The 493,744-nt window shown below is 39.1% G+C and overlaps 2 protein-coding genes and 1 long non-coding RNA gene across 4 annotated transcripts; 1 reads left to right on the forward strand and 2 right to left on the reverse strand.

Moving 5' to 3' along the window:
* The first annotated feature begins 11,819 nt into the window (after positions 1 to 11,819).
* Positions 11,820 to 75,137, forward strand: LOC133625004 (uncharacterized). The gene is made up of 3 exons (XR_009818299.1): positions 11,820 to 11,925; positions 52,639 to 52,745; positions 73,749 to 75,137. It is a non-coding gene; the product is annotated as an uncharacterized LOC133625004 (long non-coding RNA).
* Positions 54,257 to 133,459, reverse strand: EPAS1 (endothelial PAS domain protein 1). Of its 2 annotated transcripts, XM_061991309.1 has the most exons (17): positions 133,148 to 133,459; positions 113,920 to 113,995; positions 89,406 to 89,596; positions 78,394 to 78,545; positions 77,743 to 77,827; positions 77,131 to 77,249; positions 76,822 to 77,024; positions 67,988 to 68,094; positions 62,873 to 63,020; positions 61,864 to 62,072; positions 61,350 to 61,537; positions 60,386 to 60,496; positions 58,174 to 58,661; positions 56,933 to 57,056; positions 56,726 to 56,843; positions 56,014 to 56,208; positions 54,257 to 55,266 (listed from the first exon to the last, which is right to left on the reverse strand). In XM_061991309.1, the coding sequence occupies exons 3-17, from the start codon at positions 89,452 to 89,454 to the stop codon at positions 55,115 to 55,117; spliced, it is 2,448 nt and encodes an 815-aa protein (XP_061847293.1). In that variant the 5' UTR covers positions 89,455 to 89,596; positions 113,920 to 113,995; positions 133,148 to 133,459; the 3' UTR covers positions 54,257 to 55,114. The 2 variants fall into 2 exon arrangements, with proteins under 2 accessions (XP_061847293.1, XP_061847292.1); XM_061991308.1 differs by lacking the exon at positions 113,920 to 113,995.
* A 49,130-nt stretch (positions 133,460 to 182,589) lies between these two features.
* On the reverse strand, positions 182,590 to 472,125 carry PRKCE (protein kinase C epsilon). Its single transcript, XM_061991311.1, has 15 exons — positions 471,087 to 472,125; positions 371,360 to 371,423; positions 291,545 to 291,704; positions 290,630 to 290,664; positions 289,143 to 289,228; positions 286,834 to 286,966; positions 283,986 to 284,128; positions 282,739 to 282,835; positions 280,857 to 281,071; positions 279,426 to 279,599; positions 235,270 to 235,424; positions 211,709 to 211,847; positions 209,205 to 209,393; positions 204,120 to 204,266; positions 182,590 to 185,817 (listed from the first exon to the last, which is right to left on the reverse strand). The coding sequence occupies exons 1-15, from the start codon at positions 471,432 to 471,434 to the stop codon at positions 185,671 to 185,673; spliced, it is 2,232 nt and encodes a 743-aa protein (XP_061847295.1). The 5' UTR covers positions 471,435 to 472,125; the 3' UTR covers positions 182,590 to 185,670.
* Positions 472,126 to 493,744: the final 21,619 nt, after the last annotated feature.

Consider the following 493,744-nt stretch of genomic DNA (forward strand, 5'->3'; position numbering starts at 1 on the left):
AGTGTGGCTTGGATGAGTGGACAATGAGGTGGATCGAGAGCTGGCTGAATGACAGAGCCGAGGGTGGTGATCAATGACACAGAGTCAAGTTGGAGGCCTGTGACCAGTGGAGTTCGATTCTGGGGCCAGTCTTGTTCAACATCTCCATCAACAGCCTGGATGAGGGGACAGAGTGTACCCTCAGCAAGTTTGCTGATGACACCAAATTGGGAGGACTGGCTGATTCCCCAGAAGGCTGTGCTGCCGTTCAGCAAGATCTCGACTGGCTTGAGAGTTGGGCAGAGAGGAACCTCATGAGGTTCAACAAGGACAAGTGCAGAGTCCTGCACCTGGGAAGGAACAACCCCATGCACCAGGACAGGCTGGGGGTTGAACTGCCGTAGAGCAGCTCTGCAGAGAGAGACCTGGGAGTCCTGATTGATAATAAACTAACCATAAGCCAGCAATGTGCCCTCATGGCCAAGAAGGGCAGTGGCATCCTGGGATGCATCAAGAAGAGTGTGGCCAGCAGGTCAAGGGAGGTTCTTCTCCCCCTCTGCTCTGCCCTGCTGAGGCCTCATCTGGAGTCCTGTGTCCAGTTCTGGGCTCCCCAGCTCAAGAGGGACAGCGAAGTGCTGGAGAGAGTCCAGCGCAGGGCCACCAAGATGATTAAGGGTATAGAACATCTTTCATTTGAGGAAAGGCTGCAGGAGCTGGGACTGTTTAGTCTGGAGAAGAGGAGATTGAGGAGAGGTCTTATTAACATATATAAATATCTAAAGGGTGAGTGTCAGGAGGTTGGGACATCCCTCTTTTCCGTAGTAGATAGTAACAGGACAAGGGGTAATGGGATGAAGCTGGAACACAAAAAGTTCCACTTAAACATAAGAAAAAACTATTTCACCATGAGAGTGAGGGAGCCCTGGCACAGGCTGCCCAGGGGGGTTGTGGAGTCTCCTTCCTTGGAGGTTTTCAAGACCCACTTGGACATGTTCCTATGCGACCTGATCTAGGTGAACCTGCTTCTGCAGGGGGGTTGGACTAGATGATCTCTAAAGGTCCCTTTCTGCCCCTACCATTCTATGATTCTATGAGAAGCAATGCATGTAGGAGAAATATGACCCTTGTATCCTTTCTAAGAAGAGTTTTATCTTGTCTACCCTTGCACTAGTCTTAAGGAAAAAATATGAGCAAAGAAGGATGGTTGCACAGGTAAAACATAAGACTAAAGGTCAAGCATAGGTGTGTCATTTGTTTTAGACAGTGACTCAGTTCCCCTTACTGTAACAAGAAAATAACTCCCCTTACTCTACCATTAATCTACAAATTAACCCAAGTACATAAAAATCTATTGCAATAGTGCGTGTGCCACAAAACAGGTACTCATTTATTTCCAAAGAGGCATCTAAGGAAGACTACCCAACTACTTTGACAGCCTAAAAGCTGCAGTCTAAGGAACTATTTTGCCAGCCCTCTCCCATTTTTCCAAACAATAGCACTGCGATCCAATGTGTTGGATCATGAGGGGACTGAAACAGCTGTGAAGTTTCCACTTCCATTTGTTGACCTTCCCACTTATGAAATATTATGCAGGCATTTACAGTGTCTGAATACAAAAAAACCCCACCTTTGGAACTCCTTTGGAATTCTTTGCATCTGCTCACAGTCCTTTATTAGTAACATCCTGCTCTACACCTGGCCTCCAACATAGATGCTTATATGAGGTGCACTAGGCTTTTGTCGTGGTTTGGCCCAGCCAGCACAGCAGCACCACGACAGTCTCTCGCTTGGTGCCCCCATTCACCCCCACCCTTGTTAGGATGCCAGAGGCCCCAGTAAAATAGTACTAAAAAGATAAGCAAAGTTGTTGTGGATTGAGACAAGGGCAGGGAGGGCTCGCTGCCAGTTACAGTTCTGGGCAAAACAGACTCCAGTACTCAACTTAGAGAGGAAAGTAGGAAAGTTTATTCTACAAGAAACAGAACAGAATAAAAGCAAAAAGGGAGTAGGATGATGAGAAAATTACACCCAGCACTTTAAGATCTCCCTCCCCCATGCCTCCTTTCTTCCCGGGCCCAGCTCACTGCTCCCGATATCTCTACCTCCTCCCCCCTAAACGGCTCAGGGGGGCAGGGAATGGGAGATGTGGTCAGTCTCTCACAGATGGGCACTGCCACTTCTCTCTTCTCAGATGAGGACGACTCCTGGCATTCTTCCCCTGCTCCAACACGGGGTTCCTCCCCAGGGACACAGTCTTTAACGAACTTCTCTGGTGTGGGTTGTTCCCAGCATCTGCGACTTCTGCCGATACAGGGTCCCTCACACGGGACGCAGTCCTTGGTGAATATCTCTGGTGTGGATTCTTTGCCACAGTTGCAGTTTCTGCAGTTACAGGGTCCCTCTCTCGGTACAAGGCCTCTTCTGGGCATAAGTTTAATGAGCTGCTTTGTCGTGGGTTCCTCCCTACAGTTACAGCTGTGGATATTGGGTCCCTTCCTCAGGACACGGCCTGCTCCGGCCATAGTGATAATGGTTCCCTCCTTCGGGACACGGCCTCTTCTGGCCATAGTTTTAAGAAGAAAATCACTGCCCCTGGCTCGGGGTCTGCAGTGAAGTGATTGGGTCCCTCCCATGGGACACGGCCTCCTCTAGCCATAGTCACTGTCCCTGGCACAGGGCCTTTAATGAAGTGAATCGCTGCCCCTGGTCTGGGGCCAGCTTTAGCAAAATGAGTCTCTGTCCCTGATATGGGGTCATTATCAAAATGAGTCTCTACCGCTGATGTGGGGTCTATAAAGCAATGAAAATAAATCTCAGCTTCACCAGTTCTCTCCATAGAATGCAGGGGAGTCTCTGCTCCAGCACACCTCCTCCTGTCTTTCGTCACTGACCTTGGAGTCCGCATAGTTGTTTCTCTCACTGTTCCTACTCCTTGCACCAGCACCAGCCAGAAGGAAAAGAAGGCAGAAGAAGAAGATGGAGGAAGATGGAGGAAGAAACCTCTTCTTCCGGCTTCTTGAAAAGTGATTGTGGAGGTGTCTAATTGGCTCAGCCCCAGAAGTGGATCTGGCTCAGAGCTGGGGAGAGTTTTGAGCAACTTTTTACAGGAGCCATCTTTACAGCATCTTCCCCCTTACCAGAAAAGGCTGTCATGTCAAACCATGACAGCTTTATAGAGAAATTACCTCCAGATATTAAAATATATTGTGAAGAGAGATTTCCTACTCAGGCATGGACATTCCTCACTCTGTAAATAGATACAGTTAGCCTAACTGGGACCTTGCAATTATGGAAAAATCATGGAAAAATCATAGCAAGAAGGAAATCAAAGTAAAAAAGCCTGCAGCACAAATAATGGCAACAGTATACCTTCCTGATATGTGTTAACTTCATCTCTGCTGGCAAAGTGACAGCAGGTTTGGAGAGTTAAGAGGAAAGCAAAACAGAGCAAAAGAGATCATCATTTGAAAATGGAAGTAGCAGCCTCTACTTCTTTGGAGGTGAGAAGAAATGACATTAGCTTCTTTGGTTTCAATGTGAAGGCAAGGATTTTACAACAATAAATCAAGGACAAGAGTATGTAAGCTGTTGAGAACTTCATAGCTCTCTGAAGCACCTTGTAGTGAGTCTGGCTGCAAAAGACTGAAATGTGTTGAGTACACGGAGAAAAAATTATTTTGCAAGTACCTATTTACTGTAGGGGTTTACTGTGCATTTCATGTCTACCAAACAGTGTCCTGTGCCTCCTGCTTGTCAGTTGAGTCATTCAGCAAAACCAGATTGATTTCCTAACTGCACGACAATGTTTGATCTCTGGATAGAGATAAAAATCCTTTCTATAGTTTTTTAAGATTTATTAATAGATTCATGAGGATGTCTTGAGGCTCTCTGTACAAATACATCATTAGTAGAGATTTAAGGCATTGTTCATCAGGAATTCAGGAAACTTTGTGCAATAAAAGCACAAAGACTGCCACAGCTCCATTTCAATGTCTTAGAGAATAGAGACTACCTTTGGAAACCATAAGGTAAATATGCAAATACACATGTACACACAAATATCCTACATCCCTCGCTCTTTTTCTATGAAATAACTAGGGCCTACATGTAACTAGCTAATTGAGTCACTGGCACTAAAAGCAATAAAAACCTAATACTTCCAGTCAAAATTAATGATGCAATTCTGGAACCCTGTGTATTATTCTGTCTTCAGTGTGCCTTGGGATTTGAAAATCCAGCAGCAAACTGACAAAACACTTGATGCAACAGGAAGTGGTCTCATTGCCTTCATTACTCTTTCTTCACTGCATCTGTCATCCAGCTACCCGCACTCACCTGCAGAGCACCTGACTTTGCAGTAGTGTATATGAAACACAGAACAGGGCAAAAAGCATTTGAGGTTCCTATGCTTATTTACATGATATCATCTGTAATTAATAGATCATTTTCTGAAAAATGCTATGATACAGAATAGTAACAGTGGAAGCTTTGTCTCCTTGCTCATGAATAACAGAAGAAAAAAGTTTAAGATCCTAGTTTTGGCTGGGATAGAGTTAATTTTCTTCCTAGTAGCTGGTACAAAGCTGGTTTGGATTTGTGTTGAAAACTATGTTGATAACACAGGGATATTCTGGTTAATGCTGAGCAGTGCTTGCACAGCATCAAGGCCCCTTCGGCTTCTCACCCTGCCCTGCAAGCGAGTAGCTGGAGGTGGACAAGAAGCTGGGAGGAAGCATGGCCAGGACAACTGACCCCAACTAGCCATAGGGCTATTCCATACCATAGGATGTGATGGCCAGTATATAAACTGGAGGGAGCTGGTGGGGAGAGGCAATCTGCTGCTCAGGCATTGGTCAGTGGATGGTGAGCAACTGCATTGGGTTTGTTTGTTTGTTTCCCCTGGATTTTATTTATCTCTCTATGTTATATTCCATTATTATTAGTGTTGTTGTCTATATAATTATCATAGTTGTTGTTATTATATTTCAGTTAGTAAAGTGCTCTTATCTCAACCCAAGAGTTTTACTTTGTTTTTCCTGATTCTCCTACCCATCCCACTGGGAGGGAGGAAGTGAGCAAGTGGCTACTTGGTGCTTAGTTTCTGGCTGGGGTTAAACCAGAAGAAGGGCTGACATTACCTTATTACAGAGACATCTTTTACTGTATCATAAAGTCACTGTGAGGTTGTGACCAGTCACTGCAAGGGAATCCAGTTTACAGACAGGAAACTGAAATTGCTGGCATACTACAGTAGGGAATAGAGGACAGTGCAGAGATTTCTGGGCTAATTACATGTATGAGATTCAGTGTAACATCTTGAAGAGGAATCACCCAGGATCACTGAAATGGGGTAGCTCTTATCAAGGTGCTTTACCTGATCCAATAAACCTGCCTCCCAGAGTGAGCTAGTTGGCTTGGACACAGGGACATTCTGGGAGGCTACAGATTCTGGCAAAAGGCTTCACTACAGCGTATAGATGTATTTACAAGGGAGAAAACAGTGACTAAGTAGGATGGTTTGTGACAGAGCAGGAGGCAAGCTCAGTCCTCCATGAGACCCTGGATACTGCCCCGGTGGTCAAAAAGGGATGGGACAGAATGTGGCCCTGGGAATAACAAGCATCAGTTTGTTGTGGCAACAGTTATGACATCAGCCAAGGGCAGAACCTGCATCCTAGTCTTTGAACCAAGACAGCTGGTTTCACATTTCCTGTAGGGAAATCCTGTGAAGGTGAGACTGTTGCCTGCTACCTGTCCTGACTTTGGACATCAGTTACCCATGGTAATCGGCCTGCTTTACTTCCTCTTCTGCTCGTCTTCCTTATATTCAATAACAAACAAACTGTCTTACCTAAATCTTTTCTCAAATATGAAATCTACACCTAATATCACTTCTATAAAATGCATCAAGTACTACAAGCCTGGAAATAAGAGGCTGAACTCTTAGTTCACATGCTGAAATGTCTACCTAGCTCCAGTCAGTTAAAAGGATAGTATTGGCTTGAGCTAATGACTAGTCATACCTTACAAGTTGTGATCAGACTATCCTGGAGGCAATAAGAAACTCCTCAGTCTAAGGCAGATTTTCAGACAAGTTTTATTTCCATGAAAGAAAAGCCTTCCTTCTTTGAGCTGCAGAAGGATATTGGTTATTTTACATTTTAAAGAAGTGTGATATACTATTCTTACTTCCTGAGGGCTCCTAGCCAGCTCCACAGGTTGGTGTAAAGGAAAATGCTGACAAACACTCACCTTAAAAAGCCTAGAAGTGAGATTTTTCAGATCTACATACAGGCCTAGATCCAGTGATATTTTTTGTTATTTATATCTAGGCAAAGAACACAGTGGAATGTAAATGAGTTAAGCCCCTAGCCACTTTTGTATAGGCTCTGGTACACCCTATGTGTATGTGCCTACGTTATTCTCTTAGTCACTCCTTTTCTTATGTATGAGTTACCTGCTTTCATTGTCAGCACATAGATATCCCCATTAGATTTGGAAGAACCCACCAATCTAGGGCAATCAGAATATTTATTCCAATAACTATGGAAGAACTTGAGAAAAATCAGAGATGAAGTTATTCAATTTCTTTTACAGGAAGCCCAGGATAACAGTAACAAGAAGGAGCTGCGTGAAAAGATGGTAAGAGGAAAACACAATTCTTCCAGAATATGATCTATTGTAACATTCATTGCTATAAAATATGTTAAAGGACAGTTAACTCAAGGTTATGATGTAAAGATCCAAGAATTTTTTTTTTCCCTGGACATCAGAGAAATTGCTCTGAATGCCACTTTGATCAGTTCCCTGCTTCTACAGTGGGATCGATTTCCTAGGTTACAGTTCGATGATGCAGGTAATAAACACGAGAATAAGTGTGTGGGTGACAGAATCTACCAAAGTAACACAACATTTCTAGACCATTAGTCAGGTTTTGCAAGCCTATTTTTTACAGAAATGGGTGATTTTATCATTTGTTCAGGCATATGAGTCTGTTGTTAACAGTAGTCCAGTCCAGAAGCAACCATTCAGTTTAGCGGAGTTTAGCAAATGGGACCACTGCAAGTCTTGGTTGTCTGGGCTGTTCCCGATCACATGGGCTGGCTGTGGGCCTGGCTGTCCTCCAGTTTAACACAATTTGCCATTGGACTGAGACAGAGAGTAAGTAGAGTATCTAAATCATCAGTGTTTTAGAGGTACTTGCACATTTGTCTTGTCTTGCATGTTCCATGCTCTAAAATGCTTTGCTCTAAATCAGGACAAAATAGAAGGGTGTGTTTTACACAGTATTTGTGGCATTTGTGATGTGGCTGTACACAGGGGCTCAGATCACATGCAGGAATAGCACTCAGCTAAGCACCATATAATCCCTAAAGTTTTCCATACACATCTATTTTTTTTTAATTTCCACATAGCTAATCCGTAGGCCTGGACAGGATCTCACAATTAGGTAATATAAATGCAGTTCCAATGAAATCAGTGAAGTTATATTAGAGAAAAACAGGTGAGGATCAGTTCCAATATACATTTAGCTAAATTACTGATATGCATCTGGACTGAAAAAATTAACTACTGAATTTTTCTGTTAAATTAAGACCTGAAAGTTTGACCATGAGCACATGTAAAGGTATGAAAATGACCATACAGTGAAAAAAACATACACAACAGTTTGTGCCACAGATGTAGAGATGGATACACAAAAGCCTTCCCATAGGTGTGCACTTACTTCACATGAACTGCTTTGTGTACCTGCACGCTGCTTCTTGCAGTAAATAAGAGGTCACTTTCATTTCAGAGGAAGGAAACCTAGCTCATGTTATGGATATGGGTGGGATTGTGCCACCTGTCACTTCACACAGCATACCTGATTTGCTCTCAGTTCATATGTTGGCTTATCTAACAGCGACTTTTAATAAACTCTGGTGAGTTGACCCTGGCTGCGTGCCCGGTGCCCACCAAAGCCACTCTAGCACTTTCCTCTTCATCTGAACAGGGAAGAGGAACAATAGTAGGTTCAGGAACAGGCTGCTCCAGCTTGAATCCCCCATGTAGTCACAAGTCCTGACAGCAAACCTCCTCCCTTGTGAGCTCCTTCCTCCACAGGACCACCGGTCTTGCCAGGAGCCCGCTTTAGCATGAGCTTCCCACAGGGTCACAACCTACTTCGGACACATCCACCCGCTCTGGCGTGGGGTCCTCCCTGGGCTGCAGGTGGAGCAGGGCCTCACCATGGGCTGTACCAACAGGCTGCAGCTGCCCCTTCTTAACTATGGTATCCCAGAAGCACTACCACTGTCACTAATTGCCCCAGCCTTGGCCAGCAGTGGGTGTTTATGTAGCTGGCTGGCATTGGCTCTGCCACATACAGGGGAAGCTTCCCACAGCTTCTCACAGAAGCCAACCCTGTAGCCCCTATGCCGCCAAAATGTTGCCATGCAAACCAAATACATGAACTAAGTGTGCCAAAGCGCCCATGTGTGCTTAGAGCAGCACATGGACTAGGCAGGAGTGGAACATAGTTGTGCAATATAATGTGTATCTTTTTTTCCCACAGTTAAATGACCTGCTCCAGCTTTGGGACCTGTATGTCTTGTTCCTATACTGCGTCATTATTACTTACATTACCATTATGCTGAAGCAGCTGGTTTTCTCCTTCTTCCAAATCTATTACTTGCTCTGTTTCATTACTGTGTTCTATTGCATTATCAAAAAATGCTTACAAGGCTTACAGGCTTAAGGAGAAACATTCATTAAAAAGGCAGCATATTATACTCTTTTTGCCTGTGTTTTTGATGTGGTTTTCTTCTTGTCCTCACTACACCAATCACACATGCAGGATTTCAGCTATTATTTTATGCACAGTAGCCCAGTTATGGAAAACTAAATGATTTCCTCAAGAACATTGTGACTGAATGACCATCATTTGACTTCATGCTGTGTCACTAACATGTTTGGCATCATTCAGGGGCATTCGTCTCTACAAATAAACTTATATGCAGTAAGAAATCCTTCTGGAATGTGTTCCTTCTATTTCATATTGCCTCCTTGGATTAACATGGTGACTTGGGCTTACCTATAATTAAATTGTCACAGAGGGGTTTCAACATTGGGTTTCTTAGCATGGAAGGAGATGCCCAGGAGAATTTGCTGTTCTGTGTTAACTACTATGCACTGGGCAGACACCTTGCTCTGCCTTAGTGTCGCCTCTGTCTCAGAGACAGAAGCATTCCCCTCTGTGCATGCAGCACATCCTCCATAGTTGCACAGAGCTTCTGTCAGCAATAGACCAGCAAGCTTTGATGAGTGCATACACTCTCTATAATGGAGGTATCATGTTTTCTGAAGTTTTCTCACTGATAAGGAAAGATACCAAGCACAGCCCCAGTAAAAGGTATTCTGTCCAGTGAGAATTTTACTAGATCCTTTTAATACTACTTTAGTCAGGCAATAGAGGATATTTCCAGATGAGAAAAGCTGAAGAATCATCTACCATATGGTATGTCAGCTCTGAGTAAATACAATCTTACCGACCCTCCAGTGTTGTTAGAGCATAATCCACCCATATTTCCTCATGCACACGCTTTATGCCGTTTAAGTAAGTCTTGTCTCAGTCTGCATTCTCTTTGCATTGTGTTCTTAACAGGAAAGCAAAACCTAAAAATTATTTGACAATCAGACTGGATAAGCAAAAACTGTCCAGGCCTGGGTGAAATGGGTGTATCCATGGTAAGTCTGACATCAGGCAAGGTGGTGTTCCTTGGGCATGCCCTGGCAATATAGCCCAAAGCTATGTACAAGGCTGCTTGAAGCAAGGCGGGAGAGAAAATAATATCTTGAATCCTGGTGTCATGGCTGGGTAGTTTCCCAACGACGTGGAATGAGAACAGAGCACAGGGTCTTCTTGTGCTGCCACAGCCTCTGCGCTTCCAGTGTGGTGCAAGGTTACAGGGATGGGCCACTTCACAGGTACAGACAAATCTGCAAAAGACTGAAACAAACGATGACACAATCTTCCTGACCAAAAATTTAACCAGGCAAAGTGAGGTTGCTTATATGCAGATATATGGCCTACATATACAGATTTAGAGAACCAGACTGATCAAAAATAGGTGGCTAAAAGGTTTATCCCAGCTGATAACCTGTACGTAAAGATGATTTGCAATAGCACAAGCAACTTTGAATTCGTCTCTTCCCTCTTAGTAACTCTTGGGTTTTAATCAATGGGAGAGATTATATCAATCTGCAGTTAATTCAAACGACAGCAGGGAGTAGCCCCCAGATGTGAGATCACTGGAAGTCCCAGACTGCAGAGCCTGCACAGAAGCATTATTTTTACTACTTGTTCAATGCTAACCTTTGGGGAGGGGCAGAAGGAGGTAGTAGTCTTTTGCATTTTATTACTGCACACAGAATGTCCTAAACCAGAGGCCGCACACACACATCTTCCAGGCTCACACATATCTCCAAACCATAAAAGCAAGGGGAGGTAGAGGTAGCCTTTTCCTGAGCGGCACTCTCTCAGCCATGATGGGCACCCACAGTGTACTTTAAAACTTATTCCTGTATTGATGAGAACCTGATTTTTTTTAAGGTGAGTGCCTAGCTGCTGCTCAAAAAATTGTTGAGAATAATTTTGTATAAAGTCATGAGAAGTAGCAATATAGCAAGGAGCAGAAAAATCCATGCTCCTCCCTAACTGCACCAGGTCCTTCTGAGTTTCAGACAGCTCTTGCCCTTCCCCAGGGTGACATACACCGTTTGAGTTACCTAGCTGTGCCCTGCACCTTTGTTGTACAACAGTGGGCACTCTCATCACATGTCAGTTTCAGCTATTTTAAGCCTGAAAGTAGCCAGTATTTTACAGCTGGTTTGATTTCAAGAGAACCACAGCAAATAAAAGAGTTTTTTCGTCCTCAGGGTTGTGGCAAAAAGCTACTCTAAAGTTTGAGATGGTGCTATGAAGAGACCCAAATTAATGATTAAAAATAATAAAGTTATAACTTCCATGATTTTTGGCACCTGATTTGTGATTTATTAGTACCCAGGTTGGGAAATACTGTTCCTGGCAAAACAAAACATTTGTTAATTGGCCTGCCAGTCAAGGCTGCATTTTAGGGCTTGTATTTACCATTCTCCCCTAAGGAGGCTGGCTGCACCAAACCGAAGGGCCAGCCTGGAAGCCCAAGGCAGGCACCAACCCACTCAGAAACTGAAACTGGCTTTGTGTTTAGCAGCTTCATTCTGGGGCCTTCCAGACAGAAACGTTTCTGAAGGTGCAGCTGCGGGTTTTTAGAAGGATGCAAGGTCAGCTTCGTTGCAGAAATCTTGCATAGGCTCTTTTCAAGTCCTTCAGACCTCAGATTTACATTTTGAGCCCAATATGAGCTCTGACACAGAGGCTTAACAAACCTCATCAAAACCTTTCTCTTCCTTCATTTTCTGCAGGCTGAGAGCAGTCGAGGAGAAGGGCAGCAGCGCAGAGAGCAAGACCGTGCACTATTCTCAGTCCCACAGCTCAGCAGGTCCAAGGAGCCCCCGCTACAAGGGGCCCGGCGGCGGACCCAGGGCCATCACCACGCTAACCGAGCGAAACTCATCCGGATGGGAGGGAGCCGTCTGCCCGCCGGCGTGCCGGAAGGCGGGACTGCACGCCGTCCCCCTCAACTGCCTGGTCCAGCAGCTGCCGTGCCGTGCCGTGCCGTGCCGTGCCGGGGAGACCCTGGCCTGCCCCGTGCCTGCCCGCCGCGGCCTGCAGGCAGCGACGGCAGCCCCGCCCCGGCCCGGCCCCCGCGAGGCAGCGCAGGGCAGGGCAGGGCAGGGCCGGGCCGGGCCGATCTAAGGAGCAGGTTGAGGGCACGGGGAGTGACAGCTGAGGGACATCATTGCCCGACCCAGGAAGCAGGGGAGAGAGCAACTTTGGAGAGCTTCGGTACGCCGCAGGCAGGGGTGAGTGATACGGGGGATGTAACCGGTGGCATTTCGTCTTCTGAACAGTGTGATGTTAATTGTGTTTATTGTCACCTGGACGGCTCCAGAAAGGTCGCTGAGATAAAACAAAATAAACTGTAGTAGTTTGTGGAGAGTGATTTGGAAGTTTGAGCTGTGAGAGGGGAGGTGCGATAGGAGGAGAAAAAGACACGTTTTTAGGTGAAGTGCAGCAGTGTGGCCGGTGCTCGGCAGCCCCCGCGGTCCAGGTGCGCTGCCCGCCGCTCCGAGCCTGCCGGGCACGGGAGGAGGAAGAAAGGCAGATCGATCGTGGGGGTCCTGCCTTCCCTGGTCTTACGGAGCAGTTTGTCCGTGGCAAAGAGTTGGGAGCAATTCTGCTGGTTGTGCAAAGGGTTGCAGTTGCTCTAGATGGGATGCTTTTGCTTCGAGTCTTTTGGGGACTGGTTTAAAGGCTACTGCTACGCTTGTTAGCAGTCATGAGCAGCCAGCTTCTAGGTATATTGGTGTACGCTCTGGGTTTAGGGGCAGTGGGAGAAGAGACTTTTGGGTCTCTTGTTATATTTAACATAAGCTCTGCTGGGGGAAAAAAAAAAAGGTGTTTTAGGTCTTGTCTTCAGCTTGACAAGCTGCACTGTAGATCCTATGGAATGAGGTAGGTTCACAGCTGCATTACAGTTGTGGGGATAACTCTCCAATGTACAAAACTAGGATGTAAGTGTTTGCATATGCAAGTGGCTGGTCCTTGCTCTCAGTGGTGGGAGGTGAGGCCTGACTGTGTAAGTGCTTGCACCTAGGATGCCGTTGATCAAAGCCAGGTGTGAGTTCAGCCTCCTTAGAGGAGCCTTACACCTGAAATCTCAGGGCTCCTGAGAAAGCCTTCCACTGTCTTATCAAAAACACAAAGCATTTGACCTAAGTTACAGGAATGCTCTTGAATGATCCTTTTGCCCATGCTTGATTGTGTAAGGGATAGCTTTGACATGTGTTGCATGCTTAAAAGCAAGACACTTTACCTCTCTGCAGAGAAGCATTGTGTCTGCATAAACACTTGTGTTCTTGGATTTTCTTTAAAGAATAAAGTGTTTGCAGTGCTGTGGTAAGGATATTTAACTCTGCACTTTCAGGATTTCTATCTTCCTGTGTGAAACTTGGGAAGTGTAGTTGCTTAGCACTTTGTGGACTCCTTTCAAGCACTTGAAATACCCAGCCTCAAATGAGTGTCACTGAAGTGGTCATCTGGCTTCTTAAAAGCCATGGTCTCTTGAGATACGTTGTTGCTTTATTGTTGTGAAAAGAATTTTAAAAGCCTGCCTTGGTGCTTTCATCTGAAGATATTATCATATAGATAGCCTTTATGCTATAACCTGGTCCAACTTTCACTGAAACCAGTGAAAATAATTCCATTAACTCCAGTGGCATCTAGGTTAGCTGTTCTGGCTTGCAAAAGTACTCAAGAGTTTTACCGCTGTAGAGGCTGAGGGGATTGCATGGCTGCAAAATCTCATTATAGCGACAAAACTTACCAGATGTTCACACTGGGCAGCAACTTTGAGTAGTATGGTGTTTCCCATGGTATTCTTCTGTTGGTAGCAGAAGATGGGGGACTGTGTGTTTGTTTGTTTGTGGGATTTTTTGATACTTCAATGAGGGAAGGAAGAAAATAAGCCCTCATTTGCTTTCTTCTGCAGCTTTGAAATCACAGTAAAGAACTTTAATTTTCTTTAAGAAATCTTTCCATGTTCTTTTTGTGTGTTCTGTCCCCAAAAGTCTCACTAATGTTGTGAAACTCCTGATATTTATGTGAGTTAACCTTACTAGAGAGAAAACTGAGTGTGTGACTTCTTTCACCAGCTAAGTGAAATTAACTAAGCTGGACTGTAATGAAATTGGTTTCCAGTGTGAACAAAGATGGCTTATGCGGTTACTTGGGAGGGATGGAGAAAAAGGATGAGATGCATCCCATAAGATGTTGTGGGTGATGCTGCTGGAAGGAATAGAATTCAGTGGACTCAGTTTCTCTGACTGTGGTGAATATGTCTGGGGGCTTTACCACCTGTAAGGCAAGAGCAGATGAATCTTGCAGGTGTTGAGTGTGATGGTGTGCAGCTGGGCCAAGTGCCTTAACAGGACATTCATGTACATGAATCAGGATCTTGTTACTTCAATGATTTGAAGGACTACCATGCTCACAGCTGTTCCTCTGTCCCTGGTTTGGTGTTTCTGCAGTGGTCCCAAAGAACAGCCTGTGTCTGTTCCCAGTGCGCTGCTGCTCTGTCATTCCAATGAAAGCACCGCTGCCACTGGTTCCCAGAGCTCTGGGTGCCACTCCTTGCCTTTAATCTGGTGGCTCTGCCTTCAACATTGCTGTGAGCAGAGATAAATGGCTTATAGAAAATGGATTATTTCCAACCAGGTTGTCTTCTGAGCACTGAAGGCAACTACACAAAATGTGTTATCTCTCCAGCGCCTGGATACCATCATCTGGTACCTAGGCTGAAAGTACCAATATCAAAGTGATGGGTCTGAAGTGGTGAGGATTGCTGAAATGGTTTTTTTAAATCTCTTTCTAGAAGCCAGTCTGCTCACTGGCAAGAAAGAAGGTACTGGACTGTATTTTAGTGCTGAATTTTCCAGGTGGCCTTCATTAAGGATTTGAAGAAAGGTAGAGAAGACTCTGGTTTGATACCGTTTTCTCTCCCTAATTGTTTAGGTAGTAAAGCCTCTGCTCAGAAGGAAAAGCGGGCAGCAGGGATGATATGTCTACTTGTGTGACAATGTCCTTTTTCTTTTTAAACACAAAGTTTCTTCTAGGCTGCTTTTTTTTTTTAAAGGGAAAAGTACATAAATCACAAGCTTTAATTATTATTTTTGCCTTGCTAGTATTTGGTCTTGCAGAATCTGTGTGATTGCCTCTCACCATGGTCTTGCTGCTGATGAACTCGAAAACAAGGAGAAGTGTTGTTGATTGCTGTAAAACTGATAGTGTGTTTAAAGATGAGCATGTGCTTAACTATACAATTTCTTGTCACACTATATCCACATGCAGAATGCTGTTCCTTATGTTGTAGCATTTGTAAAGGGGAAATACTCTTTCCTTCCTCTTTGAAGCTTGCAGGGGACTAAATTGAAAGTTTTGACATATGTCCAAGAGTTTTTGGTGTGTGGTGCCACGGTGTACTGGGGCAGAAAACAGGTTTAACAGGAACTCGCTCTGGGACTTATCCCCAGTCCAAGGCTGCCCTCTTTTGGAGCGCTTCACTTGCTGCACCGGCCTCAGAGTAGTCTCACTGAAGTTCTCCTTGCATCCCTGGTTTGTAACTTGACCCTTGCTTTTACATCTTTTAACGTTGGTTGGCCTTTTCGAGGAACGCTAAAAAGTTTCAAAGTAATTCATGACACTTGCTGCTATGTTCACCCCAGGGCTGACAACCATCTTCTAGGTGATTTTTTTTTCTTTCTTTCTTCTTTTTTTTTTCCCCCTTCATTTAGAAACATGAGAGGTTAATGGAAGATTACAGATTTCACAGCCTTTCACAGCATTTGCTTAAATGTAGCAAGGGTAGAGTTTGGAAGAGTCAGAGGGCTGCAGGTGACCAAACCTCACTGAGATTTTTGAGAGTTTCAACATTTAAATACCTCAGTGCCATAAGAATTCTTGCCCTGGGTTAGTATGTAGTATACTATATCTGCTAGCTGATAATAGAATCATTTTGATTGGAAAAGACCTTTAAGATCCAGCCCAATTGTTAACCTAGTACTGCCACATCCATCACTAAGCCATGCCTCAAAGCCGCCTCATCTACACATCTTTTGAATACATCCAGGAATGGTGACTTGCTCTTTCTCCAAAGCCCCACATAATGGGGTTATATGCAAAGACTGATGTAGGACTTTGAATTGTATTTTACTAAATGTCTCAAGTGACATCTTTTTAGTAATATGTAAACGGATAACAAGAAACTATGTGGACTAAAATTTGTCTTTGGCTAAAATAACACTGAAATGTATGTTTAGATTACCAGCCTAACTTGCCAGTTTGGCTAAGACTTGTTTATCCAGCCTTGCTCTGGTGCCTAGAATACAAATTGTTTATTTGATTAATCTGTCAACATTTAAAAAATTCTCTCAGGTGATTTAAGGTGGCATAAACTTGGTATGGTTAGTTCACAGAACTCTCTCCTGTGTCACTTTTAAAGCTTGTCTTGTCAGATTTTGGTGAGTAGCTTGTTCTTTGTTTTAAGGAGAAAATATATTTGAATGTTTCTACTGGCTGGAGCTTGTCCACTTTCTTGTATTGCAACACTCCCCAGGAGCCTGATTTTTTTTCATTTGCCCCATTTCATGGGATAGATATCCTGAGGCCAGAAGAGAGATCCTTGCCCTGATCTATGGTCTTGGTCAAGCCAAATCTGCCTGTGACATTGAGTAAGCCAACAGACAGAAGACAGTGAGGCTTGCAGAAGGGGTACAGTCCAACTCCTGCCAGCTGTAGGCAGCTTAGTAATACCACGACAGCTTAAATTGTTTTTGCCAAACTTGTTTTCAGGGATGTCCTCTCTGAAAAGCCCACCTGCCTTTGGCTTGAGAATCGCAAAGGGCTAAACTGCTTTTTGGCTTGTCTGAGGGTCATGTTATTTGGCATTTCTTAATGGAATACTGGAATCTTGGGATCACCCCAGCATAATCTTTTGTGTCGGTGCCTGTGCTGGATGAGGATTCAGACAAGCCTTTAGCTCTCACATATTCCTGACAGTGTTCTTAGCTCACTGAATCTGTATCTGTTGTCGGTTCTGCCACAGCAATTCCAATGGAGAAAATGCTTTTTCTTTTCCCAGAAGAACAAGGAAGTGAATTGATTAATGTTTCTTGGCTCACCAAAGTTGTAGCATCCTTCAAAGATGTCCAACTTAAAGGGTATTCTGAATTTCTGTCTCTGACAAGACTAGCTTGTCAAGGGTGAAATAAGTTATCTTCTGTGTTCTTCCTATGCAGTGAACAATCCCTCTGTCTATTAAGACTAGAAAATGCCCAGCTTTTGTATTCTTTGCACAAGCTGATGTCTAAGAACATTCTCTCGTGGTGGTGAGAGCATATTCTTTCCAGAGCTTGTAAGGGTTAGAAAATTTTAGCTTTGAACCTTAATTCAGATGTGCTGAATATGTAGACACTCTAATGGAAAGAGTTTTAAGAGCATCCTTCTCGAAGATGCTTTAGACTTTATGCTGTGACAGAGTAAATCTTTTAAGATCAGTTGTTCTCCTGACTGCTGGCTACCATCAGAATCGTAACAAGCATTATTCTGATTGGACCTAATTTAGAATAGCTGCTGCAAGATTTGGCTTAGGTTTTGAATTTATATGGGCTTCAGTTGCTTGCAGCTACCATGGTATTTCAGCATAGAAAAATGAAATAACTATCTGTCAGTTATCTATAGTGTTTTAACACATCTCACCACACCTTAAAGACTGGGACAGCCTCTACTAATTTATGTAGAGATATCTGGTGTTCTTCTGATGTTTCCAGATTCTATGATTGTAACTTCTAATCAGTAAGGTCTCAGCATGTTTTGGGTGAGGCATGAGGCTAAACTTACTCATCTTTCCTTTCTTGCTGGAGCAAAAAATCGGCAGCACAGGAAGACCAGTGTCTTTTAGCACCTGTCCCATTGAGGTGCTGGGCCTGATATGGCTGTGTCAAAGTCCTCCTTTCTCCAGTGTCCCCTGCAGCTTGACATGCTGCTGCCCCTGCTTTTCAAAGAAACTGAGAAGGAAGGAAAGAGGAGGACCTCCTGCAAGCAAAATTTCTAATAGTGTCCAAATAACCTTTTTACTCTCACCATTCTACCACTGAAGCTCTTGTGTGACATTCATTGCTCTTCCCTCTTGGTGTTATTTTTCATTCACAGCCCCAATAGTTCTCTTTGGGGTTATTAACATCTCAGTCTCCAGTGTTCTGACACATCAAGATCCAATTTCATGTAAATGCAGATGAGGACGAGGAGGTAGTAGCCCAGGAGGGATGGCAGCTGGGTGGAGTACAAGACTTGCTAGGAAAGATTGCTCTGGGAAACACATTGGATGACAGCCTTTTTTAACCTTATTCCCTTTTGCAGTATGAGGACAACGTGTGGTTGCTTTGGACCTTCTGAAGGGCAATGTCACAGAATCCCAGAATCTTAAGGGTTGGAAGGGATCTCAAAAGATCAAATGTCCTCGCAGCCTCCTTTATGGTGACAGGAGAGAGCATCTCACAGGGCTGGAAAGCAGTTTAGTTGGCCTGTGATGGGCAGGCTCCTGTGAACATATCCCTTGGCTTCACTGCTGCCAGAGGCTCCACAGAAGTCTTCTGTGGTTCACTGGGAGAATAAGTGAGAGAGATCCAGTGTCAGTGCAAAGGCCATTTTTTTTTTTTTTTTATAAAAATAGAAAGAGGCAGATGAGGAGAGGAATTTCATTGGGGTACAGCTACACAGCGTGCTGTGAAATCAAATATGGCATTTGGTTTCCTGCACAGACTCTTGTGCCTAATGGTGTGGCTGAACTCTGCGTGCAGCCTGTCATTCCCTGAGGTATTGAATCCATCTTTCCCTTCCTTACCTGTTGTCAGGACTCTTGTAAGAACTTAATATCTCTGAGGCCTTGATCTGTGTCAAAGTGGGATGGAAATCAGTCATTTTTTTTTAAAAGGAAAATAAAACCTACACCACCTCTGGCAAGAGGGGTAAAAAGGGCAGCAGAAATTACTGAATTTGCTGCTTCCACTTGAACAGATGTGATACGACTAGTTTTCTTATAATGGCTCATTGAGTACTTTTGGTTTTTATACCTGATGACCTATCTTGATGGCAGACTGCAGGTAAAACAATCAAAATCCTAAGCCAGTATCTTTAACAATCATGTTTCAGGCATGATATAAGAGCATCCATACAAAACACATCCAAAGAGTGAAAGGTACTTATTTTTCTCCCTGTGAGCTCTGTCCCTGTGCATTGACAATCCATTTGACCTATAATCCATTTTGCTACTGGTTTACCTACGCTAATTCCCCCTGTTAGTCCCATTCATGTGTGTTGGGAGTCAGCACCGGGAGCTGGGGCAAGAAAGAGTAATTGCAGTGTTGAGCCACATCCATACGATTGCCTGCTACCAGGCAAGAAGTGTCCTAGCTAAGTTCCAACTTTACTCTCCCCTAACGAGGCATGAATTTGAATGTAGCTCATCTTCTCAGCTGCTAATTCTCAGGAAGCAAGTTGGGATTTGGAATTCTCTTTCTCCCATGCCAAGTTTAATTGAAATTGATAAACAGATCCAAAAACAGTAGCAGCAGATGAGACAAACTGACTGTAAAAGATATAACTTGCTTTTTTAGAAGTGGATAAAAAGACCCAGTAGAGCTCAGGGATCCTATTGTAAATTTTCTTCTACTGGAATTTAGCTGAGAAATTAAAACCATTTGACACTGACGTACATGCAAATACAGAAGCGAGCCTGGAAGTGGATGGGAAAGGTGGAGCATCCTGTCTGCTGGGCCTCTGCAGCCATTGCCCAAGAGGTGGCAGTCTCTGCTAGCAGAAACATGCTTTTGACGGATGCTTTCCCTTACGGTTCATTCACTTCTATGTTCCACATTTGTTGGGGGTCTTTCTCTCTCCTTCCTCTCCTCCCTCGTAACTTTCATCTTTTAAACGACACCAGCAGCCTGTATGTTTGGCAAATATTTGTCTAGCACTGTAAAACACACAGACTTAAAAATTACCTTTGATTTAAACCAGAACAGATTCCCACACAAAAATTGAATTAGTTTTAGTTAGGGTTTTGGGGTTTTTTTTCATCCTAAACTGTATAAGCAGAAGTTATTAGAAGAAGCATTAATAACATGCATTCTTTGCATTTGTGACTGGGCTTCCACAGCTTTTCAAATGTCATCAGAGCTACAACCATTCCCCAAAAAGTGTGCCAAAGGCCTGGACCTGCACTCTCTGGCTATAAACGGAGCTTCTTTACTTCTTTAGTATTTGCATGCTTTGGGGTCAGATCCGAAGGACCTGAAGCTGTCCCTGTGTTGTAATTCCGACCCTGTGGAGCTGGCACTCTATGTTTAACAATATTTTTCTGGTAGAGCCAATATTTTACTTCCCTGCCTGGACTCTACAGCTCCAAAGGCACAGTTTTTCCTGAGCCACTGCTGTATCCAACAGGAACAACAAGCTCATTAATCCTCCTGCAAGATCTGGCCAGTGGTCATTACAGGACGAGAGGTATGCAGTTCATACTCTGTCTCCACCCTCTGCCCCCATCGCATCCTTATACACGTGATTTCCTCATCGACTTCTGTAGTCTTCTCCCTGGAGAGTACAATGAATCTAAGGAAAGGAGTGGAAAATGTCTGAAGCAGCAGCTAATTCTGTCCTTCCATTTGGGGACAGAAACCCAAGTTTACCTCTTGGGACACTCAAAGGCATGTGCTGGTTGTTTCGTAAAAACAAATGGAAAAACAAACTTTGCAGAATGGATCTTTGCACTTAGGAGCCTGACAATTATATATTAGGCCTTTTTTGAGGTAGGGCTAAATTAACAAGGGTTTTCTAGAGACAAACTCACTGGGACTGAATTGTTTCTACTGTGCAGGCACTCTAGAGTAGCTTTGTCTTTACACCATGACGATCTGCTTATAACAAAAGGACCTTCATACGAAGAATAATTCAAGCTAGCATGGTACCATTAGAAATTTTGTTTAACTAAGCTTAACAAAATTCATTGTCAACAAATCTGCCTTACCTTCACTCAAAATTTATATGGCTTGCAATGGAAGCCTGGATTTGTTTGAGGTGGGGGGGGGGGGGTTGTTTGTTTGTTTGTTTTTTAAGAACACATTTGCCTGCCAGACCCTGAGGGACTGACGAATGCAAAATCCAGATGCTTGGCTCGGGACTGAATCTTTCGGAAGAGCCTTTGGTTCCCCGTTGCCTCTGTTGAGGCTTCAAGCAATGGAATAAATACCCAAAAGCTAGCAACACAGAAAAAGGCTAAGGGTAGCTCAGAGAAGGTAGATTAGAGCTAGAGAAGATTGGAGTCAGACCAGCAGTTAATGTAAAAGGCACTGAACAGATTTTGTACAGCAGCAGATGGGCCTGGGACTTCCTTCCTTGGAAAATAAGCTACTGAGAGAGGCTGGCAAAGGTCTCATGGTGCCACAGGGAAAGAGAAGATGAAAAAGAATTAGTTGTTTGCTGCTGCTTATAGTATGAGATCCAGAGGATGATAAGATTTTAGTGGGTTTGGGTCAGTGGTTTGTAGTGTCATCTAGTACCTCTAGCCTCTGGTCAACAGCTTAGAACTTCAGGTGGATTCAGGAGCTCTTGGTTTAAGGAGTCTCTCAGGAGACGTGTGAATTCTGTTGACCCCGGCAGAGTCATTCGGTGAGGGTGCTACCTCAAGCTTGTACTACTTGTACTTTTTCCCCCAAGCATCTGGTATTTGCCAGTGTCAGAAACAGGCTAACCCAGGCAGAGACTGATGTGGCCAAAAGATGGTCCCTTCCACTATGGGTGTTGTAATTATTTTTAAAGTTATCTTTATTTATTTTTTAAATGCTGTAGTAACTAATTTTCATGTGGATAAGAACCTGTTTGAAAGTCAAATTGATATGATGTCTAAAGGCCTTCTTTCTCTTTCTTCTTAAGAAATTTTGACTTCTAAGTCCCTCCTTTTGAAGAAATATTTCACATGCATAATAGGAAATTAGATGATCTGAATTATTTCATAATTGGTGTAGAACTTGCTTTCTTTTTTTTTACCCTCCTACTTCTTTTTGGCTTGGAACACTGCAGGTTCTGGGAGCTGAACATCCCAACTCCCACAGAAAGTTTCCTGGAGGCATTTGGCAGGAGAAAAAATAAATTTTTTTCTATTAAGAGTGGGGTTTTTTCCTTTGGGTTTGTTTTCTCTTTCCTTTTTTTTTTTCTTTGCTGATCACACTCTGAAGCATTTGTTTTGCTCATGTGTTGATTAAACAGAGTAAGAGGAAAACAAACAAACCAACCAACCAACCAGCTAGCTGGTTCCTCTGTTGTGAATAGAAGTACATTGTCCATGTTGGACCTGAGCACATTGCAGAGAGCTACTTAAATGCAGACAAGCTGCCACTGTTATTAAAATCATTCATGAAAGTGTTTCCATTGAAGTTTTTCAAAACTCTCCTTTTCTTTCTTTCTTTCTTTCTTTCTTTCTTTTGGAGTTAAGTTCCTGTTATTTTTCTCAGCTGGCATTTGAGACCCATTGAAACACTGGAAACCTACTTGGTTAGGTTCTATCAAAGCTTTCCAAGGTGGTGGAATGGTCAATAACCTTTGACCTGAAGATTTTTGGTTTAAATTAGATATGTCCCTTTATTAAAAATAAAACAAAACAAACCCAACCACATACTAGCCAAGCCATAAGTTATGAGTCATTAATGAAGTTACATAAGCATATTTTTTGTTTTTCTCTGTTATATTTCTGTAATCTAGTAAAGAATAAATAATCAGATAAAGGAAAGGAATAAACGTTAAATGCACATTGCTTTAAAATAGACCTGGAGTTTTAGTTTCTTTGGATCTCTGTTGTGAAGATGTTTGGATCAAAGCTTATTTCTTTAATGACAAATAAATTGCATTAAACACAATTATATGCCTTTCATGAAGATTCAAAGACAGAGCTCGTTAGCCATGCAAATATTTTGGTACATGCATTACAGGTTTCTCCTGGGCTGGGCAACTTCTAATTTAATTTAAGAAATTAGTGGGGGAGAATCATATTTATAATAATAAAATCACTGTTTCAGAAGAAAAGGGTAGGAGCCTGTTTACTGCCTTCACTGGGCTTTAGATCAGAAGCAAAATTATCACAGCTATCTCTAATGCTCTTTAAAATATTGTAATAAACTTCCTTTGCTTCTCTTCAGTATCCACGTGGAAAATCTTGTAATCTCTGCTAATTTTGAGGCAACAGTTTCCCTGACTTTATTAGAGGCTTTCCAGAACTGTGTTAATGAAACAATGAGACATGACAGGTTGGGTGTTATGGTCTAATAACAATCTGCCTTGGAGGTTAATGGCACTTGGCTCACAGCCTCCTCGTAATAGGCAGCGTGTGCACTAAGTGCCCAGGTGTAGCCTTATTAATTCACTTTGGTTTACTCCAGGCTGTGTGCGCATCATTGAAGCGTTCAACCCTTCAGCTCCAGCATAGCCTGGTTTTGAGAGGAAGGGCAAGATTTTGCCAAATAAAAGTAATGCATCTCAAAATAGGGACTCTTTCTAATGGCTTACCTTGTGGTGTGCAGGGGGGTGCCTTCCCCCTCCTCTTCAGGCATCAACCCACCAAGCACACTTGCTGCCATGCTCCCTCGCCTGATGCAGGGCTATGGCTGGGCACAGAGTTGTGCCTTTCTGTCCTCTCCCTCAGCCCCACGCTCCTCAGAATATGGCACTTGGGGCTGTGGCACTTTTGTTGCACATCACAGAATCAGAATCTTTTCAGTTGGAAAAGACCTTTAAGGTCATTGAGTTCAACCATTAACCTCACACTGCCAAGCCCACTGCTAAACCACATCTCTCAGCACCTTATCTACATGTCTTTTTAATATCTTCAGAGATGATGACTCCACCACCTCCCTGGGCAGCCTGTGCCAGTGTTTAATAACCCTATCGGTGAAAAAGTTCTTCCTCATCTCCAGTCTAAACTTCCCTTGGTGCAACTTGTGTCTGTTTCCTTTTGTCCTGTCACTTGTTACTTGGGAGAAGAGAATGACCCCCACGTCCCTACAACCTCCTTTCAGGTAGCTGTAGAGAGCAGTAAGGTCTCCTTCCAGCCTCGTCTTCTCCAGACTAAACAACTCTGTCTCTCTCAGCTGCTCCTCATAAGACCTGTTCTCCAGATCCTTCACCAGTTTCGTTGCCCATCTCTGAACACACTCCAGTGCCTCAATGCCCTTCTTGTAGTGAGGGGCACAGAACTGAACACAGTATTCAAGGTGCAGCTTTTGAGGGGCCAAAATGCCATAGCAAGCAGGCAGGACCATAGTCTGCTCCCGGGTCCCCCTTCTCCAAGGTTTGGAGGCTTTACAGGTGCATTCACTTCAGTCAAGGGATGGGAATGGGCAGGGGCAGAGTGGCACAGGATTGCATAAGGCAGGATACGCTCCTTGTGATACTGATGCAGTGGTGTATCTGTAGGTACTCAGCCAGCGTGGGCTTATGAATGTTGTGCTTTTTGGTAGTCAAATGACCGTTGCTTTTTCAAAGAGAGGTAACAATATGTGACCAGTGGATAACATCTGTGTAATTACCTCAGACCTGGGAGAGAGGGAAGGGGCATTTTAGCTGCAGTATGCTCCTGGAATAGGAGGAAGCCCTGAGGCTTAAGAACAAACTGTATATGTAATTTCCTTAGGTTACAATTCAAACCCTTCTGTAAATCCTTCTGCTGTAGTAAAAGTAAGAAAACTGAAACCAAACTGCCTACTTATTGTTACATTAATATGGCCAAACAGGCCTAAGGGTAGGAAGTAGAGTACCAAGTGCATTCGCTGCTGGGCAGGAATGACGCAGATGCTCCTCTCGAATGAGACACCACCTCCTGCAACTCCCCATCTTGTGAGTTAGTGAACAAACCCAAATACTACCCTGCATCTGCTATAAAAGGGCCAAGAAGAGCAAAGTCAGACCTGATTCTCAGCTGATGAATTTTGCTTGTGGACAAACAGATTTGGGACCCCAACATTTGTTTTGGATGCTGTAGCTGTCATCACACTGAATATGTAGAGAATTAATATTTCTGTACTTTACATCAGTTGCTTATCTAAGAATCACAACCAGGCTGCTATTCAGAGGCTAGGGGATAAGATAGTGCTGTATATTTGGTTTGATGTTTGTCTGCTAGAGTGATTTCTTTCTGTGCCATGTTTTTATTTTTGTTAGCATTTAAATTGGAAGTTTTTCTTAGCAGCTGTTTCACTGGACCCTGTGGTGGTGTTGCCTGGTGATAAAATGAGCCTCTTACATGGGGGGAGAAACTATACATTTATAGTGCAAAACAAATCCCTTAAATGCTCTCTAGAACAGAACAGAGAACTGGTTTGAAGTGAAGAATACGGAGAAACATTGTAATTGGTACGTAATAGCTCTTGGGCCAGTTCTTTCAGGTGAAATTGCAGTTCCTGAAAAGAGCAAAGATGTTGCCCCTACGAGGTTGCTGCTGCTTTGTTCTCCAGACGCACTGGTGTCTGAAGCGGTGTCTCTGCACGAGAGCAATGTCTGCAGTCTAACCACGTGGGAGACCAGGTGTGCTGTGGGATGGAGGGTGCTCAGGAAGCCACAGCTCTATTTCTGGCTTCGTCAAGGACCTGGTGTATGACCTGGGGAAAGGCACTTTTCCTGTTTATGTAGCCTGAACACTCCTCAGACAGAGTTTTCTCTGACTGCGTTCGGTGTTGAATGTGTATTTCTTCTCATCTCTGAAGGGCTCTGGCCCTTAACATCTGATGGTGGGTAAATTAAGAGACGAGGAGGTCCATCATGATCCCGGTCAGGGATTTGCTTGTGAACAGCACACATCTGCTCTTTCCTGTGAAAAATAGATGGCTCTTTCTGTCATGGCTGTTAAGTTACTTTTTCCTGAGTTAAATTGCCTTGCTACAAGTTCCAGAGAACCATTAATGTAGTAGACGCTGCATTTATGGATTTTTTTTTTAAGTCAGATTGGACTTAAGATGATAGGGTGGTGAAACAATAATTTGTTGTGCATAGGTCTCTCTTGACGATCAGAGTACATTATGAAACATTCCTGTGGTATGGAGTAGTGACAACAATTCATGTGCAAGTAATAATTCAGAAAAGAGTACTTTGTTAGGCCACTGGTGATGTATTTTCCCCTGAGATAGGCAAGGCAGCTGTATCCCCAGGTCCAAATGGCAGTGAGGCTGACAATAGATTCCCAGGCTAACTAATAAAGGCCACATCCCCCTTCCCTGTCTGGCTGACCAGTGCAGAGGTCTTCTAGTGAGAGATGGGGACACGTATTTTTGACCCTGGTCTCCAATAGCAAACTCCCTTGTGCTCTTGTCCCTAGAGACACCCTTGACTCCCAGCCTGGTTCAGGTCTCTCTTTGCTTGCACTTGCACACTCCCTCACACACCTGCACACACTCGATGGACACAGGGACACCCTCCCAGTCAAGGTCTGACTCCAGTAGCTGCACTCAGACCCTTGTAAACACACACATGCATAAGGAATAGAGTCACTTATGCAGTAAAAGAGTTAGAAACTGACATAATAAGAAGATAGGGCAGGGTGTAGACAGACAAGTGTACGAAACAGCAACTGGTTACATGTGACCAACCTTTTATATCCTTATACTTCTCACTTGTTTGCCCCCAAATCATCTGAGTCTACCCCTTTTCCCTACACATCCCATAGTAAGTCTTGTGCAAACCCAAAATGCTCTTCCCTCACATCCCATAATGTGTCTCATATCCCAGGGCAACACCCCTTGTCCATCCAAAAGGTGCTCTAGCGTTGACCCATCTTGATGGGTTTCATGCCTTGTTGTAGGCGCCCGGAAGATCTCGGACTGTAATGCGAGAGGTGGAGGGTACAGAAGAGGCAGGCACGGGGGGGAGTGAAAGGAGGTGCTTGTGTTAGCAATTAAAAGTGCATGGCGCAAGCAATAAAGCTGGAATAAAGCGTCATCCATACTGAGTATGTAGTGATCTTATCTCCTCAGTGGTCAGTGAGCTGAGTGATCTGTGCGGGCGGCCTGGTGATGTTGCCGGTAGCGGCAACAATGCCTGGATGCCAGGGCTGAGGCCCCACCTGGGACAGCCCCAGCAGGGCATCTCTTCTTCTGAATCTTTAATTTGGGTTCCCACCTGCCTTTATGCCTCTCTGCTCCTCTGGGATAGTGGAGATCGGGCCTTGGTGGGACTGATGGCTCCTGTGATGGGTTTGGGAATAGCTAAGGCAGGGTATTATTTTGGCTTCCCTTCCTGCCGCTAATCTCTGCGCTCATTTGGGCATGTGCAGATGAATTTTTATCCCATAACTTAAAGCTCTTGAGGCTTTCTTTTTAACTTCACAAATGACTAGGGAAAATATCAGTAAGCAGGAAAATACAAACCAGTAGCTGGCTAATTCTTGGCTACCCAATATGCTTGGCACCTGAGAAGTGCATCCAACACCCTTGCCAAAACTGTAGAGTGAAATCTAAGGCGAAATGACAGTATTAGCCATTCATCTCTTGCTTGCTTGCCTCTTTATTTTCCCTTTTAAACATTGTTCTTCAAACCATAAGTACAACTCCATAATTAGTACACAGAGCAGATACAGCAACTTCATAAACTGAAATCAAGCAATAAACCCTGAGGCAACATAACCACATCTTAGTTGTCACTAGCATGTTATAGAGGCAATAATGAGATACGGAAGTGTATGGCTTCATGGGAAGATGAGATAGGAGGCATTTGTGAAGGTTAACACAATTTCTGCACAAAAATTGAAGGGCTTTATCTGATGATGATGACGACGACGATGTTGGTAACAAACTCCTGGTTCTGTCCTTGTGATGGGTTATGTTGTTTAGCCTCCTAGTTATTTGTCTGGCTGTTGTGTGCAGCAGGGTGAAAGGCAGCTCCTCTATCGTCTTGTTACCAAATTCTTCTACAAGCTACCAATCTTGTCAGTCTGTGCAGACATCAGACTTGAAAACAAATCTGCTCTCCACCCTCGGCTTTTGCAGAAATGGTTTATTTTGCAAATTAAAAAAAAAAATCAATGTGGAAGAAAGACACAAATCCTGAGTCTCTTTCTTCCATGTGATGCAGAGTAGTGGTTGTGTGTTTAGCACACAGCAGAGCAGCCTTTTATGAAGAGGCGTTTCCTTCAATTTGAAGAGGCTGAGCACAGGGATGTGGCTGGTCAGAGCTTGTGTGAGAGTTTGGTTTGGTTTAGTTAGGGATTAATTTAAGGATTAGTTGACTGCAAGCCAGAATCAGATAATCAGATAGTATCTTGGGGTCTCATCCGTGCTTTAAAAAAAACCCCAAACAGCAAAACAAAACTACACAGCCTTAACTATTCCAGAGAACTGTTTTACCCAACCCACAGCTGCAGTGGTACTGCCAATGTTGTGATATTTAGATTAGAGGATCTTTCCCTTTCATTCCTGTATATGAAACCATGAACGATGCTGGCAGAAGATACTTGAATAAAGCTGTTTCCATGTCACTGTACCAATGGCCTCAAAAAACCCCACACTTTTGCTGTTGCAGTGACTGCCTGGTAACCAGGGAGGACATTGTGTGATGGCAGTTGGCGTGTGCATCAGTGATTACAAAGCCTCTAAGTGAAACCCACCCCAGACATGGTCATCCCCTGACACCTTTGGTGGGAAAGGAGCCGGGTGCGCTGTGTGGGCCAGGAGTAGAAATCCAGCTCTGCCTCTTCAAGGAACTCTGAAAAAGGAATGAGTAGAGATGAGGTAAAAATGAGTTGCTTGGGAAGGAGTATAAATTATGGTAAAAAAAATTGGCCATGAACCATGACCTGGAAGGAGAAAAATGTATTAATAATAACAACACTTTGAGGTGCAAGGGGAAGGAGGAATAAAACCACTCTGCTGTTTCTTTATTAAAAAAAACAACCAAAGCCTTGTATTTTTTAACTGAGATTATTTTCCAGGTGCAAACACATAAAAAAGCAGTTAGAGCTACTCTGTGAGTAGAAGTCCCGAGCCGGAAGACTTCTATTCTCTCCCAGGACGGGAATTAGTGATATTGTTCTGAGCAGTTCTATATGAATACTAGTGTGTTTACCCTTGGAGAACTTGTTATCTATGATACTCTGGGTAAAGCAGCAGCACTTCAAAATGGAGGTGAAACATAAAGACATTTTTCCACCCATAGCCCCATTATTCCACTCAATATTTGTTATTCTGTATTTTGACCAGGTAGTTTCTGATTTCTTTCCTCCTGATGAAATAATTTGTAGGTTTAATTGAGGTTCTCTGAACTGGAAACGGATGCCTAGTACTTTTTTTTCCTTTTCTTTTTTTCCCACGAGAACCTCTCACTTTGTGGTTGCTTGAGGAAGTTGACTTCAGCAATTTAAAATGTAGTCGTGGCTTATTTAGAAAGAGACACTGGTCGTCTACACAAAAATATATGCCTAAATATGCTAACAGGTGCAAGAGCTGTCTAATCACATGACAGCTACAGGAAGCCTATTGTGACCATAGTATATGGGTTAAAGACAGGTCAAGCTGATAATTAAATACAGAAAGTAAAATCAGAAAGTAATTTTTCTTTTTTTGCTATATCTTTTTCTTTCTTTTTTTTTTCCCCCTTCAGATTTTCCTGCTATTGCCCATACTTAACAGCTGGAAGCTGAAGTTCTTTGTGTTCTAGTGTTAGTATGAAAGGTTATGACACCGATTAAAATCGGTGTCAGTCATAGCTGTAGTAGGAACAGAAATAGAGGTGTGAGGTTAAGCAGATGTCAGCATTCATTATGAACTTCTGTGCTCTTTCAGGTCACAGCTTGCAAATACTTTCTACATATCGCTAAAATAAAGCTCCTGAAAGCCTATTGTGAAAAATCTGAAGTTACTGTCTAAGTTATTGCTTAAGGCCTCTAGAGCCAAGGGCAATCTATAACCCACTACTTGGGTTAGGGTTCTTTTAAGGCTAGGATTTTTCTTTCTCACTGTAAGAAGAGAGCACACATATCCACTCCAAAGACTTTTTGTGTGTCAACTTTAATAAGGAGAAGCCCCCTTCTATGCTACCTATTCTATCAGGTCTATTGTCTGGGCATTTAAGTGTATCTATAGTTCATATCAAAGCTCTCTAGCAGCTGAGTAAATGTCTGTTGGCTTTCTGCATCACAGATTTCTGTAGGCAGGGGAACCCTGGTGATTCATCCTTAGCTGTGATCCAGAGCATTTCACACACTTGATGTGCTTGCTGGTACCATCTTGCCACCGTACCTAATTTTCAATCATCAGAACATGTTTATGGAGCACATTAACTACATCTGGGACTGAGTGTAGTCACATTTCTGTTTGCAATTTACTTCCCAAGGATGTTTAGGGAAAAATCCCAAGCAGCCTTCTCCAGTGTCTCTTTTTCAAGGCAGGAGGCGCATCTGCCTGTCTTCTAGCAAAGGGAGTGCAGTGCTTCTCAGAGGTTAGGTCTGCTGTGCCTGCATAGCAGGGCTGGCTTTTCAGCAACAAATAAGATCTAGGTGATTCTGTCCTGAAAATGGGAAAGAAATAAAAGAATCATCTGGTTAGAAGGCCTCTTACTATTCTCATATTCCCTTGTCCCCAGCAGAACAAGGTGACATGAAGGGCAAGTTTTTTATTTTCCAAGATGCCTTCTGCCATGATGAGGTGACTTCATCCCTGTCTGGCCTATACCTGCTGACAATGAAGCTGGTCTGCAGTGGACTCTTGGATCTCAGTACCTAAACCTACACCTGCAGTTGAAACATCTTGCTTAGTTAGTCAGCTTGTGCTGCTGTACACATCTTTGAAACTATATAGCAGATAGAAGTTACTGGGTGTTTCCTTTAGGACTGGAACTGTCGTACTCCCTTCAATATTACAGTAAAAAGCTGATGGTGAGGTAAAATTAGTTAGAAAATATGAAAGCTAAACATAAGTGACAAATCTGTAGATTTTAATGCATCTACCTGATGCTTCTTGCAAGGTGGGAGCATGGGAACAACAGTTTTGTAATGTTCCACAGACGTGCAACAAAACTCTTGCAATCTTTCATTAACAACCTAAGCACAGTAACACTGCAGGAGACACCCAACCTCCGTTCTTGCACTGGTTTTCATCTTTAAACTGTCATGTAAGGATTTTTAAATTGTAAGTGCCTTCATCACCAGATCATGGCTCCTAACGAACATTGCTAAGGGGCAGAGTTCAGTTTGTTCTGCTACAAATTTCTTCTTAGCCTTCAACATGTTGCTCATATTGCATGGTCTTAGCAGTTGAGGATGTGCTCTGTCTCACAGTACTCTGTGGTTCTTCCTACCTGATTTGTCACCCACCGACACCTCAGGAACCCATTTGTGTGTAGGAACCCTACATTATACAACTATATTATACAAGAACCCTATATTATACAACTGCTTTTGCAAGTATGGTTTTTTATTGCTCTTTTACTTAGCAATCATTTTTATTCTCTTACCTGTTCCTTCCTGATGTTGTTTAAACATTCTGATTTGTATAAACTTGTTTTGCTTACCTGTCATTTTTAAGATTTCAGTATACTTAAGCATTTTTTACAACATGATATTTGTTGTGGTTTAACCCTAGCCAGCAACTAAGCACCCAGCAGCTGCTTGCTTGCCTTCACATCCCTCCCCTCCAGTGGGATGAGGATCAGAATCAGAAAAAAGTAAAGCTTGTGGATTGACATAAGAACAGTTTAATAACTGACATTTTAAAAATAACAGCAATAATAAATTAAAAGGGAGATAACAAAAAAGATAGAAATAACACTGAAGAAAAACAAGTGATGCTCAATACAATTCCTCACCGCCCACTGACTGATGCCCAGCCAGTCCCTCAGCAGATTGACATCTCCTGGCCAGCTCCTCCCAGTTTATATACTGGGCATAACATTCTATGGTATGGAATAGCCCTTTAGGTAGTTCAACTCATCTGTCCCAGCCATGCTCCCTCCCAGTTTCTTGTGCACCTCCTGACTGGCAGAGCGTGGGAAACTGAAAAATCTTGGACTTAGGATAAGCACTACTTAGCAACAACTGAAACATCAGTGTGTTATCAATGTTATTCTCACACTAAATCCAAAACACAGCACTGACAGCTGCTAGAAAGAAAATTAACTCTGTCCCAGACAAAACCAGAACAATTATTTACCTAACCTGGGTAACATGTCTAATGTATGCATCTTCGGAATGTTCCCTGGAGACTAGTTTGCTTCTCTGGATTCTCTGTCCCCTGTGTGTGTGCATGAAGTTGGAATGCACTCATCCAGATCGGCACATCCCAATTACATAGATTTGAATTGTATAGCTGTAGGAGAAACTGAAGAGAAGCGGGCAGAAGGGTGTCTTAATGCTATGTCAGTTTGTCCTGCTATATTCTCTCATGTCATGGTTCCATTACCATATCTGATTGGAGAAAATATTCTGGAAGGTGTGGACTCTACCTTTTAGTAAAGGTGAAAAGAAATTATATTTTGTGCCGGGTTGACATCAGTGATGGCAGAGGTTGTTTTTGTTACTGGAAAGTAAAGGTGGAAACAATTATCAGAATATGATAGCATGAGCTGGAAATAGGGTAAATCCAGGCAAATGAGAGGTAGAAAAAGTGGTATTTGCATTGCAAAAGGTCACATAGTTCTCTGCTGTTCAGCACAGTGTTGAACGAAGCCACAACAGATGCAGTGACACCAAATCTATTCCCCAGAGAGGAGGAAGCCACCTTCTCTAGTTTGTGACAGGTCTTGGAGGGAGCAAAAAGACTTCATTTGTCTGTTTCAGCATTCTTATGTTCATATGTTGGATTTAGAACAATGTCCTTCAGGAGAGGATTTGTAGAGAAGGTAGATATTACTGTCATTCGTCTTGCATAGCCTTATGCTATTCCTTGCGTAAATGATGAAACAGATAGCCTTCTCAAAACTTGTATCAACAATATTTTGTTACCTGAGCCTGGTGCTCCAGTTAAAATGTCATGGTTGTCCCTACTACTCACACCTTGGCTTAAATGTGGCGCAAGGAGGGTGACTCTTCCAGGTCAGTACTAGCATGAGGAGGGAGAGGATTGGTGTGGCATTAAACTTTTCCCAGAGAGTCATATTGCTTTGTCCACTACACATGGGATGGAGTTTGAGTACTGGGCACCTGTTCTGGAACTCTTTGGGGCATATGGGTAGCAGGGGCCCTACTTGTGTACCAGATATACAACATTCTTGTCAACAGTTTGAGGAACGCTTTGAGGTTGCTCTTACCAGAAAATACTAATCTCTGGCAATCATACTGCACCTATCTCAAGGCAGCTTTACCAAAAGCCCCGGTGACGTAAAATACGGACATTGAACAGCATGTGCATGTCAGTCACAGACAACTGAACTAGTACCTTTAGTTTCCCAGTACATATCCAACTTAGGAGGCTTCACAGGAAGCCTGTGCAGAGCTGTTATTGCTGAGTTAAAATCTGTGCTGTGTTTTCCTGGAAGCACTCGTATAGCTTGTCAATGCGTTTGATAATCTGTTTCTATCTCTGCAGAACAGATCTCTGTCAAATATTGTACCTAGTACAAACTTTGGGAGTTTGAAGGCAGTGTGCCAGCAAGCATGATGGAAATCCGGGACTCAGCTGTCCAAGGAAAAGAGACTGTAATTTTCATAAGGGGTTGGAGCACACCTCAGTGATGTAGCAGACCTCAACACTCCTTTTCACTTGCCATACTCTTCTTTCCAGTCTCTCCTCCTCTAGCATCACTCAGTCTGTCACTCTTGCCTTCCACACCAAGTGTCTGAGCACTGAACAGTATTTTCTGAAAATACAGCCTCTGTACCTCTTCTTTTCCTCTCAGTTTGGATCATCCCACCAGTGTTATTAGTCTCTGTTCTTGAAAAAGGAAGCCCTTGGAGGGTGAAGAAGGGACAGATGCAGCTGTCCCATGCAATGCAAACAAAAGGCTTTTGGACATTTGTGTGCAGCTCTGTCTGAAAAGAGTGCAGCACTCTGGGCTAAACTGGAGGATAAAAAACAGCACATCCTTTATGCCCTGTTGCCTGCCTGAAGGCAATGCAGGAGGTCTAAATCACCCTGAGCTGGGATCTGTTACTCTTCCGCACTGTGCTAGTACAAAAAAAGACATACATTATCAGCACTTCACAGTGTATGTTGAATGTCCCTGGAAGAGGGAAGGTATTTTGTTACAAGGTGCACAATACAGCTTGGTTAAGCAATGTATGGGAGCCAAGAGGCCTAGGATGGGTGATCTTGTAGGTGTATGAGAGCCAGTGAGCTTGAATGTGGCCATCTGCATAGGCATGAATCAAGTTCACCTGGTTCACTGAATGTCACTCAGGGTTGAGACAGGACTACTAAAAGCAACAGATGTATCATAAGATACTAAAGCCCAAGTACAAAAAGTATTTGAACATTGCTGTGGTTCTGTTGACACAAGAAAATACCTTTGTGCTCTACTGAATCCATGCTATTACACAATTAGAGGCAGAATTGAAAGCCATAGAATTACAAGATCAGTATCTGATGTCCCTGGTCCTGTTGAGCTGCTATTTTGTTGGTATTGCCCAGTAAAATATTTATCTTCTGGAAAAAAAAATTATGTTTAAAATACCAGAGCACTCTGACATACCTGACTTGTAATAAGACTACAGGAGTTGCTTGTAAACCAAAACGTTGATATGGTTCTCGCATCCACAGTTCTATGATTAAAGCAATAGCAGATAACATAGATATTCAACCTATGTCCTGTAGATATGCACAGTGAAAACAGCTTGAAGTATGTTTCATATTCCACTGTGAATATTGAAAATGGAAGGAAATGTGGAAGAGCTTTACAATAAGGAATATAATATAGAGCATTTTAGTCTCAAAATATTTTGTCATATTTGGTAATATTCGCTTTACCCAGAGAAACTGGGGCAAAAAGAGCCTGTGTGATTTACTCTGTGAACTACCTTGGAGCTTCATGCTGGTGTAAGGGATGAATTTTAGTCTCAGAAGCAGAAATCTAATTACTACCTTTTATATTTAAGCTTGTATTTTAGCTGTGAATTAAATATCGCAAAAAGTTGCTTGAATGCTTCTCTGACCAGAACTCGGTAATTCTTTGCTCAGGTTTGTTTTTTTACCATGCTTATGGCAAAGCAGATATGATTATTAACAGAGTGTTCACAAAGGTTTGGCAACACTTATACTCACAAAGAAACCATGGCATATAAAGATATTCTAGGTTAAGTAAACACAAGAAGAATAGCTAGACTAATTCAAGTGGTTTATAGTGTTGAAATTCCTTTAAGATATGAGACTCTTCAGTGGGCATGGGAGCGAACAAGATCACTCTCAGGCATACTCTCTCCCTTTTCCTAGCAAACAAGCTACAGTCTGTGAGTTCAAGCCTGAAAAATCTTGAACAGAAGCAAAAACACAGGAGGTAAATACTTCAACCTTGCAAAAAACCCTAAATGCAGGAGGGGAAGTTAATGTTCATATTTGATAAAAAAGAATACAGCTTTAAAATTGGGCTACTAGGTCTCAACCCTGCATTACAGCTTATTTTTCACAGGATACATGGGAGAGCATTGATGAGGGGGGAGGACAGAAGTAAAGGAGTAGTTCTGGCAATGCTTTCACATCATTTTGTCCCCCAATAACAAGGTTATGCAGGTGGTCTAATGAATAAAAACAAAGATAGTTTATGGAGACAAGGTACCTTTGGCCATGAGCTGTGATTGACATTTGAGCCTGGGTGATAGAATCACTTTTGTCAAAGAGTTCATGTTTAGAAAAGATGTAAAGAACTTGGATGGAAGCCTGCTTACAGGGCAGGAAGCCATGTGAAAGAGGCAAATAATTTCCAGGTCACCTATTTGCCAATAAATGTTAGAACTGTGTAACACAAGGTTATTGCCTGTCCAACGGTATCTTAAGAACATTAGAAGTTCACTTACTGCTTTCCCTTCTCAGCTTCATTCTCTGTCATAAACTTAATTTCACCTGAGGAGACGATCTAAATGGAGATCAAAGGAGATGATCAGATGTTACTCTGGAAACAGTTCACATCATAGTCCAAACAGAAGGAACCCGGATTTCAGAAGGAGTATCAGTCCTAGTGTGCTCTCAAAACCCTATCCAAGTCAACACTGCATGAAACATGCAAAATCTGAGATATTAGTGAGGTCTAGGCTAGGTTTTATCTGGTATGCAAAAGATGAGAGCATGAAACCATATAGGCAAAATTAGCAAGAAGACTAGTCCAAAGATCTTTCATCTTCTTTTATTATGACTTGCATTGTGATTGCATATGTTTTATCAGCACTTTGTACATAGCACCAAGATCAAAGGCAGGCTCTTCCTCAAGGCAGTCTGGTGATGGCTTTGAGTAGCCCTGTGTAATAACCTACCTCTTGTCTCATTGCCTGCCGATGGAGTGAACCAGGAGAAAGACTGGTACTCAAAGACTGAAGTTTGGGATTTTTTTAATGAATACTGTGCCTAAAATGTAGATAAAGTTATATCCTGAGATGGTAGCTCTTGCTACTTAGGTCTGGAAAGGAAGGGTTTTTCCGTTCTGTAGTTTATCTCTGTTATGTGGTATCCCTTATATGGGTAAAAAAGGAGCATGCCAGAAATTGTTACTCTTGCCAACATTATAAGTGGCGTTATAAGTGATAATTATGCTCCTGGCAACAGGTTAAGCCAGATGTTTAGGAGCAGCTGCTACCAACCTGTTGGCAAAGCTAGTTGTTTCACGATATGATGGAGTGATTCTTGGCTTCTCTCTAGAGGAAGAGAACATAAAATTGAGTGGAAATTACACAGAATATAAAGTGCAACAATATGCCATGACAACAGAAGTGTACATCAGTAGTGGAGAATGGAATCTTGAAAATGATGGCTTTTCTGCAGAGGGTGGAAAAGTACCTCCTGGGCATCATTAGTTAGTGATTTCTGCTCATCAAAAAGGGCCATTAGGAGTGGCATCTGGATCTTTTTCAAATAGTCTAGCTCTGAATTGTGGGAATATGACCTAGAGGCTTTTCTTCTGTCACAGGTACTAAAAATTCAGACAGTTGGGATTTCTTTGCTAGCAAGTTCTGTGAGGAAAAGAAAGACAATGTTATAGTGGAAGATCACATGTACTTTACTACTGGCACAATGGTGGGGAAGTGTTATAATCTTGGGTTTAACATTTCTTGAACCTTCACGTATTTGTGTAATTCCTCTGACTCCTTTGTAAACAGCCCAGAAGGCAACTCAGTGAATGTGGGAGCAGTTGCAATGATGATCACTTGTTATCACAATGAGGATTTTATGACTTTCCTGTAGATAATAGTCCATGCAGGGAAATGTTGTGAAGGAGCCTTAGTCCTTTGTTCTCTCTAATGGATTCAGAATTGAGTTTTAAAAACTTGTGTTTATGGATGGGAAAACAGAATAAGTTTTTGTTTTCTTTGAGTTTTATACCATGCTTGAAAATGTGCTGAATAGGATGGTTTTGAATCTGCAAGTATGCTCAAAGGGCCATATTGTCTTAATCATACATGTGCACACATAATTCAGTCTTGTTTGTGCTTTGTCATCTCTGAGATGGATAAGCAATTCACTCTGTCCATGAAATTCATCTTTTCTGTCGAGTCCGTAGGAAAAGAGTAGCACAGGGAAAATGAAAATATGTATTTATGGGTGGGTTGTTTTAGAAATATAAAACTAAAAGAGGACAAACTTTGCATATTATGCAGCGTATCTGCAACTAAATTTACTATAATTTTGCTTTATGCATATCTGAGCATTACTTAAATGAACTGTCAGCATTTAGATATGCAAAACACTTGATACATTCAGAAGCCTAACGTTGACCAAGACTGTGTGTTGTCATGACCAAGAGTGATTTCTCACCATGGAAGTTTTAAATTCCAGAACCTCTGGTTTTAAGATCTTGTTTGAACTAAGGTGACGTTTTTTGAGCACCTTCGAATGAGATCCCAAGTCTCAGCCTTTGGTATTCATGCACATGTTTGCACACGAATGAGCTTACATAAACAGGCATTTGTGTGCTTCATTGCTTCACTTTTCTTAGGTAAATACTTAGAAGAAAATATGCGTGCTTCTGGGAAGAGCCCATTAAAAACTTCTTATCAGAGTTAAACTGTTTGGGCGATCTTTGGGGGATGATAGAGTGCCTTTGCCGGTGGTTTGCTGTCCTTCGAAAGAGTATTGCTAAAGGGCAAGCTGTGTAGGAAAAAATAAGATGTTTTTTACCCCATGCTTACTGGAGGAGCAGCATAAAAAAGTTCAAGTTTTAGACTGAATCGGTTGTTTTAGTGAAGAAACATATGTTTCTTGCAGTGGTCTAGATATTCTTTTCTTACTTACTCATCTCAGAGGGATTAGTCTGTAATGATTTTTTTTTGTTACAAGCATAAACATCGTGTAACCATTGGGGAGACTTTGTCTGTGGTCAGGTCTGCTGATGTTAATTTTTCCTTTAGGAACTAATAAGAGCACCTCAAGAAAAGAAAATGTTTTTATATGGAGAAAAGATTGTAGAGTAAAATATACACAAATTACTGCTGTGTGTTTCCCTGGTATACGTATGAAGTGGGTGAGAACATGTAACAAAAAGTTCCAAGAAGAAATGAGATAAATTTTATGATGTTCCTTTTTTATAAAAGTGGTGTTCTTAAACTACATTGTTCTGTTTCACAACATATTTGTGTTAAGCTCTACTCCCCCTGTAACAACTATCTTTGGGGCATGTAAACCCTTCTTCAAGTCTGAAATCTTGCCTGAAATATGGCGGAGGTGGGTGAGTAGTGTCTCTTTCACCCTAGTTATCACAATTAACGTTTATAATCCATCTATTTCCTGCTGCATAGGTATTCTGCCTTTCAACCCATGCTTTTAAAACTAAAGCAACTGAGGAGCCAAATGGTACTTTGGGAGTTTCAATGTTTATTTTTGTTATATTTCTAAGTGCAGTGCTCTTCATGATACTCCGTAGCACTTCCTGAGAATTTATCTGGGGAAAAAAAAAAGAGGAAATTGGAAATATTGTGGAATAAACTTAAAAGACCAAATTAAACAGATGTAGCCCAAAATCTGGGAGTAGAACAGTACCTCTTATTTTGTGCTTTCCTAAGGCTGGTAACTGGTCCCTTTACCATTCATGATGCTTTTAAGGTTCCTGTCTTACATTTGTATCAGTGAAACAGGCTTCTGTTATTTCATGTATATTTCTGTTGAATTTGAAGAGTCTCTACCATTATCTGAGGATGTGGAAAAGAAGAGCAAATGAGGTGGGAAGGGTTAAGCATGAAAAACAACCATAACAATAATGTGACCTTTCCTGCTGGTGGACTGTCGTTTTTTTCTGCAAATGCTTGGACAACCAAAATGTATGGTTATTATTTTTTGAATGGAATTGAGGCATTGTTACTTAGTTTTGTTTGTCTTTGCTCACTTTGTGCTGCTGAACTTCCTTCAGAAAATATGGTGGTTCCTCCAGAGTATTTAAAAACTGCAAGAATAGCAGCTGGGCTGGAAGATGGTAAAGGAAAATTTGCAAGACTTGAGCTCTAGATGAAATTCAGAATTTTAACTTCACAGGGGCAGGTCTGTTGACTTGTTATGAAGGCGGCCTGCTGACTGCCCTGGATTGCATTGTGTCGAAGGTGGTGAGTGCATCAGGCTGTAGTTTGTGTGGTTTAAATTAGTACCTGTTAGTACTGATGCTCATGGATTTACCCCTGCCACTATTTATTATTAGAATTTGGGAGCTTAGCTATTAGTGATTGCTTAGCCAAGTGACACAAATGATGAAGACAGAAAGTGTTGCTCCCTGTCAAATAGGGAGAGTGCTACGCCCTTGGGAATGCAGGGGGAAAAGGGTTGTCATGAAACTGTGATGCTGTGTCTCTAGTTAGGAAGTGCTCCAACCAGCACACCGATTGATTATTTTGTGTGAAAGGCTGGTTTTGTTGATGCAAGGGGGGCTGGGCATAAAGAGGTGACCAAAAGTTGCCTAGAGGATTTGCATGTAATGCATTGCTAAGCCCCAAACACAGCACAGAAGTATTGCAAAAGCATTATTGGTGAGTGACAAGTGCTTAGAGGTAGAGACTGATTTAACTACCTCCTCTACGTTTTCATCTCATGACTAAAATTCCTCTTTCTCAATTTGTATTACTTATACCTATGGAAATTTCTGTAGAGCCACAAATATCTTCAAGGTTGCATCCTCAGAGGTATCTGGAAAACCAGCAGGGACAGTTCCTCCCTCTGTGACTGCAGAGCCTGCTTCCTTCCCATGCTCAGCAGTTGCCAACCTGCTGTCCCCTAGGCAATACAACCTCTCAATTTCTAAATGTAGCCTCAAGAATAACCTTCAGGACCCTCCTGAGCACCTGCAGGAGGTCTGTGGACCTCTGGTGCTAAAATGAGGCCAAAGCTGCCTTTCAAAGTTGGCTGGTCTGGACTCCATTTCTTAGTCCTCCTGCTGAAACTGGTGCTCCTGCCTCTTGACCTGGTGCCCTTTGGTGCACCCAGCAGGCTCTGTGGCCGCAGAGGTGGAAGGCAAGTCCTTGTGGCTTCCTGGAACAGAGGCTTTCTATGAGGAGGCTCCATGTTGTTGCAGGGGTGCTGTTGTTAGTTTCTCTACTGATTCTGTGCTGCTTCTTTGGCCCTCTCTGCCATGCTCTCCCTCCTTCCCTCCCTCCCTCCCTGTGGTGCCAGTGGGTGCCAGTCACCTCTGGCCAGCCGGGTGGCCAGCTGGGCCATGCAGCTGGCATGGCGGGGGCAGGAGGCGAGGGTGGCCCCTGTACCAGCTGCACCCTCACACAGGGCCAAAGGCCTCTGCTGGAGAGGCGACGTGTGTGCCGACTCACCGGAAAGGGGATGTGTGTGTTGCGTGTGGCTCGCTGCCCTTACAGCTGCACGAAACCTCCCCCCGTGCCCCTTGCGGGAGGCTGAGTGAGCTGGGAGACTGCTCGTGAGGTGGGGGCTGCTCTCCGCTCTGCCGAGCGTGCGAGCTGCGGCCGGCAGCACAGAGGTGGCTTTCTTCAGGTCGGGGCACCTGTAGGGATGAAGCGCAGAGAGAGAGGTTGGGAGGTGTAGTAGAATGGTAAAGGTGGTGCTCCGTTGCTTCAAAGAGCACCATCATCCTTCTTCATTGCTCCTCACATGGCCCTGATAATTCTTAAGTAGTATTCTGCCTTCCACTTTTGAGCTTATGTTGAATTTATGTTGCCATGTCACCTGCTTTTCACCCACGGTCTCTAGTTCATGAGGTTCCCCTTGCAGTATTCCCAATGACACAACTTGCCTCTTTTCCACAGAAAGTAGTTTATCTTAGGAGAGTATTTGTTAAACATGATACAGTCTTGAATTAGCATCTGACATAAGTGTTGCTGAAAGAAACTGGATCCCACCTATTGTGCAGCAGGTATAATGGTGCTTCTTAAACAGCATGGCTTGGGAATAACCCAATTCCTTCATTAAACTCTCTTTTTCTATGCCAAACCCAAGCTGCTCTGGCAGTTTTATTCTTTTCCTATATCTGGGAGGCAGTACAGAGTTTAAAGACATCAGTAAAGCTACATGTTGATTTTTAACAACACCTATGCTTGAGGCTGATTGTGGGGGGATCGCTGTCTGTCATTAGTCAGTCATCTTGTTTAAGCTTACTAACCAGTTTGTTGTCAAAAATATCTCATTTGGAAGAAATATAACACCTTTTTGCTATTTCTTTACCAGATTAGTTTGCTTTCTCTCAACTTCTGGGCAAAAGGAGTCTGCCACCCTGAAACCAAGCTCCTGTTTGAAATAACTACCATATGCCTATGAAGTAGTCATTAAAGGATTCAGACTTTTTGTTTGTTCTTTAATTATTCCTAATTAGACGTCAAAGGACAGCCCAAGACACTTGAAAGCTAAAATGCTTTTTCTGCACAGAACTCGTCAGATCTATCAGCTCTCAGTTTTTCACCTGCCCGTGGTACTGCTGAGGAACGGCTCAGGTTTGTCTCCAATGATGCGGAGAAATTAAAGCACTTGCAAATGTCAGTTTTCTGTGGGTGGATGTAGGCTCTGGCTAGTAGTTGTGCACAGGTGCTGTGGTGGTAGTTCCTGTGACTCGCTGTGTGCTCTGCCCCGCTCTTCCCACATCTGCCTCCGCATCCAGGCCCCACCTGATACGGAGAGTGTGCTGCTACGCGATGGATGTCTTTGTTCCAGGGGTGGCAAAGGGTAGGAGGTGAACAGCCTCTTTCTGTCTTCTCACCAGTGATGCTCCTCCTTTCCCTTAGGAAGGTGCCAGAGATGAACCAGGCAGAGCCCACGTGGAGGTAGCGTTGGCATAATTAAACTTCAGCCTGTCTCCACAGGCCAGCTAGGGACAGGAGACTTAGTGATGGTACCTTTAATCCCCTAAAGCCCTACTGACTCTCCACTCAGGTTATTATAAGTGATGTATGAAAGACTTAAAGCTTCTGTCATAGCCTGAGGCATCCCGTAGCAGGATTGTATTTCTCGTGTTTGGCTTACGGCTGTGGGAGCAAATGGATTGTGTCTATAGATGGATTATGCCTTGAATGGGAGCTATATTTTTCCCCACATTGAAACCATGGCACTGTGCTTGTGCTGTCATCATATTACAGGCTAAAACTGATACCTTTTGTGTCTTCCCCATCTCCGTGCCCTTTTACAGGTATATCCAGCGTCTTTCATACAACAGTTGAACTTTATATATTCATACTGACACCCACAGTAACCTTGATAGTAATGCTGGAGTGCTGCTGTGTGACTTCCTGACTCTGCAATGTGCTTCTCACTGAGAATCATAGAACAAATGGTTCAACAAATGGTCTGGGCAGCTACTTAGGCATTCAGAGGATTAGAAACTAGCCTTTCTCTGATTGCTGTTATATACTGTGACTGCCACTGTGCTTTCCAAAGCAAGGATAAGGTGGAGATTATATGTGATATTAAACAACAAAAAAAAAACCTCAATCCCAAAACAACTAAAAAAATTATCAATTCCAAGCCAAGATTGTTTTGAGATAATGATTTCAAGTTTGCTGGAGTTGTGTGAAGGTTGTCAGCATTCCGTAATTGTGTGTATTCCCTCTTAGGTCTCTTTGTGTGTGTTTCTGTTCTCCTATTGACTCATCATAAAAAGCTCCAAGGAGCACAGGCAGGTTTGTGTTGCAGCCTGGGACAGCTCTGAAATGAATCCCCGAGTGGGAATTTCCATCTCCACTTCTAGCTCTGTCTCCTGCCATGGATTATCTATATACTCATGTGTGGTTTAGGGTTTAGATGGGCTAATGAACCAGGAAGATCCCGATCCCTGCACAGGTCCTGGACACATACATAGGCCCAGGGGGAAGCGTGGTCAGCACAGCACAAACTCCCTGCTGCTTGTAGACGTACATTTGCTCACTGGACTGACTTAAGCCACCAATTTGGAACATATGGAACATATCTGTGACCCTACCAAAGCAGTTAATAAGATTTTTTTCATTTAAGCAAGTTCACAATGTGGAAGGCACCATGAGTCCCTTACATCAATGTACAGCCCGAGCTCCTGAATTACAGGGACTGTAGTAATAAAATGGCTTTCTGCCTTTAAGGTTTAGCAGAATCCTGTAATGCCTTTTTTTTTTTTTTTTGCTATTACTTGCGAACAGGAATTGATTAAGCAAAGAAAGACTATTATAACTGTGGTTTCAGAGGCCGTTCAGCTTGAAACAAAGGCATTTCTTCATATGCAACCTCATTAGTCTGATTAGTGGGCTTGTAAAATGGAGCATGAAAATGAAACATGACATAGACACGAATTGATTGTACTAATATCTACACAAACTGCTTCTTGGAAATGAAAGGATGACAGCCATCTCCTCTGAGCTGTTTAAAAAGTTTAGTTTTCAAAGTAGCTCATTTCTTAGAACCTCTAAATTACATTTCTGTAGCTATTAAGGGGAGACGCTAAGAAGCTAAAAAATCTAAATGAGGCTGTCAGGTGATTTTGAAAAAAACAATTCTTTTTTAATACTAGGGCAGAAAAACCTGAAGGTGTAACAAATTGTCAGTAGGAAGCAATGTGGGGCAGGAACATGTTATGATTGGGTAGTAATGGATGACAGTCTGCTTGTTTCTGCTTTAAAAATGGAGAGAGAATAGTCATCATGATTTTCAAAAAGGCCTCTTTGTGTCCTGTTGACTTCTGCCTTCAAACAAACTTGGTCCTGTTTCTTTGGTTATTGCAAAAATACTTGTTTGGTTGGATCTTGACTGCAGATCTTGAAGCAGAGCAAGTTTACTCATCAGAATCAGTTTGGTTATTGGCACCATACGGTGCAGGTGCAACAGAGTCTCCCATATCTAGCATTCGCTATACAGCTACAACATACTGTGTTTTAAAAGCTGGGTTTGAATGCCTAGTGTTCTAAACAGTTTAGTCCCACAGGCTCGTATCTCTTTGGGTATGTACTGATTTAGTTCTACATCCATCTCATACTGTCAAAATTAGGCCTGTCCATCTGTGTGGTGCATGTGACTGTCTTCTACATATTTTTTTTCTTCTGTAACACTTTTTTAGAAACAAACAAACAAATAATTTGAATGTACATTTCAGTGCTGCTGTGAAACTGCTTTCAAAGATGAGTCATGGTGGAACAGATAAGATCCCAGAAATCCTTTTGCAGTTGTGTGGTCTGCATTTCCAATAAGAGCATTGAGGAAAAAGATTTCTAAATGCTGCTGGATGTCGTAAAAAAATTAAAGTTGGAGATGTTCACTCAGGAGAACTTGGGGTCTTAGCAGTGAGGAAAAATAGGGTATGGCTTGGGGAGTGCAGCAAATGGGGGAAGTATCCTATTGCTGTGAAATTAGCTATTGTGAGTGAGGGCTGCTGAGCACAAGTGTGCTTGGGGGACCTCGCAATGCTGTTTTTGGTCCTAGCAAGCTGCTGCCGTTATGGGTTGGCTCACTGGGGAAGAGCAGGACAGGACACCAGCGTAGTGGGTGTGCTGTGCTTTAGACAGTGAAACATGGGGGTCTAGTGAAAGTGGAAAGTAGAGTTTTTGGAAAGCTTCCTGGGGCAATTTCCCATTCAGCAGCTTTTGCCATGCATGAAGTTGCTCTGTAATGCACAGCCATAAATTATTTCTGTGACCTGTGGAAGTAATGCATTGCCAAGCTTGTCACTCTCTTGCTCCACATAGTACCTAATGTTAAACCTAAGCAGATGGGTTTTGCATAGGTGGGGACAGCACATGAAATGGTGTCCTGGTTTAGGCCCATCAGGGAACAAAAGACCACGATTAGCCTCAAGTACCAAAGACCTGAGGATTGCCAAAGTGCAGGGAGAGCTTAATTGCCTTAATTGCTTAAGGTTCAGGACAAAACAGACCAGGCTACTCAGCTTGGGGCAGAAAACAGAAAATAATTTAATGCAACACCAATTAAAGCATAACCATAAAACCCCAAAACATAACCAACACAAAACAACACAGAGTGGTACAACAATGAAGAGTCCGACCAGCCCTTTAAGACCACCTTCTCCTCACCCCTCCCCTCTTCCCGGGCTCAGAGTCCTGATCCTGGTGTTTTTACCTCCTCTCCCCCTGAACGGCCCAGGGGGGCAGGGAGTGGGGGTTTCAGTCGGTCTATTCCTGATAGCTTCTGCCATTTGTCTCTCCTCAGGGCAGGTGGGCTCTGCACCAGTCCTCCCTGCACCTCTGTGGGGTACCTCACACACGTGGCAGCCCTGCACAGACTGCTCCAACATGCATTTATCCCAAAAGCTGCAGCTCCTTTCTGCTTCTTGTGTGGGGCTGCTCTGCAGCACGGCCTGTGCCATGGCCGCCTTGCCCTCACACAGAGTGCACTCCCATGGAGCTGCTGGTGGCTCTCAGTCCTGCCATTGCCCTGCATGGGTTGCAGGGATACAGCCTTCATTCTCACCATGGCTTGCAGAGGAGTGCTCTGGTCTGGTGCTCCTCCTTCCTTCCTCCTTCTCAGACAGTGGGGACCACGTGGTTGCCTCCATCTTGTACCACTCTTACACCTTCTGCAACCACTTCAAATTCCCATCCCTAAATAGTGATGGCAGAGGCGCCAGATTGGCCCAGCCTGGCCAGAGGTGGGTCTGAACCCAGGAGCCCAGGGGGAGAATCCAAAAACTCTTTACTGGGTCTTCACTGCAACATGCTCCCCCTGTTACCAAGCCAAAAGCTGCTCCCTGCTAAACCATGACAAATGGGCAACTTATTTGTCCACTGCACTTCTGGCCCATGACTGTAGGGCAGTGTATGTCTGGCAGCACGCTGGGCACCTCTGTGGCAGGGTCAGGAGTGCCCCATGCACAGCATGAGTTCCTGCCACAAGCTGCAGAAGACCCGTTCTTCAGGGGTTTGGGAATGGTTACCTTTCAGCAACTGGTTTGTAATGTAGGCGTTGTAGACATGTGGGATTTATTTCCTTGGCAGAACTCAGGACATGATTTTGCCTTTAAGAATTGAAATACACTTTGAGAGATTTCCATGGACAGGAGGCAAGATGTGAAGAGACATGACTTATTCTCTACAACTATCTCAAAGGAGACTGTAGTGAGGTGGGGGTTGGTCCCTTCTCCCAAGTAACCAGTGATAGGACAAGAGCCTCAAGTTGTGCCAGGGGAGGTTTTGAGCGGAGATTGGGAAGAACTTTTTCACTGAGGGTTGTTGAAACAGTTTAGAATGGACTGCCGAGGGAGACAGCAAAGTCATCATCCCTGGAGATACTGAAAAGGTGCATAGATGAAGTGGTTTAGTGATGGGCTTGGCAATATTAGGTTAGTGGTTGGACTCAATGATCTTAAAGGTCTTTTTCCAACTAGAACAATTCTATGAAAAGGGAAGGAGAGGAAGGAGAGTCACTTCTGTTTTCTTGGAAATGTCCTGGGGAAAGGCTCAGCAGGAGATGGTGGGAGCATTTCCTGCATTCAGTCTCAACCCAGTCACCAGGGAAAGCATTGTCCTGGTGGGTTTTGAAGAGGATCAGCTTTGAACAGGTTTTGGGACAACCATTTTGAGCATGCCCAGCATGGCAATCTGCTGTTCAGGGGCACCTGCTGTGACTCTGGAGTGCTGGACACAGGCACTTTTCACCCTGTTTGTTATTTTCAGCACAGGTTTGTGGAATTTGTGCACTGAACAGGACAGAAGAAATAATGGATGAACAGAATCATCTTTAGCTAAGTGTGTGTGTGTTTCTAATACAAAACGGCAGTGCAAACAAACCCTGCCCAGCAGGGACTGTGTTGCAGAAAGAATGAGAGCACTGTTGACTTGAACGTTCCCTGCCTTTCCAATGAACTGAACTTAAATGAGTTCCGGGCATTTCGTTGGCTCCTGTTTCCTCTGCTGGTTACCCAGACAAGTATTTTAGTGACTTCATTTTTTTTCTGAAGATGCTTTCTTTTTGGTTTTGGATAGGGGGAGGGAGAACATGTAAGGGGAGAGGCTGGAGAAGCTGCTCTTAAAAATGAAAGCATGACTTAAAGTAGTTATTTGGTATATTAACATATAATTGATGGTTACAAAAGCCATTTCTTGGTCCACTTTTCAGAGTGCTGGAGTGGCTTTGCACAGACCATACTTGCCATGGGAAGGCAGAAAGGGGTGCTAGATAAGAGCAAGCCCAGCACATAGTTGTTCAAGGTGTTGCCTATCATTAAACAGAATCTCTTCTGCAGAAGAGAGGTTTTGAAAGGGGAGGGGGAAGTTGACTGAAAATTAAAGTGTCCAGTTTTAGTGTCTGTTTTATCTTTGAGTACTCTGCAGTGATCAGACTGGCCCTAAAACAGTTGTTACTGTGTACTCCAAAGACTGACTAAAGATTACATAAATTGAAGTTATAAACAACCACCTGTATTAAAAGGTGCTAAAATATGTTCTAATATGCTAAAAATACAAGCATCTCTGTAGCTGTGCAAGGCACAGGAAAGCTTATCTTGACATTTGCAGCTGAACTTAAAATACTAGAGACCAACTTGTTTTACCAGTGGACTTCCATTGGTTTTTCTCCTGTGAATTCCAGTGTGTTTTGGGGCTGCAGTGAAGGACAGCACTATCTGTGTTAGCAGTAAGGTGATAGGGGCAATTAGTATTGCCTGCTCTTCCTGGAAAGAAGCCAATAGATGTCATGCCAGGTAGCTAAAAATGGAGGGTGACGACATCCGTTTCACGCTTGGTTAGATCGAATGTAATTCTGTTGCAGTGCTCTTGTGTGGAGGAGGGGCTCAATTAGAATTATTTCTATTGATTGTGAGGCTCATCATGAAGCAACTTTTGTGGTTTGATGCTTACAAGTTCATGGAACTTCTGCAAAATAATGCCAGGGAGCTATAGGCTTTGGTCTGGGTTTTTGGCAATTGTGGATTCTTGGAGTTCTGCGTCCCCTTTCCATCTCAAATTTGGCCTTTAGCAACATCTTGAGAAAAAGAGAGCAGGACTTTCAAGCTGCCGTGGTTTTGGTTTTGTTTTTCTTCACTAGATAATCCAAAATAAAATTCAGTTGCTTGAACATTTGCAATCAGGAAGATATGTCCCTGTCAGTGTCTTTAGAAAGAGCTCTGTTCTGGGGAACTCTGCTGAAGTGGTGTTGTGATCACTCTACTGTCACCCTCTCCAGTGAATGTATGAGTGGGTTTTAGTTTGCTAGTGGGAGTGCTTACCTTTGGGTTTTCTGACTTACGAGTGATAATTAGACAGACACGTCCCTGAAGGTCACTTTCCTCTGGGGCACCCCAGGGTTCTCCAGGTTCTGAACCACCAAACTCTGGCAAGTGCGTAAGGAGTGCCAAGGGCTGAAAATGCTGAGGGATAAACTGGACTTGGAAATTGCACCCTAAGTCAGCTTGTTGGTACCCACCGAGCACGTAATAGTATCTGGAAGCACCCTGACAAATGTACGCGACTCTTATCTCAGGCTTAATTTTTGTCATACAATTATTTGTATGGAGAAGAGGTTTAGGGAACTAGATATGGGTTCCCTTCCCATGGTATGATGCTGATAGGACTAAAAGAGCAAACCCATGCTGCTTCTCTTATGTCTGGGAAGTTGTTCTGGCCTTACAGACAGAGTTCAGCCATCTGGAGAACTTGCTCAACTCTGCTCTCCTTTCCAAAACTGTAGGTGAAACTACGTGTACATCTGAGTTTTGTTAGGGTTTATCTTGCAGCCCAGTTTCACGAGGATGATGAAAGAGGTACTGTCTATGAGTCAGCAGAACCTTTTTCATCCATACCCCACAATCACTTGTTTGAGTAGTAAATGGAAGTAGCCATCTAATAGCTGAGGCAAATTTATTGAAACGAATTGGTGGTTGTTGCAGCTCTCAGAGGGAGCATTAGCATTAGCCTCCTGTGACTTGGACCATTAAATCTGCTCTAGTGTCAGGGCAAGGACTCTGGTCTGTTGTGCCCAGCAGCTAGAGTGGGAATGGCCATTTTCAACATGAATTCAGATTGAGAACCACAGAAGCTGAGGGTTTGGGCAACATGGCCTGGGGATCTGGCTAATAGTCATATCAGACAGCCAAGGCAAGGATGTGACCAGAGAGACACTATACTGTAAGTCTCTGAATCCATGCTGCCTGAAAGGAGTGGCATGTGGAGTGGGGCACGTTGGAACATGCTTGTCAGGAGAGGGCTGGGGAAGGGAAGGCAGCATGAGGCAGAAGCCAGAATAAGCCACAGATTGAGGTAAGGATTGTGAGCTCAGGAGGGATGTGGGATCAGGTTAGAGGAAAGGCCAGGAATTGAAGCTACACAGTGAAGGTTGCTTGCTGAAGCCAAGAAGCACATTCAGCTGTTGAGAAATGGAAGACTTTGCATGTTTGATGTTTAAACAAACCATAAAGCTGCTGGTCTTGTGTTGCTGTGGATTATCTAGGACCTCTGGTCCTTCTGGAACCACATGCTGGAGAGTAACAGACATACCTGGAAGAGGCAACACTTGAGGTTGGTTTCTCCTCCACCACAACAGACTTCCCTGTCAGTTTACTTTTGCCAATACTGTGTAATGCTTTTTCTTGCAAAACCCAGACAGTGCATATGCTTTAAAGGCCAGCAGTTGGACAGCAGTTGGACTCCAAAGCATTGGCTTAAAATGTAATTTAAATAAAATATACTGGGGAGAGGGGGCTTCTCTCGTTTGCTGTGCCTTGGGAAGGTCTAGTTTGCTAGCTTAGTCTGTAATTCCAAGACCTAAATACACAGACTTTTGAAGTGAAGCATTTATGGGGGTTGCTTATTTTTGTTTTGTTGTTTTTTGAATTAAGCTAAGGTGTGTTGATCTTTTAAAGACAAGACCCAAGTCTTGAGCAGTTCTTCCAGCCACTGGAGTTAAGGTGCAGCAGTTTCCATAGTAGGTAGCACAGGAGGGGATGAAGCAGTTGTTGTTCCCTCCAGCTGCCTGTTCTTGTCCAATGTCAAAGGCAGAAGTAGCTGGTGCTGGCTGGCTTGCAGGTAGTCTTTGCAAGCCAGGTTCATGTATGTGCTTCTCTTGCCTAACAAGATATTCTAATCATGTTACTAACTGAGAGGCATGACCAAAGAGAATTAAGTAACTCCTTGATTACAGGGATTTAGGACTTCTTCAAGGAAAGCATTCCATGTGAGACCTGTGGCACATTGCAAGCTGCCAAAACTGTGATGAAAGAAATGTCTGTGATGCTTCCAAAACCAAGCAGTGAAGGGCTTTCTCACTTTAATGTGAAAACCCCCAAATGGGGTACATACCAATTGCTAGAGCCTTCCTGTGGTGGTTTTGTAGCTTCAATTGATTGAGGAAAGCAAGAGAGCCAGGAGGTGAGGGACTCCTCCATGCCTGCCTTCGCTGCAGGTGAGGGCGCACTCACGTGCAGCCCCAGGGGGCGGGCAGGAGGCTGTTGTGCTGTGTATGGGCTTGTGCCAAGGGAGCAGAACATTCTGTGTGACATCCTGTTGCCCCAAGAAAATATTGTTACGGGTTTTAATTTTTTCTTAGGCATTGTTTCATCCTCTCTTGGGAAGCCTAAAAGAAGAGAGGGTGAGGGGTGGGGGGGAACTGCTCTTTATTTAGATGTATTTGAATATTTCTACTTCTCTACTAGCTCTTAAAAAAATTATCTATATATAAAAAAAAAAGGTCTATATATCTGACATGTCTACAAATAGCTTTGTAAAGCTCCTCAGGGAGAAGTAACAGATAAAGCCACCACCATCTAGAACCAGAGCAGTTGTGTGTTTGAGTGTTTTCCTGTGCTCTGCCTACTTGTTGCAGTAAGTGTGATGAATGACTTGCTGTCCACAGACCTTGGTATTGTTTAGGACCTGATGTCTCAACTGAAAAGATAGTTGGACTTTGCTACATTATCTGGGCTTTTTCTCTTTTTTTGTAGTTTTATTAGTAACCACAACATAACCAGGATGCAGAGAATGTCCTACAGTATTTTGTTGTAACCTCTTGCTGGTTAGACAGTGTGAATCTTGTCTGTGTGAAACTAATGGTCTGGGAAAAATGCTGGCTTGATAGCTTTAGAAAGATGATAAGAATGGGACCAGCCCAAGTCATGAGCTTGGCAAAACTGACCCATTTTGGTTGGATTGTTTGCTACATTCAGCTGAGGAAAAAAAAAACACAAGTGTTGAACAACGTAGTTGGGATGCTGTTAGAGACACCAAATCTGATGCCAAGAAACAGTGTTTTTAGGCAGTGAAAGATGATGATGTACACTTCAATTTAGGCACTTCTGTTGGCCTATGGGAAGAACAAATTGCAACCCAACATTTTTAAAAAGCCATAATAAATCTTTGTTTAGCAGGACAAAACTCAGCTACTGATGCAATCTATCTGTTATATTTCTGGCAAAAGTTTGGGTCTTTTGAGTACATAAATTGCAATGTCAGAGTGTAGCTGTCCAGGACATTCATATACGTAAGGGAAAAACACTATAAAACTCAGTAACATGAGAACCTGTTAAGCTCTAGTAGAAAGGAGGGGAGGGGGGAAATCCAAAACCTCAAAGCACACTACTATTTTGTTTCTTAAGCTACTTGAACATGTGAGTGTGAATGTTGGAAGCTCTTTAGAATAAGTGCTAGCAATGAGCTATGCTTGGACATCCTGGAAAAATAAGGCCTGGCAACAATATTTTATATTAGCACTTACAACCTCTAAAAGATTAACCTGTTCAGATCAATTTCTATTTAAGAGACTGGGGTTTTTTAACCCTCAGTTGGATTAGCATCTGACTCGCTGAGTTAAGTCTTTGTCCAAGAAGTGTATTGAAGATCAATGGAATGCTTTAAAAGGGGAGGTAACAGGCACACCACAGTTCCTCTTCACTGCCTGGTGTTGTGTGATTACTGTTAATTAAGGCAGATTTAGAAGCAAGGAGTTAGTTTCTGTGCCTGCTGAGTATCCCATCTAGGGAAGGAGGTGATGATAGCCCACTTAGGCAGGTTATTCTGAAGCTCAAGAAGCATCTGTGTGGACACTGCTTCAAAGTTTTCAAAGTTCACAGTCTTTCAAAGGCAGTTATCAGAAGGGTCAAGCACCAACAGCTTCCACATAGTCCAGTCTGAATTTAAGTGCATCTTTGGAAATGAATTTCTTAAGTGTCTGTCTTCTTCCAGCGAGATTAGTGCCATCACAGGCACAACTGGCCATTTCTATACAGAAACAGACTGGTTTGTTTTAACAACAGCATTGGGATAAGGGCTGGGTGGGTGAAGCAAGAGGCCTGGATAGGGAAAAGCTCACTTATCCATGGCCTCCTCAGGACTCAGAATATGAGAGCTTGTGTTACTGCCACAAAAACTCAAGTGGGGAGTAGGGGCAATGAAGCCTCTAAAATGGCATTTTGTCAACTTTAATTTTCTCTTTCTTTTCTTTCTATTTTTTATTTCCTAGGGGCAGCCTCAGTTCCTCAGACAGAAACACACCTTTGAAAGGGAAGCAGCAGGTCTGCGGGGCATTCATTCTGCTTTTGAGGAAGGCTGGGTAAACGCTACAAAAAGGTTGGTGGTACAGGCTTTGGCAGGCTTCTTCCCAGCTCATGGATGGGTAACTTGTGTCTGTTGTTTCGTTCTTCAAAGAGCAATGCAAACCTTGATTTTCTATAAATAATTTAATAAATACTTTTGTTTTACAATGATACAACAAATAACAAATTCATAGCAAACAAGTCACAAAGAATTTAGGATCAGTATATTTTAATAAGGTATCAGTGCCAAAATACATTTCCTTATCAAGTTAAAAGTTCCCATACAGTTATAATATTGTCAATAAGAATTCAGCCATATAGATTATGAAATAATTATGATTAAAAGTATGATTAATATTAAGACATGGAATATTTCTTCAGAGTGTTTTAGTAAACTGTTAGGGTATATAACATTTTTTATGCTGAAACTACACAAATAAGAAACAGAAGAGCAGTATTCAAGTGTCTTTAATCCTGAAGCCTTTAAGTCCTGGCCACTGCAAATTTGTCAAATTGGGCTTGCTAATTTTCATCACATTTTGATACTTACAATATACTTTTTCCACACAGCAATAACTTCTGTTTAGGAGCAGATTATTTTTGATAATAAATTCTTGAAAGATTGCCTACACTAGGGACTTACCATATTTATTTTTTTTTACATTATGTACCAATAACAAAAGATGTTCAGCTTTTTCAAGTACATGTGTTTTAAGACTCACTTAAGGCAGTGAACTCTGAACTGCTCTATGAACCTAAGGCTCCCTCTCTGCAAGTGCCGGTGCATGATCTAAAGCAATCTCATAAACCAGGTGTCAGCAGAATCAGAAGTCTCAAAAGAACATCCCTTTGTTCCAAGTTTCTGGGCCAGATTTTTACCTTTTTGTATATTGCCACAGTTCCTTTTTTCTCACTGAGGCTACAATGATTTATACCAGTGGAGGAAATAAAGATGATACATCCCAACATATATCTAGACCTGTACGTATTTTACAGTCAGAACTACTCACCTGCCTTTTATTACTTTAATTTTTTTTACTGTTCAAATATGTTGTAACTTAAACTTTCAGATCCCTTTGCCTTTGAAAGTAGTTAAAGCCTTATTTGTAAAAATATGTGCATGCCAACAGATGATAGTTGGGAAGGAGCTCTTAAACCCTTGTCTGCCTTTTAATGTAATGACATTTCAGCTACTGATTAATGTAAGACAAGCAAAAATGAGAGGGACCTGCCAGCCAGATATTATCTCACTACATGATCCTTAATTATTTTGGTCTACTTAAACTGAGTTAGCCCAATACGCTGGGAAATAATTGTTTTAATGACTCAATACTGAAATTATATTGGTAGCTAGTATACAAAATAAAGCATTAATTAGAGGTGTTAGTACTGGCTGCTGGTCAGAATCCTGAAATATCAGCAACACCGTAACAAATACTATTAGTGCTAGCAGAAACAGCTCTTAAAGTTGTTGTGTCCTAGAGAGCAAAAGTACCAAGAGCTGGTAACAACTCACCCAGAGAAATGTAAAAAAAAAAACCCAAGTAAAACAAAAAAGAAAATCTGTTTAATGTAAAAAACAAACAAACCCAAAAAACCCAACAAACCAAACCAAAACAACAAAGAACAAAACAAGAAACCCCAACACAAATGAAAACAAAGGTCTAAATCCTCCACTGGGGTAAATTTGTAGGACTCCCTTGGCTGTAGAGCTAAGCCAGGTTAAGGCAACTGAGAATGTGGCTTGCTTCTGAGGGGGAGAAAAAAGGCTTACAACGTGCAACTTTCACAGATATCCACAAACATTGCAGTTCACCATTCACATTTCTTCAACAGAGTATAAAAATGAAGGGAAAGCGGGGGAGGCGGAAGGCCAGGATCTTTCTTTAGTATACTTTTCCAAAGGTTATTAAAGTTACAATACAATAAATGCTGGAAAAACAGAAAGACTCGAAGGATTTCAATTTGGCAGATCAACAAAAAACTGTGGTTGGAGATCAAATTTGTTTGTTTAGTTCATCTTTGGCAATAAAAATAAATCTTTGCAGTACTGCAGCCAAAGTATGTCATGACGAGGCATTTATACCACAGCTTTTTATCAGCAAGAAAGTTGAAGAAATTTTCAGCGTATAAATTACAGGTAATGAGATAAGGGGAAGGGTAATCAAACTCTCTAAACAACACTTTAATTGCAACAGCGAAAATACAGTAGATGTATTTCTTTAATATGAATAATAAAGTGAGTAACTTCAAAAGGCCACTATTTGGTAACGTGGGCAGGTTCAATATTGAAGTAAAATCCTGTGAAAGTGTATTGGTATTAGAAATTGTCTACTTGCAAAAATATATCTAGAAACTGAAGCTGTGTTGAACAGTATAGGCCAGGGAATAGGGCAGGCTCACTCAGGTTGCCTGGTCCAACGCTCTGAGCAGTTCGTTGCCCTGCAGGAGGGCAGAGCTGCCCAAAACAGGGACGTTCACCTCACAGTCATATCTTGTCAACTTGGGCAACAAATACGGTTCAAAAGAGGGCCCCAGCAGATGACTGGCCATACCTAGAAGAGATTAGTGAAGTCAGTCACGGTGCTGAGACCAGAGAGAGGACTTCTTTCCCCTCCTCCCTCTTCTATTTATACCAGTTATAATTTCATTTTGTGTTTGTGTCAATATGCCTCAAACCACCAGCAGTTACAAGTTTCAGAGCAAGCCCGTGCATTGCTCTGCCTTATGCTGCTGCAGGCCGACACATGCAGTTTTTCACCTCCACCCCCAGTTTAGATGGTTCTGAGAAAAGTGATATTGGTGCAGATGAGGACTGCTGTGGTAAACAACACAGTTTCTAAACTGACAGCCACTCCCCTTAAATACTGAAAGGGACGTATATACGTCTCCTCTAAGTGCTTATTTTAACTTTTAAAAGGCACGTGTTAGACTCTGACCTAGAAATGAACCATATCAATACTGCAGTGAAGTTATTTATAGTACAATTTAATCAATCCCATCACAAGAGCATGGGTGGAGGATGAATGGATCTCCAAGGTAGAAAGGTTATAAATGCAATGGAAATGAAGGGCAAAAATTACGTTTTCCTCGTGTACTACAAATGTAAACATTAGAGTTTCAAATAAAGGGCAGAACTAATCCTTCATTCTGGGAAGCAATACAGATTTGGGTCTTGGTTTATCATCCTCCTCCATTTTTTTTCCTTTTCTGCCACTGGAACTGTTTTATAAAATAAATAGCTTTTCCTTATTGGAACTAAATACTAACATTTTACAATTTCTGTATTTGACAGCTCTTACCTGATGCTTTATGAGCTGGCTGGACAGTATAGTCCTGATAATGGCAACTGTAAAATGGAGAGGGAAATGCTCCTGTTTTCAAATTCTCACCAGGACTGCCACAGGTGGGTGGTGGTTGCTGCTGTTGTTGCTGCTGCTGTTGTTGCAGTTGATTCATTGGTTGGCTCAAGCCTCTTGAGTTACAGAGAAATTCGTCTGATTGACATAGTAGGAGAAAAAAAAGAGTTTAATTAAGCTGGTGTAATAATTGTGGTAGGTAATGCTAAGTGGAAGCCAAGTGATCCTCAGTGTGATGGGTCACACAGCGTAGGCATACACCTACATCTTGTCATAAAGGAAGTCCAGACACAGCACTAGCTCTACAAGTAGTATTGCAGCCAAATATGCTTGTGTAAGGAAACACCACGTTGTAGGGACTAAGTATCTGTTCTAGCTCTGAGATGTCCACACCTTGTGTCAGCATTATGTGGACCCATCTCTATTAAGCTGATCTCTGTTACCTCCAAGGCAAGGGTGGGAATGTAGACAAAACTCATCTACCTGCAAGTTATCAAATGTTCATTAAATTGTTGGGCTCTCGGTGATGCAACTTGACCTTTAACTTAATATTTACAGAACTTATTTACATTGCCTTTTGAAGGAGCCTTTGTTTCTATTGAACCTGTCTTAAAACTGTGTCTCAACACTGTGAAACTACTTTCTTTTGTCTTACCAGTAAGAACACTTGTGCTGAGAGACGTCTTTTCTGTAACCAAGGAACAGTTTTCCCCTTTGAGAAACTTCATTCTCTTCCACATTAGCTGAGATGGGTGAATGACAGATGGATCCCCCTAGAAGGTGGAGAAAAGCAAACCAAAGAATTACCCAGGGGACCGTGGCGCGTCCAGAGCTGTGAGGGGGAGGTGTTTCTTATGGTTACCCCAGTCAGCTGCTGCAACACTTGTTCTTCGTAATCCAGTTGACGCTTCAGTTTCAAACTGTTGGCCAGAGCAATTCTTGCCGGGTTCACATCTATGCCTCGTTGCCCAAAAGCATCCAGGGGCCTGTGGAGAAAAGATCTCTGCGCGAGTGAGTAGGGAGGCAAGTATAAACAGTCTTGTGTGTTTGTACTGATTCGTCTTTCATTTAAAGCCATTCAAGGTGTCTTTGATGTGTGACAGTGGACAGACATATCAATGTCAAGTGTCAAACGTTACCGTTTCCTTTTTTTAAGTCAACCCACGAGCTTCAAAAACTTTTGACTTTTATGATTAAAGACTAATGAAAGCCTGGCACAAGCAAGGATCTCCAGGCAGACACAAAAATGCTGTGGAAAAGGAAGTCATGCAATTTTTAGGGACAGGATTTTGAGGGCCACACCAGTCCCCCTTGCTTTGCATACTAAATATGAACATACAGGTTGCTGTTTGGGGATAAACCTTCTCTTTCCAGACACATATTGAGATGCTGGCATTTCTGCCAGCAAGAAATTCCAGAAAGCAAAATGCAGACAAACTGCACAGCTTCATGTCTGAAAATGAGCATTGCTGTTTTCTGGACTTCCTGAATGTTTCAAAGACCCAAGAGCTACAGAGGAATTTGTAGCTATGACAGGAAACCTAGGACTGTAGCCTCTGATTTACATCTCATCGCGTACTGTTTGCATGTGTAAGAAAGTGAACAAGGTGAGGAATGGTTGTAGGAAAAAAAAATCCTATATCTTTAAATCTTAGTTATGGTATTTACATGTGCCAGTAATAAATGTGCAGTCGTCCCTCCCTCTCCCCTGTTTTCTGTTGTGCAAAAAATATATGCAAGGTAAGAAAGTGTGCATAGGCCCCAGCTTGCTGCTGGACCAGGAAGCCTTTTCAGTACTTTTCTTAAACCACATCAAGTCAAGCAGGCTTTGCAAAATTACTGGAGTAGTTCCGACCTGACCAGCAGGAAATCCATTCATGCATCCTTACGGGCAATGAAAAACTAGCCCAGGTCTGCTTCCACCAGGACTGACTGCCACTGGGAGAGCACCACACTCGTTTTCCCAGAGGTCCAGTCTGATCTCTGTCAAAACAACTATTCTACCTGAATTGAGAACATTTTTTCCCAAGACTATGACCCATCCTCACCCCTCCCTGTATCTTTTCTGAGTAATAGATATAGTTCTACCACAAAAACTCTTACCTTTTTTTATATATGGGCATGCTTGCAGAATGTACTGGTGGCCCTGAGGAGGAACTCGGCAGGGATCCTGAGTATTTATCCATGAGTCTCCATTTGGCAGGAACATATTGTAACGGGGGATCAGGTGGCCACTGGGTGTTTGGTCTTCCTCCCATCGAAGACAGGGGGGTAGTGGCTTGGTCATGGTACAGTGGCAGTGATGACCTACTCACATTGTTGAAGAACACCGATGACAGGGACCCAGGACCAGGGTTAATGTTTTTATTTGATGACAGCTGTGGGCAATATTTTTCTGGAAGGAGCGGATTCTGTGAAGCAGAAGTGAGGGGTTGGAAGATGGTATTCATGCTACTTAGACTCTGCTGGGTATTTTGTGCACTTTCAGAGAGAGGATGTTCTTCTTGGCAGATGGGGCTGAGCTGGAAATCTTCTCCGTCCATGGGAATGTAAGGAGCCAAGGTTTCAAGGTCCAGTTCGTTGAAGTCAGTCTGTGCAAACATCATAAAGTTCATAAAGAAAACAGAAGTTACTAATAGTTGTGGCAGTTAGTGTGATGTGGAATACTAGTAGCTGTGAAGCTGAAAAATCTCCATATGCCAAATTTGCCTACAGGAATCTGGCCAGCTGCTAGTTAAAGATGTCTCATTTATATGACTAACAATACATCTTCATCGTGTCACTAGCAAAGACTGACAACAAGTTGAAGGAAAAATCCTTAGCTAAGCAGCAGTTGCTAAAGCAGCTTGCATGCACCCCTGCAACATCAGTGTGATCTAAAGTAGATCTTGTGTTTTGTTATGCTCTGAATAACTTGTCTGCCAAGACTCTGCAGCATGTGACAAGAGTTCTAGTTCAACCTCAGGCTTTTTGGTGCTAAAATGGAAAACACAGCTTTCCCTTAATCCAACAATGTGAAAAAAATGCATCTAAAAATGCAAAAGTTGTAAAAAATATAGTCAGAAGGACACTATTGTACCTAAATACGGTGGTTTGTAGGTTGTGGGGTTTTATTTCTCCTTGGGAGACTAGTCATTATAAATTGACTTCTCTGGGCGTTTGACCAGAACTGAACAGAGAGGGAAATCCATGTTGGCCCACTAGTCAGCTCATAACAGGGGCACTTTTCTAACGCTTATTTTTGCCAGCAAAGCTGCTGATGTGGTTCGACACACTTGATCAAGGAGATGCTGAATCTTGACGAAAATGAAGTTTGCGCGTGTCCAGGCTTGCTCTGAGTTTGATCCAGACCCACACATTCCTCCTATCTGTCCGCTCTTACTGCTGCTTTCATTGCTTTGTCTAAGTCTATGTCCAGACTTTGATGACATTTCAGGATGTGGACTGCAGCGTAAGTCTGCAAGTTGCACTGGCAGTTGAGACACCTTCTTTGAGCCCTGGTCACCCCAAACTTTCCACAGGATTAATAGAAGGAGATGAGTGTTACGTCTGAGCTGCCAGTCAGCGATGTCTGATCCTTTCTCTTAACTACAAAGGAGTGTAAGCTTTTAACAAAGGCACTTGAAGTATCCACAGTTAGATGGGCTGAATCGGGCCTACAGCTTTTATTCATTAGCTCGGTGGATGTAATGTTATAATAGGGGAAGATTAAGAGACTTATTTGTAGAGGGAATTTCTACACTTCTCCCTGATCAAGATGCAGGAGATGCAGACTGTATGTTATGTATTTATGTTACATGCAAGTAATTGTCACAGAGCTCTCTCTGAAACCCTCCAAAAGGTAAGACAAGAAGAATATACCCAAAATGACAAGTTTCCATTTTGTAGTTAATGGAGATATGTTCTGTGAAGGGCATTCCTTTCTCATTTGGACATTTTGCAATAATTAGTTTGTTTATATTTTGTTCTAGAAAGGATGTTTACTTTCTAGTCATTAGGCCAGATTAAGAAAAAAACCCGCTGCTGCTTGTATTCGTTGTCCAGTCCACAGAAACTTTCAAATCCTAAAATCTCTGCTGCTTCTTTCTTCGTAGCAGTGCCACCCTAAAGCAGACAGTTTGGGGTAGAAATTTAAACCCCATCTTTTGCATGTGTATGATTTTGTTGAGTGTTGTGCATCAAAAGCTGTGTTGTATGTGTGCAAATGTAGTTTACGTGTAACGTCACAATATCTGCACATACAGCATACAAATGTAGTACCTACTAGCAAGGGACTGATTTTTATGGCCTTTGGAAGAGATATTAGTTTCCTTACCTGGGAGGTGCACTGACTTTTTGATTCTGTGTCCATGGCAAAAAGTTTTTCAATCATCTCAATCTTAAGATCTTCATCCACAGAACTGTAATAGTCTCCTGGGCTGCTTGGCTGCACAGAAATAAGAATCTGCTATAAGCAGCAAGACAACCACAGTACTGGCACAGCATCATGGTGTTTTTACTGTACTATTTATTGAGTAATAGATCTTCCCTATGAAAAGCAAAGGGCCAGACTGTATGTAGAGTGTCCTCAGAACCCAAACCCGTCCATTTCTATTGTTTGCTTACTTGCCGCGCTACAAAACACGGGCACCCAAATACAGGGACCAAATTGTAGTCTTAGTTTAAATGGGGGTTTGTGAAACATGACATATACATTATTAAATATTCTTGTCAAGAAGGGAGATGCTTAGCATTACCTCACAGTGCCTTCTTTAAGACTGGCCACCCTCTAGTAAAGGCTGGCTGAGAGTGGCTCCAGCTCTTGGGGGCAATTCCCTGAAAACACGTTCCTGCTGTCAGTGGGAAACTGTGTGGACCTGCTCTCAAAAGCCTGAGCTGGGTAAGCTTTCTAAAGACAACAGCTTCTAGTTAACAAACAGAAAGAGGGTAGATCTGGGGCAATGTTGGTAGTGACCACACTGTTTTACAGTGGCTGCTTCTTTGAGGCTGACTCCATCCAATGTGGTAGTATGTCCTTCTACTAGTTGTTTTATAGGTTATAGTAATTACTGAGGGAAAGCTGGGAGAAAATGAGGATTGCAATGTAAAGGCAGGATATAGTTCCCATTTGATGTTTTTGCTTTTTACACTTTAGATGCAGTACAGGAGGGATATGAATACACTGGGCCTCACTAATGAGCAATGAGACAGGACTACTAACATGAAAACATCATTGTGAAACTTACATACAAAACCTAACATGTTTTGGTTTTTTGTTGTTGTTTTAAAAAAGCTCTTACCGTGGAACAGCTACTGTTGCTGCTTGCACTTGGAGTACTGCTGCCAGGTGCAGTCTGAGGCAACGTAAAGGATGGTACAGTCAGTGTTTCACCTTGAGCAGCGTGACTTTTCACTTCCACTGGCCACGGTTTGTTTGGTGTCAAAACAGCACTGGGGAAGGCAGGGGCTTCTTCAAACTTCTGTGTGTCTGGATAGAGTTTTAGCAATATTAATGAATGCTTTTAGCTTGTTCTGTGTTATGCCATGATTGCAGCTATTCATTAGAAGTAAACACTGCTCCTAGTTGCCATGACAATAAGTTGGCATAGACTTAATGCATGTTCTTTAGTCAGCAAGAAAGCCCGATTCTGCTCTCATTCACAGAAATTTTCCACTGGTGTGAGCACGTGGGCCCTTATAGCTGTTACTCCCCATTTGTACACACAGCAAACACACCATGTCTATAAAGTTTCTAAATGTAGGTTCCACACGTGGTTCTTTGTTACACACAAAACTATTTACACAAATACTAACCGAAATCCAGGGAAATAATGGCATCGCCAGGTGTTGGTGCCAGCTGAGCAAGTTCCTCTGGTTCCTCCTTTAACTTAGTAAACAAGAAGTCGCTCTGCTCTGGGCCAGGGATGCTGTTCTTGTAGGCGGTGCCCATGGCCAGCAGGTGAGGCTTGAAGAGCGATTCTGTTTGGTCCATGGAGAATACGACATCATTCTTCTCAATTTCACTAACAAGAAAACAGAGTTTAGCCATTTTTGCAATCTAAAAAGCACCAAGGTTGCAGGTAATGTAGGCAGTAGGAAGCTTCTGAAGCTGGGGCCCACACAAGTGTTTGGGCCCCTCAGTTGCAGGCCAGGCTCTCGCCAAGCAAGGCACAGTTCCAGCGTTGCTGAGCACCACCATCTCCAATGACGCAGACAGGGTGGTCAGGACTTTGGTGGGAATACTTGGGTCTTTGTTGCTCTGCTTTATAAAAGGATGTAGTTGAGGCTGTAATGACCCAGACTATCACTCAAATAAGTATTTCCTACTTTGGCTTCAGCTAGGACCAAAAAAACTCCTCAAGTTTTGCCAAACAGTGGCAAAACTCCTGATCAGTCTTGATTTTTGAGGCAGGGAACAGCCTCTCCTAGCAACATAAGGTACAATTACTACTTAATTTTATCTCCCAGTATTAGAAAAACACATTAGCAGTTGTGTTACACCATAAAATCTTCAGTGTGAGGATTCATGCTCTGCTGTATCAGCCCTGCTGCAGAGGAGAGAGAGAAAAGCTGTGGTGCTTTTCAGCAGGGCATATGGGAACAGACCCAACACATTGGGTTTTGAATGTCTCCAGAGAAGGAAACTCCACAACCCATCTGGGCAGCCTCACCCTCTCAATGCCTAACATCAGTAAACCAGCCCGAAGAAACTGATTTCAGAATAACAACACTGAATAAAAAGACCCTTCAGAAATTTCTCTGATCACTGCATTTCTTCCAGCCCAGGGATGCACAGGTGGTTTTCGTGTGCCCTGCAGCTTACCTCAACACGTAGTTGACACAGACGATGCACTGGGGCTGGAGGTTGCGCGTGTTGTAAATGACGGTGCCCTGAGTCTCCAGCCAGACGTAGCCACCGTGCTTGGCGAGCAGGCGGTACTGCCCTGTCACCACTTGGCCTTTTGTGCACACTGGGAAGAGGGGACAGAGACAGGGAAATAACACAACAGCAATGACAGGAACGCGCAACACATCTCACTCCCTTTAAATAAACCTGCTCCTGAGTTGCCATTATGCAAAACTGCACAAAGACTTTTTGTTAGCAAGGATGCTTGAATGTGGGAAAATCCAGCCATTTTAGATATAAAATGGGAGGGGGAGGGGAAGGGGGGTTAGTTGAGGTTTCCACTCAGGATTGGAAATTCAAGTTCTGGCCTTTAATTCTTGAGAAAGTCTTGAATGTTCACATCAGTGTGGGATTTTTCAAAAATTTCAGATGCCAACTGCCTCCCTGCTGACTGCACGTTTCCTTAAAGTCCCTGCTCTAGAAGCGCCTCAGTTTAGGCGCCCACGTTGATGTGTAGTCAAGTGAAATTATTTAGAAAGCTGTTTAATAGTTTCCTTATTTAGGTGATGGATAAGCCCAAAAGCTATACTTGCAAGAAATGTTTAAAAAATCTCCTGGTTTGAATGTAGAACTGTCTGATTTTTATACCTTAAGAGTTAGGAGCTGGAGATATCAATTCCACAAATAAAGTGAAGGTGTCACTAGTACAGCATTGGTCCTTTAAAGAGGCTGAGGAAGTAATATCACTCCTTAAAAAGCGTTAAAATTAACAATGCTAAAGGGGACTGTTGTACATAGGAGAAAAAAAACCCACAAGCTTGAACTGTGTTGTTCCTCTGCAATAGATTGACATTAGCAGCCTAGAAGGAACCCAGACCCAAATAGTGTTTAACTCCAAATGTGGTTGTTTTGTTTGGGTTTTTTTAAGAACTGGCCTTTTTTTTTAAAGTCATAAACTGACAATAGTACAAGTTGGGTTTAAAGCATCTAGGTGGCTGAAGGGTGAAATTCACACCACACCCCACCCCTTGAGTATTTTGAAATATTTGAAGAGAATGAGTTTTCAGTGTGGGGCTTTAGACTTGTGCGATGTAAAGTTTTATGATGTCCTGTCCGTTGTAAATACTTTCCTAAAAGCAATTAATATTGTTATGCAATTCACAGTTGTCAACTGAGGAAAAATATTGCTGATCAACGGCAATAAAATTAGGACTGAAGTACGCCAGCAGCACTCATACTGATAAAGAGTTTGTATTTGCAAGCAGGTGTAGTCACACCGAGTAGCAAAAAGGGGAACTGGCTCAACTAAACCTTTGAGCACATTGGCAGTCTTTCCTTTTAAATGGCTTTTAGGCCTGAAGACAGTATGCCATCAAACTAATGCCTGAAAAATAATGCGATTTGACTCAGTAAGGCTGGAAACTTGATTCTGTACAGAAAAATTCCTTGTGACTGTAGCCATTAACAGAAGCTATTTATTGTCAGTCTCTTCTACATAGCCACCGTATAAATGGTACAAATCCTGGCCCGTGAAATGCAACAACTGTTTTGCAGATAATTGTTGCTGTGTTTGTCCTTCTCTCTTCTGAAGTTTGTTTGTTTTCTTCCTAGGAGTATTTAATCATCCTTCATTTAATTTATTTGGACAAAGTAGAACATTACTTTTATTGATTAAATACTTCTGGTGGAACAAAATCAAAAGGCTTTCATTTCAAAGTGTTTTAGTGACTGGACTGTTCTGCTCTGCTTGTGAAACATAATTACACTGCTTCCTAATCATCAGCTCATCAATAAGAGTCACAGTGGAGGCGTCTGTACTTTACAAAGAAGCTTTTTACTGCTTTAATCTTTTTTATTATTATTATTCAAAGCATGCTGTGTTCTGATATAATAAAGTACAGCAGAATCCCTTCGTGGGGCAATCTCATCAATTACTAATACACTTGTAACTGTTGCCTTGGTTATCAATGCTGCATTTAAGGTTCTGTCTTCAGAGAGAACGTCTCGCTTCTTGGGGTTTGTCTTTAAGGACGCATTGCCAGTGTCTTTACAGAACTAGTAACATCTCAATGACATAGACTTCATTTATATTCCTTATCTTTGTGTGGAGAAAAGGGGAAGGCAGGGATGAATTTAATTGAACATAAAATCTGGGTTTTAATTGGTTAGAGACACTTTGAGAAAATATGGCTCACTTGGAAGGCTTGTTGAACTTCTGCTACATCCTACCAAGTGGTAGGTCCCAGATCACAGAATCTCAAGGGCTGGAATAGACCTCACAAAGAGTCCACCCCCTGCCAGAGCAGGACCACCTAGAGAAGAGTCAGGAGCAAAATTCCCATTGGCTTTAATGGCAACAAGAACTGACTCTAAATAGAAGCTGTTATAGATTATTGGTGTGTGAATTGGAAAACATATCTGTACAATCCTTTGTATGGATTTATGTAAGAATACACTTTGCTTGCATAATGTGAAAAACTGAGTATGCAAAATACTGCCAAATGCACTCTAATCTTCCATTTGAGGGCAGACTAATTAAGACTTTCATACTCTATATGCAACTATACTTCCAGCCAAGAACATAAAGACTACTGTGGCTTTCTTGAATGTGAAGTTGTAATTTCACCTCAAGAAAAAACCCCAAACTCTAGCCCTGCAGTACAGTAAAACTGCAATAAGCATGATTTATCACTGAATTGGAAGACAGGAAAGGGAAGTTTTGCTTCTATTCAAGAGACTAATTTGAGGTCTCTCTCCCTCTCTCTCTTCAGTCTCCTCCCTCTATCTCCCATGCGTCTTTCCAACAGTAAACGGCTGCACTGTCAGAATTGATGACTGTATTATTGCAGGAGTATATACTCTGTACATAGCACATTTCTAATTAAAAATATTGTTTAGTAAATACAACTATGCTGAACCTGAATTTTGAGGGGGATATTTCCATGTATAAATGACCATGGCCAGGAAGAACTAGAATGTTGTGTATAAGCTATATACCTGCTTGGTTACCTTGTGCGTTAGACAACATCTTGAAGGCAAGTATTCTGAAGCCCAGGGATTTCCTATTTGGAGGGCTTCTCCGAGTTGGTAAGAAGCCTGACTATCTCAGAAGACACAGGAAGTATTTACCTTAGAACAACTAAAGGGGTATAAGATTTGCTGGTGCTGTGAAATGATGGTTCTGTTGCAGGCAACAGCATTTATCGCAGCGCAGACTTTGGTCCTGTGCTTCCAACAGTAAAGGTCATCCATACTGATCCTGTGCTATCATAAACACCTCAGAGCTGCTTGATCCTAAATATTTATCAGCTGTGCAGCACACAGTGCTGTGAGCACTTTGCTGGGATAACTCACCCCTCTAGACTTTCCTCTGCTTTCATTCTGCTCCTCTGTCAGTCCTCCTGCCCACCAGCAAAAATGCGCAGGGCACAGCACTTTTCAGCAGGCACAAATGGCATCTTGACACACTCTCTGTACTACATGAGGTGAATGGAATTGCTGGAGCGAGCAGCAACCTCAGGCAATGCCTGGTCGAGATGGGTGTGAGAAACTCTCCAGAAATCTTTACATGGACAAGTCCAAATGCAGTGGCCCCATTTAATTAACTAGATAGGGATAACTAATGAGTACACTCTCTCTCTCTCTCTCCCCTGTTACCAAAGAGATTGCCAGCTCTCATTTCATTCCCTCCCTGGCCTTGTCTTATTGGAAATGCAACTCAACTATTCAAAAGCAACAGTGCAGAGCCCCTGTGATTTCTCAGGATTTTCCCAGCATAGGATACGGATGTCCTATCTGTGAATATTCACCGGTTACTTTTCATCGTTAAAAGCATGGATGCATTACCTAAGAAGCAGTTTCAACAATGCATTCCCAGACAACTCCTTTCAAGTATGGTTTGATTTCTTTTTTTCTTTTAAGCAGCTCTGAAAACAGGATGATTCATACCAACACTGTTTTACAGCATGCAACTTTAATCACTGCCAAACATTCAAGTAACGTTTCAACTCAAAACTGTCCTGAATCCTTGCCATTGGAGCCAAGGCTTATTCCCCTTCCCTCTTAAGGTCAGACAATTTTTCTTTGCTGCTACTTTTCTCTGGGAAGTACAGAAATATTTTCTGTAAGTCTGTTTGGTGGGCAATTCCCTACAGACATGACCTAAATCGTGGGTTTTTTTCCTTGAGGATAGAGACCTTGAACATAGTAACTACAAGGTGGGGTTCTTCTTAGCTTCTGGATGTCAGTCTAGGAGCTTTGCTTTGTTTTTATAAAACAAGTAGCAGCAGACATTTTAGTGATGTGTTGCTGGGAACTCTCCCATATACTAGTTCAGTGGCTGTAACAGCCAAGGGTGGAAAATGTCATTTGTACATTAGTGCAATTTGCTGTTTCCAGCCATAGTGCCAACTCTTAAGGACAGAGACTGAGATTTAAATTCAACCATTTTAAGACACCTTATGTGTGAGAGGGAAGAAATGTGAAATCTGATATATTCTCCCAGGTTTATGTGGGTACTTTACATTAAAACCAGCTAAGGACTGGCAGTTCACGTAGGCATAATAATAACAAGAAGCTGTTCCTGGCAGTATATGTTACTTGAATATCCCTTTTAGAAAGTCTAATTGCACATCTGTTTTGGGTGGGGAAGATAGTTGCTATTTGGTAGCAGAAGAAAGGCCTTAAAAATTACACTGTATTAAGCTCTTCCTATTACCCCTTACAGCTACTCTTCCTGCTGAGCCCAAATGCACGCTAGAAGGAAAACAGCACCAGCAAATGCACTTGTCACTAAGCTAGTACTGTCTAAGGCAGCTTTTCAGATTTTCAGCTGATCCTTGTTTTGTCCCATAGAGAGACGGCAATCCTCCTCTCTACTATCCAGGTTTAGTTTTAATTATGGCACAAACCAGACCCTCTGCAAAGATCAGCAGCTGGTTTCAGCTAGACAGTAGAGTAACCTGTAAACCATAAATACTGTTCTCAGCGAATATCTGCACACAAGGTGCATTTGTATGTTCAGCTACTTGTTGAGGTACCCCCAAACTGCTTAATGTGCAAAGTATGAAGAAGAATAACAATGTGACTTACAGTTCTGATGACTCTTGGTCATACTCTCCGAGTCCAAGGCATGGTAGAACTCATATGCTGAACGGCCCAGCAGCTCCTCTGGGTGGTATCCAATCAACTCTGTTATTCTTGGTTAAGAAAAAAGAAACCCAAATATTTAAAAATTGAGGTTGCCTTAGCCTTGTGCTTACATGCTCAGGGCAGCTATCAGCTCTCGCCCTCAGACTTAACAGAATTGCAACCACAACACAAAAAGTTCTGAACTTCTGAACACATTAGAGCTGTAGAGCTGTAGATCATGTTCTGAAAAATGTCCATGTTCAGAATAGACTGCCTTTTACTGCTACTGGGATAAAAATTCCCAGGCATGTCATTATGTGTGTGCTGCAAATTTTCCCTATTGCACGGTATCTTTTACAGAAGGTCTCAACTGGAAAACCATTGCTGACGAAGCTCTCAAGCTGTCCACTACGTGCAGAAACTCCCAACTGCCATCATTCAAAACCAAATGCTTATGAGGAGGATAGTGCTTGGCAGCATCAGGTTTAAAAGTAGGTGTACATTTTTTAAAAAGTACACAAAAGGGTTAAGTCACTACTTTGAGTAGTGCATTTAATAAAACAAAAATGCAAGGTGAGAAATTAAGGGCAGTTAAAAGGAAAAAAGAAGAAATCAACTCTTCTATTCAGCGTTTCTCAATTAAACAAGAACTTTAGCATATGGATTAGGTTACTTGGGTGACTAATCCACAAACTTAAGTAGGATTTTACACAAGGGAAGCTATGATCTCAAAACCTAGGCTTTTTTTACACTGAGTACTCGGGCAAGGCAGGACTTCTCACAAGTTCCTGAATAAATGAAAACAGGTCATCAAACTGCAGATGATTTTCTGTAATGAGGTGGTGGAGGAAAAGGGTTCTTCTTTTCCTCAACTTGAGATACTATCACACACAACTTTATAGAAAACACAAGTGTAAAAAAAACCCAAACAACTCAAAAGCAAAGACAGCCTATCTTCTGGGAAAACAAGGAAGCATTAAGGTTTACCAAGTCAACAACATTCTTGGATGCCTTTTCCTAGCTTTTAAACAGCAATGACAACCTGTAAGGCAGCAGAAAGCAGTAGGCAAAACTACTAAAAACCTACTGCTACACTGTCAGAAACCCTGGAAAGCCAGGAGGTTTGCAAGGAAAGGTCACACCTTGCAGCACATCCCTGCTGCCAGGGATACTGCCCAAGTTTTATGCCTCATTCTCAGCCTCCTCAGAAAGGCTTTATCTGCCACCACCACATTAGATGAGTGGCATTGCAACTTCTGACAGGCATATACTCAGGCTTATGTACTCCCTGGAAGGACAGCCTTGGCCTAGCCCTCCAGACAGAAGCATGTCTTTACAAGACAGACATGTAAATACTGTAAAACAAACAGAGCAAGAAAATGGCATTCATCCCTCGATCCCCCTCCAGCAAGCAGGACACATAAGATGGAGCTATTCTGTGTATGGTTTGCACGCCAAGGCATTGAGTCAGCTTTTCCCTCGCCTCCACAGAACCGTATAGCTCATACCCCGGGGATGTCTTAGGTTTGTCACTGAAAACTACTCTCTGTCCTGATTTGCATGGAATGAACCTATCTTTATAATGGTTTAGTTGAGCAAAGGCTGTAGCTGGTTTTATTTGGTTCATCCCAAAGACTTGCTCTCCTGTTTATGTTTACAGTTTTATTTATGCTTATAGTTAGGCCAACAAAGGGGAAATTCTTGAATTGGGTTTCAAAGAGTTGCTTGTTTTGACTCTCTTCACTGACAAGCTTCTGAGCTTTTAAATTGTACCCCAGTCAAATCTGTAACTTTTCTCCCAAACCACAATTGCCTTTTCTTTTTTAATAAAAGCAGTTCTCATGAGTCAGTTGTCAGGGCTGAACCAGCAGGAGAAAACAATTAATATAGAAGGAGCCCTAATAAAAGCGAGGCTCCCAAAATATGGCTGCTGCTTGCCTTTGTGCAGTCAGCTGCAACACATTGGTATAAATGGCCAGAGTCTTTTGCCAGGCCCAGTGTAAATATCCAGTCTTTAAAAACAGAAACTATGGCTTTTGGTTATATAATGGCATAGTATCATAAAACCATCCAGGTTTGTTTGGGGCTCATCATGAGGAGAAGGCTTTTAAAATTCAGCAAGCTGAGGATTTGCTCTTAATCTAGTCGTTGGGAGCTGAGAGCCAGGTGGGGATTGCGCAGGGAGAAGGAAAAGGAATTAGACATAATAGAAAAACCAGAGGCATTATGCACCCAGCAGCACCAACGCAAATCCAAACCCACCTTACAGCCTTCACGGGTGACAAACTAAAAATATGCATTACAGCAGGCTGAGGGACTCTCAACAATTAGCATACAGGAATTGTCATCTCTATGCAAAATTGTCTCTTCCAGTCCTGTAATTCCCCTCTCAAACTGCTCCTCCCTGTTCACTATAAAATTACTATTCTTGTCATTATTCCACGGCACAGAACGACTTGTGGTGTGATCCTGCTGTGACAATGTCAAACTTAATTAGACCCAATGTAGGCTTGGATGGAAGTTAGCAAGAGGTGGGCTGATATATTCCTACTACGACTGACTAGAAAGTATACAGAAAGATAAAAATAAGACATCAAAAAATTACTCACAGACCCCATGACATTGGCCAAATCCTAAAACCACACCTGGTAACACAGTGAAATACTAATCAAGAGTAATTGTTAGGTTTGGGGTTTTTTAAAGAAAAGGCTGAACAGCCTCTATGCTACAAAACAGAGAATCAGAGAGTCACAGAATCTTAAGGGTTGGAAGGGAGTAAAGTTATTTCTAAATAAATTACAGAATGCTTCTTTCTCCCACCCCCAAAAACCCTAAAACTGGCTGACAGTGTTTCCTAGATACACTTCTAAGTACCACCATTGCATAACAAACACCCTCTCTCCAAGAATTGTTGGCAGTATTGGCTTTGGGTGCACAAATTGGCAGATTACACCTTCCTTTATTCCTCCTCTGGTGCCGTTGACCCTAAAAAACCTTCAAATAAAGCTTCTTGCAGGCTAACAGGCCACGCAGGGCTGGAAATCAGATAATCCAATTCTGCACCGTGTCACTCAGCAAGGGCAAGGAGGCAGCTCTCCTCGTCTCCGCAGCCCCTATCCCGTGATCCTCCTGAGGTGTCTGTGGAAGAGCAGCCTCAACCAAGAGCCCAACAGCCCCTGGGCCACGTGGCGGCAGGGCCTTCGGCACAGGGCCCTGCCCTCACCGCACCAAGCAGCGTGTCAGGGTTTGCCAGTGAGGTGCATACTCCCAGCCCCACGTGCTCCCCACAGGAGGCTCTGACCAATACAAAATGCTAAGAGAATACTAAGTGCAAAGGAAAACGCATGCTACTGAGCTAGGAGGAGGAGTAGAACATAACTAAGGGAGTCACAGAAATGTATATGCCCCGTGGGACCAAAGGGTCGTTTACAAAACCGAACACAAGACTTCCACTTTTGCCTAAACACCAGGCAGAAAATTGCTCTTTGTGCAAGCTGTGGAATGACAAAATTGGAAAACAAACTGTATGGTGGTTTTGGATGGCATTCCTGCCATGGTAGGCTTTGTGTTTCCTTTGCATTTGTAAAAGCTAAATTGATGCTAATTCGAAGGATAATAATAATTTCTGTTGAAGAGGGTGGGCTGAGAGGCTGTTTATTCTGCTGTTAAGCACTCTTTTCTGAAAACACAAATACCTTTGAGGGAATCATGGTTTTGCCAGACTGGCACTTCAGTTTCCTGAGCTAAACTTGTCACCACCATGATGTACTGAGGTCAAAATCTCAGAGAAGACAGTAAAGAGGTCGGCAGATGCACAGTAGTGCATCTGTCCCAGCTACCACTATCTTAATGCTTTTTGAGCACTACTGCAGTTTCACTTGGTACACCCATTTCTCAGCATGTGGAATAAAGGCAAAGTTTTGTGCTCAGGGTACACAATGGAGAAACATGCCATTTGAGTCCTATTCCTAGATTTGTTCAACTTTGTCCTGCATTATCACTCTGAGACGTGCCAATGCAAACAAAGCTCACTGCTTGAAAGGCTGCATCTCATACAAGATGAGCTATTTCAAGTGTTTTTTCTTAAAATTGTGCTTTTCTGTCTCTTTATAGGAGGCACAAAGCTTTTTATTGTATACTATTTCTTGAGTTAAAACAGTATTGCGAGAGCCATCAGGACCAAGAAGTCAGGCTCTTTGTGAAGGACTGCTGTAATGTTTACTGCTCTTGAAAAAAATAGCTGGGTGTATATTCGTCAGGTCATGTGTGGACTGTGTGTGTGAGGGTGTGGATCTCTTAACAAAGTCTTTCTGTATTCAGACTGTTACCAAGACATTGAAGTTAAATTTGTCTTGAAGGAACAAACAAACGAAGTTATACTTAAAGTAGAATGAGTTAAAAAAAAAAAAAGAAAAGAAGAAAGAGAGAGAGAAAAAACCAATAAAGCCCAACACAGCCAAGCATGCCCGGGGTAAAGCACTCTGCCATCCTGCTAGGGCAGTCCTGCCAAGTACCCACATTTCCTCTAAAAAAAAGATATTCATGACTACTTTTACTCTAGCCCAGGCCAATGGAAAATACAAAATGCAAAATCCTGAGACTCTCCCTGCTCTCTACTTCTCAGAGACTTCTCAGCTGGCCTGCTCAGGCGTATTTGCTCTGCTATGCATAAAAAAAGAGATTACTATGTGAAAATTTCAGCGGGACTCCATCTCTCCTATTCCTTTGGTCTACGTCAATCAAAAGTTTAGTCATTAACAAAAGAAGCTGGTCATGGTTTTTCCTTAAATGCGACACATACCAAAAGCCAGTTTTGCCAAATGTGGATCTTTGGCTTCAGATATCATCGCTCTGCTGTTGCTTCCATACTATATTTTCCTCCTGAGCAGGGATGGAGGGACAGGAGGTCCATTCAAATACTTATTTGCATTCTCATCTAATTTTAAAATATTCCTCAAATATAGGTCAAGATGGCAAATTGACTTAAAACCTCATATGAGGTCCTGTGCCTGCCTATTTCTGTTTCACAAGCACAGCACAGGGAGCACAATATAACTCAATTTCCTCTCAGCCAGGCACTGCCTGTATTTTGCATGTACACTCATATTAGGAGAAACCTAACTGGGACCACCACTAGCAGCATGGCATCTTCCTGCACTGTCCTATTCTGAATCACTACACATCCCTCCATTGCTCCTTTTTCTTCTTCAACTCTTGCATTAAAATGTTCTAATCCTTGAAAAAAAAAAAAAAGAAAGAGTATAACTAATGAGGTTTCTTGTAACCAGGAGCAAGCCAGCCATGCCTTCAGAGTAACGGAGAACACATGCTTTGCAGCATGCCGGTGCCAGGGACCTGGTGTGTGATGTAGCCCTCGGAGCTGCTGCCCACACATCACGCCCCATACCTGACAGATTTGTTTCCTCATCCTTCTCATCACTTCATGTGTGCAGATGCACAGCAATTAAGGGGAAAGAGCTCCTCCCCTCCCAAGCATCCTAGTAGAGGTCGAAGAGATAAAGGTGAAAAGCCAAGGCCAAATTATCACTCCCACTTTCAAAACCCTGGTCCCCTCCAAAACACAGATCATTGTCTTCCTTTGTTATGCATAAACTATATAGGCTGAGATGCCACATGCTGGGGCACCTGAAGTAATTTGGGGATTTTCTATCAAATTCAGCTCTGGTTTTCACTTTGGTTTGTGGATTTTTTTCCACCACAGAAACATACTGCCAGTATTTCTATCTACCCGTCATCCCCATGGCCCTGCACAGGAAGACAGACTGAGCATCAACTATGCCACCAAGGTAATAAAACTGCTTTGGTACAAACTGCTTTGATTTTTTTCCCTGATGAGAACACCCTCTCTGGCAATCTTCCCTGACACAAAAGCATTGTGCAGCTGAACTACATTCTCACTTGGATTACAGAATTGTACCACTGATCAGCATTTCTGTATTACAGCTAAACCACTGCAAACCACTTAAGCAAGATCAGTGGGGCAAGGGAACATTTTAAAATCACTCTCCAGGAGTGGCTGAAGCAGGCGTTTAACAGAACAACCTGTTTTTATTATTTGTATCTCACAAGCCTTTCTTTACAGGCTCATCACCTTGAAAAAGTTGTTTTAAGAACACAAACATATCTCCCCAGACCACTGGCAAGTCTTAGGCTCAGATGTATAAATTATATTTGGAAGGCAAAATATATGGGCAAGTGTCTCAAGTATTTTAAATGAGGGATGGCCAGTCTTGCCTGCTTCATATCGCATCTGTCCTGTACCCTCCTGAGGAAAAGCCAAAAGAATCAAGGCAAAAGAATCATGTCAGCTAGTTTTGAAAGGTCGCCAGCCTATATTTTGTGTGTTGCTTTGTGACAGATAGAGACTACGAGCCTTCCTAAGGAGACAACAGATTCACGATGCTCGTTTTCCACACGGATGAATTTCAGCTTCACGTACAAGGGCAGCTCTTTTCTACCTGCTTAAGCTTCACACTAGAAGGTGAATGCTTCCATTACTAAGGTCTGTGCAGGGCTGCCATTCATTAAGGTATCTCCTCAGTAATTCTAGTCTAATTGAATGCTCCAAAAGTAAACTTCATGCTTCCTGAAAGCAGACCTGTCCACACCAGAAGAAGTGCAAAGAGGATACTCAGATGGCTGCAGCAGCCTGCTAGATGAGGCACGCTGCCCTCAAGGATATCAACCCTGAACTAGAAAGACACGGTCTCTTGGGGAGAAATGAGCTGTGTCGGCTCTGCTGCGTTGCTGCAGAAAGGCCAGGGTAGGTTGAAAAGGGTTCAGGCATCTGACTGGCACATGCTGCTTTTCCTCCTCCACTCCTCAGTCTGGATTTACATTCGTGGCATAAGCTGCTCCTTCATGCAATTTGTCTAGCAGCACTGAATTTGATAAGAACAGCTGAGTGTTTTACATTTTTATGAGTCTAGTGGTGTGTCGCCTGCTGGAAAGAAACGAACGTCCCTCTGGGAGGGAAGCGACAGCCAGGAGGACCTGTGGGGAAGAACCTGAAAGGTTTGGGAGATCTATTCCTTCTCTTGCCTGGCTGGCATTTTACAGCTTTATCATAACGCCAATAAAACAAATGAAACATCCAATCTATCTAGTAAAAGATGTGCTGTTGTCTGGTTTAAGGAAGAAATCTCTGAAATTCCTTACGAGTTAAATCCTCCAGAGGAAGCTGTTGTATTTCCCTGCCATGAGGAAAGTTTTCCCTGTAAATCGACTCCCACTGTTTCAGACAGGGTGTAATAGAATGATGTGCATCTTTAATGGGACAATATCAGTTCCTCTGATTCTCCTTCACAATTGCTTACGCATTAAGTCTGGCAGAGACATACGAATGCTGCAATACAGCAAAATCCTGTTACTCTCCTCTAGCCTGCCACTGAATGGTCCCAGTAATTCAGAGGTACATTGCTGTTAACAATGAGGCACTACTATACTGTTGCTTTGCCCCTCAGCAGTAAAACCCTATTAATATCTCAATATTTTCATCCTGAAAGTATTTACAAGAACAACAGCAACAAAAAAGAAGTTTGTTTTCTTGCAGTTACATCACAGGACATTTCTAGTTACAGTACACTTGCTGCTAAAGTCTCAGAGGGGTCACAAGGAGGTCAGTCACAAGTTTCACACTTATAATCTTGTTTTCATCCACAGTAACTAACGTAACTAGTTTATCTGGTGGCTTCATCACATTATTTAAAACAATAATCTTGCTTAGCACAGCTTTTAAAAACCCTTCAAAGGATGAAAAAAAATCACTAAGATCTCAAAATCCCATGAGTTTTTGTGTAAAATGGGAGCATAGGTATAATCCCACCAACAACCCTGCAGGCCTCAACGGTGGCCAGCACCTCTGAATTGCAGGAGACCAGTTTCATTAGACAGGAAAACTTTGTATTCAATTCAGGAATGACCTCATAAATTAAAGCAAAACAAACAAACAAACAAAAAGAGCCAAACCCACAGTAGCACAGATGGGACTTGCTGGGGAAACGGGGAAGAGGAGGAGGGCACTTTATGGGAAGCAATCTCTGGCTCATATGTAGACAGAGAGAAGAGGTAGATGGTATGAAATGCCATGGAGATGCCAGGGGAATCAGGCAGGTGAAGATGAGGAGAAGCTCCATTTGCTCCATGCAGGAGTGAAATGTGGGGAGCAAAGGACACAGCCCTTTGCCTGACTCAAGATCTTCCCCTCCCTTCCATTTCACCACTAAAAGGAGTGGATAGATAACCAGCAAAGTTGTTTGCTTTTCATTGAGCAAGAGTCTGCAACCCAATTTGAGAGCTGCAGGGGCTCTGGAAGCCTTAGCAATTCTTAGTTAATCTAGAGCATAAAGTACCGTCTAGCTAACCAACAACAGCATCCTGGGCCAAACCAACTGTAAACTAGTCCTTGACTAAGGTCCATAAGGCATGTCATTGGAGATGTTCTGTAGAAAATGGGAACAGAAATCCTGTGTACCCTTCAGTTTGTTAAAACCCAAGAAGTTAATGCTTACGGCTCTAAATTGCCTCATCTTCTGCCAGTGAACTTGAATTCCTCACTCAGCAAGAGGAGGAAATACAGCAGAAGTACCGTTTTGCCTAAACTGAGATTGGAGATGGATTAAGTAAGCCACTAGATAGCTGTCTTGGTAACAGACCATGCTTCTTGGCCTTGCTTACCAGTCCACACAGGAGGACATTTGGTAGAACTGCTTGTTTTGTTCAAGAAGATAAAAACATCCATGGAAAGGAAGAAAAAATGCAAAACTGGAGTTTACCTGTCATCACAATAGGTAAATTTCATGTCCATGCTATGGCGACTCAAGAAGGTCTTGCTGTCCAGGGGAATATCGATGTTTGAAGGATGCTGAATTGGCTCACACATTATTATAAGGCAGGTGAGAAGAGGCTCTTTATACCCACAGAGTGTGTGAGGAGGGCAAGTGTTATACACTTTAACTTGTCCAGTGCAGTGCAAAACCTGAAATAATTGTTTGTGAATGAGAAAGAAATTTAGAAAGCACTTTCTCTACATACCAAAATGTCTTTTTACATCAAAAACACTTATTAAGCCTAAAATGTGGTACCTTCCACGTGGCAGACTTGAGATTAACGGTTCTGCCTCTGTTGGTAACGGTGCATTTCATCCTCATGAAGAAGTCACGCTCAGTTGACATCTCTTTGCTTTTCTTTCCAAAGCCTGGACCTGTATAAGCAAAATGACAAATGAGTTTTCTCAGTTTTGCTTCTTCATTTCTTGTATTTCTAAGCATGAGGGACTCAACAGAAATAACAGACCAATTCTCAGATAATTTACCGGCAGATACCATGAAAGATGCACGGACCATTGAAGAGCAGTTCCCAGAGCTCAGACCTAAAACTTTTAAGTGGAACTTAAATGGGACTTTGTGCATTTTAACCTATGTTTTAGTTTTCAGCACATAAATCCTTGCAAAGGGTTACAAGTGAAAACATTACACTTGTCTTAACTTGATGAAAGAAAAACACTAAACAAATAGTTTTTAATGCTATCATGGAAATATTTGGCAAAACAAAACTGATCTGCAAAATACTGAATAACAGTTAATGATTAGTGTCGGAATGAAAATTCCCTTTGGCAGGACTAATAGATCTTTACTGCTGGCCAGTTACTTCATTTGGTTCCTTAAAAAGCAAACAGTGACTCTTTTCATTATTACCATTTTTCAGACTCAGATTCTCTCGAATTTCTTCGTGGTCACATGGATGAGTGAAGTCAAAAATGCTGTGTCCAGTTAATTCCACCTGTACAGAAGTAAGAGCTACATTTAGCCAAATATAAGTATCTAATAGTATTTATCTAGTTCTATTCAGATGAAACTGGTCACTAGAACTAAGTGCATCAACAGGATCTCAAAGACGCAAATCCTGTGATCTTCCCTTTATTTAGCCTATGTACAAACTTCTTATTTTCTCTCCCACTCAACATCCCTGGTTATTTTCAACACAGGAGGAGAAAACTCATAATCCACAAAGCAGAAAATGGGGACCTAAAAGAGCAGCTCTATAGCTCTATCCCTTCTGTCCCACAGTCTAAAGCACAAGTTGAATAAAGACCCAGTCTGCTCTCCATGGTAATATCTAGGAAGGCAAGCTTACAGTCATCAAAGACACTATGACTTTGATAGAAAAGGAGAGGGGAAAAATTCTCCCTATGTCTGGTATGCAGGGTACCTGCCTGAGAAATAAGACATTCTGTTTTGAGGAGGTTTTTTTTGTGGTGACCCAGAGCTGCTTTTCTGCATTTAGGCATAGGGCTCGTTTCTAGGAATTGTGTTACAAGGACAGGAAAGTGATAGGGAACAAGTTACCTGGGTAAGACCCATGTATTTGTTGACATTCTCTGACAAAAAGATCATGTCTCCATCCTGTGTCACCACGGCAATAAATCCCTCCAAAGCTTTCAGGTACAAGTTGTCCATCTGCTGGTCTGCCTCTAGTTCATTCTCATTGTCAGCACATACTGAGGAAAAAAAGCACATAAAGCTTTTAGCAGCCTGGCCAGCCCTCTTCAATGCAATCACATCCAGTCACAAGGCAACAAAACACTTCTCTGCTGTTCGAATTTCCTTTCCACATGCAACCTTTGTATCTCCTCAGAGGCACAAGATATAGGTCAAATCTTACAGAAGGTAAGTAAATTTGTGCATTCCTAACAAATGTCTAACAAAAGACTTTTCCATCACCTTAAGTTTTCTAAGAAGTTCTGCTATTATTCCTACAAAGCGTGCCCAAATAGACCTCACCACTCACTATGGAGACATCAATTAACACTGCCTTTAGTAGAAAAGACAGAAATTCACTCCCCTGAAGAGCTTTTAGGGAAATCTCTCTTTCCTAAAATCTCAGAATTCCTGGGAAATCCATCCCACCAATACCTGCTTTTTTATCTGCAGACATCAGAACTCCCTATATGTTGCTCCACCAAACTCTGACCGGCTTTGTCACCCAAGTTTTCTTCTCCTGCCCCGCCTCAGACCCCACTTACATCCCATACGTTTGCCTATGCAGTCATGAACCCAGTCCATCTCATCCATTTCTGGGAAAGATGTGCCACTGTTGTGCTAAAATGCAAAAGCATGATAGAATATTTATCAAAGCTTTTTTTTCCCCCTTGTGGCTATGCCTTTTCCTGTGCCCTCATTGTGTGTGTTCCGCAGTGCTCATCTTCTGTGATGGGAGGCAGTAAGTAAAGCCACGGGCAGGGAGGGAGGGTGAGACACTGCTCCTCCTAACGCCAGTTACCCAAGTGTCCACTCAGCTCTCTTTGCCTTCCCTTCTACACTTTTAGGCACGTTTCAGCTCCATGAATAAGAAACCTGCAGGAGATGACTAGTATCGAAAACATTTCTGTGTAGGAGCCGTCTCTTTAATTTTTGACAATTTTACATGAAACTTCTGGGATTTTTTTTTTTTTTTACAAAACTATTTACAGATACTGCATCTGATCTGTGTACCTCAGACATGCTGTGGTGAGCTTATCTTTACAGCTTTATCAGTCAGCCTGCACATTTGCGATCAGTCACTGCAAATATACGTAGTGGTAAGGCTCTGAATTCAGGCGGAAAAGCAAAACAAACAAAAACCTCCTACTGTCTAAGAATAAAGAATAACCAACTCCAGCCATGTACTGCTGAAGATATAAGGCCATCAGTAAGTCTCATCTAGTTCAAGGGTGCTTCACAGAGCTCACAGCAGCAAGGATGATGTTCTCTATGTCCTTCCCTGGTGGCACAAGTGTGCTCCAGGTTGGGCCCACCACTGATTTTTCCTGGCTCTAGCCATCATTGCTTCAGCCTTTTTGGCAAGAACAGTGGGACTCAAACGAGTTTCTTGGAGGCTGCACTTCTTTTGTAGCTGCTGAATGTTGCAATTTCAACATACATGTTTTTTGTTCTCTAGCACACATACTGTTAGCACTTGAGAAAAGTATTTCATTTTTGTTCTTTCCCTCCCTGACGCTGCACATTCATAATTTCCTTTCATGTTTCTTGTCAACATACCTATTTTGAAAGAAGTCTAGAAGCAGGAAAGGGGTATTGCTTTGTAAAACATTATTAGAAGTGGTTTGAGTTTGGTGGTTTTTTTTGATTGAGAAGAGGCTGAGCCAAACTATTTGAGTTTTAACTTTTAACTATTAATGAGTTACAATTAAAGGATGAGTTTGATCTATGTACCTCCTGCAGCTGCATCTGCTACTGCCTGAGGAAGGACAAGTGAGCAAATGCAAAGGGACAAGCCCACTGAGCTGCTGTTTGAAACAAAGGAGTGGTGACATAAATGACGCTGGCTGCTGCATCCTCCTGCTTCTAAACATCCCGCCCTTGCTACCCAGCTCAACATCCCTACCCTAGCTACCCAGTTACCCATCGTGCAAACAAGGGAACAGACTCAGCCTCAGAGCCATTGCAAGCACTTGGCTTATCACCCTTTGTATCTAACTACAATGGCTTGGTAGCAGGGGAGAGAAGACGCTCTGTGGGGATGACCAGCACAGGTTGGGGATGTATCATCTCGTGTCCCTGCACTCTAACTCTAACTACACATGCAGAGGCCAGTTCTTCCCCAAGTACAAAGCAAATGACTTAAGGAAATTACATCAGGGCTAGCATTTAAAATACAGAAAATACACAATAATATATTTGAATAGTATGCACTTTGACCATAATGACATTTAGGAAAGGGGAAAAAAAAAAAAGAAAAAAAACCCCAGAGGTAAGTGACCATCTGCTCCCATGCTTGTTTCTGCTGTGTAAAGAATGTCAAGGGTCTTTTTTTACTTTTCCGGAAGCAAACAAATGGTTTATTCAGCAGGGATCATGGCTATAGCCCAAGACAATCAGCCAAGTGTGGGTTCAGAGAAAAAAATGACTTTTCAGCTTTAACCCCAGACCCTCCTTTCCATTTTTTTTTTCCCAGATCATTAAGTTTGCATTAACAAAACATGACCATTCAAAGGCAGGAAGGCTATTCAAAGCATTTGTGTTCTTAAATGCCTCCAGCAGTGAAAGACAAACACTTTACTTGTATTATCAGATGATTAAGTTTGCTTTTCCATGTATATAAATTATATTACTTACACAAACACACACAGAGGACATAGGATCACTCACATTGGGTCTGCAGCTTCAAACCCTTAACATCCTATCTTAGCACAGCACTTTAAAGCTTGAGGTTACAGGCTTTTGTGGGATCAGAGTTCAACTCTTTGTATTAAAATTACCTTTGTTCAGCTGGAGGCATGTGTAATGTGCACTAGGAGAGGGAGGGAAGAGAGTTTGTGCTGCTGTGCACTCCCTCTTACATAACCCAAAAGCACGGAACCTTCTAGCCCTGCATCCCCTCCTTCCTACTTGGCAGCCCCAGCTGCAGCAGGCAAGGGGAACTGGCAGATAATGCTTTCTTGTAGTACTTCTTAATAGGGCATGCTCATGTCTCAGACTTTGGCAGCATCAAGGAAACTGTAGGCACTATCAGGCACATAAAGGTAGGTGACAAGCCACTGTGCTGCTGCTAGCCATCTATTCCTTGCCACTCCCCCTGAGCATCTCCCAGCAGCCTGCCCAGGGAAGCCCAGACACTGGGAGATGCACACCACAGGCACTCCTATCTTCTGCTGTGTCCAGGTTTTGTGGTGGTTGTAAACAGAATCACAGAACGGGCAGTTAGAAGGGATCTCCAGAGATCATCATCCAGTCCAACCCCTCTGCTAAGGCAAGTTCGTCTTGATTAGGTCACACAGGAACACATCCAGGCAGGTTTGAAAACTTCCAGAGAAGGAGACTCCACAGCCTCTCTGGGCAGCCTGTGCCAGGGCTCCCTCATTCTCTTTTCTCCTCATGTTCAAGTGGAACTTTGTGTTCCAGCTTGTGCCTGTTACTTCTTGTACTGTCACTGGGCACTACAGAAAAAAGATTTGCCCCATCCTCTCGACACCCACCCTGTAGGTATTTATAAGTGTTGTCAAGGTTCCCCCCTCAGTCTTGATAACGCTAAACAGCCCGGGGCCTTGCAGTCTTTCCTCTCCAGGGAGATGTTCCAGTTCCCTGATCATCTTGGTAGCCCTCTGCCAGACTCTATCTGTAAGTCCTCAATCACTCTGGATCTGGGACACCCAGAACTACTACTCCAGAACGTACATGGTCCCAGAAGGTGTCATCTGTGCTAAATCTCTGAAGCGTATCAGCTACCTGGAGATCCTTGGTCTGCAGCAAAGAAATATGCTAGGCATCACTGTGACAGCCCTGGTATGCCCTGTATCAGGTAACTTAGCATAAATATAGCAATATAAATCATAAATTACAGTCGCTTACACCATTATAGTTTGTTGCCTTTCTTGTGTGAAAATCACTAGCTACTAATACCAGAAGATGTAAACACATTAGGACTGATACATCAGAGTAATTCAGTTATTGCCACTAGCAAAAATCCTTTTTGCTTTAGAGAGAATCTGTTTCGCAAAGGAAAACCAAAGGCATGGCTACTGCAAGCTGTTCCCAGAAATCTCAATTATCTTTCACTTTGCTTGAAATTTTCTTCAATAATTTAGCCTCGAGGCTGGACCAGAGCATTACCACAAGAAAATTCAGGTTCAGATGGAAAAGATTTGAGAAAGCCGGGATCAAATGGAAGTAGGAAGTTTGTATGAGGAGGAGGAATGGGCAGAACTTCAGCATTTGGTTTCCAATAGGTCAGAGGTCATTTTATAGAAGCACCCCATATAGGCTTACCAGAAAGCTCCATGTCTTAAGGAAAGGTAACTGTGGACTTAATCTACCCTGATTTTTAGACTGCAGGGGTTTTCTTTTTGCCAGCATTGTTTTTCAAAATAGCTGCTATTTAAGTTTTGAAGTAAGGATGTGTTTCTTGGGCTTTTTTTCCCCGACAACTTTTTCCTTCCCCTTTCTACTAAAGGTACCATCTCAGTTCAGACAACATGACAGCAAAGCAAGGAGACTGGACTGCATATATATTAATAGCACATTCAGCAGAATGAAGTGCTGTAATATAATTGTTCATATTATAGTTACATTTATGGATCTCAGCCAAGATTGTGTGCATGTAGCCCTGGGAAGCCTATAAGGGAGGGAGAATCCCTGTTTAGGTGAGATCGAGAGACGTTGGAATGAATCAGAGAGCCTCAGAAATGTGCAGTGGCCACCCTGGAGTGATGGTGAGAGCTACAGCAGAACCAGGAACAGAGCAAGTCTGTGCCATGTCCCACTTAGATGGGTCATTCGCCGTTTATCTTGTTTCAAAGGCAGTATTTCTTACTCTGCATCAAATTCTGACACAGTATTTTTCAGTCTATATCTCAGTCTGTATTAAATTTTCATAAGTATATTTTAGTCATCTGTACTTTTAAATATTTTTGAACCACCGAAGTAGAATTTGTTCATCAACAAGAAACTTTGAACTGTAATGGCAAACGCTTATTGCAGTGTTTATGATAACCTTTCATGCTAAAAATACCTCTTGTAAACAAGCTTTGATTAATTCCCACTGTCAGGATGTGCACTGTTCCCAAGTTTAAGAACACTTTTTCCGTAGATGCTTGCTCATTTCCTTCAGTGCAACCTCTTGGAATGAGCCTGAAGGCTCAAAAAATCAGGCTGTCCTTACACGAAGTAACTGCTCAGGTATAAATAACCTCCCAGCAAACAGCCTATACTCCTCTCAACACCTTTGATCTGACTCAAAAGGGCCTTTTTGGTCAGTTCAGACATACAGAGTGATAAAAAGGATTTCTACTGGAGGTCACTTCATCATCTCCACAGAATTTTTTATGGCTTTCATGAATCCTAAAAGTATCAGCAAGCTATTTGGATATTGTGCATAACAGACATTAGGCTATAGCTGTCATGCCAGAGAAGGGCTGTAAAAACTGCCCGATACCAGGAGGCAAAAGTTAGGGAAGACCTAACAGCAGTTCTATTCTGCATCAGAGAGAGTAGCTTTGAGACAGCCTTTTCCTGGGTTGTTTTTTTTTCCTTTTCCGTCTTGACAGGGCAGTACATCCTGTTCAAGGAGATATTTTCAATGTGTTCAATACAAGTTTTCAATTTAGATACATCAAGAAAAAGCTACTCTTAAACTTGAAGCTTCCTGAAAGGCCCTTATCTCCAAGTGCACAAGCAACTTTGATAAAGAAAACACTTCTGTTAGCATTGTTTTGATTGCAGAGTTTGTACCTAGCCAAATAATTCAGATGTTGCTCCCAGGAAGCTGCTTCGAGTCCTGCAGCCATTGGTGTTGATTGGTGGGATGCAGCACTCCATCAGAACAGGCTTCCTGAGCCCCATGGAACCTTCTGGTGCACCTTCCCAGAAAAGGGACATCACTTCAAGAAGCTGAAGCACTCAGCACCCAGCTCCACTCTCATTTCTAGCAGTATGGTTGGCACAAAACTATTTTTCCCATTTAATGAAAAGCAAACAAGTAGACATGCTATTTTTAAAGCACTGTTTTATGCCACAATGGTCTGAGATTAGATGCAGCTTGTCCAGACGCTGAAAAACAATGCCCACATCACTTCTCCCAGTGGCCTGTCCTCTCCCTTAAAAGCCTCGAGAAAAGCTATTTTTTCCCTTCTGCTCCCTGCTGGCTTTCCGGCTCTGTTGTCTCCCTCCCTTGAAACAACTTCACACTGGCTTCCTTGTGGCCTCTCATCTCCCAAACAACTTCCCGTCTCCTTCCCTGTTCCCTCCCCGTTTCTGTTGCTGTCTGCCTGCACAGGAGCAACTCCCATCCAGTTTCCTTTACAGGATCTCCGCACAGAAAAGATGCCCGTGTGAGCACACACTTGGGATGGGATTAAAGAAAGCTGATAAAATTCTGTTTGCCTGATTAGCCTGACTAAAAAGTCTGTAGTCCTGGCACACAGAAACTCACTGGAATCAAGGAGTTCTGGTTCCTGTGACGCCTTTAGGAGCAGTGTTGTCCAAATAAACACTTATGCCCACAAAAGCTTCCTAAAGCGGATTCTCTTCCTCATACTCAGAGAAAAAGAGACTGAGCAAGACAGTCATTTGTTTAGCAAAGGACAGTTATTTCTCTTTAGCCTCCCCCCCCCCCCCAAGCATTAGGCTAATTTACTAGCCATACTAAAGAATAATAGGGGTCAAGTACTGCTATCGTTTTTTCTGACTGTACTAAAGCATGTAAGACCCCAAATCCAAAAGCTCCACCACCGATAAGCACCAAAGTATCTACTTTCACCAGCTACTTTACGGGGTCAGAACCTTTACTTGAAATGAACAAAGATCAGTTCTACATTTATCCCCAATGTTTTGAATGTGACAATGGCAAAAATGCATTATGCCAAGGAGACATCTTGAAAAATATTTAAGATGATCGTAATGAAATGATATTTCTGCTCAGTATTCCAATTATACCGTGTACTGTTCTGTGCACAACATGGAAACAGTATTATAAAGCCATTGTTTCAGTTTGCTTCCTGTGATACTAATCTCAATCAGGCCGTCAGATGAACAGCCTGCGTTTCTAAATGTTAAAGGCTTCCTCTCCAACATTCCCACACAGAACTGCCTACTGTGAAAATCAAAGGGAAACGTGTTACTAAGTAAAGCAGCAACTTTTATAAAGCAAAACCTGGTATTTTTTACCCTTTTGAACTCCGAGATATACAACCAGCTATTTCCTATTATGATAGGATACAAGGGCCAAGCTCGGGTCCCGCAAGGCCTGCAGGAGACGTGCGCCCAGCCACCCAGAAGCTGGGATTTTGAGAGGCACGTAGTGGCAGAGCTCTCAATGAGGGCTCAGATTTGCCAGCTCTGCCATTCACCTGTTGGAAGAATGTGGGCATAGATTTCCCTAGGTCTTGGCTTCCCAAAAGATAAATCATCGTTATGTAGACAGAGCTAGCAAAACAGCCCGGGTTACACAAGTGAAAAGGCCCATTCCGAGTCAGGGAATAATAGGAAGGAGCATGAGACATGCAATGCCAGTGGACTGAGGCTGGCAAGCTGCCTACAGCCATCTCTGAAATCCCATCTGGAGCATCAGCTTGCAGAAAGCTGAAGTCCTGGGAAGGGCCTTGCTCTCTCTGCTCCCAGCAAAACTCCCACGAAATTAAGAGATGTGTTTCTGTATGAGAACTGTGCCCACCAACAGTAACATAAAATAAAACCTGGTGTAACAGTAGTTTTTGCCAGAATAAATAATAAATAACAAAAACGGTAATCAAGTGGTACTTTTTTCTGTACTACCTTTTGAAGCATTTTTCAAGCTGCACCGCAACTTTATTTTAGTGCTATTGTATCTATAAAAACATGCTGCAAATGTTATTTTAATGCCCTCATTAATGACAGAAGAAATACTCCCACTTAACTCTAGTTTACTCTAGCGTCTTTCCCAAATAATCACAACTATTTCCATGAAGACAACATAAAGCAAAGTGTGTGTGTGTGTGGGGGGGGGGTGTCTGTGGACTAGGGTGGGCATTTGCTTCTAATGCTCACTGCCGTTCTCCACCTCCCCACTTCCCAGTCTACCTGTCAAGACGACAAAGTAACCCCCATGCTCCCTGTCAGTTGAATCAGGCTCCTCAAATGCAACACAGAATTAATGGCCAAATTCCAGTCTGCTAAACATGAGTGTGAAATGGGTGCAGCTTTACTTGGGGCTTTCAAAGGATCTGGAGCACAAGGGAGAACAGGGCATGAACAGGCATCGTGCAAACCCAGTGTCCATTTTGCCCCACTCCCTCATCAAAATGTGAGGAGTAGCAAACCTTTTCACCTGGGAGGCAAACCTGTATTGAGAACTTGTCACTTTAAATTAAAGCAGACAGGCTTCCAATGAAGGCCAGTACCTTTATAAAGACATTATTCAGAAGCCCACCATCAGAGACTTAAATTTTAATTTCACAGGAACAGATATGAAAAACAGCACCTGGCAAATGTTACCTATATTAGGCAGCTATTGCACAGCAATGCTGTCAATCAGTCCTGAAAGGCAGCATTTTTTTAAAAGCTCACCTGCCAGAAACAATTGTATTCAGTTTTACAGCCTTGTCTCTTGAGAGCAAGAAACAGTTCTCAAACTGATAGAGAGTTACTTTGGCCAGAGCAGTACTCCACATTTGAGAATCTCAGGAGTCTCAGGAAGTGTAAACTGTCAGACAGTCACATGAGAAAGAAATAGTACTCTGAAGTCATTATCCTGATAATGAAAGTTCTCTCTCTGATGCCACTTTATTCCATCGCCTGATAAATTTTATCTTTCAAAAACTTGGGGCTTAAATTTTCAGCCTTCTTGTTTAGCTTGGCTAATTTATATGTTAGCTATAATCAGAAGAATGTAAGTAGCAGACGAGGCCTTTACAAGCAAACCCTGTTTGAGTTCTTTTATTTCAGTGTATTCTCACTGTTGGAAAATAATACCCAGCTTTTCCAGAAAATCAGTCCCTTTAAGGTACCTTCAGTTCATTTCCTCAGAATAGAAGCACTGAAGATATAAAAATCTTTGTCTGCATCCCCAGTGTCTAAACATGTGGCGATGGACAAATCTCCATTTGATTAACAAATTTTAATGAGAGGACTTATTTAGACTTGGGAAGTGCATCAGATGTAAGGCTAAGCAAACAACTAAGAGAAAGCCTAGAACATTAAATCATAGCCTGTCCCTACTCTAATGTTCACTTCCAGATTCCTTTCTAACTCCTGGGTCCTAGTAGTACTTCATGAATCATATTGTTTTTCAAACACAGTCACAGAAAAAGCATAAATGTATGGGTATGTCTGAATTATTACATGCATATACTGAGTTGTCATCACTATCAAATAATATGGGCCTAAGCCTTAACACTAAAGAAGCGCTAAATGATTCTTTTGTTGATCCCTTCCTCACCAAGATTTTTTTTATTTGAAAAAGTTCACTTTAAACTTAGCAGTTTCCAGGTAAGCAAATGTCTTTTTTGATGACAGCATCAAAATATTTCATGTCAACTTTCAGACACACATTTATATCATTTGTTACAGTCCGTCAGAAGTTTGTTTTTCCTACACTGTGCTGGTCTCTAGCTCATGGCATGTAAATATTAAAAAAGAGATGAAGCTAACTCTTAATGAGAAAGTTACTAACAAACTGGCCTTGTGTATGGCATGTTTATTAATTATGTGACAAAATCGGAGATGATTTTCAACCACTGGTCTTTTCATTGATGTGTTAAAATCAGAATCTCTAAGCTGAGATGAAAATACCCACATTTTTATACAAAAGCCTTACCAGAACCAAAAAGAGCTATAAAAATTACAGAGCAGTCAGGAGCAGAATGGAATTTGTCCCATCTTTCAGGGTAACCAACAGCAAACCAACAGCATACTCTTCCACAAAATGAGATACCTCCTAATAACATTTATTAAAGTAATTGTTATGGTATGACTCAGCTTTTCTAAAGAGAGGAAGTGCAAAAGTGACCTTATTGGGAGTTTTGCCATTAAAGAAGGAAAAGATGACATTTTGGGTTTACCTTTTGCAAACAATGCAGGCATTGTTCAGTTAAAGTATTGTCAACACTTATAGGTCACCGTGTGAAAGTTCCCCCAAAAACATCAGTTGTTTTCATTGATCTTACAGGCTACTCAAATCATAGACTTCCATCAACGTGATGGGTACACAGTGAGAATATTGTTGATTTTATCAGTTTTCATGAGCTGTGGAAATGATGCTGGGTGACATTTCCCACTAGTCCAACATGATTAAGATTCTGATTACATAGAATCCATTCATGTTGAGTATTTACAAGTTGTGTGCTTCAGCTATCTTAGTCTACCTAAACAATCTACCTAATACTCATTACCAGTGTATACCACAGTTAGTGCCTTCCAATGAAGTGCTGGACCTTCAGAACTTCCCAGCTGTCTTGGATACAGCGACACAAACATGTTTGCCACACCAAATCGAAATGTAACTTCTGTCAGAATGGAAGCTCAAGACATACGTTTGGATTCTGATTAAACTCTCAAAATCCTAAAATCTCATCCATGAGCTTAATAAACCACATTCAAGACTGATTAAGGTTTTTTTACAGACAGAAAACTGCATCAGTTGTTATTCTGGTAATGAAGACCTTCTATGACTAATATCACTCAGATTTTTCTATCTCAGTTAAAATATACATAATTTTGACAGAAAAAAACCCAAACCAACCAACAATCTATCTTTAAACCGAGCTGTTTTCTCACAACACAAGCAGATGTGTCCTCTTCTGACTTTAGGACTCAGTGCTCAAAGAACATGCACAACCCTACCAAGATGCCATCAACTAGCATTGACAACATCTTTCGGCAGATCTCACCTGAAGACAGAAGCTTGTGAGTGCGTAGGAAACTGATTGCCAGGCGCATTATGGATGCTTTGTCCAGGTGGGAACTGATGTTGTGGGGCAGGGGCAACTCATGTGCCAGTTCATAGAAAACTTCGGTCTCTTTGCTTCTTCTGCATCTTGCTGCATCTCTTGATTTCTCCTTCCTCCGTTCGGAACTGCTCCTAGTAGGTAATGGAGAGAAAGGAAAACGCATTTCTTCAAATGCAATTCATGACCCAAGATCTACAAGAGTAAATCTCACCAGTGAATCCATTCTGTCAACAGTTTTAAATCAAATGACTTTAATAACAGTTCACTTCTCATAAAATCAGAATTAGGAGAGGTCTGCCACAGCTGAAAAGGGCTTACATCCTATACAAATCAGCCTTTGGACATCTTGAATCCTCTGGGATTCAGGAAATGTTAACAGTTTTGTTTGTTCCGTCTAAATTAATTTACTCAAAAACATACTCTGGGATGAGGCAACTATACATTTTAAACCTGGGACAATTACAGTGCACGTGGTCAGGTCATAGATATTTCAGTGTTGTGTAAAGTTTCAATGGCTGTACCTTGCATCAAAAGAAAAGTAATAATTTGGTATCAAACTCTGTTTACGTATACAACTGTCTCAGCTCTCATTTCAATACTAGTGTGATAAAGCACTTTTCCTTGACCACGAAGAAATGGGAAAGAAAATGCTGCTGCTTGCAAGAAACTCCTCCTTTGTAGAAGCCATTCTAATTAAATCATCTCCTCTCCATTGTCTATGAAAATAGATTCCTTCTTGAGTAAAATAACATGACGGATAGAGTCAGTCTCCTTCAAACTCCGCAGAGAACAGAGGAGCAGGAAATAACCAAGGGGATGGCATTTTATGAAGCAAATATGCAAAAACGAAGCCACTGAAGGACATAAAAGCTAAATTTAGCACACGAGAAACACAAGAGCTATATGTATAACGAATCTGGGATAGGACAGTTTAAGAAGGAACTTCACTGACTCCAAGGTTCTTTATTATAAAGTACAATTCTTATTTCAGAACAGAAAGAACGCGAATCCGTTCTAACTGTAGCTCTGCAAGTTTCTTTCTTTCTACAAGTTTCTTTCACCTGCACCAGTTGAGGTTCTGCACTTCAGTCATGTCAACACAGAATATATTTCTTTCAGGCAGACAGGATCCTGTAACAGTTACCAGTGCAAACAGCAGAGCCTAGATGAGCACAGAACAGGGTGTGGAGACCAGCCCCACCATTTTTGCTGTTGTGGCTGCACGTTCATTTCTAGGATCACCAGTCGCAGCTCTCAATTTTCAAGACTGCCTAAAAATAAAGCATCTTATAACCTGTTTTTTTCAACATCAGTATGAAATAATGAGCCTATAAACTAAAAGCAGATCAACAACAACAAATCCTATTAAAAAAGAATATTTCAATAAATATATTCTCTTGTGTGAAGATGATGAGGGAAAACAAACATTAATCCTATCAACTCTAGGAACTATTCCAATTATGGCTGGTCTCATATAAAACTGCATAAAACAGAAAAATACTACCAATACATATTAATGTAGTCTAAAGAAGATGTCCATTTCTAGAAGAGCTACATTACTTCCAAAAGCTTCCAGTATGGAAAGCACAGGTGATTTTATACATTAGAAAGAAGAGAAGATGTCCAGAGTGCATGTTAAATGCAAAGAGTAAAGACTGAGTAAGGTGTTTGCTGGGGCCCATGCAAGGCTGAGTGTTCAACATCACCATCCAATCCAAAGCACAAATGTGCTCACCACACATTAGTAGGGACTTTGTGCTGCAAAACATGTGAAGCTGGGCACATGCTTTGGGGATCAGGTGCTCACCAGTGCCTGTGCTAACAGGGCATGGGGCCTTTTAAATGCAGAAAGCATCTTCTCAAGATCCATGATCAGCCCTTGGAAAACCTCTTTCCCGGTTATTTTGCCTGAGGTGAGTATTTTCTAACATGGCGTCGGTTACAGGAGGTATGCCCGGGAAGAGACCTACACACGTTTCAGTACATTATGGCAGGATCCAACTTCAGTAATGACTTCACGGGCATTGCTGGAGTGAACGCCGACCCGCCTAAGTCTGAATCTAAAGGATCAGACAAAGTGACACAAACTCCTTACTTTTATCCTTGGCAAGTCAGGGTCATACTACAGCCACATAAAAAAAAATCCCAAATCAGTCCCGTCATACAGTTGTCTGAGGAGGTACAACAGAAAATGCCCTGTGTTCTCCCAAGACAGGTGCTGGGCATGGGAGGGAGAGCCACATGAACTACTTATAGCAATGCTTCTTTCAGAACATCTTGCTCTCTAAAGAAAAACATATCTATGCTGTCCCTATAAAGATGTCAGACCGGGAACAATTCTTCTCAGTTTCTAATTCTACCAACAAAATAAAAGAGCAGAAACAAACCAAAAACAACCAGAACAAAAAATATGCAGTAATGTTTGTGAGAACTTCCAGTTGTAACTTGGAAAATTTAACTCAAACCATTAATATTTGAGCTGTGCTCTAAATCCAGAGCCCACAATTTTCACATTAGAACCAACTTGGACAAAACAAGACCCAATCCCTCCTCATTTAAATATGAAACTATGGAAACCAAGTCCAAAGCCATGTTGCAATTCGTGCAGTAAAAACGGGTTGTATAAGACAGGGTCTCTCATGACGCCACTCTGGCCACAAAGAAAAATATTTAGTTTTGCTAACCTCTGTAAATATAATTTTGAAGTGTGGCTAGTGAGACAAGCTGGTTTCATTAACTGTGGGTTGCTGAAGGTTTCTAATAACTAATGCTATGAGCAGAGAATGATTTTTTTTTCCCCCCTCTATTCTGCAGATGCTTTCTCTCAATGTTGCTTTGACTGTCATGCTGGGTTTCTCTGCAGAGACATCACCATCCATTACACACTGCACCAGAGGTTTGTCACATGAGAAAACACGGGGAGTAATCAGCCTGCCTTCTTGCTTTCAAACAATGTCTTTGCCCACTCATTATAATTTTAAATAAACAATTTGCTTGTTAAGCACTTTCCCCCTACAGCTTCCTGCACCTCGGTTTTCCTCCCCTTATTCCCTTGCTCAGCACACCCTCATTATGTATGGGTTTTTAAATCAGCCCAGCACAAGCACACCAAAACCCGAAACATCTCCCTGCCACTTGTCCCACACAGCTCCTTCCCTACTGCCCACTGCAGACAGTCATCTATGCTTGCCTGCTTTCTGATCCTCCCAGGGACACTGCGTCGAAGACAGTCATTCTGTGTTTACTCATCCTGGTTGCAAAAGCCTCCAAAAATTGCAGCTGACTTAAAGAGAATTCTGCAAAAAGCAGTATATTCACCAGTTTAATTTGCAGATGGCAGCCATTAAGTCTCCCTGCAGTTACCCCCAGTTCATGCCTGGGATTAGCGTTTCACCCAGGGATGAGGCCGGACTACCCACAACCAGAGAGCAAATGGAACCACTGGACAACCTGCCTATTTGAAGGCCATGAAGAAAGGCTGACAGGAATCCTCTTCACACATCATTAGGGAAATAGAGAAAAGGCCCAGGCTCTAGCTAATTTATGAATCATTCCCTCCCTGCACATCAACCACCCACTTTTGTGGCAAAAAAAAAGAGCACATTTGTGCGTCACTGCTTGGAGAAAGTGACGCAAGCAGAAGCACAAGCCTCACTCACCCAAACTTGTGTCAGATTTTTAAAAATGCAAAGGGAGAAGTGAGGAGAAAGCCACCACAAATCAGGCCAGCCATACACTGGTGCAAGGCCCAGAGGTACTGCAGGGGAAGCCTCTTGGGATCTCCCTGATACTCCTTCCTTCAGGAGTCCCTGTATCTGGCAGGGTAAGCCCCTACTCAGCCACACACATCCCCTCACACTGCAGAGGCAGCTTGACCATTCCCAATAATATGATAAGAAAGAAACAGAAAAGCTCAAATCTCTGTTGGAAACGGGGAGACTGAGCTGAGGAACGGGCCTTGAGGACTCTATCCTGAACTTGGCTGCACAGAGGGTGCTTAAGAGCCACAAGGAGAAGGAAAAGGCACTACCTCCCAGCAAGGACTCTCCAAGGGCTGCCAGTTGATGTTCCTGGGATCCACATTGCTTACGCTCATGGAAGCAATAGGGAATGGAAGAGTTAAGGCAAGGCAGGCAGTTTCCCACCACAGAACGCAAGTATGGCAATGTACCCCCTGCACAGCTGTTTACACGATTTCCCACTCTCTTCTGGCATGTTTAGTTTATGCTCTGAAAATAGAATTTATGGGCCAACACTTGTCAGCAAAGAGGACAAACAACTGCTAAGTAATTGTCCTCTCAGGTGAAGCTCTTGAATTTTCGGGAGCAAAAGCTCTCCATGCTTCTCCCAAGAACACAAACAACAAACTGGTCCCAAGGGTACACCCATGCATGGGAATAGAGCACGAACACCTCACTCTCTGGAAGTATCCAAAGTGCACAACTGCCCTGCATGGATCCCAGGAGCCAGATTCCTATCCCCCTTGCTCATCTCAGACAGCCCCTTGCAACACAGCTTCACTGAAACTGGCAGGAATGCCTGCAGACAAAAGTCTTGCATACCCCAGGTGAAGATCATAATCTGGCTTTCTAAAGCCTCTCTCTGCAGGACTGGAAACTCCAGGAATGGCAATTTATTGGTAAAACCTGAAGCCCCTGCGGGTAATTGATGTGGCTTATATACCCTTGCAAAACAAGGATATCAGCTTAGGGTTTGTCTTCCGTGCACTCGCTGCTGTGGAGGCTGGGAGAAACGCTGAGGCAGCCAGCCTGGGCTGGGAGCTGCCGCTGCTGCTGCCTCTACCCTGTGCAGGCACTCGCAGAAGGTACCAGCGACCTACACAGTGAGGATCAGCAACACAAACGTTGGGGCAGACAGAGCACTCTGACACAAAGGAGTTCATGCAAAGGCGTGTGCACTATTCACTGTTTTGCTGTAGGGGTGGGTGCCCGCACAACCCTCCTTGGCTCAGCAGACAGGGGCTGACCTGAGGATTCTGTCTTGTTTCCACTGACTGTGACCATACTCACTCTCTGCAGTCTCAAGCTATCAATACCTCATCGCTACCAGTAAACCCTGCCCACCACCTCCACCCATACATTTCCCATGTCCTTCTCCACACACAGTTGCCCCCTCAACGCCCTTGGTACCCAACTCAGCTGATGATGGTGCTCGGTGGTCAGCTTCAGCAATCTTCCCTTCTGACAAGGACATCGGTGGCCTCCTTTAAGCTGACAAGGGAGACTTGCCAGGCAGCAATCTTCTGCTCAGAGTTTCACTGCTCTCATCAAGTCCATCTGGGTCGATAACTTTGGTGCTGTATACACACGCTTGCTTAAGACCAGACAGCACAGTTATTGCACTGAATTCCACTCCCACCTTGTAGGCTCCAGATCACAGAAACTTTTAGAGAAATCGTAATCCGCATCTTGCATAAAAATACCTTCTGTGTAAGCTAGTAGCCTTCAGTCATACATACATACTGACACTTTCGTACAACGCTTTCAAATATGGAGTTCAGACTGACTCGTTTTGAGTTCACTTCATGATTTTGGTGACCCTTGGACTTTGCTTTAAACTGCCATGTATGCAAGCTAGTAAAACAAGCAGCATATTACTTGATATCCAGTGGCTGGTTATTAAATGTTTCTAGCTGCAGCACTTTAAAGGTCAAGAATCCACAGTTAATTAAGCTGTCACACGAAATTTCTGTAATAAATGCTCATTTTGAATGGTTTAAGATTAAAAGCTTCAAATGCTAACTTGCAGAAGAAGAAAAATACATTTTAAGGATGCAACGATGATAAAATATTTTACATTACAGATAAATGAAAAAAAAACCCCTCAGATACTTAGTAAAAAAAAATATTTTCCAATTCAGACCTGTAAAAACTCCCCAAAAATATTTTAACAGGCAGTACTATCTCAGATAACAACAAAGATTTATTTCCAACTAGCAAATCTTTTTTTTTTTTTCCTGAGTGTTTATGTTTTGCTTTACCTCCTGCTCTGCAAATCCCTAGATGATCTGAAGCAGGATAATATCCGAAAAGGAGTTTTTGCTGACTGTGAGGCACTCCATAGCTATCTCAGAACCACCAAGCAGCCAGCAGTCATGCTTACTTAGCCTTAAAATTCCTTTAAAAAGTGTTTGTAACCATTCTACCTGACATACAGTTTATTCTGGATGGCATGCTGTGCTTTTGAAAGCCACCTCCCTTAAAGTAATAAAAGTGACCATCAGTAAATAAAAAGTGCTACAAACAGCAATTTACTCACTCACCGGGAACTTGGGCTAAAACTATGAAAGCTGTGAATGCAACCCATACACAGTGCAATACAGATCCTTATACCTCTTTTCCAAGTAAAAATAATTATTTCTAAGGTCTGAGAAGACACCAGATGCCCAGGTTCAGCACACCAGCAACAGCAATAGGAAGGAGAAAGATGCAGAGTTATTATCAGACAGAGGGGGAAAAAAAAAAAAGGCTTGAAAGATACTTGGAGTGCTCATGGTGGGCGAGTGTGAAGCCAGCATTAGGATGTGGCACCCAGTTCACGGACAAAACAAATAACATTGACGTGGGGAATCCGTTATTAGAGGAAATGAGAGTTTGAAGGTAACAAGAAAAGCTACTAACAGAAAGGGCTATTACAAAAATAAGGAAATGAAATACCGTTCACCCTTCCTTTAAAGCTGCCCTAACAGTAACTTGCCATGGATTCCTTGGTCTGATTGTGGAATTTGTTGTTTGTGTACATACCCACTAAACAACAAATCACTGCTAGTTCAGTAAAGCTTGACACTTACTGCTGTATCAATGTGATGCAACTCTTTCCTCTAAGTTTAAAACCAAAGGCTAGATGAGAGTCGGGAAAATGACAAATAGGAGTGTCTCAGGCAGACATGAGAGAAGAGTTCGTGTTAAGGGCAAGGAACTAATTTTTATTATCATTAGGCCTTGTCAAAGCATGCTTGGCAAAAACATAGGGGACGTGGCTAGTACAATCAAGAGATGAAGCTTACACGAATATCAAACTTCTAGTATCTTTGAGCATATTTATGATTCACTAAGTCCATGTCACCCTAGGACCACCACTACTGACAGTAACACAGCCAGGAATATGTTTGCTTGAATGTGGAATACATCAGTTGTTTAGACGGGATAAATCCCATATGAACTTTAAAACCACATCTAAGACTAACTTCTCCAATGTATGAAGCTTTGATGGTACCTTTAGTCTTCACAATTAAGCTGTACTAGATTTGTATTTTATTTTTATGAACATTCCTGGCATTTATTTGGGGGGTGGGGGGAAGTGTTGAGACAAAAAGCATTACACCTATACTGTTTTAAAATGCTTATACCACTAGCATATTTTTTTATACCACTAGCTGCATTCAATGCATCTACTAAAAGAAAAACACCTTGCACCTGCAATTTAAACTGTCACTGTGAATACTGAGGTTGTCACAGCAACTAAATAGCACCTTGAAAGTTGAAAACCTGACTGAGGCTGAAGGAGCACTTCTCTCTTTTCTAAGTGTTTAGGTTCAAAATATGTCACCAGAGTCTGATAAATTTAATCGCAGTAAGCAAAACAATGTCTACAGGATTTATGTTCTACCATTTTTTTCTCTAGTTTTACGAGTACCTTGAACCAGAAAGATAAGTATTAGGATTTCAGCAGCCATTAATCTGGTCTTGGATTATTTTACGATGCTGTGAGTGCAGCCCATCTTGCAGTCACCATGCCAGCGCGAGCCTGGTACCTCAGAGGACATGTTGCTGCTGGGACAAGGCACAACCCCATAGAACTGCACCAAGCCCACGCATGCAGAGTTGCCAGGCTGCTGTTTGATCAGCAGTTAGAGCAGATAGAGGTATTGCCTTTTTACCTTTTCAGCCCATTCCCTATGTTAGGGCTAGATGTCAGAGAGACTTTTCTGTGGTGTAGTTTTCAGGCAGAGCGGTTTCCTGCTCCAAGGAACTGTGTGCTCAGTAAGCTCCAGTACGGGTCACAGAAAGAATCAGGACAGCTGCACATGCTTAAAACAAATCAGTGAAATGCCTCCTCCGTTTTTGCAAATAATAAGGAAATTTGGAGATAAAGAAGCAGCTCAGCAAATCTCAAATTTTAAACAGAGAAGCACAAAGTCATCTAAACAGTCTTCCCTCTCCAGACTGGTTTTGCACTGCTCTGCTCCATCAAGATATGGGATCATGGATTCCTTCCCTGTGGCAAACAAGTCTTTGATACCAGCCAAGATATGGCAAGCTTCAGAGATAACCCAAAAACTAAAGAAGCCTACCACCGAATTCACTAAACAACACAACAGAAAGGAGTTGCTTTCAAATCAGCAAAATGTGGGTAGTGAGAAATGTATTGCCCTGCTTTTCTCCAGGATTTCCACTTACACGTTCAAGAGTCCCTGCAGCACAGCTATAGGTGAAATGGCACCGCAGCAATGAGGATAATAAGGTTATGACAATGCACAACCCAAGATCTCTATCAATGATTTGTGTTTGAGAGATTACAGATTCTTATCTTGCAGCATTACTTGTAGTGATCAGTCAATTTTGACAGCTAATCTAGAGGATCATACCTATCCTTGCTCAGAAGCTCAGCAGTATTGCTAAGATCTGTTTCCACGATAACCTAACTATTTACTTACTCTAAAAAACACATACCAAAGGATGTGCTTTATCTCTTCACCAGCAGCTTAAAGCTAAAGGTGAACAAAGTGCAGTTCACAGGCTGGGGGCTGCCCCTAGAAGTTAAACTCAAAACCAGCATCATTTCTTCAGATGGGTTACTGACCACATCCCAGTCCATACCAAACCACCTCCAGCATTATTTATCAAGGTGGCGCAACTGCAGATAAATGAGGACAATTTTTCATTTAAGTTTCATTTCAAGCCTAAGGGACAAACATTGACTTCCCTATCAGTGGTATGCATACCTATACTTCAGCCTCAAACCCACAAACAGTTGAGACAGTTGTGCCAAAGATGGTTGACAAATCCAGAGTTTCGTGGTCTAAGGCTGTGTTATGCCTTGGGCAATACCCCCAACATTTGTGGGTGAAAACCCTAGCACTTCAGCAGGCTTGACCCAATATCCCAGCACATTTTATCTCCTCACACTGGCACACTTGGTTCACACCAAGTGAACACAAGGGGCCTTTGTGGGTAGGAACAATGAGAGGCGCAGACAGCACAGGAAAATGGGTGGTGACCACCAAGGGCTGGAAAAAAGCCTCTTTGAAAGGAAGGTCTTTGAAAACATTATTACACTCCACCCAGCTGTTTTCACTACAATATTTCAGTACATAAAAACAACAGAGGGAAAATAAACAGACCACCCTTCAATATGTTGTAGGTTCTTCAACCCCTAAAAAGAGACTAGCAAGCTATGAAGATACAGAAGTCTTCACCAAACAGAGCCATGTAAGAGGTTTCTCTCAGGCTGTTCATGTAAGCTGACTCAATTAGACACCTGTATTTCCACAGTAATTAAAAATTAAAACTGTATTGGCTGGTTAATAAATGACAGTGAGCATTTATAGGCATCAGAAAGTAAATATATTGCCACAATTTAAAAAATTGCTATGTAAGTGATAGGCCCTTCACAATGAATTTCAGCTGTGGGTATGGGGGGTTTTTTTTAGTGGCTAAAACTAATACAATATTTAAGATAAAACAGCTGCAAGACAGAGAAGGAGCAACAAAGCCAATCCATAATTAAATGGGTCCCTGAAGAAAGTAGATGTTTGAAGACTGGAGGTTGGTCTTTGAAGGTATGGAGGCCGTGCTCTCACATAGGCTTGTCTCCACTGCAATCAGCAAGGTTACCAACAGAGCACAGATGGAGCAGGCAAATCCCCCCAGCCTTAGTAATACAAAAAAAGTTACTTCTTTGGGCTGCTCTGTGATGATGCTCTCTACAGCAACCTTACTCCCAAGTTCAGTATATAAAGACAGCAGAGCATCGACAAAGGAAATTCCATTGCCTGCTTATAAGCCATATCTTGTCCTTTCAAAGTGTCAAAGCTTCTAATAATAAAGGAAACAGCTCTTGCAATAAAATCTTTATGAAATAATGCTGATCCTTCTTTACTTTTTGGACCTTACTCATTTTAACATGTGCATATGAGCTCACTTATGATGGAAGTTAATGGTTTCTCCCTCTCTATCTCTTGGTGCCTTCTAGGCAATTCACAGCCAGATGAATGTCCAGAAAAACAGACTAAACAGTGATTTCTTTGGCAAGCAGGGAATAATAATTCTTGACAATAACAATACAGACACTCTAATTTTTGATCATTCCATGTAACACAGTTTCCTCAACTTCCTGCAACAATGATCAAGTGCAGATCCTGAGGGCCAGGCTACTTTTTTTGCCCTCTTGGGTGTGAGTTTTGTATATACAAACATCCCCGGACACAGCTCATTCTTAGTTCCCGCTTTCTTTTCAGGAGGGTACACAGTAGCTCTTAAATTGTCTGTTTCCTCTTCGTTAAGTCATCAGGTACAGTGGAATACTGATAACTTTGTATGCTGTGATTTTCATCGCTTGTTAGTATTCAAGTGTTTCACTAGTTTAAGATGATAAAAAATGAAGATTAATAGCTTAAGCTAGGTTTCTTCTAACTACGAGGGAAAAGGGTTGAGCCAAAGTTTCAGGTACCTGGCCAGAAACATGCCACTCCGCCAGCTCCTGGCAAAGCCCCAAGGAGTCTTCTCACTGCTGACCTGTCCTCTCAGCACCCACTGCTGCAGCAGAAACCAGAAGGACACAGAAACTCCAGTACCCAAGGAAGAAACAATTGTGGCCTTTCCACACTCAACTGCAGTATTTCAAGTATTTTAAAAATTAAGGCTTGGTTCTGTCAGGAAATGGTAGATGCATTGCCCTGAAAAATTGCTCACTAAACACTGATTTTCAAATGGAACTGATGTAAGGGCAGTCTGTGCTGTAATTCTAAGTAAACAACTGGATGCAGTCTTTTGCTTTTGGTGTTTCTTGCTTTATTGTTTCCTACTGCTGCCCACAGAACTCCTTGAACTTTTTGTATCTACAATCAAGGTAACCTGTTGTAAGGTTTGGAAGGTTATTCTAGACAAAAATAAAAGATGATAAATGGGAAGCAGCAAAGCTAGGAAGCATTCAGTGAGTATACAAAGGTAAATTCACATGGACACATTTCTTCATATTTTCTGTATTTTACTTCAGAACTATGAATTAATATATCTTTTTTTTCCCCCATTATTCCTGCTGGAGTTTTTATTCTTCTGAAAGTTATGTAAGCAAGGCATATAAGCATATATTGGGAACGATTCTAATCTTCATTACAGTCCCATCATCCCAAAGTGAGGTAGGAGTCTAATAACTGTTATAATTTATGTCTATGACAAAAGCAGGCAGGTAAAACTCAGTTCTTCCAGGAAAAAAGCTTGACTTTTTAAATTTTATACACTTTACATTTGTCAGCTTACTTAACAGGAAATACATTACACCCAGCCTGGTCTTGAGTACTCATCTATCAGAATTTTGCATCTGTCAGGGTGTGGTACCTCAATATTTCACTATTTGAATTCTAACTGTATAGCAGCCAAATTTCTGGCAAGAAAGCTCAAGATACGCACACTGAAACGCATGCAACTGTATGAGTACATGCATAAGGGGTCAAAAGAGTTACACAAAACAGGTGGTACCTCCCAAGGCAGAGGCAAGGGTGCTCTCATCCGTTTGCAGCTGAGAGTCCCAGTAAACTGCCTACGCTGTTCTGTAAATGTACCTTGTTCCTCCATACAACAGTCCTTGGCAAATGCAGTTTTTATTATTCTTGCCCTTTCCTAAATTAAATAATCAACTGAACTCCATGATTGTTCCAAAAATTACTTTCTCAGGAGAAGCAGGAAGAAAAGCAAGAAAAGAAAGAAAAGCAAGAAAAGAAGAAAAGAAGCTGCATTTCTTGCCCAGACTGATGACCTTGTTATTAGAAAACACAACTGGGTTGGTATAAGGGCCAAAGATGAGGTACACTAAGAAAAAAATGCACCACAACCCCATCCCAAATGCTAGGGCAGAAGAGGGATGAGGGAGGTACAGAGAGAACACCATGAACCAGCATTGGTTCAAGCTGAGTCCAAAAGGCAACATTGCTTCGTGCACCAAGGTATTCTTTTGAATTGTATTTGGATGCCAGTATAATTTGGATGCCAGTATAATTACATTTGTATAAAATGTGCTGCTACAGACACCCGTAGTTATAAAAAGACTTTTATCCCTTCATTGATAGGGAAAAAAGGAAGAAAATAGACAAAGTCCTTTAATATAGAAGAGAGAATATGAACAAATATTTAACTCTTTTACTAGAACAACCATATGCTGCTGTGAAATACATTTAAGACCAAGAAACCATTATGATGCAATGTATATGGAAAACAATAGTAATAATTAAAGAGCAAGGCACAGCACATGTGGAATCCACCTAAGCTGTAAAATATTATTTAACTTGATTTAACAGGTTTTAGTCAGTGGTACATTTATAAAATAATAAGCCTTAGAGGAATATACTTTATGTACATCCTACTAATTTTATTCCTATTTTTTCCTAATTATTCAGTTTTATATAACAATAATCCATATCAACTCCTCTTCGCCCTGTTATAATTTTCTCATACAGATAATTGACTTCCACCAATTTCTGTTGACTCCCACACGAGTTTTCGAAGAAAACTTGAAAACACTGGAAAAGAATTCTCCAAGGACTCTTAAAGAACAGTCATTAGCAGAACAAATCCACATGGGTAAACAGTTCAACTATAGTTTCTCTACTTAGAGGGGTCCAATATTCCAGATCATTGACTAAGAATCAAATGAGTGGTTTTCATGAATGATAGTGAATAAAGCTTTATTATCCACCAAAAAAATGTTTACCATGACTGAGAATAGGTTGTTTAGCTTTAACCAACAAAAGCTATATAAAATCTTTCTGAAAGCACATAAGTAAAGTTGACCTACAGTATGACAAGAAATAGGGAAGTCCACTGATCTGCTATATTTTCAATTAAGCTTGAATCAGAGTGGAGGTAGAGCGTAGGCCTACACCTCTGCAAACACAATGATTTTTACTTGCTGTGATTACAGAACATCTTATTCAAATCCTGAATGAAGACATGTTTTCCCAAAGCTCTGGCTTACTAACAGCTTTGAGAGAAGGATGAATGACAGTGTCAACCTCATCATCCCAGAAAAGAAGAATGCCAGTAACTTGTCTAACCTGTAGAACAAAGGTTGTAGGATTTGCTTGAATTAATACAATTTGAATCTGAGCTTGTCCTTAAAAGAATAATCCAGTCAATTTAAGCAACTTTCAGGGATAGAGAACCAACCTGCTGTAACGTTTAGTAGGCTGCTCTACTGGTCAGTCACCTTTACTGTCAAAATATTTGCACAGATTTTATTTTTCCTCTGTTAGAATTCATTTCTTATTGACTATTTTTATAGGTCTGAGTTATTTTAGGCACATAGGCGTGCCAACCCAATACCACTTGACTGTCAGCCTTTGTTTCATATTCTGAAAAATCTCCTAACCAGCAGGTCTTGCATCACTGATACGTTCTGTGCAGAAACAAGGTATAAAATTCAAAACAAACATTTAAACTTCAGGTCAAGCATGAAAGAATGCAGAATTATAAACTGGAGTCTGGCCAGAAAGGAGAGGAAAGACAGAGAAATAAGCAAGATAAGCTATGGGGTTTGGGAAGAAAAAAATCCCCACACAAATATCCCCTTCCACCCCAGGTCCCAGAAAATGCACTGCTTGTACTCTGCTGAATGCTATTTCTCCTTCTGCCTTACATATGTACCAGCCACAGCAAGTCACTACCTGGGTGCTTTCCGAATTACAGTTCACTAGTACTCCCCCATCACAGAACTTGGCCAGGCATGAACATTGCTACAAACAAGTTGTACTGGAGAGTAAAAATCTAAGGGTGGCTACAGACAGCAGCTGCAAAGCCTGTTGCTGTGTGACCTCTCTCCAGTGTTTACACTGGAAGGACTGAAAGCCATAGAGTGTACCCTCTGATTTAGGGTTGATTCAAAACAGCTTTGCAGAGTCAATCTCCAAACATCTTTCCCATGTTTTTGGGAGCTGCGGCTATTTAAGTTATCATCTTGAAATCTTAAAACTCCTCACTTCCTCATTTTAGCATTAAGACCAAAACAGCATCAAAATGACTGGGAAAAACATCCTTGACATAGGGAGCAAAATGTCCCATGCCTGACCCATCAGACTCCAACTCAGAGTGGGAATCCGATACTGACGCTAATCCTCACACGCAAACAAGGAACCCAAGCACCTAAAGGACAATAAAAACCATCTGAAACTCTGTCCAAGCAATGGTACTTGCAGTACAAGTTAAGAGGACACACAGGGGAAACAACAGTCTATGATGAAGGACTAGTCTGCAACCCTAGAGAGGCAAAGCCTCCCCTCCTCAAGTCCTCCTTTGGGAGATCACATCAGACTTGTACTTAGGATCCATTCTCACTTCTCATTAACTTAAATAGAGTTAACCTGACTTACATGGAGAGGAAATCAGAACATAGCTCTTCAAAATAAGTTTTATTTTACGTTTTCTTGGCTAATGTCAATGACAATAAACAGGAAATACTTCACTTTCACATTCTTCTGGGATGTATCACACTCCTTACACCACAGCAGCTACTAGTAGGCAACTGTTTGGCATGGGAAAGAACATCCATAGGTCCGTATTGTTCTGTTAACAGTTACTAATAGAAAAGGTGTAGTGGGTTTGTCTGGGCCAGGTTTTTTGGTAGCAAAGGGGCTGTACGGGTGGCTTCTTTACACAAATAGCTGCCAGAAGTTTCTCCTGTAGCTAATAGTGCTAATACCAGTCAATTCCAAGATGGACCTGCTGCTGACCAGTCTGGCCAATTAGTGACTGAGGTAACACTACTGTGAATGGTGTTATTGAAGAAGGGGAAGAAGTTGCTGGGCAGTTGCTAAATGGCAGCAGCAACAGAGTGAGAATGTGATAAGATGTCCGCAGGCACCAAGGTCAGTAGAGAAGGAGGGGAAGAAGGGTTCTGAGGCCCTGGAAGAAAGACTCCCCTGTGACCTGTGGTGAGAACCATGGTGAGGCAGCTGTGCCCCTGCAGTCCATGGAGGCCAGTGGGGAGCAGAGATCCACTCACAGCCCGTGAAGGACCCCAAACTGGAGTGGGTGGATGCCTGAAGCAGGCTGTGACTCTGTGGGAAGCTCACCCTGGAGCAAGTTCCTGGCAGGACCTGAGAGCCTGTAGGGAGAGAGGAGCCCACACCAGAGCAGGTTTGCTGTCAGGACTTGTGATCCTGTGAGGGACCCAGGCTGGAGCAGTTGGTACCTGAAGGACTGTTCTGCTGGTGGATGACCCACATTGGGGCAGGGTGCGAGCAGCTGCCGTCGTGGCAGGCCCCATGCTGGAGCAGTTTGTGAGGGACTGTAACCCATCGGAAGGACCCACACTGGAGAAGTTCATGAGGAATTGTCTCCTGTGGGGAGGGACCCCACAGTGTAGCAGTGGGAAGTGTGAGGAGGCCTCCCCCTGAGAAGAAGCAGCAGCAAAATCCATCTGTAATGAACTGACTGCAACCTCCATACCCTCCATACATCTCTTGAGGAGGAAGGAAGAAGAGTCCTGGGAAGGGGCGTTTTAATATTCAGTTTTATTTCTCATCTCCCTGTTCTGATGGTTCATTAATAAATCAAACCTTTTCTCCCCAAGTTGAGTCTGTTTTGCCCGTGATGCTAATTGCTGAGTCTCCCTGTCCTTATCTCGACCCATAAACCTTTTGTTATATTTCTCTCTACCCTTTCCAGTTTAGGAGGGGGAGTGCTATTACAACGTGGTGGGCATCTGGCACCCAGCCAGGGCTGCACCACCACAGAAAGATAAAGATTTTTAGAAGAAAGTAGGTAGAAACAACATTTTTGAGGGAAGTATTACAAACAACGATGAAAGCTTTACATAATTCCAAAGGTCAAGAAAGAATGAATGTTGAGGTAGTCTATGCTACAGAATTTCCAATGCCTGGGTACAACTCTATTTCATTATTGACAAAATAACAACATTAATGAGAAGTATTTGAAATGGACACTACTTCCGGGAAAGCAAGAAAAGCCACTAGCAGCTTAATGAAGTGATGTTCCCTACCACACAGAGGCCCAAAGCATGGAAAGAACTGGAAACCAGATTTTTATCAAATCGTCTCTGAAGGAAGTAGATAACATAATTCAGAAAATGGGAGAAAGACTTGGGAGTGCTTTCAGCAGATTTAGAGAGAGGAAAGGGAAAGCAGACAACCATAAAAATCCCATGGGTGTAGAAAGTCTTAAACACCATGGAAAATATTTCCAAATACAGACCTAGAATTAGATAAAGAGAGAAGTGGAGAGCTTTTCACCTGAAGTGTCTTGCTTCACACAGGATAAAAGGTGCAAATGTGGTTGAAATACAGGAACGTCTGGATCGATCATCTTAATTAACCCAAGCTTTGAGAATTGCCAGAAGGAGAAAGATTAATTCTTTTTAATTCCATGAATAACACTTTCAAGAACAAAAGGGCCCAGCTCACCAGTAGCTTCACCAATCTGATGTATTGAGACTTAGTAGATCATAACTGGTCTTAAAGAAGGAGCTGTTTCTCATCCCCACAAGGATCATAGAATTGTTTGATTGGAAAAGGCTTTTAAGGTCAAGTCCAACCAATAACCTCACACAGCCAAGCCCACCACTAAACCACGTCCTTCAGCACCTCATCTACACATTGTAGATGAAACGTCTTCAGGGATGGTGACTCTTCCACCTCCCTGGGCAGCCTGTGCAGGCACGTGACAGCCCTCTCAAGGAAAAAGTTCTTCCTAATAGCCACTCTAAACGTCCCCTTGAGCAATTTGGGGCCACAATACAGGATTATAGAAGAAGAAAAGTTACTGCATAAAAACTTAACAGCAAGGATACAAGTACACAAGCAGTTCTTTCATATAAACATACATGACTACAACTGTGCAGATACAACTCGGTCCGCAAAAAAAAAAACTAGAATAAATCTTACATCAGGATCCATCCTGATTCATTCAAATATTTTTCCCCATGCTGCTGCCCACCAACGTGCACCTCTGTCCTCACCTACACCTCTTTGCTCAGTGAAACCCATGCTAGCATTTGCATGTTCAAGACCACGCCCAGTCCTGCTCAGAGAGGTACATGATCTCCTAATGAGGACAACTCTCCCTTGAAGCAGAGACAATTTGATTTACTGAAAAACCTTTTGCACCATCTTTTCCAGTTTTGGCCCAATTAAAATTCTTTTCATGGCTGTCTGTCCAAACATCTTAGGTCTTACATACTTTTTATCTGGTCTGACTGCTCACCTAAACTACCTAAAATGGCTAGTATGCTTCTGACATTCACATCCCAGGCCAGGAGGTGTTGAGCATTTGCAACCTCACTCCTGAAGATGGACAGAAAGTTCAAACAAGAGCTTAGTCAAAGACCAGCCATTCTTGGGATTTAATTCTGTGTTAGTGTGCATCTCCATAGGTGTTTTAACCCTGAGGTTTCATTGGAGACACCATTTTCCTAGAGTTCATAATGTTCCATGCAGCTGTTTTCAGTAGTTTTGTGGTCTACGTCTCTATTTCACTGTGTCATCAGGGAATATGGGACTATTTTCTGCAGCAAAATTGTTTTGGCCAACGTCCATTCTTAACTATAAGATCACAAATATGTATATAAATGTGACAAATAGCAGAGCTGCCCCTATTTCTACTTGTACATTGGCATTCACACTCTGGCCTTTGTTTCCTAATAGCGTAAGTTTTGCTACACCATTTTGTTCTCTGATATTTTTGTTAACCACTACAGAATCACAGTGCCAGTACATTACACTGCTTTGCTGTCCAGCTACGGTGACACAGCTTTGATGTCACTCATCAAAGTTGTACTTCATGGAAGTTGTGTTTAACACACCACCGACAGAATCAGCTTGTACATCACATCCTGTCTGCCTGTTGAGAGCCAGAGTACAGCTGCTACTCTATGCCAGCTAGCAGACCTCTGTCACCACGTTTTGAGGTCATATTAGTGAAGTAAAATTCAGCTTTTCTTCCAGTGTGGCAGCATTATTATTCCACTATATTGATATCTAATTATTATACCCCTAAATGCATCTTTGAAGGCAACTGTCACCTATTTGAACAGTACTGCAAAACAAATTAATAATTATTTGTTTCACTATAAACACATTTTTTAACCGTGTACCTTTTTCCTAAACACTTTTAAGGTGCAGAGAGAATAAAGCATGACACACAGAATGGACATAATACAGAAGCAAAGCTCCAAAAATTATAACATAATAAATTTATGAAAACAGTGTTCAGCCACAATAAATAGTAAAACACTTCAGGACAGTACAGACCCCTATCACTTAAAGATTAACACAAAGGTTTTTGTCAGGTAAAAGTACTTTTAAAAGCTCATACATGACATTTTCTCTTACATTCTATATGAAAAAATCCCAAGATATTAATGCACAATAAAATATTAAAACAATACTAGGTTTGCACATCATATAAGCCTGTGCCTATAAGGAGTTGTCTGACCTGCAGCATCAAGACCTTGTGCTCTAGCTAACACTCTTGCACAGCTACACAAAAGAAGACAGTTTCTGCAGATTTCATGTTGCCCTTGTCTTGTTTTGGAGGCAAGGAGAGGGAGCTCACATGCCTTCTCAGATTGGGTGGACCAACAAGATCTGGCTTCCCAAGGATTACAGCCATTGCAGCCACACAGCAAAACAGCAATTGGCAGCAATGGCTGGAGATGGGAGCGCTGGAGAAAGGGCAGTTTTTTTGAAGGATGGTCAGATGCAACCCATTTTGGAATGTGAGAGGGTAACTGTCCTTGACATTTGCAAACTGGCAAGCACTGCACTGTACAGCAGTGCCCAGGCTGCAAACATAGAATACTTTTAGGTACTGTAGCCAGAGTTTAGCAGTTGTTCCCTGTTTAGCTATTCACAACTGAATGTCTGTCAATATATACTTTTACCAACTCTAAATGTACCAATGAGCATATCCAGCTCTTAAAAGAAACCAATCATCCTTCAAGTACCCTATGGCTAATGTTTTACTCTGAACACTGTTTTCCTGTCATAAAAGTAATCTGAATTCCAAGCATTTAAAAAACGATGACTCAATTTCAAGAGAGATAAGGTAAGTTTACAAGGAAATTATAAGACTTTAATGTTTGTGCATGTGTGTGTACATTTATGTATGGACACATTAGAACCATCGTGAACACACAGGGCTCAGAAGTCGGTACCTTTGCCTTCCCATTTCTGAGTTTCTGTGAGCAACTGGGACAGGATTTCAGTTTTCTCTATCTTAAGAGTTTAAAAATGTATTTAAAAAAAGAAAGAAAGAAAAAGATACAGGCATACAGAGAATATCACCTAAACACATGACTATAAAAACTAATACTTTCACAGTAAACATCCTATAACTCAAGACAAGTTTACGAGAGTCACCAGTGCTGCAATGAGATAAACCATTTTCTCAGTTTTCGTCATTGGCAGATAAATTCCTCAAGCAGGGATGGATAAAATTATACTGATAACTTCACTTCAAACTGTGTACATGCTTTGACTTGGCAATACTGTAGCACAGAAAAAAAAAAAAGTTTAAAAAAAAGTAGTTATCCCTCAGAAAGTTACCCCTGCTAGGATTTAGCATACCTGTAATTTCATTGCTCTAAGCCTCTACGGAAGGGCCCTTGCTAGGATGGGGCGGGGGGAGAAGACAATAAAAAACAGAGGACAGAAGTAAAGTTACATGCACTATCAAACATTATCCATTTAAACTGCTAATGGCAAGCTCTGTTGTTACATTTTTATCATTGCTTTTCTGCGAATTACTTTTATCAGTGATAATTTAGCTTTTATTTCATTATCTGGCACAGCAGACAAAAGGAAAACATATTTGCTTTATAGCAGCTCCAGCACTTGCTCTGTCCATTAACTTGACAGACGAAGGTAAATTAAAGCTGTTAGACCACATTTTCAGCGTATGTGGTACTGAAACCTCTGTATCTAACTAATATGTTTCTAAAGGAGAAGAGAGCACATGCTAATAACGCATTTATTCTCTCCACATAGTTAATGTAAGTTTTTGTATTTTCATAATTTTTCCCCATTAATTTCTATCTGCCTCCAAAAACATCTCAGGGCAATTGGGGAAAAAAAAAATCAGTATTTTAAACAGGGAAGTTAGCAGATTTCAGTCCTCTCAAGAGTGAAATTGTGCTTCCTTTCCTTCCTTTCAGTTTTCTTAAGACCACAAAACCACAGAGAAATGGTGTTTGATTAAAATATTAAATATGCATTAAGAACCCTTGGAGGATGTTATGTTGTTCCAAAGCTCCTCTTAATCCCCTTTTTAGGCATGTTTTCAGCTATTCTACTTAATTCAGTACAGGTAAACAGACTGCTTTATAACTTTCATCTAAAATAATAAACTTATTTATAGAAGCCAATGTAACTACACAGCTGTTGTGGGCAAACACAGGCCTTGTCATTTAAGCAACAGCATAATCTTTGATTACAAACCATTTTGCAAGAAAAATAACAAAATAATACTGGCTGTTCTAAAAATGCAACTGTTATTACAAATAGACATTCACTTAAGTTATAAAAGTCATCTCTGTTCTTGCATGAAATATCTTTTCACCTTTTCTTAACAAAAAAGCTGTGTTAATAAACTAGAATTTCAAAATCTGAACTGACAGTCAGATGTTTTGGCTGGCTTCAAAGACTGCCTGTACCATCATAAAAAAAGAAATAAATCTTTAATTCTAGATATTTGGAATAGTTTTATTTTGTGTTACAGAGACCACATAAAAGGGTTCTTTCTCAAAAACAACAAATAATGTCATTACTGGTTGTTCAGCCTGAAATTGCCACCACAACCCAAGCATAAACATTTATTAACATATAATGCTAAATTAAAAGCTAGTGACAAAGTATTTCAAAGAAAGAATATTCTACTTTGTAAAAGCAAAATTAAAGAGTACTACTATTATAATTTCTTTAATGACTATTCAGTTTTGTGGCAAGTTACCTACTGATACTGTAAAATACCATTTTGCTTTCTAATAAAAACTTTATTTTTCTTAGAATAAATTGTGGTGTTTTTGTCTTTTAAAAAGCCCAAGATAAATTTAGTTTAGTTGTTATGTCCCTTCAGCAGTCATTACATAATCAATTACCAACAACATTTACTGCTGGGTCAGGTCACATTGATGAAAATAGATAAATATTAAAGCACATGGAAATTTGGAAAAGCAAGAAAATACTTCTTGGACTACCACCAAAATAATTTCAAAGTACAAGCATAACTATAATTTAGTAATTTCCTTACAAGTGTGCTTGGCTACAGGGCTCCCAAAGTAATGACTAAAAAGAAGTCACAGAGAATGTATTTTAAGAGGACCTTTACTGAGATAGGGGAGCAGGAAGAATATGGCATCTGAATATTTTTAACCAGTCTTCGACAGATGAGTTTAAATCAAGCTCTTACGATTCTTCCCTGTCACAACCCACTACAGAGGTCAAAGGCTGAAGCTTTCCCAGAGGTTCACCGTACATAACAAACATTATAAGTTCCCCAAATTTAGTTTATATATAACAGCAAAAGTGCTGTGGCCACTTAGATCCTAACCAGACCCATTAGCATTGAATAGGGCATTAGCAGGGCGGGCAAAAGCATGCAGTCTCCATATTTTCATTTGGTTTACTTGTGTCTGCAAAACTCAGTGCTTCTTGAACTCTTTAGAATGTACCGTGAAAGGATGAGAAAACAAATTCTTTACTGCAAACAGACAATTTTGTCCAAGTGTATTTTTTTTCTAATGAATTAAAATTATTAGTGATCTATTATTAAGCATTTCAAAGGGACTTGGGGATGCTCCCTTTTTGGTTTTCGTTGTTTAAGCGGAGTTTCAATGAATAATTTGAGTAATTTGAGATCCTGAGCTCTGCAAGCTGGATTGAAGGAGCAAGTTCAATACCCTACAAGTAACTCAGAGCAACCCCAGGGACGTACAGTTGGTGGGAGCTTAGCCACTCTGCCAAAGCTGAAGCTTTTGGCTCTTACACTAGGCATCTGACCTGTATGCTATTCCATGCCTAAAATCTATCCTGAAACAACAGCAAAGACATTGGTAGGAGGGGGAGGACTGTTGAATGACTGCGCTGAACTGTCTACGAAGTCGTTATTCCAACTGCAGTTAGGACTTGATCTACAGCTGGCTCTGATTGACCAATAAAATAATTTAAAAAACACCAAATGCTTTTCCTTGAACGCAAACATACTTGAGATTGTTCCAGAAGGAGCTACCAGCATGATCAAAAAGGCAATAAGAAACTACTGAGTACCATGAGACATTGTCATCACTGGCAAACTGAATTTAAGGAGATTTTTCTGCTCCAAGCTGTTCATACAGCACTGGGGAAGAGCAAAAGGCCATTTATAATGCCCTTGTATGTACTGCAGAGCCTGACCAGGAGTGGGGAGCAGTCAAAGGGCCCGAGGGCGCAAGTCTGTTGCTTCACCAGCCACCCTGTCTCCAGCCGCCCACCACGGGTGACATTTGCCGTGGGCGTGCTGGTGCTGTAGAAGCCATTGACAAACACCCAAAGGTTAAAGTCCTCACAATACGATGCGAATGAAAATTTAGCTTCAGTTGGTTTTGTGAATATAGTTGGTATCAGTAAAAATATCCTTTTCACTCTCAAGTGATCTTTGACATTACCATGCCTTACAAACATCCACAACTTGTTTGGTACATGGTGATGTTTCAGAAACAGCATTGTAATTATGGCTTTGCTTTGTATATAAGTAGTAGTAATCTCAAAATATATTTAAGGCTATTTGCTGTATATGCAATTCTATCTGGCACATAAATATGCCTCGCCTAAAAAGAGCCTATTTCTCCACATTAGCTACACTGATGCCCCCCCAGGTTTTTGAAGCACACATCTGCTCTCCTCATCACTCCCTGTCCACATCAGAACTCTCCTTGTCTGTCAGAGCCTCACTCCTCCTGCAACATCTTACAAGTCTCCACCACAGACTTTACACTTTCCAAGTAACAACAGAAGAGTCTCAGCATCAGCATATGCTAAATGCCCTCCCTTCCTCAGTAAAGTCTCACTACAGGAAGTGAATGCAGATTACTGCCTCCCATAAGGCATCTTCATGGGGACATTGTTATTAAATCATTAACCTTCACCTTTCATTTTGCCTACATTTCCAGTATTAAAATGTTGCCTGAAATACACTACGTTACTATTTCTCCATGCTGTAATTTGTTACCAAGTATTTAATTCCATTGATTGGACTGATGAGACATTGATAGACAAATGAGCCCCAGTTTTTAAGCTATGAGAAAGCAGTTCAGTAATTACTGCCAAAGTTAACAACAGGGTCTCCGTAATCCTTGCAAAAATCTGTTTGGTCATGATTCCTAGTCATGATTCCTAAACTAAAACTTTCAAAAACCCTAAATGCTGTTTTCTCTCTGCCTTCCAAGGCTATAACTCTGTACCCTGGTGATGCTGTAGTTTATCAGGAGATGATGCCAGTCATGGCTAGTATCTTATCTCTGTAATCCCTCAGTCTTAAGCCAAGGCTAGAGTTGTGCTAAGGGTATGTAAAATGTGCTTTGCCATGAAAAAAAAAAAAGCAGAAAAGGCAGAAAAACTGGTATGGAATAATCATATTTGCTAGTAGCAAATGTTTATTTTCCTGCAAAAGCAGCAAAGTAAAAGCAACAAAAATACTTATTAGGAGTCCTAATTAACCATCAGACTAAAAACCGATTTATGTACATTTTAATGACAGATGCACAATGATGAGGATGTCTACTCAAAAAGCATGCATGGCCACTGAAATCATCAGGAGGGGTTTTTGCTGAAAGCACGAAAGTAAAGCTGGCTTCTTTCTTCTTCAGCCCTTTCTACCTTCTTGGAGCATCCTTGTCTCCAGAAGAATATACAGGAATAGCCCTGGTAGGTCAGGTGAGAGGTTTATGCAACCCAGCATCTCCTTATCAGCCCATTTGAAAGTCAGTTCAGTCAAACCTCTACCGATGACTGAAGTCTAACATATACCCAAGCCTCAGCAAAACCCTTTAAAATCACATGCTGTGGTAGGTCAGCACGACACTCAAAGCTGAAATTGCTCATCAACTTTCTTCACAGCTCATGGTCCTGTCCTGACAGCTCCTCATGTAGCATGTAACCCCCAGCAGTCTCCTCAGGAGAAAGCCACAGTGGTGAACAGGGTTCTGCAAGATGGGCAAAGCCCCCCCTCACCTCAGACAGCAATGAGGACTGAGACATTAACTCCACCCAAGAGACAACCTCACCAAGTCTGCAGGAGCATCAGCACCTGAAAAAGACAAGTGCAACTTTTATCTTCTGTTAAAGCTTCCATTTCATTAAGCTTTTCCTTGCCTTTGTGTAAAATATGTTCTCCTTGTTAATTATTAAAGGAAACGTTTCTTGGGGGGGGTGGGGGGAGAGGGGTCTGTTTAGAGAAACTGAAGTGTGAAAACTGTGCAAGACGTTATTATTCATTCTGGGGCTTTTTTGTTGATATTTCAAAAAGGTGCATTTCTATAATTTTTTATTCTGCTCCCCTGCATTATTTTGTTCTTGCTCTGATGGTGGTTTTGGGGGAGGTTGGACTAGATGATCTTTTGAGGCTCCTTCCAACCCTTAACATTCTGTGATTCTGTGAAAACCCAATGCACCATAAGGAATGGTAACATTTACTATTCACTTCTGTTTTCATCTGGCAGACCTGACAACGAGATAGCTTTTCAGATCTCTCTTTTTTTTGTAGTATGTGTAAGATCACACTTCCTCACCATATCCTGAGTTTTAATGTTAATTGTACACTTCATTTAATTTTTTTCAGACCACATTCATTTAAGCTTTTTAAGCATACTTAAACATCCAAATGTTTAAGTATCTAACAATTACATCCAAATGCATCTAATTGTTATTAGACTTATCCTCCAAGACGCTAAGTATACTGAATTACTACTTCAGACAGTAGGAGAAGCTGTTCCAAAACTCCCGAGGTCCCCAGTACTTAGCAAGACCGGATTTTATAGTATATAATAAAATTGTTATTATACACCCACAGCATTCCTTCATGTGCACAGCTCCCTCATTAGAGCATACAAGTCACAATATTGCATGAGATGTGGCGTGTTTTGTGGTGGCATCACAATTTTGGCTCTCTGTTGACAGTCGGTATAGCCTCTGAACAAGTTCCATAAAAAAAATTCAAATTATAAGAAAATAAAGTGACATAGAAATCAGCAACTCTTTTTCAACTGTGATAGACATAGAAGAGTATCTGAATAAAGTCAGGAGGCATGTCCTATTTCCCTCCGCACAACACCCATGAAGATGTTCACAAATGTTGCCCACTTTGCCAGCTGCAGAATGCAGTTCATGAAAAAAGCTCTAATGGTCTTTGGCACTGGAAGAGTAACCCCGTTTCTGGTGTTTCCAGTTAGTCTTTACACAGTCTCTTCCTTAGATGTTTATCCTTGCTCATTTAAAAAGTCCAGCCTGAGAAACACTGAGCAAGATCTTTAGTTTCAGGAAGGGGCAGGCATACAGAGCTGAAAACACCCAGCATTAGGCAAGCTGCTCCCTTCTGCCTTTATCTGTGAGCACAGGCATTTTGGAAGCGCGTATCTGCCCTAACACGTCCTTCAACAGAGAGCAGTATCTCACTGTGCCAAAAGCCGAGTGACGGAGGCCGCTATAGCCCTCACAGATATCTATCGCTCCCCTCCTACCCTCAGACACATGGGGACTGATCAGTATGTCCTTAAAATATGCTCGCAAGAAGCTCAAGACGTGGCCACAAGCTCAGCCACACAAGTGACAGAGGGTGTTCCCCAGCTTTGCAAGTAGAGTCCTGTGTACAGCTACACGCTTGTTTACTTGCCTGATATCCATATTTAGACATGTATACGAGTGCACAATCCCAAGCTGTTTACTCAGACAAAACTTCCGACTGAATGTAGTGGGTACGTATCTGCCCATGCAGCTGAGGATGAAACCCTCAAACCTTCTGCAGTGCCCATTTGCACATTGCTAAACAATCCAAGGAGAGAGAAAAGCAGGAAGAACATGCCCATGTGGTTGTGGACATCTCCAACACTCGCTCCATTTGGATGCAGAAAGTAAACACGCTCCTAACATTGCTGATACGTGCACTAAGGCTCAGCCCATCTATTTTGACCAGGAGCTTCTAAATCTCATTAATCTATATGCTGAGTAAATTTCCAGTTCTGTGACTTTGTAAGCCAAAACATATTTTCTTCTGAAATCTTTTAAAATTACTCAGATGGTTTACACGAGAAGGACAAATATTTTTAAAAATACTGTCGAGTCCTAAAATTTCTCTCTAACTGCTTCCATTAGAGGGGAAATCCTTATTGCCTTTTAACTGTGCTCTCTAGTGGGCTAAGCAATGCTCAGCCCAATACCTTTTGCAATTCTTATGCCTCTTGCTTAGTCTTAAGGGCCAACCTAGCATCAGTCTACTTCTACCATGCAAGTCATATTTATATGGCTTATCCTGGACTTCAAAACCATTAGTGAGAAACTAGCTTGGTGCTGACACACAAAATGGCTTCTCCATCACTGGCAAAAACATGTTGAGGTGAATTTGGCTTGCTTGGCATCCATGCTGCTAGAACTGTATGGTCAAGCTGTACTAGGAACTCTGGCTTTACATCCATCTGTCAAAAATGCAGTATATTTAATACACATCCCCCAGAAGTGCTGGTGTTCACAATACTACAAAATAGTCTGCTAGATGTTGGCACTATCATTGCTGTATTACTTTGACAATTTTACTAGCTGGACTGCAGTCATTAAAATGTTGATCCTAAGAATACAAGGCAATAAACCACTTTTAAATTACCAGAAAATCTTCCCAGATAATACACATTAACCAGTAAAAGTGTATTTTCCATTAAATTAATCAGATGAATAGAGTGTGTTGCAAGAAGTCATGTGTAGGCAGCATGAACTTTTTGATGTCAAAGTTACTATGACAACTGGATAACCTGCATTCATGGAAGAGATGATGAAATGAGACGATTTAAACAAAATCTCACACAAATATGATGACTAACTCAATTCTAATGTTTTCCCTTAAAATGATTCTCCTGTTTCTTCAGAGCAGATAGCATTTAACTGGAAGATCTGTGACCTGTAAGACACAAATCAGTAGAGTCTATTGTGTAAGTTTACAAATACACTGAAGCAAGTATTTTGTAATCTTTGCTCTTTGGCTTTGCAAAATCATGCCAGGAACAAGGTTGCCAAAGCATATGAGTAACAGTTTGAAAACTACATATAGAAAGTGAAGTCTTAGAAAGTGTCATGTTAGACACTGCCTTTCTGAAAATGACTCAGCTCTGTAATTACATGCAATATTTACATGTACAATACATGTGCAAACAAATCTTTTTAAAACCATCAGTATAAAAGCAGAGCTACATGGCACAAACTGCTATGAAATTCACTTCTGAAACATCCATGCAGATAACCCAGGCTATTAAACAGCAAATGTTAATAAATACACTTGGTTTAACAGCAATGCAAAATTAATGCATATTTTAACAGCAGGTAATTGCAGAAACAACTTGCATGGAAGCCTTAAACATCATCAGCATGAAAAGACTAGTTTCTTAAATACCTTGGCTTGCTATCTTTGTCTTAAAATTAATGCTCAGGATACCTGGAGCATATTTTCAAGGCAAATATAAGGACTTCAACAGACCGACTACTAGCAATAGTGAGAATTTCACCGTGCTCTGGAAATGTGCTCATTCACCGATATGCCGCCCGTGGTGCTGCCTCCCCCCACATCCCTTAATTAACATCTATATTTGTTGCAGAAGTTAGAGCACCAGCGGTGCATATTTCAAAGGCGCAGTCAATCCAAAGCCATGTCTCACGCTTATCTCGTCACGAGGCCACGGCAGTCAACTTTATTGCCTTCAGACATGTCAGCATGGCCACACGCCCCTGCCGCTGGCAGCTTCCCCGTGGAAGGGTGCTTCCATCGGCATCATCGCCGGGATGCCTCCCGCCACTGACATGGCTCAGCCGCACGTTTGCAGGACTGGCCTTTTAAAAAAAGTCAACTGTATAAACTGGGCAGTGACCAGATCAAGCTGCAGTTATACAAGAAGCAAGGAAATATTATGCAAGACCACAGGAAGTCAGAGGAGACAGCATTCTGGGCAGGCCTGGCAAGGAGTCTGTGTGAACTCCTTTGCTAACAAGCAAAGCTCGGTCATTGGCGCCAAATTCAGCAGAGAACATTCCCAGTGCTGCAAAGGATAACACTCCCCATGTTTTTGCCAGTGGGCTACATTCCAGGACGCCATGTACCTGATGAAACGCAGATAAACCCAGATCTTATTTTCCGCCAAGTTTTTGCTTATTTTTAAATTTTGGAGCATATTTTTGTCCTGCATTTGTTAGAAGTGGCAAACGGTTTGTTTTCATGGCTTTTCTAATAGACCACTTGCTTGTATTCTCCCTCTAATTTCAACTACAATAAGTGACCTAAAAAGAAAGTGTTTGGCAGAGGCCTCATTTTTTCCACACTTCTTGCCCATCTTTACCCCAAGGCACTCTGCTAATAGGATATGTGAGGATTATAGATTCCTTTTCTCTTGGCATTTGGGAACGACCACTACAAGAGGGCTTGGCGCAGAAAGATGACACCCACCTGACACACAACTACACTATTTTAATCTACTTCCATGCAGAAAGTAATTGGGGTAGGTTTTTTGCATTTTTGAGAACTACTCCATCCAGGTCCTACTTGGAGAAGACATCCAATAACACCTAGCAAACTTTGTTTCCAAAATGGCTGAAAACATTCACCTCAATCAGGCAAACATTCATCACCTGGCAATACATGAGTTCAGAGAAGTTTTATTATGTGTTCTAGGATTCACCTTTTTAACATCAACGATTGAAGGTTAGAGGTGGGAATCCATGGTGAGGTTCACACACACATGCTGCCAAATAAGCGCAGCAGACAAAGTCTTACACAACACAAAACAATTACCAATTGTGGTCAGTATAGACAAAGCATTCTCAAGAGAATCTATTTTATGTTTGTAATCGCCCTCAAAAAACACACAATAGTGTTCTCCTTCCAGCAAATACACAATACAAACAAAAACCAAACAGTAGGGCTGCCTCAACTGGGGAAGCGATTCCAAGAAGTATAATAGAACTCCAGTAGACACCGATTGCCAACGCCAAGGAACTAAACTTTAAAAAGTTTTCAGCATTACCATCCTTTGTGGGAAGGACAAACTTATACAACTCTTAAAAGAGATTCCTGTCTTCCCCACGGTTTGCACATGAAAAGGTTCCCATAACCTACTGCTTTTGCAAAAACAATTAAACAAGTACTACAGCAACACAGAAAAGTTAAAATGTTCATGGTGACAGTGCCTTCATTGTTACTGCCAGTACAACAATGGCCAGAATTAATCACAAACCTGACAACCAACACCAAACACACACACACAGTTGGACCACTCCTACCAAAATAGACCTTTCTACAGTTGAATCCCATGTTAGAGCTGTTAGAAGTGCAGTTTTTCCTTCACTTGAAGACAGCAATTCCCATTCCAGGAGAAAGAAGCCCATCTGCCTTTCTCGGGGCTCAAGTCAAGCATACACTGGTTGTTTTACCATAGCCAATCAAAAACATCCCGTAGTATCAACTGTTGGTATTAATCACAGTTGCACAACAGGTTCTTCATCTAACACCAGTAAGGTCTAAGGACACTGAAACACTCATAAACGAACAGAGTAAGGCAAAACGTTTTATCTATTTCTACCAAAAAGCAAGGTAAATATCTCACAGCGCATTTTTAAAATGCCACAAGGGTTAACTAAGTGAACCATGCTCCAAAAGCAATAAGCTGTTGGGTAAACAAGGGCAGTAGCAAACCAGCTTCTCTAGGCTCTGCAGATTCTTGTTGGGCCCTGGTACTTGTGGCACAGTAAGCTCTAAACACAGAGCTCGCTGGAGTTACTGCCCCTCAGGGAAGACTGGTGACTTTTTCAGCCACACAAAGTCTCTGGTCTCTACAGGGGAATGTGCTCGTGCTGCAGCCTTTCCCTGAAGCGGTTACAACACTGTTTTCTGAACATCTATTCCAAGGAATTTAATATCCTTCATATCTTTACAGCTCTGTCAGGAATGGAGACAGAAGAACATTGTAACAGGGTATGCCTTGATTCTTCAAGAAAACAAGCTCAAGAGGATAGTTCTTCTAATCACAATCTCATCTTTGATTAAAACTAAATTTTCAATTAAAATTCCTTTTGATGACTGTGTTTCCGAGACAAAATCCTTCTCCAAACTTCCCTTGTGCAATTCATATTTGGTTACAACAAACTATAATATAGCTACCACCACAGGCAATAAAGTATTTATGTTTTCCAGGGTGGAGGAGGAGGAGGAGATGTTTTGACTCTCAATAGCTAGTGTATCTCTAGGTTGAGGCAGCCTCTTTATTTTCCTTCAGTACAGTAATTTGCTATTCCACAGCTTCACTGTATGTCCTACAACAACTCCTGGTATGCAAGCAAACTAAATGCTTTCAAAACAGTGGATTGAAATAGATTTGTCTACCAAATATCTCCTTCTTACAACTTTGCAAATGAGAACTGACTTCCTACACAAATAACAGTACAAGAACAGATGCTTGCCTTGTTTTCCTCATACCTTAGTGTTTGACCATTTCTTTTGCCTAATCCACCAGCTAACAGCTGTAGATCCCAAAAAGGAATTTCACTTTAAGAGGAATAAAGGTTCACACTACACGTTTTCTATCATACTTGCTTGAAAGGTATTTTCACAAAGCAGTACCCAGAGGTCTCAGGCAAGAACTGAAACTCATTTTGATAAAAGTTCTAGACACACCATCAGACTTATTTGAAGTTACTTTGGTATTAAAGTCAGAGCACTCAGTCTGTTCAGCAAGGTACAAATCAACCAAAAGGAGCACACAGATCAATGTGCAAATGACTTCGGAGGTTCACTCCGTAGATGTAACCTACCAAATGGAATACAATGTGAAATAATTCAATGCTTGCACAGTATTCATCACATTGACTCCCTTCAAAGGAAGGCTCTGTAATGACTTCACATTGGCATGATTTCTTCTTAAAGGTGTTGGTAGCTCTGTCTTGAAGTGGAGACCAGTGATTAGCCATCACTGTACATGAAATCCTTACTGTGACCTGCAATGAAGACTTTGCTCCCTGCTCATTTTATTCCCCAGGCTGCAAGAGCACCGAAAAGTCACTATAGCACTATTTGCTGTCATCCATTGCTTTTAAAAACAGAGGGAAAAAAAGTCAGAAAATGATAGCGCTGGCCATTGTGATTTGTTGCTTCATGCTTGCCTTTACAGAAGATGGTATTTAGTTACACTATGTTTATGGTGGCATTCAGAGTGGGAGATATCCTAAGGTTTGGCAGGCAAAGGGAAAGGAGCAGTGTTATACTGACAACACAACTTCTTGCATTATCTTCTTCGGGGCCTGCCTATACAGTATGCAAAGCTGCCAATAAAAGCCTGTATAAAATGTTAGACTTTTCTACATGACTTAAGAACATGCTTCCTCCCTTTTCAGGCCTACACTGCCACTCATACACAGAAGAAACCTTAACATGAATGTGAAGATCCGCAGGCTTCAGTCTATGAAGCCTAGTGAAGAAGCTTACCTATACTAACCTCTAAACCATGTCAGATGAACCCTGTAATTCCTTTCTTAAAACTCTCAGTTAAGTTGAGAGCAAATTATTGCCAGTTGAAATCCTACTGAACTCCTCATGTGCAGAAAAGACTGGGTTTGTTGTGATGATCAAACCTTCTTTTTCTTTCTTAATGCCCTGCAAGTTGGTCACTTGCCTGCTTTGTGATGAAATATGAAAAAATAAGGGTGTTTACTGTCTCCCAGACACTTTCAGGGCATTGCAACCCCTTGCCATCACCAATCTGATCTCTTCAAATGCTCAGGGCATCTAACTTACACATGGATCTTATTTATATGACAAGAGATCCAAATTCAAAGGTGAAGCAAATGAAGCTGTATCATGTGGGTGTAACCTACTTATTGAGGGATAATATGGAGTGGTGCAGTAAAGCAAGCAAATCACTAGGCAATATAAGAAGAGCAAGAGATAACCAAACTCCCTCCATTTGAGAACACCCTGTTCAAGCATTTTCAAGTTAGGTTTACAATACAAGATTCTTGCCAACTCACTACAGCATTGTGTTAGGCATAGAAAGTCCCTAATTTAACGAGTTCACAGTCTAAATAAATAAGACACACAAAGGGTGGAAGGAAGGATATACTACCATCCCAGTTTTCCAGACTGGGGAGTGAGGATAATGACAGAGATCAGTCACCCCATTCAGGCTACGTTACCAACCCAATGCCTCTAGTCCCCAGCAGGACAAAGAACTGGGGCTGAACACGAAGGGCTTTTAGAGAGGATGTGGAGAGGAAAGGCCTCTGCAGAGGTAAGAACCACTTGCTAAGGCTGCTGTTCAGCAACCAGGTCAGCAGCCAGGCTTGCCTTTCACAGCCAGCTCTACCGAAAGTGGCAAACAAGCTCAAGAGACAAAATCCAAAACACAACTTTGTTCAGCTTCACTGTGATTTGGCCCAGGTCCCCATGCCAAAGAGGCTTTGTTCGGGCCAGCCACATGGCTAACAAACAAAAGTAGGGTTGGGGGGGTTGTTTTTCCTAAATGGGAAATAATGGGTTGTTTCAAAACATCAGCATTAAGCTTCCCTCAAGATATCTGCAGTTGCTTCTATTTCATTTTCAAGCCAGTACATGCCTAAGCAAATGGGATAGTCCCCTTTTGTGAATCATTTGGAATATAAATACAGCTTTGCTGTTACGTAAAAGCCAGTAGCAGAGTCAAGAGAACTTAAGCACAGAAAGGATGTTTTCACAAAAACATCTGATTAGTAATGACAATAAATACATGCTTCAAATCATTTTCGGGGGGGGGGGGAATAAAAATCAAGAACTGTAGTTATTAACAGTAACTGGTAATCTTACAGCCACAGCACATACATAAACAGCCCATCCACAGCCAAGAAAAGTTACATTCCATCGGGCAAATGAGAAATCTTCCCTCATATATATGAGTCAGCTTAAAGGATGACAGGAAACGGGTCACCTGGGTCAATATGGGGATATGCTGGAAGAAGTAAACCAGGAGCTACAATCATTATGGATTTCCTTTGGGGAAAATCCAGGGACAGCTAGAGCCAGCGGTAAGCAAAGCCCTGCTGCTCCTGAATAGGCAGCTCTTCCCTTCTGGTAAGGGTAACAGGCAGAGGCCATTCCCAAAGGCTCGCACCTTCCCAAAGCCTTTCCCGTTCAGAGAACTAGGCAAATGCAGCCTCCCCAGAAGAAACACCTGGCAAAAACTCTACAGGAAAAAATATCACAAGTGTTTCCACCAATTTCTAATCTTCTTTAACAGATTATGAAATACACAGGAGGCAACTGAGTCCTTAGAAAAAAGTCCAGGAGCGGAATACAGATATAATTTGTCACTGCGTTTTTATGCCAGAGAACTATTGCCTAAGGAGTCACAGCATGATAATGCCACTTAATGTTGAATATCTTCTCACACTGTAAGCACGATGTTGCCATTCCACAGATCATTCAAAAGACATTTTTTGTTCTAAGTAAGCTTCGTATCAGCTTTAGGTCGATTATCCAAGAGGCAGAAGAAACTGTAACTGCCACTAGCTGACAAATATGTTATTTCTTCATAATGGCATATAAAAATCTAACCAGGCACAACAACACATACACTTCCAAGATATTCCGGTACTTGAAATAGGTTTTGGATACAAATTGCATGATAGCTAAAAGTCTGGCACACTTCTAGCAATGTTTCACATTCACAATGTAGAAATACAGAGAGGAGTGGGGTATATTTTTTTTAGTGTTCGTTATTTTAGGGGTTTTTTTAGTGTTTGTTTTTGTCACAAAGATCTTTAAGGCATTGTGACAGCAAGTACCCAATAACACCAAGAATTTACTGACAGAGAGGGTGATACAATTGTGAATGAATAGAAAGAGCTTGAAGACCAACACTATCCACGAGAATGTCCCCAGCACAATGACTGAATAGGGTTGCTTTGTAGTTTATCATACAAATGCAAGTGCCAACGAGGACTGTGATACCAAGTACCTTTTTATGGCAGTAAAGGTCTTAGATATGCTAATGGCTAAAACAAAATGCAAGGAATGTTCTTTAAAAGCAAGTTCCACCGTCTTTATAAAAACTGCCTAATAACCAGCCCACTTTATACTTCCTTTAGCTTATTGCCTAAGCAAATATTTATCTTACAAGCACATGAATGTACGTTAAAGGAAAAATACTACACAATAACTTTTGAATACTTATTACACAACTTGCACCAAAATTTTCAGCTCTTAATGGATTTTTCCCGTGCTAAGATTTTAAAAGGTTCATAAGGCCTCTGACACTATAAATTAGCAATACTTTTTGCTTTTCTTAAAAAGAACAATAGAGAATATTTTTTAAAATAGATGTCACGCAACTTATTCAGGCCACTGTATTGGCTTCTTCATTTGAAATAATTCAGCAAACCACCATCTGTGTATAAAATAATAAATACTAAGAGACTTGGAAGCTGACTACCTAAAGGAAATGCTTGTATTAGGCCAAAAGCAGATATCACCTGGGATCACCACATTTTAAGATATAACGATATCTGTTACTTAAAGCAATAGGTTTCCTGGGAAAGACAAACATTTCTATCTCTTGTCATGTGTAGGCAGGTTTTCAAGAACATGACTCTGAAATTATCAGCCTTTCAAGAGCAACCTAGTTAGAAAATTCTTCAACACATCGTTTTCATCTCTCACATTTTTACTTTCTTTTCTGCAGTATCATGCAGGCCAGGGGACAAGGGAGGGCCTTTCTTGCTAGGTTCTCAATTATGGTACTGTCTTTAAAAAACTGTTCACATAACCAAAGTCAGAGAAGACCTTTGTCATCATCAAGTCACACTTCCTGTCTAACCCAATCCAAAGAAGTCTAAATATCTTGTAACTTAAGTAAGTTCAGTTTTTGAAGGGCTGGGACTGTTTTGGGATCAAGGCCTCAAGGCTTCATGGTATATATAGTATTTTGGTTCAGCAGATAAAGAGTCTTCCTGAAAGGAAGACAGGAACTTGAGGTCAAGCCACCAAACCAGATTCATGTTTATGTCTCATGGCTGTCAATAAAACAAAATTGACATGGAAAAAAACTCCAACTGAGCTAAATACCAGTAAAAAAAAAAAATCTTTAAATTAAAGAGGCTAAAGATTACTTAAGTGTCATTCAAAGGAAATTGATATCATCCAGTTTTACATCTATAATACAGTGAAACACAGTAATTCAGAAACTTTACTAAAATTAAGCCAAATCTGAAATGTTTCATCAGTCTCCAAATGTTTTGACAATTTCTCAATCCCATTCCTTCATTTTAGTCTAACAGTAGCTCTTGTTTCTCTTGTGCTCTGGAAAATTACTTTCTAAGAAAATATTTATTTTTTGCAGAAAATATTCACTCAACCAACTACATCTGCAGCTCTTCCAATGCTCTGCAACCCATTGTTCAAAACTTGCACCTTATATCTTACTTTTGTTTGCTTAACTCTAACCAAATGTGTTTTGATATATTAGATAATGAGTAACAAATATTTACAATAGATTAAGTTCACGTTTCAGTAGTTCCAAATAGTTTCTAAATGATCTTGGTAATCTTACTACACATACACCTACAGACAGACTGCTTGCTATCAAGTGCCATAAGTTACACCCACATTATTCATGCATTAGGAGAGTTGCTCGTTTTAAAAAACAAAAACCAACTACCAAGCACAACAAAGCACACAACCCTCCCCATATCCCTTCTAATTTTAGCCTCTCCTTAGATAATACAATTCCATGAAACAAAGAGAGGGTCAGACTGCTTACACTCTTCCAGCTCCAAAACGTTATTTGTAAAAGTAGGCGAACATAAGCAGAAATTAACATCCAGATATAAAGGGATGCTGCATTGTTTCAGCTTTCTGTTCTGCTGGGGATGAGGATGAGGAGGTGAAAGCAACAGAGCAGCAGTCTGAGGGGGGCAAAAAAAAAGGAGCAGATAATGGAGTGCCCTGTGGGAGTTGGTACTTATGCCTTTTCTGTAAAAAAAAAAAAAAAAGGGGGGGGACAAGCAAGCACCTTCACCCCACATTCCCCACAGGTATGGCTCTGGCTTCCAGGGACAGCCTCCAGGCCAAAAGCAACAATGTGGCTAAGGCAAGTTACACTGGTCATGCAGCTTTAAAGGTGAGAAACAGCATCTCACAGGATATATTGGTCATCGGTGCAGCCCTCTTGCAGCAGGAGAGAGCTAACACCCACAGCAGCCTGACAGTGTCCAGCAGAAGGTTCTGGTTTTTGTGATTTTTTTCCTCTCAGTTCAAAAAAACTTAAGGCAGGTTTGACACCAGCACAGATCAATAAGAAATAGCATCATCATCTGACCACTATTTATTTCATAAATACTTCATTTTACAGATCAGAAGGACTGAAGCAGATACTTGCAGGAGAATCATCATTTTGCCAACCTCACCTTCATCTTGGTACACTGTAAAATGAGCACTGCATTTTTAGACCCAATGGTGACCTAACTGCCACTACACTTACTTGGGGAAAAATAGCTGGGAAGAGGTATTAGGTACTGTGAGTTATCTTAAGATCATGGCAGGGCAGTAACTCTTAAGCTTACTGATGATATGGTAAAAACCCAAACAAATAAATTCCAGCCAAATCCCGTAAACGGCCATAGCCCACTTGTTCTCCCCATCACAATCCTTCTTTACAGCCTGTCCACATTCTGGCCTGGGGTTTTCATTCATGTTGGTTCACAGTCAGGATATACTGACGGGCCTCAAGAAGTAAGGGGCTGGAGGGGTAGTCAGTCACAGGCAAGACTCATTTTTAGAGATAGCATTTACTTCTCTCGTATCTCGCTGGAAAGAGCAATAAACTGTTGAGATATTTTTTGTAAAACTATCAGTTTGGTTCTACAGATACTCCACAAATACTTGATACTAAATAATGTTTGCTTTAAAGCAGATCACTATATGCATGCACTCACATCAGAATGGAGAAGAAGCATTTCTAACTTGAGAGACAGTTCAACAAACTCACATAGGGAATGAAAAATGTTAAGGATCCGTATTATCCCGGTTTTGTCTCACTCTGAGAGCAGAAACAAAATAAAAGTGTTTTTTCCTCCTGCCCAGATGCACAGAACGTGTTCATAAAGCTGCAATAAGCCAGTATTAATAGCACACCCACAGGCTAACATAAAGCATTCGTAAAGTTTCAGAATTTTTCAGACAATCTTTTTGAAGGCAAAACCTAAACATTCCCTTAATCAAAGAAAACTGCTGATTCTACATATTCATACACAGAGGAAGGGTCTAGACCAGTGCACCTGTTTGACTGAAGTTCAAACGTAAAAATTCAACTAAAGTAACTTTGCTTCTTGTCTGGCAAAATATATTTGATGAGTTTCTATAGAATGGAATATTTAATATTTTCTGTGTCATGTAATGCAATGGACAGAGAAAACAAAATGGATATGTTATCCAACTCTAAATTCCTTGTAATAACAGTCAAGTAAATTAAATTACAAGTCTAACTGTTTTAAGATCTAAATATGTCCATTTAATCAGAATTTATTATAGTAGATTTTGTTTCAGCTAAATTTTCCAGACCTAAATAAAGTCACAGAGAAAAGAACCAAAATCATAATTAGATTTGAGCTCAGGCAGTAAAGAGCATAATTAAATGAGAACATTAGTTATTTATCAGCCAATTTGCCTACTATACTTTCCAAATGCACAGTGAAATACAGCTTCTCCTTTTATATACTTCAGAAGTATCCTTTATGAATAATACTCTTATAAATTTATGAAATCGGTTATTTTTCTTATATAAGCAGAGAAGATCTTACCCTCAGCAGATAACTACTTTATTATATTGCTGTTTAAGGAAAAGGAGCACAAGAATGATAAATTACGGGAAAATAACCACCTTACTTGCACTTTCACTCAATTTTAGAGAAGGGTTCTGTCAACCTTGTGCCAGCTACTAGGAGTAAAAGTATTTATAACTACTAAGCTATACATGACACTATGAACAGCATTTCATAAATGGCTTGAGAAGGAATAAAACCATTCCATATGTCTATATTCCAAATTATTTTTAAATACAATCTGCCATTATATTGCTTACGTTTATTCTCTTTTTTAAAAAGGTTATCCATTTGAATACAATAACAAAAAGTTCAATACTTGAAGAGTTCTGCTCCCACCATTCCTAACAGCAGCTCCTACTTGGAACCTTAAAACAAATATACTTGATGTTTGTGGCTCCAACATAGTAAAAAACAATACAGAAAGGTAGAGAGATTCATTTTTTATACTTGTGACAGGTGTCCTAAATTACTCAATAATAATCCCAAAAATCTGAAGTATAATCCCAAAACTCCTACTTGCAGACTACTTCCAAGATGCAAGATATTCCCAGTGACTGACAAAGAATAAACATGATAGAAGATAGTCGACACCAGAAGATGAAGTAAAAAGGACATGGCAGAATGGTGCTGTATATTAAGAGGTGTTAGTTTTTTAACTTCCTCTTGGGCTTAGTGGGCAATAAAGCTGGTGAAGGGTCTTGAGAGCAGGTCTTATGAAGAGTGGCTGAGGGAGCTGGGGATGTTTAGCCTAGAGGAGAGGAGACTGAAATACAATCACTCTCTACAACTACCTGAAGGGGAGTTGTAGTAAGGTGGGGGTTGGTCTCTTCTCTCCAGTAACAAATGATAGAACAAGAGGAAATGAGCTCAAGTTGTGCCAAGAGAGGTTTAGATTGGACATTAGGAAGAACTTTTTCACTGAGAGGCTTATTAAGCACTGAAACAGGCTGCCCAGGGAGGTGGTGGAGTCACCATCCCTAGAGATGTTCAAAAGATGCATAGATGAGGTGCTGAGGGATATGGTTTAGCTTAGTGATGGGCCTGGCAGCGTAATGTTAGTGATTGGACTTGATGATCTTAAAGGTCTTTTCCAATGTAAAGAATCACAGAACCATAGATTCGAAGTGCTACACGTGAGCAGAGCCAGCCCTTGCAGAATCCCTGCAAAGAACACATTCTTGGAAGCCAAGGTAACTTTGGAAGGACAGTACACACCAGGAAGCACTTGCATTGCATACTGTTCCCGCAGTGAAAGCCATTCATCCAGCTCTCATGAAGCACAAATACTTCAGCTCTATAGAGGTGAAGCCACAGCAGTGGGGGACAGCAGAAGTCAAGCTTTCCAAAGCAGGTCAGATGCCAAGTCAGAGCTCAGCCCAAGCTCTGCTACATGCCAATGCAGTCAAAGGGAGACACTGAAGCACATGTACAGCCTCGTTCATGTGTCTAGTAGAAAAGCCCTTTCCACATCAGTGGAAATACAGAAAGGGCAACAAATGCAGAAGCCAGAAAGAGTAAAGCCAAAGGACAATAAGTGTCCAAAGTCATTCAAGAAGACCTGCAAGCTATGAAGTGTCTGAAACATAAGTCTAAGCTGCTTAACGTTAATATACCGTAAACATGTGCTAAACGGCCCAAACAATAGATTGTTTGTCATGAATTCATAAGATCACATTTCCTTTTGATAACTCCAAATAAGAAAAATTCTAATGGCAGAGTAAACATAGAAGCAAACAGGAGTAAGTTAAATACGTGCATTATGCATGGAGAGATATTAAGCAATAATGAAATTTGATCAATTTTGTTACAAAGTCGAGTAATCTGTGCAATAGTCTGTGAAGGAAAGTGTTCAAAGCTCCATTAGGTAAAGTACATAACACAAGGTTTACAAAAATATAAGGAATAAATGATGTTAGTAAGTGGATAAACAAGATAACCTAATTCACTAGCATCATAGAATAAGAAGTACTGTACCTGCCAATAGTGACGTACCTTAAACCAGAAAGCATACTGGGTAGAATAAAACTGAGGCTATGTTTCCTGAAATCTGCAGTTTAACACCTTGGCACATCCAACGCTCACATTTCCTAGCACTTCAATTACATCCCTCAAGAGTGAGCGACTACCTGAGCTCCCTGAGCGGTGTTGTCAGGACCGTTTCCTCATCCTGAGGAGGAACAGCTAAGAGTGATCTCAACTTGGCAGAATCACTCTCCTGAAGTAGAGGTCACTGACATTTGAGGTACAAAGTGTCTCATTAGAGGGGCTGAACATCTAATAAAGCCTGAAGTGAAAGGGTAATTAATTGAGAGCAGTCAGTTACCTAGTCAGTAACTGAGAGGAATCCTGTTTGTTTACCATCTCTACCAGAAGTTAAAACAGATTTACACAACATTACATCCTTAGAGTCACAAAACAGCAGTGTATAATCACATAGCCAAGTTTCAGACTTTTCTCAGACCTATGCTGTTGTCCATCCAGAACAGACCTTTTAACATACCTTCCATTCATAATAAAATAACTTCATCCCTCAACTCAAAACCACATGATGACTAAAATACACACTGAGATATTCTACAAGACTGCCTTAATTCATTTGAGACCTATGTACTATTCGTCATGGTACTGTACAGCAATCACTTTTTTTTTTTCCCCCGTAGCTTTCATTATTTTGCTAAAATGTGTTTTACTCTTCTACTCCTCCTTTTCTCAGTTTCCAATTGCTGGCATTCTAGGAAACATCAGATTTGTATTTAAGACTGTGTAGATAATGATTTTTTAAAAAAGAAGTTAAATAATAATAATATTAATTTCAACTCACTATCTTGGACTAACTTTCAATGTGAGAAATCCACCTATAAAAAGTTATACAACATTCGTTCCAAAGGAAGCAAGTACTCTTTTCTATTGGCACAGCTTTAAATGAGAATCCAAGGATGCCCTTCAACTTAAATGGACCATTAAAAAAAAAAAAAAATCAAAAGATTATCTTCTGCAGAGCATCTGTTTAACAGTAAGAGAACTGCTTCTCTAAACATATGTTCCAGAGCTGCCTGCAAACCTGGTAAACCACATTACCCCCACCACCTTTTCTCCCTGAAATTGATTTATAAATGCTATTAGCAAGTCAGGTTAGACTTCCTAGCTATATATCTGGATAGAGATCAAGCAAATAATACAACAACTGTTGAACTCAAGGCAATAAATCTATTCTATGATAGCACTGGAAATATTAAAAAAAAAAAAAAAAAAGTCTTGCTTCAACAAGCTACATAATGTATGTCCCCAGTAGAACCCATGAAGACAGGGAGGCAGAAGCAGGCTATCTTAAATCCCTCATCTGGTACTCCCCCAGGTATTCCACAAACTAAAATTTACACAACAGTCCCACGAATCACATAACAATTAGGCTACTTCAGAGACAGACAGAAAATTGTCACCGGAATGTCACAAAATTTACATAAAATCAGTAACAGAGTCGGGATTAGCCTTCAAACTTTAGACCTGTGAAGTGTCTATGTTGTATCTGAAGAGTATTTCCACAAAGCACTTTGGCATGCTGTCCTGCAAGATTAGGCGGTGCTCAGTTCCTCACTGAATTTGAAAATAAGAGGTTAAAACTGAAGAGATTAAGCATGCCTCATTAAAAAGAGGTGATACAATGAATGCAGTGTATTTTTAATATGCACTCATTTCATTCTTCTCATTCCTGTAAACTACTGTTACACAGTTTTAGAACCGTGTCATACTGTACTATAACTTTTTACTCTCTTGTTCAACACAAGAGGACAGAAAGTGTACCCAATATTTTATACCCTGCACAGAAGATTGATACCTAGAACGAAATACACTTGAGGCAATTGTTTAACCTTAATATGTTAGTGTTTTGCTAAACTGAGGCTAACTATATGGAAAATGCATGGTTTATACTACAATACTTCCCCTATTACATCGTCACAGTGTGACTCAATAAAAAAGGAGCTGTTAATAAACCAAAAAAGTGTTTAAAGTTTAGTGTCTCATCAACAGGGAAGTACACATGACAAATACCAAGATAAAATTCTTAGTCTGTAAATCACATCGTTTATGAACACAATCTACAGTCAGAACAGCAACCTGAGTCAATACACCCACCCGTGTGACTGCCTGTTGCATAAACCAGATCGAATAAATACCCTATTACAAGACTTAGTAGACCTTTAGTCGTTTGCTTAGCATTCACAATGTCAATGCCCTCACTCATCCATTGGAACTGTTTATAGGCTTGGAGCCACGGCTAGATATTTCTTTTCTCAGTCTCCACTTGTAACATCTGTGTTAGTGATCGCGAGTTTTACTTTGACGTTTAACCTCATGAACCAACAGAAAAAGAAACTCTTTTGATGCAACTACAAAGAACTAGTAAGTTACTTTTATTCCTTTTGGAAAGTTCATTATGGCAACACAGAGACGTCCAGCTTCACATCCTCTTCAAAGCACAGTAAGAGGCAGGTGAAGCGCCCTGCTATGCACATCAAAATAAACCTCGCGATCCGTAATACAGGCGCTCCTCCGGCTCGCAGCCCTCTAGGAAAGCGGGCTGGCGGCTGAGGAGCTTCACGAGCCTCAGAAGATGCGAGTCCTTCGCGTGACGCGGCCAGCTTCTTGTACTGGAGCCAGAATGTATAAAAATGTAATAAGTTTTATCAGTTACTAAGCGTTTACATAGCCTGTCCATTACATCCACTTCATTTTAATTATGAAACGTGTTTTGCTAAGGGTGCTACCTTTGAAACCCCCGTCCCCAAGTGAAAAATAATTTCCTAATAACTAGGTCCTAACAAACACTAGACGAATAAGCACTGCCGTAACGTGCACCGAAACTATCTCGCAGGCGCGGAGGATCCGCACCATCAGGCTGGCCGGGGGACCCGTGCCTCCCAGGTGCACTTGCCTGCCCGCAACCCAAGCCGGGCACGGCCGGGGCCGGGGCCAGACGGCCGCCTTCGCTCCGTGTGGCAGCGGCTACCCTGGACGCGTCGACCGGGGCAGGAGCCGCTTCCCGCGGCGGCGGTTCCCGAGCGCTGTTCGCCGCGGTGCCGGCCGGCGTGGGCAGCTGCCCCAGGCAGGCGCTCCTCGGCTCGGCGGCCGGTACGGGAGTCGCTTCCCCCGGCGCAGGAGCGGGGGCTGTTCCCCCACCTCTTCCCGCGGGCTAGGCGAACTAACTCTCTCCGCAGCCGGTCCCTCCCGAGGGTTTCGAGCCCTCGCAAAGGAGCCGCGGCCGCCCTCGGCCCCTGCCCGCGGGGCGTCCTTCGGCCCCAGGGGGTAGCCGGAGGAGGAGGACGAAGCTGTCCGAGCAGCCCGCAGCCCTCGCCCGCGGCCCCCTCACCTCTTCTTCTCCTTGTCAGCTGTCATCGCGGCGGCTGCCGGCTCCTGCGCCTCCTCTCGGGCCGGGCCGGGCTCAGCACCTGCCCGCGGGAGGCTCCGCGGGCGGCGGGGGCTAGGGTTCGGGGGTCTGGTTCGGCCGCGTCGCCCCCGAAGCGGTCGTACAGTCTCAGGACACTGCCGAGGATTGTACGGCTCGCCCGGGGGAGGAGGCGACGGCGGCTGCGGAGCAGGAGCGGCGCGGCGGCGGGCTGTGCGGCTCGGCACCGCCCGCAGAAAGTTCTCACTTTAAACCTTAGGGCGCCGGCGGCCGCGGGGGCAGGGCCGGCCCCTCCGCCCCGGACCCGGCCGGCACGGCCCGGCCCCGCCGCCGCACCGCGCGCGCCAATGGGGGCCGGCGGGGCGCCGCCGCCGCGCCCGGCCTCCCCGCCCCCGGGCCCGGGCCCGGCCTGGCTGCCCCGGCCCACGGCCACCGCGCCGGCCCTGGCGGGGCCCTGCGCCCGCGGGCACCGAGAAGCCTCTCGCTCCGCCACTGTTTTGTTTTTTCTTAGTTTTTAAACTTCTTTTCTTTTCTCTCCCCAGAAGGCGTTTTCACCCCAGTGGTTCCCAGTGCTCCTCGCCGGTGCCGTCTCAGGGGCGGGGGATCCGCGGCACCTGCCCTTCGTCGCGGGGCCGCTGCTGTCCGCTCGGGTCGTGGGAGTCCCGGCCTGCAGCCCTACTTAGAAAAGGGGTGAGCGGGCCTGCCGTAGTCCCGGGGTGGAGGATGTTTGTAAAACCTCCACAGTTATTGAAAAAATAAAAGTCAGTCTGGCGCTCCTGGTAAGAGCCGTGCAAACTCTAAGAGGAGGCGCTGGGGCTGTCCCCAGTGCGTGAGATCCCCCTGCCCCAGCCCCGCTGTGTTCGGCAGCAGCCTGTATAAAGCAGAGGGAGAGCAGTTACGGTTACAGGGATGTGCAAAGGACCGAGAAGACTGCACCTCCGATGCCTTGATAGTACTTCCTTACTATCCCTGCTTTTTTCGAGGGTTTCGGAGTTGGTTTGTTTTGGGTTTTTTTAGCTTTTTTTTTTTTTTTCCTGTCATAGTGCATATTGCAACTCACACACTTTTAAAACTTGGGCTTGTCGACGCCAAATGAAGTACATCTGTGGAAAGAGGTGCCAAAGCTCATCTCATGCCGGCACCTGCTATGGTTTGCTTCAGTTAAGATCAGTGTCAATAAAAAAAGAACTCTCCCTTTGATTTTTATTTGTTATACACCAACGCAGTCAACCTTGCTAGGCAAGGGATCGGGGCAATTTTTCATCACTGTTGAAACTGCAGTATGATCTTCAATGTTTTCTAAGGCTTACTTTACTTTTTCACATCTCAAACCAAAATGCACACCTTTGCATTAACATACACCAGATTTCCCATAGTTCTGGAAAATGGATATACTGCTCATTTTACAAAATGAGCTAGAACTAAATTTATTTCTTGGCTATTGGAATTTGAGCACCGTATCTACACCATTTCATAGGCTGGTTTGTGTACAATGGGTCAGAGGGGTTTTGTTTCTTTTGTAACATTCGAATGTTGAAAGAAACGCATTTGGGTTTAAATTTGCATATTCTGCTAACAAGTCTGAAAAGAGCTACACATGCTTACACAGCAACAGCCTAATTATGTGGTAAAGGGGTGGTTGGTGGTTTTTTTCTTGTTATACAAGAGAACCTAAACAAAAGAAACCCACAAATATTTAAAACCTAAGTAAACTTAGTCAAACAGAATTTGTGTATGCAGGACTAAATTTAACCTTCTGGGAATAAAGAGAATGCAATAGGATCAAAGAGCCAAGTCACTCATTTCCTAGATTAAATAGACCTCTTCATCCTTCATTGATCTCTGCTGATGTCAATGCTCCTTGTTGTGTCTTAAAGCACTTCACTTGGATAAACAGCTTGGCTTAAAAAAAATAATCAGGCAACAAAAGCATTCAAAACCAATGCAGTCTAAACCAATCAGTAAATTTCAAATATTTCACATCTAGCCCATGGACCTAAAACTCTTGTTGGCTCTGTCTTACATTGGTATAATATAGTTGATTAACAGTCTAAATCTCTTGCTCTCTTGACCAGTGAGGCCTGAAGGTGCCATGACAACAGAAAAATTCACATCTGAGCACCACTCAAGAACCACCACCTGTCCTCCTCTGTGGAAACAGACCCGTGGGCTTCAGCACAGGTCAATGTCTTGCAAAACCAGAGTCTTGCTGCATCAAGAAAGTGAAGCAGGCAAGACCAAGTGATTCTTACAGCTCCCTCACAACTTCAGTTCGCTTTTATCTTAGACGTATAACTCAGAGAAAACCTCTGAGAAGGGGAAAAAGTAGTCAAGAAACTTAATGAGCTGAACTTAACAGGGGTTAGCTTCTCTGTTTTTTTTTTTTTTTCCCTACACCAAGATTTCCAGTGGAATCAACATTGCAGATGGGGCTTTCTCACTCTTGGTGGCCAGAGAAAATACAAGAGATTATGTTATCTACTCTGTTCTGGAAGCTATAGGAGATGATCCACATTGCTCATACATAAATTATTCTACAGATACTATAGAAATAGAAAGTCTTTGCTTTCCTAAAAACAACTTCCAGGTGAGGTATTTGAAAAGAGTAATTAACATCTGCTGGGATAGCAGATTGCTTCTTCAAGAGTCCTTTAATTCTACAGAGGACCAGTTTGTTAACTGCATTTGAACTAGTCTCCAGGACAAAAACAAACAGAAGGCTTAGAAAAATAAAACAGTAGTGCATGAGCAATTTTCACAACCTACCCTCAAGTCTAAACTTCACTGGGAAATTAGGAAGTCTGCACATGGTAGTGACTGTGTCTTTGGTGCTCAGCTCACCCTTCTAATGTTCCCAGGTAGGAAAACACCACTATCCAAACAAGATGCAGGCAAGTTCCTAATTACTGCCATTTATTCTGAAACAGGCCACTGATTTAGGACCAGTTATGCTACATTGTTTTTTCTGAGCATATGCATATGTATGTAATCAACCATCCAAATCAGAGCTTGCACCAGTTTGAACGTACATAGCTATCATGAGTGGAGTGAAAGTAATTGTAGTACTCTGTATTACACGTGCATGCCACTGGTGCCTGTATTGGCTGAAGAGCATTGGAAAAACATACAAAAGTTTGACACTGTACAGCAACTAATACTCCAGAGTAGTCAGAAGAAAACATGGATACTCCATCCCTTGTAGGGGAGACATTAAAATTAAAAACAGGTATATAAAACAGATTGTTGAGAGGACAAAGTACTTCAGATTCATTGATAATCACCATTTGGTTTCTTTGTTTTTCTAGCTCCTCAATACTGCAAGTAAGTATGACAAGCAAGAAGTTGATGTTTGTAATAACAAACACATTAAGGGAAAGAAAAGGGGAGAAAGGAGAGCCCTGTTATTGGTACACAGCTGATCCTTTGAAGGAAAGAGACAGGATTCTTCACTTATTCATACCAGAATAATTTACAGCCACAGAACATTTGTTATACACCATAACAAATGAGAGGGAGAAAATAGCAAACTTTGGGGCTATCTTTTTTTATCACGAAAGAGATGATGAGGTAGACAAAACACAAAAGGTCCATGGGAGAAAGTGGGGACCACTCAGATGGAGATATAACTGAACTGTGGTGAAAGGGGTTGGGGGGAAGTGTTGTTCTTTGTGCAACTGGTCACACTCACTCATGCCTTCTTTCATATTTACACATGTGCACCTGTGCCTTGGTAAAAATGCAAACTCAGGAGACATGCTGTTTCTCCACAGTGGAACCAGTCACTTGGCAGAGTAGGAAACAGCACGTGAGCTAGAACACCTGTGGAGCCTTTAGGATCCCTTTGTCTCTTGCTACAGTTTCATGCTAGAGTGAGAACTTATACAAGAACTTATATTAAGACCCATATATTGCTTTTACACAGGAGCAGATATTAAGAATGACAGAAAACAGCACTACCCATTAGCTTACACACTCTATAGGCAGTACTGGACTAGCCAGTTAAAGTGTAATTTTGAAGGAATACATAAAGATGTCTTTGAAGGCTTCCAAATACGAAGTGCAGACCTTCAAGCAAGGCTCACAGATAAGCTCCAGAGTCATTGATTACTTACAGACACATTCCAGACATTTCATCCATCAGACTCCTATGAAAAAAAAGACATGATGGCCAAAATGTTGGGAATGTACCTGTAAATATTAAAAGGCTTAAAATTACTCAGTTTATCTTTTAGGGGATGTCTTAGGCCTATCCCAAGGAAAGATAGTAAAACAAAGAAAGTCTAATTAACTTGTATGTGTCGCAATAGAATTAGTTTAGGAAGAAAAGCAGTTATGAATAAGGATACAGAAAGACTCCTACCACATCACTGGAAACTATCATTTTGAAATTTTGGGAAAGCTGAACCAAGAAACCAAGGAGAAAACAGATGTAATCCAGTTAGTTAAAGGAAGAAGGCTTTTGTTTTGGTATTTCCCTTGACCTTCAATAGCTTATTATTTAGAAACACTATGTGTCACAGTAACTTTTTTTTTTAATTGGTCTGCAGAGACTAAAGACTGATCACATTTGCTAAGCAGGAGCCTGATTCATCATCTAGAATGCAAACAACTGCCAGGCAGCCAGGGCAACCACTCAGAAGCTTAAAGATTTAGGGCACATGAGAGACTCCAGCATATTTTTAAAACTCCTGAAGAGGAGTGAGATTAATCTAGGAAGACAGCCTTTTACTATATAATTTTTGTATATAATGCAATAATAGTCCAATGAAAATAAACTACGAAGCAGACATTGCCCTCACTTGCCTTTATTTAATTTTCAGGAATTCTGTTGCAACACTTCTGCAAAGTAGACACCATACAGATATAATACTAAGTATTACCTCCTTTTTTATTTTATTTACTTCACCCACCATATTACTCAGCTCAGTGCTGGCATGGGGCAGAAGAGGTCTGCAGCCTCTTCCTGTTCCCTGACAGAGAAGGAAACACAGATGCAAAATCACCAGAGGCATGTTTCACTGAAAGCCAGCAAAAACAACAGTAACATTTAGAAGATGGGAAGGGAAATTGTTTCTCCGTGTGGATTTTAAGAGCCAAATTTTGTAGCGATATTTTTAATACTTGTCACCTCCTGTCCCCAAGAAACAGTTACCATAAGAGGAGAAAGAGGAGCAAGATAAACAAGAGCAAAATCACTTTGCGCAGGATGAATATCCAAAGACGTGCAAAGCTGTGATTGAAAATTTTTGCAATACTGAAGCTGATACCAAGGCCTAGTAGTTAACATTCAGTCACTCAACAAATATTTATTTAGAGACAGTGTAACATGCCCACTGCAGAACTTTGAGTTCTGAAAAGAGACAACAGGTTTTTAAATTTTGTTCTTGCTTTAGGAACCGTAATACTAAAGACATTGCAACTCTTAATCTCTGGCATTTATTTCTAGAGGGCACACGGATGATGCTCAAGCCTATACTGACTTTCTGTATAGCAGTGAATTTCCCTCTAATATAATCCCAGTGAAAATCCAGGTTAAAAACTAAACTGAAGCAACAAGACCTCTTCTTAATCCCAGCACTAAATGCTGATTTAACCTTAATCCAGACAAATAGACTGGGGCTTTGCTTTTATTCACCAAAGACTAATTTGCTTTCATGAAGATCTTGAAAACAATCATTCTTAAATTACTGATGTTTAACAAAGCCACTGAACCTGTTAACCTTGTGGACACTTGTCACCTAAAAAAGGTGACAAAATATTGTAAAACTGCAAAACATCATAAATTCTTTAGGTGCTGCAATACCAAGTACAAAATCTCTGCTGAAAAAAAAAGGCCTTTTCTGGGTGCAGAAAACTGTCATAGAAATATAAATTCCGTATCACTACCTCATTTGAAAGAATCACATGTATTGATGGAGCTCTCATCTTTTTCTTTTGTCCTAAAGAAAGGTAATTTTTTTTACTGAGTGAGGTCCTTGGTGAGTGAGATCTGAGCCCAAAGGTACTGCTGTACAACTCCCAAATATTTCCTGGGTACTATAAAACTTTAAGCCATCTGAGGCAGTCGTAGATATCCACAGTGGATAAGCATAACCAAGTCTCCCTTAGCTCCCTCTAAGTTAATAATGAAAACACAACCTCCATGAGAGGGTGACCTGGAGCAAGAGCCTGACTCGGGTGCCATCTGGGACAGCCTCTATCTACCTTGCACACCCCCACTGCCCAGACAGTTTAGCTGCCTACAAATTTCCCTCTCAATAGACATGAGATTACAGTGAACTATTTAAAGTGCTGGTAAAATTCACCTTCTTCCCTTTCACCCTGAAAATTTTCTATTTCAGTGAATCACTCTGAGATTTATTTGATACAGGACCTAGTATTTGTTTCTTAGGTAGATCTGCTCCTGAAAATACTTATAGGTTGTCAAGTAACGATAACACAAGGTAACAGTACAAATGATTCACATACAAACAAGGAGTTGGATAGCTATCTCCCCTTTTCCCCAAAGCCATCTCCACACTTTCTGATTTTCTTTGACATCTATGTGCTGTGCATGAAGCACTTGTTATCTATAATGACCCTGGCTGTGCATACTAAGGGACATTTCATTGCACTGTAATGTGTAATTTATGATAACGTGCCATTTCACTGGGAAAGAAAAAACTAGGAGTGAACTGCAACTATTACACCTTAAGTCATTTATTTCTGTGGAGAGATAGATTTCATTTAATTGCAAGTTCTTTTGGAAAGGGACTGCTTTAACATTCTCCAAACCCTTAACCCTTGTGTTTCAGTAGCCATAAGAATCAAAACAAGAAGGCCCATTACAGCTTACTGCATATTATTGTTAATAATGAACTCAATTTAATCTAGCAGTGAGTTTGCTCACGCCATATACATTCAAATAAGAGTTTGTCATCCCATTTTTGCATATTCAAAATTAATATCAAGCATCAGCATCCCTAAAAAGGGTAGATACTTATATTTCCACAAAGCCAAAGCTGGGGACTACATAAATAACCTTACATCTCACTGATTCTAAGTTACCCTTCATTTACATTGCTTCAGACAGCTACAGTCAGAATTCACATATCTGAAAATCCCATTCAGTAGCGTGGAATCTGAGATATTATTAAACATGTTTTTTCTTCTTTCTTTACCAGTGACAAAGGAACCGGTCCAATGATTCACACTGCCTTTAAAAAGCATTTCAATTAATTGCAGAATCTTCTAAAATCTCTGAATCTCCATCTTGTACAAATTTGTTGGATCTCTAGCTACCCTCTGCTTCAGAGTGGTTGTAACAAAAGCATTTGCTCAAGCTATGGGAGTTGTTGACTTATTGATTTTTATAAACATCCTATAGACAAGGTAAGTACAGAAGCCAAAAGAAAGAACAATGTTTGGAACTATTTTTCTCTTCAGACAGCAAGGCTTCAGGAACACTGCTAAACCCTCCGATCACATTTTTCAAATAGCGGAGCATGTTAGGCCAGTACAGCCCAATATCTTGGCCAGCCTGACAGGCTCAGCAGGTTTTCTCCCTGAATTGTCTCACCAGTTCCAAGACAAGTGTAGCAGAGTCCCAGACATGCCTCGTATCAAGAAGCGAACAAGGAGCGACATGTGAACACTGCACTCAAGTTTACAAGGATGCAGGGGGAAGTTTTGCTGCAAGAATCCTACAGAACATCAATACAAATGATGAAACTGAAAACAGGACCTCCCGCCCCCTCCTAATTAATGTTAAATGCATCTACATCAGCCCATTTGAGACATTTCCCATCATCAGCGCACATTGTTTTCATTATGCTAAATGATCGCTGGGGGGACTTTTGTAAGTCTCCACTGACATCAGTTTTCCATAAAACCAGCAGGATCTGGAAACCACAGCACTCATTGCTATTATCACAAGATTTCAGCTCAAAACTAGCTTGGATATCAAAGTTTTTCCCAAAACCTACCCATTTCCAAACACTGATTGCACAGAGCTTCAGCTGGTTATCCTGAGGTGTGTTTTATTGAAAGTCTCTCGAGCTGTGTCATGTAATGCATCTGAGACTCAAAAGAGCATCAGACAATCTGCACATATCACATTGTCAGAAAAATAAAGGGACATTAATGGTTTGTAGCAGTGTCCAAAGACAAGGTAACAACTGTGAATCAGTGTTACTTAAAGAAAACATGAGTTGTCCTGGCCACACAAAAAAACCTGAGTTTAAGTCCTTCATTGACTGGATACTCATCATTTGTTTTAAGGCATGGTGCTGGCATATTTTAATAGTTACAGATGCATTAATGAATTCAGCAGAGTTCTCCAACAAGCTGAATTAACTCAGAGTTCACATTATTAAACATCACTTTTAATTTGTACCTAAATATTTTTGTTTACATATTTTATTTAGTATTCATTTCTCTGTTTATGATTTGTAGTTTTGTCTCCTGAAAACATTCTGGAAGAGAAAGATGCTTGTGAATGGATGCTTTTTGATGGAAAGAGTAATTTTTTTGCAGTCTGAGTGCAGGGAGCTTGAACAGATGTTTACAATCAAATTTAAAACTACTTCACATTTAAAATACTGAATTTTTTTAAGAATTTCTTTTAACCAGAAAATATTGCATCTCTCTACCACACAACCTGAAATACTGAAAATACTGAAATACTGCCTGTTCTGTAAGGCAACTTTCAGTTCTTTTCCAGTAAAACTTGGCAAAGAAATGAGAGAATTAATCTCCCAAGAGATAAATAAATAAGCAATTTATGTCAAAATACATTTTTTAAAATAAATAACAGAGACAGATTATGCATTATTGAGATCAAAGTACTGAGGTTGCAAGTTATGCTGCTCAGCTCCTGGCATGAAGCACGTATTGAAGGCAAAGTAGGACTAGTAATCTCAGAAGTTGACATGTGTCCTTCTCCCAAACGTATGTGGGCTAACTTGCACTTACTAGCTGAGATTTGCGGTCCATAGACAACACTCCTATTAGCTTCGAGCAGAAAGCAGGCTGTGAGATAACCCTTTTGTGAAAGTTCAGCCACAAAGAGGAAGAAGATGGCGAAAGAGAGAACCATGAAGTACTGTTCCGACCAATCAAAACATTCTATGCCTTGTAAATGGGTTTTGGGTTATTTTTCTCTTGGAATTTCTCTTTTTCGCCTCGTGAAACCTGAGTTAATGTTAATCTTCATGCTTTAGAAAAAGTCCATAAAAGTGTCCTTCAAAAGAGTTAGTTCTGCCATTTCAGCGGGGAAAGGAGGTCACATGCCTCTTCTGGAGTAACAGAGAAGCAAGTGGGATTTTCAGTAGTTTGAGGCTGTAGCCAAGCTGAGAGGAAGCAAAGGGCTCTTTAGGCTTTGCCACAGGACTCCCCCCTCTCAGTGAAACAGAAAGGTTCCCATGTTTTTGTCTGCCATCCGACACTGCCAGTGTTTTTGGCTTAACTAGTTTTTGCCCGGCAGGAGTCTGCTGATGAAGTGCCATCTCCTTACTAGCCTTTAAGTCCTCAGCCTCTCTCCTACCTCCTCCTATCTTCTCCCACAGACCCATGCCAGACTCCCTATTCACAGCTCTTTCACCACGTTACTCTTCATCTTTTTCTCAAACTGACAGTTCACTCGAAATGCTCCATTTAAAAAAACAACACAGATGTAATAAATTAATAGATAATAAGCCAGTAAAACAGCATATCACAGAGATTTTTTTAAATTTATTTTGGACAATTCTTGGCAAGAATCCACCAGAACTCTTCTTCAATGTTCTCATGTTTTATTCTCTCAGTTGAAAACCTACACTAAGTGTGAAATGGCCTGACTTCTACTACCTTTAACGTTACATGGTTTTTGAAATTAGTAAGAAGTTTTTTTCAACTTCATTCCATTTTTCCTGGAAGATAGTCGTGATCTACAGGCTCTTCAGGCAGCTTTGTCTCCCTTTGTCCCACTACAAGCAGTTTTCTCCACTTTTAATTATTCCCAGATGAATCTCCTGCGAGTTCTACATTGGACTAACTGGAAAGTGCCATAAAAGCATCTTTGTAAAATACAGAGCAAGTGTAGGTTTTGTTGATACTGCTCAAAATTCTTCAATTCTTAAATTTAAGGACCACATTAGTCTTTGGAGTTATAAACACACTAGATACTGAGGGTCAGTAAGTTGTCCAGACAAGAATCATTAAAGTGCTGTCACAGTCACTGCAGTTCAGATTTGCACAGTGAGCAGTGTTCAGCTTCCTGAGCACCTCCACCACTTTCCTTCAAGTACTGCAAGCCTCCACCGTCTTGCAACCTTTTCATAGGATGCCAACCCTTGTTGGCTAGCTTTGTTTACTCCATTAAAAGTAATCAGAATTAAGTGAAGAACTAAGCTTTACCAAACCATTCTAGAAACACTGTCCTTATCAGGTACATTATGAGAACTGTCAGTCATGTAGTTTTAATACACTATCTTCCAATAAATTCAGTCACTCTAGTTTCTAATTTAAACAATGTTTTATATTAATCAAAATGTTTTACAGGAAACAGAACATGTTACTTAAACAGTCCTGAAAGTTCTCTTGATTTTGGTTAGTGGGTGTAGTTTAGACCAGAACACTATTGTATGGCAGTAAGTTCATTTGTTCGTTCTTTGCCAGATTTCACTTGAGTTTTTGTTGTGAGTGATACTGAAACACTTTTGATTTTATCCTGTGATTTCTATGTCACTGTGCCTCTGAAATAAAGACCACAAATATAAATGGTCAGCCTTGTAGCACTACTGCTTATTGTTCTGTTCTTACATGTAAGTGAACTAACATTTTCTTCATTCATATTTTAGAATTCCTTTCAGCATAGGCTCTACCATTCAGAACTTTACTAATGGCCCTACCATTTTCATTCTCTTGTCTTGCAAGTTCTCTGTCGTTGACAGCCTGATCTGCATCTATCATTAGTTTTGCCTGCATTGGGCACTTTCCTTAGTGCCTGTAGTACCTTACTTCTTTGCTACCTGCAGTAGCTTTTTAAGCACCTAATAACACTTTTTAAAGAAAGTCTCACTGGGGTTAGGAAAACTATGGGTGATGACTTCAAATTATGAATCAGACAGCTGATCTCATTCCAAGGAGGCCAAAGTGTGTTACACCATTGTTGCATCAGCATTTGCCAGAAGCCAGCTGTGAGTAGACTGCTGGTACAGTGACAGCAATGGCAGGGATTACGTGTCCTTTAGATTACAGACAGGATCAGTAAGAGAAGTACTTCAGTTAAATGCTCTCACCTACATTTGTCATGGAACACTTAGATATTGGCCCAAATCAAACTCAGAACCCAAAATGGTTATCTTTGAGAGCTAACAGTGAATGATTAATGTGCCAGAGAATGGGAAGAGGCAAACTTGGTGGCTGTTTCTAAGAAAATGGGTGGCAGGGTCAGGGGGTGTGGGGGTGTGTGCAAGGAAAAAGAGATGTTCAAATTTCCAGACTTAAATCCCTAGAAAAATGACAGAGTAAATAATTAAACCAATCTTCTGTGAAAGGAAATGAAGGAGTTACTTTTGATCTATCAACAACAAATCTTGCCCAACCAAATTAATTTTCATCTGTAACACAATTGCAGGCCTTCTAGGTAGGAAGCAATGACTATTATATCTCTCAAATTCTGTCTGGCAAGTCACAGAATACATTGATGCATCCTTTAATTTTTGTCAGTAAGCCACTGGATATAGAGTTCATGGGTGTATGTTGGATGATAGTATTAGAAAGGAAAGACAGTTTTGACAAACCTGGAGAAGTGGGGAAAATCAGGGAATTCAGTAAGAAAAAAATGCAGGTTACTATGATAGCTGACTGCACAGATAGAGTGTGAAAAACAAGGAAGTGAGTAAAAAATTGTTCAAGAAAAAATTTGGAGACTATGAGGTGGATGACAAAGTGAGCATAATTCAGGATTTCCTACTCTGTAGTAGCATGGTAATCCTTGTACTCAGACATTCATGTAAGAGTGCAGCTCATAAGACATGAGGAAAATTTCTGCCACCCTGGTCAGCTATAAGGCTGAACTATAGGTTTCCTGAAATGTAGTGCTCAGAATTGGATGAAGTTAGAGAAAGACTAGAAGAGATCAACAAGAGTGGTCAGAGGGCTTCAGGGTGACCAGTAAATGCTGGTCAATAACAAATTTCAAATATCAGAAATCTTCTGAGAAAAATAAAAAAAGGTAAGAATTGAGTAACCATCTGTTGTGGTGACAAGGACAGACTGAGACTGACACTTCTTGAGCACAAGTTTTATGAGGAGCAGTTGAGGGAACTGGGGCTGTTTAGCCTGGAGAAAAGGAGGCTATGGGGAGACCTTATCACTCTTTACAATTACCTGAAAGGAGGTTGTGGCAAGGTGTAAAACAGTCACTTCTCTCAAGCGCAATAAAACAAGAGGAAACAGCCTCAAGTTGTGCCAGGAGAGGTTTAGAGTGGATATTATGAAAAATTTCTGCACTGAAAGGGTTATCAAGCACTGGAACAGGCTGCCCAGGGAAGCGGTTGAGTCACTATTCCTGGAGGCATTTAAAAGATGTGCAGATGTGGCATTTAGGGACCTGGCTTAGTGGTAGACTTGGTAGTGTTAGGTTTACAGTTTGACTCGGTGATCTGAAAGGTGTTTTCCAACTTATATGATTCTATGAGAAATCATACAGACTTGGATTTTGGTGAAAACTAACTTTACTAATAGGAAGAGTGAGCCATGACTGGATATTAGATGAAAACTTCTCAAAAACTAGCTGATGTGGACAGACATAAGACTGAGGGACCATCTCTTGAGGTGCTACCTTTAGTCCTTTTTTCCCCTGCTGCAGTTGGCATGAGAAGGCCAAGATGCACCAACATGAAAGTGGCAAAAGGTATACATTAATCTTATGATGAAAGAGTAATTAGAGACACTATTTCTAAAGTTTTCCAGACCCTTAAACACCAGTGATCTATGTATACAGCAGACATAAACTGGCAGCATATCCCATTCCTTTTCTTTTATAAAGGTGATCATTACACCTAAGTTTCAGTAAATCAATAGCAATTCTGCACAGTGAGCACCGTACTCAGTCACTGGAGGACTAAAAATCTATATAGTTGTGTAGTGACTATATGTTGTGAGACATCTAAATAGTTTTAGATATATCACTTTGTTCATTTTCAAAATGATTTTGATATTCACATGCAGTAAGAGATAAAAATTTAAGTGAGCCAGGAATCATAGAATGGTAGGAAGACTCTTTCAGTCTATGCCCCTATGAAGTAAAGAATATTGAAATGGTTTACTTACATCACTAATCTTGTTATTGTTGATAAATTGCTTCTAAAGCAAAAGTTACATGAAAATCTCAACTTTCTTTAAAAAAGGTTTCTAAAGCTGCAAGTTTTCCTCTGAAGCCGGGAAAGATGAAACAAGCAAAATCTCAGGAATCAGAAAATAAACAACGGAGGAAAAAAAAATCCCAGGCAACAGGAAAAAAAAGCAACAAGAAGAGAGCCATAATATACTCACTGCAAGACAACTGAATCAATTATCATGAATCTGTACAAACACATTTCCAACACAACTAGCAACAACAGCACAACTTGCTTTTTCATGAAAGTATGTAAATATATTGAAGGAAGGTTTTTTTTCCCTTATTACTCTCCAACTAGCAATTTTCAGGAATCATTTTCTTGTACTACACACTGATGGCATCTTCAAATAACAAAAATACTATTAAGCTTATTTTTACTACATGAAATGCACAGTTGTAGGGAAACAGTTTAAGATAATAGATCTGAGGCACTCGGCTGGTACTGGAACAGCAGGAGAATAGCTATACTGTTTCACACATTTCTAAGCATGTCGAAACAGGTACTTGACAATTTCTAGCTTCTGCTTGAGTGAGCTGCAAGGTGTTGGAGACGCTGAGGAAGATCTGTTTTGTGTTCTGTGTGACCATACCAAGTAATCTGATTGCATTGGAGAGGGCAAGCAGGCAAATTTCAAAGTGAGAGATATGCATGCTCAAACTTTCTGAAGCAATTCAGTATTTCACAAGAAGGCCAACAGAAGTGTACAGGCAAGAAGTGTACAGTGTACATTTTCCTCAGATGGTACAATACAGTAGTTACAAAACCAGTCATAAGCACTTATCACCATTACGGTGCAGAACTACCTTTTAGCAGAGGTGAGTAACGCTAAAAATAACTTCAAGATTAGGTTTTCTTGTGCAATTCTGGCAAGCCATGAATAACTGAATTAAAATTGCCTGGTTAGCTTTGTCAAGGTGTCAGTCAGATTTCCTGTGGTGCATCAAGAACAGTGTGGCCTGTAGATTGAGGAAGGTTCCGCACCCCTCCCCCCACCCCGCCCACCACTCTGCCCTGAGAAGGCCACATCTGGAGTACTCTATTCAGTTCCTGTGCTCCCCAGCTCAAGAGGGACAGGGAACTGCTGGAGAGTGTCCAACAAAGGATGACAAAGATGATCAGGGAACTAGAACATCTTTCTGGAGAGAGGAAAGGCTGTGAGACCTGAAGAGTACTGAGGGAGGGATCTTATCAACACTTCTAAATACTTAAAGGGTGGATGTCCAGACGATGGGGCCAGTCTTTTTTCAGTAGTGCCCAGTGACAGGACAAGGGGTAATGGGCACAAGCTGGAATACAGGAACGTGAGGAGCGACTTCTTTCCTGTGAGGGTGAGAGAGCCCTGACACAGGCTGCCCAGGGAGGGTGTAGAGTCTCTTTCTCTGGAGATTTTCAAAACCCACCTGGATGTGTTCCTGTGTGACCTGATCTAGGTGGACCTGCTTTGGCAGGGAGTTGGACTGGATGAGCTCTGCAGGTCCCTTCCAGCCCCCAACCATTCTGCAATTCTGTGGTGCCTGCCTATTTTACTGCTTAATGCAATAATGGAAAACTGGTTTCCAAGGAAAGGAGCACATATCAATGGGCTGCTATTCTTGGGCATAATGTCAATACCACTGCAGGGATTTTGCAGAGAGAATATCAGTCTTGGAGACTTCACAACTGGTCTCACAGTCTCTTTGCCATAAACAATTATGAAATTCTAGCTGGGACTAATCCAATTGCCAGCCACCACAGCAGGTAGAAGCCAAGATGAAACACATCTCTCTGTATTACTATGATGTGGCATGTTCTGGTTTCCAGTCAGGTTCTCTTTTTTCAAAGTCAATACATTTTTAGGCTTTGTATTATTACTATCTCCACAATAAACATTTATATTATCGAATAGAAAATATTTGAAACCTGTGAAGAAAAAAATCCAACTTTTGCTAGAACAGCATCCAATCTTTGATGCAAATAACTGCAGACTCAGGCTCCACCTGGTCCTGTATGCACAAGGAGCAGAGCCAGCGGAGGGAGGAAGTCACTACAGCTGGGCTGAGAGAGTCCAAGGGAAGAAAAGGCAGCAGTTGTGCTCCATTGAAATGCAGGCTGCCTGCCAAGTTCTCCAACTGCACCAGGAAGTATTTTTTAATCAATTAAAAAAAAACTGGGGGAGGGAGTGTGATTATTAGAGGGCAGTCTCTCTAGCTATTAATCGACATTTTCCTAGAAGGACTAATTTTCCCTTAAGATATTACTTTTAAATGGTTTTTTGGTAGTACAAAAAATTTTGAGTAGTTCAACACAGCTGTCTCACAAAAGTTCTCTCTTGTTTACAGTACATTTAAACACTGTCTTAAACACTGAAACAGAAACAGGCATTTAAATATGTTACCATGTTTTTCAGAAATGATGACTTATTAACTATTTCCTGACACCTTTTACATTATGTTAATTTGCTTTATCTTGCACATCTGTCACACCTCATCCAACAGACAAGAAAAAAAAAATTAAACAGAGTTACTCATGCTTACAGGTGGACAATGTAGCTGACTTTAAGATATAACAAGTCAAATATTCAGACAAATTGCAGAAGTTTCTCAGGAGCTATCTATGCAACATATCTTACAGTCTTTACGTTCTAAAACAAATTCTCTTCATCACCTTATTTCTGTTTGTTTGTTAAAAGTTCTCATTTAGAAATTAAAAAAAATCAGAAAAAATCATTTAAATTAATGATCTATCACAATAATCCTTCAGTATTTTGACTTGTCTAATTTAGGTTTATCTTCAAATTTGTTTCCTTACACTATTAGCCAGTTAGCACAGGAACAGCAACAGATCACAGGTTTTAACCCCTTCTCAAATGAAAATAACAGGCCAGAAGATTCTTGTAGACCATGGTGGGAATTAAATCAAACCTAAGTAGTACCCTGAAGAAACACAACTTCCACAGGCAGGCAGCACTGCCAGTCTGTGTGCTCCATCAGCACACAAGAAAAATCTTGTGTAAAAGCTTATCGTGAGACATTCTGACAGAGATTTGGATTAATTCTATCATAATACTTTATTCCCAACATTATAATCAAAACTGTAAATACAGACTCCATCTAAAAGCAATGGCTTCCAATAAAAATATAGACTAAATGTTTGTACATGTAAAGCATTAACAGAGGCAGAAATTGGGTAAGGCAACCAGTTCGTACAGTTACAGTCTAAGAAAGCATTTTCTTCTTTATATATTTGCGCAGGTCTCACTTGCTAGTTTCTAGCAGAGGAAGACTGAACACATGTAGATGCTCAGTTTCTGTAGATCGGGTGCCTATTTTAAAACCCACATCATGACATATGAACTCAATTGATTTATGCTAGCTTAGGGTTTCCTGGCCTGGAAAAAGTCTATATAAAATACTCACAAGACTGAAGTACAAACATAAATCCTCTTCTTCCACATCCTTTTGAACAAATACTATGATTTTCACCTGTTTATAATATCATGATATGTCACCCAAGAAATCAAGGGAAATCTCACAAGTATGCTCCAAACCAATCACTTCATTTTTAACTTGTGTTTTATTTCAAGTTTTGTTTGTATTCATTAGATATACCACCACCAGCTCACTCATAGTAATAAAAGTAACCCCAACAAATTACAAAATCAAACAAAAAAGATGCTACAATGTGCTAGAGAGGTGCTTTGAACCAGAGAAGCTGCTTGTCATGGAATTCCTGATCTTTCTTCTTTTCAAAATGCAGAAGTCTAAAGCATTGTTAGCACCGAGTTATACAAAGATACTTCACATAGAGAAGTATTATTATTAGTAAGATGTATAGCTTACCCCTAAGTTGGAAGTATTTCAGCTGAAGGCCATAGAAATGAGATACTTGAGTACTGCTCTGAATTAAGGCCTATACACATACAAGAGTCCCTCAGCTGCTCACATCTTTGCATTTTGCATACACCACTCATACACGCAGATTGTTAGAAACACAGGCCTCTGTTTTGAGAAATATTTAAAACCTTATTACTACCAACTCTGATTAATATAGGCTAACTCCAAGAGCATCAAGATGAGAGTTCGTACAAATTTCACTGATACTGTAAAAAGCTCTGGCTTGGGAGTTTTGTTTCTTTCTTTAAATTATGTGAACATGTGGCAACATATACTAGGAAATGCACATGCATGCCCCAACAAAATCCAGCCCCTAGTGTTCTTGTCTTCCATGCCATGAATCCTTTTTCCAGGGACAAACCAAGGTTTTATTCATTTTATCCTCAGACCTCAATACATGGAGAAGATTATCAACTATACTTTCAAAATAATCTTTAATACAACTATATTGATCAAAGGAATGTCTTTTAAGGATACTTGGCCACAGCAGATCAAAAGATGCAAGAAATCCAAGGGGGTTTTCATTATTATTTTTTACAAAAAATGTTAGCTAATGCATTTACAACATTTAGTTATTCATCAACAGTTAAAGCGACAAACTATCATACAGCAAACCGAGAGGTCTGGTGTGAGGCTGTTGGAAGAATAGGTTTGATAGTTCTGATGTAGAACAACTGATATGCTTATGGCTAGATAAGAGTATATGGCTGCTGTTAATCATTTGCAGTTCACCACCACACAGGGTTATTTCTTTCATGTAGAAGCGTCTCTCACCAGTAAGAACAGAAGTCTCTTTTCCTTTTTGGAAGTACATGTTGTTGCACGCAGCAGAAAAAAAGAGAACTAGGAATAAAGAAGGCCAGAGCTCTGCTCATGAAAACACCACTCACATTCTCAGCAAAATACAGCACAGGGGTTTTGCCGTTCTCTAAGGAGCACACACATGCTCCATCAGCAGAGCCCCATTGAGAGATACCAGCAACAACTAAGTCCTTTGCATTCCTGTGATGCTGTCTGTATTTACTTTTGGCCAGATCATTAGCCAAAGACATGAGGAGATAATACCTTCTTTATCCTTTTATGAGCAGAGCAAGTAATGAACAATATTAGGGGCATTTGGGGTAAAGATGATTAAATTTTGGCTAGACCTACTCCTCATTTTCATAGGAACATTCAGGGTCATCTGCAACCAGGAGTTAATATATATGTGTGCATCAGCATATATAGCTGTGGTACTTCAGCCAGTTTCATAGGCAGCTATTACATGTTAAAACAGTAGGAAGGGCTGGGAGGGGAAATATATATAATCCTGAATTTAGAAAAGCCAGCTTCCTCATCTCTGCAACATAAAGTACATGCTCCCTCTTAAGTACGTGAGTAAATCCCATAACAACTCCCACTTGAACACAAATGTATACTTCAGTATACACTTGGCTGTATCCTTAATTTCCAACTCATTTGTATAAAGATTTTGAGTGTTTCTCAAGCAAAGGGAAGTTGTAAGAAATTACCTGCTTACTCTTCCCAATAATGAAAAAGCAAGTGTCCCATTTGCTTATCCCTCTTGTTTTCAAACAGTCTCACACTGATAGAGGACAGGCAAAGAGAAAACAATATTTGTTTTAAAGAGAGGGCAAGGCAAAAAGGTCCTGTTTGAAAGAGAGCTGAATGTGCCATACTCAAGAGATGTGGATGTGGTAGGTACTTACAGTATTTAACCGTGTAAGTAATAGCACTGGGATTTTTAGATCTTGGATTCTTTCACAGGTAACACATGCAGGTGAAACTGTCAGTGCTCTGAATGTTTCATGGCCACATGACAAATCCTTTCACAGGCCAACGGTTCCCCTTTCTGCCAGAAAAACACACTGAAGCCTCATCTGGTGCAAGAGTCTTCAGTCCTTCTAGAGTCTTAATTCAAAGCTTTCCTTGTATACTACTGGGTGAGAAGGTGTATTTTGTTAGGAGGTGGGACATAAAGATATTTACATTTAAACAAGAGCATTGAAAATTTCTGGAAGCATATACCCTCAGCACTTGTAAGATGAACATGGAAGCTCGTTGGTTGGATGAACACCACTGGGATGGATTAGGAAATTATTATTTTTCAAAGAAACCAAATAAAAATTTGCAAAATCACTACAGCTAAGAAATGTGAGAAATGAAGTTTCAACACCATTATCATCGCTGCTGTTATTTTCAAAAAATCTTTTCCTGAAAAACATATCATGCTGACAGCCTACTGTGGAGTCCCCTGAACCCTCTTAGGTTTAGGATTTGCAGCACCCGGGTGGACAGAGAATTAACCATCAAATTGTGAACATGCCCAGACCCTGTAATCACACCATCGTTTAACAGTGACCCTTATCCTTTACCGAGTCTTTCCCTCTTCACTCTTTATTAGTGTGTCACTAGTGTCAGGCTGTGGCCCCTTCAAGGATAGATCATATCTTTCCATATTTTTTTTTTTCTCTGTGAGATGACCAAAGTACTTCCTAGAGACATGAAGAGAACTCCCGGGGAACTCAGATATGATGGATGCATTCATTACACAGCAGACTCACATGCTTCAGCATTTGATAAATATGTGCTGTAAAATCAAATGGATATGCTACTGTATTGTTTTCAAGCTGTATATTTTTCATGGGCTGACCCTGCAGTTCCCAGATGTATAGCCTTAGGCTTGCACTAACCTAGACTGGATCTTGTGTATAATTCATTTATGATAACACTAATGTTTTAAAGGATGGAATTGGGACAGCAAGTTGTGTTTTGAGTTCCTTGAGTACACAGCATGTAACAATAATGATCATAGTACAAATTTGGTGTTATTTATCCCCCAATACTCATAATTTTTTTTCTTTTGTAGAATGATACCAGCAATTCCTTACAAGATGGCTTTTTGGGTTTTTAAAATGCACTTTTGTAACAACAATCTTGTAAATTGATTCTCTCAGGACCTAACTTACAAGGATTGTCCAAAACATTAAGGCCTTACTGGAAGAAAAATACTCCAGCTCCAGGAGACCAGATGAGCTGATATAACTGTTCATCACAATGAAAAGTATTTGTTGCATCTGGCTTCTCACACCCATTCCTGTCTTACATTGTGCCAGGCCCAATGCTTTTTAGATTATTCTTACCAGCCACTTTAGCTCATTTATTCAGGAGGAAACTAACAGAAAAAAAAATGAAGTAGCACATAATTTTGTGTTGGTATTAAGACTAAATGATCTCAAAGTGTCCAAGCAGCATGCAGATGCTTCAGAGGCAGTGAGACAGACCTCTTCCCCTTGGTGACAAAAAAATGATGCATCTTCTTATTCCACTTGTCTTATTGTCTTCTTGCCTACCTGGGCAAGGACTCTAGCTTGACTACTCCTAGAGCAGAAAGTTATTTTAAGACCAAGACTAAAACCAAAGAACTGGCTAGTAATTCCAGCTGTGCAACAAGAGAAATACCAGACGTTCCCAGTGTTTGAAAGTATGCATCCACCTCCTCCACAGGAGTAGTACAAACAACCTTTTCTGAAGTGGAATGCTGGGAAAAAAAAAATCACCACTTTGTTAATTTTCTTAAGATCTTGGCTTTTGAGCTCCTTGGGATACCTCAGGAAATGTGGGTTTCCTCATCCAAACCAGCCAATCTTGTAAATTGGCACTGTAGAAACCAGCAGCGGGTGTGGTTAGGTCATAAAACCACTGGAGAAATAAACTGCAGAGACTCTCTAGCAATGTGATCAGTGTTAGGGCACGGGAGTAGCCACAGGCACCACATTGAATTCCCTTGTCTCCAAGGAGAAAACTATACCATCCCTAATCTTAATCTAAATTACATTAGCTACAAGCTGGTCTCATACTACCTATCTGCTTTTCCACCAGTTGTTTCGAATTGCTGGCACGTGGAGGGCCTCCGACTCCATTGCTCTGCTTGGTGCCTCTCCCAGTAAAGGAAAAGGAGCAAGAAACACCTTTTGCCTTGCTTTCAAGCACAATTTAAGCCACAGAAACAGTATGAGGGAAACAGGCATTTTGCAATGCACAGCACTATCAGACATATTGGGATGGAAAAGGTATTTTGTGATATATAAACCCTGGGACTGAAAGGGTAGAAGGTTGACAATTAGATTTTGACATTAAAATTAAAAAAAAAAAAAAAGATTTTGCCACAGGAAATCTGCATCTTTAGTACAATAATTTGGGGATTTTCCTATTGTAATCATCCACTAATGGCTGGTATGGATGAGCTGCCCCTTAGACCACAAAAAGTCTTGAGAAAGCTTGCTGAATAGTTACTGGTACCTCATTGTACCATGTCAGCTGACAAGCAGACATGCAGCACAAACTGTCTTCCATAACCACCTGCAAGTTCGAGGCCATCTTCACCTCATTATACCTCATTCTCTCCTGATCTAAAGCATTTCACACCTTGGACATCCTCTTCATAAAATAGATTCTCATAAAAAGCAAATATCTGTATGTCCTTCTACACAGAAGTGTAGAATGAGTGAACTGAAAGTAGAGTCAGTGAAAAACTTTAACTACCCTATCACAGTGAGTTAAGCATAAAAGTTTACCAAAACTGCGGTAAACAAGTCCACTTTTAGCTGTTTACTGTATGCTGTTCAAAAGCTAAACTCACTTTAGCCCACCTTTAACATCACAACCATCACATATTTTGCTTTAAACACTGGTGTCACATACCTGAGATTAGGGAGGTATTCAACTAGGTTGCTGAAACTGGAGATCACTGAGCAGTTTGTCAGTAGTTATAATTATTCTAGTTTAACAGGAACCATAAGATTTCCACCAGTTAAGTTTGAGCAGAAGAAACAAAATAACAGGACTCCTATAAGAACATGTATAGACATTTCTGACTATGAGCCAGTGTAAATCAATGAAGATAGAGATCTTTCGGCCGAGCAATACTGTCTAAGGACCTATCTTTAACAAAACCAATGGGTTTAGTTAAGTGACAGAGTAAGCAGTACTGTTTTAGGAACTGTCAGCTTCAACTTTTCTGGTATTTTTTGTAGAATGCTCTCTTTGGATCAATGGCAACACTGGGATGTGCTTCCAAGAAAAGGATGAAATACAGAAAGACTCAAACTTCCCTCAGTATTTTAAAAATTATAGTGAAAGCAGGCTTGAATGATATCTTCATTATCAGCCATGTGATGAACATGAGAGACGAAAATAAGGTTAGGAATAAGGACAAAGTTAAATGGAATAAAACCTGGAAAAACATCAGCTATACGCAAGGTTTATGTAGAAAGACAAACGCAGTAATACAGAAGCGTGAATTTTGGGGCTGCACCAGTTTCACTCCCTCTGCAAAACTGCAACATTTAAAATAAATTCCAGCAAGAGCTAATGTGGCCCTTGCAATGACAGCAGGCAACACAACGTGCAATCAACACTACAACCAACAAATTCAGTCTTTTTCTTGAATCCGAAAGAGTAAAATGCATTTCTTTGCAAGGCCCATGACAATCCAGCAGGACTTTTGTCTAAACTTCACAAAGATGTAAACAGCTGTGGGAGACTTTGTAGAAGAGCTTCAAAACAATTATGTGGTTGGAGGAACTGAGGCTTCTACATGAGAGCTAAACATATCTAGTCTAGCTGAGCATTCTTCAGCAGCAGCATGAGACAGACTTGGGAATTTTTGACGGTCTTCATTTAAAGTCCAAAACCTGAAGGTACTTACAGAAATACAAAGTAAATGAGTCTCAAGGGATAAGATTAGACACTAGAAAATAAAGTGGTAGGGAAAAGTCTGCCCGACAGAAAAGTGATTCTGCTGTGAAATAAGTCACCAAGGAAAGCAGTTGCATATCATTCCAGATTGGCAGGTAGTAACAACCAAATTTGAGTGGGGGGAGAGGTTACCACAGACCCTTGAAGAGCAGCACACTTAATGAACTGAGATAACAGATTCCTTGGATCTAAAGATAGATTTCTTGATTTTCTCCAAATTTAAAATCTTAAAACATCTTATTTCCTAAATTTTTTATTTAGCAACACTGTGACTATTTAAAATGTCTAAATTCTTCATTAAAACTTTGACCCACCATTTTATACAGAAGGCTCTTCTTCATGGGAAAAGTTTGTTACAACTGATGAGGAAAACCAAGTTTTGCATGCATGAGTTCACAGTTCCTACAGGCTGTTTTAAGTACAGAGGAGCCATTGGAAAACGGCTGTCAGAGTGTATCAATTGCATCGTCAGAATCTGAGGCTTTTTAAGTTCACAGAAAGAGGAGGCAAATGCAAGGGGAAGAGAGCCTGTAATTCTGCTTTCTGTTATCCCTATGATAACACTGGCTGATGCAAACATCCACTTGCAACTGGCTTTGCATTTAATTACATACCTGGGCATATTATTGGTTTGATGTCTCCCAGGGGAGTCGTGTGTTGGCAGAATCAACAAACTACAGCAATCTAGTAAGTATTTTCCAATTTTTAGACCTATGGCTTGCTGAAAACTGGCAGTCTTTCCTACAGCTCATTCCAGCTTAAAACAAGCTCTAATTGTAGTCCAGTCTAGAGCTTGGCATCTGTCACCTTTATGGCACACAGATACTAAAATATAGTAACATTTATTTTCTGCACGTTATATCCTCTCATTCATGTTGGTGAGAACCATTATACATCGAATCTTCCTCCAGTCTGTCCTGCCTGCTCTGCTCGCTCCCTACTCCTCCCTCCCACCCCATCTGCAGACAAACTTCATGTTCTTGTCTATTTTCCCTTCTAGCTCAATTTTTCTCTCCTTTGGGAACAATAACTGAGACACAGAAATTTTCCAGTTACATTTGTTTTTCCCCTCAGAAATTAAAATGATAGACACTAGTAGGGGAAACAGACCGCACAGTAGCAATTACACTTACGTTGAGTACATCATTTGGTCTGTGTATTTTGGTTGCCTTCTGAAGGTCCTTTTATTTTAGCCTCAGGCCTACTTGGCTTCAGTAGGACACTTGCTTCCGACAGCAATAAAAATAAAACCAGAAAAGAAACAGCCCTGAAAGAAGCATTTTTATTCCCCCCACCCTTGCCCCCGAGGATGTTGTTTTCTAGTCCGTTCCCATGAACCAGCTTGTTGCTGTTGTGTTTGGATTCACTGCACTATAGGAAAATGTTAAGAGGCTTGCTTTCTTTTAAAGGAAAAGTAAGATAGATTTTAACAGAAAGTTTCCTTTATTTCCATGCATTTAAAAGAACCCCAAACTAATTTGTCAATATTTTTCTCTATCGTCCTCTTTGTATTTATTTCAGAAAATCCCTTTCATCCTGACTGAGATTTTGAGAGGTAGTAAAAGGCTTGACTTTTTGTTCCAACTTGCTTTTCTCGTAGATTTGTCCTGGCACTGAGCTGCCAGGAGAGACTTTGAGGATTTTGCCCTTTGCAACCAGTATTTTGTTACACCTCAAAATGCCAGCCTGCCATGGCTTCACCAGCGAGCTAAGGGCAAGACCCAAGTCAGGAACTTGAGACCATTTGTGTCCCCCTTCAGATCCAACCCACCCCTCTGCTTCAAAGACAAGAGATCAAGAAAGAGGTGCACAACTGGTAACTAAACCCCAAAGAGCAGGCCTGTTGCTCTGTGGAAATCACAGCTTGTGTAAAACACACACACATGCATATATATAGCTACACTCTGGCCTTCACTCATCATTGCAGGACCTGGAGTCAACAGGGTTGGGGTTTTTTTCCCCCTTTCTTTTAATAGCCTAGTTTCATAAGTTAAAACAGCCGAGTCTGCCTCCATTAGTAGGTTGGGTGATACACCCTTTGAACCTGAGTTGTCATCCTATGACACTAAAATGCAATTAAACTCTCAGTCTGTCCCTCCTCTCTCCCCATTAGCTTTTGTACCCAACTGAGTCCTACCAGCTTGGCAAAGAGGTAATAAAGTCCTGGAAAGTGGGTTTTCTTTGTTTTAATTATGGCAGAATACAGGAGATGTAAAGCAGATTCTTCTCTCCCTTTTCCCATGAAAAGCAGAGAGATTACACATTTTGAACTCCGTTTAGCAACGTCAACCAGCCTACTTCCTTCAGCTGTTTATGCCTGTGACTCAGAGTCTAAATCAGACACAACTCTCATGCAAGAGCCCCATTTTCCCCTCTGCAAGATGCTAACCTTTCTCCAGAAGTGTTCACACTTTGACCTAGCAGATGTCAGGCAGAAGTAATGGTGGCCCACGGCTACAGCTCCAAGCTCTGAGGCTCTTGGGCACACCCCGAGGTTACACACCATACTCCTAAGGAGCTACAAAAGAAACCTCCCCAGAAGTGAGTTAGACAACACCTGTGGGAGCTACCACATACTTTTGTGTCACTGGCACAGATAAGTTGAACTTCTAGCTGTAGTTTCATGTCAGAAATTGCTGTTAACAGGCTCTGATACTTCTCTTGAAAACAGATATACACACTTCAGACTTTATAGTAACTTCCAGGTGCTCTCATGCCCCAGAAAGTTTTCAGCCCTGAGGAGAGGTATGGGGCAGATTTGAAAGCGAGATTGAGCTCTCAGTCAGCAAAACATCCAGGTTTCCAAGGGCACTATCTCATTCTGGGCTGGCTTATGTGGACATTTGGAGAAACACTGCAGGAGCTGCCCTCAGGGTGACTGGTGAGGAGCTGCAGTCTGATGGCAAAGGATGTCTCAGAAGGATACTTTGACAGAGCTGTACTTATGGCATCAGTAAGGCATGCCAGCCCAGCCGCCTGCAGGTAAGTGGATCAGAGATAGCAGGATCCCTCACCACAAACTGACGTGCATTTCTACACAGGAGCCACAGCTCCTGGTTTGCATCTCTGGTTCTCCCTCCCTCCCCTGATGTGGGATAAAAATGCAGCAGAAATTGAAAGGTTTGAGAAAGTCTCTCATATTTGTTTATTCATATATTTATGGTGCAGACAAACCCAAAATATTAAACAAGGTCTTCCTTTCATCTGACAGGCTGCACATGAGCATGGCGTATTTAAGACACATATTTGACTCAGCAGCTGGGAAACTTAATCTATTTTCTTAAATCTCCATATCTTGATTCCCTCAGCACACTGGAGATGGGGGGGGGGGGGGGGGTACTGTCACCTCCCCCCACATCCCCTAAGGCAACATTCCAACTTTATTCACAGCTCCTCAACCTGACTGAACTGATCAAGCTGCCCACTGCACTGGCACATTTGGGGAAGGAAGGAAAGCCAGGGAGTGCGTGCAGAAGAACAGGACCATAGTGCTATGTGCCCACCTGGAGCAGGTGAAGTTCAGTGCCACAACACAACTCAAGGATGGTCAAGGAAAAAAGGCAGGAGTGATTTTTTATGTCCCATCATTTATGGCAGGGCTGTGCCTATTCCCGAGAAAAATACCATTCATGTCCACCCTGGGATTTTGCCTCCTTTGGTTGTCTTCTATTTCTCCTTATGCCTCCCAGGAAAAACAAAACAATAACAAAAAAACCCCAATCAAAAAAAAAGAGGGCAAAGTAGTGGCAATACTGAGGAAATCCAAATGGCCAAACTCACATCTTGCTGCACAGAGCAGTAATTCATTGATCTCCCAAGACTACACATCGCACAAGGCCAAGGCTGCGCTCCTGCACAGTGGAGGGCAGCACTGTTGGGCTCTGGTGAGATGGTACCATTCTGGAGACTTCTCCATAACCCCTTGAAGGGTTTAGAGCTTAGGAACTTGGCCAGAAGGTTCTTGTTTTGCCACATAGCTGTCCTCCTACAAGAGGCCAGCAAGCTGCCTGGAAAGCCTGCACACTCTGCCCTGTTTCCTCTGCATGTGCAGTTTTTTGAAGCTCTCTGCTGCTGGTCTGTGAGGAGTCCTGTGTGGGATGAGGATCTTGCAGAGTCTCTGGTTCTCCTGAGCTAAGGTGCTACTCAAAGGGTCTCATTCCCACCTGGTACCCACCTCAAAGGGTCTGGTTCACAGCTGTAGCAGCAGTACCTGGGGGGCTTCTTTCAGCTCAGATCTGTTGCTTGGCATACATGGTTGCATCCTGCCCTAGATCTCACCTGACCTCTCCAACTCTGCCTCAAAATCTCTCAGGAAAGCAAAGCCATCACGCTTTGGTTTGCAGGAAGCATGGGCTTGGCCACACCACTCTCCTTGCCAGTCCCAATTTGTTGCCCAGCCAGCGCTAATCACAATTGCTTCATACAAGCACTCTTACACAGGCCTGAGAGACTAGCAGAGTCCAAGTAACTGCAAAAATAGAATCAGATGCAATAACAACTTACATAAGCTTTGGTTAATAATAAACCCAACTTTACTCAAATCCTAGTGACTCTAGTCCCGGTAGTGACAAGACAGGAGATAACTATGAGAACATATTGAACTATTTACTGTTTATTTGATGAGACCGTCCCACCTGCACTTTGTAAATTGTTCATAAGGAATGGACATACCTGGGGTCCCTCCCCTGTCTCTCCTTCCCATTGCTTGGGATTGTTCAGGTAGCTTGAATCAAACATCTAACAGATCAGTTCTAAGAATTTCAGCACAGACTTGAGTTATGTTTTACCAGGATCCAAAAGATGTAAATACAGACCAAGTAGGGTTCACAGCTGTATTTTGGTTTACCTCTCTCCAAAATAAAACCAAAACCAATTATTTTTTGTGAAAAGTAGAACTATTTCCACTGGTTGGACAAGCCGTGTCCTTTTAAAGTCTGTCCTGATATCCTCATGCTTCTTGATTAGACAATCTGGCCTTTATAAACTATGTTTGCTTCTGCCAAAAAACAACCTGCTTGGCCAGGGAATTAACTGAATTTCTGATAAACTGGATTACTCATTTTGGAGCCCTTTGAACTAAGAAAATATTAGTCTCCCCTCCCACCCCTTAGTGATTGTAACAAGGGTCTGAAATACTGCCATAGAGGTTTACAATGCTACCTGACAGCAGACTCTGGCCTACCTGTTCCTCCTATTCAGGAGATGCTATTTGAGGAAAGTGTTTAATAGATACTATTATCAGCCCTACTTATCCTCTTTTGCTATGGAGACAGTAATGTTCCAGGACAGGTTAGAGACAAAAAGGCATCCAAGCCTTCAATAGCTAAGTGACTTAAGAACACACATTCCAGGGGCAAACAAAGGAAAGGAATTTAAATGCATTGAAATGCAACAGTCTCAGCCTCAGAGAAATTAACAAAGAACATGCCCTATAAAGGAATTTTCAAGGTCAGAACCCGATAAGAATATTCTTATTCCTTCCAGACATGCCAACTGGATTTGCAAGCTTCTCTAAAGTCCATTCTAAGTTACACATTGTTTCAAGTCTGGTGTCTCAGCATCCGTGATGGTGCAACAATAGTACCTGTAACTAATGGGAGTTTAGATATGTTTGTTAAAAGCAACCCAAAACATACATTTGCTTTTATCAGATCCTCTGTTTTCCCTCAGTTTGATGACAGAAGTCTAACCCATACTTTAATTACAGAGAATACTTTAGAAGGAAAGGAAATTTCGGATAATTTCAGAAGAACATAACACTCACTTTCCAATTACAAGTTGAATTTGTAGTAAAATTTTTGACCATATCTTTTTTTTTGGCTACTTGTACCTTTGCTGTTGTAATGTATACTTACCAAGGCAAGGAGTATTCGTAGGAAGATAAAATTACAGCATATGCACTGACATAATAAGATACTTCCATAATATATGAAAAAGGTGATCAATTTAACAGTGATTTTTTTCATCTGAAGCGTTAGACTTCATAACTTTAACAATGTTCTAACACATTTTTGATGCTTTTGTGTGAAAAAGAAATGCAAAGAAATGAACACATCATGGTAACATCTAGTGCTTCAAAGTCATCATGGGGGGAGTGTTCCAGTTCAGACGTGAACAGTAAGCACTACAGCAGACATCTGGCAGACAGAGGGATGGGAACAGGTATCACTGAATCACAGCATGACCCTGAATAAGTTACTTGACTGCTCAACTCCAGTTTCTCAGTTTGTGAAATGGGAATATTAATGTTTAACTACCTCAATATACCAATAAATACACATGAAAATTGAAAAGGCTCTGGTACCTCCATGTTAGAAATACAAGGTAGTACAGGGAAGCTCCTTTTACCAAGAATTTGACCCTTTGCTATTCCCATTCCCCTACCCCAAAATATTGTCTAGAAGAATGACACAAAATTAACACAAGGCCTTAAAGTGAGGCTGACTTAGGAATTTAACTTTTGACCTTTTCTTTGATAAGTTAACTTTATGACAATCTACAGGTACTGGTACAGACAGAGTACCTATAACTAGAAGGCTTCACCTCTTAGACAAAGGCAAAACAACTACTAGAAATTCAAATTACTCAAGTCTGCAACAATCAGGCCAGCAGCAGCAGTCTTCAGATCAAGACTGAAGAGCATAAATTTCTGATATACACTAGGTCACTGAGTAACCTGCAGGCATCGCTAGCCAAGATCATATGTGTATTCTTTGCAGAGGAGTTAGATCAGACTATGTTAACAGTCTTCCAGCCTCCATCTTGAAAAATTCATTTTTTGAACAGTACATATTGAATTAAAAATCCAAGAGGGCATCCTTATCCAAGGGCTAGTAATAACTCAGGAAAAACAAAGACTGAGACTCTAACACTGGCTAGAATGTTATTAGTTTCTGTAGCAACCACTGGAATTGCTAAGCTTCAACATCAGCTCAGTATGGTTGAAAAATGGTTTTCTGGAGAGGACGTGGGGGCTAACAGATATTTGCTTGCCAGAAAAGGGTGGGGGGCAAGGCAGAGAGCCAAAGGCAGCCCCATAGCACTCCACTTGGTATGAGGAAGAGACAGACAGAAGAAAGTTATTGTGTGTCAAAAGCATCAGGAATGAAAGCAAAGGTTTCACATTTGCCATCTCACTACTGAGAATGCTCTGTTTCTGTTACCTGTGAGCAACCCATCTTCTTTCCCAATTTGAAACTCTTGTGTGGGAATGCACAAGAGCGTATTTCTTTTCCCCATGTCTTCTCATTTTGGGCAAAGACGGGCAATCAGCACCCAAAGTTGAATGGCACAGTCTTTTGAATAATGAATCCATCTGGAAATAACTGCATGAGATAAATGGTCATGGACAAAGCCTTTTTGGGTCCACAGTTCTTTCAAATAAAGTTTAACAAGACTAGGAAACCAAAGCCCTGCACTGTTAGGCTGCACTTACCCATCCCTGTCATGATAAAGAAGATCAGCATCTACAAACAACATCACTCAATAATGCAGGCAACTCTTAGAAGGCTAAGAAAAGTTAAAACTACAGCTGTGAGGTAGGGTGAATTTAGATAGTCTCATCTAGCCTGTTATTCTTGCAGCTAAGAGCTGTCTTCTTGATGCATGCCCCTTTCTTCATACAAATGATTAAAACCAAAAAAGTCTGGAAGCAGTGCGCAGTTCCCTGGAAACTCTCTCCTATGGAGTTACAGGTCTAAACAGATTGTCTTTCTATGAAAAACTAAGGCTTCAGTTTAAGCAGTATTAAAAGAGTGCTCTGTTTGAATATAGAGGACTTGGGTTTAACTCCTCCTATTCTGTGTGATTTTGAACTTAAATATGGACCTATGGGCCTCCAGGAGGTAGAAGGCAACAGGCTACTGCATCCTAAAAGTACTCTGGAGCAAATACTGTCAAAGATTATGCTGAAACGATGCACTACCTGCAGTATTGCATTCCAAAATGTCCCATTATTTACTGTAAACATCCAGGAACTACGTGTACTCTTATCTCCCGATTCAAAGGTAGTTGGCTGCAGCGACCAACAGAGGCAAAACCACAAACGCAACACTATATGATTTGTTATTTACTTTCCATCATTTACCGACACAGATCCATACCCAACTGGCAAGGGATCTGCTCTGGGGTTTGGTTTGGGTTTTTTTTTTGATTTGTACAAAGTCACAAGTTTGCAAAGTCGCTTCACTTTATGTTGCTAAGTCAACAGTAAATGGGAACAGCTTTGAGTAAGCCCTGTGGTTAAGATCCATTTAAATGCTCAATTTGCTCTTCAGCTATAGAAACAATTTTTAAAATTATGATTTTTTTTTTTACCTATTGCAGTTACAACACTGCTAAATGAAGAGGTTGAATAGAATCCTGATGAGGGACACGAATGTCCCTGTAGCATGTTGAGTCCCATTAAAAAGTTCTGTGAACTACATCAGATGACTCTTATGATCTCTCAGAAGAGGAGATTGAGGGGAGATCTTATTAACATTTATAAATATCTAAAGGGTGGGTGTCAGGAGGTTGGGACATCCCTTTTTTCTATTGTAGCTAGCAACAGGACAAGGGGTAATGGAGCTGGAACACAAAAAGTTCCACTTAAATACACGAAAAAACTATTTCACTGTTCAGGTGAGGGAGCCCTGGCACAGGCTGCCCAGAGGGGTTGTGGAGTCTCCTTCCTTGGAGGTCTTCAAGACCCACCTGGACATGTTCCTATGTGACCTGATCTAGGTGAACCTGCTTCTGCAGGGGGTTTGGACTAGATGATCTCTAAAAGTCCCTTCCAACCCCTACCATTCTATGATTCTATGATCTCAGACCCTCTGTCAAAAAACCCTCTCACTTTCCAAATATTCCATAAAATTCTAGGTGGCAATTTCAAATTGGCTTTGGTGGAAGCTGGGCACCTGCTGGTCATTAGGAGATAAATTATTTCCTACTTGCCAGTCTCTCAACTACAGAGTATTTGTACCATCAAAGGAATAGGGCTTTCCTCATTTTGGGGAACATATTCACATGTGCTATAAGCTTAGCAAAGTACAAACCAAGTTCTGCATTGAACATGTTCCCTGTGCAAAACATCACTGCATCTGGAGTATTGTGTCTAGTTCTGAGCCCCTCAGTTCAAGAAGGACAGAGAGCTGCTGGAGAGAGTTCAGTGAAGGGCCACCAAGATGATGGAGTGGAGCATCTTCCTTATGATGAAAGGCTGAGGGAGCCGGGGCTCTTCAGCTTGGAGGAGACTGAGAGGTGACCTCATTAATGTTTACAAATCCATACAGGGTGGGTGTTAGGAGGATGGAGCCAGGCTGTTCTCAATGATGTCCAATGACAGGACAAGGGGCAAAGGGTACAAACTGGAATATAAGATGTTGGAAAGAAACTTGAGGAAAATCTTCTTCACTGTGAGCACGATGGAGCCCTGGCACAGACTGCCCAGGCGGGTTGTTGAGTCTCCTTCTCTGGAGACATTCAAAATGATGAGTTCCTGTGTGACCTACTCTAGGTGTGCATGCTCTGGCAGGATGATCTTTCAAGGTCCCTTCCAACCCTTAACATTCTGTGATTCTGTGAGAAAATCAGGGCTCCATAGGAAAATAAATTTGTTTCCTTAAAAGTGAACTGTGCTTCATTAGAAACAAATGTTCTGTTAAACAAGTGTAAAAAGAGAGGAACATTTAGGATGCAGGTTTTGTCTCCACCTGCTTCCTTAAACACATCCAAAGATATTCTGCAGCAGCCTCAGGCCCGAAGAGGCCAGGCATCTTGTTCAGCCCAGTCTTCTCTGGTTCTGCTTCTACATCCATCTGATTGTTACTCTGATTTACTTCTGGCTAGGCCTAGCTGAAATCACAGTGTCACCCAGAAAACAGCAAGTGATAGCTAGGCCTCCTGTGTCCAAACAGGAATGTCCCAAATGCACTTAATGCATATCAACAGGGTAAAATAAAGTTTCATCTGCTCTTAGAGATGAAAGTTAAGGTACTAAATAGCAGTATCCAGCTTCTGTATAACAGTCTAGCAGTTAGACTTCTTCGCAAGATAGTACAACCCCAGGGCTGAGCTCTCCTTTAGAAATTGCAGCATTATCCAGTGAGGAAAGCAAGGGGCAAAGTGCAGTCTGACCTGTCACAGGGCACTACAGCAAGCATCCTGGTTTTGCATCTTGTTCACTCCACTAATGTAAACAAACATAGGAATATTGAGTAAGGGCAGAGTCCCTCCAACTTGCCATTGAAGTGATTTAACTCATCCCATTCCCTCTTCTCTCTGCAGTGTCAGGATTTCAACAGACAACACCTGCCAGGAGACACCCAGTGCTTCCTCCTCAGTGGCAGGAGATGCCAACATAGAGATGCAAAGGAACTGGCTCTTACCATTTTATCCAAGAGCATTCCTACCTCCAGACTGCTGCAAAACGGATCAGAATCACTTTCACTTATTTTTCCATTGTAGACAATATCACAAAAGGGATCCCCTCTTTTGGATCTCCAGTGGATGATCACATTTCTTTGCAGACCTAGTTTTAGTCATACCAATAACAAGGTATGGTCAACTATGTATACACCCCAACACCTGTCATTTCTTAAGGAGATCATGTTTAGCAAGTGTTTGGCCATGTGAAGCTGAACTCCATCTGTGTTCAGTTTTAGCCACCAAAATATCTGGCATATCTACTTGGACTGCATATGAAAATTACTGAAGGTGGACCATGGAGCATGCAGTGGCAAGATACTCAAGTGTTACTGAGTACACAGCATATAAATGATTTTTATTTTCCCTGTCATCCTCTTCCTATGACTTATCCTAAAAACTAGCAGTTACTGAAAGAAACTACTTTCTTATGCAGTAGTACTACATTTCTAAGAGGGTAATGCCATATCATGGCTGTAGAAAGCACTTTTGCCTTCATCTAGTCAGAAAGAAGCAATCAAACTGTTATGTTCCTGACTATGCATGCTAATGAGCCTTGATAAGGCAGGACAGATGCCTCTCCAGTCTACTCAAGAGACACATTTGGTAAATCTTTAGTACAACACATACTGTTCTGCAGCTGTAATACTCCTGTATTGTGATTTGACAGGCACATCTCTCAGCAGTGACACTATCAGCTCCTTATCCTCTCTCTTTTTAATTTCCTCCATCATTCATATTATGCTGGTACATTTGCCCAGGCAGTTGTGCCTTCAGCGAAATGAGAAGTGACTTGGGTTAAAACTAGCCTATCAACAGCCTACCAAAAAGGTTTATCTTTAACATAGGCGTAGTAATAGTTTGGTCCAACCAGCTCAACTCAGCTCTGTTTCAGTAAAAGGAGAATAGAAATAGAAAGTAACTGGGAGGATAAGCAAGCTATCTCTGGGAAAGGCACACCCAGTCTCCTCCCACCACTTGCACTTTGCCCCCGTCTATCTTGCTGCCACCCAGCCCTAAATGGTGTTGTCAAAAGTCAAACAGGAAGACAAAGAGGAGACGTAGATGGTAAGCTCTAGGTTATTAACCTGTCAGTTACAGATATCAAGAGCCCTCCTGCTTCCCATACAGAGGGGGCAAAGACAGGCTAAAATTATGAACAGAAAACCTCTCTGCCATCCCTCAGAGCCACACTGCCCCACTAAAACCCTCTTCCCTCTGATGTCACTCCAATCCATCTGTTCTGCAGAATCCCTCAAAGGGTAGTTTGATAAACATCTGCCTCCAAATTTGCTCTCCACTTTACCTCTCAGTTGTACTTTTTTCAGCAGTCAACCAATGGGCAAAGGTGTGGAGAGAGGAATGAAGAGGCCTTGGTTCAGAAACACATGTACATACCAAAATGAATGATGGAAGTGGCAAACCAAAGGTTAAAATATGTAACTGAAGAACATTCTCCTTATAGCTTCAATCATTAGGTATGAGCTTCATTGGTTTTAGGAGTGTTTCACACTACAAACAAAACCACCCTTGCTTTTAGTCACGGAGATAAAAGCCTGTGACTTGAATGTAACATTAAAAAAAAAGTCCACCACCAAGTGGTACACAAACCACTGAGACAGTAGCTTGCATTGTTAATGTAGTTTTAAAACTTGCTTTTTGGAAAGTGGGGAAAAAGGAAAAAACAAGAGAGAAATTAGGCTGCCTAAAGGAGAAAGAAAATGGAAAGAGAATGGAAAGCAAAGGATTGAATAAAAGATTCATCAAAAAAGTATTTATCAATTTGTGGACTCTAAGATTTCAATGAATTGTCCAAACAGCTGAGAGAGAAAAACTTTTTACTCATGCAAAGAAAAAACCCCACAAAGGTGAGTAAATATAGGCAATATTAAAAATATAGTCTAGCATTTATTTTATATTTGAAAGAAGATAATTTTTCTCCCCTAAGAATTTCGAGAAGCCTTAGCTGAGGGGACTGAAGTGGTATATTGATAAAGAGTTTGAGGGGATGTTAAAAATAAAAAAGCATCCTTCAAGGAGTAGGAGATTATTATATTGTTTGTCAACAAGTTCAATTTCAAAGACTGCCACAATCATAAATACATGCAGCAGAGATTTTTCTTGACATTTAGTCAACACGGGTACTCAGCTATATCTTTATTTCTTCAAGTTAGTTCTTGTTGACAAGCACAAGAAAAAAAACACACAGAAAACCAACACATAAAGCATTGTAAGAAGGTGAACATTTACAATGTAAGCACAGAGGAAGAAAAAGAAATCTAAGTCATTTTGCCTTTTATACTCTCACTTTCTTGTTGCATTTTTGTAGGGAGTTAAACTTGGAGGAGATGGTGCAACTGTAAGAGAGTATTTGGTCTGAAAGATCCTGCATCTTGTAAGCTCTGGTATCAGGCCACATGAGTGTAAATCCTCTCTCACAGACACTAGCTTCACTGATGTTTTTGCAGCTGTAACAAGCCAGCAGTGCTTGCTGCACAAGTTCTCCCACCACTGTCTTGCACAGCTTCCTAGCTTAACAGAAGGGCTGGCCTCAGCTTGATTTGGAAGTGGTTCAAGGTGGCCTTTCTGTCACTGCCCAGTGACAGAAGATACAGTAGGAGTTCCCTGGGTCACTAAGGCATATGGTTTCCCACACAGAGACATTACCAGCTTTTCAAGTGCCAATACAGGAGAATCACCTCTAGAAGAAACTTAAGCAGTATATCATTCCAGTAAAAACATAAAAGCAGAGAGGACAGACTGAAGTCAATGTACTATCTTTTTCTCTTCTGCAGCTGATGGCAGCTCAGGGCACTGTCCACCACATCATGTTAGTAGCAACTGCACTGACACAATAAGTGTTCATTATAAGAACTGCTTTATTTGTGTGTCTTAATCGCAGCCTGTTCCACCCCAAAAACTATCAAAGACAATCCCACTAATTTCCTTGTCAATTCCACAGGCTCTCAGATAAGCAGTGAAGCTGCCATTATTCAAGTTAATACCTCACCACAAGTGCTCTCCTTTATTGACATGAAGTCCAAATTTTAGTCATTTAGTCCCTTTCTCATAATCTCAGATGCTTCATGGCAGCTCTACCACAGGCTCTGCACAATCAAACATTTCACCTTCTGTTACAAAAGCGACACGATTGCAGTTAAATGAAAGAGAAACTGAATGTAAATGAAGCTAGTCTGAGTGTTCATTCATTAATTTAGCTTTAATCCTTCAGAGAAATAGGGAAGTATTAGTAATAGGTTATTTTTACACACAGTTAAGATAAAGCACAGCCCTGCAAATTCTATTTCACTCTACTTTTAACCCCACCAGTCTCCCTCTGCCACCGTGGAACTGTTAAAGAACACCAAAACTTCACCTGCAGCTTCTTTCTCTGCTCTCTCATTGCCCCTGTGATGAGAAATTGGCAAGAGTAGGCTGATCCTACTGCCAGAGGACCCTATCTCCCAGCTCTACCAAAACTGTACAAAAAGACTGACTACAGGGCTCAGATTCTGATGTAGAACACACAGAGGCATTTACCTAAGGCACATAATGAAGCAAAGATCAAGATTTTACTTCAATGTCTGTACCTTGAGATGCTATTGGCATCACTAGTTCCTCTTGGCATTTCCAATGAAAATAGTTAAAAGTAGCCCTATATATTGACATCTAGTGAAGCATAGCTTCAGGCTGGTTTCTTATACAACTCAGGTGAAAGACTGCAGGCTCTATCCTGTTTAAGTATGGTAAAGCCTTCACACATTAGACTTTTTTAGAATCGCATAAGATTTTTTTCATTACTCATTTGTAGCCTCATTTAATGACATAAAGTAACATATCTTATCTTTACTGTATTTTATCCTACCACAGAGTTCTCAAAACACAGAGCACCTTGTATTTAGCACAGGTAACTAGAAAACCTCCCTCTTTTTTCCTTTTTTTTCTGAAAAACAAGCATGGAGTTTGCACCTGAACAACAAACACAACAGAAGCCCAACTGAAACTTCTGCTACTGTGAAAAATAGCTCAGTTACAAACAACCCTGAGCCCTCATATTTATTATATTAGAAAAAAACATTAGAGATCCTGAATGCTAATGTAAACTATATGCAGTAGCAAGGAAATACACACCTCACATGCCAGAATTTTTACAAGGGAGTAGTGAACTCTCCTGACAGTTTCCAAAATTAAGCCTTCTCTTTCAACAAAAGACCACTTTTACCAGCCTCTTCATGGAATATTGACAGATGCAAATGATACTTACCCCCCCAGCCCTGACACCATTGACACCACCACCAAAGATCGAGTGCATTGCTTACTGCCCTACCTGTATTTTTTCTGCAGAATCCTATAAACTCATCTCAGGACAGGGATAAGACCACATCTTCAGATCACATCTCTCTCTACGTCAAGAGCCTGACTGCAGGACTTTCTCGGGGCCTGTAATGGCCACCACATCTCTCATTAGCCCCAGCTGATGATGCTGGCCTTGGGACAGCTGAGGCTTGTTAAGGCCCTGCCAACTCCATGCTGCTGCTTAATGGCCCATGCCTGGGACAGAAGCAAGGATTCATTTACTCTCAACCTATCTCCTCAGAGCTGTTTGGAGGCAAAAGCCTCCTAGGCCTAAGTGCAGCAGGAAGTGGGTCAGCTCTGCATGGAGAATGGCTATCAGTAAAAAATGCAATGAGTGCTGCAGCCATTCCTGGGAAGGAAAAATATCTTTACATATGTAAATGTTGAATGAGGAAGTCATTAAGTTGCTGTACATAAAACAAGGAACACAACTTTTCCTTAGCATATAGGGTGTTAGGTGGTGGTGGTGAGATAGGCTGGAGAGCACAATATGTTGAGGTGCTGTGGTATGCAGGATGTTTGGGGAGAAAATGAAATGCTCAATGAGGGAAAAGGAAATACAGTTTCTTTTCCATTTTTTCTCTGAAAGCTCTTCACGACTCAGTTTCCCTCTCCTATTGTGATCTTTATCCCATTAAAAGAGACCCTACTCTGCTGTGCTGACACCTCATTCCCTTGCCAGTGTTTACCCTTCTTCCCAGGCTACCTTTTACATGAAGAATTGACTTGTTTTGTAAGCACCATCTTCAGTGTCTCAGTTCTGTATAATGCATAAGCTACGCTTTGACTGCAGCTATTGGTTTTAAATCTGTATTTGCAACTACAGTCCCTTGATACTTTCCTCTGCTTTTTCTACCTGCTCACTCTTTTTAGATTAGGAATGAACTTTAGAGCAAGAACTACCATGTTCCCTAAAAATGTAGACCTCTCCACCCCCACGTGGTGGGATCCTGAGCTGCTTGGAAACAGCTATCAGCAGAGAACACAGACTACTATTTCAAGTGGGCTGGGTTACTTTATTACCCATCAATCATGCCTGCACTTGCAACGGATTTTTCAAATTCTTATTAAAATTCAGCAGAGATATAAAGATCATTCTTCAGTTACAGGTTAGTCATTGAATGGTTATTACAGTATTATACTTTTCACTGCCATTGTATGGTAGGTGTGTGAAACATGACAGAAACTTCATGCTCAGGGTAGAGGGAAAGCTAGGGGAGAGAAAACATGGGGCATAGAAAATTAACCTGAGATATTTCCAGAGTGGATGATGCTGTGGACATTTCAGGGACAGAACAGAGGAGGACTGCTAGATTTTGGTTCATGGAAACAGCAGTTCCTCTGCTAGCTTTACACATTTAGCATACTACTTCTTAAACATAAAGATGTGGTATCTGAACATATTGCACTGTCAGACACTGGTAGGCACTAACAGAGATTGCTGAGTAGAAACTGTGAATCACCACAGCAGCCAAACTGATGCTCACTTTACTACTCCTAATTATCATTGCATAACACACAAAAGAAAGAGATGACAACACATGTTTTTGAAAACATATCACCACAGCAGATGTTAGCCCTTCTTTTCCATTGTATTTATGCCTATTGTGCACCCAACAATGAAATCATCTGTCACTTCGGCTATCCTCAGGAAAGAGAGTTGTATATATTCACACTGATGGATATCAACAATATTAAAACTTACAATGAGAGGAAAAATCATGCCCTTTTAGATCCTTGTAAAAAAATTTCTTCTTTTTATACCCTTCAGATTTCACTTGGCCAGGGAAATGCACAGGAAGGGAAAAAAAGAAAAAGTAACATGACCAGCAGTATACTGGAGAAGACACATGATTAAATCCTGGCTAGATGCCTACAACTGCTGTGGTCCAAATAACCCTGTTAAGAGTCTTATTTGAACAATTTGGCTCGTAGGCCTCTAGCAAGCACATTACTCCTTTGCCCAGTGCAAGAATAACACCAATACTCCCAATGCTGGCCCTGCCCAACTCTGCTAGAGACCCACACCTGTGAAGCAAGTGCATACTTGTTCTCACCCTGCCCCAGGCTCCCTGTGCCTGGAGGCAAGAGAGAATGGTTCATATGCAGCAGCCAGGCAAGGCAGGGCAAGCTGAAAAACAAGACACTCAAACCACACAAGGGTCAGGGGAAGCAGCTACTGGGCTCTCAACAGTAGCACAAAGTGGCAGAAGGGCTGGCATGTACAACCCATCAGGAAAACAGCCACCAGACATCTAAAAACAATACAAGTCCAAATGACAGGGCTCTTCACATCTTCTCCCAAGATGGGGTAAGAGATCAGTGTTTTCCTCACCTCACAGTCCCAAGAGGAAAGGAGAATTATCAGAGTGCTGACTTTACTCCAGAAGCTGTGGGGATGAGACAGTCCCCTCAATATTGCGCTCAGTTTCTTCTGTGAGGGTTCTATAGTATTTACAGCAGAAGTGTATTAGCATCAGGAGCAATTTGTATTTGAGTATCAAAGTCAGAAGTTTGAGGAATCATCTTAGCAGGAGGCTTAATCTGGTCTGTTCTTTATTTACATGACATACAATACCATTTGAGCACAAAATCTCCACAATGTGTTTTTTCATTGGTAGTTGCAGTATCAATATGGAATTCTTAACATGGTTAAGTTTGCAAGGCCAATTCATCTCTTTCCACTGTGAATCTCAAAACATTTCTCATCTCCCAAGAACAGCAGAGGACTGATCAGTAGTCACAGCAGCTGCTGACAAAACCACAAGTATTTGGACTAATTTTTCCCCCCCTGTTTGCACAGATCTACTTTGAAAAAGATTTCAAAGAGTAGATTAGTGTTTGGCCATTGGGCTTCTGTGACAGAAGATGAGTAAGTGAATCAGTAGTTCCTTTCACTTATAATCACTCATTGTGGGTATTGGGTAGCAGTTGCACAAAAGTGCATGGCTACTTTTATTGTACATGGAAATGAGCTTTCAAAGCAAACTGAGGGACAAATGTTGCTGCTCAGAACACCCATTAGCCTTCTGATCAAATATCTCTTTGATATCCAAAGTGGTGTGTTCCAAGAGCACATGCTATTGACTGCAATACCGTGAAAACTGTCTGGCTCGCATGCAGGATTGTAATTTTGGTAAATCTGTTTCCTTTAACACACTTACTTTTTGCAGTGAGCAGGAAAAGGAGTTGTGGGGAACAAAAGGGATGTGAGGTAGCAAGAAAAAGGCAGAATGACAGCATTTTCTTTCAGTCAGTGTTTGTACCTGTTAAAACCTTTTGCCAAATCAAAGAGATGAATTACTGCACTGTTTCTGGAGCCTGATGCAATTCTTTTCACTCACTCTGAGCCTGCAGTCAGCTGGTATCATTTTGCAGGCTAGGAGAGCTGTGATTTACAGTCTAGGGGGATATGAACCCAACAGTTGTATCACAAGTTTTGGAACCTTCAAAGCACAATGTCGAGTGCCTGTTCCTTCAGGATGCGTTTTGGCAGATGGTGGGCAAGGAAATTCACCCAGCTTTCCACTTCCACTGAATGTTGGCTGATGGGTAACTAGTACTCTGTGTTTACATGTAGTTGGTAGTATCATCATTGTTCTGTGCTCCTGGGATGAAACAATTTCTTCTCTGCTCCTGCTGTGAATGACACTGAATGAATTGTACTGTCTTAGCCAAAGTCACAGCAGGCACTGGGTCAACGGGTAAAACTTTCCAATACAGGAAGAAATCTCACCCAACAGCTCAATTGTCATCTGTTGACATGAACTGAAAAATCCCCCTCCAAAACAGAAAGATGGGGGAAGAGACAAAATTAGATTGAAGGAAAAATAAATTAATAATATCAGTGGGAAAACAGCAGAAATAGACTAAAACCAAACCAATGCACCCACAAAACAATCAGAGAGAGTGCTTCTAATTGATACTTTTGATTTTCCACATCATTGAGGAGAATGGGCTGCAAATAGCTTAGTATTTTTGCAGGGCACTTTGAAGTACTGAATTTCATACCTTGCATGCCTCCAATCCAGTACTGGCTTTCCTCCTGAGACCTGAAGATGCTGTGCACCCCACAGACCAGGCTCTTGGTTATTTTTCTTTAAAAAATTGGACCCAACCTCCCATCATCACACTAGCCAGGGCTATAGCTGAGCTGTAGGCTGATGGCTTGGCAAGGTCTGGTAAATCCCCATCCCAGTCCATAGAAATCACAGAAACTAAGATAAGTTTCAGTACAGCAACTGTTAATCATCTCTTTTGGTGAAATACTAAGAATGCTCAGTTCTTTGAATAAGGCTGCAGAGGTAGAAACCGATGATCTACGATACCTACCTGGAAGCTCTGGGATCTACACATTGGAAAATAAATCCAGGAAGGCCTGTTTGTAAAAAAATCTAAGCACAAAAAACCTTAACTAAAATGCTATAGTCCTGTCAGCCCTACAATTTATTACTTTCCTCATCCAACAAATAAGAGGGTGGGTGCTGATCTGTACCACTTCTGCAAGCCCACAGGATCTCTTTGGGAAACTAAGCAAGGCAGGAATGTTTGCCTGTGATCACACAGACCCCAGCATGACTTGGGATTCTGGTCCAAGTGTGATGGCTACAGGGAGTGTGCCAGAGGGTCATACACAGCTGCGTGTATGTGTCTGAGTGGCAAAAGTGGCTGACATTCAGCTCTGGAGGTACTGTAAGCTGCTTGACTGAGAAAAAGACATTCTAGACAGAAATGACTGACGATTCTTCCCTCACTTTTGTTGGATGGGTTATTTTAACTTCAGTATTTTGTTTTAAATCCCTACTGAATTTTGCCTGAAAACTGTCGGCTTTCTTGTCAGGACTTTTTAAAAAACCCACCTTTCAAGAATTAATTTTATATCTCATTTGAACTGCCACATTTGAACCACTGTGTTTTCAGCAACTGCATCCTTTAATTAATCATGCCAGCACTGGACTGGCACTGATTCCGAGACAGGGCAACACCTCATTGATTCACCAGTATGGTTTCCTGCAGCACGGGGCAACCCTTACTTCTGAGCTTTGCAATGGTGTCCTCTAAGCCCACTTAGCTAAGAAGAGGTAAGATGAGCTGAGATAAACTGCCCACCCCTGCCATCCCAAAGAACAGCCCTCCTTGCTGTTCCCAGTTTCACAACCACAGCCTCCACCTGTCCAGCACGCACCAGACCCGTTAATGAACTGATTTGGCTTTCTAAAATGGCAGAGAACTGACTCATGGAAAAAACAAGAGTCATTTTCCGATCAGGTTAGCAAGCTGGCTTGTCTCAAAAGAGGTTAGACAATTGCCAGAGCCAGCACAAATCCAGCAAAGAGGCAGGAAGGGAGACCCTTTGTGCAGCCAAGTGTGCTAAATAGGCTCTACGCATTGTAAATAAGAGAGTGGGTGCTGATCTACACCATTTTCCATAAGAGCGTTCCAGGGAACTGATCAGCGGAGAGGAGGAATGGAGTACAGTACCTAGAGCATTAGGATCTCAGCACCTAGAAAACCAGGATAACGTGGCTGAGAGTAGGGAGAGGTGGAATCATCCGTTTCAGCCAGCGTGGGCTAAGAAGGCTTCTTACCTAATGCAGCACACTGCAACTATGAAAACCTTTTGGGTTAAAAAAAGATAAAATTTTGCAAAATACTCCTTTTATCAGCTTGGTCTACCACTAACATTATGGTTATCACTCAGTGTAAAAGTGGATAAATTAAAATGTCCTCCCAATACAGAAAATATTTGCTTTAGCATCATTTTCTATCTTCTACATGGAAGTTAATGAGCTATTAAATAGATCTCATATTTGGTTTGTGGCATTGTTTTGCTTTATTGCCTTTGATGTATGAAAAGTTTTGTCTTCTGTTGCTAAATGAACAAGAGGGACGACACTGAAAAACCCCTTTGTGTGCACTTAGTGCAGCATCATGATGGCAGTGGGCCAACAGTCATAGACTGGCACTGTACTCCTTTTCCTGATGATCTCCCCACCTTCTGATGGTGTTTCCATCATGACGAAACATGCACATTTTCCTTGTGTGAGGAAATATATATTGCTGATATACAACATCAATAACAGAGGTCCATTCTATTTTATATTAGGACAATCTACCTGTGTTTTTTTGGGGGGAAACCCTAGCACGCTACCTGCCCCACATTTTTAACATGTAGAGCTTGGATTTCTTGGGGTGTTTCAAAACCACTGTACTACTGTATTTGAAAATTATGCCCTTCCCTTGAAAGAGGTGAACGTAAGAGCCTTATGAACATACTTTTGTGAAGGAGATGGTGGCTGAGTGATGATCCTGATAGAAGAGACCACGTGGTATATTTTCCATGGACATAACAACCTTTGGGTTTTTATACAGATGTGCCTCCAGCACAGGTTAAATTGTGTATAAATGCTCTGGATTAGCATTAAACCACATCGCTCTTTACTCCTTGCAATGTAATCTGCAGCTACACCAAATTCTCAGCTGGTTTGTAAACTCCTCTCCCTCAGGTGCCAAATGAATACTTGAACATAAGGCTGCACTGCTGAGGTGACAGTACCCATGCTAGACATGCTAGACAAGTAGCTTGGGCATAAGGTCTCTGAAGTACAGTACTTTGAATTCTTATTGTTTCCTATGCTCAGCTTCTACCCAAGATTCATGTTTCCTCCCTTGATGGTTCTTTCAGCAATCTTCTCACCATTCTCTTTGATCAACTCTCCCGTTCCAAGGGGAATTTTTTCCCCTACGTTTTGGACTGCTGCTGCATTTTCTGTCTTTCCCACTCTCACCTACTTACTCCTCAGTCCTGCTGAAGAGGCCTTCCACTCAGCTCTTTGAGTTCCTCCAAGGACTTCCCATTTCATGCCAGAGCAAGCTGAAATCGCGTGTCAGCTCACTCCTGGCACCGCACAGCCGCCGCCTGCGAGTGCCTGATAGCGTGTTAACGAGGTGATCACGCACGACAGCCATGTCTGGTTTACATATTTCCACCGGGATCTCCTCAAGGGTGGGTGTTTTCCCAGCCATCAGGCAGGAGGTGGCCTCAGCGGTTTCCCCACAATCAGCAGTGCATCTCAAGGTCTTGCATTCTTCCACTTCCAGATTCTTTCACTGAGGAAAGCATGTTTATTGCTAAGTACAATTTTGCCTCAGTAATGTATGGTTTCCAACAGAATTCCTGGAATCTGCTGTTTACAAGCAGGGTCAGAGGTTATAGAAATACTTTCAGTTTGCATATGAGGGATATACCATTTTTTTTCGGCCCATGCATAGTGTCTAAACCATATGACAACTGCTTTTTTTATTGGTGTTGATAACCTCCCTGGCTCTGAAGTCAACATGTTCAGCTGTGTGGGTGGTTCAAATTATTGCTAGACAGCTCACTAAATGAAAATTAATACTCTCCATGCCTCTTCATCACCCAGACTCTTTCCCTAACAGAGGCAGGAATATTAACAAGAACAAAAATATCAGTAAAGCTCTCATATTTGAAGTCTTGCAGCTGGAGATCCTTTCCAAGTGTGACAACCAAATACATGGTGGCAGCATTATCATCCACTGCAAAATGCTCCTGTGGTGTGTTACTTTTACTCCTGATCAAGAAAATGAGAAAAATGATAATATGACTGTGATGATAATGTTGACAGTTCACTGGTTGGCGTGGGCCTCTCAGAAGGCTAATGGCTGATAGTACACAGGCTTTCTGCAGGGATGGAGTGAGAGGATGTTGTATGTAAGCTGACTCCTCTTGGAGGAAGGAAATTTCTCTGGTGGTATTAAACCCTGATGGTTTAATGCTCCTTTTGTAGCCCTTCAACTTGTCAGAACAATGGTGTTCTGCACAATTTTCCTTTTCTTCTCCCACAGAAGTCAGTATGTGTCCAGCTGCTGTCAGCAGTGGTGATATGCAATGGGAGGTAGAGTCACACTAATCTCGTATCTACAGCGCAAGAGGACCATGCAATTAACAATACGAGGCACTCGCTGTAATGTGGACTTTGGATCAGCACTTTACGGCCCATATTTGGTAGACTGAACACATCAGTGTTTACATCAGTGAACACACAGTGACCAGGCTATCTCTTTGACCAGAGCTGCTTTAACTGGGAATATGTGTCACAGACTGTATTTCAGAGTGCCCAAATAGTGGCAACAGCTGCGTAAAATGACTAGAAAAGTGTGGGGAAAAAAATCTGCTCTAGAACACCATTTTTTCCAGTGAGATTCCTGCACTCTATGAGGCCTGATCTTGGGGTTACCCAGGGCCTTGGTTCAGCAGCTGGGAAGAGGTGTTTGAAGGAATTCACACAGCTCGGTGCTTCAGTGGAGCACCATCATAAACTAGGATCAGGCTCGTAACAGCAAAAATTAGGACCTACAAAGTTCAGGTCCTGTCCTTTACAGACAGATAATATAAGTGCAGTTGCAATGTGCTAGCATGTAAGGGGTTATTATATCATTCAATCAAAGCAAAAATGTCTCCGCATTACTTCAACAAGTTTAAAAGTCTTAATTTTGCTTCTAAACAGGATTTCCTCCCTAACGTAAACATTTACCTGAGATTTGCATAATCTTTTTGACCCTCAAACTGCTCACCTTAACCAACCACATCATTATTTAGCAAAATGTGATTCCATGGGCATGATCTCTTTGCCTACTTCTTACTGCTCATTAACCAAAAATCAACAGAAAATGTTCTTTTTTGATGTACCAAAGACTTGAGTAAATAGCTTGCCTAGAACACGGAGGTTCTCAAACTTGCCTGGGTGTGACCTATTGTAAAATCGGAAAACTCACCTCCCTTTATGCATCAACCACTGCATCTGATGGCACACAACGTCTGACTATCTTTTTGGCTTATCTTTAGCAACTTAAAAAGAGTAATGAAGGGGATTCCAAGCAGCCATGAAGCGCTTTCACAGGAGACCACCAGCAGGCATTTAGTGACACATGGTTTGCAAACACCATGTGTTCAGGAATGCCAGTACAGCAAGAGCGCTGGCTAGCTTCACCCATGCTCTGCCTGGCACTTCTGCTGACTTTATGCTAAATAAGAAGCAATTTGTTATCATAGCACCTAGTACCATCTGCCTCTGCGCAAAACTGCCATAATAGTATCTGTTTGCACAATTTTGAAGTTCCAAGCTCCATGGCACTCGTGTCAATGAATATAGAAGGTTGCTTAGGCAACTGTACTCATGTTTTTTCTACGTGAAAGCACAAGTGCACTTCTGACATTTAGACACACCACTTGGTGTTGATATTCCAGTCTCTGTGTTAACTGTCACCATTTGATAGATATATTTGGCCATGTATGTATTTATTGTCACTCAAGGAATATCTGGCCTATTCCTAAAAGGTTGTCAAGGATATAGCTACATAAGGTGACCAAAGCAACCTAATAGCTCATGCATGACAAAATCAGGACTCCTATTCTTTACTATCTCCCTTTTGCAATCCTGGATGTGTGGCACCTTTGGGTAACATTTTGTCCTAACAGGTTTAGAGAAATGAGAATGCATGCTGTCACAAACAAGCATCAGCCTGGTGCTGAGTCTTGCTGTTACTAGTCTTCGTGTTACCTTCTGTAGTGCATAAGGCACTAGATCAAACTGGTAGTATTGGATGGTGATGACAAGTGTTTGCAATGCTCAATTCAGTTCTCAATCCAGTGCCCAAATCAACAATAGAGTCCAGGTCATTGACTTTCTTCCTAACTGTTTTTTTTTTTTTTTCCAGGGACTAAACATCTGTGTACAAACATTGAAGTTCTTTAATGCTTTTCCAAACTGTGGACAGCCTTGCATAATTATTTCCCAATATTTATAGGCAGCTTGTGTTCCACCTCAGGCTGTTGCTCTTATCTCCTATTTCCACAGCAATGATGAGGTCAGAGAAAACATGGAGTAGAAACTATTTTGGCACATATACACATTTTCCCAATGTGATAAGAACACCTTTACCTTTCTCCCTTCATTGTAGCTAACGTGTCAAAAAGAGGGATATTGAAGAACTCAGTAAGAGCCTGTATTGATAGGAGGGGAGTGAAGCATGTCCTGTATCTTGATTTTCTAAAAAATACTTGCTGTACATAGTGTTCTAACGTAAAGCTAGGGAAAGATAGTTGAAACATAGTTGTGTAGAGGGGGTAGGAAAGCAGTAGGAAAACCACACCGGGAAGGTGACCATCAAAGCTTTAATGCTAAAATGGAAGCCTGCATGGAAGCCCTGCATAGAGGCAGCACTCTGCACTGGTTAAATACCTATTCAACCTATTTTCATTATGTCCTGGACAGAACCTATCTTTGTTATGACTGGAGAATCTAATACAGAGCATGCTTATTATATTTACAGTTGACACTAGTCTGGGAAGGCCTGTGAAATTACTGAGAACAAACTTTGATTAAAATGTAAAAATGTAACAGAAACCGAAACTGGACACACTAGCCACTGTAATAATCTGTGTTGCATCCACATACTGAATATTACATGTGATTCTACTGCCTAGCTTCAAAAAGGATACAGCAGAACTAGAAAAGATTCAGAGAAAATTGACATAGATGACAAAACATGTGGGATGTGACTTCATGAAGCCTTTTTACAGACAATGGAAGACTTTCCAGTTTGAAAAAGAACTAGATGAGGGAGGCAGTATCAGTGAAAAACCTATACAATTCTATAAAATTCTGAGTGGCATGAAAAACAATGGATAGCAATAGAATTTATTCACTTTCACAGAAAAGTTCTAGGTAGCACAAGATGGAATTACGACCGAGTCGGAAAAAATCAGAGGTATTTTTTAGTAGAGCTGTGTAGCTTCTTCCCACAGAATGTTCTGCATGTTGGAAGTTGATGTTGTTCAAAATTGGATTTATTAAAAGAAAGTTATTTCAGAGGTATGAAATATAACAAAGACACCACCATTACTCCATGACATCATAGAATCAAACAGCTGTAGGCAGAACGCTATCTCACGCTTTCTTGTTCTCATATTTTTTCATAGATATTTTGTTTGTTACACTTTTATACTGCTATGGCTACAATCAAAGCTGACCTCTTGATTTCTAATCAATGCACATTACTGCTGACCATTGCCAAGCACAGGATATCTGACCTGAATGACATTTCGTTTGATGCGGTACGGCCGCTCACACCTTTTGATTATATGAATATCTTTTTTTTTGTTACAGATGAAAAGTTCATTGTTCTTCACAGAGGTTCACCATGACCTGACTCATTCTCATTTTTTCCTCATGCCTGGTATGAGGCATGTTTACCCCACACATGTTTAATTAAAAAAATCTGGTTGGCTCAAAGATGACCCAAACTGAACTTCTGTAGCTCATTTCAGTTAGGATATATCAACCTGTTCAACACTTCAGTTCACTGTTGGATAATTACTCTGATTTTGATCAGTTTGTTTGGGTGCTTATCGTATTGATTTACTCATGTACTCAATTTTCGTGGAGTATTTCATGTTTCACAGATGAGGCTCTAGTTAGCAAATCCTTCCTTTGCAAAATGTCCACTCCTAAAAGAAAAGCTCACGGTGTTTTGTACAACATATAACAGGAGAAATATTAATCCTTCATTTTTCTCTCTTCCTCACTATGAAATACTCAGGAAAACTTTGGGGAAAATAATAAGATTTAACATCATTGTATTTATTAGGTTCCGAAACAATACACATTCACATCCTTTTTGAATACAGTACATTTGGCACAGTAATAATGTTTACGATGAAATAACACTAATGAATGGCAAGAGATTCAAATTACATCCATAAGAAAAAAATTCTGTACAAATAAATCCTCACAATAAAATAAAACTACCCCCCCACCCCCCAACTGAATACAATTTATATTTAGCCAGAACTATTCTGCACATAATTTAAAAAGAGGTAACTTGTAAGCCTTTCTGGGAGAGAATTATTTTTCACCCTATGGAGAAAAATGTGTTTCTGTCTTTTAATAAAGCCTATTTGGGAGGAAAACCAAGAAACAATGGATTCTTTATAATAATAATAATTATTATTAATCTTTTTGGCATTTTGCACTCATTTTACAAAGAAGGAGCAGGAAAGATTTTAGAGAACAGGCAGAAATGTAACAGAATGTCCATTTTAAAGAATTATCTTTAGAAATGTTCAAGGTAACAGACAAACCTTCTGATGTAAACCCAATGCAGAGGATCTAACTATTTATATTGAAGAAATATCTGCCCATGCAAAGGTTTTTATTTCCTTCACTCGTCTCTTAGCATCCTACCAAACATGGCAAGTGCTGAGGCCTCTTGAATTACGAACGTTTGCTAATTATCTTTATCTTAGCAACGGGAACACAGACTACATAGCTTGCTTACAAAAGCTTTATGGGACGCTTCTATTCCTTCAACATAAATGCTCAGAGTTTTGTGTAAAGGCCTCTTGTTGTACAAACAGTAGTGCACTATCAGATAACTTGTCTTCCTAGACAGTCTACTCACCTACAGAAAAGAAAGCCTTAGCATTGTGATCAGTTCTTGCCTGGATGTCAAAAGCTAACTCTGATGAGGAATAAACAGAGTCAGTGGCGAGACACAAATTGATGGGCAGTTCTACAATATATTTCTAAGAGAGAAAGAAATTTAAACACTGAGATGATGCAATCATTAAGATGTTTCTGTGCTGGTACTCAGCTCCAGAAGTTAGTCTTTTCCCAGTACAAAAGATTACTGTAGATAAATTAAATTAAACTAAAGGCTTGATCCATTATTACACCTGTAGGCCAGACAACACATTAATTGATATATCATAATATTTAATATTTTGAAATAATAAGAATATATATAATAATTACACCTGAGTTTTAAAAACAAAACAAAATGGAACTGAATGTTGTCGTCAGTAACAGGCTATGAGCAGCCAGATGCAAAACTGACACAAACCAACTCATCTGCTTGAGACCAAGATTATCTCTTAAAGCCAACGATTCACACTTTGTCCACCACGATTTGTAACATTCCTTTCTCTTTCTGAGCTCTATCATGTCATAATAGAGTTGAAGAGAACTATACAAGAGATTTAGTATAGCTTAATATATGTCTACATCTTTTATAACAAAAACCTCATCTCTCTGACAGTAACTTGAACCAATACACATACAAGAGTATTGCACATGGACATTATTATAATTATTCTTTCATAGACTAACATTTTAATAGTATGCCTGAACATGCAGCAGTTGATACCTCTATATTCAATGAATTCCACAGGCCTTGCAGCAAACACTATATACAAAATCTCACCTGTACAAAAGGCAAAAAGCTTCTTTAGTGCCACTTTGCCAATCACAAGTATATATATTTTTGTGCAGCTGGAACTCCATGTGCAACAATTAAAATGGATTCCAATGACCGCTCACTCAGTCCAGTAAAATATATAATAAAATGACCTCAGCGATACATGTACACAAAAAAAACCCCAAAACCCCAAACAAAAAAACAAACCACAGGGTACTCCTGGAAATATAAGTACATAACACTGTTAGAGTATCTACAGGAGGTAACTTCACATTAGTAATATTGTCCACATGAGTTACCATTTCAATTCATACACAAAAAATTGCAATTTACAACTTTCAATAATGTCAGTTTGTGAATGTTTGATCTTCATTTTTAAACACACTTCCACATAATGCATGTGTAGCCTTATTTTGTGTCTCCTATAAGCAGATCTCTCTTTAGATTTTGAACTTAAAAAACAATAAACACAGTAGTATTATGGTTTTGTAAAAGTGTGCAAAAGTAACACACTGCTGAGAAAATAAATATAAATAAGAAATGATCAACTTAGCTACAATGGAAAAGGCCAACTTACAATGTTTATAATCATTTTTTTAAATGTGAAATTAACTGTAAAGATTTGCAAGCTTGCCATCACATTAATGGTTCATTTAAATGGATATTAAATTTGGTAACATGGATATTACACCCAATTGCCTGAAAAACTGTAAAATGCCTACATATAGCTGTTTTAAAGTACTATAGGCTCTTTATTCTTTAGCCCTTTAATAACTATCCATATAGTATCTATTTCTTGCTTTAAATAAAAGTTCAGTTGTCTTTCTGGCTCTTCTTATACCTAGAGTTCTCTGTAAATTGTACGAGGAACTTCCTTTAAGCCTTAATTGATGTGCTGATTTTTCTGGACAGCTTTATTTTGAGTTTGTACATCACCACAATGAACTCATAACTGAGAACTATATCTCCATGAAGGCAGACTTCTTTGCTTACCAAACGGCAGCATATCACTTATTTGTTCCACATCTGAGTTTAGATCTCACCGTAAGCAGCAGTGTGGAAGAAATAGTTCTCACCTTCGTAGCTTACATATGATGAGTACAGAACATCATCTGCTAAATCACTCTTAATAGCATGGCTTCCTTTTCCATGGCAAAGTTGCAATTTTGCTCTCTGGTGAGATCTTAGGAATAAAAGAAAAGTTGCAAATATATGGCAGTGTGTTACATCTACAATTTCTGATACAAAATTATTTTGCATCGCTTTGTGAGACACAAGAGTGCTTTCAGGCCAGAAGATTAAGGGGAAAAAACCCAATAAATATATACATTAACTGGGGATATGGGCTCAGGGTAAGGGAAGTAGTTCTTGATCTACTGAGTCTCAGTTATTTGACGATCTCTTCAGAATCACTTCTTGCAGCATCATTCATTCGTCAGCCTAATGTTGTTTATGGCAGTAGCTCTTCTCCAAAATAAGAGAACCCTTTAAATTCTTCTTGATTGATTTGTTTTATAATTGTCTCATCCACTAGCGTTAATACAGGTTCTTCTCGTGTAAAGTCTTGATCAAAGTTATTTACATCCCTTTTGGTTTTCTGAGAAGAAAAATACAAATAAAGTGAATGGTAAAACAGCACAGTAAAATAAAATGTGCTCCCCCTCCACCCCACCCCCCTTAAAAGGCTGAATTTTCTGGAATGATTGAAATAAAAGGGAGCTACTTAACACAAAGAATAACAGACATATGAGAGAAGCTACAGGAGCAAGTACTATAAATGAGTTCAGGAGAGGCCACAGAAGCAGTACTAAAAATGAGTTCCCAGAGACTTACGGGTCTCTGACAGGCGAAGGAATAGCAGTATGATGATAAAGCAGGAAGCTGAGATTAGGACTAGTTTAAAAAAGGCTTTGGCATAGTAGGTGGCATGGCTATTTCCTCTTAGATTTGAACATAGTGATATCTCACTTCAGAGGCACAGAATGAACTGATATAATTGATTTCTCCACTACTGTTTCCACTCTAAGTTCAGCGTTTCGTCATATCTGGCTACACTTAGCTTTAAAATAAAATTTAGACTCTTGAGTTCCACATTGGCAACCAAATGTCATCAGAGCACCACAGCAAAGTGTGAAATTCTGACTGCAGAGAAATCCACCTCAGAACTCTTCTTTATTTCAGTGGCATCACGATGTCCCTGCTGAAGTCTAAAGCACCTTGTTCTTTCAGTGAAACTGAGCCAACAAAGTGCAACTGTACATGTTCTGGTTGGGAAAAGACATATTAACTAGAGATAGCCTTGGGGAAGTCGACTCATTGACCTCAGGGGACTCGTGACAGTGACTACTTGTGACCACTGAGATGTAAAAAGCCTGAAGGCTGCAGGGAATTCCCTTCAGACCTGCACTGTTCACATTGTCCATGTTAGCAGCGCATTTCCGGCCTGGACATGTCCAGGGAATTGGAACAACCGTTTTCCTTTACATTCTTTATCTCTGCATCATAAAACCTAACAGTTACCTGAGCGATACCTAATGGACGCACACTGACACACCAAAAACTAGCTTTGTGTCCATCCTGCACATGTTTTGAGATGAAGATGATCTGAGAAATAGAATAGGTATTTGACTTGCAAAGTAAAATGATAAAATCATGAAGTGATGCATCATAAAGTATATTAATGTATTCCAAATGGGATATATGTCTTCTTTCAACGTAGATTAAAAAAATGTAGGTATATAGATATAATCTATTTTCTTCATCGGCTCTACTAAGACACTAAAGCAAATAGTTTTCTTTCTCAGAATTGTAAAATTGTCTTAGTAACCTTCACCTACATTGTTTGTAAGAATTTTACAGATTTAAAGGAAACAAAAAAGTCTTTACAAATGCAAAAGACTGTCACTTGTAAATCAAGTACTAAGTGCAGAAAAAATCCACATCCTCTATCTACAAAATTCCATTAAAGGGAAAATAATATGGACTTAAAAAACACATCCAGCATATATTTATAATACGTTTATATTGGTTATATGTGTAACATTTACTTCATGCATAGAGATTGGACATAAAGTGTATGTGACCCACAAACTCTGAACTGCACAAAGCATGAGGAACATGGCTTTGAGCAGTATGTTCACACACTCATACAATGAATTTGTTACAGGAGTAGTCACTAAAGCAGAAGAATTTAGGTAAATATTTGTAGAAAGCAGAATTCAAAGTCAGAATTGTAGTTATGTCCAAGAGAAATGTTCTACACTCATGATTTAACCACTAGCTATCCAGGGCAAATAAGCTCTGGACTAGTTGAGAATAAAGACAGTATCTACTGTTTTCAGATTTTCATACTGAATGTATTTGTGAAAGGTCTTCTTTCCTTGCTGAAAGATGACAGAATAAGATGGCAAATTTCTCAAAGTCTAACAGGACTAATTAATTACCAATAACTACCTTTCCAAGAAAACCATCACTAAGATTTGTGAAGGTGTTAGGGGAAAAAGTGCAGACCACTGCATCCAATAAACTGTCCCAACTCCAGTGTAATTAAGTCCTATTTATTAAAAATAATTGTACTTCCAGTAGAACTTTGAATCCCACTTCTGAAACAACAACCAAAAGTATTTGCTTAGATTTCGAAGTCTATCTTGTCTTAAAATATGCCTTCAAGATCAAAGAAAGAAAGAGAAGTTTTTACTTTCTCAGATTTATAAACAATTCCACATTTTCTTTGGCTGCACAGATGTACATCACACAATTTATTAACAGACAAGTATGGAGCAATCTAAGACTGCAAGGATACGCCAGCAAGCCTCTAACTAATCAATTGATGAAGTGAGATTAAATACATCACAGGGAACAAAAGTGTGTGGATCAAGCCATACAAGACAAAAGGTAGAGCTCATAACAAGTGCTTCTTTTCAAGAAAAACATTTATTTCAGAAATCCTTCTTAGGCACTTTCTTCCTGAAGTTATGACTATTTTGCAAGGCTCCATCTGCTAAGACAAAACAGGTCTGGCCACATTTCTGCTACTATTGCTATTTCAATGTGCTTGCACTGTGAATACTGTATAGGCCAACAGCATGAACCAATATATAGCTCCAGCACAAGAGGTCAGGATGAAGGTATGAAGGGCTGTGGTTGCCTCCTAGCAGCAAAGCTGAGAAAAGAATGAAGATCTTCAAGATAAAGGGAGTATATGAAGAAAACAGAGTGCAGTTATTATCCAACTTTGAATATTTTAAAAATCATGAATTAAAAAGGAAAAGCACTTAGATTGGCTGGCAAATACATCATTAAAAATGCAGTAGGTGGATTCTGATTATTTAGTCTGCAGCTTCTGAGACTTTGGGACACGATATTTTTAGCCTCTAAAACTTTTTTTCCAGGTAAGACTTTTCAGTTTCAGAGGAGTGAAGAAACTAGAGTCATTAAGAAAAAACCTCACCCAAACACAAAGAAATTTGACTGGATTTCAGATGATACTTTTTTTCTCTCTAGACTATCCAAACAGCTTGTGCTCAGCATGTGTCAATGATACACGAGAGCAGGGGCAAGGCAGCTACCCAAGAGTTTCCAACAATAGGTGCCAAATTCCCCACTGCACTGAAACTGCTCTACTGCAAGGCAGCATTTGGACAGTCCATTTCCATCTGTCAAAGAGAAGCTGCAGCGGTGCCACAGCACTTGTAATAACAGAAAATAACATGACTCCAAACCTAAATCACATGTAAAAGATGGCTTCTCCACCAGCATGGTATCTCTGAGAGTGAGAATGAATCACTCACTACCTCTTGTGATGGAAATGGGCTGGCTAGTTGCTCTTTTTTTTTTTTTTTTTCTTTTCCAGCAGTGTGAATGCTTCAAAGGTCTGTCTGAGCATTGACCTAGTGTGACCTGCTCATTCTGGGAGACATGGTGGACTTGCTTCCTGTGGCTGGTATGATCTGATTAGAAGTAACACTTATGCTACAGAAATAAACCTCTTTGAACTAATAAATTTTGACATGACCTACTGCTCATAAAGAATGACAATTTTAAAGTCAAAGTCATATTTACTCTATTTAAAGACTACTGCTTCTGCTTGAAGAGCTAAAGATACTGGAAATTTTAAAAGACTATCTCTTCGTAAAACACTACTTAATCAGTTGTCCTAGTTGGCCTATACAACTTTGGACAAAGGAATACTGTTTAATGAGTAAAAAAAGGGTCTTTTTTCTTAAATCTCTTCACATAGTAACTAAAAGATTAAAAGGAACTCATATGCTATTAATAATCACACATTAAATGGTAGCTTTCTGAACTGGTTTTATTTTCACTACCATTTAAATAAAAAATTCCTTTTCTACCTGTAGTTGCAGACTCAAGTCCAAAAAAAGATCCACAACATGCTTAATAAGCCTTCCAGTGTCAAGGATTACCAACCACGACTGTTAATGATTACTAAGTGACACTATAGTAATTGCCACAGTGAAAAAAAAATCTAAGTTGATGTTCTTATCACTGAAAATACAGTAAGAAAGTTAGAACTTGTCATTCCTTGCATTAATCACATGAACCAAATGTGAATGACGGAAGCCTTCGTTATTGAAAAGCCACAGAAATTCCTGCAAAAAGGCACATGTCAGAGGGTGTTCCAACCAGGTAACTCAACAAAACTTGGGCACCTCATCAGCTGTGTCACGAGGCCAAGAGGCTCGGTAGATTTCTCTTCTGCCCAATAAGGATTGAATTAATTCTCCAGTTTGGAGCCATTAAAGATGCTTTTTCTACTCCATTATTTACTTTCATTTTATTTGCAGAAAATCACAGAAACTCTCATTTGCAAGATAAATGTCTCCACTAAATTGGGATGGAATTGTCCAGCAGGTTCAAAGGCTGCTCAGAGAAGGTGAAAGAGGGATAGAGGTGGTGGCTAGAAAACACCACTGTCACAAAAGCCTAGGTTTTGTATTTTAGTCTGATTTTCCTACAAATTCACAATATGGTGTTTAAATTTAACTATAGGAATCCTCTTTAAAACAACTAATAGGTTTCTGTTTAGTTTAGTAGAATGAAGAGCCAATCCAGAACAGATAGCCAGTACAAGTAAGTGGGGCCAAAAATGATCATTCTAACAATGAACCAATATATTGGAAGAAAAAAAATATCATGCTGTGATATTTTTCAGTAAGTGAACTGACAAAAAACTCGTTCATTTTCACAGTCTGAGATACTCTCAGCACAGAAATGTAGATGCAGATTGGCCTTTCTGGATCACTGAAACATTTTAAACTTTACTCCACTGCATTTTTCTGTCAATAGCAGTGCTTGATGCCTCTTCATATATTTTCAAGCTCACACTGAAATCCTGGAGTTTGTCATTCATTTGAGGAGATTCACCAGAGAACCCTTCCAACGCAGCAGTACCAGCAGCACATCAAATGTGACAGGCAGATTAAATCTGCTCAGGAAGCTGCCGCAGCTTTCACTGTGCAGCAATAGGGGCACAGAACAGCAGAGCAGCAGGAATGGGATAGACACCAAGAGGCACATCTTCTCGTATGTACTACATGGTATCATTTAATTTTATCCAGAACTTTGTTTCAGTAAGAAATAGTTCCCACATTTGCCACAGTATCATCAAGAAGAAATTCTTAGATTAGGATGATCAAAGTTTAAATATTTTGTATTTGCTTTGTCATTGGTAAGATTTCCAGATTGTTTTGTTCAAGACAAACGGAAACTGGAGACACCAAACACACCCGTTTGAAACACAAGGTTATGTGGCTAACCTCATGTGTCACTGTCCTCTCTTCACCTCTCTTCATTATGATAACAAAAACCACAGCACCGGCAGAGATCACTTTGCACCAGTGATTTGATCTCTTTTCATAAAGGTGTAGTAGTTTCTAAAAAGTTGAGACCAGCTGTAATGAGCGCTCACTTTCACACATATCTCATTCCATATATACAGAAATTCAATATGAATACTATGAGAGAATCAGGCTGAGAAGCATGCACTTCAGGCTTCTTTCTATTTATCCTATTGATACCTTTTCGCAGTATTTGCTTGCCCTGAGAATCTGTGTCAGTATTAGGAGTATTTCCTACAATGTCTTTTTTTCAGAAGATAGGAAATATATGTTAACAGAATAACTTTACTCATTCCCAATTATTTTTCAGCATGTCAGTTGCTCTACTCACACATGGAAGAGCTGAAACAGATCAACCATGAGCTGTAGTATATTCACATGAAGGCTATGATGATAAAAAGGATTTTGAATCCAAGTAGTTTTTACAAACATATCAACATTTATTATTCCAAGCAGAGGGGGAGATATTGTGCACCTAGATTATGCTTTGATTAGATGTAAAGGACATCAAATTAAGAGAAAGAAGTGGAAAAAAGCCCCACTGAATAAGGATGTTAATAGATAGTGAAATAGCGTTTGAAAAGCATGCCAGTCTATGCAGTCTACAACTTAACCTGTTATGGAAGCACACAGATATTTAATAATCACCAGGCTAATTCACAGAACTATCAGTTTTGAAAGGGGTTGTTTATGATCCAGTAAACTGAAATCATATTTATACCGAAACAGTATGTATCTTTCCTAGGAATGTGAAATACATCAAATAGCAAGGAGGAATAACCTAAAAAAATAAAAAGTACAAACATTTAATGACTACATGGCCAGGATGCCAGCCCTAATATTTCACTTTTGCACAGCCTTTCTTGTATCCTACAGCCCAAACCCACTACAACAAAACAAACAGCAAGGCAAAAAAAATAAATCAAAGTCCTACAGATTCATTGATGACAACCCTGTGTTGCAGTCTGGGCAATGAACCTCACTCAGAAGTCCCTATAGCCATAGTTGGGTACGGTTTTAGCATGAATGATTACAGAGCACTAAAGCTAGATATAGCAAACCTGATTTGTTCATAGCCTGATTGCTAAAGTCTAACAGTATCTCTAGTAAAACATTGATGAAGAAGCTGCAGGGGAGGTCAGCACTACAGGTTCCCACCTGTGGTTAGTCTTTTACTCTCAAGATACACCTTTGTCCACCCTATAAGGGCTTGCTCCCATTAGGATTTGTTGTGACATAACCCCTGCACATAAGCTATGCCATGGCAGAATATTTTTTTTGGAGTGAAAAATATTGCAGAGGAAGGGTGCCAATTTCTGGATTTCTACTCTGTATTTTTTTCCCTTATAGTACATTTCTTTGAGGGTTTAACTACATGTGAAAAAATTTTATATTTCTTCTTGGGGTGGGGAGGAAATATGAGAAGAGAAAGTAATGGAACAATCATATGAAAACCCCCTTCATCTGTATAGTGCAATTCCTATTGCAGATTTTATGATCCACTGTGCAGCACAGATTTTACGTGTGCTTCTCTAATTCACGTTATATTGGCAAGTCACCGCTGATATTCTGAACTGCTCTAAGATCATCATCACCAATGTCACCTCCTCTCTTACATCCTGACACACATCCAAGATAAGTCCCTTCTTGGTTGTATTCTCTTGAAACTGAATTTTAACTACTGTTGTTACAGGAGGTACAGTAGTCAGGACTGGTGCACCTGCAACACACTAAAACCATCTGCTGCTGATTCCTCACATACATGCGCAGAAGTCTTTTTGTCTTCCTGATCACCAGCACTTTAGTACAAAAGACTGGCTATATCTAGAAAACAATCTGACTTGCAAGGAAGAGAAAAAAGGGATGAGGGAGATTTGGTCAGTCTAGGGAACATGTCCTTAGAATTCCAGTGACTTCCAGGAGACATCTCATAAATTATTGCAAAATTACCCAAATACAGTCTAGCAGTACACTGAGATATTTGATCAGTTTTATTCTGTAAAATATTAATGGATTTACTTTGTTCTCCATTCTCTAAGCAATCACAAAGGAATAATTAAGGAGACTATAATGCCAGTGAATAGGTGAATGACGTAGTGAAATATTTGAAGACTTGTATCTCTGCCATGTATCCTAAAAAAATACCGACCGACCGACTTTCCAAAGTTTTATTCTGCCTACAGTCACCTATCCCACTTAATTACACAAAAGTAACATATTATGGAAACCTTCCTGAATGTGTTACAAAATTATCCTGCAATATCTTATGATCTGAGTCCCCTCATCTATCAAGGAGGCATGGACATGTGCATTGTGGCACTGGACACAAAGAAACATCACAGCATGAAAGGTAATAGAGTGGCAGCGTCACTCCAACACTCAGTTGTACAGTAGAATGGTTTGCACTACAGGCTGTAGAGCTGGAATGTTTTTGGCAAGACTGCCTCCTTCAAAACATTTTGGGAAACTCATGTTCTTTGATGATCAAGCTTTTGATTTGACATGGACAATGCATATGACAGGCTTTCATACACAGAAATGGTGTAGCAGGTCTTACCATATACAAATGGAGAGGGCTACACAGTGATGGTTTAATTATAAAACTAACCAATTGTTAGAGATCATATTTTGAAAGTCAATTGCATGATTATGTTTTTCAACATCTTCATCAATGATCTGGATGAGGGGACAGAGTGTACCCTCAGCAAATTCGCTGATGACACCAAAGTGGGAGGACTGGCTGATTCCCCAGAAGGCTGTGCTGCCATTCAGCGGGATCTCAACTGGCTTGAGAGTTGGGCAGAGAGGTACCTCATGAGGCTCAGCAAGGACAAGTGCAGAGTCCTGCACCTGAGAAGGAACAACCCCATACACCAGTACAGGCTGGGGGTCGAACTGCTGAAGAGCAGCTCTGCAGAGAGACACCTGGTTGATAATAAACTAACCATGACCCAGCAATGTGCCCTCATGGCCAAGAAGGCCAATGGCATCCTGGGATGCATCAAGAAGAGTGTGGCCAGCAGGTCGAGGGAGGTTCTTCTCCCCCTCTACTCTGCCCTGGTGAGGCCTCATCTGGAGTCCTGTGTCCAGTTCTGGGCTCCCCAGCTCAAAAGGGACAGAGAACTTCTGGATAGAGTCCAGTGCAGGGCCACCAAGATGACCAGGAGACTGGAACATGTTTCATACGAGGAAAGGCTGTGGGAACTGGGGCTGTTTAGTCTGGAGAAGAGGAGACTGTGGAGGGATCTAATTAATATTTACAAATATCTAAAGGGTGGGTGTCAGGAGGTTGGGACATCCCTTTTTTCTATAGTAGCTAGCAACAGGACAAGGGGTAATGGGATGAAGCTGGAACACAGAAAGTCTCATTTAAATATAAGAAAAAAACAAGAGCCAAAGCTCTTATATTTTACGTCCACTGGACTCAAGGTGGGAATGGGACTAGTCATGGATCGCCAGACATCAACGAGTCTCTGGGTTTTTTTGATAAATTCCTCTGTCTCATAAAGAGCCAGATGCTACTGCTCCTTAAATCACCTGGTGTTTTGCCACTGGCTTTTAACGACATCAGAAATAGGCCCATCCCAGGAATATTATTTATCAGCTACATTAATATAAAAATAAATTATTTCTGTTTGGCTTAAGAATATACTGTAAGTAACCATGAGAAGATAATTCCACTTAATGGTTTACATTCCTTTCTGAAAATAACTCTGGAGATTAAAGCAGCCAAGAAGTGAAACAGAATTTGTCTTGTTCTGAGGAAGCCCAAAAGGAAAGCAGGAACACTCTGGCTGCTTATCGCTCCATCCCAATGGGCACCACTTAAAAATGTGTGTTTAACAGATGGTTAAGATGAACCTTATTATTCAGTATGAAAAGATTTTAATGCTGTAAGTCCAGGACTCAACAAAATCAAACAAACAGTGCTAGATCTCCAGCATAGAATCAAAAGAAGCATAATAAAAGTTGTTTAACTTATAAATATTTGGGAACCTGCAGTCCTGGGAAGTAGCTTTCAAACTTCAGTAATACTAGTGTTGTGGTAATCACAGCTAAAAACAGCTGCTGCAGGCATTGACACTGAAGAGAACAAAAAACCCAAAAAACAAGACTACCCAAATGAGCAAAATTTGGAATAACAGAGCCTTGTGCATGTAAACAAACAATACGTACATTCCTTAAACATACCATCTCACTCACTATTGATTTCTCTAAGTTGTGACACAGCTGCACATAAGCTCCTTGAAAGTCATATACTTACACTCTGAGCCAACTTAGTGGTTGTAGAAAGTGAAAATGCAACCTGACCTAGGTGAACCTGCTTCTGCAGGGGGGTTGGACTTGATGATCTCTAAAGGTCCCTTCCAACCCTACTATTCTATGATTCTATGAAACCCTGGCCCTTTGTTGAGGGAAGAGGTAGAAGTGTTACTGACTTCTCTGCCCTGCACAGCTACATGCTAGATTGACTGGAATAAGCTATACTGTCGGCAGTTTTGGTGCTGCTGTTCTCAACTGTCTACTGCAAACTCAGCTGAGATCTCACACTTCATCACTGGCCAAAAGCCAACGCTTCTCGATCAGCAGTGACCTGGATAACATTTGAACAAATAGAGAAAAAGTGTAACTTTTAGGAACCTGCTAACATTAAATATCCTAATTCATGATACCCCATGGCAGCAGCAGTGTGCAAGAAGAAGTGTGTTGGACTTCAACCGTTAATGGCTGTTTGTAGAAAAACCAAGACTGTCCGGAAAGTCCAAATCCCTTTTTCTTTAGTTTTTCTAAAGGATATATGTTAACTGTTTTGACAAATACAGATTCTTCCCTCTTTACAAACCCTTTCCTTGGACACCGGTATGAATCACCATGGTGTCACTCTCAGAAGAAAGCCTACTGTTTTCCTATGCCTGAAATGCCTGCAGCAAGTGGGGAATACAAAATGTGCAATGTTTAACAATGGTATATGAGGGTCTGAAGTCTCAAGATCACTCCCCAGTGTTTTGTCTAAGCAGGTAACACTTCATGCAAAAGCATGCAGTATATAGCCCCTTGCGTGCCCATCTGCTAAATGCTCATTGCCATGCACTGATGACTGAATGGAAATATATTATGAAACTGAAGGGACACCTCAAGGTTATTAGGCCTAAAAATGGACCTACCTTGACATTTTCCCCATATTGAAGGCCTTACCTTAAAGAGGGACATTCACACTGAAGCAAACTTGAAAAGAGAGAACATTCATACAAAAAGAAATTTACTTGGCCTGTAATTTCCTATGTTCCTTTTGGTGTTACTGAATGATACTGCATTTTACAGGGCTCCTTCCCCACAGCGTAAAGGCAAAGTCATAATTCTGCATGTATGATGATACATACCATCCACTGTCACAAAAAAATAGAGGCGTGCCAAAAAACCCCACCGAAACAGTATCATGACTTCCCAACACCAGGTTAAAAATCCCTCATTAAAGAGTAAAAAAATCTTTGCCTGTTAGCAGTCATGTAAGAAAACAAATCTGAGATCACAGAACTTACGTTTCAGGCTAAGATATTTGAACGTCTTCTCCAGAAACTCGGTCCCTCTTTAAGGATTCCAGCCATATTTCACAGTAAGCAGACAATGGCTGCAGCAATTTAAACACACACCTCTCTCATTGAACACATTTTCTGGATCTGTTCAGTGAGGCCTCTACTCAGGAGGCAGGTGTGGCCTCTGCCCATTTGCCTCTGTAAACAGGCGACCTGCACGCTTTGTATGTGCTGTATTTATTACCCAGTTTCCAAACACTGCAGGCATTCGGCTTGTCATAAGTCATCTACGCAGGGTAGCCAAATTTATTCAGGTTTTTCACTGATTTAGGGGAGGAAGAAAAGAAAATTCCTGGTGTGCACTGACTCCAGTTGTAATCCATCATTGGCTAGGACTACAATTTTGTGTTTGGGAATGGTTTTATTTGGAACCTTTGCTGCAGCGCAAAACTGGAAGAGGACACATTGCTGGCATCCTTAAGTCAAGACTTAACAAAGGAGTTTAGGTTCACAAGGAAACTGCATACAGACAATGTGGCTCAAATAGCGATAACTAAGGGGGGAGGGGCTTTGATAACGGTTTATGATTATCTTAAGAGTTACAGGAGCTGAGAGAGGTGCAAATTACTGTAGGCAATTTGGGAGTGAGGGTCAAGATGAAATCTGCTAACACTGAGGTCTGGTATGGCATAGAACACTCTTCCAAGGGAAGTGCTATGTGTTCAGTCAATTTAAAAGTTGGGCTGATCTCCAGCATTTGGTATTTAACACTTCTCAGGATTTCTTCATTGTCACAGAACCTGGCGTTAAGCATCCTCAAATTACCACAGAGTGCAAAATAAGGCATGAAAAGGTTAGGTGATGAACCCTGGACCACACTGTGAGTTTCTAGAAAATCTGTTAGGCAAACCACCACCACATCTGAGAAGTCAGAACTGAGAAGGAACATACAAATATTCAGAAAACATTCTTAGTGATGCAACAGTAGGAATGGAAGAGGCTGCAAAACAAAGGGAGTCACATTAGATGAACTAAATGGGCTGGTGCCAGCTGCTGTTGCTCCACACTGCAAGATACAACTCTGCAGTAGACTATCTTGTTCATTTTGCTTCTAATGCTCTTGGGGAAAGTGAGTTTTTGAAATGGAAAACCAAGAAATTATGAATGCATGGAGAAAATGAAAATAATGTATTGTTCTGTGAAAGCTACATGTTCACAATAAGTCATTGTAATGCAATTATTTTGTTAACTTCATCTCCATAAAATGACTATGAATGGATTGCCACAGGCACTGATAAAGCCATTAGCAATGAAACTTTGGCTTAATTGCTAAAAAGAAATACATATGGCAAACATCTGTTCTACCAGGCTTTGTATTACCCTCTGGCTCAGAGTTCTTCATCTTTTTCATGTTGAGGATGTCTTAGTCAAAGTCTCAAATTTTCCTAACCCTAAGATTTACAACAAGGCAGATGCAAATGACAAGTCTGTCTGTTTACATGCACATGTTTCAAAGGTTGACAGTGAAAACTCAGCCTGAAAGGACAGGAGAGTGCCTGTGGTGAGGCTGATCTTGCTGCACAGTGACTAACACACAGCTCCTTGCAGAACTCTGAGCCACTGTGACCAACAGCTTAAGAAATATGAGGGTGATTTTATTGTGCTGGTCTAATTCCACAAAAAACAAGAAGGAATTCCTCAAAGGGATGGAATCCCTTTGCTATGAAGAAAGGCTGAGAGAGTTGGGGCTGTTCAGTGTGAAGAGAAGGCTCTGAGGAGACCTTTTTGCAGCCTTTCAGTGTTTACAGAAAGATAGGGACAAACTTTTTAGCAGGGTTTGTTGTGACAGGATAAAAGACAATGATTTTAAACTAAAAGAGGGTAGATCCAGGCTAGATATAAGAAAGAATTTTTTTTACGATGAGGGTGTTGAAACACTGGAACAGATTGCCCAGAGAGGTGGTAGATGACTATCCTTGGAAACGTTCAAGCTCAGGTTGGACAGGGCTCTGAGCAACCTGATCTAACCCTGCTTACTGCATGGAGGGTGAACGAGATGTCCTTTAAAGGTCTCTTCCTACCCAAATTACTACATGATTCTACAATTTTATGAAATTGATGTTCATATAAGGCTACCACTGACTTCACCCCAATGAGCAACAAACTTCGGGCAGTGATGTTCCTCCACCCTGGCAACTGGAATTGGGATATTATGCCACTTCTGCACACCTCTCTTAGCTTCCCTGGCTGATGTTAGTGACATGTCAGCAGGTCACAAGTTCAGTCTGGAAAGCCTGCAGCTGGCCAGTTGTGCTCTCAAAAATGACACAAAGGATTTCTTGCAGGGAATCTAATAAGATACGGAGAAGATTGAGGAAAAAGCAAAATATGACAAAATTTACCTTTGCTTCACAGTTTCAAATATAAATTTTACCAGCAAAGAACAACTTAGCACAGTATTGATTTCATCGATATACACTAAAAGTGAAGCAGCAATCTGTCTCAATCACTGTTTTTAAGAAATATTTTATTATTTGGTATGGGATAGACAGAATCATCCTATTATGTCACTACGCAGCATCTGCCACACTTACCACCAAATTAATTTGCTGCAACATTGTTTTCATTTGTAATTTTCAAAGCAGAAATAACCAATTCAACCAAGCCAGGAGCATAACCATGGAACAATGAAAAATGGAGAGCAGAGAACCACTGAATACTATCGAGTGCTTTGTGGTTCTTGTGCAATAAATCACATTGCAAACCACAGTCTGGTCTTATGGCTACTAATTAGGGAAATTTCACTCTCAATATAGGAATAAAATGCCTCAAAGGGATTTCTGTCTCACAACAGTTGCTCTGGAGAAAAGATATACGTCTGCACTAAAACTGTACTTATTTCTTGCATATGCAATTACATACTCATGTCTGCATTAAAAGCAGCAGGGAAGAAGAATATTATTCAGAAAATTTCAAGACAGCCTGTGAAACTCCAAGAATTAGGTTTTAAGAACAGCAGAAATGATCTTCAAGAAACACTGTCAAGGTCACAGGAGCTTAAATGTAACAAATGTCTTCTTCGTGACTGTTCAAGACTTTGCTTGATTTCTAAAGGTTTTCTTGATTTTAGTCCCAGAGCTGTTCCTTCTTCTATAGTAGCTCTACTTGGGACAAACCGTCAGTACAATAAATCATAGTGTGTGTATATAAATATAGATTGATTTTGCCACTGAAAAGCCTCATAATTCTGGATTTAAGAAAGGAACGGCTGGTAGATAATATGCACCATAAGATTGCCCCCCAGTGCATTTTCACCCCTTCATATTCTCTATTAAGCTGGAGGAGCAGCCAAAGACCCTTCACAGAAGGTTTCAGGGCCATCAAATCTGCTTCCATTGTCTCTATTTAGCACAATCTAGTGTGGTGCTCCTGTCACCACTTAGCAATCTAAACCTTGGCCATTTGTATGAATTCTCTGCCCGGGGCTGTCTTGCAAGCCTTCAGAAAACATAGTTTTTCAAGGACCTATTGGACTTCAGTAATTTTCATTCCACGGTTGAAAACAGGAAAGAAATTTAAGCTTCCAAACCATCACCAGAACAATCAGATCACAGAGAAACTGGAAGGATAATAACGACATATTTTCTGGCATAAAAATTAACATATTTGCATCCATCCACAGTGTGAATGAGATAAAAAAAGAGGCTCACAACTCAGAAGTCTGGCTAATGCAGTGTTTTGTCCAAGTCCAGGTGAGAAATTAGACAAGTCTGGCAGAGATGAAGAGACATACCTGAACTATGGAGAAGCACAGGCCTTACAGTACCATGTAAGAGAGCTCCTCAGAAAAAAATCTATTATGGCAGCGAAAGGATAAAAAGATAACAGAAATGGAAGATGGCTGTGTTAATCAAGGAGCTCATATGTTTTTGGGATCAGGGGAGCATTGAGGCAGAACTGCAGCAAGGTTTGTTTCCAAGCTAGCAGCTCCATGACCTCCCTTGGCAGATTATTCCATTGTCTGATGGGACCTCAGTGTTTGACCATCTTCCCTAATGACTTTGCTTGTTTATTGTCAGTGCTTTATATTGTCCAGGGCCCATTTGAATAGACTCTATGTTTCAGATTTTTTTTGAAAGTGTGTATGACAGCATAATTACAAAATTTCCCCCCTTAGTCATCTTAACTGTTGGTCAGAAAATAGATGAATACCTGAGTAAACATATGCATTCTTGCATGAGCTAAATTTTCTATGTGCATGCAAAACTCAATTTGAATGCACAAATGACTATATATGCATAGTATGCTTCTTTCCCTACACATATGTACACTCACATGCAAGAATGTCTATTTTCTGACTAAAAATCTGGCCTCTCCTCTAACAGCTATTTTCACAAATCTAGGCTTTCCTGAACATAAGATTATAAATATATTTTTTAAATCCCATTTTACAATATTAAATTTAATATTACAGTATTTTAAATAATCAACAGTCCTTTATCAATACTAAAAGATGTTAAAAATCACAAAACATTCCAAACATAGGCATTAGTTATGCTTCTTCCATAGTTGTTCCATAGCTATGGAACAGTTACAGTTGTTAGTTGGAATCGATGAATTTCAATGCTATATCCACAACTGAATTTAGAGAGGAACTCTATAAGTTTTAAAGCAGGCTTTATTTCATTAATATCCACCCCTTGTTCGATCTTTCCTGTATTCTTCAAAGTAAGTGCAGCCTTTTCTAGCTTGGCAAGTATCCAAAATCACCTTTTCAGCATTTGAAATTTACTGCCCTAGTTTATTTTACCATCTCTGAAGTTGTATAATTAATAATAATATTTTATTTGTGTCATCTTTCTCTCTGGCCTAGATAAATATCACACTTTATGACTAATAAATAACTCAATTTTAAGAGGATAAGTCAAGATTTCACTATGAACTTGCTCAGAGATTTCTATGCAATAAAATCCAAACAACTGCAAAATTTATACAGCTGGTACAAAACAGCTGATGCATCACAAACATAATGTTAACATAGAGGTATACCCTTTTCTAAGTGTAGAAAATTATCAGTAAACATTGATAGGACCAGGTCACTGGGAAAGATATCTTAGAGAGAGCAGACTATGAACATGAAAACAATAGGGATGCCTGTGACAGAGTACATATCTGGATTCATCACCATAAAAAAAAAGTTCAGAAAAATCAAAGCATACAGAACTATTAGAGTGCAGGAATCAAATTTGATACAATAAAGGAAGTTGGCATATATGACATGGAAAGGAGTAGTATGAAAATCTGACATTAGAGAAACAGTCTGAAGAAAAATGAGGAAAGGTGTAAATAAAGATGTATAAAATCACTCTATTATTAAATAATGAGTAAGCAGCTATCTTGAAAATTATACAAATGACTACTCTGAAATAATCTGATATAATTACTAAAACGGAAATATCCAACTAAAATACCATTAAAGGAACCAGAAAAGGAAGAAAGGAACAAAACAACAGTAATTAATAAAATAGGAATGACTTTACAATATAACAGCAGTGAAATAATTACTAGAAAGAAGCTGCACTGAGAAGGTGAAAGGTATTTATACTTGCAATGAATCAAAATATCTGACACACTAAATGCCTCCTGACTTTTATGAAGGATCACCACAGCAGGAATGCTTACAAAAAAAATAAATGTCTCGTAAAAACATCTATTGTCAAAGGCACTGTACATCTCAACCATGAAAGGAATACAGCCAATAAACAGACTAGATGTGAGGAATCTGGGACTTACTAGATGCAAGCACAAAATGAAAATTATTTTGCATCCTGATTTGGTAACTGTATTACCAAAATGCTGATGAATACCGGGCAAAGAAACAACAATTACTGTGAGATGAAAGGCCAAATTCTTGTGAAAAGAGGAAAAGAGCTGCACACATGCAACTCGGCTAAACACTGGCTAAGGTTGTCTGAAACTATCCCACGGCTGTGAAACCTGACTGGAAGGCAGTTAAATTACAGTATTGAATAGTTTTCAGATAGACACAGGGTTAATTTGTGGTTTACCCTTCCTGCAGCAGTGCAGAGATTTGTAAGTCAGCTCAGGAACTAGGTGCAACCTGGTCGCACTCTGAGAGCGAGCTGGGCAACTGGGTAAGCAAGCCAGCTGGCACACTCACTGGCTGGACTCTTTCCTGGTGAGGGGCTGACTCAGGCATCCCTCTGCCTGTAGCTACTGCATTACTAAGTTTCCACTGCAAGAAATATATTAAGAAACACTGCCCCATATAATAATACTAGATCTTATTGTTACTCCTAGAAAGACATTCCCAAGGGCTTCCACTTACAGTTGTCAGTCCCTTTGGACTCTTTCTACATTGCTACAGAGAGAAAGAGAGAGATATTTCTCCAAGAGTGGACTCAGATGAGCTACCTCAGGCTCCTGTCCTGGACTGGCAGCCCTGCTTTCACTATCTACCCAAGGAACTTGGGGAAATGCATCTCTCTGGACTAAACCCAAATGCATTAGATGCTACAGGCAGTAATTCTGCAATGACAGAAGGGCCGTCTTCAACTCAAGTTCAATTTAAGTTACAATTCAGTCATGATCCTGCAGTTTTGTTGGGGTGGTTTTGGGTTTTTCTTTCTTTTTTTGTTTTGTTTTTTTTTTGAGGGGTGTGAGGTGGAGTGTGTGTTTTAAACACTTTTGTAAACTATCTAAAGAAACAAACAAGTACCTTGATCATATTTTACAGGCAAATCAAACATTATCATTAGGGACATGCAAAGGGAAAAGATGCAAAAAAGTCTGAAGAGATTTATCATAAAAAAATCATTCAGTTGTACTGTTCAAGCACAAAATTAACTGCACACATTCTCAGCAGAAAAGCTGACGTTTGGTGAACTGTAAACATTTTCATCCAGAGGAAGACACGAATCAGTAAAGTAATTTCCCTTGGCTTTTGTAGTTTCTGCATGTGAGGCCACTATTTACATATTCTTGTTGCAGTAAAATAGAAATGTTTTCTTATTACCAAGGAAAAGGTAAGTATGTCAATTTATCTAATAGTGATGTGTACTTCTTTCCCACAGGAAGCTGGTTTTTTTTAAGTACCTTCAGTTTAAATCTTACTAATCAGAAATCCTTTCCTCTGTCTTTCGCTACAAAATCCAGTGACTAATGGCAACTAGGGTTGTAGTAAAGTTCACACAGAAAGTGCAGACACTACATACTCAACTGCAATAAGCCCTTACAATCCAGGGATCTTTAGGAACACAGGCAAATAATCAAAAGAGAGCTTCAAACCCTCTTAAGGTTTATATGACTCAACATAAACATCTTCCTGACACTTACCGTCACAGAAACAATGACAAGGCAATCTTTTCAGTGTTGTTTTTATGTCACTATTTCAGTCCCCAATTCAAGTAATCTTGTGTCTCAGAAAGGCCGAGAACTAGAAATATCAAACCAGGTTTGCTCTCAATGTTACGCAAACTGCTACTTACAATCCGAGGTTTGAAGGGTGGCTTAATTTTCCTTTGTTCTAGAAGAACCCAGTCAATTTCCTTGAAAAACGGATGCTGCTTAATCGCATCTTCCCCGTTTTGTGACGCCACACAGCCAAGCCGCTTATTCGGGTTTTTTGTCATAAACTGCAAGAGTGGGGGAAGGAGAGAAGGAAAAAGTTAAAACGTGACATGGCAATGACTAGAAGCTATTTGCAGTTCAGCTTTAAAGCCTAGTTGTTAGACAAAATCCCCTTTCCGAAATGCGTATTTTTCTGTAAGAGCTACAATTTGCCCCTCCAAATTTCAGAGGTTCCAGTCAAAACAGAATATTGAGTGTTTAAGTTTCCTGCAGGAAGCTCTTTCAATCGATTGCTGATAACTCCTACTTTAGCTGTCTGGGAGTGCTACAGGAAGAGATTCTCTTTCAGCATTTTTAATTCCAGCTTTGGCTAAAATTACTAAAGGAACGAAAGAAAACATTAAACCCTCCACAGACACCTCCAAATAGATGGTCAGAAGAGCTCATATTTTATTTGCTCTCATAACTATTAATTTGAGGCCTGGGGGCTACACATTATGCTTATTGTTGTTTAATTTCTTTGAGCACACAGATTGCATAACCATCCACTCCATTTGAGCACACCTAAGAAAAGCTTTAACCTCCTTACTCATTTCTACAATTTTATTCTAATAGAAGCAGAGAAGAGTACCTGCAGCTATGTGGATTATAAGTGTTCTGTCCATACATTTCACGAAATACATGGAGTGATCAGCAGCAGCAGAAAGCTTCCTTCGAGAACTCCATTACATAACTTGCACCTTCCCTTTCATCTTTAGTAAACTGGAAATGTCAGCAACTGGAACTAACTGGTGTCCTCTGGTGTGGTAATTTCTAAACTTCTCACTTCTAAATTCTTGCTATTCCTTTCAGCAAAAAGCTGTAAAACTGGTGTAAGATACTGATTTCAAATGATGGCAGATGATAATATTTTTTCCTAATTTTGCTGTTATTTCTTCCTTCTTTTATTAGCAATCACTCTACTTATTTCCTAATGCATGTGGACAGAGAATCCTGACAATTCAAGTCACAACAAATGCTGTTCTTATACACATGCTCGTACTATATAATTATCCCAAGCTTTGCTAAAACTTCATATTCATCCATTATTATAACATTTTGAAAATAAAAAAAAACCCAACAAATGAAACAAAATGTGACAATTGCTCAGTGCCTTTTAATCCTAGGTACCACATTATACTATACATCTGTAGGGAAAAAACCCACCCTTATAAAAAAATAAATCACTATAATCCATACTCTTGCTTTAGTACTCCAGTTATTAGATAAGTAGCTACCAAAGCCCTTAAGATAGTTTTAGATAGCTGGATCAGCCATCCGCAGGAGAATACCATTGCTATCATTTTAAAGATACAACACAGATCAGCGAGGCAATTTTCTCTGTGGTTTCTGACATATATGTACCACTACGAAGAGGATCCTTCTCTTTGGTCTTGTGTTCAACTGCTCCACAAATTCTTTTGCAAGTGGACAGTCATATCTAAACCACAGGCCGTATTTCCTATGGGCAGGAGAAACAACGGTTTTGAAAGGATTACTGTGCTTTGGTGAGGTCTTTTGGAAAACCACAGAATGCATTCCTACATTCCTCTGTTTTATTTCAGCTCCAAGACTGGAGCGAGCAGGCCAGGAACCAGCAGCCACACATTTTGCAGAAACAGAACATGGAAACTACAGGACACGCTTTTTGTACCATATAATCCAGATATCAAAGAAGTAAAATCTGATCCTAGTATCTGTCATGCTCTATCTTTGTTTTAAGCCAGAGGCAGGGAAAACATCAGGATATGTCATTTTTAAGAAGCACAGGACGTGAAAATATGACTAGATAGTATAGTTTGCTACTGATCTTTAGAGGTCCTTTCCAATCCCTACTATTCTGTGATTCTGTGAGGATGAGGGAGAACAAATGTTAAGAATGAATAATCAAAACAAACAAACAAAATGATCATATGCAAATATGATGCAATAATCTCACACTTCTGAGAAGGACACTTAATTATATAAATTTCATCCTCTGAAATAAATATTGATTTTTTTTTTCTTTCACCTTCTATTTCTGAGGCAAAAATTGACATTTATTCCCTGTTTAAAAACAGCATCAACAATGTTGCAACTCTCAGGGCTGAAGCAACTGTTAACTGTAATGTGTGGATGACATGGTTGCCAATGGAGCCGACAGCCATAGCTGTGGTGTTGCCTTTTTACTTTCCCATGTTAAGGCAGGAACCTCCTTTTATAAAAGATTCTACTGACTTAAATGACAACAGTACAAATGTTTGTTGCTGAGATAGTCACGCATTTTGGAGCCCAAATCAAGTATCACCAGGTTCCCAAAATTCTGCAACTTGAAATATATGACATAGCTTAAAAAAAGAGTTTTGCTTCTATATACAGAGATCTGTGTCATTTGGATAAAAAGGGAATACATGCTGTAAACACAACTTCTCTCCATCGTTTGCAAAGAAGCACAGAGCTAATTTCAATGAAGAATTGTTCTCCTTACCAGACAGGAAAGAATTTTAAATAGCAATTCCTGTCAATTCACTGAAACAGGACTAGTAAGATCTGTGGGATTTAATGGGATAAGCAACATGCTGCCTTGTATTACTGAGATGAAAAATTTTGCTGGAAATAACAGGAAAACCATTTCTTCAGAAAATCGGAAAACATCGTTACTTAATACAAGAAAATATCTTCTTATTAAACTTTCTTAAATGCTGTTTGGAAAAGTGAAAAATCCATAGTTTCTAAAGAATAAAACCCATGTCTCAAAGCACAATGTGAGGAAATGAATTGCTCCAAAGTTAATCCCTTGCTAGCATTCAGTAGTAAAATACATAGACGTCTCTTTCTTTCCTCTGGTTTTCCTGCTCTTCATTTAACAGAATGTGGACAAGGATCAGTTGAAAAGCACAAGTTTCAAACATGTTTCACACCGCAGCTGCAGAGGCAGCAGGTTGCTAAATGCAAGGAAAAGTATTCTTTTTATGGTGTAACCTGGCACAGCTTCATGAAATTCTATCAATTTATGCCAACGAAGATGAGGAATAATCTCTTATTCAGTGCAAATCTGTTTAATAGATGGAACTCTCTTTGTAAGGTTTTTAATGGCATTAAGGATTAACCTTAGATAGAAAGATGGATCACAGTAAAATATACCATGCCTAGTATCAAAATGTAGACCTAGGAAAACAGCTTCATGAAAATATATGAAAAAAATCAGCTTTAAAATAAAGTCGATGGTTTAACATCCTTTCGCTTAGATTCAAAAAAATACATAGTTTACACCTGCAATTCTGTGCCTGCATTTGTGCATGGTTAATGAATGACACATGGACATGTGTAATATTAACAGACACCTCAGTACTTGCACCTTGAGATAACACAGTAAGGCTCTGACTGTCAAATCTCCCCTTCCTCTAAATTAAACTCCTTGTCCTATAAGTTACAATGGCTCTTGTACTACACAGTTATCATTTAACTCTTCCCTTCCAGCAATTGCTTTTACGATCCAGAAAAATAGAAAGCTTAGTTAATGCAGACACAATGAAAGGGCCTGTGGATGGCAAAATAACAGATCTTAAGGCTGTGAAATCAAAACACTACAGAACATCTCCTGACTTCAATGAAATTCAGATGCAGATACGAATGTTGACAACAACCCTTCTCTACAAAATAACCCCTGAACCCTGGATATCAGCCCTGAATTCTGCAGCTCAAGTCCATACAATTTTTTTCCTCTCAACTGAATGTAATTGATCTGGGAACAAAAAATGGTATCATGACAGATAACAAAAAGTCATCAGATAAGTATTTGGGGGGAGAAGGGAGAATATATATAAAGATCAACTTTAATAAATCCTTCATGTTCTCACTGCAGTGAATGAAGCAGAAGAGGCACTCCATCAAACAATGCAGAAAGGTTAACTTGGACTTCTAGTTTGAATTCTCTGCTAGAGCATCTCTCTCTCTCTCGGCTAGAATAAACCTGAAGATATTTTTATTAAAAGATCAAGATGAGCACTTCTACAGAATGTTCCATCTGTCCACTGGTGTTTAAATCAGAATTTGTTTAAGTTTTATATATAATTTCAAAATGTAACCCTGTATGAAGATCTCTGCAGGACTTTACACTGCCAGCAGCTCTCTTAATTCAAAGTCCCTTTTATACCAGACACTGCAATAAGAAGTGCAAAGGTAGGAATTTTCCAGTTTCAAAGAAAGCAGAAAACAGAAAACTTTTTCAGGTTTTCAAACTATGGGGATTGCCATACTGCTTCTGTTTTACTTTGCTTGGATGACACTATTTTGGGATGACACGAGCACAGAAAAAATAATTTCTGACAGTGTCGTGTTCGTGAAGTAAACCTGGGTTTAGAATCATAGTCTAGAAACTGAAGTTGCCCTGTGGCACTACTTGACTGATTAAGAAAGCTGTGGCATTTGGTGGCACATATTTCTGTCAAGTCACCAGTCATACTCAAAAACACCAGAGCAGAAACAATTACACCAGAGTGAGGTTGCTTATTGTTATGTGAACTATAAAATAGTACATGTAGCTCTAAATAAAAGGCTTTTGACCCATCTTGATAATAGAGGAAGAAAAGCAGAAGAAGAGGAAATTGTATAAGTGAGTTAAATAAAGACATTGTTCCTTTAATTATGTAGTGCTTCCCTCTCTCTAGTGAACATACGGCATATAAAGTGTCAAAGTGATAGCATAGTTCTAGTTGGTTGAGTTTTCCCTGAAACATGAATCTGCAGTACACAGATTTATACAGTGTACAACTGCATGGAATACAAACATTCTGTTCCTTTCCCACAAGCTGTGTAATTTATCCCAGGCCCCATTATCCTAACAGTGGCACTCTGAACTGTGCTTGAACTCCCAGTGGTGACTGCTCTCAACAAATTTTGGCAAATTAAGTTTTAATCAAGGAAAAAAAAAGCCCCCAAAAGGACATGGAGAGGAGGAGGAAAGTGAGTAATGGAAGACTCACTGCTTTCAAAATGCTGACAGCTTCTTTACTGAGCCAGACTGGATACAAGACATCATCGTGAAGGATGGATTCAAAGAGATCATCTTCATTGTCAGCTTCAAAGGGGGGTTGCCCAGCCATCATTTCGTACATGAGAACTCCCAGAGCCCACCAGTCTACTGACGGGCCATATTCTAACTCCTGGAGGATCTAGCATAGAAAAAGAGATTGGTTTGAACAGACAAGTTAGACAACACTCTTGGCTGAACATTTGCTGTTCCATTGCGACACATCCCTTTCCCTCAGTGCCTGAGTAGAACTAAATCCCACACTGATTTTGGTAACAGCAGGCACAGTTTCTTACCCATGCCGTTTGCACTAATAGCTGAGCATCAATATGTAGTTGTTCTCAGAAGTACTGACTGAGTTTATCAGTCCCCTGAGTAAAACGGCATGCTCGTGAGCAAAAGAGCTGTATATCCTTCCAAACTGTTTAAAGCAGGTCACGCTATAGGGGAAAAGAGATCACATATACAAAACAGACTGGTGGAAAATGTGAAACATTTCCTTGTCTCTATCTTGAAAAAAAACAAACTGAACTGGCTTGTAATGCTGCACAGAGATCATCTGAGAGATTTGCTCTAGTCCTTTAGGTAGGGCTGAAGGAAGCCAAAAGCATTTTTGTTCTTTTTACAGCATTAAAACGCTGTACAATACATGGCTGTATTGCCTCTGCTTTCAGCAAAACTGGTTACAACTTTTCACGTGGCACAAGCTAAACCATGTAGCAAATATCTTTAGTGGGGATTAGTAGGTTAGCATGATGGAGTTCTATTGTACCACTTGATGTTACAGAGCTAGTATTGTACAAGCAGCAAATTTAATTCTTGGCTCCTCTCCACTGAAAAGAAGCTCGTAGTTTGGCTGCGATGTTTCAGAATGACAGGGGGCTGGGGAAAGCAGAGTGAATGACTGTTTAAGGTGAAGCTGACTGCCTCAAAATGAGCTGGAATGGCAACAACTCCACCTCCTTAAACAACAGTAATGTCAGAGTCAGAAGCCTTGTGGTGAAACACGTGAGCTTAGTGCTGCATTTGGGAATCACAACCATTATAAACCCAAATTCAATCGTAACATAAAAGCAGAAATGAGTTTAACATTTGAATACAGAAGTCTGGATCCCAACAAGTTTCTTAGTTGAATGGATATTATATTTTTATAGACATAAATGACAGAAAATTACACTCTTCAGAAGTGTATTTTTGAAGTGTTTTGGCAACTCTTTGATACTCAGATACTGCTAAAGAAAAGGAATTTGAAACATACCACGATGATATAAGAGATACAGAAGCAGGAGATCAACTTCTGAAATTAAGGTGACAAAAAAACCTTCCATGAGTTACTGACTTCAGTAAGACCAGGATCTCATGTAAAAGTTCCTGGGATTTTATTGCTTTGTTTTCAGCAACAATTCTAAAAGAATATGCCAAAGGACTCAACTAGTATAAACAATCAGAAAAGAATTCTTACAAAACCAAAACCACCGTATTGGTATTTATTTTCTTTTAACACCAGCATACTTTTCAAACTCCGTAAGACACACATTTATATTATGATGCTCAAGATGATTTACATCTTATCAGTTGTGCTACCAAAGTGTATCAGCCACAAACACTAAAAATACAGACTTCTAATTTGTTGTCTTTAACAAAAAGAAAGTAACATTTTCCCTAGTTGCAATGTATGGTTTGTGAAAGAGAAACTTGTTCATTAAATCAGCATGCTGAGTCTTTAGCAGAAAGATGCACAGGTTACTAACTAAAATGAGCAGACTAACTGTACAAATATCACTTCATTTTAGTAATTTAGAAATGCATCTAATAATATTAAAGTTTAGGACATGTAAAACCTGCACGATTCTCAGCCATTTCTTTTCTGCAATTAATGCCTTGAAATGGCTTTGGATTTTGCCAACTGATATGCATCATCCATAGGAATTCTATACAAGTCCCTGCTTTCTGTTCAGTCATATGATGACAAGTACCACAAACAATAGTAATGTTCAATTGCAGATACTTTAGAGAAAGGAAAAAAAACCACAAAAGATTCCCACAAAGACCCCAAGCAAAATGACACCAAACACAGGGCCTCTTCTCTATGAACATGTCCTTCTAAGTCTCATGAAAAATTAAAAACATTTTAATAACTACTAAAGACCAGTGCTAGCAGTTGTACATCTAGCACCTTAAATGCTAGCAAGTGCCTCCACAATGTAGCTGAATACTGTTAAGTTCAGGAAATAAATAATAAAGACCCTGTGCTTTGTTACTCCTATCAACATGGAATACTGCTTGTAAGCAGCAGAGTAACGAATTTCTACAAGATTACCCAAACAAAACTGCAGCACAGTGCAGTTTGCATCTTCTACTGTTTTCATCTATGTGAAAAAAACTATCAAAATTACACATGTAGAAGCCTGATGAGTGATAATATTTGTATTCTTAGTGTGCTGCCAAAAAAATTACCTCTGGAGCAATATAGTCAGGTGTGCCGCAAAACGTCGTGGTGGTCACTCCATTCAGAATCCCTTCTTTGCACATGCCAAAGTCAGCCAGTTTACAGTGGCCTTCTGCATCCAGAAGAATATTGTCCAGTTTCAGGTCCCTGAAATAAAAAAGCCCCAAATTAAATCAGTTCTCAATTTTTGATCATGTACTCTTTAATTCATTACAAACTATAGAAGTATGACAGATGATTTCACAAACCCATGTGTGCATGAAAAGTTAGTAGCAGTGACTAAATAGACCTAATTAAAGAAAACAAGGAAGCAGTCAGTGGCAAGCACTTTGTAAGACCAGACCTTTACTCTCTCAATAGCTCCATGAGAGCACAGTTGTACTCAAGACAGCATCAGAAAGGTTTGGAAAATATCTCAGTTTCTTGTTTGCTATGTGAAATAGGTCACCAATGTCTAATGAAGTCATTCTCCATTTGTGCATTAGCACAAAGTAAGGAGTATCAATTTTTCCATACTCTGTCATATGGGTTGAATTAATAAGTGATTTCAAACTTGGATTATTTTGAATTGGATTCTTAATGGACACTAGCAATTCAAAGTTCAGATTGCCATGAGAGGGATGAAAAACAACACTCTCATCTTTGGGAACATTATTTTCTGCAATTTCAAGCTGCTCAAAAATAATCTCATGGGAATATTTTGCTTTCATTGTTAACACATCTTAGCGACTGTCTCTGATCACTTGTTGTACAAATGCCTTTGTGTCAAAACCACACAATTCTTTGGTTATTAAACTGGGTGAGGTCAAAAACAGGTTGAGAAAGGGATATCCACCTTTCCTGTCTAGCCCTCTGCATGTTTACTAAATATACCACTGATGGTTATTGCATATTCCAACACAATGGACGCTAGGTACCATTTAGCTTACCTGTCACTTGCCTTAGACAAAACTACAAAAGGAACTGGAAAGTCAATGCATAAAAGAACCCTCACTTGCATGAAAAAATCCCACAACTGAAAACATTTTATCATGTATAAATAATAAAATAAACATAAAACAAACGTAAAACCTCCACTTACATTGCAGGGACCATTTAATTTTTATGTTTCTGCCCAGGCTTTAGGTACCACTGCCATGTTTTAAAAATACACAGTAATAAATTAAGGCATTGTATGTATGAACGCATTCATGAGAATCAAAAGTGGAACACATGTCCTTAGGTGAATTTGTGAACACTTTCTGATCAGAACTTTAAATGATTAAACAATCCTTCCAAGGCCGTATCACAGAATCTTAAGAGTTGGAAGGGACCTCGAAAGATCATCTAGTCCAACCCCTCTGCCAGAGTAGGATCTCCTAGTGTAGGTCCCACAGGAACTTGTCCAGGTGGGTTTTGATACTATGTTATGAGCTTTTGTGGACACATCCAAAGCTACAGCATGCTGTGATACCCCCAGAAATTTTCTTTACTCCCTATCACCCCAATTTCAGTTGGTGTTTTGTTTTTTTTTTTTTCTTTTAACACTTGTTCAAAATTTTCAAACATGCTGACCCACCTTTATCTAACATATATTTCTCAAGCATGGACACAGGACAGCATAAAAATCAGATATTTCTGGGACACAGTGGATGTACTACTCAAGGTCTACACAATCATTGCACATATGTGCAGTAAATCAGACACTTCTTGAAAGCACTGGATCTCTGTGTGTAGAGATGGGTTATGCTGTGTATGTGTTACAAAGTGGACTGTGCATGTACAAGAAGTTTGAAGTGGCAAAACAAAGTGAGATTTACCTTATTAACAGTAAATCCACTCTCTCACACATAAACTAACTTTATCAGACACGGTTTATGTAACTGAAGTATATACTGGCTGTAGAAAAGTTTGGTGCAACCAATAAGCCCTACACCGGACTTTGCTATTTACAGATCAGTTTTGCTGCTCTTGTAGGTCCTCAGCTTGTCACCCACATGAGGCCCCTTGGAGCAGACTACATATTTTATCGTTCCTTTTTATGAGTTCCTAAACAACCCAATATCCAGCTGGCTGAAACATAATCCCCTACATCTCAATTTAACCCCTCAAATAACCACCTCTTCCTATCTCTGGAAACTGATTTTCAAGAATTGTCCAACCTCAGGCAAGGGCAAACTGCTCTCTGCCCCCCAAGAGGTAAAATCAACAAAACTAAGCTCCCTGCTCAAAATATCATGTGTCTTAACAAAACTGCTCTTCAAGTAAACTACAAGTGTTACAATCTAAAGACTTTTGTGAAGATAAGACTATAGCAACATCAAATAGAACGTGATCATATACAACAATAGGATAAGGCTCTTGCAGACGGGAGAAGGAAATAAGCTTGTGGCTGCAGCTTTTAACTTTTCAATTGCAGTGTTTTCTTGGCTGTTACTAAACTAAGAAAGAATACAAGCTATATTTCAAAAAGTCAAGATGTCCAGATAAAGAAATCAAAGTAATCTTGGAGCCACTTCCAGCCACCATCACAACAGACTGTTAGAAAGAATGTCATAATACAAATAATTATGGTAAGAACTGATGATATTCAAGAGGTTGCTCAGAAAACTGGATCCACCTTAATTTGGAGTAGTGATCAACCGGAGACTCTCAAGTGTTATCTTAACTCTGATTCCAGAAGCTAGTGCAGGCAGGTGACACACTAGAGCTGTTAGGGCCTAAAAATGTGTTAAGTTTGATTTACTGCCACCCATATGCTAGCTGAGGAGTTGAACATACAGTCAGTAACCTACGAAACTCCTAAGCTGAGAGAAATCCCAACAGTAATAAAACACCAGCAGCAAGCCACCACATAATGGAGATGAACAGGTTATTCACCATTGTCTTTATTTCCCTAAAGATTTGTACAAGATACAGAAATTAGCAATAAAAATGTGACTTGACAGTGGAAGAGAATGAACAAACTGAGCAAAACCAAGAAGAGTTGAAATATTAAATTCTGACTACCTATAAAGAGTGATGGTGAAAATTTAAGCCTATCTGTAACAGCACAAGTCAATTTAACTTTCTTACCATTTACCAGATTACAACCCTACTTGACAAGAGGAAAACATCTGGGACCCCTTCATCAAGCCAAAACAAAGCAGTGAAGCCTATTATAAACCTCTTAAAAACTCTATTTGAGCTACTGAGGGCATCAGCTTAATTACTCTCACAGTAATGGAATTTAACAACAGTAGGTTTTATTATCACAAATACAGTGTGAACCACAATTTCAAAAGAAATTTGGAAGAGGCTAAAACAACAGCAGTGTGACTCCCGTTGAAGTACAGACAGGAGGTTAAAAGGTAAACAGGGAGCCTGCCAAAGTGCCAAATTCATAGCTAGCTTGCAAGGTTATCATAGTCCATAAAAATGCTTGCACTGAAAACCAATCAAAAGAATTCTGTCAATTTCCATTTGCCAGATTAAAAAACAAACAAACAAACAAACCCAAAGCCAAAAAACAAAATCAGAAAACCTCACCAAAACACCCTAATTACGCAACTTTGAAAAAGAAATCTTAGTTACGTTAATGAATATAAAAGAATAGGTAATATGCTATCTCACACCTCTCAGGAAAAGTAATCTAAACCAGAACAGATAGAATGAAGGAAAAAAAAGGAAAAGTTTTCAAGACATCCTCCAGAACTCTTCTAAGAAACAGACAACTCTCTTATATCTCAAAATGTAAATAGCTATCAATATCTGAAAGGTAATTAATTGTCTGTACAGAACGATCCATCCTGTCTTCTATTTGGTTCCTAGTATTAATGCCAGTTGTTTACCTCTAAATCAGAGCCTACAAAAAAATACAGTGTCAGACAGCTCGATGACAAAGGTCTGTTGAATTTTCCTTTTTCTTACTTTGCATTCTGTTTGTAGGAACAAAGAAAGTCATCTGTGACTGACAAAATGAGTTCCTACAACCTGAGCAATTACCTGCAACTGCAAACAACCTAACCAGTTAAGCCAGGAAAATGCTCACAGTGCTTGAATGCAGTAATGCTACATCAAGCTACTTTTCTCCTTTGTTTGTTTGCCAAGATACTTGGTACAGTCAGTTCAGTTGACTTCAGCAGTCAATTGCACAAAATTGTTGGTTGTTTTTTGTTTTTTTTTTTTTTTAAAAGTATTTTTCTTTCTTTCTCAGAAAGCATTAAACAGAAATTTAAGTCTTGGTTTCTATTTCTGGATACCTGCCAGCATCACAATCACTTCAGAAGCTGGAATGATTGTCAGGCTCTCAAGAAAGATTATAACAGTAAGGTTTGTGCAAGTTTGAACAGAAAAGCAGGCAGCCTGCAGGTAAGCCACAAGAAAACTTCCATAACGCTCACTCTTTTCTCCCCACACCATTGCCACGACACACTGACTGCCCTGGCTTCCCACAAATGGTCAGTGGACTGGGACTTCACAGGAAAGGGTTCTTAAAGTCTGACTCCCAACAGTAGCCAGTGAGAGCCTTGTATGCATGACTATATGCTTAATGTGTCATTTAGATAACAGAATTTCCTTGTAGAGAGTAAGGTAATTAAGCAGTCAAGATGGGTTTTGATCAGTAAAAACAGAAAGTCTGCCAAACATTACTAACCATAGCCTTTGAACACGGGAAGGATTAGTGACTAAATAAATCCATATTTGAAGAACAAGATCAAGTAGCTGAGAAACATGATCACAAGCTGGTTTAAACAATCACTTTATGATGAAGTATCTCTACAGCATCTGCTTCTACTCTTACTCTTGCATGAGCAACAGAGGGAGAAAGCATACACAACAAAACTTAGAATGAAGCATAATGATTATGCAGAAATAATGGCATCGGAACCAAGAATATTTCTTTACAGGTGAAAGTTCAACTAAGGATTGTACCTCACTAAACATCTATAGAACAACAAAAAGTAAAGAACCAAAAGCAACACAAGCCTAAAGTATGTAGCTACTCAACAACCTTTTTTTTTTTTTCGTGACTTTCAACTGCAATAAATCCTTTCAATAGTGTATTTGAAATCATTGCCATTGTTCCCCTGCATGGGAAAATCACATCCTCTCTGCAGCCTTTAAATAGATAGGCTGCTCACAGATGAAACCACAGAAGGTAAAAGGGAAACTTCCCCCAACAACATGGATGGAAAACTATCTGAATAATTCTCTAGTTACTGTAGTTATTGAAATTTACAACTGAAGGCAATGTGCTCATTATATTGATCAGCAATTTCAACAAGTAACGTGATTTTTTTTTTTCCTATTTAATTAAGGCAAGACTTCTACATTCCTAGAATTACTTCTGAACTTTTTTTGGTATCCAAATTGCTTTTGAGGAAACGATGCTCACCTGCAACAAAAAGTCTCTCCCCTACACAGCACAAATTTACTCGTTGCTATAATTTCAGTTAATGTTGAATCATTTGTACCACACCATGTAAAACAGTATTTTCTAGAAGACTGATATATTCACCACATTTTTTGTCTCAGTTCTTCAAACACACTGATGTTCTTAAAATTCATAACTAAGTACTAGGCTACAATCTAAGCAAGATGGAGATATATATAGAACCATTCAGCAAACAAAAAGGCAACAATTTTAATGTTTTGATACTAGCTTCTTTAATGATTAGCTCTCACCATTAATCCTAGTTTCCATACATAAACTACGGGATAAATATGTCTGTACTTCACTAGTAGACACTTCTGTTGCTTTAGGTATTTTTTTATCACAACACATCAGCAAGGCTTTTTTTTTTGCCCCTATGACATATCAGAGATAAATGGAAAAATCCAAACTGTTAAGAAAACGCAAGCTAACAAAACTTTTTTTTTTCCCCCTTTGAAAAACTGTATGGGAAAGGAGGAGCCCATACTTTCTAATGTTCCTGATCATAAACATGCAATAACAGCAGCATCACTGGATGTCAGGTTGTACCAATTGATGTGACCTCCCTTATCCATGGAGTAAGAAATAGGATACATGCTGGACTGTTCCTGTTTATGAATGGATTCACGACAGTAGGGTAGGTTTTTTTAGCAGTGAAGGAGTAGGGAGAAAGCTGAGTGAGACTATCAGTGAGAAAAAGATGGTTCTGCTGCCTTTGTTGTTGTAGGAGTTCTCAGGAAGTTTTGCCTGTGTTTATCTTAAAGTCTGGGAATTTTGCTGCTTTGCTTTTACTGGATTTATGATTGTCAGTGTTAACATTACTTGATATTATCAAAGAATAAAGACATTATCTATCACAAAAACTACAGAAGAGTTGTACTCAGCAACATACAGAAAAACCTGCGATTTGAAAACTGCTACTTGTCAGCAGTGCCAAGTTTGGAATAAAGCAAATCCACCTTACATTGGTGTGTATCAGTATGTATAATGGCTAGTGGCACGTGAATTAAAGAGTTTCAAACAAGGTCAGAGATACTATAACTGCATTTTGTTGAAGAAAACAGTAATAGAGCAGACAGCAGGGTAAACATTAATGGGAAACACTGACTTTTAATGTGATGACAGTGACACGCTTAGTCAGGTATGTTTCCTTTTAAAAATACAGACAGACACTTTCCTTATATAAGACAACATCTTTCACCCTGCCACTTGAACAAATATCTTCTGGACCAAGGGGGTGGTAGAGACGGGAGGAGGGATGTAGGAAAAGGCAGTTTGCTATCTACCCACCAAGGACATAATGATTGCTGCCTGAGGCTCTGTAAACCCCAGCTATTACAAGATGAAAGCATGGCTTGCACGATGCACACCATCACTTGCTCCAGCACTGTCTACTATTGAGAACACTTCCAGGTCAGCAAGGTCCTGAAATGGAAAAGAAGGATGTATGTGGCCCTAACTATTTATTGATGACTTAATAAGGTATTGAACAAAGGTTTAATATTCATTTCCAGTAGCTTAAGAAAAATGAATCATTTTTCTGGTAGGATAAAACCATTTTCTATAAAATAATTTCTATATATGGCTTTTTAATGGCTTTGACCATAACTTTATTACAATTGTCGGTAGTGGCTTAGGACATTACAGTGCTTGATTTGCTTATCTTGTTTTACTGAGTTTCCTTAAAATAATGTGCGGACAAATAAATAAATCACACTTAACAGCTTTCCTTTGTGTGGCTTTTCCTTTCTTATTATTTCCACATTTTTATTTGTGAACATACGTGAAACATACCAGTTTGAATGTGCATTATGTAAAACATTCTCAAAAATTGGCTAAGCACAGAAGGGAGTGGTCTCTATTTCTCTTTTCAAGAGACGGTTGCCTTGTACATTCACATCACACTGCTTTATAAACCTCATTCTTCCATGACTTGCATTCAGAAATGCAACAATTTTACCATGAGGCGGAGGCAACAATGGGATGTAGCACTACAACTGTCTCTTGACTTAGCCTACTGTCAAAGACTGGACTCAGAACTAAGTTTTGTGTTGGATCCCAGTGGTGACTCTGCCTTCCCATGGCCTGTAGGCCTGCAGATTTTGTCCCAGGTAAGAACTGTCATGAATGGTTCTGGCTTCATGTTAGGCCTGTTGTGTTGGACAATCTGCCTCAGAAACTTGCAGTTAAACTCGATGGCAAATGATTTTCTCATTTTGTTTGTGTTTCACGTTGGGTGAAAACAGACTGTTTTAAGGTTTTTGTGAAAGTAGCAGATGACGGCTTGGTGCTCTGAACAGTACTCACTCTGAACTAAGACTGAGCTGCCCGGTAGTCCTGGTTCCTCACTACTCCCGTGAGTGCCCTGACAATATGGCTACTAGCAGTTCTCTCAGGGATTTTCTTTCTTATTACTGTCTTCACTTTGGTTGAAACCACCATTTTCTAACTTTTTTTTCTGAAAGATGTTAGCTGAAAAATTGTCTCTACGAATTCAGGCTGGGAATGACAGGGTGAAATCCATACCACCAGTAATGATATTTACTGTTTCAGCCTCTGCTGCAAAGCCCATGTGTTGTCATTGCTAAATAAGTAATGTGATAAATCCCATTCTTACTGACACCTTGGTGATCCCACTGAAGACAACAGAGATCCACAGGCTTAGACAAAGAGTGACTCAAGCTGTGGTATTCTACTCTGTGAGGTTTGATGCTTTATGCTCTTATTTTTATAGCTCAAATAACATTAAAAAAAAGACTGTATAATATAACAATAGGTTAGGTGGAGTGCAAACTAAAAGTGCCTACTGTGTATGTCTATAATCCTTTTAAACAAAACAATACTGAATTGCTGTTTGATGAAAGACAATGAAAGAATGGCGTGAAGCTAGAAAAGCTTGTCAAATCAAGTTTCGAGAACTCAATTCTGAAAAAAGGTGTTACCAGAACCTTAGAAAGCACATTTGTCAGTATGTACACTAATTAAGTTTGGATCTGTTTAAAAGTTTGTCTTTGGTAAACAAAAGCAATGTTTCTTTTTTTTTTAACTGACCTTAGTAGGTAGGATGATAAAATCACTATCATTTGAATAGCAATGAAATACAAATTATGCAAACATAAAGAAAAGAGTACTTGGGTTTATGAAATACAGCTTTTGTGCCTATACAAAAAGACTGAAGTTCTCTTTCCTATTTTTTAGTGAAGCTTTCTTGCACAGAATATAAAAACATTCAGTCAACAAATGCATGTCTATCCAGGTAGCATCTTGCATTTCTGTAGCTGTTCTCATTCAGCTAGCTCAGCTTGTAACTCTTAATAACTCATAATAAGGATAGATTACTGTCTTACACAGATAATAGGAAAGACAGAATAGAAGAATACAATGTAATCAACCACATTTCCACCCATTAAAAAAAATTATCTTAAGCATGGAAGTAACTAGATCCCTGAAATGTTTTGTTCCAGTTTTATGTTAGTTTTATTTTCTGTTTTTAAGTTCATCCCACCAGACATTAGGTTTTAATTCAAGTACCATGGTTTGCCCTAGGCTCCCTCCATTGCCATCTCCACAGGTATCTCCAAGTAGATAATTCACAGAACAGGTAGGCTGCACAGCTCCCTAAAGGAGCCTAATCTTCTCCACCAACTGTGAATGTACTCCAGGACAAGCAGACTTGCAAGATTCAATTGCATTCCTAAGTTTAGGTGAGATGGATCTGAGTCTTTGTGTATATTCACCATAAGCTGCTTCCTGACTTCCTATCTTCCAGCTAGAGATTTCATTCAAATTAATTGTAAAACTTGCAGTTTTGTAGGAGAAAGCCAAAGACAACTGTTTAAAAAAATATCTGCATTCATTTGTCTTGTTACCCATGGGGGAATTGCCACACACACACACACACACACACTCAGAGAATTTGCTAGGCATTGAAGTTATGCCCTGTAATAATTCTTAATTTTTCTCACTTAGGTCACATGGCACTCTCCTGACTGCAAAAACACCACAACATGCATATCTATCAAAAAGCCAGACGTTTAAATGCTCTACATTGGCACACCAAGTCAAGGGCTCCAAAGCATTATTATTCTACATTGTTTCAGGCACAGAGAAAGAGCATTAAAAAAAATAAAACAGAAGAAAAGCTGCTACTGTAATCAGCCATGATTGAAGGCATTTCCTGTATTTTGCTATCAAACCAGTTGTTTTTTCCATTACATACTAAGTGAACTTTAGGAAGGTCAAGACACCAGAGAAAAACAGGATCAGAATATCTTTAATCAACCGAAGCTGAGTACTTCAGTTTCTCTCTTTCAGATGCTTAGTCCTGGATCTCATCCCATATCTTCAAATTTCTTCCTTAAATCATAGATGCAGAAACCAGGTCAGTTTGAATTTATGATTTAGATAGCTTTTCACCTGTTACCCTTACACTTCCCCTAACCTATAGGTCAATCAACCTCATGCTGCATAACAATACCAATATTATTTTAGTATGATCTAAATCCAACAAGGAAGATGGATTTTCATTCACAATCACAATACTGGGCCAAAAATTTCTCTCATTTGGAAGCATATAATTTCCATCATGCTGGCTATTAAGATCAAGTGTAAGTTTTAAAATTACTACTAAACAGAAGTCAAAGCTACAACAGCATAGGCTAACTTGATCCAAACCTGTACATGGTCATCCTGCCGTCACACTAAATACAGACTATTTTAAGGTATATGGCATTCATGTCTTGTGCTCTGACCCTATTATTTTTCTAGAGAAAAAGTCTATCTTTCTTCCATGAATGCCAAATGACATGGTTCTACTTATAAATGCAACATAAATGTCAACATCTCCCTCATAAATTTTCAGTTCCAATCACACCGTTGGCTTGTTAAAGAAGGGAAAAACATGCCATGCTTTCCCAGCAGCTAGTAAGAAAACCCTGTGATTTGATCCTGTTCTGTTACACAAAGGAGAAGATCAGCCTGCCTGAACACTGTGATAAGGCTAAAAACTGACTCACTGTGCAACCTTATTGCCTACTGAACACACACACAGTCGAGCCTATTCGTTCTAGCAGATGGCCTTCAAATTTCACCCAAAGTCCTCTTCTCCCTTGCTTCTCTTCCCTTTTCTAGCTTCAAAACTTCAGTAAAGGTTCTCTTTTTAATTCAGCTGAGGTTGTTTATCAAATGAAATCTAGTGACACTCACATAAATCCCTGTTGTTTAGCCAAGGAACCAGACCTTCAGCATACTCAAAGAACATACAATGAAGATGAGAGCTCTTAACATATTACAATCTGCTTGTAAGAAGTAGCACAAATCTTTTACAACCCCAGTAGGGCTTGCTTAGTGCTTCTGTTGGGAACAGACAGAAGCACAAAGTAAGCACTATTGGGGATGTAAAAGATTCTGTTGCAAACAGACAGAACCACCATTACATTCAGATGAAAACTGAAAACATGACTATACTGGGAACACACTTTGTACCTTGGTCTTTCGTCTTTTGCTTTCATTCCTTTGAGTAAACTCTATACATTCTGTAAACTGTTAAAAAACCCAAACCAACTAAATATTAAAAGACTAAGATTAAAAATAAATAAATAGTCTGGCAACCATAACATGAGACATACAATAAATGGCAAAACAAAGGTGATGGGGAGCATATCCTGACCAAGTCATTAATGCAGCAGCACGAGTCAATATTCCAGTGTCTTTTCTGTATTAGTCAATGCCCTCTGCAGCTTTATGATGCCCAGAAAGTGTAAAGGAGAAGGGATGCTAAAAGTTTTTACATACAGCGTTTCTTTTAATAAAAGAAACAAATTTATCAGAACTCTCTTCCCTGTGCTCCCAAGGGTGTCCTTAGTAGGGAACAAACAGAACTCCTTGCAGTAAGCAGACTCCTATTAAAGCTCCATACCCTGTGTCCGTGGAGAAAAATGATTTCTTAGTCAGAAAGAAATACTCTGCAGTGAACTTTTGTAGAGCACGGATTTTTTCCAACCTTACTTTGGTCTCGGTTCGACCTCTTGGGTCTTTTTATAGAAAGTCTTTCCACAGGGTGTTGCATGTAATATTATGCAGAATGGACTAAATAAGTGATATAGCATAAATGAGATGATGTAACTCAACAAGAATGTTGTTTCCAACAAAATGTTTACTTATATGGAATTGCTAAAAGAAATATTTTCATATTTTCTGCTTCTATTCTGATTTAAGCAGCATAGTTCACATGCTTAAACAATTTTACACAATCACATGGTCTGAACTTGGGAAGGGTATGTAGGCTCTTAATTTAAAACTCTTTCTAACCCTGCTGTATTTATCAAGGATGAAAACAGCAGCAGTCAACAGCAGTTTAACAGATTTCTGCAGAAATTCTTGTAAAAACAGTGAGTCATGTTTTTTTCATTTCTAAAAGTATTGTTTTACAGTTAGATTTGTCTGTTTCAAAATTCTGTAGCATTAACAAATTTCTGTTATGTCTGATGGAAGACTGCTGTAGTGAAGGGATTCTGCCAAAATTAATAAGAATCTTTATAATCTGTCGTAAAATACGAAGACAATGCCTGAAAACATGCGAATTGCTTTCCTTTCTATGCTGATCTATACATAAAATAAACTCCTAATGCTGTTTCCAGACAGAAGTCACAGAAGCTTGTGCTTTGCACTGATGGTTCCAACTCCAAATCCTACTTCGATAGGTAAATATAAAGGGTTATATATGTTAATACAGAGAGCTATACTTTACAAGACAGTCTTTAAAAAATATTATTGTGCAGGAAAATCTAATTACTTTTGCCCCTCAATCTCTGTCAGAAAGCTGCATAAACATTCCTAGAGAATCTCTTCTCGTGCAAGCAGTTTCAGCTCCAGTTTCAAATGTAGTTCCTTCAGCCTTTCCACATGTCCTCCAGAAAATAGATGCTTGGGAATGCTACTTTGGCTGTAGCAACAATGTACAGTATCATGACTTGAAATCTTCCTTTACAAGGCACCCCCTTATTTTTATTTAATATGAATGCAATGGAAAGATGACTCATGAACTAAAATATGGCATGACTTAGAAAATTTACATTGTATTCACTTTTGCAAACATCACAGTTAGTTGAGTGCTAACTTCTTCAGCTGTGAAGATGGAGAAGCTACCCAGAAGAGCCTAATAGTCCAGTTGAAATGAAAAGTGAGAGGCAATTCTGAATACAAGACTTGGGACGCTAAAATATGACTTTATGCTCTAACATTTGGCACTTAGTGGGTACTCATTTCAAGTAAATACTGACTTCTGCAGGATCATATTGTAAACTATTGACCAAAGTTGGCTTATTTTGAACAAATTTCTCAACTTTAAAAAAAATATAAAGTGTTTTCAGCCTGAGGAATTATCTCTGCAACTTCTATGTGCTCAGCCACCAGGTCTCTCTTTAGAGACTCTCTAATCAGGCTCTGTGCTCTGACAAGATCAGAAATTATCCTGTAAAACTCTTGAGATAGTTATGTGGGCAAAGACTAGCAAGAAATCTATCTACATAGCTTACAGAAGAAGTACTTTACATAAAGTTTCATTAAATCATAATGTTCAATAAAGTCTCTTTGCATCCTTCTGACAGCCTTAAACTGAGCACACTGAGCACAATTTAATTCCACTGTACAATTGCTTTGCGCTTCTGGTGTCAGATAGAGCTTTTACTGTAAAAGAGAAACATCAGTTTCAAAGAACCAATCTCTTATACACCAGATTGCAGCCTCTATATACTCATGTCACGTTGTAATCACATGTATAATATTTTTATTATGTATTATCACATTCTGAATTTCAATTAAAAGTGCATAAAAAAAGAATTTGTAAAACATTATCAAAACACTGCTAAAAAAATTTGGGAAAGAAGTTGCAAAAGTTGTGCTATATCCCAAAAATACGTATATGATGTATTAAATTCAATGTTGCCCAACTCTGAAACAAATGTGAGTACTACCTTAGAGCCTCTGTTGCTAATTTGTAGCATTGTTTTGAAACTTGATAGTATAGCAAATGAAATATTATGGGGCACTACAGTAAGATTCTCACCCCAGGCCCCAACTTTAAATGATGACATGAAGTACTCCATTACTAATGATACAGTTCAAACCATTACTGCCCAGTTTGCCCCAGGCATCATCCTTTCCCCTTTCTTTTGTACCCCCATGCTTCCACCACTGTAATTAGGCAAGCATAACTGCATTTGACTGCTTTTCAGATAGATCCTATTAAATGAGGTGTAAAAAATAACCCCCATTTCCGATGGAAGGATTTTGAAAGTCTCTCTTGGATTGGTTTCATATGAACAATTATCTTGGCCTAACTAAGAGCACCCACAGCTGAGCCAGGGGAGAAAAGGCTGTAAAGGTAATGACTTATACTAGATTTGCCACCAAATTATCTCTGGCTTTACATGTTATAGCACACTAATATCAGTTAATGTTTTGCTGTTCTTACTACAAGGAGAATTTTCAGGATGCCGTATCAAAATTTCTTCTGATCTTTTTGCTTATGGACAGAACAACTTCTACACAATCTGCAGATATTTAAAAAATCAGAGCCAGATCTTTTTCCTCTTGGGACATCCACAGTAAACCAGAATTTTTGTCCTACTGTGTGTGCAAGCATATTACTATGGTCTAATCTCGTGGAGGCTGACAAAAGTTCTTTTTTCTATTGTGATTTTTCAAAAGGTGAATAGAGAACTTGCTTAAATCCCAGTATTGTCCAAAGGGTTTCTCTCACCTCAGCTTGGAGCATTTCTTCCTCACTGTCTGTGGAAACCAGCTTACAGAATTTTGGCAGAGGCAGCTTCAACCAGATTAAGCCTTGGGCCAAGGGGTACATGGCTGAGCTGCTGTCTACTTTCCTCATTCACAATCTGAGGATCCTTTTATGCTATTAGGTATTTAAAGACTTTCACGTAAATAAGAATCAGGGAGTCTTTATAATAGTTATGGTCCCATTGGACTTGTTACAGATTATCAGCAAATGAACTGGCATGCATTTGGTATGCTTTTTTATGTCCTCAGTATTCAGTACCATAAATTCTTGCTCTCTTATTGGTGGTTAAGTTTAGGCAAATATGTACTCAAGCAGTTTCTTAAGTGCGTATTATTTTTGTTCTACAAGTACTTCTTTAGAACTGTTTCAGATTTATTGATGTTTGTAAGCTTTTAAATATCCATTACCCACTTAATTGACCATAGCAATTCCATCTGACTCATTATTTGTGTTTGTTGGAATATATTTAGGCATTTTTTAAAATGAGTGTTAATAGACCATGGGCTCTGCCTTGGAAACCCTGTAATAAATCAAGTAAATACCTGGTGAAGTGCTATAATGTTTATTTGTTACTACTTAATTTCATCCTTATTATTCCATGTTCTGAACATATGAAGCTCCTCAGTTCACGTTACTAGTGACCAAGCTTTCTCTGGTGTCTTTTTTTAGGGCTCTGCTTCTGTATTATTCAGCTTCATACCAAGGTGCACCCATACCAGAGGTTATGTTGGCTATCTACTGTTGAAGCCAACCTATCCTTCTCTTCCCTTGAAAGGGCAATCACATGTCCCAAGACTGAATATCTTGTGAGGAATACTTTTACAACTGCCACTGTCAAATCTATATAAAAGATATGTACACAACTGCAGGAACTATTTGCATTTGACATGCTTTGATGCAGTATTTTCTGTGACTTCCACACAGAATGGTAGGGGTTGGAAGGAACCTCCGGAGATCTTCCAGTCCAAGCCCCCTGCTAAAGTAGGTCCACTTAAATCAGGTCACTCAGGAATGCGTCCAGGTGGGTTTTGAAAACCTTCAGAGATGGAGACTCCACAACCTCCCTGGGCTGCCTATGCCAGAGCTACCTCACCCTCACAGTAAAGAAATGTTTCCTTAAGTTTAAATGGAACTTTTTGTGTCCCATCTTTTCTTCTTTACCTCATATTGATATACTTCCATACATCAGCATACGTCCTTTGGAGCAAAACACATACCAATCTAAGTATTGGCACTATTTTTGGCCCTCTTTTTTTATTTTTTCCTCTCTCTCTGCTCTTTTACAAGACTGACTACTGTAAACAAATTCTAGAACGAGGAGGCAAGAACTGAAGACCCACCTGGTGCATATATTGTGAGAAGTGCAGTTTGTGCTTCTCCTCATAAGCTGCATGTTACCATAGGACTTTTAAAAAAATTCTAAACATTATACCCCCAACATAAGTGGTCTTAAGGGGTCAGTTTGATGGGGGTAGGAGAGTGACTCCGTGGTGCCATCCAGTTATGAGTGTAACACAGTGCTAAAATCACACAAGGTCCCATCTCACTAAAAGCTGGCCTTGGCTGCACTGTCATTCTTGCTTAGCCCTGTGCCACGTTTGCCTCAGTGCTGCTGAGATGATGAAGACAATATATTTCTGCCACTGTTTGCTGCTCTGGGCAGTTGCTTTTTTGGACTCTGGGAAACACTGGCAGCTGAGAAGTGGGGCAGACGTTACTTCTGACACAGAAAGGTAAGCTAAGTGACTCGTTACCACTCTGGTCTTGTTACCCTTCACCTTTCTGCTTGTTTTCAGCCCAGACATGGTCACCTGATCCATTTTGTTCCACTTTCTGATTCCCCTTGTAAGACTGCACCTTGTCTGTCCAGGGTCCTTCTGATGTAATCCTATCACTGTTTACTCTGGCAGCAGTAGAGACTTTGGTGCATCCACTGGCTGCATTTTCTCTGTTGTTATTCAATAGCCCATTTTAGTGAACCTTCTGGTGAACAGTGTTATTTCGGTTTTCCTATATTTGCGTACAGACTGTCAGCTAAATAGATACCTTAAAGTTTTCAAAAGTTTCAGCGATAACTCAGTTATGTCAGCTTTCAGATCAGTTAAATTCTCATTTTCCACAGCCTTTACAATAGCAAGCAAAATAACATATGGTTTTTAATAACGTTCTCAAATATGATGGTTTTCTATTTTAAAATAAACACATTTTCAACTTGAAAAGTCAAACCAAGGTCCCAAATCATCCAGGAAGCTGTATGCATCATGCATATGAATAGTCTCACTGAATCAAAATCAGCCTATGAGTACAGTTATCTGCATGCAGAAATGTCTGTTGGAGCAGTGTCTAAATGATAAGCTCTTTTATAACAAGGAGGTGGATAAAAGTAGGGGAGGAGGGGAAGAAGGAACAAAGAGAATAAATGTCAACTTTGAGCCAAAACCAGCAAGATCCTGAACAAAAGATGGAAAAAGTTGTATGCAAATGTCCTTACTGAAGTATATCATCCAAATTTTCTTTTAAGGCTGGTTAGTATTTTAATACCATTATTCAAAAAACACCAAACTGTGTTCCTTACAAGTTTTCATCTAACATTTTGCCTTACTCTCTGTTTCATCTCAAGAGTCCAACAAAACCTTTGTGAAATGCCTATCACCTGAGAGCCGTGTTTGCTGTGCGCTTCTCTGTATTACTATGAAATTTTAGCAGATGCATTCAATAACATGCAAAAAGGCAAAGCCTTACCCTTAATGTGACATAGTTGCAACACCACTGTAACTGGGTTATAGAAATATTTTCCATTGTTTGAAGACAAACACAACTGAAGGGCACAGCAGAATTCAGTCCTAACTTTTGTCTGTTAGCAGTAGAATTAGATTTTAAGAAGTAACTTCTGAATTTTGATGTGCTGCAAAATAAAAAGCATTCTCTTTCTTCTATTAGAAAAGTGTGTGAAGAATATGATCTTGTTTGGTGTACACGTTTCTCTAGAAACAAAGCTGTGTCTCAGCTCTCTAGGAAAACTACAGGGAGTTGTCTCGTGTCAGTATAGTTCAGTTTCACATGTGCTGCTGCTCTAGTGTGTATTTATTTTGTGTATGTTTCTCTGGATTAAAATCTTCTCATCAAATGCAGAAAGATAACACACATTTCTTCCTGTTATAAAATAAAAGCACAAACATCAATCATCTACAATCACTGCCATTCGTCCATAAAGAAATACAAATATGCTCTCTTAACATGTTGCTGCTATTATCTGTTGAGAAGCGCTGTCGCCCTTTCTACTGAGCGTACCGGAACATGGCTGCCCTCACAGGAATGTAAACTTGGCATTAACCCTGGTAGATTCCCACTCCCCGCCCTCTCTCATTTAACATTAACTCACTCCTACACTGTTATCAGAAGGTAAAGGTCATAGCTTTATTTACACAATACAGCACTATACAAATGGTCATTAAACAAGAAGATCTTACATGAAATAAACATGAAGCAAAAAAACAATGCTGACCTCGCTACCGGGAACTCCCCCTGGAAGTACCTTGTCATTCCCCACATGAGGTCAATGGCGCTGGTCTATCCTTCTAAATATTAACTGCCCAGCACCGCTCCTCTGCATACCCAACTCCCACGCAAGAGCCAACTAGGGACTTTCTTATGTTCCAAACCCAGGAGAAATTTAGAAAGCATTCTACTGTTGGCAAGACCGTGTGGTTCATATCCTATTCCCACAGCCTTTACTCATCCTTCCACAGCTGGAAACCTTGTCAAAGGCTCTCCTATACGACAGCAGCCTTTAGCACAATACATAAGCCAGGCAGATGGCAGGGTGGACACCCTCAGTCTGAATGCCAGAAGCCTGGGAACCAGCCCTCCTTCCTGCTTCTCATCTCTCTCAGCCCCGCTTCTCTCCACCCCGGCCCACTGCCTTTTCCTGCGGGGAAGACATCCTGCTTATTTATGCATTTCATGACTGCTGGCCTGCCTAGATCCAGCAAGAAGAAGTGCAAAGAGGGCAGAAAGCCACCGACTAAAATCCCATCAGAGCTCATGTTCAGCTTTGAAAACTAGACCAGGCAGAGCAGAGCATGGATGTAGCCTTGGGCGCAAATCTGGCAAGGAGCATTGGTCAGGTGGCATGGCTTGGGTAGCAGACCCCGGAGACACTGGGACTCAGACACGCAACTCCCTCCTTGCTTCCTGCTTTTATTCGAGGTGATGGAAATAGTTTCTTGATCACTTGTGCAGGAGTAAACTGTAACTTTTCTGTAGCAGACTGTGCAACAGGCAGTTTACGTGGGGAAGGGCTGGAGTCCAGTATATTCCCATGCTTAGTTTTGAATATGCTACATAAGGGTAGAAGGTCTTTTCTCCTTCATGGACTACAGCTCAAGCACCATTTTAACCTTCAACTGTTTAGAGTTGCAATAAGATGGCCCTTACATTCTTAAAACCAAATTTTAAACTAAATGATCCATGTCTACTTTTGTATTTTATAAGGTCAAAAAAAAGGTGGGGGGTAGGGGAATTTTATTTGTCTGCCGCCACTCGGAAATAACACAGTAAGGTAACTTGGGAGAATGATGACTTTTAACATGTTAACCACTGACCATGCAACATTTTCATCAGTGTAAATATAACTCCTCGTTACTCTGCCAAGGTTGTACTGAATCATACAACCACCAGTGAAGTCAGACTTTCTAAATATTCTTATTTCACATAAAAACACTCTAATGAAGGTGCTTTTAATTTTAGGTAGTTCTTCTTTCTGAAGCACTGGTGTGTATTACCCTGATAAACAGGAATGCTGGGAAAACTGATCATCCATGGAAAAATTCAGTTAGTGTTCAAATAAGTCCTTAGGGTACTTAGGGTACGGGAAAAGCCTGGAGGTATTCAAAGATTGTCATCAGCATATTTACATTTGCATTCTCCTCAATTCAGTGTTAATATATCCTTCATCACAACCAACATGCTAATTACAGAGTGCACAGAGCCTCAGAAAGCTGCAGCAAGTTACAGGCTGGATTATTTACTTCATATTGCTGAGGAACATGATAACTCATGGTCACAAATGAGGACTCTCCTCAGGTCCTGTACGACTTGAAGGCAGCAACTCACAGACCTTACATTTGAAGCCAAGAGAATAAGTTAATTCAATGTAAGTGACACTAATTTCCCAGTTAAGGTACTTTTCATCCTCTCAGGTGAACTGAGATTGTATACATTCAATTTTTTTCTTTCATATTTCAGAGACTGTACCTTGTTTCATCAATTGAGTGTGCTTGGAGCATGCCACAGATATGTGCTATGCAACTGTTGGCCCTTCAGATCTTCACTGAAACAAGGTTTGTAGCTCACACGGTTATTCTCTAAATCAAATAAGAACCAGGGACACTGGCACTTATGTTAATAAAGTGGTATCCCACTCTAGTGCTGATGTCTCTGCCTGCAAAGACAACAGTTCTTTGTATTTCAGGCCTGAATGGGCCGCTTGTGTCACCTCACTTGAACTCCTACGACAACAGTCAGAGACACTCACCTGAGTACTCCTGTCCTCAGTACACCAGCTGCGTGTGAAACAGAACATGTAACACTTACACGTAGTGCATGGGAATGCTGAAAGTCGGTAAAAGAGGGGAGCACAGAACTGGGAGTTTCGCAGTTTCTTAACACCTAGTTTGTTGCATCTTCTCGATATGAGAACATAAATTAAGCTGATGATGACTGACACCAGACACCAGGGACAGGTGACAGTGAACATAGTTACAACCTTTCATCACCAAGTTCAAAGTCCAGCTCAGCTCACAGGCAAAATGAGATTCATAATCTAGCCTTTTAATTCCTGAAGCTTGGATACATTTTTTCAAAGTGGTGCAATTGTATAACACAAACAACAAAGACTGCCAGAAACTGCGATTGAACTTGTGGAGTGTCTGATGGACTCTACTTGTATTATCAGGCCCCAGCTTGACATGTGCCTGAACAACTGAATGCCAGATGAGAGGGAAGGTGGCAGGGATAATGCAAATACTTTTATTAAGTTGCTGACATGTTTTTGACACAACAACAGTAACATTATACCCTGAAAAATGCCAAACTGAAAATTATCCCTAAAGTTTATCTATCATACAAGATGCATTTAGTAACAGCAGCATCTTTACATATGAAAATTGTGAGGTTCATCTTTATTTCCCATGTAAAATTAATAAACAAAAGCACGGTATATAATTCCAGTGAGCACATAGATAATTGGACAAGTCTGGGAACAACTGTTGGGTCAACTGCAAAGACGTTAAAGAATAATTTCTATTGCCAAACAAGGAGCTAGCTTTCTCTTTGAACTTCAGGGGAAATGAGGATAAACTAGTAATTATAAAAGATGATCATTTAGTATCATCATAGTACTTTCTAAAAATCCAACCAACAAGCCAAAGCATGAGCTAAAGCTAGTTATTTACTTCCAAAAATATAACTATGTTTAGCTCCAAAGAAATACTTCCACATACATGGCTGAAAAAAGATCAGAAGGTACAGCAGTTATTTTGAAACCTGCATTTCCATCAAACATCATAGTTTATTTATATATTCCCCACTTTCCTTGAAGTATTGCCCACACAAGCAGCATTTCCCACTTTGGAGAATAACCATTAATTTCACACCACAATGTTTTTTCTAGAGATATAATTACACAGAAGACAAGTATTCTTTATTAAAATATCTAAAGGCATGCTAGGTAGTTATGGCTGGTAGTTACTCAGGAGCATAGGTTTTCTTTTTTTCTTTTATTTTTTCCCCCCTTTTCCTTTCCTTGTTTGCCAGCTACAAAGAGCTTTGGAGATGTAAAGGAGTGACTTGATCCCAGTGCATATTTAACATTGTAATAAATGATGCAATGAGGTACAGAATAATCAGTCTGAAACTGGTCTGTGCAAGGCAACTATTCCAACATACACTTGACATCAACAAATGAATTCTTTCAGATTCACACTATGAATAAATGTTGACATTTTCTTATGATTAATTCTTTCAATCATAGAATCACAGAATGGTTTTGGTTGGAAGAGACCTTAAAGATCACCTAGTTCCAGCCCCTCTGCCATGGGCAGGGACACCTTCCATTAGCTCAGGTTGCCCAAAACCCCATCCAACCTGCCTTAGAGCACTGCCTGGGATGAGGCACCCACGGCCTCTCTGGGCAGCCTGTGCAAGTGCCTCACCATCCTCACAGTGAAGAGCTTCTTCGTAACATCTAATCTAAATCTCCCTCTTGCAGTTTGAAGCCATTACTCTTTGTCCTATCACCATATACCCTGGTAAAAATATAATCTCTAACTTCTTCCTCCTACTTATATTTTATAGAGTAACTGAGATACACATTTTACAAATTGTTGAAGCTCCTAGTATCCCCCAGCAGGGAAAATGAGTTATTCTTATGGACATAATTATGTCCAGATCCAAAAGTTTGTTTCAAAGCAGAATACAACTAAACATGTTCCTAATGTTCTTCCTGTTGCTTGAGTTTCTGCTTTCATTTTACAACTCGTAATTTCTGATTTTGCCTCTTCTGATAATACACTCAATATAACACATCATTTACAACTTCAGTGTCACTACTTCAGTGTCACTGACACATCAGTATTTGAATCAGAAGTTGACAGTATCTTGCAAAATTTAAATTACAAAGTACTGTCTCATTAGAATGACATTTGTCTTGGAATTGAAGCATTTTGACATTAAAAAGTCATGGAAAGAACACAGTTACACAAAGCAATTCAATGCAGCTAGGAGGCAACACACAGCAGAAGCTATACTAAGATGACAAAAGAGAAAGACAGGAGAGAAAAAAGGATGTGTGTTGAAGGATGAGAGCAGAGAGGGAAAAGGGAGAATGAATGCACACTCATATAAAGAAGGGGGAAAGTAATTTTATAAATCTTTCTTGCTCGTCCACTGAAATCACTAAACTGGCTACTAAGTAAAAAGTGTTTAAAGTCCAGTTTTCAGGAAGAAAAAAATAGCTCAAGTCTTTTTATGGAAACTAATCATAAAAATCCTTCACTTTTTAACTATTTTCAATACTGTCTGTTTCCCTTTCGATGGATACTTATAAACTCTGAAGTTGCCAAGTTCTACTATGTAAACGTACATTGGAAATAAATGCAGACTACAAATAGTAGATGTGGTATCGTCAGCAAAGGTAAGAAATGTGTTGGATCTTCAGCACTTGAAAGCAAACCTACAGAAAAACATTTCTACAGAAAAAAAAGGACTTTTGACTGAAAGACCACTTTCATAGAGATTTATTTTGCTCAGAAGATGCAATATCTTTCTCTGCTATGTCTCTGGAAAGGAGACTCCTTCTCTGAGAAGTTTCCCAGAGTTGGCAGGAAAGCTAATGGCCTCTGATGGAAGTTATCACTCAGTCCTTGTTACTAAACCTTTAAAATTCATTTATTTCAACTTCTAGTACTCTTAAGATCAGTATTAATCCAGAGATGAGGACATTTTGATGTTTCTGCTCAAGAAATCTGAACCTGTCCATTCCTGAGATGACTATCCCAGATCAACAGTGATAACCTGAATATCAAGAGAGTATCAAAACTCAGATCCACAGGACTCAAAAGTAGACAGGACAGACCTTTATCACAAAACCTGTAAAGCATGCTGCTTGTGAAAGCCCAAATTTATTGCAAGCAATAAAAACAAAAAGAGAGAGGAAGGGTGAAACGACAAGATAAAGGACTTAATAAACACATTAAGATCAGGGGGAAAATTTTCAAAGCGTTTCTATACTTTTAATACTAAAAGCCTATCCCTAAACGCATTCTTCACGTACTCTTTTTTTTTCTGTGTGGGTGGAGGTTCAAATAGATGCAGGGCACTTGCAAGCAAATCAAAATCGTCTGCAAAGAGCTGCTTCCTGCTGGTGACTAAACCTTCCTCCCAACAGTCAAGAGGAAAAGGCCTAAGTAAAGCGTTGCAAACGACCATCCCGATTGTATCTGAGTGGAGACAACTAGGACAAACAAACTCAGGAAGTGGCAGGGAGTTAGAAACCAAGAGGAAATCTATGGCACAGAGAGGAAAGTGAAGAGATTGCGCTGATCTGCAGAAAGGTCACCTCTGGGTCGCACTGTGCCAAGCTTTTTCAAAACCGCTTTATTTGGACTATAATACAAAACTGGCACACACAGCTGGCGACTCCTGCAGAGGCTATTCAAATGTTAACATTCGCAATGATAAATAGCCAAAAAAAGTTCTATGTAAGCAAATTGGAACAAACAGCTAATCTAAATCTGGTTGCTAAGAGACAGAGGATTTCAGCCAAAACCAGCCCCAAGCCGCAAGAATACTTTATTTTTGATCAAAACCAGTACCTGTAGATGACGCCATGTTGGTGAAGAAACATGAGTGCTGATGTGACCTCTGCTGCATAAAAGCGGGATCGAGGTTCGTCAAATTTGCGTGAACGCTGGATTTGAAACATTAGGTCTCCTCCATTTACATATTCCATGACGAAAAAGAGGCGGTCCTGAAATTAATTAAACAGTGCTATTTAGCTAATTTCTTTTAGTCACACAAAAGACTGCTTGACACTATGCTTTAGGTGACTTGAGCATTTACGTCAAGAAGTGAAAGAAACAAATGCTCCAATTCTGGAAAAGGAAAAGCTGACAGTGAGAATCCCCAAAACTTAAAGAAAACAAGACAAGAGTCTCAAAGTGAGAAATGAGAGACTATAATCAGAATGTAGTCATAAGTAACACACACAAATCTCCACACATCAATAAATACATCTGGCATTATAATCTAATTTATATATTAATGAAGATACTTAAATTATGCTATTTCTTTTAAAATTTAGCCATAGCAATGAAGATGTAAAGTCAATTCTACCAACTACTGGAGGGCTGCTGGGCAAATTTCAGGTTCCTTGTTCTTCTTTTATCTCTTAGCAGCTACTTAGTCTGCTAAATATCTTTCCCAAATTATGTAAAAACAAATTAGAATGGTTTAGCTATAGAAACCGGTGCTGTCAATCCCAGATACTTACATATGACCTTTTGAATTGCCTCAAACTCTCTTAAGACAATGAAATAGAATTACATTTTAAAAATGCATATCAAGTTATTTTTATTTTCTTCTGATGCTTATCACTTCAAAGTACAAGTTTTAAAGCCTTATTCCATGATAGAGAACTAGAAGTGAACTTTACCTGAGAACAGCCAACTGAGTCTCAAGTAATCACCGCATTTTGTGGTTTTTCAGACACACAATAAAATAGTCAGAACTGAGAACAACAGTAAACTAAACATTTGCTTGGAATTTTGAATCATTTATGGTAGAGACTGACAGTGCTGATGAAGGCATAAGCAAAAAAATGACACAAATCCACTTGACACAATTTAGATCCTATTTTTGGAAATGTTTCTTTATTGATTTTCACAGTTTTCCCTAATCTGCACTACCAGTCCTAAAACATCAGCTCTTTGCTCATTCGCACTTGGTTGGTAAGCTTACTACCAGATTCTTTATTTCTTTTCTGTAAAATATCTACAACTATATTTACAAGAGTTTAGAAAGACATGAAGGTAATTCTCATATGATGTGGAGAACAGATCTGAGCATATACTCCTGGCTCTCTGCATTAGCTCATGTAACACAAACATTTTTTTCTCCAGTCACACAACACACAGGTGTGTAAGCATGGGACTTCAGCAAAGGGAGACCCTCTCCAGCTTTCATGTCTCACTGCAGTTTGCTCTAGCTTATCCTGTCTGGTGTGCTGGGTTGAAGAAAAGGAGACAAGATGTGACATTGCTTTGGACAAACAAAAACAACAGAAGATGGAAGTTAATTAGCCTCCCATAAGTGAATCCAAGCTGCAGATTACATGGTTTATATATATTTGAGTCAAGAAATTCGTAAATGCTTGCTGTTTGTCTTTAATCATCTACTCTATGTCTCAGACTCAAAGCATAGCACTTAAAAATCCCCTTAAATTTAAGCGCATGCATTAATCCTGCTCATTAAGTGCCGAAATGTTATACTTATCAGGGATGTTTCCTGGAGGAGGCTACAAATGTTTGGCTGACTTTTTGCTGATTACAGAAAGAGGATGCATAAAAAAGCCTTGTGTCTTTCCCTCTGTATCTTGGGGACACAGAAACTGCTAGACTGGACCAAATTCAGGATCCAGATGGACTGTCATTCTTGGTAAAACACTGCTAACAATTATGGTACGTTTTTCAACATTTTTCTTACCATTCCCTAGTAAGGAAAACTATTGAAGAATAGCATCAAAGCTTCTGGCTGCACCATACACACAGAAGAGCACAGATTTAGAGCCATGCCTTTCTTCTTTTTGCAGTGCTTCATACTGCTGATAAGAAACACTCAAAATCATAGTGCAGATCTCTAAGCAGACTTTAGATATCACCTTTACTTGCTTTAAATGAAAAATATGGATCCTTGTTTTGTCTCAATGATTTCTCTCTGATAATGATGAGAACTGCAGCCTTACTTTCAAAAGAAAATCTGGTAGCTCTCAGATTTCTCTTTTGATTTCAGTAGCTAGACCTTAAGGATGACACCAAATATAGTCAGTTTTGTGATACAGTCACAATCAAAAGCATAGCTATACTGGTACCGTAACGTAATACAAGAGGACATAACATCCCTAAAAAGACAATGGATGCAGGCCTTGTCCTCTGTTAGGCTTCTCATTGCTGCACTGCAGACATAATCTCTAAAGGGCAGTTTTGGTCCAAGTGTCCCCTGATCACCTCACATGGATGTAGTTCATCCAGCTGGGAAGCATCTAGCACTAGGAAGTAACTAATCCTAATACTTGCTGAAATGGAACCTCTTGCACTGCTATTTTAACCTTTCCAAAGCCAACTGTGTGGATGTGAGTGGACACAACCAGGAAAATAAAGCTGAAATTTACAATTTACTGTTCCCAACAGTAATACTACCACTCTTAAAATTGTCAGTGATGGTGAACACATATAAAAAAAGGCTGGCTTACACAACCATTTAAATCAAGGCCACTTCCTAACATATCAGGCTATATACATTATATAATTATTTTATGCACATCAGGCCAGAGTTTCAATATGAGAAAGTACCATCTTTTCGGATGAAATATACTCAGTTCCTAAGATAAATACTTTCCTAAAACTACTGTTTCATCTTGTGTTGGTCAGGACAATGACACCATCAGGTGAGATTCAAATTTACATGAAAAGAGGATGCATAACAAGAATGTTTCATGAATATGAACTGAGTTTGCTAAGTCCATCTTTCTCCTGCTTCCCATAACCTCAAAAACAACAGAGACACTATTTTGATTTTTGCTGCTTAAAATTTTTTCCCAATCTTGTATGAAAAGTTAATGATCAAATGACAGGTTTCTAAGATTCTATTTCCTTTCTGTTATAATGTATACACAGGCACAGAGTGACTCAACGAGACCTTTGTGACTCCAGAGCAGAGAAGATTTAATCCTCAAACAGTAATTGTGAAACAACTGTATTATGCCCGATTACATGCAACTTGCTACATGCATCACCAAAATATGTCCAAATATTGCAGTGGGAGAATATTAAGTGAACGCCCTAAAGAATTATGCATTATTGAGAGACAACACAGTATTTACTCAGTTAAAAATGAGATACAAGGTATGACTTTATCATTGATTGTATTTCAAGAGAAAACTGAATGGATTTGGCTTGAACTGCATTATTTTTTGACTCCATAACATTTGAGAAGTATGTTTTGATGAACAAAATAAACATATGGCGGTCCTGGGAACTCTTCAATTATATAAACTGAAATAAAAGGCAAAATCACAAACAAAGACATTAAAGATTAATCCTCTCTTGGCATCCAAAGAGCAAAAAAGTACTGCAAAGTAAGTCAATATGTTTTCTGAAGGAATTAGATTCTTTTACAGGGTTTATTTTAGTCCTTAATCATACCTGCTTTTCCTTGAATTTCTCAAAAGGTATGGTTGAATGAGAATACTTATAGTAACAGATAGAAATAAAAACATAGCAGAGAGCATGTGTAAGAGATTTTAAAAGCAAAGTGGACACGGAGTAAACAGGCTAGAAGTCAAGACAAAAAATGTTCAACTTCACTCTGTTCTTCCAAAGTATTTTCTGACTATGGCTTTAACTACTATACTGGAATGCATAATCGCCTATCTTAACATCTCTACTATTTCAGTCTCACCTCTTGATTTTCTTAATTGAGACACTCTCCTGCATGCTTTATGTTCTCAAAACTGGACTCTAAAAACAACCTCTCCTAGAGTCTCTGTCACTATCACTATCGGGAGAAGTACACTTCAACTACTTCCATTCCTTTAATTGTGCCCTAATTTGTTTTTTCACCTCCTGACATTCAAAATACCCACCCTTAGCTTCACAGTAAATCCCTCCATCTAATTCTTTAACCTTTATTCTGATTATTACCATAACCATCCTTCTTCAATACCATTCTCCAAGTTTTATTTACATATATGTTATGTTGACTTTGGCTTATGTATGTTGTATACTCCCCACCAAGTTTTATTTGCTTGGTTTTAGATATAAGTTGTACTGGACAGACCCTATACTTCTTCTTTCTTTTGCAATAACGTGTAAGCTTTTAATGGGGAAAGGAGGGTGATTTGTAGAAACACCAATAGTAATAGACTCTCAAGATCTACCAGACTCAATCCAGGTCCTTTCTGTGGAGGTGTGATTAATGACCAAGACCTTCCAACTAGTAAGACCAGATAATCTTGCCAATCAGTTTTGATTTAACAGATTACACCATATAGTCTATTAGTTGTTTAGATGTGGAATAACACCATTGTTGAGCACTGAGCTTCTACGTAAACCTTGTATGAAAGCTTAGACATGGAAAGACTTTGATGTATTGTTTACATTAATTATGTGCAGCCCTTAAAAGACTTTTTAAAAATTGTTATCAGTCATTAACCTCCTTGTCCTTTGTTTGTTTTCCAATTAAAACCTCACTAATGTTAGATTGCAGCTTAAAGACAATCCATTGATAGACAGAAGGCCAAGTACAATTATCACCACTAGCTGAAGAACACAAACTTTTTTTTCTTTCTATAACACGAGTCTCATCAGCTGGGGGACCCAATATTCAGTTTTGCATAGCCTTGTTAGTGAAATATTACAAACAAAAAAAATCATGCAATCTGTCTTGCAATTTCAGATCTGAGATGTGCATCAACATTATAAGCTTGAGAAGAAATCTTTTCACTCCTGGTTTTTGTCATCCAGTTCAACCCTTACAACACTTAAAATCAGAGAATTCCAGAAAAGCATCAAATGTGAACTCCTCAAGTAATATTCACAACTGATAAATCTTACCTGATTACTCCAACTACCACTTTTTCCTTCATTTCTGTTCTCATACAACTTGCTGTGAATAAATTATTCCTGATTTTCACTAGTTCCCTAAACTAAGTTCTTTGCATGAATACACTTTTTTCCTTCCAATCTCAGAAAGTTATATTTGAATAGATGTTGTAATTTACCTGTTGTAAAAGAGTCTAATTACTTCAGAAAAGTACTGACTTTGCAGTACTTTTTTTGCTCTGTGGATGCCAAGAGAGGATTAATCTTTAATGTCTTTCTTTCTTTGTATTTGTGTATTTTAATAGATTTCTCCAGAGGCTATTGAAAATATCAAGGAAACTAATATGTGTATTAAATACAGGCAAATTTAAATACAAATTAGTTAATATTCTAGTAGAGTATTGTTACATAATGGCTTATGTTTAGCCACTAAAATTGTTGCAAAACAAAAGTCAAAGATACAACTTTTATTGCACAAGAAGTCAGATAAATAGATCACAAGAAATATCGGTAAGATGATATTTTATTTGTATCATGCATATATGGAATTCTTTTCCAACTAGTACAAAACTGTGATTACTTAACTCTATTTAAACAGGATGCTTAAACAGTTTGTTTAAAATTACCTAAAACTACAGCAACTGACCCAAGTCTCTGAACTTGAATAAACATTTCCTGCTTCTGATGGAAATTGCACAGGCACACTGTGCACAAAACTATACGCAAACTCACAACACCCTGAGAAGACGACTAACCAGGATGGCAGATTCATCTTCCCCAATCCCAGTATTAGGAGGGACAATTATAAAAACAAGAGAAAAAAACAGGTACAATACTAAAGAAAAGAACAAAAAACTCTCTCCTGCTCATTTAATTCCTTTTTGAAGTTTACAGTAAGAGTCTTCAACAGGACACTATGACATGTTATCTGTCTCTGATTTCAGTGTTTGTACTCAGGGCTGATTGTCTTGTTTTTCCTGTTTTGTTCCAGTGGAGTTCCAAATAAGAAGGGAACAATTTCTACAAATCCCATATTTCTTGGAATAAATGCCCTGTACATAGGAACTGCTCTCTTAAGTGTCACATGGGATACTTGCACCTTCCACTTCACAAAAAAAATGTACTGATTCAGATTTTGTATTAAAGGATGTGTCTGTCAACTAGGCACTTAGAATTTCTTGCACACGAATGAATACTCTTATAGCTAGGGATTTATGGCTCAGTTTTACCTAGCTTTGCAAATTTGTCAATTTCAAATCCTTTTTTTTTTTTTCCTGTTGAAAGAATGGCCTCAAAGATAAAACATACACCAGACAGAGTCAGGGAACCACACAAAATTGGATAAAGAAGTCTTGCAGGGTCATCTAGCTTATCCCACAGCTGATAGGCAGGATCAGCTGTACCTAAGCCAAGGGGAACTAACCTTTTCAAAGCTCTAAGGCAGTCTCTGGGCACTGTGAGACAGTGATATAACAGTGAACCTGAACAGTCCTGCTGAGTAGACTCCATTTGGCATACAGAGACCTAGAAGCAGAAGTCTCTGCTACTCTTGGTCTGAGGGAGGGCAAGTGGGTTTGCTTGCACTCCACTGCAGCAAGGTCTCCCATTGTGCCAGAAATGCTCTATTTCCTCCTCAGTCCCCCCATCGGCAGCAGAATCCAGTTGTGAACAGTAGTATTTGAACATATTCTGCCTTGCAGGTCTGAAAATTACATCAGTTCAGAAATTAATCTGATCAGCCCTTAAAAATCACCACTGATAAGAATTCCTTCAGCTCCAATGGCAATCTATTTCAGTACTTAAAAGAAAATACCACTGAGAACAATTTTCACTACTGCAAACCATTTGCATTAATTCTTGTGCTTTCTTACTCAAAATACCAATTCTTTGCTGTGCTTCAAGTTATATACTACCTTCAGAGAAAGACTTCTGTGCTTTCCACCCTGTTTCTTATACAAATAACTGGTTATTGACTTTTCTTGGTTTCACAAAACTGATCACAAAATATTTCTATTCTGTTCATAGAAACCCCAGACATTATGCCAATTGAGAGCCTGTGGCATGAAAATGGTTTCAAGAATATCTGTCTCTCCTTGAGACAGATAAATAATCACAAAAAAAGCCTCTCTACCCTGTCATATCCTACCACGTGAAGTGCCACAATGAGCTACAAATCAAAACCAATTAGTTTCCAAACAGTGCTTTCAGAATCAGTACAAAGGTTCTCACAACCTTTACACTATATTACTGTAAAGATTTACATTGCAGTATTTACTCATCTATAATGTGGGGCTTTTTAAGCAAGATGTTTGTCTGAGATCTCTAACCTTCATAAAGCAGGCCTGGTATGTCACTTTTGTCATGGGAGATTTATGTTGACTCTGTGGAATATCAATTGGTACTGGAACAGATTCAGGATTTTAACATGTTTTTCATGCTCCTAACACATCCCATAGTACTGTTCAACAGGCAAAATATAGCTAGTATATGTACACTGAGATAAACTGGCTGGATGGGGGTGAGAGACTTACTATATGCCAGAAGCAGGTCATAGAACTATAGAAACTACAAGATATAATTCAAAGCAGGAAACATTAGCTAGAATCTTATGGATTTCAGTTATTCTTCTAAAAAAATGTCAAGGTTTAATTAGGTTTTACTTAAACTAGCATTCAAGAAGGAAGTCTTGTTGAATGATTTTTCCAAAGACAGATCCAGCAATATTCTGAACTGTTCAAGAGTGGTTATCCCACTCTCAATTTATCCCCTTAGCACTAATACTTCTAGAAAAGTTTAGTAGATTTTTTCAATTATTCAAAGAATCTAATCCCACATTACTGTCACCAGCAAAATTCACTGACTTTACAATCACTTTTAAAATGTACAGGTCTTCTATACCATAATTTTGAGATATGATGAAGTATGGATATGAATAAAATCTATCCCCTAGAATCTCTAATTTTCACCCCCGCCCCCCTCCCCCCCGAATAACAGATAAAGGTTATGTCCCTTACACAGAGATTTTTTTTTCCTGTGTAATTTACAAATACCTGATGTTTGAATACAGTCTTCCTACTGTTTTTTCAGATAATGAATTCTGTCTGATTACTATCTGGACCAAATTTGCCATGCATCGGATTAGTTGGTGTATCGGGCTCATACTAGGGCAAATAAAAAGAAAAATATGGTTCAAAATTTCATTAATCCTGTTTTAAAAGGAAGATAAAGTTTAGAGTAATTCAATGTAGCACAGAAACAGCCGGTAGAGAGAACTCAAACTGCTCTCCCCAGAGCTGTCATTTTACTCACTGAGAAAATCACACACAATTCTACCTCTGCTTGAGTTTCTTGAATAGATAAACACTTCATATTAAGACCCTAAAATATTATCATGTGAATGCAAACATTGCCATTTTCTTTTTTTAGTTTCTTTCCAATTAAAAAAAAGAATTACAATGTTGGGGTTTGTTTTCTCAGTCACTAACAGATATGCCCTCTGCCTATGTGAATATTTGCAGTGACACCTGTAATACAATATCTAATGTTCTGACACAGTATCTACAGGGCTTACTGCTCAGATTCTCTTTAGCTCAGATGAGGTTTAGATCAGGATTAGATTTTTAATGCTGTAATATGTGGAATTTATTAGCTAAGGGCATCCAATGAACATGCAGAACAAATTATATGCATTGCCATTTGGTTAGCTCACTCCTCTACCATCTAACTTTAGAAATTAACTGAAACAAAAAGACTTTGGGGGAAATATTTAATCCCAAATTATCCTGGAAAGATGTGTGTTTGGTTGTCACTGGATTTTTCTGGGGGTTGGTGTGAATCTTTCCATCTGCCCCAAGCTGTACTTTTGGCAGCCACCAGCTCCATTGCAAGCTCAAGGAAGTACTGCTGCTCCCTGATGTGGCAACCTTGATCCCTGCCTTCTCCCCGAAAGTCCAAACAATCCCAAATGCAGGGAGCCCAGAAGCATGCCAGCTGGCATAGCACGTTCTTTGTGGCCTTCCTCTCACATGAGGGAGAAATACAACTGGAATCCTCTGCAGAAATGGTGTGTTTTGTAGTTCTAGTGACTTCAAAAGAGGTATCAAGTAGGAAAAGCTTCTCAGGCCATTTCCCTAATACCTTCATTTGATGACAGATAAGCTGTGAAAAGTGCTTTTATGAAATTCTTTGATCTCGCCTTCTTTTGGTGTTGTTTGGAAAAGAAGAACTGTTCTGGTGAGATAATTTCTAAGTCCTCACACTTAATGGCCTGATGCACATGGCAGAAAATGATATCAAGCCTGCAAAATGTCATTACACAGAAGACATTACAATGTGAAGGCAGCTATTAATATTCCTTTATACTGATTCTTACAGGAAAAATACAAACACCGTTTTTCCAATTAAAACTATCTATATATATTTTGAAGGCACTTCAGAACTTCTAAGAACAATTTTTAACCTGTTTAAATTCTACCAAGGAGCTGAGACATGGATGGTACATGTTCTAGCTTGTCTCTTCAGCCCCTAGGCCCATTCTGAAACTTTTCTTGTATTTATAATTCTTGCTGTCTGGGCATATAGTTTATGTCTTTGAGCACACAGGGCAATGCATTAGATGCTGTACAACTAATAAAGCACACTTTGAGGAATGCAGCCAGTTGGTCCAACAGCAGTGCTATAAGAAGGAAAAGGTACTCGGTTAAGGAAGATAATAAAAATGATGGGACAAAAGACTCATCCAGCAACCATCTTCTGAGAAATTATCCATTATTGCTTAAAAAACCAACTAGAAATATTTGCTGAGTGAGCAAGTCTTTATATCACAGTCATGATACATTGTAACAGTGCTTTTTGTTTCTAGGGATGCAAACAACTGACTGAAAGGAAGAAGTTGTCTTCTTAGATCTATGAAATTGTCTGTCCTGATCCAGGAGGGAACTACAATGTCTTTACACTTGAGTTACTTGTATAAAAGCTACCTAGACAAAGTTGTCTGTTGAGAAATTATTTACAGTCATATATTCTTTGCCAGTTGGACAAAGAAGAACCTCATGAGGTTCAACAAAGGCAAGTGCACCACTACAGGCTGGGGATTAACCTGCTGGGGAGCAGCTCTGCAGAGAGACTTGGGAGTCCTGACTGATAAGCCAGCAATGTGCCCTCGTGGCCAAGAAGGCCAATAGCATCCTGGGATGCATCAAGAAGAGTGTGGCCAGCAGGTCGAGGGAGGTTCTCCTCCTCTCCTCTCCTCTCCTCTCCTCTCCTCTCCTCTCCTCTCCTCTCCTCTCCTCTCCTCTCCTCTCCTCTCCTCTCCTCTCCTCTCCTCTCCTCTCCTCTCCTCTCCTCTCCTCTCCTCTCCTCTCCTCAGGCCTTATCTGAGTCCTGTGTCCAGTTCTGGGCTCCCCAGCTCAAGAGGGACAGGGAACTTCTGGAGAGAGTCCAGCAGGGTCACCAAGATGACCAGGAGACTGGAACATCTTTCATATGAGGAAAGGCTGCGGAAGCTGGGGCCGTTTAGTCTGGAGAAGAGACTGAGGGGAGATTTTTTTTTTTTTTCCTAAATTAATGGGATGAAGCTGGAACACAAAAAGTACAATTTAAACATGAAAAACCTCTATTTCACTGTGAAGGTGAGGGAGCCCTGGCACAGGCTGCCCAGGGAGGGTGTGGAGTCTCCTCCTTTGGAGATCCAAAACCCTCCTGGACGCGTTCCTGTGTGACCTGATCTAGGTTGACCTGCTTCTGCCGGAGGGTTGGACTAGATCGTCTCTAAAGGTCCCTTCCAATCCCTACCATTCTATGATATCAGGATCAGGCATATGGAACCAAAACAAATACTACAGAGAAATACAAGGGCATATTTAAAATTTAAATTTCACTAATAGTCTACATTTTTAGACTTAGAATTTCACTTAGAAAAACTACCAAATAACTAAATTCTTTGCAAGAAAAGAAAGCAGAGATATATGGTGCTTTTTTCTCTCCCCATGCTCCAACAAATATTTGCCATTGCATCAGCCTGTGAAAGGAGAGTTGTCTTGCATTACACAATTTGGCACTGCAAAAGCCTGCCCCTTGCTCCAGTGCAAAATTTTACTCGCCCATGAACAGAATAGTAGATACTGTAGAAGGAAAGAAGGCAGTGCAAAAAGGTACAACATGTTATCCATTTACTTGATAGACTGTACTGCAAGTTAACTTGGGTAACAGGAGCTTGATATGAACATTAGTGCATTTAGTAACAAAGAAGTAAACCAGAATTCTCCAAAACCTCGGATCTCTTTCCCTATAACATGGTAATGAGCTTTAGAAAACTGTGCTGCAGCAGGGCCAGCTTCTATACATACTGCCTAGATATTCCATTTATGGTGTTCTATGTATTAGAGGAAGATTTGCTACCAGATATTCTTTACTGCTTTAAAATGGTTATTTTTGCCTAAGCGAAAAAAGGGGGTGGATGAAAAGACTGGTACTTCCTCCACAGCTTATTTTTTTTCTGAAGATAAGTCAGCAAATCAAACTCAAGAAACAAAGTATAAGCATTAAATTTCACCAGTTTCTCAGTACAAACTTCTTATTCTTTGAAGCTGTTAATTTTCCAGTCTCTAGCTGGCTAAGCATCTCCCTTAAATTTGTAAGTTATTTGTAACTAATGTTCCCATCAGAGCGGTCCTTTGCATATTCTTCATACTTCCTTACTCTTATAACCAACTCTGTCGTTTTCTACTAAAGATAAAACCCCCAAAAGACCACAGTATTTTGTATTCAGAAATTTTACACAGGTCACAGTATAATTCAACATTCCTTGACCTTGTTTTAGGACTTGATTTTCTAACTTTGGATCATCAGACCAGGCTGCTGGCTCCTATAGGACATTTTGTGAGATTAAGCGGTAAGAAGTTTGCTCACTTATTCTTTTAGAAATTTTGCAGTTGGGAAGGACAGGGAATGCTGTGCTCCATTCAAAAGAAGGAGATGAATGAAGTCTTTGGCAACACAGATATTCACTACCAGAGAAACAGCTCTTCTCTATTATGTGAAGTGTTTCAGTAATGTTCCCACGTACTTAAAAACAAAGGTCAGCCAGTGACAACAGTTTGTTCTAAGCTTGACAACACAGTGAGAAACTTCTACTGCACCATGATCATCCAGATGGAAAATTTATATGAGATACTGTCATATCAGTTCACAAACTATGCCCTGGATGCCAGAAATAAAGTCTACAGTTTTCTTGAACATGATGTTCTGAATAGTAAAAAATAGTTGCATTTGTACTACCAAAACCTTGCTGAGGATTTCAAGTTCCTTAAAATGGGACATTAGCATGAGTAACCGTGTCTCCATTCACACGAAAGAAAAACAGCCTAGTATTATTTTGCAGACTTTACCAAAGAGACTTTCTTTTTGGGAACCTGGCTGAGCCAGAACAAAATAATTATGACAGTAAAAATAGATGTGTTGCTGCTTTAAAATAAATTAAGAAACGTTTCAAAATATCTAATTCCAGCTTTTTCTTCAGGATTCCTCTTTTCTTACAGCTATTAATTCCTAGTACTGTTAACAGTGACATACTGATGCTCATTTCCTCAAATTCAACCTTAGTCCCTTAGACAAAAGCTATGTAAAGTTCAAATGCATACTATTATTAGCTGTAATAAAATACCGTAACAAGACCCACTGACAGACCAACTTTCCACTGATACTGTACTTATTAATACAAACTGAAAGTTCCTCTACATAGGGACTCAATATATGTCAAGAAGGGGTAGAGCAAAACAACGCAACACTAGGAAAAGTACTTGCAGGGCGTCTCCTGCCTAGTCTGAGCGAGCTGTAGCCTTTGCTGGAGCCACTGCTGGAGCCTCACGAACTACCTCAATTTGCTAAGCTCCAGGGACTGCACATTATATTGCACTTTTTACATTTGCCCAGCCTATTTTCCGTATAAGTAAGCTTCATCACACTGATTGCAGCAATAAAAGATGCTCATCTACACTTTGGGAAGTGTATCCTTTATTCTGAGAGGACAACACAAAATTATCACTGCATCAGTCTATTTGGGAGGAGATACTAAAAGACTTGTTGCTAATGTCACTCCTGGTGCAAGGCCAAACACAAAATCGTATGCTGTTTTCATCTCCTCTTACACTACCTTTCTTACCCCTAGACTGCCCTAGGTAACAATTAACATTAAAGTTTCATTAGATGGTGATAATATGTATTAGTTTCTCAAGATTTTCAGTGCTTTTCCTGAAACTTCTCTGCAGAAATATGACATCAAAATTCATTTGTCATGGGGAGATGGAGGTCAGCATGAAAAGCAGCTTACAGGCAGGGCTTCCACCTTGGGTAAATGTTCTGAGCAAATCTCTGTGCAGCCTCTGTTGCTAAGCAGAAACCAGATAACCTGCTCTGCTAGAAAGCAGCTGCCAGAGATGGAAACTTAACCTTCACATGCTCTCTCTTGTGTCTCTTGTACACACCACTATTCCACCCACAAACTCCGTGTTTCATGCTTTGATTTGCTCTCATGCAGAAAAAACCCAACCCAACAAATCCACAACAAAAAGGGAGAATTAAATTATAAAGACTAAAAAAGTTAACACTTAACACAATTAATACAATTTCAAATAAATACGTCTGCTTCAAAATAACTAATATATGCACAGATACTTCTATTGAGCAAAAGGTAAAAGGTCAGCATATATACAGAGCTACCACACTGATACACGATCGTGACAAACTATCTTAGTACAGGACTTTCTGCTGAGCTGAGTACTCTCATCCCCTGTAGCCTCAAATTTATCATTTAACCCTCTTTGCACTTAAAATTGCTAGTGATAGTCAGCAGCCTGAGGGCAGTTACAGGTCCCAGTATACCAGCTCAGCTTTCTCTGAGGAGGGACAACCCCTCAGCACTGCCAGTGGGTGCCCCACTTCAGTCCAGCAATGGGCTGTAGGTGTGCACCTCTGGACCTGGTTCATGCTGTCAATGATGAATGGGGGCTGACGACTGACATCCTTACCAGCACTCTGCTCTGTGTCTCTGTGCTGGCTGGTGAAGGGGACCTGCACTGAGTCACTCACAGTGCCGGGTGCTCAGGCTGGTCCTTACTCTGACAGACAGTGCATATTTACTTCCAAGGATATGAACAAATTTGAACAAATGGTGATTAAATTAATACCCTCAAAGGAAGGCAATTAATGTTTGGTGATCCTCAGGAGTTTCAGGTACAGAAAGATTTTCTGTCTGAAACACAAGTTGTCCCCTACATGACTTAATTTCTAGCCAAGCTGATTCTGGGAAAGTGGAGAGGTGTCTTGGCTTACTGTGAAGATGGCAAGTGCCTTACAGGACAATACAGATGAAGTTCTGAATTGAGTAAGGCTGAATTCCCTCTAAGACTCTGTAAAATGTTAGTAGTTTTTAAAACTGCATCAGTAAGTTTCATCTAAAGTAACAAGCAGGGACATATACATCAAGTGATGCCATGAGGACATTACCAACAGTCACTGACCTGTGACTTATTTTGTGAGATCTGAGATTAGATTTGCACCTGCTGCTTAGAACAGCATATGTATGGAAGCTTCAGGTTGCATATATTCACTGGACATCTTCAGTGCATACTGAAGTATGACTAATTTAAAACATTAGTCCCGTAAATACGTGCTTGTATGTGGAAATAATTGCACATTTTGTATATACATTCATTTTACTGATGAGGTCTCTAAATTGAGTTAAGTTTGTCTGTTAGCCGCTCAAAGAATTTCTGTCTTCTCTTGGAGGGAAAGCGTTTTGATACCCAGCAAACACAGACTTCAACTTATCTGCTGTGTCTATACTCTTAAAATTATCTAGAAATCTGCTTCTTTGGTTTGTTCTTTAGTTGGTTAAAGGTTAAAAAACTTTAAAGAACACAGCATTTATTGCAACATCAAAGATGATTACAGAATTGCCTGGCAGTTTACTTCTCTGCAGAAAGCCCATAAAAAAGAAAGATGCCTGCATCAGGAATTTGCAGAATGTATTGCACTATAAGATAAACTGAAAAAGGTATGTGTATGTGCATGAATACAGTAAAGTTCCTATTTTGACAGTTACTGAAATAGCTTAAGTGGAACCACTATTTTTTTTTTTTTTAATAAATCCAGAAGAAAAGATGTCTCTGAAGAATAGATGATAGAATAGATCCAGGTCAGAAAAGTTTAATTCCAGGTTAAATAGAAAAATGTAACATGCTTCAAAGCATAAGAGAGAGAAATTACAAAGTAGAAACGTTCAATTTCCACTACATTCTTGGAGTTTTTTTTAACACCACAAAACTTACAGTGTTCTAGTGTCTTCACAAGCAGATAGTGCTACCAAACAAATGGAATGAGTTAACCTCAGAAACTAAGACTTAGCCATGGTTCATGAAGTTTGCAAACAAACCTTGCTCAACAATTTCAGTAAATCTTTGTATTAAAATCCCCTTAAAACTATTTTTATTTATTCACCTTAAAGAAAAGAAACTCAAGTTCACACCAAGTCCAACTTGCAGTAACATGTGTGCAGGACTCCTAGAGTGGAAAGTCCTTTGCACAAAGGACTGCAACTTCTTACCCACAATAACAAGTGATAGAAAATGGGGCATTATCATGCAGGACAGTGGCACATTGTAAATGGTTCAGCCTAAATACTGTACTGCACTACCCATTATGCTGTGCCATATTTCAACACCCAGATATACTTGTAAAGAAATACCTCACCTGGGCCAGCTGTGAGGACAACTGCCTCCTGACTCCCTGACTGAGGGAGTGTTACGTGTGTGATCCCACAGCAGAAATAGAAAACATAGCTTAAACAACCTTTTTATTTTCTTATGCTGCACTTCTACATCTGTAAGATGACACCAACAGCATCATTCCCAGTCCAACCCAAAACTCAGGAACATCTGTGAGATAGACCAACATACAGTGACAGGCACAACAGATAGAGCAGTAAACTATTGGAGGAAAGACTATTTTTAAGACTATGCCTCACATGGCACTTTTCATTTGAACAAGGTGACTATGAGTAGTGTAAGAACTATTGTTAATACCTGCAAGAAGTAGCTGAGAAAAACACAGGTGAAGAGAGAAAAGTGAACAAGCCAGTTTGGCATCACATCCAGAGAAAAAAAAGGCAAGAATAATGCAAGATGAAGGAGAGGATTTTCCTTGGGAGAAAATCTTTAGGATTAGAGGAATTGGTATAAGAATATTTGATGTAGCGGTACAGCTATTTCATCTGACAGATCCTTAACAAATAAGTATTTTATTACTGGCAGAAGAATCCCACCAATGATCACTTCTGAGATCAGTAAAAACTGAATAAATTCAAAATCTTTATCCATAGCTTTGAGAAAGGAGTGAACAGTGAAGTGCACAAATCTGTAGATCATACTAAGCTAAGATTACGATAAGCTTCATAACAGATAATTAACATTTGTAAATATCTAAATGGTGGATGTCAGGAGGTTGGAGCATCACTTTTTTCTGTTGTATTCAGTGACAGGACAAGGGGCAATGAGATGAAGTTGGAACACAAAAAGTTCCATTTAAACATAAGGAAAAACTATTTTACTGTGAGGGTGAGGGAGCCCTGGCACAGGCTGCCCAGGGAGAGTGTGCAGTTTCCTTCTCTGGAGGTCCTCATAATCTGCCTAGACGTGTTCTTGTGTGACTTGATCTAGGTGAACCTGCCTCTGCAGGGGTTTGAACTGGATGATCTCTAAGGTCCCTTCCAACCCCTACTCTTCTATGATTCTATGATATTGGAACATTCTGGTTTTACAAGATTATCCTCCTATGAGAGTACTTGAAACTGATAGAGGAATATTCTAAAATAATGTCACAAAAATGCATAATTGTCTTTGTTTCTCAAGTATTTTTAAAAATGCATGTGTTTGGATCTTGTGACAAGGGATCACCTTTAGTTTCACTTGCTGTACATTGGAAAAAATATAAACTTAAAACTGACTCACAGAACCTCAAATGACTTTTAGAAGAAAAATGTTTCCATTTCCCCATCAGGTGGTTTTTTTTTTCCTTCATCCTAACTTTGAAGCCAATCAAAACATGTTGCTATGTCTGCAGTGTGCAGGAATAAAACAATAAAATTATTTCAGTTGCTCTAAGTTCAGGAAGTCAAACAAAAGCAAGATGCCAGAGCAAAAAAGAAAACTGCTGTTTGTCCCCTTTTCTACTTCTACATTTAATACTCTGGTACTAAATTAATTACTTAGCTAGAAATGGACCTTTATCAGTATTTAATAGGTTATTTTTTGGGATAATATTGCTTTGCTAGCTCCAAAGTGCTTTCTGGAGAAATTATTCAGATCAAAGTTCTTCTAAATGTGAAGTCATCATGCAAGCAAGTGCACAGACTGCACTCAGCATTTTCTGAGGGTATGTGCAGTGCTTTACATGTTGCATTAGTGTTTAAATTCTACAGCATAGGAAGAGAATGAAGAATACACACAGAAGAAGCGAAGATTTGCAGTCTGGCAAGTTCAATCATAAGATATCTTTTGCAGAAAAGCTGCCAAAAGAATGAGGAAGGTCCCTCTGTTCAAGATAGGAAATAAAATAATTCCTTTACTTGAGAATCATTTAAAACACCATTTTACTGTACTGCTTAGCTAGCATTTTAGCACAAGGAATCTACCACTACTGCAGAACATTTTTAGACTTTTCACCTTACAAGTCCTTTTCATCTTAGAAATCAGCCCAGAAGTGAGTTGAATTTCCATTTTAGTGCAAACTAACAGGGCATTAGAGCCCACATAATCATCTGCTTCTTTTACACTTCTGGTATTATCCTTACTTGTAAGTGAGACAATAGTCTTAGTCCTACCAAGACGGTAGTGGCAAAACAATACTTTTTACTAAGTATTAAAAATTTTAAGTTATGTAAACAACACAACAATACACCATAAAAAATGCAAAGCAATTCATTTCAACCCAATGTCAATAACATAATACTTCACAGCTGACTGAAAGCAGATGCCCTTCTCCTCCAGCCACCAATCTTCAGTTAAATCCATCCCGCCAGAAAAACAGTCCAAGTGTAGTATCAAAGGTTTCCCCATGAACCCTAAAAACAGTCTGGCAACAATCACTAGGGGTCCATTCACCATCTGGTGATCGAAGGAGTGTGTTGTGCTTCATCCTCCTCCTTTTAAAGCCTCAAGGCTGCCCTTTCACAGCGAGCAAAATGAGGATTTCAGGCCTTCTTGGGTCTGTTACATAAGATCCTACCATACCATGGAAATAAAACCAAATCCAGGAAGATGTCATTCATGCTCACTGTTGTTAACTGATGAAAAATATCTACTCAATTTAATTACACAGAAACTAGAGAAAACAATGGTTAAAATACAGTGAGACAGGTTGGACATAGTTTATGTAATTTGCCCTTCTCATTTGCTAAATTCTGTGTTAGCCAGTAAGGCAAGCCTTACCATGTTTTTTCCCTGATGAGGCTTAAAAGTTATCCCTTTTGCCTTACTTAAATGCTGTCTTGTTTTATTGAAAGAAATATTTAACATCCTGGATAGTGAACTGATTTTTTTTTTTCAGCACAACACAAAGCATTGCTGGACCCTTGCCAGAGTGACCCTTAGTTTACACAGTGCAAGGTGTTTATCCTTTGGAAAGGGGTGGCTGTGGAAGTATCCTCAGTTTCACTGTGCTCTCAGTAGATTGTAGAGTGTTCCAGTGCTGGTTTATTTACCTCTTAGCAGAGTACAAAACATGTAAGTTTAAGTAATTTGAGGTCACCAGATGTAGTAAGCTTCTACAAAATCTAACTCCAGCATGGTATTAAGTTCTTGGCAAGCTTTCAGTAATATGATCTCGTCTAAAAAAAAATGACCTATTCACTGGTACGAACAAGTCAAAACTCAAGTGAATCGATGGATTTGTGATTACTTAGACCAATCATGAAGCTTTTGTACTGTGTTTAACTGTACTGGACACTGACCAAGTAAACTGCTATATTATTGGTACTGGGCACTATTGTTTATGTACAAACATTGAGTAAGACCAAACACTGACTTAGGACTTTATGTAATGCAAAAATGGAACTTCTTTGAAGCTCAAGAAAATAACTTTTTCTGTTTTTACTACTGGTTGCAATCTTACTAGCCTGATGAGAACTAGAATCAAAACTGTTAGATGGGATAAAGAACTTTTTTTCCTATCCCAACTAGACAGAGGAACTACTCTGACATGATTCCTACTTAGGATGAAGAAGAAGAAAATTTCAAGCATATACTAAAACAACCATGGCTGGTTTGCAACCTGTTTAAAACTTTACAAAGCTCTAAATGCCTTTTACTGAATGTAAAAGAGAAAGAAAACTTTTGTTCGAAACACATAAAATGTTAAAAAATGAATTATGTAAAATCTTGTGAGATCAGAAACAGTAACCTGGAAATAAGCATCCTAGCAACACAATATTTGTTTTTTTTTTTTTTTTTCTGGAAGCCCCTCATTCAATTTAATCTAATTTTATGACAATTATTGAGATTCATGTGATCTGTCACAAAGTAGTTGCTTTTTTTGTACACCTCAGAAACATCTGCTGAGCTAGCAGAACACTAGATGATTCTTTTACTCATAGCCGTACTAAGACTTTTCCCTGGTAAAAAAGCAGAGTTCAGTTACTAAAGGAATGATAACAGTATCACTATCTTTGTGATGTTATTTATCTGTGGATTGTTGCAGGCAGTAAAGAGTTTACTCTCTTATGTTTTGTGATTCTGTGATATGTTTTGAGGCAGACCCCTTGGAATCCTCTGGAATGAGGGAGTGGAGGTTAAGAAGAAAAATAGACAAGGAATAAATTTACTGAATAACATTTTCCAAACCCAAAGAAATTTTACTAATGATACAATCAGACTCTACACTATTGCTATCTCTGTGTACAGAAAGCAACTTGCTTCTGTATGGCAAATGAAAAGTAATATATAAGGTTGAAGAGATACTATACATACTAGTAATACTACCTGTCCCATTTCACACAAATAATAAATGTACATAAATCTAAGTGTAATGTTACCCTGGTTTTTTTCTTCTTTTTTGGTAGGCTCCGTGACCCAAGTATCTGGAGATCCAAGCCTTAAGCGTCACACACTCCTGAGAAGTTCAGAGGAGTCCTGACTCCTCTGCACCATCCTGGTTAGGTGGATCAGCATTAGTTCCATAAGGAAAATAATTTTTTTTCTTAACAAAATATGTCTTTCATTCCTACCTGCAGACTGTCTCACAGATGAGAAGCTGAGGAGTTCTCTATTTGTCTCCCACTGTACTTAGTTCTTCTGTAGCCAGCACATTAAAAGGAAACATTTGAACTATATTTCAATATTTGCAGCTCATGCTATGCAGAGCTTTATGTAATTGGAAACCATTGAACCGGTAGCTTCTATTTATGAACAAGTGTCCATCACTTAACAGAACCTACTATATTTCAAGTGTGATTTTGAGTGTAAAACAGAGAATGGGGATGTGTTTTTCTTGAAGTTTTGCTTGTAAAGCCATCCTCTTTTATTCCTGGAAGGTGTTTAATACAGTGTCTTTGGGGGACTACATCACTTGCAGTGCTGGATCTCTTCTGGGGAGTTTAGTAGATTCCTTTTTTTTTTGTGAACTATTAATCACTGAGATAATATATCACAGCAAGCTTTTTTTTTTTTTTTAATTAAAAAAACCCAAACCCTATTCCTTTATTATCAAGCTTCACATTCTGATGTTCCCAGAGTTATTAATTTTTTTCCTCCATTCATGGAGTATTCTGGGGAATGGCTAAAAAAGAACCATTTTCACCATCCATATATTTCATCACCCAGCATAGCAGCAAGGTGGTAAATATTGATGGACTTGCAACAACTAGCATTGCTTTGTTTACTAAACTGGCTTGAAATAAACAAAGTTATGATGCAATATTAATCTGCCTAAACCTGTAGAAAATGACTGTCAGTTATTTTAAAATAATACAGAAATTGTTGTCTCACACTGGATTCAGACATTGGAATTTTCATAAACAACTTTTCAACAACTCTCCCACTTGTTTATCTGTGCTTTAGGAACTTGGCTTTAGTTAAGCAAGTTTTAAAAATCTTCAACTACAGTTCACATGCAGTTCCAGAAATGCTTTAAGAAAAACTGTGCAGCTACAATCAGAGTGCATTCAAAATTAACTTATTGTCAGACAGAGCCTTTTTTTTTAGCCTTTCAGGACTATCACAAAGACTCCATAAACATAGCTTCAATCTCCTCTCACTTTAATGAAAGTACATGATAAACTCACAACGTGCAACATAGATGCATATTAGATGGTAGTCCAGCACATTATCTCCCACTGGCCAGGTGAGAAATCCAGACAGAAGTTTAGAAAAAGCCAGTCATTATTGGTTTTTTTTTTTTGATTTGCCACAGATAAACTTAGGCTAACACTTCAGATAGCATTCTCAGGATTCCACTGGAGAGACAAAGGAGATCCTGTTGTGGTTCTCTAGGAGTGAGGTAAAGAAACAATGTCCCCAGAAGATACAAAGCCAAGATAAATGCCAGGGCTGCAAATGATACTGTGAAAGACCTGTGCTACAGATTTACAGCAAATGACACTGAAAGACGTGTGCTACAGATTAAAAGCAGTCTTTGCTCAACACAAGATCCCCATGCTATATGCTGTTAGGTATGCAGTCTTGAAAGCAGCCAGAATACTCCATATAGTGAAACAGACCACATCAACATTATTAATAAAATGCCCATTCCTACATAGGAAACGACCCATTGAAAGATCTGGGAAAAGCCTTTAATTTTACCTTTTGGTTCTCTTGACTCTGAAAAGACATGATAATGTACAAACTAGGAGGTGACAATAATACTTAAACACTTCTGTCATCAAATCATGTGCCATTAATCACGCAACAGCACTGTATGTTACTGAAACCACCCTGATAAAGGAATTTATGATAGGCTTCAGGCATCCCTGTAGAGTTCACTTTACTTGAGACTTCCAACAAATACAGTAAATGCAGTCAAGGTCAGCCAAAGAATAGATCTCCCTGAAGAAAATAAACAGTATATCTGAAACTACTTAAAGATAAGAAGCATCTAAACCTAGGGTTAAATCATGTATATCACTGAAGTACATGAAATTGCTCATAACAATAAAAGTTGGATTTGGGGCTAAAGGATTAAGCTTGGTTTCACTGTGAATATATGTATGCATACAAAAGTGCATATGTGTTTTGTAAATAAACTCAAAAAACATACACACAAAAATATGTAAAAGTATTACAGAAGCAGTGAAAAGACTCAAACACCAAGAAATGACAGAATTAAGAATGCTTGTGTACCCTCATCTATTTCCCCTTTGCCTCTTTAGCCTGCATTTGATGTTGTTTATTTAAATGATGACTGTTTTCATTTGAAATCCCACTTTATTACTACAGGAAAGCTTAGAGAAACGTTGTAAATGAAGCTGACTTTTAGAGAAAGGATGGTTTCAGAATTATTTGTCACTCTAAACAGAGGGAGCCTGTCCTTGCCTTGGTTACATCATCAATCCTACTACTCAGGCCTCTTTCTTAAAAGCATTTAAGAGTTGCTTGCTATGTATTTCTCTTCTCCTGTATTCTCTCTGCAGAAACTTAGGACATTAACAGTGCTATCTGAAGTAAAACAAAAACTCTGAATGCTCTTCAGAAAGTATAAACCACTAACACTAAATATATTAATGTGCTCTGGGAACAATATAAGATGCCCAGTTCTGCAGCCATGTCAATCTCAGCTCCTTGCATGAGACAGTTTATCTCCAATTTTGGTGAGACAGTTAGGCAGAACAGGACTAGCCATAAGTGATCTTTTACAAAACCAAAACTCTTGAAGATTACGGTTGTGATCCTTCTATACTTAAGGTATTCAGTTATAATATGGTAAAGGTTTGAGCTGCTCCTGCAGGGTATCCTGTTCATTGTTTTATGAAACATTCAGGGTGTATGGTAAAAGAACCGTAAATGCACAGACTGGGAAATTAGCATAAGGTTTGTACCTGGTATGTAAACAAGGCATTGCACTGATTATCAAAGACACAGAAAAAGATACTTTTACTAGAGCAATGGTCTGTGACAAAAATGCACACAATCATAGAATTACAGACTGCATTATACTGAATACTCAGAAGGCTGAATTGCAAAGGGAACCTCAGAAGAGCAGAGCATTTTCTGAACCTTCTTTCAAAGTAGCTGTTTGCAAATAGAAGGAAGGTATTAATGTATTCTTTTGTCAATCACTTCCTGATGGAGGTAGGTGTGGGTAAATCACTGGACTAAGAAGTTCTGAGAAGCTATCATACAAATTCTTTTTTAAAATGGTATTAAAAAATCTAGAGCATGAGATTTTATATAGCACTTCAAGAGATTTATACAGAGGGGGAAAAATACTTCTCCTTACTAAAGAGAGTCAGGTAAGAGTAAAGAAAACTGAAACAAATATATTCCTAGAAGTCTTCAGTGAATTCCACAGAACCAGAACTTCAACCTGCACTACATCTATGGATAAGAACAGCTCTCTAAAGGAAGAGAAACTGATCTTGGTTTGGTTGGCCAAAACTAGGACAACATTACAAACTGCTGTCTATCTTTTTGCCTTGTCAGTGAGTAACTTGGTAAAGACTAGGTTTATAACCTTGAAGGCATGCCCTACAATATCTAGGGACACATTACATTGGACATGCTGACGGAGAAGGGACATGTTTAACCTTGGCAGGGGGAAGAAGGGGAAGTTAACAATAGGCAGTTTTCTTTTAAGCAGCAGCTGGTTTCTTGAACTTCACTTAAGCAGAGGAAGTAGCATCCAGCTGGGTTATGCTATAACAAAGGCCTTGACTCCAACAGAAAAGGGGGTGGGCAGAAAAGGGAGGAAGAAAAAAAAACCCCTGACTTCTTATTTAAGATTCTTTGTATGCCAGCATACTTTCTTGAAGCTATTGCAGGAATCCTCTCTTCTCTAAACTTGTTGCAGCAGAAAACCGAGGGTTTGAGCAATTTCAAAGTGTTGCAAAAAGTGTTTCTAAAAAACAAAAAAGCAACTAAATATCATTATGCTGTCTCACAGAAGATGAATGTTTAGCATAAGCACTATTGTGGTAAGTGCCATGTAAGGAGATATACCCAGAGAAACTACCCCTCACTCCCCAGATCCTTGGATACCTTGTCAGTATTTATTTTAGGCTTATCAAAAACAGAAAGTAAAAAAGCAGGGGTGGAGGGGAGCAAAATGAATGCTTTGTCAGCTTTGGAGAGCTCAGAAGGCACTCTCTTGACTCAGAGGTGGCAATACAGACTCAGGTTTTGGCTAGAAATTCAAACTCCTAAATGATGTCCTCAAATATTGCTACTACACGTTACTCTTACATATTCCAAGCAAAACAAAATTATACTATGTAAGAGGTTGCCAGGTAAGAAATGGTCCTGGTATGAGAAGATAAAGTGTACATACATTCTAAAAATAAATGAAGCCAAACTCCTCACAGTCCTGGTCCAAGCAAAGTTCTCAAAAATCCATTTTAGAGGAGGTTGCCCACTACAAACACAGATTTTTACACTTTGAATGGAGACCCTTCTAGGATGGACAACAATTACTAATGGAACAAGGATTACAAACCAAATCACAGTTGGACAACTGGCCAGGGAAGTCCCCTGCTCTAGGGAGAACTGTGGAAGCCCCTGGACTCCTCTGGCAGACTCTGTTAGTGACACAGGGATGTGACTGGTAGTGCAGACACCAATTACATGTGGGTGACTTTCAAAGCTCTAAGAAAGGGGAAATAAAACAATGACTTTCTGTATTACTATGATCTTCAAGTAAACTCTGACGTAGCAACCACCAAAGCCAAGAAGTTACACAAGCAATTCCTCATTATCAAAATGAAAAGGTGACATACTCCTCAAAATGCCCAGATTATTCTTGACAGTAATCCAGAAACTTCAAAGAGGAAACACACAAGAACTGGAAGTCTGGATATCTACTAAAAATAACAATATACGCATTCAAGCAGGCTGTTCCTAAATATCAACAACTTTTGTGTCCTGTACATTACAGATGTGGAGTTCACACAAAAGATATTACAAAAGTTATGAATTAATGTGACATAGTTAGATAATAGTGGTGGCTTAGTGGCAGTTTTGAAGTTCAGATTCAGAGTCTGGACAATTTGTCAGGTTGTAAAGCATGTGTTATTCACCAAGAATAATTGTTCTGGTCCAACATACAGGTCATATTTTCCAATAATTTTGACAGCCTTAACACAAGTGAAAATGCTTATATAACACTTCCATTTTGACACTTTTTTTATCTGTATCCACAAATATGCACACAATGTAACATTTCTGTGAAATTATTCGTCAACATGCTTCTGATACATGATGGAATTTCTCATAATGCTTTAACACACCATAGACTATACACGAGGCTAATCCTGCACAAATTGCCTTTATTATGCTCCCAGAAAATGAGCTTGAGTTCTCTGCAAATTTTTTGACTCACTCTCACATTAAGATTTGCTTGCACTACCAAGGTGTGGCTCTGGGCTGACTGATCAACCTGGCCCTGCTTTTAGCGAGCGTGTGTGTATGTGCGTGTGCGTGTGCATGACGGGTGGAACAGTCCCTTCTAAGTCTAAATTTTACTATGATTTTATAATCTGCTATTTGATATTTTTTAAAAAAAGTATTAAAATATGACAAATTTAAAAGAAAATCGAGTTTGAAGACACAGAAAAACCACACACCAATAAGTAAGAGAATTCAAAAATAGAGTCAAAGTTCAATTTAAAAGGTGAGTAGTTCTTACAAAAATGCCCTTAAAAACCTTTAATCTACACACACAAAAGGATTTGTTAACTGAAAATAAAATTGACAAATTCAAATTTACTCAAATACAGTTTATGGAAGTGTATATTTTTCAGAGACCAATAATAAAACTATTATTTGGGGTTTAATGTTTAAAAATGCATTTCTTGTCAACACTGTATCTCTAAAAGTTTCTTTACAGAAAACAAGATCCTAACTGTTGCTCACATGACTTTTCCCCTATGCCACTGTTGGACTGCATCATGTTTTTCCTGCAACATAAGCATGTCTACAAGAAGCCCAAACAAGTTCAGAAAGAGTTATATAACATTTTTTGCATTTTTTGGGGACTATAATTAAAGTGATAAGATTATGGCAGAGATCCTAGAACAGATTAAGTTCAGAATTCTATGATGAATGAAAGTTTGGGTCATTAAAAGTGCAAACCTAGTTTTTTTTTTCCTTTAAACCACACACAGTTCAACATCTAGGACATAAAATTTTGGAATTAACAAACACCTTTAATGGAGTACAGGAGTACTGGTGCATACACTGAGAAAAAAATCCCAATGCTAAATACAAAAAAAGAAAAAAACAAAAAAATTACAAGTAGCAAGCCTGTCTCAAAATGTCTGTGCTGTATATAGTCTGAAAGCAATTACAAGAAAGGACATATCTAGCTGTAGATGTAAGAAATTTACAGGAATCCTTAGGGAAAAAATTTTAAAAGAATTCCTGACAGAGATAATTTGGATGTACACAGGAGCTAATCCATCTAAGAATCCAGGTAAATAAAAATTTCATAGATCTTGAAAGTCATCTGAAGGCACAATGTAATATTTACTGTAGCATACTGAAGTGTTGGAAATGGAAAGCTAAAAGACTCCACGGTCTGAAAACTAGAAGAAAAAATGAAGTTACCTAGACTCCAGTATGTATAGCGTAGGTTTACAGCAAAAAGAGACTTTTTGTTGAAAGATAGGTATGGACAGCTTACCAGTATAATAGACAATGTACTTGTCTCCACACAGATAACTTCTCTCTGCATTAAAGGATAACATGGAGAAGTAACCACATAGAAATGTGTGGTGACCATTCCCTTGTCAGGCAATGATGATTCAGGTATTATTTCCATGCATCATCAACCGTTAGCATTCAACGCGGAGCATTCTTCTTCCCAGCACCAACGAGTTTCAATGTATTTTTTTCCGTATAAAGCACTTTTATGTAGGATGTGAACAGTTTAAGTGAACTGCTTCTCTAGTATTGAGTCATGCAGCAATGTAAAAAAATAAAAAAATTAGTACCTATGATTTTAAGTAGAATCCATGTTAAAAATTACTGCAGCAGAACTAACTTTCTTCTTTAATGTGAATGTGGTTTTAAATACAAAGATATATAGAAAAATTTTAATCAACTCAATAAGAAAGACAAGATTTTTTCTTAACGTAAGAAAAAACTTTAAAAGCCAAACTTCTGTAAACGGCTCCAAAAGCTTAAAATTATAGCAGATATATTATGGAAATGGTTATGAAAATAACTAACCTCTGCATAGGGGAAACACTGGATGAACACTTAACAACCAGGATAGAAATATATTCTAGCAAAAGTCTATGTGCGTTGGGTACATGAATATGCAAACATATTCCTGTAAATGTTTTATACACATGGTTTTGCCACAAAAACAGTTCAGACTAACCTGTTTCTGTCTCCTGAACATACTGTCCTGCATTCTCTTTTCTGATTTCAAATACAGGAAGCAGAAACTGTATCAAAAAGTAGTCAAAAGTGTGTACAAATACTCAGTCAACTGGGTTTTGAGACACATGTGAAAACATCTCATGTCACAGCATCAAAATAACAAAGACAAATAACTTGTGCATGCCTTTCATGTCATTTTGTCTACTCATCTTTCCTATTTCATCCATTTTATCCTCCATTTTATCTTATTCCTGTAAGAATAAGGCACAAAGTAAGCGTAGCCAGCAGGCTAAGACTTGTGTCTAACTAACTGTGCCATGTCTGGTTCAAATGCAGGATGTCAAGACTGCAGACATCAAGCCAGCAGCCATGCGCTTGGCAGCGATGCTAAGCAGACCAGTGGTCAGGGAGCTGGGCTGATCCTGCCTAGAGAGCTCAGAGTCCAGCAAGAAGATAGTGATGGGCAGTCACAGGGCATACTTGATAAAGTTCAGGCAAAATTGCCTGAAGAAAAGAGCATATACAAGGATGTGCAAGTTCCTAAATGATCCATGGGTCTGGAGAGTGCCAATGTCTGTGTACATTACCATGCAAATATTCCAAAATCTCAAGTTGTTTTTGAAATTAAGTGCTGCATTTGATATATAGAAATCTATCTGCCATTTTTTTTCCCTATCCTTTAAAAATCCACAGTCAAATATTTTACATTCCATTTGGGATCAAACATTTTAAGTCTTCTCTACTGCATTGGTAACATAACGTCTAATCCACACAATCTCATACTGTGTAGAAGTGAAATAGTTACTCCCAAAGATGGACATGGAAAATTATGGCATGTCACCTTACAAGTATAATTAATTTATGTGTAACAGCTACTACTGAGGCTTCATTGACTATAAACACTAGAACAACAAACAAAACTGAAAAACACTCCAAACCTCAGAAACAAAAGAGCAATTGCACATGCTGCTCACATAGTTGCAGCATCAAACGCTGAATTTCTATGAAAGGACAAAATGACACATTTCATCTGCAATTACCTACTTCTTCCTGGTCACAGCAAAAAAAAAAGAAGGCTAATGTTTCTAACCCTTCTGAAGTCAGTGGGAATATAACCATTATGTTCAAAAAGGATCAAAATTGACCCACAAATCTTGTTTTCCATTCTCATGAGCAACTTAATAGCAATCATGAGAATAAAGAGTTTAGGATCACATCTAAGGTGATTACAGTCACAAAATACCAAGGTGAAAAAAACTGCACTTCAAATTTTCTTATTGCTGTTTTAAGAAGAAAATCCATTGCTGTCTGCATGGGCAGGGCTACATGGCATTTCATATCTGGCTGAGTGCCTCAGCAGTGAATTGCTAATGAAGACAGCAACAATCTCTTTCCCACTTGCTGCCTTGCAGGCACCAGTGAATATCAGGCAGGTTAGAAGTGCTTATTGACACAGAGTATTTTTTACAACTTCAGTTTTCAGCTCTACCAGCAAACTGATCCAACTCAACCATGCAAGGGCCCACTGGAATGGAGGCAATGGAAAGACTGGGTAGTCACAGCAAAAGGGAGGTGGAGATGTCCTCATTCACCAGCAGGAGCCACACAGACTCGGAGCAACGTGCATGTATCATGAAACCCCATTAACAAGCCAATATTGAAACGGCCTGGAATAAAATACCAGTGCTTTTGGTTTTGCACAAAGAGATGTAAACTGTTTATTTTCCATTTTTCACCCCTCAATAGTAAATTTCATTTTTTCAGCTTCATTGAAATAAATGAAATCACTGTTACAATAAACAAAACCTAATTCCCCTTATCCCACACAAATTGGGCAGTATCCTGAAGGACTGATACCTGGCTGCCACATACAAACTGAGTAGATTTTCTATATTCTTTCTATAGACATTTTCATCAGATGATGAACTGCAGCAGTAAAATGCTATAAAACATATTTAATATCTATACAGCACCTTCACATATTATCTTGGTTTCATCATTATGTGCCTGATCAAAAGCAAAATAATGTTTATGAGTTCTGGGTCAAACCACAAGTCCAGTTACAACTTCTGTAGCTTCACTTAATTGTTCCATGCAAGCAGTGATAACGTAAGAACATGAACTTTATTTTTTTAAGACATGGCTTTGAAGACAGAGCCTTCAGTATCCTTTTGTCAATTTAATGGATGACTATGAAGGACACACATGTTTGAAAATAAGTACTGGTTTTGATAAGCAGAAAGTAATAATGAAGAGTATCTATATGCTCACTTGTGCTGCTTACCTGTCAAAAACCCTGTCTAATAACACCAGCAAGTTTCAAAGTAGATTGAATAGCTTTTTATATTAAGAAAGTGAGAGGAAATTATCAGTATTTTGGTGAGATTACACGCATTTAGCTATGAAAATGTCAAGAGTATTCATGAAGAGTGGAGTGATGGAAGCTTCACAATAGTTTGAGAAGACACAGAAAATTCTTTCCAGGATTTTTTTTTCAGTACATACACAAAGTTAAAGCAAAATGCCTTTCCTTAAATAATGCATGAATAATGCATTTTCTTTGGATAATGCAAACAGGATTGGAACTAAAAACTTTAAAAAGACCACCCACAATAGCTTTTTGCTGAATTTATGAAAAACCCAGTGAGCAGTTGTATCTGTGATTGTTGACACATAGTATCTCTTCTTTCTGGTAGTTACATACATTAAAGTTTCAGCTCTCATGAAAAAGAAACCAAACCAGCAATCTTTCTTTTCATTATAAATCAACTGATGGCACTGGGTCTCAGAGAAAAGAACGATTGAATATATTTTTCTAATTTGGATTATTTTAGGTTTTACACTTCAAGCAATCGAGAACATAATGTATGAACAGTCATCAGTATCTTGAAAACAATCATTGGTGAATTGTATATTTCAAAAATTATGTCAAAGTTTCACATAACTATTTTTAAAATAAAAAAATATGCAGTACTGTATTTACTTTTCTAGTAGTTGTGGTGTTACGTCATGTTATGTGAAACATGGCAAGGAGAAGGCAAAGTTTCCATCTTTCTTAGTTCAGAATTTAAAAACTACACAAAGGTAACAGGAATTGAAGTGACAGACCAACACAGCAAGCCAGTAAAGCAGAATGATGCAATCAATGACTGATAACCAACAAGAATTCAAAAAAATATCCTATTTTCGGAGAAAAAACCCATCAGCGGGATATATTTCTGTCTTTGTAAGATTACAAAATCTGGAACTTGTAGTTTATACTCGCTCCAGCGGTTTTACATTGCATTTCTACAGCTACTCCCGGACTAAAACACGCTCACGGAACATAACATGCAATAACCCTGGCCCAGTGCAACACTTCATTCTAAGAAAAAGCATATTAATAATTTAAAAATGCTCTCTGGAATTAGGAACAAAAGAGCAGCGGTAACAATTTGCACGAACTTAGCCTTTGTGATTCAGTAAGAACACCAGCAGTGATTTGAAGCTTCCCATTTGGTACTTTGTGGTCGTGCTGACCCAGCATTTCAAAGCAAACTTCAGTTGTACTGACACAATTTCCCATGTCTTTAGTTCCATAGCAGAGAGGTCTTTTTGAAATCTTCCCCTACTTTCACCTCAAGGCTTCATGAGACTCCTTTGAAGTTTATAACCTAAGGTTCCTACGGGACAACAATTTACATAATTCAAAGGAGACCTTTAAGGAAAGACCACAACTGACTGCCTATTAAATTAAGACATCTACCCTTACAGAGAAAAAGAAGGAAAAAAATTTGAAATCTTAGATTTTTTTCATTAACAGATTATCAGTTTTTAACATTCTAAGTATTCTACTTAACTCCCCAAATAATTTAATTTGGAGTTTATCTTTCTAAGAGCATCAGTAATTTGACAACAGCAGTAACATGCAAACAGAACTTATGGGTATGACCAAAAAAAAGGGATACAATCCTTCACTGCATCATGATAAGATCTGGCAACTTTTTTTTTTCATAGTTTAGATGTCTTTATTCAAATGTAATACAGCAAAATAAGTCTGCCAAGACACAATGTTCTCTCTGCTGTCTGTTACTTGAATAATGTAATTTTGCATTTGCTTCAAGAATATTTTCAAATAGAACCAATAAACTCATATGTCCTCTAACCTCCTCAAACAGTAGCTTCCGAATTTCCTCAAAGAATGTAAACAACTTTAAAACCGATGTACTAGTAATGGACAAAACATTACTTTTCTGTGGACAAGGCCAGTAAATAAACCTCCTTTCTGTTCATGCTATTTGCAGAATGATATTGGCTCTGCAATTAGATAATGGCTAAAAAATTTTAGTGAAGTCTGTATTGTATATCAAATCCTGAACTTGGTGATATTTTAGGTTGTAGGGAGCTGCCTGTGGCTTCTTAGACTCAAATTATTAGTCTAAATCCAGTTAAAAAGCTGAGTGAAACAATACTCAGATATTGGGTTACACATGTGGCTGAGATTACATGTTAGCCTAAGGGACATCTGAACCACTTTGAGTGTTTTATACAATAATACCACATTGAACTGCACTGTGGAAAGCAGTTAATCAACTCGGGCATACCATCCAGTAACAATTCTTTCCTAACTTTTCCCACAGATTCATGGCAAATTTCCAAAAGTTCAGAGGTTTGTTGAGTTTAAGCCTCTTTAAATTCAGATTCCTATCTAAAACTACCTCATTTCTGATCCAGAAATCTCATTAGATATGATCTTGCTATTTCTCATTATGCTAAAAAAGCTCTGCAGGCTTCCTTTCCTATGCTGCTGCAATACAGCAGTTGCCATTGAAGTACTTACTCTTGAACACTACAGGCATGAAGGAGACATTTATGTAATGTGCAAAGCAAACATGTGGTAGAATGCTGTACGAATGAGACTTCAGCAACATGACCAAGTTCCTCACACCTGAATGCAACATTGAAGATGACTTTTCAGGAGTTAAATACATCACAGGGCTATACTGAATTTTAAAGCCCTGAAGACAGTCCCTTTTCCTGCCCAAACCTTCTTTAATATTCACTCTCTGATTTTCTAAAAAATACAAGTGAGATTTTCTGGATATCCAAAGAAGCTAATCAATTTCTCTTAGAAACTGTTCTTCTATTGGTTGGGTCCACAAACAAATCCATGTGTTATACTCATCAATATATCCAACATAGCTCTTCTCATTTCTGAAAAAGTCGTCTATACCTTACCTTTTATTTAAGAAATGCTCAGATGTATTAAGAAGTGGCCAAATTCAGTTTAAAATAACCTTTATTTCATTTCTACTTCAGAAATTCAACAAAAGAACATTGCAGATAGAAAATCTGAAAGAGGATGGCATCACTCTTTGGCATGTTTCTTAATTAAGTCTAATGCATTATGCATGATGCCCTTTTGGCTCTGGCATGACATTGCCAGCTGTGGTTCGCTGCTTATGTTCCTGATGGGAAAGCATAAGATACTGTAACACCTATCTCTTTCTTTCAGTACCTTCACTCTGAGAGATGGAAAATATAACCTGAGAACTGTTCTATCAAGTTTATTATGTACTATTTACCTGTATTACAGCACATAATATCTTTTCTATCTAATGTATGAGTAACAATACTTTATGGAAATACACATCAAAATACCTGCAGAGAATTCTGTTTTGTTGTTTTTTGGGTTTTGTTTGTTTTTTTTTTTTTTTCCTGTCTGAGAACACTGTCACTTTAGTTGCTATTTACAGGTGATCAGATACATTATTTCACTACTGTAGAAGATGATGGACAAATAGCACAGTTACGTCAGTTAGGAGATTCTGAATGGCATAGACACTACTTTCAGAAATACCATTAAAAAGAAATGGTACAAAAATTCCTACTGCACTATAGAGTTGTCTGTTTGCAGATGTGGTATTAAGAAATCCTCTTCTTCACTCCAGAGTGGAGAACAAACACAATGCTCTCTAACATTTACGTTTCTAAATAGTTTGCCACTTTTAACACTTCTTACAAACAATATTACATGCAAAGATGCCAATCTCATTATATGCAAATCCACCAACTTTGACTGAGCAAATGCCCTAGTCATTGATCTCTTGATACTGGGACTGTATTCTGGAAAAACGTCATAATATGCTTTACCCTGTACCTACATTCTTCCTGGGCATCTGCTTTGGCACTGCTTGAGAGAGAACACTGGGCCAATCAAGCTGCTGGCTGTTCTTCCATTAATATGTCTTATGCAGCCCTTCATGAAATCAGAGCCTGGTTTTGCCTTTTCTTTGTCCCTTTATACAAATCAGCTTTCCAAAAAAGGGTGAAAAGAATCTAGCAAGAGATTAAAAGTTCACTTTTCAAGAGAAAAATCACACAAGCACATAGAATTAATAAAAACTGAGAAATATATACAAAATTCTTTGTCTACTTATAACATTATCTGTTCAACGTGTTTTCATAACGCTGCTTGAAAATGAAGCTCTTCATACATATCCAGTGATCTGTGTAAGCACCACACACTGATTAGGCGTTTTTTTGTTCTATATGATAAACATGAGTTACCTGAGCCAGACTTTTTCAATACCTATTGAAAGTCATTATTCATACACCTTTCTGCACTGTCTGGATTTCTGTAGTTCCATAAATTCAACACTGACCTTTAAAAGCACTAATTATATCTACGTTATTTTCCATACTTTCCTGTTTCCAGAACATTATTAGTTTTTGGCAAAGCATATGCTTCACACAGCTGAAAACCCTGGCAATTCACAAGTATAAATTAGTCAGACAACAGGAAACACTGTCTAAAACTCTGCCATCATTTAAGCCATCCAAACCCTCTGAAATGAATAAAGCAGCACAGAAGAAAACTGTGTGTTTTATCTTCAGGGTGTAGTTTTCTTTACAATTCAGGAAGTAGTTTTAAGGGACAGAATTCTTCATGATTATTTTAACATTGGGCTTCTGAAGAAAGAAAACAGAAGTGCCACCATGGACTTTTCAAAAAAAACATTTATCAGTTACAGTATTTGAATTTACTTATCTTGTGTGATTCTGTGAAGCTTCTTGGAAAAACTTATTTATAGAAGCTTATGAAATTTATCTCTTTCATTCTGCTATTGGCTGAACAGACAGCTAAGTACCTAAGAGGACAATTTTCCTTCTCGTGTACTTGGCAAGGAAAATATACTATGAAAGGAAGTATATAACTGGGTCTTTCTTGCATGTAATAAGGATAAAATGGGTTGACTTCTCAAGGCCTAAAAAATTAAAAGTTAGTCTATGGAAATATGCAGACTTAGTACTAGCTGGTATTATTCCATACACAATTAACATAGTTAAGTTTTTAAGCTAAACTTCAGAGTGCCTTCCACGAACATGCAGTTCCCTTATAACACACCACTTTAAAAGAATAAAGTTTTTTTCCCCGAATAGCTACTGCTACTATTTAAATTATTTAAAGTAGTGTTATTGGATTATTATGATCTTTGAGTCATACCATTCCAACAGAACTTCATTAATCCTTAGAGGATGTAGTGGTCTGATTGTAACCTTACACACAGAGAATCACTGTGTATGGGAAAGAGACTTTAGATACACTCTGTGATGCAGGAAAAGACAGATTAGTACACTCAATGTGGGAAAAGTAAAACATTTGTGCTACATTGTGTAGGAAGAGAACTACTGAGCAAATTAAGGAGAGGATTTCTCTTTGGGAAATAATTTAAAACTGTGTATTATAATATAATAGATGTGGTAGTAGAATATATTCTGAGATCACAATATAAATAACTCATGCTTGAGTAATAATCAGATCTCACTTACTATGAAAAGGAATATTAGCTAAAAATCACAGCCCTTTCCCTCTTTTCTTTCTCATTTAAAGGTGACTACACACATTTTTAGACATGGAAAGTGGAGAATGGAGCAAGAAAGTGTTTAACAGTCATTCACAGTCATTTGCTGTAAGATGAAAAAGTGGAATCCACTTAATGTCCACCGTCATGATCTCTGAATTGCTAAAGACTCTTTGCATTACTGTAAACTACTGTATTAATAATAAACATAGCCAGGACTTGGAAGGAGTCTTCACTATTTAGGTTCACTTAGTTTTGAACAATTAATTTTTAATGACTGATCAGTTTACTAGAAGAGAACAGAAAGCATGAGATGAGATCTAGTTTACCTACACATGTTTTATAGATCTACATTTACCATTTCTACTATTAGTGGGAGTTCTGTATACTCTTTATACAGTATTTCAGTCCTGGTATAGAGACCCTATGGACCCACAGGCCCACAAGTGACACAAGACTCTCTTCTCCCCCAGAGAGTCAGTTTTCTTAACTGCTAAGTTGACATGACAGATCACCTTCCTTGTCATCTTTTTTAAGGAGATAAAACAATGCACTCAATACTTCTCAGCTTACAGAACGGCCTTGGGCTCACCTTACGTGAGAACACAAAGGAGCTCTCTCCATGCTTCCTCATACACAAACATGAAACTATAGGCTGGGCATCATTACTCTTAGTCCACAGTAATTAGGCATCAGTAAACCCTGCTTCCATCAAAAAGAGTGTGTTTCTGCTTAAAGTATTCACTCACAAGTGAGATAAACTGGCTTCCCTTAAAATCTTCTCACATGCCCATAAACAGTGTAAAAATAATCTGATGGTGTGGTTTTGAGAAGAAGAGATAAGGTGTAATTTAGGTTATATCCTACTCAAGTTTGGCCTGCCTCACACACGGTTATGGTGCAGAAGACATGTCATATCAAAACTAAAATTACCCTCTGTGTATGCTAAAAAAGCAATGAAAATTTTACTGAAGATGCAAAATCAAATGTTTTGTAAATTACAGTTCTTTCCCATGGTGAAATTGTCTTGTGGACAATTATCATTTACTAAGTTTATTGTTAGCAGGAAAAAGAAAAGAAAAAGAAAAGAAAAAAGGAAAGGAAAGCAAAGCAAAGAAAAGAAAAGCAAAAAAGTATTAAAGTGTCCAAAAGAATTCCAAGGAGAATCATTTCCTGCATTTAAAAAAGAAGCTGCACAAGAATCAAATTTTATATGCAGTTTCCCTTTCCTGACTCTTCCTTTGGGGTGTGTTAGTTGTTTACTTGCAAGAGCAACACCTAACAAACACAGTATTAAATGTTTTCCCACATTCACTTGGGTAAAACAAGCTTTCTTTAAACAGCTTTAAAAATGGTTAACTAGCATAAACGAGGCATCCTGATAGCTACCCATGTAAGCATTACATTCCTGCTTATTTTAAAGATAGATTTTATTTTTACAAAATAATTTTTTATATTGAACCCATTAGAGGCAAATTGTCAATTGTGGTTTATAGCTATAAAAAACAAGAAAAAGCACAAAGGGTGCTAGGACAAAGGATCACCAAGTTCATGTAGGTCATGTACTCATGTCTCTTCTGTCCAAATGGGGGATCCTACACCAGTTGTGAGGATGGTATCGAGACCTAGGTGCAGAGGAAGGACAGAAAGGAGGGTCACTGCATAGGGCTGCAGGGTGAAAGATCCTGCTACGAACCAATAAGGCATATTTCTTCCATGGGCTGGTGCCACAAGGCAGATTACCCTTATCCTTCCCACTCCTCTCTCCTATAAAGATGCAATCCAGCCTTAACTGGTAGGACTTCACTGAAAGTAACACTGTTCAATTACCCTGCTGGATGAGGAACAGTACTCCATTCCCACAAAAGTTGTAAGTTTAAGAAAGTCAGATAAGTCAGCATGATGTTAATTAACACAGCCATAGTGCAAAGCTTATACAGATTTTGTGGAGCTAGTAAGGGATGAATCCACTCTAGTTCTGTTCAAAATCTGCTACTCCCTTTGACCTGTTTGGATGTCAGTATTCCTGTCTCTTCTGATCTCTGCTAAAGCACAGTGTACAAGACAGATAGATTTGCCAGGAAAGTTACTGGCAGTGCATCTAGTAGATATTCTGAAAATCCCTCCCCTGAAACATGTCTCAACCAGAGAAACACGCTTTCCCAAGAGGAAAAGTGTACAGCATGTAGTTCTATCCATTCTGTCCAAGAGATACAAAAACAGTACCTGAAAGGCCCTTAGCTCTCTACCTGTTATCCTGACAACCTCCTGTCTGCACATGATCACATCAGGATTAAAATCTGTAAGTTGAATTTTACGCTTGGCTACACTAAGATGTTTCTAACACAGTGAACTACTGGCATAGTTAGCTCTAAAACCTTAATATGCAGACGTGAGGACCAAGGTAAACAAAATGAGTACAGACTCCAGCTTGCCCTCACCTATTTCACGATGGCAGTTGAAGTGAATTCTGGCCACAGATGCTGACTCGGAACTATTCCCGGGGTTGTTGAGGCCTCAGTTGGTTACAGCAAAGCAATCCATGAAGCTGCAGCTGCAGCACTCAGTTGTACACATGCAAACTCAGAACAAGCTCTAGCTTTGAGAGGGTGTGAAAGAGTCCTGTTCAGTTTGGGTGCTACATCACAAAATAAAAGTCTTTCCTGTTTGAAAGAGGAGCATTTAGAATCTTCTGATTGATGCTGGAGGAGTTAATTTCTCCTACGGGCCCTTGATGAGCCTGGCTGCACTGATAGCCTGACTTGAAGTTTAAAAGGACTAATGTGAACAATGAATCTTCAGTGAACTAACCAGGCTTTAATAATCCTTCAAGAGCAGCTAGCAATAACTGAGCAGCATAATAGCAAGTTTCCCAAAACCGGGTCATCAAGCTGGAAACAGGGGCTTGTGTGTGTAAGAGACAATGATTACAGTATTTAATCATCGGCTTCACCGTTCTAACTATTCTTGACCACAGCGTCTACTTTTAGACAATACAACCTTCGCAGTTAATGCATTCATACTGTGTAGCAGTCAACAGGAAATATAAATTTAACACACAGAGTACTCAGATTTCTGAAAAGCCTTATTCTGCCAAAATTCCTTGTATTTACATGACTTCTAGACTGTATATATGAAACTTCACCAGATAGCACTCTAACTTCTAATGCTTCGGGAAATATTCCAAAGAATGAGTCAGTATTAGTTTGCTTTATTTTCTTTCAATATGACATGCCTGCAGAATCCAGTTGGAGTGAAAAAACAGCTACTATTATACATATTCCCTGTATATGCATATATAACAATATAGTGAAATAAAATATTATCTTTGAATATAAATATGTATATATGTATATTAAAAGTATCATAGTATAACCAGTATAAATAACATTGCTCTACGCTTACCTACCTTTTTAATCTACCTTTTAACCATAGTTAAGAATTCCCATTAAGAAACCTTTGTCAATAATTTTATATTTAAATTGTATTAAAATATTTTAGCACTGAAGTAGCTAAAAATACAGGGGCTAATTTAGTTCTTTGTCTCCCACATGTAGAAGCCCACTGAAGCAGGGATAATAATGAGCAGAATTGGGCCCTAAAGTTCTAATTTGACACTAATCAGTAATAAAAGGCAATGCAAACTTGTGTTAAACTGATTACACCCATACAGCAATATCTGCATAATGGCTTTAGCTGCTTAGCAACAAAAGCACAAGAATACCAGACAAAATGAATTATAAACTCTGATTAATCCCAGATGAATGTAACAGTGGCCAGTCAGTTAAGTTAATTTGCACTGTATATCATAAATGACACTCCTCTTAGCTATTACTGCAGAAGACATTACTTTTTCACAGAAAAATACAGAAGAGAAATAAAAGTTGTTTTTACATTACCAAAAAGTTTTGGTCACATAGTACAGTGATTCTTCTGAAATTGACTTAGAAAACATGACTTAAAGACATCACAAGCATATGATTCTCTTTCCTTTTGTTTTATATTTTCTTGCACAAATAGAAACAAGTCACTTTAAAAATGGAACTCCATTTTATACCTTTTGCAATGTGCTACTGATTGTGGCAGACTATACTAATATTGTACTATTGGACTTCTGAATTCTCTTTGTAAACATTTAAATACAACCCATGAGAAAAGGAGGACTGACTACTCTTGGTTTTTACAGAGGGCTCTGATCCATAAAGACGTCCAGAGATTTGCCAGCATCACAAAGGAACATCATGACAGCTGAAATGGAAAGAAAATCTAAATCATAGCCTCATAAACAATAGCCTTCCAGTATCACTCAGGGTGTGCAAGATATTATGAAAACATGAAGAAAGAAATAGTACCTGAACTACAATGCTCACAATCCAGGATAAACCAGTAGTAAGCCACTAGGTAGAACATATTAATGAACTGACATAGTCATAATAGGGTCACCATAGCCTATTCCTTGATATCCTTCAGTTCTGCCACTGTCATGGCTAATCTCTACCCTACAACATCAGAACACAGGGAAAAAAGTGAACGGCCTTGCAAGGTCAGCTCAGGAGCTACACCATGAATAGATACATTGCTTTTAACATGCAGACAATTGTAAGGAAAATAAATATTTTCATGGGTGGGATAAGTCTAACTGTTTAGTTGTAGTAATTGAATAAATTACTTTTCTTCTCCAATAGAAATAGCTATAATGCTGAATAAGTGTCCTTTACAAGTTATGCAAATCTTTTATTCACAGAAACATTGCTCTGTACTAACGGCACTCTCTACTATGTCTGTACAAAGCAATTTTGGTGAATACGGTACTCTGGAAAGTGTAGAAGAGCACTGCTTTCAAATTTCTGTAATTTCATGAAGCTGGATAAAAAAGCAAATGGCAGATGTTAAAAGCATTAGCTCTCTAGTCTTCCAAATTTATAATGAATTATTGTAATAAAGCTATTACTGTCTTGACTTTAAAAACATTTTATTTCTAAAGTATTTATTAGGATAATTCATTATGAATTACAGAGTGTACATATGTGTATGCATCTCATAGCCTGCAGGTCTCAAAACTTTTAAATACTATTAAGAAGTTTAATAGGGGTATAAAAGAAATAAAGTGGAGCTAGATATACCTTTATTTTGTAGAATCTTGGCTTTCCATTAAAAAACACTTTAGTTTGCATAGTACTGAAACATGCAACTGTGAACAAAGCATCAGAAATAGAAGAATGTCTTCACAGTAAATACCTCTAGCAAGACTTAAAACCCCTCTGTCAGACACTTGACTGAAGCGTTATCGAGAAAACCTAATATTAATACCATTCCATAGTTGATCACTAAAGCGCTGGATGACGTTGAGTGAAAAAGACACTGGAAAGGGGAATTAGCCAGCATTAGCATTATTGTCAGGTAAGATTCCTTACTGAAAACACAAGGAACCAGCACACACAAAGAAGAGAAAGAAAGATAGGAGGAAGAATGAAAACAGGAATGTAAACAGTAGTAGTTTGGAAAACCCACAATATTTTCTCATTAAAGGACATAATGAATCCTTGAATAAATCAAATAAGCAAAGGTTGATTATTACAAAAATGGTGTATCCTGTAAGTGTCAAAAATAGAATGCAATATTCTTCATTTATACCCCAGCTGACAGACTACATGCAAGACAGAACTCAAACCTCTGAATACACTGACATATAAAAACAGAAGGGAAATACTGCCATATAGTATAGGCATATTGAAAAACACTATCCAACTGTAACGTGACTTTATAAGACATACTACACTAAAATACCTGAGCTCCTTCCACGTAAAAACATCATCTGAAGTTGTGCCCATAGATTTTACATTCTAATGTCTATGACTGGGTTGCTAAATTCACACCTCAAACTATGGCAGACAAAACATCGTATATCAGCTTCACACATTTTATCCCAAACTTTGGAACAGAATCCATCTCTTTTGACTCCCAGGTAACTACAGAGGACCATAAGCTAATCTCTGAAGCCTAACATTTTAATATATATAATTGTAATATAAAATACTGATTTTTGGGGAGGCTCATTTTTTTTATGAACTTAGAGCAAACTGATTTAAGCAAAGTTAGCTTTTGGATTAACTAGGATTGTGAGAAATATCAATCCCAAGAATATTCCTTTGAAATAAGGATGCTTGATGAGTACGCTAAGTGTAAATTCAGATATGTAGGGTTAAACCCCCATTAGTGAATAAGGTATGCTGTTGTTAGCCATTATTTGGCATGACTGATGAATTCTAAGATAATTTTAAATGTGATTCCTTACTTGTCATGCAAAGAATAGTAACATCTAGTAAATGATACTAAAGAAAAGTCCATTCCGTGTAAAAAAAAATACAGAAGCATATGTACTGTAAAAAAGCATAATAGGCAACTTTTCTGCAGTATCTTCACCTTATTATTGAAGGGAAACACTGCAATAAAGTCAAACTCATACATTCACATTTCTGTGGAAGAGGAACAAAGCAAGTATTCTTGTTACATAAAGTCAACCTCTGAGTGCTTTGAAAACGTATTCTGAGGGCTTTGACAATGAATACTGAGTCAATCTTCCCATTAAGTCAGGGTGTATAAGACAAATATGCTCTACTTGAAATGTAAAATTTCATTCCAGCATGATCACTTGAGGGACCAGTTCTACAAAGCAAAGCAGCCATGGCACAGCATACAATCACAGTGTTTAGTAATCACATACTACTGTTAAATACATTTTAAACTATTGTACAATAGCTTTTGTCTCAGTAAATCTATTTTAACCACAGACCATGTTTGTTCAAGCAAGGTTTTCTACCCGTTTTTCTACTGAACCTGAGCAAATCATTCAGGGACTAATTTACTTGGTACGTTTTCATTTGTTGTCATTCATAAATTATAGCTTTAGCGTAAGTTGTGGAGTTTTGTTTCTTTTTATGGAGTTCTTTGCAAATTGTTCACAAGCATGCTGAGAAAAAACCTTCAGTTTTTCAACTATGGACTTTTAATTTGATTTGGTATCACTAGGTATAGTTTTTGTTGTTTGATAAGAGTCACTAGTCTATGACATGCAACTATAAAACACTTAACTATCTGTTCCTCTGAATTCAAGTAAAACAAACTATAGTTTCTCTCTGGCCAAGAGACTGGGAAGAAAGAAAATGGTGACAAGAGCTTCTGAATAGCTTACAATGGATAGCTTTGGAGAGCAGGGAGAAAGGTAGAAAGCACAATACAAAAGAAGGGAGAATAGACAAGAAATACAAAAGGAGAGAAAATTGCAAACCAGAGGAGAAGCAGAAGAACCTTTTGTCATAATTCACTTAATGTAAAGTCGATCTTTACTGATGTTTTGCCATGATTCTCATCAGGCTGCCGATACATTTATTTACACCTCAGGCAGTGTGGTTTGCCTTAGTTCTAAAGGTCCCTCACCTCAGTACAATCTTTGTATCGCTTTTAATCTGTACATATGTGAATACGTAGGTAGTTACACTGCACACATAAACCCATACACACCATTAGTAACTCTTAATTTTGTTCAATATGCCGATTTAATTAATCTCCTAAACTTTTCCATTAAATTGACTTCTATACTCAAATGTAGTGTCTTATTGTCAGAGAAAAACCTCCAGAAGTTTGAACAAAATTGCTTGCTTTTCAAGCGTTTTATTTGAAATACACATTTATACTAACGCCTAAAGTTATTCCTTACAAGTCAAAAACTCATTTTGTTGAAATGAATGGCATATTTAGTTTAACAGGCAGAAGTTCAAACTTTAATGCTTTGAAATAGTAAACATCTTATCAGGCACTTAAAAAATAAAGGATGCGCTTGTAAATACAATTATACATGACTGGTATTCTATCTGCAAGACAGATCCACCTTGAGGCGGGGTTTTTTTTTTCCCCCATAAAGATTTAAAGACAATCAGGTGAAAAAATGTCATCTCAACTGAATTACAGTGGAGAAATAAGAGACTAAAAAACTGAAAGCCAGAAATATCCTGTGAACACAACTGGTCTATGACTGACTGAATTGCAGTGTTAGCTATACCATCCAAACACTCACATTTAAGCAGCAAATCCAAAACATGTGCTATGAAGAGGAATTCTGTATGAAAAATTACCAACAAGAATCATACCATGGGAATAGGCTCTCACTATGAGTTCTCTCTGCCTTCACTTCTCCTGGCTTCTCAAGAATATGGGCAGCATGAACACTATAGGAACTTACTTCGTAAGTAGTAGAACTACTTCCTTTTTTTGAAGATTTTGTATACTACACAGCATAAGAAACTGAAAAGATAAGTTTTCTTCCATAATCTAATTTCTGAGAAGATCATTTTAGAATTTTTTGTTCTTGAATACTGTTAAATACATTTGTACTCAATTCAACAAATGATACACACCATATTAATGTACAGAAGAAACCAAGTAAACAGTACTTCTGTAGTTTTTTTTTGTGGTTTATGAATGTGAGTTTCTGGTTTGTTCTTTTTTAAACTCAATTACTGCCATCTCCTGGTACTTATCTGGCAATAGTATTTACACTATTTAGCAGCAGCCAGTACTCCTGAATACTACTGAAATGCTGAAATGATAAAGACTTCTCAGAAATATTTTTTAAATACTTATGTGCTTTTTACCTTGCTGCTTTTATTCTTGAAATAACGAATATTGTTCCTTGGGCATAAACTGGTAAAAAGTTCATGTAGCTTACCTTCGTCTGGAAGCAGCAGTAAAGTTGTGTTAAGTATGGATGTTTCCTTGCTAATGCTAGAATTCTCTTCTCTGTCATTGTGCAGTCTACATCATCATCTTGAAGTATGACATCTTTCTTCAAGACTTTCACTGCATATACTTCATCCTTTCCTTTTAGCTCAGCTAACATTACCTAAAACAAACAGAAATTCTGTTTACATATGAACAACATAAACCATAAATGCAGAGCTCCATATAAGCACTGGAAACACAAACATAGTTAAAATACTCGCCTGAATGAAGCTGCATAATTACAAAACTAAAAGTGGTGTAATTTTAGAAAAATACACCCCTGGAATTCTTTAAATTTGAAATCTGAGTATCTATTTTGTTTAACTTTTTATCACACAAGATAAAAAGATTTTATCTCCTCATTCAGATGCCTTAATGACTACCTACTAGTGAGGTCTCAAAAACTAAAAAAACGAAGTAAGTTGATACAGAACAGAAATGTATTTCCCACTTTTATCTCCCACTTTTGGTAGTGAGGTTTGTATGTGGTGAACTTAGTATACAGTTCCAATATACCCTTCCATATGCTTTAAAGTTGTTGATTATAAATACTACTATTGTTTAAGGTTCAAGTTCTATACTCTGTTTAAGGTCAGTTCTGGCTTGGAGCCAGACTAATCTTCAGAGAAAGGAATAGAAAACAAGGAGACAAAAGAACTGCTTCAGTCCTGTTCCTCTGCATCTGCAGTTCCTGTATATCAAGGAAGGAAGACTGTACTTGTGAAACAGATTCACAATTGAGTTCTTCTCTTTGATTCCATGGTGCACAGCATTGTGAAAAGAAAATCTATAAGACCGGTAAATAAAGCAATGTCCTTTCCACTCTTTTTAATTCCCAACTGTGGGAAGGTAGGTGAGTTACATCTTTGCTGCAGATGTGGTATTTTGGGCAGCTGTCTCAACCACTTGTACTCATCGTATCTGAGTACTGTAAATGCTTGAGTACTGTTTCCTCCAGTACTGAATGCACCCACAGAGGTAAAACATGCACACAAATTGTCCTGTGAAATAAGGGAACTGGGTATTAGCTAGAAAGGGAATGAACTTGGAATTCCACAGCATTATTCCAGGGATTATTTTTTACTGCTTGACCACAACTATGTATCTTCTTGTACCGTATGTATGTAACTGTATATATGTCTCCATTACCAATATCCTGAAATAGTGAAGCATTGACATTTTGTTTCAAAAGGCTTTACCCTACTTAATGAAGTGAGATAAAGCACACAAAATGCCAGCTGAACATGAAGCTGATATTCCTGATCTGTGGGGTAAAAGGAAATCCCGAGGGTGGAAGCCCTTTCTGAATGTCACTATGAATACTCTTAAAGAGGTGCAATCAAAAAAAGCCTGCACAAAAAACCAGAAAGCTACTTACCTTGCCAAAGCTGCCCTTCCCTAATACTTTGATGAAGTTGAACTCTTCAAGGCCTATTCGCTTGCTCTGGGCCTGTTTGACCTCCCCATTTTCACCATTCTCCCCAGGTTTGTTAAGTTGGTTGTCTGTTGATGTTGTAGCTGTTGCTCTGTGTTCTTCTCCCCGATTGTCAAATGATAATGCTTTCCTAATGTTGTTTTCTAGTTCTTTGATTTCTGCAGAAATGTGAGAGAAAAAGTGTTTGTTTTAAGCAACTATTAGAAACACAGCCTGTGTTAGTTTGTATCAGTATTGTGACAGGACATTCGTCATCTTCTAAGAATTCATATTTAGCAAACTGCTTCTCCACTTTACAGTAATTGTCCAAAATCCTGCTCTAATAGGAAGGGTGGCCTTTTAAAATGAACCTAAGAGACTTACATGTCCAAAACTTGAAAGGTAAGTCAGAATAGTAGCCAAATGGTTGTTTCACTGATTTGGGGTGTTCCAGTATCACAGAGAAATATTTTTCTGAATACCTCTATCTTCCTGCAGCACTTACTCATCTTCCTACTTAAGCATTTTAGAGTCGTATCTTCAAAAGTTCAAAGGATATAGTTGGGTGTCCTAGTCCTTGAAGTCAACATGAATGGAGCACCTTACTCAGCTTCAGCTGTTATCAGATGCCTGCCAGTAAACTATTTGACCACTTCCTAGTGCTGCTTCAAGCAGCAATTGTATAGATTTGCTAAATGGTTCAGAAAGTTTCTCAGTGTTAAACACAGTGAGTGCTGGTGACTAACAGACCTCAGGGTCTGCCTGGAGATATTGCATAGCACTTCTGCCTGATGATCTTAGAAGCAGAAACTTTACAGGACAGCCCTACATAAATGAAATTTAAGAGACAACTTAGAAAAGTTTTTTGTTCTTATTTTAGCAAAATATCAGATATTTTAAAAATAATTTTTAACCAAAATACTGTCTGTAGAACCAAAAGGTGGGCAAATTTAAATTAGTTTTGGACTCAGAGTTTTACAGTACTTACTAGAATACTAGAGCTTTGGAAGTACCTTCCCTAAAAATAAGACTGAGAAATTTCTCAACTGTAAACAGTTTTCAAAGAATTTGACACAGAAGTATCCATCTTCCTGTATCTTAGTGTAAAGATTTTCTCTGATAATAATTTCATAATAATTTCATCAGTGTACACACATGACAGTACATAAAATACCTCACAGATCTCTGATTCTTAAAATCAACTAGATCAGATTGAAAAAGTGCTGCTGACATACAGATTTTGTTAATCAGACTGTTCAGTTCAATGAAATCAGGTCATACCAGTGAAGAGTAACATATTTGTCTCAAAATCTGTGCATGATAAAAATCTCTGAATGGATAAATGACTTTATGAAGACTCTCGAAAATACACAGACATGCTAGCATAGCCTAACTAGACAGAAGGTTTCATTATCACAAGTGTTCAACATGAAATTGAAAGAAGTAAATTTTATCTCAAAAACTTATTAACACATAGAGGCTTTTCAAATAAATAAAAGCTCTCTAAAGTTCAGTGGAACTATTTAAAATGTTCTCTCTCTTACAACAGAATATGTAAACTCCTCACATAAAGATATTTTGTTAGGCAAGGACTCATATAGTAAACTTAACAATATTTTAAGATGACCTTTATAATTTACCCTTTAAAAGCCACTTAATTTCACAGATTTAAATGAAATGACAAGCAGGTCTTTGAAAAAAGTTTTTGCATTTTGTGAATTTAAGGGCTTCATTTTCTACTACTTTATTTGGTTCTGCAGAGGCTAGGGCTGGTCTTTTACTCCTTATACAGAAGAAAAATATGTGTCAAGATGTGTTAGTTAAGAAATAAAAAAAGATGCTTGACCTTGATCACATGGAGAAGTTGGTGCTGACTTTGACCTATCTTCTTCTGATGATGCACTTCCAGGAACTGGTTGTTGACTCTCTGCACCTGCAATTAGCTAAAGAAGAAATACAAAAGGGGTACTCAGCTATCAGACCCTCATGTGCCAAAGGAAATTTAATTTAACATCAATTCACAGGTAGAAGTAGGAAGGAAAGTGAAGATATTCTATCCCTATAGATTCTTGCTGGCAGCCTGTCAACCCTACAGTAGATGGCATCACATCAAATGGAGACCATGATAAAAACAGAAAGAACCAGCCATTTTAAGAAAAATAGCTTAAGATTAAATAGTTTTGAAGTCTTGAACAGTCATAATGAATCTGTGTAGAAATCTGTCTGGTAAATACATACAACTGCAACCAGTATTAGCAAGCACTGCAAACTCACTCATGCAGTAACAACACGACAACATATTTTCCCAGCAGTTGCAGATCAGTTAATATTCTGTATTCAAAAGCATTCATATTCAAAAAAAGTGTACTACGGATCAAAGTGGGCAATAATCAGGAAAATTAACAGAACCAAATGTCAATGTTTTAAGAAGCTATGGTAAAAATTGCCTGTTTCTGTAAGTGAGAACAATGGGTTTGTTGTTGCAACCATGCAAACAGACATAGAATTCATGACCAAATTCTGAACCAGAATACATATTATCAATTCAGAATAACTCCATCACCTCTAGATATACTTGGGGAGACCTCTGATTTTTATTTCTAGAACAATCTAGTTCTTCCTACAATAGTGATGTTAACTCTGGAACCATCATCTGGTAGACAACTCCCCTTGATGAGGATCAGCACGTTGCTCATTTATCAGCATTCACAATGTTACGGAGTAGTGCTGTGTCTTAATCAATCAATCATCCAATGCCAATTCTGAGCCAAAGAGACATTTGTGATTTTACGAACTGTTGCATCAGGCACTGTCTCTTTGTTAAATCCCTCTTATCAAAATTAAAAAGGAGAAATCCTTCCAGACTATGTACAGACTCCGTATTTGCAAAATTGTAGCACATCAAACTAAACTTCATATTTGAAATCAGAAGATGATTTGCATTCCTAAATCAAAAGTCAAAGTGTTAGTTCTGTACTGAATTACAAAAATGATTATGCAAGTCAAAAAGTGGGATTGAACACTAATCAGTAAAGTTACAATGCAGCCATAATTATCTCATTTTTTGAATGTGACACTACATTGTAAAATTACCTTTTTCCTCCTCTGCCCACTATTAGTGATCTTATCTGGTGTGACTCCAAGATCTGCAAGAACTTTAGCTATGCCTCTAGCATCCACTCCACAGTTTGGTGCCACATTTGTTTCACAGCGTCGATGTACATTCATCTTGCAAACTGCAATGAAATGTAAAGTAGCACAGTAAATTAAATACTACCTTGACATGGATTTGTCTTACTTAAATTACTTACTATTGAACCTACCTTTTTTCAAATAAATATCTTTTCAGATAAAGTCTTTTTCTTTTTCAGAAAAAGACTTAGCTGGATTTGCAGTGACATTTCAATACTAGTATAAAATTATTAACTTGGTTATCATTATTCTGCTGCAATAATGCACAACAGTGTTTTCACACCGTACTCAGGAATGAACAAAAATATCTAATGATTCTGTAAATCCTAAACAGAATTTGAATTAGAAGAAAGGTCCTTCAGAACTTAACAGTCCACTCCTGCTCTCATACTGAGAGTACTCCAATAGGTTAACTCCTAATGTAGGCTGGCATAAAATCAACAGTGTTTTAAATTTTGATAAGTGTCTTCAGCAATGTTAGATACTTTCTTTCTTTAGATAGTAATACATTCACTAAACTCTTTCTCTTAAATACCATCTCCCAAAACTAGCACACTAGTAAGAGGAAAACAGGTCACATTGCTTACAGTTTATGGAGTAGAGGGCGGAACACAAGTCTATTAAAAATAGCAGAGTGAGGACTTGTTAGGAGCAGATGATATACTTTATCTTAAACTTCACTGCCCTCTTGTGGAGTGAAGCATACAGAAAGTAAAACTGCAAGAGTAATTAAATATTAGATTAATATTCAATTGCTCAAATTCCTCACTTCATTAGTTTTTAGAGAAAAATCAAAAGTATGTATTTATAAAGCAGCATTTCATGATATTGTTCATCAATGACGTTTTCACTCTATATACCCTAAAAAAACAAACCATATTTGCCTCTCAGACTATACACAGGCACTGCATCTGTGGTAAGAACTATGTGTTTCAGAAAGCAGGTGCTTCCTTTTCAAGTATGTTCAGCTCAAAAGAACAGCAAAAAGAAATTGCTGCACATAGTATTCTCAGTGGATGTATATTTGGTGACAAAAGCTCAGTGGCAAGTAAAATGTTTGACCTAGTACCTGTAGCAGTGGACATTGAGGAACTGTATTACTTGAAATAAAGCAAGCATGAAAATTTTGTACAGTCCGTCATCATGAACATAGTTTGTAAAAAGAAGCACAGGAATGAGAAGCAAAAAACCCCAAACCAAACAAACAACCCCCTCCAAACCTCTGGAATACACTATTCTCAGTGTTAATAACCACACTGTGGAAGCAAGTATATCTTTGAAGACGTGAGTATTGTTCAGCACTTGTTAAGAAAGCAAAGTAAAGCACAGAGAAAATGACATTTCCAGATCAGGTGAGTTCTAGATCTCATGCAGAAAATACTGCATTTTTATAAGCACTAACTTAATTAGCATGGAGAAAGCAATACAAGCTTTCTGAACTATTGTTTCTATGCATCTGCCTCACAGTAAATGCATATATATGAAAAATAACATTTTCTGCGGTTAAGAGCAAATGAACTGCTATGGTACTTGAGCAGAATATGGAAATAAATTAATACATTCACAAGTTAAGTGGAGAGATATGATAGCTCTGATTAAAAATCAAAGAGAAAAAAAATCAGGTTCAATTAAAACATCTCCAACATAATTAAGATAGCATTTGAACAAAATCTTCAACAGTAGTACAGTAACAGAATTTGGAGTCTAACAACTTATTTGTGCTCACTAGCTAGAATCACATGGGATGGCCTGAACTTCAGAACACTCTGTGTATCACTTTGCCATTAAAGAAATTTCTTCTTTCCCTTGCTTCTCAGCAACCTGGGCCATGAAACAGTCTGATCTTCACCTGTAATTATGTCTCATCTTAAATACTGCAAAGGATATATTTCACAGTTTATAATATGTTTGACTCCATACTTCTGCAGTTGAGAAGTGTATACAACATGACTTTTGTATTTATGAAGACCTATCCATTCATAAAGATATAACAACTACCTGATGACATGACATCATTCCCATTAACCTGCTAATTGAAGTACTTCATTCACTATTTCTAAAATAGTGTCCTTTTGCAAGTTTTGGTACTGTTCTCTCCCCCATTTAGAAAATATAGATCTACTTGAAACAAGGAGATATGGAAACAACCATTTCTGTTAAGTCAGCTAAAATGACATGAATGCACCTTCCAACAGCAACTTCATACACAGTTACTGTAGAGAGTACACAGTCCTTAAGGTGTATAACACAATTAATCCCTTAATTTCTGGAAAAGAAGGGCTGGGCAGACCATGGCAAAGGATGGTTTAGCTAGATATCAGAATACCTCATCTTCTGGATATGGGAATACAGGACTGGTTCTGCCTAGCCTAGTCAATACATAATAGTAATTTTTGAAGATGGAATTAAATGGAAAATAGCTGGAATAATGATGTTTAGAAAGTTGAACAACCATCACCACAAACCTGAAAACACAAAAAGACATATAAACTGAAGGGATTTCCTATGTGGCAATAAACCTACACAGCAGTGAGTGCATAGTGTGCTCCCACACCTGTGTCCTCTGCATCTGTTATTGATTAGTATTGTAGACAGCACAAAGGACCATTTTCTAACCAGAGTGGCAATCCGTACAGCAGTCTGCTGTTTACTTTCTATTAATTTCTGTACGTGCTGGAGAAGACAGAATAATGGGACATCTTTCAAAGTCTACAAAGAAAAAGCATAGCTATGAAGTGGTAATCCTTACCTTTGCATTGTAAACCTTGTCTCAAAAGACCCCAGAGCAATGAACCACAGTGGTCACAGAAAGTGGGCACTTTGTAATTGTGAATACTGAACTTGTGAGGCATGTTGACACTGAACCGCTGGGATCCCACTTGCTGAAAAAGAAGAGCACAGTACATTTCATTCTAATTAATTTCTTAGTAATCAGTGTACTGAGGCCCTGTTATGTTTTGAAATGACACAGAATTCAAGCAAGATGGAATGATTCTGTGCTTACATGATTATCTGTGTCTTAGATATACTCCAGCTCCAGAGTTCTTCTCACTATTTTGTTTGGGGAAAAGAGGGGGAAAGGCTGCTGTTGTCCAAGAGATAAAGATTAAAGTCTACTTCCTAGTACTTCTGGGAACAACAAATACATAGCTATCAGGAAAGATCTCATGATGTGGAAGACAAGGAAGTCACTCCCAATTGTTTTAGGCACAGGAGGCCAAACTAATACAGGACTAAGAAAAAGAAATATATCACAACCCCTTTACCTTTTCACATCCTACTCTTCTTTAGAATATGAAAAGGACAATGATAAATTGTTGACTTCAGGGATTCCAAGGTATGATTACTTACAAATTAAAGGATGTCATTGGTAAGTTTTTAGAGTGGCCACTGTGTAGCAGGAGATTTATTTCACTGCTATTCCATCCCTTTCCTATTACTTCTGGCTTCTCTCCAGTGATCTAGTACCCCTTCTAAACAATGAGAGTACCGTATCAGCAAAGTGTACAACTCTCCACCAGTCTGGAGCCTGGGAATATAAATTTATGCAAGATTTTGTATCTTCCTGTGAGTATGATGCAAAAACAGCAGTAGCCAAACACAGTCCTTTATCACAGCCCTGTGTATGCGATCAAGACTTGGATGTAAAATACTGATTCTGAGCCAGATCTTGAAGAGGCTTTCAGTATGAAAAATGGTAGTCAATTGCACAGGAAGTGTGAGGTAAGTTAGTGTCTCAGTCAAATTCGTATCAAAGTTGAAAGAGAGGTTTAAAACCATCGTTATACACAATTGTGATTTTTAATTTAAAACTAGGCTTTTTCAGGCATATGAATGTAGGTTTTCAACAAATAAAACTAAGAAATGTACTACTACTTTGTGGCCAAGGAACTGGAATCACTGACGGACTACCTCACTTAATGCTATGGTGAAAGACAGCAAGCCCTTGCTGTTGCACAAACCAGAAAAGGACAATGAGGATTCATTAGCTTTTCTGTTACAACACAAGCAAATGAAACACTTCTGTATAAGATAAAGCATTTAGTGGTTACAGTTGAGGGCTACAATAAATTAAAAAAACTCATAAATCCCACCCTCATCCCCAGCGATTGACCCCATCATAAAAGGATACACCAAAGCTGAGGAGTCTACGGGACCTGAACACTACAACAGTCACAGTGCTCCCTGGCTATGACTGTCCACAGAAATGAACATTAATTTCCTAACCAAACAGAAAAGAGTAATCTTAGCTGATAGAGACCTTTAACCCAAGTGAAAAGATTGCTTTGTTTTCTCTTCCGATCCAGAGCTAGTATGCTGTTGGCAGATGTATTTACCTCCCTGACAGTATGGTTCTGAAGGCAGCTAATTTAATTTTCAGGTGATGTCTTCATTTAGTTAAATGCATGATAACATAAAGCACATTTTGTGTTTATTCCATTAATACACAAAAGCTTGATAGAGAGTAATTATGATGGAAAATCTGTTATCTATGCAGTTCCTTGTGTTATCACTACTGTCTTATGCAATACCCATGGCCCTTCTTCAACACATGGATGGCTTTTGTTCTACATTTTGACAGTTTGGATGCAATCTTCACTGAGGTGAGACTTTGCAAACAAATTCTGGGCAGACTTTTATGTTGATGCAAGATATCCAAGCATACTGTCTATCATATCAGCTGCTATGGACTCATTAGCACAAAATGCAGTTAAGTGATAAAAAGTCTCAATCTGCTTTTTTAAAAAATTAAAATGACAAAATTTGTATTAACTCGGAAATGGAGAATGTTAGAAATGAAAAAAGGAGTGGAAAGAGCTCACTGAGACCCTAAGAATTCAGATGTTATAAACAATTGACTAATAGACTGTAAAATAATTCCAAAGTAAATGAAATTGTTATGGTAATCTGTCATTCCAGAGTAAATGCTACATCACAAGACAATCAGAAAGGCATAAAAAAAGTCTGTAACATTAATTGATTAAACAGAGGAGATGACACTACTTTGAACAGATAAAAGACAATTTTATCTAGAAAATATATTTTATAAACAGTTACCTCATCATGAGTTTCCTGTTTTTTTAAGCCAGCACACTTCGTTATTATAAGTTCATGGCATCTCTTGTGGACTACACAAGTGCAAACTATAAACAAAAAACAGACATAAGAGTGAGTTTTCATGAAGATTGATATGAAAGCAAAAGACTGATCTCAGAAGACGAGAAAAGCTAGGACTTGTAAGGCTGCAAGTAACTGGTGACTTAGTGAGTCCTATCAAGTAAGTTTGGCTTAAAAAGGCAAAACTAGAACAATGGACTTTCAAGAAGAGACCAAAGAAGTTTGAGAGAACTAAAGGATATCTGCCAAAATCTCAGTATGTAAAACTACAAGTGACCTTCTGAAATATTAACCACAATTTTTCTCAGTTTTTACATATTCATTTTTTAAATCTGACACAGTCCGTGATCTCCCTATTGTGTCAGACAATGGCAAAACCAATTCCTGTCTGAAGAGCTTCCAGAGGAAAAGAGACATAAAGTTAACTCATTGTTAAAGTCAAAGAAGAGAAAATATAAAGTTGAACATTTTTTCTGTAACACGTTATCGTAAGTTGATAACAGTAAAAGGTTTCAGGAGTCAAAAATGCTCTGTCAATATTCATTCTGCTTACTTAATCAGTGATTAACATTTGCTGATGTAGCAGATAAGATTAAAAAATACAAGGTCTATCATACTGTAGGATTCAAGGTCATGAAGTGAAGAAAACAACTTTAAAGCACAAAAATTAGCTTCATTTTCTTCTAGTTTTGGTCACTGTTATACCAAATTATGGCTGTACTTCAATACAGTAATTCTCATTATAGCATGTAAAACCGTGACTTGCATTTATCTATTTACAATGAGATTTCATCAAGCCTTCTGTAACTGAAAAATCATCGTTAACTTGATTATTTCTACTCATGAGATGAAAATTAAGTAGAAAAACAGTCCCAAGAGGTGACTACATAAAAAAATTAAGAGTACAATAAACAGAGTTAAAAAATGGAGTTGAAAATGAAGCACTTCTGCAGTCCTTGCTATAACCTTCGGTAATAATGACCTCTATAATTATCCTATCTATTTAATTACAGTCTTTGCAATTACCTGGAATTTTTAAACAAAGAATCTTAAGCAAATAAAAATTTCCCATTTTTAAAATGCAAAAAGTGAAAAATGAAGCCAACACCTACAGATATGCTCCTCTTAGTGGATGTGCATCAAGAGATACCTAGGATCTTCTGTTCAGTGATGTTAACTCTGCTCCCTACACTTTATATATGATGTCTTTATATACAATTTATATATGATGCCTAATGCCAACAGTTTTGAAAAATCTTATTGTGACTTGGTGTAAGGATTGTATCTTTGGTGAGAAAAACATATGCTGATCATTTTGCACTAAATTCCCAGCACTGTACATATACAGTGCCTAACGAAAATATCTTATTGTTTAGATATGACATAATAAAAACATTCAAACTGTCCCCCTGTAGATTTTCTCTTACCTTGACATTGGTATCCCTGTTTTCCTATTACACCCCTGAAAATAAAACAGTGGTTTAAAAAATGAATACATATTTTTAAAATTCAAAATAATTTTTTCTTCTTTTTACTGGACATGCACGGCTTCTTACAATCAATAATCTGACACAGCATGCCTAGACTGAGATCAGTTCAAAGAAGAAACCACATTTCAGTTGCTGTAAGATAACAGGTAGGACAACAGATCATGGAGGGAGTCAGAAAGAAGGACACATTTACTATAATAAAATAGGCAAAACCATAGGGTACATAGAGAGGGATGTCACAAGCTGGTAAAACAGTCATCAAGCAGGCCTCTAAATAGATAGAAGATTGCATTTGTCAATGTCATTGCTTGAAATCATATTCACTAATGTAAAGCCTAACCTGCAGACATTTCTTAGAAGAATGTAGTTTAGTTCATAAAGAAGATTTATTACATACTCTTAAGAAATATTAACAGTAGATCATATCAGCTCTTATGCGTAACAGTGTAAATCAGTATCTCTAGGTAACTTTGGAAAACATCAATACATTTGCTCAAAAAGAACTGAAAATTGAACACTTTTCCCTAGATGAAATTTGTGAGTACTCAAAACTAACGAAAATTATTTCTGAAAGGAAGTTCTTGACATATATTCAAATAACAAAGACCCTGTACACTGAGCACACAAAACCCTGGATCATTATAGGTCAAATATTTCCATATTCCATTAAGTACAGCAGGATGTATGGGAGCTTAAGCACCTGCAGAACACTAGACTGGCTGTCTATCTAGAACTTGTAGTGTAGACAAGAAAAGATTGAACAATACTTTATAGTATTTATACCACAGCAAAACAGGAGAGTATGTTAACTCCTCAATTCAAAATTCCAAATAAAGCAAAGTGGCGTCATACCATATAAAATCTCTGCAGTGTGAACAGTATGTTGGCTGTCTAAGATAGGTGGCCATAAACTTGTGTCCATTAACCTGATGTACTCTGCGTCGCACAGCACCCTGCCGCTTCCTGGGGCGCATACGCTCCCGGAACACACGTTCTTCATTGTCTTTGGGTGCTGAAACAGAGGAGAGACAACAATAAGCACTGGGTGTATCACACACAAATATGGAAAAACTCAAATGCAATATACATAAATAGATATTCTCCAAAATAACAATAATCCTCTCTATCTAGCAGCACAAGATAACTCCCCTGAGTTGTGGGTCATTTGTTTCTTTTTTAGTATCAAGGGGCAAGGGTTTCCATCGCCTAATACAGGAACTTCTATTTGGTCTAAACCTCTATCTGCAATCTCATGTTAACCTGGGAATAAGTCCTCTGTGCTTTTTCACTACCAAGCACACTGACAATCTCCTTAAGAGTAATGACACAGTCGGAGTCTCCAAACAGCTCAGACTTTCCTCCCATTTAATCTTCCAGGAGTGGGGGGAAATTCTACCAAAAATCCCAGCATCCCTGAAGTCCCCATACACTCAGAAATTGCTGACACGAGCACAAGATAGGTGAGTACGAATACATATTATCAAGCAGAACAAAAATTCAATCCAGAACTGATTACTTTGTAGAATTCCTTATATTAGATATTAGACCTTCAGGCTCTAATAATCCATTTTGATACTAATACACTTTCAGTAAAATATTCAAGGGAAGGAAGTTGTTCCTCTTATCAAATTCCTGTTCAATTTAATATCAGATTTAATGGAGAGGAACAAAAAAATTAAGTTGATACATTTGAAAATGAAAACCTTTGGAAAAAGACCTCCGGAGTGCATTGAGTCTTTTTTTCCCAAGGTTATATTTTGAAATGTATCACTAACACCTCCATAATATTGTGTATTCATTAAGCAAAAGCTGAAGATTAATTAGCAATGAAAAATGGTACACAGTTACTACTGAAAGATGGATTTTACAAGCATACCTTGAGCCACTTGTGTCTGTTAATATCAGATGTTCAGGGGACTACATTCAATCATCCATTGCCAACTGAATCTATGTACTCACTACTTCAGTGCATATGATGCTTTGAAATGCATTAAACACTTGTCAGTGTCTGAATTTCAGCTACTCTGAATCCTTACAATGGCCTAAAAATGCCATCTTAGTTCTGTTGCAAACTCTTTGTACACAAATGAATTCTCCAGGTAGCAGTATATTATTTAAGTATAATACAAGGAAAATTAAAAGTCTGAGAACAACTGAAACCTGTAATAGACACAAATTATTTAAAAAAACTGAAACAAGACCTGGTTTTGAGAGTTGTAAAATTAAAAGGTATTGATATCGGAATTCCTAGAAAATGGTTAAGACAATGGATGGAAATCCTGCGAAAATACAGAACACAGACCCACAAATCAAGATCAATTACTTTCACTGCACAGTAAGAGCTAAAGCCCATGACTAGTAAATTTACTTATACACTAAAAAAACCCTAAGAATGCATTTTTACCCCATAAAGACACATTTGTGGAATGGCCAGAATGGCATTACTTTTCTAAGTGAACTCCCAGTAAATAAACACAATAAAAAAACAACAATAAAAATCCAATGACTCTAGGTCTTCCTTCAAGAAAGTGATAATAAACATCAAATAGTTATAAATAGTTAATTTTTATTTTGTCAATTATGTTTATACTTATGCATTAAGCAAAACTTTGACATCTAATAAATAAAAAAGTTCCTTGAATGACTGCCTTCCATGAAGACTACCTAACAAATAGTTGAAAATTCTACAAAAGACTCCAATTTCCAACTTCTGAATGATTTCGGGAATTTACAAGGCTGCTCAAAATATTTTAAATTGGTTATTATAGGAAATAACTCTATATTAACAGAGAATAATTTTTTTCTGGTAATCATACAGACCATAGAGTGTGCTAAATTGTGAGAATTTGCTGGATGTGAGAAAGTTAAAAACCCACTCTCCTCGAATAGGTTCCCAAAAACTTATCTGCTTATATGAAATGAACAAGACATCCTGACAGTGCCCAGTTCACACTTGAGACGATAATCAGTCTACAATATCGCTTTTCTCCTTTTTTCATTTCAGGCATAATTCTTCACAGATAAAACACCTTTAATTTTACAGAGCAGATAATGATACTCTTCCTGTTTTGACTAGACAAACACAACATTATGACACTATTTTTTCACCCTATATGGTCTTAAAACTAATTTTACTATATTACTTTCACTTCTGTATTTAATACTTTTATGAAATTCCATTTTTCATTTAAAATATTTATAGTTAAAACAACAAATCAGTGTCTTTTTCAGAAATGTACTGACTTGAAAACAGATGAAAGTAACACTCCTGAAATTATGAGAATAAATGTTAGGCCTCAATTATGGGTATAATTTCCACACAAACAGCACCTCTTTGTGTGAGAAAGATGTTCAAACAGCTCAGAGAAATAACAGTTTTCTTGGTCTGTTTTGGATAATGTTGGAGGTCCCTTTGGCAGTTCCCCCACAACTGTCTCTCCTGAGTCTGCTGTTGCACATTTATCACCAGAGACTGGTCCTTGGCTGATTCTGTGCACCATATCCTGCTTTAGTGTCAAATTGCACCAAGGAACCAGACATTCAAGAGCAGTGACTCCCTGGCAGAGACTCAGCCTACACCTCAGCTCTCATTACAGCCCACATAGAGTTCCCACCTCATCAGTCAGCAGTGGGACTTGTCTGAGGGGGTTGGAGTAGCACCTGCCATTACAGTTTGTGACTGGATACTGGATGACTGGACATCATTTTCCTTTCATCAAAGCAGATCAAGTCACAGGAGAAATTAATTCACACATGAGCTTTACACTCATTTTATATGAAACTCAGCTAGCTTATTCACTGTTACCCAACAAAAACACACAGGCAATGGTTTTCCCCAGTCACTGCCATGTCCTGCATGATTCTCAATGCTGTTGTGGACCACAGGCATAAACCCAGGCAGTAAATATCCCAGGTGACTCAGAAGCTGATGATGACATCTGTGCTGGCTCATACCCAGGATTGTGAACCACTCCTTTCTGGTTAGTAGCACTAACAATAGTCCTATGTACAAATTAAAACCCATTTATCTCACATTCAACAGACACACTAGAGCCGTTCACTTAACTACTTGGGAAGGTTGCTACATTGATTTCCTGAAACTCCCCTCATTGTTCACAAGAAGGAAAGCAAAGATTAGGAAATGCTATCAGAAAAAAGAGAGGTTTCTGTTACAGATTCTAAAAAATACCACTAGGGTACTGCATACTCCACATGGCATTTCTATTCTAGCAGAGGAGTTAAAATTAATGAGGTGGATTTCTCATAGTCACTCTATAAGCAGTTCCAATCTAAACAACAGTTTCTTCTCATAGTATTTCTACTAAATAGTCACAGAGGGTTATCATCTTCTCAGTAAAAGTTGTTTCTTTACGTAAAGTACATTCTGTTCCCTGTTTTGATTTCGAGTCCTTCAGACTTTTTTATTATTCAGTTTATCCCCTTTTAATGCATTTATTTAACTTTCACTTGCAAAAGGAGTAAGAAAGGCTTATGATAATTTCCAAGTGTTCATGCAGAACACTGTTGATGCAGAACATTGTCGATGCGGAACATTTGAGTTTAGGCTTCATATGATGGTACTTGAGAACTGGCAACTTTATAACTAATTTTGTCTCAAAACTTACCCAGTAATGCCACTTTTTTTCACTGCAGTCAAGAGTAACGCTGAGTTATTTGCAAAACAGTACCATATATTGCCTACCATTTCAAAGACTGAAAAGCCTGGAAGGCTTAACTCTGACTTCACAGAGAAGTCTTATAAAAATCAGAAATATCTGGCATGTAAAATTGCACAAATACTTGCAAAATGGATGTTTAAATATCTAGAGCCACAATTAACCTTGTTAGTTGTGTACTATCTGTTAAAAATTAATTATAAGTCATAATTTCAAAGATGAGAAAGTGAGACATAATGCTTATCTACTCTCAAAGGGGGCAAGATTGGAGGGAAAAGACTCTGTACACCAAATAGCAAAGGCTCAACCACGTTCATGAGAATGAAAATTTCGCCTCATGAAAATGGTTTCAGCATCAATGAGAGGGGTTTAGTGTGGAGCACTAACTGCAACAGACAGAATTATTCTGCATAGTAAAATGTGCCATTTCAATTTTTTATACTCTTGTATTGTGAATAATTACAGAATTCTGTCAAGAAACTAGAAAATTGAAAATATATGGCAGAAAAAGAGAGATTACTTGCAAAGAGAGGGTTTTTGGCAACTGTTATTACTCAGAATGCTGACATCTAAAAGGGAGTATGTTGGGCTCTTCCTTTATCTGCAGAGGACTGACATTGAACAGTTACAGTGTTTGTGGAAGAAAAAACCCAATCAGATGTTTTAGTTAAATGGCTACTGCTCCATCAAAGCCAAATTAAAGGCCATGTACAACAGTAACAGTAACCAGTGTAGCCGACAGGTAACCCCATGCAATAGAACAATGACACCTTTGCAGTACTCCTGGCACAGAGGTCTTTTCACCCCAGGCATCTCTTGGGTGTCTTCATGTTGCTGTCATCCATAACTACAACCAGCATCTAGGAAAAACAGATGCTTTATCATCAACCCCTTATAATTACAACAGAGCCTAACTGAATGACAAATGCAAAAGAACAAAATGGAAAATTACTGATGTATTATTGCTGAAGATTAAGAGCTTTTGTATCTTATTTAAACCTGAAAACTGAACCGAAATAGAGCTTTTGTTTTAGCATTATATAATGTCTAAATGGAGGAAAGATATTGAGGCAGGAGAGGTAATTGGCTTAAAGTTATGTTAGCAAGTGAGAAGATGCAAGAACAATGCCCAGGACTCCTCAGGTTTCAGGATGGTGTGTAACCAGATCATTATGAAGTAAAATTAAGTCTCAAAAGATTATTCTCAAACTCTATTTTAGACGTCTATGGTAGAAACATATTTATTGTCATCAAGATTTCTCCAGGCAGAAACTGTTAAAGCTTGCCTATAAAGCCTTAACCTTATTGGGGGAGGTGGGAGGGGCAGGGAGAGGGGGAGGCGGAGCAAGCGAAACACTTCCATATATTTAAATTTCTGTCTCTTTTCTTTTAAAAAGGATTTGCTTAATAGTCAAACATGCATCAAACTAATTTGGTAGAAGTGTGATTAAAAAATAGTAAGGTAAATGTCACAATATATTTTCATAAATCTGTCACTGATTAACAAAATTTAACTGGATAGTTTACTGTAGTCATAGAAAGAGCATGCAATTTTCCTTCTGTTTCTAGAAGTATAATATTTTCAGACTATTTATTTAACAAGGAGCAAACACAGCTTTTGCTTATGATGTCTTGAACCTGCTTTCTTTAGGAAATTTTATTGCTTAATTATCAGATCCTTACACAACACTTTTTAAAGAAAACAAAGATGGTGAGTGTTACTACAGAAATGAAAATGAGCAGAGAATGGGTGAGTTTTAGAAGAGATACATGTCTTGACAAGTCACGACTGTTAACATGAGCTATTTACTGAATGCATTGAAGGATAAATCACATTTTAAAGTATGTCAAGTATATATCGCCATATCAAATATGGTGAGTGGTTTTGTATTACAGGCTCAGGCTCAAATTTGTTTGATGTGCTTATGTTTAAATGCTTAAATTCTTGTCTAGAAGAGAGATTCTGCCTGTATGTATTTAAAGACTTTCCTTGACACGCAAACAGATCAAAGTGACTGGAGATGACATTCCCAAACCTCAGTTCAAACGTCCTCTTACTTTAGTATAACAAACACCTTCATTAGTTCACTTAAAGCTGAAGGGACAACAGTAACTTCCTACACTTTTTTAAATGTAAATATTTTCACATTCTATTCACTTAAAGGAGAATATAAAGTCCAGAAGTACTAAAGTTTCATAGATACTGAAGGTCTGATTGCAATTTCAGCACACAGAGATGTATGACTTAGTTTTCAGAACTGTCCCAGCCTCGCTGTCTGGCAATAATTTGGACCACATTTTCAAAGCCAGGAGCATAGAGCCTGACACCTGAAGTAACCAGGTGAAGGACCATTGCTGCCCCAGGTGCAGCCCATCTGTTGTGCTCTAACAAAGACTGAGAGGACTACTTCCACATGTGCTCAAGCAAAATGCTCCTTCAAGTGACTTTGAGACTTTCTTTAAGAAAGCCTTCAAGAGGAGAGCTCAGAAGTTTCTGCTCTCCATCTGCACAGTGTCTGCAGAATAGGTGACAACTTACACAAGCTTATGGTATTAATAATATGGAAATATACATGGTCATCTTCAGATGATCGTACACCATGTTTTAACAAACCTAATATTTAATGACTAGATTTTTGTTTTATAGAAATTGTTGATTGGACAACTGATAGGAGATAGATATAAACATAAGGTGCTGTGTCCATTTTCAGAACCCCAGAGGCTCACACAGATGACGAGAGTACTGACCTCATCTTGGAGAGTGAATGTAGCAATTCCTATAGACAACCAGCTGTCAGATCTACAAAGTAAGCATATCGGAGGCAGATTTCTCCTACTCCCTCTAAATTTCTTTATTGGTGGAATGTTTATGATTTTAAGAAATATGGCATTCCTGAAGTAAAGAACAAATAACTACAGTTTTCAGATTATATTTTATCTGAGAAAAGTGTTATATTGTCAGAAACACCACAGGGAAGTTATTGCTATGTGACAGGTTTTCTGGAAAGTCAGTTTCACATCTCAAAGTTTTCAAAATCAATTTTCAACTTCTGGACTTTTCCCATAAGACACAATGTAGAACGTTTTCAGTTGGAAGGAAGATGTCACGGACAACAGGATCAAAAAAACAAGAGAAAAGAAAAAAATAAGATCAATGATCAATAAGGTTATTTTGGTCTTCCAGTGGTTTCCTTCAGAAGGAAGAGACAGCCTCACTTTAAACATAATACCCTTATGTCAATAAATCTGCAACTCAAATTAGAGAGGTGGAAATGCATTCTACATACAGTAAAAAATAAAGCTACTATTCAGGAAAAAAAAATAATCTTACTTCAGGGAAATTGTAGAACAGTTTTTGTGCCATAACTTGACATGATAACGTTACAGGAAGAAAAGTAATTTAGTGTTTGCCAGTGATATTCAGTTCACATTGATACAGTGTTACTAGTTGCTTTAGCAACCTGGTGTTCATATCTATAGCATGAAGTGCAATATCTTTATCAGATCGACTACTTACTCAAGCTAAGAAAGTATATGATCTCTTGAATGAAGAAACTACATACACAATACATAATATTATAGGATTATCACAACTATGATCAGATCAAAAGCCATCCTTGAGATTAGATTTCCCTGCACTTATTGCTGCAAGTGTATAAACATGTCCTGCAATGTGATTGTAGTATGCTCAGAGCATGCCCAGTCACTTGTAGTGGTGGTGGTGGATACTTTGGTGACAAAATATCATGGCCAGGGTTGCTGTGGAAAATGAACTTTCAAAGTGGTGTAAACACGTAAAGAACTGAGCATGCTCTTTCTGTTAAGAAATAGATCTCCAGGCTATGGAAGTATCTGCAAGGTCAACTGACCTCTCTGCAGGGTCAACACCTGAGCTGCTGGCTTTTGTCAGTTCCTGGAAAGGAAATAGTGTTGTGATGCTAAGAAGGAAAACAAGAATTGTGAAAATTTCAGGACAAAGCCATTTTCCCAGGGATAACTATTAAGACAGAGATATCCCAAACGACAGTATTTGGTTTTGTGACAGAGAAGTTCAGCAGTCATTTTCTAACAGTTGCAAAAGTTATGATGAAACAGAACCTTGTATGACTGGGGTTTCTGTTTTTTTAGAAGAGTTATTTCCTAAATATTTTTCCTACCCCATCTTTGTTCCTCTGTTCTTATTCCAAAGAATATCAGAGGCATAAGAGGCAGACACCTAGGAGATGCTTGAGCCCAGCTCCTGCAGTCGGGAAGGTTGTCATGTACTTCAGGTATTTTCAGTTTCCATTTTTCTGATGGGTCTTGAAAATTCCCAGTGAGGGACACTCCACAATATACTCATGTATCTTGTTTCACTACTCTAGTAGGCAGGCTGTTTTGCTAATAGTCAACCTAAATCCTTTTGCAGTAAGTTATGCATAATGAGTGAATGGCAATCTGAAAAAGCCAGTTTTTGCCAGCACAGAAACTACTGAAGTACCTGTAGGTAGGCAAACATTATCCTGCTGCATATTGTGTAAAAGACATGGGGCTGGGGATGGCCAGAGGCACAGCAAGATGTCACAGAAAAGACAGCTGTAGAAATTCTGCATACTTCTCAAGCCACAGCAAGACAGAAGCTGCTTTGAACTAAAGGGGTCCCTGTTGACAACCCTGTCAAACGCTAGCTGTAAAAAAACCTGTGATATCTGAAGGTAAAAAGGGAAATGAAAGCCACTTCCTGCCTTAAGGCTACTAAATCTCAGTTGTCTTGTTGATTCCATTTCCTGTGAGCAACAACTTGTTTTCATCCAAGCTTAGAAGTGCATGTGAAAAAGCTCCCTTGTGCCAAAATCTGCACATTAAATCTTATACTTCCACGTATCCACATTAAGGAGCTTGGGTGTTTAACCTACACAGGTCAGAGAAGACGGCTTTTGAAAAAGGTTGGAATGGTTACAGCCCTCTTGAAACTCAAGCCCGTGATATACATTGCACATATTCACATTTCAGAGTGCTTCACAGTGGCATCAAAATCTTCTTATCTACACTTGGGAAAAATGTCATTCTGAGGCATCATCCTTGCAGACATCAGAAGTACACAAACCTCAGTAAGTTTACTTTGGGGGAGTGATTATTTTTATGTAAGTGATTTGAATTTTTAAAATGCATTTATTATTTATTTATTCTTTAAGTGATTGTTTATTCTTTTAACATTTTCTTCATTTGTTTCTGAGTAAAGTACTACTTGCTGGTATCCTCCATGGGGCAGAGGGAATCCACTGCAGAACTGCTTGTGCTTTAAAAGAGCCTCACACAGACAGAGAAGATTGCATAGCAGTTCCTTTATCCCAAACAGGAAGAATACTTACCATTTGTCTGACTGATTTTTGGTGTAAATTAAAAAGCACTGAATCCTCAATACTTTGCTCAAAAAAATGCTCAGGAAGGCCAAGGGGAGACTCAAGGGTAGGCAGAATGACAGTGATAGATTAATATTTTATTTACAGATTTTTTTTCTTATACTTTCAGATAACGACAATGATTTGTTTTTCAACAAAGTAGAAGCTGTAAAAACTTGGAAGTTATTTCCCTCCCAATGATATTAAGACACAAAGTATCTGTAAAATCATGTAGATAAACCCACCTGACTGTCATAGTACTGACAAACAGAAGAGGATTTGAGTCCAAGAAGTAGGATATGCTATTATAAATAACAAATAAGACAATCATCTTCATAGACACTGTTTGCCAAACAGTTTCAGGATGCTTTACAGAAGTTTACTCACTTTAACTACAGCAGCTTTGTCTGCTTAAGCAAATAATTCACAATGTTATTAAAAACTGAGACTACTAGGTGCTGGGAAATAACTGTTTCAATAGTGAAACAAGAAGCAAACCTTTTTTTTCAAAATAACTTAAAAGGCTCTGTTTTCTGAAGTAAGTTGAAACTTAGGGTTGTCAAGAGAAACAGTATCTAGCCACTGTTAAATTATTTCTTGTTCTTAGGACATATTCTTGGTATTTTTTTTATTTGGAGAATGTACCATAGGATCTCGATACCTGTGTAGAAATAAGTACATAGTTACCACTGGTACCTGAACTCCTCTATACCAGCTCTTCAGATAGCTGGGAAGCCAAACCTGATAAAACTTTGGACCAGTCTGCAGGTACAGCTGGCAATCAGGATGTCACTGAAACATAATCTGACAGCCCCACCACAGCAAAATGAGGCCTTGAGTCTGCACCAAGGAAACCCTGAGAGCTACCTCATGAATGGCAGACAGGCAGCCTGACAGAAAGATCAAGCTTCCTAATACAATTACAAGCAGTTTTAGTAATATTTCTCCTTTTGTTTCACTACTTCTACCTTATAATTTGGTTCTGAATGTTAAAAGCACATGATATACCTCTTTCTTTCTGCTGTGATGCCCATAAGAAACCCAGCAGGTAAAAGAATTGAGTCCTCATTTAAACCGCACAGATAACATTTTCCTTTCTTGGATGGAGGGTGTAGGAGTCTATAGATACTCAATCTTTGGACTTTCCACTTCTCACAACTCTACTGCTGAACTTAATAAAACAAGTGATGGATGCTAGTTTTACATATTACCTTAGAAAGGACTGTTCTTCAAGGCAATTGACAGTAATAAATAATATCTGTCACTACTTATCCCCGATATATAACCCATAACCCACTTTCACCAGTGTTCCAACATGTCACTGCTCTTCCTGGTTTTTATCTTCTACTAAGGGCTGTATTATGACAATCCTGTCACCCTCTAACAACATCCTCACCTTGCCCATTTCCTAAGTGGGCAGTTCTTGCAATGACTTCTAAAGAGACAAGAATCAGCAGCAAAAGAACTCATTCTCTCTTTCCATTGTCTTTCTAAAAAATGTAGGAGGACTTTTTCTTATTGTCATACCCCCCTACACACACGTAACAAAAGCTTAATTAAGAATGTCTCTGACTCAGAAGCAGTTCTATTAAAGCAACTTTCCCATCTATGTCTTTCAACATTAAATATATTGTTACTAATTTCCACTCAGAGAACAGTAATAGATATATTATGTAAATCCTCAAGTATTCATATGATTTATTATCAGTGTACTACTTTAAAACCCCAATTTAGCAAAGCATTTCTAGATATGGCTATTTGAAGGAACATATTCAGTGTGCCATGGATTTCAAAAGAAATCTTCAAGTATTTAAATCACTACTTACCTGCCCTTCTAAAAGTTAGTTCTATGCATCTAATGCAAAGTAAAAATGGAAGTATGATAAACAGCACGTTCTTTCTTCCTGCTAGGCTTATGGGCACAGCATCATGAGGTAATTGCAAATGGTCAGTTTGCAAATTGCTTAGTAGAGTCTGAATGCATTATATAGGTTTTTACTGGAGGGGACTGCCACATGACAGGGATGGGAAGATGACCACCCTTGTGATCTACTATTGGCAAAAGTATTTCTCAGTGATGAGAAGTTTTAACATTTCTTATTTGCTTTTGGATTTCAATACTACTTTACTGTCCAAGCTCTAGATAGTGGTAAAAAAACCCCAGAGGAATAAGGTGTGAACAGAATGTTAACTCATCTTACTTTTGTAGAAGGAATTTGTGGCCTGCCATGCATTTGCTACCAGCTCCATCCTGTACTCCAATTTTTAATATTAGATGGCTACTTATAAATGTACTGCTGATTTTTTTCTTTTACAGGTCTTCAAGCAAAAGAATGGTAAAGGGATATCTGTCCTGCTTCTTACAACTCACAGTAAACTTTTGCAGCATTTGAGGTTTTGCATGATATGATACCTGAAACACCTAATTACATGAGAATCTTGGTTCCTGTTAAACAGAGCAACATATATCTAGCCCTTAGGTCATGGAGGAAAACTTGAAAAATGTGTCTATAAAGACTAAAAAACACACAAAAATGTCCTAGTGAAGGACACCTCTCAAACTGTATTATGGAAAACCTTACTTGTCTCTGTACACTGAGTATGTGATTTCAAAGCAGTACGGTGCTTTCATAGCAAGGTTTTGGTAGTAGGAGGGCTACTTCTGTGAGAAGCTGCTAGAAGCTTTCTCTACGGCTAACAGAGTCAATGCCAGTCACCTCCAAGATGGACCCACTGCTGGCCAAGGCTGAAGCAACTGTCAACAATGTAGTGCCTCTGGGGTAACATAGTTAAGATAGGGGAAAAAACCTGAGCAAGGGCAACTGGATGTCATCTATAAACATGTGAAGGAAAAGATGGTTATCAGGGGGGTCAACATGGATTCAAGGGGAAATCATGCCTGAACAACCTGATAGCGTTCTGGGATGGCATGACTGTCTGGGGAGGTGAGGGAGGGCAGTGGATGTCATCTACCTTGACTTCAGTAAGGCTTTTGACACAATCTCCCGTTACATCTTTATAGGGAAGCTCAGGAAGTGCGGGTTGGATGAGCAGATGCTGAGGTCGATCAAGACCTAGCTGAATGACAGAGGCCAGAGAGTGGTGATCAGTGGAGTCGAATAGAGTTAGAGGTCTGTGGCCAGTGGAGTTTCACAGGGATCGGTTCTAGGGCCCATCTTATTCAACATCTTCATCAATGACCTGAATAAGGTGACAGAGTGTACCCTCAGCAAGTTCCCTGATGACACCAAACTGGGAGGACTGGCTGATTCCCCAGAAGGCTGTGCTGCCATTCAGCAGGATCTCGACCGGCTTGAGAGTTGGGCAGAGAGGAACCTCATGAGGTTCAACAAGGACAAGTGCAGAGTCCTGCATCTGGAAAGGAACAATCCCATGCACCAGGACAGGCTGGGGGTTGACCTGCTGGAGAGCAGCTCTGCAGAGAGAGACCTGGGAGTCCTGATTGATAATAAACTAAATGAGCCAGCAATGTGCCCTCCCGGCCAAGAAGGCCAATGACATCCTGGAGTGTATTAAGAAGAGTGTGGCCAGCAGGTTTTCCTTCCACTCTGCTCTGCCTGAATGAGTATTGGAGTACCATGTCCAGTTCTGGGCTCCCCAGCTTAAGAGAGATAAGGAACTTCTAGACAGAGTCCACTGCAGGGCTACCAAGATGATCAGGGGACTGGAGTATCTTTCTTACAAGGAAAGGCTGTGAGACCTGGGGCTGTTTAGCCTAGAAAAGAGAAGACTGATGGGGGACCTCATCAACACTTCTAAGTACCTACAGGATGGATGTCAGGAGAATGGGGAAACACTTATTCTCTGCAGTGTCCACTGACAGAACTAGGGGTAATTGGCACCAAGCTGGAAGACAAAAAGTTCAATCTAAACACAAGGAAAAACTTTACTGTAAGGGTGAAGGAGCCTTAGCACAGGTTGCCCAGGGAAGGTGTGGAATCTCCTTCTCTGAGGGTTTTCAAAACCCACCTGGATGTGTTCCTGTGTGACCTGATCAAGGTGAACCTGCTTTAGTGGTGGTGTTGGACTAGATGATCACTAGAGGTTCCTTCCAACCCCTACCATTCTGTGATTCTATGAACTGTAGCCAGGGAGAGGAGCAAGAATATGTGAGAACAACAGTTCTGCTGACATCAAGGTCAGTGAAGAAGTGAGGGAGAAGCTCCAGGAGCCAGAACAGAGAACACCCTGCAGCCCACGGTGCAGCCCATAGTGAGGCCCTGCCCCTGGAGCCTTGGAGCCCCCGGAGCCCAGGGAGGACCCCATGCTGGAGCAGGTGGCTGCACCCAAAGAAGCCTTTGAATCCCTAGGAAGCCTGTGCTGGAGCAGTCTGTGCCTGAAGGACTGCACCATGTGGATGAGACCCATGCTGAAGCAGTTCATGAAGTACTGCAGCCTGTGGGAAGGATCCATGTTGGAAAAGTCTGTGGACAACTGTCTCCTGTGAGAGGTACTCCACGCAGGAGAAGGGAAAGAGTGTGAGGAGGAAGGAGCAGTAGAGATGTGTAATGGGATGAAGCTGGAACACAAAAAGTTCCACTTAAACATAAGAAAAAACTATTTCACTGTGAGGGTGAGGGAGCCCTGGCACAGGCTGCCCAGGGAAGATGTGAGGTCTCCTTCCTTGGAGGTCTTCAAGACCCGCCTGGACATGTTCCTATGTGACCTGATCTAGAGGAACCTGCTTCTGCAGGGGGGTTGGACTAGATGATCTCTAAAGGTCCCTTCCAACCCCTACCATTCTATGATTCTATGAAAAGGGAGGGAGGAAAGGAATGAAAATGAATGTAAGGCTGATGAAAGAGAACACATCAGAGAATACTTTTCCCCTCTTTAGGACACACTGTGGGCAATGCAGCTCACACCAGTCAACAGCCCAAGCTCCAAGTCCAATTTGAGTTTAAGATTGTTGTAAATCTGTAAATTACTTTCCTTTCTACCCATTTGCTGTAAAGAGAAGTTAAATATTGCAGAAGACTCATACACAAGAACTAGCACATATATATGTACATGGACTTAGCCACAGTAAAGCACTCAAGACCCCTGTTTTTATACACATCAGTCTAGATACTTGTCTTACAATGATACCTAAAGAAAATACATTAGATTCATCAGGGTTTTCCAAAAGATACTGAGCCAACCAAGTGCACTGAAAAACCAAGGTCAAAAACATAGATACTGTTTTAGATCTGATATTATTTTTTCAGATATGTGATTGTTAAAGCTAATTCAAACTATGTTTACACAGAAGAATAGGTGCTGAAAGCCAGCTTCGCAAGTTAAGACAGTCCCATGTTGTTCTGTATTACATTACTCTAACAGTTAATACATAACTAGTATTTTCCTCCTTGAGCAAATCACCTTTTGTTACTCCCTAAAACTAAAAGTAGTTCAGTGCTAACAAATCCCCACAGCACTCATTGAAGGTTGATTTTCAAATAAATACATATGAAGGCTCTACAAGAATTAATCAATGAATGAGGGAGAAAACCTGCATTTAACATTTATTTAAAATGTAAGTCTTCCAAGAAAAATGTTTGTTAAACTCTGAGCTGTGCACCTGTATACTGTAGCTAAAACAGAAAATTGAATTCAGAAAAAAAACCCCAACCATGAGTTTTTTTCTTCTCTTCTTCAGCAAAAAGATCAAATCAAATATTACTTCAAGATCCAAACAACTTTCTCCCTATCTAGTCCAGGAACTAAATCAGACAATGAAAACAGATACAAAACAATTCTTGGAATGATTACTGATTAAATTTTTCTCTTATTAATCAGTCCTCTGACTGTTTTCATCACTAACCCTGACTTCATATCAGTGGTACTCCCTTTGGATATATCAGGTAAGTTCTCCAATCACTGACAGTGCAAAACATCTGGAAACCTGTACACAGCACACGGAGGATGAGGTCCAAGCAAAATCTTGGAGAGAGCCAAGGAAATGACAAGGAGACAGCCTGCAAGCACAATGGACGACTAGTTGTACATCTTAATGCTCTGTATGCACAGTCACATGAGGATAAGGTCTATCCTTGGTTACAGTTCTACAGTTACACAAGAGAACAGACACACATCTAAAATCAAGCAGAACTGGGCTCAGTTTACTTACAGTAGAGATAAAAAAAGAAACCTTGATTGCCTATGTCCAAACCGTAAGGATGTAAAATGTTCTAGTAGCTGTGAAATACTAATCACTACAATGTCATGTTTTGTTTATTAACAGGTCACAAGATAGCAGACACTTTAAAACCAGCTTTCCTTAAAAAATGCAAGTCACAGCCCATTATCTCAAATCCCTTTTGTACAATTTGGTCTCCTGCTCATACTCAAACACTACATAATTCATTTCACTTAGCCTTATCAGGTTGCTGAATAAGAACTTGAAAGTCAGCTGGCTGTAAGAAGAAAAATATATTCAATGCCTCCTTATTGCTGCTACCACTGATTTAGCTGTTCACATGGTAAACTCAAATAACACCGCAGGAAGCTGTATCACCTGTTGATTCACAAGTTGAGAAGTGTGGTGTATGGAGATTTGATTTAAGGGATCCCAGAACTATCTGGTTGAAGGATGAGGCAGTTAAAAGCTAGAGGCTGGATTTCTTCATTTTTTTTTTTTTTAAAGAAACCCAACTCAACAACGTTGCATAATCTCAAGAATATGACATATGGCAGCATTTCCAAGTTTCCTTCAAAGAGATTTTGATTTCCCACTTGCTTTCTCTAAGTGTGAATTACTTAAGAAGGTGTCAGAAGTTCCTTGAAGAAAAAATCCTTTTAACACGGGTTGTCTTTAGAAAAAAGAACTTCTAGAGAGAAGCTCCCACTTTCTTTTTTTTTAAACTGATTTTGACAGCTCTATAGCTGGAGCCTATGACTTGACTACCCATATGACATATCACAGCACTCATGAATTAAGGTTTTTTAAAATCATTTCAATTCAGAAAAAAAAAGACTTTTCCTTGTTAATAAGGAGACAAAAACATCCTAAGAAAGAGATCATCCCACAGACTAGAGAGAGATTTTACCATCAGAAATTGCATAGATAAGAGCTAAGTAAGGTCTTATAGGAAATCTCTTCCTTTAGTAAATACCTATCAAAATCAAACATATTCTTACACATTGAAAAGATTTCTCTAAATGTCTTTAATAAAACATTACCCTTGCCATTAGCATGCCAGTAGCCAAACAGAAATATGTAATAAATTTTAAGAAACAGAAAAAAAAAAGGCGAAATCCAGTTTTAAAAGGCTAATTTAGACTAAATAAAGCCATGTTTATAGTCTGCCCTTTTCTTTATCCCACAGGCAAGAAGAGCAATCAAACGATTTCAATAACAAAGAAAGTAAAAAAACACACAAAGATTGTTTTTGAGAAGCAGGAAAAAAAAATGCAAGGAAACAGAAACACGGCATTTCAAGTTCTGAGTATTCAAAAAATCTCTTAAAATAAATATAACTCTTCCCTGCTAGTCCTCAAGTTGTTATTAAGCTCCTAGTAACACCTCATCCAGTACACAAAACCAAATCTTTCTCTTTAGTGTGCTTGGAACACTTCCTTGAATTTGAAAATCTAATATCACTCAATGAAGTACAAATTTTATAAGATACAGTGGAACAGTCTGAACTCAGCTCCATTAATTGTGTCTTGAATCCTACATCCAAATCCAGAGGTATTCAGAATAGCCACCTTAGAAACTCAGGCTATGATGTCTGCATTGCAGAATCAGTTTGTTTTTTCTCCTACAAACAAGAATAACAGCTTAGTACATGCAGTAGCCCTGACTTCATGATGGGGAAAAAAGTCATGCAGTTGGCCAAGAAAATTAGATGTAGCGATTTTCAGTCAGCCTACACAGAACATTAGAGGGAAGAAGCATTCCTCTGAGCAAGCATTAGCACTATTATTAGCAGCTTCTAACCTTATTTAAAATAATTATTCCAGTATCTATTTCAGCAAGCAACATAAATTACACTTGTCCTCTAGGTAGAAAGACAGACACAAAATCAGGAATATGATCCTCCCCCTGCACTGTATTTACCTTTACCAGAAGCAAGGAAAACAGGGTAGAGAGTATTCTTGGAAACTAAAGGCAAAACCAAATCTTAGTTTATGAGAGGCTACGTTAAGCTTTATGGCTACTGTGCAGTCTGTGTGTTCGATGAAAATGGATTGAAGGTTATTCAGGAAGATGTAGAAAGTTGCATAACAAATTAAAAGTAGTATCATCTCAGTTTGATATTTGTCAATTGAATACACAGACATAGCAAATTCTTACTTCTCACCATCAGCAAAGAAAGAGATGCCCAACTTTACCACAGCACCAGGATCACATTTTGAATCACACTTTCCCAAATATGAAGTCATCAATATAAAGTGACTCGGGCATTTACAAATTTTTAAACGAATGGGGCAATGATAGATGCAAGAAACGCTTTCCTGTGTGACCTGATCTAGGTGGACCTGCTTTGGCAAGGGGATTGGACTAGATGATCTCTAAAGGTCCCCTACCTTTCTATGATTCTATGATTCTATGACTTGGCTTCAGACCAATGAAAAACTCTAGTTTTATTTGCATTACATTTTTCTATTCCTTTCACTCCCACAAATGTGCAACTTCACGCTGACATTTCAGAATATCACCTGTTCGGTCATACACACAACATGACGTTGATTTCCTACTATTATCTACTGAAATACTCTTGATACATTACCCTTTGAAATATGGTGTAATAGCACTGGTCCCAGGATAGGAACTCTTTCACCCTACCACTCATCTCCTTAAGGAGTGCTAAATCTTAAACAACTGTTCCCTCCTCTGACAGAAATTGGGTACATGCTAAAAAATAATGGTTTTGGTCAGGGATCGACTCTGATAAACTGCCAGGAGTTTCAAGTCATATTGATGTAAACTGACACAAAAAGAGTCTGTTACTGCACATATAAAGAAAGTAATGATTCTCAGAAGAACAGTTCTTTGAAACAGGTTTTTAGCTTAGTCATACCAAAATTAAAGCAAAATCTCTCAGCAAGTGTGAGACTTCTTTAAGAAATTAAAAAAGAAATCTTCCTCCTGTGTAAAAGGAAATACCAGTTTTATACCAGACTAGGCTAATAATGACTCACTTGCAAGTTTTTAAAATGTATTTATCTATCTATTTACATGCAATGCTGTTATTTCTTTAAGTCTAACCCTTGAAAAATGGCATTTCTCCTCTTCTAACACTGAAAAAACACTGATTCTTCCTTTCCCTCCACCCATGCTCCATCTCAGAGGAGCAACAGCTGGAACTGACATGGCTGCTTTTGCCTATTCTATGACATCTTTCAAGGATTTTTGTATTCATCATTTATGCACGGATCACAGTGACTATGCCGGCTCAAACTTTGGAAATATAGTCCAGTAATGAAAAGAATCTGTCATAAGTAAATTTATGAGAAAGCTACATAAATAGAATAAAATGTTTTATAGTAGAATAATGTTATTTTAAATTCTAGAATAACATACAAGTATGGCTGATAACATCAATGCAAGCAATTACTAAGAAAGAATAAGCTAATGATTTCTCATAATAAATCCATCTATAAAAGCCAATTGACTCATCCAGGAATTATCCCATGCATAAATTCATACATTACAAATATATGAAAACAAACAAATTTGGAGTAGAAAGCCTTGGGCTGACATCCTACTTGCCTTCACAACTAGTCTAACTTGGTTAATACAACAACTGCAGTGAGTGTGTGTGACTGTCGGTACCTCTGAAACAGCAGTTCTTTATGGCTACATTTCAAAGAGCTTCACCCAAGAGCCACAGAGACACTGAACGACATGTTCAAGGCCACTCAGAAAACCTGTGACAGATGACCTGTGCATAGTGTCTTCACAGTCCTCATCCAGGATTTTCTTCCCATTATTTCTAAGAACTTAAGACTCATACAGTGCTTATGACTAATACCAAATAATAGCTTCTTTGAATCCTCCTGCTTGATCACTAAATAGGGACATTTTGTTTTCCTGTGATATTTTTCCCCATAGCAAGAGAATTACAAAGGGCATTAACCCATGCTCAGTGGCTTTATCTCTGTTTCTGAACTACATTTCAAGTCTGTACCACATTACAACTATTTTCATAGATTCCACTACCTCCCAGTTGGGCAGAAAGTGGTCATCAGAAATGAATTGCAGACAAAAACCCACGGAAATCTTAAGAGATATCTAAAACAGAGCTAACAATATGTATCAAGTGTGTTTATCCATACTATATATATATAGCATATATCAAAGGGAAACTAATATCACAATATGCTTAGCTAAATAAAAAGACAATATGATCCATATACCTCACTTTGTTTAGCTCATAAGAAAATTTTTCTAGTAATGTAGTAGGTATACAAAAATTAGGTATCTTAACAAGTCTGTAATCACCATCTCTCTGGTTCCCCAACTTAATCCCGTGTCCTCTTTGTGATTCCAACTGAATGCTGATGACAGTCAGCTGTCCTTTATACTTGGATTCAAAATTACATGAAATTTATAAAAAACCCGTCATGTATTTAGAAGGCATTTCTTTTAATAGAATACTATTTTACTTGAAGATCATCATCAACTCAAAACATAATTAAATGTCAAGTGAAAATTGCTGTCTGTCTCTCTTAGACACCTTTTTCAGGAACTGCAGGGCAATTCAAGCTGGAAGTGTCTCTGGGGGTCTCTGGTCCAAACCCTGCGTCAGGCAGCTTCAGCTAAAGCAGGCTGCTCTGGATCTTGTCCAGTCAAAAGCCAACAATTATCCTCTAAGTAGCCTCTGTCAGCTTACTTAATTTTAGCTATCAATGACAAAGTCGGGACTATATCTCCATAAATCTGAGTTAGACCACTTGATCTAATGATCAGACTACATCATTTCCTCCCCAATTTAATTTAAATAATTTACAGTCACGTGATCAATAGTACAAATGCCTATGTGCAAGTTTCTTGGGTAGTATCTTCTTTTAGTATCATGGAAATGTCCTTTAGAAAAATAGAGATAGAAAAGCAGAAGCTAGAGCAAGGCCAATAAAAAAAGCAGGGCATATTACATAGTAATTAAAATGCTTAACACACAAAACAAACTAATGCATGAAACAGAAGTTACTACTGCTTAAAGCTAAGACTGATGCCTCAAATCTTTCAAAACCACTTGAGTATGACCACTAGAATCTTTAAAATACCTGTTGTCTTCTGATGTCAACGTGCTAAAAACTGATCCATATTTAATAAAACATTACAATATGTGTTTTAAAGATTATGTTACTGTGGAGTCTAAATAAAAAGAAGAAAACTATTTATAAAAACCTATTTATGAAAATCATGATTTAACTAACACTGACTTAGCCATGACTGCTCCTTCCCCCCACCACCCCGCTTTTTTTTTTCCTTGTTTAGGGCTATGAATATAGCGCATAGAAAAGCTGGTAAGATTTTTGTACAGAATTTACAATTTAGTAGGTAGACATGCAGGCAGATAGATCAATCAACTTTTTAAATTCAGTGTGTACGGTTTAGTGTGAAAAGAGCTATTTTTCATTTGAGACAGGAGTTCAGGATATTCTGGTTTATTTTTGGTTATCATATCTTTCGAACAGATCATGATTCATTCACCAGTCTTCAAGGAAGATCAGTACAATCAGGTACAATTTTAGAAAGACAGGCTGAATAGTTTTATTTATAGCACATTTTTGTGGGCACATATAGGTACATACACAGTCTAGTCTGATGTCGAACGAGATGTACACTATTCTTCTGTGCCCTGTTATTATATAATCACATTTGATTTGTGGAATCGGGAGGATTGTAGGAAAAGGCAAACTTAACAGCACCGAGGCTATTCTTTTTCACTAATGTAAATTCTACTTCACAAGTGGGGTATCTCTTTCATTACCAGGCATGGTAATGGGTCTCTCACAAAGGCACGAACAAATATCCTAAGAGGTACCAACGTGTAAAAAAGTGGCATTTTTTCCCTAACGCAGAAACTCTCTTCCTCTCGGTCCTCAAGGTATCCCAAGACTACTCTGGTTTAGTGATAGTCCATAGACTAGTATCCTGCTTCCAATTGTTGACGAATTACTAAGAACTCTAAGTAAGATTTAGAAATTTTATGTAAGGAACTTCTGAGAAAGGGGAATTTGCAGGAAATACGGTCTCTCTCAAATGAAAACGAATCTGTTAATGTTTAAAACCATAAAAGATAAAGAAAGAAGTCAATTATTGAAGTAGGAATGCTACAGTAGCTATAAAAATCCTGGCCATTTGAAAGTAAGAGGATTCATAATCAAGGCAAACAAACCTTTGAACACAGCAGTTCAAACATCCCATCCTTCCAGGCTCCAAGCTGAACAAACCTTTAAGTTATAAGCATAAAGCCCATATATACCCCATACATTATAAAAGATCCCTGAAGGCTTTAAGCTATGATCCAGCATTTCAGGACCTAACTTTGCCTTATGACAGTAAGCAGCAACCATGACATATTTTATCTTACCCAAAAGTTGCACAACGTTTTATCTTTCACTCATACTACTTGTCCCAAGTATCTAAAAAATTTTATCCTCAGACACTCATGTAAATTCAGTTATGCTGAATTTACAGCATAACTGTAAAAAAAAAACAGGAGTGTTTTTCCAGAAAACTCATTCAAGGTAACTTTCAATTATCTAAGCGTCACTCTATTTTTTTCTTAATTATTTCATAGGCACAACAATGGGATTTCAATTTGGGGTTTTTCCTCTCAGTGATAAGTAAGTTGCCAAACTGCCTTCAAAGAATGGTATGATTTACATGGAGAGACCACCTTTCAAAAATCAGAATATATTCTGTATAGAAAAATATTAATTCAATTTAAATTAACAGAAGAAGCTTAGTTTTTGTTAAGACATTGTGACATAGACATGTAACGATATAAGCTGTTCCTGGTCACAGTGTTGCGGTGTGACTTGCTTTTATGGGTTTCCTTTGCAGAGTGAATGGAATTTGAAGTTTACTTTTAAAACAGGAACTCCAGAATGAAAAATTACATTACCCTGCTAAAAAAAGCTCAATTGACAAGCATATTATTTGTTTCAGGTGACTGTACTATCTTTTCTTTTTTCTAGCAGAACTCACATAAAGATTTTCTAAAGATTTGCTCCTGAACAGCTCTATGACATAGTTTAAAGAAAATGTAAAAGGATTACATTTTTGGCTCTTTAAATCACGTTTTTTTGGCATTTACAAACTTTGCTGAATTGTTTTGGCTGTGCTGCCTCTCCTTATCTGCCCAAGCAATACTCAGCAGTATGGAATTTGCTTCCAGTGCACACTGAAAGTGCTAGCACTTTGCAAAACCCATTATTTCTTTAGCTAAATATCTTTCATTGTATTTTACAAAAGAATTTTGAGGCCTTTTCAATACATCCACACAATGTCCATCAGCACAGTAGAAATGTACTCAAATGTATCCAAGAAAACCTCCAGAGAGGTGTGTGGGTCTATCAAAACATGGCCTAAAAAACACCACATGACAGAGAGCTCTGTTGATTAATACATGAATAGAAGACCTAGTGCTTCAAGCACAATGGAATGAGCATTGAGAATCAACTGCTAAGGCTGTTTGTCTAGAGGTTGACTTACTGAAGGTTTCAAAATCTGCAAAATCAATTAAAAGAATCAAGTTTTATTATTGAGCATATTCTAACTACAATAACAGTGTAAAGGAGATGACTGAGTCTCTGAGTTAATGCTCAGTAGAGTTAATAAAAAAAGAGCTAAGCGATTTAATTACACCTTTCAAATCTGCCCGCACACATATACCCCATACTTCAACATTCAAACTGAAGTTTCATCCCTTGCACTAAAAATATCTTTTATTACAGAGAAGTAAAAGTAAAAACCTTATTCAGAGCAAAAATTTTAATTTCAGACAATGCATGGTGTGAAATGACATGTACCTTCCCATGTTAATGAGTATTTCAGTAGCAGCACGGCTTACGTAATAATCATGGGGTTTATGGCAGCTGGTTATTTTGACAAGAAATCTGAAGGAGCTGTATGAAAATAGCACGGAAAGAAGAAAGAAAAGCAATAGGTCTGACATGCAGAGACTCTTTTACAAAGCATGCTTAGTCTGTCCTTTGTTACTTTTCTTAGTTTTCATATTGAAGGTCCTCTGAATAGATAAAAAAGGAATTTGCAGCAAAGTCTTAAGGAATCCACTTGCCAACATGTTTCTGCAACTCCCTCTCCCACTAAAAGAGAAATTGTTAAACACGGAGTAGGTACTTTCTTATTTTTTAAACAAAGCTTAATTTGGTAATCCATTGCAGTCAATGGGGAAAACGGAACAAAGATTAATCAGTACAGTTCAACTGCAGTGTTGGAAATTCTAATTTCACTTTTGATTTCAAAATGTAGGGACCAATCCAGTTTGAAATTGTCACAGAAAGATTTATTACTTCTTTTCAACAGAAAATAACCCTAAAGCAAGAATATGTAATTTACAGTACCCAACAGATGAAAAGACACCATTTTACAAAGTGAAACGTTTGCTTCTAAATGTGTATTTTTGGAGTTTAATCTTTACAAACAGCAGAAGTTAATATAGTCTGATCATCAAAAATAAAACAACGGTGATAGTTTATAGTCAGTTTTTATACAAACTCCGTGAGAGTACCTTTCTTGAAATGGTTGTTGATTCTAAATAAGATAACCACATGGTGGCAGAAGAATCAACGTCTTGCTCAGAAACTGTACTGCTCTCAGGAAAATGTGCAACATGATGGGCTCCTACTGCACAGTAAACGATTTGTCACTAATAAGGGCGATGAAAAATGCATTAGTTGTGTGTAATTCAACCTCAGGGTTGACAAAGGTACATATTTTCTTTGAGCATTCTAGCTACTGGAACCTTCAATTTAAAGTAAGATCAGATTACTTCATATCTAATTGTAAACAAAGTTTCAGGGAAAAGCACAAACAAACAATCATAATAATGTTGCATTCAGTTTAAAAAATTGGAAGAACTCCCATTTGAAAACACAGTACAAGTAACAGCATTTACTGAAAATTTTATATGCTACTCACTATAGAGATCTAGTTTTTATATACTAGTTACTATACAGACCACTAGTTAGCCCTACTACAAGTCTATTTTACTCTTCTCTCCTCTATTTCTCACTATAGTAAGACCCTCTCAGAACTGATCCATGTATTTTGCCATGTACAAGTCAGGAAGAGTTTGGGCTCCTCACAGTCACCATCCAGAGCACAATAGTGACTAAACGAGAGAGGTTCCTGCATGGCTGCTCATGCATAGGTCACCATCACACTAGATAACTGACACTTGCACCTGCATAGGAAAAAAAAAACCTATTGCCTCTCTTGGACTTCTGTGCAACCCTGCCACAAAAGCTGAAAAAAAAATTAACCTGCTAACCCAAAAGGAGAACTCCTGAATGAGCCTGAAAGCTTTACCAGCTCACAGAGCTCAAGAGAAATGAGGAGAAAATGCATTAAAGCAAAGCTCTGGAGAATACCCGCTGAAAAATTTCTAATATATAGATATATGAAGAATTAAAACTAATTACTCTGTTTTGCAACCAAAATCAAGGAGCCAACTAAAGGGCTCTTGCAATCTATTTATACAGCTCACTAAATGTAGCTGCTACTGTTTATAATTTCAAATAATTACACATAATGTTTTTACCTCTCAAAAGCAATTTCTTTCTGCTCCTCAGTGTTCTACAACAAAAATGAAAGTGCTCTCAGCTAGACAGCAGCAAAACAAAAGAATGATGACATAGTTCCAATAATGAATTATTATGTTGATGACTTTTTGGTATATTCATAGACATTAGTTAAGTTTGTAGCAAAATGATAATGTCTGAAAGTTTTTTTAGTTTGCTTTAGTGTTTAGGTATGGAGGGAAAAAAAAGGTAGGACAAGGCTCTCCTCTTACAGTGTACGAAAGGTGCATTTACATTGACATTTTATCCCAGATTAAGTGTGTCTTTTTTAAGAAAGTCTCCTGCTCATCCTTATCTACCATGCTTTGCTTCACATCACCAACTGCCCTCAGACAGCACAAACTTGACTTTTTTTTTTTTTTTCTCAAGAAAACAAAGCCATACAAGAACTAGCCCAAACTAAAACCTTCAAAACCCATTGAGTGTGTGTGGACACTCAGCACCAAGGCTTTGCCTTACAATGGTGTGCTAATACAGACCCACCAGGTTTTGGCATATCTTTCAGGACATACAAGGAGCACTGTTGCTGCCTAAACTTATTTTAATGCTTTCTCTCCTCTGTGTTTATCATGGTACATGTCATTATTTGTATATCTCATTAAAGTACATGTGTATTAAAACCAGAAAAAACTTGTTCAAAATATTACTAAATGCTTTTAAAATAATACCAGATTTAGTTATTGGAATATCTGTACGAGGTTACTGACTTCAGTGAGATTAGTGAAAAAAAGCATAAAACCACAGGAAAAAAAATCACAGAAAATAATTTGGGCAATACAATTTTCCTTTCATAAATCAAAACTATCACACAATACCCAGGAGCAAGAAACTACAATGGGAATCTGTAGTAAAAACTTTTGGAGAGGATATTGGCATCATCAATGTCTGAGTGACAAAATGTTAATAATGGCAAATGGCACTTAAGCTAGGTTCCGAGACATGCAGTTAAACAAAATGTTAATGGTTTTCTTCCTGCGATTTTCTTTCAAGAGAAATAAGATTTGAAAAAAAAGAAATATGCAATGTCTAAAACATAAATTAAACATGACTGAAGTAAAAGGAAAACATTTATATTGAATAGTTTTTCAGCTCTGCTCAGCAGATGTAGTGATAAAAGAATGTATTCAGTACCAACTTCCTGCTGTACATGATTAATTTCTGTTTGATTGGTGTCACTTACAAGGAGAACAAAAGTTTGAATTTACAAAAGTGTTTTGTTTTGTTTTTTAAATGGAGTTTGTTGCATTTGCAACAGAAGTTTGAATTATAACTACTGTTATGGAAAATATCTTCCCTTACAAGATTACACAAAGAAATGTAACACTTCAGCTTGTCTTTAGTTTATTAACTCACACATTGCTATATGCTTATACATCTACATTGCACCCAGGACTGAGGTGGCACTGCACCCCAACCATGCAAGTACATTCATAATTTAGCCTGGAAAAGACCTTACAAGGTCATCTGGCTGGGAGTCCATTCAAAGCAGGACTAACCTCAGTGTCAGTCAGAGCTCTCAGCACTCATCTGTGCAGGCTCTCCCTTTTTCTCACTTGCAGCCTTATGACATACATATAAATAATTCGCAGGGCTTTAGATTTCTCTAGCTGCAATATGAGAATAACAATAGCACATTATTTGTGAAATATTATACTAATATATCCCTTTGAAACCTTTAATACAAAAGCATAAAGTATATGAACAGAGGAAAACATAAAACCTTAATTTGAAAAAAGTTGGAAAGGTACTTGAAGCAGCACTTCAGATGAAACTCTCCAACTGAAAAAGTTAGGTTAAAAGCTATCTTACATCCAAATTCCATGAAATCACATGGGCTAAAAGCTGGCTGCTGAACAGCAGAGATCCAGGTAATGCCAACACTGGTCACAGAGAACTATTTCCTATTCAATTTACAAGAAAAAACACTGAGGCTCTTGTTACAAAGTCATTTTAGACTGTTATAAATCCACATTGACAGTGGAAGAAATGATCCTCTCCCTTGTCAGCTCTCCTAGAGCATTACCTCTAGTTCTGGTGCTGCATGTGACAGGTTCAGTTAGGGCATCAACATGCTGAAAATCAGTACAAGAAGAAGGTCCAAGGAGAACACAAACTTATGCTAGATTACAGTGCATGTTAAAACACAGAATCATTTTGATTTCCCAGAAAAATTCAACATCAGATTGTATGATATTTTTCCAAATGTATGCCTTCGAATAGGAAATAAAATGCTGTAGATTCTCAAGATCTTCCAAAAGACACTGCTAATATGCTCTTACAATACAGTAAGCTGCTGTAGTAAGTCCAACGTCAAAGACAGTAATATCAGTCTATTAATTTGAGATGCAATTACAGGTACACCAGTTTTACAGATTGAAATATTCTTACATTTGCATAGCCATTTTCATTTTGGACTACCACCAGCTGATTTAAAATCTGTAACTCTGATGGCTCACTGTTCCCTTTTCCTCCAATAGATCCCTAGAAAAGCAAGATTCCTACTGAAAACTAAAAGGCGATGCTGTTTGAGCTAATGGTTGGGGTGGCCCTTGCTAAAAAGCAGCATTTCCCAGCTTTGCTTTTCCTACTCTGCAGAGACAGCAGGAATGCTGCTTTTTCAAACCAGCACTATGTATTTTTGCTTTCATTCACCCTTCCTGAAGCAGGAAAATCTTGGCTTGTCACTCTCAGGATGGCAAAACGTATTTTTGTCCATCTTCTCAGAAGATTTGAGCCAAACTCAGAGCTAAATTTTATGAAGTCCTATCTGCCAGCACTCTGCTCTGAAGCCAAAAAACCTGATTTTGCCCTCAAGGCATCCAGCAATAGCTGAAGCACTGCAACGTAAAACCTACACAAAACTAGGACTCTTGCTATACATGACCATGTTATTTATATCCAATGAGATCTGGCTGGGTTAGCATCACAGTACAGATTTTAAATTTACTTATATAAATAAAAGAAAAGCAGTCTCAAACTCGAAACTTCATATAACAGCCAGCCTTATGAAACAACCCCTTTCTGGCATCAGTGCCCATGCAGTTAAATTTCTGTTTAATAGCACTATGGGACAACCGCTTCAATCTGCTTTTGATGATGCTTCTGTTATTTCAGCAGTCCTAAAAGCTGCAACTGTAACCTTCCTGCTGCAGGTAATTTCTGAAACTCCTTGATGAAATTAAGAAACAATCTACCCTGTAAACTTACAATCAATAAATTTTAACAAAGAAATGACAGTCATAGAAAAAAAATTTGCTCCAATTTAATTTCTTATAGCATTCTGACTCTCAGGGACAGATCTAAATCTTGGCACCAATTTGGAAAACATGATGCAAAGCAGCAGTTCCCAGAAATCCTTTATTATTCCAGTGGATTCAAACAACTGAAGACAAAAGGAAAGCTGGTTTTGCCCTGCAAATAATCAGTGCTTGCTTAAAGAGATGGAGTGGAGAAAGAAATCCTACAGTTTGACAAACAATTTCTACCTGTAGAATGCACTAGTAATTGCCATTCGGGAATTAAGCCTCCTCACAGAAGTGTTGTGAACAACTTCTCCGCTTGCTGCTAGGGAACTAGCACAGCTTTCTCGTTTGGGCCAACTCCTTCTGTTTTCCATCTTCCAATCCCTTTTAAAGTTCCCACTCCCCTGCTGCATCACATTCCACACGTCTATCCCAAGACACCAGCCAAAAACAGAGGACAGAGTGCCAACACTGTGAAAGCTTAGATTAAATTGCTGTGTTCTGCTAGCTTCTACAAATGGGGCTTCTGCCTCTCTGAACATTGATTCCTGGATTCCTCTCCCCCTTTGAGCCACTGAGCAGTCACAGTTCTCTTTGTTCCTTCATTCACTCCCAACTTGTTTTTTCAAATCACTGCTGGTGCATAGAACAGCATCCTAAACATGTGATTAACCTAAATGTGATTAAATCCCTAGGCCACTTGCTCCTGGAGCTTGGACACATGTTGAAGGTAGAAAACCAGACGATAGGTAACACTGGGCAGAGCAATATGAATGAAACGAGGCTGCTTGACTTGACTGTTCTCTCCTACCCTTGTTCAAAAATTGTATTTCCTATTTATTCCAGGAAATATTTGCAATGCAGAATTGAAACGGTCTGTTTACTGCAGTCCCCTAGTGCTGCTAGACTGCAAATTGTCTAGGGAAACCAATATTGTTTATTGCAATATCCTGCAGACATCTCAGAACATCTCAGCTAACATCATTGTTTACTTGCCACATTTGCTATTGCAGATTGTTATTGAAGGACAATAATTTTCTTTGTTTTAAAATGAAAAGACATTTCATTTGGCAATATCCACTCTCTCCACTGTCTGACATACCAAGACATAAATAGTAAATAAGACAGAAGACTCCACAGGGTGAGACATGGCTGGAACCAGTCTATCTCACCTTTCTCCCTCTCAAGCACAGAGGCAGGATTATTAACTTCACCCTTCCCCAAGCGACACATTCCAATGATTCTTTAATGCCTTCTTTCTGAATACAAGGGATCACCTAGATAGGAAGAATAAGCTGTGAACATTGTCACTCTCTGTCACAAACGGTTAGGTTTTGGTTTTTTCCTGATGTGCTACATATGAACTAGTTTGAGGAGAAGCTAATACTCACTGTACTGTCAGAGTGGGAACTGTGTCTTTGATTTCTCAACATTCCCAAATTCAGCTTTTGGATCAAAGCAGACAGGACAGGTGCTGTCACAAAATCCTTTTGAAATAGGGCTGCAAGAAGATGTTAAATTGCTTGCTATGCAGTAAGGGGTGGGGGGGGTGGGAATCACACAGTATGAAAGGAATATATTAATTTCTGAATTAAATCCTAATGGAAGCACTATCCAAATTTCTCAGTGTTTTCCTCTTCCTTGGTCCATGTAACTATTATTTTCATAAGTGCTTTTTTTTGTTTCTTTGTGAGGGCTGAAAGCGTGTCCTAAATAATGAAAATGCTAACCAGTTGCGCACTGTGACACCTGCCTTTTTGTCCTGAAGAAGCCTATATTGGACAAAAAGTGACAAAAATACAGACTAACCTGAATGAATGGTCTTAAATCTTCTTGTGCCTGAGTGCTCTGACAGGGATTTGTTTGTTTGTTTGTTTATGTTCCAATTGAGAAAAGAGATAATAGAAAATGGACAATTTTTCCCAGATTAATTTGCCTGGGTTCCAGCAGCAGTTACAGCAATTGCAGCTGCTCCTTGTCTATGTGTTGGATGAGGTACTCTGTTATTTGTAAATGTTCATATAATACCTTGAAATAGCTTTCAAATCACTATGAATACACTAAACACAGTTCATGAACTTGCTTTGTATCATGACAAAGAATAGAGGTCAACCCTATTCAGCAAACACACATACAGAACAGCCTACATGATACATTTTAATTATTCATCCACAGCGTTCTGATTATTAGTTCTGCAAAGCAACACACAGGCTAAACATATGCACATGCTGCCTCTCATTTTTACCAGTAAAAGATATGTATTGTACTTCATTTCAGAAAAGATGTATTGACTCTAAGAGGTGTTATTGAATCTTTTACATCTTGTGTCTCTGAGAGACTGATGAATATGCACAGAGCTGTGTACTACCATAACTAGACCACATTTTGGTTCTTAAGAGTTCATTGAAAGCTTGTTCAGAAATCTTTCAGATATGAGGAGGGTTGGGACTATTACGGTGAGATGAATTACTTATTCCAAGAAGCAAATATGCATTACAAGTATCATTCCTCCTCCTCTTCCCATAGCTCATGCCCAGAATCCCAACTTTCTCTTCCAATGTTTCTCAGTTTGTTCTATGCCCTACTTCAGTTAAGAGCCACATTATGCTCATGCACAGAAGTAGTGCGGTAAAAACCTCTTTATAATCAGTATTAGTATTCCTTACTTATCTGTATTTTAAGAGAGCTTATTGGCTCAGGTTTCATGAGGACTCCTAGAAGAGCTATCAAACCAACTTCCCCTGCTCACACCTGCTAAGAAAATTGTGCTCACTTCAGGCAGGTTCAGTCTTAGCCATGGGAAACACCTGCAGCAGCTCCAGAAGGATCTCAGGTACACAATGTGAATAAGACCCAAGATTCAACAGGGCTTTTACATGCTTAAATTCTTTAGTTTTCAGTGGTCTTTGGGTTACAGGATGACCTCTGAATCTAAATCAAAGTCGCAGGGGCTATGCCATGCTGCTTGTGCCAGAGAGTCACCACAAACCACAGTGCTCCATGTCTACAAGCACTAGCTACTGCTGCTGCCCAGACCTCCCACAACCGTACCACAACATAAACAGATGAACAAACTAGCACCTCTGTTGAAACAAAACAAAGTCTAGGCCCTCCTTTAGATAGGAAAGGAATTGTTTTGAGGTGCTTTCTTCAATGTAGAAGCAGAATTAAAGAAGAAAAAAGGAAAGATGACTCAGTTATCAGCCTAACTGGAGAAGGATGACATAGTAGAAACAAAGGGTTTTTTTAACAATGTGTAAATATCTGTATTTGCCACTACCTCTACCTTCCAATTAAATTGCTGGTAATAATAATTTGTACTTGCATCGCAAGTAGTAAGCATTAGGCTCTTTTTGCTAGTGGATAACCTAAGGCTAACCTCAGCTGGAACCATGGTCACACAGTAAGAGAATCAGGCTCTCAGGTATTAGTCTTTAAAGTAGACTTCAGATTAGTAACAGGCAATACGGCTTGCCAATAAGCAACATTTATTGTTTTGTTCTTCATTTTCCATAAAGAAGAATATCTGCTAGCCCACAGGATCATATATATAAACATGTACTTAACAATCTTGCCTATAATGACTGTTGTTCATCTATTTTAAAGCTATGCTGTCACTGGCTATTTAATTTGCTACAGAGTAAACTCACAATAGCAAGCACAGTGACCACAGATTAGGTTAATAGTGAAAAAGTACCCCTTGCATTTCTTTGCTCCTTAAGATCCAAGTCAGAGAAAACCTATGAGAAGGAAAGTTATTGCAGAGTTTGCTACTGACAGCAGAGGAGGCAGCTGCTGACACAGCCTGCATTGCTCATCTTGCCAATGTGTAGCACTGGTACAGGGCAATAATCCATTCATCAGTCCTTGAAACTGTCCAAATACTGAAATCTGCAATCAATGAAAAATCATTTTAAAGCAAGTTAACATAAAATTTGGCATGGGCTGAATCTTGCTGGACACGAGGTGCCCACCAAAGCCACTCTATCACTCTCCCTCCTCACTGGCAGTGGAGTCAAAGTACAACAAAAAGGCTTTTGAGTTAAGGAGAGACAGAGATCGCTCATCAGCTACCACTGCAGGCAAAACAGACCTGATTTGGCGAAATTAGTTAAACTTATTACTAATCAGAGTAGGATAATCTTAGTAATACCGTCCCCTCACTCCTCCCCTCTTCCTGGGCTTTTCTCCCAGTTGTCTCTACCTTCTTCCCTGAGCAGCAGAGGTAAAGGGAGTTGCTGTCAGTTCGTGTATTGTGTCTGCTACTCTACTGCAGTGGAAGGACTCCTCACACTCTTCCCCTGCTCCAGCGTGGGGTGTCTCCCACAGGAGACAGTCATCCTCAAACTGCTCTAATGTAAGTCTCACAGGCTGCAGCTCTTCATGAACTGCTCCAGCGTGGGTCCCTTTCACAGGGTGCCGTCCTTCAGGAACAGACTGCTCAGCCAAATGGTCACAAGTCCTGCCAGCAAACCTGCTCCCCTGTGGGCTCCTCTCTCCATGGTCCACAGATGCTGCCAGGACCCTGCTCCAGCATGGGCTTCCCAACGGGTCACATCCTCCTTCAGGCATCTACCTTATCCAGCGTGGGGTCCTCTGTGCACTGCAGATGGATTTCTGCATCCCTGTGGCCTCCATGGTTGCAGGGACAGGGCCTGCCTCATCATGAGCTGCACCACGTGCTGCAGGGGAATCTCTGCTCTGGCACCTGCAGCACCTTCTCCCCTCATTCCTCACTGACCTTGGTATCTGCAGAGCTGTTATCACATTTTCTCATTCCTCTCTCTGCAATTCAAAAGGAACTCTTTGCCCTTCTTAACTGCACTACCAGGAAGCTCTGCTGCCATTCAGTGAGATCTTGAATGCATCGAGAGTTGGGCAGAGAGGAACCTCATGAGGTTCAACAAGGACAAGTGCAGAGTCCTGCATCTGAAAAGGAACAACCCCATGCACCAGTACAGGCTGGGGGTCAAACTGCTGAAGAGCAGCTCTGCAGAGAGACACCTAGGAGTCCTGGTTGATAATAAAATAACCATGAGCCAGCAATGTGCCCTCGTGGCCAAGAAGGCCAATGGTATCCTGGGATGCATCAAGAAGAGTGTGGCCAGTAGGTCAAGGGAGGTTCTTCTCCCCCTCTGCTCTGCCCTGGTGAGGTCTCATCTGGAGTCCTGTGTCCAGTTCTGGGCTCTCCAGCTCAAAAGGGACAGAGAACTTCTGGAGAGAGTCCAGTGCAGGGCCAAGGTAATTAGGGGACTGGAACATCTTTCATATGAGGAAAGGCTGTGAGACCTGGGACTCTTCAGCCTAGATAAGGGGAGAATGAGGGGAGATCTTACTAACATTTACAAATATCTATATGGTGGATGTCAGGAGGTTGGGACATCCCTTTTTTCTATAGTAGCTAGTGACAGGACAAGGGGTAATGGGATGAAGCTGGAACACAAAAAGTTCTATTTAAATATAAGAAAAAACTATTTTCCTGTGAGGGTGAGAGAGTCCTGGCACAGGCTGCCCAGAGGGGTTGTGGAGTCTCCTTCCTTGGAGGTCTTCAAGACCAGCCTGAACATGTTCCTATGCGACCTGATCTAAGTTGACCCGCTTCTGCAGAGGGGTTGGACAAGATGATCTCTAAAGGTCCCTTCCAGCCCCTACCATTCCATGATTCTATGTCAAGAGGATGGGGCAACACTTCTTTCTGCAATGTTAAATGATAGGACAAGGGTAATGGAAAGATGCTGGAACACAAAAAGTTCTAATTAAACATAAGGAAAATCTGCTATACTATGAGGGTGAGGGAGCCCTGGCATAGGCTGCCCAGGGAGGGTGTAGAGTGTCCTTCTCTAGGGGTTTTCAAAACCACCTAGATGTGTTCTTGTGTGACTTGATCAAGGTGGACCTGCTTTAGCAGGGGGGTTGTAGTCCAATCCCCCTGCTAAAGCAGGTCCACTTTAATCAGGTCTCTAGTGGTAGATGATCTCTAGTGGTCCCATTCTGTGATTCTGTGATCCCAGAGGCACTACCACTGTTGCTGATGGGCTTGGCCTTGGCTAGTGGTAGGTCCATTGTTGTAAGTGGCTGGCATTGGTTCCATCAGACATAGGGGAAGCTTCTAGCAGCTTCTCACAGAAGCCACCCCATAGGCACCTCTGCTACCAAAATCTTGCTATGCATCCAATACAAAGTTTTAATTACTCATCAGATCTCTTGCCAAGTTTTGCATGTAATCATAGTAGCAAGCAAATCCTTGCTGCAGATACAATCACTTAAACTTTGGACAAATATTTCTAAAGAATATAGCTGTGAAAATGTCCGCAGAGGCACATGTTTATGTGATGCTTCTGTTTTGTATAGAAACGAAGCTCTGTCTAAAAAAAAAAAAATCTCTTAAATTTATTACACATACAAAAGGACAAGTTCTTCATGTGTGGGCTGCTGTCTTTGAACAGCCTCCCACATAAACCACTGCACATTTATCCTAAAACCAGACACTTATCTCAAGAAAAATGGATGTGCATTTTTTTCACCAAATTAGTTTATATGTCTGTGAACAAAATCATTTTAAAAAAAATGGTATTATTTGCTTGACTGCCAGAAGTATATGTTTTGTTAGGATAACCATTCAATATTCTATTTTCGAGCTTGCCAATTCATAGTTTACCAATATCTTGAATTGGATCAGCAGCATCTACAGCATCATAGTATCATTAATAATTCTACTAATTCACTAGTTCACATAAACGTGATAAACTGAACTTATTTATTTTGCCAAGGCTGACAGAGGTCTAGGGTGGGGGGAAAAAAAAAAGGTGAAATGCTCTATGGGAGGTCATTAATTTTAAAATACTGTCAAACCATCCTCAGTCTAGCTTTCACTATTAATGTGTAACTAAATGTTCACTCTGCTGTAATCTTTCATGGAGGGCTGCTTTTAAACAGAATACAAGGCATCAACATAAAAATGTAACGGGAACTTCCCCTAAGGAGTCACCTTTTTAAAATTTCTTCACATCCCACTCTCTGAAAACTCATCCTTTAACAGACGACTCTAAGCTTTTTCTTACCACTCAGTGGTACAAAACCTTGCTGGTGAGAAAAGGGAGATCCACAGCTCACTATGATTGCAGAGGAGGGCAGGGGAGATCCTCCACTCTCTCCTTCCTTGGGTAGGAGAGGAAATCGCAGAGTTCTCTGCTTGTGATTTCTCTGGCAGATAGCAGCCAGCAGAGAGAGCAAGCTGAAAAGCTTGGCCTCTCTTCCCCGCTGCCTGCAATGCCCCACATTAAAAATGCTGGTGAGGTAAGCTGCTGAGCCTGCTGCTTCCCAGATTCCCTCAAAGAAAGCATGGTGCCGGCTGCAACAGACCAGTCAGTGAGGTTGGACAAACTAATGCTCTACTCTGGCCTGTCCTGTTTGGCATCGGCATCCATCCTTTCCTTCCCTTTCTGTTGGACTCAGAGGATCATAAAACTCTGTTAAGTATATTTGAGAGTATCAGCAATACCTACATTTTGGCCTAAGATGCCATATACCATGATGAGAGACTATTTCTGACAAGATCACCTGCATTACCATCTCCTCTTGAGGTTTTACAATCTCTACTACCAGTCTCTAGCTGTTGTGCTTTTGGGACCATAGTGTTGTAAAAGAGATGTTGAGTCTATGTGAAACACACACATGCTGATACTTTATTAAAAAATTTTATATAAATATTCTCTTGGATACTCAATTTTACACAAATAGTAATTTTATTTTCACCGGCTTTTGAAAGTATTAAAAAAGATATTCTAAAGTTATTCCAAAATATCTTTCATAAAACAAAACAGAAGACGTTAAGTTAGAAACACAAAAAATCATGACTACATTAAACAAAGAGCTCTGGTAAACTACTCAGTCCTTCTGGAAAATGAAATTTAGACTCTTATGGAGGAAAAATTTATGAGAATTTCCAGGGTTAAATATTTACTCAACTGATCTATTTAGTGTGCAAACATGATAAAACTGGATATGGATATAGATATAAGGGCTAACATTTGGATGTGTCAGTAAGGGTGGTGTGGGAGAGGGGGGGGGGTGTGTATATATATATCCATATATATATATATCTCTATGTATATATATACACACACACGTGCTCAAACACAGATAACCAGCAGGCTAGAAAGGCATGTTATATTTTCCTCTCTATCTTTCTCTTTCCCCCCTCATCCCAAGTCTATTGGAACAATATGAAGTATTAGCAAGGTTCTGCAAATGCAAAAAAAAACCCAAACAAAACTACATAAACCTAAATCAATTAACTGCATACTCATTGCATAATGACTATATTTAGCACATGCAATGTAAGAACCATCTCATATAATGATCATCAAGATGCTCATAAAATAATGAGACCTTCTGGACACTGGTTTTTCAGAGTGGAAAGTTTTCTCCATTGTCTATAAAGACCGCACACCTAGCACATTAATTCCTCTATGTTTCATAATTATGCTGCCAATTAATGCCATTTAAAGAGCCAAGATCATAAGAAAAACATACAAAATAAGATCACCCACAGAGAAAGTTATCCTATTTGCCAGTTTTTAAAATCCTTTCAAAATCGTTTTCTTCTTCTTCTGCAGAACACTAGTGAGTTCATATTAATAAAAAGAAAGAATCAGACTGTTGTTTGTACAAGTATGAGAAGAATTTGAAATGCAGACTGGATTGGATAAGGGTAGCTCTAGATAATCTGGAAGTGTTCAGCAACCAGTATGTTCTAAACAGCACATAAGAGTGATTTTAAAGGATGATATTGAAACTGTGGCCTGAATAGTTTAATGATCCCAGTGAATTGTTGATGTAACTAAATATATTATATATGAAGAGGGGAGGTAAATTAAACAAACAAGTTAATGACAGTGCTACCAAGTTAAAAACTTTTTTTGTTTTTTGTTTTGTTTAAAGAGCAGGAGACTTTTGGAGATGGGTATCTCTGCATGTATTTGGGCTTGATTATAATTATTTATGTTCTGACCATCTGGTCTATTTGACCAAACTTAGGGAAAACTGGCTTTAGACCACACACAGAGAAAAAAAAAAAAACAAACCCCATAATTAAAATAGATAAACTGTATTTCTCACCTTTGCAAATCACAGACAGGGAAATTTTCCCACCAGTAGCAGCACCAAATAATCAGAAGTATCTGCACAGGGTTTTCCCATAGTTTTAGATAAGTTTTCTCCTTCTCTTCATTCAAGCCAGAAACATAGAGACTGATCCTCTCCCTGTGCTAATTTAGTCCATTTAGCTTCACCTACCTCCATCTCCTCTGAAATAACAGCCAGCTTTTTATTAGCACCATGACCTCAGATGCTACAAAAGTCATTTTATAATGCATGACAGTATTCTTTTAACATTTTCAGACAGATATGAAAACTGAGCCAAACTTGCAGCCTTTTTCCATCATGGTATTTTGTCTTATACTCTGGGATTTGGCCTGACTGCCATGCTCCAATTTCCTTAAGCTTGAATACCCTTTTGCAAAACCTAGTGCATGACTGTGATAAATTGCTTTCTGTATTTCTATATTAATAAGCACATTACAGCTAGAGGAGGTTAAAGGTGGCATTGTGGACAAGACAGAGTTTATTAAACTGAGGAAAAAAAGCTGGACAAAGGTTTTTTTCCTCATTTTCCCCCCAAATGACTTACCTAGTCTACTTAATTAATCATAAATTCACATCTACATTTCTAGAATCCTAGAAAGAATAAAGAACATCAAATGTTTCTTGCTATAGCTGAACATATTTTAACTTGGTCTTTTTGCTTATTGTAGTGCAAATCATAGAACCTGCATGGACTATAATCCAAACTACAAGAAAAGAAGCACTGAACACATACACCGGTGCGTGTTCATGACCCTGGCTTCATATGAACCTTTCTGTCAACATAGATACCTGTATGCTCTTTGATGCTATACAGACAAAATGAGCTCCAAACATTATCCAGAACACACTATGGTGACAGAGATGATGCACTGTGTCAGCTTATTACTAAACAGGTGTTTCAGTTTATTTCACAGTTCAGCACACTTACTAATGTCTCTCGAAACACAAAATTTAAGTAAAGGTTCATAGAAAACTATGAAGAGAAATAGTTTTGCTCTGCTTTAATTACCATAATTGATGGAAATATTTCACTTGATTTTTAACCAGATGTTAATAAAACACTGAATGTTTCATCTGAATGAAAAGATAGGAAGTTTTGCCAAGTGGGCAGATTGGAAGTGGCAAAACAAATACCCCAAGGAATACCAGCTCTTCTACAAAAGTTAAGTTCCAACCACAGCTGCAGACCTACTGTTTAACCCCAACCCCAGGGATGTAAATGTTGGTTCTACATCTAACATCCCTCAGTAATCAGTGAAGCAATTCTCTGATGTAATATATTTGCAAAAACACTTTTTTTTTTTTTCTGCTCAAGAAGTAATAGCATTTCTCTGCTTTATAACCTCTTTAGTGCAAATATTATCTTTTTGGCTTTCTGGTTTTCTCTTCTCATAGCTCTGATGCAATGAAGTTTACACTTCTTAGAAATGCTCCCCAATTGAGGGAATAAGTCTGAGTAACAACTGGCGTAAATGTAGTGCTACACCATGTATTAGATGGTCTCAAAACATTGAAGTATTTCTCTATCTCTATACTGATAAAGGAGTAAAAGTCAAGGGTAAATCTGCCTGACTACTTGATATCTAATACAGATACATGATTTCCAATGAGTTTATTCATCAACTTTCTAGAAAAAAAAGGAAATGAGATTTATTCTATGCTTTAGATATTATAATAAAATTAAAAATAATCAAAGTACTGCATCTATCATGACCACATAGACAAAGCTCCTACCTGCATAAATAATACCTATAACATGTTTGCCAAACTTTGTTTAGACTCCCAGAAGGAAGTCAATACCTCATGCATGACAGCATCCATTGTATAAAATTTACCAGGACATAATTTTATGGGGCAAATAATTATGTCACACTGTAAAAACATTATTCTCTTAGTTAAGACAGCTGGCAGTTAAGATAATCTTGCAAAGAATTATTAGATTCACACTCTTTAATATAATAAAGGTAATAAAAAGAACACTTTTTGTCACAATATCTTAGCTTTTCTGATTATTTCTTACACTTTACATGGGAAGAGTAAGCTTCCTGCTACTTTTATAAAAAGTCTTCTATGATTTTTATTTTTAAAATGCTGCTTCTGCCACCTTAAGAACTATAGAATGATGAAGAATTAGCTGGAAGGAAAACTTCGTGAGTCCCACTGCAGCAGTTTATTCTGGAACACCATTTATAGAAATGCCATTTTGTCATTTTTACCCTGAACAGAAACTGTATGTGATATTTCCACCCTTATACAACTGAACTCATTATACTGTTTCCATAACAACAAACAGCAGTACATGAAATTAGATCCCAGTAAGATTCTGAGAAAATTAAGTTACAGCCTGCTAATGTGTCTCTTAGAGACCCATACAGTGAATGAGAAATCAAATCTGCAAAAGCTAGCAATGTGGGTACCTAATAATAGTGGTACAAGAGGTTAATATCTTGTGAAGGGAATCAAGGAAAAACTCCCTTAGCCTATATCCACTAGGTAAGAAAAATGTCTGTTTGATGCAGAGGCTACACAGACGGACACATCTAACTCCGTATTTTATCCAAGAGTAGATGCTTCAGGAAAAAAAGAGTAACTGCTCCACGGGGTAGATTGTCAGACAATAGCTTGCCAATCAGAAAATTTCTTCCTCACTCTTAACAGTCATCCCTTTCTGTTCCACATAATACACACAATAAAGTTTTTAAACTTTTATAATTGTCTATAGCTGAAGATTATATATAATTAATTTCTTTTGGACAGTACTCTGATTTTGTAAAACAAAAGAAGAGAAAGGAGTCCACAACTAACATCATGTTAAAGGAACTTGTTCTTAACATAGCACCTACTGAACTCCAGTGCTAAGTTCTGGTGCTGCTCTAATTAAAATAATTTTAACCTTGCAGTGACCTGTAACACCATCACCACACACATAATATAGCCAGCTATAAAGTCTGTTCCAAACTACAAGGTAGCCTTCTTTCCTCCTCCAGGCTGGTTTGTATGTGTTCATAATGACAGACAAAAGCACACCTAACAATTTTAATGAAATTTAATAAAACGTTGCTACAAACTCAGAAGACTCTAATGACCCTGGATCATGCTACTTCTTCCTCTTGCTCTTCTCCCCTGTCCTTCAAGCACTGGCATTCCTCTGAGTCAGAAGAATGTAAAAAACAATAATTGAGCTGCCTGTATCTCAATAAAAAACACCGCTCTTCAGAACTGCTGATTTACTTCTAGTACAAGGTACACGTATCTTCCCATACAGCAAGCAACATCCTACATTACATACTTACATACAGGCCATCAGTATGTGAGGTTAGCAAAAAAGGAAAATTCAAAACTTGATTCTGTCTTAGCCCAATGGACTGCTTGTTTCAGACACCTAGACATCAAATTTTCAACATTTGAAGGCTGCAAGTTGGTTACCTTGAGAAAAAAAAAACTGTTGGAAGCTTAAGCTAGAGAGTAAAACTTTTGTAGGATAACTCTTTCCAAAGGACCTTTATTTGTCATTTATAATGCTCTTTTACATAGCTGTAAGTAATACTCAGAATGCAGTAGAGAAGCATAAAGGATATCCTGGGGAGAGATTGGTACTCAGAATATTTGTCTGCAGGGGACACATAACTAGCCAAACTAAAGGACTGAAATTCAGGCATTCTGATGTAGCTCACATGGCCTAATGATCTAACAGAAGTGTAAATATGTAAATAAAAATAACTTGAAAAAAAGGACATTGTCATGGCCAGAAAGTCTAAAATTATCCATGGTACATCAGTTTAGGAACACAAACTAGAATTCAGATATGTACTTTACATCTTAAAAACCTGCTACATTACAGTCTTCTTGCAAGAATTAAATTCCACTGTGAAGTTTCCATCATTTGCTCATGAATTTCAAAAGGACTCATCAAGTATTTGCTGTAATTCAAAATAACCCTACCGTCCATCACAAAAATAAAGACCTGGTCTACAAAAAGTAACTGTGAGTGTATAAATTGAAAGACAGCTCCTTCAGTGAAGGATGTGATAATCTGCAAGAACAAATATGTAGAAACGATTCCTGCTCTAAGTCTTTTGTGATGACCACAAAGGTGTATTTTTTAACTAGTCCTTGTAGGAATAGCAATGACAATATAAAGAGAAATATATAGTATGAAGTCACACTAAGAAGCCTTTTACCAGTTTATCCATACAGAAAAGATTTCAATAGAATAGCTTGTATGTAGGTACCTAACAACAGAGCACAACAAAAGTGGTTTTCTTTTAGGCTGAAAGCTATCTTCAGGGATAACTCACTCCATGATGAGCCCAAGACATCTAGTCAGTGCACATGAAGGACTCCCTGCATTCGAATTTGAACCACTTTTGATATTACTAGGAAATATTGTCCTCACAGCTAGATACAAGTGTAGATTATGAGCATTTTCCAAAATATTAATCTTTGAGTACTATGTAAGGAGCAGGATTAGATTCTACCTTCAATACAATTCATCAATACTCCAAAATGAAAGAGGATTAAGAACTTCATCTTTGCTTTAGGTCAAGAGCACACATATAGCAACCATCAGACATGGCAGATAACACTGTAGAACAAAAAATGGATTAAATAATCAGTTCCTAATGCATTACAACTGAAGCATATTATATATCTGCTTTAAATCATTACAGTAGTTAATGGTGAAGAAAACAACTTCAAAACATCAAAAATCAAATATCTATAAGGATAATATACAGATAAAAAAATTAACTCAGTGATACTACTTTCAATAAAATCTTATTAATTTTGCAACAAATTATTCCTTCAGTCTAGTGAATAAGACAGTAGCTGTTCTCTGTATGCATGTAACTCCCTCATAGATTCTTCAACAATACAAACTTCCCCTGCAAAAAAATAGTTTTACTCTTTGTAAAATAGATAGTCCTCTCCAAATGACGAGACATGAGACCTAAAGGTCTGTTCAGACAGAAAGAAAACAATGCATTGTTGTAAAAAAACACCCAATGAAAAACCAACACATTCCCTCTGCCCTGCCCACCCTACTCTTACTACTTGAAGTCCAGCAGTGACAACTTCCCAATGACTTCAAATACTTTCTAATCTATGGATCACTGTAACATGTATAAACAGTAGGCATATTCTTGGATAAATTGCTGTCAACTTGAGTAAAGTCAAGATCTGTAAATACCAGCACTGTTACCACTCCTCCTGCAGGATTTCCAAAAATAGGTTGCTTCCTTACTGAACAAAAAGTTGCAAATAGCTTTGTAAGTTTTCAAGATCTTAAACCAAGATGAAGCTCTGTTTTTTGTATGGAGTTTTCAAAAGTACATAGAAACATTGTCACTTTAGTCTTTTGGAACTTTTGAGAAAAAGCAGTACCCAAACTAATAAAAAACCCAACCAACCAATCCATAAATGATAAAAAAAGGCCAAAGCATATAAAGTTTTTCTTTAAGTTTTTCTTTTTCCCCAGGCAAAATTACCATTGGTACCATTGTAAGATACTGTGCAACATAAACTAAATATCTAGAGGTTAATAACTTGACTTTTTGTTCCTAATAACCTTCATCTCAGAAAAGATTCCTCAATTTTCACTTGCCTGAAGCATCGACAATTACACTGAAAAGAGAAACCATTTTTATTACCGAAATGTGTGTTGTACTATGAGTGGCAGTGACTTCCTCTACTTCTCTTCTTTGGTAAGACCCAGAAATTGCTGATGGGAAAGATGGATGTTTTATTTTTAAAGTTTTATTGAATGTAGAAAGTATTAATACTTAAACTTAACCTGCCTTTTTGTAAGTGCAATAAAGACACCCAATGCTGCTGCTACCTTTACACATCTTTGGAATTAATTATGTGCCATCAATATTAATGTCATTTGCTAAGAATCATCTTTCTGACGATTAAGTCTAGCAAGGAAGTTGTAGAATAGGGAATATTAATACTGCATTGATCCTGAAAGCTATATATCATCCAGAAAGCTAGAAAATATTAAATGCCAATAGAAAAGGTACTGCCAGATAATGAGCTTTACAGCAAGAAATTAAAGCCTTATGTAGGTCAGCATTAACAGGCAATGAATTACTTGTAACATTTTTAACAGTAATCCAAATACCAACAGCTAAAATTAATTCAAACCCAGTGAAAATATCAATGAAGCTAGCTGCAATTCCATAAATCTTACGAGCAGAAAGAGCAAGAATAAGGGCAACATATCCTCAGTGTCTGAAAAAGCACTGTTTAATTTTAACATGTATTTTTTTAAAGCCATTTTCTCCAATTGTACAATGTAAAGAGTATAGGCCCTTTGTTTAAACAGCTTTCCTGGTCAGAGCTTTCCAGTACAGAGTTGTTTGATTCTCAGAATTTTATCACTCTGTGTCTGAGAGAGCAGAAAAAAGTAAATTCATAGTCTTCAGTGATTCTGAAGTCGTCTTCTCCTTTATGGGTCCTTAACAGCAGTGCACAAATTGACGCTGGTTTGGTTAGGTTACAAGAAAAACAAAAAAGATACTTTTGGAGAATTTAATCTTAAACATATGCATGCAAGTTGGTATGCAGAGATATAGTTTCCTAAAATTTTAATGCATCTGAATGAAAAACCTATCAAGCTGAAAATAAGATATTTTTACTTCTTGCTCTAGAGCAACCATATAAAAACCAGTTAGACTGATTTTGAGAACTGTAACAAATGATAAATCCCTCTCTCCCGTTAATATTCATTAAAAATTCTGATCACGGGTTCATGTGAATCTCAAATCAATTTTAATTCCTCCCAGTACTCATTTAAAAATGATAAACAATCAAATAAAAGGGCAGGGAAGAAGTTTTATCCAAAAGTTGTCTGTAGTAAAACAGATTTGAAAAGATCTATTAGCTGTGAACATAAATGCTGAATATGTAATTTAATGCAAGTAGTACCGTTTACCAAGATAAATAATTCACTCTTTCTTCTACTGTCTCCTCAAAATGTATTTGAAACCAAATCACAGAAATTACTAGCTCTTCAGAACCACCACAGCTTTAAAGATACCTTCAAGAGAGTGTCTAGAGGACCTCTAACCGGCAGGAATGCAGTAATTCCCATAAGCATGGAAAAAAGCAGCTTCCTAATCCTTTTTGCATCTACTTCTTGTTTACCTTGTATATTATGTATCAGTGAGTACAGTAAGAAGGTAAGCCTCACATGCATTTTATATTACTCCTCCTCCAAGCTCTCAGGCTTGCACTTTCAAAACTGGCTCAGGCTATTAAGTGCTCCTGAAAGCCAGAGCACTTGGCACTTCAGCATATCTGAAAACCATCTTCTGAAAACCAAACTGTATGTCAAGAGTCTAATCTGAAGCTTTTGTAAGCAACGGAAACATTATTTCATTCAACTTTGGATACCGTCTTACAGAAAATACAAGGAACTGTTAGGTGAAGCTGTTCCCGTAATGGGTATCCTCAGCCACCCTACAAAGTAGTCCAGGCAAAAACTACTGCAGCACGGTATGGACACAGTATAATTAACTTGGAAATAACTTTCAAAGATTTCTATACATTAAAATCTGTGGATTTGTATGCAATTCTGGGATATGATAATATTTTCCCTGTGACCAAGTATTCTGCTAAGTATCAGCCACGTTGGCTATGATTTCCTGTGACTAGTTTTTAATGTGGTTGCTTCTTGGTCTTATTGATGGTTATTCAAACTTTTCTCAGGAAATGTTTACAACACGTTCCTTAATGGACTTAACATATGGTCCTGCTATGCTCTTCAATCATTATTTCACTACGATAACTAGTAATAATTTCCTCGTGTATAGAAATCCGTTAAAAACCTTTGCTATCCCTGTTTTCCACATGCAATAGCCAATTAGTGTAATAAAAATACCAACAGAGAGTGTATTATGAACTTACTTGTTTAACAATATTTTTATTAGATCTAGCATTGCTGTTCCATCTCTTTTCTTAACATCATTTGATATTTGCTCATTCCACACTGCAATGCAGTCAATCTTGGTGTCTGAGATAACCACCTTGTGTGGGTAAAAGCCTGGTTCGCTAACCCACGCTGACTGTCCCACTCTATCAAATACCAGCAGGCTATTTTGATAATTTCCCTGGCCAGGTTCATGGCAGAGGACTAAAGAAAAGACAAAGGAAGATCTTTCCCCAACCACTTCAACTTCTGTAGAAAGATTAGTAAAAACATTCATCATGCTTAAAATACCTAAGGACTTCCTAAAGCTAAAGAAAAGCCAAATCTCACACCTTCCATCGCCCCATTCCTCCCCAACCAAATTATGACCTCCCAATAAAACTGGATTATGAAGTTTTAAGAATTCAAGGTCAGATAGAAATTTAAAGGTGGAAATGGAAGTCCTGTGGATTTGCAAATATGACTAAGCAGATATGGGCTTATCATCTTCCCCAAATCCTAGTTACCTGAAGTATGACTTAGCAAAGTAAGTCCACACACAAATAAGTTAATTCAAATTACATTTAACTGAAATGAAGGAAGCAATTCACACCTCACACCTATTGTTTCAGGCTCTCTTTTTAAACTCAGGAAATAATTTCAACACTTCTGAACCTCTTTTCATGTTTGGAATATTTTCTTTGCAAGTATTTGAAAGGCCTCAAAAACCAATGCTAAAAATGTCAATATGAACTGTGCTCTATCTACTCATTCAAGTATTCTTCTCTGAAAACCTGGTTATTACAAAGATTATATTTCTGCAAAATTCACACATGCTATTTTTCACTCAAGAACCTCAAATTCCTGACCACTCCGAATAAAAATGCATCCAGTATTACTTCTGTGTATGTCAAAAGACAAAACAAAACCCACCCCAACTACAATAATTTTCCATCACTTCTGGTTTTTTTGCCGTTTCAGTTTCTAGATTTTTGCTCTAACTTCTATTATCACTAACCATAGAACTGAATTTCATTCGTGTTTCTAGTTTTACCATGAGCTTTCTAGTCATCTATGACCTGTGCTCCTTGTTTTTTTGGTCTTTTACAACACATTATTTGCCACCACAGCACACTTAAGAGGAGCAGAGGGGAGAAGAAACTAATTTCCAGCAGTATAATCAAATATAATTTAAATGATATAAAGAAACATTTGGGATTATTTTTGCTTGGAATTATATATCATTACTGTGATAATTTAAATCATGCATAGGAAGTTTACACTCCCAGAAATTCATGACATTTTTCAGCAGTCAGCTCTATTAGTCAGAGTATTGTAGCAACACTGCCAGCCACCATGCATAAGTGGTATGATTGGATTTGTCTGCTCATTGCATTTTCAGTTTGAATAACAGTCATATTATTATATTGCAAATATCTTTTTTGTCTAAGTACTCTATTGCTATATTTAGTTGGAGCCGGGACAGCAGCATCAAACACTAAGGAGGAATGGAATAGTCTATTTCTATAGATACACAAATTCCTAGATTTTGTGAGGCACCCCACCTTACTATAGCACTAAAAGATCTCATCCTCTTATGCTATGGTGATGAATATTACAGTCATCAGAAATATTGTGAATTGTCAAAATTAGTCTGAATTTTTCCAAATGTTTAGTTGCCAGCTTTGTAAGAAAGAGAGCTTTGTAGTGTCCCAAAAAGGATGACAAGTACAATGGAAGTGCTTGTCTACAAGGAGAAGTAAGCTGGAATGCCTGTTCCACAGCAGATTCTCTTATTTCAGAAAAAGTGCTTTTTTTACACATTAAGAAAGAGCAAAAGCCAAGGCACCCAAAGGCTTTGACCATGTGGCATAATACAATCCTCATAGTGTGAAAGAGTTACTGTTTTTCAGTATGTACTCTAGACTATTTCATAGGGTTTTAATCTCTCTTCTCTTTCCTTTTAGCCAGTAGACAACTCTTATGTGACTTATAGGTACTGACCAAGTTGAAAAATGTTGTAGATGAACATCAGGACTTAAAATAAAGACGATTCAACTTTCTCATCCTTCTAGCATGATTTCAGGCATGCTATACAACATTGTTGTGGTGGTGAAGTTCACCATCTATAGAGAGAATCTAACTGGGAGAAATCTTGAAGTTTTAAGACACTGCAGAGGAAGGCCAGGAAGTTTCCTATGAAGTGCTAATACTAAACAAGACTAAAATAGATTAATTTTTTTTTTTTTAAAGTATAAAAGTGGATTGATTTTTGTACAGCAATCTAAGAAAAAAAAGGACACTGACATTTCAGTTTGTTTCATTCAATGCTTATATCGTAATTTTGTCTCCTTTTTTCCCCCTATTTGCCATTAGACTAAAGAAAAGAGGATAAAAATAATTTAATTTCTTTAAAACCTTTGTGAAAAAAATGTAAGTTAATTTTTCCCCAAAATCACCCTGTAACATTTAAGGATGGGAAGAGCTCTTTAGCTTTTATATAATCAGTTCCAGAGACATTTGATTTTTTTTTCTCCAGCTAGTGAAACCATGTATGTATATTTTGAAACCAAGAGTACCCATGGGAGAGAGCGTAACAGTCCTGTCTATATATTAAATAACTTTCTCATTTCTCAAAATGGTTAGCCTATCCAAGCATCTGAAACAATAATCCAGCTGAATCCCTTTATTTTGATGTTACATAAAACTGTAACATAACTGTTGCCTCATTTTTTTTAATGAATCTTTCAAATAGAAGAGCTCTCAGAGCATGGGCTGGGGCCTTACAGGAAAACAAAATAATAAATGAAACTACTACTCTTTTCCAGCTTAGGCCAGAGCTTGCGCTGTAGTAATTCCCCCTAATAAGCTGGAATGATCTTAAGTGGAATGGGCTCAGAATTCACATGAATGGATACTTCTTCCCTAAGACCTTGCCACATGTACACACAAACTGGTGATTCATGCAATCTTACAAGACATGATGCATCCGACTGGATGAGTTTCAGAATTTTTATCTGAATGGTATTTATTTCAGAAAACTGATAATAATTCATGAAGTACTGGAAATTATTACCAAAACTGCAGCCAATAGGATTTAAACAAACTGCATATGTGAATGGGCGAGCACTATGGGTTTTTCTTGCTTTGGCGACAGATTGGTAACCAACTCCCATCTTTTATGCCATAATTTACAGAGACATCTGCAGATATTGAAGCAGCCACCAGAGGGCTCACATATTTTTTTTCCATTCAGGTGAAATAAATGTTGGCGATTAACAAAAATACGAAGATTGGATTTTTGCCATAAATGTTTAAAAAGATGAATCGAAACGTGGGAAATAACAGACCGTTACGATGATCTCAGTAAGATACTTAGTGGCTGCAGAGATTGAGGAAAGATGAAAAGTCTATTTTGAAGTCTGCTTTAGTGCCCATGATCATACATGTAGCACTGAACAAAATCGGTCAGAAACTGTGTGCAACCTGTAGGCATTTCAGCAAAATGAAAAGTCTAACTACTGTGTTACCTGGCACAATGTCTCTCTAGGAAATGTTTAAATATTAATGTTAAAAAAAAGTCTGGAAAATACTCAAACAACAAAAAAACTCAGGAACACAACCATGACACCCTGACAGTGTAAAGGAAAACTTCATAGAGAGGCCTACAAGGGTGTAAAATTTATCTTCTGAGGAGCAATACCTCTATCTGCAGAAGGAATCTTGTCTTTCCATGGACCAAGATAAAATAATGGTAAAAGCCAAAACCAGCAGAAGTCTTAGTAAAGCAGTGAATTTACACACACAGAAATAGCATTAAAATAGATATGATTAATCATATTCCAGTTCACAAACTGAAGGGAGTAGTTTGGTGATTGTAAAGATGGAAATCCATGAGAAACGTCTGGATATCATGAACCAAGATAAACCAATCCATTCACAGCACATGATGGTAAAGAGCATCGTTCAAAACAGATGATGAGAAAAAGACTTTGTGTGACAAACCTGCACTCTGAGCTCCTGCTAGGATGGTGTAGGAGGAGTATTTGGAGCACTTTTGGCTGAAATAATTCAAACAACTGGAATTAAGAGGGTTGAGCCTACAGTAGCAACTACTTTTCTGTCTCTTACTTCTCTTTTAACATGTAGGCATAGCCAACAGAGATGTAGCACAGAATTTATTTGTCCAACAGTGATCGTGCAGTTTGCTGGAGAGCATAGAACACTGTAAGATTCTGGATTATATCAGTACTAACAGAAGAAAAAATATCTGAGGAATAAATACCTTTAGAGCCATACATTTAGGGTTCATTGTGTGGGACAAAGGAAGACTATAATTCAACCTTAAAATGAATCCTGTACAATTTAAAACAATTCTTAATAAAATCATAGTAAGATTGTGAGAAGGCAGAAATAATTGCTTATAAAGGCATTTTTAACTCAGTTTGCATTCCCAGCTTTGTAGGAAAAAGTACTTTATCAAAACAAAGACAGAATGGAAGCACTTTGTAAGATAGAGAAGCCATTTTCTAAAACTTAGGTGCATGAATTCATAGAAATATTTTTTTGAAAGGTATTTTTTTAAACTACGTGCAACATATAAAATAAATTCCTACCCCATTATTAAGGAGAAGCTGAACACATACATACACGTAGAACTAAGGGATAAAAAGTATGACACAGCGGTCTCTTCATCAGCAGAGTGTGCAAAAAAAAAAAGGTTGAAAAATATTCAAGCACCTGTATGTTTATATCCCCATAATCCTGGCAAACAAATCAGGGAAATTCAAGTAATAAATGAATTTATGTTAATTCTGTGAAATTACAAGGTCTAGCCTCAAACTACACAAATATGATTATAAATCAAAATTACAAAGGCAAAGTCTGACAGCAAAATATCCTAATGGTGTTACCAGGTGCTATAGTGAAGTCATAGAATCATAGAATGGTGGGGTTGGAATGGACCTTTAGAGATCATCTAGTCCAATCCCCTTTCAGAAGCAGGTCAACCTAGATCAGGTCACACAGGAACATGTCCAGGCAGGTCCTGAAGACCTCTAAGGAAGGAAACTCCACAATCCCTCTCGGCAGCCTGTCCCACTGCTCCCTCATCCTCACAGTTAAATAGTTTTTTCTTATATTTAAATGGAACTTTTTGTGTTCCAGCTTCATCCTATTACCCCTTGTCCAAGTCAAATAATTCCAGATAGCAAAAGGCATATAGTATTTTTTCAAAGTAAAAACAGTTGCAAATGTCTCTTGCCTTCAAGTTTTGGTATCACGAATGAAACTGTTGTGAAGTGGTACTGAAACAGAACTTTCTGTTTGATACCAAGTGGAAACAAACAAACAAACAAAAAAACCCATTCTAAAGAGGACAGATAGTGAAACAGAGGGTAATAATGCTGGACCATTATCAGACCATAAGTCTATGCCAAGTGTCCAGCTGGACACCAGCTTCACAAGACAGTTATCAGTGCTGTACGCTTGCATATTTGTCAACATTTAGAGCATCTCAGCACTGCTTGGAAGAAACAGAAGGGTACTTCAAAATTCTTCTAGAATAGAAAAGAGCCATAATACACTAAAATTAATAATATTAATCATGTTAATAAAGTCTAATACTTCTAAAATAAATACAAACCAAAAGAGTATTTATTAAAGACTTTACCAAACCTAGCCAAGGTCACACATTCTAGCCCTGATATTACCAAAAAAATGGTTATACAACATTATTTGTAATTTCAAACTTGTATCTTAAAACTGATATGTCCAGTTTCCACTGAGCGTCCCTAGCACAGATGTCTGCTGGCATGGGACTTTGGGCTGTCAATTTTCAGCCACATTGGCCTCATTTCAGCAATGCTACAGTAAGGGTCAAAATAGGTCATATACTGGAAAACTAGTCACAGTAACTGATTTTTTTTCCCTCTGCTTTTCCATAAACAGCAGAGAAATTTGGCATTAATCCAATTACTTATTTATAGACAACATTTATTTTTAGTTATTTATTTTAGTCACTGAAGAACAATTGCAGCTAAGTGTACTTATTACTATCTGGAAATCTATTTTTTTTTAAAATATCCTCCATTAATGTAAATGTTTTGTTGCTCTAACCATACTTTGTCCTTCATGTACACACTGTGTGTATTAATCACATACATTTCCACTGCATCTGGAACTGTGCAATTTTCCTAAGTAAAAGATGCAATCCTGAAGCCTTCCCTCACGTTTCTGCAAAATACCCTAATTGCTCTGCATACTGGCTTTCTTAAGTAAATGTCAAAATAAGAATCAATTTTGTACTATGACTTGAGTGAGCTAGAAGAAGCAAGTTTCTTACAAACCCTCTGCACAGTAGTAACCTTAACCTAGACTTTCAATTCACAACCATTCATTTCCACTGCCAAATGGAAACAAACACCATGTTTGTTGCTTACACAGGCAAAACAGCATGAAATGAAAATTATGCATCCTCTTTCCACAGGCCCAAGTTTTTCTACTAAATTCACACTTAAAATTTCACACTTCTATCAGAGATTCTCTTTATAAAAAAGCAACTTCTCTTTACATTTTTTACATCCTTCCTCACCCTCTTTGGTTTAACTGATTTGTCCTGTACTCAGGAGAAGGCCTGAAATGACCTCAGCCTCCATATGTTTGCCAGTTATTTATTGACATACATTTAGGTCAACCTCTGCAAGGTAAGAAATTTTTGTTTACCCTATTCTGCAGGCTGATAACTGAGTCAGAGATTAGATGATTATATGGTACACAAGCGCTTGTGCTATAATACCAGTGTAACATATTTCAGCCAGCTCTTACATTTCAGCTATCAGCAGAGATTTTCAGAAGTTTCTATGCTGCTTACAAGGCACAGAGATACACAGCCTCTGCATTGAACACAAGCCTGAAGAGGCGTAAAACTCTGTGCACATGCACAAATTGGTTTAACGCTTATGACTCTTCACAAAACCTTTCTTATTCTTCTTCCTCTACAGAAAAGAGGGAATTGTAAGGGGAAAAAAAATCCAGATAATCGACTCAGAGATTGGCAGTTAAAATCACTGAGTATGCAGGAGGTCTGATAGTTATCCCAGCTTTCTCTGGCTCAGAATGCTGCTGCAGTAAGTGAGAAGTAACCTATTACCTAGCTTATAATTTTCTGCTTTAACATTTTAAAATACTTTCTGTTGAAAAGGTGACATTAATTCCTCACCCTGTGATCCACTGGTTTTACAGTATTACAAACTATGCAGTGACACCAGTGTCTTTAGAAGCATTGTCTGGGCAGAATGTAATACAAGCCTTGTACAATGTTTTTTCCCTGCAAATGCCATAATGGCTTTTCCATTATTAATGATAACTTAGAATGTTCCAAAATGTTATAAGGTGGTTACTGGATCCATATCCTACATTAACTGTTTCTCTGATTATATCAAAATGTATCTCAATTCCCCATCCACCTCCCTGCTACAATTGCTTCATCAATATTCATAAGATCCAAGAGCTTGATATTGATTACTGCATCTAATGGACTCATTATGCAAAGTCATCGTGACCGCTGAAGCAATTCTACTTTTGTCAACTATCTAGATGCTTGCTCAAAATGTTTTGAGACATTGGTACTGATGCAGGAGCAAGCAGAGCAGGACAAAATCCACAACAGCATCTTTAACTTATGATACTCTGATTGGATGGACATTCTCCTTGCCTGTATGAGATGTCACACAACACTAAAAGCTCTGTCACATTATCCCAACTTAACAGGAGCTCTTGTTATCACATAGTAGAAAGAAGTAGTTAATATTAACTGATCATTATTAACATTCATTATGGAAAATCAATCTGATTGTGCTATAACCTCATGCTGCAGTCAGCTGGATTATTCTGATATTTACATAATATTGAGTTCCTGCTAACCAAAATTATGGTGGTTATATAACATCTTTCAATGTCATGCTGATTCTGCAAACAAAATCTATTCCATTTATCAGCAACCAGGTACAAAATAAACACATTTTACAAACAGATGAATCTTTCACTGCTTCGTGTCTCCAACAGTAATAGTGACAAACATTCTTATTTGGAAAGGTAAGAACAAAACAGTACAACTATAGTGTGAATTCATCTTCTATTCTCAAAATTTAACTTTTTCTGGAGGAATGATTTTCAATAAGAACTCACAACACACAACACAACAAAACATAAATCAACAGCTCTCTCTCCTTATTATATGTTAAGAAATCTAAAGAGTGAAAACATGAGTTAAACAAATTCTAGAACAGAAATTAGGAATAATGTGTTAAGCTAAATAACAAATCTGCAACAATGAATTACCTCAAAGGAAGGCAAGTACACCTTCACTTGAACTCTTCAAAAAAATAATCTCTAACTCAGAAACTATCAGTTGGTTTCAAGAATAGTTTAGTACAATATTAATGGTACAAATGCAGCTGTACCATTATAGTTAACTATGAAATTATTATTGTTTTCTGTTAACTACATCTGATTAATCAAGATAGAAAAGAATTACTACACATACTTTTTCAGGATCGTGTCCACATCCCTTGCTTCAAATAATTTTTTTGTGGATCAATTGCTATATGTGCTGAAGATACAAAGATTATGAGGCTGATTCTCTTCTCCATTCTGGAATAATGTTTCTCTGACAAAAAGTAAAACTTTTATTCAGATTTGGATTTAATGTTTAATTTGAAGGCTCACAAAATTGCCTGAAAATATTATCAATTTTGCATATATATTTTTACCCATATGATTAGCACATTATTCTATTCTTCAATGTGAACGTACAGTTACAGACACTCAGAATGTAACTGCATACTAGTTTTAGACTAGTCCACTACAAGTATGTTAAACAGCTTTTGATTACACTGCTTTAATCTTCTCCACTGAAAATTAATCTAACCCATAATATAATATAAGCTTCATGCATTTCAAAGAATTTAGAGATACATTTCCCCTATGCACACGTGTTCATGGAAAATTTGAATGTCTTGAAAATGTGAAACTTTTAATTGATCTGAAATAAATTCAAATTGGAAGACTGAAGAAAAACTGTCAGTCGTAGTCAGAAAGTAGATGCATTACATGCACTATATTAGAAAGTGCATCTATAGCCAACCTTGTTTTAAAGCATGACTCGTATAGCATTTTCATCTTTATAAGGAAAATACAGAAGAATGTAGGCATCTTCTTTCAGGCTTGACTTTTGCTAGATCTGAGACTCTTCCTCAGTAAAGATGGAGTGACACTAGAGCTGATTTGGCCTATTTTATGCAGTACTATAGCTAGTTACTTCAGAACTAGCTGAAATGAATCTAAAAATAATACAAACCAAGATATAGTTTGCCAGAAAGACTGCATTATTTTCATTCCTAATGATTTACATTGTAAGTAAATCATTATGCTGCAAGGTAACCTTACACACGTCTCAAAAAAAAAAAAAAAGTCTAATTGGAGTAATTTATAGTTGGCTATTCGCATTTGGCCATGGCGTAAAACCTCTAATTTTATCTTCATTCAGAAATTTCTATTTTTGGAGCAGTATGATCTAAAAGGACACCATTTTTCTTCAGACAGGGAATCAAAATTAAAAATTCAAAGCACACAACTCTCAATCTGTTTCACAGTTGAAATATCTGCCAATTAGCAAGTCTGTCAGCAAAGACTTAACATTGCAAAAATTTCAAAGGTAGAAGTAATTAGGAAGCAAGTACAATGAACCCAAAAGATACAACTTCAAATGTAAATAATATAGATGTGTTTGCTATTTATCACATTACAGACACTATCCATATTTACATAGAAGAACACTAAAGTATATAAATGACTGAATTCCAATGTCCTTAGCATGGCTTTATCCCTGGTATCACAAGCAGCTATAAAGATTCAGCTAGGAGTATGTGGAGAGCTTGTAGGTAAATCTTTGGCACATGCTCAAGGAGGGATCACAGAGGACTCAACAAATTAGCAACTATAGACAGGGAGAAGGTGGGATCTTGCTTCTGAAGCCAGTCCAAAGGAGGAAACAGCAGACCATGACTACATACCATAACTATGTGCTGCCTTCTAAATAGGGCAGCTTTGGAAGACTGCGGTCAGCCAAGGGTAAAGTTCTCACTCTTAAAGGACTCGGATCTTACCCTCGAAAATTAAAATTCACTACACTCAAAAAGGACAGTAGAGTCTATTAATTTGCTTTTAAATTAAGTTCCTTACTTAAATTTTTTCTAAGTCCTAAATATTAGCAAATCTTCCCACAGGTATTTAGGCAGGCCTATTTATTGATTATTCTTCCTACCAATACTTTCTAACATTTGAACTCAAGGTATTTCATTTATGTCATAAATGTGTGCTAAAAATGTAAACAGTTGCCATGTTTAATTCTAAATATAAACCTACTCTTCATGTGCTTCTGATGCTACCATACTCTTTGGCAGAAAGTTTCCAGATGTTTCAGAAAGTGCATTGTTAAATGCTGCAAGAAACGGTAGATATGTGAACGAAATTGTCTGACTTGATTTTGAACCTGCTAAAAGGCTATCACAGCCTCTCTGGCTTCTCTTTCAGATGCTCCATCAATATCAGCAGTATGAAACCAAGGCATATATACACTTCATAAATGGTACTAATAGGAATCAAGAGAAATTACAGTACACTTCAAGTTAAGGGTAAAAACTGTAATTCCATTTAGCCCCTGTCTATGACAACTGCTGTTGCAGTAGTTCGGCTTAACAATTAGGCAATCGTTGATGAAACTGTAACTTTTTTTCCTCTCCTCTCTCTGGGAAGAGGTGTACCAGATATAAGTAATAGTGGCAATTGACGACAAACTGAAGTCCAGTTTCACAAAACCTGAACTGCCTGCAACATTAGTTCTGGTTTTAGTCCTTTGTAGAAGTGCTGAAAACCTGCAAGATCAAGTTACACAGGCTCAAGTCTAAACCCCTGTCTATGGAAGTGACACAGAAATGAGTTTCCAAGGTCAAAACTAAGCTCTGAGGGTCAGTGTAAAGCCAAATAAGATTTAAAGAAACTTTTCCAATGGTAACAATGGACTTTGAAAAGTTACCTATGTGGCCAAGATCTTTTATCCACCTAAACCCAGATATTGTTATTGCAAAGCACCATCCACAGTCTGACTATAACAATCAAAAAATAGAACTTATAACTGTGTGACATAATATAACTTTATCCTGTTACCTTTAGTACCACAGCTTCTAGAAATCATGATCATTTGTTCCTTCCCATAAAGGAGATTTTCATGAGAAAAAGCCAATCAAAATATTAATGAGTCACAAAAATTCAGATGAGGTTGGACTGTGCAATCAACACAACTGTCACACCAGCACAATGAATGTGACTGAAAGAAAGGAATTTTGCATGGATGCTTTTCAGTATACAGTCAACTAATTGATTAAAATAATATTGTGATAATCCTATTCATTCTAACCTGTAAAGGTACCATAGAAACATCATCCTATTCCAAAGTTCAAAATAAGAATCAGGAAATCTGCTAAACTTCAATAGAGAATGATCCAAAATCTCCGGAAGGCTGAGGTTTTAAAGAAAGATTTGGTGACCTTACTGGAAGGATGCTCCATAGAATAACAGATTGGTTTTGTTCCCTGCAGATATTTTTTTGTCTGAGACAGACAGATCAAAGCACTAGTGATAGATCTGCTTCCTAAAGCTCTCAATGACCTTTTGCTAGGAATCACAAGTACAGGTCAGATATTTGCATCTTCAGAGATAAGATATTTTATAGATACAGATATTTTATAGTGAGGTCTTTAAGATGGGAGTAGTGGAGGATCATTCAGTGTCAAAGACTGGACTATTACACTGAAATACATCTTCTCAGTTCAGTGAACTAAGGAAATACATCACTGTGAGTGAAGCAAACTCTCAGACCATTAAGCCCCTCAGATCGCAGAAGTCCTCAACAGGGGCACAAGCTTCACTTCAGGCCACAGGCACAAGGACAAACTAACAGCTGAATCCATCCGCGACAGCAAAGTGATGAATCAACAGCAACATGGTGCACAGGAGACTGTTATGAACAGACTATGCACTTCAACTTCAGCTGTTTTCACAGACTTGTGGTCAAAGTAATGAGCATTTTTTCAACAGCTCCTCTAAGGAAAGAAAAAATAGCAGGTGAAATAAATGGAGATGTCATGACAGAGAAAAGTGCTTCCATAAATCCTGCAATTACCAAAGGCTGCTTTCCTACCAGTTTGAGACGAACTCTCTCTAAACACTCGAACCCTCCACAACGGTCCTCTCTTCTCCAGCAAGCCATTGATTTTTCACTAAGCTTGTAGAAGTGTAATTCTCTTTGGCACTTCCCCTGCTCCATCACATTTAAAATCAGCCAACAGGTTCCCAGAAGCAGTATCTTCTTCATTAGGAAGGAGGGGACATAGACATAAAAGGTGGAACAGCTTTGAAGCTGTTTCTAGGGGGAGTATACTCTGGGGCATGGAGGAAAAACATGCTAAAATGAATGAGAAGCCACAGACCCAAACAACACGGACATTCCATAGACTATTTTTTCAGTCTATACTTCAAGTTTCAACAAATTGTCACTATAGTGTTTTTGAATAATATGTACCTGAGTGTGAAGTGTTTCAGATCTGTTTTATGGGTTTCTATATTTAGATCAGCACATGCAATCAGGAAGTTTCTGTTCAAAAGTTATTTTGTCAAAACATAAAGCAGAGTTTAAACTGATTTTTTTGTAACTAGTGTTTCCAAAGCCCCACACTACTTATGGAGGTTTAGTTATCACCGATTTTCTAAATTTATTTTATTTAGTTTGACAAAACTCCTTTTGTCAAAATGACTAGAAGATGGGAAATGGGATTCTTGACAAAACTATGCATTTTTGTCAGAAGCTTCTATGCAAGATACATTTTTGTAAAAAAATTCTCATTGAAAGAAAAAAAAATTTCCTGTCCAGTTCTGGCACCTTGCCTTTCAGTACCCAATAATAATAGCCCAGTAAAAACAGAGCACAACACACAGGATCCAAGTGTTTCCTCCAGATGCACCTGCAGATGTCCCTTTGCCTCGTATAAGAAAGAGTACTGCCTCTCCTAAATCTCGTTTTTGGAGGATAATAATATGAAATAAACACAACTATTTCCATTGACTGGATCTGCTTTTCTCAGTGTCTCTATTCCTTTCTATACATTATTCCACAAGGAAAAGCATTCTGCATGGAAATAATAGAAGGTAAGAAAGTATTGTTTTATCTACAGCTTAGTGTATGAAATCTAAGGTAAGCCTAACAAAATTACACATTTCTGAAACAGAAATGAAAAGAGGGATACAAATGAGACAGATGGATTAAACATTTAAAACATCTGCATTTGCTGTTAAGCATGTAATACATTGTTATGTTTCCATTTTTACTACTGTTAAATTTCACTGTCATTAACAATTTCTTCACTCAACACTAGAAATGTCTTTGGCTAACAGAAAAAAATGCAACATTGCTGATAATTAATTTTATTATGTTTCAGCACAGTGATCCCTGCTGAAGATCCATAGGGGAAGGTATCAGTCAAACTAAACTAGAACTTCTTACCCTGGGCTTATAAAACTGGGTTTGGAGAGAGTGAAGAGGAAGCATGTAGCCTTTCGTCTGCATGACTACTCGGCTAGGGCACCTCCCATTCCTGATTCCTGGTTTGCAGAATACTGGGAAACAACAGAAGCAGCAACATGAATGGTTTGTTTAAAGTAAAACATCCTCTAACAAGAATCTCCATTGGGTTATTAGGCTCAGTAGGTTGCTGAGCACTATAGTGTTATTGCATATGAAAGGATGAGACAGAAAAGCTCTCAGTCAAACACCACAGGGCATACAGCACTGGGAAATTACTGCAGTACAAATATTCCTCATCTTCCAGAAACACAAACTGTGAAACATTCTTGTGATGATGACAGATACAAATGTTTGTGTGAATACTTTGTGTTCTGCTCTAACAATGCACAGCTGTGTACAGTTGTCCAGAGAATGGACTCTAAAAGCAGCAGCACCAATAACATGAGATGTTGTAGACACTGAAATCAGGTCCTCTGCTGCATTCATTCCTAGTCACCTCAACAGGTTTAGACAGGGACACAGATAAACAGAGTCCCTGGATTTCAGTGCAAAACAATATTATTCACATTATTCTGCAGTTTCTGAAACTTCATACATACAAGAACAAGACTATTTCACATCAGAAAATTCACATTTTCTTTGCTACATTTCTGTTTTCAGTCTACCACTTTTATATCAATCTACCAATTTTACTATTTATCATTTCTGCTTTTTCGGGAACAGTATACCAATACCCAAGTATAATTATTTGTGTATAGTGTTTACTTATGCAATATCTTTCTCAATAAACAGGATGACACTGAAAAAAGCTAATTAAAAACTTACCTAGATAGAGACTCACATGTAAATCAAATAACAGAAACTACTTGAAAATTCCACAGGCAATTAAAATCATTAACATTACTCTATTACCAGTTGGAATTAGATAAATGAGTTAAAACTTCTAAAGACTCTCATCTCCAAGGAAGCCTTCTATGAAAAATCGTTATAAGACAGCCATCTGTAGCCTTTATTAGCACTTTCCAATGCATATGACATTTATTTAACAAGTCATAACATAGGTGGCTACAACAACATCTTTGCAACCCTAATGTAACCCCTTTTGAGTACCTGGCAAATTAAAGTTTCACTTAGCACCTAGGGGATCAAGTTTTATAAATTCTATGCTGTCCTATACTTATTCACATCCAAGTTGATTTTAACCAATAATCCCACAGTAATAAGTAGTCTATTTTTTTAAAATACAGGATGTTATTTCCTTACATTTTTAAAAAAATCATTATAGACAGCTATAAGTAAAATCAAAATGATCATAGTGGCATATGACATCATTGCTGTTCCTTAAAGCACATATTTCATACTGGAAGAATATGACAGGCTTATCTCCAGATATCAGTTACAAACAATCACAAATAATGTACTTTCTCCATTTATGTTTATATAGTGTTGGCTGAAGTATAATGGTGCTGTGTCTAAAAGTTCTCAAATACCCCACTAAGTAACTTATTTATTTATTTGGCTCCCATCATCCAGTATGTGGATTTCCTCAGCCACACACAACAGGAGACAGCGTTATGGACTGACAGTGAATTGGACTCTAGATTCCAAAAATACAACCTCATATATGGAATCACAGAAGATTTACCAACTGTTAGTTTAATTAGTAAGGGCTAAGACAAGAAATCTTGTAAGATTTAAGTACATTGCATTCCTAAAAGTGAGATAGAGTGAAATTACTTTTCAAGGAATTAAGTAAGTATCCAAATACAACTTCCTATGGCTAACTTACTCTACTTGCTCAAAAATGAGAGAACAATGGATGGAGCGCTCTTCTTAAACTATATCCACATGTTGATTCTGAAATCCAGTAACAAAATAACACAGTGAGCAATTTGCAATTTTCTCTACCAATATGGACAGTGTTCCAGAGAAATTGTATCTAAAGGTCATGGAGGATTTCATTCCTCTGCAGCTCCGTTGTTATTCCATGCTGAATGTATCAGCAAGGGTGTTGTTTATAACGATGAGGTTTTTTTGTTTGGTTTTGATGTATCCATGAGGAATTCGAGTTAGACCACCAACTGATTTCACATAGGCCACCCAAGTATTCCTTCAATATCAAAAGCAGAAAGAGATTCCTTTCTAAAGCTAAGATTTTGCTTTTACCCGTACTACCGATTTATATTTAACACAGCAAAACATCATCACAGATACAAGACTTTTACTGCAAATCCTAACGGAGGAGTTCTGCACAAAAGTAAAGACTATTTAAAGATGGGACAAACACAGAACCATGATGGAATCCAAACAACGTTGACATCGTGGTACAGTTCAGCCTAAAGAGTCATTTTTCCATGCCCTAGGCAAATGCTCAACTGCCTTTTATCAGCACTATTAGTCATTACCATGACAGCAATATAGGATGAAATCAGCATCTGTTACATTGCACAGTTACCTTAAATGCCATCCAGCCACTGAAACACAAAGGGCTGGAAAATTACTCGGAGCAATATTGCGCTTTTGCTTGTGCTAGTGCATTTTTCAATTGATGCAAACACATTAAGACAGTTAATCAATTACAAATCAAAATCCATTCTCTGTACTATTAATGAATCCAATTTTGTTCAGGTAAAAGCATTGTGTTGAAATACTTTGAACTAAACATTAACTGTACATGAATTCTGAATAACAAGAGGGAAACAAACTCCTCCAAGGATTTTCCATTTAAAGGTAATTCATCCATCACCTAAAGCAACTTCTTGTTGTTTTATCTTCTAAACATACAATATATCCTAATGTGCCATGAATGAACCCTAATTATTTGAAGTTCACTCATAAAAGGAGCTAAGCATTAGTCCTGGATGGACCTGCAGAATCACCTTTCTACCTCCTTAAAAGCATACATTCTGCCTATTTGAAACATGACCTTCTGCAGCTTGAAAGGATGTTTCACCCACTTTCATAATCAACTGTCCTCTTCTTCCAACAGTTTTCAAGTAATGTGGATTGAAAAATTGCACTGTGTGTATCTTCCATTACAGTGTCTAGGGCAAGGTTAAAGACCTGTCAAAAGGAAATTAGTGGCATACTTTACACTAAACCTGTGATGTGGAACATTTTATATTTGTGAAAAAAATTAGCACTCTTTCATTAAGTTCCTACTTTTTTCCCCTCTTTGTGTCACATGGGTGAAACACAGGATAAAGGACCTGATTTGCAATCTGTGCATCAGCAATCTCTACTTGCCCTGCATGAATAAGGATCATAGTGATGGATCCTGAACAGAGATTCAGTCATAATTCAATAGCTTTAAAACTACTCACTTTAATGTCAGTATTACTGTATGACTTTATATCCCAAACTTGCTTTTCTTCTCAAGGATGTCACAGGTGAAGCACATCGTGGGTTCTGAAGTGCCTCTGAAGAGACAGTGTTAATGGAAACACCAAAAAGTCTGCCTAGTACTGATCAAATGGGAAAAAGCCTGAATATCTGATCTTTGTCTCACTCTGACAGGTTAGGAATGTAAAGCAAACCAGAAACTTTGACTTGAGGACATAATAGGGAGCACACAGGCAACAGCCCTCCTTAGGAGGCTGAACTCAAGCTCCAGTGCCTAACTTCCAGAAAGCAACACTGCCATAGTCAGATGGCCCAAGACAAAAAATGAAGCACTTGATACTAGCTGGAGGCTCTAAAGATATTTTCCTCCAGAAGAAAAAAAAGCGGTTTCTTGTTAAGAAAAATGACTTAAAAGGCTACTGTTATGTAGCATCCAAAATAGAAGTATCCATCAGTCTTACAAGGCCCTTTTCTTCCCAATGCTGAAGTGCCTGAGTTCAGGCAGGTAGCATGGGCATCATGAGAATTAATCTCAGATCCAGCATGTTCCAGTCTCTTTGCAGCCCTATCTGCTTGATTTAGTTTTCCATGTATTTTATCCCTGACAGTTATATTTAGTAACAGTGTTCACACACAAAGAGAACTGAGATGTGGGGTAAATTGATGACCTGTCCCAAGTCACAAACAGTTTTTTGCTGAGGCAGCTTCCTGAATCCTGTATTCACTAACCAGCCCACTAGCCTATAAACCTCCCAGTCTGGCAGCATCTCTGTTTTTTCCACATAAAAACACATCTTCTAACGATGGTGTAAAGCTTACACAACATATGAAGTGTTCTATGTTGATAAGAAATACCGTATAAATGCAACCATTGACATACACAGGAAATCTTGTTTGTGTTCCATATAAAGGACATCAACAGTAACAGCAGAATAAATGAAATAACGATATCAAGATTATGGTTGATATAACATTTTAATTCTAAATTGCCCATTGTCCTGCAACTTGTTTGTAAAACCACTTCTTTCGTATCTCAGATAAGAAATACTGATAAAATACTGAAAATGCCTTACCTTATGTTTTGTTTACATTTTAGTATGCTTTTCATACTCCTTCCTTGCAGAAATTCTTGAATATCTTTCCATTTTGAGCTTTTCGTTTTCAAACAGTTATTTCTGTGCTTTTGCCACAAGGAATATAAAAATTACTTCTAGGCCATAAGCAGAAACAGGAAGTAAAAGTAGGTAACTCAGTCATATAAAACTACTGGGTTTTGGCAAGGGATTTGAATACTGAGATGTAGCCACCTCAAACTTAACACCATCAAATAAAGGGAGTACTCATTTTGGAGGTTTGTCACCAACTGTGATGGAAGCATGTTATGAACATAAGTTGCTTAGGTCTTCTTCATTCCAATGAAGATGAATGTGGTGGGGGAAACTAGGTGCAAAATGAAAATGTGAGATGAGCACTGATATTTAGGTGATACCGTAACATAGCGAAACAAGAACAGGTAGCACTGACAAGGCAATTTGAAGCCAATCAATTTAGTAACAGGCTATTTTGTGTTCTTTAGCATCTTCCAGCTAAGTAATAGAATTTGTTAGCCCTAGGAAGATCCCAGATAGGAAGAGTGATAATCTAGATCTAAAACTGTAAGTAACTTTGAACTTGAACTGTAAGTAACTTTGAACATAAAAAGGCTACATGCTAAATTGACATAAATAAATATATAAACACTATTACACAATCATTATTGATTATTAATGTGCTTGATAAAACCATAATGGAACTCCTTGTTTTTCTGATGCATCATACCAAATACTGACACCTTCTAGGCACTCACAAGAAGTTTTTTTAATTACTTCTTTAAAGTACACACACACATATATATACATGTGTGTATATCCTTTTGACTGAGGGAAAAAATGAGTTTAAATTTTTTTCATCTTTTAAATGGTAAGATTAATTTTGGTTTTGTAATTTGAATGACCTGTTAACAACAGTGCCTCCTATTTAATCTGTTTTTCCTCTGGATTCTGTTTATCTTCTCAAATGCAAAATGTACAAGAAATGGTGTTTCAGATTGGCAGCTCCATGCTTCACTACTGTTCTATAAAGGCAGGCTAATTTATCCCTCAAACTTGTAATAAAACACAAATATTACAGTTTGCAATGATTTTTTTTCTTGCTAAGAGTGAACTCTAAACAATAGAAACCCACAGCTTCTCTGCCACATCAAAACAGTGACTTCACCCCACAGCAATTATATATTTCAGTAGCCTTTCAACACAAACCAAAGAGGAAAATCCACTCTGTTGTTCAAATGATTCTGTCACCTATGTAACTGTTTTTACTTGTCCTAACTATAGCAAGATTTAAAGATCTTGACAAGGAAGAATTTACAGGAAATTACAGCTCCAAATACTGATATCCAAGTAAGAATCAGTTTTGCCAGGACATGGGCTTCAGACTTTGTCCTGCCTATGCTGCTGGAGACAGAGCTGGCAGGAAGTGGAAGGGGAAGCAACGCACTTTGGGCTGGGATAAGCAGCTCAGCAGGAAACGAAGGAAGGCAGTCACAGGCCAGTCAGCAAGATAATGAATTCAATCCAACCTTACTGTAACAAGGAGAAAAAGAAGCTTGACTTTGATTTTTAGCTCCAAATTCAAACAATGCGATTAATGGTCCTCTTCTCTCTTCCTCTCATTGTAACGTGGCATAAAACAAGCTTTGTTTGGTTTAGCTTTTAGAGCAAGCGAAGACTCCACTCATAAGTGCACAATCAAATCCTGTACAAAGAATCCTGGGACAGATTAAGGCTTCAGTGCTTACAGAGACAGATAAGGAGTGAGATTTTCAGAAGAACCTAAACAAGATAAGTGGCCACATCCCAGGGAAGTTAAGGAACAAAAGGAGACTAAGCCTTAGTTCAACATTGCTTTCTGTGGAGAGGTACTTGCCTCAAGAGATCGTTTGCCTAATTGCCACAACCTTTCCATTGAGTTCTCTGGAAGATGCTACAAAAATAGGCATGGATCAAGTGCGAAAAGAACCCATCTTCTTCACATACAAAAAAAAAAAATCTTCACAAATACTAAGGTTTTGTGGCTGTTTCTTAGCAAATGACCTTCTGAAACGCTATTGATTACACAGCTACACAACAGCAGTAAATTTCCAACAAGGGTATCAGTATAAAGAACACGAAGGAGAACCATTTTGAACTGGAGTTACCTTATCTTTAACAGTGCACTGCATGTTCGGCTGATCTGTGATTAATGGATAACAACCTATGAAATCAGTCTTCAACTTTTATCTGACGAAGAACCAGAAGGGAAGAGAAGCAAAAGACTTAGTTCAGTGCTATAAAAATAGGAAACTAGTAATAATACTTAGGTCCTACTGAATTATCCTACTGAATTTAACAATGCCAGTATTTAACTTTATTCTGAGTAATCCTTGATAGAAACTTCTATTTTCTAAGTAATTAAAAACCCCAACCATATGTCTCCCAGGAAGAGAAAGGAAAAGTATGAATAAAAAAGAAAACTCAACATTGATACCAGTAAACCGAAGAAATAGTTTCCAGATGTTTAAAGACAGATTATTTTCCTAGATTTTCTAGTGCAGGTATGAAACTGGAAGGCTGGATTCTTTCCATGTTGTCTTCCAAAGCTCTTACTTATGTAGAATTGTTCCAGTGGAACTGGGTTGGCTTCATTACAATCACAGAAGAAATACTGCATGCCCCATGCTATCCAAAGTTTCTCAAACCAGAAATGCTGCAACAATTTCAGTTTCATCTATGCTACATAAAATCCAATCCACTTTTAAAATCTTTTCTGCAGTGCTTCAATGCTGGTAATGTTAGCAGTATTACTAGACGGAATCACTGTTAAAACTACTATGGAAATACAACCCTGAGACAATAGCTGTGGCTTCAGTAGCATATGGTATTTGTAACTAAAAAAAAAAAAAATTGCTAACAAAATAATTCCATTTTGATATTTTATATGTTTAATGAGTTTCGACAAAAAAATGGAAAAGATGCAAGTTCTCAAATACAACTTTCAGAGTCTGCATGTCTGCCATGCATATAGTAAAGGGAAACTGCTTCACTACTCTTAACTATATATTAAATTAGGAATCAAGAATCTTGTTCCCCAGAAAAAAATCCTAATTCTGCAGACAAACTGGTGCAGAATATATTAGACAGAATTAGTTCCATCAGCTTTTCACAATGTATTTTGAAAAATTACTTCAGGATTCTTAAAGGCTTTATTTTCCAAAGGCAGTGGCAATGAAATTCAATACTTTCCAAAGTTTGTTATGTGCAGATAAACTGGCACAGAAGAAAGACGTTTATATTTCCTACTTTGAATCTTTCACTGAGCTGGCATTCTCAGTTTATAAGGAAACAGTGTGCCCAACAAGTCAAGTGATCTGTCCAGTTGGTGGTAAGAGTTCCACTGACTCCTGCTGATAGTCAGGAAACTGGTGATAAGCCTGAAAAGATTACAGAAAGATGGGCCCATGCTATTTGATAGTTCATATTTGTAAATGTTAATAAGATCTCCTCCCAGTCTCCTCTTCTCTAGACTAGGCAGCCCCAGTTCCTGCAGTCTTTCCTCGTATGAAAGATGTTCCAGTCCCGAGGGTTGGCCTTGGCCGTAAACACTGAAGCAAAGAAGGCATTCAGTACTTTGCCTTCTCTGCATCCTCAAACACCAGGGCACTCAACATTGATACCAGTAAACTGAAGAAATAGTTTCCAGATGTTTAAAGACAGATTATTTTCCTAGATCCCCCCTTGCCATCCTTCTGCTGCTGATATACTTGAAAAATGCCTTATTACTGTCCTTAACGACCCTGGCTATTTTAGTGATGTAAATAAACACAATCAAGCTCTCTAAAGCAGCATCTTGACAAAACAGGAAATGTCATTTCTAATATTGATTACATCTCATAAAGGCTTAATGAAGAAATAAAATATATTTTGTACATGTTAAATGTCTGACATTCCCTGAGAAATCCACTACATTACTGCACATTGGGAGAAAAATCTAATTATGGACAATTAATTGCTCTCAAATTTAAAAGTACAACTAAAAAAGAATCAATCCTCTACTATATTCAGTAAAATGTTCCAAGAAAGGATTTTGAAAAGGTTCCCTGATTAAAATTTACTAACTACAGCCAGCAAAAAGAACAAATCCATAAAAAACAGCAAAAAAACCCCATCCCAAACTAAAAGTGCATTTAAGATTCAGAAACACAGATAAACTATATTTTAATAAGTGCAAGTTGATTACATTACATTACACTAAAGGTACTTTCTACTCTTTCAATGAAATTAACTGAAACTATGATACAAAATCAAATCTCAAGTCCTTTTCCAGTCTTTGTCAAACTCTTTTCTCTCAAAAATTTCCACTTAGTAATATTACCCGTGCAGAACAATAGGCAGATGTACCAGACAGTTGTTGATGCACAGAAGACTCTTGTCTGAATTCAAGATGGCAGATGTACAAGTTGCTCCAGTTACAGGGTTTAACCAGACAAAATTATCCTCATAAATGTTATTAAATAGTGGGTTCATCAGCGATTCTATTGCATACATAAAGAGCTATAATATTATTTTGGCTAAAGTACCACATTTGCACCAATCTTGAAGTGTATTCAGTATATTAACTATGCATTTGTATTCGCTCCAAAAATTGAACACGTGAAAACTGTGTGCTCTAAAATAAACATCTGTCATCACAGATATCAGCAAAATCTGCTGGAATGCATACAAACAAATTATAAAAAACTCACTTAGAATTCTTTACAAATTGTAACTCTATTTTCCTTCAGAAGCACTTGAAGGCATTGAAAATAAAGAATGCATTTAGTCCACAAGCTGTTCGAACACCAAGGTAAATCAGATACTGAAACTCAAACTGTTACATCTTAAAAAACCAAAAGTCCTGCTATTTAGAGTTTGCTTACTGAATTTGCTGCTAACAAGACCTGTTCTTCCCATTTTTCATCTGTTCAGCATATATTCTATGTGATGTTGACACTGAGATTTATAAAACACTGAAATATTTGTGAATGCTACTGCTGAATATAATATCAAATATAATGTTAATTGAGCACATGGAGGTGCATTGCTTGTTTACATAATCACTGAAATGCATAGGACCATTTCTGTAAAATTAAGAACTTATTAACTGAGGCAAAGCTTCAAACCCATTCTGATCTCTGCATCTGAAACTTTCTTCTGATGCAAAGACAATACCACAGTACTCATCCAGCTTTTACCATCTCCCACATAAAGTCCTTGCAGAGGATTACCATAAGAACCGTACTGTTAAATAGGCACTCTTTCAAAAAAGAAACCAGGATGGATTCAGTTCTTTGTCATACAACAGGTAAACACCACATCACATTTTTAATAAAGGCCAGACTAGATTTTCAAGTGCCCTGGCCACAGTCTGAATGTGATTATCCATTTGCAGAGTTTCATTTTTCTGAAATTTAAATGGGAAAATAAATGTTTTCTTCCTTTCCAGTTTTTTTCTTGCCTTATGATACTGCTGTGCAAATGTAAGCAATTACATTGCTCTGAAAGATACTTACAGCTGCTTCAGGTATTTCAGACTGAGGTGAACTGATCCTCTGTGTCACTTTTATCTATTGTGGAAAATTTATGAATTGCAGTGGAAGATGTTTCCTTTAAATAGTACCACTTAGAGCAGAGCAGAATTCTAAGGCGATGAGATGAAGTTAAAAATTGCTGTATTAAAGATTTCTTGAAAACACAGAGTCCAATAAAAAAGGAAAGGACATGTTTAGGAATTAATGAGAAAGATTCGGTTTCCTGGAATCAATCTGGAAATGATAAACAGAAAAATAAGTAGAATGGGCATATTTCTTTGTGTTCCTTTACAATATTGTAACATAAATGAGATTTTCTATCTGCTTTGTCTTGGAGGAAAGAGTTCTGCTGGTGCAAACTGGAGTTATTAAAACGCCTCAGATTTATTCAGTTTAAGTATTTTTCCTTAGATTCTGGTATTGCTTCATCATTTATTAACTGTTAAGTTTAGAGGGGGTGTGTGTGTTACACAAATGTAATTTCTGTTAAATACACCACAGCCTTAGTATAAGATAAATCAAGCATCTTCACCACATGCAGTAGCTCAAAATCTAACCTATCAGGCAGTTTAAGTTCCTAGTGTAGATTAAAATATGTATTTTACATTATTCCTGATATCACATATAATTATCTTTTTGGGGATAATTCATTAAAGAAATATAGCAGAAAGAATGAAAGCACACTAAAAGTCATAGCATGAAAAAAAAAGACAAAAGAGTAGGCAGTGCTTAAATCACTGTCTCAGCTTGTGATAGTTTCCTTTGCACAGTTCTTCTGAAAATCCAAAGAAATTATCAAAGGGCGTGACCTTTCTTTTTGGACCTACATTTTGCTTTTGTTGAAGCTTTCTTTTAAGAGCTCTTAACTTGCAGGTAATAAACATATGTTCCACTCAGTCATTTTTATGGCCAGAGATCGCCTTTTATAGTGGCAAAGCAATATTTCTCCTCACAGATACAAAGTGTCACGAAAATGCTCTAGCAAAGGAAAGGGTAAGTTCTGAAGGACAGATAAAGGCACCTATGGAAAATTAAATGCTCTAGGTCATTATTTTAGAGGTAACTCCTATTACACAGAACAACAGTTTACCACAGGAATACTAGCCTTTCAGATAAATTGTATCTGCAGGAAGGTGAGGCATGGGTGAAATTGTACCTGCAGGGGTGAGGCAGGAGAGTGTGCAAACACCACTGGAGTTTTTAATTTGATACTTTTCTCCAGTTTTCTTTAAAAAAACACACTAAGCATATGCAATAGTAAATTTAAACATGCCTATTCCAAGTGTCTTGCACAATTTTGATTAAAAAAAATCAACATTTGGAAATCAGAGTTTTTACTACATAAATGGAGAAGAGATGGACAGCAGTTTAGAACATGGTATGTACATGAGTTTCATTACTTTTCTATTTCAGTCTAAATTTCCTAAATTTCCTTAAACAAGTACAAACTCTTGCAGTATAACACACAGGCGTCTTTAAACCACATCTTCTATGAGTATCTTGCTCCCTGTGAGGCACTTGTTTTGGCAAACAGCTAGATTCCTGCCAAGAAAAGGTCATCGATCTTTGCCTAAAAAGCTTGAGCCAGTTTATACAGTAAGGGTTTATTACAGACACACAATGCTTACCAGATGTTCAATCAACTAACTGTAAACAGTCCATGGGATGGCTATAAATCCAGGGAGAGATGTTCATTATGAAGGTTTTTGCCACACAAATTCAAAATTACATAAGCATCCTTTGAAGAACCTCTTCACTGAGCAGTGCAATTTAAAAGGATAATGCACCAACAGACTGAATTGTCATCAAGTGCTGAGCTGCATTTGCATTGATACCTTTAGAAAGCATTTGGCCTTTGAAAAGTTAGCCTGCAAGGTTAATTTCCCAACCAAATGCTTAAGACATTACTGAAGTCAATGTTAACTTGCAAGAGCAGAGAATGTAATGCAGATTCTCACACTATTATTTCACAGCTCCCCTCTCAGGCTTTCCAGTTATTGTCATGCAGGTAACAATACACAAACATCTGCCATCTTATGCCATGCTACCAATAGATGAAATTTTTGTCTCAGAAGAAACACACTTCCTACCATATCAACAAGTAAATATGCACAATAGTCAGAGATGAATTACATTTATATACTGGTATTAACTTATTCTAAAAGAATTAGGAAAACAAGAGCTTTACTTCAAGTCGTTCATTTGAGATATAACAAAGTTGTCTGTTGAGCATTATAATCTTCAAGTTTCCACATTCGTATAAATGCAATACTTGAAGCAGAGTTTGGATTTTGGGGTTTTTAGGATTTGTTTGTTTAGGAGCTTTGTGTTTTGGTTTTTCTTTTTTTTTTTAAAAAAACAAACCTCGAGATTTTAATGGGTAAAGATTTCTTCCAGTTGTAAACACTATCATAAAATAGATGAATAGTCCCAAGAAGAGAAAGGAAAAAACCTACAAAAAAAAATGTCATTACTGCAATAAGCATTCACACTTCAGCACAGAGTTATTTTAAGATTAAACCAAATAAGATATAGTTTTGAATTACTTCTCCTAAGAGGAGAAAAGGAAAGCACAGAAGAAGGAGAAAACCTTGAAAATCAGTTTAAGCTTCTTTTATTTCATAGATTTTACTCTTTTCCCTCACTTGTGGTTTGAATGAGTGCTGATCTTTTGGTACTAAAAAAAAAAAGCTGAATACAGAAAAAATAATCTGCCATAAAATCAAACAAACTCAAAACTTCAACACCGCATCATAATAATTATACACTGCATAATGACTTTTGAAGACAAAGATCCCAATTATATTTGAGGATGGCTCACACACTACTGCTTGCTGTTGTTCTGTTAAAGCAAAAAAGCTTACAGAAGGAAAACTAAAATGCTAGCGTAGAGTTCTACCTTTACCCAAGCTATGAATAAATATGTGAAATTAAGCCTTTAGAAGAAGTAAGAGTCCTCCTCACTGAGACTGAACAGAGCAGAGCATAAAATGTGTGCTTGGTTTCTCTGACTGGATTTTTTGCTTTACAGTGAGAAGGGAGGAAAGCTATACAATACAGAGACTTCAGACCCTATTTCCCTGAGCGCACAATATTCTTGAGAACATTCAGAGGGAGTTGTATTTGTGAAGGAGCTCTAATTTGTAAGTGACTAAAGACAGAAATCATCCAGTTAGCACAGCCAGCTCAACACCATCCCGTTCAGACAGTTTCAGATTATTTTAACTTCCAGAAGAAGCCCTGTCCTTGAGTCTAAAAATGTAATGTTCATGTGGCTTACTGAGTCTTGGTTAACAGGCATCAGGTAGCATCCTTATTTCACAGGTACTTTACATTTTATCCTAGAAGACTGCCTGCCATGACAGATCCATTAGTGGAGATTCTTTCAACCCCATCTACAGCTCTGGAGAACCAGCAGAGGTTCCTTTTGGCCTCCCCAAGGGCAGTACACTTTGATTCTACCTCTGCTTCTCCCCAGACTCTGTATGTATGGCTTCTTCTAGCCAGACATTAAAATACAGAAGAAGCTAAGGATGTGTGTGTTGAATGCTCAGTCAAATTTTGGGCTACAAAATAAGAGATAAGGTCTCTGCAGTAAAGCTATTAAGGCCTCAATGATTCTTCTTTTCCATATGTTTACCATAAGTGCATAAGTTACAGAATCATGAAATGTTAAGGGTTGGAAAGGAACCCAAAAGATCATCTAGTCCAACCTCTCTGCCAGAGCAGGACTACACCTAGAGTAGGTCACACAGGAACTCATCCAGCTGTGTTTTGAATGCCTCCAGAGAAGGAGACTCAATAACCCATCTGGGCAGCCTGTGCCAGTGCTCCCTGACCCTCACAGTGAAGAAATTCTTCCTTGTATTTCTTTGGAATCTCTTGTGTTCCACTTTATACCCATTGCCCCTTGTCCTATCATTGGCCATCATTGAGAAGAGCCTGGCTCCATCCTCCTGACACCCACCCTTTACATATTTGTAAACATTAATGAGGTCACCCCTCAGTCTCCTCCAAGCTAAAGAGCCCCAGCTCCCTCAGCCTTTCATGAGAGATCCCCCAATCATCTTGGTGGCCCTACACTGAACTCTTTCCAGCAGCTCCCTGTCCTTGACTTGAGTTGCTATAAAACACATTCTCCATCCACTCTATTTAAAAAACAAAACACCCCAATGTAGAAAAGACATAACATTTGTAAATAAGTGGTTAAACCAGCACAGATGAAATAAATACAAGAAAGAAGACTGACTCCTGAGTTAAAATCTTGAAATGCAATTATTAGCTGTGAAAACTTGGAGATTAAATTGAAACTTTCTTTTAGAGAAAGAAGCTACTGCCAGGAGGAATATCGAAGTTGAGCCAGATAAATCCCAATGGAAAAGATTTATCAGTGGGAATAAAGAACAATTTTTACCTTCTAAAAAACTGAGAAACATTTCTAGAAAAAAAATGAGCTGTTCCCCACCTAATGGAATAATATTCAGCTGAGGTCTATCTACATAGCCATATAACAGAAATTCTGAACAAACACAAGCATTCCTTCACAGCTTGTTCAAAACTTCAAGATCAGAAGTTGGTGGCTATCAGAAATTCATGTTCTGTTTGTTCAATCTCTCAATAGCGCTATAAATGTCCCCAAATGGCAGCAAACAGAGATGATAAAAAAACCTGAATTCATGTAATTTAGTCTGTAGTCTCTGTTCATACAGTGCCAAGCATGACCAAATCTCATTTTCTGGGCTAAAAAGAATAATTAATGATGATGATGACAATGACTACAAAACAGTCTAAGGAACAAAGCTCTGACAAATGGATACATTAGGAATTGTAGAGATGGCTTTCAATCCAGGAGGATATTGTCTGCTAAGAGATCTTTGCAAAAGGATGCTACAATATGTTGCAGAAATTGCACTTTTTCTTTCTGTATTGACTCTACCAAATTTGGATGCTTGGAACAAACCCTGTGGATATTCTGATTAACAAGCTGTTACTGTGTTACAGATTAATCAGGTATGAGACCCAAAAATGGCATTAAGAAGCAAATCCTGCTTTTACTGATACTATTGTCCTTTTTCCTGAAGAACTTCTGCCATAACATACCCCAATCAGCAATAATTGTAATTACAAAATGGAAAGCCTTAAAGTAAATGAGCTAAGAACTGGCAAACCTCTTCTAAACTCATATAATTACGTACAAAACCTGTTGTAGTCGTAAGTCTAAGGACTCCTTTGCTGGAAATCTCAATGCAAAAGGTCAAATAAACAATCTAAACAAAGTGTTTTACATTCACTGCCATGACTTCAGCTAACAGGCTTTGTTATTAAATATCACCTTGAAACTTGAGTATCTTATGAGCACAAGAAGCTGAAGATGAATGTATTAGAAGGTGTAACCTTTTGTGACTACATAACTTATAAACATACAGAAGAATTTCCAATTGACTGCTTTCTGAAGTACCTACCACCTCTAGCATGAGCTATGGTGTTTTACTGCAATTCAATTGCCCATTCGAAAATGAAGAATCTGTAACTGTACAGAAAGGCAACTTGGCAAATGGGATATCTAACAATGAAAATCATTACAATTGACTAGATATAATAGGTAGAGTTTTGAATAGTTCTTAAATTTTTATTACATGTTATCTATAATAAATATAGTAAGAAAAAAACTAGCATGTCGCGGTCATTCTAAAGTCATTCTGTAGTTCAGTACGGATCTACAGCAAATGGTATTTTAGTTTGTAAGTCACCATAAGTAACTGTATATATTTCTGTCACACATAAACAGATAATTCCAGAGAAAGAAGAAATGTACAATGACAAATGCAGGGAGGTCACAAGCTTTTAAACGTAGCAGTATCTGTCTTTCCATCTGTACAAAAATGACTTGGTTGAAAATGTTTTTAATCATTCCTCAGGCAATTCACCTCCCTTACCCACTTGGTGGTCATCTGTTATTCCAGTTTATGAATTGAATCATTGTCATCATATTAGTTACATTTTAAACTTTCAGACTGCATTTGGATCTTGATCAGCTACAACAGAGCTCTTATGTATTTCTGAACCAATTTAAAAAACTTCACTGATAAAACTCTGCAAGCACTAAAACAGATGAAAAAACACTGTGAAGGCACGTCAATAAAACAGTCAATGAGTGCGCTTCAGCCTAGAAATAATGTATACACTACAGCAACACTGAACTAATATAGAAGATCAATATGACCTTGGACAATGAGCATCACTGAAGAAATGAGCAAGATAGCATATCTTACAGAGTCTCCTGTTCATTGAAAGACTGATAAACAGATAGCCCTGTCAGAAGTTGAAGATGTATGACTAAAAAGCTGAGCAATTGTTAGACTCGGTTTGGAAAGTAACAGAAAATAAACATGACAGACATTTCCCAAGGGAATTACTTCTTACAAACAGTCTACTAAAACCTGATTTTCTTCTAACTGCATATACAAAGTGGATTCACCAGATGTTTGGTTAATGGCAGATTACATGCTTTGCAAGCCTGACAGTATATTCTGGCAGAGTAACAACAACAATCACCACCCATATTTTGAGCTGATCTCCCAAAAGAAAGTTATCAGAAATACTTATTCCAGTACGTGGCTCAATGAACTTCAGCAAAAAATTCCAACTAATACAGATGGATGCTGTGTTGGGTCCACAGGAGCTCTATCTGTTTGTCTGATCAAAAAGACTTGGTTTTAAAATATCCCTTAAAGTTCTGAGTGTGCAGTTACAATTTGTCTGCTTTTATAAATAGTTTTTTACTGATTAACTGTTGCAGATATTTTAGCCTGTAAATGGATACCTTAGTGTGTATCTACATTTGGGAAGTTTCCACTGACAACAGATGTTTCCATTCATGGGAAACACAAATACATATTTACTCTGAATGCATAGAGTAATTTTAAATAAAGTAAATCTACAGAAGGTAAATAACCTTGCAGACCAATTTTGTCATAGCAAGTCTAAAGACATGAATCACAGGTGTTACAGAAAAACTGGTGATGTAGTTTACAATGTAGAATGTTAGAAATGTATTTTAAGAGCTGTTTTCTCTCCCTGCTCCTATTTCCAGATCACCAAAGCATGCTGAAGCATTGTGCAGAACTGCTTTTGAAAGCACTATATGTGAATGTTAAAGCTTCAGCAGAAAAACTGAAATGCTAACTTTTGAGGACCTCACTTTCTGGGTGATAAACAGTTTATTTAGCATTTTCTTTTCAGCACGTGGGCCAGACAGTTTCTACTACAGAATTTACAAAAGATTGCTAAAATAAATAGTTACTCACTCTCCCTCTCAGTGCAGAACAAACATTCAGAAGCTATAAGCAGGCTCCAAAACAAGATTAGTGTAAAAAAGGTGATGCTAAAAATGTTCCTATTGGGTTTGTTGTTGCTCTTGTGAGGGCTTTCTATACAGTTTACTTTCCACTTCTCAGAGTCAACTGTTTGTGTTTTCCAACCTTTTTCTGCTTTAAAGACTAGAATTGAATGGGAGCAAGTTCTGGAAAACTATGTTTTCAGAAAAAATCCAAATTCCTTGAGATTTAAGATTCCACTAGAGAGTTGGCAACACCGCAAGATACTCAGGGGAAAGCAGTCTCCTAACAAGTCTCCAAACAGCCTCCTAACAAGTGCACTGTTACTGCTAGAGAAGTAGAGCTTCTCCTTCAGGCAGCTTCTGAAAGAAATCTCACAATACTGGAAGTGTCAGAGAAGCTGGCACAGCTCCATGGATTTGTAGCTTGTATTCAGAATGGGAAAAAAAATTGCTAGTAGCAAAGCCAGCCTCTTTCTACTGTTCCACATAAAAATACCTGCCAGTTGCTGCTTATTGGTATCTAAGGTGTCTCTCAGCAAGTCTGCCTCAATGCATTAGGGAGAGACCAAAGTACTCTTTACCTTCCTTTGTAATCTGCTATATTTTCATCAGTCCTACACACCTAAGTCATGTGATGAATGTCCAGGAATGATTCAGATAGAAGAGGGGGGAGAAAGAAAAGAAATTGTGTACTTTTTTTGAGGAAGTCAGCTTATAACAATGAACTGTTCTCATTGTTTTGTCATTCATGTGGCAAAGTGCAGAAGGACAAGCAATCTGGTAGCTGGGACTATGGGAAATTTAATTTTAAAGAGGTATATAGTAACATCTTATGTGAATATGACATAAAAACTTGCAAAAACTACTGAAAATATACTACTAATGGGGATGTTTCTTACTTAGCCACTATTTAGGATATGTAAACTTTCCATTCACATAGTGATTTACTCATGTACAGGCTCACTTGCAAAATTGGGGATTCTGCTTCTTAGAGGCAATCTTAGAGGCTCTCCACTCATATTAATGGATTAAACTAATCTTAAGTCACTTATACCCAAACAGAATTTGAATATCTATCTTAAAAATCTTTTAGAAGTGCCAAATAACTGAAATTACATTATTGATTGCTGATAATTGGAAACTGACATATATGACACATAAGAAACAAGTCCAGTTTTCAGTACATGCAATTACAAGACAATATTGGTTGGCAGGAATACAGTACATCTCAATGGCCCAGATATTCTTATTGCCTATTATATTAAAAAAATATTGCTAACTGAAAAACATGTAACACAGTTGCTTCTTCCAATTAAAATTTCTGCTACACGTATTTTTATTTTTATAAATTGTCATACTTTTCCCTTTCAGAATTCAAGATAAAATAATGACACGAAAAATATGACATGAAAAGAATGCTATGTACTCTGCTGCTCTCCACAGCAAAGACTCCAGTTCAAAAACCACAATCCTGGTTAATAAACTAGGTAAAGAGTAGCAATCACCTCAACCAACCCCAGCCCGTCAAAAGTGATACATTTAGTCTAACCTTAATCTCATGTTCCTTTTAAAGTCAATTACTACAGATGAACTAGAGTCAACTTTCCCATTGAAATGCATAAAATACGTATGAGGTGTACAACATTTATATACATATTTATCTATGTATAAGTATATAGATGAAATGAACAGGCATTTTTGAAACATAGACTAAGTTACTTTCCATGTGGGTTCACTACAGAAAGATGCACACAGTTCTTATGTTAAACTAGATGCTTCACTAAAACAACTTTATGAGAGGAGACTCATCCAAAAATATCTAGGCCTCAGCCCTAATATAGTAATCTAAAAAAAGAATTTCATAACATTGCTAACAAAACACCATAAAGACAGTTTACGAACTGTTGTACAAACCTGGCCCAATCTCCCTTGTGAGGAAAATTGTAACTTTCCTACAGAACTTTTAGAAATACTTCTGCACAACACTTTTCCACTAGTATAGGAAAGCTCTAAATCTATACAAGTTCTATCGCATTCAAAACCAACTTCTCCAGGGTTCTGCCAAATTCACACTAACTAGATTCTCTTGGTCTTCCCAAGGGCTTCTCATAAGACAGCGTTTCCTAAGCTGTTTTCCCTTAATGGCCTGTTAGCGTTTGAGTGCTCCCCTTCAATGTTAATGTAGCGACACAAAGTCTAGTTCTGCAAATTTCTTTTCAAGCACCATTCACAGTGTCACAGGATAATGCACCACACAAATACAGGAGACATTACCACAGACAGTTTTTTCTTTTATTGTAGAAAATTTTATACAGAGTTCTAAAGACATTTTTGAAGGACAATATTAGCACCACTCTTCCTGCCTTTTGACAGTTCAAGACACCTGAATACATCTTGAGATGGAACAGTAACACTATGCTCACCTGCATATCAATTAGCTATCAGTGGAAGGTTGGAAGAACATCTGCCTGCCCCATGATTTAACCACACCAATGCCTTTAACTACATTTTAGTTCCATCATTGGCAAGACACATGGAAATTACTAATACTTTCTTCAACATGCAGGAAGAAGAAAAAGCAGAGCATATCTTATAGGGGTACGAAATGAGGCTACAAGATGAAATTCAAATAATACTTTTCTTTTAAAATTCAAGATTTATAGCAATATGTGTTTTTGCTGTCAGTAATTGGTTTGAGCATAATGATGCATTACAAATAACAGAAATATAAATGCATCCTTCTGCTGTTTCTCAACAGTGTCAGGCCAAATAATTTTATTTCATAGCATTTTCTGCTTCAGCTCCTGTCAGGTTTTATGCGATTTTTTTTTATGTACTATGAAATAACAACCACCTCATTTAGCTGAGCTCTATGAGCTACTGAGGAAAGCTGATCAGTGGACAGAATTTAAAATAATCAAATATAAATCTGTCATCTAGATGATTTCAGCAGGTCAGGTTGTCGAGACCATGAATAAGATACACAAGTTTGTGTCTTCATAAATTCCCTTATTACCTGAATATAACACCTGATTCTGTTTCCACTTCAGAGCAGAAAAATATCTTAAGAATTTAATAAATATCCATCTTACATCTTTTTTTTTCCCCAGCATGTTATTGCTGTGTCATAAAAATTAAAACATCTCTTATCATTACAATGTTTTGGTTGTTACTTTGCTTGAAAAAGACAACATTTAGTAGGAAAAATAAAGAGCAAATAAGCTCTTCCCCCCATCTCTGACATCTCATCATTTCTGCCTCCATAATGGTTAGCATTCTTCTAAAAATAATAATTAGGAAGTTTCTTCTGAAAATTAATACTGCTAAGCTATCCTCATTTCATTACTGTCCTTTTAGCTGATATTGTTACTATCAGCAATCAACAGAGTACGATGAACTGCAACTGCTCATGGACTCTAAGGCAGAAAATATGTCTACTTTACCTTGAGCTCATAGAGATTTAAGAGGATATTGACCAAACACATCCTCTAATACTTCCATTGCAGGGACCCTTGGAAGATTCCATTCACAAAAGAATAAGATAAAATGTTGAAAGTCCCTACCTTCACCTGATGATCCTGAAAGGTCTATGATGACATACAGTCTCCCTTCTGGCTCCAAGTCAATCTGCAATCAAGAAAAGAATTAGAAAAAAAACCACCTTAGAATGGCTTCCAAAGCAAGTGACTGCATATTCAGGAAACAAAGTTTCCAAAACGTGTAAAGCCGAAGTGTGGGCAGGACACATGGGCAGGTCTACAGTTTACTGCCAACAGAGCAAATTGGTGTTGAGGACCCTGCAACTTCACTGAAGTAGAAGTGTGTATGCCCTTAACACTTCAAAAGTTTCAACTCAGTAAATTTTACAAATCAAACATCATCCTTTTGCATCACTAATTCCATGTAGACAGGGAAAAAAGTTAATAAGTACTGAAAAACTTTTTTACTGCAATTTATACTGAGCTTAGATATGCAAATGCGAAAAACAACACTGTGACCTATTCAGATCCCAGCAAGACGTATCAGCTCTGGTCACAGAATGGGGGAAATGAACACACACAGCTCATATGGTCAGTTAACACGTGTTTATAATACTCCCTTTGTATCCACATTGGGTCAAAGAAATACATGCTTTATCCTCATTTTCTGACATACAATATTTGTTTATTTCTGCACCACTCTGGTAGATTTTAAGGAGTCTTTGCTCTTGTGGAGATCACTTTCACTCAGAATGAAATACAGGGGTAGTATATCAAGCTGATGTACTTCAAGATTTCACAGGCTGTGGGAATAATCTGCTGTACATTTACGCACCTCAACAAAGAGCTCATTACAAATTCTCCTGTATTTTACCACACATTTCATCATCAACTCTAAATGCTGCTAGATTTGAGTACCTTAATGGTGTCCCACACATTTCAGACAATTTTTGCTATCACTCATCTCTCAAAACTTAAACTAACTAAAACACTATGTAACCGATAGCTCTTACTGTCTCAGAACAGTTAGCATACAATTTCAGAGACTGAGTGAAGCAATGTGGTGTGCATTAATACTGTATTTTCATTCTGCTTTAAAAAGTAAAACACATAGATGAAACTGCATGCCCACTGCCACAGTGCCTGAAGGGGCTTTGTCTGACAGTGTCTGTCCCACTGCTCCAGCCAGGAGTGGGCAGCCAGGGAGGCACCAGGTCAGCCCCAGCCCTCAGTGCCAGGCACCTCCTGGGGGACTGGAGCAGGCCAAGGCCAGGGCCAGCATGGGATGTAGGTCTACCAGCTCAGCAGGCCCCAAGGCATGGCAAGGCCAGGGGAGCTGGAGCCCAGATCTGCAGCAGCAGCACTGGAGCAGGGGGCTGACAGTCCTGGGGTTGACATGGGCTCCTGAGCCATGGGCAGAGTGGGGGGAACCCCGAGGGACAAACAGGAACACTGGGGCTTGTTAGTGCCCTCCCGGACTTCAGGAGATCAGGCCACATACCAAACCAGGATACATGGGGCAGGTGAGAAAACAGAAAAAGGAGATATGCCCCCAAATGCTCCTTCTTCCTCCAAGTGAAAATGCATCAGCACTGCTGGTACCAGATCAAGCAGATGCAGGGCAAAAAGAATAGGGTCCAGCTAAACCCTGCTCTCCATGGGCAGAAACCTCAGAATTTTCACGACACCTCTACTACACTGAAGCAACCACATGCAGGACTTGTGGCTAGGAAAGGGGGTAAATTCCCTCCCACCACGACCCTCCTCCTCCTGCAGCATGCTGCTTTGCCACAACAAGGGAAGGTGGGCCTGCTTTATCATGACAGCAAACAACACTCAGCTGCCTCTGAAGTCACAAACAACATTAGGGTATGGCACTAGGCCAGAACAAGATGATAATGAGGAGGTCACCAATTCACACTAATAACTCAGGAGACCAACCTGTTGGTCTTTACAAATTAACAAGCAAATGAGAAGAGAAAGGAGACACCCAAAATGTCTGGGCTATGCCAGACTTTGCCTGGCTGTATTCAGCAGGCAGCTTCATGGGGCCTTTTTTTTTCACCTAAAGGTTTTTCTCATCACCTGAGAGGACCTTTACAAGACAAGCACCTCTGCTGTTTCCCTCTTTTGGGCCACAGCTGCTGAATGCATCAGGGTGACATAAGCTCCTCCCTCCACGAATCAGCTTCTCATAAAAACACTTCTGTGCCATTCAAGAACAAGCCAGTAGAGGAGTTCACAGGCCCAGCTGGCTTATGTCATCAGACCAATGGATCAAGAAAATTATCTCAGCAGCTGTATTGTAAATAGACGAGGCAGGAAATAGGTGTTAGCAAGGCCAGGGGTTACTCAGAGGAGAGGAAAATGAAAGCATGGTTGAGTGTTTTTCCATAAATAAAGTGTTGAATGTTAAGTAAAGACATTTTCAACAATTTCTGAACTGGCTGCATGAGTTTTGTGGGGGAGGTTTTAGGGATTTTAAAAAAATTGTTTTTAAAGCAAGCTACCGATCTTGAAATACTGTTCCTCTCCTTTGCAGTTGTTAAATAAGAAAAATATTAGAAGATCAGAGGCACAGGTGCATAAGTAGACTTTGATGTCTACGCTGAGGGAGGCTTTTGAAAAACTGCTATAGCACTCAACAGATGGCTGTATTAAAGACAGGCATGTCTAATGCTCTGTTTGTATCAGCACTATATACTGTTTGGTTAAGCTTTCAGTAAAATACTTTATGTAGTTCAAATCTCAGCGTGCACACACACATACAAAACCCCCAAACACCACCCTTACAGGAGAATCAGGCATCTGGAGGAGCTGGTGAAATCTTTGTTCTGTCCGTTTAAGTACAAACAGCATTGAAAGCAATGCAGGAAAAAGACTGGAACACTGAACATGAATCTCCATTACCCATCAAGTGGATTTTCATACACAATTTGCTGCTTACTGATTTTAATTGAGAATTCTTGCTGATCCTTTAAAGCAGAATGAACTACTTATAAAGAGTCTCTTTTACAAAGAGCATGTTTCAGTCTTAAAATTTTCTAATAGCAATGAGAATGAAATGGACATATTTTTAGATTTATGAAATACACATATTTCAGTGAGTACCTATGCTGATAAAATTAGTACTTTTAACAGAAGCTGTCAGCTCAGCTGCCTCAGCTGACTTTACATATAAAAAGAACAACCCTCAAAAAAAGCAGAATCTCCTAAACTGATAGGAATCCTTCTTTTGATCCCACGTCTTTGACATATCAAAGCAGGTATGGAATGAAAAGGGCTGAATCAACTCTAATTTAGTGTAAAACATCTCTAGTTTAATGCCTAGAATGGTACAAATACCTCCAAAACATTCAGAATACTAAAATATAAACTACATACCTTTTGTTTTAATCGGCATATTAAACTCCACTTAGAAGTAGGTGAAGACTATGCAATGTCATTTTATAAGTAATAAAAGATGCATATAGCACAATCTAAAGTTTCCATTAATTTTTCACCAAATGCCCTCAAAATTATCATATGAAATGTCCTTTCACACAGGTAACCAGGAACAGAATGACTGGCCAAATTCAGCTGAATATAACAGACATCCTTGAATACCAAAAAAAAAAAAAAAGGGCTGATCAGGGCAGTTCTGATTCTGACCTTTCTCTTGACTAAAAATACTTTTCTTTGAATGCGGCCAAGCATTTATAGATGCTTGCAAAATGTATGCCTTGCACATCCACACCACATTCTCCACATGCAACAAAAGATAAAAGAACTATCCCTGTGCAAAATGTTTGATCACCAAAGCATTTTATCCGGTTACTGGCCCATGCTACAGCCGTGACTTCTGTTAAAATACATAGTGCAAGTAGATGCACAATAAGATTGACTATAAAGGTACTCTAAACAACCTCAATATTGTTAAAATAATACTTATGTGGCAGCATATTGAGATGAATACAAAGACTGCTGGAAAGCAGCACAGATCTTAAGTAGCTCCAGGCATGAATAAAGCATATTAATAGCTCATTTCAGGGAACAAAAGGCAACTATCCATAAAACTAGACATACTTTCAGAAAAAAAAAGGTGTTGAAACCATGGCCAAGTTTCGGCATATTGAAGGCATTTATATAGTTTCACTGTCATTAGTGGATTTTACTTTCAACACCCTTTCGAGACAGTTCCCCATCTGTAAAGTAAAATATTCCCAAAGGTACAAGCTAGACTTAGTGACTTGCCAGAAAATCATACGAGTCATCTATGGTTAAACAAGAACTGAACTCTGGTCTCTGGAGGCCCAGACCGCCCACCGCATCATTTCTCCTATTCCTCAGCTAAGTTCACTTTATCAAGCAATACATATCCTGTCTTCCTGCAATGTCAGAGATGTCCAAGTAAAGAAAACCCACAACTTTAATGGGTATATATCTAGGAGGCAATCTCCTTTCTTTTCTATTCAGTTAATACTCATCACTCAAAACAATATGGAATTTTAAAAATTGCTTAAATATTTCTCTGCATCATTTCCAAAGTATCACAATTTTTGGGCAACTCTGATTAATCAAAATTTAATCAATTCATGCAGAAGATTGTAAAAGTAGTTCAGCTTTTCCTCAAAGTTTGCTTTTTGCAAGCTTTTAACCACTAAACATTCTTCTGAAAAACTGAGTCCTAAGCTCACCTGGAAGCTCACGACTGTCTTCCTCTCAGGTGCAGCATGTAATTCCAATCCCCCAAAATACAAAACCAGGAATATTAGAATACGCTATGCAATTATTTGGGATGCACTGATGCTTCACATTTGAGTATGAAGATTTTATGTTCTTGACCACTGTACAGAATGAATGATTCCATCAACATCTGGGGATTCATTTTTCATTCTATCTGATCATGTCAGCATAGAGATTTTGCACGCCCTATGGTGCAAACCGAGTCCTGTTATAAACAAGTGATAAACTGTTATCTTCAGCGGCTCAGTGTCCCATTAACATAGGTTTTCATTTGATCATAACAGAGCCCATCAGCTACCTATGTTCCAACACAGGAACATCAGTGACCTAACATTAGGTACATGGTACTCATTTAAATGCCAATTTAAGGATAAAATTTAAGGATAGGTATTGACAGTTATCTCAGATCTGAAATAAACAGTAAACAATAGACAAATGCATTTTCCAGAACTGAACTTCCTAAAAACATAAAGATTGCTGATGTTCCTTAGCTAGAGTAGCAGTGAAACACAGCAAAAATCCTTCAACCACAAAGCTGGTTAGGATTTTGGCAACAGTATAAACCTAAATGGACTGTATAAGCACCAGAAACAGAAAGAACTAAATCATAAAAACTGCTTTACACCTTGTGTTGTATGTTCCAGGATTATATGATATTTGGATAGCTTAAAGCATAAACCCCCAAGCACACGATCTGTCACTGCAGATGGTTATTTGAGTCCTGTAGGACTTGAGAAGTCAGTACATATTAACCCTTACTGAAAGTGGCATAGCAGAAAATCTCTCCTTGAACATACAGCTTCTCTGAAAGGAGGAGAGAAGGGATTGTGTTTAAAAATCTGATATCTGCGAAGTCTGAGAGGTTTACACCTGATATTTTGAAGGGCATTTACTTCTCCAATTTCAATAAAATATTATTTCTGTGAAAATGCATAAGAAAATCAGAATGGTTCTAATCTAATAAAAAATGATTGAAGACAGAGTCTGTACAAGTCTTTTATTCTTCAACCAAAAGACTCTTCTGCTTAAATAGCTAATACAATATTTATTTTAATATTTAACATAAAATAAAACACTAATAGTGACAACACAGTCAAATGTGCCCTCGTGGCCAAGAAGGCCAATGGCATTCTGGGATTCATCAAAAGTGTGGGCAGCAGGTCAAGGGAGGTTTACCTCCCCTTCTACTCTGCCCTGGTGAGGCCTCGTCTGGAGTACTGTGTCCAGTTTTAGGAGGCTCTCCAGCTCAAAACGGACATGGGACTTCTGGAGAGAGTCCAGAGCACGGCCATCAAGATAATCAGGGGACTGGAACATCTTCCTTATGAGGAAAGGCTGCAGTAACTAAGGCTGTCTAGTCTGGAGAAGAGAAGACTGAGGAGGGATCTCATTAATATTTACGAATATCTAAATGATAGATGTCAGCAGGTTGGGACATCCCTTTTTTTTCTGTGGTATCTGGTGTCAGGACAAGGGGTAATGGAAAGAAGCTGGAACACAGAAAGTTCCATTTAAACATAACGAAAAACTATTTTACTATGAGGTTGAGGGAGCCCTGGCACAGGCTGCCCAGGGAGGTTGTGGAGTCTCCTTCTCTGGAGGTTTTCAAAACCTGCCTGGATATGTTCTTGGGTGACCTGATCTAGGTGGACCTGATTTGACAGGGAGGTTGAACTCTAAAAGTCCCTTCCAACCCCTGCCATTCTATGATTTTATGAATATGACTGCAGGTCAAGACATTTTAAAAAATTCGAAAAATACATCATTTTTGGAACACAAGTAATGTCAGGAGCAAAACAACAGCTAGAGGTAAGGTTAAACTTGCAAGCTTCCCCCAACATTCACACCTGAATCATAGAATGGTAGGGGTTGGAAGGAACCTTTAGAGATCATCTAGTCCAACACCCCTGCAGAAGCAGGTTCCTCTAGATCAGGTCGCATAGGAACATGTTCAGGCGGGTCTTGAAGACCTCCAAGGAAGGAGACTCCACAACCCCTCTGGGCAGCCTGTGCCACTGCTCCCTCACTCTCACAGTGAAATAGTTTTTCTTAAGTGGAACTTTTTGTGTTCCAGCTTCATCCCATTGCCCCTTGTCCTGCTGCTAGCTACAATAGAAAAAAGGGATGTCTCAACCTCCTGGCATCCACCATTTACATATTTGTAAATGTTAGTAAGATCTCCCCTCAGTCTCCTTTTTCTAGACTAAACAGCCCCAATTCCCTCAGCTTTTCCTCATATGAAAGATGTTCCAGTCCCCTGATCATCTTGCTGGCCCTGTGCTGGACTCTTTCCAGCACTTCCCTGTCCCTCTTGAGCTGAGGAGCCCAGAACTGGACACAGGACTCCAGGTGAGGCCTCAACAGAACAGAATAGAGGGGGAGAAGGACCTCCCTTGACCTGCTGGCCACACTCTTCTTGATGCATCCCAGGATGCCATTGGCCTTCTTGGCCACAAGGACATATTGTTGGCTCATATTTAGCTTATTATCAACCAGGACTCCCAGGTCTCTCTCTGCAGAGCTGCTCTCCAGCAGTTGGACCCCCAGCCTGTACTGGTGCATGGGGTTGTTCCTTCCCAGATGCAGGACTCTGCACTTGTCCTTGATGAACCTCATGAGGTTCCTCTCTGCCCAACTCTCAAGCCAGTCGAGATCCCACTGAATGGCAGCACAGCCTTCTGGGGAATCAGCCAGTCCTCCCAGTTTGGTGTCATCAGCGAACTTGCTGATGCCTAGCTAGCTCACCTGAAAACAAACAGCTTTTCAATATGCTCTGTGACATCAGCAAAATAGCTGAGAAAATTTTAGCAGTATTATCTGAAAATTAACAGTTTCCACATGTTACATCATCAATTACAGGAGGTAAACTGACTTTTAAAACAACTGCCCAGGAAACATGTTGAGAAAATTTCCCAAGAGTCAATGTTTACCTCCATGATTTTTCCCCCCTCAGGCTATTGCTCTTCTCGCCAAAGACAGCAGGTCCCTTTCAGAGACAGTGCACTGCCACAGAGTTCACAAATCTGCATTTCATTGTAAATGTTACATACTTGATTATTATAATTACAGAGAAATGTAACACAGCTTGCCACATTGTAACTGACCACAACGATATACATAAAAGTTAAGAAATTTTGGCCATAGGGGATTCTATCATTTATTTACTCATACTCAAAAGTCAACAAAAAGACATCAAACATCTTGTATGACCTACAGAAAAGATCAAACACTTTCCAGTGCCAGACATATGCACAGATATAATACAGAACAGAATTAGCCAGGGAAAAACAGGATTCATCTGAAATAACCACAGTATTCAGAAATCAATTTTAAAACAAGATTCCTTCCATTGCTTAATATAGCATATACCAATATTCCATTGCAATGTCCTGAATCATATGTGATACAACTTTGATCTTGCATGGTCTATTGCACCAAAGGCCTCCAAAGCACCAATGAAAGAACATTATTGAGTGCATGGTAACACACAAACACACATGTGCTTGTGGACAAGCATTTACATCTGCACACTCAGAAGCTACATACTCAATTTGTGTACTCCAAGGAAGAACAACTTTTATGAACCACTGTACTGGAATTAGGGTGCTCATGATTCACTTTCTGGTAGAGTTCAGAAAGTGAATTTGGGCAGATGGCTATTTTTACACACAAGTCAGCAGAGGAGTACAAATGTCTGCAAAGGCATCAAGCAGCCTCATGACAGAAGGATCACTTCATGAAGCCAAGTTTCTGAAGGAAGGAAGACATTATCTTCACTGTCTTGAAATGTTCAGGTGTTGAGAATATGTATGGCTCAAGGTATTAACTATTATTAAGGTGTTTAACAGTTAGATGCCCAAACTGTTTAGTGTTTCTAAATATCTACAAATAGAATTCATGAGAGAGAAATTTCTTCATGAGTGAAAAGAGAAAGCAACAACCTTAAAATACAAGCAGAAAAAGAAGTCAATAAACCTTAAGAGACGTATCTGCCTAAGTTAACCATTCAGGGCATTCTGTGTGTGAATAGGTCAATGGACACTCATACCAGTATGAGTGTTTTCAGGCATGTATGTCCATTTGGCTGAATAACACTCATCTACACTTTTTGAGGGAAAGGACAGTAAAACCACCTACAAAACAAAAGTCTGCATAAAGCTATTCACTTGAAACATCTGCTAAATATATTTCATGAAGGAAAATAAAACTCTTCAGAGTACAATCGCTTTTCCCAAGCAGATGGTTATTTGATTTAAGAATAAAGGAACTGCATCATGTGGTAAGGTCTGACCTGTAATTTCATCACAGGTCTTTTCAAAATCTGTCCTTTAATGCACAAGTGCAGTGGCACTCTCCAAACCATAGGGAAATCATTAGCTGTCACAAAATACTTAAAGCACATTTACTGTCTTGGCTTATGGACATTTTTTAATGTCACGTTACAGAACTGTAACCAGAAGTGTGGGGGTTACCCATACACCTAGGAATAAAACACTGAAAGAGAATCAGGGCTGCAAGCACATAATTACTGATTACTGCATGTTAAAAACTGATGAATGCTGTCAAATTATTTTACTACAGTGTAATTTCAGATAACCTTTGCTCTAATGTCTTATACTTGCAATAATATTTCATCTGAGTAGACACCTTTGTAACACTTTGGACAATCATTATGAAATGAGTATCTGCATAACAGCAAGACATGGATAAGCAGAGGACTTTAGGATTGACTGGTACTTCTCTTGGTCATATACAAGAGTTTTGGTGCACTGCATACATTTTTACTTATTTCCTTAGGTAATTTCTGTATTTCCTTACTTCCCTTAAGAAAGATGTACTGTCTGAACTCTTAGAGGTAAGATATCAAAGCAAAATAACCCATTTCCTGTAAAGCATATGGTATCTTTCTTCTCTTTAGGATCAAAACACTCCTTTCCTGCACTAACCTCCTGCCAAGTATACTCTGGGAAACTCAAGACTATATAGTGGGAAATATCTACACAACATTACTGTACAAAGAATAAAAGAAATAGGTGTGCTGATATTTAAACCTCAACAATCAGTTGGAAGATCTAGATTTGAGATGACATAAATTAAAATCCTTCCTAAATTAGGTAAATTATTCTCCAAAAGCAGGATGTAAATAAGTGCTAGGAAATGGCACTATTTAGATTATATGAAGTTGCCCCTCAGTTTTTCACCTGTTAATCCTACTCTAGTACTACATAAAAAAAAGAAAGATTCTATAACTTGCCTATTAACTGACTGTATTTTGAAATAAATAATTAGGAAGATCCACAACACCTCAGAGAAAAGATGTTCCCAGGTCAACTATTCGAAAATAAAGATATCTTAACACAAAACCTCACACAAACCAGGAAGACACTTCAGCATCGATCTCAGACCCTTCCTGCAAGAGGTTCACATTTTCAGTGTTTCAAACACTACTGTGCAATACCTTTCAGTAACTTTCAAGAGAGATCCTGCTACAATCATCAATTAGCCAGTTAGAAGAAAGCAGCAGGGTACTGAAGCCACTTTGGCTCAGTAGTAAGTAAATCTGTGCTGGCTTTGTTCCAGACAGCAACAAATCTCACACACAAGTTTTGTTTCAAAGAAAAAAAAAAATTAAAACAACTACTGTTGGTGAGTTTGAGTTCAGTTCAGCTCCCTGGGAAGAAAGGAGAAAGGCCCTTCTTATCTGAAAAGCAACCACATTAAATGTACTTTCGATTGTATCCATGATATAAATTAATCCTCCATTAGGAAACAGCTTGATTCAATGTGCGGCAAATAGACAAGCAGTTCCTCAGTGGCGCTTGCTGGAACTTTTCAGTAGCTTGTTGATGTCTGACATCAGAATAAGCTGCAAGCCAGAGTTTATCACCAGAGAGAAGAAAAACGACAACTGGTAAATTCTTACTCTTCTGTTTTGCCAATTTTAGATATGAATGAGATTCCCTTCCCCCACACCTCCTAACTAAATTATCTGAAACTACAGAACATGGAATTAAGATAGCCCTTGAAGTGTGTCTACAGGTGTCTTTGATCTCAGTAACTGGCTACAAATTAGTCAAGTCTTTCCCCCGAATTTCCAGAAAACAAACAAATATTTTTTTTAGAAAACATTGAGAAGTTATTAAGGCATGCCTGAAAATTCTCCAGCATCCAAGCTGCTCTTCTTTCTTGGCAAAACCGGTCCTTCTGTTTTACTTTGCAGTTTACCTTAGCGTACCCTTTGTGAAAATTTGGCCAATTATCAACCCGTCAGCACTGCTGAGCACCACTGAATCACCATATACAGTGACTGACTTCAGTTTTTGTTTCAAGTCTCAACTTTTGTTTCAAGTTGCTCTCTCAAGCAACCGAGGCCAAAGAAGATGGTCAGAGGGCTGAACTCTCAGATGGCCCAGCAGCAATATGGACTACTACCAGCCAAGAAACAAAGAGCACTACTCCAGTAGGCAGAACTTAAGAAAGCTGAGGAAATAGCATAATAAAGGGACTGAAAAATCTTCAATTAAAAACCAGAAGTGAATGAGAAGAACAAAGGACCTAGGGAAGAGAGATAATCATGGGAATGTACAGAGACAAAAAATATAGATAATGGCTCAGAAATTACATGAAGTTGTTACAAGAAAACAACAGGAAGTAAAATAATATTTCAATAACAAAGCTATACTAAAATTAAAAATGCTAAATTTTCTTTTTGAAATGGAACCATACTCTATTTCGTTTAACCTCATTATTAAATCTTACAGTGCTGTCTCCTTCTTCCCCATTCAGCTTTATCACAGATGCCTCCCTATTTTTACAGAGGAAAGAATGGAAATACAAGAACAAAAAGGAACAGTCACTTCATCGATTTATCTAAATTTAGTTATAGAAAGAAGATTGTTGAAATGCCACCAAAATATTTATTTCTCTATTCAAAGAAACCCCAAACTTTCTTCTGCAAGCACCAAGATGAAAGCAGGAATACACAAGCTTCAAGAATTACAAATAAACTTTCTTCTGCTGGGTTATAAAGATGGAAGGAAAAAGTATTTTCTACACAAATATTCTCTATGTCTTTTCCCATATGCATCTGTAACCTGAGCTGCTTTACAACACACATGGACATTACAATAAACAAACACTGCATGATATACAAACTACAATAGTAAAACTGAATTGGCATCAAGTATTTAAACAAAAGTATCCTTCCTGGAAATAGCCTTCCTACTTACCGCCTGCCAGATACTGCATCAGTTCAGAGACTTTGTTCAAGTTACACTAAGTATTAATTTAAAAAACAATTTGAAAGAACAAAGAAGAAAACAGAATTAAGAAAGTACAACACAAGTTACTTGCAGAAGTATCTTTGCTTTGCTTTCTTTTGTTTTGTTTTTAAGAAAGCAAGCTGTAAAATATGTGTTCAGTTTAAAACAAAAGACTTGGTTCCTGCTTTCTCACCACCGGACACACACAACTGCAGGCAGTGTTCTATAGAAGCTTGCTGCCATGCAGATATGTTAGTCCTTTTCCATCCTGAGCATACACAGAGAGCACACACAGGATGATGCCGCTATCTGCATTAATCCCTTGGAGGCCCCCAGCTCCACTGTCCATCACCCTTTCCACACTGCAGTTTTAAGTGAGGATGTATATAATAGGCTCGGAGCAATGCACATCTCAAGTCTCAGTCCATTATCTAAATAGCAAAATCATTCTTGTTTCCTAAAGGAAAAGTTGATTTCTTGTATTAGATAAACATTTTGTCAGTAAATGTGGCAGTTTCAATCCCATGAATTGTTCTATATTAGACATTCTCAATTTTTCAGTGCATGAAAAAAGGAAATTCGAGAACCTTTTTTCAATTTTTTTACCATTTCTGGCACAAATACTCAGAATTGGAAAAAAAACCCCTCAAAAATGTGACAGCCCTCAATCTTATGTCCCTTTCTAAAAAATTAGAGAGGAGTCAGCATTCTTATTTCCAGAAGAATACATCTTTGCAGCATTCTCTCATTGGTTTTTTTTTTTTCCCCTTTAGAAAGTATTACAGTAAGTTTAGATACCATTTAATAGTGTTCAGTGCTTTTTGAACATAGTTTTTGTCTTGCTCTGATGATGTTTCATCCTCTGTTTAACGATCAGATTAGAAAGATTAATGAAGCTAATTTTGTTAACAAAATGGCTATCCTGAGGACTACAATTATCTGTGATTCACTTGGACTTCCTCTTCAGCTTTAGCCATAACAAACCCCGATCAACTCCAAGACTCCTCAGATGTCAGCTACAAAACACTTTGTTAAAATAAAAACTAAACAGAAATCTGCTATAGTCCATGCTACCCATGTTTAAATGTGAAAAGGAAAAGTAAGTAAAATAAAATTTAGTAGCTTGACACATGGTGCCAGGCAACAGACCAGAACATAACATCTTGAATACAGAGATTACAGAAAAGGAAATGGCAAAAATAGCCACTACTATTATTGCTGTTCCTGAAAAGTTAGATGGCAGGGTAGAGTCCACTAGCTAGGAGCAGCACACCAGGAACAGATGCATCTTCAAAACTTCCTAAGAACAAACACATTCTACTGTATGCTGTATTAACTGACATTTTTGTTTAACATTTTCATTTACTGGAGTGTTTTAAACTGAATCACATATGGAGTTCTCACATGTTAGATATGAGTTTGACATGAAAGAGGTTGGGTGAATCTTTTTAAAATCACACTCTCTCAGACATTCATGCAAGCTTTCCAGTATTTCCAAGATTTAGGAAAAAAAAATCCAAACCAAAATAAAATTTCCCCCATCACTTGTACAGTAGCAATTCCATTGTTCATCCTTCAGTCCACGATGAAACAGGAATCACAGAGTCATCTACACATGCATTTGGATTTTGTTCTTTGAAAAAAATGATTATAATTCAAACTACTTTTTTTTTTTTTAATATAAGAGTATTTGGGTTTGGGTAATTTATTTCTAAGAGCTTGGGTTAGATTTTATGCAGTCAAATAGTTAGGGCTTCTGGAACTGGACTCAGCATAACTGAAATGTTTTTGTTAGATCTTAAAATTTAGTTCTGAATGTATAAGAACCGTTCAGTTCTGGTAACAGAAGGCATGGCATGTTGCATACTTATTCTTCTGTTGAGCCAAGTAAGTAGAGGAAAGATAATACCTGTCTTCCACGAAACACTTTCAGTCTTTTCTGAAAATGTCTAGAGATGAAGGATCTGCTATACCCCTTACTAATCAGTTTCATTAGTTTATCACTTTTAACATGAAAAGAAATATGTCCTTCGCTTTTCATTTTAACCTATCTGGCCAGCCCTCAGTTCTTGTTTTACCTTTCTCAGATGAAAAAGCTCTTTATTTTTTAAATTGTCCTGTATTTTTACATGGTACTTTACATACTCAAATTCCATAACCTCCCATTGTTCCTTTTATTTAAAGTGAGCTTAGAGTTTCTCCCTGTAAAGGATTTTCTCAAATGCTTTTGGAAATCCTGTGAGCTCTGACTTGCTGGGTTACCCTAGGCAATAAACTTAATTCACCCTCCATGTGCCTATTTCATCTCCTATAATCAGTCTTATTCAGTTCAAATTCTGAAAAGTTCATACTCTTAATTTATTCATGCAACTAGACTCTGATCTTTTTAACATTATCTACACTGAAGTTTGCAGGTTGCAAGACATGATGCCATATTAATAGATTTACTTCAACTACTAAATTGACTAGGAATAATCAGTCATTATTGTAGCCTACTGGTAAACTTGCACATACTTCTGCTATGGTGCACCTATCACTTCCCAAAAACCAAGGAGCGTTACCACATGACTTACAGAAGTATTTCCATCTGAGGCTTACAGCATGAGGCTTTGCAATTCTAATTTCAGGGAGAGCAGAGACAGGTCTTGCAGATAGTCTATCTGGCCTTCAGCACGCTTTTTATCTGAATTTCCAGTTTTTAAAATGTTGACCACCCATAATCCTTCTATGTGCAGCCTACATAAGAAGGAGGAATAATTTCACACCTGGGGGAAGTGTCATGAAAAATCTGTCATCTGTAAGGAGTGTGGAGGCAGGCAGGATAAGTTTCTTCAGGAATGTATCTAAGTTTTGGATATCCTTGTTTTTCATTCCTCCATCTCTGGTTGGTCTACAATTTCCATAAGCACTGTCATCCCACACAGCTTGCAGAAATCTCTGCCTCGGACAGCCCTGTAATTAAAACTTAGTCCTATGAGAGCGTGTTTCAAAACTCTCCAGTCATATCTGAAAAAAAAAATTCTTAAAAAGTTGTCTGAAATGGAAACTTCATATTTGATTTTTCTGCTAGGAGTGTAGAAACAATTCCCAAAGAACTGTTGGACCAGAGTAACAGCAATAGTCCTTTTACTCTGGGGATTTGAAGAAGTGGAAGGAAAGTTACCTTTGTACTGGAAAAGAAAGGATCTGAGTGTGTGGGTTTGTGGGGTTTTTTTTGTTTGTTTGGGATTTTCTCTCCCCATCTTTTTTTAAATGCAATTGTTTTTTACCTTACTGAAAATAAAGATGAACATGATTCATGCACAAGTATGACCTTGAAAGCATCCAGGCATTTCTCCTTTAAGAAGGCTCTCTGAGGAATCCTACAGATCTCCATGATGACAATGTAATATTGAAGAGTGAGAGTTTTGGACTGATTCCATTCCCGATTCTCTGATCCCATCCAATCTGTTGCTGTGGTTCAAATACATTAATGTTAACTTTTCCCAGAAGTCTACACAGTTCCTCTTTTGGGTTGTTTCAGATCTCATTCTCTGCAAAGCAGCTGCCTTTAAAAATGATTTCAATTTATCCCATTAAGAATAATACATGCGATCAAGGAAAAAGGTTCTCTCTCTAAAAATTCAACATACATACATGTGTGCATGCCAATAAAATTGCCAGATATTGAAGATAAAGACGCAGTGGGATCCAGTAAAGATAAAAGGATTAAAACGTTAGCATACTCAGGATCTGTCTCAAGTAGTAGTTGGTATTCAGCCATGGAGATGTGACCAATCCTGGGTAATATGGTAAGTTTTCTCATATTGTCATCAAAAAACAAAGGAAGAGAGATCATGCAATTTTGGAATTGCGCATTCAGAATTGAAGTAATGTAATTTAGCAGCATTTTCCATATATCTGAAGGAAAGCTGGAAAAAAACCCATGCAATTCTTATTTTTCTGTCTAAAATTACTTTCAGATCATTGGTGAACCTGACTTTTTTTTTCCCCAAAAAAGTCCTTATAAAAAGTAGGTTAAGTCTGAACCCTGACTTGTAATTTGTTCTCATTTTCATCTTAGATCACTTTCAAAGAAAATCACCTGGATTAAATACCATGAACAGTCACAAGAATAAAGCTGAAATATTACTAGGTATTTTAGAAGCACTTAATGAAATTTGTTCCACTTCATGACAAAGCTGGACAGTTTTTGCCTAATCCAGCAACAAGGTGAGTTGTTATTTGTGGGACATGCAGGATCCTACAGGCATTCAAGTGGTATCCATAAGCCAGGTACACCCTGACCTGGCAGCCACATACTCATTAACTCCTGCATCCTTCATTCCTCTCCAAATTGTAGCCTTTTATTTAATGTAGATGACAGCTTCTCTGACACAATCACAGATTTACCAGAAAGTAAAAGAACTTTTTACTTCACTTTGCTCTCACATCTTGAACAAGATCAAATGAAGGAACTAGACCTGTCTGACTCAACAAAATATGAACTTAAGACCTGACTAGTTTACTTGAATTTATTTTATTACCATTTAAATAAGATGAAGTTCCCATTCTCCCTTCAACTTTCTGTTATAAAAAATGCCCAGTGAAAAATACAAGCAGCAGCACACATGCTAACACAAAAAAAAGGAGAGACAGAAGGTCTCCTACTGCATAAGCATGTTGCACAGATTTCACAAGCTCTAACATTTTGGCAAGAAAAAGCAATACTGGAATAAAAGACAAAGGCTAAGTTAGCATAATTTTGAGACCTAACATTTTATCTGTACAAACTGACACTGCTCTATTATTTTTTTCAGCTACAAAATTAAGTAGCAACTGATTAAGTAATATGTCATTCAGAATTATTTTCATAACATGTGGCTTTGATTTTATAACCATAAATCAAGACACACTTTTAAAAATGAAGAGGTATCTGTTACGTGCTTGACATTGTAGTTAATTCTGTGTATTCAAGAAACAGCTGTTCGTTCTAGGAACAACAGCCCAATTAATTTCTATTAGAGCAACAACTACCTCAAATACCTACTACTCAGACTCTTGAATTCCTATTTATTTTAACTTTTTCTAGGAATTTAAGCAGTTTATTGAAAAGATATTTTTATACCAAAGGATTTAATTTCAGTAGCTAAGGATAGAATCTATTACTTGCATTTAATTATTTGTATGTATTTGTAATTTTCTGTAAAATTACTGAATATCAAGTTTTCTGACAGCTGTAAATCACTGATGTTTCTGCAGCATACCAATATTTAGTAGTGTTTGATTTATAACATCATTAAGAATTGTAACACAATATACATAGAAACACGGCTTCCTTCTTACATTGCTAAGCAAGCAGACGACATGTCAAACCAAACTGAATGCTTTACTCTGAACTACATATCCTGCTTTTACTTCCTCCTACTTTATACACAAATGAGAGTAAATACTGAGTTCACACTGCAAAATTTTCTATACAGAAATCAGTTTTAATGGCAGCGTAAGAGTTGTTGTGAAGGATCATGCATTGAAACTCTGCTAGCTTATAGCAGCTTTGCCCTCCGCATAAAATTTATATGACTGTGAAGCACTGTAAACGAAGAGAAATGGAAAGCTACTGAAACGTTCACTCGGCTCAAAAAGTTCTTCTATAGACCTTCAAGACATGATTTGAAGGTGAAATTGAAAGAAGCTTTTGGAGAACATGGCAGCAGCAGTGGGCTTACTCGGCTGCATCTGGAAGCAACAACTTAATCAATCTTTAGACATAAACCAGATGAAGTCCACAGATATCCTAAAGATAATGAGCTGCCCAAAAGCTACTGAACTGCCAGACCTCCTATGGACTGTAGTTTGTATTAGACTACTGTCAGTGACTCTGAGTCTTTCACACAAGTGGTTCTAGTAAACTAAAGTTCAAAGAGCATCCCAAGGCTTTTTTTTTTTTTTAAAAAGAAATAAATCTGACAGATCTCAAGGCTCCGTGTTTACTGGAAACACATCTGGGGAGAGTCAGAAAAAACCATACCCTCACTGGCACAATATTTTGTTTCTCTCCCCTGAATCACCTCCTCAGTTTCACGATCACTGAGCAGAGATATAAGCTATGGTTTCTACATATTGTATTAAAAAAACCCCTCTAGTCCACAAATCTCTATCTGAAAAATTAATCCAGTTTTAGCTTATGGAGATTAATCCAGATTTACCTTATATTTCGTACTTTAAAAACCATGCACACAAACATGATTTTTTTTTAACTCTTGAAAGTTGGGCAAATATAAATATGACTCCCACATAGAATAATCTGCATAAGTCATTCTCAGTGTGGAAAAACACTACTACTCTATGGGAAGCTATGGACTGAAAAAAGAAGAAAGCAACCATTTGAAAGTGTGTGTAGCAGTACTATTCTTCTTATCTTTTACAGGGTAAAATAATTAATCCTTAACTTCTACATGCACAAGAAACAGCTTTGCACATTGAGTCATAAATAGTGGCAAACTGTTACTAAATTGATTTTATCCGGGACCCTGGGTATGCCCCAAGATGTTCAGAGACCACATCTGACACTGTAGCTCCCACTGAATAAATGGGCATTCAGTATTGTTATCTGGTGTCTTTGCTGCCTGTGTGCAGGAAAGAAAGGATTCCTCATGGAGTTGTATTATTCTCATAATACAAGTGTAAATTCATGGAGGACAGAGGATGAGCAAATGAAAATAAGTAACACAGATGGAAAACAATACTAACCCCTACAGCTTCAGATGACGGAGGAATATGGAACACCACGCGCAAGCCAAGGAAACCAATACACTTTTGTGTATTCCCCATACTAAAAACTCCTTAATCTGAGAGGCCTACAGAGATTTTTATTTTCCTATTTCCAGCTTCAGTTGTGCCATGTTCTTTTTGTTTTGCAGCCACATAATTTCATTGCAATCTGCTCCATATTTTTAAGCTGTTGCGATCTCTAAGTACTACTACAAAGTCATTCTAAATTTTGGACTCCAAGCAAATGAAAACCTTACATCCATTAAGCCTCCCTTAAAAGAGTTCAGTCTTGATGTACCTACTAAAAACATATTAGAAAAGAATTAAGATGCAAATCTGCTTGATCCTTATTTGGCAGAAGTAGGGCTAATAAGTTGGCACTGCAGCAACAATGCCCACTGTATTGCTTTGTTTCTAAAGTTTCAGATTAGTAAAGAATTTTGCACAGTTGTTACAAGCCAGAAGACTCAAAGAAGATTTCAGATATTTTTCTGAAGTTATTACTGAAGAGACACAAGACTAAGGCACTTGAAAAAGAAATAAAGTAAATAACATGAAGAAATGCTTGCCTTCCCTCAGGAAAAAGCTGTCAAGAAGTCTCTTATTACATGAAAAGAACACTCCACAAACTTTTATAGGAACTGCATGATTTGATCTTTTATACACAAAACTAGTTACATTTCCGGGCCCACCAAAATACAGCGTGGTATACATGAAGTCTTTGATATATACACCTGGAGTTGAGAATGCTCCCTTTATAAGAAGCCTGGTTTCCTCTAGGTTACATGTACTCTCTTGATGAATTGCCAAGGAATTACCTATTGCTTTGGAGAACGTCTGGTATTGTTCCATCTCTCAGAATTGCACATACATCCATTTCTAGCTGCCATGCACGCAAGAAGTTTTGAAACTTCTCTCTTCAGAGCACGTGTTAAGGAAGACAAAAGCAAAGGAAATATTTCAAATGCTTTGTTTGTGATACTGTTATAAGCTGTCTACAACAAAGAACAAAAGTATTTATGAAACTATCATGGGGAAAAAAATAATCCAAAAGTGAGACATATATAAAAGAGAAACAGGACCAATTTGGGTGTATAGTTATCTCATAAGGCCTTACATTGGGTGTTAACCTGAACTTGAGTGGAGACTCAGCTGCTGAATTAGGTGGTCCTGCTCTGGCAGAGGGGTTGGACTAGATGATCTTTTGAGGTCCCTTCCAACCCTTAAGATTCTGTGATTCTGAAATTAGTTCTTGCTGCTTCCACACCAACAGAGCAATTCTGTATTTTGATGTTACAGTCCCAGGCTGAGAACTAATTTGAAAAAAAAAAGCAAACAACTCAAAATAAAAAAAGCACAAGAGGTAGGCTTTATAAAGAAAATATTTCTCTATACAGATATCAACTCAAGTTATCAAGGCAATACATTTTTTTAAACATTCGACATACTCCTTTATCACAGACTTTCTGACTAAACCCTCTCGATGTTATTTTAAAAGTAACCAAGTGAGTTAGCTGTGGCATTTTTTTGCTCGTACTTCACAACAGTAAATCATGTGTTGACTGCCTATAGAATATAGTCATCCTAAATAAATCCCAAATCGTTAAAAAAAAAGTATGTTGTTTACGGTAAAAAGAAAAGCAAAGTAGGAGTAAAAAAGATACATTGCATAGTTTAAGGAAGCAACAAAAACCTCACTCCCACTACCACCTCTCCCCATAAAACACAGATCCTCATGTGAGATTTGACATTAGCCTGAGTCAGTGAGGCAGAATATAAGGAAGACGGTTCCAAATGACAAAAGCTGTAAGACAAACATTACATATCACCCAACAGAAAAGATCCAAGCTTCTTTTAAGACCTCCTGGTATCACACACCAGAAGACAATGCTACTCATGCAACCCTTCAACTACATGAAACCCTTCAACTATGAGCATGCTTAGATGAGGAAGAAAAAGAAAAATGTTGTAATTCTTAAGCACCTACCTAACAATCAGCTGATTTACCTACATGTGGGCAGCTTTCACTTGAAGGTTTCACTTGAAGGTTCACTGAGGTTAGGTTTCCATAATGTATTTTGAGGACTCAGGTGCTCAGAATATCTCCTGCATTGTGCCTCCAAATCCTCAACACATCTTTGGAAAAAAAAACCAATTCAAAGCAGCACCAATTATCTGGGCCAGGAATATTGACCTCGTTGTAAGCTAAATCAGATACTTGCATCAAGTCCAACTCTGTTGCCAACGGTAATTTCAGCTCAGTAGAATAGCTCCAGCAAAATGTTACAAGACAATGTAGGTTCTCGACAAGAGTAATGAGTTATTATTTGTACAGCAGTAATGTTGATGGGTGCCCGTGAGAACTTTTAGTCCATGTAGCAGCTCTAAGATAAAACATCCTCTTCTGGGGAACTAGTTTGGCATTTCAAGCAAACACTTTTGTTTCTCTCCTTGGGAATAGTTCATTGGTTTCTGTTGCTTTGTCTCCTTAGGTTTTCACTATAAGGATTTATTAATTACCGCTAGTGAATTAGCAGAATTTCTTTTTAGACACAGTATGAGAAAATGAACATGAAATCTGGAGACAGAATCTGCAGAATATATACCTTATCTAAAAGAAAACAGGAGAAATTACAATACGCTTTTTACTAGGAAATTGAAAGGTACCTAAACCAGCATCAAAATACTTTTTTTTTTTTTTGAAGATTGCATTTGTATCATATTAAACTGCAAATCAATGTTACCACTTACATGCTTAATGTGAATTGTTTTTATCCTCTTGTACTGTGTTATCATCATGCAAACTAGACTAACCCTGTTAAAACTGCAAAACTAATGCTCCACCATTTCAGCAGAAGAGCGTAACGTTCAGTAACGCTTTTAAATTTGCTATCAGGAGATCCTGAACTGGTACCAGTGCAGATGACAGCAGAAACACTAGGAATAGACATAAGTGCTTGAGAGGGTACTTAAAAAAGGCATTTCCCTGTAACTTCACAGACCCTGCATACCATCTGTGGCATGCTTGTGCAGGCACATACACCCACGGAGAGCAGGCTGAGGGTCTCTTTTCCCCACTCTCCCATTCAGAACAATTGCTTTTGTGATGGTAGAAACAGTTTCTTCACTAAGAGCCTCTCTGCCAGAGAAGAGCTACACCAGGTTTCATTCTGGTCTCTGTTACACTGGGAGGACTGAGATGGAATTTCAGGCGAAGTAGAAGTAGTATGTATATAAACCACTTTAACATAGTTGAAGTTGGTATGAATACCATGAGAAGCACGCAAATGTAGGAACAAATATATATTCCATATTTCTTATCTCACAAGGACTTACTCTCGTCACTCAAGAGCCATTACTAGTAAACAGGCTGTCCTTTCTTACCCACCTTTGCAGCCTCCAGAGGCAGTCCAACTTGTAGCAGAATTAAAACAATTTTTTCCATTTCTATCGCTCAAATAAGTACATCAGTATTTTTGTACCTATTGAGACGATTTCTTGAAGACTCCTTGCTTAAAAAAACAGATATATGCACTGTGTAAACTATACATATGCCTCAGAAAATAACAGAGTATATTTATTTAAGTATGTGATTAAACAATAATGAGAGACATTTGACAATGAACTGTGTTATAGTACTAATCAACAAAGCCCTCACAGTCTTATAGTTTGCCCTATGTCCAAATATCAAACTCTAGAATGCTGTCAGTGGTTTAATTTAAAAATCTTGATTAAAATTACACTTTCACCATAGTTTAGTACTAATCTATGGAACAACAGTTGCAAGTAGATGAAAAACTCATCTGCATACCATCAACAGAACAGAAATTGCTAAAGACAAAAGGAAATCTTTCACGATTCTCTTAGCATTTTTTCTCAATTCTAGCAAAGAATATGCGAATCACATACGAGCTTCTGAAGGATGGTTAAATTACATTGAATTAGAAGTTCACCACATTTATAAATCCTCATGTCTCTGTCATGCTCCAGGCCAATAAGGAATGGAAAGTGTTAAAGGAGGAGAAAAAAGCCCTAAACAAAAAACCCCTCCAGCTTCTAGAGTTCCATTACCCTCGCTGAGTTTCTTCCCTACAACTGATCCAAACTAATCAAACAAAAAGATGAAATTATGATATAATCTTTTCCCAATGATGCGAGACTCCTATGCCCAACATAATTTTCAAGAGTTTTATTTTCATTTGCCAGACAATCTTTGCACCACAATGGCTTTGGGCCATGTCCATCCTTTCGGCCATGTGGATCTCTGATGTAGGGTCTTCCCAGCATCGCTGGGTGACAAAGGGTTAAAAGTGGTTTTGAGAGCAGTTTGCTGATTTAGTGATGTTCTCCAGCAGCCTGAACAAACAGGAAGCCCGGAAATGAGTGATAATTGTTAAATAAGAGCTCTTAAAACACCTGCTTCGCTCTAACTGCTAACTATTAAACCATTATCACAAGTTAAAAACAAAATCCCCAAGAGAGATTTCCACCTGCTTTCCTCATCTATTTTCTTAATTTATACAATGAGACGTTCAGAAATACTCAGTGGAAGCACGACCCCCTCCAAAAACAAGCACAACCTGCAAGGCTGGTGTGCTCAAACACCCTCCCAAAGCAATGTGGATCACACACATCCATTTGCTTTTCAGAAAAATGTACGTTTTAAGTCAGCTTGGTGTTTCTGAAGTGCCCATCCAAAGTTTATTTTCCCCGAACGTGACTGTCTGTACTTTTTTCCTGGATGTAATTTGTACAGCCATTCATCCTACACAGCAAGGAAGCGGTTTTGCAGGAGTAGGCCATTTTGTAAGGCAATTAAGAGAGAAGGAAAGGACTGTCAGGTCCGAACTGGAAAGGCGTGGACCTTCCCTGCCATTACACTTAGTGGAAAGGCTTTTTTCATTGTTAGGGCCAGGAATACTGGCAGAGTCACAAGTACTTAAGACTTTTTTTTTTTAAAACGACGCAAGATTTAAAACAAAACAAAAAATCTCACCAAAATTCTACACACAAAAAACCCAGCCAAAAATATTACTTCTTTGATTAAAGGACTAAAAGCATCAAACAAAAATCATAGCTGTTTGGAATCATGCTGTGAGTGTTTATTCTAAACACCTTCTTTCCAGGGTAAGGCATTTTATGGGAGGGTTATTAACAGCAATTGATAGTTGTCCTGTCTTTCATACAAGCATTTTCTCTTGAAAGGAAAGAAAAATTCTTTATGATTTACATGTCTGCATACATTTTGCTTCCTTAAATAGCCTTAATAAACAATTTCTGAGGATTAGGGTCAAAATTCTCCCCTCAAATTTCAAATAAATAAATAGAAAGTGAAAAGAAAATAATCATAGAATTATTACAGTTGGAAAAGACCTTTAAGATCTTCGAGGCCAACCACTAACTTCACACTGCCAAGCCCATCACTACAAACTAAACCATGTCACTCAGCACCTCAACTATGCATCTTTGGTGATGGTGACTTCACCACCTTCCCAGGTAGCCCGTTCCAATGCTTAATAACCTACTCAGTGAAAAAGTTCTTCCTAATATCCAATCTAAACCTACCTAAGGCACAGCTTAAAACCATTTCCTTGTGTTCTGTCATCACCAGCTCACTACAACTCACTTTTTCAGTTGTAGAGTTGTAGACAGAGATCATGTCTCCTCTCAGTCTCCTCTTTTCCAGGCTAAACATCCTCTGCTCCCTCAGCCACTCCTCATAAGACATTCTCTAGACCCTTCACCAGCTTTGTTGCCTGTCTCTGAAGTAAAAGGTTGCAATTCATCCACTTTGAAGAATATTTGTAATTCTGTTGTGAAAAATTATCTCATCCAAAATAAATAGGCCCTCCATACACACAAGGTTGTTTACTCCAAGCAGAAGTCAGACTTTTTTGCAGCTATATTGGGTTTTCAATGAAAAAGATTTAGACTTCAATTTCTTTTCTTCCTGAACAAACAAGTGAAGTTGTGGAAAGATGAAATGGAACTGAAACCAGCAAATGATTTGAAAAAATCTAAGCAGCTCATCAGGACTTGATCATCAGTAGCTCATGCTTTTACATCACCTTGGTAACTATGACAGTTCAAATTGCTATCCATTGCCACTTGCTCTGAAAATTAATTATTAACAACATTTCTAGTCACGTTAAAAGTTGTGTGCCTGTCATCTTCTAGAACTGTACAAACTGGTAACTTTTCAATAACTCAGCATTATTCACTACCTGATTTAAACACTAGAATTTAAAGTAGATATACATTTGAAAAGAAAATCAAGTGTGTTACCACAGCAGCTTGGAAAAAAAAAATGATTATTAAACATTTGTGCTTTTAAACTAACGAGAATAACTTAAACTACAGCTCCCACCCAGAAATCTTTTGGCCCTATCAAAGGTCAACATGAGACTAACACATCCAAGAAGACATACCCTTCTCAGAAACAGAGTAGCTGAAAGATTTTTAGTTTTAGTGTCATACACTTAGTCCTACACAAAGGAAATAAAACTATTATAAGCTTATATGAACAGCGTTAATCTACAAACACAGAAAAGTACAAAATTTATAAATTGATTACTAACTAATACATAGAATTTAATTTAAAATCTTTAACTTCCTTCCATGAAATATAATCCTTCTCATTATGAACACCAACAACAGAAATCAGACTTGAGAAAAAAATGTGCGTAACAGAAAGCTCCAAAACCACAGGTCTGAATACACAACTACTTCCACATGCTACTATAAAACAAAAACATTTTAGTTTTATGCTAACGCTGTAGACATTGAAACACCCAGCATACCTAACTGCTGCAAAGTGCTTTATGTTTTAGTAGGCAGATGAAGGATAGAAATCCTCAGATACAAAATACACAGAAGAGATTCAAGCCATCTCTAAACACTTTCCCTCTGCATGACATCCTGTGCAGCCTGGGTTGCAGTGGGTGTTGGACTAGATGATCTCTAGAGGTCTCTTCCAACCCCTACCATTCTGTGATATTGCCCAACAGCCTTCCTTTCTCACCTTCTACCCCAGGAGATGAAGCTCCTTGGGACTCATGTTGTGCCACAGGTCTTGAGGCTTTGACTCCCACAGAGTCCATTGGTGCTACTTCACAATTTTGCAGGGCAAGTGCTGCTGGTAACAGTCTCTGTTTTTTGCAGCAGCAGCAGGTGGTTTTGGGTAGCTGTGTTGCCTAACCACGGAAACCCAGCCATGCCGTGGGACTGCTGTGACATTTGGCACTCACCACTACTGAGGTGTGAGCCCTGTGAGGTGCAGGGAGCACGAGCACCTCTCCTGCCATCACCCCATCCCCTTATCTACCAAGCAGACAGGATAGCAGCAACTCAGCGCAATCACAGCTCATGCTCCGCATGAGTCTGGAAGACCACTGTTGTCTGGGAAACTGTGGTTACAAGGGACAAAGGCAGAGCTGAACAGCCTAAGCCTACTACAAGGGACTAGATCAAGGGCTGAATAGGACACCATAGAGCTGCTCTTACATTGTGAAGGACCAAAGCATGAGATTTCATTGATGGATCCCATCAAGTGCCTAAGAGCCCATGTCAGCTCCTGCAGGCACTTCCTTGGGGGCAGCCTGCCCTTCAGGCAGGTGAGGCAGTTGGCAGGCATGGACCTGCACCTCACCATTAATGCTTCTTCCTTCAAAATCCTTTCTTTGGCCAACAAAGAGATAGATTTGCATAGAGACAGCACTGCAAATCAGATGCAAATCAGACTCTACTTCAACCTAGCTTGTGTATCTCTCTTTCATTGCCTGCACTCCCCCTTACCAACTCCACACCAAACCTCTGTCTGCTCACACTTTATGTCCTCCAGCCACCAGGAATGAAGTGCATGTTGCCAATTAGCCTTATTAACACCCGTTCCCTCCAAGAAGCTCCTGTTGCTCTATTAAGCTGGATTGCAGGCAGAAGCAGTAGGGTGTCTGTCAGCTGTGGATGGGACTTAACTCCTTGCCTCCTAGGCCCTCTATGGGAGTGACCCACCCTACCACCAGTAAGAAATCATAACGTAGGAAACTTGAACAAAACCTCCCAATTAGAATCCTTACAAAAAACCCTGGAAAGCCTGAGCAGCCACACAGGAAGCACTGGAACGGATAAAGAATGCTCCCTAACTAAAACTGGCTAACACATCTATAGTACTATTTGATGCTCTGTACTCTTTTCTGTGTTCTCTCAAAGTTTCATGTGATAGATCAATCATGACAAACACAAATATCTGTACTTTCTTTTATCTGCAGCAACTGACGTACTTGATGCTTTACAGTCACTGCAAAATTTCTAAATTTTCCTGTTCCAATGAAACATTCTCTGGCTTATTACATAGCAATAACATTTTTCAACCCAATTTTCTTTTCACTGAAGATTTGCCTAGAGAAGGAAGAACGACTTTTAAAACTACATCTTAACTCCTACAAGCCTGGCTATTTCAAGAATGCCTACTGATTCCTGCTCATCGGAAACTCATTCCAGGCCACTTAAACCCCCCAAAAATTTAACACCAAACCGCATCCAAAGTACAATAGGAGTGAACCCCATACCCCAGTGTCTGTTAGCAGCAGTTTGCACATCAATGAGTTATCTCATCTTTATTTATGATTCTAATTCATCTCAGGAATTGAGATACCCTGTGGGGTTTTTCTTTTTAATATATGCAACTAAGTTACTCTTCAATCCCTTCTTTACTATGTACTTTAATTTTTATATTAACAACTGACTTGCTTGGGGAACTACTCAAAAATCAAGGAAGATGATAGGATGCTTTTGTGCTTGTGATATCAAACTGAATTTTCAGTATTGGACTAACACTAAACAGATAATTCTCAGAACAGTCAAATTAAATAACATTTACAGAAGTATCAATACAAAAAAACCAAATAATACCTGCTGCAGTGGGAAATAACCAGCTCAGAATTATCATACACTTTCCAACTGCTTTGCATTTCTTTCACAACTTGAAATAGCAGTCATCTAATTTTTTATAAAGAATTCTTTATTGCCGTTTTTAAGCTGCCGCCCCCATTATGTGAGCATCAGAAGTTTCTTAAGAATTTTGACTCTGCAGAAGAACTTTCAACCTCCAAGTTAACAAAGTTTTTTTATCCATGTCAATAAATACTCTGCAGAGACATGAAAATTATGTTATTATCACTCAGGATTGTGTGATAAAAACAGTATGGATTGTTGTGGCACAGAATTCCACAGAAGTATGTTATTCTTCTGAAAATTGTCATAAAATATCAAAGTATTTTGTGATAATAAAATCCTTGACTATTTCCTACTTTTGTTCTCTATGCATCGCTAAATCTTTAACAGATTTTTGCCATGTATCTGTACCATTTCCACAGCTCCAGCACTCAACTGTGATCCACCTACATGGCACAGGAAATATATATATATATTTTTTAAATCCAGTGTATCACCTTTCTCAAGCACTAACTGCCACTCTTGGAAATCACATAATGAGATACTATTTCTTGCAATTCACCAAAAGGAAAGAATGTCCCAGTTGGGCATTCTTAGGGTGACAGGGCTGCTTAACAGGCTCAGAAGAGAAATCATTCCCTATCAGATTCACCCTGTCCAAATCAGTCTTTGGAACATGGAGATACAACGTGGAGAAAGTATTAATAGTGTTTAGCTTATAAGGTTAAAGTCTGACCTAACTTTAACCCCACAAAATGTCAATGACATTCATGTGATTTCAGCTGCCATTGTATATATGCAAAAGCTCACAAGTTTTTTTTGCAGCAGTACCAGGCCCAACTTGGTTCATGGTCTCCAGGTCTATCAGAAACAGAACATAAATTTTGAAAACAACCAGGCAGGCTATCAGCCAAGGTTAACCCTACCTTGATAACCTGCTCTCATGAGGTTCTTATCTCTGCTTTTAGTGCTAGCATAGAATAGATATTCCGTTTCCATCCTCCACCCACAGCCCTATCCCTCTAGTTGTCAGTGCTGTATTTTAGGGGAAAAACTATTCAGGCTAGTACTTTTATACAGAGGAGTGACACCTTACATCAAGTTCCTCACTCTGCCAGGCTTCTTTCTTGTCCAGCTCAAGTTTAACAGCTGACAGATATTTGGCAGGGGAACAGAATTCCACTCAAAACTATCAAACATGCCTGCTAATAAGAAAACATGCTTCTCATTACCACAGTAGTGAGTACGCATGGGGAATACTGACAGTCCTCGTTCAGACTGTACTTTGCAAAAGCCTGTACCATATGTCATCCTCGCAACAGACTACCTGTCACTCCTACTGGAAGCTTCACAGGTTGTAAAGGTTAACCTTAAGGCTATTTGCGTCGATGTAGTGTAGCTTCACTAAATCTAACCACTAGTATAAACAATACCAGTGAAAGGCAAGCTGTCGAGAGTAAGAAGAGCGTAGAAGATGAGGAACAAAGGCACTTGCTTGTGGGTAGGGAAAAAAATCTGTCTGGTTAGGGCTAAGTACATAAATTAGATGTCAGTGAGTAAGGATCATACAACTGGAAGCACGGAGATTCTGGCACAAGAACTTCTGAGGCCAGTAGCAGAAACAGCTCTCTCAGAGTAGTTCTAGGAGGTGTGGAAAAGCCATGAAGAGAGCTGTATGTAACTTTTTTCTTTGTTAGTTAACTCCTGCAAATTGAAGCAATGCTTATTTTATAATCCCTACATTTTTTTCAATGGGTACTCAAAATTCTTTCTTCAAATATTTTAAATAACCCAACCATTTCTTTGTTAGAATTAAGAAGGTTCACACAGAGTTCCCAGTGTTTAATTATTTCCCGTCCTTCCCATCAATACATTTACTGATTTTAAAGACCAAAACCTTCCCTTGCTGCTTCATTATTCATAAAAGAGACAGAGGACACTGCTCATCATTTATGAACTACAAATATTGTGCTGGCTTTGAAGTAGATCTACGAGAGCAATAATAAGCAAAAGCCAAATTGCTGAAAGCTGAGAAAAAGAAGTGAAAGATAAAAGGGTCATTATTCCAAAATCAATAATGTTGCTTCCATAAAGATGCTCTACACTGAGGTAATAGCATTTGCCATGACGGAGTCATAGCAGCTGCGCCAGCCAGGAGGACTTCTGCATAGGCTGTCACCATGAGCTGAAAGTGATGGTGGGGAGTAAGAGGCAGAGAGCGGAGTGAGGAGCAGTAGAGAGTGTAAGGCCCGTATCTCAATTTTGTTTGCTCACTGGGCAAAGTCTACTTGCACCATACAGCCGAAATTTTCTGATAACAGTTTCTGAAAAGGTACTTTGCAAGCTTATAATCTATGGGATTGTTAACACATCCTTTTTTGATTAATTCCGCTCTTGCTCTGAATACTTACATTTGAAAACACCACTGAAATGAGTAATTCACTAGAGTTAAGACTTCCACAAATTCCTGCCTGTTTTTCATTTAGTCCATATAGATTTACAAACTATATTATAGTCCCTGTAATAGGAAACATTATAAGTGTTTTCTGGAAATAAGAATCTGTTTATGACACCATGATAAAAATAACAATAATACCAAGGAAAATGACATTTGCAAATTCTGCAGAATCTGACTTTTGATAACGTAACAGTTTCCAAGAATCACCTGAGAAGGTAAAAGGATTCAGCTATTGCTATAGGAATAATTGGTGCCATCTAATAGAAAGCTGTATCTACAAACTCCCTAAAATAGCTCCAGAAACAACCTTCACAACATTTTGGAGTGGATGGGAGGGGAAAAATAACTGCAGGCTTTTTCAGTATGGAACAGAATCATGGAGTCCGGGATCATTGGTAAGAATTCCTCCAAAACAACCATATATAAAGTCTGGTGGGTATCTGTGGGTCTGGTTCCTAACCGCAACCCACTGGAGATGAAACTCCACAGTACACAACATTGTATCAACTTGTGTGCTTTCAGCACCAGATTAAGAACAAGTTTCATTAAAACCTGCTCATAGTTATCAATGCAGAGTTATTATGTGCACTGGAAGTACTTGAAAAATAATATTTTATAAATATTTATCAATAAAGTTCTGCTAGGTTCATTTTTTAGTTTTATATGAGCAGAAATTCGACTCAGTGAGAAATATCACACAGATATATATCAAGAATTTTAGTTTTTATCAAACCTTCATCAGCAAGATTTAGAATCCACTTCCAAAGAACAAAATCAGCAGATTCTATAAAAATCCAGTTTACCATTACTATTGCAGTTGAAATGTCTTCATTTGCAGTCTTCAACTGCAAATAATAGAAGCGATTAGGATGAAAATGAAGCCTGTTAACTCACCTAATATGAAGCCCTGAAAATTGACAAGTTTTGTTATGTTAGATAATGCTGTTATAACTCAGGACCAACCTTTATAGCTCTGGAACAACTTTTCAACTTTCAAAAGACAAAATAAAACCCAGAATAATATGAAAAACGATCACCGTCCTTATTTTGCAGCTGAATTAAAACTAACTAAAAATAACTGCATAAATGCAGGTTGTCTCAGAATACTTACCAACATATGTTGCAATACATCAAACTTCATAAGCCTAGTCCAAAATAACAAGGAAACCAATAAACAGAATTGCATAAATAATTTAAAGAAAGATAGCAATGGCTTACAAACGAAACTTCAAAGCACCTATGAAAATGAATGCCATACACAAGACTATATATTGTGAACAACATATACTCTGGGATCAGTATGGATTTTAGAATTGAGATAAGCTTTAGGTTAAGTCCACTCAAGATTCCCTGATCCCAGCATTTTGGTATGGAAGTTCTTGCTAGCTCTGTCTTTTGGAAGTTCAGTCCTCTTTTGGACACGCACCCAGTCTTCAATTTGCATATCTCATTATTCACACATCTTGGAAAATATGTTCCCTGACTTCACACCCAGGGAAGCTTCTGAGACTGGAGTAGAAATTTTAACTGATTATAGAACACATATGAAGCGATGGAAACAGTTTTTCACTTGGAGTTAATGAAATTTAGGCAACAAGGCAACCGTTGAAAGTTTCTGGAAATTACAAAGTAAAAGTAAACAATCCTTAAGAAGGAAAATGAGGGTGGGCAAAAAAGACCTTTTGCCTTACTACGTCTCACAAATAAAAGATGAGTGGGAGCTTGTGAATTTTCATGAAAAAGAATTGTAATCCCTTTCCTTTTCCATTTAGTATTATTATTTCATAACACAATGACATACAAAAGATAGATAAAATCCATCCTCTTTGAAATTGTCTTAATAAAGTATTTATAATTACTTTGCTTAGCTATAGTATACAGTCCTTTGAATTTTCAGAATTTCATGTCATAATGGAATCCACTCACGGTGAAACCCTTAATATCCTGATTGTTTCCTGTTATCCAATTTCACTGTACTTCAGTGGAACAAAAATTTTGTAGACAGTAGGCTAATTTGTCAATGTATATTTGAGGAAATACGGATGAAGCTTCAAGTACATCTTCTACTAAACAGGACAAAAATTGAAATACAAAATGCACAGTAAATAAAGTAACAGACTTAACAACATGTAACATGTTTCTTGGTTTTGGGTTTTTTATTTTCAAATCGATTCAGCATTGATCTGAGATGATTTTTCATCCTGTTCTCCCAGTTTCAACATCAAACCTTCAGCCTACAAAACTGTCTGGATAGAAAGCCAATACTGCAGATTTTCCTTGTAAGCTGTGTTACAATTCCATCTCCAGGCAAGAATCTAAGAACAGCCTCTTTGATGGTTTATTAATTATACCCGAGACATAAAATTCAGCCCTGCTTAAAAATTCCTCTCCTGTAATCAAAGAGAAATATTCTCTGTTCTACTATTTCTGCATCCCAGGTGCTTTACAGAAGTCATTCCTTGGCACGTGGCATAGCGCTCTGGTTCCTTTATGGAGATGATCACAACAGACTGGGGCATTTTTTAATTTAGATTTTTATCTCTCACTTTCAGGTTTGTCAGCAAAAATCCTCTTACATGACAACTGGGAGGTAGCATCAGTGATAGATAGCTTTACGGTTCAACTGATGGATCTTGTCAAAAGAAAATAAATGGGCAATGTAACGTGCAGAAGTAGGAGTACCAATGTCTTGCTGAACTTGTATAGATATTACAGCGAAGGTCAGAAGAGTTCAGTGAAAATTAATTCAGTGATTTCGACATTTCCTTCTGAAATTGAAAATTCCAATGTCAGCACACAACATCAAGAGAGGCAGTAGACTTTTTTTTGAAGGCTGTGTATATTATCAAGGCCAAATTCTATCTTATTAAAAATAATTAATAATTTCCAGCACAGTTGATAGTGCTCTCTTTGGCACCAGACAATAATGTATAGGTACAATTTAAAGGGACTGTTCAGTGAGACACAGAAAGTTCTTGAGAAATTAGAGTCGGAATAGGAAATGTACTTATAATCAGGTATCAAATAGGATGTATCATAAAATACATGAGATGCAATATAATTAGCCATGCCAAAGATGCAGTATTTTTTCCTGTTTATATGGTTTACTTCCAGATCTTTTATTAGACATTATTATTATTCAGATCATTCAGTTGCTATCTAAACTATCTAATGTATGTCTTTGCAGAGATATAACAAGCAGCTAGAGGATAACTCTGTATATATAGCAATGAGCTACAAAGCAGTGATCAAGTAAGACATTTAAAAAATAAAGAGGGAGGGGGGATATTTGAATAGTTATCATACCTGGAAAATGTAAGCTCAAGAAATAAAGGTCTTGGCTTCTCAAGCCATAAAATAAGATAATTAAATTACATACACAAGCTTATTTTCCCCTAGAATAAAAAAAGAGTAATTTGGAGTAAAAAAATCCCACAACCAACAAACAGGAAAAAAGGTCTCTCATCTCAATTTTTAGTAGCTAGTGGAAATGAGCTATTTGAGTTGCAGAAGTTGCCACATTCTTGATGACAAAACATTCACCCTGGGAAAGAGATCATAAAAAGGAAAAATATCCTACTACACTGCTATTTCCAGGCATATTGAAAATAGCAATAATAAGGGATATTATATATCCCTTATAATAACACACAGTAGCAGAGGGAAATCAGATAATATTAATAAAAGAAACTTGGAAAAATTCACAACACTTTGATCCTTATTTTCTGAATTATGTAAAATCTGAAAACTGCAAATATTTCTGACTCTTCTCTTCTCTGTTACATAATAATCTAACAGCACTTGCGCAAAAATTCTGATTACCTTTTATCTCCTTAAAAAAACTAAGACAGACTGTCTGCTGGCTAATTTATTTTCACACTTAATATTAGCTTTGTCCTTTTTCTCTTGGTCACATATATTGTCGGTGAATTACTATTAAATACGCTATTTTATCATGCAAAAAAATTGTACTAGAAGAGACACAGAAAAACAAAGAGAAAATATTTTAGAATCCACAACAGTATTTCCAAAACATTGTTCTGAGAAGAAAAACCTGTTTTCTTCAGCATTGTAGGAATTTTAATGATGATTTTTGCTTAGAAAACTCCTTTTCACATCTAAATGACTAATGCCTAAAGATTACCAAAAAGCTGTGGATCAAATACAGATCACATGCATGGACAGATTTTCTAACTTGGTGAGAGGACAAGTTCTAGTGCTTCAGTCCAGCTGTCACCAATCACATGCACAGCTGTATTACTATCTTTTTAAAAACATTACTTGGCCACAGATGTGATACACTTTCAAAAAACTAACATACTCCCTGATAATTGAAAGGTATCAAGAAGGTAAGAATAACTACCATTGAAAAGTACTGAACATATTGTACAATTGTCTTCAAAAGTTCTGATTAGTTAAAACAGGAGCAGTGGTTATACTTCTGAGATACAAACCACGGTGATCAGCCAAACTAGAACACACTGCGTTCTAGTTCTATCAGCCAAACCTGGATGACAACTGACAGTAAACAAGATATAGCTTTCACAGTCTGTGCCTAGTAGAAGTTACAATCTTCAATAAGTAACAGGACAGGAAACACTGGGAAAGTTACCTGAATAAACAATATGAAGGTTCTGGCTTCTATGAAAAGAGACACAGCCTGCAACAAAACTTGCTGTTACCAAGAGAGTTTTACCAAAGATTTGGAAGCTGCAAGACTGACTTTAGAGTAAGGAAGAGCTGGGTTGAACCAGGAGTTTCATTCCCAATTACAGGACAACAAATTTAAATTTTGATTCTGCAAGGCTAGAAAAACAAATGGAAAGCGACAGACATCTGAAGCCTGAATGCCACCTAAACAGATTAAGCTGAAAGGTGGTAAGTACACAGTCTCCACCAGTACCCAATACTGACAGAGTCATCTACTTTCTCTATGTGCTTCAGCCCTTGTATTACCCTTATTCCTCTGTTCTTGCAGCTGTTACGGATACCAGATTCTAGTCCAGATTTTTCTCTTTTTCTTTTGCTTGCTATGACCAAAATGTGAGCAGTACTACTACTACAACAAATATGGACCTATAATAAGTATCTTCTGATGCTTTGAAGTCCTGTTCCAAATAAAGGAAACAAATATCACCCAATGCTTCTTATGAGGAAGTTAGATCCCAGATACTCAACTCAAGTCAACTCAATACTTCTAACTGAAATACTTTCTCCAGCCACAACCCTGACTTTCCCTAAAGTATGCCATACACGTCTCACCCAAACACAAACAGTAAAACAAGGCATCAGCAGCACTGAGCGAAATAAAGCTTTGCAGTACCGATTGCAACTGATGAAAAATAGATAAACATCCCCAGGCAAAGAATGATGATTACAAGTCAACGGTACAGAATATGACGAAAACACACAGGTTTGTCTTTTTTATGGATCATATAGGTTTGCAGAAAGACAGGTAGCAAATTGCTTGCCAAGAGATATGCAAAGCATTCTAGAGCAAACAGTTCATTGCTAGAGGACTGCGGGGAAAAAAGGAAAGGGAAGAAAGTAATAACAGCAACACTACCATAACCATCACTCTGGTGTTCTGCTTTAAAAGCAGAATGAAGTAGAGAGTGCATTACAGCACTCTAATTCAAAATGCAATGATTGGGCATGATAATTGACTAAAACCATCACTGATGTACGTAGAAGTAATGCTTAAGTTCTTAGGACATTGCATTGCTAAGCTGCAGACTGATGACTGAAGCGGGGAGATTAATTAAACACTATGATTAAATCCAAGAAAAAAAAATCTATTTAGTCAATTCTAGCCAGCTGAAGTTTAGAAAAACAAGTGTAACAAGGCAATGAAAGTTGAATGAAGTGTTACAAGGCAAAAACAACAAAAAAATTTAATCAAGTGTCATCCTGATCTGGCAGAGGGGTTGGACTAGACAATCTTCCCAGGTCCCATGCAGCCCTTAAGATTTTGTGATTCTGTGATGCATTTCTATGAACCTGTGGACCCTGAACTGAAACAAAGCGGAGGGGAAAAAGAGAAAAAGTGCTCTGGAAATCACATAATCTCAAAGCTTTCACCAAATCCTACTTCCAGCTCCTCTTTATTGAACATTTTCAATATATTTCTGCACATATATCATAGAACACTCTCAATATATTCTTGCACTAAGGCTCAAAAGATAAAATATGGGTTTTTTCCTAATATTCTTTAGAAGTATGAAAAAAATGGCATGTTCAAAGGCTTAAATTCATCTGCACATTGCAGAGGCACTGACACAGCAACATGACCCAAACAGACTGTAGCATAGAAACACTACCCTGTCCTTTGATGGTTTACTTTAGAAAGCAGCTTTAAGAGCCACATTTGGCTCCTTACACCTGCAAAATATTTCCGAATATCCAGAAATAGATGCAACAGTAACTTCATCAACAAAATGATGAGATTTACCCCATAGTTTGGGGAAAGAGAACAATTTCTGTGTATTCAATAGAAGTGTATGTTATGACGCCAAGAGAACAGCAAGGTAACGGTAATCTAGAGGGAGGAGCATGACAGGTCAAAATCCTCGCTCCCACTAGATGGCAATATTGGTTTTTTTGCAAGTGCAGCGTACACTCATCGAATGGAAACTGCAGTATTTTTCATGTTCTCCTGAGTTACATTTCTGTTACAAAAAATCCCAACACACAAAACAAACAAAAAAAACCCCCCAAACTCAGCTTTATTGATCACAAGAGTGGGGAAAAAGAAGAATTTATAATACATATAAGTTATCCAACACACTCATTAAAACATAGAGACTACTGTACCTCAAAAATACACTAAATGAATAATGAATGCAATATACCCTTTTATAGCTCTCAGGCTCATAATTAGACCCACATCAAATTAGATCTTCAATTTAGTCCTTTACCACTGTATCAGCAGGATGTGGCAGTGGAAAGACCACATTTAAATCTTGCAGGAAAAGTCTCAATTTATTCTCTAACAATCTTTTGTGACATTAAGCAGGAGCTTAGAGTAGTATTAAAGAAGCTCCAAATTAAAGAGGTCTCCACTTCTAGCTCTCATAGTCAGAGGAAGGGACACTATGACAGTAAGTGTTCTTACTTACAAACTGGAAGCCATGGAAAAATGGGGACTTTGGCATTTTTAATCATCTGAAGAAAGTTTACACTCCTGTTACAAATAAAAATACCATCTTGGATTCTCAGTTCAGTCCTGACTCCTGAACTCAAGCTCTTTCACAATATAAGACAGACCATCACTTAAGTTCTGTTTATAATTTATTATTCTGCTCTGACAGTAATCTCATTAAACAACATTGACACAACTGAATGAAGCATGATGCAAAACCATTGCTCCAAGTATACTTCTTAGTTACTTGACAGTATTTCCAGTTTTTAACAAGACCTTGAAAAAGGCAAAATCTGTATGGATCCTTTAAAAAGTGCCAGAAGACAATGAGAAATGTTTAGTAGCAGTTAACTGGTTCAATCTCAGAACAGTTTACTTAAAGGTTTTGGAAGGCATTTTGCATATTATCATAATACCTCTGAGTTACAGCTAGACATATGTTTTGGCGGTGGCAGGCTGACTTCCAGAAAGAAAGGAATCTATTATCAAAATCCTGCTTAATAAATGGACTTTTTCCTTTCCTTTCCCCATCCTTTTACCTTTCCTCTTCTCTTCTCTGGTTTACTTTTGCTCAGCATATGACATATATAGAAAAAATGTTCTTCTCTAGGAGCCAGTAATACTGGCCCATTACTTCCAAACAGCAATCCAGATACAAAGCAGAAATTACATGCAGGGTACCAAAACATGCTCTCCCTTTGGACAATCTGCCTTCAACCCAATGCCATACAATATTGTTAATTCTATTTTAAACACAGTAAAATACATGACTGTATGCACATGTAAGCTTGTGTGGACAGATATTGGGTTAATCTGGGACAACTATTAGCTTGTTCCCAAGTATTCTTAGTATGAAAATTTTTATTAGACTAGTTTTTATGTGAATGAAAAATGTTCATATCTTTGGAAGGTTTCCTTTAAGTGATCTGTCTCAAATTCCCCATTATCCTCAAAAGATGTCCAAATCCTACAAGGTTGGCTCCACACAAATGCCAAAGACTGCTCATGAATCTGTAACTGACAGCACCAATCATCTCCCTAACAGTGCCACTGTCATATACATCTGTCTCCGTTGTCTTCAATAAGAATCAACACCAGTCCCTTCATGAGGATATGCGGTATATTACAACACACATCAAAAGACCATATTATATGCAATAACAAAGGAAAATGGCTTTGTCTCTTGCCCTGTAGTTTCCATCAGCTAGTGGTGCTACAGAAGATCATGCTCCAGTGAAGCACAGAATACTTTCTGAAACTACAGTTTGTTAATGCTCATGGAAATAAGAATCATCATCAATAACACCACTGAGCCACAATATGTAATCTGAAACATGGATGTCATTCTGGACTGAACTCATATGAGGAGTGAGGTATTTGGAAATTAATGAAGGTGACTTTAACATATCCATACGGATTAAAAAAACCCCTCAAATGCCCTCCCATGTAATGCCGACTTTCCTCATTTGCGAAGAAGAGGATTCTCCAGGAGCTGGCAGAACTCTGCAGAGTGAAGTTGTAAGTGATATTGCTTATGCTGCTGCCACACAGCATTGTCCATAAGATTCTGTCCTATGCAGGCATTTCTAATCAGTGGGTCTCCAATTAACCAATTGATATGCTTCTGTTGCTTTACAATGCGTAAATCTATTTATTTCTTCATTGAGATTTGATGGTAACAACAGACCAAGACATGCTTTAATATTCTGGATGATATCAAACATCAGACACAGCTAGACACTTGCAGGATTTTTAGGTTTTGAATGTAAGCTCATTATTCTGGCATACTTGATTCAAACATGTCACTCAGAACACTCCATTTTGAGTACATGAACTGTTGCATACTGCCCTAACTTTGCAGCCTATCCTCTGTTGCATACTGTGGTAGCCTGGTGTAAGACTCTCCCTTTGGCTCACACAGTCATAGCTGCCATGTCTTCATAATACATTAATATTACATTGCTCTCTTCGTTTGGTGATTAAGGCTTGGAGTTGAAATCCAGGCACTTCATAGTTGTGCCAAATATGTGATAATTTTGTTTTAAAGGCTAAGAACACCCACTGTGAATTGACTAAATTTGCCAAAATTAATATTTTATTCTCACAATAGCCATATGCTATTCATTTGTACCTTAGCCTGGAAACAGCCATTATAAATATAAAAATCTCAGTAAAAACATTTTGCAGCAAATTAAAACAATTTACTACACCAACAGAGAGAAGCAGGACAGAACCTGTGAGGTCAAAGAGAGTCAGTAATCTTGACTTCAGAGAACTCAGAAGAAAAAAAACTACTGAAAGCATTCCAAGCTGAAAACAAGAGGTTCCAAGCACATCAGAAAGAATGTAGGTAAGTCACTTGGATCAGCTTGGTTGCAAAGAAAATAACCTTATAATACAGAGCTAAGACAGATTGGTCAGCACTGGGATGGAACACTACAACATGAGGGTCAAGTTTAGCAACATCTCTGTGTTGGGCTTTATTGTATTGATACAGAAAAGCAAATGCAAATCTTGTCCAGATCCTTAAAAGATCAGGCAAATCCAAACAGTCTTCCTTCCTTCCTTCCTTCAACAAAAGTAAACATCTAAGGCAGAATCTTTTTCAGCTAATAGCCAGCAATCTTTCCTCCCAGGTTTTCCTTCATTGCTCTCTAAAGAGAATCCCAGAGATGAGAAAGAGTGTGTGGGAGGTGGGAGGGGGAGTTAAGGAAGCAAAAGGAAGAGCAGAGGGTAGGGAAGAAAGTTTTTTACTCTAGATAGCCCAGCTCCAAAAGTCCTTCCTTCCATGCTGTCGTGGTTTAGGCCCATCAGGGAACAAAAACCACGATTAGCCTCGAGTACCAAAGCGGCTGAGGATTGCTCAAGGGCAGGGAGAGCTTAATTGCCGCTTAAGGTTCAGGACAAAACAGACCAGGCCACTCGGTTTGGGGAAGAAAACAGAAAATAATTTAATGCAACATCAACTAAAACATACCTCCAAAAACCCAAAACATAACCAAAACGAAACAACACAGAGTAATACATCAATGAAGAGTCCAACCAGCCTTTTTAAGAACACCTTCTTGCCACACCTCCCCTCTTCCCGGGCTCAGAGCCCTGATCCCGGGGTTTTTACCCTGTCCCCTCCTGAACGGTTCGGGGGGGCAGGCAGTGGGGGTTTCAGTTAGTCTGTTCCTGATAGCTTCTGCCGTTTATCCCTCCTCAGGACGGGTGAACTCCACACCAGTCCTCCCTGCAAGTCCGTGGGGTAACTCACACGCATGGCAGCCCTGCACGGGCTGCTCCGACGTGCACTTATTCCAAAGGCTGCAGCTTCTCTCTGCCTCTCGTGTGGGGCTGCTCTGCGGCCTGCAGGCTCTCCAACACGGCCTGGGCCATGGCCGCCTCCCCACAGAGTCCCTCGCCCGTCCGGGCTCACTCACATGGAGCTGCTGGTAACTCTCGGTCCTGCCATGGATCTCCATAGGTTGCAGGGGCACACCTTGCATTCTCGCCACGGCTTGCAGAGGAGTCTCTGGTCTATTGCTTCTCCTTCCTTCCTCCTTCTCTGGCTGAAGGGTCCGCGTGGTCGCCTCCATCTTGTATCACTCATACACCTCCTGACTCGCATTCTGAATTCCTGTCCCCTAAATAGTGATGGCAGAGGCGCCAGATTGGCCCAGCCGGGCCGGAGGTGGGTGTGAACCCAGGAGCTGGGGAGAGTCCGCAAACCCTTTACCGGGTCTTCACTGCAACCCGCTCCCCCTGTTACTAAGCCAAAAGCTGCTCCTTGCTAAACCAGAACACATGCAGTCACTTGTTGAGCTGAAAGAAGTCTAGTCCTCTCCTTGTTTGTATCTCTGTGTCTCACCACATTTCATGAATGGAAAAGCAGACAGAAGGGCAGAAGCAAGAACTTCAGTGTTACTACTGCTATAGTCATTGGTAAAACACTCATTAACTTCAGCAAGGCCAGAATTTTATGCAAGATTCACAAATAGGTAATTTATAAAATTCCAGAACAGGTCCCTAAACTATCTGTCAAGGAAAAGCAAGAATCTGATGAGATATTTTCCCCCAGGTCTGCTCTTTCTGTAAGAAGGTTTTATTTTATTTGGCTCTAGCTGTAATGTATTGCTAAATGTCATTGTAAAATCCAAGAAATATTCATTCATAAATATTCAGTAACATACTGAACTTACAATGAACTACACTGGCTGCAGCAGCAAATTTAACTCACAACACATAGAACCCTAGAAGCCACACAATTAGCTCTAATTTATTTAGTTGCTGATAATAGAAGAGTTTGATTATAATAAAGCAAATCCTTGCTTTTCATAGCACATACTCATACAACAGACTGGTTGCAAAACTCCGAGGAAGGATTTCCATTAACCTTCAGCATCTGAAGCTATTACCATAAACAGTATTTGCTCTTTTACAGATGTATCTCTCCAACAGACACCTTCACTATCTTCACACTCCCTCACTTTGCTTTCTCTCCCCATCATATACAAAAAATTACAGGCAGGGGGACTTCTAAAGGCAAACGGCACCCTTATAATGTTGTGGGTTCATTCTGCAGACAATTGCAAACGTAATACCTACCCACACACACTACATTCTCTGTTGCAGTCCTTTGACTGCAGAGCCTTATATGTACAGGAATCAGTTCAACTGCTGCCAAAAACCAGACTTTGGCTGTAAAACTTCAGCTGCCTAAGAACACAGAACTATGATTTGAGGCAGGAAGTGAATCACATCACATAAAACGAAGTCAAAAGTTTGTTACTCGGTGACCAGCTTCCTCCTTAGGCATGACTATCCTTCTAGTCCAATGATATGGACTGCCTGAATGTTTGCAGGAAATAAAGATGCAGTCTCAAAATAGGGAGATTCATATTCTGAAAATAACATAAAAAACATGTTTCTATCAGGTAAAACAAGGCCTGAGTGACACAGGTGTTACTACTATAACTAAAGCTCTACCCATTTATGTTCCAATCACAAGAGTATTTCCAGCTACCATCTCTCCTAAATCACTGCTGAAAAAGACAGCACCTGAAGTAACACAGGGAAGTGCTGCCCATAGGAAGACTAACACCTATTCCAGTCACAGGAAAGCTCAGGTTTGCAGACTATCAATTTGAGATAGATGCTCTGCCAGCTTCTAAATAGCAAGGTTTCAGGATTACACTCTACTAGAAACTACTGAATAAATTCTTTTAATTGGTGTTTTTAATTTGATAGTCTTGAAAGTATTCCACTTTTCCAGCTGATAATGAAAGTTTAAGTTAGCAATACCAACGATTCAGTAATGACAGTGATCAATTAACTTACTGCAAAACAAAAGAAAGAACATTTTGCTTCTTAGTTAAGGATTTTTTAGCTCTGCATTTCCGTTGCATCAGTAATATTTTGGAAAGACAAGAGTCACACCAGGTATAAATCACCGCAACTCCAGCAAATTCCAATGGAATTGCACAAAACTCCATATATCGTAAGCCATTCCACATATTTGCCAAGAGGGAGAGAGAGGAATTGGGCTTCAGTATACTTTGGCTCACACTGTCCTCATGGTGAAGAAGAAGCCCATGTACACTCTTCTTCAAACCCAAGCTAAAAAGGCAGGGCAGAGAATGTTTAAAAGGCTGAGCCCAGTTTACTCAGTAGTGTCTTTCAAGGAGTTTCTGAACTTGTGAAAAGATATTTGGCTTGTAATTGTAAATGTTGAAAGTGGAAATATGTCTCTAATACTAACAGTATCTACCTGAAAGTAAACTTAAAGCACAGGAAAATAGCAGCAATCATGATGAAGTCACTAATGGAAGCAGAGAAGTGCTTCCTTTTCAGCAGTTACCATTAGAACGCAGAGCACCTCTAGCAGCAACTTTTCCTAGAACAATTTTTCATCTGTCCTACCCTATTTCACACATAGCCAAATTCCAGCCCCTAGTGACAGTGCAGATGGCAGAACTGAGGACTTAGGAAGGAAAAGAAAAATGGTACAGATAGAAATTTTTGAAACACAGCCCAAATTTTACCTAAGGGGCTTTTAATTCCTTTGTTTTCCTTGTTTTCAGAAGACATGGTTGCCCCTCTTCAACCACTTTATATACGTTCCTTTTATTTTCAAAGGTAGGTAAATAGAGAAGAGAGATGGATTTTTAGAAGATGAAAACCAAAATTCTCCTTTGGTACACAGTCTCTCCAGATTGGGTGCAAGGCTGAGGGTGCTGGTGGGGGGGCGGGCAGAGGGAGGAAGTGTGCAACCACAAACTTAGCAAGGCTGAAGGAGCACTTGCTGTATGCAGTGGTGGTAGAAAAAAAAATGAGAAGAGACTTCTGCTTTTGTCAGTATGCAGATTAAGTTTGTTACAAGAAAATTAAATCATAAAAAAGTTTCTCTTAGCTTCCTTTAGGCATCACCTCTGCTTTTAAACAGTCTGCTCTTCGGTGTCTTTTCTCCCAAAACCAGAACATTGTGCATTAGCACTGAAATGATCAGTCACAAAGACCATCTCAAGTCACACCCCCTGCCCCCTTCAAAGATGTGCTCAAACAAACAGCCCAAATCTTCTATTTAAAACTCTTGTTATCTTTCATCCTCCTTCAGGGTAGCAGTGCTGTAAGATACACTGCCCAGATGCAGAAGAGGAACACCTGGAAAGATATTTGGAGAGAAGAGAACCTGTGACTCAGAGTAAAGCAGCTGTCAGACCATATTGACTTCCACTCCATCTCTCACAGTGCACCCACAGAGTCAGCGGGCAGGTCTGCTCTGAAGGGTACAGGATCATTACTGGCAACAGCTTAACAAGAGTTAAAGGAGCCCTGTTAGCAAGGTAAGCTGAGGTGAGTGTGCCTTTACACTGAAGCTGCATCTTTTACAGGCTTTGCTTATTGCTGGTAGTTACAGTTTATGTAGAGAGCTATTTGTTATTTTAAAAAATGTATTGCGTTTCAGCCTTGTTGGCTATCTCCAACTTCAGGAGAATAAATACTGCTATATTCCTACCACCTAATCTACCACCCCTCTACAGAAATGCTCATATTCACTGACAATAAAGTGGGTTTTTTTCACTTTTATGGTTAGAGTTAACCTAAATTTCAGCAATACAGGCAAAGAGTTCAAACAAATCTTCAGAGACAGATATGCTGAAACACTTGAACCACTATGAAAATGCACTACAGAAATTCCTACTTGCATCTTTCAGTCAATTCCAAATAACGATGCACCACTGCCTCTTCCCTGTAAGTACTTATCCTTTGACTTGAATGCTTTTTGTAAGGAACTCTGTCAATAGTTTCTAAATGTCTAAATTTTATCACTCTGTTCAGTCGGTGTTTTAGGGGCATATCCAAACAATATTATTAAAATGCAGAGTTAAGTTTTCCTCTGCACAAAACATGGTGATTTGGGTTCCAGTTGGCTCTGCTTAAGCGTTATGGAAAATTATTCAGATGATTGATTCCATCAGACTTAGTATTGTAATTAATTCAGTATCTGAGTGCAGGCATTTGGACCTACCATTAGCAACTCCAGATACTCAGTATGTCTTCACAATATATCCTTTCTAAAGAAAGAAGCGCTGGAAGGCAATGCTTTAAAGGGGCTATGGGCACAAAAATGTTTTTTCACTCCATCTGCTTGACAAGTTATGAACAGATGCTCCATCTCTTTCCAAATGCATTGTACCAGTGACCAGGAAAGTCAGTTTTTCAGCAGACAAAACATCAGCATCTAGAAGCAGAGACCAACCACTTTCGGAACTGTTCCCCTCTGAACTGGAACAGTTTGTACAAAAACAGATGTAACATTCACAGGCAGAAATATGGGCCATTAAAATAAATGGAGGCTATTTTTTCTTTAATCTGGAGAAGGAGTTAGGACACAGAATTGAGAAAGAAATAGGGAAAAAAAAAAAAAGAGAAAGGACCTTTAGGAGAAAAAGGGCCAAGTCATTTGCTGTTCAGTTGCGGAGCAAAATGCAGTTCTGGCCATCAGCTATTCTGTTTGCTGGCCCTGCATTTGGGCCTAGTTTGCCTCATTTTGGGTCTATGTGAACTGCTTCTCTACTCCTACAAAGAAAGGAGAACATTTTTGTCCAATAGGTGATAAATAAATTCAGAGTGCATATCTCCATCAACCTCTATGTTATACATCTCCTCTTACAGCAAAAATCAGCCCTCACTTCTCCTGCTCCCCCTGCCACCAAACAACTTCACAGTCAAGCAATTTCTGTTCCAAACCAAGTGTCCACCTATAGGGAAAAGAAGCCCTAACAATTCTCCACGCCTCTTCCAGCTTGGGGACCCCACTGTTTCCTCAAAAAATCCTATGATCTTTATGAGGACATGCACCTCAAATGTTCTTAACTTGCCATCCAGTAGTCAAATTACACTCATGTTGCTCAGACTTTTTGGCCAAGCTTACTGCTTGAAGTGTCTTAGTCCCAGAGTTGGGATGGGATCCCAGAGTTGGGCCAAAGGCAAGTCAAAGATTTTCTCCAGGATTATCCCACACCCATAGGCAACCACCTCACACCTGCTCCATGCATGAGACCCAGTAGGAAGGATTGACAGGTCCCAGAGGAAGACAGAAGCAGCCCAGCACAGCTATCCGTGGCATGGATGAGGAACAAGCTTCCCCTTGTAGAGTCGAGATCTGATACCATACAGTATTAACCATCTCATTAGCTAGCAGATGTTAACAGCTATGAAATGTTTAGTTAATGAAGAAAGGTAAATTCTACATTCAAGATTCAGGCAGTCAGAGCTCATGGGTATTAAATGACAGTGATGATTTTTTACCATTATCATCTTCCAACAGTGAATGAAGCACTCTGTTAAACCTAGGGATATTTTACCTCAAGTGTTATCTGCAGTTCCTGCTATGGCAAAAAAATAGTGCATGTGTCCCATCAGAGAGAACACAGTTGAATATTAAGAAAGCAAAGACCGCAGCACTTTAAGAGGTTTTTCCTCTGGACCTCAAAGTATTAGGAAAATGGCAAAAGAAATTGCTGAAGTCCAATTCAGCATTATCCTTCAGCAGTGGATGCTGCCTTTTCCAGCACTGATTCGGATTCCACCCAAAAGCTGACCCATATTGCAAGGAAGCTGTTTTTAGCGAGGGCAGATTTACAAATGCAGCCTCTCAAGGTACTCACAGTCCTGATAGCCATGCACAGAGATTACTGTAGTCATGACTCAGGCTGCAAAGGTGCTTGTTCATTATGCTGAGACATAAGTCTCAGCCTCCTAACATAAGTAGACAGCATTATGAAGTGTCTTCGCGTTTACTGCTCTGCTCCACCTTGCAGTGTAATCTTTTATTTCGTAATAGTGTTTTTTCAAGAGAATGTATTACCTGACAGGTTCTTTATAAAGATGATAAAGAGAGTGAAGATGGCAGAGAGAAGACATAGGTTAGGTAAACTCCTAATGCTTCCCAATGTTGGTGAAACGAAGTCCTACTGTTAATGCAAAGTAAGATTTCAAGGGACTTAAAGGACAGAGTGAGAGATACATCTGGCTTAACAGAAGATAATACTTGGCCTCCAAGTGAAATTTTCTTTAGTCACTTTCACTTCCATTGCAAATTTCAGTTTGGAGACCTTCCCAGTTCTCACTATGAACCATGAGCCAAATTATTGACATTTTCAGGCTACTGCAGTTTACAGAATATAAACCGCTGAAATTATTAACAATACCTGTTGTCCTAGCCCCATTTTCCAAACTCAGAGCTAAGGAGACAGTCAGCTATTCCTGTTAGTATTTTAAATATTTTCTTAAAAATGTAACTTCTATCCTACTGTATTCTGAAAACCAAAGTGAATGCAAACGCACAAACAAGAAATAATGTTAAAGCTACGACCAGCTGAGCCAGAACTTTGATCAGTGGTTTGAAACAACTTTCTGTGGTTGCTGCACATGTAGCCACAGCAAACACAACAGTGGCTGAGGTTTCTAGTGGTCAAAGCAAAATACAACCAACAATAAGAGTTTTCATATGGGGGCTGTGCATGAAATTACTGGTGCTCAGTAGCAGCCACAGACAGTTTAGGTTCTTTAAAAAGAGTCCACCATTTAAACTCAAGTTTAAATGTGTAACACCCACATCTTACTTGTATTTTAAAAATTACTTTATTATAAAGGTCACAGCCTTATAACCTTTACAACCTTTCCAGAAATGCAACATTTCTTTGTTTATCTCATGCAACTGGCCACACAATGCTGATATTGTGAGATTCTTACAAAATTCAATTATAAAAGCAGAGTTTTTCTTTCTTTCTTCTGCCTCCAGCAAGCCCAGTTGTATTGTACTCTTAGTCTGATTTGGTATGAGGAAAAGACTCATATTAAGTTTTCTTCTCTGTACTCAGCAGCATGGAGCAGTAGCAGAGAAAGAATTTAATAAGCCATCTTCTAATCCCAAATTCAGAAAAGTCAGATAAATAGCTTGTTCCTGCATTCTCGGTTATCTGCTTCTCTGCCACCTTTTCTCCCACACCTGCTCACAGTTGTATGCTTTGAAAAGTCCACAGCCTTTCTGGAGAGTGAAAGCCATTACTTGCCCACAACCCAGTGCAATGCATATTTGCACAGGGCCACAAGGGATCACTCAATATATTTAAAAAACCCTTTGGTATCATCTCTATCTAAACTGTCTTACTGGTAATTGACTTAACTGGAAACTAAAAAATCTGCTGACAAAGAATTCTGCTATGAAGATGTGAGTTGTGCTGGTACCTAACTCAACTGTTAGTCAGAGACATTTATGTCCCTTTCTATATAAACTCTGAAGCCTGCATGCTGTTTGGTCAGCCACCTTGCTAAGCAACATGTTTTGACTTCATCCTGCAAACACCACTCACAGTAGTTTTATATGGAAACATTTAAAGTCCTTGGAAGGATTGCTTTCGATTCAGGAAATGCTGAGGGGTCCGGTGACACTGAGCTCTAAAAGAAGGGGTGTGATTCCCATCTGACCAGACAGATCTCTCTGTGTAAACGAGTTGCCAAAGTTAATTCTGTCGCTGTCAACACAGTGGTATTGATAAAGAACAGACCCTAAAATTTCTGATAAAACTGTTTCCGTGTAATAAAAGAGATGTGGCTGTAAAACTCACACAGTGGTTACTTAACATAACACATTAAGCAGACTGGTGGTCTATTCTGTAACGTATCCAACCTGCTTCTAGTAACGACTGCTTTTCTGAAGACCTAAGGCATCTTCGTTAACAACAATCACAATATAACCTTACCAGCAGAGGGCTAATTTCTTCTTAATAACAGGGGCTTTGCCACAGATTTATACCAATTAGCACTCCTCTTTCATGTTTGTTCTATACAGAGGAATGGGGTGGGGGGAAGTTTTCCCTTCCCACTAAATAAGAATATGCAGAGGGAGGCTGAGCATCAAACATCTGGCACTGCCAAGAAGAGAAATAAAACATGGCTGCAGTAAAAACAAAGATAACACAGTTGGTGTAAAAGACATTTCAAGAAGAGGACATGTGGCTTTTTCATAGAGTCTACATGTTCTTGAGTACTCTTTGAATCCCAGTTTTGAGTATCAAGGTGAGTGCAAGCAGAAAGGGGCTCATGGAAGCACAGAGAGGCTTTTAGTATATATATTGGCTCATCGGCTCTGTTACAGAAAAATCCAATCATATTCTTACATATAAAAATAATGCCTCGACTGCAATGATAATCTTGTTTTTACTGAAGACCAAACACTACAACAGCTATTCAGTGAAATTATAATGTGGTAGAAATACTTCATGGGTTTCAGATTATCTTCTTTGTGACTATGGCAACATACGCTCGAGGACAGTACTCACACAGTCTTCTTTAGGTATCTAAATTTGGGTGCCTATGATGTGCACCTACTTTCTCTATGAGACTGGTTTAGAGACACAGACTTCTGCTCTAAGTTGTTCTGCAAAAGTACCCTTTGATTTACTGGTTCCACAAGAAACTTATTACCCCAGTTTAGCTCCCAAATTCAGCTCCATAACAAAGAAAGTTTGAATACTCCTTCCTGGATGACTTTTGCCTTGCTGGGCATTCCAGTGTAAAAGAACTACTGTATTTACTTTATGGCCTGTAAGTGATTATTGACACATACACAGTGAAAGCATAAGGCTTCAAAGTTTCAGGAAAACACATTCTGGGAATTTCAACATTTTCGTCTAAATTCATGACATCGCTACATCAGTTAACCTCTCCTCACTTTGACAGCCCATCCAATGATATGTAGAGAACACCAAACTCTCACTTAAATAAATTCTACAGCAAGCAGAATTGCTGCTGCTACTGCTGTAGACATTCCTAATGGTGTTTGCCTCTTCTCTCTTTGTTAATAACCCTTCTTTATTTGACTAACTTCTTTGTCAGACACCTGGCACAAGAAGCCTCAAATGCACAAATACGAACTGACTTTCAAGAAAGAATAGGATCCCTAGAGTGATTTTTCTGAGTCTGGGAATACTTTCATCTGCCACCAGTCCCCTGTATGCTCTGACAACTTGCACTAGAGGAGTCCCTCTGGCATGCAGGGAATGCAGGATGCTACCTCTCACACCCCTCGACAGCCTGTCTTCAGCCACCAGCAGGACGAAGAGAAGCACAGAGCTGCCATTAACAAAAAATAAGCTTCTTTATCCCAGTTACTGCTACTATCCCCTTTTGTCAGCAGCTTACCAAGGCCAGTGAATACCTGCATTTCTACCTCTAACCGTGATGCTGGTCCTGTTGAAGTCAGTGCACTTTAGAAGAGATCAAACCTCCTTTTTGCAACTGAAACTGGAAGAAAACACTACTCAGAATTACAGTACTTTGCTGAACATAGCTCTTCCTGCAGTCCTAAAATTTTCATTTGAATTTTTCTCCTTGGCAACAAAGAGAGACTGGGGCTGTAGGCAGTGAACACACTTGACAAAACCTCTTTCGTCATTCACATTTAACTAGTATATTGCCACTTCTTTGAGAGCCAAGAGATGCATTACTTTCCTAGCATCAGTAAAAATGTTTCCCATTCATTTGGTTCAGAAGCTATTGCACCTATACAGAAATCTACAGATAAGGCTCACATGAAAGGCCTTATCTTTTCATTTAGCAAGACCCAAGTTCCTTCAATAGGATAATAGAATATTTTTTGTTTATCTGCACTTCAGCTCCAGCAGCCTAAAGGATAAAGCATAAGCTCCATTATTTTATTTGAGGCTAGCAATAAAAAAGGTCATGCAGGACAAAGCTTGTACATTTTTAAGAGAACGCTCAATGCTTAGACAATCCTCTTATGTTTCCCTCTCACAAAGTTTAATGCCCCTTGCACTATATATGCTTTTATGTGTATTCATCATTGTGGAACCTGAACATTGTATTAAATCACAGACATAAAGCACAGCTTCTTGTGGCACAGCTTACCCATGCTTGAGTTCGTGGGGAAACCCACTGAATTAAAGCTATACTCTGCTTATTTCTATGAGCAATTTCTATTTTGCTCAGCTATGTTTATTATTTCTCTGTCTATATTAAAGCAATCCCTAAGCAGACTTGCTTAGTGTCACATCAACTTGTAGGTTTCATCTCACCTTATGAAGTTCTTATTTTCACATTAAAAATTTGTAGCAGGATGCTACAAACATCCTACATACAGTCTGGGTATTTCATTAAGTAGGACTCCTACACAAAAGGAAGACTACATGCCTTGCAAATGCTAGATAGCCAATCTTGTCACCTACCATCTCTCCTTTCAGCCTCTAAGAGTGTCAGCTTCCCAACTTCCCTGCCTCTGCCTTCTACTGCAGTGACAAGGCCTAGGTAATACCAAAGGAAAAGTCACCATTTTTCCACTTGCCAACATCATTTTTTCTCAGAATAGTCAAAGTCCCACCACAAAAACAATCATAGAAACATAGAATCATAGAATGGTAGGGGTTGGAAGGGACCTTTAGAGATCATCTAGTCCAACCCCCCTGCAGAAGCAGATTCACCTAGATCAGGTCGCATAGGAACATGTCCAGGCGGGTCTTGAAGATCTCCAAGGAAGGAGATTCCACAACCCCTCTGGGCAGCCTGTGCCAGGGCTCCCTCATCCTCACTGTGAAATAGTTTTTTCTTACGTTTAAGTGAAATCTTTTGTGTTCCAGCTTCATCCCATTACCTCTTGTCCTGTTGCTAACTACTACAGAAAAAAGGGATGTCCCAACCTCCTGACACTCACCCTTTAGATATTTATAAAAAAGATCTCCAAACAATCATCATGCACAAAGTGAGCCTCCTCTGTAAGCCATTCATCTGATCTAGTTTCACTGAGACTGTTGATATTACAAATCTCATAACAAGTCATAACTACAATACAAATCCTCTTTGCTCTAGGGATGAGACTTGCATTACAGATGTCACATGAATTTGCAAATATCCCTAGAGGAAATTAAGACCCACTTTCCAGAATATGTTTTTAAGAACATTTTTCTGCCTGTACTGCTCAGAGTATCATCTAAATTTACCCACCACAATGACGACAGCCAAAAGTACATGTTCTCTGCAGTAGAAAAATATACTCCCAGTCCCAATAGTGAAAGAGAGCTAAGAGTCACTGCTGAAGAAAGTGTTTTCAAAGAATCATAGAATGGTAGGGGTTGGAATGGACCTTTAGAGGTCCATCTCACTGTCCACTCATCCAAGCCACACTGCCTGAGCTTTCTGATGAGGATGTTAGGGGAGACAATGTAAAAAGCCTTGCTGAAGCCAGGGTTGATGACATCTGCTGCTTTCCCCTCATCTAGCCAGCTGGTTATGCACTCATAGAAGGGTATCAGGTTAGTCAAGCAGGATTTCCCCTTGGTGAAACCATGTTGAGTTCCCCAATAACCATCTTTTCCTTCATATGTTCAGTGATAACATTCAGGATGAGTTGTGCCATCACCTTGCCAGGGATGGAGGTGAGGCTGACTGGCATGTGGTTTCCAGAGTTGTCCTTGCTGCCTTTTTTTGAAGACTGGAGTGACATTGGCCTTTCTCTGGTCTTCAGGCACCTCACCTGTCCTCCATGATTGTTTGAAAATTTTTACATAATAATCTGGGTTACTTATAAGATTGGGGAATCTGCAAAAGGATAATGGTTATGAATACTGAAGAAAGTCCTGAAGTAATGATTTTTATTAGTCTGAAACACAGAGGCATACATTAATGGAAGTAGTCAGCCCACCAGCCCTTACGCTGATATGCTAGTAAGTGCCACTATGAGAATTTGATTTTTCCTTTCAGTGTCCCTGTTCACCTGTATGTTTCCAAGTGTTGTATCACATAATTAGTCTAGAAGTTAGAAGTTTTGTTTAACTTTAAATCTGCAAGAAAGCTGATGATTTTGCTCATTCTATGACCACCACTTTCTGTTTACTTTACCTGATTCCTTTAAAAATCCAATTAACTGTTGTAAAGGCCTCTTTTTTTGATCCATCTTCTTAAATCTCTATTCTGTTCTCTGTTATTCTTACCCTATTTCACTTTTTCATAAATCATTACAGCAAAAATTATACAACTGACTAATTCACTCATCATAATGCTACAACATTCCCAACTCGAAGCAGGAGCTAGGACAGTGACAAAGCAATGGAAAAGAAAAATTAGTCTTATATGAATTCTTATATGAATTTTCTATATGAATATATAAAATGTTTTGCTAAATGTTATGCATTTTAGGGTTTATATGATTCGTAAGTATCACTTAAACATACTAAAAGGCTCTATGAACAACTTGTGCAGGCAGTGCAGTAGGAGATCTAATCCCACTGTGGATCAGTCATGTAGCAGTTGGGGTTTAAAGAATGTCCTTTTCACCTGTCAATTTTGTTTTTAACCAAGAAACTCACCTTGTCTTTTGCATTCAGTGTGCATACTTCTGAAAATACTCTAGTAGATCAGAAAAAAATTGACATATTTTTATAATAGCCAGTCTTCATTGCTGCTGTCTCTTCTTGTAAAAAAAAAGAGGTGGGAGAAATGGGTACCACTGTCAGGAAACCCTGATGCAAGCAAGTGGTTCAGTTGACACAGTAGTAACTTCACTGGCATACCTACTTCTTGCCGAACCTAGGGTTGCTCTTGCAATGAAAATGTAGGAGAGATGTTTCAATAGGGAATACTTGCAGGTGGCTTTTACATGTAGCAATTTTCAGGGTGATACCATATTAACAGTTGCACAACTCCAAGCTACACTGATTTCCCACTGCTCTCCGAGCGTGCAGGATGTGATTATCCACTGCTTTCTGGTTGTGCAGGACGGCACATGACACCTCTGCCAGAAGAACATAATTCAAAGAAGAATGTTGTAGGTGAGTCTTACTCACACCTACATTAGCTCCACGCTTGGGGATAATGCATTTATGCACATTGTAAAAGAGCTCTACCATGTAAGGATTCCTAAACTGTATTGTATCATCAAATAAATGCTCTATCTGTCTCTATTTCCTTAATAAACTTGGCTTGCTCTTTTTCAGCCTGCAAAATTACCAAGTGCTAAGATACCATGGTGATCAGAAAAACAGAAACATTGAAACAGACAGATTCTGTTCTCTTTAACTGAAATGCAAATTCCCTGTTTCACACAGGAAATTTTAGTCAAAACAACTACATAGACACATCTTCCCAAAGGTGAGTGTTCTGAACTTACAGTCAATGCAATGTACAAGGCAAGCTTTGTCCACGCAGATGCAAAGTCAAAACAAAGAAAGAAAGAGGCAGCAGAAAACATGAAAATTCTATGTAAAAATAAAATAAAAACTGGAATCATGTCATATTAATCTATACAAACAAATAATGAAAGAAACAGACAATAAAATGTTCAAAAAATTACAGCTGCACACCCATCATGGACTGTATTCAGTGAATCAATTTGTTCTCCAAAACTGTTGGAAGTTCAGAACTAGTGGTAACTTTCATGAGCACTTTACAGGACTTGCAGTGTCTCATGCAATTCCTCAAACATCTGCCTTTAAAGTGACACAGCTATAATGCAGGCACAAAAAGCACCATTCAGACAAATCAAGTATGGTTACTTGGGAGAAAGTTCAAAGATCAGTTCAGCACGTGGGATTTTTAAAATGTGTGGGCTCCAGACAGTTGCATGGAAATTTCAGCTTTCAGTTGTATATTCTTAAGTTTCTACCCTTCAAGTCCCTGCCAGGAAGACCAAAACTTGAAAACACAAAAACCAGAAGTCTGAGACAGATAAAAACTCTCGTAATTATTTAAAACTTACAGTCTTTAAGGCTTGTTCTTCATTGTATTGACTTAGAATTTGAGAGTGGAGACTGTAAGTAATATTAACATTAGTATAATTATTAGCAGTAATTAACACCATGCAAAATACTGCAAACAAAATTGAGTCTCAGCCCTCATTACACAATATTCAACCAGCAACCATACATACGGTATTCAATAGATTATAAAAGCCAAACTTCATTCTTTACATATCACCTGAGCAAATGGACAGCTGGTCCAAGCAAAATTAGACAAACAGGCCATGAAGTAAAAGAATTGTCACTGCACATTACTGAAAGCACAGAACTGCAGGAGTCTTTGGTACCATTATCCTCCTTTGTATGGAAAACTTCCTTTTTCCAATCATTCAAATCCAGTGTCATCACCACCCTCTAAGACAAAGTCTCTCACAGCACGTTTTGCATACCAGCTCATGATCTCTGTAAATAGCCCCATAAACAAATTAACTAATCCATCTCATACCCTGTAGGTGGCCAAATGATTAGAAACTTAAATATATTTTAAGCCATGTCCAATACTAGTTTACTCACAACTTAGCTATAGAGCTGTCAGCACACAAACCATTAAATTGGTAGCTCTGTTTATGTAATCATAACTGTGTCAAGCAGCATCTGCTAACAAGTTTAGTCCCCTTCAGAAGGATTTTAAACATTTTATCATATGAATTGAACATTTTATGATGTGGATTTCAGAGTAATAGTCCTTTTGATTTGCACACAGCTTGAAAACACGTCAGCCATTTCTTTTAAAATCTCTTGCCAACAAGCTATGAAAAATGGATTTTATTTCAGGCATTCTGGTCTGTTATTGACAACAGAACAACTTTTCATCCTGCTATAAGAGTTTCCAGGATCCCAAATTTATCTCTCAAATCCCCACACTTCTTGTTCCCTAGCAGCTTGTGTAACTTACCAGTGATATATTCCTCAGCATAGGCTGTCAGTTCTGTACCCATCTGCAGTGATGTTTTTAAGTCACCAACAAGATGACCTAATCAGCATCTGTTCTTGCTATGCCCATGTGCTGCCATGACATTTCTTTTTAATATTTTTTCACATGTAAAATAATATTAAGAATTTCTAATATAAGAGGCAAAACCATATTTTTTTCAAACGTAATATCCTAAAATTGTTTCAGTGACTTATAAATTATTGATGTATTTCACTTGTCACTAGAAACAACAAGACAAGTGCTTGTTTTACTTCCGATTCTTTATTTTTATAGTTTCTTTTTTAGAAGAAGCTCTGTTATATATATAGCATGCTACTATATGTGGTTTTCCCATTCTATGAGCAATCCTGGATATAGTCACATCTCTAGCTTAGCTGTATACTGGGTCAAAAGTAATGACACATGACCTGAAATTTTTGGAACTTAGTTTAATTTCCATAAAGCTTAAGATTATCTTTGATATGGATTTTATTTCCAGGATGAACCATGCATTCTGAAGCTAAAAAGCAGAAAAGACAGATGTTTCCAAGAAGCCATGAAGATGTTGATATGCAAGATGCAGGAAAAACAAACTCAGAAAAAAACACTATGAGAGAACATAGGTGGGATGTAAACAGTGGCATGAAACGCAGATCTTACACAGTATGTACAAGGGTCCTTTGGAAGCAACTGTCACTGCAAATGTATAGAAAAAGACAGCAGACCTGAGTCCGCATCAAGGAAGGGGCAGGAAAAGGTACTGCATTGCACTGCACTGTAGGCATGGCTAGCCTTTCAAAAGTACAGCATGATCTCTCCTACATCAGCATGGCCCACTAGTTGGTATTGAATAGGAGGAAGAGGAAGATAACAACCCACCAACCACCTGTCCCCTCTGAAGCATCTGGTGCCAATATTTGTAAGACAGTGCTTTAGTTTCAAGCCCCCAAACATACAGACAGATTGCCTCCTTACTCTCACCCACCCTTTCAGAGATACCTCTGTCTTTCTTTAGATCTTTAGGATCCAACTCTGATAGCACAGTCTCAGATATGTCAAATATATGTTTTATTTTTCTTTCTCTTTGCCCTGGGGGAGGTATGTACAATATTACATCATTAGAACACATACCAAAATGTTCCCTGTTGGTTGTACCCTACAAATAAAACCGTCCTTAGACCATTCATACAATGTTCATGCATTGCACACTCATAAGACAGGGAGTTACAGCTGAGTATACAGAGCACCTTTATCTCATTAAGCATTGAATCCAAGAGCATACTCTATAACCTCAACACTGTAATCATACATTCCTATAACCAGCACAGCACAGTCATTGGCTCAAATCCTTGTAATGCAGTTGTATCATGGTATATTTGCATTGAATGTCATACTCCAAATTGGAACTGGCAAGCATCTTAGCCTCACACAACAATGCCATATGGAGTTACATCTGATATTGCTCGAGCAGAACTCCCTTCCTACCCAGAATACATCAAACAGTGCCACAGATACGCTATGGCATTTAAATAGTAATAATGTGGACATGAGAGCTAAATTAAAAATGTGTTGCATATTAGAAACAATTTGCACACTAAGATAAAAGAAGTGATTTGCTGGCTTTTGGCAGCAAAACATATAGATATGGTAAAAAATACCATTTTACTTAATTTTCTATATGTCAGCTTTCTTAGCAAAACAATTATAGGATCAAACATGCATAGAAAATATTTGCACAGAGAGGAAATCTCAACTAGCAACATCAATTTTGTTGCAAGCGGATAAAAAAGGAGCTGAGCACTAGAAATTGTGCATCCAGTTAGAGCAGGGTGCAGGGCTGGGCTGGCTGTCACAAACAGCAGTCACGCTTCAGTTGCTGCTTTAAAACTCTACAGATATGAGTTTTGTGCTTGTGCAAAGCAGGTTTATGTTTTCCACTTGCACAATGAAGAGCTGAGACACGTATGATCCCAATACGTTTCTGCTCTGGAGAGCCAGGGTCACTTAACAGAGAAAGAGTAGTTCAAATCTCCAATTTTACTATTTCTAAAGAAATAGTTTACACAGTCACTGTCAAAAAAAAGAAAAGATTATCATTTATAACCCACTGCAAGAAGTTTTCTCCTTTATATAGCAGACCACTTGCCTAATTCATGCCTAGACCAGACAGACATTAGACAGAACCACCCTCTACAGTCTAGATCAGGATTTGAGAGCAGTCATGTCACAGGAGTCCTGTTACCAATTTACCAGGCTGCCCATCATCTCTTGATGTCTGTTGTTCCGTGGAAGTGACTGTTCAATGCTCCAGTGTTGGACAGCAGACCCAAAAAACAGTCTCCCAGAATAACAATACTATAACTTTTACACAGGAATTGATAACTAGACAGACAAACGTTCTGTTCTAGGATCATGTGAACAACTGGTTTTGATTTTTCATATTAGTGTGTGGCACGATAAATGCTTCAAAAACACTATAAGGACTAAGCATTTGATGGGTCAAATCCCGGAGGGTTTTTTTCAGCTCTGACTCAGTAATGACTCCACTGGGAATGCAGGTTGAGTCAAGACAATGAGACTACTTAAATAGTTAGCTCACTGTTAACTAGATGTCCTCTTCTACCAATACAGAAATAGGTCTTCCTCAGCCTTTGAACAAGGAGACCACCTGTCTCATCTTCTACCTGCTCTACAGTAACACTGGCCTTCCAGCAGAGCAGAGCAAAACGGATTCTGCCATGTGTTTTCAAATATCCCAAGTTAATGCATTTCAAACACAACTGTGCTAAGCTAAGCTTTCTAAAGCTCCTAAACAAAAAAAAAATTACCTTTCAAGTTACTTAGTAACTGTTATTAATGCTACAGCTTCAGGTATTCAAACCATTCAGAGCATCCAGAAAACCCAAATATTGTATTTTGCATAGCACAGCATGTCCATGCCAGCCAGGTCCCAAGTTCCCTCACTGAAGCACACAAGCTGCCTGCCCTGAGGCACACTCCTAGAGACCAACCAAGTAAACCCCTCAGAGTCAAGAAGGCAGCAAAACGACTATCAAACTACAATGGCCTACTACCTTTTCAGTACCTTCATCCATGTCATCAAAGCTACTGAGTATCTATCAGGGTAGCTTCTGAGCAGCAACTCCAGGACAGCAGCTCAGACGCACCAGGCAACTCACCGGTGCAGGGATGAGTGCTGACATCCCTTGTCTCAAGTCCACAAAAAGATAAGCCTTAAATAACCCAGAATCCAGAAATCTTTTGGCTCCCTTCTCACGTGCTCTGTCGTAACAGTTGGTTTCTGACAGAAACATCCTGCTGCCTGTCATCAGGCCAGCCAAGCCACTCCACTGTGCCTGGTGAGTACCTGTCCCAGAGGCAGCCTCAGTTCCAGAGGTGTGCAGGCTCAAGAAATATGTTGGAGAAGGCAGTTCTCTGGACTTTTACTGCTTGGTAACAACTTCTCATTTTGATAGTTATAATCACACGCAGCCAGACAACAAAAACCAGTGCAGTATTAAAAACTAACCTCACAAGCTTGTAATTATTTTTCTGATTTTGAATAGCTGTAGCAACACTTTCTGCATACGAGGGTAGTTCATTATGAACTATGGGTGTGTTCAGGATTTAAAAAGCTTTAGAACATAATTTCTGTAAGTACTTTCAGCAAGAAAAGATTCCAGGAGCTGGTAACTTACCATGAAGCAAAATAGTGGCATAAAAGAAACTCCAGTTTCCATGGGAATTTGAGCCAGGCTTTAAGACAAAAATGTAACAAGAAGACACCAGTGTGTAAAGTTTATCAGCTGAACATTTTCACATATTTAAGAACTAATTCCATCATAAAATACATGTTTAAATGCAACTTATCTGTGCATGAAATCCTTTTGACATTTGAGTGCTTATTGGATCATACGTCCATGTACAAATTGTAACCTAACTTCACTTTTGTGCAACAGTTCCATGAAAGTCCATGCAATCCATCAATATCACAGAAGTTTCGCCTTAAAATATCAAGTCTTTGCTGCTGAATTGCTTTAGGTTAGACCTGGCATCTCCAATTTTGCTGACTGATGCAAAGATCAGATAGCTATATTCAAAACCAACAAAATTATATCAGAGCATGTTTGTGTGCAGCTACTGCTACATGAAAAGACAAGATTTGTGCTTCATAGTTATAAATAACCAGACATATCATAACCTTCTACTAGAGCTAGATCAAAGCTGTGGTGCTCTGGCACTGACACTAGTCTATATGAACTGAGAAAAACAGAACAAGGACCTAATGGTCAGATTCTAACTTGTAACTCAGTGCATTAGAAGCAAGTAACAGCAAGTCCAAAGCTTTATGTGCCATATAAAATTGTATTATCCTCAGGCAAGGAGGGAAAACTTTTCAAAAGCAGCTAATGGTTTTGGATGGCTCATATATTCTGAGTCTACAGGAGGAACTAAAATGGGCTCCATTTTCAGAACATGAACACTTAACAATGTGCTGAAAGAGGTCCCAATTTGCCAATCAAAATTTGGTCTACCAATCACCAATTCCTGCAGCTCAGCAACAGAGCAGTTAGGTAATCTCTCCCACTCTCAGCCTTGTAAGTCACATGTCTTATATCCAGAAGAGTGTTCAACTCCAGAGAAGGTACTTTTTTTTCCCCCTCCTTTAGTAGTTTCACAGGATGTCTAAGTCCTATTTTCAAAAAGAAACAACTGAAATGGACAGGGCATATCTATCCTGAGATGATGAACTGTTCTTGCAGACCTTGCCCACAATTATTCTAGAAACTTTTTACTGTCCTCTCAGCCTTGTTGCTGTTTCCATAAATGCTATGTGATTTTCCCCTCCTCCCATTTCTTATCCTTTCATTAGTAGGTTGCATGTATTACTGCTTGATCTAGAAGTTCAAACCAAACTTGAGACCATCATTAGACTCTACCTGTGTTTGCACCGAGTTTACAAAGTAAGACATATCCTCTCCATATTAAATACCAAAAGACCAAAAGTCTAAAATTAAATAGGCAAGGCCTTATTAACATTTAAGAGTATTTAAAAGGTGCATGTCAAGAGGATGAAGTGGCACTTTTTTATTGTGTCCAATGACAGGACAAGAGGTAATGGAAAGAAGCTGAAAAACAAAAAGTTCCACTTAAACACAAGGAACAACTTTGTGAGGTGAGGGAGCCTTGGCACAGGCTGCCCAGGGAGGGTGTGGAGTCTCCTCCTCTGGAGGTTTTCAAAACCTACCTGGACATGTTTCTGTGTGACCTGATCAAGGTGAACCTGCTTTAGCAGGGAGGTTGGACTAGATGATCTCTAGAGGTCCCTTCCAACCCCAACCATTCTATGATTCTATGAAGGTGCATTAGAAAATATGGGTTTAAGTTAGATCCAAAAATTATGGGTTTTTTGGAAGTGGCAGAAATCATATACAAGTTTCTGGTTTCCCAATCTCTTGCCATAAACATTTCTGATTGTCATTCTCATGTACTATTTTCACTTTCACATGGATAAATCTCTTTTCTTGTGGCCCAACATAATAACAACATGGTATACTGCTTCAAGGAGTGAAGGGTGAAAAGATGTCTGCCAGGAAGGCAAACTCTCTGCATCTTCACCTACAACCTGCATCTCCTAAAAAAGAGAAGACAATCTCACCCTTATCAAATATAAGAAAGGAAAAATTGCCCAAAGAAAACCTGAATTAAATTAAAAAAAAAAAAATCACAGCATTGCACCTACTTACTTTATTCCTCCATTACTAAGCAACACCTGTTTCTCTCTGTTCTGAGTTTATATAACTTAAAAGGAAATACTAAAAATCATATCTAACTACGATTGCTTTATCAGCGCACACATTCACAATGCTTCAGTAAATAATATGGCTCAAGCCACAGTCTCATTCCAAAATGAAAAGTAAAATCATTTAAAGGAAAGATTCTCGACAAATAAAAGGTTACTGCTAGTTGCTTGTGAAGAAGACAATGACTAACAAGCAGGTAAGACTAAGCTGTGCAGATTCTGTTCTATTTTTAGAGTGCGCAGCCCCAGGCTGAACAGTGAGGTACAGTGAATTACGTGAATTATGCTAACATGCTCCGGAGTTGCTTACTAGGCATGCTTCCTATTATCTAGACAGGATAAGAGTCTAAAAGAACATCTGTACAGACTGAATGAGAGCCAAGACCTTCAGTGGATGATCCCGCTAACACCAACTTTTTGTTGAAATTATCTGGACTAGACATGCTGTAAGAAAACTAACAATCTGAGGGACATTTCTTCCCAAAAGAAATTATTTTAAAAGATAGTTTAGAAATGCCAAATAAACAAACAAATGGCATTCTGTTCACTTTTGGCAGGATGTAAAAGATAAATAATCTGATCATGTGGAAAAGGAGCTGACTTCCAGTATAAATACATATTCTAATCTCTTTGTGTTATAAAAAGAGAAAACGAATAGGATTTAAGTCATATCCTCCACAGTGCAGAGAACATTGAGAGACAGGCCTGCCTCTGATTTTCAGCATGGCTTCTCTCCACACGACTTTAAATGGGCCCACAGTCATCATTCACATCTCCATGTTTTTCCCTGAGTCACGACTTAAGACTAGTGATGGCACCATTTGTTCTCCCACAGATGCTTTTTCACTTCAGAATTCAAATTAATTCTAACCACTGGGCACCTCTACTCAAATTGTTCAGGATACATTTTGTTACATCTCAAGTTAGGACGCAGAGTGGAGGAAGCAAGTAGCTTCTTAAAAAACTTTCAGATTGCAGCTGGGCTTAGAAATGACAGGAGAGATGAAATTCAGTTTGATGGAACGTAGAGGAAGTCTTGGAAGAATCAAGAGATCACAACAAGCAAAAAACAATCTTGTTGTCAGCAAGCACTACGAAAGTGTCCATCATCTCTACCACATGGGCATTTGAGCAAAATAGAGGACAAAAAAGGACAGAGAAAAGAACCTTTCTCCCTAAAGAACCACCACATTACACAAGCGAATGGACAAGTCTGGTGAGCTACATGAAGATCATCAGATTCCCAATGAATTGCCACCCTTACTTGCAAATGTAGGAAAAAACCCAAACACTTCTTTCACAGTAGCTTTACAAGATAATTTACTCATACGAAAATGGTAAGCACCACAGAGGCTTTTTTTTTTCATCTGTTGCTCGTGGGAACTCCTCCAAAAAGACAAGCAAGTTCCTCTGAGCAACTTCACACCCTTGGATCCAACATTGCAAATAACATAGTTGATCCAAGACTTAAATTTCTAATATTGTAAAGCTAACTCTTCACTGAGCTGGGTTTACAACAAATCCTTTACAAGGTAGAAGTTCAGGACTGACAACGTTTTGTGACATTTGGAACTGGGAATCATGTCCATAACATCTATATCCAATGCTTATATTAATACCCATCTGTTCAGATGGCATGGTGCCTACTTTGAAGTCAGCTGAACCTGGTCTCCAGGACTCAGATGCCAAGAAATTACACGATTTTCGTGGCAATGCCACGGAGATCATACATATTGCAGAAAGGCCCTTTCTCCTTCTAATTTATATGGAAGCACTGTCATTAGACAAGCTCAGCAGCACTTCTTTAAAAAACAAAAAAACAAAAAAAAAAAAAATCAAAAGTGAAAGATGACAAAAAACCTAACTTCACAGCATTTCTGGCTGCCACTTAGACTGTGTTGCTGCAGTTATAATGAAAAGACTATACAATAGCAAATACCAGTTGCTGTCCCTCTCACTCTCTAAGTGGGTACAAGAGAGAGACAAGACGTAATGGCAAAGATGAATGGCTTGCCAGCTGTTACAGAAAAATACAGGGAATTGGTATCAAAAAGACATGCATTGCATAGGACCTTTTACATCTGGTGTGGCTTCTTGTATTCTGTTAATAAACACAATACGTGGGAAAAACACACATAATTACACGGGATTGCTTTTCAAGACAAATTTTCAACTTACGAATGAGGAAAGTTCTTAGCAAGGTGAAATGGAAAGAAGAACGTGGTCTCCACATTACATTAACCAGTTCAAGCCAAAGGTAGCAGCAATCTGAAATCCTGGACTTGAGGGATACTAAATGCAAATAAATGCACTGAGTGGTTCAGAGTATAGGTTGGCTAAGGAAGCTAAGGCAAGTTCTGATCAGATGCAAAGATCATAGCACAGCAAAATCTGAATTCTGTACCACATTGACAAAAAAACGTAGTGAAATCTGTTAAATATTAAGGACATGCTTCATGTGGGATGTTTAACAGAGAAGAGAAGAAAAACATGTCTCTTCTACATGAAATTCATAGGTCTTGTCAGATACACAACAACAACAGCATCTGTGTGGCATCCTGTGAAAGCATTCCTTTTAAATGGCATTCTGCAGATGAAACACAATTTTTTGGCTACAGTCTCATGTAGTTCTGAACCAAACTTCATATCCACCCATATCTCCACACACACAAAGGACTGACTAAAGCATCAACTGAATTTCATGCAATATGTGTGTTAAATTAAAAGCAACACCCAGAAAAACCCACCTGTGACTAGATGTTCATAAAAACATTTAAATGCTTTTCATTTTTTAACAAAACAGAAGTCCTATTGTCAGAGTAAGTATCTATGCATCCACAATTCATAAGATTCATATAACTAGGCAAGGGTAGAAAAAAAACCAGTATACCTTCTTTCAATCACACTGAGATATATCAATACATCATATAGACAATCATACAATAAACTCAATTTTCTAACTCCTAGAATTTTCCTATCTTGTCATGGACAAAATTATCACACTTCACTCCCAAACAACCTTTCCATCTTGCCACCACTGTCCTGCCATCATGTATACTTCTTTTTCTTGAACTTCTTACATGACTGGAAGGTTCTTTCTAACTTCCAGTATTAATTTTCCATAAAACTTGTATGTGCTAATATTATACTCTTTCTTTGATAACAAGAGATGACCTAAGGACTAGTATCATTTATGGCATGGTGAATGCAGTAATCGAAGAAAGTGGTGTGATTAACCCCACGTAAGCACCACTCCTAGCTTTCAGTGATAAGTATAGAACTGGTTTGACTGGCAGTGAGCTTTGTTGCAGATTCAAAAAGAACTCGAAGTTATTACTCTGCATTTGCAACAATATACTTCTTGGGCCATAAAGACAGGCTGAAATCCTGCTCTTTTTACAGTAGAAAACTTCCAATTCTGATTAGGATTTTGCTTGCAAATTTACCTCTTAACTGCTTATTGTGTGTTCCAACTCCATATTTATTCAAGTATAGAAATTTGCCTCTCCTGTGAAACTTTTTAGATGACAATGACAATGATGTAAAATTTGCAAACATGTTTGTTCCAGCATGACTTGAGATGAAGTTCTATTCGGAGCCTTTAATTTCTTCTGATGATGTTTAATACCATCTTATATGATTAATTACAGATAAAGAGCATCTTACTGTACTCTAATGCTTAAAGTTATTTCAGCTAATTAATGAAGCACTCTATTCATCAAGAGTTGAGGAAGAACTTCATTTTACAGATACTTGACATTCAAAAACTATAGTTCAGGACAGGCATTTAGCTTTCTTCACTTGTAAAAACTTGATTAGTAAATGCCTTATGAAGTGGATGCCAAAGGCAACCCCTTCAGAACTGGTAAATTTGAAGAATTCTGTAAAAAGTTTCAAACAGGCAGCTTATTAAGGGTACAGACTAATAGTATCAGACTCTATTTATGAATACGGAACATAATCATCTTGTTTTGGTTGAAGCTGTATTTTCCAAAATATATAACAATTTATGAAAGTTTTCTGCTTTAAGTATTTAAATAAATTGCTTTAGACCAATGCTCTGATCGAATATAAAAAGATGCTGTCTTTTTATTTAAAAAAAAATTTTTTTTTCAGTGTTATGTATATTAAAATATAAAAACATACAGAAAAATTTGGATCTTATGTTCCTATCAAGACAGAACAATAATTATTGTAGTTAAAAATTGTCTTTAATTCATGCTTTCTTTAATCTACAGAGCATTTTTGCTGCTCAGCCCAAGAACCTTGAAAATATTCCTTTCAGCTAAAAGACACAGTTTGGAGTTTCATGGACATGGAAAATATCCAAAAAAGAGATCATTGTCTAGCTAATTGGTACCAAATGTGCCAAGAGGTTGAAAGCTTTCTTCAACATGACCACCTCAAATTCTTTAGAGCACGCAGAATCACACTCCTAGAAGGCAATAGCCATCATCAACTATTCAGCTTGGCTTCCCATACTGAAGATCTCTCAGAAATATGCTCTTTGAGTAGTACAGTTGTCCCTCACAATTGTAACAAAAAAACATTTAAAAGGTGGCATGGAAAGTATTCACTGAGCTGTTACTGAAAAGGTCATGATCTGCAGCAGCAACTACTTTTACGTGATAAAGAAGCATCCTACACATTGTTGTATAATCTTCCAAAAGCCACCTTATTTTTATGAGTGTCTGGTTAAAATCTAAGCTTATAGAAAAAAAATGTACAGTATCAATGTCTGCCATGAGAGTTATTGCATTACCACTACTTGCATAGCATTACCTCGCCTTAGATTTCAGTCCATTCTAGCTTTTGAATTCTGCACTGCCACACCAAATCTGCACCACTGAAACCAATAAGAATTTTGTTGCTGGACTTACAAACATTTAATTTTGAACACAAATATGTGCAATATAATAACTGCATAATAAGGTACAAATGTGATGATATAACACACCAACAAATGTGTAATTTCTACTCTTAAGTACTTTTTCCCCATTGTGTTAATGCACTATTACAGTTACATGCTATTGCAACAAGACAGTAATTGAATCCCACACATTTTCACAATATTACATATATTATTCTCTTGCCTTAATTCAACAAGTCAGGGCAAGTCAGCAATCAACAGAAATACAGACGGACTCTGAGTAAACTAGTATTATGGCCTACACTGGCATTCCTCAGAAAATAAAGATGTTAAGCAATATTTTCTTTTATACTACAAGTCAGAGGTAACAAACACGTGCTTGACATACCGTATTGCATGTATATACTTTGAAGTGCTTGAAAGCTTTCAAAGAAAATTAATAAATTAATCAAGTAACAGATTGTATCTATTACACTGAGAGAAACCTAGAAGAGTGCTTTCAGGGTCTGTATTGTAAGATAAATAGACTTACAGTTTCTTTTTGGACAGTGACTGTTACATAACTGTTACAATTTATTAAGCCAAATTACATGAACTATGCATCCAGACTCCAGAAGAATCTAATAATTCCATGTAGCTAACCAGTATTTATTAACATTTTATGCAAATACCTGTTTACTCTATCACTTCATTCTAAAAAGGTATTAAAAAAGAAGACACAGAAGAAATGTTAATACGTTAGCTATTTCTATAAAGCTATTTTCTTATCTACCCACAATTTTCCAGAGGCCAAAAAAAAGTGTCACAAGGTGCCAGAAAACAGATGTAAAAAATAGATATCTCTAATTCTACCTACTTAACCCACAGATTCAGAAAGGAACTTCAAAGAGGAATTTGTTCACGTTACCCTGCTCAATCTGTTAGTTTAAAATTGTTTAAAAAACATTCAGTTTTTATTTGGGATTAGACAAGGGAACTGCACAAATCATGTATCTTCTGAAACAACTCTGCAATTGCAACAGGATAACAAGAGAACAAAGTATATCTGCCTTGCTCTTTTTCCATACCAGCAGAAAACCGAAACACCTTCAGTCTCACTTTGTGCTAACTGTGCCATGAGACAGTTAGTGGTTTTAACCTCCCACAGTAAGCTAATGCAAGGCCCTATTTGCAGAGAATGTCAGAGAAGCACATTCATTAAAACTTTCAATTTAGAGGACTATTTTAGTGAAATTATAATTGGAATTGACTGTAATCTGCTGTGTTGGTATAAACTCACACAAGTCAACACTGTAAACAAGTGAAAACTGAGCACAAGTAAACAGTGCTATTCTTTGGTACTGAAGTGTGGACTCCTAGTCTGATTCCTTCCCACTGTATTTGACACCCTTCTCTTAAGGTACACTGTACAGCTTTTTTTCAAATAAGTGAGGTTAGGTGAAATTCATTATTAATTTTAACTGTGATGGTTCATTTATTGAAGGGTGCATCCTGTACCTCTACTGAAGCCAGTAGGAATGTTTCCACAGTTGCATTCTACTTAATATCGTTCAATATGGAAAATAAATCATTGTAATTTATTCACAGGATTTATTTAATGAATTCTTTAAATGCCCCTTCTGCTTTGAGAAGAAGATCTGGGATGGAAGGAACAGGTTATCTGCTCACAAGAAAGAGTCTATGAATCTGATTTATTAGCTCAGTGATGCTGAGTGCTCAGTTCCCTTCATGTTTCTGCAAATTAGATCATTTTCAGCCATAGGTGTGCAGGCAAACTCCACAGCTGTGAAGCATTCATAATTTTAAATCAAGAATATCTAGACCCAGCTACATTTTTAATATGAAAAACTGGTATATGAAATGACAGAGAGAATGCTAAGTCATCTCAGACTAATCTAGGCATAGAGTAGAAAAAGTCAACAGAACCATCCTGGAACAGCCACACAAAGGACTGATATAAGAGTAGCTTTCAGGTGATGCATAGCTGCTGCGTTTGCTTCCCAAAGAACCACCACTTCAGGATGATAATGAGAATCCAAGGACACATCACCAACAGCGTGACCCCAAAAATCTTTTTGTTTCCATTCTGTGTAGTAAAAGCACACAGACAGCAGAAGCAGCTTCTAAAAGAGCACAAAGTACTTTTTCCCAGCTTCAGGATCCATTATTTCATGTTTATACCTCTTTTATTTTCTCCTATGAAATCCTAAGAACTCAGTGGAAATTACACACTAAATTCCCTGCTACTGCAGGTGTTACGTTTCAGAAGAATAAAAAGTCTGATATTCATCACAATTAAAGTTCTCAGTTGTTTGTGTTGGCAGGACTTGGATGCTGTTCTTTAATATAAAAGGGAAATAGCTCAAGAACTCTGCTTAAAGAATCTCACATAAATTTCAAGTCAGGAAATAAAGAGTATTTTTCAAAATGATTCTATATACTGATGTGAGCTACTAGGTTTTACATTCTTGCATAAAAATAAAAATGTTGTATCTCACCACTATCTCCACATATCTAGTAACAGTGAATATTTCATTGTAATGAATCCTTCAATACAAAAAGAGGTAAAAATGAAGAGTGAAATTCTGGTTCCACTGAAGTTCAGGTAAAGTTGCCATTAATCAAAAGAACTCCTTGAAACCTCGCCACTCATTTGATTGAAAACAGAATTTCACTCAACATTGTTTTGGTTTGTTTTTTTTTTTTTTAAAAAAAAAGCAAAATCCAAATGAATAAGGTGTCTGTGAAGCTACATTTCATAGAAGTTTCTGCCAAAATAGTTCAGGATAAAACAACAGTCTTTTTCAGTTCCTACTTGACCAGGAATTTAGAACTTGCATTTACAGCTTTACCATCCTAAAGATTTAACACAATTCTGTATGCATGAGTCTCACACCATATGTTTTATGGACTATCTCTGGCAGCGTACATCCTTTCATAAACTCTCAAAAGACCTTAAAGAAAGAAGTAATATTTTTGGGTAGTTTGTGGACACAGAGAGGTTTTGCTGGAACATGGTAAAACAAAAGGAACATGAACAGTCGACAAGCAGTACACTTGGCCTGAGCATAGAACAAAACAGGACAGGAGACAAAGATGAACACTAGACCAGGAGCACATGAAATAACACATAATTTATTCAGTGTTTCTAACAAATAAATAACTTTCCTTTAAAGAAATACTATGGTATCTGGTTGCTGTGGTCTTAGCAGCTGCTTTCCCTAGACAAGATCATCATATCACAAAATCACAAAATGGTAGGGATTGGAAGAGACTTCTAAAGATCATCTAGTCCAATTCCCCTTTCTAAACTAGGTTCACCTCGATCAGGTCACACAGGAACTCATCCAGGTTGATTTTTAAAACCTCTAGAGAAGGAGACTCCACACCCTCCCTGAGCAGCCTGTGCCCTGATGCCGTCACCCTCATAGTAAAATGGGTTTTCCTTATGTTTAAGTGGAAATTTTTGGGTTTCAGCTTTGGTCCATTAAACCCTGTCCTGTCACTGGACACTAAAGAAAAAAGTGCTGTCCCATCCTCTCGATGTATACCTTTTAAATACTTGCAAGTGTTAATGACATTCCCCCTCAGCCTTCTCTAGGCTGAAGAGTCCTAGGTCCTGCAGCCTTTCCTCATAAGATGCTCCAGTTCCCTGATCCAACTGAACTCATGATACGCTATCCACGTACAGCGAGGAAGCTTAGACAGATTATTAACATCAGTAAAACTATTGAATTGGTCTGTCTTCTGAAAGATACTATCCTGCATTTATGCCATTACGATGCACTGCTCCTGCTTAATAATAAAATCCATAGCATGTGTGGACATCAGGGTTGTCACCTACAATTTTACATGAAACCAGGAAAAAAGTCGCAATCACAGGCAACACAATTCAGCTTCTCAAGGTCAACAGATGGTGTTATACTTTCACATGCCAGCAACAGTGTTGGAGATCGCTTTAATTGCTAAAAGATGAAAATTGAAGAAGAAATTAACCTAAGCTCTAGTGTGAACATCACTATCTTAAAAGTTGGCAGTTAGTTTCCAAAAAAAACCAAAAAAGAAATGTATCAAGAAGCTGAGTCACAGTTATAGAGGGTACTATGCTGGCAGATTAAAAATTATTCAGAATTATTTAAGCATTCAACAAACTACTAAAGAGGCCACTGTTTTCTAAAAGTATTTATTTTTACATGCAAGTATAGGACTCCAGCAAAGTTAAAAGACTTTTAACTGTAAAAATCATTATTTTTAGGTTAGATTCAAGATTAGGTAGAGTTACATTTAGAAGCTTAAATCAGAGGACAAAGAGGTTTTTTTCCTTCATTTCATCATAGGGACTCATCTCTGCTCTCTGTACTATTTTAAAAGAAGATTTGATTAGCTTACTGGAACATAAAAACTAAGGATTATTTATAGGGCATCCTTTTTCTGCAGGCATTATGATTATGACCACTGTTACTTTTCTGTAGAAACTTCTTTTATTAAGAATATCCAAGGCCCAAAGCTTCAACTAGAACTTCTAAGAAACTGCCCTGATTAGGTTACAAATGTATACATTACGATATTCCTAAGAAAAATAAAGGTTCAGATATCTGACTGTGCTGTTGGAAATTTATTATGAGTTTCCTCATCTTGGTTTTAGTAAACCTATCCAAGGAGGCCTTGTGAATCCTCTTCACTCTCTTGCATATTTTGCAACCAATCGGTAAAAGCTATGGAAGACTTGGAAATGTGTCCAAGAGCAAACTTAGACTTTCAAGTACCTAAATTTGAGGACTACACGTTACAGTGTGTAAGATTATGCTCAGTCACCATGGCCACACACTTGGCAATAACTAAATTCAAACAGACTAAATTAAAGGAGGTGTATAAACATTAATTGAAACCTGCATTTTGTGGGCCTATATAAATCTTGAAGACTTACCAGCCCCAGAACATCAATGTCCTTTCTATCATCTGCTACAGTACACGGCAGAGGCCAGTATCAAACAGTACAAACGGCTGTATTGGCAGACAACCCACGACAATACAAGTTTGCCTCCAGCATACGAGAAACTTGACAATGACAGCAATATTTGGATATCTGCTACATGGCTCTGACCTCTATCTCTTATGTAGACATCTGACTTCTGTGCAAAAAGTCAAAAACCACCTCAAAACTCAGCTGAATGTGCTGTCTGAGGCATCTGCTTTGTCATCACAGACAGTGGAATAATTTAGACAGAGAATTGTAATTTGTTTCTGTTTGTGTAATAGTAAGATATTGGATCTTTGGCCCCCAGACAGTAACATAAGACATACAAGTAACAGTAAAAACTGTAATACTAGACATCTTTGAATTCAAGTAGTGTCTCCTTTCCTCAAATCTCTAGGGATAAATAAAACGCAGATAGGAACCAACTAGACATTCTAGTTCGTATGACTAAAAGCACCACATCAGTTACTTCCACAATCTGAAGAGATTTTTTGATACTTTGAAGAAACTTTGCTCTGAAGGGAAATAACCCATCTTTCTTCTCCATTATAGTCAGTCCATCTCTTCCTCATGGTTTCATTTTATTGTCTTCAGCATATCCCACTGTCAGAGAAGTTAGAACTATCTTGTATCATAAAGAAAGCTACGAAAGTATGAACATCATCCGATGTGATGCAGTAGATGAGATCTTTTCTTTGCTAATATACACTTGAAACAGATAAGTGATCAGGATGTGAATGATCTGGGTACTACTCAACTATGATATCTTAATCCCTCTTTCTATTCTCTTTCAAGTTATATCATTTACCACAAAAACAAACAAAAAAAGGGATAACATGTCACTTGCTCTTTGAAGCAGTAATTTTCTTTTTGTGAAATGCCTACTAAAACAAGATTTTTTTTTTTTTTGCTTATAGTCTAACCAAAATTAGAGCCTCGGGAACTACAATTTAAAAAACTAGAAATGATGTGAGATTTACATCTCTATTTAGAACAACACTATTCCCTCAAAAAGCTCTTGCAGAGGTGTGTGACTAATGCTCTACTAAACCAGCTAGCAACAATTTGCTAGCTTTCCCATTTAATTAGTGTTCTGAAATGTAATTTGTGAACCAAAGGCTGCCGGGAAAACATGTATAAAAAATCATGTATGTATAATTCCTTATTTATTAAGAATGTTAGTATTACCAATAAATTAAAAAAAGAAATTAGACTGCAGGCTACAAAGGAGAAGGGAGACTCAGCTTCTGTCACACTGAAGGTCAAATTGTCACTTGCTTGCTTATTTTTTATTTAGAAAACACCTTAATGTTACCTATAAATAAATGAAAGTACAGCCTCCCTTTACAAATTTACATAGCCAACTGGCCTAGCATTTTTCTTTTTAATTTGCCATCAAACTATGTTTTATAAACTAAGTAGTTATTGAACTAACACACCTTTTTCCATGCATCTGAAAACTATCCCTGATGCTGGATTCTATTACTGCTGGAAATCAACCCGGCTGCTTCTTAACAGTTTAGATTACCTTTCCAACTATCCACTCGTCAATCCCCAGAATCTGTAGCAGGGTGAAGGCTGCTATTGTTTTAGCTTCCTGGCTGTATAAAGAAGCTTAATCCTTACTACTATCATAAATAAAGGGACCAGTTGCACCCTCAGTTTTGGGGAAGTTCAAATTAGCTAAAAACAGGATTGAAAATATAAAGAGAGTAGTGAATGAACACTCACTAACAATACGCCATAACACATGACTTCTTCTGTGTCTGTCAAAGACACCACAGATCAGTGAATTTCTAATTCTCATACTCTGTTGGCAGAAAGATCACCATTGGTGGGATGTAAAGACAGGCAAAGTATTTGCACACCACATTAGGGCATATCCAGGGTATGCACAGTGCTAGTCTGAAAAGGGCTCCTCCTCCATCCCCTTAAGATTTCAGACTTATTATCCTGTGTATTAAAATGAAACCACTTAAATGTCTTGAAAGGAAATGAGAAGAAGATAAATTTGCCCCCCTAGCCCTAACATGGTTAGACTACTCAGATGTGACACAGAAACCCACAGTCCGCAAAGAGGTACAGCCTTGAAAGCGCTCTCCTGCATGCCATTGAGCCGCTCCCATCACAAGCTGCTGGTTAGGAGTGGAAATTCTACCCAGGATCTCATAAATATTTCTTCTGTGTAGATTACATTAAAATGGCTATGCTCCACTGAAAAAGCTGCAGCAGATGAGTATTTCCTAAATAACAATTAGATTAACAAAAGAGTCCTGACCAGCTGGAATAAATAGGATAGGCTAGAGGTCTCCAGTTTGCTGAACTTGGGAATGCAGAACATTAGCCGTACTTTTTGGCACACTTGCACATCTGAAGTAACAAAGCAAGCTACCTTTCTACTAGCAACCATTATATTATTCTCCAGGTAACCCTGAATGCCAAGGAATTTACAGCTTTGTTCCATGGACAATGGAACCTCACTAATGATTTATCAAGCCATCATCCAAGCAAAATTCATCTTTGGCACAAACATCAACACCTGTGAGCATCTGACCAGTTATGCATGATGACACATATATAGCACTTTATATGTGAATCCAAGTCTGTCAGTAAAAGTTTACAAGGATTTTAGCATCTCTCTAGGCTATTGACAACAGAGGTATTCTACACACTAGCATCCAACCATGCTGCTGAAGCATCTAACCCAGAAAAGCTTTCTGTCTCTCTACTCTCCAGCTAAAGAAAAAAAACCATAAGAGAATTACAGAATCATGCAAATAAATATCCAAGTTGGCTAGATACTGCCTTTATATTTTCATTAAAATTACATTCACCATACACATTTCATATTTTGGAGACAACTGGACCAGTACAGCACATAAGATTCATCATAGGCTTGAAACACCTCTTACAGTAAGTACACTGGTCAGGCTCACTGAACACCAGTTACGTTGACAATATTGTGCTGCAATGTGGTATAAAGTTTTCTAGGCACAATTTGAGGATGGCTACATTAAAAAGGAATGAAGACAGGAATGAACCAAAATTGTTATACTTACAGAACAGTGTTAATGCTATACTACTAACATTTCTCAGCACAAACAAACATGAATTAATAATACATACATACATGTATTAAGTAAAGTGTAATATACATCAATACTTTTTATATTTGGGCCTTGCAAATCAAAGAATCTCCTCCGAGTTTTATTTTGCTGGAGGGTTTGAAATGCTAGTTCTTGGCAGAAATGAAGCAGTGGAAAGAAGCAGAGCATTAGCATTCATATGAATCAGTTAAAGCCACACAATACATAAAATTCTATAGAGTGTGCTATTTGTCTTTGAATTTTGCTATACAGAAGATACATATTTTTTGCTTATTTAAGGATTAAACATTTTAATATTTATAAAGTGTATTGTTCAGAACCCTTCTCCTAGGTGCCTGAGACTTTTAAAAAATCTGAAGTTAACACTGATGCAGTAATAGTTATACTAAAAAATATAAATAAACATATTTACTAATATGCTGCTCAAATGCTATCTGTAATTTTAAAAGAATATTGTGTTCTAACATGCAAAAAAAAAAAAGATGGATACAACAACACCTATTTTCTAAATGTCTTCACTTTTTGAAAAAGCAAGGTATAAAATAATCCAAGTTGCCACTGCAAAGAGTTGTTCTGGAGTGTGTTGAACAAAAGTGCAAATGATACTTAAAACTCATATATCTTCACCAAAAGCAAATTCAGAAGACTAAATGGGAAAAGGTTAATCTTTAAGAAATCACACATCCCCACAAATAGGAACTCTCATAGGGATAATCAGTCAAGAAGGAGAGAGGCGGGAAGCTGCATAAGCCATATTCAACAACTAGCATGAAGTTAGAGCATAATACTGAAGTATTCATAACCATAAAAAGTTCCAGGCAACTCTGCAGACTCTATGTATCTTCCCCCACTGATCTGCTCCCCTATAATCACAAAGGGATCAAGAGTTTTCATGACTCAGTTTCACTATCATGCCCCACTGTCAGAAAATTTCATTGTGTCCTCCTAGTGACCACGACAGATGCCGGCTGCTTCCTTACCACATTTGTTCCCACTTGCAATTTTCAGCAAGCCTATTCCTGACTGCAGCCATCCCTGTGTTTCCTCTCACTGGTTTCCTATGGGACACTCTCAGCAGCCCTTACCACGGGAAGACTTCCACTCAGAGTTCCTGCAAACTCTTATAATGGCAGAAATCCTGATGCTGTCAGAGGAAGAGTCTGTTTGGTAGCACTCTGGTTGCACCTTCGAAGCCTAAACAAGCTTTGTTTTTAATAACTGTAACAAATATCATAGAATCATAGAATGATTCAGTGTTTTTCAACAACTGGCAACTAATCCCTATGTAAAGATACTAAACAAAACACCTTGTCAGTATACCTCAATGTTCAGTAAGAAATTTACATACTTTTATGCCAGGATAGAGTATCAGGTGGTGTATTCACCATGACACACAAGCAGCCATCTACATTCACTCTTCCCATGGTAAAAACTAGAATGCAAGATGAAAGTCAAAGAGCACAGCTAAGTCAAATATAGCTATGCTTTATTCCTCCTAAACCTTTGGCTATGGGTAAGCAACACTGAGACGCATTTTAGATTTCCAAGATGCCCCTGCTTCTTCTTGAAGAAGATCCTCGACACACCTCTGAAGCCTTAGATAGGTTGAAAACCCATCAGCCTTCTCTTCCTTTTCACACACACAAAAAAATCCTACAGCGAAACTACCATCCTCAGCTCGGGATAAAACCAAACCATATATTGAATTGGACATCCAAATAAAGCAAATGAAGTAGAAAAAAATTACACTAATTGTAGCTTGGGTGTCTATCAATCAACATAGCTCTCCTACAGCCAAAATCCTGGAGGATCACACACTTCTGATGGGAGTAAACCTCTAGGTGCCTGGCAGGTGGTCTCCTTTCTGAGAAAAGGAACACTTTTCCCATGTATACATTTCTCTAAACGCTTCTGCTTTCTTCTAACTGCTCTACTCACTTTGGTGATAAAGTGACAGCTACGCTTCCCAGTAGCTGGACCACAGCAGACAGCATCTCTGTCCATGTCTGCTTGCAACAGCAGCACTTCAACTGCAATGGCACCTGAAACTGAGAATTTAGTCTCTCTCTGCCTCGTACAGCCAATCCAAATGACGATTCTGGTTTCAAACCTGTAACTTCAGAGAAGTTCCAACAGGTTTTAAGAGAGACAAGTAAAACCAACTGCTGAGCTAAGGGGAATTGACAACAGTCAGCATCTTACAGAGCTAGGCCCGTATATGGCTGTTCTTAATATGGCACTTTGTACTTTGCTACTAGAGACACATAAATATTTTATTTTTGGATTACAAGGGTTGCAAACAAGGTATGCCAACTAATGTCAAACAGAATAGCTTTACAAATTCCAGGAAAGTTACGTGCAACGTTTAGACAACACATACCCAACAACAGGCTTATTCGTAGTTACAGTAATAAGAGACGAGACATATACTCAAAATAAATGACCCCACTGGAAAATTCTAGGCACATTACTATAATTAAGCTAGAACATTTTCTGCAATGTAGACTTTTTAAAGTGAGGCTTATATCTGTTCATAAATTTTTGTATTGAGACATCATAAATTAGATTTTTTTGAAATATATAAATGCTATTTAGCTCAGTTCCTCAACTAATTAAATTTTAACTACTTTTAAAATCAATTTTGTTACAACTAGCTGTCAAAAGTTCATTAACCAAAATGACATTATATTGAACTAAAATATGAGCAACTCTTTTTAGAAAAATAAGTACTATCTGACATTATGCTTAAGTTTTTCTCACACAGAGAATGGTACTGTCTCTTCAAGTACATGACTGTACAAGCCCTTTGAACTCTACTTCATCTCCATTCTGTGAATTAAGTAAAAACTGGCCTACAATCAAAGATCTCTATGGATTGATCTGCACTGCTACTGCACATAAGTGTCAGCATCTACTATGCTGCTTATACCATACTGCCTTCCCTTATGCAACTGAAAGTCCCAAAAGATTGTTAGTTTCACTTCATTAGGGTTTATCACATTTATTTGGATTCGCTGCCTTCACTTGTTTTTGAGAATTAGTTTCCCTTCAGGAAGAAAAACAAAACCTTATATTTACCACATCCTATAGATAAAAACAATACAGGCTCCACATAATTAGCAGCTGCAATACTTTAATGGAATTTGCATTACAAAACTATCATTTATTCATTTTCTTGCTCAAACAATGGATGTCTCTCAGTGATCTGTCACTGGCAAGCTTTTAAAATTAAATGCTAGAAACAACTTGCCTCAGGTTAAATAAAATAATCCAGCAAATAAAACAAAAGCAAAAGCAAAACCGGAGCAATCTCAGCAACATACTCCCTCTTCATCGTTATCAATCTGTAGCCAACACCCACTTCCACACAGAACCAGAAGAAAAAAAGTAGGCCTTGCCGTATGTCCCTGAGGTTAGCAAATCTAGGCTGCTAAACAGCAGGAACTGGCAAGTTCTAGAAGTGCAGACTCCTAAAAAAGATGCCTGCCAGATATTTCCCTCTCTCACTCCAAAGAGGCTTCAATTCAATGCCTTCCAGAGTCTTTATCTCTGGCAAAAAGGCTGTATTTTTACATGCATTTAACTGCAGCCCTACTGAGTATTTGCACTAAATTATTACTGCTAATGCACTCCACCACAGACTAAGCATGGCATGTTACCTGCTATGGCCATAGAAACATTTTTGTCTTGTTCTCAAACCTGCCAGTTACTAGGTGCTCTTTCACTGTCTTTAAATTGAAGGCAGAGAGTGAGAAAAAGCAAAAGAAAATGACACAAAGAAAAAAAAGTGAAAGCAAATATACACAAAGCCAGATTTTTTCAGTGTGGAGTCTCAAATACTCACCACTCAAAATTCAAACCAGATTTAAAAAAAAAAAAAAAAAGGCTTGAGTAGTTTCTATTGTGATACTTATGACTAGATAAACAGATTTTAACAATCTTATCACTTAGTTAATAACAGCTCATAACTGTACAAAACTCCCCCTTATTTGTAACTTAAAATTACACTTATTTACACACAAAACATTTCAGCAAAAACTCATGCTCTCTATTTTGCAAGCCCTCCTTATTTACCTAAGAAAATACAATAAAAACCTCTCAAAGTTGGGGCTTTTTTTTCCACAATATGTCAGTTTTCACACGGTTGTGAGAGGATTAATTGTGGCAGTGAAGTTCATGGTAAGGATGAGATCTTGAGTAGAGGAATTCCTGTTCACTGAAGGTCATGCGTCAGAAATACCCTTTTCTGTATATCAGGCTTTAAAAGGACACCACCTCACTTCCTGGTCTGAGCTGAATCTGCTGTGGATTTTCAAAATAACACTGATGTGTTTTTAGCGGTTGTATTTGTAATGGCTAAATCTGCTGTTAAACCCCCAAAGCCCAACAACAAAAAAAACAAGGCTATCACCCTGTAGCTGGCTGCACTTAAGACTGTCTGCTTGTGGTTTACTTGCTGAAAATTTCAATAATGGAAGGATTACTTTATTTTCAGAGGGGGGGAGGGGGAAGAGAAATATCTTCCCAATACGATCTGTGCCTATTTCGCACAAGGTCTGCAAGAAGGGAACATAAAGAACTTTTTAGTTTTAATATTTAGTTTATTTGCAAACTATTTCACTAAGGGCAGAAAACCAAATTAAAGAGAGCAATGACTGTATTTTCTCCACCCCTTGCCAAGATCGTTACAAAGAATGGAAGAAACAATGTCTCGCTTTAAGCCCCAGAACTGGTTCATCAAAGCAGTCGTTGATCACATACACTAGCTAGGAAAAAAAATTTTCTATTGCTATTATACTTACAACTGCTACCTCTGCCAGTCTCAGAAAACAGGAACTCACTGTGCTTCTGTTGAAGGCTGTACAATGAAGAAATCTTAGAGTAACCCCCAAAAAACATGGAGTAAAGGTGCAAGAAACCTCCTAGTGGGCAAATACTGAACAGCCAGATCAGCAAGGACAGATTAGTTGCCTAATCCCCCTCAGTCTACATTTGGCTCATATTCAGATGCATGATAACCTGAGGATGAGGATTGTAGGTATCAGAAGAACCTACACAAATTTTGTAGTTTTGTAGTTGGCTTTGGTGTCAAAGATATGCAGGAGCACACAGTTACACACACATAAACAGATTGTATAAATGTAGTATGGAATCATTTCGGTACAATCCAATAACCTTGTAAACACACTGCTTTAGCCAGGTTACAAGATCACTACAGATGCACGTGCACACAGATGCATGTGTTAAGACCACAGGGAATTGTATATGACCTGCATTGCTAAGATTCTTGTAAGCATTTTAACAACATCATCAAGGCTCATTTACTGGGGACATGCATTTCTCTGGGGCAATACTGAGGTATTTATCACTGTATTCCCCACTTTTTTTTTTTTAGTGTTGCAATTAAGATCCCAGTTTTCCTCTTCCCTCCTATCCCTGCTCAGGTAGTGCTACATAGTGGGACTGACATCCCTGACAGCTTTGATTCATGCCTTCCAGTGGAAAACAAAGGAATGAGTGAAGAAGGAGCTTTACCCTTTTCATTTAAGAGAAGCAGCACTCAGTTTCCAGTTAGATCTCCAGACAAACATACATTTAAAAAACTCTCCAAACAATCGTCCATCCTTGTGCTCCATGTTAACATGCAGGAGATTTTCTCCCATATGAGACCTCCCAGGAGGTCTGCCCTGTCTCAAAGAGAGTGAGAGCGGCTTCACAGTCCACAGAGTGACCCAATCCAAACTAACTGAGGTATCACTATTTACTGATCATCTTCATGAGCTAAAAGAGGAATAAGAGTTGCAGAGAGTGTACCTCTTCAGCCAGTCTTTATTCTGCAAGTAGCAGAAAAAAGAAGGGGATAAATGTGGCACTCTCTGTTCCTTGACACACTCAAGGAAATAACAGGAACATTTAGCCCTAACATTCAAAAGCAGCACAAGGTATTTTTTAAGTTCTATAGGCCTCTGGATTCCCCCTTGGAAGCTGACAAACTCCAAGCCAAAAATATCACACAGTAACTTATTCATTGTATTGGTAAACAAACCGAGAACAGTTCTTTCTCAAACTCTTGATCACTGCAGGCCTGGCTAAAGGAAATGTAGTCACATCTTCCATTTCAAAATTAATTTTTACTATTCAACTAATTTTGATCATATCTGTACAGTCAATAGTAAGATTTTGGCTGTGTTTTTCTCAGAGTACTCACTGTCTGAAGCACATTTATTTTCAGATTAAGAACTCAGAGATTCAAAGGATAGTCTGCAAATGTTTCGGGGAAAGCTATCATTATCAATAGTACTCAGGGAAGTCCTGTACACGAGATAGTTGGGATCAAGAAGATGTAACAGGAAGTCAGGTTAGAAATGCAACTACCAGCATAGCTTCTTTTTCTATCACTGTTTTTCGGTGTTAATATCATACTTCTGGTAAGGTGAGAAACATTGACTTCAAAATATTGGTGCCTTCCACATGATGATGATGATGTCATACAATCATTATGCAATACTGTCCTCTAAAGATTAATGTAAATTAAGGAATATGTGGTATTTCCCACTCTTGCCCTGTGCATTATTTTCTGAGTCATCTGAACCACTGCACACTGGGAAACAAGGCTCTCCTGGCTTGACAGGAGACTGCTTCTCCCCACAAAGGAATAACTTCATTTCTTGCTTGCTAAATTTAGTTTAGCTTCCCTGTGGCCTCCCAGAAGGTGTCACCATGCACCAAGTGAAAATAAAGCTGCCCTAGAAAACAATCCCCCACCCCAAATTATTATATCTTAGGATTTGTAATTTAGATATTTCCTGGGCACTGTTGGCCCATGGGCATGGAGGCCCTCTTCTCTTTCTCTGGAGCGCAAGGAAGGCTCTGAAGCCTGGTGATTAATTGAGCATGGTCAGCTTGACTCTCCTCAGGAGGAATGAGGAAACAGAGGTAGAAGAACCTGTTTGATGAAACTCTCAGCACTGAAGCCTGAGGCAGGAGCTCTGGTAGAATTAGGCACTGTTTCTTTTAAAAGTCTAATTTCCACCTCTCTTCTATGCCTCCAATTTCTTTATAATCCATGTACTGGAAGGGTCAAAGAACACAAAAGTCCTATATCAAGCCATGAAAAATGGATCAACATACAAATCCTGGGAAATTTATAATTTAATCAAAATCCCTTTTACTCGACAGGGTCCAAGCCTTCTATACAATATTAGGGTAGATCTAATGTTTCAGGAAAAAAACCAAAAAATGACATTGAAAACTTCAGTATCATTTGAGAAAAGTTTTATTTCTAGATGCTGAAATAATCAGATACAAAAAATACAGCAACTTGTTCATATTAATAGCAATAAATTAAGAGAAGACTGAATCAGCCTATTGTATGTACATTTCTCAGTTCATGTTTAAAGCATGTTTACACAGGTTTCCCTGGGTAACTTCTAGAAACCAGTGTGAAGAAACAGGTAGTTTTCCCCTTCAGCATGACTAGCAGTGAAGTCTCCTTATACCCACTCTTAGCTCAAGTAACGTCAACAATGACAGTAGTCAGAATATTGGTAGGAAATTAATCTCATAGGGACAATAAAGTATGTGTTAATAGGACAGGAAGAGTCTAAGTCAAATATCCCTGGCAAGCTCTGAGTCTCCATGCAGGCCATGGTGTTCTGAGACACCCATACACCATGATTGGCTCCACTGAAGTAAAAGCTAAATGTGAAGGCTTTGCAATTCATCTGAAAGGGAAGCACTACATCACTACAAGCTCCTCAACCCAAAGGTCTTGATTGCATATTCAATATAGTCATTAAAGTGATAACCACTTAGGAATCTACTGATGAAAAGTACCACATAAATCTGCCATTATTTTACTCTACATAAGGGAAAACCAAGTACAAATGCTCCTAAACATGAGAGCAAAACTAAAAGAAGGATTTCTTTTTTTTTCCTTTTGTCAGTAAGCATCTGCTATTTTGCTTTACCCTCTTGATGTCTCATTTTCACATCTTATTCACATTCTTATTAGTACAACAGACAAACAATGAAAATGTTAAAGTGATACAATCCCTGTAGATCAGCTTGTATCTTCACTCAAGTGCTGTACATGTCTGTGTATACATAAGAGTGCTGATGGTGTGCACTGCAAGCAATATTGGCAGTTAAAAGCTGACAGCAGTCAGTGGTTCTAATCTTAGGACCTGATCCTGCCAGGAAGAAAGAGCCATAAACTTACTGGAAATCAAGCAAGCTCAGCATTTCACTGGAGACACTCAGCACCTCACAGGTTCAAATCCATACTTTTTAAAAGTCACTTCCTATTTGTCCTTTGTTTACCCTGGCTCATCCTGAACAGTGAGGCTTTCCAACACAGAGATAACTTTGGAAATGATTGCTCTAATATACTTTGATGACTTCAAAAGGCAGGAAAGAATCTCTCCCCTTTCCGAGGGCCACCCAGCTGAAGGAAAGAACATTATTTTTTTCAGGCATGCTACTAAGAGCCAGTAATAACTCAGCTGAGTTGCCTTGGCCTTGAAATACCTGACCAAACTTGCTTTTGTTCTGTCTCAGTAACATATTTTCCCTCTCTATCTGCTTTTGCACAGTTATCATTCAGAGAACCATAGAAGGGAAGCTGCTCAACATCTCCCCTTCGAGTCAACACATCTTCTTCCTATGGCACATAAGGTCTTACTGTGTTTTATCTGTTATACCTCTCCCACTTGGATGGAGCCACTGGGATACACAGTGTAACAAAGTAGGCCTTCAAATTAAGATTTCTAATGATTAATTATGTCAAGTGTAACTAAAGCTGCTACCAGTCTCTCTCTAGGGAAAAAAACAAAGAGCACACAGGTGCTGGAGAATCTTCTTTCCTAGATTTCTAACAGGAAAGAAAATCCAGAATGAGTTGGACATACACACCCAAATAAATGAAGATAAATTATTTCATCCCTCTCACCCTCATATACTCAAGTTATTCTGAGTCAAAAGCAATTTTTCTCTTACTTATTCTTTTTAAATCAGGCTCGTACATGATCCTCTGTAGCTATATACTCTGTTTCTGAATCACGATCCCTCACAGGAGTTTTGATAAATGCAGTCTGTCACTGTGATTTTTAAACTCTGCCAGGAGCAGAAGTGAGGTACTTCTCAACTAGGGAGATGCGAACAGCAACTAATGAAACAGTGATTACAAGTACCACTGGGAGAGCAAGGTACAAAAGGAAAGTGGAAAAGTAGCATCCCTTAGGATAGGAGGGTTGAAGGAAAGTAGCACCGAGCCCGCAGGCTTGAAGATGTAAGCACTGGGACATGCGATTTGAGCTTCCGGGCAGATGGCATTTTGAGGTACAAAGGAGTTACCTGCCTGGGGTCTTCAATTACAGCTCTTACTAGGAACCAGGTCTGTAAGCAGAGATACTTTCAGGACTGCTGGGTACTCCTCCCATACACTTTCTTTTTGCTGTTGAACATCAGCCTTGAGATGAACATCTATCATACTACATTCATATTTTAAGAAGTGAGGACACAAACTTTATCTTAACCTGTAGCAATGATGACTGATTTATCGCATTACACAGTGGACCTGCCAACAATATTAATAAACAAATCTGTCTTGATGTAGTATTCATTCAGTTCTAGTATATGTTGTAAGTATTCTGTCTTAAAACAAGCTCATCTTTAATCAGATACAGTTCCAGGAAAATAAACCAGTGACACAAGAGAATATTAAGAGAAATGATTGTTGTCGTCTTTGACTTCAGCAAGGCTTTTGACACTGTCTCCCATAACATCCTCATCAGAAAGCTCAGGTAGTGTGGGTTGGATGAGTGGACAGTGAGGTGGATAGAGAACTGTTTGAATGACAGAACCCAGAGGGTGATCGATGACACAGAGTTGGAGGCCTGTGGCCAGTGAAGTTCCATCGGTTCTGGAGCCAGTCTTGCTCAATATCTTCATCGATGACCTGGATGAGGGGACAAAGTGTACCCTCAGTAAGTTGGCAGATGACACCAAACTGGAAGGACTGGCTGATTCCCCAGAAGGTTGTGCTGCCATTCAGCAGGATCTCGACCAGCTTGAGAGTTGGGCAAAGAGGAACCTCAATGAGGTTCAACAAGGACAAGTGCAGAGTCCTGAATCTGGGAAGGAACAGCCCCATGCACCAGTACAGGCTGGGGGTCGAACTGCTGAAGAGCAGCTCTGCAGAGAGAGACCTGGGAGTCCTGATTGATAACAAGCTAAATATGAATCAGCAATGTGCCCTCGTGGCCAAGAAGGCCAATGGCATCCTGGGATGCATCAAGAAGAGTGTGGCCAGCAGGTTGAGGTAGACTCTGTTTCCCCTCTGCTCTGCCCTGGTGAGGCCTCATCTGGAGTACTGTGTTCAGTTTTGGGCTTCACAGCTCAAGAGGGACAGGAAACTTCTGCAAACAGTCCAGCGCAGGGTCACCAAGATGGAGCATCTGCCTTATGAGGAAAGACTGAGGGAACTGGGGCTGTTTAGTCTAGAGAAGAGGAGGCTATGGGGGGTCTCATTCATATTTAACAATATCTAAACAGTGGATATTAGTAAGTTGGGGAATCACTTTTTTCTTTTGTATCTACTGACAGAGCAAGGGGTAATGGAAGGAAGCTGGAACACAGAAAGTTCCATTTAAACTATTTCACTCTTCAGGTGAGGGAGCCCTGGCACAGGCTGCCAAGGAAGTGTGTGGAATCCCCTTCTCTGGAGGTTTTCAAAACCCACCTGGACGCGTTCCTGTGTGACTTGATCTAGGTAGACCTGCTTTAGCAGGGGTTTGGACTACATGATCTCTAAAGGTCCCTTCCCACCCCTACCATTCTGTGATTCTGTGATAAGCTCATCACCTTTGCACTCCAATACCTTCAGCTTCACATAATATCACAAAACTGACATTCCGGTCACTGATATTTCAGCACAATGGACCTTAACAATTGTCTGCACAATACCTTTTAGATGAAAGAACTGTAAGTAAAAAGTTTTACTATACTTATAAGTCCAGCTGTTAAATTTACACTGAACAAGAAACTCAATATTACACATAATATCAAAGATCCAACAGAATACTGCTTCTAAACTATGAAAGTATCGCAACATATATGTTGTATCCTTTCCCCACTTCATTTGAGCTCCAAACACAATAAATCATGAATAATTTTGCAAAGCAACATTGAGTAGCTAAACTGACAACTCCTTTTAATTTCCCCAGAATCTCTCTTCCTCAAGCTCATAAAGCCTCGGTTGCTATAATCTGCACCAAATTTATCCCAACCAGGATCAGTCCTGAAGTGTAACATATTAACTCATTAAGCCACATTAGCATATCTGGTATAGTGACTCTGTGGCTTTTTCAAAATCAGGGACAGCATAGTGTAAACCACAGGCTAGTAGTTTGCTAGGCAGGTAACACCAGTGTAATCTCACTGTATGTGTATTATAAACATGCTCAGGTGCTGGGCTATCAGGCTTCGCTGCACTGCACAGCTGTTCCACAGCACTCACCAGCTGCACTTACTCCCTCTTCACACAACTCCAGCTGTAGGATCCTAAGCATCTCTACTGTTAGTAACAAAGACAAGGCTCTACAAATAGAAAATTAAATGTTCTGTTTCTTCAAATGAGTGATCCAAATTGAAGTCCCCCTTCCTCTGAATTTAATGTATGAATGATCAAACAAATACTTCAAGTTTATATTTTCTCTGCTATTGTCTTCTACCATATTAACCACAGTTACGGAATGATAAACAATACACAAAACTATTAGACAGTATGACAACTTTCTAAGGGGTACTCAAAACAACTTGTTCTAAATTTCAAAGGGATTTGCACATCCAATCCTTAAGCCCCTTTGACAGCCTATGTATACCTATGCATAGGTAGGCTCAATACGGAGGCACTTCAGGTACATGCATGCAGGATATCTCCAGATGGTAATTTTTATCAGTGTAACAGTAAAGCTGGTGCTGCCCTCAACTAGCCATTCAGAGAGGAAGCCCAACTTCAAACTATTGACTCTGCTTTGACAGTCTCGCAGCCTGATTTTATAGATTCATACCTCTGCAAAGAAAGATCCAGTGTCAAGAATGCAGCAAGACAGAGGCCCTGCATTTGTTTGTCCACTACAACTGAAAAAAAGCATCCCCACAATAAACTGGTTGCAGAATTAAAATAAAAAAACCCAAAACCCCAAAACAAAAGAACCAACCAATCAAACCATATACTCAGTAGCCTGCACAAGCTACGCTACAAGAAAGAAATGGAAATGTGATGGTAAGAATCTTTCTTTTAGAATAAGAGAGTACAAGAGCAATTGACAGATGAAGAAAAAACTGGAAGACAGAGAGAAAGATATCTAAAAGGTATTAGGCAGAAACCTTATTTCAGTAGTCTAGGTCTCAGCCCTAGTCTCTTCTCTGTAAAAATGAGGGTACTGATACTCCCATCGCAAAATTCTGAAATTAAAACCGTAATGCTTGTGCCATACTTCTGGTAACAGGGAGGAATATAGTTTCTTCATCCATTACACTTCCTCTTAGGAATGCTGCGAAGATGACTGTGCTCAAGATACTCCAGACTTAGATATTTTGCTAACGAATCTTACTACTACCTGAGATAGATAAGATCTATGTATCATTACATGTAAATCTAAATCACATAAAGGCCTCTTCTGGAACTCCTGATATAAAAGGCTGGACTATTCATTTTACAAGAAAATTTTATGCCTGAATTGTAAGTGATTGTTCATCCCATAATTTCCCATTACCATCATCCTCATTTGCTTGAAGGAATTACACAAATGGGAAAAAAGGTGACAATTACAGAAGAGAGAGAAGATAATGTGTTATATCACAAGTAGTGCAGGATAACTAAGCAGCTAAAAACTTGTCAGACCAGTTCACAGCATGGAAAATTATGATGAAGTTATTACAAATTATCTCATGGCTCACTAAAACTTCACACCATAAAGTAATCAGGATCAGAAACACTTCGTGCAGCGTGAAAGTTAATTCACCAACATCACCTGTCACCACAAATGCTGAGACAAACCAAGCAAAACTGATGACAGTCATTTTTATGTTGTGATCTGTGATGACATTTTGAAACTTTTATTTAAATAAACCCTGTTACAATCTTCCTTACTTGTGTAATCTGGTCTATTACAAAGTGGCTTCACTTTGTTGACTGTCCACCTTATTTACATGTTCCTTGGTTTGGCACACAACTTAAGCTTCAGCCTCTTTCTCTGCTGACTCATGTGAGTAAAAACACTCTCTGTTAATGACTCAAACAACTACTGCTTCCTCAAGGGCCAGCAAATACATTTTTTAAAGTTGCAAGAGGACACCATTTATTTATTTTGCATACTTCTGTTCCAAAAAGTACAATTTCGTATTTTGTTATGCATTTTCCATGGCTTTTGCATGTCACTTCTATCTTGATACACAAGTCCAAAGTTTCTGTAGCTCTTATGTTATGGCTGACGAACGTTATCCAACAGTAAGGTAACAGGTTTTCTTATTTTATAGCATAAGCTCCTCCAGTAAGAAACTATGACTTTTCTGTTTCTGCAACATGTTGTGAGGGTTACTGAAGAGAAAGTAATAACTCCTACATTCAAAACTGTCACCTTGCCAGACTGCATGCATCCACACTCTGACATGGTTTCAGCACTTCATTCCTATCTTACCGGGGATACTTACTGTACATTTCCACAGCTGCCTAAAATGTCTCTGAGATTTCACATTATTTGCACTGTGAAGCTGCTTAAATGTGCACAAAAATTATATACAGAGGTTATGCAGACTGGTACATTGCTGCTGGGAAGTATATTTTACTTGCGGGTCTGCAAATAGAGTGCACAGCTGATTCACAGTTGCTGGACGAGCTGCAAACTTTTTGGCAGTCCTACAAAACATTCGGCCTGTAATTTGTCTTACTGATCATTGCCACAATTACACCCAGGTCTCAAACAGAAGAAGCCCATGCAGTCCAGTGGGAGACTGCTGTAGGGAGAGGAGGCTTCACCAGAGCTGCCCCCATTTCTCACTCTGCCTGCCTTCCATTTCAATCAGATGCTTTTACTGACCTTGATCTTTCAGCAACAGCAGAAAAGACAAAATGACATTCTCACATTTCACGTCTAATTTTAAATCTGATTTAAAAACCTGTAAACTTTGGATTACACTAAAGATTTTGAAAGCTTTATGGTATTAATAACCGACACAGCAAAACTGTACTTGGCTGGAGAGTGCAGAGATTTTAAATCAAATGTAACAGTTGGAACATGTTAGAGCCTGTCAGTTTGATGTCCAGAGTACATCAAACAAGGCTAGATATCAGTTTAATTTTATTTGTTCAAACATGCAATGATTCATTGTTGTTTTATTAATAAAGTATCAGTCAGAATAACCCCCAAAATGTTAAAGTTTTGAGTTTGGGGTGTTTTTTTTCACTTGAAAAATGCTCTGAACAGAAAACACTTGCAAGAAAACATGTATGTACCAAACACTTGCAAGAAAATATGTATGTACCAAACCAAAGAGAAGGCTCATTGGTCAGAACTGACAGTTCTAACACATTCACAAGCAGTTCACAATGCACTCACAATCTCATTCATGAACAGTTTAGGAGCTGAGCTTACTAAAGATGCCACACTGAAATAACCACTGATGAAAAGACAGCTGGGTTACACTTTCAAAAGACTGCTAAAATCAGGAGTCTAAATTCTTCATGTGACTTTACATATCTGAAAAATTTATGAGAGGCCTCCATTTTGAGAAATATATGAAGTGCAACATTAAACATACAAGGGATTCAACTGATGGTAATGTAACTACCCATCTCCTTAGCTCAGCTAATAGCACAGAGGAATTGCTACGTACACAATTAAACGGTACACATACTCTCAACGGTTTTGGCAATGGAGAACACTACTCAAAGAAATTACCACTAAAACAGATACAGGAACACATCCTTTGAATTGATGTGCAAGACAACTTATACCCTGACTGCCTTCTAGTAATAGCACACACTAGAGACTTAAACTTCTGTGTTTGTTTAAGGTACATTGTTTTTTTGCTTATTCACCATCTACTTACCAACGAAATTAACACAGAAACATTTCTGCTTTTTGCACCACCTTAGGATATGACAAACAGTGGTCAACTTCATCTGCTCTATTTTTTTTACATCAAACTACTGTTGTACAGTGAACACCTTTAAGGAAAGGATTTGGACTCCACAGTCCTACGAAATTATATACATAAAAGAAAGTAAGGTGATATCCCAAGACATCCAAAACAGGCAGAATGGACACAAAGTCAGTTTGGCTGAATTTGTATTTTGAAATCTTTTACATGGCCTTATAAAAAAAGCATATGCAAAGCTACCTCCTAAATATGAAATTAAATATAAATCAATATTCTTTTTAAAGTAATGGACTTTACATAAAGACTATATATAAGTCCATTTTTAGATATATGAAAAAAATATTGTATTAATTTCAACAAAAAGAGCTACAAGGTTTCTCTCTTTAGATGAAAAGCACTGTCTTTTACTAGTGACGCAATGCAACCCTTCTACAAAAACAGTATGAGAAGTTAATAAACCCCGTCTTTCTTTTCTCTTTCCTCCTCTCAGAGCCTTGTCACAGCTCTGAGAACTTGCAGGCACAAAGGGCAAAGGTGTGGAATGAAACTCAACAAAGCTTATCTCAGCCCAGTGACATTAGTACATAAGATTAACCCTATATATTGTGTCTGTATTTGATTCTTGTACTGGTAGTGCTCCAACCCAGCTATTGATAAAGAAAAAAGCTCAGTTGTAATAATACAGTTAATACCATGAAATTAAACAGAAAAATCCTACAGTTCCCTAGAAGTGGGAGATCCCAAACACTCTTAAAGATCTATGGGATAGTCAGAAATAACGAGAAATTGGGGAACCATGGACTAGATAAGGCTGTCTCCAAATCTGTCAACTCCTTGAAGAGAAACGCCACATCATGCAAAGTTTTGGGATCTCCAAATATCTCCAGCAATCTTGAGCTAGGGACACCAAGCAAAGTTGAACGGATAGGCTGCTGCTACAACCTTTTACATTAGTAAGCATTTTCCTATTATTTCTTTTGGCGTCCCCAATGAGCCTTTTTTGACTTGCACTTGGACTGTGAAGACAAAAAAACCCCCATAATGTCACTTCAAAAAAAGTAAAACCATCAAACAATACTAGGTATTTTCTGTGATTAGAGGTCCCTGAAAATCCCCACAATCAATGCCAACTAAAATTTCACAAAGTGTTCCTATTCCTTGAGAAAATCCAGTTTTCAGGGACAGACCATGATCCTTCAATATCCCACTGACTGATAAAACCAGGGCATTTTGCTTGAAGTCGAAAGCAACCATATATTTCACTTTTTCCTTCAATCACTTTTGTAGTATAACTAACTGGAAACAGTGCATAATTTGTTCTGACTGAAGGAAATGGCTCCAACAGCCACCAGTCTGATCAGTTAGTTCACTGGTGCTTGCTGAGAAGCACAGCAGGGACATGCTCTGGATGAAGGTGGCTGGGCAAAGCCCATAGAGCTTCAGACACTGAGGATGCTTCCGATTCCTAACAACATGTGGATCTTACTGGCCCACTATAGTGACAAGAAGAGAGATGGAACTGGAGCAGTATGAATAACAGTAATATGGATATACGGGAAGTAAAAAGAAAAATGAAGGAAAAGTTAAAACACACAGCCAGGACATGAGGACAAGGTGACAGCGGAGAATTAAGAAGAAAGTAATTGGGCCATGAGGTCAAATGCTCAAGAAGTGCCAAAATGCTATGGGGTTACAAGGAAGGAAAAGGCAAGGAAACTCTGAGGGGGGAAAAAAAATGAGTAAAATTCCTCAATAAATCCAACTAGAACCACTTAAGAAAGAAAACAAAGTGGATACAGCATTAGTGGCCTTTAACCTTTCCAACACATTCTCAGACATCATTTTCAAAGACGATGAATCAATCCCACCTTGAAATGAAGTAGACAGATGTTACAAAGACTTATGGAACACATAAATGTGGTTCCTGCAAGAAAATTGTACTTGCAATAGATGTCTGTAAAGATCTATGGCAGGACTTTTCATTCACATAGCCTGCTAGCATTGCCAACATTAAAATTTATGCAATTCTGTAAAGGTCATTCTACCAATTCTTGACCATCTCAAAGCCAGAACAGACAAAGATGAAGAACTGTCGGCATGAAGACAGAACAGATGATAAAGAGGAAACAGAAAGAAAACAAGGAAGGAGAAAACACTATTGTCTTGCTGGCTTTCAATCTGTGAAAAAAAGCAAAGCAATTCAAACCACTTCCTCAACACCTAGGCAGAACATACATCAGCCTTCCCTTTATGTCTCCACCACCATTACATCTGCTTCATTGCTACCATGTCACTATCTAAAGATACTTATAAATATTAACATTGACAAAGTTATATCTTTGTAATGACATTAAAACAGCCAGTGTACTGAAGAATAAAAAGTTCTAAAATGTGTAAGAAACACTGGTTCCTCATGATAAAAGGTTTGTTATGTATTTACACTGTAAAGTAATAAAATACACTAATAAGCTTTAAATTTCCCTGCTCTTCCTATAAGATAAAGAGATACAATGGGGGTTTATTGTTCAAACAATGCAGATGTGAAATTTATTTGGTAACATCTAGTTATTGTTCACACTTTTCTGTTCCTGTCTTTGATGAAATTGCCCAGTAGGACATCAGAAACAACAGAGATGATTGCATTGTCTGCAACAATTAAATCAGCTCAACGTAGCCAATAAGGCAGAAATGGCTGCCTGCAAGCCTCTGATGGCATCAAACTTTGCCTTTTTTAGTTCTAAAATAAATGGTCAGCTTTTACCTCTGTTCTTCAATAATTCAAGCCCTACAAAGTTCAGTGGGCGAAAATCTCTTAGAACTGTGTAGCATTTTTTCAACACTGCTTCCAAGAAAAGACACGTTAAAACTGCTGTTAATGAGGACATGCCAACATCACTATGTTTTTAGCCGTGCTATTCAGAAATATGTGAAATCTTGGCTTCTGTAACTTCTGTTAAATCACAGTGATGATAATTCAAAATTTTTTAACTGTTAGAGGAATGTGAAAGGACACACAGAAATCAACTTTACTAGCAATTAAAATTACCAACTGTGAATAATAATCAAGAGGAGATAATAATTTTGCAGATATTCTTACATCACATTAATTTGTATTTTGAGTTACTCAAATATAGTGCAAAGTACATAACTGCCATCAAAGTTACTCAATCTCTGTAACCATTTGTTAGCTTTACAGTTGCAGTTTCATATTAATATTGCTGAATATACTTTTTAAGACTGCCTGCCAAATAGGAAAACAGTCACTTACAAACTCAAGGTTAAAACTTTATCAGCTTTCTGTAACGACTGCTTTGTCCTCACATGGTAGGTGTAACTGCTACAATTTGCATGACTCAAAATGGCATGCAAAATATTCCCATTCTTCAAACCCTGTTCCATCTAGCTTTAAAAAAGGGTTCATTTGGTGATCCCCTACAAACTGTCAGTTTTCCATGCTGTCTTTGGACTTCTGATCTTATTCCATATCCAGAGACTTACAGCCCTACCTTTCCATGTGGATGGAGGGAAAGTCCTTCTTTAGTCCTCTCTGACCAGATTTCCCATTATTTCCATAATCTCATTTCAAAAATCTTTCTAACCACAACTGTAGATGTCTTTCTCTTACAGTTTGACAAATGGGGTGAGGGAAAGATTAAGATACTACTGGGTAAAGCAGAACTGAAATCAACCAGCCAATTCCAAGAAGAAAAGATCTCACCTCTTTTTCTTTTTTTTTTTAAATACAAATTGCTTTCATAGCCTCCCCTCAAAATTTGAAAACCTCCAAAAAGTTCATTTAAATGTAAGTTTAGTTAGGAATTGGAAACTCACCACACCTAGATGCCAAGTCCTACAATTCCGACAAATCAAATCCTCATTTCAGCAGTATTTAAAGAATTTTGGATGGAGAGGGCAGAGACTTAGTTTTGACGGCTGAGGAAAGTGGTGACCAGGCTTGCATGTTCAAGACTTGCAGAAGAATAATAAATCAGTAGAATAAAAGATGTTGTTAAATATTATTTTTCTCTATTTTCCCTTGGAACAAAGGCCCCAGTTGATGAAAGCATTTAAATACATGCCTGCATGAAATCCAGTAAACCTAGTGAATCCAGCAAACTCAACAAGATTAGCAATTTACTCACAACCATTAAGTCCATAGACAACCATGGTGTCTATGAAACTGCCTGAACTGGAATAATGATATACACTGTCTAAATACTCGCATAAGAAAGACACACAGAAATCATTTTCACCATACTAGGACATATCTTGAAGTCCAGCTTTGAATGGATATCTATGAAATGGGCTCTGTTAATAGTTACCTTGGTATAACTCTACAGAGTCCAGTAGAATTACTGTTACTATGTGGAATTTCATAGCAGTATTGGTTCTGGTATTCATGACAGCAGGATGAAATTCTGATCAGTTATGGGATCAAATTCTGACATACGTGTATGATAACTCAGTGCTAAGTGAAATGTATGCTCTACTACACATTTTTCATACCCTGAGCAATATTTTTTCACATCTGAAGTGAGACTTCAAAAGCTAAACACTGAGCAAAGCAAGCAAAAAAAACCCCTACAAATGAAAAAACAGGTCAGTGAGCAACATACGGCCTTCAACTACTCAGTTTGCCTATGCCAGCTCATCCCTGTCTCCTACATGTGTAGCTTTCTGCTGTTGCCAAAAGGGCAGCTGGAGTACGTAGGGCAGCAGCAACTATTCATTATCCTCCTCCAGGTTTCTTTCCATGCCTCATCTCTTCCTTTCCCTACTTTGCCCTTTCTCTCTCCCTGCAGTAGCAACTGCAGAGGCAGCTTTTCCCTCTCTATTTCTCCTCAGCAAGAGCACTCTCAGGTAAGCAGGAGCTGTTAGAAGAGAACATTTCTAGCAGGGAGTAGGAGTAGATTTATGTAGCTGTACAAAGGGACTGATAGAAGATAGTGGGTGAGCTGCATGGTGACTGTATCACATCCCCAGCAAAGAGGGAAAAGTGGAGGCACAGAAGAAAGACAGGCTGGGGGAGAAGGCAAGGAAGACCCCCACCTGGTCAAAGTGCTCTCCAAAATCTCTCATCTCCTCTTTACAACTGCCCATCACCACAATTACACCAAGTCCCTGTGAAATCCTAGTGATGTCCCATAGCTCACTCACCCTCACCCCTCAAACCTGACAGACCTTGCTCAGTGACAGCCTTGCCAGGCAGAACAGGGCAGCAATTTCCCTTTCATTTCAACAAATACTCTTCTAGTAACAATGCTTTTCAGCAGCCCATGAACCACAGTTTAGATGAGATGTGAGGCTTTCACAAGCAAAACCCTAAGTCTTTCAACACTATCAGTACTGATAAGTTCAGGCAGTAGATGAAAATAAAAATTAAAATACACAAAATCCCATTCTGGTAGTCCAGTGCCAACTTTCAGTAGTGTATAGCACAAGTAGAGGTTAACATGCAGGGAGACCTGCACTAAAATGATGATTCCACTGTCTGCCAGCTACAACAGATCATCTGCTGACTGAAAGGAGTTCCAGTTCCAGGAACAGAAATGGCATTTAAAAAAAAAGAAAGAAAGAAAACCAACCAAACAGAAAAACTCTGATAAGCACCTAAGTAGCCTTTCCAGTTAACTCAGATTAGAGGTGCTGGCAGGAGCCAGTTCTACTCAGATCTATGGACAGCTCACAGGACCAAAGACTAAGAGGAGTTCTAATCCATCAGCTGCTATTGCTTTTCGGGTGACACTGAAGCTCTGTTAGCCTAAGTATCTAACTGTATGGAATGTAACTTAAAGACCTAGTCTTTCCAACAGGAAAAATTCTTCAATGGTACACTTATAAGCATGAAATAAATATACATAACTCAGTGGTTCAACAGGTATGCAAGAGTGTATTTCCTCCCTATGTCACTTCCCATAACTCATCATCAATTTCTTATTATTACATTAATTCATAATAAACTTGCTTTATGCAAAAGCAACCTAGTTGCATTACTAACTTCACATTGACAAAATAGAAATATTAATGGATGCTTTAGAACAACTATAATGTTTTAAATTTAGATCTTAAGAAGTAGCATTGAAGACAAAAAAAAAATAGTATGGAAGATATTTAAGACTCGCAAAGAAAAGCTTACCAAAATCTGTGTTTCATTTTTTTTCCTAACAGCATCAGCGATTTTTACAATAGCAGAAAATTAAACTTGTTTCATTAACCTAAATACAGCTATAAAATATTTTCAGTGGAAATAAGACACTTTTCTTGCTTAACATTGTAATGTCCTGACTGATTTAGCTACTCAGCCTGCAAAAGGACTTCTTAGGACTCAATTCGTTTCCTCATATACAGTCAGGCTAATGGCTAGGACCCTTAGATGGAGTCTTTGGCATCAGTCCAATCACACTGATTTCATCTATCATCAACTCTAGAAAGTGGGCTTGAACTCAAAACTCATGCTACTAATCATCCCAACACATAAACATTGGACCTGCTTATTCACATAAGTGTAACCACAAGGCTAAATATCAACAGAATTTTTGTTACTGATTTCAATTCTAGTCATTAAAAGGTAGCTGCCTTAACAACTCGAGTGCAACATGTACATATGCCACGTTAAGAAAGCTAGATAAAGATATATTTTCTTATTACTTGAATTACTGAACTCCAAAAAAAAAAAACCAAAACAGTCATGGCTTTTATGTCATTAGTTTGTTTTCAGTCAGAACTTGTGGGTTGTTTATGGTTCTGTGTTTCATAATTTTCAAAGTGTAAGTTCACCAGCATCCTCTGGAACACACTTTGCCATTCTGTGTAACATTTTATGCACTCACAGAAAAGCCTGTGAATGGCATAAATCCAAAGCTCTCTTTAAAATCGTAGTGTAGTCATGACTAAAAAAATCTGCAAAACTGACTATGCTATACTGTGCTATGTCTGTATTGATGTATCACTGGAAAAGCAGCCATCTTTTCAATTGTCACTATACCCTTTATAGAAACCAAGACAAATATTCTATATTGATTTAAAAAAAAAAAGTATAGATTTGTTTAAAAGCTTCCATCCAGTAAAATCTGAACCACTGTTAAAGGTCACAACTTTGATTACTTTTTTTAAATATATACATGTATATATTCATGGAGCATACATATGATAAAGCTAAAAATCATATTGGCAATTGTTGAATACTCTGTAGATGAAAGGAACCAGTATTTGCATATTTATCTGACTTGTCCTAATACAATAGATGCTATCATGATTTCAGGCTTTCTACTTGTTTATTATCAGTGTTTCCACTGTAACCATGGCATCAGATATAGCACAGGCTTAGCAGTGAGAAAAATATTCAGAATCTTCCTAAAAAACTCATGTCTTAGAAAAAATACAAGGATTTGTAAAACAAATCAAAGTAGGTAAGCTGGATAAAAAAAATAACCAGTTTCCTTTCAGAGGGGAAAAAATCAAAATATTTTTTTTTTGCAAGTCTTTTTTGCATCTTGGGCTTCTGACAAGAACCTAGAAATATAGGATAAGAAATGTAACCTCAACCCCAGTGCAGATACTATAAAACAATTATTGAAATGTCCTTATGCAGTATTACATGAGCTCAAAAGCATTAAAGCTATTAATATGTTGACAAGCGCTGTTCTCAGCACATGAGCATTTTCTCAAACCTATTTACATAGTGACAGTTCAGTCCTGCAAGAACTGTTGCATCATTCTGAAGGCAAAGAAGGGCAGCAGTGCAATTACACTTAACTTATGCAACAAGTATGTGGTACCCAGTTCAAACTTTCAAGGCTACTTAAAGGGAAACCCTCAGAATGGCATAAGAAGACTTCCGGGTCTCTGAGACTGTTTCTTAGGTTGCATGTATTTGATATTTCAGGCAGCATGGAGAAAAGGGTGCCTGATTGCTGCTTTTAACTTGTTTGTTATAAAGCTGGGAAAGAGTACTACTAAGATATCTGCCTTAAAAATCAGAAGTGAATTGAAGGAATTAATCCTCTTACTAAACAGAGGAAACTGACTATATCATACCAACAGATCTTAGTCTTAACGTTGGTGTAGGTGATGCGTGTTTTTCTTGTACTGTGAAACTCATTCATCTCATAGATTACTTCTCTTTTTCAGATGTTAATATAGACTTCAGACACTGATGAAGACACCAATAAACCTGTTTACTTCAGCACAGACTCTATAGAAATGTCATGGACACAGGCCTTATTTTAACTCAGTGAAATCAGACAAAAAAGCAGTTTGATTTTTTAAGAGTCAGTTCTCTGAAGGTCCCTCACTATTAACAATCCAATAAACACACCCAGCATTACCGTTACAGTAACTCATTTTAAAAAATGGCAAGATTTTTGAAAGGCTCAAGCACAATCCTCCCCATCAAGTCTGTGATACACAAGCGGTGATGTACATTGCATACTCTATATACTTAACAAACAAAACCCGAACTATGAGGATTTACAGCACAAAACGAGGTAAGTGATGGCTCAGAGGCTGCACTATGTTGAGCTGACCAGTTATGATCCACTACCATGTCCTCAATTCTGTCATATCAACAGACAGCAAGCATAGTCACTCCCTCATCTCCTCCCACCTAGTGAATGCTGGACAGCAATGACTCCTGATGCAATAAAACACAGCATTTATCTGATTAAGCTACGTTATTCCTCCCAGATCATGTTTACAATGGGCCTCAATCTGTTAAATTCCACTATTTATCTTGGGAACATTTACAGATGTTTGAGTTCACCTTAAAAATCAGAGTCAGGATGTAACGCGGCACATTAGCCCCACCAAAATTCAAACTTGGCACCTGCAACCTGCAAGGTCCTTCCAGATTTGGCAAAAAACTCACAACATGCACCAGACACAAAAAGAGTAGACAAAATTTTTCCTTTTTCACTACAAATCTGCAATGACGTCCTCATCACATTGGTCTCAAAGATGAAACTCCCTCTTGATTTCAAGAGAGTCACAACTTGATTTCAAGAGAGCCACAACTTGATTATCATTCAGTTCAGGTAAAAGACATCCGCAATACTGCTGCATTCGTCTTTTCCTGATCTGGCTATTTTTCCTCTGCCTACCATCCAGTTTTACCAGCCCAGCTTACTAACGTGTAGCTTTTACAGAGCAACAGAATAATCACAATTATCACAATGTAACCTACATAGCAGAAGTGAAAAATATTTTGAAGTTGTAAACATAAAAGTTTTAACAGTTAAGTTATTCAGTTTCTAATCGACATAAATGGAGCCTAATTCTTCCACACTTTTCCATCATTCTGACATCTCTTTATACCACTGCATCGAGTAAAGAAGCTCCAAAGAATACATGAAACTTGCAGCTATTAACTCTCAGTATTTTTACTTTGGTTCTGTGTTCTTTGTGAGTTTGCCAAATAATTATTGCCCTGACTAGTATCCTTGACCATAACAAATAAACATACAAAAAGATGAGCATGTAGATTTCAGATGTCTGGTCAAGCAGGACACATTTAAAATGAGGAGACAGCTATTATTGTTTTATTATACATCTTATTTAAAGGATATGCTGTTTAACTGCAGAAACGTGAAACGTGCATATTCACGTTTCCTGTGTTTCTTCTGTTGTTTGTTTATTTTTCTGTGTTAAATCACAGTACCTGCAGATGTCAGACCAAGGATTTTCCAGTTTTTTTGTACTCCCACTGAGGCATGTTAGCCTCTGAGTCTTTAGGATGCTGTAGAAGCTGTTAGACACGTTGTGCATACAGGCAACAGAAATTGTCTGTCTGGGGCCAAAATCCACTGGGACGCTTTTATCATTTTCAGGCATTTGAAGCAGCATTGCATTAGCTCTATGCCTAAAGGTGTAGATCATCTGGGTGAAGGAAGGAGGAGCACCGGTGGTGATGCAGTGAGCTCTCAAGTGACACGAAGACCCTGAAGTGTCTCGTATCAGAGGTCAGGTCTGGATTTTTAAGGCTCATCATTGCCAGACTGACCAAGACCATTCACACTGAAACAAGGAACTAGGTCTTAAGTGTTGCATCTGTGTTTTGCGGTAATGTTCTGCATGGATGCATTTGGTTGGGGTTTTTCAAACACAGTAAGATAACCAGACTGGTATTTATGCAACATAATTTCAGAAATTGAAGTGGTAATTACACACCTCTTACTTAATATTCAGCATATTTTTCTTTCCTCCCTTGCCTGTGGACCACATGCATTAGATACACAGTAACCATGACTATCTAACAAAGCCTGGAAATAATGAAAATCCTTCAGAGCCATTACATGCCCTTGGCAGTCTAGCTCTGCAAGACATGTTACATCCAGAGCCGTGTCACTGAAAATGAAATGTACATGTATGTATCTACAGAGCAAACACTTACCCAGTCCTCAAAGTGGCGGCTCCCATTCTGCAGCAAGTCCTCAAACTGTATAGTGCAGTTAGCTACAAAATCGTCATACCCGATGGGGGCATCGTGGAAAACAGCCATCTCTATCTTCCTGCCATTACAAACGTCAGTGACAAATTCATCGTTCCAAGCAGGACTGTTGGTCTTTTGCTTGGTTGAGGTCTGCCCGATCCTGGAGTCATCCACATTGAGGGCTATGTAAGGGTCCAGCAAAAACGTCTGTGGCCTGGGACCCACCGCATGCCTCAGAGACCACGCCGTGGGTTTCAGATTCACCGCCTCGCAGATCTTGATTTTCAGCAAGCCATTGAAAACCACCATGGCTGGATGGCTGCACTTTTCCCGGGATTAAACACTCGCACAACACACTCGCACCGAGAGGGAGGGAGGGAGGTGTCGACAATAAATACAAGGGCAGATCTGGGAGCGGGGGAGCAGGATATAGTGCGGGTCTCTTCGCCTTGCTGCTGCTGTTACCTTTGATTATTTAGCTTTTGCTCTTGCGACACCCAGTGAATACATTTATTTTCTTGCCCGTGTTTCTAACGGAAAACAAGGGAGGGGGGCCGCCGGGGAGGGAAAGGCGTCCACGGCTGCAGAAACCCCCGAATGCAATCAAAACCCGAGCATAACGGATCCTTGGGGAGAGCAAGAGCCTTCTCCCTTCACCTAGACCATAATCCTGGATCAGTCTTTGCTGAGGAGGCAGAGCCGCGATCCCAGACTCCCGCACACGCCAGTCCTTCCCGTGTGCCGCACAACAATACACACACACGCATACACACACACACACAAGAAACACAAATCAGAAACACCGGCCGACCCACCAGCCCTGCCTACTGCACAGCCACCGCTCAGCAAACATCCACCCGGAGACCTTCCATCCGCGCCGCCGCCCGCAGCCGCCCGTCCCGCGCCGCCGCCTCCTTCCCCGCCAAGGCCAAGGACCCAGCGGAGCGACGCCCGCGCATGGGGGGCGCCGGCAGCGGAGCGGGCCGCGCGGGTCTCGGCGGGCTCCGGCTGGGCGGCCGCCGCCCTGGCGATGGGCAGAGCCGCCGCCGCCTCCCGCCTCCCTCCCGCCGGCCGCCCCACGCCCGCCTCCCGCCTCCCTCCCGCCCGCCGCCGGCCGCCCCCCTCGCTCGCTCCCTCAGCGCCGTGCCGCGCCGCGCCGCGCGCAGCCCCAGCCCGCCTGCCGGTGCCGCTCCGCCGCCCGCTCCAGTGCAGGAAATGCGCAAAAGACGTCAGTGTGTGTGTGCGTGTGCGTGTGCGAGCGTGTGTGGGGCGAGTGTGCGGAGGCAGCCCCGGCCGGGCGCGCGCGCGGGTGAGGAAAGTTTTGCCTCGCCGGGAGAGCAGCGCGGCGGGCGCCGGCCGGGAAACCGCCGCTGGGGTCGTGACTCCCGCGGGCCGCGCCTCCACGCACGCCGGGCGGGCTTCCGTGGGGGCTGCTGCAGCCCGCCTCCCCCCGCCTCCTCCTCCTCCTCCTCGCAGGATAAAGTGTTGAACCGAGCGTGGAAAAAACACTCCCGGTCGCGCCAGTCCCCCCGCTTTTATTAGCGTGCTTGACTACGGAGGTGCGGTCCCCGGCCGCCGCGCGGCGCTGTCGCCACCGCCACGGCTACTTCCACCGCGCGGGGCGCTTCTGGCGCCGTGGGGCCGCCGGACGCCCTCTCCCGCAGGGCTTTCCGCTCCTCACTCTCCCCCCTGCCATGGACGGGCACCGACGGCCACTGCTGCCTGACAGCGCCGAGCCCCGGCCCGCGCCGTCAACTCCCACCCCTCCGCGGCCCCCGCCCGCCGCGGCGGCAGCGGCAGAGACACCGCTACGTCAGCGGAGGCCGGGCCAGAGGAAGAGTTTCCCCGCCGTGTGCGAGCGTCGGGAAGTGCCGTCCGCCGCCAGGGGAAGCGGCCTCCCGGGGCCTGCCCCGCCCGGCCCGGCCCGGCCCGGCCTCCGGCCGCCCTTACCGCGGCCGCGGGACACTGCCCGGGGTGGCGGCGTGGCCCGGCGGGGCAGAAAACGGGTCTTGAACGCCCGTCTCCCTGTGGCGCCTGCCCCTTTGTTCGCTGCGGATCACCTGGCCCGACGGAGCCGGCCCGTGCCTGCCCCACCCCGGCGCCTCCACGCTGTCCCTGGCTTGGAGCTGGCACTGAGGGGAGGACACCGCGGGCGGACACCGAGGGCAGTCAGTTTCCAATGCCCTGCAAGAGTACTGAAAAAGAGGGGGAAAAAATCTCCCGAAAGGGTAAAGGGGTGTACTTAACTATGTTATTGAACGCTATCTACACGTCGCATAAAATTTCAGTCGTTTTCATCACTGTGAAATAACCGGGAAACTATGTGCAGCCTGGCTTTCTCCTCAGAACAAATATTCTCGGGACCTTTAGGTTTCCTTTGGTGAAAATTATTGCCGCCTTATTTATTTTTAGTTACTGATTTTGCCAGTCTTTTTTGATAAAGTCATTGGAAAAGGGATGGACTTTGCCCTTCGGTGGGATTTGAATTTGCTTTAATATCACAAGAGAAACTGAGGGCCACTGCTTGCACTTAGGAGGATTGCTGGGGTTCTTCGAAGATTCAAGAAACTTAGAAAGCAGAAATTCAATTGCCTGGATCCAGTCGAGTAAGGACATAAAAGATGAGCACCTAGTCCTTGATCTGGACATGATATTGCTGACTGGAGAGCAAAGAACAGATCATTATGGATTTTTACCGGTAGTGGCTCAGGAGGCAGATGTTATATTTGGAGCTGATGAAATAGCTCCAGTATCTGTGCTTCCAGACTACTCTGATACTTCCAGATAGAAGATACAGTACTAATGAAGCCTATGGGTCATGAGAGCATTCACATTATTAGAAGAAAGACTTTTTGGTGCCTGTTGCCACTTAATCTACTAGTCAAAATAGAAGTGCAGTAAAATCTCCATGTACATTATCATCTTGACAATCCTCAAGCAGAGTCGTTTGATGCAAAGCTGCGATATGGAGCCAATTATGCAGGATGTCTTCCTTTGCAATTCAGCCTTTCCTGGGCTCACAGCAGCCATGATACAGCTATCATGTTTTTTTCTGTAAAGGACTGTATTTTCAGGCTCCTCCCCTGCCCTCAAAATACAAGAATCACCTACTCCTTTCATCCCACCACCTTTCACAACTGAGCACATACAGTACTATACATTAAGTCTTACATGTAGTGTCTCAGAAAGAACACTATAATTAAGTCTTTCCTCTGGATGTGTTTGTGTATTTTTTCAATAACGGCAATGTAAACAATATGCTCAATTTCCTTAGATATTGGAAAACATAAAAGATGAACTGATACACCCTTTTATTTTTTCTCTATTTATTTTCAAGAGACCTGCAACTACGTGTATTCCGAATGCCCAAGGTAAGTTTTAAGTAAACACCGTCTCCATGGTGAGTTTAACGACCTAGCATCTCTGTGAGATCACACATGCATATTACGAAAGTCTGAATAAATAGAGACAATATTAACACAGCATACAAAATGATATAAATAAACCTTATATTTGGCCAATTACATATATAATCTACCACATACGTAGCTAAGCCCTCATATCTGCTTTGAGCCATCTGCATTTTTCCATGTGCTGAAGCAAGCTAAGGTTTGATTTCACAAATCATTTTTTCTAAGACAGCCCGCATGAATAAGGATTTACAAGCTCCTCACTGAAGATCAGACGGCTCCATCGTTACATTGCTTAGGAAAATACACATATCTTGCACTCTTTTATTTTTCATTTTTTAATTATGCTTTTGGAAAGCATGTTTATGTCTTTTAACACTTTTAACACAACAGTTATTAACTTACCAAAAGACTCTGGAACAATATTCTTAAAATCCAATAACTTGGGTACATTGAGCAACATTACAACAACTCGTGCAATGTTCATCCAAAAAAATTGTCTCAATGGTCTAAAAAGCTCTAAGTAACAGACAACAAAGAACATCACAACTGTAAGTACCATTTTCCCCTGGAAACATTTTAAAATATTTGTTTGCTTTGGTTGTTTTTTTTTTTTTTTGCTGTATGTTTGCTTCATTTTTTCCTTGCTGTGCATTTGGAAGGATTTGGTTCTTTAAGAGTAGAAGATCAAATGCTATTCCTTCTATTCCTCAGATGGAGGTCAGGAGAGGAAGATGCAGCATGTGTAGTATTTCTCCAGAAAGGCAGTAAGAAGCACTTTAGATGCATTTCAGTACTCTGTCACAAACAGAACAGCAAACCACACCCTGTAGTTTAATTAGGTTTTAGGTATTCTCTGCTAGACTCAGGACTGGTTAAGGAGACCTGTCTACTCCCCAGAAGCAACTTTTGCTCGTAGAAGTCTCCCTCATCAGCACTCTGAGACCAAATTGCATGTAGCTTTGTCAGGACTGCTCCTGGCATACGCCGCATGCCTGTGGGAACATCTGCACCTTGGTTTTTGTTAGCGTTGCCTCCAGCTGATGACTTGACAGACCACTGCAGAGTTAGGGTGTAAGGAAAATGGTAAGGAAAAGCCTGCTGAGAGACCATAAAAATGCAGCCTATTTGCATGATCTTTTGGCATTCATACTTTACAGAAGACAATACATGAAACCGGTATTGGGGAGCAACGATGGCAACACCGGCTTGCAGTTATCTGCAGAAAACAGCCTTGTCAGATACGGTCTTACGCCCGCAAAACTCTCAGGCAGTGTCTTCCCTGTTTCACGTAGAGTGGCAGTGACAGTGAGGGAGGGACGAGCAAGCTCGTCAGTTTGTAACCTCCAGTCGGCCCCTGACCTTTCCCTGGCCTGCGATTCCTCAACAGCTCTGTGGAGAAACAGCACTATCTGGTGGAAGGAGTGCGTAAAGTCCTTCCAGGACTTGCAACGGGCTCGATACAATTATTGTAGCCACAATTGCAACTGCTTTTGACGTGTGCTTGCCCAAGGCTGATAGTTAAACTGGATTTTCATGAGGATTTTTTTTCCCCCACAGTCCCAGTGGTAGGGATATATCTGTCTGAGTCTTTAATACTTAATACCAGTTTATTGTGCTTTCCTGAAGAACTGTTTAAACCTTGGAGAAATCTCAGCAAATTTTCAGGATTTTCCATATACAGCAGTATGAAAGAATGAGAGGAGATTTTGTGTTATTTTTAGAGCCGCATCATTTCTTAAAGTTATACTAAATAGATGCACAAGAAATAAAATCAGACTTGCATGCAGGAGAGATTTTCAGAAACATCTTTGCGTCAAAAATGAAATAAAAGCCAGAACCCAAGTTATAAACCTTGTGAAATTTGTGGAACTTTGCCTCTGAATTGACATTGGACATGAACATATCTCAAGCATCATGCACGTGAAGCTGTTCACTAGTATGAGTACATCCATGCAATTCTTTTGAACTTAATGGATGTACTTATACAACTGCAACAGTGGAGTGTTAGTGGGATCTGTCCCTTCCTGGCATGAAATCAAACATTGCTGGTGAATGTTGACTATCTTTCAGAGTGAAATTATCATTTAGAGACCTAATTTTTGGACATATGGTTACAAAAAAAAGCATCCTCAAGAGCATATTCACTCCTGTCATGCTGCAAATGATATTTATGTTATGCCAATAGCTAATTCATCATTTCTAGAGATGAAGAAAAAGCCCAACCTCATTGAGCTTGGTCCAACCCCAACTCCATTCCAAGGTTTCCCTTGTGTCCAGCCAATTTCATACTAATTTATTCTTCACTTGGAAAGCATGTACCTGAGGAAGTTACTTCAGGCACTCCTAATGTTCTCTGTGAAATATCTCAGCAAAAGAGATCTTGTCAATGTGTGACTAATTAGCTCTTCAACTCTCCCTAGTTTAATTATACTTTTGGTACTCTTCCCAACATCTTTCAAAAGGCCATACTAAATGCCACCTCAATTTGTTAGCTTTCATTGGGAATAAATGTCTCAGAGTACATCTGCATCGCAACTGATGTGGGACTGCAGGATTTGCAGCTTTTAAGGTATCTGATTCTGGCAGACATAATGACATCAGTGCAGCATCGACCAGCCAACCATGATTTCAGACATCCACATGGTTTGCTAGCCAAGACTGAAACCCATGATATCATACTTTCCTCGTAGTTCTTATCTGAGCTAGATAAAATTACCGCCAGCTTAAGCATATCTGCATGTGCTACAAAAACATACCACCAGCTGCAGAACATAAGCTTAGGTCGCATCTAGGCTAGAGATTCCTGGCTCAGTTAGGCAGAGCTGTAGAGCAGTAGGATCCCAGCCAAACACTGATGTGCCAGGAGCTCTCGCCATTGTGGGGTTTTCAGATTTTTTTTTTTACTGTGGATGGTTATTTTATTATATTGGTATTAAAAGTTTTAACACTGTATGTCTCCCTGTTGAAACACAGAGGTATTTCTATACTGGAAATGTATCCCAAATATATAAATAGACATCTACTTGGTCTAGAACATGGATCCTCTCAGCCTTCACATATATAGCTTTCCTTGCTGTCAGCATTCACTGTGGGTTTGCCATTGGCAGGATTGATGCTCTTCTAGACATAGAATTGCTGGAGAAACTTGTGAAGGGTAAAACGGATCTGGTCTGTTCTTGGTTTAGCAGCCCTCATCTTGAGAATTTACAACAGGTTTCTTGGGCAGGAAACTTGCTATTAACTGGTATTGCTCAGGAATATAATAGGAGTCTGTTGATATTCAGACTCAACGATTAAATTGTCCTTCCTGGGAGTAATTTTGGGACAGAATAACAAGGAGAGAATTCTGGCATGGATCAGGTTGCAGGAGAGAACCCCCTAGGTCAGCTTCTTCACACATGTGGAGTGAGCCCTTGTAGAAGTGTTTTTCTAAGGGTACAGCTCACTCTGCATCAAGACCAGAAGAGGACAGGAATATGTATTTCAGTTTTACCTTTCCAGACTATTGTTCTCCCAAGCAGTACACAGGGGGAAAAAAAAAAAAAACAACAAAAAACCCAAACCCCACCCTGTTATATATGCCACTTGAATGAATGATGCAGAGTAAGTAGGGAAAAGGAGGGTCATTTTAATTCTTTTCTTCTCTACCAGCTAAGCAATTTCAGGCAAGGAGCAAGCATCATCTAATGCTAAATGCAATTTCATTGGAAAGCTGGTCTTCAGGTAGTCACAGTTGTCACAGGCTCCTGAGACGGGACACTGAATGCACTTTGGGATCGGCTGTCATTTAGCCATACTCCTGCTGGTTCTCACTCTTTTTATTTCTCTGTTGAAAACCACAATATTGTTGCTTGTTAGAAACTGTTCCCCATTTGAGGTGGAGTTCCCCAAAAGAAAATCTCTGAGGTCATCTGAGTATGTTTGGCTCCTAGAAACAGAATTGACTCTCCACTTTCTCATACAGTAGAGGAGTACAAGCTGTCCAATATACAGTAGGATAAAGCATAGTCTCCCTAGAAAAGCAGGACTTACTGTTCTGTTGGGAGTATTTAATGTGAGTAGACTAGAAGAGATTTTAAAATAAGGGAAGCTCTGAGTAAGAGCAACTTGGTATTTGTGTGCCTAGCCATCACTGGATGTAGTAAGGTCCCTGACAATAGTGGCAGGATGTGTGCACTTTACTGAAGCATTGCTAGGATTCAAGCCACTGTCTGATCCAGACCCGTATGCAGAGTTTGGAGCATCTGTCACTATTATGTGTGACACTCCCAGGCAAACTCATTTCACTGTTGATAAGTGGCACTGAACTAATAGTGTGCACAAGGTGTAACACTCTTTACCAGCTTATGCAAATTTCTTTGATGATTCAAAATTATGCATCAGTTCAGTAGTATCAATTAAATGTAAAAAGGACAAGCTTTTCAAAAGTAGGTATTATCACTACTTTACAGAGCAGAAGAGTGAGAAAGATTAAAGGGTTGCATTTTGGAAGTACCTTTGATTTTTGAGTGCTTTAACTGTAAAATATCTAGAGATATTTTAGGTACCTCAAGTTAAGTAGATAATTTTGAAAATTTAATCCTAATCACCAGTCTAAAATTACATATGAAGTCATTAACGAAGTCATTAATAAGACCTGTATCTCATGATTCCCACAACCTTTTCCCACTGTAGTATTCAGGAACTCAAACTTTTTGAAATTGATAAATGAAAGCAGAATTAAAAAATCACAGAATCACAGAATGGTAGGCATTGGAAGGGACCTTTGGAGATCATCTAGTCCAACCCCCCTGCTAAAGCAGATTCACCTTGATCAGGTCACACAAGAACACATCCAGGCAGGTTTTGAAAACCTCCACAGAAAGAGACTCCACAACCTCCCTGAGCAGCCTGTGCCAAGGCTTTACAGTAGAATATTTTTACATCTTTACAGTAGAATATTCTTCCTTATGTTTAAGTGGAACTTTTAATGATATAATGATTTGCAGTATTACCACTCAGGACATGTAAGACATAGAATCATAGAATCATTTGGGTTCGAAAAGATCTTAAGATCATCAAGTCCAATTGCCCTAACACTGCCACATCCACCACTAAACCACATCCCTAAATACCGTATCTACATGTCTTTTGAATATCCCCAGGGATGGTGACTCAATGAATACGCTGAGCAGTGTTTTCTACTTGGTTTCATGAACCAGTTATGATGATGCCCAAAGCCTAAAAAAGGACTGTATGTATGTGCATAGCACTGTACAATCTGAAACATGAGGATTCAGGACTCTTCAGTAGGCTTATTCCTGTACATGTCTTTGGAAAACTGAAATGTAGTACCTAGCTACACAAGCACATAATGACTTTAAAGTTGCTAAAGCTAAGCTTCATTTCCTAGTATAGGTGTCAGTTTCAAATTTTTTTAAGACAGAGACAATCCAGCTAGAGCTTTGGCTCTAACATACTTCTCATAAGAGAAGTAAGGGAGTCAATGCTGAGAGAAAACTTGGAGGTGTGGACTGACAGAGATCTCTTTTCCCAAATACTGATGCCTAATGGACCCCTACTTGCAAACACAGTAGAAAATAGTTGACCACTAAACCACCATGACTCATAACTTCAGAGTTCACAAACAGAATAAAAACACAAATGATTAGTAGGTCACAATTACTCCTCCGCAGTTTATGTTACTTTTCTTTCTCCTTTTTCATGTTAGTGGGTGTAGTTCTAAGTTTGTCATTTTTCTGCATTTACATGACCAAAACATACCCACCTCACTATCTGTCTAGCTAAAAGCTTCATCTCTTTTTGTTAGTCTTTTCTTTATGGGGTTGTACAAGCTCTCATCAATGCAAAGAGTATCTTCCCTCATGTAATCCCAGTTTCTCCTAACACAGCACAAGATGGGCAGAAAGTAAAAGACATGATCCCACGAAGCAGAACACTAGCAGCAAGACAGGGCATGATCCACAGATAACAGGGAACTTCTAAGCCCAAGAAAAACACTACATGATCTGAGTTAGTGCTACATAATTAGTAATTATACCTCTAACCTCACAGATAGCTACAAAACTTTCATACACCTCTTCTCAAAGCACATTCATATTTTCATTTTGGGTTTGGGTTTTTAAAAGAAAAATAATATTTTATCTAAATACATTAAAAATAAGTCTAAATGTATCTGTTTAACAAGTAATTTCTAAAATACATCTTTTTGCTCTCTACCATAAATAGTTCTGCTTTTAGACATACCAAGCATTTAGGGGCAAAAATAAAAAAGGAATACCATAGACTACAAATATTAGGTATCTGAAGTCAATCTAGCTCTCAACTGAAAATAATACATCATAGAATCTAAAGTTTTCATATGAAAAAAAAAGTTTGTTTTGGTTGTTGGTTGGGTTTTTTTTAAGGAAAGCAGACACTCCAAAATAAATGCGTGAGAGCTGACTGCCTTCATCTAAATTTTATACAATTATGTCAGTTCCTTCTTGTTATCTGAATTTAAAGGAACTTATAGGGATATATTTTCCCTAAGGCTGCTCTTGTAAAGTCAAGTAGGTAACTGATCTGAAGGAATAAAATGTAGGGCTGCCGACTCTTAACAAAGGCAAGGTAGGACATGTTACATTAATGATTTTTCCAGGTAATCTGAATGTTAATTAAAATATTTAAATTAGATTAGTTACAGTGTTTCTTTGAAAAAAACACCAAATTAATAAAACTACAGTGTATTCATTTTTTGTTCTGACTATAACGATGAAAGGCACAGCATTTTTCTGAAGTGCTATTCCCATCTCTAATATTTCCCACCTCTAATATTAAAAAACTGAAGGAGTTTTTTTTCTTCCTTGGGAGATCCTCAATATCCACAGTTTTAACATTCTATCTGAGCCTCAGGAATCTCATGCATCCTTATGGGAAGTGGAAGAAATTCACTGCATCTACAGGTCTGGATGTGATGCTTAAAAAAGCAGCATACTGTTTCTGCTTTTGAATTACTCTACTGTTCTTGTAGGTACCACAGTCCCCATACCACTCCATCCTTCATAAAATAACTAGAAGTATATATTTATTCACATCATATGGTACATCATTGCTTCAGTTTTGTTTTCACCCATTTATTTGTTTTAATCTGTTTGGTTTGGGTTTTTTTTATATACTGACATGAACATATCTTTGTTTCCTTTTCAAAGTAATGAGATTTCTGGTTTGTGCTCTTGTTCTCCAGTTTGTATTTGAATTTTTTACACTAGATGCAGCCTGGGAAGAAATGCTGGCACTTTATTTATTAGGATAAGCACATATTTATAAATTAAAAGAACACTTCATTTATGTACCTCTTTCTTTAACATATGGAAGCAGCTTACCCTTCCTCCAAAATACAGAACACTGCAGTCTTCACTAAGGAGTCACAACAGAGAAAAGAAGGAAAGGGAAGACAGCAATCAGGTTAAAAGCTGTAATATGGTTTTATAATTAGCAAATATTTATTATCACAGAAACAGCTATTACCCAGTATAATCAAAGTAGAATTCAACCTGTAATTCTAATACATTTTTCCAAGTCTGTGCTGATATATTTATAACTGTACAAAATACTTCTTTTGGACTGAAACTTTTCTTGTTTTGCCTAATTCTTTATAAAAACTTAAGTAATATCATTCCAAACATTCCTAAGCAATGTGTGGATTAATAATGTAACATTTTTCTGACGTTTCAGTAGCATATTTTATGCCTGAGTATTTCAATAATGGCAGAGGATAGAAACATCACACCTATTTTGTTTTGAGGTGTGTTTAAGATTTTGTTGAGATCTAAGAAATGCCAAGCCTGGAAAAGTTAATGTAATTGTTTCAAAGTTAACAGTTTTAAATGAGACATTTTCCTCAACAAAACTTTGTCTAGGTTTCTTATTCTCACTTTAAAAACACAGAAACTAACAATTTCAAATGCAATTTCAAGTTCTGGTGTTCAGGAATGATGACAAGACCATGAGGCAAAGCTCCCATGGTACTTAGGACCTTTTAGAGCTATGGCACTGTATCGAGATATAACTGGTTCAAATACCTATTTTTTATTACCTCTATTTTGTATTTTTGGAAGGAGTTCAACATCTTCTGCTGATTCATAATTTTATCTGATGATTGGATCCACATGAAGATCTATCGGGAAAATGGACAAGCAGGAATGACAGGAAGTTCAAATACTTCAAGTCAGGGATTGTTTGAATACTTCTTCATCCATTAGGTCATTGATGGAACAGTTCAAGTTTTTCACTGCAACTTCATACTCCATACTTTGTGAATACAAGTCTACTGGTGAGAGGCAGTGTTCAGAAAGGTATTTGAAGTTGGCAAGCTATGACATGTTGCCACTCGCCTTAAGAACAATGCATCATCAGGTGGAATATAAAACGTGGATTATTTCCTTCTCTTTCTTGATTATTAGTGGGTTGCATGAATCATAGAATGGTTTGGGTTCAAAAGGACTTTAAAGATGAAGTGGATGATAATGTAATTATTGACATAACTAAGCTGTCTAAAATACCGTTTCCAGGGATTTTTTTATAACTTAGCAGGTGCATGCTTATTTGACTGAGGAGATATCCTGTAGTTCTATAATAGCTGTTTGAAGCCATGAAGCTATGTAGTTAAGCATATACTCAGGTTAAAAAGAAATCTAGAACTTCGGCAAAGTGCTTCAGAATAAAAAAGGATATGTGGTGAATGTTTTCCTGGACTGGTTCTCCACTTGACATATGTGAGTTTAGAGACCTTCAGCTCCTGATATAAGCAGCAGTGTAATACTGCACTAGAAGAGGGCAATTACTGTAATAGAAAGGCACAAATACTCCATCCTCAACACATGGGAAACACAGGACTGATTAACACTGCATGATTAAAGTGAAACGTTCTTGGGAATTGAGCTGGATAGGAATGTTTTCTAGAATTGCTGTTCAAACAGCTGTTCAACATACCTGCCCATATCCTCTGCTTTACAAGACAGTTTCCCAAAGCTCTCTTAGGAGAGCAAAGCAAAATTTATTTAGATCTATGGAGGGCTTTTCCAAACTGTACAGGAAACTCACTCAGTATCTCCTTTAATGGGCCAAGCACTGGAACTTACACCTCATTTTCTCTTTATGGAGAAGCATTTCTTGAGCTGGGCAGAAGAGCTGTATGTAGGTACACACGGGAGATTGATCATACTAGTCATTTATGGAAAATCTTCACCACAGATGCCAAAATCCACACACAGCACTCCCATCACACAAATAGGGAGTACAACAAAGTCAGAATAGTTTGTGGGTGACCTACAAGTAAAAGCGTATATATACTTATATTAGTACTTCAGATCTCTGTGATAGCCTTTCTATGTGAAATTGGTGATCAGACATATAAAATACATTTTTGCTAGATACAATTTCCCTGACACAGTTCTTTCTGATAACAGTCTACACTCTAGTAAGTGTCAGTTTAAGCAGTTTGTAGTAAACTAGTAGCCTGACCATACAACTTTCCTTGAATGGATGGAAAATGGTACAAAAATGATGTGTCTACATATAAAGGATTGGGAGTTGGAGCCTAGTCTACATTTACTACTGGAACTTACAGTGGATGACAGGGACAGAGAACTTCTGGAGAGAGTCCAGGACAGGGCCACCAAGATGATCAAGGGACTGGAACATCTATCATACGAGGAAAGCCTGCGGGAACTGGGGCTGTTTAGTCTGGAGAAGAGGAGATTGAGAGTTGATCTCATTAATATTTACAAATATCTAAATGGTGGGTGTCATGAGGTTGGGGCATCCTCTTTTTCTATTGTATCTAGCAACAGGACAAGGGGTAATGGGATGAAGCTGGAGCACAAAAAGTTCCATTTAAATATAAGAAAAAACTATTTGACTGTGAGGGTGATGGAGCAGTGGCACAGGCTGCCCAGGGAGGGTGTGGAGTCTCCTTCCTTGGAGGTCTTCAAGACCCGCCTGGACACGTTCCTATGCAACCTGATCTAGGTTGACCTGCTTCTGCAGAGGGGTTGGACTAGAAGATCTCTAAAGGTCCCTTCCAACCCCTACCCTTCTATGATTCTAGGAATACAAAAATACATCATGTACTAATACAAAAATATACTACAAAATAGTCAGGACACAGGCTACGAAATTTTAGAGCCCTCAGGCTCTTCTCTCTGATTATTAACAGCTCACTCTTGAGGCCATCTGATGGGCTTTGTTAGATAAAGTCTGCCTGCATGTGCTATAGGCTGATACATGGGCATGCAGTCCAGGCTGATACAGGGACACGCTCTTCAGAGCTATAGGGGCAGGAAACTTGGACACCTCATATCCCTATTGTACTCTGTTTTTCTACTGGAGGAGTTGTGTTTTCTCACTGTGCCTCTGAGAGAGGACAGGGAGGAAGAAAGAAAAGAAAAGAGCAGTGAAACCGGGCCACAGGGAAGAGGACAAAGGGACAGTAATGGGAATGCTCTTTTGTATCGTGTATATTTATGACTGGGATATTGTTGTGACACTGAGTTATTGACCATTAACAGCATTTACTACTGTTGTTACTGAAGCAACACTGCCAAAGTATGGGTTGTTACTTGATGTCATTTTGTTTGACAACAAGTTGAGAACACAAATATCTGCAGGTTTGAGGGAGACAATGTTGAATTGCTGCAAATGTATTAAAATCCAAAGAGACAAAACAAATAAGTTAATATGATTTTGTTTCCCACAGTGAATCTTTCTTGTTATCTGCTTTCTTGTCACAGTACTGTCAGGTCTAATAACATAGACATCATCTTCTGCTTTGAATTATCTTCAGAGTTTGTCATCTTGATTTTTTCACAGTGAAATCTTCAATCACAGCTTGTCCAAGATACAATGGAGCATCAGCCTGCTTTCATGGCTATGACAGACATTCAGAATGTTGTAAGGATTTGTGTAGGTCTTTGCTTAAAACAACATACCGGTTGCTTTTATTTATTTCTGTTCACAAAAACTCACTGTTGATTTTCACTTTCGGGTTCCTATGCAACTCATCCCCACTCTGCCGACAATGTCTCCTTCCCAACAAGATATCAACACCCTTCTCTCATCACTGACTCTTAGAAGCAGGCAAAACTCCTTCCTTATATTTTAATTCAAGTACAGAAGTGCTTTTCCTATGTTGCCTTTGTGCAGTTCCCTGCAGACACCCACCTATCTGCCCACTGGGCTTCTGACTCAAAGCTCTTCCTTACTCTGACACCTATAAATGCACACAACACTGGACTGCTCTACCTATGTCTACAGTTTGGCAGCGTTCTGCTTCATTTGCAGCAGCTGCCAGATCTTACAATAATATTACTAGAAACAAGAATAAGGACTGAATCAGAAAAAGGTATTTCATAGGAACAGACTTGTATTCTTTCTGAAAGGTGTAGAACCAAAACCGGCTTAGTCTAAACAATGACAAATGGACAAGAAAAAATATGAGACTTTTAAACCCTTTTGTAGGTGCCCTCTATACTTCTCAGTTATATCCTGACCGATAAAATGTAGAAATGATAAATAGACTTTCTAGTTTTACTAGCAGTAGTCAGCAAAACCCCCAGAGCTTATGGGCAGTAACTCTTCTCAGTAGAGATCACTGTAAATCTACCTTCAAAGGTCTCTTCATATAGAAGCATGGTGTTGAAGCTATTTAGTATCACCTTCCCCCTCAAAGATTGATCACACATTTTTTGAGATACATCACTTCTGATCTGATCTTCTAGTAATTTATCTCACTTTTATGACCAGTAACTGCCATTTTAAAGAGTTTCTTTTTAAATGTTGGGGTTTCAAAACAGTATTTTCTAAGTAATACACCCAAATCCCCGTGGTCACCTGAAGCCTTTATTATGCATGTATAAATCCTAACTATAAAGTAAGAATAAGAAATAATTGCATTGCAATATATTTTGTGAAATGACTGTACTTCACTAATGAAAGATGAAGTGGCCAGCTAAAATGAGAACCAAGCAGCTAATGGAAGAACACTCAATTTAAGAATGTGAGGAAGTGTAATATGCCACACATATCCTAAATTAAGCTTCATGACATTGCAGAGCTATGACTGCAAAGTCATCATGTGCATATGGGTGGGAGTTGGCAAATAGCCATGATGGAAGCTCAAAGTTTCTCTTTAATCTTGTAATGTGTTCACTGGTGTTTTATTTACAGAAGCAATTACTTCTGGCTATATATAGTTAGTTACTGTAACAGTTATTTTACAGAAATAGCAACCAAGTTTCATGTGTCAACATTCTCCATTCGTTGGAATTTTTGGAACTTCTTGTCAGAGAATGAATGACCTCCAATGCTGCAGGACAACAGGGATAGATACAAGCAAGCAAATTGGACATTTTCTAGGCCGTCTAATACTACTGAAGGCGAGTTTGCTGGATCGCTGTTTCTTGAACCTAACAACATTGCTTTAAATCTAGTAAAGATGAGTCATTACATATGTTTATGTTACTTTCAAAATGTTGTCCTGGTTACAAAATACTGTAAACACTTTGAACTGAACAGATCTTGCAATTAGGTCTGCAAGACTGAGTGCAATTATTTAAAAGAATGGCCACTCAGACTACTAACAGAACCCTTTTCAAAGTGTTTGTAACAAAACTGCAAGCTGCCATGCTAGTAAAAATGCTGACACGTTACAACCATAACCAAAAAGCAAGCTCTAACTTCAGGCAGGGAAGGCCAAGCCACGGCCTAGCTGTTGGCAGCAGTCATCAGTTTCAGAAGGGCTGAATCTAGAAGGAAAATACATTTCAGTAAAGACCAGCATCTTTCTCAGCTCTCACCTAGGATGGGGCTAATCCACTCCCAGCCAAAGGTCTGCTGGAAATGGTAGAATTTCAGGCAGGTGATAAAGGCCTTATGTGACTCTTATTTTCATCTTTATAGTTGTGTGGACTTGTCACATGCACAAAAACTCACTTAAAGTCTTTTGAAATTTAAAGCACCAGCTTGCTTTCAAAGATGGGAAAAGAAAGGAAGTGATAACTGAGAAATTAAGTTCTCTAACTGATTACTTGTACCAGGATATCTAGTACTACAACTACCTTCTGACTATATACAAACATTCTTATTTCAAAAATATCCAGAGGTTGCTTAGTTAGAATTCTTGAAGTATGCTTACATGAACCGTTGTGTCAGGAAGTAGCAGACAAGTAGAGAACATGGCAAACATCAAATAATGTTACCGTCCTTACACTCGCTGGGACTGGTCAAAATTTTTCTAGCAAGGATTTTCGTGTAAAATCTATACTCACTAGAATCTAAGATTCTTATGCAGCCCCTTTATGTGCTAACATCTGAGTGTATCATAGTCATTATTTATCCTCACACCCTATTTTAGGAAACACTATTAGTAGCCCATCTTAGTGATGAGGAACCAAGGCACAGGTCTCTCATCAAAGGTCACATAGGACATCTGTAGCTAAGAAGGAAATTGAGATTCAGGTTAATGTTCCCTAGACCAAAGCCCTTTTCACAGCCTTTTGAAAGCATCTATCAATTTGTAAGCTGCTATTTGAACAGACGGGAATAATAGACACATTTTGAGGCTCCTCTACTTGGCAACATCATTTGCTGCTTTCAGAAGTGATGAATTTGGTCCCTCTGTAACAAGACACATGGCTTTGTGACTCTGGAAGGTCCTGAGCTGGGTTCTTCTGCAAAGTCAGCAGAGGAAGCTGGATACTGTGATTTGCCTCTGAGCTGTCCTAGTCCCACATGCAGAGAACTGATAAGCAAATATATACATACACACATATAGGGTAAAATAAAGAGGACAAATGCTTTTATATTGATAGTAGTACAGGAATCATAGGTTTTACTAGTTGTGGACTTTTATCAAAGTATATTAATCCCAGTTCTCTCAAATGTGTCTTTTTCCAAACAACTGTTGCAGCCTAGAAAAAAGTTTACTATAATCTTGAGCATGCTTATTTACAGAAATCAGAACTGACCTCTACAGAAGTAGAATTGCTCTCCAGCAATCCCTAAACCACTGTTTGCTCCTGGCTCTGAAGAGACTTTCTCTTTTGAAATAGATGCATGCAGCAATCCAGGAACAGTAGCAGTAGCAGTAGCAAAAGTAAAAGTGACATGAGGCTTCTATTTACAACCACTCACTACCACACAAAATAGAAATAGTGGTGCTTTGTCCAGCTGACAAGGAGAAAATATGACAACAGTGCAAACTATTTCCTGCAGATCTCTGCTTCTGCTAATTGACATACATTTCAGTTCCAAATAGCTACTTAATACCGACCACCCATATCACTGCTAGGCACATAACAGTGTTTAGGAGTCAGAGGATGCCATCACACAGTATTTTTGTACAAACACAGACAGTGAGATGGTCTCACTCTCAGTGGCCTTTCAATATAAATATAAGTCAGGAAGAAAGAGAAAAAAACAAAACCAGGCAGATATTACAAAACAGTTTGAGATACTAAGATGGACTCAAGATGGACTCAACACTGGCCATGTTCTTGTAGGCCTTGTAGACAAAAAGAAATGGAGGAGCTTTTGAAGCAGGGCTTTTTTTTGGTAAATGTTTTTATGTCTGCATTGTTTGCAAAAGGCCATTGCTAATTAATTGAAAGATTACTGCTTTTTCTTCTGCAAGGCCAGGCAGACAGATGTAGACAGATGCAAGCAAGTTCTGCTCATGCTCTGAGCTGCCCACACACAAGCTAGCTCCCGCCTGGAAGATGCAGTCATGTTAGTGTGGCACCATGCCCAAACGAACATACCCTGCCTCTCAGCAGTGCTCATTAGCTCAGGATCATGCACTTACCTTACTTTTGGGCTGGGGCCTCCTGGTGTCTGACAAACTAAGGGCACAGGCAGAGTACAGCTGTCTTTCTGGCCTTGTGGTGGTTTTGTATCACCCAAGTTTTGGTAGTGGGGGGACTACAGGGGTGGCTTCTTTAAACAAAGAGCTGCCAAAAGCTTTCCCTGTATCTGATAGGGCTAATGCCAGCCAATTCTAAGATGGACTTGTAGCTGACCAAGGCCAAGCCAATTCTGTGAATAATGTGTTTGAGAAGGGGAAGAAGTTGCAAAATGGCAGCAGCAGCAGAAGGGAGTGAGAATGTGAGAACAATACCTCTGCAGACACCAAGGTCAGTGGAGAATGAGGGGGAGGAGGTGCTCAGGCACTGAAAAAGATTCCCCTGTGAACTGTGAGAACTACGGTGAAGCAGCTGTGCCCCTGCAGCCCATGGTGGTCCACAGGGGAGCAGGGATCTACTCACAGCCTGTGGAGGACCCTACGCTGGAGCAGGTGGATGCCTAAAGGAGGCTGTGACTCCATGGGAAGCTCACCCTGGAGCAAGTTCCTGGCAGGACCTAGGAGCCTGTGGTGAGAGAGGAGCCCACACCAGAGTAGGTTTGCTATCAGGACTTGTGATCCTGTGAGGGATCCAGGCTGGAGCAGTCAATACATGAAGAACTGTTCTGCCAGTCAATGACCCACGTTGGGGCAGGGTGTAAGGAGCTGCCCCTGTGGGAGGCCTTGTGCTGGAGCAGCTAATGAAGAACTGTAGCCAATGGGAAAGACCCAGGCTGGAGAAGTTTGTGGAGGGACCTCACACTGTAGTAGTGGGACGTGTTAAGAGGCTTCCTCTTGAGAAGAAGTAGTGGCAAAGTCCATCTGTGATGAACTGACTATAACCCCTATTCCCTGTGCCACTGAGGGGGAAGGAGGGAGAATCCTGGGAAGAAGGAAGGGTGAGGGGAGGTGTTTTAAGATTCAGATTTTATTTCTCATTTCCCTGCTCTGTTTTGATTGTTCACTAATAAATCAAACTTTACTCCCCAAGTTGAGTTTGTTTTGTCCATGATGCTTTGGGTGACAGAGCAGTGGAACAGGCTGCCCGGAGGGGTTGTGGAGTCTCCTTCCTTGGGAGTCTTCAAGACCCGCCTGGACATGTTCCTATGTGACCTGATCAGGTGATCCTGCTTCTGCAGGGGAGTTAGACTAGATGATCTCGAAAGGTCCCTTCCAATCCCTACCATTCTATGATTCTATGATGCTAATTGCTGAGTGATCCTTGTGATCCATGTGAGTCCTTGACTCACAAATCTCTCGTCATATTTCGCTCTCCCCTGTCCAGTTTAGGAGGGGGAGTGATAGAAGGGCTTGGTGGACACCTGGCACCCAGCCAGGGCTAAACCACCACAGTCCTCTTCTATGTACATGTGCCTTTATGTCATTACATGTTGTCACCTGTTTATTGAGAAAACATAACAACATAAAAATCACTGATTCTCTTCTCCCAGTTGCACTCCTAAGGAAACTTTTGACAGACCGCCAAGATGATAGCAAAATACATGAACATCTCACAGTTCAATTCACATCACCACCACCAAAGCAGTAGCAATGGCTGTAGAAAAAACTAACACACAAGGTGCCAAAGTGCTGAGGTAGGATTATATTCTTTATGAAGCCTGATTACAGACCACACGACCCTCATCATGTTCTTGCAACATGGCCAAGAGCCAGGTTGCACTCTCCTACCATAACTAATCCAGCATCTGTCCCCAACAGCAAATTTTTGGGAACAATGCAAAAGACTAGATTTCCTCCTGTTCCCAAGGAGAAGAAAACCAAGCACATTGCCCCACTGGCTCACCTCGCTGACATTTCAGGTGGCATCAATTTTCCAGCTCCCAGAAAAAGACCTATGCTGAGTTTCTTCCCACTGACCACTGTTAGGACCCATGATCCGTCATCCGTCACTAAAATCACAAATTTGACTGGTTTTACATAGAGCTACGGCAACTGAGGAAAAGACACAGGATTCAGTCCCAGGACTCAGTAGGGAGAGGGACAATTTAGGTTCCTTCTCAGATTTTAATTCTGCCTCCTCGTGTTTTTTTCATCACGACGGTCTCACAGTTTTCCATGGCATGCCTCCCTTAATCAGTAAGTATTTGCACAAAGGGCAGTACAAAGACTACACAAGGAACCCTACACATGGCTTTTTGCTTGGCTTTGCAGCCTAAACAATATCATTTAAACACAGCTTTAAAAAAAAAAAAGTATATCAGGCATATATATTTGTATTATAACATTTCCAATAATATACAGATGAGAGATTTTACCATGGTTATACCTGGAGTGTCTCTCACAAACAAGTATACACTTATTTGGTCCAGCCTACAGACTGCTGGGAAACGGCAACAGTATCAAGCTGCAGCTCATGCACTGCCTATTAGTTGAGGTTAAGTAGGGCACCAGCTACGGCTGCACAGCTTTTAGCCAAGGCAGAGCATAGGTGGATTTTTTGCTTGTAAAAGAGCACATACCCAGACCTCGTGCTGGAGAATTTTTTAGCCTGAGCCTGAGAAAGCATTCTATTCAGGGCAACACTGGAACAGACTGACACTTAAGTCCTTCTGAAACCAAGGGGGTAATCTGTGTTTAAACTTAGTCCTATGCTTTAATCTGCTTTTTTTACTATTTTGCTATCCTGAGATAAATGTAAGCTCTAAAAACATTAACACATAGCAGTTCAGACAATGATTTATTGGTGTCAAGTCTATCCCTTATCAAAGAACAACACCACAATGACCAAGTATTACGTCTGGAACATGAAATTTAACTTAGTAACTATATTGCGTGGCATTCAAATGTAAATCCTACACAACTAGGAGAGGCAAAAAAGCCTTGTATGATTAGACTAATTTTACTGAAAATGATCCAAATTAGAGAGTTTCAAATTTTATATTCTTAACTTGAATTTACACCTGGTTGGTTCTTTTGAACTCAACTCTGAAATAACTGGGTAAATGCCTTTTTAAAGCTTCAGAGAAATGTCAGTCTAATCTTTTGCAGCAGGGGTCACTACAAACAAATCTAAAAAACCCTGCCAGTATAGAATACATATGCTAGAAGAGACAGTAAAATCACCAACTACAGATAAGGAATGGTGTTCACTGTAGGTGAGCATGAGAAAAAGAAAGATTTTTATATTGGTAATTTCTCTAAAATCAGTTGTGCAGGCTTAGCCCATCCTTACAAGAACATTGACCTAATTTCAAACTATTAATAGAAGAGAAATAAAGTTGACTCCATGATATGTACTTAGACATAGGAATTTTAATGCAGTGCATCAAAGGAGTCAGATGACACAAGCAGTATTTTTATATTCTGCATAAAGTTTCCCTGTAAGTATTACAAAATACAGTCAGACCAAGTCTTAAAATATTACTTTAAAGCTATTTATACTCACTGTCTTTTGTCTTTAGCTATACAGTGGACCAAATTCTTATATTTAAAGGTTGTTTTCACATTGGTGTAAGAGCATCTGATCTGATATATAAAAAATCAGAACCTTACCTACTACAAGGGCAAATTTTTCAGCTGAAAAATTGTCTGAGGTTCTATGTTTCATATTGACATTTGCTAGTTAAATTAAGACAGCTCAGCAATGGATATTTATTATTTAGTATTAGACTAAACTACACTTTGCTCAGTTCTTACTAGGACAAAATTCCAAGTGAATAAGCTCCATGCCTGCGAACTCACACACTCGATTACCTTTAAATATGTGAACAATCCCATTGGGGTCTGTGAGTCAGATCCTCAACTTGTGTAAATCACAGGACCTACTTAAATCAACAGAGCTGTGACAGTTTATATCAGCTGAAGATCTGGCATCAGAGATACAACTCTATGCCTAAAGACAAGTATGTGCATAAGTTTCCGAGCTCTGGAAAGCTACAGAGGTCAGATAAACTTCACAGTAAGAGAGAGAATGCATTGAACATTATTGCGTTTAAAGTCATTCCAGACTGTTAAACACACATTTATTATAAAGTCAAGATGAAAAATTAAGAATTATTTAAGTTTATTACACCTTAGCTACATTTAAGATGTGCTGTTCCAAGGCTGGAGGACAGCTGGCTGGTAGTTATGACCACAAGTTACAAATATTTATGATACAAAGCAGAAGACCTTTTAGGGTAATGGAAGCTCAAAAGGCGGTTTCAATGCAACAGTCTACTTGCTCCATTCTCCTCACAATGGCTCCAGAAACCAGCACCCATTAAACTTTATGCACTTCACATGATCCTTGCTGAATGTTAACTTATAAATACAGATGAAAAATAAATAAATGCAGAGATTGCAGGGAAGCCTAACTTAATACGAAA

The sequence above is a fragment of the Colius striatus genome, chromosome 2 (genome assembly GCF_028858725.1).
Source record: "Colius striatus isolate bColStr4 chromosome 2, bColStr4.1.hap1, whole genome shotgun sequence".
Classification (NCBI taxonomy): Eukaryota; Metazoa; Chordata; class Aves; order Coliiformes; family Coliidae; genus Colius; species Colius striatus.

Bases quoted from the DNA above. Each gene is read 5' to 3' on its own strand.
- EPAS1 (XM_061991308.1), bottom strand. From the start codon at position 133,173: ATGACAGCTGACAAGGAGAAGAAGAG. The intron at 78,546-89,405 runs GTGAGATCTGCC...TTTTTTCCTCAG, and splicing joins TCACAAGCTTCTGTCTTCAG to TATGTGCTGACAATGAGAAT. The intron at 57,057-58,173 runs GTAAGAGTTTTT...TTTTCTCCACAG, and splicing joins ATGCCCATATATAAAAAAAG to GCCCCTGGATGCTTTTGGGC.
- PRKCE (XM_061991311.1), bottom strand. From the start codon at position 471,434: ATGGTGGTTTTCAATGGCTTGCTGAAAATCAAGATCTGCGAGGCGGTG. The intron at 204,267-209,204 runs GTGAGTCTTCCA...CCACTCTTGCAG, and splicing joins CTGTCAGCATTTTGAAAGCA to TTTATGACAAAAAACCCGAA. The intron at 185,818-204,119 runs GTAAGTAGCAGT...TTTTCTTCTCAG, and splicing joins CACCCTTCAAACCTCGGATT to AAAACCAAAAGGGATGTAAA.